This window comes from Drechmeria coniospora, chromosome 03, assembly GCF_001625195.1.
Source record: "Drechmeria coniospora strain ARSEF 6962 chromosome 03, whole genome shotgun sequence".
NCBI lineage: Eukaryota > Fungi > Ascomycota > Sordariomycetes > Hypocreales > Ophiocordycipitaceae > Drechmeria > Drechmeria coniospora.
Genome location: NC_054391.1, coordinates 6,438,961 through 6,854,212, shown reverse-complemented (window position 1 = coordinate 6,854,212; position 415,252 = coordinate 6,438,961). Strand labels below are relative to the sequence as shown.

At 58.6% G+C, this 415,252-nt stretch overlaps 120 protein-coding genes, 3 non-coding genes and 1 pseudogene across 123 annotated transcripts; 60 read left to right on the top strand and 64 right to left on the bottom strand.

Annotated features, from left to right (window-relative positions):
- Positions 1-2,015: 2,015 nt before the first annotated feature.
- On the top strand, positions 2,016-3,384 carry DCS_07635 (uncharacterized protein; the record flags this gene model as incomplete). Its single annotated transcript, XM_040804919.1, has 3 exons — positions 2,016-2,121; positions 2,421-2,594; positions 2,729-3,384. The coding sequence occupies 3 exons, from the start codon at positions 2,016-2,018 to the stop codon at positions 3,382-3,384; spliced, it is 936 nt and encodes a 311-aa protein (XP_040655023.1).
- Positions 3,385-4,270: 886 nt separating this feature from the next.
- Positions 4,271-6,304, bottom strand: DCS_07634 (methylenetetrahydrofolate reductase 2; the record flags this gene model as incomplete). The annotated part of the gene is made up of 1 exon (XM_040804918.1): positions 4,271-6,304. The coding sequence occupies one exon, from the start codon at positions 6,302-6,304 to the stop codon at positions 4,271-4,273; it is 2,034 nt and encodes a 677-aa protein (XP_040655022.1).
- Positions 6,305-7,879: 1,575 nt separating this feature from the next.
- Positions 7,880-10,869, top strand: DCS_07633 (leucyl-tRNA synthetase; the record flags this gene model as incomplete). Its single annotated transcript, XM_040804917.1, has 2 exons — positions 7,880-8,416; positions 8,482-10,869. 2 exons carry the CDS (start codon positions 7,880-7,882, stop codon positions 10,867-10,869), a joined length of 2,925 nt encoding a protein of 974 aa, XP_040655021.1.
- A 589-nt stretch (positions 10,870-11,458) lies between these two features.
- On the top strand, positions 11,459-12,470 carry DCS_07632 (uncharacterized protein; the record flags this gene model as incomplete). Its single annotated transcript, XM_040804916.1, has 2 exons — positions 11,459-12,193; positions 12,267-12,470. 2 exons carry the CDS (start codon positions 11,459-11,461, stop codon positions 12,468-12,470), a joined length of 939 nt encoding a protein of 312 aa, XP_040655020.1.
- A 1,791-nt stretch (positions 12,471-14,261) lies between these two features.
- On the bottom strand, positions 14,262-16,552 carry DCS_07631 (Mitochondrial carrier domain protein; the record flags this gene model as incomplete). The annotated part of the gene is made up of 3 exons (XM_040804915.1): positions 14,262-15,008; positions 15,091-16,284; positions 16,364-16,552. 3 exons carry the CDS (start codon positions 16,550-16,552, stop codon positions 14,262-14,264), a joined length of 2,130 nt encoding a protein of 709 aa, XP_040655019.1.
- Positions 16,553-18,616: 2,064 nt separating this feature from the next.
- Positions 18,617-20,955, bottom strand: DCS_07630 (G2/mitotic-specific cyclin; the record flags this gene model as incomplete). The annotated part of the gene is made up of 3 exons (XM_040804914.1): positions 18,617-18,916; positions 18,969-19,508; positions 19,705-20,955. The coding sequence occupies 3 exons, from the start codon at positions 20,953-20,955 to the stop codon at positions 18,617-18,619; spliced, it is 2,091 nt and encodes a 696-aa protein (XP_040655018.1).
- Positions 20,956-26,363: 5,408 nt separating this feature from the next.
- DCS_07629 (uncharacterized protein) lies at positions 26,364-26,672 on the bottom strand (the record flags this gene model as incomplete). The annotated part of the gene is made up of 1 exon (XM_040804913.1): positions 26,364-26,672. The coding sequence occupies one exon, from the start codon at positions 26,670-26,672 to the stop codon at positions 26,364-26,366; it is 309 nt and encodes a 102-aa protein (XP_040655017.1).
- Positions 26,673-28,912: 2,240 nt separating this feature from the next.
- On the top strand, positions 28,913-31,636 carry DCS_07628 (uncharacterized protein; the record flags this gene model as incomplete). The annotated part of the gene is made up of 3 exons (XM_040804912.1): positions 28,913-28,987; positions 29,061-29,312; positions 30,473-31,636. The coding sequence occupies 3 exons, from the start codon at positions 28,913-28,915 to the stop codon at positions 31,634-31,636; spliced, it is 1,491 nt and encodes a 496-aa protein (XP_040655016.1).
- A 2,716-nt stretch (positions 31,637-34,352) lies between these two features.
- Positions 34,353-35,132, bottom strand: DCS_07627 (uncharacterized protein; the record flags this gene model as incomplete). The annotated part of the gene is made up of 1 exon (XM_040804911.1): positions 34,353-35,132. One exon carries the CDS (start codon positions 35,130-35,132, stop codon positions 34,353-34,355), a length of 780 nt encoding a protein of 259 aa, XP_040655015.1.
- Positions 35,133-40,333: 5,201 nt separating this feature from the next.
- DCS_07626 (uncharacterized protein) lies at positions 40,334-40,765 on the top strand (the record flags this gene model as incomplete). Its single annotated transcript, XM_040804910.1, has 2 exons — positions 40,334-40,486; positions 40,595-40,765. 2 exons carry the CDS (start codon positions 40,334-40,336, stop codon positions 40,763-40,765), a joined length of 324 nt encoding a protein of 107 aa, XP_040655014.1.
- A 527-nt stretch (positions 40,766-41,292) lies between these two features.
- On the top strand, positions 41,293-42,885 carry DCS_07625 (integral membrane family protein; the record flags this gene model as incomplete). The annotated part of the gene is made up of 5 exons (XM_040804909.1): positions 41,293-41,460; positions 41,540-42,040; positions 42,106-42,194; positions 42,257-42,324; positions 42,377-42,885. 5 exons carry the CDS (start codon positions 41,293-41,295, stop codon positions 42,883-42,885), a joined length of 1,335 nt encoding a protein of 444 aa, XP_040655013.1.
- A 3,402-nt stretch (positions 42,886-46,287) lies between these two features.
- DCS_07624 (DNA-directed RNA polymerase III RPC4) lies at positions 46,288-47,937 on the bottom strand (the record flags this gene model as incomplete). The annotated part of the gene is made up of 2 exons (XM_040804908.1): positions 46,288-47,438; positions 47,502-47,937. 2 exons carry the CDS (start codon positions 47,935-47,937, stop codon positions 46,288-46,290), a joined length of 1,587 nt encoding a protein of 528 aa, XP_040655012.1.
- Positions 47,938-50,304: 2,367 nt separating this feature from the next.
- Positions 50,305-53,980, top strand: DCS_07623 (putative nuclear protein SA-1; the record flags this gene model as incomplete). The annotated part of the gene is made up of 3 exons (XM_040804907.1): positions 50,305-50,713; positions 50,824-51,032; positions 51,101-53,980. 3 exons carry the CDS (start codon positions 50,305-50,307, stop codon positions 53,978-53,980), a joined length of 3,498 nt encoding a protein of 1,165 aa, XP_040655011.1.
- A 386-nt stretch (positions 53,981-54,366) lies between these two features.
- DCS_07622 (telomere-binding alpha subunit central domain-containing protein) lies at positions 54,367-56,539 on the bottom strand (the record flags this gene model as incomplete). Its single annotated transcript, XM_040804906.1, has 3 exons — positions 54,367-56,136; positions 56,200-56,339; positions 56,395-56,539. 3 exons carry the CDS (start codon positions 56,537-56,539, stop codon positions 54,367-54,369), a joined length of 2,055 nt encoding a protein of 684 aa, XP_040655010.1.
- A 706-nt stretch (positions 56,540-57,245) lies between these two features.
- On the top strand, positions 57,246-59,287 carry DCS_07621 (importin alpha subunit; the record flags this gene model as incomplete). Its single annotated transcript, XM_040804905.1, has 3 exons — positions 57,246-57,479; positions 57,806-58,315; positions 58,376-59,287. 3 exons carry the CDS (start codon positions 57,246-57,248, stop codon positions 59,285-59,287), a joined length of 1,656 nt encoding a protein of 551 aa, XP_040655009.1.
- A 796-nt stretch (positions 59,288-60,083) lies between these two features.
- DCS_07620 (DEAD/DEAH box helicase) lies at positions 60,084-66,237 on the top strand (the record flags this gene model as incomplete). The annotated part of the gene is made up of 6 exons (XM_040804904.1): positions 60,084-60,161; positions 60,224-64,181; positions 64,257-64,503; positions 64,621-64,831; positions 65,181-65,403; positions 65,477-66,237. The coding sequence occupies 6 exons, from the start codon at positions 60,084-60,086 to the stop codon at positions 66,235-66,237; spliced, it is 5,478 nt and encodes a 1,825-aa protein (XP_040655008.1).
- Positions 66,238-66,637: 400 nt separating this feature from the next.
- DCS_07619 (uncharacterized protein) lies at positions 66,638-67,543 on the bottom strand (the record flags this gene model as incomplete). Its single annotated transcript, XM_040804903.1, has 2 exons — positions 66,638-66,658; positions 66,728-67,543. The coding sequence occupies 2 exons, from the start codon at positions 67,541-67,543 to the stop codon at positions 66,638-66,640; spliced, it is 837 nt and encodes a 278-aa protein (XP_040655007.1).
- Positions 67,544-68,552: 1,009 nt separating this feature from the next.
- On the top strand, positions 68,553-70,435 carry DCS_07618 (uncharacterized protein; the record flags this gene model as incomplete). Its single annotated transcript, XM_040804902.1, has 2 exons — positions 68,553-68,730; positions 68,799-70,435. 2 exons carry the CDS (start codon positions 68,553-68,555, stop codon positions 70,433-70,435), a joined length of 1,815 nt encoding a protein of 604 aa, XP_040655006.1.
- A 2,663-nt stretch (positions 70,436-73,098) lies between these two features.
- On the top strand, positions 73,099-73,846 carry DCS_07617 (putative translation initiation factor 4e protein; the record flags this gene model as incomplete). The annotated part of the gene is made up of 2 exons (XM_040804901.1): positions 73,099-73,256; positions 73,315-73,846. 2 exons carry the CDS (start codon positions 73,099-73,101, stop codon positions 73,844-73,846), a joined length of 690 nt encoding a protein of 229 aa, XP_040655005.1.
- A 510-nt stretch (positions 73,847-74,356) lies between these two features.
- DCS_07616 (calmodulin) lies at positions 74,357-75,143 on the bottom strand (the record flags this gene model as incomplete). The annotated part of the gene is made up of 2 exons (XM_040804900.1): positions 74,357-75,067; positions 75,141-75,143. 2 exons carry the CDS (start codon positions 75,141-75,143, stop codon positions 74,357-74,359), a joined length of 714 nt encoding a protein of 237 aa, XP_040655004.1.
- Positions 75,144-75,713: 570 nt separating this feature from the next.
- On the top strand, positions 75,714-77,027 carry DCS_07615 (phosphotransferase; the record flags this gene model as incomplete). Its single annotated transcript, XM_040804899.1, has 1 exon — positions 75,714-77,027. The coding sequence occupies one exon, from the start codon at positions 75,714-75,716 to the stop codon at positions 77,025-77,027; it is 1,314 nt and encodes a 437-aa protein (XP_040655003.1).
- A 1,286-nt stretch (positions 77,028-78,313) lies between these two features.
- On the bottom strand, positions 78,314-79,656 carry DCS_07614 (hydroxyacylglutathione hydrolase; the record flags this gene model as incomplete). Its single annotated transcript, XM_040804898.1, has 9 exons — positions 78,314-78,400; positions 78,467-78,493; positions 78,573-78,707; positions 78,762-78,853; positions 78,931-79,144; positions 79,206-79,239; positions 79,347-79,418; positions 79,479-79,566; positions 79,632-79,656. 9 exons carry the CDS (start codon positions 79,654-79,656, stop codon positions 78,314-78,316), a joined length of 774 nt encoding a protein of 257 aa, XP_040655002.1.
- A 506-nt stretch (positions 79,657-80,162) lies between these two features.
- On the bottom strand, positions 80,163-81,566 carry DCS_07613 (LAS1-like protein; the record flags this gene model as incomplete). The annotated part of the gene is made up of 2 exons (XM_040804897.1): positions 80,163-80,790; positions 81,061-81,566. 2 exons carry the CDS (start codon positions 81,564-81,566, stop codon positions 80,163-80,165), a joined length of 1,134 nt encoding a protein of 377 aa, XP_040655001.1.
- A 1,087-nt stretch (positions 81,567-82,653) lies between these two features.
- On the top strand, positions 82,654-82,923 carry DCS_07612 (uncharacterized protein; the record flags this gene model as incomplete). Its single annotated transcript, XM_040804896.1, has 1 exon — positions 82,654-82,923. One exon carries the CDS (start codon positions 82,654-82,656, stop codon positions 82,921-82,923), a length of 270 nt encoding a protein of 89 aa, XP_040655000.1.
- A 6,307-nt stretch (positions 82,924-89,230) lies between these two features.
- On the bottom strand, positions 89,231-90,604 carry DCS_07611 (uncharacterized protein; the record flags this gene model as incomplete). Its single annotated transcript, XM_040804895.1, has 1 exon — positions 89,231-90,604. The coding sequence occupies one exon, from the start codon at positions 90,602-90,604 to the stop codon at positions 89,231-89,233; it is 1,374 nt and encodes a 457-aa protein (XP_040654999.1).
- Positions 90,605-96,194: 5,590 nt separating this feature from the next.
- Positions 96,195-96,734, bottom strand: DCS_07610 (uncharacterized protein; the record flags this gene model as incomplete). The annotated part of the gene is made up of 1 exon (XM_040804894.1): positions 96,195-96,734. One exon carries the CDS (start codon positions 96,732-96,734, stop codon positions 96,195-96,197), a length of 540 nt encoding a protein of 179 aa, XP_040654998.1.
- Positions 96,735-97,113: 379 nt separating this feature from the next.
- Positions 97,114-97,971, bottom strand: DCS_07609 (uncharacterized protein; the record flags this gene model as incomplete). The annotated part of the gene is made up of 1 exon (XM_040804893.1): positions 97,114-97,971. The coding sequence occupies one exon, from the start codon at positions 97,969-97,971 to the stop codon at positions 97,114-97,116; it is 858 nt and encodes a 285-aa protein (XP_040654997.1).
- Positions 97,972-99,440: 1,469 nt separating this feature from the next.
- On the top strand, positions 99,441-100,265 carry DCS_07608 (uncharacterized protein; the record flags this gene model as incomplete). The annotated part of the gene is made up of 1 exon (XM_040804892.1): positions 99,441-100,265. The coding sequence occupies one exon, from the start codon at positions 99,441-99,443 to the stop codon at positions 100,263-100,265; it is 825 nt and encodes a 274-aa protein (XP_040654996.1).
- An 899-nt stretch (positions 100,266-101,164) lies between these two features.
- Positions 101,165-101,816, bottom strand: DCS_07607 (uncharacterized protein; the record flags this gene model as incomplete). Its single annotated transcript, XM_040804891.1, has 3 exons — positions 101,165-101,310; positions 101,373-101,461; positions 101,662-101,816. 3 exons carry the CDS (start codon positions 101,814-101,816, stop codon positions 101,165-101,167), a joined length of 390 nt encoding a protein of 129 aa, XP_040654995.1.
- A 146-nt stretch (positions 101,817-101,962) lies between these two features.
- DCS_07606 lies at positions 101,963-102,163 on the top strand (annotated as a pseudogene).
- Positions 102,164-104,550: 2,387 nt separating this feature from the next.
- DCS_07605 (uncharacterized protein) lies at positions 104,551-105,186 on the bottom strand (the record flags this gene model as incomplete). The annotated part of the gene is made up of 1 exon (XM_040804890.1): positions 104,551-105,186. The coding sequence occupies one exon, from the start codon at positions 105,184-105,186 to the stop codon at positions 104,551-104,553; it is 636 nt and encodes a 211-aa protein (XP_040654994.1).
- A 138-nt stretch (positions 105,187-105,324) lies between these two features.
- DCS_07604 (uncharacterized protein) lies at positions 105,325-107,118 on the bottom strand (the record flags this gene model as incomplete). Its single annotated transcript, XM_040804889.1, has 5 exons — positions 105,325-105,541; positions 105,626-105,745; positions 105,818-106,131; positions 106,209-106,617; positions 106,940-107,118. The coding sequence occupies 5 exons, from the start codon at positions 107,116-107,118 to the stop codon at positions 105,325-105,327; spliced, it is 1,239 nt and encodes a 412-aa protein (XP_040654993.1).
- A 382-nt stretch (positions 107,119-107,500) lies between these two features.
- On the top strand, positions 107,501-110,309 carry DCS_07603 (NAD kinase; the record flags this gene model as incomplete). The annotated part of the gene is made up of 5 exons (XM_040804888.1): positions 107,501-107,528; positions 107,581-107,621; positions 108,108-108,923; positions 108,948-109,800; positions 109,864-110,309. The coding sequence occupies 5 exons, from the start codon at positions 107,501-107,503 to the stop codon at positions 110,307-110,309; spliced, it is 2,184 nt and encodes a 727-aa protein (XP_040654992.1).
- Positions 110,310-110,730: 421 nt separating this feature from the next.
- On the top strand, positions 110,731-110,811 carry DCS_t86. The gene has a single exon. It is a non-coding gene; the product is annotated as a tRNA-Ser (tRNA).
- Positions 110,812-110,918: 107 nt separating this feature from the next.
- On the top strand, positions 110,919-110,999 carry DCS_t87. Its single transcript has one exon. It is a non-coding gene; the product is annotated as a tRNA-Ser (tRNA).
- Positions 111,000-111,497: 498 nt separating this feature from the next.
- On the top strand, positions 111,498-112,309 carry DCS_07602 (emopamil binding protein; the record flags this gene model as incomplete). Its single annotated transcript, XM_040804887.1, has 2 exons — positions 111,498-111,917; positions 111,983-112,309. 2 exons carry the CDS (start codon positions 111,498-111,500, stop codon positions 112,307-112,309), a joined length of 747 nt encoding a protein of 248 aa, XP_040654991.1.
- Positions 112,310-112,637: 328 nt separating this feature from the next.
- DCS_07601 (glucose repressible protein Grg1) lies at positions 112,638-112,898 on the bottom strand (the record flags this gene model as incomplete). Its single annotated transcript, XM_040804886.1, has 2 exons — positions 112,638-112,725; positions 112,777-112,898. The coding sequence occupies 2 exons, from the start codon at positions 112,896-112,898 to the stop codon at positions 112,638-112,640; spliced, it is 210 nt and encodes a 69-aa protein (XP_040654990.1).
- Positions 112,899-115,796: 2,898 nt separating this feature from the next.
- DCS_07600 (uncharacterized protein) lies at positions 115,797-116,357 on the top strand (the record flags this gene model as incomplete). The annotated part of the gene is made up of 1 exon (XM_040804885.1): positions 115,797-116,357. One exon carries the CDS (start codon positions 115,797-115,799, stop codon positions 116,355-116,357), a length of 561 nt encoding a protein of 186 aa, XP_040654989.1.
- Positions 116,358-116,920: 563 nt separating this feature from the next.
- DCS_07599 (uncharacterized protein) lies at positions 116,921-119,091 on the top strand (the record flags this gene model as incomplete). Its single annotated transcript, XM_040804884.1, has 3 exons — positions 116,921-117,201; positions 117,264-117,867; positions 117,925-119,091. The coding sequence occupies 3 exons, from the start codon at positions 116,921-116,923 to the stop codon at positions 119,089-119,091; spliced, it is 2,052 nt and encodes a 683-aa protein (XP_040654988.1).
- Positions 119,092-119,553: 462 nt separating this feature from the next.
- On the bottom strand, positions 119,554-120,400 carry DCS_07598 (uncharacterized protein; the record flags this gene model as incomplete). The annotated part of the gene is made up of 2 exons (XM_040804883.1): positions 119,554-120,234; positions 120,344-120,400. The coding sequence occupies 2 exons, from the start codon at positions 120,398-120,400 to the stop codon at positions 119,554-119,556; spliced, it is 738 nt and encodes a 245-aa protein (XP_040654987.1).
- A 1,421-nt stretch (positions 120,401-121,821) lies between these two features.
- Positions 121,822-122,796, top strand: DCS_07597 (uncharacterized protein; the record flags this gene model as incomplete). Its single annotated transcript, XM_040804882.1, has 1 exon — positions 121,822-122,796. The coding sequence occupies one exon, from the start codon at positions 121,822-121,824 to the stop codon at positions 122,794-122,796; it is 975 nt and encodes a 324-aa protein (XP_040654986.1).
- Positions 122,797-123,054: 258 nt separating this feature from the next.
- DCS_07596 (uncharacterized protein) lies at positions 123,055-123,716 on the bottom strand (the record flags this gene model as incomplete). The annotated part of the gene is made up of 2 exons (XM_040804881.1): positions 123,055-123,311; positions 123,392-123,716. The coding sequence occupies 2 exons, from the start codon at positions 123,714-123,716 to the stop codon at positions 123,055-123,057; spliced, it is 582 nt and encodes a 193-aa protein (XP_040654985.1).
- Positions 123,717-124,162: 446 nt separating this feature from the next.
- DCS_07595 (putative NADH-ubiquinone oxidoreductase 12 kDa subunit, mitochondrial precursor) lies at positions 124,163-124,604 on the bottom strand (the record flags this gene model as incomplete). Its single annotated transcript, XM_040804880.1, has 2 exons — positions 124,163-124,320; positions 124,379-124,604. The coding sequence occupies 2 exons, from the start codon at positions 124,602-124,604 to the stop codon at positions 124,163-124,165; spliced, it is 384 nt and encodes a 127-aa protein (XP_040654984.1).
- A 447-nt stretch (positions 124,605-125,051) lies between these two features.
- Positions 125,052-126,598, top strand: DCS_07594 (uncharacterized protein; the record flags this gene model as incomplete). Its single annotated transcript, XM_040804879.1, has 3 exons — positions 125,052-125,570; positions 125,623-126,200; positions 126,259-126,598. The coding sequence occupies 3 exons, from the start codon at positions 125,052-125,054 to the stop codon at positions 126,596-126,598; spliced, it is 1,437 nt and encodes a 478-aa protein (XP_040654983.1).
- A 2,316-nt stretch (positions 126,599-128,914) lies between these two features.
- Positions 128,915-130,222, top strand: DCS_07593 (uncharacterized protein; the record flags this gene model as incomplete). Its single annotated transcript, XM_040804878.1, has 1 exon — positions 128,915-130,222. One exon carries the CDS (start codon positions 128,915-128,917, stop codon positions 130,220-130,222), a length of 1,308 nt encoding a protein of 435 aa, XP_040654982.1.
- A 123-nt stretch (positions 130,223-130,345) lies between these two features.
- Positions 130,346-131,294, bottom strand: DCS_07592 (uncharacterized protein; the record flags this gene model as incomplete). Its single annotated transcript, XM_040804877.1, has 2 exons — positions 130,346-131,092; positions 131,274-131,294. The coding sequence occupies 2 exons, from the start codon at positions 131,292-131,294 to the stop codon at positions 130,346-130,348; spliced, it is 768 nt and encodes a 255-aa protein (XP_040654981.1).
- Positions 131,295-131,934: 640 nt separating this feature from the next.
- Positions 131,935-133,662, top strand: DCS_07591 (putative cytochrome P450 51; the record flags this gene model as incomplete). The annotated part of the gene is made up of 3 exons (XM_040804876.1): positions 131,935-132,183; positions 132,263-132,460; positions 132,532-133,662. 3 exons carry the CDS (start codon positions 131,935-131,937, stop codon positions 133,660-133,662), a joined length of 1,578 nt encoding a protein of 525 aa, XP_040654980.1.
- A 755-nt stretch (positions 133,663-134,417) lies between these two features.
- On the top strand, positions 134,418-135,365 carry DCS_07590 (uncharacterized protein; the record flags this gene model as incomplete). The annotated part of the gene is made up of 1 exon (XM_040804875.1): positions 134,418-135,365. One exon carries the CDS (start codon positions 134,418-134,420, stop codon positions 135,363-135,365), a length of 948 nt encoding a protein of 315 aa, XP_040654979.1.
- Positions 135,366-135,906: 541 nt separating this feature from the next.
- Positions 135,907-137,535, bottom strand: DCS_07589 (TAFII55 protein conserved region containing protein; the record flags this gene model as incomplete). The annotated part of the gene is made up of 1 exon (XM_040804874.1): positions 135,907-137,535. One exon carries the CDS (start codon positions 137,533-137,535, stop codon positions 135,907-135,909), a length of 1,629 nt encoding a protein of 542 aa, XP_040654978.1.
- A 968-nt stretch (positions 137,536-138,503) lies between these two features.
- On the bottom strand, positions 138,504-140,354 carry DCS_07588 (uncharacterized protein; the record flags this gene model as incomplete). The annotated part of the gene is made up of 1 exon (XM_040804873.1): positions 138,504-140,354. The coding sequence occupies one exon, from the start codon at positions 140,352-140,354 to the stop codon at positions 138,504-138,506; it is 1,851 nt and encodes a 616-aa protein (XP_040654977.1).
- A 4,066-nt stretch (positions 140,355-144,420) lies between these two features.
- On the bottom strand, positions 144,421-147,393 carry DCS_07587 (kinesin; the record flags this gene model as incomplete). Its single annotated transcript, XM_040804872.1, has 1 exon — positions 144,421-147,393. One exon carries the CDS (start codon positions 147,391-147,393, stop codon positions 144,421-144,423), a length of 2,973 nt encoding a protein of 990 aa, XP_040654976.1.
- A 7,172-nt stretch (positions 147,394-154,565) lies between these two features.
- DCS_07586 (uncharacterized protein) lies at positions 154,566-155,795 on the bottom strand (the record flags this gene model as incomplete). The annotated part of the gene is made up of 1 exon (XM_040804871.1): positions 154,566-155,795. One exon carries the CDS (start codon positions 155,793-155,795, stop codon positions 154,566-154,568), a length of 1,230 nt encoding a protein of 409 aa, XP_040654975.1.
- A 375-nt stretch (positions 155,796-156,170) lies between these two features.
- DCS_07585 (sulfate transporter family protein) lies at positions 156,171-159,687 on the bottom strand (the record flags this gene model as incomplete). Its single annotated transcript, XM_040804870.1, has 5 exons — positions 156,171-157,810; positions 157,873-158,419; positions 158,484-158,626; positions 158,679-159,398; positions 159,465-159,687. 5 exons carry the CDS (start codon positions 159,685-159,687, stop codon positions 156,171-156,173), a joined length of 3,273 nt encoding a protein of 1,090 aa, XP_040654974.1.
- A 2,379-nt stretch (positions 159,688-162,066) lies between these two features.
- DCS_07584 (DNA replication complex GINS protein PSF1) lies at positions 162,067-162,734 on the bottom strand (the record flags this gene model as incomplete). The annotated part of the gene is made up of 2 exons (XM_040804869.1): positions 162,067-162,648; positions 162,708-162,734. 2 exons carry the CDS (start codon positions 162,732-162,734, stop codon positions 162,067-162,069), a joined length of 609 nt encoding a protein of 202 aa, XP_040654973.1.
- Positions 162,735-164,453: 1,719 nt separating this feature from the next.
- DCS_07583 (26S proteasome complex ubiquitin receptor, subunit Rpn13) lies at positions 164,454-167,999 on the top strand (the record flags this gene model as incomplete). Its single annotated transcript, XM_040804868.1, has 7 exons — positions 164,454-164,504; positions 164,572-164,641; positions 164,710-165,217; positions 165,439-165,987; positions 166,101-166,265; positions 166,644-167,049; positions 167,124-167,999. 7 exons carry the CDS (start codon positions 164,454-164,456, stop codon positions 167,997-167,999), a joined length of 2,625 nt encoding a protein of 874 aa, XP_040654972.1.
- Positions 168,000-168,296: 297 nt separating this feature from the next.
- Positions 168,297-169,211, bottom strand: DCS_07582 (uncharacterized protein; the record flags this gene model as incomplete). The annotated part of the gene is made up of 1 exon (XM_040804867.1): positions 168,297-169,211. The coding sequence occupies one exon, from the start codon at positions 169,209-169,211 to the stop codon at positions 168,297-168,299; it is 915 nt and encodes a 304-aa protein (XP_040654971.1).
- Positions 169,212-171,423: 2,212 nt separating this feature from the next.
- On the top strand, positions 171,424-173,967 carry DCS_07581 (uncharacterized protein; the record flags this gene model as incomplete). Its single annotated transcript, XM_040804866.1, has 1 exon — positions 171,424-173,967. The coding sequence occupies one exon, from the start codon at positions 171,424-171,426 to the stop codon at positions 173,965-173,967; it is 2,544 nt and encodes an 847-aa protein (XP_040654970.1).
- Positions 173,968-174,468: 501 nt separating this feature from the next.
- Positions 174,469-175,323, bottom strand: DCS_07580 (endosomal P24B protein; the record flags this gene model as incomplete). The annotated part of the gene is made up of 3 exons (XM_040804865.1): positions 174,469-174,674; positions 174,770-174,977; positions 175,123-175,323. The coding sequence occupies 3 exons, from the start codon at positions 175,321-175,323 to the stop codon at positions 174,469-174,471; spliced, it is 615 nt and encodes a 204-aa protein (XP_040654969.1).
- Positions 175,324-177,431: 2,108 nt separating this feature from the next.
- Positions 177,432-178,268, top strand: DCS_07579 (ADP-ribosylation factor; the record flags this gene model as incomplete). Its single annotated transcript, XM_040804864.1, has 4 exons — positions 177,432-177,579; positions 177,712-177,956; positions 178,019-178,084; positions 178,179-178,268. The coding sequence occupies 4 exons, from the start codon at positions 177,432-177,434 to the stop codon at positions 178,266-178,268; spliced, it is 549 nt and encodes a 182-aa protein (XP_040654968.1).
- Positions 178,269-179,214: 946 nt separating this feature from the next.
- Positions 179,215-181,563, bottom strand: DCS_07578 (heat shock protein 78; the record flags this gene model as incomplete). The annotated part of the gene is made up of 1 exon (XM_040804863.1): positions 179,215-181,563. The coding sequence occupies one exon, from the start codon at positions 181,561-181,563 to the stop codon at positions 179,215-179,217; it is 2,349 nt and encodes a 782-aa protein (XP_040654967.1).
- A 277-nt stretch (positions 181,564-181,840) lies between these two features.
- Positions 181,841-183,008, top strand: DCS_07577 (Ribosomal protein L6E; the record flags this gene model as incomplete). Its single annotated transcript, XM_040804862.1, has 3 exons — positions 181,841-182,146; positions 182,456-182,791; positions 182,844-183,008. 3 exons carry the CDS (start codon positions 181,841-181,843, stop codon positions 183,006-183,008), a joined length of 807 nt encoding a protein of 268 aa, XP_040654966.1.
- Positions 183,009-183,544: 536 nt separating this feature from the next.
- DCS_07576 (Peptidase M49, dipeptidyl-peptidase III) lies at positions 183,545-186,073 on the bottom strand (the record flags this gene model as incomplete). The annotated part of the gene is made up of 3 exons (XM_040804861.1): positions 183,545-184,317; positions 184,373-185,598; positions 185,820-186,073. The coding sequence occupies 3 exons, from the start codon at positions 186,071-186,073 to the stop codon at positions 183,545-183,547; spliced, it is 2,253 nt and encodes a 750-aa protein (XP_040654965.1).
- A 5,325-nt stretch (positions 186,074-191,398) lies between these two features.
- Positions 191,399-192,214, top strand: DCS_07575 (glucokinase; the record flags this gene model as incomplete). Its single annotated transcript, XM_040804860.1, has 3 exons — positions 191,399-191,458; positions 191,560-191,667; positions 191,780-192,214. 3 exons carry the CDS (start codon positions 191,399-191,401, stop codon positions 192,212-192,214), a joined length of 603 nt encoding a protein of 200 aa, XP_040654964.1.
- Positions 192,215-193,857: 1,643 nt separating this feature from the next.
- Positions 193,858-195,577, bottom strand: DCS_07574 (dihydrolipoamide branched chain transacylase; the record flags this gene model as incomplete). The annotated part of the gene is made up of 2 exons (XM_040804859.1): positions 193,858-195,164; positions 195,247-195,577. The coding sequence occupies 2 exons, from the start codon at positions 195,575-195,577 to the stop codon at positions 193,858-193,860; spliced, it is 1,638 nt and encodes a 545-aa protein (XP_040654963.1).
- Positions 195,578-197,382: 1,805 nt separating this feature from the next.
- Positions 197,383-198,512, top strand: DCS_07573 (uncharacterized protein; the record flags this gene model as incomplete). Its single annotated transcript, XM_040804858.1, has 2 exons — positions 197,383-197,768; positions 197,828-198,512. 2 exons carry the CDS (start codon positions 197,383-197,385, stop codon positions 198,510-198,512), a joined length of 1,071 nt encoding a protein of 356 aa, XP_040654962.1.
- Positions 198,513-198,784: 272 nt separating this feature from the next.
- DCS_07572 (vesicle transport v-snare protein) lies at positions 198,785-199,613 on the bottom strand (the record flags this gene model as incomplete). Its single annotated transcript, XM_040804857.1, has 3 exons — positions 198,785-199,288; positions 199,350-199,463; positions 199,545-199,613. 3 exons carry the CDS (start codon positions 199,611-199,613, stop codon positions 198,785-198,787), a joined length of 687 nt encoding a protein of 228 aa, XP_040654961.1.
- Positions 199,614-200,087: 474 nt separating this feature from the next.
- On the top strand, positions 200,088-200,905 carry DCS_07571 (60S ribosomal protein L35; the record flags this gene model as incomplete). Its single annotated transcript, XM_040804856.1, has 4 exons — positions 200,088-200,090; positions 200,354-200,493; positions 200,605-200,830; positions 200,900-200,905. The coding sequence occupies 4 exons, from the start codon at positions 200,088-200,090 to the stop codon at positions 200,903-200,905; spliced, it is 375 nt and encodes a 124-aa protein (XP_040654960.1).
- Positions 200,906-201,636: 731 nt separating this feature from the next.
- DCS_07570 (putative metalloregulatory protein) lies at positions 201,637-203,932 on the bottom strand (the record flags this gene model as incomplete). The annotated part of the gene is made up of 3 exons (XM_040804855.1): positions 201,637-202,010; positions 202,077-202,223; positions 202,276-203,932. The coding sequence occupies 3 exons, from the start codon at positions 203,930-203,932 to the stop codon at positions 201,637-201,639; spliced, it is 2,178 nt and encodes a 725-aa protein (XP_040654959.1).
- A 4,068-nt stretch (positions 203,933-208,000) lies between these two features.
- On the top strand, positions 208,001-208,430 carry DCS_07569 (uncharacterized protein; the record flags this gene model as incomplete). Its single annotated transcript, XM_040804854.1, has 2 exons — positions 208,001-208,198; positions 208,275-208,430. The coding sequence occupies 2 exons, from the start codon at positions 208,001-208,003 to the stop codon at positions 208,428-208,430; spliced, it is 354 nt and encodes a 117-aa protein (XP_040654958.1).
- Positions 208,431-208,999: 569 nt separating this feature from the next.
- On the bottom strand, positions 209,000-212,880 carry DCS_07568 (pre-mRNA-processing ATP-dependent RNA helicase PRP5; the record flags this gene model as incomplete). Its single annotated transcript, XM_040804853.1, has 3 exons — positions 209,000-211,833; positions 211,898-212,309; positions 212,377-212,880. The coding sequence occupies 3 exons, from the start codon at positions 212,878-212,880 to the stop codon at positions 209,000-209,002; spliced, it is 3,750 nt and encodes a 1,249-aa protein (XP_040654957.1).
- Positions 212,881-212,916: 36 nt separating this feature from the next.
- Positions 212,917-213,141, bottom strand: DCS_07567 (uncharacterized protein; the record flags this gene model as incomplete). The annotated part of the gene is made up of 2 exons (XM_040804852.1): positions 212,917-212,974; positions 213,041-213,141. The coding sequence occupies 2 exons, from the start codon at positions 213,139-213,141 to the stop codon at positions 212,917-212,919; spliced, it is 159 nt and encodes a 52-aa protein (XP_040654956.1).
- Positions 213,142-214,136: 995 nt separating this feature from the next.
- DCS_07566 (uncharacterized protein) lies at positions 214,137-215,122 on the top strand (the record flags this gene model as incomplete). Its single annotated transcript, XM_040804851.1, has 2 exons — positions 214,137-214,223; positions 214,304-215,122. The coding sequence occupies 2 exons, from the start codon at positions 214,137-214,139 to the stop codon at positions 215,120-215,122; spliced, it is 906 nt and encodes a 301-aa protein (XP_040654955.1).
- Positions 215,123-215,699: 577 nt separating this feature from the next.
- DCS_07565 (uncharacterized protein) lies at positions 215,700-216,848 on the bottom strand (the record flags this gene model as incomplete). The annotated part of the gene is made up of 3 exons (XM_040804850.1): positions 215,700-216,023; positions 216,090-216,642; positions 216,697-216,848. The coding sequence occupies 3 exons, from the start codon at positions 216,846-216,848 to the stop codon at positions 215,700-215,702; spliced, it is 1,029 nt and encodes a 342-aa protein (XP_040654954.1).
- A 6,510-nt stretch (positions 216,849-223,358) lies between these two features.
- Positions 223,359-225,120, bottom strand: DCS_07564 (mitochondrial cytochrome b2; the record flags this gene model as incomplete). Its single annotated transcript, XM_040804849.1, has 3 exons — positions 223,359-223,448; positions 223,569-224,998; positions 225,093-225,120. The coding sequence occupies 3 exons, from the start codon at positions 225,118-225,120 to the stop codon at positions 223,359-223,361; spliced, it is 1,548 nt and encodes a 515-aa protein (XP_040654953.1).
- Positions 225,121-225,851: 731 nt separating this feature from the next.
- DCS_07563 (J-type co-chaperone JAC1, mitochondrial) lies at positions 225,852-227,037 on the top strand (the record flags this gene model as incomplete). Its single annotated transcript, XM_040804848.1, has 2 exons — positions 225,852-225,917; positions 225,979-227,037. 2 exons carry the CDS (start codon positions 225,852-225,854, stop codon positions 227,035-227,037), a joined length of 1,125 nt encoding a protein of 374 aa, XP_040654952.1.
- Positions 227,038-227,487: 450 nt separating this feature from the next.
- On the bottom strand, positions 227,488-230,132 carry DCS_07562 (pH response protein PalF; the record flags this gene model as incomplete). The annotated part of the gene is made up of 2 exons (XM_040804847.1): positions 227,488-229,374; positions 229,539-230,132. The coding sequence occupies 2 exons, from the start codon at positions 230,130-230,132 to the stop codon at positions 227,488-227,490; spliced, it is 2,481 nt and encodes an 826-aa protein (XP_040654951.1).
- Positions 230,133-230,235: 103 nt separating this feature from the next.
- DCS_07561 (uncharacterized protein) lies at positions 230,236-231,012 on the bottom strand (the record flags this gene model as incomplete). The annotated part of the gene is made up of 2 exons (XM_040804846.1): positions 230,236-230,760; positions 230,908-231,012. The coding sequence occupies 2 exons, from the start codon at positions 231,010-231,012 to the stop codon at positions 230,236-230,238; spliced, it is 630 nt and encodes a 209-aa protein (XP_040654950.1).
- Positions 231,013-233,127: 2,115 nt separating this feature from the next.
- On the bottom strand, positions 233,128-234,998 carry DCS_07560 (cell division control protein Cdc6; the record flags this gene model as incomplete). Its single annotated transcript, XM_040804845.1, has 2 exons — positions 233,128-234,878; positions 234,950-234,998. 2 exons carry the CDS (start codon positions 234,996-234,998, stop codon positions 233,128-233,130), a joined length of 1,800 nt encoding a protein of 599 aa, XP_040654949.1.
- Positions 234,999-236,105: 1,107 nt separating this feature from the next.
- Positions 236,106-236,858, top strand: DCS_07559 (translocator protein; the record flags this gene model as incomplete). Its single annotated transcript, XM_040804844.1, has 3 exons — positions 236,106-236,217; positions 236,290-236,383; positions 236,483-236,858. 3 exons carry the CDS (start codon positions 236,106-236,108, stop codon positions 236,856-236,858), a joined length of 582 nt encoding a protein of 193 aa, XP_040654948.1.
- Positions 236,859-237,186: 328 nt separating this feature from the next.
- Positions 237,187-238,693, bottom strand: DCS_07558 (amino acid transporter arg-13; the record flags this gene model as incomplete). Its single annotated transcript, XM_040804843.1, has 3 exons — positions 237,187-238,077; positions 238,141-238,471; positions 238,566-238,693. 3 exons carry the CDS (start codon positions 238,691-238,693, stop codon positions 237,187-237,189), a joined length of 1,350 nt encoding a protein of 449 aa, XP_040654947.1.
- A 2,976-nt stretch (positions 238,694-241,669) lies between these two features.
- DCS_07557 (secretory component protein shr3) lies at positions 241,670-242,399 on the bottom strand (the record flags this gene model as incomplete). The annotated part of the gene is made up of 2 exons (XM_040804842.1): positions 241,670-242,241; positions 242,315-242,399. 2 exons carry the CDS (start codon positions 242,397-242,399, stop codon positions 241,670-241,672), a joined length of 657 nt encoding a protein of 218 aa, XP_040654946.1.
- Positions 242,400-243,965: 1,566 nt separating this feature from the next.
- Positions 243,966-247,425, bottom strand: DCS_07556 (uncharacterized protein; the record flags this gene model as incomplete). The annotated part of the gene is made up of 5 exons (XM_040804841.1): positions 243,966-244,085; positions 244,154-244,604; positions 244,713-245,258; positions 245,649-247,124; positions 247,181-247,425. 5 exons carry the CDS (start codon positions 247,423-247,425, stop codon positions 243,966-243,968), a joined length of 2,838 nt encoding a protein of 945 aa, XP_040654945.1.
- A 327-nt stretch (positions 247,426-247,752) lies between these two features.
- Positions 247,753-249,576, top strand: DCS_07555 (uncharacterized protein; the record flags this gene model as incomplete). Its single annotated transcript, XM_040804840.1, has 2 exons — positions 247,753-247,794; positions 248,128-249,576. 2 exons carry the CDS (start codon positions 247,753-247,755, stop codon positions 249,574-249,576), a joined length of 1,491 nt encoding a protein of 496 aa, XP_040654944.1.
- A 606-nt stretch (positions 249,577-250,182) lies between these two features.
- DCS_07554 (uncharacterized protein) lies at positions 250,183-251,560 on the top strand (the record flags this gene model as incomplete). Its single annotated transcript, XM_040804839.1, has 4 exons — positions 250,183-250,233; positions 250,329-250,414; positions 250,492-251,142; positions 251,227-251,560. The coding sequence occupies 4 exons, from the start codon at positions 250,183-250,185 to the stop codon at positions 251,558-251,560; spliced, it is 1,122 nt and encodes a 373-aa protein (XP_040654943.1).
- A 96-nt stretch (positions 251,561-251,656) lies between these two features.
- On the bottom strand, positions 251,657-252,739 carry DCS_07553 (Mitochondrial thiamine pyrophosphate carrier 1; the record flags this gene model as incomplete). The annotated part of the gene is made up of 2 exons (XM_040804838.1): positions 251,657-252,637; positions 252,707-252,739. 2 exons carry the CDS (start codon positions 252,737-252,739, stop codon positions 251,657-251,659), a joined length of 1,014 nt encoding a protein of 337 aa, XP_040654942.1.
- Positions 252,740-254,347: 1,608 nt separating this feature from the next.
- On the top strand, positions 254,348-255,538 carry DCS_07552 (uncharacterized protein; the record flags this gene model as incomplete). The annotated part of the gene is made up of 1 exon (XM_040804837.1): positions 254,348-255,538. One exon carries the CDS (start codon positions 254,348-254,350, stop codon positions 255,536-255,538), a length of 1,191 nt encoding a protein of 396 aa, XP_040654941.1.
- Positions 255,539-255,975: 437 nt separating this feature from the next.
- DCS_07551 (uncharacterized protein) lies at positions 255,976-257,450 on the bottom strand (the record flags this gene model as incomplete). The annotated part of the gene is made up of 2 exons (XM_040804836.1): positions 255,976-257,309; positions 257,381-257,450. 2 exons carry the CDS (start codon positions 257,448-257,450, stop codon positions 255,976-255,978), a joined length of 1,404 nt encoding a protein of 467 aa, XP_040654940.1.
- A 1,568-nt stretch (positions 257,451-259,018) lies between these two features.
- On the top strand, positions 259,019-259,140 carry DCS_t88. The gene has a single exon. It is a non-coding gene; the product is annotated as a tRNA-Gly (tRNA).
- Positions 259,141-260,673: 1,533 nt separating this feature from the next.
- Positions 260,674-262,322, top strand: DCS_07550 (uncharacterized protein; the record flags this gene model as incomplete). Its single annotated transcript, XM_040804835.1, has 2 exons — positions 260,674-261,174; positions 261,261-262,322. The coding sequence occupies 2 exons, from the start codon at positions 260,674-260,676 to the stop codon at positions 262,320-262,322; spliced, it is 1,563 nt and encodes a 520-aa protein (XP_040654939.1).
- A 185-nt stretch (positions 262,323-262,507) lies between these two features.
- On the bottom strand, positions 262,508-266,441 carry DCS_07549 (telomerase reverse transcriptase; the record flags this gene model as incomplete). Its single annotated transcript, XM_040804834.1, has 10 exons — positions 262,508-262,619; positions 262,680-262,788; positions 262,847-263,014; positions 263,068-263,130; positions 263,190-264,045; positions 264,106-264,567; positions 264,635-265,398; positions 265,460-265,621; positions 265,689-265,992; positions 266,049-266,441. The coding sequence occupies 10 exons, from the start codon at positions 266,439-266,441 to the stop codon at positions 262,508-262,510; spliced, it is 3,393 nt and encodes a 1,130-aa protein (XP_040654938.1).
- A 3,795-nt stretch (positions 266,442-270,236) lies between these two features.
- On the top strand, positions 270,237-276,028 carry DCS_07548 (Rho guanyl nucleotide exchange factor; the record flags this gene model as incomplete). Its single annotated transcript, XM_040804833.1, has 3 exons — positions 270,237-274,694; positions 274,754-275,830; positions 275,912-276,028. 3 exons carry the CDS (start codon positions 270,237-270,239, stop codon positions 276,026-276,028), a joined length of 5,652 nt encoding a protein of 1,883 aa, XP_040654937.1.
- Positions 276,029-277,358: 1,330 nt separating this feature from the next.
- On the top strand, positions 277,359-279,340 carry DCS_07547 (uncharacterized protein; the record flags this gene model as incomplete). Its single annotated transcript, XM_040804832.1, has 6 exons — positions 277,359-277,501; positions 277,543-277,568; positions 277,633-277,944; positions 278,028-278,099; positions 278,155-278,842; positions 278,908-279,340. The coding sequence occupies 6 exons, from the start codon at positions 277,359-277,361 to the stop codon at positions 279,338-279,340; spliced, it is 1,674 nt and encodes a 557-aa protein (XP_040654936.1).
- A 383-nt stretch (positions 279,341-279,723) lies between these two features.
- Positions 279,724-280,248, bottom strand: DCS_07546 (uncharacterized protein; the record flags this gene model as incomplete). The annotated part of the gene is made up of 1 exon (XM_040804831.1): positions 279,724-280,248. One exon carries the CDS (start codon positions 280,246-280,248, stop codon positions 279,724-279,726), a length of 525 nt encoding a protein of 174 aa, XP_040654935.1.
- Positions 280,249-282,285: 2,037 nt separating this feature from the next.
- On the top strand, positions 282,286-283,494 carry DCS_07545 (uncharacterized protein; the record flags this gene model as incomplete). The annotated part of the gene is made up of 1 exon (XM_040804830.1): positions 282,286-283,494. One exon carries the CDS (start codon positions 282,286-282,288, stop codon positions 283,492-283,494), a length of 1,209 nt encoding a protein of 402 aa, XP_040654934.1.
- A 12,530-nt stretch (positions 283,495-296,024) lies between these two features.
- Positions 296,025-298,124, top strand: DCS_07544 (transcription factor Zn, C2H2; the record flags this gene model as incomplete). The annotated part of the gene is made up of 7 exons (XM_040804829.1): positions 296,025-296,053; positions 296,105-296,448; positions 296,563-296,935; positions 296,991-297,055; positions 297,159-297,588; positions 297,671-297,736; positions 297,803-298,124. The coding sequence occupies 7 exons, from the start codon at positions 296,025-296,027 to the stop codon at positions 298,122-298,124; spliced, it is 1,629 nt and encodes a 542-aa protein (XP_040654933.1).
- A 1,150-nt stretch (positions 298,125-299,274) lies between these two features.
- On the top strand, positions 299,275-302,876 carry DCS_07543 (anaphase-promoting complex subunit ApcB; the record flags this gene model as incomplete). The annotated part of the gene is made up of 2 exons (XM_040804828.1): positions 299,275-299,578; positions 300,055-302,876. The coding sequence occupies 2 exons, from the start codon at positions 299,275-299,277 to the stop codon at positions 302,874-302,876; spliced, it is 3,126 nt and encodes a 1,041-aa protein (XP_040654932.1).
- Positions 302,877-304,107: 1,231 nt separating this feature from the next.
- DCS_07542 (uncharacterized protein) lies at positions 304,108-305,286 on the bottom strand (the record flags this gene model as incomplete). The annotated part of the gene is made up of 4 exons (XM_040804827.1): positions 304,108-304,258; positions 304,320-304,636; positions 304,838-304,856; positions 304,907-305,286. 4 exons carry the CDS (start codon positions 305,284-305,286, stop codon positions 304,108-304,110), a joined length of 867 nt encoding a protein of 288 aa, XP_040654931.1.
- A 2,015-nt stretch (positions 305,287-307,301) lies between these two features.
- DCS_07541 (uncharacterized protein) lies at positions 307,302-308,882 on the top strand (the record flags this gene model as incomplete). The annotated part of the gene is made up of 1 exon (XM_040804826.1): positions 307,302-308,882. One exon carries the CDS (start codon positions 307,302-307,304, stop codon positions 308,880-308,882), a length of 1,581 nt encoding a protein of 526 aa, XP_040654930.1.
- A 529-nt stretch (positions 308,883-309,411) lies between these two features.
- Positions 309,412-311,706, top strand: DCS_07540 (uncharacterized protein; the record flags this gene model as incomplete). Its single annotated transcript, XM_040804825.1, has 4 exons — positions 309,412-310,123; positions 310,249-310,611; positions 310,681-310,921; positions 310,983-311,706. The coding sequence occupies 4 exons, from the start codon at positions 309,412-309,414 to the stop codon at positions 311,704-311,706; spliced, it is 2,040 nt and encodes a 679-aa protein (XP_040654929.1).
- Positions 311,707-312,607: 901 nt separating this feature from the next.
- DCS_07539 (Cytochrome P450 4V2) lies at positions 312,608-314,958 on the top strand (the record flags this gene model as incomplete). The annotated part of the gene is made up of 3 exons (XM_040804824.1): positions 312,608-312,832; positions 313,191-313,558; positions 313,623-314,958. The coding sequence occupies 3 exons, from the start codon at positions 312,608-312,610 to the stop codon at positions 314,956-314,958; spliced, it is 1,929 nt and encodes a 642-aa protein (XP_040654928.1).
- Positions 314,959-317,247: 2,289 nt separating this feature from the next.
- Positions 317,248-333,142, top strand: DCS_07538 (uncharacterized protein; the record flags this gene model as incomplete). Its single annotated transcript, XM_040804823.1, has 2 exons — positions 317,248-319,179; positions 319,241-333,142. 2 exons carry the CDS (start codon positions 317,248-317,250, stop codon positions 333,140-333,142), a joined length of 15,834 nt encoding a protein of 5,277 aa, XP_040654927.1.
- A 547-nt stretch (positions 333,143-333,689) lies between these two features.
- Positions 333,690-335,750, bottom strand: DCS_07537 (uncharacterized protein; the record flags this gene model as incomplete). The annotated part of the gene is made up of 1 exon (XM_040804822.1): positions 333,690-335,750. One exon carries the CDS (start codon positions 335,748-335,750, stop codon positions 333,690-333,692), a length of 2,061 nt encoding a protein of 686 aa, XP_040654926.1.
- A 977-nt stretch (positions 335,751-336,727) lies between these two features.
- DCS_07536 (uncharacterized protein) lies at positions 336,728-338,878 on the top strand (the record flags this gene model as incomplete). The annotated part of the gene is made up of 5 exons (XM_040804821.1): positions 336,728-336,776; positions 336,833-337,077; positions 337,146-337,627; positions 337,690-338,141; positions 338,217-338,878. 5 exons carry the CDS (start codon positions 336,728-336,730, stop codon positions 338,876-338,878), a joined length of 1,890 nt encoding a protein of 629 aa, XP_040654925.1.
- A 1,086-nt stretch (positions 338,879-339,964) lies between these two features.
- Positions 339,965-343,595, top strand: DCS_07535 (proliferating cell nuclear antigen; the record flags this gene model as incomplete). Its single annotated transcript, XM_040804820.1, has 7 exons — positions 339,965-340,006; positions 340,117-340,546; positions 340,738-341,027; positions 341,095-341,108; positions 341,855-342,067; positions 342,426-342,505; positions 342,568-343,595. 7 exons carry the CDS (start codon positions 339,965-339,967, stop codon positions 343,593-343,595), a joined length of 2,097 nt encoding a protein of 698 aa, XP_040654924.1.
- Positions 343,596-343,765: 170 nt separating this feature from the next.
- Positions 343,766-344,414, bottom strand: DCS_07534 (dUTP diphosphatase; the record flags this gene model as incomplete). The annotated part of the gene is made up of 2 exons (XM_040804819.1): positions 343,766-344,025; positions 344,126-344,414. The coding sequence occupies 2 exons, from the start codon at positions 344,412-344,414 to the stop codon at positions 343,766-343,768; spliced, it is 549 nt and encodes a 182-aa protein (XP_040654923.1).
- Positions 344,415-345,198: 784 nt separating this feature from the next.
- On the bottom strand, positions 345,199-346,267 carry DCS_07533 (uncharacterized protein; the record flags this gene model as incomplete). Its single annotated transcript, XM_040804818.1, has 2 exons — positions 345,199-346,089; positions 346,157-346,267. 2 exons carry the CDS (start codon positions 346,265-346,267, stop codon positions 345,199-345,201), a joined length of 1,002 nt encoding a protein of 333 aa, XP_040654922.1.
- A 1,418-nt stretch (positions 346,268-347,685) lies between these two features.
- On the top strand, positions 347,686-349,214 carry DCS_07532 (KH domain RNA binding protein; the record flags this gene model as incomplete). The annotated part of the gene is made up of 2 exons (XM_040804817.1): positions 347,686-348,201; positions 348,270-349,214. 2 exons carry the CDS (start codon positions 347,686-347,688, stop codon positions 349,212-349,214), a joined length of 1,461 nt encoding a protein of 486 aa, XP_040654921.1.
- A 655-nt stretch (positions 349,215-349,869) lies between these two features.
- Positions 349,870-350,741, bottom strand: DCS_07531 (uncharacterized protein; the record flags this gene model as incomplete). Its single annotated transcript, XM_040804816.1, has 2 exons — positions 349,870-350,021; positions 350,153-350,741. The coding sequence occupies 2 exons, from the start codon at positions 350,739-350,741 to the stop codon at positions 349,870-349,872; spliced, it is 741 nt and encodes a 246-aa protein (XP_040654920.1).
- An 889-nt stretch (positions 350,742-351,630) lies between these two features.
- Positions 351,631-351,969, bottom strand: DCS_07530 (uncharacterized protein; the record flags this gene model as incomplete). The annotated part of the gene is made up of 1 exon (XM_040804815.1): positions 351,631-351,969. The coding sequence occupies one exon, from the start codon at positions 351,967-351,969 to the stop codon at positions 351,631-351,633; it is 339 nt and encodes a 112-aa protein (XP_040654919.1).
- A 916-nt stretch (positions 351,970-352,885) lies between these two features.
- DCS_07529 (uncharacterized protein) lies at positions 352,886-354,403 on the top strand (the record flags this gene model as incomplete). The annotated part of the gene is made up of 2 exons (XM_040804814.1): positions 352,886-353,344; positions 353,426-354,403. The coding sequence occupies 2 exons, from the start codon at positions 352,886-352,888 to the stop codon at positions 354,401-354,403; spliced, it is 1,437 nt and encodes a 478-aa protein (XP_040654918.1).
- Positions 354,404-354,661: 258 nt separating this feature from the next.
- DCS_07528 (kinase domain containing protein) lies at positions 354,662-357,449 on the bottom strand (the record flags this gene model as incomplete). Its single annotated transcript, XM_040804813.1, has 3 exons — positions 354,662-355,322; positions 355,530-356,248; positions 356,286-357,449. 3 exons carry the CDS (start codon positions 357,447-357,449, stop codon positions 354,662-354,664), a joined length of 2,544 nt encoding a protein of 847 aa, XP_040654917.1.
- A 935-nt stretch (positions 357,450-358,384) lies between these two features.
- On the bottom strand, positions 358,385-359,984 carry DCS_07527 (putative FPR3-prolyl cis-trans isomerase; the record flags this gene model as incomplete). Its single annotated transcript, XM_040804812.1, has 4 exons — positions 358,385-358,590; positions 358,664-359,294; positions 359,357-359,833; positions 359,898-359,984. 4 exons carry the CDS (start codon positions 359,982-359,984, stop codon positions 358,385-358,387), a joined length of 1,401 nt encoding a protein of 466 aa, XP_040654916.1.
- An 804-nt stretch (positions 359,985-360,788) lies between these two features.
- Positions 360,789-361,691, bottom strand: DCS_07526 (ThiJ/PfpI family protein; the record flags this gene model as incomplete). The annotated part of the gene is made up of 2 exons (XM_040804811.1): positions 360,789-361,033; positions 361,157-361,691. The coding sequence occupies 2 exons, from the start codon at positions 361,689-361,691 to the stop codon at positions 360,789-360,791; spliced, it is 780 nt and encodes a 259-aa protein (XP_040654915.1).
- Positions 361,692-362,373: 682 nt separating this feature from the next.
- On the bottom strand, positions 362,374-367,537 carry DCS_07525 (uncharacterized protein; the record flags this gene model as incomplete). The annotated part of the gene is made up of 11 exons (XM_040804810.1): positions 362,374-362,593; positions 362,633-363,106; positions 363,168-363,780; positions 363,844-363,908; positions 363,971-364,021; positions 364,457-364,760; positions 364,817-364,979; positions 365,044-365,759; positions 365,813-366,046; positions 366,164-366,443; positions 366,500-367,537. 11 exons carry the CDS (start codon positions 367,535-367,537, stop codon positions 362,374-362,376), a joined length of 4,158 nt encoding a protein of 1,385 aa, XP_040654914.1.
- Positions 367,538-369,389: 1,852 nt separating this feature from the next.
- DCS_07524 (uncharacterized protein) lies at positions 369,390-371,236 on the top strand (the record flags this gene model as incomplete). The annotated part of the gene is made up of 2 exons (XM_040804809.1): positions 369,390-370,434; positions 370,488-371,236. 2 exons carry the CDS (start codon positions 369,390-369,392, stop codon positions 371,234-371,236), a joined length of 1,794 nt encoding a protein of 597 aa, XP_040654913.1.
- Positions 371,237-371,721: 485 nt separating this feature from the next.
- DCS_07523 (uncharacterized protein) lies at positions 371,722-374,143 on the bottom strand (the record flags this gene model as incomplete). The annotated part of the gene is made up of 3 exons (XM_040804808.1): positions 371,722-372,024; positions 372,085-373,073; positions 373,279-374,143. 3 exons carry the CDS (start codon positions 374,141-374,143, stop codon positions 371,722-371,724), a joined length of 2,157 nt encoding a protein of 718 aa, XP_040654912.1.
- An 843-nt stretch (positions 374,144-374,986) lies between these two features.
- DCS_07522 (THO complex, subunit 5) lies at positions 374,987-375,745 on the bottom strand (the record flags this gene model as incomplete). The annotated part of the gene is made up of 3 exons (XM_040804807.1): positions 374,987-375,028; positions 375,103-375,346; positions 375,399-375,745. 3 exons carry the CDS (start codon positions 375,743-375,745, stop codon positions 374,987-374,989), a joined length of 633 nt encoding a protein of 210 aa, XP_040654911.1.
- A 2,343-nt stretch (positions 375,746-378,088) lies between these two features.
- On the top strand, positions 378,089-379,627 carry DCS_07521 (hemolysin-III family protein; the record flags this gene model as incomplete). Its single annotated transcript, XM_040804806.1, has 1 exon — positions 378,089-379,627. One exon carries the CDS (start codon positions 378,089-378,091, stop codon positions 379,625-379,627), a length of 1,539 nt encoding a protein of 512 aa, XP_040654910.1.
- Positions 379,628-380,449: 822 nt separating this feature from the next.
- DCS_07520 (mitotic check point protein) lies at positions 380,450-382,079 on the bottom strand (the record flags this gene model as incomplete). The annotated part of the gene is made up of 4 exons (XM_040804805.1): positions 380,450-380,573; positions 380,656-381,073; positions 381,146-381,461; positions 381,531-382,079. The coding sequence occupies 4 exons, from the start codon at positions 382,077-382,079 to the stop codon at positions 380,450-380,452; spliced, it is 1,407 nt and encodes a 468-aa protein (XP_040654909.1).
- A 2,905-nt stretch (positions 382,080-384,984) lies between these two features.
- Positions 384,985-387,528, top strand: DCS_07519 (sulfate permease; the record flags this gene model as incomplete). The annotated part of the gene is made up of 1 exon (XM_040804804.1): positions 384,985-387,528. The coding sequence occupies one exon, from the start codon at positions 384,985-384,987 to the stop codon at positions 387,526-387,528; it is 2,544 nt and encodes an 847-aa protein (XP_040654908.1).
- Positions 387,529-388,167: 639 nt separating this feature from the next.
- DCS_07518 (uncharacterized protein) lies at positions 388,168-389,532 on the top strand (the record flags this gene model as incomplete). The annotated part of the gene is made up of 1 exon (XM_040804803.1): positions 388,168-389,532. The coding sequence occupies one exon, from the start codon at positions 388,168-388,170 to the stop codon at positions 389,530-389,532; it is 1,365 nt and encodes a 454-aa protein (XP_040654907.1).
- Positions 389,533-397,065: 7,533 nt separating this feature from the next.
- Positions 397,066-397,926, top strand: DCS_07517 (uncharacterized protein; the record flags this gene model as incomplete). Its single annotated transcript, XM_040804802.1, has 1 exon — positions 397,066-397,926. The coding sequence occupies one exon, from the start codon at positions 397,066-397,068 to the stop codon at positions 397,924-397,926; it is 861 nt and encodes a 286-aa protein (XP_040654906.1).
- Positions 397,927-398,975: 1,049 nt separating this feature from the next.
- On the bottom strand, positions 398,976-401,833 carry DCS_07516 (Fungal specific transcription factor; the record flags this gene model as incomplete). The annotated part of the gene is made up of 2 exons (XM_040804801.1): positions 398,976-400,030; positions 400,126-401,833. The coding sequence occupies 2 exons, from the start codon at positions 401,831-401,833 to the stop codon at positions 398,976-398,978; spliced, it is 2,763 nt and encodes a 920-aa protein (XP_040654905.1).
- Positions 401,834-403,042: 1,209 nt separating this feature from the next.
- On the bottom strand, positions 403,043-408,757 carry DCS_07515 (RhoGAP domain protein; the record flags this gene model as incomplete). Its single annotated transcript, XM_040804800.1, has 3 exons — positions 403,043-407,201; positions 407,323-407,550; positions 407,862-408,757. The coding sequence occupies 3 exons, from the start codon at positions 408,755-408,757 to the stop codon at positions 403,043-403,045; spliced, it is 5,283 nt and encodes a 1,760-aa protein (XP_040654904.1).
- Positions 408,758-415,252: the final 6,495 nt, after the last annotated feature.

Below are 415,252 nucleotides of genomic sequence, written 5' to 3'. Positions count from 1 at the left end.
GCGGTGCCTTGTATAGAAGCATGCGGGGATCGGATACGCAATCTGACCAGAGTCGCCTGTCCGTGTCAAGAAGCATGTCTGTCCCGCGCACGCACCGTTTCATTCACTCACCAAAGGCCATGACGCCATCGCGTGGCAATCACGCATACCACGCAGAAAGTCGAGTCGAGGAAGGTCAAGGGCATGTCCATGATGCTACTGCCACGGTAGGCAGTTTGTTGGTGATTCCATGGAGATGTTGCCATGGAAGTACTGTAGGTGTACAGTGTACCATCTGCGTAGCACTGTACTAAGTTACTGGAACCTGCGGGGGGGTTGTAGGTGGGTAGGTGGGCCAAGCTCACTACCACGAACAGGTACGAACTACGGCACAAGTACGCCGTACTCCGTACTGTGCAAGTACATGCTACTGTACATATCGACTCTGCATGCAATAACTGTACGCAAGTGAAAGTGTACATGACGGAACTGGCTGGGATACGCAGATGCCCATGTACTTGTGCACGTTCCTCCATGTCTACTTGGGTGTAGAGTACATGTACCGCACAGTGGAAATACCTCAAGCAAATGTACTCCGTATACTCTGTACTTACTTAAGTACTGTCTGTAAGTACCTACTGTAAGTAGGTAATTGTTGTACAGTACTTGCATGTGCCGAGTGTGAAGTGTACTCGTACGCACACCTACACAAGTAACACTGTGCTGTAGCTGCCATTGGTACTGTGCGGAATTACATGTCCAGCACATGTACCACTTAGCTCCTCGTCACAGCTTTCACTACAAGTATAGTACGCTGCACAGTGCGGAGAAAGCCAGCGCAATGCCCCCAACTCGCAACACCGCAAAGTGCTCCTCAGCCCAGACATGGGACGACATGGGAATAGCCTCATAGCCGACAACCTCTTTCCTCCCCTATACGCCTCTCTTCGTCTTCCACTCTGTTCCCTTACCTTCTTCCTCCGCTATCGACTTCTTTCTGCGGCTTGCCGTGCCTCGGTCGGCGTTGGATCCATCGTTGCCGCGCAACCACGCCATTTGCTGACCTGATCACCAACTCGATTCGCTTGCTGGCCTGTTCCTGCACCTCTCCCAGCCCTCGGCTCTCGACTCTCGGCTCTCGACCCTCATCTTTGAACTCGCAATGGCTCGAAGCAACGCTCAACTCTGAATAACGCAACAGTTCGTACCTCATAGCCGGCCTTTGGACACTTCACAACGGGAGACGACACCGACAGATCCAGCAGGCCATTGCTGCCTTGCTGACTTCATCGTACGTCGTTTTGCTATATGTTGCCTCTTCTTGTCCACTTCCTCGCACGATTACTATTCATTTTTTCATGCAAACCGAAGTTGTATTTTGACTCTTGGTTTTTTCTCCCCCCCCCCCATCGCCTTCCCTCCCCAGCCTTGCCGTGACTGCAGATGCTGGCCATCACCATCGTTCTTGTTTGCCTCTCCATACTTGCCCTTGTCATCTCCTTCTCGAGTGCTCTCCTTCTTTCTCTTTCTTTCTCTCACCGTCACTCTCCCCCCTTCCTTAACAGTACTCTCTGCGTCAAAACGACCGTCCCTGTCTGGCCTGGTCAAAGTCCCGATAGGCCGCAAGCTCGTGCACTTGTTCCCGTTGCCTCGACCGATAGCGACAGCCAGCTGCACAGCTGCCGAATTTTCTCTCCTTCTCCCATTTAAAATTCAGTCTCGCCTTTCCTGCATCCTGTGAGGGGTAGTGCCATCGGATCGCCTCCGTTCCGATAGCGGTGAGTGAATGAGCATAGCCATCCGTCTCGCTGCATGTGCGCATGCCATCTCCTCTTCTGCCCTGGCACACCCATACCTCACATCCACACGAGTGAGGTCGATGCAACGACTCGATCTCGTGGGGAGGAACCTCATCTGCGACGTGCCATGTAACAAGAACGAAGAAATGAGCGCTGACGGCCAGTTACCGCAGGCAGAGACAACGAAAATCCATCCTCTCCATCGTCACCATCGCCATCATACGATAGGAAAGGACCATGGCGCCAGCCAACTCCAAGGCAAATTATAAAACGTACGAGTCGCAGGCACGCATGGTTCGCGCCATCGTCGCTGCCCACCCGGACGTCAAGTGGAACTACAAAGGTTAGTCACGGTATTATGTCTCTGCTCTTGACGCACTCTCGCCCTCACTCTCGCCCTCACTCTCACCAACTTTGCTCTCATTCCATCGTTCTCGCCCGCTCTAGCTCTCGCTCCCTCACACGTACACCTACACCCGCATACACACTCATTCACGTACACTCACTCGCCCACCCACACGTTCGCTTTGCTCCCACTCTCTCCTGTGTCCCACGGTCCTCGCGGCCCCGGCCGGACCGGGCCGGACCAGGCCTTGAATGTGCGGTCGACTTTCTAGGGACGAAGGCTAACCTTCGTCCCAGAAATCGCCGCTTGCTACGGTTCTGACATGACGGAGCACGCGCTCAATCATCGTTTTCGCCGCCTCCGCGCCCAAGCCGCCATTGTTCGCGAGGGACGCCAGCTCGGCTTCGATTCGAAGAACCTCCCGGCGTCCGAGGAGCTTCCTATCAAGCTCGAGGACGTCGACCGGAACAGTACGCGAGAGCTTCCCTCTGTCGACCGGTCCCCATCCTCTCTTTGTCTTGCCCGTCAGCCCCTTTCTCGTCCTCGTGCCACGTCGCTGCTGCATCTTCGAGAGCCGAGTCCGACATGTGTTGATGCTTTCCAGATATCGCAAAGTACTTTGGCCAGTCCACCGCCGACGGCATCCAGTTCCAGTTCCGCGCAATCAAGAGGGACGCCGACCAGCTGCGCCAGGTCGAGGCTTCGGGCGGCGACGTGCTCAACTGCCTCAACGGAAGCGTTGGCTCCGCCGCCACGACGCCGTCCAAGCTCCAGACCCCTTCGCGCCGCGGAGCCAGTTCCGGCACTGGCACCAGCCGCAAGAAGCGTACCCTCGGCCGTGTCTATCTCAAGAAGGAGGATTCTGACGACGACCTCGACAACTCCGACTTCGGCCACGACAGCGGGCGTGATGAGCACACGCCCTCCAAGCGCTCCAAGACCATGGCCGCCTCGGCCAAGAAGGCTACGCCCCGTCGTGCGGCCCAGATGGCGAGCGATACTATCGCTGCCGACGCCGCCGCCCAGCGCCAGGGAAGTGAGTCGCCGGCTCCCCTTCAGGAACCGACGGCCGCCAAGTCGCTCTTCGGCCCCTTTGACGCCCAGTCCGCCGCCCAGTCCGCCGCCCAGTCCGGTCCTGCGGCTCTCCCGACCGGCTTCGCCGCCAACGGCAGCGACACCTACATGACCTCCTTCCGCGAGAGCCTCTACCACGATGACTCGGGAACCGTGGACGACGAATACGGCGATGGCGAGATCTAGCCCATGTCCACCTGTCCCTTGGCTCGCTTTACATGGTGAAGAATTGCCTGATAGATTGAGTGAGCAGATGGGCGGACGGATGGACGGATGGACGGGCGGATGAATGGATGGATGGTCAGTGGTCGATGGCCGGTGGAACGGGGGACCGGGAACCGCGGATGAGGGCCCCGTTCCCTCGCAGGCACCACTGGCAACCACGCACGATCACCACGACCTCCTGCGTATCGTTTCCCCTCGTCCGCTGTTGCCCTTGATCACGCCACCTCTGCTTTCATTTTCGTTCTGCCGCAGACGGGAGTCCACTCCCTCTTTCATACCTTTTTCTTATCCTCCGTTCTTCACCTCTTGTGCTTGGGCGTACGGCATTGAGGAACGGCAGCGAGCGGCAGCGCTCAGTTAGGTTCACGCGTACGACCTGTTTTCGCCCAAGGGGTTGTGCCATTTCCCTCTCGCTGCGCTTCTTGACATTGTCGACTTGTCAACTTGTGAATGAACCCTCCGCGCTAGAGCTCGCCATCGGTCCCAACATCGGCGGGACTGGTGGGCAAGTTCAGGCGAGTGGAGAGCAAATAAATGCAGTCCAAAAGGTCGACATGGAAACGGAGAGAATCGTATAGTCATCGTCACGTCTACTTCAATCTCGAAAGAGCCGGCCCATACAAGCATGCCGTGCGAGGGAGGTAGCGTAGTCCTGCCAGCTGTGGCGGCTACGTAGCTGGAGCGGACAGTGCCGACCACCACCAATGAAGCGCCAAACAGGGTCTTGTTCATTCTCTCATTATCAATTCAGTCCAACAGCGCCGATGGAATAATCACGGTGCCCCCGGGACAGGCGCCAGGAATTCTCGGACCTCGGCCGGTCCCAGGGATCAGCCTCCTTGCTCCCTCAATCTATGAGCAGCTTCCACAACGCCTCCTTTTCGACAAACTCGTGATGGATAACGTTCACCAGCCAGCAGTCGTCGCGGAGGTCGTTCAGGAGCTTCTCGCTCTCCGATCCCCGCCCGTACACGCTCGCCCACTCTCCCCAGATGCCAAACGCCTCTTCGGCCCAGGCCCTGAAGCTCACCTCCTCGACGATGGTCGGCGTCATGATCTCCTTGCCCGGAAACACGCCCCAGGTGACGGCGTTGGTGCTCGAGCCTGCTTCGGTGGCGTTGCTGACGCCGCCCGTCGTGTCGGACGACACGAAGTCGCCGCTCGCGTTGGCGGCGTAGAAGCAGACTACGTCGGCGACGCTGGGCCTCGTCAACCGGTCGCGCAGTGCCTTCCAGTCGGCCGAGGGGATGAAGAACTCGACAAAGGACTTTTGAAAGACGAAACCGCGGGGGGGTCCCCAACCAAAGGTCGAGTCGTTGGAGGGAAGGCCGTTGACGGCCGGTTGCGAGGCGACGGTCCACAAGCCCTTGCTGTTCAGCGCGTGGAGCTCCGTCTTGATCGTCGACGACTCCGCCATCAGCTCCTCCTCGCTCCAGGGAATGGCCTCGAGCTCGCCGTTGATGTGCTTGACGAAAATGGCATCGATGTCCTCCCGAGTCTTGGGGTGGCCCCAGAGTCGCACGGCTTGCGTCACGGACATGTGGAGGCTCACGCCGTATCCGTCAATCTCGCCGTAGGCAGGAGATCGGGCGTCACCGAAGCGGCCGTTGGGGAAATCGTCCCACGTCGCCTCGCGGCCGAGGACGCCTTCGCCCTCTGAAATGGCCAACGTGTTGGAGCGAGAGTTGAAGAGTCCGGCGGGAATGGCGGCTTCGAGGCTGGACGTCTCCCATTCCGGCAGCGTCGGTCGTCGGTCGCCGACGATGACCCTGTTGTGAGGATCGGAGCCGACCGAGGGTCTCCGAGAGGTGCGCGAATGGCTACTCGTCCGGGGCGGGACGTCGCCGTTCACCTGAATCCTGGGCGTCGGCGGCTTCGACTCGTCCAAGACGGCCTCGTCGGATTCGGATTCGGATTCGGAGCACGGCGGGATGAGCCCGGTCCTTTCGACGATGAAGGAGACGGCCTTTTCCAGGTTCAAGGTGTAGAAGTGGAAGCCCCGGCGGCAGGTTGGGCTCCTCTTGATCGTCCGAATCTGCTGGATGAGCTCCGTGATGACGTCGACGCCGACCAGCTTGACTTGCTCATCGTCTCCCTTGACGGCGCTCAGGCGCTCGAGAATCGGCTCGGGCATCTTGGCGTGGCTGAGCTTCGTCGTTCGCCTGATCATCTGGAAGCTCTGGATGGGCATGAGACCTGGGATGATGGGTATGTCCTTGAAGGCACCCTCGAGGTGGTCTCGCAGCGTCGTCTCGAACTTTGCGTAGGCTTCGATGTCGAAGAAGAGCTGGGTCATGATGAAGTCGGCTCCGGCTCGAACCTTGTCGAGGAGGGAAGGGATGTCGTCTTCGAAACTCTGGCCGAGCGGGTGGCTCTCGTCGGCGTGGCCTTCGGGGTAGGCGGCGACGCCGATGCAGAAGTAGTCGCCGTACTTGGCACGGATGTAGCGAACGAGGTCGATGGCCCAGTTGAATTCGTCCGAGAGACCATCCGAGTCGGCGTCGGCGTCGGCGTCGCGATACTCGTCCCTGCGCGGGGGGTCTCCTCGGAGGGCGAGGATGTTGCGGATGCCGAGAACCTTTGCGTCCTCGAGCGCCTTGTCGATGAGACGACGGCTCATGTTGGTGCAGGTAAGGTGAAGGCACGTCGTGAGGCCGAGCTCGCGCTGGCACAGCTCGGCCAGCTCGAGCGACTTGGTCGACGTCGAGCCGCCCGCGCCCCAGGTGACGTTGACGAAAAGGGGCCTCAACGCCTGCTCCATCCTTTCCAGGCGATGCCGCAGGTTGGCAAAGCCCATGGCCGTCTTGGGGGGGAAGAATTCGAGCGAAAAGTACTCCGCGTCCGCCGGCAGGGCGGCGATTTTTTCCGTGATCTTGTCCATGGCGAATCGATGGATTGTGCGTGGATCGACGACCACGTCCAACACGCCTGGCATAAGGTGCGGTGCCGAAGATGGGCCGGCGCAGGATGAGCTTGAACTTTGACGGCGTCTCCCAGCAGCAGCAGATGCGATATTGCGGCCGACGGGGCGTACGATGACGATTGGTTTGGCTCGTCCGGTTGATGAACAGGGGATCGACGGAAGGATGGTCCGTCGGTCGGCTTTGTCGGGCGTCTGTACGAGTCGGGACGAACCGGAAAATCAGGCGACCCAACCTGCGCGCCGGGTACGATCAAACACAACGCTTGGACGCTCTACACGCTCGAGGGTTGCAGCGGCGAAGGATGGGCTGTCGGGAGCGGACGAATTGTAAAGTATGAGGAGCAAAATCTTTGCGAGTGGCCAGCCTCGTGATCCAACCTCGTTCGCTTTACGCCGTACGCTTCATACGTACAAGTACCCCTACTAACGCCCGCCGCAGACCGCAGTAGCCCGCCCGGTCAATGATGCGGAAGAAATGCCCCGCCATGGTTTGTGAGGGGCACTGTCACAACAGGCTTGGCGCCTGAGACACCCCTGGGGCTTCTGCTGTTTTCTTTCAGGCACTCGTACTGAGAGTGTACCAGTACATGTACTGTACGTACTGTACGTACTTGCGCTTAAGTCTACCTAGGAGACTGACTGTACTGTACTCCGTGCACTTGCATTTATAGGTACTGGATAGAAGTCAATGTACTTGAGTACTCCGTACTTCCTACATGTAAGTACAACTACTTAAACCTACTTGTACTACTACAGTAATGCACCCGAACACTCGTTGGTACAGTACTCCTTGTACGAGGTACTACGGGAAAAGGGCTGTACAGTGTAATAAGTGTACATGTGCAGAGTACATGTTCTGTATAGAGTACAAATACTGTACATGTACTGTACCTGCATTTTGGAATAATACCGGGCGAGCTCAACTACAAAGTACCTACACCTAGGTACCTTCACTCAGCACAAGTCGATACTACCTTACTATTAGCATAACAGCACGCACCCAGTGTCCATGCGAATAACGGCGAGCCAGTACACTGCAAGTACGTGCCCCACGCCATAGTGCCCAAGGCCGCTGTGACGCACCAGTGACGTGCCTTGCTACTGTAGCTGCTACAGCACTTGTACCCGCAGGTATCGGCTCGTGCTGCACTGCGAGGTTCCGTACCGGCAGCCGACTTGGGTGGTACCTCGGTAAATGCTTGGCCAATTTATTTACAGTACAGGAGTACAGGTACCACTCCCCGACTGACGTAAGTGTTCGTACGAGTCCTCATACGCAAGTACTAACTGTATTATTACCCCCCTGCGGAGTACTACCTCCTGTGCTTAAGTACAGTGCTACATACAGTACTTACTAGTACCTACTTACTTGCACTCGTATCGTGACATGGTCCAAGCGCAACCCACGACTTTTTCTCTCGCTCGAACAAAACGCACGCGTCTCTGGGCCATGCAATGCTGCCTTGGCCATGATGAAGTAATCCTCTCTCTGCAACAGTCCCGCTCGACATCTGTCATGAGAAAGACACCTCCATGCGGCTGCTCCACGCAAGGCAACTGGGCTGCAGGTCCGTCGCCTCGCCACGCACTGCTCCCCCCCTCGCCCAGCCGTCCATGGCCCTAGGGCTTGCCTTTGGATGGACGACGAGAAGAGCGGCGTTGACGGCGACGGCTCGCTGTCCGCCTCGCGCTCGGCGATGGTATGCCGTCGACCTCAAGGCCTTGGACAGAAAGTGGCGGCCAACATGGCAGCACCCTGCCGGCCGGCGAGACGGTGACCCGAACGACGGCCCCGAGGAGGACAAGTTTGTCCTGCCCATGTTCCCCTACCCCTCCGGCAGTCTCCATCTCGGCCACCTGCGCGTCTACACCATCGCCGACGTCGTCGCACGATACCACAAGCTGAAGGGCCGCAATGTCCTGCTGCCCATGGGTTGGGACGCGTTTGGTCTGCCGGCCGAGAACGCGGCGCTCGAGCGTGGCATTCGGCCCGCCGAATGGACGACGAGCAACATTTCCAGAATGAAGGAGCAGATGGACCTCATGAACGGAAGCTGGGCGTGGGATCGCGTGAGTAGCAACGCCACCTACCTCTCTCGTCCCCTTTTTCGTCGCTCATGCTCTCGCCGTCGTAGGAAATCACGACGTGTGATGCCGACTTCTACAAGCACACCCAGAAGCTCTTCCTGATGCTGCATGAGCGTGGGCTGGCCTACCAAGCCGAAGCCGAGGTCAACTACGATCCGGTCGATAAGACGGTGCTCGCAAACGAGCAGGTCGACGCCAACGGCTGCTCGTGGCGCTCCGGGGCCAAGGTGGAGAAGAAGAAGCTCAAGCAGTGGTTCTTCCGCATTTCCGAGTTCCGGGAGGCTCTCCTCGAGGACCTCGACGTGCTCGCCCGAGACAACGACTGGCCGGAGCACGTCATCTCGCAGCAGAGGAACTGGCTCGGCAAGTCGACCGGTGCCCTCGTCAAGTTTCCCATACTGAGCTTCGGTGCCGACGTCGGCGCCGGCATCCAAGTCTTCACGACACGGCCGGACACGCTCTTCGGCGTCCAGTACATCGCCCTGTCGGCCTCGCACCCCGTCGTCGCCCGCCTAGCCCAGGGTGACCCTGAACTGCAGGCTTTCCTCGACACCCTGCCGGGCCTGCCGCCGGACTCCAAGGTCGGCTACGTGCTGCCGCACATCAGGGCCATCAACCCTCTTGCCTACCACGACAGCACCCCCGAGGCGACCAAGGCCTCTCTGCCCGTCTACGTCGCGCCCTACGTCGTCGGCGACTACGGCGAAGGCGCCGTCATGGGCGTGCCGGGCCATGACGTACGCGACCACAGCTTCTGGAAGACGCATCAGGCGGACGAGCCGGTCCGGGTCGTGCTGGCGGCCTCGGAGGACGAGTCGACGACGGCCTTTGCGAACGAGCCCTTTGTCCACCACGGCGTCATGACGGAGCATAGCGGTCTGTTCAAGGGAAAGTCGTCGCACGATGCCGGCCGGATGATCGTCGGCATCCTCGAGGCCTCGGAGTTGGCCAAGCCCGTGGAGAGGTGGCGTCTTCGCGACTGGCTCATCAGCCGCCAGAGGTACTGGGGCACGCCGATTCCCATGGTTCACTGCGACGGCTGCGGTGCCGTTCCCGTGCCGGACGACCAGCTGCCCGTGGAGCTGCCTCGGATCGACGAGCACTGGGCCGCGGGCGGGACGGGAAACGCGCTCGAGTCGTCGCCGACTTTTGTCGAGACGGCATGCCCCAAGTGCGGCGGACCGGCTCGCAGAGACACCGACACGATGGATACTTTTGTCGACTCGAGCTGGTACTATGCCCGATTCGCCGACCCGCGGAATCCCGACCATCTCTTCTCTCCCCAAGCCGGCCGGCATCTCCCCGTCGACATTTACATTGGCGGCATCGAGCATGCCATCCTCCACCTGCTCTACGCGCGCTTCATCTACAAGTTCCTCGCCTCGACGCAGCTTCTGCCCCAATATTCGGACGATTCCGCCGCCGCGGCCGCGCCCGAACCGTTCAAGCGCTTGATCACGCAGGGCATGGTCCATGGCAAGACGTACATCAACGCCGACGACGGCAAGTTCCTTCGGCCCGACGAGGTCGACCTCTCGGATCCGTCGACGCCCAGAGTCGTCGCCACGGGCGCGCCGGCCACGGTCGCGTACGAGAAAATGTCCAAGTCGAAGCACAACGGCGTGGACCCGTCCGAGTTCATCTCCAAGTACGGCGCAGACCCCACCAGGGCTCACATGCTGTTCCAGGCGCCGGTCGGGGACACGCTCAACTGGGATGACTCCAAGATCGCCGGCGTCACGCGCTGGCTCCAGAGGCTGCACGACCAGGTGGCGGCGGTGGCGAGCTCGCCCGGGTCGACCGAGGCCAAGGCCTACCTCGAGGCCAAGGCGGAGGAGGCGAGCTCGATGGAGGGGGAGCAGCTCCGCCGGTGGGATGCCGAAGTGGGCTTGTGGAGGGACGTGCAGCGGACGATTCGCTCCGTGACGGGCTCGTACGATGCCATCTACTCCCTGAACACGGTCGTCTCGGACCTCATGAGCCTCACCAACGCGCTGGTCCAGCACGGCGAGGCGGGCGACGTCATCAAGCGGCAAGCCGCCGGCGTCCTCGTCACCCTCTTGGCGCCCATCACGCCGGCGTTTGCCGAGGAGTGCTGGAGCCTGCTGCGCCCGTCGACGGGATCCATCTTCGCGACGGCCTCGTTCCCCGTCGAGGACGGCACGCTGTCGACGGGCCTACTGCAGCCCCGGCAGCGCTCGTGCGCCGTGCAGGTCAACGGCAAGATGCGGGCCGTCGTCGAGCTCCCGCCGACGCCCCCCGGGCTCGAGGGCGACGCGCTGCGCGACTGGATGACGGCCGCCATTCTCGAGACGGACGTGGGCAAGGAGAGATTCAGCGAAGGGGGGCGCTACGACCTGAGCAAGGCCAAGAGAGCGATCCCGGTGCGGGGAGGCAAGGTGATGAACTTTGTCATGCCAGAAGTAGATTCATAGCGATATATACCCAACCGTCCAGCGGTGTCGAGGTGCGCACGGCACGGGGCATTTCCCATTCAAGGTCGACGATGCATTCTCCCGGCTTCAGATGCCCGTCCGAGTTTTCAACCGTACAATGCGTCCCAACCAGAGGCGTTGGCAGTGCAAGCACAGGCAAGCTCCGCAGCAGCAGACGCAGCCGAGACAGCAAGCGACACGCAATCAAACGCGAATGGGCGAGGAGGCAACAGTCCGTCCTGCGGCACTTGTGCCTTCCGCTCCTCGTACATGGAGAGAGCGTGGCGGGGAGCCAGCCTCGTTCTTGTCAAGGTGTCGACGCTCGTCTTCCACCTCGGCCCTCACTCTCCGAAGTGGACATCTTGATGGGGTGTCGAGGATCCATGCGACTTGCGCTGCCCGGCGCTGCCTGTGCTGTTTAGGTGCCGCCATGTGCCCTTGCGCTGCCCGTGATGACGGGCTGTGGGGGAGCAAGGACGGGACTGGACGGAGGTGTTCCTTGGTGTGCCTTCAGGATGGGGTCTCAACTCCCCCTCCAAGCCGACGTCGAAGCGCTTCCTCTCTCGCCTGCATGGCACCTGTGCACTGCATGGACCCAACCCGACGGTCAGCCCTGGCCCGGCTGCCTGCTCTCCGCCTCGTCGGTCAACAGCGGATGGCGCTCATTGTTCAGCCGTGCATCGGCCTTGGCTTCGACATCGTCGCCGGTACCGGTGTAGAGGACGTAATGCTGAAGGATGAAGACGCTGTCGTAGACCATGCTCGCGTTCCCGAGGGCAAACTTGACGGGGTTGCCGGTGATGCCGCTCCAGTCGCGCTGCTGCCAGCTATCGATGCCCTGCTGGGAGATGCTCAGGATGCCGCCGGCGAGGTCGAGGAGGACCTGCCAGATGCTCCAGCCGCGCGTGCTCCTGTTGCGGGCGTTGGTGACGATCTGGGGCGTGTACTTGATGAGGGTGATGAAGAGCTTGACGTAGCCGAGGGCATAGACGACGTCGAGGGCGCACCAGTCGGAGGCGGGATCGACATGGCCCGCGGAGGAGGCGGTGGAGCTGACGACGAGGCAGGTGACGGCGACGCCGGCGACGCAGCCAAGGAAGACACCGACGATGAAGCGGCTCGGCCGAGCGCCGACGGTCGGGGCGAAGCGCCACAGGGGGTGGGCGAGGAACGAGTACTGCGAGACCGTGACGAGGGAGAGAACGGTGGCGTGCAGGGCGAAAATGATGTCGTTGAACTGAACCGTCGGCGTCAGGCCACGGTTGCGGGCGGCGTACTGTTCGCGGACGACGGGGGAGTAGTAGAAGGCGAGGTTGGAGGCCAGGTACGCGGCGAAACCTGCGTCGGGGGGGGCGCCCAGGTGTTGGTTAGCGACGAACGAAGGGCGTTTGGCGGAGGGGGAAGAGGGAGATGCCGCGGAAGAGGAAGAGCTGGAGGAGGAGGAAGGGGTGGTGGAAGAGGACGAGGTGCGTACCCAAGACGTTGACCAGAGGAAAGTCGACGGTGGTGCCGCTGGTGGAACGGCGGTGCCAGTTGAGCAGCGGTTGTGGGTAAAAGCTCAGGCTCCAGCAGAAGGTGTAGATCCAGCCGAAGAGGGCTGAGAGGGCGAAGAGGATGCCGTCCATCCTGCTCGGCGGTGGTGAATGTTGCTCCTCCGGCGTGTGGTGGGTGATGCTGGTGAGGTTCGAAAGGCTGAAGTACGGTACGGAGTATTACGTATGGAATGTATATACGCGCAATTAAAAGAATAATTACGGCTTGGTTGTATTATTACTCATACTCAGTACGGCGGAGTACCGAGTATGGGGCACTCGGTACCGATGTTGGTACTATAATTAGGCGAGTTTAGGCGGTACTTACCAAGTACAACAAGTACAGTGCAGTATTAGTACTGTACACCCACTTACTTACTTAAGTACTTACGTACGGAGTACTTATTTGTACTCGCATGCAGCAGTCAAACTGAGTATTCCGTGGTAACATTCATTACCTTGAGCCTAATGGCGGCGACAGAAGGTTTCGACGGGGTGCGGCGGACTGTAAAAGTGGCTCATTTGGTGGCCTAAAGCGTTCGTTTCAGCGGCCGTTCAGACCGGCACAGCGGACGGACAACAGTGAGTGGTTTTGTTGCTGATCGCTGAAATAGCTTCGACCCTTGAAGCGCGCCCATGCCCACAATGACGAGGAAAAGGGTCAATCCTTGATTCGGATAGGCACATCCATCCGACGCTGCTTTCCTCGCCCGTCCTTTTTATCCCGCGAAGCTTCTTTTTGCGCATGAGATACGTGCCTCGCTCTCGAGTGTTAGTGGTTTGATGCACCACCACCAGTCACGAGGCCTAGCGAGGTGATGTCACTGGACACCGCCAAGTCGATGCTGCTATACCAACTCCGTCCTCGCTGCTTGGCTCACTATAATTCCATGGCCGATCCCAGCGGGGCGGCAGCAGCAACGAGCGATGCATGTGCTGCACACCTACTTAAGTACTGTACTCCATGCTATAACACGGTTCGGAGTACGGAGTAATACAACTATTAACATTAGCAATACTACTTGTGGGTACCTACTTGTACCTAGTAGGTAGCACGGGGTACTGTAAGTACTGTAGTAATAGTAATAATTACTTGCTGACTTGGGTACTCCATTCGTACCTATTCAGTATTTCCTAGTAATACCTAATAATACTTGCTAGGTACCTAGTACCTACTGTAGTAGTCAATAGTGACTGAACTTGTGCACCTACTGTATGTAATTGCTGTACAAGTACAGCACTCTGTTAGTAGTCACCTAGCCACCTAAAGGTACTAAGGTACATGTATTTACGGTACGGAGCACAAGCAGCAAGCGGTACAACCGAGCACGCCCCTGCAAGTATAGTGGGTGACAAAAGTGTCAATTCACTTTGTAGTAGTAGCGCAACCAATATTGAATCGTCACCTTTGTCTAGTGCCTGTACTTGGCCCGCATGCGGTAAACTTGTGCATCATACACACCTCACACCTTACACCTTACACCTAGTATACTTGAAGATGGTCATCACGAGAAACACTCGTCTTGCCTCGTACGACACGTCTCGCCATTTTTCAGTCTCGGCCGCTTAAAAGGACCGCTGCCGGCGACGCAAGACGATTCACCAGCACGGGTGGCGAGCGATTCGACGCCGAGTGAATCGGTGGACGACCAGGCACAGACGGGGGCCTAGGAGGCAAAAGGCGAGCATGGTAGCGGTGGAAGCGGAAGAGGAAGAAAGAGCAAGGGCGAGAGGAAGAAGAAGAAAACGGAGGTACAGTAAAAAGTGCAATGCTTCGGTGTTGCCCCCTTCCCAACGCCACGTCTGATGCAAGCCGGGGACGGACGACGACCCTCCAGCCGTCGGTCCGACCGAGCCTCCTCACGCGACGGCGGTGCCGCCGCCGCCGCCGATGATCTTGGGCAGCGATCGCCAGCCCTTCTCGTCGGGCAGCTTGACCTTGCCAAAGTCCTCATCGAGATCCAGGATGATCTTGAGCGCGTTGCGGCTGCGGGCAAAGGGGCTCGTGTCCAGCCGGCCGCCCGTCGACACCGTCGTCGTCATGGCCTCGGAGACGCCCGTGTGCATCTTGACCTCCTCCTTCCTGCCGGGCATCGGCATGATCGTCTGCAGCACCTCGTACGCGGCGAGGGTGAAGCCGAACTGTGGCGACGAGCGGAAGATGCGCGCCGGCCCGCCCTTGAAGAAGGCGGTGAAGCCCTCCTCCTTCCAGATGGTCCGGGCCGCGTGCCGCAGGCCCGTGTACGTTGCCTCGCCCTTGCGGGCCTCGACCTGCAGGCGCGTCTTGATGACGTCGCAGGGCGTCGTCAGGTAGGCCGCGGGCATGCCGGCGATGGCGCCGGCCGTCAGCAGCTGGAGCACGCCGAGCTTCTTGGTCGGCGACTCGCCGAACATGTCCTTCTTCAGGTGGCTGTACGTCGGGAAATAGATGGCCGAGAAGGGCACGTCGCGGAGCAGGCAGGCCGACGCGCCCTTGTACAGGCCGACGAGGCCGAGGTTTCGCACGATCCACATGGCCGACCGCTTGGGCGTGCCGTCGACCGACTTGGCCACCTCGCCCTGCACCTGGAGCCGAATCTTGACAATCTCGAGCGGGTTCGTGAAGACCTAGGGCACGTCGGGCCGTCAGCGTGGAAGAGAAGCGGGGGGGCGGGCGTCGCGACGACGACGACGCGCGGCGGCGACCTACGACTTGGCATCCGCCGGCGCTGGCGCCCGCGAGGATCTCGGCGCCGAGCTGGATGTTGCCCGTCTTGTCGGTAAAGTGCCTTCGGACGAGGTCGTTGACCGTCAGCTTGATGGCCTTTTCGGGCGCGACGCCGACGAGCTGCGGCAGCACGCCCGAGTAGAGGCCGCGGATGCCCTCGTTCCGGAACACCTTCTGGAAGCAGTCGATGGAGTTCTTGTACAGCCGCTGGCCCGGTTGGGCCCCTCGCTGGTTCTGGAGCCGCGTCTTGACGAGGTCGATGGGGTAGACCATGAAGGCGCCAAAGGCGCCGGCGAAGCTGCCGAGGGCAAAGTTGTACGTCGACTCGAGCGCCTGGTGGAGCAGGGTGCTCTGCTTCGCCGCCACCTTGGCGACGGCGTCGCCGACGGCCGCCTCGACCGCCTCGTACGCCGGGCCGCGCCACGAAGGGTCGAGCACCTTGGCGAAGTCGGCGAGGCCGAGGCGGCCCGACGGCTCGTCGAGGCTCGCGAAGTGGAAGAGGATGTCGGCCTCCATGGGGGTGAAGAGCGAGGAGCGGGTGACGTTGGCCGCCTCGTTGACGAACTCGGACCGCGTGATCTTGCCGTCGTTGCTCCTCGTCACGGCCCGGCGCACGACGAGCTCGACGAGGTCCATCTCCTTGATCATGTTGAGGAAGGCGCGCACGTTGGCGTAGGAGATCTTGCTGCCGCTCGTGATGTTGCAGAGCGTGTGCAGGTTCGCGAGCAGGTGGTCCGAGAGCTTGTGCTTGGACGTCTCGAGGATGATGCGCTCAAACTCGTCGGGGTTGATGAAGCCGTCGCCGTCCTTGTCGAAGAGGCGGAAGGCCTGGCGGATGCGCTCGCCCTGCAGGCCGCGCAGCATCTGGGCGAACTGCGGGTAGCTGAGGTCGTGCCGCTTGTCCTTCCTGCCAATGTACAGCTTGGCCCACTCGCAGTCCCAGTCGAAGGGGATGTTGTCGGGGCCCTTGTTCAGCTCGTAGAGCTTCCGGAAGTCGTCGTAGCGGACGTTGCCCGTCCGCTCCGTGTCGAACAGTCGGAAGGCGATCTCGTACTCGGCGTCGGGCTTGAGGAGCAGGTTTTCGAAGACGCCCCAGTCGATGAGGGTGACGCGTCCGCGGCCCTTGCTGTCGGCGACGCGAAACAGGATCGAGTACTGCTCCCGCTTGATCTTGTGCTGTCTCTCGGCGTCAGCGCTGCCTGCCTCTCGTCGGACGGCCGGCCATCGAGGCTGGCGGCGCGGGCCGGCTTCTCACGTAATCTTCGCCCTTGGGCGCGATGGCGTCGATGAACTCGTCCGGTCCCATGTAGAGCTCGCCCGAGGCCGCATCCTTGACGGCATGGGCGGCGAAGCGCGCCTTGCTCTGCGCCGAGAGCTGGACCGTCTCCTCCGAGCCCATGAGGGACTCCTTGACCACCTCCTTGATCACCTCGACCTTGGACATGGTTGGCCGTGATGCGGCGGCGGCGGCGGCAGAGGCAGTGACCGGCCCTGGATCGCGCGGGAGGCGAATTGGGCCTTTTGCGTCCGAGGAGGAATCGTCACCGACGGCGGCTTTCGAGAGCGAAGAGAGCGAATCGCGCAGCACACGCCGGTCACGTCGTCAAACGCCGAGAGGGGCGAACCGATGACGAGCGGAAGCGTGCCGTCGAAGGGGTGGAAAATATACCTCCTCGTGGATCTCCAGCAATGGGTAAAACACGCCAAACAAAGACCCTAAGGAAGACGGAGAACAAGGAATGGCAGGAATTGGAGGAACGGCAGAGGCAGAAGTTGCTCTGCTCCTACAGGATCGAGAACGCAACGTCGCGGCAGGTCTGAACGGGCATGCTGGAAAAAATTCCTGGACTGTTTTCGAGATTCGGCGAGCGAACAGCCTGGCTGCCAGCCCTCGGCGCTGACTTCCCAGGGGGGGCGGCGGCGCGGACGGGAGGCGCAGGGGTGGGTGCCAGCGGTTCGATGCCGCTCGGATTTTCTTTCCGCCGTACCACGACGGGCCATTGTGCCAGGACAGAGTACTTTGCCAGTGCAGTACAGTAAGTACTTACTAGGTACTTACATGTACGGAGTACTCTGTGTTGTTATTCGTTATTATTACTGGTTGCACTAGCATGCAAGTACGGGGTACCTGCATGTACTTCTTGCAAGTAAGTACTGTACAGGAAGTACAGTAGGTTACAGAGTGCAGTAGTTGTACTTTGGTGTAGGTAATACTCCGTACTTCGATACATACTTACAGTATACTGTAGTGCTTAACCTTCCTAGGTAATAGTACTTATCTAGTACAGTAGTTAGTAAGTACTGAAGTAGGTGTACTTGCTTGTAAGTATTCAATACTTTGATGGGTGCAAGTAGCCTGGCGAGCCCAACACCAGTCGTTTGGCCTCTCCATCTCTTGGGCATCATCATGTTGGACGAAGAGCTCGCGGGTTCTCCATTCGACCGACATGGGATAATAGCTCTTTCGTTAACGAATCCTTCCCGTGGCACAGGTTGCCTCCCTGACCTAGATGAAGCCGATCGCTTGGGTGCGAGCACATCCGGTATGCCGACAAGGGCAGCCGAACGTGCCTGAATGCGCCATAGACTAAATCGACGAGTGCCTGGAAGTAGAGCATCGACCTCCCTACCATGTACAGTGCATGTACGGAGTACTCCGTACTTTGAAATACCATATGCCTACGTACAAGTACTTACAACCACTTATTTGAAATGATAGTAAGTACCTATACTTGAAGGTGCCGCTGTACAGTACTTAAGTTGGCACGCACTTCGTACCGCATTTACCAACCGACTATGCTAGCTAGCAGTTAGTGGTAGGTAGTGCCTTGCTGCCGTACACACACCCTGGTGCGATGCAGGTATGTGTCGTAGCTTCAACTTCGCGTAACGGCTGCATGGATAAGTGCGACGACAACAAGACGCTCAACACACACTCACACACAACACGCACACAACAACACACGCACACAACCATGCACGCAAAAATGATGCACGCAAAACCGCACGCAAACCAACACGCACGTGACAGGCCACCAACTTTTCTCCATATCAACCGAGCTGAATATAAGACATCGGAAACAATGCACAATCAGCCGCTACGGATGGGCGGATTATACTCCGTACAGACGTACCCTCTCCAGCCGTCGGCCGCGTCGTTTGTGACCCGAGGCTTTCGTTCCTTGACTCCCTCCGCCCCGCGAGATCCTTCCCTGAATCCTGAGCCGCAAAACGCCGGAAATAAGCAGGCGAAACGTTACCGCGGCAAGCCTTCGCTCAAAATAATGAAAATAGTTCATGAGTCGTCTTAAATGTATTTCGTGAAAGAAGGGCCACGGAGCATCCGTGGCCGTGCGTGTGATTCGGCCAGAGTCGAGTCGACTGATTAGCATTAGAGGGGCCGGTGGGTTGCGTCGAGCGAGCGTGTCCGGCCGCTTCCCCGGCCCATGGCCTCGAGCGTGAGCGGGCGCGAGCTCGCGACGGGCGACGCCCTGGCACCGCTGCTGCGCTATCCTTCCGTCGAGACGAGCTGGCCGCCGGCGTACGAGAGCGCATCCGCGTGGCTCTCCTCCAAGGCGCCCGATCGCGGCCGTGCTTGCCGGATGGGCATCGTCTCGTGGGGCATGGTGAAGCCTGCGTCGAGGGCGTTCTGCACAATCGTCGACGCCTCCTTGAACCGCTTGTCCTTGTACTTCTCGAACACGGCCGAGTGGTGGAGCCGAGGACGGTCGCAGCACTCGATCATCATGGTGACGAGCGCCTTGAGCTGGGTCCACGTGTATCCCGAGTAGTGCACGTGCTGCTTCGACTGCCTCGGCGTTAGCGACGCGTGCCCGTGCCGTCGACGGCGAGGTACCTACCCAGTCACCCTTCTTCAGCACCAGCCTCGACAGGCAGTGGGCGCCCGCCGCGAGGTAGCTCGGCGGCGAGGCGACGAAGCGCTCGTCCATGATGGTCAGCTCGAGAAAGTACTTTGCCAAGGTGCGGGTGTCGAGGTCGTAGTCGTCGGCCTTGCTGACGCGCCGCAGGAAGCTCATAGGTCCCGGCCACCCAAGCTCGAAGCTGAGCATGCTGAGCATGAAGCGTTCGGCCTTGAGAATCTCCTCGACGCTGTAGCCTCCATCCACCATATACACGATTTCTTCCAGCGACGGGCAGTTGATCTCTTCGTACTTGGAGGCGACGAGGATGGCCGTGGCGCCGACGAGCTGCAGCTTGCCGACGGAGACGACCTTGCAGGAGAGGAAGCGGTCGATGTAGTTGACGGTGAGGAAGAGCGTCTCGGGCAGCAGGCTGAATCGGTTGTGGACCTGGACAAGCCAGTCCATGAGGACCGAGCGCATGGACCACTGTATCTCCGTCTGCATCTCCATGTAGTGAGGGTTCGGGAGCATCTTGATCTGCGGAGGGCGCGAGCGCGGGTCAGCGAGTGCCGCGCGGCCGAGGTGAGGGGGCGGAGGGAGTGGAGGAGGTGGAGGGAGAGGAGGAGGTGGAGGGAGAGGAGGAGGTGGAGGGAGAGGAGGTGGTGGAGGGAGAGGAGGTGGTGGAGGGAGAGGAGGTGGTGGAGGGAGAGGGGAGGTGGAAGGGGGCGCCTACTTCGAGCTCGCGCAGGTAGTCGAAAATCTCCTCGCCGTACTCGGCCACCATGCTCACGTCCCACATCTCCTCCTCAATATCATCCATCGAGCGGGTCTGCTGGACCTCGAGCCGAGCCTCGTCGAGCTCGCGCTGCACCCGGGCCGTGAGCCGGGGCGCGAGCAGCGTCGTCACGCCGCCCGTGGTGAGGTCGCGCGAGCGGAACGAGTGTGCCGTGGTGTAGGCTTGGTCCTGGTCGTCGAAATCCTCGTCATCCTCCTCGTCCCACTCCTCGGGCTCCGAGAGGGCGGGCGTGCGGCCGTCCCGGTAGGGCGCGGGAGCGTGATGAGGTTCCTCGGAAATTTCCGGCAGTTTGGTGCGGAGCTCCAGGTACGCCCCGTTCTGGTGCACGTCGGACGGTGCATCGTGGGCGGCGGCGGCGGCGGCGGCGGCACGAGCATGCGACGGAGGGACGGCGAACCGCTCCGTGGCACGCGAAAGCATGCCGCCAGGGTCCGCGTAGGTTCCCGCGGGCACCTCGACGGCCTTGTCGGTCCTCTCGAGCTGCCGGCTCTGCGTTCTCCGAAGCGTCGGCTGGTGGGCCTTGAGCTGGGGCTGGCTTTTGTGGTGCCGAGGTTGCAAGGGCACGCTCTCCTGCGACGGCTGTGCGGGTGCGAGGTGGGAGTCCTCGCCGACGTCCGCGGCCGCCGGCTGCGGCGGAAGGGCCAAATCTCCCCTGCCGGCGTGGCTTGCAGTCTCTCGAGCGGCGGGTGGCACGACTTCCCTCGCCGTCTCCGACCGTCGCACCTCGAGCACGGCCTTGACCTTTCTCGGCAACGCCGCGGTTCGATGGGCGGCACGAGCGAGGGCGTCCTTGCCGCCGCCGTACGGCATGTTTTCCTTGTTCACCACGGCGGCGAGCGGCTGCGGGGCGTGGGAGGGCACGACGGCTTGAGGCTTGACGGCCTTGACGTCGTCCCGAACGGCCACCACCGTCTTGGCCATGTTGGTGACGTCGCCAAAGGCCGCACGCTTGGCGGGGCCTCGCAGGCCCGACGTCAGGGCGGCGGGCATGACGGCGAGGTTACCGGTCGACTTGTGGCGCTGGTGCAGAGGGGGCACGACGTTTTCCGCCCCGCGAGGTCGAAAGGGCTGCGTCGGCCTCGAGGTCAGCTTCGGCCCGAGGAGCGACGGGGACGGCAGCATCGTCGGAGCGTGCCTTCGAGTGCACGGAACGCCGAGGGTGGGAAGGGAACGTACCCGAGCGTCCATGACGGGTGACGGCCTCTTTCCTCGCCGGTAAGTATGATGGCCGATGCTGCTCGACGGCTCCAAAGGCGCTGCTGACGCGGCGGACGAGGCGGCGTCACCAAGGTATCAACGGCTCGTCGGTGACCTCGGTCACGCTGCAATGTCATGCAACGAAGCCGGCGTCGGTCGAGGCAGCCGCCGAGGGTTGGGTCGAGGCTGAATTTATCGGCCGCCGTCGACGGGTCACGGACGACGACGCGAGCGTGGAGACGTGTCGATGCGGTGGCGTGGATCGAGATGCCAGCCGACGATGCTCGCCGCCGAGACGTCGAAGAAGCTGGGCCGGTGCGGGAGGGCAACGGACAGAAGCAAGTGCAGCAGGCCACGGCGGCGTCCGCCAACTTTTCGAGAGAGAAAGGAGGCAGGTCGTGGCTCGGCGCCCCGTCGAGCAAATCTCCCGCCGTGCTCGTGGGAAATTGGCGGGCAAAGGTTGCCGAGACAGGGATGAGGACGAATATGTACGGGGCACCTAGAATACAAAACAAAACGGGCCGGGGGGGTGGAAGTTGTCGATGGTTGCTTCACGAGGCCGGTCCGCTCGCTCTCTTCACTTCGGGGTCGGTGGCTCGACGGTGTTGATGGCTGGGATGGGAACCAGAAAAAGTACTCGCAGGCGTCAGCGTGCCCGATACGGCACGAGCACAGTACAAGTAGGTGGAGTATTTTTGTTTACCTCGTTTGTTATGGCTAACCGTTGCCGGACGCTTGTTGGTTAGCACCAGTCACCACCGTTAGTGTCGGTACCCGCGTGGAGCACTGTGCGGCGCGCCTGGCCAAACCGTGCTCGTATGTGTATCCGTACATGTACTTGCTTACCGTACGGAGTACTTCTTTACTTGCTGTACAACCACCGTACTTACAAGCACAAGCAAAAGTACTCCGTACTTGTACGGAGTAGTTGTACATGTATTCCTTGTACTGTACGGAGTACGGAGTACTTACTCCATAATACTCCGGACAGGGCAGCAAGAGGTATGTGGCGCACGGACCATGCTGTGGTCAGTTCGCGGCAGGCTCCGTCGTCACGGCGATGACGATTTTCCGTGGCCCTCCACCTCGGCGGCGAACCACAAGACACTAGACCCAACCGGGGCATGGATGCATCGTCGCGTCTCACCAGGCCATCCAGCTACGGCCAGCCGAGGAAATCATGATGGGCAGTCGATGGACACCAGATGAATGAGAAGAATCAGACACTGCGTGTGCATGCACGGGCGCAAAGATTCATCACCTCCCTCGCTCTGTCCTCAAGCCTCGTGCCGCGTTCTTCAGGAGCGGTGAAAGCTGTCGTCCCGGTCGCGTCGCGTGTCTCCTCGGGCGAGCCCAGGATGACGCGGGATCACGTGATTACAATTTACTCGGCGTGGTCGCGCACAGCCTTTATGTACTGTAATTACAACTGCAGTAATTACGGAGTACGGAGCACTACAACTGCAGTACGGAGTACTGTACTTGTCGTCTACAGGTGCCGTGCGCCTGCGAGCTGCGCAATTACCCCCAAAGACATTGGTTTCCGGCCTTGAACTGGGCCTTGCAAGCCGACGGTACGGAGCAACCACACGCAAGTGCAGGCTCCCGATGCACTAATGGTGATTCCCAACGGACCCACGGCTCTCAGCAAGCGCCGGCGGCGGCGGACCAAGAGCGTGCGACGGCATCTTCCTTGGGCGGTCAGCTTCGCACGCAGGTGGTTCCTCGGCTGGCTACCCCTCTGGCGGTCGCGGCACAAGCATTCAGTGCCTGCGGAGCTGAGGTAGGCATCGGCGGTATTATTAGGCGCTGCCCCAGAATGGTTGGGAACGTCCATTGAGCCACACCGTGTTTGCTTCCAGTTCAGGCTCCACGGCCAGATGGCAGGGTGCAACGCCGCTCGGCAGGACGGCAGGCCATGCACTCCCTCCGAACCAGAACTCGTCGTTTGTCTCTGCACAATCAACACGGAGTACAGGTACGCACCTCGCAGGCCCCGTCTTTCCCGCCATGCGCCGGCTTTTTTTTTTCTTTCTTTTTCGGCCAGCTCGACGGAAGGGAGCGTCTGGGCCTGGTCCCTAGGGTCTCGCCAACGGCTGGTAGGAACAAGACTTGGTGCCCATGCACATACCTGACAACCGAGAAGCACGTTTTCCGCCGAGCGGCATCACAGACACGCCTTGCGCTTCGCTCATAACCATGCAAGCCGGGGGACAGAGGACCATGGCCGGGTGAGCATGACGGTTCCCGTTTTCCAACTTGGCTGCGATGCCGAGCGCCGCGTGGGTTTGCTTCGTCGGTACGTGGTGAATGTACCCCGTAAACGGACAAGTGAGGTGCGAGGACGAGGACGCGCGCCAAGGGTCGTGGACGTTGGCGGATGGGTTGGAGCCAATGGATACTACGAGCAGATGGCTCGCAAGTACCAGGTGCTAACCTGTGAGGTACTCGATACCTAGGTAGGCATCCCCGTCGGTCCCTACGCCGTAATACGTGGATGCCGCACTCTGCGTTGAGGTAGGCATGAACATGGGCGTCGAGGAGGTGTACTGGGTACCAAGGTTTTGCTCTGCCAGAACATGTACAAGGACTCGGTACATGATGTCGTTGCCGGCGATGCCAATCTCGTCATGGCGGATGGTGCGTCCGTTAAGATTGCGTGCCCTACTCGCAGCAATGGTACCTACTAAGTACAAGTACTCTGTACTCTGCACTCTGTACTCCGTACAGTACCAAGTAATTAAGTACTGCCAACTGTACGGAGTAGGTAAGGTACTAATTAAGACTCCGTGGTAATTAGTGGGTAACCTCGTTGATGGGACGTGTGTTAATACCATGAAATCCGGTACATAACGGAGTGCCTGAGGATTCACACCAGTCTTTCAGCACGGTCAAGAAAGTAAGTACAGCTACTTAGGCCAGCCACGACGAGTGTAAACCCCACCAACTGTCCTTTGTCCTTGTGCATGCAAGCAACGAAAACCTAGTAATTACAGTACAGTATATATATATGTATATATGTACAGAGTACGGCAGACCAACACATTCACTTGCTGCACAGCATGTACCTAATACACATTGCCCAAGATAAGAAGGCAATGTGTATCCGTACTTGGTACGAAGTGCCGTGTGCGAACGCATGTCCTTGCGACATCGAAGGCATACCAGCACAAGTACAAACGTCGCCCACAGGCTCCTCCTTTGTCCCATGTCCAAGGATAGGCGAAATTCTCCACCCGCCGTCGTCAGGCCCGGAGCTTCATCCGTTCCCGCTTCGCGTGCGCCTTTGCGTAGCCATTCGATCAAGATGGCTTGCAAGATACTACCGTGAGTACGGAGCACATGATGCAACGAGTTCGAGTACATGTAATTATTTGTATTAATTACTTGTACGTATCCGTTTGCTGTATTTCTCTGCAAGTAAGTAAGTACTTACTCCTCCATCTCCATGTACATGTACTTACTTTGGGTGTACTTGCTGTACTCCGTACATGTACTGTATGTGCATTGCATGCCGCAACCTCGAGTTCCATGCAGGGATCTCCAGGTCAAAGGTGGGGCCGACTGCATCAGTCCGTGATGATCTTGGTGCAAACACTCCGCACGGATCACAGCACAAGTGCTTACTAGTTCAAGTACCTGGTATAGTACCTACAAGTACCTGCACCGCTCACAGCACGCACACTGCCACCAGCAAGGGCAAGAGGCAGCGCACTTTGGGGCGGCGAGAAAAACTGCACAAAATAGTCGCTCTGGGTCGCGGAAACTCTTCACCTGAGGGGACCCCAGCTGTCACTGCTAGACACGTCGTCGCCGATGCTTCCGCGGCGACGAAGTGCAGCTGGCTATTCTTGCCGCTACGAGTGCGCCGTGAATCGGCACCAGGCCAGCCAGGTCAGCATGTGCGGCGCGAGAACGAGGTGGGAGGCGGCCTCTGAAAAGCCAACTTGGGCGGCACAGAGTGAAGGTGCAAGCGGAACCGACACCAAGTTGAACCTGTGACGGCTGTGGGAGGCGCACCAGTGAGCGGCCAACGATTGTGCGGCGCATACCGGTGTTGGCCCGTCTCTCCCGCCGTACCACGCCGTCCAGGGTACCGTGCCGATGCACGCGCACGCTGGCGCAGCGTAACGTGTGCCCGCATGACGTGCGTACCTGTACATGCACAGTACACGGCCCATCTTCCCCACGGTTTGCAGCCTTCCAGCAGGATGCACTCGGTCGGCTGCTCACGCGATGCGACGTCACCTCCAGCACGAACATGTGCCGAACTCGCTCCGTCCCGTCGTTGCGCACGCGCAGCAGAGGCAGCTTTGGCGGTGGACATTACCCGGTGTTAGGGACCTGTGACGGCTGATTTTTGTCCGCCGACGATCGATGTGGTTTCCACCTCGAGCAAACGGGCCCCACTCCACCAGCACACGACTGGTACTCGAGCGCTTGATAATAGGTACCTGCGGAGTACGGAGTACAATTAAGTAATGTACGTGTGCCTGCAATCAAGCACAACGCAGCACGAGAGGAAGGCCAAGCAGAATGGGCTCCCTGCCGTTGCCGGACGGAAAACTCCCATCATCGCACCAGTCTCCCACTTCCTGCTCTCCCCAGCCGTTGCCGATCCGATGCTGCCCAGGACGAAAAGACCGGCTGGCTGTGGCTCCCGGCGCTCTGCCACGGAACATGGCCGTCGATCGAGCTGCACCAGCTCCCAGCCCTTGCCAGGCTGGACGGGGAGGTGATGAGAGGGGTGGTGGGTGGTGGGTGGTGGGTGGTGGGACGAAAGGTGCCAGGGTTCACAGACTCCCATCTCGATGGAGGAGGAGAATGAGACGAGACGGAGGATGGAGGAGACGAATGAGACGAGACGGAGGCGGTCGGAATGCGGGCGATGGTGCCAGCAGGAAGCCGGGCGGCATTGCCGTCGGTTGCGTGCACAGGAGCAGAGCGGCGAGCACCAGGAATACAGTACTGTAATAATTACAGCAGGCATGCGCCGTCAGGTGGAGGCTGCCGCCATAGAGGCCGTCCGTGCCTCATCCAACCTGGTACCTGGTACCTCGGCACGTAGCACGAATGCTAGTGCAAGTACGAAGTGCCTGTACGTGCCAAGGTAGTGGGTACTTGGCGGTTGTCGGCCGTTCACCGTGGCGGTAGGTCAATCGATGATGAGCAATTCTAATACTTGCCAAACGCAAGTGGAATACGGAGTACAGGAAGCTGGGGCCAAGGGGCGTTTCTTCTTTGCTTCCATCATCATTACCGCTCAACGTGGCGAGCGTCGTCTGCTGCCACGGACCGTTTCCAGCGGATGACGTCTTGTTTTATGCCTGACGAGACGCAGGCAACACCCACACCCACACCCACACCCACCCCAACCAACCCCTTCGCCGCCGCCAACCTCACGAGCTCTCCTGGAGAGACTGGAGGGAGGGGGGGCGCCAGGCTTCGGCCTTGAATCTTCGAGCCAATTCGGCGTGTCGCGGGAAGTCAACCTCGCACCAACCCAAGTCGTCTGGCCGCCGGCAGGGTAGCCGATGTCGCTGCGCGAGCCGCAGGGTCGTGGCAGGAAAGCGAGAGGATTCTTCGTCGGCGGCGGAGGAGCGGGACATGGGCCTGGAATGCGAGCGGCGGATGTGCCATTGCCCGCCCGTCATGACGGTTCGAGCAAGAGGCACGGATTGCGACTGGTTCGGTCCCCTGCCAAACATTGCGCAGCTGTCTCCCGGGGACGTACCGACCCTTTGGCGGGAATCAATCCGCCGGAGCTCGGCAAGTTGATCTCATCTCACCCTCCGACCGCTGGCCGTTTTCATTCTCGCACTGTAGGTGTGCGTGTGCGTGGTGGCGTGTGTGAGGCCAAAACCGTGGTGGTATGTGGAGACGAGAGTCTGGTGCGGAGATGATGCAGCGGCAAGTTTATCCAGTACGAGCGAGTATGCTTGCTCAGAACGAGTGAGCATGTTCGCTCACTGCCCCAGACGAGAGGGACGAGAGAAGCCGGGAGGAGATTGGCAACAGGTTTCCGTCGCTGCTTGCGCCCTCGTTGCGTTGAAATCAGCTTCGCCGGGTCGCAGTGGTGCGCGCGACCCCGACCCAAGTGCCTACCCTGTATTGGTGAGAGGGAGAGCCTGGTCGACGTTCGAGGTCCTCGACAAGTACAGGACGTGTACTCCGTGCTCACTCCATACTCGCAGGTGGTCATCGGAGCAGGCGTAGGCGTGCGCGTGCGGGCAACCGTCACAGGTGCAGTACATTGCACTACCTGCTGGGTACTTCCGTTTATGCGGCACTACGAGCACACCGCAACACCCGCTCCCCCGCTTTCCCCTTGCCACCACGGCACCAAGTACACCGGCGGTAGGCACCATGATTCATGTGGTATTATTGCTCGTGCCGGGTGCGGCGCTCGCCCTTTCGCTGTGCTGGTGAGCCCGCAGGCCCCAGCTCCGGCGCTTGTCAGAGTGCGCCCAACGAAGCGTCTCGCAAGGTGCGAGAGGCGCGTGGGTGGCGTCCAGTGTTGGCTTCCAGAGGGCCGCCAGACGGCCAGCGAGGGGGGCTGATTTGTGTGAGCTCGCCTCTGGCACGGGCACCGACCGTCGCTGTCCTGTCCCGTTGGTCGGCGCCGGTCACGAGTGAGGCCCATCTCCGAGCCAAGCGTGGGGAGAAGGCGGATGGATCATGGCCCGCCCAACAAGGCGGATGACAGGTCGAGCGCGAAGCATCCCCAACGACGGGCGCCGGCCTCTCGTGCGGCGGCAGGCAGAGCGTCCGTCCTTTCTGGCGCCCTCCCCCCTCTTGGCGCCGGCATGAACAGCACCTGGCCCGAGGACGCATTTCGCACCTTTGTGTCACCAGGGCGAGGACCGGACGTGCGAGGTACATGCTCGCTACCTAGTACCTAGGTAGTAGGTAGTTTGCTTACACTGCTACGTAGTTCATGCTTGGTAATTATGAGGTAGTTCCATACTTACAGTACTTGCTACTTGGTAGGTACCCAGCAGTTAGCTGGTACCTCGTAGGTTGCGGTGTGAGCGCCCCCCCCCCCCAACGTCCTCCTTCGCCAGACCCCGTTTGATCCATGGTACCGCTTCAAACACGAGCCGGTGCGCCCCTTGGCAGGCCGCCTCGTCGGCCGCTCTTCTCGTCTCCGCGCCTCCTTGGGGCGTCGGATGCATGCCCGTGGACGCCATGCGCAGCGGAGGCTCGCGACGAGACGTCCTCGCCTTCGCCGTGCAAACAGATCTTGGCCCATTGTTGCGCCTGCAAACCACGTCGTGGCCGCATGCCTGGCAGAACCTCGGTGCCTCCAGCACCTGCTGATCGGATGCTAGGCGCTTTCGTAGCACTCTGTGCGGCGCCAAAGGTGCCTACAATACCAAGCACCAAGTGCTACGTAGGTACTGCCTAGGCAGGTACCTAAGCACTAGAGGTACCTAGTAGGTAAGTGGCTGCTGTACTGTAGGTGCGGACTGCAGGTATGGCGGTGCTCCGTCGTGCGGGAGGGATTGTTGGCGCCGAGGTATCAGGTGCCACCTGGGAGTCGCGCTCGCTGGCACCGTCAACCGCCCTGTACCTCGCTCGTTCCAGGGGTCGCAGGCGCTGGCCGCGTGGCTGCGAGACGACCGTCCACAGGGCATCGAGGTGCCGAGACCGCCTGCGACCACCTCGTCCTGGCCTGCGAGGTGGTACGGCCTGCGCTGAGGCGAACGGGCGGTCGGCGGAGGGCCATGCGGCGGCGACGAAATCGTTCGACCTCGCCTAGCTACTCCTCTTTTCCTCCATGCACACATTCTTTCGCCATTCCACCATCGCCAACCATCCAAACCACTCCCGTCATCCCTGGTGAGTTCCATCGGCCTCGCGGCCATGCGCCATCGCCGCCGTGCCTCCCCATTTCCCTGCAACCCCTCCCCCGAGCACCCGAGGGCCCCCCGTTCGCCTCTCGTCGATGCCCATCCGCATCGCCGCATGGCCGCTCGTCTCCGACGCCGCCATTCGCCCACGACGCAGCGCCGATGTCTTTGTCCGCTCCGTTCTCTCTTCGTTCCACGCTTCCGACCGTCGACCTGTGCTGACGAACCAATCTTGCCTCCCAGTCGCCCCTCGCCCGTTCCTGCCGACGTCTGCCCACCGGCGTCCTCTCGCCGCGCGATCCCGCACGCAAGCCGACGTCAATCAAGTCGGCGCTTACCGCCTCGAGCCTGGATGGTGCTACGCTCTTGAGTTCTTCTCGACGGCAAGCATCCTCCCGAGGCAAAACAACTCCCACCGCACGCCTCGCTCGCCGTCGAATCGCCATTGTCGAGTCGAGGCCGCTGCTGATCGACACCGCTGCGTCGGGCTCGCCGGTGCGCACGACACACAAAACCCGCACCGCCATCCCCTCAGCCAGTCGTCCCCCTCCGCCTCGCCGCCTCGCGCCCAAATCCCCCCCCTCCCCCTTTCCTCCCCTCCCCCATCCATCGCCAAAAGCGCTGTCGATATCGATATTCTCCCGCGAGCCGCCATGGCTTTCATGTCGCCGGTGGACACGTCCGCCGCCCCGTCCGGCACCTCCTCCAATGGAGGTAGCGTCTCGCCCCGGCTGGCGACGACGCCCAAGAACGTCGCATTCGAGTTGATGTTTTCCAACTCGCCCCAGTACCGTGCGCGTTTGCCCATGAGGGTCCAGATTTACCCCCATGACACCACCGACTCCATCGTGACGACGGTGAAGAATTTTTACGGCCTCTACTCCGGTCCCTCGGGCTCCCGAGGCGTGAGCTTCGAGGACGACAGCGGCAACACGCTGATCGCGCGGTACGAAAACTTCCACAACAACATGGTCGTCTACGTGAGGGTCATCGAGGAGCCCCCCTCGGAGTTTGCGCCCCATGCTCTCCACGCCTCGCGGTTCGGATCCGAAGCCTACCACGCCGCCGACGGCCATGACCAGCCGCAACCCCAGCGGCTCGAGCACGAGATCGGTCGGCCCGGCTCGCGAGCGTCACGCCGCCGCAGCCCCTCGCCCGGCGCGACCCGCGGCCGCAGCAGCGACTCCCACAGCACATCGAGCAAGAAGGGCCGATCCCAGTCGGCCAAGGACCGGAAGCCCATCGGCACCCAGGCCGACGGATACAGCGAGAGCCTCAACGGCTACGACAGCGCCGACGGCGCCCCGAGCACGGCGTCCGGAAAGAACAAGGACCAGCTGGGAAACACTGACATCAGCGTCGACAACATCGTCGAGGGCGGCCGTCGCAAGAGGGCCAAGTTTGAAAGCTCGGTACGTGCCGTGCGAGCGAACCCCGACCATCTTCTCGTGCCCGTGCCCTTGTGCGCATCCTTACCCGTCCGCACATGTGTGCATCTTCGTTTCCATCTCTACTTCCAAGTCCGTTTTCTTTTCCACTTCCATCTGCATCTGCATCTGCATGTATCCCTGCGCCCGCATTCATTCTCGTGCTCGCGTGCTCACGGCCATGCTCGTGCCCACACGTCCTCGGATGCTAACGCGCGGCCACCGCAGGAACTTCCCTTGTTTGCGCCGCCCCAGATGCCTGCGGCGACGTCGAACCCGTCCGTCTCCCCGGCGCGCCGCGTCGAGCATCACCGACCGTCCCTGCCGTTCGTCCACCCGGGCCAGAACCCGTTTACCAACCCCCGGCCGATGCAATCGCCGCAGAATTCCCATGCGGGCCCTGCCTTCTCCGGCCTCTACACGACGCCGGCGCCTCACGGGCATCGCTCGCGCGGCAGCATCGGCTACGTGAGCAACGGCAGCGGCTCCGGCGCCGGCCTCGGCGTTCTCCCGACGCCCGACCCGACGGTCGGAAGCTGCATGTCGGAGGAGGACAAGGATGTCGCCATCCAGCTCATGAGGCTCGGCGAGTCCTCCAACGTCTCCCACGGCCGCACCTCGGCCTCGACCTTGGACGATACCTTCAGCGGCAAGGCCGACGCGGCCTCGTCCACGGGCGCCACCAGCGACGGCGAGAGCGAGAGCGAGGACGAGCTCCCGGCGGCCCGTCGCCAGAAGCTCGACGCCCCCGACGGCGCGAAGCGGATATACCAGACGACGGAGGCGCATTTCATTCCCACCACGGAGGTGGTGGGTGGCGGCGATGCCAAGGTCGAAGACGGCGCCGGCACGCCCGCCGTCGAAGGCAAGCCCTTCCCGGCGAGGAAGCAGCCGGCGGCGAAGCAGAAGTCGGCCTCGGCCGCGCCCAAGGCGGCGACGCAAAAGGCCAAGGCCGCGCGCCCTGCCGGCCTCAAGACGAAGAAGGCGTCGGCGCCGCCGGCCTCGGCGACGAGCGGGCCCATGTCGCCGGCCTCGACGACGCACTCGCGCAAGCCGTCCGTCGCCTCTGTCGGCCACGTCGCGCAGGCCGGCGGCGAGGAGGATCACCCGGACCTGTCGACGAAGCCTCGCTGCCAGCGCTGCCGCAAGAGCAAGAAGGGCTGCGACCGTCAGCGACCCTGCGGACGCTGCCGCGACGCCGGCCTCTCCGCCGACCAGTGCATCAGCGAGGACGAGGGCAACGGTCGCAAGGGCCGATACGGTCGCCACATGGGTGTCCCGCTCAAGAAGGACGAGGCGCAGGCCCTGACCCAACCCGCTCTGCTTCCCGCCGCCCCCATCACCATGGCCGCCTCGACGACTACCGACAAGGCCAGGAAGCGCAAGCGGTAGTCACGGCGAGCCCGATCGAATCGCCCGCCGCCCCATCCGTGCCCCCCCAGCTGCGTCGTGGGAGGAGAAAATCGGAGCAAGGTGGCTGCGCGATTGCGCTGCCCCTGTCGGTCCCTACGGAGATGGCGGCGCGTTGCTGCCTCGGCTCGCGCCCCCGACGTGCTTTCCATCCACCCTTTTCGTGTCGACGAGACGATGGTGAGGTCAGGTCAGGTCATGATGATGATGTCGTCAGCTGCCGCGACTGCATACAAGAGTCTCTACTTTTTGTATGATTCCGGCCCGGATTTTCCTTGATTTTTCCCAGGAGGATGTAATCTTGTGTCGCCTCTTGAAGGGCTATTTACCATCCTCGACGGCGTTGAGAAGAGGATAGGCGCCGTCAGCAGCCATGGTTTCCTTGCATCGAACGTCCTTTTATCCCGTCGTCGTCGCCCACCCGTCATCCGGTGGCAGAGACGTGCCGGATGCTGCTCGGGGGCTCGACGTGGAAAACCCGGCCACCCAACGACGGACGAGCCACCGAGATCTGGCAAGGGCGCAGGAGGCTGCGGCAGGCGAGCCTTGGACACTTTCTGAAGATGAGGGCCGATTTGGCTGGGCTGGATGATGCTTTGTTTGTGTTGACTCTCGCTGGGAGATGGACTTTGTTTTGTTACCGCGCGGGCCGGCGAGATTGGCTCCTCCTTGCTCGCTTGAGCACAACAGCCTCGAGCGGACAGGTGCGGGTGCGAGTGGCCGATTGCAGGCGCCACCATGAAAGCCAGCCAGCTGGCCGAGGAGCTTGTTCCTTTTCTTCCCATCTTCTGTCATTTGTCTCACGGCTTTTTCCTACGGCTCGCGGTTGGGATCCGGCCCGGCGTTCATGTCTCTTCCGGTGCCTTGCGCAGTCTCCCTCTCGCATCCCCCCGTTTTTCCCCTTTCCTTTTGGGTTCTCGTCACTCCTTGCCTCCCGTTTCGTCTTTTCATCAGTCAGGCCGCTGCTGGTTTTCAGGCTTGGTACGGCCGGAAGGGGGTTTGGTTCGTGTGCGCCGCTGCAGGGGAGAAAAAAAGGCGAGGGCGTGGATCGCATTTGGCGATGGCGCGCCAGATTCTATGCAAATAGCATCTCGTTCTCTGAACCTATGCGTCTGCTTGCACGCGTGCATGTGCGTGTGCCTGTCCAATGCAAGGTGATGGTGCATGGTGGCAGCGAACGCTGTGCTATCCTGGAATGGACGTTATTGCGGTGATGCGTGGCCGGCGGTAATACCGCAGGCGGTTCTGCCGCTGGACGCGCACCCATGCATGTCCCCAGTGGGCCGGAGGTTCGTGCAAGCGCAAGCTATCGGCGACGGAAGCGCGAGCCAACCGCATCTCCCTCTTGCGCGCGTGTGCCTCTCCGAAAACAGTGGTCGTACTGCGCCGCCGGGCCATTCTCCCCAAGGCTGCCCATCGCCGGCAAATTGTTGGATATCTAAACGCTGACGACACTGATAACTCGATGCTCGGCATCGAGTTTGTCCCTCCTCCCCAACTCCAAACCAAAGAAGGTCCATTGCACGTTATTCCTTCAAGCGGTTAGACTAGTCAATGATAGGTTTAGCGCGACTCTTCTCCCCGCCGGGAAAAGCCGCCGGGGCGGGGTGAGGCGGGTCCTGGAGTCGAGCCGATTGGTGGAAGAAGGTGACCTGTCACGTGAAGCTGGACGAGCATGAGATTGGCTACGGCGGCTACGTCATGGGTGGTGGGGTGTCGCGCTCTCCGCGTTACCCCGCTTTGGAGGGGTAATGCTCTTGGAGCAATATAGGGAGGAGGAAATGGGCGATATGATGCAGAAGGAATACAGTAAGAGAAGTCGAGAGAAAGTTGTTGAGAGAGGTGGCAAGGTGTGAGTGGAGGGTGCTTGGATTTTGGGCGCCATCACTCGCGCTGTTCCGTTCTCGGGTCCGTCAGAGCGCACGTCGCAACGAGTCACGTCGGAGAGGGCGGCCTGGCATCGCAGGTTTGTTGAGAGAGCGGACTGGCATGAACGCGTGCTTGTTCATAATAGTGCCCCCTGCTTGTGGCCGTACGTATGCTATACATGCACACCGATAGTGTACGGACACGCTTGCATGCATCCGCATAAGCAGGTCGGCACCTCTGCATGGCAGTGCAGGTATGCACTTGTATCTTGGTAGGCACTTGCATGGAACAAGACGGAAGTATCTGTTGTATGCATGTGCACGTTCACAGGTCCGCCCCCCTGGTAAAGGCAGGTATTCAAAGGCGCTCGAAGTCGCTGCTTGAGCTGATGTGGAAGCCGTTGCGTCACCACCCTTTGTATCGTCGCGGGTGTCGTGCTTGCTAATGGCCTAAGCCTCGTTCGAGAATATCGAGACGCAAGGAAATCGCGACAGGTCGTGGCTATTCGACAGGTCGTGGCTACCGTTCCATCACCAGCCTTTTCCAGGGAGCTGCTCCTGCATGGTGGATGTGCGACTTGACAAGGCACATTTTAATCGGTTATGAAGCGAGCGGCTCTGCGCCTGACCGACCTCGGCTAGTTCAGCACAACCAAGACGGCATTGGCGACAGGTGCAAAAAATGGCGAAAGGTGCCGGAGGTGGGATGCTTGCTGCCATGGAACGGAGGAGAATGGTGGACCGAAACAAAATGAATAAAGAGCGAGGGCGACATGGTACAGATGCGGCCGATCTCTAGCCTCACTCATTCATTCATGTCAAGGCCACCTTTAGCTTCCGGGTGCCTCCTGCAGATGGGCAAGGGCTTGCGCGACGAGGCGGGCGACCTGGCTTCCATCCTGCCAGACAAAGTCATGGTCTCCCGTGAGATCTTTGACGACGGTGGCATGCAGGCCATCCTCGGACAGTTTGGCAGCCATGGCATCGATCTCGGGGCCGTCGATGAGGCTGTCTTCCGGCGAGCAGGCCAGCAGGTGCAGGCGCTGCCGAGGCGAGTTCTCCTTGAAGGTGCCGGCATAGCTCGCCGGTGAAACGTCCCGCCAGCGGCCGCGGTCGTCCCCGAAGGCGGCGGTGATGAAGGAGGCGTAGCCGTCGCCGAACCTCGCGTTCAGGCCGACCAGATCATATATGCCGGCGATGCCGATGACGGCGGCGGGGAGGGGGATCGTCGACGGCGCCGGCAGGCCGACGAGTGCAGCCTCTCCCATCAGCAGCTGGTAGGCAAGGGTGGCGCCGGCCGAGTGGCCGATGAGGACATACTCGTCGGCGATGCCGCACTCGGCGTGGAGAAATTCGATGGCCGCTCGAACGTCCGAGATGTGGTCCGGGTGGCTCGCGACGCGGAGCTCGGCGGCAGGCGTCTCGGCCGCCTTCTGCGGAAAGTCGGGATGGGGAGAAAGCCGGTAATCGATGGCGGCAAAGCCACGGATGGGCGGTAGAGAGGAGAGCTCGGACGCCTCGAGCATGCGCTGGATGGATGGCACAAAGGCGTCGACGGTCAAGCGCGGGTCACGCCAAGCTCCGCCGTGGATGAATCTCGACGAGCCCATGTCAGCCGGCGGTCGAGAGCCTGGACGGTGCCGGAGGGGATGAATGCCATGCTCACATCAGCCAGCGGCCGTCCGACGCGGCCGGTCGTGCCGCAGGTTGCTGCCAGATGGCCACTCGTTGCAGGGCGTGCTGGCCGTACTGGCGGCAGGAATAGGCGAGCTTGGCCAATTCTCCCGAGGCTGCCATGCTTGGCGGGAATGCGATGACTGCCGCACCGCAGGTGTAGACGGCAGAGTCGTGCTTCCAACTTGCCCCTGGCAAAGCGGGGGGGCGGGCAGGGAGGGGGTCGAGAGGAGAGGGAGGAGAGGAAATTTGGCATCGTCGGAAGCGGCACTTGGCTTCGCGGCTTGCAGCGGGCGGCGGCGGCGGCAAAGTTGGGCGGGCCTCGGAACGCCCCGAACTTGGCCAGGGCGGCACATGATGGCGGACCTAAGGAGGGTTCATGTACATGTACGGAGTACATGCACGGCTACTATATTACATGTAGCACTACAAGCAGGCGTAAGTACATGCGCACATGTACTGTACAGTAGGTGCACAGTACAGAAGGTGTACAGTACAATGGTGTACAGTATAGAAGGTGTACAGTACAGAAGGTGTGCAGTACAGAAGGTGTACAGTACAGAAGGTGTGCAGTACAGGAGGTGTACGGTACAGAAGGTGTAAGTACTGTTAGGTGTCGGTGCAAGTGCGTGAACATGTACTCCGTACGGCACTCGTGCATACTTACCTAGTACTTACAGAAGGTACATGTACTTGCAGCAGACCGTACAAGCTGTTGCGACAACTGCACCTACAGCACTGTAGTATTAGCAGTATTATGAAAGCAGCCAGCATGTAATACTCTGTAATATCACCGCAATTACAGAGTACTCCGTACTAATACCAGAGACCACTCCGTACTGTAATACTTGTTCCCCAACAACTAGACGGGAATTAAGGCACCAGCTCACCGTGGCTGGTCATTCCCTACCCTACCTCTCTCACCTGGGCCTATCTTATTGTTCCATCGCTCTCCTTCCAGCGGTGCAGCAAGTGGCCAGCTACAGTACTTACGAGCAAGTGCAGGTGCGGCTATTTTCGACGGCTTATACCCCCAAACGGGCCGAAACCGACGTCGGAAGGGACCGGAGCTCGTATGTTTCAAGTGCAAAACAACGGGCCCTTGGTGCGTGTCATCTCCTTCCGAGAATGAGTACATGTACGTAGCAATTACTGCATGCCTAAGTACAGGCTACGCCGACAAGTCACCAGGTACAAGTACAAGTATGTACAGTACTGCTCTGCCAGTCGAGCTGGTTTGCGGTGGAGAATGTCGCTCCGTGAGGGGTGCCTGGTACGATGGCGATGTGACAAGTGCTGCTGGCCTTTTCCAGAGCCCATCATCGTCCTGCTTCTCCTGCCGATTGCATTGCCGTCCTTTTTTCGCCCCGGCCCACACGGAATGTACATGCAGAGCCGTCAGGAGGGAGGGTGTCATGGTCAGCCCGTCGCCGGGAAGGATGCATCGGTTCCAACCCTGCTGTGCTACTTTTCCGTCGTCGTGCTTGGTCGTTTGCGCAGTCTGTGAAATCGAGGTACCACAAGTTGGTACTTGGTCTGCTGTACGTGCTGTGCATTACTTACACAGCACGTAATAATGCTAGGGGTACTTGCTCCGTGCAATGGCTTGGGAAGCGTGCGTCGAGCTGATCCATGACACACGCACATCAGAGTACATGCTACCCCCGCTGCTGCATGTTCTCGCACAACCGACGTGCGGGAACGCACAGGTTCGTCCAGGTAAGCCAGCTATTTGGGGGCAGCGTCCCGCGCAGCTGCCAAAGCCAAGTGCAACATTCCCCGTTCACAAATATGCATTGGCACATGTCCTAGTAGTACTTGCAAGTGCACAGGTAGGCGGTATACCGAGGTATTAGTATGTTTAGGTATACGTAAGGGTTCCTAGGTCGAGCACGCATTCGAGCGATTCTCGTACGTTCTTCCCATGCCGCGTCGATTTGGGTGGCCATGTCCACTCTCCAGCGCTGCAACTGGGCGACAACTGGGCGAATTGCGTACTAGTAGGTACCCCCCCGGCTGTACGGAGTACGTGGTACGAGGATGCTGAAGCTACAGTACAAGTACTTGTACATGTAACAATACCAGCACGAAGAACGGTAATACTTGCTTACAGTATACTTACAAGCGCAGTACAGTTAGTAAGTAAGTAGTAGTTGTTGTAGATATCGTTGTAGATATCCGTGCTGTGCTCCGTGCTAACAGAACTTGGGTACTGGTCGGTACTGGAAGCCGGAGTGCCTGCCGGGGTGCGGAGTACTTGTACTTACTCGTCAACAGTACTCACCAATAAAACTCACCAATAAACTCACCAACTCGGTACCTAGTAGGCATTCCCCCGTGCGCCCAGCTAATACATATCCATGTACTGTACTTACTTAAGTACGTGCCTGGCACCAAATCCTCCGCCTTTCCGGATTGAGCGTGATTCAATATGCACCATGCACAGAGGTGATGTGAGTTGTGCACGGCAATTTAATTCGAAAAATTCTTCACCGTGTCAAGTACTGAGTACATGCTCGGACATGTACTTGGATATCCAGATGCAAGTACCGTATTGACGAGGAGGCAAGTACACCTATGAGCACGGCACCATGCCCTCGTATTGATTCGTCGAAACGTGCGGATAAACAGCAAGGTTTATACGATTACTTAGAGCTGAGGAAACGCCACAGACAACTTGCATGCAAGTACTGTAATTACACCGTAAAACCCCCCAGTAAAAAGTCATGTACTTGGGTACAACTACTCCGTACATGTGCATGACAGCATTGTACTTACCAAGCACATGTGCTGTAATAATTAATTCCTCCTACGAGGACACCTGTACGGCGCAACACCGGCCGCCAAGTACCAAGGACTTTGTAAGGTGTGCTGTACTCCGTACCGAGTGCCCTAGCAGTACACGTGCAGCACGCTATTGATTAATTACTAACTTGTGTTGCTTGTACAAGTACAGCATGCATGTACTGTACATGTACAGTACAGTACTGTAGGTGTGGGTGCACAAGCACACACAGCTCGTCCCGGGCGATAAAGGGCATCGCTCCACTGCGGGAACCTACCAGGCAATCCGCATACTTGGATGAACTCCTACATTATGCCGCTCTGCAGATACAAGCATACCTACGGAGTACTTGCAGTAAAACATGCAAGTACTTGTACTCAATGGTCTTCCTGCTCCTCCGCAGTCCTACCATGGTTCGATCTGGCAGCAAGCTCCAGCCAGTGCAGGCGTTGTTCACAATGATACTACAAGCCACGTGCACAAGAATTGTCGAGTACTGCGTAGTACTAGGTACTAGTAGCCTGTACTGTAGTGCACACCACGGAGTACAAGTACTTGCCTGCTCGCGTTTGCTTTAGGTCTACGTACCTAGGTAGGTACCTAATCATGGTGCATTATTGTATCAAGAGTACGTGCAAGTGCCGGAAGCACTCTTGTGCGGTGCTCATCTCATGTGCTCCGTCCTGGGAGCTGGCTCCGAAAACATGCTGTTCCTCCGCACGTGTAATTAATGTACGGCGCGCACCTACTCAAGTACTTGCACAGTAGGTGCCCGCTGAACAAGAAATTGCACATGGCATCAGCTCACTTTGCCGTACTTACGAAAGCACAACGACAAGCAGACGCACCCCACGGACGACATCATCCGTCCAAATCATCGCACAACGCAACTTGCAGTCGCCCTTGCACTACTTGTACAGACGACCAAAAAACAAGACTGGTCGGCAGTACTTGCAAACAACCACTAGCAGGGGCCTGCCAGCTCGCAGCCTCGCACACTACCATGTGCAAGAGTTCCTGTAGAGGGCAATTTTCTGCGCTACGAACCACGAGGCGAGCATCTGTGATGGTAGTGGCACGGAAAGACGGATAGGTCATGGTAGCGTCTGATATGGCATTGCCTTCAATCTCGAGTCCTAGTCGGTCGTTGGCTGCGTCAATGGCCATTGGCTGGCCAGACCGCCGAGGTCCCATTGGCGCGCCTGTCACGCTAGCAACCTCTGAGGGGTACAGAGGCAAGAAGTGTACGACGTGCTGTACTGACTTGTGTGTGCGAGTAAGTACCTACTAGGTACCTAGTAGGCAGGCTCGTGCTGGTAGTTAGTATTCGGTACATTTACTCCGTACATGCGTGCAAGATCACGCATTCACACGTACAGCAAGTACACCTACTCAAATGTACTGTAGTTGTACACCTATTCACATGTGCAGTACTTGGTTGTACACCTACATCACATCGAGTAGGTGTTGCATGTACTTCCACGTGCGGTCGTTGTTTGTGCGAGCATGAAAGGGAGGGTCAAAACGCCTTTCGGGCGATGTTGGTGAGCCAGCACTGCAGTAAATTAATGCAACCGCCTGAACGGTGAAGATGCTACTGTAGGTTAGTGCCAGGTACCTTTGTCGTCAGCCATGCCAACCGTTGATTGAAATCCTCCGTCCACGTCTGATCAGCTTCAACTTCCCACGAGCCACGAGTACTACTTTCGCGCAAGTGCCGTCGATGTCTTGTAGATGCGGGTGCTTGCGACGTACAAATACAGTGCACTGTACCTTGTGCGAGTGTGCGGACTTGCTTGCATGGCTTAGGTGGGTGTAGCGCCACGTAAGTACCTAGTAATTACTCCGTAGTGCACATATGCATACAGTTCCAAGTAATTACTCGGTACTGTCCTTTGGCACAAGTCGTACGGAGTAGCATACTGTACTGTAGAGTAATTACAAGTATTATTACTGGATGCGAAGACACGCACGGTACTGTACTCGGTACTGCAAGTACAAAGTGATACGGGTGCTTTGCGGAGTACAGAACTCCGTACTTGGACAGAATGCCAGCATGCACACTAACAGTACATGTACAGTACAGTACTTCATGTACTTAAGTGCAAGTACTGTACGGAGTACTGTGTGTGTGTAAAGTAATAGTTGGACACCCAGCACTTACTCTGTATTACTTACAGTACTTACTGTACATGCGAATGCCGTGCATGCACGTGCACGCGTACCCATACTCGAACCTACTAGGTACCTAGGTACTTACTTACAAGTGCTGTCAGCACCTCGTGCCCCAGAACACCCTCCAAATGCCAACCCTGGCAGGCCCCACCCGTCATCCAAGTGGGACGTTGCAGGATGCCGGACCCAGAGGCAACCACTCTCTCGATCCACGTTGTCAAGTCCAAAATGCTGCCAGAGTTCGCCGTGGCATGCCATGGGCAGGGGATGGCATGCCTGCCGTCGTCGCACGAGCACATGCTCGCTCCGCCTCCAGAAGCTGGCCACAAGGTGAGCCTCCCATGAAGCAGTCTCGCCACTCCGCCTCTCCGACCACCTCACGGCACTTCACCTCCCTCGCCTGCGGCCATGACGACAAGCCTCTCTCTGATCGAGCAGGCTTCCTACCGTCGACGGGTCCGGACGGTGCAGGCTCGCTGGAGCGGGTCCGAGGGAGCGACCGGAAACCTCATGGAGTCCAAACGGGTCCCCAAACGGGTCCTCGAGATGGGCACGGAAGATGGCACGACGAGGCCCTACCCACACGCATTGCACACCATGGACGAGTAAGTACGTACGCGTGCGCTACTCCGTATGGAGCCCTCGATATCCACACATCCATATCCCGCTGTCGATCTGCTTGTACCTTGCAGCATTGAAAGCTGACGGATCCAGGAATCCCTCTCCAGCTTCCCCCCCATCCCCTCCCCCCGGTAATGCTCCGTACGCACGACGGGGTGCTTGGTGCAAGACTCGGTCGGTTCGTTGCCGGCAATAATACAAGTGCACATTCTTACCAGGACCGCATGCGTACAAAGTACATGTACAATAGGTGCGCTCGACCTGATGGCGACGGCTAGTTGTGCAAGGCAACTCGTGCATGCATACACGACGTATTACTGCTCGCGGTCCGCTCCGAGTCCTCATCCCGACCTCCAACCTCTCGTCGCCTTGCGCTTTCGTCCCTTGCACTCGACTCCCCTCCATCGTTCCCTTGACCTGCCAACTCCTCGACGTGCGAGCCGGAGGCGACAGCTGCGGGCGGGACATGATCCTTGACGACGACGGCACCACGGAACCCACAACGTCGAGTAGACATGTCGGCACAGGATGTTGACTTGAGCGAGAACAACAGCGGCCCCCTGGTGGGCGCCAGCGTATCGCTGCTCGTCCTGAGTTGGTTTGCCATCAGCCTGCGGACGTACACGAGGGCGATTTTGATGAAGAGCTTCAAGATTGATGACTGGCTCATGCTCGTCGCTCAGGTGCGTTGGCGGTGCCTGGCGCCCGTCGGCCGAGACGGGATGCGCGGCGAGACCGAGGAGCTAGCTAATCGACGGCCAGTTCATGTACACCCTGACCTGCGCCATGATCCTCGGAGGCGTTCACAGAGGACTCGGCCGCCACAACCAGGCGGTTCCCGTAGACGACCAGGTCGCGGCGCTCATGGTTCGTGTCCTCGCCCACCCCTCCCCTCCCCCTTCTTCTCCCACTCGACGCTCCGTCGCTCCGTCCGATGGGTGGCTGACATGGGCATCCGATGACCGACAGTGGCAAGCCTTGGCGGCGGCCGTGTACATACTCGACATGATGTTCATCAAGCTCAGCATCGGCGTCTTCCTCCTCCGCCTCTCCGTCGGCAGCGTCTACAAGTGGATACTCCGAGTGAGCCTCTTCATCATTTCCTTCTGGAGCATCGGCATCTTCTTCTGGGACATCTTTCAATGCAGCCCCGTCATGAGGCAGTGGGACATTAGGATCGACGGCAGATGCGCCGGCGCCGGCGAGATCATCTCGGCCATCTACGCCCTGAGCGTCATGACCGTCCTGTCCGATTGGCTCTACGTGAGTGTCAACTCGTGCGAGGGGAGGCCGCCGGCGGGACGAGGTCGCTAACGGCAAGACGGCAGGCGCTGCTTCCGATTCCGCTGCTCTGGAACGTCAAGATGACCAAGCAGGCCAAGGCGACGGTCATTGTCGTCCTGGGTCTAGGTATCTTGTAAGCCGCCCCCGCTCTCGGCGCGAACCGGCAGTTTCGAACGGACGGCTGACGGGAAGCAGTGCGAGCTTCGCGACGCTGGTCCGTCTCAAGTTTCTCAGCGGCATCGAGGAAATGAACGACTTGATGTGTAGGCCCCCCCTTCCCGCGCCGCGCCCGTTCTCGGCTCTGACCCGACGCAGTCACGGCGACGGACGCCTTCGTCTGGACCGTCGTCGAACCGGGCGTCGCCATCATCGCCTCGAGCCTCGCGACGATCCGACCCCTCCTGCGGGCCATGAAGATTCGAGGCTTCCAGTCGAGCGACGACGACTCGCCCAGCACCGGCGGGCAGTACCCGCCGCACCTCAGCCGAGCGACGGCACGGGGGTCCATGCACGGCTTCGGCCCCAACGACGTGTCGCTCCACGACGTCGCCGCCGGAGCGTCGGCGACGGGGCCTCGGCAGGAAGCGGCGGTGAAGGAGGTCGGGCGGCGGTTTGCCGGCTTCGGCGCCCAGGCCGACGGGCCCACCGACACGGACGACGGGCAGCCGAGCGACGGGAAGAGCGAGGTCTACGTCATCGAGGGCAACAAGGACTCGCCGACGTGGAGCCTGCAGGATTTCCACCCGACGACGCTGTCGCTCGAGAACTTTCACGACCTCGAGGAGCAGTGTCAAGGCCTCGGCGCGTCGAACCGACGGACGTGACGACGGGCCGCCAGACGGCTCGGGCGCATCCACGCTTTCGCTTCGAGATGGGACATGACTAGGGCGTACGAAAAGGGGGGTTCGTTTCGTTTTGTTTCATTCCCGGCGAGGACTTTTTGTCCGCCGGCGATGCCATGATCTGAAGGGCAAACGGGTATGTCTGCGCTCCGCCTACGGGCCGGAGACTGGCGTTTTGATTTGTGCGGTTTTGTTTTTCCACGAGGACTACGTATTGTATATGCGAGAATGAGTACCTACCTACCTCGTTGCATAAGCTGCCTACTAGTACATGGACGCTACGAGTAATGACATGTTTCTCGAGTGCATAGGGGCTCTATTCGTCCTTGCACGTGGGCTGCAGAGCATTTGCGCACTTGCACGCACTCCGTACACTAGGGGTGAGGCAGAAGGACGATCACAGACAGACTAGGTGTGTGTTGTGCGTGCAAGTGATCCATTGCCCGGTACGAAGTGGTATTTCTTGCTACAGTAGAATAGGGACTTACAGTACGCACAAGTAGCCACCCAGTACCTACTAAGTTAGGTGCAAACCTCCATGTGCAAGTGCACAAGTAGGTGTACATGAAGCACATGTAAGTACTAGTAGTAAGTACCTAGTAGTTGTAGGTGTAAGTGTAAGTACTTGTACATGCACTCCGTACGAGTATTCGAAGTATTCATACAACCATAACCATGCAACCAAGAGGTAATCGTACCCGCGATCGAAGCAGGGTTCATCGTTGCACTGCGCTGCAAGATAAGAGTTTCATCCGAGGTTTCCCTCAGATGGAACACGTACGGGGTATTACGGAGTATCCGTCGCGAATTTGTGACGAGCATCCGTTTAATACATACAACGAACTATTACAGTACTTGTACTCCAGGACAGAGTATACAAGTGCTGTAGTACAACTGGCACTGTACAAGTACGGAGGACACCTACCTAGTACCTAAGTACAGTACGTTCGAGTACTCCGTAATTACAGTAATCCTGCACGAAGGTGCACCGTACTCCGTCCTAGCGGGCGAGGACAAGTATAGTACTAGTGCAATACTTGCAAGTGTACTTACGGAGTACAACTACAGCAAGTATTAATTACAGCACTTGTCCGTAAGTATGTGCTTCTACGCACTTATAGGACGCGGTCGTGTACTGGGGCACCCAAGTACAGCACTGCGCATCATCAATAAATATGTGCCAGAATATACTACGGGGTGCCATGTGCATACACTGAGTTTGACCACTCCGAGTGCAGTATCTGGCGGTTATCTGGCGTGTCAAATCGCTGAAGAGCTGAAAACAAACGCGTCCCCCAAACCCTCGCCGGCCATAAGTACAGCAGACCACTGGCCAGGAGCCATCAGTGGGCCCTGTGGGGATGCCGGGCCTCTGCAGGCAAAGGCACGGAGTACGCCGTGCTCGTATCCCGCCAGCTGCTGCTGCGGGCACGAGCAGCAGGGGTGGCCCTCTTTTGGAGGACTGGCTCCGACCGAGTGCCAGCTTTCTTGTGCGGGTAATTATAGCATGACACGAATACTAAGTACCTAGTAAGTAATACTTGCATGTATTGTAGTCGTACGTTGTACTTACTTGCAGCATGTGTTCGGTACGGAGCACTAAGTGCTACATACCTAGTACGTACTGCAAGTACACCGACCCTTAATGTACAGAGCACTGTAATACCTGTAGTTACAGTACTTACAGTACGTGCACTGTTAAGTTGGTGTACTGTACATGTAAGTACTAGGTCGGTGTCCATTTACCGTACTTGTACTTGCACATGTACTGTAAAGTAACTAGGTGTAAGTAGGTACGTATGTACGTGTACATGCTACCAGCAGGTTCCTTTCAAGCAAGTACAGTATGTTCATGTAACAAGCATGTTGGAGTCCGAGTACTTAGTATCTGTAGAGCTTGTGCGGAGTATTACTCCGTACTGCGGTTCTGCTACTGGGATTGGCCTGGAGGGGGGGGGGCCGAAATAAAACACCCGGCATCCAAGACATGGAGTATTTATATTTGTACGAGGGAGAATGAGTACGTACCTAGTACTGTACTTACAGTTACTGTACAAGTAGCAATTGCAGTACTCCGTACGGAGTACTCCGTACTCCTATTATTATTCATAATCTACGGGGTACCTACAGTACTGTATACTTACCGGCATCCGCAGTAATACTCTAGTGCATGTACAACTACTTACATGTCCACCAACTCGCACATGCACAGAGCATAGTACCCACGTTTGTAATGTAGTGTACATACAGCGCCTGGTCAAGACGGGGTTCAAGTACTGTAATTACATGGTTGAATATTGTACGGAGTACTTGTACTGTACTTGTACGGGATCCATCGCACATTCTCCGTACATGTACTCCGTACTTACTCCGTACAGTAATAGGTTACACGCCCAGCGATAATGCATTTATTGTGAAGCGGCTGCGCCATTGACTCAGGTCGGTCACTGACCGTCATTACTGCTTGTACAATGTATGGGGCACGTAAGTACTGTACTGAAGCACAAGTACTGCACTGTACATCCTTGCTTGCAGGTGCCGAGACGGGTTTCGGAGCGCAATCCTGCCTGTGTGCTGCTACAGTCCTAGCATGCACTCACTTACTTTAGTACTAGGCGGCTGTACACCTACCTACTGTACTGTACTGTACATGTACAACTCCACCTAGTCGTGTGCGGGCCTGCCCTGGTGATCGCCATCAAGTCCCATCACATTCATCAAGGTTCCGGTCGGAAGAGTCAACGTGCCATCTTGTCTTTCCCCGGAAAAAAAGGTCAAGGTCACAAACGCAATTCAAACGGCTGCACGCATGTTCGTACACGTAGCATTATGCCATGTCCCTGTCGAACGGTGCTCCGTTTCAACACACTTCGTAATTTTATCCACGCATGCACGTACGCATGTCGCACCTTGCGCGCATACACTGATGGTTGCTGAGCTCGGGCAACCAGCAAACGGCTTCTGCTGGGTGGGAACCACCGATTCGCGGCGGCTGAAACGCCGTCGGTGGTCAACATGGGGGGCCGAGGAATGGGTGGGCGCATGGCAACCTCCTCCCTCACCCTTCGCCTCCCATCCCTCGACGGCCGCATGCGGGTGCGAGTGCGTCCATCGCCCTCGGCCGCCGCGGCCCAGGTTTGGTTGCGCGTCGCGACCGCGGGCCCGCCGGTGCTTGCGCTCGTCGTCATGTGCACGGGTAGGCGAGCCGTCCGTCCGTCGACTGGGTGCCGGGGCAGGCTTGCGAGCGAAAGGGGTCCAAGGATGGCCAAGGGGTGCCCGGCGATACGACGGTGGGTGTCAAAGGCCGTCCGGCGTGCGTGTCGGAATTCTTCCGCTCCTTGGCCCCGTCACTCCTGCACCGCCGCTTCCTCCCTCCGTCGGGCGTCATCCGGCCACCAGCTCCTCCGGTGCAACGTCCCATTCCTCCTCCTCGCGCAGGACGGAGGCGATGACGAAGCGGCCCATGATCTTGCCCATGCTGAAGCAGTCACCGCCGACCACGCCGTGCTGCGGCTTCTCGTCGTTCTCCTCGACGACGACGGCCGTCGTGAGAAAGTTCATGCCCGCCGCGGGGCTCAGCTCGAGCGGCACGCCACCCCAGTCGAGCTCGACCTTGCCGGATTTGCGGACGTTGAGCCTGCCTATCAAGCCGCCCTGGGGAAGTCGCTGGGAGCGGAAGCCGTGCTGCTGGTCATCGTCGTCGTCGTCGTCGTCGTCGTCGAAGACGTCGTCCTGTGTGAGATCGACCGAAAGGCCGGCCTCGCCGAGGGGGGCGGCGAGATCGTCAAAGGGATCCGCCTCGGCCTTGACCTTGACTCGTGGCCGCGGGGCGGCGACCTGCTTCAGCGGCGGGATGAGCGGCGGGAACTGGAATAGGTACATCCGCCCGTCCTTGTTGGCCGGTCCCTCGGTCTTGCTTTCGCCGTCCTCTTCCGTCACCGTGACGGCGCCGAGCTCGTTGGCGAGGAGGTTCATGTCCGTCAGGATCGCCCGTTCCTCGGAATCTTGCGGCGGCTCCTTCCTCGGCTTCGTCGCCGGCGCGACCTCCGTCTCCTTGACGGGCAGCTGTCTGATCTTGTCGTCGAGGTCCATCTCGTCCGCCGTGCCGGGCTCCTTCTTGATGAAGTCCGTGTCCGCCTTGGCATCCCAGACGCCCTGCTCCTCCGGCTGCTTGTCCAGCGGCACGTCGCCGTCGCCGTCGACCCAGAGGCTCTCCTCCTCGCCGTTGGCGTGCTCGGCCGCTTCGAGCTCGGCCGTTGTCGCCACGACGATGCCCGTCTCCTTGTGCTCTCGTCGGTATATGCCCATGGGCATCGAGCTGGCCGTTCGGTTGCTGAGGGCCGCCATCATGGCCTCGTCGTCGCTGTCCAGCTCCTCGTCGGGAGACATGACGTGGAGCTTGTCGGCGTTGATTCTCGCCTCTCGCATCCGTGAGCCGTCGGCCTGGGCGAATCCTTTGCCGTCCGACCTTGCGTGCCGCCCGCCGCCGCCGCCGCCGCCGCCGCCACCGAACCAACCGCCCGCTCTTGCGGAAGCTGCGCGTGCACGCCGTTAGCATCACCACCGTCGCCCGGGGGTTCCGTGCTGCTCAAACTCACGTCCGGCAAAGCCTCCTCCAAAGGGGCCGCTGGCCGTCGACGCTCCTCGACCCCAGCCGCCTCCCCTGCTTCCCATCGCGTCGCCGCGGCTCCTCTTGCTTCGATAGCGCAGCCGACCTCTGGCCCGTCGCTCCTCGGCCGCCCTCTCGCTCGCCTTCTGGGCCTCCAGCCGAGCCAGGCTGTCTCGGTCGGCTTCGTCTCTTCGCACCGCCTTTGGCTTGAATCGGCCGGCCGCGGGCGCCCGGGTCGCCCGTGTTGTGGTCCCGCGCCGTACCGATCCTCTCGGGTTCGTCGCCCCATCGGACGCCGGGGCCGTCTGCGGCGATGATGAACTCGAGGCCGACACGTCGTCGACATTCTCGCCTGCCGTTCGCCGCGTCCCCGAAGCGGCGGCACCTCGAAGGGCCCCCCTTGCTGTCGTCCGTCCGCGGTTCATGTTGTTGGCCGACGCGCTACAGTGAAGGCAAGTAGGGAACCATTTGAGGTGCACGGGTGTGGAAGTCGGGAAACGACAGACGGGTGGGAGGTCAAAAGGGCAGAGCTGTGCATGAACGAGGTGTGCAGGTAAATACGACCAGGTAGAAAATTCGGGCGGTGGAGGAACGAGGTGGGTGACGACTTTCTGCCGCCTCTAGCAACCCCACCTTGCTATAACATGGTGAGCTGCTTGCAAGTCAAGGAATTTTGCAAGCACTGTATGACAAGTACTGTATTGCAATTACTGTATGAAAAGTACTGTTTTACAAGAACTGTATGAAAAGTACTGTTTTGCAAGAACTGTATGACAAGTACTGTATGGCAATTATTGTATGACAAGTACTGTATTGCAAGTACTGTATGACAAGTACTGTTTTACAAGAACTGCATGACAAGTACTGTATTGCAACTGCTACTTTTTATGCAAAGTACTGTGTGACAAATACTGTACGACAGCCTACAGGTACTGTATTGCAACTACTGTATAAAAAGTACTGTATGACAAGTACTGTATGACAAGTATTGTATGACAAGTACTGTATTACATGTACTGTATTACATGTACTGTAGGTGTTACTACGTGCAATTGTTATTATTGCAAGCAAACTCGGGCTTAAAAACCATGCCGGTGTTCCCTGCAGCTCTACTGGTAGGAGCTTCCGCCATCGTGCAAAATTTACTGCTCTGTACGGAGTACAAAGCAACAGTTTCCTGACCGTACCTTGACAATCGGTACTTTCCTCCCAGTACTGGGCGGTCGGAGGTGCCAACTCGGCTTTTTCTCCCCTCCAGTCAAGTACAGGGTAGGCAGCGAAGATGCCAAAGCTTCGTCTCCATATTTTTGGTGGTATTGGCACGTTGAAAGGATGCAAGTCTCGCTATGCTGTGCATATGTGATCCGGCTCCAGTTCCGCCGGAGCCAAGCACGTCCTGTTGGCAATTCCAATACGATGGAAGCTACGTATTGGCTGGCTACATGCACACATGCACCTGTTGCGATCGGTCTGTAAACAGATGAGCTTCGCCTGGCGAACCATGACGGCATTAATCGCACAACGTGCCCTTGCTGTATTCGGCTGGCCGCTCCGCCTAGGTGCTAGTTCCTGGTATCCCCAGATCGGGTTTGCGTTGGGTTCAATATAAAATACCACACGAGCGATGCCCTGGTGTTGAGCATATGTAACCCAACCTTCCAGGTATACATGCATGCTTATGCCCGTACACGCAGGCTGAGTGGTTGCTGTTCTTCATGCTTGCCAACTTCCGATGTGTCACACCACACCGTAGTGGTGAGTGGTATCGACATAAGGGAATAGACCACTGTATCTTGGGGCAGACCTGCCAGAGGCTTGAAAAAAATAGACGAACGACTCGTTGGAAATACACGCTCACCGCAGGAAATGGACATTTCGCCACCATATTCAGAGTACTTGTGATTACTCCCTCTGTACTCCGTACCGAGTACTGTACGTGTATTGCTGTTGGTGTACGGAGTAAGTACTCCATACTGTCATGGTACAGTACTATCGATGTCCATCATATCATGTAGGAGCCGACATTTTGCCGCTCAAACATACAGTAAGTTGGTATTACTTACTTAGTGCCGGCGTCCTGGAGCCACTCCTATTGTTCTGCTCAGCTGTACTTGCATATACAGTAGCTCGACGATAATGTACTTACTTACTACTCCGTAAAGTACGGAGTACTGCAATTACTCCGTACCTGTATTGACGCTGTACTTAAGTATTGCTGTAATAATTACATACTAGTACCTACTTACCTAAGTACATAAGCACTGCACTTGTATAAATACAGCTCAGCAAGTAAATGGAAATAGGTCTTTAACGCGAACAAGTATCTTCTCCGCGCTAGCAATCAGTAAAGTTACTTCTGTGAGATATACAAGTACCTAGTACTTTCTGCCCCCACTGCGTGCGCTGGCGCAAGTGCTCGCAAGTACAAGTACTTGCGCACCCATTCTCCTGGAACCTGCTACCCAAGTTAGGACTTGTCTGCTACGCCAACACGAGCTTGTTGAGCAAGTACTTCCGTCCCGTACAGACTCAGGGCAAAGTACAGGTACTTGGGTGCTGACGCCTTCAAGTCAAAGTACTCCGTGCGGTGTACATCTACCTAGCACCAAACGCCAACGCGCCAGCATTAGACAACCCCCCCCCCCCGGAAACATCAATGCATCATTGAATATATCGCGGTTTCTGGAACCCCCGACCCACGACGCCCGAAAACCGCCCACCGACACCTGTCAGTTCTGCATCCGCAGATGCCCCCCCCGTGAACGCGCTCTCCCCATCGGCGACACATCATCATGGATCAAAGTGCCAGCGGCAGCCCATCGCCCGATCCCGACTCGACGGCGCGTCGCAGGTCGGGACGCGTCGTGAGAGCACCGGCAAAGTTCGTGCCGGCACCCGAACCCGGCGGCTCATCCGCCTCGAAGCGCAAGCGGAACGACCAGGATGGTGACGGTTCCGAGAGAGAGGAGAGCGACTCCGACGAGGACATGAGCGACGAATCCGAATCCGACGACGACGAGAGCCACCCTGCCCCGCGATCGCGCAAGCCGACCCAGGGTCGTCGTTCGAAGAAGCCGTCGACGAAGAAGGCCAAGATCAACGGCACCCAGCCGGCCGCGTCCGCTCATCTCTCTCGCATCCCCAGCAGGCCCAAGAAGTCGGTTCGAATCGAGGCTGGCGAGAAGGGAACCGGCATCTTCGGTATGAACCACCACCCAGTTCCTTCCTGCCCCATCTACCTGCCCCATCTCCCTGCCCCGTCTACCGTCTTCGCCACCCATCCAGTTTCATCTGCGCTGACCCGGCATCAGCTGAAATTTTCGGCTCCGGTGACGCCTCCGATGCCGTTGCCCAGCAGTGGCTCGAGAGCTACCGGGCCGACGATGCGACGGCCCTCGGTGACCTCGTCAACTGCGTCCTGCAGTGCGCCGGCTGCGAGCTCCAAGTCACGCCCGACGACATTCGCGACCCGGACAACATCCCCAACAGATTGGTCGACCTCCAAGGCGTCTACCAAGAGGTATGACGTCCCCCCCGAGCTGCGTCTCCCCCGAATGAATGCCGAGCAGACTGACCGACGGTGCGCAGCAACAAATCACCGAATATCCTCTCATCTCGAGGGCCAAGAGCACCAAGTCGTTCCGGGACCTTCTCGTCGGCTTCTTCCAGTCGCTCGTCACCCTCCTGCACGAGACGGACATTCTATACAAGGACCCGGACCTGATGGATAACCTTCACGCCTGGCTGGCGAGCATGTCCTCCTCCTCGCTGCGACCCTTTCGGCATACGGCCACGACGATTGCCCTCGCCGTGCAATCCGGGCTCGTCCAAGTCGCCGGCGTCCTCGACCGAAGAATAGCGACCTTTGAGCAGCAGTCCCAGGCCGCCAAGAAGGGAAAGAACAAGAGCAAGGCGACCGAGATCCAGCGCAACATGGACGAGGCCAACGGCTACCGGAAGACGTGCAGCGAGACCGTCCAGTCCTTCTTCGACACCATCTTCGTCCATCGGTACCGCGACGTCGACCCCAAGATACGCACCGAGTGCGTCGACGCCCTCGGCTCGTGGATCTGGAACCTCCCAACCGTCTTCATGGAGCCGGGCTACCTGCGCTACCTCGGCTGGATGCTCTCCGACACCAACGCCACCACTCGCCAGGAGGTCCTGAAGCAGCTCCACCGCGTCTTCAAGCGCGACGCCCCCCAGCTCGGCCACTTCATCGACAGGTTCAGGCCCAGGCTGACCGAGATGGCGACGCTCGACTCGGACGTGTCCGTCCGGGCCGCCGCCATCTCCGTCATCGACACTCTCCGTGCCGCCGCCCTCCTCGAACCGTCCGAGATTGACGCCATCGGCAAGCTCATCTTCGACACGGAGCTGCGGATTCGCAAGGCCGTCGTCGGATTCTTCGTCGCCTGCATCAACGACGTCCACTCGGACAAGATGGAGGCCATCGGCGGCATCGACGCCCTCGACGAGTTGGACGACGTCGACGACGACGACTTCGAGTCACCGCGAAAGGAGTGGGTCAACATCAAGTGTCTCGCCGAAACGCTGGCCATATACGACGCGCAGATCGAAGAGGCGCAGCAGAACGGGGTCGGCGCCGGCACCGACGTTGCCGCCGACTTGCCCGAGGCGACGGTGCCCGACACCAGGATTTCTCTCGCCGCCCAGGTGCTCTGCGAGAAGCTGCCCGAGGTCAAGACGTGGGAGATCCTGGCAGGCTATCTCCTCCACGACCACTCCACCAGCACAAAGTCCAAGTCCAAGTCCCAGCGCAAGGGCAACTCCGCCGATGCCGCCTTCAAAAAGGCCGTCGCGCCCAACTCGGCCGAGGAGTCCATCCTGCTCGACGTCCTCACCTCCGCCATCAAGCTAGGCCTGTCGCAAACGACCGAGCACGACAAGAGCCGACGAAGGGGCCACCGCTCCGAGCCGGCCGAGTCGCGACAAGATATCGCCCTGGAGCTGACGACGACCATCCCCAAGCTCCTCAACAAGTTCGGTGCCGAGCCCGAGACGGCCGCCATTGTCCTCCGGCTCGCCCTCTTGCTCAACCTCGACGTCTTTCAGCATCTTCGCCAAGACGCCTCCAAGTACGAGAGGCTCCTCGACGAGATCAGCGTGCAGTTCAACCGGCACGGCGACGGTAGAGTCCTGTCCGAGGCCACGGCAGCTCTGCTCCGTGCGCGCCAGTTTGAGGAGCTGCAGGAGTTGACCGACGGCAAGCTCTCCTTGCTGTGGGAGAATGTCATCAACGCTCTCCGCAACTTTGACAAGACGTGCGACCTCTCCGAGCGTGGCAACCTGGCCGCCGCCCCTCTGCAGGAGCTGTCGACGGTGCTGCTCAAGATCAGCAAGCTGGCCAGCGTGTCGGATTGCATCGATGCCCTCGAGGCGAGCTCCAGATCGAGGGAATCGAGCGGGCCCGCCATCGACATCCTCGTCGCCATCGTCCATCGTGGCAAGTACGAAACGCAGGAGGACGAGATTGATGACCTCGAAGACGAAGTCGTCACCTACTCCATCAAAGCCTGCCAGTTCTATTTCATGTGGAAGACGCGCGGCCTCGCCAAGCTTCTGAATGACGGAACGACCGTCGCCGACGGCGAGCTGGACCGATTGTCCGCCTTGCGTCAATCGTACCGCAAGCACCTCATCGAGACCTTCTCGTCCCGAGCGGCCATCGATCAGCTACGCCTCTATGCGACGGGCAGCCTCTGCGATCTCCATCTCACGCTCCGCATCATCCGTCCTCTGATCAAGAACCTTCGTCCGTCGTCGAGCTCGCCCTCCCTGTCGTCCCGCGCAGACAAGCTCGACGGGCTCGTCAAGGAGGTCGAGGGCGGTCTTGTGCCGGAGCTCATCGCCATCTTTGACGGGGCGGAGAAGCAGTACGCCAAGAAGGCGCGGAAAGACAAGGACCTGAACGAGCCGGCAGAGGATGAGGACCCCATGGATGACGAGGATGAGCTCGAGGATGACGATGACGACGAGGGACTCTCCCAGGAGGAGCGGCACGCCGCCGAGCTCAAGGCGGAGATGGCCCTCTGCGAGTTGACGGCCAAGTACGTCCTGGCCATCACGAATGACATCATTGATCAGCGCGGCTCCCAGAGCAGCAAGCTCCGGCGCCGCATCCTCCGCAACCAATTCAAGCTCGGCAACAACTTCAAGGAGGTCGTCGCCTACCTCGACGAGGAGAAGATGAGCAGGCGCAACAAGAAGGCGGCCGCCAAACACAACCAGCGCGCATCCCGACCGCAGAAGCCTTCCATCAGCGAGGAGTTGATCAGGGCCGAGGACGACGATGACGACGACATTTTTGACAATCTCGAACCCGAGGAGGGCACGCGGGAGGATCTCCGAAGACGCGAGCTGCTCGACGAGGATCCGTTTGAGGATGACGAGGACCTGACGGAACGGCCCCTCAACGACGAAGATGACGATATTCTTGGGGATTGAGCAACGTCGACAAAAAAATGGCTGGCATCACGGACGTCCGAGCGGTCTTTTTTGCGTTTTCGCTGTTCCTCCGTTCCGACTAGTGTGTTATTTCCCCTAGTATTGGTTGGTGTACGAGTCTGCTAGCAAAGTCGACGACGACATGGTGTCGAGAGGGCTTGGTGGAGGGCTTGGCTGTCTACTACGATAAGGTCTCAGGATACGAGTATAGGCTGCAAGTCCTGCTTGTCCGGCGTTGCCAGAGAGTCAGATGTACGTAGTGCGTCAGGTTGCGAGGAGGCCCGACTGCTTCCAACCAAACTGTCCTCATGGCATCTGTGCGATGCCTTGGGCGTTCGATGCATCGTCGTAATGCGAAGTGATTTTATTCGCGGAGAGAATTCTTGTCATGACGTGGCGATTTTGGTGCCAAAGAGGGCAAACATGCGTTGCCATCGTCTCCCCTCTCCCGCGTCCGCCCTGCATGCCTTTTGCTCAATGCACTTGACGCCGTACTGACGGATGCAACAAGAAAAGGGGCGGTTAGAAAAAGGGGAACCGTCGTGCCCCCCTTTATGCTCCTCGTCGCTATCTTCCGGTGCCTGTCCGGCTGCCTTTGCTCTTTTCTCCAGCCGGCTCTTGTACTCCTCAAGGTCGCCCCACAGGATGAACATCCGTTGCTGCAAGAGGGCGAGACGCTCTTGATCGACTGTCAAGTCGGCTGCGTCCAAGTCCACCATGCACTGAGCGGCCTGGTCGTCCACAAAGACCCAGAACCGATTTTTCTGTTGCCCGTGGGGAGCCACGGCGTCCTCCAACTGCAAGTAAAATCTCCATTCCCAGTCCGTTGCGGCGTCGCTTTGCATTGATATTTCCTCATCCGTCTCCGTATCGGTGCCCGACTCGGACTGGTCCGAGAGACATTGAAATTCAGCCTTCTTCTTCCGCTTGGGGCGGGAAAAGCCCCGTAAATCGGAGGGCATGAAGTCGACAACACGGACGTTGGTTCGGAAGTTGGCGTTGATGAATGGGAGCTGCAGCTTGACTGGCGCGCCGTTGATGGTCGTGTCCTGATACACCAGCTCCATCATCTCCGCCACGAAACTTGTTCCCTTGCCGCCGTGCTCACATTTAACTGTTTTGGTCAGCGGGGAGATTTTGGAGCAACGGAAGAGAATGAAAAAATCACCTTGCGTATTGAGATCTGGGATCGCAACCGAGAGGCTAGACGTGTTCGCCTCGGACGAAGTGCGTTTTGCATGAGAGGCCGCCCGCGCCGCCGCCCGCCGCGCTTTGGAGTTCGGCTTCTTCGGCTTCCCAGAGTCCAATTCCAGTCCTTGCTTCCGTTTCAACCCGGCCGCTGCAGCCTCGGATATTTCCTTCAGCTGAGACTTCTTGAGCTTTTCATAGTCCCGCTTGCGACGTATCGCATTCTTGAGCTGCGGGCTTATCGACTCTGGGTCCTCTGTGGGATCCAGGTGATGGATGTTGAGTTTCTGGCTCGGAGCCAGGCCCTCTCCTCTGAGAAAGCCTTCGAGGTTGCTTGCGTTATGGCCAAACTTGATTTGTACGTTTCGTAAATCGACCCATGATCCGTTGGAAATTTTCTGCTCCCGGATAGCCGTCGTATGAGGTTCGAAGCAGGTGATCTGCATACTTCGCTTCCCGAACGGTCCAGTCCAGTCGGGCTTTTGACGATTCGTGGAATACTTGTCTAGGTAGCCGTATGGATCCCCGACTCGACCACTCTCGTCCTTGCCACCACTGAACGAGAAGTGGTAGAAGGAATGATTCTCGGTGTAATCCGACACCCAGAGAGTTATCTTGTCACCCAGGTCGTATGGCTCCCGCACGAGTTGAGCAACCGTGTTGACAAAGTTATGCTCTCGGACGTCCGTGAGCTCCCTGAACTTGTTTTTGATGTTGACCGATCTCACTGACATGGCTTCGAAATGGTCGACTGATGGAACTCTTTCCTTGTTGATTGCGTGATAGAGATGAGACACAAACGCCTTCTCTGTTCGTGATGTCAGGCGAGAGGCGTCCTTCTTACTGAAAGGTCGCAACGCATTGGACGGATCTTCAGGAGGCCTGGGGATCTTGCTGGCTTCGAATACATATATGCATGTCGACCAATTGGAACATAGAGAGAAATACATTGACTGGAATTTTTGAACCTGAAGCACCACATTACTGAGCGTTCCGAGAAACAAAGCAGCCCTTTTCGTTCGTTCACTTACCTTGGCCTTGAATATCATGATTACATCACCGCACCTGGCGGTGGGCATGTCGCTTTCTGCACGAAATACATTGAGCAACAGCGAATCTTCCACGCTGTCTTCGACAGACTGGTCGTACAGTCGAATCTGGCATTTCCAGTCTGAACCTGTCAGGAATAGCAGCATGGAAACCCTTTGTCATATATGCTAGCTCACCTGTCCCCTTCGTCTCTACTGGCGCCCTAAAGTCTGTCACAAGGCCGATGACGTCGACAAGACGTCCCGCCGAGCACTTGCCGTCGAGCACGTCCTTGATCGTCTCGAAGCCTGGAGGCAGTTCCTTGCACTGTTGGAGAGCCATTCCGGGAGCACCCTCGACGCCGGTTCCGTAGTTTTCCTCAAGCTCTCGAAGGAATTTGCTGTCTCATGCGGCACACGCCGTTGGCGTACTGTATGAAGTGCGATTTGCTACGCGAATCTAGAAGTTGTCCGATCTCGGCGCGTCTTCCCCGAATGGCTCTTGGGCGTGGTAAAATCGCGGAAGCACGTGATGATGCATAAATAGCCAGCACATCAATGTGCATTGACCCATATATTAACACGTGCAATTCTCAAACCAGCAACTTTGCCACTAGCAGAGTATACGCCGGGATAGGGAATTTCAAGCGGTCACCGCAGGTACCATTTGTTTGTGAGCCCCGCTCCAACACGGTGCACAAAACATGCTGCCTCAGGCACCCGAGGACCCCCAGTTTCTCGCAAGTTCTTGTATGTGGGTAGTGGCTACTTAGGCTCGCGAGCAACGGATTCAAAAAGCCATGAGCATTTCTCTCACAGCCCTCCTTCCAATCCAAACTTTTCTTCATCACCCGCTTCCCGCGTTCCTCGCCGAGTCACACATATTACACACGCTCGAGCTACCGCTCATTATTAGGGTCGACTTGCGAGATCAGTATATCGCTTTTTTCCAGTGACGGCTGGACTTTGGGGCTGAATCCTCTTGTCAATACCCCCCCGCACCTGCACTGTACTTGCCGGCCGGAAGCCAGAACGAAAATATCATCACCATGGCGGAGCGATACATTCCCGAGCACCGCCGGACCCAGTTCAAGGCTAAGAACACATTCAAGCCCGAGGAACTCCGCCGCCGCCGCGAGGAGCAGCAGGTTGAGATTCGCAAGGCGAAGCGAGAGGAGAACTTGGCCAAGCGACGAGGTATTGGAACGGGCGAGAACCGTCCTGGTGCCTCGCTCGGTGCCGCTCCCGACAGCGACGATGAATCTACTCCCTCCGAATCCCAGGTATGCACATTGTCCTACCTTGGACCGCCTCTTCCCACCCCCCTTGCTTTCCTTTTTTTGGCCGCCTGTTGTCCGCAGGAACGAAGTTTGTGTTGCTCGCACTTGTTGTTTTGGTCCCCTTCGTCGCGGATGTGTGTCGCCCTGCGATGTGGGGAAGGGAAGGCTTGTGCAGCGCAAACAACCCCACACCACATCTGCATCAGGCTGCACCCTGTAAGCTTGCGTGTCCTCGGCATGCAAGCAGCAGAGATGCCGGGCACGACCTTCTCGGTGCAAGGCTTAAGGCCACGGCCCCATTGTTCTCTGTCTGACGTCTCTCCGCTTAGTTGAGTGAGGACCTTCCTCAGATGGTCCAGGGTGTGCTCTCGGACCAGATCGACCTGCAGATCCAAGCCACGACCAAATTCCGAAAGCTCTTGTCCAAGGAGCGAAACCCACCCATCGAAGAGGTGATCAAGACCGGTGTGGTTAACCGCTTTGTCGAGTTCTTGCGATCGCCTCATACGCTGGTGCAGTTCGAGGCTGCCTGGGCTCTGACCAACATTGCCTCTGGTTCCGCGAACCAGACGCAGGTCGTCATCGAGGCCGGTGCCGTCCCCATCTTTGTCGAGCTTCTGGCCAGCCCCGAGCCCGATGTTCGTGAGCAGGCTGTCTGGGCTCTTGGAAACATTGCCGGCGACAGCCCCCACTGCCGAGATTACGTGCTCAGCTGTGGTGCGCTCAAGCCGCTGCTGAACCTCCTCGGTGACAGTCGCAAGCTGAGCATGCTGCGCAACGCCACCTGGACCCTGAGCAACTTTTGCCGCGGCAAAACTCCCCAGCCTGACTGGAACACCGTATGTTGCACAGCGCGCGCGTGAGTCAAGACCATCCACGCTAATCGTTGTCGCCTTCAGATCGCCCCGGCGCTCCCTGTCCTCTCCAAGCTGGTCTACTCCTTGGATGATGAAGTCTTGATCGATGCGTGCTGGGCCATTTCGTACCTCTCTGACGGCTCCAACGATAAGATCCAGGCCGTCATCGAGGCCGGCATCCCTCGCCGCCTTGTCGAGCTTCTGATGCACGCATCTACCTCGGTTCAAACCCCCGCCCTTCGGTCCGTTGGCAACATCGTCACCGGTGACGATGTCCAGACCCAAGTCATCATCAACTGCGGCGCTCTTCCTTGCCTCCTGTCTCTCCTCAGTTCGACCAAGGATGGCATCCGTAAGGAGGCCTGCTGGACCATTTCGAACATCACGGCGGGCAACTCCTCTCAGATCCAGGCTGTCATTGACGCCAACATCACCCCCCCCCTGATCCATCTCCTACAGAACGGCGATCTCAAGACGCGCAAGGAGGCTTGCTGGGCCATCAGCAATGCCACATCCGGTGGCCTGCAAAAGCCGGACCAGATTCGGTACCTCGTTTCCCAGGGATGCATCAAGCCGCTGTGCGATCTCCTGTCGTGCCCCGACAACAAGATCATCCAGGTCGCCCTTGATGGCCTCGAGAACATACTCAAGATCGGTGACCTCGACAAGCTGGCGGCGGGCGAAAACGCCGAATCGATCAACCGTTACGCGCTGTTCATCGAGGAGTGTGGCGGCATGGAGAAGATCCACGAGTGCCAGAACAACGCCAACGAGGAGATCTACGTCAAGTCGTACCACATCATCGAGAAGTACTTCTCGGACGACGTCGAAAACGCCGACGAGGGCATGGCCCAGCCGGCTGGCCCCAACGGCACCTTCGGTTTCGGTGCCAACGCGCCGGCCCAGTCGGGCGGCTTCAACTTTGCCAATGGAGGCGACTCGATGGATATGTAGGGGCCCTGCGTCCCTTTCGTTCTTGAGAATGCCTGGGCGTCTACTGCATGGTGGCCTGGCATGGACTGTCGCCGTGATGCAATAATGCGCCCCCGTCCCCCTCTACTATCCCCTACCCCCTACCCCCTGCCCCTACCCCTACCCCCTACCCCTAACAATACCCTTTCTTCCCCAGTCATATAAACTTTGCTCCGATTGTACCTACAGCCCACATCGCCACCACAGAACCCTCCTTGTCTTTGAGTCCAGCGTAGCTGTCGCACGACTCTGCGACCGCTAGCAGGGCATCCAGGCCCTATGGTAGCTTGAAAGCTCCAGCCTGAGCGAGAGATTCGGAGAGATACGGAGATATTGACGAGTGAGACGAATGAAATTTGATATGTCGCTGTAGAGGGAGTGCATCGGCGGAAGTGCGCGCGCTCATGTAAATGGCAAGGGGCGTGCGGTCATGCCACGACTCATGGGCGGCCGGTACGTGATGAAGGGTTGGCGAGAGCAATCTGAAGTCGAGCCGTCTTAGAAGCTGGTGCCAGTGCACCCTGCTTCCCTATGGCCCGTGCGTCGCGGTTGATTACGACCAAGTGGTTGTGCATCATCATCATCATCATCATAGGAACACAGACGTGGCGAATCCGATTATTTTGATATCACGCTCCACATATGTGTGAATGTTGTCTGAATTGACGATGCCATCAAACTCGATCCATTTGAAGTGTGTCTGTCAATCTTGCAGAAGCCCTCCAATCAAGTTTTACACTAGGATCACTCAGGCACTGCTCGACAAGACAGAGCCATCATGATGTTTCTCCTCGCAAAAGAGTTGATTGAACATGGGAACGGTACAGTAGATGCACTTTTTTTGGTAGAACTAGTAGTGCGCCGTAGCCGGATTTGAGCCGGACATTGCGAAATTGGACAGCCTAAACTCTGGGCAAGGATCGCACTGTGAGACGGGCCGTACAGGCAGCCGTAGGATACAGTGCGAATTTTCTCGTGTCCTCTCACACCCAAACCTGGAATCCCTTGTCGTCTTCTCGAATTCCTGTGAAACAAGCCAGCGCCAGCGCCAGCGCTCAAGCCAATGATATGGTGAAGAAGGGGAAAGCCAAGGCCGAGCAGGTTCCGTCTGGTCCGTCTGTGCCTGCAAAGGATGGCAGTAAGGGGAAAAAGGGCCAGAAGGCAGAGCCGCTGACCACTCCGGTGGAAAAGGCAACGGCAGTCCCTCCGAAGCCGACAGTCAAGCAGATCATCGGTGGCTCATCCTGGACCGGGAAGCTTCCGGTTAACCTCCTGAGCGAATACTGCCAGAAGCAGCGATGGGAGAGACCCGAATACGACACCCGGAAGACCCCCGAGGGCTTTTCGGTCTGGGTCACGCTCAGCGCCAAAGACGTCAAGACGCAGCAGATGATCAAGCTGGAGCCTTTCAAAATCACACCAACTCATAAGCATCTCCTGCTGCGGGATACCGCCCTCGAGGCCAAGCATGCGGCGGCCACGTACGGTCTGTTCCGCGTCTGCAGCATGCAAAACAAGCACATGGTGCTTCCGCCGGATCACAAGTCGCTCTGGAAAGAATTTCAAGCCTTGAAGGTGCAGGACGTCAAGGAGGGAAAGACATGGATGTACGATGCGGACCCATTCAAGGCTCTGCTGGAGCGACAGGAAGCTAAAGCCGCGGCGGACAAGAAGAGAAAGGAGGCAGAAGCTGCCAAAGCCAAGGCAAAGGAGATGCCCGGCTCGTCTGGGCTAATGCTACTTAGCGGAAACGCCGGCGAAGGATCAAACCCCATGAAGGGATGGACGACGGCACCCAAGGTGGAGATGGGCAGGCAGACAAGAGTTCAACTCGAGGCGCTGCTGCGGCAGGGCATCACCTGGAACCCGCACGGCATCCGCATGTCCCGGAGCCGGCAGGACTCCGTCGTTGCCGACCTCAGCAAGATAGGATTCCGAAAAAGCCACGTGGAAGAGGCGGTGGAGTACTGCAAGGACCGTGAAGAGACGCTCGAGTGGCTCTTGATCCACGTGCCCGAGGATGACCTTCCGCGCTGGGCTCTTCCCGAGAGCTACTCGGCCGGCATCTCTGTCGGGTCGACAAATTTGAGGCGAGAGGGCATCATCAAATCTCTCTCCGAGCCGGGGTACTCTCTAGAACTTTGCACGCGCATTTTCGACGACAACGACGGCGACGAGGGCAGGGCTGCCGAGGCACTCCAGAACATCCTCGTTTCTGGATCTGTGGCGGATGAAGCTACCGACGACACGGAGGACTTCCTCGACCTGGGGTCTCCCGAGGAGCAATGGGACGAGGAGGTGGGAAGCCTCGAGGCCATGTACTGTGAAAATTTCCGTCGCGAGAGTGAGCAGGTGATCCAGATACGCATCGAGGGAGTCAAGAATGCACAGAATGCACAGAATGCGCAGAAGGGCGAAGTGGAAGCATTCCTGCAGATTCGAAGACCGTCCAGCTACCCAAAGAACTTGCTGCTAGCCATCATCGCCAAGCTGCCGTCGTACATCAAGCTGAGCATCGTCAAGAGGGCCTTGGCCTACATGCAGGAGTCGCTTCAGGATGAACCGATGAAAATATACCTCGTCATGGAGTGGATTCAGCAACACATCAACGACATCATCAACAAGCCTGGAAAACTGGTGGATATATCGGCCGTTTCATCAGCCGCCTCGGAGAGTCACCCTGCGCCATGCACGACCAGCCGACGACCGCGGAAGGCGGCTAGGTTTATCCAATGGATCCCCGACCCCCAAAGCAGGGAGAGGTGGCGACGACGGCAGGAGAATTCATTGTTGAAAGAGATGCTGTCGAAGCGCCAGAAGCTGCCTGCCTGGCAGATGCGCGAGCAGATTGTCGAGACGGTGGACCAAAACGATGTGGCCATCATCAGCGGAGAGACGGGCTCCGGAAAGTCAACGCAGTCGGTGCAGTTCATACTTGACGATCTGTACGCCAACAGCCTCGGGTCTTGCGCCAACATCATCGTGACGCAACCGCGCAGGATATCGGCACTGGGGTTGGCGGACCGCGTGGCCGAGGAGCGGTGCTCACGGGTGGGCGAAGAGGTGGGATATGCCATTCGCGGAGAGTCTCGGCAGTCGAGGGACACGAAGATCACGTTCGTGACGACCGGTGTTCTGCTGCGACGGCTTCAGACGGCCGGCGGCCGCGTCGACGACGTCGTCGCTTCCTTGGCCGACGTCAGCCACGTGGTCATCGACGAAGTGCACGAGAGGAGTCTCGACACCGACTTTCTGCTGAACCTGATGCGCGAAGTGTTGAGGGCGAAAAAGGGCATGTTGAAGCTGATTCTCATGTCGGCCACGCTCGATGCCGCCACCTTCAAGAACTACTTCGCGTCCGAGGGCCTGCGCGTCGGCACCGTTGAGATTTCCGGCCGGACGTTCCCGGTCGAGAAGTACTACCTCGACGACGTCATTCGAATGACGGGGTTCAACGCCGAGGCAAACGACAAGGGGTTCATCGGGGACGAGACGATGGGCAAGATCATCCAGAAGCTGGGCCACCGGATACACTACCACCTCCTCGCCGAGGCCGTCAAGGCCATCGACTACGAGTTGTCGTACGAAAAGAAGGCTGGCGGGATCCTCATTTTCCTCCCAGGCGTGGGCGAGATTCATCACGCCTGCCACCTGCTGCGGGCCGTCGATTCCCTCCACGTCCTGCCTCTCCACGCATCGCTCGAAACGCGCGAGCAGAAGAAGGTGTTTTCCAGGGCACCGGCGGGCAAGCGAAAGGTGGTGGTGGCGACCAACGTGGCGGAGACGTCCATCACCATCGACGACATCGTCGCCGTCATCGACAGCGGCAAGGTGAAGGAGACGAGCTTCGACCCGCAGACGAACATGAGGAAGCTCGCCGAATCGTTCGCGTCGCGAGCCGCGTGCAAGCAGAGGCAGGGCCGCGCGGGTCGCGTGCAGGAGGGCCGATGCTACAAGCTCTACACGCAAGCGCTGGAAGCGCAGATGGCGGAGCGACCCGAGCCCGAGATCCGGCGGGTGCCGCTGGAGCAGCTCTGCCTCACGGTCCGGGCGATGGGCATGCGCGACGTCGGCCAGTTCCTGGGCCGATCGCCGACGCCGCCGGAAGCGCTCGCGGTCGAAGGCGCCATCAAGCTGCTGCAAAGGATGGGTGCGCTGGACGGGGACGAGCTGACGGCCATGGGCCAGCAGCTGGCCATGCTGCCGGCAGATCTGAGGTGCGGCAAGCTGATGGTGTTCGGGTCCATCTTCGGATGCCTCGACGAGTGCGTGACCATCGCCGCCATCCTGAGCACGAAGAGCCCGTTCGTGTCGCCGCAGGAGAAGAGGGAGGAGGCGCGGGAGGCGCGCATGAAGTTTGTCAACGGTGACGGCGACCTCATCACCGACCTCGACGCCTTCCAGCAGTGGGACGGGATGATGAGAGACGGGACGCCTCAGCGGCAGGTGAGGTCGTTTTGCGACGAAAACTTCCTGTCCTTCCCGACGCTCTCGGACATTTCGAACACTCGGTCGCAGTACTACACGGCCCTGACCGAGGCCGGCATCGTGCTGCCGTCGCAGGCGACGAAGCACTCGGACGGCGCGGCGGGCGGCTGGAACGCGCGCCTGCTGCGGGCGCTCATCGCCTCCGCCTTCACGCCCCAGATCGCGCGAATCCAGTACCCGGACAAGAAGTACGCGAGCTCGATGTCGGGCGCGGTGGAGCTGGACCCCGAGGCGCGCCTGATCAAGTACTTCAACCAGGAGAACGGGCGCGTGTTTGTGCACCCGAGCAGCACGCTCTTTGGCAACCAGGGGTTCTCGGGGGGCGCCGCGTACATGTCGTACTTTAACATCATCTCGACGAGCAAGATCTTCATCCGCGACCTCACACGTAAGTGGCACGGCCGGACCGGACCGGACGGACGTCTGCCGGTCCGACGCCGAAGCAAACGCTGACTTGTGGCAGCCTTCAACGCCTACACGCTGCTGCTGTTCGCGGGACCGACGGAGCTGGACACTCTCGGCCGCGGCCTGCTCGTCGACGGCTGGATTCGACTTCGAGGGTGGGCTCGCATAGGCGTCTTGGTGGCGCGGCTGCGGGGGATGGTGGACCATGTGATTGCGAAGAAGGTTGAGAATCCGGGACTCGACGTTGGCTCGGACAAGGTGATTGAGATGGTGAAGAAGCTGATTGACTTGAACGGCTTGGATGCGTAAGAGAAGGGCAGGGGGGCAGCGGGTGCAATCGACGAGGCGAGCGACGCCGAGAAGCGGTTGCCGCTGTTCTTGGATTTGGACCGACGACTCGTGCACGCGGCCTCACATGATAGCATGGGAATGATGCAAGAAGAGCAAGAGCAGGAGGGGGGGTACACGAAGGATACCTGGGACACGAAGGATACCTGGGACGCGTTGGACGCTTCGTTGATTGCCTGTCCGGACGGCCACTACATCTCAGCTTCCACGTTGGTGGTGTTTTACGGAATCGGGACCACCCTCGGCATGATGGAACGTACAGGCACGGAGTACGCAAGAAGTTGCGTATGCGTACTGAACAATGCACTGCTGCACGGAGCAACGCGGCACTGGATGGTGCATTCACTTGTACGCAAAGGAAATATCCCTTCCCGTGGTGCTTGTTGGTCGTCCATACCGCGCAGTACGTTCTGCCTACTAATAACAAGTAGCAGTATGCTGAATAAATGCAGTAATAATACTCCGTAGGAATTACCCTTACGGGTAGGTTATGGTGATATCATCATAGGCACTGACGTCACTTGTGGTTAAGACTCGGCAATACCTGCTTTCTCTTGTGTACAAGTAACGTTGCCTAGTATAAACTCTGTACTGTACATGTACATGTACACTATGCCGCACTGATTACCTACAGCCTTGCCCCTCTCCTTCTTACATCGACAGCCTCATCCCTCTCCTTCCTGCATCGACAGCCTCATCCCTCTCCTTCCTACATCGACAACGAGCCTGCAAGCAGACGACGCATGCCGTGCTCGACATCCGGCCCGATCATGATCCCATGGCCGATTCGGACCCAGACGAAGCCGTGGAAAAGAAGGAGCCGAGCAAGGAGGGCCAAAGGAAGGATCGAAATGCCTGTGCGTGGGAGTGCAAGATAGATGCCCCCCCTCTTGCCTGCCCGCTCCGGTCGTGCTGACGGCGAAAGCCTAGTCACCGAGCTCATGAAAGGTGCCTCTGCGTCGGCAGCCTCGGGAGCACCAGGAGCACCGGGAACACGTGGAGCGACAGTTTCAAGCCGCAGTGTCCACCAGTTCAAGGACCGCATGGGCCTCGGTGCCTACCTCGGCGACCCCGGCTCGCTGCCGGCCTCGGTCGTCATCTACCACAACGACGACTTCGTCGCCATCCGTGACAAGTTTCCCAAGGCGACGGTGCACGCTCTGATCCTCCCACGCTCCTCGCAGATGTCGATGCGGCACCCCTTCGACGCCCTCGCCGACGAAGTCTTCCTCGGCCGCGTGCGGCGGGAAGCGGTGAGGCTCGGCGCCCTCGTCGCCAGCGAGCTGCAGCGTCGCCTCGGTCCCGACAGCCGTGCCGACGAACCTCGCCAGGCCGTCCTCCGCGGCGACGCCGAACCTCCCCTGCCGCCGGGCCGCGACTGGGGGGCCGACGTCCGATGCGGCGTCCACGCAGTGCCCAGCATGCGTCACCTGCACGTCCACGTCCTGTCGCGCGACATGCACTCGCCCGCACTGCGCCACCGAAACCATTACAACTCGTTCAACACGCCCTTCTTCGTCGACCTCGCCGACTTCCCGCTGGCCGAGGACGACCCGCGTAGGGATCCTCAGCGCATGGCCTATCTGCGCCGAGACCTCTGCTGCTGGCGCTGTGGGAGAAACTTTGGCAACCAGTTTAAGCGGCTGACGGAACATCTCGAGGAAGAGTACAACGCTTGGAGGCGGGAGTGAACGCGGAAGTCGCCAAGATAAAAGAAGCCATATCGAATGGGCAGCAGAAGCAAAAAGTCCGACGCCAGCGCGTATTGTACATGATGGATGGATGGTAGCTGTAATCTGTCAGGGTCAGATCCATCCCTCTTACTCTTCCCCCATTCTCCTTTCTGAACCTCCTCCCCCCCCCCCCCCCCCCCCGCGAAGGCGTGTCTCATCGATCGTGCCAAAAAAAATTGTAGAAAAACCACGAGGCATGTGGTGCAGTAGACGTTACACGGAGCGACTGCCGACATGTGCAGCCCGCCCCTCCGTGCCTACCTCCACGTCCCGGCCCACCGTGGGTCGGAGAAGCAGGCGGAAACCGAATTAAATCATCGACGTCGCCTGGTTCGGCATGCCATCCCTCGGTACCGTTTTACTCCTCACCACCGAGCTCCTACCGGCATCATCAGTGAAATATATTCGTCAGGGCGGCTACCCAAGGCGATGCCTGAACTTGACCCACCTCTTCAGACATGTCAACGAGGAGCTCCGCGTGCTGGTCGCGTTCATCGTGCTCGGAATCTGCGCCGTCGTTGAGCAAACGGTTGGATGTCTTCAGGAGCTGCAGGGGAGACGCACATTCCATGCCGTCGGCGGCAAAGTCGTCGTCGGGCTCAATGTCTCCCGCGATGGGAGACAAGTCCATGGGCTCGCCTTCACCCTCGTCACCCTCGTCGGGATCGTCCCGAGCCTCGTCATCGGTCACGAGGTCGGACTCGACCCTGGTCAAGATGTCGGACTCGACCCTAGTCAAGATGTCGGACTCAACCCTTGTCAAGAGATCGGACTCAACCTCCGCCTCAGCCTCGGGTTCGGCGACGGGCGCAGCCTTGACCTTGGGCGGGCGCCCCCTCTTAGCCGGAATAGGCCTCGACGTCACGGTGACCTCGACCTTGCGAGGCCGTCCGCGAGGCCGTCCGCGAGGGTTCGTGCCCTTGGCAGCAGCCTCGACGGCCCGAGCCGCCGCCATTTGCTTCTTTCCGGAACCAGGAGGTCGGCCGCGAGGACGACCGGTGGGCACGTAGACCGGCTTGGTCTTGGGCTTTCCGGAAGGGGGGCGGCCACGAGGACGGCCTGTCGGAACGTAACCGCTCTTCTTGACCCCGGCGTTCTGGGTCGTCGTCGGCGTCGTGGGCGTCGTCGGCGTAGCGGCCGCAGCCGTCGTGTTGGCGGGGAGGGGGTTTTTCCGAGGTCGTCCTCGACCACGGCGAGGCGGGCCAGCCGGGTTGGTAGCAGTGGCAGTGGCAGTCGGCTTTGCGTCTTCTTTGGTGCGCGCCATGGCGAAGGCAATGCAGGGCCGTCCTTATGTCGGTGGCGTGGCGGAAGTCGGTTGCTTTGCTTGCAAAATATAGGCAGGCGAGATTCGAAACGGTAAAAAAGCCCGGTAGATTTCGCCTCGCGCGTTGGTGGAGCCTGCCGCCGTGCAAATCCCACACGAGTCTCAGTGGAATCGCCGGAGGTGTCTGGATGACACTGTGGAACGAGTGAACGGGGCGCGTGGGTTGCAAGTCAAGGTGGGTGAGATGTGCTGGTAACGCGTAAATGCAGCAGGAGAGGTGGTTGAATAAATGGCGGAGGATGCGAGAGCTGCGCTTGTGCTTGGCCTACGGGAGGCGCGACCAAGTGAAGGGGGGGCCAAAATAAAAGCCGACGTTCTTCACTCGTCAATAGCAGGAGAATCGACCAACTGTTTGAGTCGCCGCCTCCTTCCCACCTGCTAGCTTATGGGGTGGCTGGGAGCTTGGACCACCATCTCCAACCGCAAGTCACCTGACGCAAAAGGTTGCTATGCGCACTGTGCGTATACTGTACTGCTTAGTCTTGGTAGCCACAAAGGTGGAGAAGCTGCCAGTAGCTGACTGGTCCAAGATCAGCACCGTACCTTTGCTTCGCAGGCATGTACCTGGATGGGCTAGGCGAATAAATACAGTGCACCCGTACAGTGCATTCTTCACCGTATTCGCACATGGAACTTGTGTTATGTAAGCGTACATGCCGTACGGAGCACTCACTTGTACTTGCTTGTACAGAGCGAAAGGGGGGGTGACATTCAACGCTGGCAATCGCAACCGGCCCACACCTCCTTCCCGGCCGTTGACCCTGACAACGGGCCAGCGGCGTCGAGGCAGGAGCGCGAGTAAACAACGCCATCGACGACTCTTTCTTGCTGCTGACACTTCTTTTTGCCAACAACCTCCTGTCGACGAATGCGGTACATTCGTCGACGACGACCACTCGGCGACGTTGACCACCTTGACAGACAGAGGTCGACGTGACCGTCGCTGGCCATGATGGCTCTCGATGCCCGGCCGACGCCCTCGCCCTCGGCCTCGTCTGCCCTCGTACACTCGTCCGCCTCGACGCCGTCGCTGCGGTCCCGCGATGGAACCTTGCCCATGTCCGCCAGAATGGACGGCGGCGGCAACGTCAAAGTCGTCGTCCGCGTGCGCGCCTTCCTGCAGAGAGGTACGTGCATCCTCCCGCCTTGGACCCGTGCCCTGTCGCCGCTGACGTGAAGCCCCTTCACTCCGCAGAGCTGGACAGGAGAACGCGATGCCTCATCGAAATGGACCCCGTGACGCAGCTCACGACGCTCAGGTCCCCCGAATCCGACGACGGCGACGGCGGCGCCAAGCTCATGGCCCGGCGGGTCATCGAGGACAGAAGCTTCACGTTTGACAACTCGTTCTGGAGCCACGACGTGGCCGACGATCACTACGCCCACCAGGAGGATGTCTACAACTGCCTCGGCGAGGAGTTCCTCGACCACAACTTCGAGGGCTACCACACGTGCATATTCGCCTACGGCCAGACGGGCTCGGGCAAGAGCTACACGATGATGGGCACGCCCGAGCAGCCCGGGCTGATCCCCCGCACCTGCGAGGATTTGTTCGAGCGCATCGAGGCGGCGCACAAGGAGGACTCCAACGTGGCCTACAACGTGCGTGTCTCATACTTTGAGGTCTACAACGAGCACGTCCGCGACCTCCTCATGCCGGCGGTGCCGAGCGCGCCGCCGCACTACCTCAAGATCCGCGAATCGCCGACCGAGGGGCCCTATGTCAAGGACCTGACCGAGGTGCCCGTCCGCAACATCGGCGAGATCATGCGGTACATGAAGCTCGGCGACTCGTCCCGGACGGTGGCGAGCACCAAGATGAACGATACTAGTAGTCGCAGCCACGCCGTCTTCACCATCATGCTGCGCCAGATGCACCACGACATGGAGACGGACGAGACGACGGAGCGCAGCTCGCGCATCCGACTCGTCGACCTCGCCGGAAGCGAGCGGGCCAAGTCGACCGAGGCGACGGGTGCCCGCCTCCGCGAGGGGAGCAACATCAACAAGTCGCTCACGACGCTCGGCCGCGTCATCGCCGCCCTCGCCGACCCGAAGCAGCTGCGGGCGGGCAAGCGCAAGGACGTGGTGCCTTACCGCGACTCCATCCTGACGTGGCTGCTGAAGGACTCGCTCGGGGGCAACAGCAAGACGGCCATGATCGCCTGCATCGCGCCCTCGGACTACGACGAGACGCTCTCGACGCTGCGCTACGCCGACCAGGCCAAGCGGATCCGCACCCGGGCCGTCGTCAACCAGGACCAGATCTCGACGGCCGAGCGGGACGCGCAGATCACGGCCATGGCCGAGGAGATCCGGCTGCTGCAGGTGTCCGTCTCGGACTCGCGCCGGCGCGAGAAGAACGCCAAGGAGGCCGAGGAGAAGCTCGAGGAGTACCAGGACAGGGTGGCGCAGATGCAGCGGATGATGGAGGAGCGCGGCATGGTGGCCGAGAGCAAGATACGGAAGCTCCAGACGGAGAACGAGGCGCTCAAGCTGCACCTCAAGCTCGCCATCGACAGCCTCAAGAACCCGATCCCCGTGGTGACGGTCCGGCCGGCCGACGGCGCCAAGGGCTTCGACCTGGAGCATGGCGAGTGCAAGGAGAACGCCGAGGACGAGTCTGACGAGTCCGACGACGACGACGATGACGACGACGACGGGCCGTACGACTCGGACAGCACGGCGACGGGCGAGGACGACCTGCAGGAGGAGATGCGCCGATACCTCACGGACATGGGCAACCTGCGGAAGCTCATCGGCGGGGACCTGTCGCGGTTCAAGGACAACGAAAGCGTGCGCATGCCGCTCGGCCTGAGGGAGAACGTGTGACGAGGATGCGGACCTCGAAGGGAGCGACGGAGGAGGAAGAATCGATGCGAGAGCGTTGGAGTTTGGCGTGCACCCTTGCTCTGCCCTCGTGGTCATGCATGCGATTGATCATGGACGGGGCATCTGGGTTTGTTTCTTTCCTGTAAAAAGAGGAGTCCTTCGTCGTACTGCATAAGTGTATATATAGCATACACGGTGTTTGTTTACCTGAGCGCAAGACGGCGGTGGGGGCCAACGCTTGCGACAGGCTGACTTCCACTGTGTCGTCGAGTGCACGACCCATCATTTATGACCTCTTTCTTCATTGACCAAGATGGCCTTGTCTTCTCCTGCCGATGATTGCCCAAAGCACGTTTGGAAAAATGTGGCGAAACGTGATGGTAGACAGGAGGGACGATCCGCACTGGTCGATGACGCCACAATATTTGAATCACCTTTGTCCGTTCCAGACGGACGAAAATGAGTCCCCGCGCAGGCTGCGCAGGACCTGGTTGTTGCCGCTGATCGAGGGCCTTCCTTCCATTGAGGTTGGAAAGGTGCATTGGCTGGCGTCCTCGAAAGGCCTCGCCGGATCGCGTTCAGGTCACGTAGATGGGGTTCCAACGAGCAGGGGTTGGCCTGTGGGTGCCATTGGGCGCTGATCTTTTCCTGTGCATGGCGTATCCTTGGCCAAGTCGACCAGTTGGACATTCGCGTTTCACAAGCTTGCGGACGGCAGACCGAAAGGTTCGACGACTGGCCAGCATTCGCGGACGAGTCAGGGCGGGGGATGCTGGGGGCGACGATGCAGAAGAACGACCATCGTTGACAAGGGGGGGATGATGCAGCAACGGGATTGGCAAAAACCCGAGACTCGTAGCCAAGGCGGCGCCTGCTGCCCGTTTCCAATTCATCCATCATGGCAGCATTCGGGGGGAAGCGGCACCATGCATGGCACGCGGTGTTGGCCATGCAAGCAGCAGGGGTCCATAGCCAGGCCCTCTCCATTTTCTTCTTGCGTTCTTTCGAACGGGTGTTTGCTTCGGTCACTCGGTCGCCCACTCTCCGTGACGCGGACAGAGCCGGTGACGGCGACCAACCTGTTCATGCAGTAATTACAAGCACGAGTTGGGCGGGGCCATGGGCGTCAAGGATCGAGGGCGTCAACGGTCACAGGCCTCCGGCACAAAGCGCTTGGGAGACACTGATTCGAATCCTGTCGGTTCCGTGACACTGAGCGATGTGGCATCCCTTGGTTTGTAACTTGTCCGTTCCGGCGGCGGCGAGGCATGGGATGAGCGTGTTGTGGAAGGTGATGAGAAAAAGCGGATGAAAGGCGATCGTACAAGCAAATACGTGTAGGCAGACGCAGGGCAAGTACGTGCGCTGCACAGGCAAGCACGCCTCTCTTGGCTGGGCTAGGCCTTCTGCTGCCAAGAAGCCACTTACTTACATGTGTACATTCTATCACCGGGTAAGTACTTCAGCATGTCAACTCGATAGCTTGGCAGGTGCAATGGCCGAGCGGGGGGTCGCCAAAAAAAAAAGGAAGGGGCTCGCGGGGGATACGGCCAGGTCGCAGGCGTGTTACGGCTTGCTCTTTCCCGGCTATGGAGGGTGCGTCAAGGGCCGGCAGGCGGCGGCGCGATCCCTGGATCGTCACTTCAGTGGATCTCGTCCGCCGCTGCCGAAACACCGGCTTGCCCGCGCAGGTCTGCTAGTGGCCGTCACAGCACGGAGCACTGAATGAATTAGTATTCTTGGGTACTAGACCATAGGGAGTAAGTACGAGCACACGTACAGTACAGTACATCTACAGCACGTACGACCTACGTACGACCTACTTACGGCGGGCTTGCTCCGTATCAAGCAAGTATAATACACGTAGCACAGTACTTGGAGGTACGCTGAAGCGGCAAATGTACACCTACACTGATGGTGGCGACATCGAGAACAGACACGTTGTACACTGCATCCGTAAGTACTTTGGTTGTACTCCGTACGTCCACCTGCCTACTCGTACATGCCCATACATGTGCGGTACATGGACTGGGCAGCCTCGTTGTGCCCCGCGTCCCTCATCGTCATCCATCTCTCACTCTCGTCGAATATCTTCTTCCCTCCTTCTTTCATCACCAACCTTTCTTTGAACGTCCCCTTTCTTTCGACAGCTCGTGTGCATGATTGCAGGTGCTGCATCGGCCTCCGTATCGGCCCGCGTCACTGCTCGCGGCTCCCTTTGTACAAGTATATAGACATCATTATCTCGCCTTGTTCCACTACTTGCTCCGCTCCTCGCACCTATTCTCGCACCTCTCCTGGCACCTCTCCTGGCACCTCTCCTGGCACCTCTCCTCCTGGCACCTCTCCTGGCACCTCTCCTCCTGGCACCTCTCCTGGCACCTCTCCTCCTGGCACCTCTCCTCCTGGCACCTCTCCTCTTGGCACCTCTCCTCCTGGTACCCCTCCTGGCACCTCTCCTGGCACCTCTCCTCCTGGTACCTCTCCTCCTGGCACCTCTCCTCCTGGCATCTCTCCTCCTGGCACCTCTCCTCCTGGCACCTCTCCTCCTCCTTTCGTCGACGGTCGCTCCGAAATCAGATCATTGCATCCATACGATTTGCTAGTCCTTGTCCTTTCTCTAGCTTCACCTGCCTCCCGCCGCCGCACTATCCCTTCCCACCATGTCGAACGCCGGCCTTTCCACCCACGGCCTCTCGCCTCTCTCGCAGAGCATCGAGTCCAACACGCCGGCCGATCAGCGCGACGATGCGAAGCGCAACTTTCTCCTGAAGATGCGACCCATGCCCACTCAGCACTACTGGAACATCTACTTTGACAGGTCCGCCTCCCCTCCGATCCCCTTTCGCTGCCAATCGCTGACGGGTCCGTCGTGACAGACCACCCAAGGAACACTCGGCCGATGAGGCCGACTACACTGTCCATCTCGAGCAGCTCGAGATCCAGATCGCATCTGTCCAGGACTTTTGGCGCTACCACAACAACACACCCGTCGATCGTATCCAGATGCGCGAGTCCATATACCTCTTCAAGGAAGGCTTCCGACCCGTCTGGGAGGACCGCCGCAACCTCAACGGCGGCAGCTGGACCTTTCGCGTCCCCAAGGCGGCCGGCCCCGACTTCTGGACCCGCATCCAGATGCTGGCCATTGGCGAGCAGCTCCAGAGCGCCCTCGCCGACGGCGACCAGCTCTGCGGCGTCGGACTCTCGGTCCGCTTCAGCTCCCATCTCATCACCGTCTGGCACCGTGACTCGTCCAAGCAGAAATCCATCGACGGCATCATCGCCTGCGTCAATGCCGATCTGCCGCCGGAGTTGCAACCGAAGCCTGACACGTACTACTACAAACGCCATTGCGACCACGCCGGCTTCAAACCAACCACACCCAGCGTGCCATCGCAGCAGCCGTAACGGCTCATGCTGTGACCTTGGGACGGTCAGGGTGCCGTCCTCGACGCTGCCGTCGCCCTCGCCGCCGTTGTGGATTGAGTCGTGCGTGAGCCATGCGACGCATGACGTAGCGATACCTACGCCCCCTCTTGCTTTTTTCCTGCTCTGATTCTGCTGCTTGCCCGTGTTGCCCATTGGCGACACCGCGGACGAGATGCTTCGCAACGGGACATTCGACATTCGAAACGCTTGCTCGGGAACATGATCGAGGAACATGGCCCGGGACCATGGCAGAAGAGCATGGACATCGAGCTCCGTGTGTATATAGTGCAGAAATCAAAGCCAACCCGTACTGTCGTTTAAAAAAAAACCCAACAGAAAAACACAGGCCTGGACCCCTCCCGGCGGGTGACGCGTCGTAAGCGTACGGTGCGGGCGCCGTGCAAAGTTCCATGTTCCCCAACGCCATGCTATTCCAATGCAAATGCAAATGCGCGTCCTGGTGCCTCAGCCCCTGCCGTCATTTTCCCCTCACCGCCAAACGCCCGCGTTCCGCATCACCTCGTCGAACTCGTTCATCGCGACGCCGCGGGCCACGCCGGCACCGCTGTTGGCCTCGAGTATCATATCCTTGAGGAGCTCATCGTCGACGTCCTCCTTGAGAAGCGCGGCCACGCGACGGAGGTGTGCGAGGGAAATGGGGCCGTCGGTGCCGTTGGTGAAGAGGCGAAACGCCTCGACGAGGGCGGCTCGGTGCGCATCGCCACCGTCGGCGGCGGCGCGCTCGTGCAGCTTGAGCGCGCAGATGGCGAAGAAAGGCTCAAAGGTGGCGAACCCGTCCGACGAGGGGTCGAGGATCGAGAGGAATTCGACGAGTTCGGCCGGCGACGAGGGGGGGATGCCGAGGGCTCTGCGTCGCGTCAGCCGCCAGTGCCGCCAGTCATCTTGATTGTGGATGCATTCGAAGACGCGTCTGGGGCCATGCCCGTCGCTGCATGCTCGCTTCGGGGGAAAGGGGGGTCGGAGGGGTCGGTTGACGACGTACGTGAGCGCCGACTTGACGTCGTCGACCGGCAGGACACCGTCGCGCTCGCCGTCGAGGGGTTCGGAGAATAGGCTCCAGGCCTCCCTGATCTCGCCCTCCTCCTGCGCCGTGACGTTGTGTTCCCGGGCCAGCTTCGACAGTCGCGTCGCTGCCTTCTTCGCCGCACCGCCCGCGGCGTTCGATTTGCGCTTCGGCGGCTGCCCAGGCAAACGTCCATCGCGTTAGCCGTTGCCGGTCGTCATGCGCCGTCCGAGCTTCCGTTCCACCTACCATGTGCGCTGCTGCCGTGGGCAAAAGTGTGCGCGCGCCTCGCCGATGAGGAAGTTGGTTGCCTTTGCCGATGGACCGTGTGGTGGCGAGAAGTTGGAGTAGGAAGTTGCCGTCCGGACATTGGAAATCGAGGGGAGTGGAGGATCGTCATGCACAGTGAATTAGCACAGTGCTCCCCATCCAGATTTCATGGGCAACGGTACCGTGTGCACAAGCTTTTTCACTGTGACGTGATCGATCCCGACGGCCAGCAACGGACCCCCGATCTGTCAACTGCTGCCAACCCAACCACTGGGAGCACTCACTCCACCACCAACGCCGGGGTAAGTCTAGAGTAGATGACAAGTTCCAGATCCAATCTGCCTTGAAGTCGTCCAAGATGCGATAGGACCCGAGGAGCGCATGATACGCATGACCACGGCTGCCGCCTTGCGCCAGCACCAGCCCCCCTGTTCTCGTTTGCAGCCCAGCTTCCCTTCATTTTGTCCACCGAAGCTCGCCTCGACTACCTCTAGCCATTTCGAGACCGGACATTGATCGACGCACGTAGCACCGTGAACGACGTCCATTCCCATGGGGTCCTCGGTCGATTCTCGGCACGTCGCCCGAGTGATGCTCTCATGGCTCGACCTTGATCTCGTCTCTCTCACCGAGCTACAATCTCTCTGGGCCGGCTACGGGCACATATGTGCCATCAAGGCGCGCCCTCGCTCCGCCGGCGATGATCCATCGCCATCACAGAGCCGGCAGGCGCATCGGCAACTGCCCAAGCCCGCTACCGATGGCACCCTCCACCTCATCCTCAAGCTCGTCTCCCCGCCCGCCATGGACGGAGATGAGGGCCACCTGCGCAAGATGCTGAGCTACGAGGTCGAGCAGTCTTTCTACGATCAAGTGGCGCCCCGCCTCCTCGACGAAGATGGCGTGGCCGTAGCCCGCTGTCTCGCCTCGACGAGGCGCACGAGGAGCAGGGCAGTCGCCGACGGGCTGCAGGACCTGATGGCCACCATCCTCACCGATCTGAGGGACGAGTTCCCCGTCGCCGGAGAGAAGCGGGCTCTCCTTTCACCCCGCCAGGTTCGCGCGGCCGTGGAGTGGCTCGCCATGTTTCACGCCAGTTCTTGGAAGCGCCCCCTCGCCGACATGGCCGACCTTGTCCTCCCGCCGCTGGAGGAGGCGGAGCGACGGGCAAGGCTGGCCGATGATTTCGCCGACGGCAAGTTCCTGTGGCTCAACGGAGGGTACACGTACCTCGCCACGCGAAGGAGCGAGTACGACAAGCTCGCTCGGGACCGCAATTCCGAGTGGTCCTCTGCCTTTTGCGCGGCGCCTCCGGGCGTTGGCTCGGGATCCAGCATCGCCGATCAAGTCGCCGCGGTGCTCACGCCCTGCGGTAGAGCATTCGAGACCTACATCCACGGCGATGTCAAGTCGGAAAACCTGTTCTCCACCGACTCCGGGGACAGAGTCGCCTTCTTCGACTTCCAGTATGCCGGCCTCGGCTTGGGCGTCTGCGACCTGGCAAAGCTCTTCACCTGCTCCGTCCCTCTCGATATGCTGGTCGGCAGCCGTGCGCTGCAGCACGCGGTGCCCATGGACGACGGAGAGCGAGGCTTGCTGGAGGAATATCGCCACCTGCTGCTGCGCGATTCCCCCGAAGGCCCGGGCCGGAGCCCGCTCGACTACGGATGGGACACGTTTCGACGACATTGGGAGACCGCCCTCGTCGATTGGTGCCGCTTCCAGGCCTCCTGGGGCTTCTGGGGGAATACAACCTGGCTGCAAGCGAGGGTGAGGTGGATATTGAAGGATGAGAGCTGGATGGGCTGGCTGCAGCAGGAGGCACGGAGTCGAACAGCTGGTTGCACCGAGAGCCGTGCAGCATAGAACGAATCAATGCCTGCACTGGACATCCAGCAGCCATTACCGTTTGGGGGCTACTCGTACCGGTAAACACATCCCCCAACTGTACAAGTGCTGGAAATCACAAGTAGCCATAAATGTAGTAGATTATTCACATTAGGTGTACAAGTAATTACTCCGTACTGTCCACAGTGATGGTTGAGCAACGAAGAGAAGATACTGCACGCATACTGTAGGCACCGAGTAGTAAATACAATGGTGTTTAGGTACGAAGTGTACGGAGCAAAACGGCACAATTCACCACCACAATCAGGTACCTATCTAGTAGTATATAGCACCAAACGGACCAAACGGTACATGCCCCCGTTCAGTGAGGGCTGCAACACCTAAGCAAATTATGGTACGGAATAAGTACAGTAAGTACAACACGAACTGGCGGTACAGTACTATTAGCTGATGACGCGCCGGACTAACCGTCCCGCCGGCACGACCCACACCCGGCCGAAACAATACGATAAAATTCCAACCTCTGCTACGACGTGCCTCCGTTCAAATTTTCCTCACACCATTATCGTTCTCCTCCTCCATTAAACACCCTCCCTCGTCGCGCCCAGGAGCCTCGCAGTCCATCGGCAAGCACAGCAATGTCACGCCGCGGCGCCGTCGAGGAGCAACGCACAAACGGGCCAACGTTTCATGCGTCGTCAGGCGCGCCCATCCCGCGTTTCCGTGTGCTCTGTTCCTCGACGCCTGCCTGTGGTTGATGGAAGCCGCCGTCATCTGTGGCCTTTTCGCATCTCCATCAACCTCGGCGGCTCTGCAGGTTACATGACGAGCGATGGCCACCTCTTCATCCTTTTTCGAGACAAGTGTCACGAAATGCGACAATGGTGGGAATTGATGGAGGATGCTGTAAATCAATGGAAATTGGCTCCTCGTGAGCCGTACCGCTTCAAAATATGCTAGAGCTTGCCGTTTCAAACGCCCCAGAGCGAGCAAGTGTGGACAGTGAAGCGAGAGCGAAACCAAGCAGATGGACATCAAATATGCCGTCTGTTCCGGGGGTAGTTGCTGGTGCGCTCGTCCCTGCGACGGCGTACCTAACCATCCACGGAGACATGCATTGGTAGTGAAGTTTTAGTCGTAGTAGCCGCTCCAGCAGTAGCAGTGGCCCGCCTTGGTCGACGTGCACGAGCAAGGCCGTGATACAGGCGCAGTAGCAAGTTTACACTCGACTCTCTACAACTTGGCTTCCGGCGACCTGAATCTGGTCAACGGCCGAGGCGCCGGCACGTACGACGGCGCCGGCCTCACTTGAAGTTGTTCTTCATCTCTCGTAGCTTTTGCATGACCTCGACCGGGTCGGTTGCGCCCGTCGACTGCTGAATCTCGGGATCCTGATTTCCCCGACGCCGTCACGTCAGCACGCATCTAGGGGAGTCTCCTACGACGGTACCGCTTACCTCGACGCGCATGAAGAGGTTGTGCTTCTGTCGTCGAGTTAGCCATCCGGACGAGCAGGCACGGATGGGGGGGAGCAAGGTGTGCATGGACGGCGGGCGACGGTACCTTTTCATCGCCAATGGTAAACTTGCCCGTAGTCACCTCGTTGCTCTCGGCAAAGTCACGGAGCTGCTTGACTGCCTCGCTTTGCTGGACCGAGAGGGCGAACTTTACGTTGGACCTCGTGTACTCGTGGCCCGGCTGCATCATCGCGTCAACTTGGAACGGCGGCGAGGGTTTGCCGGGACGACTTACATAAACGACGGTTTCGTCCGGCAGCGACGCAAGTCGCACGTTCAGAGCCTCGTGCATCTCGGCCGCCGAGCCCTCGAAAAACTTGCCGCAGCCTGCGGGTGTCAGGCAAAGGTACGTGTCGCAAAGGGCGTGCCCTTGCCGCCGGGCGCGGGTGGGTGGGGGAGCGCACCGCTGATGAAGAGGGTGTCGCCGGTGAAGACGGCCTTGCCAGTCGAGTCCTCCATGAAGAAGCAGATGCTGTCCTGCGTGTGGCACGGCGTGTGCACCGACCGCACCGTGATGTCGCCCAGCTTGAACTCCTCGCCGTGCTTGGGTGTTGCGGTGACGCCCTCGCAGTTCTTTCCGCCGATAATCTTCAGCTGCGGCATGTCCAGCTCGGCAAGCTGCCATCTCGTTAGCTCTCCCTTCCGGTCCAAGGTCCGGTAACGGAGGGAGTCGTCTCACGAGCTTCTTGTTGCCGCCCGCATGATCCCAGTGGCTGCATCGCACGTCAGGACTTGACATGTCGAAAGAGGAGCTCCCCCCCCCGGTCCCCGTCCTCTCGCCGTCCTGCCGGGAGCGCACGACATGTGACGAGGCACTTACTGGTGCGTGTTGACAATGGCCGTGAGTTTGATGTTGGAGGCCTTGATGGCTTCCTTCAGAATCGGAGCGACCCTGCCGGTCACGACTGTCAGCAAAGCGAGACGTCAAGGTCCAGCGCCATCGACGACGTACTCGGGCGGGTTCGCCGGGTCGACAATGAACGCATCACGGGACTTGTCATCGACGACTAGGTAGGCGTAGTTGTTGCTACTGCCGACCCCTAGGTGATGCGGTGCGTCAGCGAGGAGGCCGTTCGATCAAGACCTCGCAAACGGCAGCACGGACACATGGGAATTGGTTGGATATGCATGGCGCGGGTGTGAGCCGTGAGCTTCCCGATACACCCCATGTGTCAGCGGCCGTCCGAGCTGTTCGACCGGGTTCGGCAAACCCACCAGGGCAACGACAAACGGGATGCCAATTTTCTGCTTGAGGAGCGGTCTGGGCGAGAGCAGCCGGTTCATGGAGCGTGGAAATGGATGAAGGACGATGAATGTGCATGTAAGACGGGAGGAAGGCAAGCACGGCTGTTTGGCTCGAAGCTGGATGACGACAGGCATGGCCGCCGAGGGAAGTCGCTCGCTGGCACGGCACGTGATGCGTTTGTTACTAACGGCCATCAGAAAGATTCTGATTCGCGAGCCTCACTCGGCGTCTGCCACGGTTTTGCCAGACCTGCACATAAATTCAACTCTCCCAACTACAGTAGAGAGCCGATTGATTCCGCAGGCGCCTTTGTTCCATGCACACACGGGGTATCTCGAAAAAGCACACGAGGCCAAGGAGGGGTAGTGATGCTTGGGCAGCGCAGTCGAGTTAGACAACGCCGATGGGCTTGGGTTTCCACGGACCCTCGTAGAGGAACCAGCCCGAGGCGGCCTCGGAGTCGTCCTCCACTTCAGGATGCAGCGCCGGCACGTCGGCCGGACCACGATCCGACGGCTGCTCGGCCCCAGGTTCGCGCTCGTGCTCATGCTCGGTTGCGTGGCCGGAAGGACCGGACGCTTGTCCACGGCCGGCCGTCCCGTCGTCCAGGCGAGCTTCCCGCACCTCCTTGGCAAGCTCGCGGCACCTCAGGTATACCTGGTTCCCCGGCAGCGTGCGCTGCAAGGCGGCGATCGTGCTCAGCACGCGCTCGAGAGGCCAGCTCCCGAGCACGGCCGTCGTGTCGAGGGCGCCGTCGTCGGAGCGCAGGTGGCGGAGGACGGCCTCGCGACACGGGTCGACGGCGTCGTCGGCCAGGTGCTTCCAAAAGTAGTCCCATATCCAGGCCAGGGCCTTTCTGGCCATGGACCGCAGCTTCGCGAGCGAGGGCAGCTGCTCGTGCGTCGACTGGTGCCTCAGCTCGACAAAGGACGCGGGCAGGTCGATCTTCTTGGCGACGGCGTACATGCTCTGCTTGCGGAGCTTGTCCTGGTGGCCATCCAGCAGGCCCGTGACAAACCTGGCGGGTGAAAAAGTCGTCGTCAGCTCCGTCGTCCCGTCGCGCGCTCCTCGGCCGGCGAGCGGCACCCCCCTCGATGACAGGACGATACGACGTCGGGCGGCACCCCCCCTTTCCCCTTTGCGACGACAGCTGGGCTTGCGCGGTGGGGCGCCGCGCTGGAGACGACGGCCCTCACTCGCCGCAGGCTGAGCTGACTGCCACGGCGGGAAGGGATGGCATCTGCCTCGCTCTGCTCCTGCGGTCGGAGATTGGGGTTCTCATTCTCACCTGCTAAAGGCAGCCGCGTACGTGGCACGGACGGCGTAGGTCGACCAGCCATCGTCGCTCTCGGCGGCCGCCGCCTGCTCGTCGCTCAGCATGGCGGCCGTGAGCAGCGCCGTCGACTCCACCATGTGCGAGCAGTGCTGGCGGGCCATCCACATGGACACTCGAGCGACGGCCTTTTGCTGCTCTCGGCGCCGCTCCTCGGGTGGCTCGACGGCCGTCGACGAGGCGAAAGGCGACGAAGACGACGACGACGACGACGACGACGACGACGGGGTGCCGTAGAACTGGCGGCGGACGAGGAGCAGCTCCTGGGCGTCCCGCCAAGAGTTGAAGACGTATCGAACCATTGGCCTCGGGGTGAGTGGGTGCCCTGCGCAGCGACGGCTAGAGAGCAGGGGGGTGTCGTGCAGGAGGGGGCCGGTGGAGGAGACGCGGTGGATGGCGCGTGGAAAGAAGGGGAGGAGAGGCTTCGAGAACGACGGGAAGAAGGTGGGATGATCAAACATCGAGGCAGTTGAAACGGTCAGGGTCCTCTCGACTGATGTTAGTCTGGTCCGGTGGGGTCGCGAACATCGGAAGGGACCGTCGGCCGCTCTGGCAGACTTTTTGCACTGTCCGGGTACATGCGGGTGCTTGGGCAAGGGCTGCACCTCTGCGGAGCATGCTAGGTACAAGGTAGGTACAGTAAGTACTTGGTGGTAAGCATAGCACTCCGTACTGTGGGGAGTACATGTCCTAATATAGGTGTACTTAAGTAAGAGCCCTTGCAACCAAGTAGGTACTTGGTTGTGCATGGGCACTTAAGTACTGTACACCTTAGTACCTACCTACTACTGTAGGTAGTATATTAGGACATGTACTCCGTACAGTAAGTATTAATACTGAACCAGTGTACTTGCAGTACTTGCAACACGGCACCCATGCACCTACATGTACAGGTACTTTGTAAACTGTACTCCGTGCTCTGAACAGTATTGACCATTGTAGCCATTGTGCGGAGTACGAGTACAAGTACACTCACAAGTACCTGTACAGAGCATACCTGCTACGCATCGAACGGGACATTGTGCAATTCAAATTAATATAATAGTATGAATATACTTGGTACTAGTACTGTACTGTACTGCACTGTACTGTACTGTACGCAGTACTCCGTCTGCTGTTACACAATCGATTGCAGTCACATGTCGTCGCCTAGGCACTTGACGCTCTCATCGCCCACCATGGGCCAAGCGTCGAGAGTGGGATTTTTCCTACCGTTTACCTAATACGTCGCCACAAGCACCCGACTATCACTACCGCTCCGTGGTATTGCATCGTCAGCTTCAACGCTTGTGCCGCATCTGAGTCCTACACTACACCATGCTCCTCGTCGTGGCATCCTGCCCATAACACGGCGCGAGTAAGTGCGCCGCCGTCCCTGTGCATTCTCCGCCTAGTGAAGCAAGAATTCGTGCAAGCAGTCGAACGGTACGTTGGACGTAATCAAGACCGTCGAATGCCTCCGACGCCGTACAAGTACGGGCCATCCTCCCATTCAATGACAACGTCACCGATCAGCTACCCTGCTCCAAGGCCATCGCTTCCTTCACGATGAAGTTTTCCACCACCGTCACCGTTCTCTTTGCCACCATTGCTTCCGCCGGCGTGATTGGACGCGACGAGGAGGCGAGCGCGGCCAGCAGTAATCCACTGGACAATATCCTAACGCCGATACGGACCTTCTTGACGGACCTGAACACGCTCGACACGACGGACCGCGCTCGGGCCGGGGTCGCCGTCGACGAAAGCTTCAAGAATCTCATGCTGAAAATAGTACGAAGCATATTTGGGCATGGGTCGGCGAGGACGCAAGCCTCCTGAAGCGCGACGCTTGCCTACCTGCACGGTGCATCTATTTCTCGGGTCGCTCGAGGACACGGAACGGACCTTTTCCAGCAGGCCGGTGCTTGCTCCCATCGTTCATCGGCGGCTCCTCGCAGTGGGAGATTCACGCGTCGAGCAAGGCAGGGAGGTGTCTCGGTAGCGTTACGTCGACAAGACATGGCAATGGTCCATTAGGTACAAGCTGCCTTTTTGTGCCGAGCTCGTACTTGCACTGCCCGACGCGGCGATGGCGGAGGCGAAGGGAAACCGATGGGCTCCGCGGAGGAACTTTCGGCGGCGGGGAGACGCACTGGGAGGGTTGGTACCGGTGCAGTTGGAGTACGGAGTACAGGTACCAACGTTGTGTCAAGCAAGCATTACGGCGGCCGACGAGCACGTGCATGGTGTTTTTTTTTCGGCGCAGCACTCCGTACTCGGTGCATTTACAGTATTATCTGTGCCTGTATTATAATAACGCCTTGGTACTGTACGGAGTACGGAGTACTTACTTGACCATCTTTCCATACCTCGTACGCAAGTACAAGGTACGGAGTAATGCTGTACTGCACAGGTGGGTGTACTGTAGATGTAGGTGTAGTTGTATATCATCTTCTGCTCCGCATCCGCGACCTTGTCCGTTCTTCGTCCGCTCCTTGTCCATGCGCGCGTTCCATTGCTGGGAATGATTTGCCTCGCTCCCCGCCGTCGGTCGACGGACTCGGGGGTTGGGGCTGAGAATGGAGGTTCCATGGAAGGCGGACGGAAGGATCACCACCATATTACGCCATACGAAGAAGCCGGCGACATGGCAAGCCCTTACGTACAACGTATCAGTACACGGACGCTACATGCCTACACTGTGCAAGTGACCAGCCAGGCGAGTGCTGCGTACGTTGCTTCTCGGTACATTGTCTGCCGGATGTGACAGTACGCAAGTTCGAATAACGCACTGTGCTGATCGATGTTGACTGTATGTGCAGCAAGTACCGGTACCTACAAGAATCTGGTAGAATCGAGTCAGTGTTGTTGGGTCCGCTCGGGCTGACTTTCCTAGTACTGACAGGTACTTAAGTACGGGGAGCACTTTAGTCTCCATACTTGCACTTGCTCCCATGTACGCCTGACACCTGTAGGCTTCAGTTCTTAAGTAATAATACATGCATAGATATTACCTAGTACTTACTTTCTTGCTTGTACATGTACTGTACTTACATGTACGTTCTGGCATCGTAATTGTGCACCTACAGGTGCGAACAGGCACCTGTACCCGTATTACTGTACAGTACTATAAGTACTTCGTACGTGTACCTAGTACTCTATCGGTAGTACTCCGTCGAAAAGTTTAGTACCAATACTAAGCAAGTACATGTATTGACACCTACTGATAGACCCAACCCTGCGTGTCGTTCTCCAGCATCTACAGAGTACGGTAGCCGTTTCAATGCCTCTTGGTTCGCGACCGAGTTGCCGTTTCCATGGCCCCAAACCCCACCCGTGTCCGGTGCGTTGGTCGAACTGCCTGGTTTACAAGAACGAATACTTGCATTCTGGGTACATGTACGTAGTACACTCAGTTGTAGCAAGGCGTTCCGTGTAAGTAAAGTACACCTACTTACAAAGTTCAGGGTGCATGCAAGAACCTGCATGCAATAATATGGATGGGTACCAATACCGAAAGCCTCTTCCACCCGCCTCTCCTCCGCAGCGATGCGCGATACGAGCACGGTGCATGTACAAGTATGCAAGCAAGTAAGTACAGTAAGTAGGTGCCAGTGTAAGTAAGTAATGCATGCAAGTACGTACTCCGTATTATTACTCCGTAAGTAAGTACACTTGGTTGAGTTCAGACACTTGGCAGGTATCGTACGACAACAAGCACATATCACTACCGAGTACGGAGTACCTACCTGCACATACTTACTAGTATGTCGGTGCAGGTACTGTGTTACATGCTGCGAGTGCATCACCCTCTGGTGCCCACTTCCAGGCAGAGGCCATTGACTTGTACCTATACTTGCAAAGTATGTTGTATTCCTTGCTTGGTCGTGCAATTATTCTCATCCAAGTGTAAGCACTTAAGTACTGCACAGCAGGTGTCCGTGAGCATCATCGTCATACAAGTAATACGGCACCTACTTAACGGAGTGCTCGTGCGGCGGAGTACATGTACGGACCAAGTATCACTCATACACCTACTTACTACAGGTACTAACATATATTACATGTACATGCAAGTGCTGTGCGTAAGTACTGAAGAGTAAACCTGTGCCACAATGAAGTACCAGGCACTTGGCTGTATGAAGTGCAGTACCTACTGTACTGTAGGTAGTAGGTATCTACTAGGCACCTAGTAGTAAGCTCGTGCAGAGTACCGAGTGCAGAGCATGGTGCATCCACGTTCACGTTGGAGAAGAATGAGCACCATGAACACAGGCACTCGCAACGCTACGACGGACGTCTTCCGTACGAGTGCTCCGTACAGCCTCGAGCTTCCACGGCTCATGCACGAGCCCCAGGACCACGAGTGGCCCCGCCAGGTCAGCAAAGGATCATTTACGAAAAGATAGCGCATGTAGGTGCGGAGTAAGCATTAGGCATCGTGTACGGAGCACAAGCGTTCATGGTGCATGTAAGTAGGAGGTGCAAGTACTGTACAAGTACTCCGTAGGTGTCCTCCTACGTGCCGGCCCTGGAAGGTGGACGCGATGGGGCTGCATCGGCGGCGAGGAAAAAGAAAATCATCGCAACCGAGTGTCACGCCTTTGGGAGTGGGGTTGATTTATCGCTACCTTTGTAGGCATTGACTGTACAGTACTTACGGAGTACAGAGAACAGAACGTACCGATGACTGCTCGTCGCGCAGAGTAATACCACAGGCACTTACGGAGTACTGCACTTTAAGCACCGCTCTATTACTGTACTGCACACTTGCACTGTGCCCGCACTCGTAGGTGTCAATGGTGCCGTACCTGTACATGTGCAGCACGTACGTGCGTGCATGGCGGCAAGGACCACAATGGTGCAAGGAAACGAGACAATGGCCGCTCCAGCAAAGCAAGCATGCGCCCGCGGCAAACCAGAAACGACAAGGTCATGGTGGCAACCAACGTTGCACGCATGCGCCGCCGATGACGGTAGCATGGATGGGGTAGAGGCGGGTTCCGCGTACGAGGACGGCGTGATGGACGCTGCAGCACAACGAACGGCCTCGCACCCGCCAAAGGGGAACATGCCAGCATCAGCGATGAGCGGGCGGCAACATGGCCCCGGATCTTGACATTGCTCACCGTCACCCACCCACGAGACCCTGAGGTGTACTTTTAGTTGTACGTACATGTACGCGTCACGCGTGCTTGTAAGCGATGCATGCGCGACAGGATTCTTCGCCACGGGCGCCGGATCCATTGAGCTCCCAGACGAACATGCGAGCATGGCCAACACATGCACGGCATTGCAGCACGTACTTGCAATAGTGCTGCGCTCGGTGTTGTGGTGGTAATCCGCACTGCTTGTATCGCATGCACCGCACAGTTAAGTTGGGGGAGTGCGCTGGAATGACTTGCTACGTCCAGGTTTATTTTCTTGCAAGTGTAAGTTAGTAAGTACACTACAACTACGGAGTACGGAGTACGGAGTACTTGGTACTCACAAGACCTACAAGCACACCTAAGTACAAGTACACCTACAAGTACACCTACAAGTACACCTACAAGTACACCTACAAGTACACCTACAAGTACACCTACAAGTACACATGCAAGTACACCTACATGTACATGCATCTGCTGCGAGTGAATGCGAGCTTCGAGAAACTCTCGGTGCCGAACAGGGGTCCCGGCCCCGCCCGCCCCCGCCCCCTGGAGCACATGCATTTTCCCCGCAAGGCACGAATATCGTAGCGGCCAGCTGTAGCGCTGCCGCTTCTGCAGAGTACATGTGCTGCAATTACTTATACTTACAGCACGGATGCATGTGCTTGGGCGTAGGTGTACAAGGTCAAGGAATTGGTTCTCGCAACGTGCTGCTCGTGCGGAGTGCTGTAAGTGTACATCAACACTGTCGGCCGCCCGAGACGTACCCATCTATGAACAGTACTGTGCGCGTGCTGTGCAAGTCTGCGCTGGTGCCTCTGGTAAATGTGCTTGCGTGCACGTTGGCATGTCACGCGTCTGTCATGCAAGTACTGTAGGGAGGACTTCGTACACGGAGCGTTATACTAGGAAAATTATAGCGCAGCAAGCGGAGGGAGTAATACTGTCCGAGGCCAAGTAAAGCAAGGTACCTAGCACGGGATATTACAGTAGGAAGCAGGATGACGATTGTGTACCGGGAAGGCGCCTCAAGAGTCCACAGGGGAGAGCACCCGTAGTTGTCAGCACTGTACTGTAAGTACTTGCATGTACTGTACACGTACGTGCTGCACCGGATCCGTACTTACATGTGCATGCAATTGATGGCACCGCTGAAATACAGAACAATACGGAGTACATGTGCATGCATACAGTATACTCCGCAAGTATGAGCAAGTAAGTAGTCACTTGCAGTAGCCCGTCATCGCATATTCGTCGTCGCCCGCAGGATTCTGGCTGGATTTTCAAACACGATGCGTACTTGCATGTACACTTTACCCACGCTCGCTGCACACCGGTACAATCCGAGCAAGTGCTGCTGCAACTAAGTACAAGCATGCGCTTGCTCTTGTGGAGTCGGAAAACGAGGCCTCGCCATCCTACGGAGTACTTCTGGAAACATTGTTCCAGATGCTTCGCCGGTAAGGGTGCCTGCATGAGGACAAGCACAAGCACAAGCACGGAGTCCTCCGTTCCAAGACTCGTGCCGTTATGAATTCATGTACTTGCTTGTACGCAGCGTGGATGGGGGCGGACCGTACGGAGAAAGTACAGTACAGGCAAACGCCTGTACATGCATGCATGCTTGCAAGTACATCTGCGGTGGGAGCATACAGTACAGCTACTAGGTACCTAGTAGTTGTACGTACGAGTAATGCCGCTGGTCATTCATTGGCGGGGCTTCGTGCAGCATACCGGACAGGGCAGCCGTGGTGGAGAGCCTGCATCGCCGCTGGATCTCGCCAGAGTGAACGGGCGGGGCAGGGGGGCATGCCACGGAGTAGTACATGTAGATACAAGCACTGCACCGTACTGCAGGTACACGAGCAAGTACTTGGCGGTACAGGTGTGGTAGGTGCAGCACTCCGTGCCTGTAGGTGATGCTGCGAGTAAGTCTGCCGTACCTGTGCACATGTACGGAGTCGTATCCGCATCATCCACAAGCAAGTACATGCACATTGCACACACGTGCTGCACTTGCAAGTGCGGAGAATGGAGAAGCCGTCGACGGAGTACGGAGCACGGAGCACATGTACGTAAATGTAATAATTACAGCAAGTTGTTGTAGTTGTACTTACATGCACATGTTGCTGTAAGTACTTACTCTGCACTCTGCACTGCGTACTTTGTGCTGTAATAATTACTTGCTGCTTGCTATTGTCGGTGTACAGTACTCCGTACTTGCATGCACATTCACAGCACACTCACAGCACACCTGCATGTACATGTACAAGTATTACTAGGTACCTAGGTGAACGTGTAAGTACTTGGGGGTCCTAAGCCGCAAGTGTAGTAAGTACTAACTTACTGTACTGTATTACACTTGCTCCTAGCCTGTGCCTTGGCACGGAGTAATACTCCGTAGTACCAAGAGCAGAGCAATACTTGTACATGTACTTGACTTGTACTTGTATTTACTCCGTACTTCAACCACCCAAGTAGGCCAACCACACACACACCGACGTGGGGGGAACGTCATCGTCTGATATCCATTCACCAGGTTCCTCTTCCGCCTCCCCCTCCTCTGGTTGCCCGTGATACACGTACGAAGAGCACAAGTGGATTAGAGTAGGTATTTGGGCTTGAGCCCGCCATCGTCATGGCTGCCTATCCTTGACAGGCTTCATGCCGCCCCGCCCCCCGCCTCCCCCCCTCCCCGACTCGTCGACGGCACGTACATGATGTACATTCTTGTGCACTCGTCCTCGTATTGCATTGCGCCTTCGTTGATCCCAAATCCTAGCGGTGGTCATGCCACGCGAGTCCTCGTAGAGCCCGCCCATGCACATGTGCAGCGACGACTCCGAGCAAATAATACAACGGTCAAGACGGAAAGATGAAAAAAACGAAAAAAAAAAAAAATTGCCTGCTCCGGTAAATGCCCAGCGAATCAAAAGTAGCGGCGACGGCTCCGGGTGAAAAGGGGACGTCCAAGGGTCCCCGCCGTGCCTCTCTTACTCCCCCTCGGCCTCATCATCGTGGGCATCCTCCCCGTCGTCCGACTTGGGCGGCTCCCACGTCTCCTCGAGCTTCAGGCCCTTGCCTCGCGGCTCCCGAGGCCGCAGGGAAGAGCCAAGCAGGGAGGAGACGGTGGACCGGTAGTTGTTCAGCTGCGGGTCGTCGTCAAGCTTCTCGGGCGCGTCGTACAAGCCCATGCCGACGAGTATCTCGCCATCCTCCTCGAGGGCCGCGTAGGGCTCCGGCGAGACGGCGACGGCGAGCTGCGCGTGCTTCGGGAACGACTCGGGCGTCGGCGGGGACGTGCTGCCGAATCCCTGCGCCACAAAGGCGTTCCAGTCCAGATCCTTCTGCCGCGTCCCGTCGGCGGCCGGGAAGGTGTCGTGCACGCTCGGGCCGCCCTTGCTCGTCGGCACGCACGACGGCGTCGTCCGGTGCGACAGGTCCCAGCCATCCGACGGCCAGAAGTGGCCGCCGTCGCCAGCCGGGTAGAGGGGCAGGTGCAGAAACGTCGACGAGGGCGACGTCTCGTTGGAGTAGGAGGCCATGGACGGAGAGAATTGTGCCTGCGTCGGGAAGAGCTCTTGATGATCGTCGTGGGCGTTGGGCGTGGGTGTCGACGTCGGGATCGGATAGCTCGTCGGTTGACGACACGACGGCTGCGCGTGCTGCACGTAGGACGAAGGATGCCAGCTGAGCGGGCGAGCATCTTGCCGCCGAGCATGGGCCACGTGTGATGGCTGCGAGGGGAAAAGGTAGTCCATTCTTTGTTGCTGCTGGTGCTGGTGCTGTTGCAGTTGTAGTTGCAGTTGTTGGTGCTGGTGCTGGTGCTGGTGCTGGTGCTGTTGCAGTTGCAGTTGCTGGTGCTGTTGCTGGTGCTGTTGCTGTTGCTGTTGCTGTTGCTGTTGCTGTTGCTGTTGCTGTTGCTGTTGCTGTTGCTGTTGCTGTTGCTGTTGCTGTTGCTGTTGCTGTTGCTGTTGCTGTTGCTGTTGCTGTTGCTGTTGCTGTTGCTGTTGCTGTTGCTGTTGCTGTTGCTGTTGCTGTTGCTGTGGCTGGTGCTGTTGCTGGTGCTGTTGCTGTTGCTGTTGTAGTTGCTGGTGCTGTTGCTGCGGCGGCGGCGGTCGTCTCCAGGCCGACACATCGCCCATCATGGCCCTCCTCTGGTGCAGCAGCGAGTTGGACCTCGGGCTGCTGTTTGTGCTCCGGGGTTTGACGACGCGCATGGCCGACGATGAGCGTGGCGGACCGTTGATCGACAGCATGCGTGCCGCCTGGGAAACGGCCACCTGCGTGGCATGGTCGTGGGGGAAGAAGCCGTGAGGGTGAGAGAGCGGCAAGGTGTCGGCGTGCATCCCGTATGCGGAGAACATGTTGGTCAAAGGTCGGATCCGGCGCCGGGGCGACGTCGTCGAGCGGAACCGAGGATCGTGGTGATGGCGGGACGAGTCGTCGAGAGTTTGGATGCTTCGCACCTTTGGCCGCTTCGGTGCCTGTGGTTCAAGGTGGGAGGCAACGACGCTGGGCGGCGGCTATCATGTACGTCGAGGACAAGGACGCCAGTCGACGAGGTGGACGGGATGGACGGGACCGAGAGGGTGAGAGGAGGGTCGAGGTGCGGATATGTAGGTAGCTTCGGGATTCCATGGCCCACGGGTACGAGTGCGGTGCTCGTGGCACGAATGCGAGCGAGCACACGCACGCCGACGTATACGAGCCTTCATTCGTACATGGTCGGTCCGGCCATGGAACGGGACCAAAGGGGTGGGTAGGTTGGGTTGGTGGCTTTCCAAGGATCGGCTCCGTTCATTCGAATCAAAGGAAAAGGATAAATCGAGCCAAAGTCGGTCGGTAGTCTGGGCAAGATCGAGGAGTGGGCCGGCGAGAGACAGAGGCGGGCAGGGAACAAACGACATGACATGGTTTCGACGCTGTTCCGTCGACGGACCAGACGTTCGGGTTGCATTCACCCAAGCAAGCAAGCAAGCAAGCAAGCAAGCAAGCACTGGTGCGCCCCCGTCGACACCAAGTACAGGTACGGCACGACGCAGGCAAGCGCGGCGCCGCCGACGTGTAGCGGTACATTGTACAGTACGGCTCGCACCCTCAGGGCGCGAGGGTACCCACGGCATGTACCTGCAGGCCTTCGAGCGCTCGCCAGGCGGCCGCCGAATCAAGGGGGTTCGACTTCAGCCTACAGTACTTACTGTAAGTACATACTTAAGTACTTGCCTCGCTCGCCCGCCCGTGGGGGTTTCTCCTCGCCAACCCAATAAGCCGGGGCGGGCCCTCCCCAGCAGCAGGGGTTTGGGGGGGGGGAGGGGATGGAGGGTGGAAGAGGGTTAGGGGGGGGAGGGGGGTGGAAGATTCTCGTCGCCGTCGGCGTCGTGCGCCATCTCGAGCGTTGGGACGGGAGGGGGAGGGGGGGCGTGGCTCGAAGGCGCGGTGCGTCATGGAGCGGAGGTGCATCCGTCGAGCCCTCGCGCGCAGGGGTGCCTCATCAGACGGATTCCAAGCTCGAAAGGAAAAGGAAGGAAGGGGAACCCAGAGGCTAGAGGGCCGCCGCCATGCCGAGCGACGATAGCGTGCGTCGCAAAAAGCGCATTCGTGCAGGCGCTCCGCACCAGCGCTCGTGGCGGCGAACACTTTGCGCTGCTGCGACTCTGGCGAGGGATGGATGTGCTTGTCGGATTCGGGGCCAGGTAGGTGGGTATGCAAGTACTTGCAGTACACAGCTGCAAGCGCAGCACTCCATACTTGCACAGTCCACTAGACAAAAGTGACGATTCAATTTTTGTTGCGCTACCACTACAAAGTGAATCGACACTTTTGCCACCCCACTATGCAACTACTGTGAGTACCTTGCTTGGTCGTAATGTAGTACTGCACATGTACAGTACACAGTACAGTACAGCACAGTACAGTACGGAGTGCCACTAATTGTCGTTCGGTATACTCCGTGCTCCGTAAACCTGTGCGCGAACCCACCGCCATCAGGAACTAGGTAGTATACGTAGGTGCAAGTGCAACTAAACGCAAGCACTACAGCTACAGTAAGTAGGTGTGGTGGGCAGAAAGTATTGCACAGTATTAGGTTAGCACACGACGCCCAGGATGCTGTTAGGGAACCGCATTTGCCGGAGCATCTACGGAGCACCTCAGTACTAGGTACCAAGTGTGCCTGCAATGCACACCTGTCTCCAAGATCCATGCCGCATGTACTGAGTACGGATTACATGTATTACAGCCACTTGCACGTACCGTAGGTGCGCAAGCAGAGGCAGATGTACAGTGCAGTACGGGTACAACGTGCAAGTACATACATGTATACGAACGCAAGGGTACTCCGTACTGTATGGAGTACTTACTGCACTGTACTGTGCTTGGTTGTAACTAGGTACTGTAGGTATGGATGTAATTGCATATAGCACCTACCCACATTCTACCGTACTTGATGCACGTACCAACTGAATCTTCACAACGTGCACAGTATTGGTGGGCGGTACATGCAGGCCTCGACGTGCACTCGTACCTGCGTGCATGTACGATTGTGCGTGCATACATGAACAAGCACTGGCAAGCAAGCATGCGAGTGCCTTGGCCGCGTCGAGCAGCACAGTACTGTACTTGCATGTACATGTGCTCCGTACCGATGGTAGCAATGATGCATGCTTGCGACCACTCATGTACAGCTGCCACGGCGAGAGGTGGTATGGTGGATCTCCCAGGGCGCACGCTTCGTAGCGTAGCATTCTTGCGGCCCATCCGGCAGACCGTCAAGGAAAGTCGGATTCGGATTCGCAGGCGGCAGGCGGTAAAGTTTCGCAGCCCAGCGTCCTCGACGTTACAGCGGGCACGTATTCGGCGACGTACGACGCGCGAGCAGGTGTGCGGGTAGCGTGCGAAGGCTGGCAGTCGGCTTTCGGGCTTCGAGGCGTTTTTCTTTCTCGCATGCTCGAAGCCCCGGTCCGCTTAGCGACGTTGGCTGGTACGATGACTGAGTGGCAGGGACCAACGGCGTGGAAGGCGAGGTGACGGATGGGACGGACTTGCACTTGGCCGTTGCTGGTCGTGTATCTACAGTACTGTAGTTGTACTTACTCAAGTACTTGCAGTAATTACAGTATTTGCTTGCTACGTAATGCCACCAAGAAAGTACAAAGTGCAGAGTGCCACACTCGTGCGAGTACTAGGTAGTTACACCTGCACCTACAGCTACTTGGATGTACTTGCTTACGGCGTGTTGCTTACAACGTACTTGCATGTACTGTAGTTGTACATGTATAGCACTCGTACTCGTACACCTGCCCGCACCGCCGAGTGTTCCAGGACGGAGTGCACGTACAACTATTACTTGTTTACATGTACTGCACGGAGTAGGTGCAAGTAATATCCCAAGCACAAGTGCACCTACTTACAAGCACTTGCTCCGTACAGTACGAGTACTCCTCCGTACAAGTACAACTGCACCCGAGGACTGACAAAAGATCAACGGCCCTCCTCCTATTGGCGCTGCCCAGGACCCGCTGCCCTTGCCGCTCGAATGCAGCCCGCCAGGCTGGCTGGGCGAAAGGGATGGCGGGGGCCAACTCGGGCATGGGGCGTCTCACTAATGAAAGCCAACCTGTTCGAGGAGGCACGACACCAAAGCCGGAGCCCCATCGGGAGGGGGAGGTGAGTCCAAGGGGGCGTGGCTCCTCGAAAACGCTCTGCCCGTGCTCCGTACGCAGTGCCACTATCCATCCGTACTCGACAGCGTGGCGGCCCTCGACAGGGGTCGCGGACCCGAAAGCGCAACCACCAACCAACTCGTGCTAGCAAGGCACCCGCAGGCGTGCACCTTGGCCTGCGGTGCTTGAATCGCCGTTTGCTCGTGTACTACTCGCAGCAGGTGCAGCGCACGCAGGCGTGCTGCGCAGGGACGCGGGCGAGGTGAACGGTGGTGCCTGAGCAGAGGCGTGCCGCCGCCGGAACCGCGAGACGTGCCCGCGCAGCGCGGCGGCGAGTGGTTTTGCGCTCCGCACTTGCGTCGCACACGGAACGAGTGCATGCGCATGCACGGTACGGGGTAGCAGCAGGTGCGTACATGAGTGAGTGCCTGCAGAGGGCGAATGGGCAGAGGCATGGCACAGCACAGGCGCCACGGCGACCAGAGGCCGAGGAATCCTCTGCGCACTAGGCGGGCACCTAGGGAGAAAAGGGCCCTTTCGTTGCCCGTCCAAGATCCGGGTACGAGCACACCCAAGCACATAACAACACAAGGTATAGGCCCAAGCAACCATGCGAGCGCCGTCGACCGAGGCGGGTTCGTTTAGCCCTCTGCCCTGTTTCGCCGAGAAGCGTGACGGAGCGTCAAGGTCCACGCGGCGCAGGAAAGAGTTGGCAACGCAGCCAGCCGCATGGCGACGCCGGGGCGTGGTCTGACTCGTCGCCACTCGCTGTTCGAGGCGCACAGGCGGATGGTGGGCCGCAGGCGTTTCGATATCCTCGACAGCTCGGGGGCATTGGTCCAGCGCAAAGCGGACCACGGGTGCCTTGGCCGGCAGGCGGGGAGGGCGAGCGTGGGTACCGTGCAAGTACTTTCTTGCCTTTGGCTGCCCATTTTGCCGGCGGCAGTACATGCAGGAACATGAGCACTCTAGGGTCATGGGTGAGTGGTGGTACAGGCACACCAGCTGTGTGTAATTACCGTGTACGGAGTCCCAGTACGAACAGAGGTACTGCCTGCCATCCGCCGCCATGCGTTGGTCATTGGTACTAAGCTAGCAGGCACTGGGTGCAAGTGCAAACTATTACTACTGTTACTGCCTGCAAGTATTACTTACTTACAGGTAAGGTACCTAGTAAGTAGTTATTGCCTGGTACTCCGTACAGGTAGTAATAGTCATGGCGTGCACACCAGCGTCCGATGGACAGGACTGACTACTAGGTACCTAGTAGTAATAATGCGCACATGTACTTGTACTTGCTTGCACTGGCATCGAGCACAGTCCTACGGGGTATTACATGTGCAAGTACATGCACTCCGCACGTGGCGTGGGCACAGCAGGGCACCTGGGTACCTACAGTACGTTGCTTGCGAGGAAGAACCGAGCGGCGCCCACTAATACCACCTGCACCTGTACCGGCCCAGTCCATCATGCCATTGTCACATTTTGCGTCGTTGCGGCCCTTGCCCATCCCATCCGGCCCTGGCAGCCTTGCTCGGACCGCCCGTCCTTCTCCAGCCGGCTGTGGGGAGGACGAGTGCGTGCACAGCTATTACATGTACATTTACTTATTGTGCGGCGTCGAGAGCAGTTCACGTACCATGGACTCCATACACCCCTCTCGCAGGGTCGCACCCCATGTCCAGCTGCTCCACCTGTGCTTGGTACTGCCGTCGTCACATTGCGAATCTTGCAGCCCGCACTGTAGTCCGGAGCACAAGCACATTGTAATAGCTGCACAAGTGATTGCAGGTGTACAAGTTGTTGCAGGTGTACAAGTGATTGTAGGTGTGCAAGTGGTTGTAGGTGTACAAGCGGTTGTAAGTAGGTGTACAAGTGCTTATATGTGTACAGGTGCTTGTAGGTGTACAGGTGCTTGTAGGTGTACAGGTGCTTGTAGGTGTACAGGTGCTTGTAGGTGTACAGGTGCTTGTACCTAGGTGTAAGTACAAGTGCTAGTAGGTGGACAAGTGCTTATACAGTAGGTGTACTGTAAGTACAAGTGTTTGTAGGTGTACAAGTGCTTGTGGGTGTGCATGTGTCTGTGAGTGTACAAGTGCTTGTAGGTGTACTTACAAGTGCTTGTAGGTGTACAAGTGCTTGTAGTGCAGTTGTACGCCTGCTCTTCACCTTGACAAACCATCACTGCTGGCCTGGCTGCACATACTTGGCACTCGTTCCCGCGTGCCCCCAAGGTGGGAGCGGATCAAGGAGCTGCCGAGCAGTCGTTTCCCATGTATTCAGCCTCGTCGAGTTATTGGCAAGGGCGGCTGGCACATGGTGGAGTGCCAGAGAGACAGTGTGAGGCCGGTGGGAATTTCACTTTTGACATCATTCCTTGGCACTCTGCCCACCTCGAGGGCCGGACGCGGCGTGGGTTGCGGCAGGATTGAATCGTCGCCCCAGCGTGCTCGGTACCAGCCAGCCTGCGGCGGCGGCGCATGACACGGCGGAAGCGGATGCCGAGAAGGAATACGGCGCACATGCGGGCGAGCGACGGCGGGGCGACGAGAAGGCATTCGTCGACGACGTCGTCGCGAGCCAAGCGGGCCTGGTCGCCGCCAGCAGCGGGCAGGTTGGCCTGGACAGGGCTTGCGAGTGTCGCGCCGTGGCAAGGTTTCGGCCCAAGATGGCCGGCGCTCAACAGTGGTGCCTCCGTCTCGCCGCGGGCGGCCGTTTGTGGCACGTACTGTACTGTACATGTACCTACTAAGTACCGGCTAGTCGAGCTTAGGCCTGTGCCTGCGGCACCTAGAATCGCGCGAGCAGCGTGCGAAACGGAGCCGGGGTTCATTATCGGTAGCGGTGCCCGTACTAGCAAGTATAGGGATGGGCGTCGCCTGCACCTTGCATCAATGGCCACCCAGCGGCGGGGAGGCCCAACCTTTGTCGGTCGGGCACGCCCGTATCCGCTGGCTCGCTCGTGACGCTGGACAGCCTAGAGGCGCGAGGAAGGCGGGTACGGAACGCAAGTAGTTACACCTACAACTGCACCTAACTACCTAGGTACCTAACGAAGTAGGTACTGACTGAGGCTACTGTACTTGCAGTACTGCGTGCTCCGTAATTTATTACATGTTCGTGCACTGTACGGAGTGCACGGTACGCCTGCAGCTGCGCGCACTCGTCGGAGAGTCATGGGAGGAAATTGGCGCTCCTGCACCGCCGCTACGCTACTGGTGCGTCGGCCGTCTGGAGGAGGCCCCATCGCCCGCTTCCGTTCGCGTCCAGGCATCAGACGGCCCCTTCGAACGAGGCTGTCCCTTCCGTGGCCGCTGCACCTGCTCCGACTCCCACTCCGTACCGTACGGGTACGGGTGCGAAACCGACCGAGGGTCGTGTTTGGGTCCGGGGGGGGCCCAGTCGTGGACGAAGCTGGCCACTCGACGCCTCGCCCCGATGGACGGCTGACGCCTGCGTCGTGCCAAGTCGTCGTCGTCGGCATGCGCAAGACCACCATGACGAGGACAGCGGGTGCCACCAGCTTCGCTCGACGACCGGAACCTCGTGCTAGGGAGGCTTGTCGAGCCGGGGCTTCCGTTCCCCAACGACGGCCGTGGGCCCCCCTCGTCGCGCGGCGCCCCATCCTCGCGAGCTGCTTGGCGAGCAACTCGACCGCTCCACGACGACGGGTACGAGCGTCGCAAGACGGTCGAGGGAGACGCGGCACGGCTCCTGCATTCGAAGCGACGGCGAAAGGGCTCACGCACCACGCACGGGGAACAGGTGCCATGGCCAGAGCCGGCCGCCCTCGGCATGCGAGGTGTACGTCCGCCTACCTGCCTACCTGCCCGCCAGGTCGTGGGAGGAGCACGTACGCGCACGAGCATGCGACGTGTGCGAGCGCTCGGCGCCAGCTCACCTACGTGCTGCGGAGCATTACGTGGGATGACGCCGCCGCCGCCTTGTTCGGCCGCCGAGGCAAGTTTCGTCGACGGCTCGAAGCATGAACCACGGCGCAGCGCGTTGCGGTCAAGCATGTACAGTCTTGCTCCGAGGCCCTGCGGGCGAGCATGGATGCGGACATGCATGTCCGAGTGTGCCTGCTGTGCAACTACGTCGATGGCATACACGGTATTACTGATACGAGCAAGATGACGATGGCATCGTGTGCCGACGGGCCAAAAGGAACCATCGGCCGCACGGCTGACGACGATACGGCCGGCTCCACCAACCGGTCGCCTCGCGCGAGAGGGGACCAACGACGGTGCGCCTCCTGGTCGGCACCGAGGGACGGTGATGATGCGGACGGTCGAAGCACACCTGCATCCCTGCGCGTGCCGCTGTGGGCGGGCAGGTCACATCGCCAACGTCGGGCACGATGCGTCCGAATCCAACACGGTGACGCCCACCAGACCTGGTGGTGTGCGAAGCGCCAGCGGCGTGCTGAAGCTACACCGACCATGAGGTGCCTGCACCGACTCAGACACGGCTGCGCTTGTGCAAGCACGGTATCGTGTGCAGCGCTCGTAGTTGGAACGTACCAGGCATCTGTACCAACTAAATTACTAGGTACCTAGTAGGCTGTGTCACTTGCTGCGGCGCCCAGAGCACGCACTCCGTGATATCGTAGATACTAGGTAGGTAGCTACTACCTAGTAGATACCCTTGCTGTGGGTGTGCGGAGTAATAATGCTTACAAGTAATTGGGGGTCGAGCACCGTTCGTAGTGGTGCTTTATTAGTGCCGTGCCGAACTGGTCCAGCGCTCACTCGCCCCGATCGAAGGGTACTTCGTTCCTACGAAGCACCTCCCTGCAACGAAACTATGAGAGAGGAACAGAGTACATGCTGGTACCTAAGCAGACCAGCCAGGGTACGAGCGATGAATAGTTCAAGGTGCAACGAATGACTGTATTATCCATCATGACCTGTATTCGCAAGTACTTCTCGCAGTAGCAGGTGGTACCGGGACCACCGCGGCGATGGGAAGGAGTTACGCGTATTGTACGTGCAAGGTTACTGCAGCTGGCCTGGCAGCGCAGCGTCAGCGGCACGGAGTACTTACTTGCGCAGCATTAGTGATGCGGTGTACACGGTACTTGCCAGCGGGCGATGCCAGTGCACCAGTTATTACTTGCTCGCTGGTGCACCAGGTACCTTGTACTTGTGCTTGCGTTTACGGGCACCCATGCAGACCTTGGTGGGATGGAGTCGGCGGACCATACGGAGTAAGTACGGTACAGTACTAGTTAGTAAGTACATACAGTACGTACGGAGCACGGAGTACATACGCACACTACTCCGTAGTTGCAAATCCTTGTACTGTGCAGAGGACTCGCACCTCCAACCTCCTGCGCTGCATTCAACCCCATCGCCGAACCGAGCCTGCAGACGGGAGAGCATGTTGGCTGATGGTGCTATGCAATGTTCCTTCGTCGCGGGTGCGTGTTACGATTGGTGTCTGTCGCATCGGTCCGACGGTGCCCGCCTCCAAACGAGTGCCCTGTTCTTCCTAATGCCGGCACGAGTACTCGGTGCAATGTGCTTGCAAGGTGGGAATGCCCGACGATCGTACAAGGAAGGCACGCACGCACGCCCTCCGATGGAAGTCCTCCCTCCTCTTCCTTCGCTTCCGTCTCCTCCTCCTCCTCCTCCTCCTCCTCCTCCTCCTCCTCCTCCCGCTCCTCCTGCTCCTCCTCCTCCTCCACCGCGTCGAGGCGGCCGCCATTGGCGTTCCGCTCGTTCGTTCCGTCTCACTCCCAGTCATCGCGCCATGGGCTTGGGGACAGTGTTCCTCCCCGTACCCGGCTCGACCCATTCCAGCTCCCAGTTGGCTGCGTCGTCCGGACGCGACCCGTCACATCACCTCCCTCAGCCGTCACGCCTCGCCTCTCCCTCTCCGGGCTCTCCCTGCTCGCGTCGAATCTCGTACGCATGTGCTCCGTACGGAGCGCGTGCAGCAGGTGCAGCAGGTGCAGCAGCAGGTGCAATGCTCTGTGGTGTATTCCCGCATCGGCTGTGCCGACCGGTGGGGGTCTCAGGTTGTGCAGTCTCCGAGGGAAGATTGCCCACGGCCCTCGGCGACGACAAGTGCTCTTCCCCGGCAGAGTGCATGCGAGCACCAGCAATTCCCTCGACCTGCCTGTCCCAGACAAAGTGCTCCCCAACTCTCCTACAACCGGGTAGCCCGAGCAACCGCGACGCGTCTGCCGTCGGCCGGTGCGTGTTGCTACCCCTTCACGCCGAGCCCGGATGGCCATGGACCCCTTCCCCTCCTCCTCCTCCTCCTCCTCACGATGCGGTCTGGATGCCTATGGACACGAGCTCTCTTCGTCTCGCACGCGGCCGGCGAGGACAGCGACGCACGGCTACGCCGCGTGTGACGCACGCAGTTGCCACGGTGGGTTGCGACCATGTGATCGTCGGAAATGACGCATGTTCCCATGTCGTTGGCGCGGGTGCACGCTCGAGCACGGCATACGCATACTTACATGCTTACCCTGCCCTCACTCGCCGGGATCCCAGGGGTTTCCCGCCTCTTCGAGCTGTCAGTCGCTCCGTGCAGCGCTTGGCTCCCTCGCTGGGTGGGCGGCGGCAGCAGCTGAAAAGGAAACTGAAACAGGTCGTTGGGCCTGCCGAGACGCCGACGCTGGCATCCACTCGCCAGAGCCATGCTGACGGAGGCCTTTGCTGCGAGGCCTAATTACCTGCAGGCTGCGGCGCGCGAGTGCTCCATCTCGTCGCACCTACGCATGGCACAGAGTATAAGCGGCGACTCTGCAGGCTGCGACGCGCGAGTGCTCCATCTCGTCGGACCTACGCATTGTACAGAGTATAAGCGGTGACTCCTCTGCAGGCTGCGGCGCACGAGTCCAGCCCTCCGTCTCGTCGGACCTGCGCATTGTAGTTGAATAAACTGCGACGCAGCGTTGGAGGGTCGGTTCCATGCCGCGCCCATCGTACGCTCGTCATGCACCGCCGGGAATGGGCCTCGACGGCCTCGGCTACGCATTCGACCGCGAGCGCTTGTGCGTCCACGCATGCATGCACCTCCTCGCACATGACAATCTATGCTTTCGTGGAGGTTGGTTCGATGGCGGTTTGCTACGCTGTGCGTGACGGGCTGGTTCGTCGGTCGCCATCACGGCAAGCGAGCGCGGAGGAGTCGGCCCCGCAGGTGCGGCACAACCCCCCTCCCCCTTCCGCGGGGGGGCCACCTGGCTTGCGCATTCCCTCCTTTCACATCCTTCAGTTCCAAACCGACAACGAGGCAGGTCATCCATCAGGTGACGGCCATGGCGATGCGACACCGCTTCTGAATCCCGTCGCTCAGCTGAGCCCTCTTCTCGTCCCTGGCCATCCCTTCGGCCATCAAGCACGACACGCTAGACTTGGGCTTGGTTGGCGCGCCATCTTTTCCTTTGCGGTCTGCCAATTTCGGAGCGTCCGACGAGCCGGATGAATGCTTGCTTTGTCCTCTGTGCTCTTACCGCAACGAGGGCAGGCCCTCGCATGCCACACCGTACGGTAATTATGCCGGACGAGGAATCGGGATGCAGTGGGTGCCACACCGGTCGCCCTTGTCACCGTCAGCATTGCAGGCAGCGAAGACCCGGGCGGTTTCGCCAACGCCGACGCGACGGCGCAACGTGATGCACAATGCCAGTGCGGCACGGAGAACAGGTGGCTGCCGTGGTCTCCCACGAGCCGTCGTAGGTGCCCCGTCGACGTTGGCCCATCTGGCGAGCCGGTCGGCCACGACCACCTTCTCTTGCTTACCATGGACATCGGTGCGGAGTGCCGTGCTGATCTTTGCCTCGTTGCGATGGAAGCACAGCCTTGACCATGCCGACGACATCCCTCGTCGGCCCATGCCTCGCTTGGAGGCCGCCTTCCTCTCCCACCTCGGGCGTCGTACATGCAGTCGGCACCATGATGCTCGGTGCACGTACGAATCCGTGCAGGTTGGTTGGTATGCGCCGAGATGGCTCGCCTCGAGACGACGAAACGGCGCCCTCGTCTCCGCACACGGGGCAGCGCCGTCACCGAGATCGATCAAGTGTGTAGATGACGGTGAAACATGGCAGAGACGTGTCCCACGACCACCGGCAGGGGCCACGCAAGGCAGGCGGGCAGGCAGGATGCGTGGATGGATGCCGTCGCTCGCTCGCCTCTTGATGCGGCAACGTTGTCGACTCTTCTCACGCCTACTACTCCGTACCCGCCTCCGCCTTCCTTGCCCGTCTCCGAATCGCAGCCGTGGCACTTCCGAGGCACGAGGGTGCGTCCGGTCGGCGGCGCCTGGCAACGCTGTTCCGCTTCGGCCGTGATGTGCTGGGCGCTGAACGGCTGATCTCCACCAGCACCCTTCGTTCGGCCGAAACAAGGACGAGCAGGGCCCAACCAAGGCGAGCCCGGCTGGGGCGAGAGATATGGGCCAACACAGGGGGCCCTGCCTCGTCGCCGATGCGGGAGGGTGACACGGCGCAGTGGCTGGCCGGTGGGCGTAGACACCCACTCCCGCTAGCAGCGAGCTCGACGTCGTGAATCCCTCAGCGCCGAGCACTAATGGCTAATACCGCGCACGTACCAGCACTATTTGCTGACCACTACTGCATATTAGTACCTGCCTCGTTCGATACTAGTACATGCTTGGAACCAAGCGAAAGGTAGTGCAGTGTACTCGTACGTTGCGGCGGCCGCAAGGTACGGAGACCTCAGGGATACTGTGTGCTAGTACTCCGTAGCAGGAGCCACAACAACTAGTGCTCCGTGCTACCAAAGGCAACTACTAGGTCTTTGGCATGAGGCACTCGCGAGCACTGCTCATCTTGGTGCTGTACATGCAATGCCGGTATGGTAGGAGTACAGTAGGGAGTAGTGAACCTGGGCGGCAGCAGCACAGAGTACTTGCACAGCAAGTAAGTACAGTACATGGACTGCGGAGTAGGGGTAACAGAGCTGCACAGCGGCGGTAATGATCGGTATACTGCCAAGCCAGAGGTTCCACCCGTACGACCACAGCTCACCGACGAGACATGGCAGCACCCTTGTGGGACTTGCGCCTGTGTGCCCTTGAGACGCTGAAGGCGGGAGGAATGCACGGATGGGCGTTGCTTCATTACGAGGATTCCGCTCTGTGCGGCGCCGACTGATCGTCATGGGGCTCGTCCACTGGACATGACACTACTAGGTAGGTAATACGCTTGCGCAGGCGCATGCACTGTAGGAGTGCTGTACCAGGTATGCACGTAGGTACACCACCTACAGTAGGAGTAGAAGTAGACGGATACTAGGCAATACCCACTAGAGGTACCTAGTAGGCAATACGGCAGTAAGGAGTACTCGTACTGTAATATTACCTAGAAACCAAGTACGGCGACCCCTCGCACCGTGTCACCCGCCGCATTCAACCTTTGCCACGAGCCATGGGCGCCTGTGCTTCGTGCGCCTGCCGTGATGCAAGCACCAGCAGGAGCCCCCCGCATGGAGCGGAAGCTGCGACCGTGACAGACTGGCAGGAGCAGCCTCCATGAGTTGAACCGTGAGCGTTCCTGCCCCTTGAATCCTCCCTTCCCTCCCTCCGTTCCATTCACCACCACCACCATCATCATCATCATCATCTCTTCATTATTGCCGCAACGGAACCTTGCCACTGCTACCTCGAAATGCCACCATCCGTGGGAGAGGGCCAGTGACGATCGGGGGCGTGAGGGGGAGTGGGAGCAGGCGTGAGGTGGAAAGACCCTTTCTTTCCTAATCTGATGGCGCAGATCCGCGCAGGCTGCCCTTTCGACAAGGTTCAGCCCCAAGAGGCGCTTCCCCGGAAACAAGTCGCACCCCCTGGCCGCTTCACTCCGTCCGGCACGCCTCGGCACCCGTTCGTGTGACAGGTCCGCTGCAGGCCCTTCTCTACGGCGACGCCCCTCCATCAGGCCTCGACGAGGAGGAGAATCAACGACGGCTCAAACGGGCGATTCGACGCCGACGACGAAGACATGTGCGGCGGCACCAACGTGCAGGCACCACCCGGGGACGCGCCAACCAGTCACCCTTGGAGCACCGTGGTCCGAAACCCAGGGGTGCGATGATCTGGCGAGGACGACGAGGCAACCCTGCGCGTGCTCGGTACCGTCAGGATCACCATCCGGGAACGAGGGCGAACGAGCAGGAGGCCGAGGCAGGAGGCCGAGGCAGGAGGCCGAGGTGTGAGCCCCAACTCGTCCGGACCGTACGGGGCACGCCTGCTCCTGCGTACCGAAATCCGAGGCTTGTGACACCATGACCTATCGACTCGGGTCGCAAGCAGAGGCAAAGTCTCGCAGACGCTTCGGGCGTGCCAGGGCTTGCCTCATTGCATTGCGCCTCTGGCTGCCGTGGCTCGGGCACGTTCAAGCACACGCACGGCGTGTTTGCGAGTACAACGTACGTGGCTCGGTGGCGCAGAAGTGGTGTCGCTTCTCCGCGACGCACTCCGTCGTGCCAGCGTGCGCGAGAACCGAGGCATGACGCGGAACCTTGCCTTGGACGTCCGCGGCACACGTACGTGCGAGCACACACATCGCGCGCATTGTTCGTGAATGCGTACGGGTGCTCGTCCTTGCACGGGTGCACGAGACGGGGAGTGCGAGGAGGAATACCTGCATCCCACCCTGGATCTCATGGATATCAGACAGGTGCGGCTGCATCGAGGGCACGGCCGCGGCGACTCTGATTGGCTGCTCGCTCGGCCCAGACGGAAGCGCTGCAGCCTGTCGGTGGTGGTTGCGCCGCTTGGTTGGCGGCAGCCTGGCCATGCCACGACGAGTCGTTGGCATGCCGTCCGCTGCTTGCCATGCCGCCGACGGCAGCTTCGACATGATCAGCCAGAGACGGATCCGCCGTCCTCTCGTCCGGGAGGTGCCACAGCCGCGCCGTGCGGGTGAGTGTCCGAGTTCGCAAATGCCTCCCACTAGTACGGATCGCCGCTACGAGGAGGTGCATTTCACCGCCTGTCATGGCGTCTCGACCCTGCACGCCGGCCGCCGCATCATCATCCGTGGCAGAGGGCGAGACGAAGGGAAGGTGGTGTGGTGGCACATGGACACTGGCATGGACGCCGGGCGTCGCCGGCAAAAAGCACACAGGGACGCTTCCGGTGCACGTGCGCCATATGGGCATACACCGTTCATTGCCGTGCGAGTCCGAGTGCGCGCACCTATGCTGGAACATGGACCATCGGTCAAAGGCACCCGGACACCTGACGGCGGCAGCCTGCTTCTCGTCTCGCCCCGCCCACAAGAGCTCGGACGTCGCGGCGGGCATCGCGAGCGAGTGAGCGAGCGAGGAGCATCGGCCCTCCATCCGCGCATGCCTTGGACCACGCCGACCATCTCGGCCCATCGGACGGAGACGGTGAGGGGGAGGGGAGAGGGAAGAGGGGAGGGAGGGGGGGGTTCGGCCTCAGGGGGCTTGTTTGCTCCTGGCATGCTCGGCGACGCTGTTGCCGTGACGAGCCGGCCACACGTCGGCCGCGAGCCCCCCGAATCCCTCGCGCTGCACCTTGAGGGTGGCAAGGTCGACGGCAAACCGCAGGCTCCGCTCGACGTCCCACGATCCTGCCTGGCTGGTCAGGCCGTACAGCATTCCGGCGACCAAGGTGTCGCCGGCGCCGATCGAGCTGCCGTCGTCCCGTCGTGAGCACAACGGCAACGACGACTCTGGATCAGGGGGCCCCGAGCCTTCTGCTCGACGCCAGACTTACTCGACGACTGGAATTCCTCCCGGCCGAGTCTCGACGGGGCAGCGGATGTACTCGCAGCTTCCCCGCGACCGAGACAGCGCCGCGGCGCCCTCGGCACCCCAAGCGCACAGCCCCAGGGACCTGCGCAGTCAACACATCTCGGTCAGCGACTGGGCCGCGAGCCGCCAGGAGGGGAGGGGTTCGCCTTCTGACTCTTGTCGTCGATGTTCGTTTCTGAGACAGGCCTCGGGGGATTGGTGGCCGCGGCTCTGCATCATGGTGCGCGCGGCGTCCGTCAGCGAGACGTGATGGCCACCGGTCGGCCGTCGAGCCACGCGGCGGCGACGTGCGTTGCCTTCATCACTCACCTCTGCCCAGGCGCGGGAGTAGAAGACGACATCGGCCTCGGCGGCCAGCTCGGCGAGCCCGACGCGGCCCGGCTTCTCCACCTCGACGCTGATGCTGGCTGAGGGCAACGTTTTGCGAAGCGTCTCGATGCACCGCAGCGTCGTTTCCGGCATTCGGCCCTGCCGTGGCACGCGTCGGAGGTCAGATCGCCTGGCGAAAAGGACAAGGAACGGCGCGCGCTCGGGAGTCGCCTCACCTCAAAGTGCCACCAGGTGTCCTGGTCGGCGCGGAAGCCGTGCGCGACGGCTTCGAACTCGCCGACGGTCATCTCCGGCAGCTCGTTGTAGTTGACGATGGTGCGGCTGCCGGTTCGGGCGCTCCGGATGATGTGGCTGCTGGCGGCTTCGGCGTGGCCCTGGCGGTGCAGGCAGTGCCCAAAGTCGACGGCGCTGTCGTCGCCGAAGGAGGCCATGACCAGCCGCGTCGCGGGAGAGGACTCGTCGGGGAGGCACGTCACCAGGTAGGGGCGAACGTCGTGGTGGCGGTCGCGGCCTGCCCTGAGCAGCTGCTGGAGAACCTCGAGCGAGTTGGGGCAGTTTCCCCCGCGCCGAACCTGCAGGCTGGTCGCCCGCAGCTTGTCATCCTCGTCCGGGTAGCGAGGAACACTGCCATCGGGTCAGGAGCAAAGTACAATGCGGTTCGAGGCTTGCGCGGCGGAAACACGCATCGGCGCACGTCGCGAGGGGGAAGGGACGCTTTCCTCAGGATGGTGTCGATGTAGCAAGCGCCGACGAGGATGAGATGCTTCATGCTGGCGCAATGTCACCTTGCCGCGGTGTGCGGGATGGACGCGTGCGGATGGGCTCTTCGGTTGGACGGCGGCAGCCCAGGGGAAGCATGATGGCAGCGACCCTGGGAATGGAGAGGAAGATGGATGGATGGATGGCTGGATGACACCCTCCGAGCGGGGTCGAGCCGCCGCTGCACCTGGTGCTTTCCGATGCGATGCCACCCATCGGTCGGCTGCTGGTTGCCCGACAGGCGACCGGACGAGCCCGTCGCAGCTCCGGGCAGCTCCGGGCAGCTCCGGGCAAGGGTGATGCGGCGGTGACGCTCGAGGTGCCGCCATCGTTGTCGGAGGCGGCGTCCATCCATCCGTGCAGCATGGGGATCGAGTGTGCTGGAGCGCAGCGGTGCTACAGGGTAGGCAAGACACGCCTGTTTCCACGCACGCCCATTCATTCCCTTTGGCAGCCGAGGACCAAGGTTGTGGTTCAAAGGAACGTTCGTCCGACCGCCATGCTTATGCTCTTGCCCTACTCGTAGCCGTGTAGTTGACCCTCGTCCTGCACGGTGAACAACTCATGGCCGGGGATGGTTGCTGAGCTGCAAATGGAGGCGAGCAGGACTCCTTTCAGACTTGGGTACAACTGAGTGCCTGTTCCGATGACAACGTTGCAAAGTCTCCCATTTCAGAACGACGCCCCCCGTATGCACCACGGGTCAGCCACGGAGGCAACTCTCCTCGACGGCTTCCATCACACCAACATGTTGTACGCTGAACAGACCCCAGGTTGTGTGAAGCATCGAGAAGAATGATGAGCTCATCAAGGCGGACTGCACAATAGGTGAGTACAGTGGTGCTGGACAGCGCACCTCTACAGTACATGTATGTACTATACTTGCAGTATAATACTGTACTGGCAAGCAGCTGCGGCTAATATTACCACCGAGTACCTAGTACCTAGGTAGTAGTATTCATGCTCTATACCGTTACCTGTATTTTACTTGAACATGCCTTGGAGGTGTGCAGTTCTAGGTTATTGGTGGGGGAGCTGGGCGGCGGTAGCATCCCAGTAGGCACCTGTAACCAACCGCTCCCACTATAACTGCTAGGTACTGCACGTGCACAGCAATCAGGTGCACTAATCGTGTTGCACTGGGCAGCTGGTCCGAGTACGGACGGAGCACAGCAAGTGCCACTCCCATTAGGTTGGCACCAATACCGCAAAAGGCTCAGGCACGCCGTGCCAACGGACACGATAGCAGGGTACCTCCCAGGAACACGCCCTGCGCAAGGTGCGATGCAGCGCAAACTCTATATCGCGAGTACCGCGACGGTACCCAGCTAGCTATCCGTGCACGCCTGGACTAGGCGCCCATTGTGCCCGTCGTCTCCGGCACTCGACGACTGCGTCCAACCTCAGTCAACCCACCGGCCAAGTTGACGTCCAAGTGCAGGCGATTTGCGGACGAATCGCAGACACCGGCCGACTCGGATCACGTAGCCGGCGAATGCAGCGAAGCGCAAGGAAGACGAACAGAGAAGCCGGCCGCATCGTGCCGGGAAGCGGGTGCCGGCTCCATTACATCACCACCTTCGTCGACGACGTCGCCCCGCCTCGAGGTTGAGAGATCGACGTCGACGGCGGCCCCATCCCCGTCTCACGCGCCTGCCCGTCCCGCCGCGGCGATGGGACAAGCAGAAGCCGGGTCGGGCGAGGAAACCGGCGTCGAGGGCACCTCTGCCGTCCCCGGCGGATGCTCCTGCGACAGCGACGAGGACTGCAACGCCGTCGAGGTGACCTTCGACCCGGGCAACCCCTACCGCCGCAAGAGCTCGCTCGTTTCGTCCGAGGCGACGGTGCCCTTCGTCCGCGGCGTCGGCCGCCGCGACCAGTGCATCGTCCACCAGTTTCTCGACTCGCAGCGCCGCGCGAACAAGGCGGTGGCCGGCGAGCTCGACGGCCCCCAGTTCCGTGCCCACCCGGCCTACTCGAGACCGCGCAGCCGGGAGGGTGAGCCCGACGGTGCCGTCGACGACGCGAGCCGAAAGGAGCCCGCCGCCTCGGCCCGACCCGGGAATGTGCGGCGCAAATCCCGCGCCGTCCTCGAGCCCGGCACCCTCGACGGCGGCGGCGACGTCGGCCAGCCCGACCAGCTTGTCTGGACGCGCGAGATGACCAAGCCCGTGTCGGAGACGGACCTGACGCAGCAGCAGAACGAAGACATCCGCAGCCGGATGCTGACCAAGAAGCAGCTCAGCGACATGGCCTGGGGCGTGCGCGAGCTGAGCCGGCGGCTGAGCAGCATGCGCATACGCATCCGCGTCCGGACCATCTTCCTGCTCTCCAAGGTCTACGACCAGGACCTCATCCCCAAGACGAGGGACCTCACGCGCTGGCTGCTGGGCAAGGACCGGGACGTGCAGTACACCGTCTACGTCCAGGACAAGCTCAGGGCGAACAAGAAGTTCGACGCCGGCCAGCTGCTCGACGACCTGGCCGCGAGCCACGCGGGCGAGGGCGGCGACGTCGAGGCCGCCCGCGCCGCCGTCTCCCACCGCCTGCGCTACTGGGACGAGCCCATGTGCAAGGCGCGGCCGCACACCTTCGACTTCGTCATCACCCTCGGCGGCGACGGCACCGTCCTCTACGCGAGCTGGCTCTTCCAGCGCATCGTCCCGCCCGTCCTGAGCTTCGCCCTGGGGAGCCTCGGCTTCATGACCAAGTTCGACTTTGACGATCACGAGCGGATCCTGAGCGCCGCCATGAGCAAGGGCGTCACCGTGAGCCTGCGCCTGCGCTTCGAGGGCACCGTCATGCGGAGCATCCGGAGGAAGAGTTCCCGCAAGAGCTCGCAGAAAAGCTCGGGCAAGAGCTCCGACAGGAGCTTCGACGGCGCCGGCGCCGCTGCCGACGAGGACGAGGACGACGAGGACGACGAAACCGCGAGAGACCTGGTCGAGGAGCTCATCGGCGTCGAGAGCGAGGACGACCACACTCACCGGCCCGACGGGACGTACGAGATCTTGAACGAGATCGTCGTCGATCGTGGGCCGAACCCCAGTGAGTTGCCGTGCCGGCCGAGAGGCGATGCCTGATGGCGAGGCGTGACTGACGTCCGGCGAGCCATGTCGTACACGGAAATCTTCGGCGACGACGAGCACTTCACCTCGGTCCTGGCCGACGGCATCTGCGTCTCGACGCCGACGGGCTCGACGGCCTACAACCTCGCCGCGGGCGGGTCCCTGTGCCACCCGGAGAACCCGGTGATGCTCGTGACGTCCATCTGCGCCCACACGCTATCGTTCCGGCCCATCATACTGCCCGACACCATCGTTCTGCGCGTCGGCGTGCCGTACGACGCCCGGACGGCCTCCTGGGCGAGCTTCGACGGCCGCGAGCGCGTCGAGCTGCGGCCGGGCGACTACGTGACCATCAGCGCGAGCAGGTACCCCTTTGCCTCGGTCCAGGCCGAGGGTCGCCGTAGCGAGGACTGGGTGAACAGCATCAGCGGCAAGTTGGGATGGAATACGAGGCAGAAGCAGAAAGAGTACAAGGAGTGGGACGGGTAGGCAGCGAATCTGAACGTGGAGCTCCGCCCGTCTCCAAGCGCCGCGCCTGCTCTTCGGTTGACCGCCATGACAGACGCTCTCCGATGGCTAGGACGCGGCGAGGGCGGAAGCAGTTGCGACGACAACTCTGCACCGTTGTACGACATGGTTGTTGCCCCTTGATGGAAGGGTCGAGTATCCGAGTAGGCGGGACATGAACATGAACTTTGAACGAACCTTGCACCACCGCTTCGTGCCTTTCAGGAGGTCGGAACATAGACAAGGGTTGCTTCAAGACTTTGAAATTCCGCATCATGCGTTGCACCCGCCATCAATGGCAATGATGAAGCGGCACGGCGTGGGTGCTCTTCATGGTATTTGTGATCAAGGTCCTCTATAGGTTGTAATAAATCACAATATGGCAAGTTCCTCGAGGACAAAAGGCAGAGTGCCTGAGTGGTTAAAGGGTATGACTAGAAATCATATGGGTTCGCCCTCGCAGGTTCGAATCCTGTCTCTGTCGATCTTCATTTTTTAGCGCTAGTTCTGCGCATGTTTTTTTGGTTTCCCACCTCCTTGCTTTCTCCTCTTTTGAGCTTCTTTGGATCGCCAAATCCATGTCCATTAGCTGGCAGAGTGCCTGAGTGGTTAAAGGGTATGACTAGAAATCATATGGGTTCGCCCTCGCAGGTTCGAATCCTGTCTCTGTCGTGGATTTATTTTTGATCCTGGTCCCTGGTTACTGTTGTCGGTTTTATTTTGCCAGTGGAATTTTGGCATACTTGTACTCTGAACGCATTCCTGACAATAAGGAGAATGCAGCCTGCATCTGTGTGCTTAAGTAGGGCGAGAGGAAAATTGGGCTCCGTACGGAGTAAAGATGGCGGAATTGTACTCCGTACTGTAAACCCTTTCCTGTGCACAGACCATCGACCTCTTCTTGCGCGACTACCTCCTACAGTGAGTGTACTTACAAGCAAGTATAGTATAGTACTTAAGTAAGTACGTGTGCACGGAGTACTCCGTACGCGGCACACTGATTACATACTGTACGATAATTATCTGCATGGCATGCCAGTAAGTACGTAGTTTTGCTCGCAAGGCTCCTCGTTCCTTTTCGCCGTGCTCGACTTTGTTCATCCCCAATTCTCTCACGCCTCACTTTGGGCGAAAATTGGCTATTCCATTGCTCGCCTGCCGACAAACATCATGGCCGTCGATGCCGATTTCTCGTCCCTGCCCCCGGATCTGTTTGACACGACGACCATCATCTCGCTCCTCTTCACCGTCGTCATCGTCGTCGCCGCCTATGCCGTCTCCCGCGTCGTCCTCTCGCCATCGACCTCGACGAGCCTGCGCTTCCTCTTCATCTGGCACCTCGCCGATGCGTTGTGTCATTTCCTCCTCGAGGGAAGCTTCCTCTACCACTGCTTCTTCTCCTACATTGTCCCCGCCGAGGTCGGTGGCGGCGTCGTTCCTGACGTCGCCGGCCTCTATCCGACGCCGTACAACTTTCTCGGTCACGAGGACCGGCGGATATACGGCCCGCAGGCGGGCGGGAGCAACCCCTTCGCGCAGCTGTGGATGGTGTACGCCAGGGCCGATCGGCGATGGGCCGGCGCTGATTTGGTATGCTACTGGCGTGCCAACTTTGGGAATGGCGGAGCCACGGTGCTGACTGACAAACCACGCAGGGGGTGATTTGCCTGGAGCTGCTCACCGTCTTCTTCGACGGCCCGCTGGCCGTCTTTATCTGCTACCTGATTGCCAACAACAATCCCAAGGCGAGCGTCTGGATGATTGTGCTCGCCACCTGCGAGCTCTACGGCGGCTTTATGACATTCTGCCCCGAGTGGCTCACCGGCAACATCAACCTCGACGGCAGCAACTTCATGTACATGTGGGTGTACCTCGTCTTCTTCAACATGCTGTGGGTATTCATCCCGCTCTACGCCATCTGGCACTCGTTCAACGACATCTGCCATGCGTTTGCGGTGCGTGCGGCCAAGAAAAACCTGTAACGACGCCGTATCTCCGCCTGTCGACACCACAACGCATCGACTGGATCATGATCGGCGGGGGGGCGAAGCGCAGGACGACTCCTTGTCGGCGATGTCATTTTTCTTCACGAGCGAATGCAATGCATTCGCGACCAACGATGACAAACGTCACGGCGGTTTGAAATGCAGAAAGTGAGAATGATGCATTCGATATATACCAACGGGTGTCCAGGCGCTTGCCGTCGCAAGCCAACTGCATGCTCGCCGTCTACAAGCCTGCCTCGACTCGAGACAGCCGACGGCGGTTGCCATGCAGCCTTATGGCGTGCTCGTGAAAACGAAAGCCGGCTCAAATCTGCTGCTTGTGGGCTTCCGCCTTGGCATCATGCTTGTTCTCGTTGAATTTGTCGCCGAGAGCATCCTTGGCGGCCGAGGCACTTTGATGAGTTAGCGGGCGGCTGTGACCGAGGCTGAGGAGCTCGACCTACCGAGTGCCAATGGGGGCGTTGTTATCCTTGGCGACCTCCTTGTTGGCGTCCTTGGACACGCCATGCATGGCTTGCTTGGCGCTCTCCGAGATGTAGTTGGCACCCTGCTTGATAGAGTCCATGGCGATGGCGATGGTTGTGATTGTTTGGTTAAATTTGGTGGGATGGCAAAATTTCTTCCGTCGTGAACTGGATGATGAATCTGCGGATGAGAAAGAAAATCCTGATGACGGTACGCGGCCGGGCGGGTTTTATAAGACTTCTTGGGTCGTTCTCGCAAGCGGGTCGTACCGTCGCTTGATTCGCGTGCTGCTCGAGAGAAGGCGGAAAGGCGACTGTCATGGGAGACATGTGAAGGTTCTGCCATGTCGTCATCGGACGTTGTCATCCGGCGTGGCTACTGGGGGTGGCCATCGACCTCCTCGAGTCGGGGATTTAGCTCCGGTCCGGTGATGAATTGACGACATCGGCACGGAGGGTAGCGGTCGACGGAGTGTTTGGGCGGAGTGTTTTGGTGCCGGGCCCACACGACCTCCCAACAATGGCAACGGAGGGGGTGGTAGCTCGTATCGATAAGAGACCACGATGACGTCAACGGCTCAAGGAACAAGCCGCTGGGGGTGATTACGACATTTCACATGAGAGGAAGGCGCAACCAGCGGGCGAGAACGTGGGCTCCACTGGCTGATTGATGGGCAAGAGGTGTAACCTTTATTGCGGATTTGCTTGCGGGTTTGCTTGTCAGTTGTGCAGAATGCGTGACACATGTTGGCATCCCTTGCGTTTCTTTCGTGGGATTCCGTCGTCATCAGGAGCTAGCAGCTGGACATCGGTGACGGGTAGCAAGTGAGGCGGATTCTGGGTTCCCCTGCCAGCCTCACAGGAATGCATGGTGGTGACAATTACGTTCGTGTACTCCGTACGTGCAAGCAAGTAGGTGTATGCACTCTGTACATGTATTGCGTGCCCTTGATGTACAAAGCACTTGTACTCTCACAACACGACAGGGGCGTTGGTTGGGAGGTTACGGAGGCATTACATGTAATTACCAAAAGTTCCCATGTCCATGACGCGCAGTTGCCAGCCGCACTTTGCTTTCCGGGGACGTGACTCCATAATTAGACCGCAATGGACACAACGGTAGCCGTCATGCTTCTGCTGCGTGGCTGGTGGTCGCCGTGTCCGCGTCATCCAGGCCTGTCCGGCATTGTACCGTGGGCGCAGTACTGCTTCCCTTCTCTCTCACGGGGATCCGCTGTGCCCATGACGCGTTCGCTCTGGTGTGGCTCTCCATCGTATGCACCGAGTAAATGCGTGAGGAAGAAAGGCCAGAAGAGGAGCCGGTGGTGATGGATCATGGACAAGTCCCTGTACTCGTACCCCTTTGCGGATGGTACGGTGCCAGGAGGGTGTGTGGGTTGGTTGCCAGCGTCCGTCGCGGCTCCCCTGCAGTGATGCCGCCTACTGCGTGTGCTAGCACTCATACTGTACATGAAAGAACAGCGCGTTGGATGGTGAATGTTGTCAGTGAGTAGCGGCGGTGGTTGCTCGGACGAGGGTGAAAGCATCGTGGCAACCATCAGCCTAGCACTCCACCTTGCAGAAATGGACATGCTCACTATTTGCAGAGACCTGCAACTGCGGAGTATTACTGTACGGAGTAATTACAGCAGAATCTGATGCAGGTGTACGGAGTCTGTGCACATACGCGGTAGTTGCATGGAACAAGTACTTAGGTGTGCGAGGGTGTCCAGGGAGCCCCTGCTGCCACCTCTCCATCGGGCTCGGCGATCGAAGTTTCGAATCCTGCTCGATCTCGATCTGGTCTCGCGAGGTGCACGAGGCGCGACTCGTAGGTACACCGAAGAGCACAACGACGGGACGCCCCGGCTGCCGAGTCTCGAGGGCAAACCGGTTAGGCGGGTGGGAGGGCGACGAGAACGAGGTTTGTTCGTTCGACTAGCGTTGGACGAGCGTCCGAGGAGCCGTAGCAGGCTACCCTGGTTGGGCGACGAGCGAGCGAGCCTCTCCCGGGGACAAAGTTGCCAATCCTGATGAGGCTGGGAGGAGGGAGGGCCAGGGATTTTTGACACTTGCCACGCTTCATCGCGACAAAGGTTCACAGGACAAAAAAGCATCGCCTGCATGACCAGCGGACAGGCTATTGGCAGGGAGGTCTGTGTGTCCGCATCGTACCGCCGAGTCCGAAAGACGAGGGGTTGGCCATGCTGCGACGGCAGAACGAAGAAAGACGAATGGAAAATGGGGCATCGAGACGCCAACGTGGGTGTGTTTGGCAAAAAGTGAAGCCATCAACGAGGAGTGAACGAGCGTACGGTGGTGCGCTGTGCCTCCCCCCTTACATACTTGTACGCGAGTATGTAATAATGCAAGTACTTACCTGCCTCATACGGCAAGTCATGGAAGGTTGCCAAAATTAGTACTTGTACAAGTATTTGTAATACTATGTATTGTATGTACATGTAAGTAGTTGTAAGGAGGTGAGTGAGTACCTGGTATGGGTACGGTGGTGGAAATAATACCAAACGAGTTGCACATCAAACGTCCAGGCGCCAAAGAATGCACGATAGCTGCCCCAGGTGTCAAATCGAAGAGTCTGCTTCCAACGTATGCTGAGCATCGCACCCCTTGGTGCAGTGTACCTCTCAACCGAGCCATCGACGCGTCTCGTCTCGAGCTCCATCCGTCTCTGCCTTCGCGATACGAAATAAAAAAAAATATGAAAAATAACAAAGAATGAGAAAAGGACGAGCAAAGGTGACGATGGCCACCTCGTCGTCGGGAGCCGTTTCAACCCTCAACCCCCACACACCCATCCTCCCGTCTTCTCTGACAATGTTGCTTTTTAGACACCAGCGTGCATGGTGCGCAGCTCTTGGCCTGGCCTCCTACTTTCCCCCTTCCTGCCTCCTCCTTGACGTCCGCCTCCGCCTCCGCTTCGTCGAAACCTCCCAGTGTTCCATCAGTGCCTCAGGCCACGGCCCGGTTCGCCACGGGCCATGGCGGCACCCACCCACAACCGCCATTCTCATCGATTCCATCGATTCCATCGCCTCGCCTTGCCTCGCCTCGCCTCGCCCCGTCCTCGCCGCCTCTACTCCTGCCGCCGAGTGCCGCGGCGCGACTCGGCATTGACGCCGTGCAGGGAACAATGTGGCATTGCATGGGCAGACCGTGGCAGCAGCCAGCTCCTCGGCTCGCCATCGGCCGACCCACCCTTCCATTTATTGACCCAGTTGCTCATGGATCTTGAAATAGCCATGCAAAGATCCCATGTCGAGCCCGTGAGCCCGATTCCGGCGAATCGAGAGGGACCCCCAGCGTCCGTCCCTTTGCGAGTGCTAGTCGCCACCCGAGTCGCTTCCCGAAAGTCCCTCGGCCGGACACCAAACCCCCTCCCGTCGTCGCCGTCTGCCATTGCTGAGAGAGTCGCCCGCGACGGTCGACACCCTCCTGCCGCTCCCCCCTCCCTCTCGAGAGCAGGGAAGGGCGGAGGCGGAGATATTCGGCCTGCTGCCTCGCCACCCTTCGTCCGCCCGGACTCGGGGCTGCCAGTCTGACGACCATGGCCTGACCCCGGTCCAACCCTATCCTTCTTGGCAGGCCTAATGCTCGCTCGTGTTTTTCAACCCTCATGCGCCTCATGCACCTCATGCGCTGCCCTTTGCCGTCGAGAGACGCGTGCCATTCTTCCGCCAACTCCGAACTCTCGCACTTGCTTTGTTTCCGATTGTCCCCTACTTCGACCCCTCCACTGGCCCATCGCTCCACCCGCCTCCCCCGTCACCATCAAGAACCCTCAACGGCCGAACGCACGGATCAAAGTCCCGTTTTGTCCTTGCTCGACGCCAGCCAGAACCGCAGGCCCTGCTTCCCCAGATAATGGCTTCGGAGCCTTTGCTCTCGGAACGAAGCCTCTCCTGCCCCGTCGTCCTCCGCAACCAGCAGCAACATCCGACTCATCGTTGACGGATAGATCGACTAGTCTACCTCGCCAGCGTCTGCCCGCGTCCGTCGAATGGAGGGTTGACGACGGTATCTGACATCCGGTCCGGCCCCGACAGAGGCTTCGTGCCGCCTGGCTCGCTCACCTCCCGATCAAGCTTCGTGAACGGATGCGAGGATGGATGGCCTTGCCCGCCATTGGGTCAACCTTTGGCCAGTGACTGATCTGTGGTTGAGGGCCGTGGACCTGGCGCCGCTCTCGTCCGATGGCTTCGACTTTCGCTCCAACACAACCTCGGCCATGGTGAACGAGCTCAAGTTCGCGGCCTCCAAGTCCGTCAGGACCTCGTTCCTCATTCTCGCCAGCTTCAACGCCGTGGCCGGCGCCGCGCTGGCTTTCGCCATAGCCTGGGACGGCTACTCGGGCCTGAGGAGGGCGAAACCCTCGTTCAGGCTGAGGTGACTCGCTCCCGGATGCTGCTCTGTGCATCATTTGCTGATCATCTCCCCCCCCCCTCAAGATCGTCACCCCTCAGCGTCGTTGGCCCGACGGAGACCTTTCCCTTTATTCTCGCTTGTGCCATCGTCATCCAGGCCATCATATTTGCCGCCGCCCAATCCAAAGGCCTGCAGTCGCTCCTTCTTTTGGGATGCGGGCCCGTCTCCCAAGCCATGCTGCCAGGTGAGTTCACCAGTCTCTCCCCTAGGCCTTCCCGGCCGAGCAGAAATTGCATGCTCATCAACGCAGCCATCTTCATTGTACCTTTTACGCAACTGGTATTTGGCCTGGAAACGATGCAGCGCGCCTTTCGCCCATTTCCCTTTCCCGAGAGGCTCAAGTGGACAGTCCCGACCTGCCTGGCCATCACAGGCCTGGGCCTGATACTGGCATCCGCCGTCGCTCAGGTGGAAAAGCCGCCCAATTTCTGCTTCGGCTCCCTTTTTTGGCTGCTGCAGCGTTGGACTCTTGGCGTCTTCGCCCTTCTCACCGCCATCTCCGCCTGCCTGCTCATCGGAAGCGTCGTCATTTTCACTCGACTCTGCCGCACCGGCGACATCGCCGAGGAGCAAAGGACCTCGGCCTCATGGATGGCCTGTTACATGGTCTTGGCCGCCGTCACCTTGGTGAGTTTCGGGATTCTCGCTTAGATCATTGTACCCTCGCTCATCCTGCGTCCCCAGGCAATCATCGCCCCCTTTTTTTGGAGCATTCACCCGGATGCATCAGCGACGATGAAGGAGCAGCAAGGCCAGCTGGGCATGGCTGCCGTCGTTTCCGCGAACCTTTCCGGTCTGACTTCCGGCGGTCTGTACATTCTTCTTCGATCGACAGGCCTCGGTAGCATCGGTCCCAGCGGCTATTCCGAGTTCGATAGGCAGCTGTCCAGGAGGGGAAAACGGCCGTCTACCACGGGCAACACCATCAACTACATCTACACGAAACAGATGGAGCAGCCGGTATCGCCTATGAGGATGGGCCAAGACTGGGTAGACCTTGTGGACGACGAGGAGAAGTCGACGGAAAGCCTGCCAGCAACGCCGGCCAGCCATGGCCCGGATCTTGGATCGGCCGTGGCGAGCACGTATCCCACCTCACCCCCCTCCAAAGCGCCCGATGCGGACGTCGTCTCACCCACGACAGGTCGGACACGAAAGCCTAGCGTTCGCAGGAACTCGTACAGCATTTTCCCTTCCGCCCATGATCCCAAGCCGACATTGGTTCTCCCACCAGCCGTGTACAACCCGAAAGTGAAGCCGTCGAACGAGCCGCTCGATATTTTTTCTGTCAGCGACTTGATGCCACCTCCAATGATCCGGACTTCTCGTCATCTTCGCAACACGTCACTGGTCTCGACGGCAACGGTCCAGATCGGGTTGCGCGTGTCGAATCTTGATGACATGCCCCCCGTCACCTCCTACTACGAAGCACCGTATCCGTATCCCCGACCCGAAACACCATATCCCCGACCCGAAACACCGTATCCCCGGGAATCCAAGTTTCCGGAGACGCTTGGACTGGCCATTTCCACGGATGCAGTATCCGCGTCACCACCACCACCGTCCGTTGGTACTGCCAAAGGCGTTGCTGGACCCGCCGAAAAGCAGCTCCCGCCCGTTCCCCTGAAAATTGAGAAGAAGAACAGCAGAAGGGGGTTGAATGAAAGGATGGAAGAGGAGGAGATGAGACTTGGCCCATCCGTGTATAGTCCTCCACCGCAAACGTCGAAGCTGTCCAGGAAAGGCACGGTAAACACCAGCCCGCGCGGCTCGCCAACTAGGGCGCCGCCTCCGGGCCCCATCGGGAGTGAACAGGGCCGAACGAGAGTGCAGTCGGTGGAGTGGATTTGACATCGTCTTCCAATCGATGCTGCCATGGGGCGATTCGCACGTGGGCTTGTGAGCAATCGGAGTTGATGCATTCCTCGGCTGCGGGCTCCTTCTTTTTCGTCATCCCTTGGTAGAGAGTGTCCTGGGATGAGTGCCATGACTCGGGTGGGTTCCGGGATCGGATATGGCTGTACAGGATACATACTTGGGTTTTCTAGAGTCGGACAGACGGGTATCGCTGTTCCTTTTCTTTGTACCTTCACGCAGACGGTGACCGTTGCCGAGTTCTCGGTGAGGTTGGAAGAGAAAAAAAAGTATTCGAAAGAGACGATCGATCTGTTCGACAGACCACGAGTGCACAGACATTCACGGTTGTGGCAAAACGGGAATGATTCGTTTGCCACCCTGTGCTTTTGGCTTCCTGCTACGCTTGGATACTTGACGATGGGTATCGTGGCTTGAATTCAATCTTCCGCCGAGACCTCAGCTCGCCTTGGCTTTGGTCTGGCCAGCGGCGGCCTCTGCCGCTCGCCTCTGTTCCCACTTCTCCCACCCGGCCTGGCACATATCCTCCTCGACGACGAGGTCCCTCACGCGGAAGGCCCTCGCGAGCGGCGTGTCGAGGGCCCAAGCCAGGCAACCCGAGCGTCGCAGGACGCCGGTGACGACGAACCAAGCGACGGCCGAGACGGCACCGGCGGCACTGCCGGCGAGGACCTGGCGGGTGGTGTGGTAGTTGAGATATATCCTGCTCCAGGCGGTGGCGCTCGCCAGAACGGCGGCGGCGAGGCTGACAGCGACGCGCTCGACGACGGACCACGGCCGGCTCGACGATTTGGCTGCGGCGGCGCTGGCGGGACCCCGAGCGCGACGGGGTCGGTGGCGGATGAGGAGGAAGAGGGTTACGGAGAGGCTCCAGAAGACGACGAACTGGGCGTGGGAGGAGGGCATGCCGTACCCTTTGCCATGTATGCGGCGGGGGCGCTCCTCCTTGATGAGCCGCTTGAGGACGAAGTTGAGAGCCTCGCAGGCGAGTTGGCCGGCAAAGGTGAGGGCGATCTCCGCCTCTCGCGTCGATAGGATGAGGGTGGCATAGACGATGCAGAGGGACTGGGGAAGGAGGGCGAGGTAGGCGCAGAGCAGGGAGACGGGGTCGTCGGCGTCCTGGCACGTCGGTCCGTCCGTCAGCTGGGCATCGCCGTGGAGGCCTAGGGGGAGATCGAGGGGAGGGGAGGAAGGAGGTAGGGAAGGTCTCGTCGACGCTGTTACGTACGTAGTAGACGTGTGTGAGTGAGAGAGAGGCGAGGGGCGCCATGGCATCGTCAGCCATGGCGAGGAGGAGGCTAGGAGGTAATTTGACTGCCTTCGCTGCGTTGGCTAGGCCTGTCCGAACGACAAGGTTGCACTAAACGGAGCGGTTTGCTGGCTTGCGTTGGCAGGGAGAGAGGAGAGCAAGCTGGCCGAGGCCCTCCTCCGGGGCGGCAATGCGAAAAGTCGGGCGGGTGATGTGGATGTGAATACTGATCATGAAATGTAAGTAAGAAGACGAATGAAGGATGAGGTCCAGGGCTCGTCGTGACGACAGACCACCGGGGTTGGAACCATGCACGCACCGTACACACTCACGCAAGTACTGTGCAGCTGCGCTACTGTACACTACTGTACTTCGTACTTGCCTGCACAGTGCTAATGCAGGCCAAAATGGAGCTCGCTGAGGTGGGGAGCAGGTACCGTGCGGACTACGGAGCGACAGGGCTTACTGTACTGGTGAGTACCCCTACAGAGTCCTGCAGTGCAGAGCGCATGACAAGTACGCCTATGGAGTCAAGCATGGAGGGCAAAGTATATGTACCTCTTTTGCACACTCCCTGACTTGCTACTGTGAGGTACCAGTACGTATGTTGGCTCCGTTCGGTACCTTGATTCGATCGTTGGACGCGGAGGACTTGCGCTATCGGATCCCTGAGAGGGGTTCACGCTTCAGTGAACGTAGGCCCTGTCCTTCAACCCGCCACAGCGGATGACGAAGCCTTGTGCAGGCTCAACAACGCCCATCCGACGACAAGCATCGAGAGTGGCTACGCATGCCTGGCATCCTACCCTCGTTCTCGCAGTTTCATCACCCGATCAGCGAACCTCGCTTGTCCTTAGCCCCTTGACCCTCGCACCCTTTGCATCGAGCAGGCATCAGAGAAGCGTTGCTTCTTCGTCTTGACACTGCTCGATCGGTCGTGACAACCAACCACGTCTTGTTGTCGTTCACACACACCCCCTCCCTCAGTCTATGGCCCGATCCACGTCCACGACCAACCCGCGATAGCATCAACAACCAGAATTCGCCATGCCCGCCCCTCCTCATCCTCCTCCGCCGCCGCCACCGCCAGGCGGAGGTGGCCCCCCTCCCCCCCCCCCTCCCCCCCCGGGGGGTGGTCCAGGCGGAATGCCGGGACGACCACCCGCCGCAACAAACAGAGCGAGTTCCCTGCCGACTGCTTTCGCTTCGCCCCGCTAACGACCTCCCAGAATGCACTCCTCTCCGATATCAGCAGAGGCAAAGCCCTGAAGAAGACCGTTACGAACGATCGCTCGGCCCCGGTTGTCGACAAATCCTCGTCCTCCTCAGGACCTCCGGTCGGCGGTGCCCCGGCGGTGCCAGTCCCCTTCCCCCCTGGAGGCCTCGCACCGCCCGTTCCCGCAAATCGTGCTAGAAGCAACAGTGAGCAATCCTCGGGTCATGCGGCCGCCTCGACAATGGACTCGGCTCCTCAGCTTGGTGGTCTCTTTGCCGGCGGCATGCCCAAACTGAAAAAGCGAAGCGGAGGTGTCAGCACCGGCGCCACATCCGACTCGTCCTATCTCTCCGATCCAGGAGAATCTGGTCGACCAGTCCCGAGGCCTCCCGCAGCTGCGGCCCCGAAGCTGCCCTCGGCCGCACCTCCAGCCATTCCGGGACGCGGCCCGCCGATACCGCCGCCTGGAACGAGCGGCCTGAGGAAATCGAGCGTACCAGTCAACGGAAAGGGACCTCCTCCACCGATAGGGAAGAAGCCGCCCCCCCTTCCCACCTCTCGCAAGCCGTCGTCGACAGCAAAGCCTCCGTCCGGGGCGGCACCATCCCTTCCCCTCCCACCGCCATCCCCGGTTCCGACTCCTGCTGCTCCTCCGCCTCCGCCTCCGGCACCTGCGCCTGGCTTACCGTCGGCACCACCGCCTCCTCCGCCTCCGCCGGCAGCGCCCGCGAGGCCGTTACCTTCGCCTGCTCCCCGATCGCAGCCTCCTCCGCCTCCGCCTCCCCCAGGCAACGCTGCTCCCTCGTTCGCTGCCCAAGCGGCGGCGATTCGGGCAACCGAGCATTCGTCGCCAAGCTCGGCTCCTCCGCCTCCGCCTCCTCACCCGAATGCGGCCCCGCCGCCGCCTGCATCGGTTCCGACCTCGCCGCCGCCGCCGCCACAGGCTCGCAGTCGCGGCTCGTCTCTTCGTCAGTCGCTGCTGGACCCCAGCAATTTCACCTTGCCTGTGAACGGCGCCAAATTGCCAGGCCAAACCCGCACGCCGTCTCACTCTCCGACCCCCAGCAGTGGTGGAGGCCGTACGATCATCCGGGATTCAAGATGGCAGTTCAAGGACGAGAACCTGATGCCCAAGCCTCGAGACTTTGTCGGTGGGCCGAAAAAGTATCGCGCCGGCAGAGGAAGCAGCGTGCCGTTGGACTTGAACGCACTGTAAGCTGGACGCTGCAGGAATAGATGGTGCCAGGGCATGTGCCGATAATTTTTATGAAGCATATTGATTACACCTTGTGTATCGAGTATTCTGCGGGCAAGGTTCATTTCGCTCAGCTCGTACAATTACGCAACCACCGCCCAACGTCTCAGCAAGACGAAAACAAAACAAAAGCTTGCAGTACGCTGTTGATGGCTCATCGATAGATGCTCTATAATACAGGTCCACGGGACATTGCTGAGGCAATGGGTCAGCCAACAACTACATGGATTTGAGGTAGTTGGACTCCTTGATCTTGGCCTTCCTCTCCTTGCGCATCGCCTTTCGGAGTTCCTCCCGCTTGTCTGCCGCCTCCATGTTGTGCTCCACACTGCCGCCCTCTTCGCCGAATAGGTTGATGGACTGGTGCTGTAGGGGAACCTTGGGCGCGAGAGCTTCAAGGTTGCCTTCGGCTAGCAGCTTTGCCTCAAGAGTCTTTTGCCGCTTGGCCGCCAGCCTTCGTTGTTTCTTGGACTTGGCTGTTAACACATCGTCAGCCGAAAATTCACAAGAGAAACGTGTGCCGTTGGCTCCCTCTCCCTGATGCCGTCGCACGTACAGAATTCGTCTCCGGCCGTCTCGTCTGCTGCATCGGAGCTTTTCTTCATCACGTCCAGACAAGACCAAAGCCACTCTGGATAGTCCTCATCCTTCATCGCCACGGGGTCTTGGCCACCCTTCATGTAGTTAAGGCCGTTGAGCACCGTTCCCTCGACGCAGACGGAACGCGGCGCAGCTGCCTGCTTCGAGGCCTCGCCGGCCTCGGTTACGGGCGTGGAGAGCTTTGGTTCCACCGATCGTGTTTGCGCCGACGCCGAGAACGTCCTCAGAAGCGGCAGCTGTCGCCGTGAGAAGCCGGTGCGGAAACACCGTGTGCAGAGCATGGTGGTTGTGATTCGGTCGTAATGTCGTTGTCGAGACACGTTGACGAGGCTCGGCCGTCGAGAAATTTTGGGGGTGAGCACCTGGAGCGCTGACCAATGAGAAAGGCCAAGTATGGTGGTGTTGTCAGCCTCGCGCCGCACTCGGAGTCATCAAACATATCAAGAACCAGGGTCGGCATACGAATGAAAACGCAATCATCATACTGCAATGACAATAATTTGGTGTTTCATTGCCTGGTTTCGTCATTTCCATTCATTTATTGCTACTGTACATACACTCGAGCAGGGTCGAGGTACGGTGGTGCCATGGCAAACGGCAACGCTTTGTCAACGTGCCACATGCAAGATTCGATTGCAATCATATCCCGGATTTGAGCCGCTTCCCTGTTGCTAAACGAATCCGTCTCGGGCTTTCTTGAGTCCTTCCCCTCTACTCCTGCTTCGCATCATGAGGCAAATCGGCCCTCGTTGAGCCGGCTGATCTTGTTGCTCGTGTGCACCTTGGCCTCCAAGTCCATCTCCTCGTCCTTCTTCTCCAAGTAGTTTTGCTGCAGGAACTTGGTACCCTTAATCTTGTTCGACGCCAGCAGTTGCAGGTATTTCTCTGTGCCGTTCGTCAGCATTCACTCCGACACCCGATGAGCGCATTGCTTCGTGCCCACCTCGCAGTTGACCGCAGTTCTCCAGGTGGTTGACGCCCTCCCGCGTGTAGCATTTGCCCAGTTCCTCGCCGACAAGGCGTGTCATCATCGCGCCCACCCATTGCTCTCGAATGATAGAGTCCTCGGCCGCCTTGAAGGCCTTGGTGTCGTCGTAGTCGACGCCGTTGAATGTCGGAGGGACCTTGGGCTTTTGGCTCTTGAAGAGCTCAGACTCGGGTGTCGGCATGATAGTAGGAGTTTGTGCCTCGGATTCTCCCGCTGGCTGGCCTTGACTTTGGAGCGTTGCCGGAATTGAGCTGACGACAGGATCAGTGCCGGAGCTCCGTATTCAGCATTCGCGCCCCAGAGACGCACATGAGTTTGGCTGCCTCATTCCTAAGGCAGAAACCTGTTAGGTTGTGACTCGTGCTTAAGTATCGGCACCAGGGGGTACGTACCGCTGAGGCAGCCTCACCGCCTTTGGCTGCCCCACCAAGTTGGCTGCGATAATTTCCCAGCCAGGGGAAAAAAAATCTTACTGCCAATCTGCAGCAAGCAGGCAGCATAAAACTATCTGCAGCCTCCCCTCCTCTCTGCGAAATTCTCGTCCCTTCATCCACAGCTCTGGAAATTTCAGTCCCCCTTTTCCAGCCTTCTATTTTCAATCCATCCTTTGTGATTCCCTTTTTTTGCAATGGCCAAATCAAAGAGCAAGGAGAGCAAGAAGGTTCAGGCCGCTGCGCCTGAGCCCGTCAAGGCTGCTGTCACCAAGACCAAGTCCAAGGTCGACAAGGCTGCTGTTGTGAAGGCCAAGAAGGAAGAGCCCAAGAAGAAGAAGAAGGTTGTCAAGGAGGAGTCTTCTGACGAATCCTCCGAGGAGGACTCTGATGCCTCCGTCTCCGACAGCGAGTCCGAGCAGGAGAAGCCTGTGAAGAAGGCTGCCGTCAACGGCAAGGCCAAGGTTCAGGCCGAGTCTTCCGACTCCGAGTCCGGCTCCGATTCCGAGTCCGAGTCTGAGGAGGAGAAGCCTGCTGCCAAGGCCGCCGCTTCCGACTCCGACTCCGACTCCGATAGCGAGTCGGAGGAGGAGAAGCCCAAGAAGACGAACGGTGCCAAGGCGAAGGGTGCTGCCAAGCCTGCTGCTGCTGAGTCGTCCGACTCTGACGACTCGTCCGACTCTGATGATGAGAGCAAGGAGAAGTCTGCTGCCAAGGTTTGTCTTGTCATCGAGAGCGCTCTCCACCTGCTTGCTAACAATGTACAAGGACGACTCCGATGACTCGGACAGCGATGACTCCGATGACAGCGATTCTTCCAAGGAAGAGTCCAAGGAGGCTGCTCCTGCTTCCAAGAAGCGCAAGGCTGACGATGAGATCGATGCCACCCCCAAGAAGGCCAAGACCGACAGCACCCAGGCTGCGACTACCCTGTTCGCCGGCAGCCTGAGCTGGGGCGTTGATGACAACGGCCTGTACGAGGCCTTCAAGCAGTTCGAGGGTCTTGTCAACGCCCGCGTCGTCAGCGACAAGAACACCGGCCGCAGCCGCGGCTTCGGATATGTCGACTTCTCCGACTCCGAGTCCGCCACCAAGGCCTACGAGGCCATGCAGGGCTTCGAGCTTGACGGCCGCGCCCTTAACCTGGACTATGCCAACGCCAAGCCTGCCGACGCAAACCCTCGGGACCGCGCGAATGATCGTGCCCAGAAGCACGGCGACACCATCAGCCCCGAGAGCGATACTCTCTTTGTCGGCAACCTTCCCTTCGATGTCGACCAGGACATCGTCAGCGAGTTCTTCGGCGCGGTTCGCCCGACCACCAGCGTCCGCCTGCCCACCGACCCGTGAGTTGCATGCCGAAGACGGCGGAAGATGTTGTTTCCCGACTAACCGAGCCTGCAGCGACTCCGGTAACCTGAAGGGCTTCGGTTACGTTTCTTTCAACTCGGTCGAGGACGCCAAGGCTGCGTTTGATGAGCTGAACGGCGCTCCCATTGGCAACGGCAGAATGTCTCGCAGCATCCGTCTTGACTTTGCCAGTGCCCGCCCCCCTCGTGAAGGCGGCTTCGGCGGCGGTCGCGGCGGCGGCCGCGGCGGCTTCGGTGGACGCGGCCGTGGCGGCGACCGTGGACGTGGCGGATTCGGCGGCCGCGGCCGCGGAGGTGACCGTGGACGTGGTGGCGGCCGCGGCGGCTTCGGCTCCCGAGGTGGCTACTCGGGCACCAAGATTTCGTTCGACTAAGTGGGCAATCTGAGGGCTTCCGGCGGGTTTCCAGCACAAAGTGGCAGTGGGCTTAGTGGGCTATCGTTTTCAACATAAGTTATGGCCCTTCTCTGACGGGCTCGTGGGCTTTGAGAATGTGGCCCCCTCCGAGGGGCGGCGATGGACCTGGGGGCATCTTCACTTGGAGCGTGGGCTTGTGGCGCCGGTTTCCCCTCGGTGGGGAGCTAGGCAGACGCATTTCTTTGGCTTTCCTATTCGACACTGCTGACGCGGCCGTTGTCGTCTCGGCGACGGAATTTCCAGTGGGCTTCTGAGGGATTTGACGGCTATCCTTGGGCATGGACCTCTCGTCCCGACGAGGGGTCGCCCAGTTTGACTCTGCGAATACTTCTGAGGGACCTGGGGGCTCTTCGAGGAGACGAATGCTCGGCGCGAAGTATATTTATATCTTCATGACCGTTGTGGGCGTTGTCACGATGCAAATCTGGTTGTACTCTATCGGGGGCGTCTAGGTGAGTATCCATCTACCTTCTCTCGGGACAGGAAAAACGGGACCTTGTGTGTATGTTATTGGCGTTTAGGAAGGAAAAGTAATTTATCTATACATCAAACTGCCGTATCCGCCATGTGCATGCATTGTCTACGACACAGAGATCTGGCTTGAGATTCATGGGTGACGCCTTCAGCACCAGCATTCTTGCATGCAGGACTACCGGTATCATTGAACAGAGGTAGAGGGTCGTCTGCCGCACGCGTTGCGGCAGAACAAGTATGGTTGACATGCGTAGCAGCGACAACATGACAGAACATGAAGTTGTGGGATGCGCGTGCCACGAACACATATTATGGCTGGAGGCGTTGTCATGAATGACGATGACACTGCTGCTGCGTGATCTGCATCACAAGGACGCTGTACAAGCCGGGTGAGTGCCTGAGGTCGGCACGGGCAACCGACATTTGAGACCGAGTTCGGAGGAGCCCATAATTATTAATACTTGGTTAGGCGTAAATGTACGGAGTACTTACTTACTGTACATAAGTACAATAAGTTCTTTTGTGTATGGAGCAGTAAGTACAAACAAGAACAGTAAGTACGGAGTACAGTAAGTACGGAGTACAGTACACTCACTGTACGAGTACATGCACGGAGTAGACTTAGGTGTACAAGTACATTACGCATGTAAGTTCTTGCACTAAACATAAGTATTACATGTACATGTACGGAGTACTCCGTACGTTGGAGGCGGTCGAGCGCCAACCTACGGCATACATGTAGGTATACTTAGTTGTGGTTGTACAGTTACAGGTGGAAAGAGTATGGAGTACATGCTGCTTTTGCGAATACACTTTGGTATGGTTATATTACTGCGTACTAGGCACCTGCACTACTCCGTACTACCGCACCTACGTAAGTACATGCACAAGTCGATGTACAACACCTGACAGACGTACGGAGTACGGAGTACAGGTACGGATACTCCAACTTGTCCTGCCGGATGGCTGGCCACCCCTTCCCCTATTGGAGGAGGCTGGATGCTCACGGCAGTGGGCAGCTCGCATGTGGATTGGACCGGATCACGCTAGGCAAACCCCGCCTCTGAACTCATGACCAGGACGATACGGTGCAAGCTCATGTACTGGTACTTGCGCTTCGGCCTTATCGCTCGAGAGTCCAACGAAGAGTGAGAGGGTGTACAGTGCATTGTGAGGCCGGTGACAGGTTCGACACTGTGACTTTTGGGCCGAACGTCAAAGGCGGGGGGGCGGAGAAGGCACAGTGTCAAAAGGGGACGACGGTGACGCCATCGCATTGTTCGCATCAGGTAGCCAAGTATCCATACCTCCGACTCATCACCGTAGTTCACGTCGCTGTAAGCGGGAAAGGGATGCTGCCTGTTGCTGAGTTGGATGGGAGGAGCAGCCATGGCCAACCCCACCCTCAACAAGCAATGTCCCTTCACATCGCTGCGTCGCTCGTCGGTACACTCACCGATCCGACCCCGACCTCCTTCTACCTCTATCTACGAGAGTGACATTCCGGTTTCGCTTTTGTTCATTTGCACCCTTCCCTCCTCTCCCCCTTCCCGCACATCCAACTCCTTGTTTCGTACCGTCGGCAGGCCAAGGGACAGACGACAAAGCCGTGTGGCCGTGCAGCGAAACTGGCGATAAGGCGTGAGCGGGGTGCAAGACCGCTCCGTCATCGATTCATCACCGTCATCACTCACGCACATCCTCATCCCTGAGCGGAATCTCGGCCCCGGCGGCGACGTAGCTTCATCATACGAGTCTTCGAAACAGCAAGATAAATCATCGTCACAGCCACGGCACATCATGGACCATCAGGCAGACCCAAGCAGGCAGCAAGTGCCCCATCCTCCAGCTTCCAGGTCGAGCCCTGGGTTGCGACATCCTCGCCGGTTCGATGGTTTGTCATCTCCCTCGCAACCTTCTCCCTCGGCCTTCGGGCTTCGTCCCATGGAGCTGACGGCGACAGAATCATGGGTTGAGGTTTCATCGCAGCCGTCATCTTCATCCCTTTCCAGCATCGGAGACGAGATTGTCACGGCCGGCTTGCGAGTCGGGGGTCTGCATCACCGACGACGCCGCCTACAACCGGCTGCCCGGTCGGCGCCACTGGAGAATACGACGGAACAGGCGGCGGAGACGAGTAGCCAGGAAGAATACGAGGAGAGCGAGAGCGAGAGCGAAGACGACCAAGTTTTGACAAGCTCGGCGGAGAATGCCAACGATGCATCTCCATCAGGGCCGCAAAGGGCCGACGTCGACTCGGACGGCGACTCGGACGAGGTCGACAACGCGACTGCGCTGGGTCGATTGCCGGACCGAACGACCTTTCAACCTCAGCCGAACGCGTTCTCGCATCCGCTTCCCAACGGCCTGCAGAGAAGACGGTCTGCGACGTCGGCGCTGCCTGCACACCCACACGGCGGCCTCGCTCGACCTTCCCTCTCGCAACGATCGCAGACAAGAGTGCACGGCGGGGGCCCCCGCTTCATGTCGTCGTCCAGCACTCGCGAGGACCACGATGCGGCGCTGCGGGCGTCCCTGACGACGCTCCTGTCCTGCGCCGCCGCCGCGAGGGGTCTTCCCAAGGCGAAGGAGGAGGCGGAGGCCCAGCGACGAGGGGGCAACGGGGTGGGCACAAGCAACCAACCGATGCAGATGCGGTTCGTGGGGGAATCGGAGTTGCTGGACGATTCGGGACCAGCAAAGGCTGTGTCCGGATCGGCCCCTCGGCAAGGTTCCCCCCAACGGTCGGCATCGCCGACCGAGTACGGCGCGGTCGAGAAGCAGAAACGAACGGCGTCGGCGGGGCGAAGTCCACGGGCCACGAAGAAGAAAAGGACGGCGACGGTCGTCGCCGAGGAAGCCCTCATCTCCCCGACCCTTCTCTCCTGGGTCGTGAGCGCCGGCGTCGTCGTGCTCGTCTCCGTCGTCGGCTTCGGCGCCGGCTACGTCTTGGGCCGCGAGGTCGGGCGCCAGGAAGCGTTGTCGGCCAGCGTCGGCGGAGTGAACGAGACGACGCACTGCGGGCGGGAGGTGATGCGCACGTCTGGCGGTGGCCTCAGGAGGCTGCGATGGGCAGGCGTGGGCAGGAGCATAGTCGCGCAGGCCTGAGTGTGGGATACGACTCCTCGCCGGCGATACAGCAGGTCCTGTACTGACGGGTCCGCGATGCAACGCACTTTGGAATGGTGAGCACGGTAGCTCTGGCAATTTTTGGGCTTTAATGTATCAGGATCAGCATGCTGGGTCAGCATGTTCGGTGAGCATGGAGGCTCGACGCTCTGCTTGATGGATTGGATGGATGGCCGTTTCGTTCTTCTTTCTGCGTCTTTGGGACACATTTGGGAGGATCTCTAGCTGACGATATACCATTTGACATGCATATTCGGTGACTACCGAAATAACAATTGAGACTAAGCTTGAAATGAAATACAGGTTGTCAACACACTTGTTCTCGTCCTTGGGCGTCGGTGCTGATGCGGCTGCTGTTGATGAGATGCAAGTATCAGTATACTGTATACGTACTGTATAGGTATGTGGTACAGCAATATATATAAGTAAGGAGTAAGTACAGTACAAGTACGTGTGCGCTGCAAGTATTACTCCGTACCGTACGAAGTCATCGCCATGTAACGAATTGTTCATGAACGCGTAATCCGTAAGCGTGGGATCAAGCGCGTTCTCGTGCTCGTTCTCGTGCTCGTTCTCGTTCTCGTACTCGTACTCGTACTCGTACTCGGACCCGCTCAACCCAACACCCGGTTTCGTCGCTCCACTTAGCATTTCAGTTGTTATGTCGCAAAAGTCGAGGACTCCATCTTTAGAAAATGGCATGACACTGCTCCGAGAACCCCCTGGAGGAAATTGAACAAGCGCGGAATCGGCCATGGTCATGGCCATTGCCAGGAACCCGATAGGGCAGGTTGTATCAGCCGCTTGCTCACGACGACACTTTGTGCTGTTTAAGACATCGAAGACGTCCTGAATCCGAATACGAGTCAATCGCAGTCGTCATTGATTGGCCCATGCCCGACGTATGCGTACTCGTACTCGTACTCGCTCAGCGTACAAACAGCAGAACAATATTAATTACATTTTCGCCCGCTGTAAAATGCAGTACAAATGCAGTACTGTAGGGAGTACTTGCGCGCTAGAAGTACACAACAACTGTAAATGTGTGCATGTGTACTCCGTACTTGTAGATCCTCCGTACGTGCGTACAAGTACTGTATGTACATGAATATGCTGCGTACCAGCATGTCATAAAAAAGCACAGTACATAACCAAGTACACCTGGTAAGCCCTTGTCTAGCGGCTTGCATGGCATCGGCGGGACCCCACACCGCCTGTGGCTTGCGGAAAGAGGGCCTTGCGATAAATTACAGCATCTGCGTGTACGGAGTACAGTAAGGACATATAGGCAGAATTACCTGGACTATGATTATGTAATCGCTCCTCGTGCGATAACAGAAGGATAAATAAGTAGGTCGCGTTACTGCAACCTCTTTTTCCTCCCCTGGTACCAATTTGATTCATTGAAAGAGATCTCTTGTTACCGGTTTCCCCCAGAACCGAACCCACAGCATCTTGTTTATTGCCGTACAAATACACCTACTTGTTTATACGCGTACCCATCTCTAGTCCAGATCAACAAACCGATCGTCACCTCCGACTTGCAAAACCCCCCTCTGTCCTGTTGATCGGGCGTTCACCTCCTGTTACTCTCTAACTCTCGGGCCCTCAATCTCTTGCGGCGAGCGCGAAACGGCGCATCAGATTCGGCGCGCAATCAGGAGGAACCAACCCATCGTCGCTCCGTCGCCATGGGCCTCCTTCAGAATGTCATCGGCCACCCGCTCGCGCAGCAGTTCCAGACCCTCGGCTTCGGTTCGCAGATCGCCATAGCCTTGGGAGCCTTCGTCGCCCTCTCCGTCGTCGTCAATGTCGCGAGCCAGTTCATGTTCAAGAACCCCAACGAACCCCCGCTGGTCTTCCACTGGTTTCCCTTTCTCGGCAGCACCATCACCTACGGCATGGATCCTCCCAGCTTCTTCAAGGAGAACAGGGCCAAGGTGAGTTGGGCGCCGTCCGATGAATGTCAGGGTGAAAGCCTCGCATGCGTGCCTCGCTGACTCCACCACCCTCCTGCAGCACGGCGATGTTTTCACCTTTGTCCTACTCGGAAAGCGCACGACTGTCGCCGTTGGCCCGGCCGGAAACGACTTCATCTTGAACGGCAAGCTCAAGGATGTCAACGCCGAAGAGATTTACACTGTCTTGACGACCCCCGTCTTTGGCCGGGACGTCGTCTACGACTGCCCCAACGCGAAGCTCATGGAGCAGAAGAAGGTGCGTCTTGTTCCGTCATCATGAGCACCGCTTCATGTCCGGAGGTGGCCGCCGCTGACGGGAGACCATAGTTTATGAAGATTGCCCTTACGACCGAAGCGTTCCGCTCCTACGTCCCCATCATCGCCGGCGAGGTGCAGTCCTACTTCAAGAAGGATGCCGACTTCAAAGGCCAGTCCGGCATCATCGACATTCCCAAGAAGATGGCCGAGATCACCATATTTACCGCCTCGCACGCTCTCCAGGGCAGCGCCATCCGCAACAAGTTTGACACCTCCCTGGCGGCCCTCTATCACGACCTCGACATGGGCTTCACCCCCATCAACTTCATGCTTCACTGGGCGCCTCTCCCCTGGAACCGAAAGCGCGACCATGCTCAGCAGACCGTTGCCAAGATTTACATGGACACCATCCGAGAGCGACGAGCCAACAAGCATGACGACGAGCTGGACATGATGAAGCACCTCATGAACTCGACGTACAAGAACGGCCTTCGCGTCCCCGACCACGAGGTTGCCCACATGATGATTGCCCTGCTCATGGCCGGTCAACACTCGTCGTCCTCGACCAGCTCCTGGATCATGCTCCGACTTGCGCAGAAGCCCAACATCCTCGAGGAGCTCTACCAGGAGCAGGTCAAGGCTCTGGGCGCCGGCTTGCCTCCTCTCAGCTACGAGGACCTCGCCAAGCTGCCGCTGAACCAGGCGATCGTCAAGGAGACGCTCCGACTGCACGCGCCCATCCACTCCATCCTGCGTGCGGTGAAGCAGCCGATGGCGGTTCCCGGTACCAAGTACGTGATTCCGACGTCCCACACGCTGCTCGCCGCCCCGGGCGTCAGCGCGAGCGACGCCAACTACTTCCCTCAGCCCGACGAGTGGGACCCTCACCGCTGGTTGCCGGGTTCCCCCAACGCCCCGATCCTCTCCCGAAGCTCCGACGAGGAGGAGAAGATCGACTATGGCTACGGCTTGGTCAGCAAGGGTGCCGCCTCGCCCTATCTCCCCTTCGGTGCCGGCCGGCACCGTTGCATCGGTGAGCAATTCGCCAACGTCCAACTGCAGACCATCGTCGCCGAGGTTGTCCGTCTGGTCAAGCTCAGCAACGTGGACGGCGGTCACGACTTGATCGGCACGGACTATGCCTCGCTCTTCTCGCGACCGCTAGAGCCCGCCAAAGTTCGGTGGGAGTGGAGAAAGTAGGCGCATCGATTCGGATGGCGGACGCAATCTGGGGCATATTGTATATAGACTTGGCCGCTGACGGGAGTTGGGTCTAGGCATGACCAATCCATGTAGAGGCGGCCCACGCGAACACGATGTCATTCATAGTACCTAGAGTCGGAAGAACAACGGCTTGAGCACGTTTCAACTGATAACCGTCAATGCCGTCCTCGGAGCAGCATGGGGGCGAAGGAGCGGTGGAGGCATGCTCTCCAACCCCTCTCCCTGATCCCAGTAATGATGCGATAAGTCGATGTGGCACTGTCGCCTCCGCCTTGAAACCCAGAGGCCAAGGGAGGCCACGAGCTGTTTCCGACCTTCGTCACCCCTTCCCCTCCGCCGACGGACCTGGAATAAACGACCGTTTGTCAAGAAGAGTATGTGAGCATTCACGACAGTGTGGTGTCGGAGATGGGAGCGAATATGGAAAGGGTGCGTGTCTTGTTCGAGGACAGTTTCGCGGTGCAAGAGTCGTTATTCTTTGCTTGCATGACGCTTGTCCAAGGCATCCATTGTATGTATGAACGGCACCTTCCGCGTCGTAAGAACTGTCCGAGATGGTAGTTGCCTCGTCCGAGGTCACATTCGCACCTTCCATTCAAAATGCTTCCATGAACGACCTGCCTCAGGCATCACGCCCTGTGCGTTTCCTGGCGAACGGCTTCATTCTCTGGCATTCCCTCACTTTCCCTCACCCTTGATGCTCGTCCCGTCGGCTTCTTGATGCATGCAGGATGAACGGCTACCGGACGATGCAGCGGCGCCTCTCCGAACCCGTAGGGGCAACACCCCCGACGCTCCGAGAGTCGTTCGCCACCGACGCAGCCGTGGCAGCAGGTATCATGGAAACGACAGCACCAATTCCGGCTCGCTCGGACCGGACACTCCTCTCAAAGGCAGACGCGCTCGCCAAGATGACTGTCGAGCTCAACCTCCGGGTCGTCAGCGCCCAGGCCGAGCGTCTCGAGCGGGAGATCAAGGAGCTTGTCGCCTGCACCGCCCAGGATAGACAGTTCCGCAAGAAGAACGAGGAGCGCATGACTGACATGATGCGCGAGATCTGGTCCATAAAGCTCCGCATGGATGAGGTAGCCGTCGGTCACACCGATGTTGACGCTCTCTTCACTCGCTGCCAGCGCGAGACGGAGGAGCTGCGCCTCCAGCTGCGCGCAGATGTCGACGACCTCAGGAAGCAGATTGACGAGGCCCTGTCCCGCCTTGATTCCCTTCCCTGTCCCGCCGATGTCGAGGCTGAAGTTGCGACGGGCAACCGTCAGTCCCTGCTCGCCGAGGCGACATCCCTGAAGCTAGCGAGAGAGGGTGCGCCGCATCCCGTGAAACTGCTCGCCACACCATGGGGGGGGTTTTTCCCTTGCGCAAAGCTCGGACGGGCTGATGAGACGAACAGATTGCTCCAAGCGACCTCCCCATCGCCGGGTGGCCGAAACTATACGATCGACCCGCCGCTGGCACAGGGACCTCAAGAAGTCGACGGTACCAGAATCCCAGTTTGTCTTGGATTACCTCAAGCAGCAACTCAAGCGCGATCCCGACATGGCCGTCTTCATACAGCAGGCGATGCAGAAGCGTCTCCAGCGCAAAAGCAGCGGGCCGGGGACCAGGTCGATTCCACGCTCGCTGGAGGAGTTTTGCAAGGACGCCAGGTGGATGGACGTGGTTGAGACGGTGCAAGCGACGTTGATGAGAGACAAGAATCGGGCGATTCAAAGTCTGCAATGAAATGTCTGTGGTAGGTCTGGGCATCCACGGAAATCGCTCATGGGTACATGCATCAGAGGATGCCACGTCTTGCTCACTCTTCTGCTATGGCGACATCTCGCTCAGGCTGCCCACAATCGTCCAGGTTCTCCCATTAATAGTCGGTGGGTGTGTGGGTGGATGGATGGATGACTTTGATTCAAGAAACAGCAAAAGCGTAGCACGGTGCGGGGTGCAAATAATGATACCTTTTGATTTTTTCTTTCGAAAAGCTACTTCACAAATCAGGAATCGAATGACTACCAATGGGTGAGCGCTCGCTCGTCGCAAAAGAGCAGGGCCATGTTGGCAACAGCTGTTGCTGCGCCGGATATCAAGTGCGATGCCCGTCCCTAAACGCCGTCCCTGTTTCGCCTTTTCTTCTACTACCATGGTCTCTACCATTTCGCAAAGCACGTGTGACATGGACGCCGAAAGGCGTAGGCCCACCTACTTCGTCCTTCCTCAGTCATCCATCTCGAGGCCGATAGAGGACATCTTGAGCTCAATTTCGGACTTGAGCTGCTTGATCTGGTTCTCCAGCCGAGAGCGAAGAATCTTGTTGGCCGTCTTCTCGAGATCTTCCCGGCGGCGGGTAAGCTGCTTCTGCATGTCATTGATGATGTCGCGCACGCCCTGCTCCTCGTCACGGCGAGCTCGCTGGTCCTCGTCCAGATCATCGTCGTCATCATCGTCATCGTCGTCGTCGTCGTCGTCCGACTCCTCCTCGTCGTTCTCGATGCTATCGTGCAGAGCGGCGGCGGGTGTGTCGGCCTGCATCATGGGCGTAGACGCGTCCATGCCGGTGGCGGGCGTGTCGGCGAACAGATCGTTCTCGAACGCCGCCTCGAGGTCGGCCTGCAGGCTGGGGTCGTCAAAGTCTTCGGCGGGGTGGCCGTCGTGGTCGTGGTCGTGGTCGTGGTGGTCGTGGGCATGGTCCTCCCCGAAATAGCCGAGGCTGTCGTCGAGCTCACCCTCAGCGTCCTCGTCGGCGCCGTACTCGTCCTCGGCGTCCATCTGGCGCTCGTCCACCCATTCCCACCTCGTCGAGAGCGCCTTGGCGTCTTCGGCGAGCAGGCGCTCCACCTCGGCTTCCTTGTCCTCGATCTCCTTGCGGCTGATGGTCTTGGCGAACCGGCGGTTGACGCAGTCATGCATGGGCGGGGTGAGGCCGTGCGGCCACTTGAAGTTGCCGTCGATCATGGGCGGCAGCGGCACCGACTTTGCCTCGCTCTCGTCCTTGATGGTGGCGAAAACGAAGAGCATCTGGCAGATGTCGGCCGATTTCATGAGCGACTTCTTGTCCCACGTCTTCATGGCTTCGGTGATCGTCGGCAGGTCGAGCATGACGGCGGCAAAGGGCTGACCCTTGACCGTCACGGCGGCGCGGCGCGAGTCCTCGTCGAAAAACTTGAGGGCGATGTCGGCGCCGCCCTGGCTCCGGGGCACGCCCATCTTGCCGTTCTCCATGCACCACCGGACGTAGTCGCAATGCTCGCCGGGGAGCATGCGCAGGATGAACTGCTCCTCGATGGCCGGGTCGAGCTCCCTGTCGCTCGCTTCGGAGTCGTAGCCGTCTCCGGGCGGGTGATGCGGCGGACGACCTCGCGGCTTGAGCACCAATTGAGTCAGCCCCGCCTTCGAGGCCTGCCGTATCTTGATCTTGGTCGCCGACGACGGCGGGTGAGACTTGGCGTGCTTGGGATGCTTAGGATGCTTGGCATGCTTTCCGTTCTCGTCGCCATCTTCGCCACCGTCGATGGGCCGCTTCTTGCTCTCGACTAGCTTCTGGCTCGGCTTCGGCTGCCGTCCTGCCTTGGTCTTGAGCAGCGGCGGAGGCGGAGGCGGAAGCTGCGGCAGAGGCGTCCTCTCCACCGCCGGCGTGGGCGGCTGCGACGAGCTGATCTTGAGCTTGACCTTGCGCGGACCGTCGCTGGGCGTCACCGAGGGAGCGGCCGAGGCGGGCGGACGTGGTGACTGTGCCGAGCCGACGTCGCCGACGAAGGAGGATGAGCGGCTGACGTTGATCTTGAGCCGCGGCTTAGGCGGCGGCGCGGGCGTTGTTGCCTCGGCGGCATCGCGCGGCGCAGACATGCTGTAGCCTCCTCGGCGGTGCGTCGCACTCGCTTCGTGGGGGATGCTAGAAGCGGCCGTGGAGAGGTGGAAAGGTGGAAGGTCGAGATGCGAAGGAGAAGAAACGGATCGGGGTGAATGGTCCCCCTTTGCGACCTGTAACTTGATTTGTCCATAGCGTAGCAAGCAGGTACCAGTGTGGTAATTAATTATTACTACATAGGTGTACGTGTACATGTACGCTCAATAGCAAGCAACTAATGCTGTAAGTACATGTACATACGGAGTTCTGTGAGTACGTACGGAGAACTCCGTACTAATGTATAGTAGTAATGCCGCAGGTACTATCCGATACTCCGTACTCGGTACTTGCTGTAGTTGTATACAGTGAGTGTGCGCGGATGGATGGGCCTGTGTCAAGTACAGTAGGAAATACCGACGCACTACTCCGTAATATCAGTTCGAGGTGCTGCTGATCAACTCCACCGACCAGTACGCAGTAATATTGCCGCACCTGCAATCGGAGGGGGGGGATGCTGTAAAGTACCTAGTAGTAATATACTGTAAAGGCTGCGGTGAGAATGGAATCATCGCTGCCAGTCAGCAAGCCATCGACACTACTGTACACATACAAGGGCTACCACCACACGCGGTGTGTTCCTGCACTCTCGCACCTCTCTCCTTCGTAACCGTTTTCCATCCAACACCGGGTTAAATACACGACCAAGGATGAAGTAAAGAAATCATCTGCGTTCGGCAACGACTTGACTCTGCGCCAGGCTCGGGTGCGACCAAGCCTGCGACCAACGCCGTGCCTGTCCGCGTCGAAGCGGCATCTCGTTGAGCAAAGAAGCAAGTCGCACGACGGCAGCAAGCCAAAGCAGCCAACGCCTGTAAATGCTCACGGAAAGGCTTCATATCGTCATGTAGAGTAGAACAGCAAAGGCGAGCTCGGCGCGGCGACGGCGCGCGCGCACCAGGGGCCGCGGCTACCAGCCGAGCCCGTTCCAGGGGTATCGTCCGTCGACGTTGACCCAGCGGCCCTGCTCCATGCCACGCTCCCAGCCCATCATGACGGCCAGCAGCCGGCAGCCCATGGCGCTCACGGCGCACACGACGTGGTCGCTCGAGCGGGCGAGCACGGCCAGGTCCATCACGTAGGCGCGGCCGATGAAGCTTCGCAGCTTCAGCGTCTGCTCCGAGGCCGGGCTCGACGGCGCCGACATGTCCCCCGGCGCGGGGGTGGCGGCGGCATTGTTCCGCCGGTCGGCGCCGAGGTTCCAGAACATGGACGCGAAGAAGCCGCCCTCCCAGCCCTCGGCGGCGTCGACGAAGCGGTGGAGCACGTGCGGGTCCGGCTTGGCCGCCTTCGGGGCCTCGGCCGCGTCCCCGGTGGCGAGCCGGATGCGTTGCTGGGCCTGAAGGGCGTCGGAGAAGCCGTCGCCCTTGAGGACCATGGGGTCGTCCGAGGCGACGACCAGCACGGGCTCGACCGGGGCGCCGTCGACGGCGGTGTCGTTGAGGTGCCTCTCGGCCAGGCCACGCGCGCGGTTGATGAAGATCTCGGCCGGGATGTAGGTGTCCCGGTACTGGTACTCGATCGGGTGTCGGTCCCCGCGGCGAATGTGGAGGCCGATGATGGGGGCGCGCCGGGGTCTCGGACCGGCCAGGTCCGCCTTGCGCTCGAGCTCGACGACTCGTTTTCGGACGTAGCCCTCGTCTTCCGGCACGAGATGGAACAGGGCCAGGTAGCCGGTGCGGGCGAGCTCGAGCAGGTGACGCTCGCCGCCGGCCCCGCCGACAACGGCCTTCCGTCGACGTTTGGCCACCAAGGCGGCAATGGCCTCGTGGGCGGCGACGCTCGACACCACGAGGTGCCGGGCCTGCGTCGGGCAGGGCAGCATGTGGTGCCTCGGAGGAGGTCGACAGCGGGGCGCGGGGGGCGGTTGGAAGATGCCCTCGTAGGCACCGTAGGCCCATCTCGAGTCGTCGAGGAAGAAGGCGCGGCCGTGCTCCTCGGCGAGAGCGTAGAGGATCCAGGATGCCATCAAGGCGGCGCCCAATCCGGCGTCCGGGCTCTCGAGGACGTAGGTCAGCGAGGAGCGGCAGACGGGTGCACCAGCCATGGCCTCCCAGTCGAGGCCGACGAAGTGGCCGGACCGCTTCGGCGGTCTTCCCTCGGCGGGGGCGGGCAGCAGGCCCGTCCTCTCGGCCTCCTCGACGTCGACGAAGCGGTCGTCGGGGCTCCCGTCGGCCAGCGTCATCTGGTTCGACAGCGGCGCGTCGCGGCTCCGGGCCCGGGCCTGCATGGATACCTCGCGACACCGGCCGCTCATGCCGGCGTACTCCTGCATGGACAGGGGGAATTCGTGCTCGTGGGGGATGGAGAGGGTCCATTTCCATCGCTTCCAGCTGTCGCTGATGACGACGGGCGTCGGGAAGTCCGGCAGGAGGTCCCGGCCGACCGTGGGCAGGCTCGAGGCGGCCGAGGACGAAACGACAACGGGCGGGACATTTCGGATGCGAAAGGCAGAGGCGGCGGCGTAGAAGACGGCCACGGCGGCGAACAAGTAGAGAAGAAGGCGGAGGAGGCGGCGCGGTCGGGTGGTGAAGATGGGCGACGACGACCGTTTCGGCCTGCTGACGAGCGACGGCAGGCTCGGCGAGGGCGGCGGAGAGAAGAGAAGGTGGTTGAAGTTGAAGCGGGACGAGGTTGAGGACAGAGGACCGGCGCGCTCCTGGTTGGTGTACGAGGCGGCCCGTCGCAGGTTGATCTTGGGGGGGGCCACGACGACCTTCTGGCGGCCAGACTTGGGACCGAAGTCGAGGCGTGCGGCCATCATGACTTGACGTCTTCAGCAGCAAGGCGATGCCCCGGTCGGGAATCGCATCGGCAGATGAAGGGAGGGTGAAGTGGTGCAAGTCGGAGGCGTGGCGCCGCGGGCGTGAGTGGGAGAGGTTGAGCGAGGGTGAGTCCAGGCGACCGAGTGCGGGTGAGTGACGGCAGTGAAGTAGGTCGAGGGACGTAGACACCGGGCCGCCGCCAGCAATGATGCGTCGAGATGGGGCGAGGGTGAGCGAATGATGGCGGTGAATGAGGTCGAGGGACGAAGACACCGACCGGGCCGCCGCCAGCAACGATTTGTCAACTGGGAACGGGTATGCCGGTGCGAACTCGTACCCAGCCCAGGGTGGACGAGGGCCGATGAAGGCGGGCGAAGGAAGGGGCGGCGATGGACCTTGGGGATCTATCTACCTCGATATGCCAAGGACATGTGCCCGTCCTTCTCGAAGCCGTTTCCGATGTCCTGGCAGTCGGTTTTGTTTCTCGACGCTCCGCGGTCGCTGCGGTCTCCTCACGTCCTCTGTCAGTGCGAGTCAGCCGCGATCATCGTCGTGGGTGGTCGGGAGAGGGGCGCAGGTGACGGAGACGGGCTGATGACAAAGGCGGGAATCGACGTGCTGCTGTCCGTCGCCGTGTGGCAGACGACGGAAGGGGGTTGGAGGCTGGGGGTGGGTAGGCGGGGATCCCTGGCGCACAAGAGCGGCGCGAGTAGAGAGGAGAGGAGAGAGGAGCGGGAAGCTGGCGAGGCAAGGGTTTGGCAGAATCGTCATCAATCACGTCACCCAGTCTGCGCCGATCATGTGCTGCAGTGCACCTTTGTCGTCGTCGACAGTCGGATACGAAGCTGGGCATGGAGATGGGGATGGAGACGGAATCGGAGACGGGGGGCCTCCCACTGCACAGCACACGGGCTGCGTGAGATGGGCCGCAGGCACACCATGCGTCGAGCAGCCGTCCGCCCGCTCGTTCTCGCCTGGGTCCGGTCTGCTGAACGGCCCGTGACGATGTGATGCAAACGACGAGCTAGTCCAGGCCTTGCCGAACTCAAACCACCCGCCAACCCAGCTCCTGCGGGCGGCGACAAGAGCTTGCTCGTCATGCGTGGCTACCAAGGCCCGCTCGTCGGCAAGGGTAGCCAGGGAGCCAAGTGTCACAGGTAGAGGAAGCCGGTTCGCCTCACCCTCCACAGAAGGCAGAGGGAGGGAGAGAGGACGAGAGGGAAAGGGGGGGGCGGGGTTGTGTCTGTGCGAGGCTTCACGACCGAACAACCCCCTCCCTCCAGGGGCCCCCAATACTTGCTGTCGGGTCGGCGACTGGAGCGAGCCAAGTACGGAGTACGTGATGCCAGAAGGAGAGGCACAGAATCGAGTACTTAGAGGGTGCGATGAAACCGATCGACGACCGTCTGTCTTCCATCCATCCATCCATCCATCCTTTGTGCATTCCTGCATTCCTGCTATGCTGCCTTGCTGCCTTGCTGCCTTGCTACCCTCCCATCTTCTTTCCTTCTTTCCCAAGCTCTTTCCTTGCTACCCAGGTAGTTGCCTACAGTACTCTGTACTTGCCCTCTTCCTGCCCATGGAAGCATTCATGAATTGTACATTGTACAAGTACACGCAGATCGCGGAGTACGGAGCGATGAGGTATTAGGTACCTGAGGGGGTGAGCCTAAGGCACGGAGTACTTCCTTCCTCAGTCGATCTACGGAGTACTGTACGGAGTACGGAGTACATCGTGCTTGCTTTCCCAAAACTACCGAGGGTGTAAGTGCAGGCAGGCTGGCTAGTATCCTGCCACGGACAGCGGACGTGCGAGTAGTTGTAATACAGTACATGTAATACATGCCTAGTACGGAGGACTTATTAACATAATAGCAGCCATGTACTCTGTACTCACAGCGCGGCAGATAGCAGTGGGAAATGGGACGAACGCATGCCTTGTGGCCGAGGGCGCCCGAGCGTTGACGGACGCAAACGACGACCGGCACGTACTGGAACACGATCGAGCCATCGTACTCGTAGGAACGTACTTGTACTAGGCACCAATACGACCTTGCCGATGGGCATCAGGACGGTGGGATGCAGGAGGGGTTCTGTAAGCGTGCCGACGCGAGTGTGTGCGAGCACGGGCACGAGCGCTGGGTGCTACTCGGTCCGTACTTGTCCGCGATGACGAGAGTCCTTGCCATGAGCATGTATTACGTGTTTGGAGAGTCGCGTGCTCGTGCATATTGTGCCCATGTGCGACCGAAGCATATTGTTCTCCGCAGTACTCCGTACGGGCACATCGCAATGCGCATGTCGTCATGAGGAAAATCTCAAACCGGGGCTCGGCCGTCGTGTGCGTCGTCCGAGCGGGTTTGAAACATACGCAGTACTTCATTCATCATCAGTTAATACGACATGCATTGTTCTGGACGGAGTGCTTGTGCCACTGCTCCGTGCTGCCCACATACTAATACTTGGCATACCTTGTAAGGTATTGATGAATACCTGCACGTTATGAGGTGAGCATGCTCCGTGTACGGAGTACTATGGGGGCGGTTCATAATTACCTGGGTGCCTAGTAAGAAGTAAGGTGTATTTTACTGCATATCCCCCAGGTAATAAGAACGTGGACAGTGACGGTCTGGTGCTCCATGCAGCCTACTGAGAAGTATTACGTGCGACGCAGCGCTTCATCCGCAGTACTCCGTACTACAGGCACGGCAACTTCAGCGGCCACGGGCAGGGGTTTGTGCATCCTTCCCGCTTGGCGCGTTTCACCATCCAGCCCTCGATCCCACCCGCTGGAGCCAGTCAGGGAACAGAGACAATGGCAGGCTTACAGTACTGCCATCAACCCCTGTCATGACCTGCCCAGGAACCCGGGCCGCGCCAACTGGCAACCAAATGAGCGGCAATAGTAGCCCAGCGTTATCGTCCGTCCAGAACACTGTGCTGCACAGTACAAGCATGTACTCCGTACTTGCATCGAACACACACCCACGGAGTACTTACGACTACATGTACAAACATAGTGTGTGCCTGGCAGCTGGCAGTACTCGTCCGCCGTAGTAGCAATAATTGTGCCGATATGGATACTCACGCTCGAGACGGCCTGCAAATATCGCATCAGCCCGTATTATCGTTGCTACTCCGCAGTGCCGTGTCAATTTTGAGCACGCATGGGCCCGCGCATGTGCCAGCCGAAGGCGAGCACGAATACGGAGTACGGCGTGCTCAAACGACACATAGGCACTCGACCGTGCGCAGACTGATCCTGAACGCCCGTGGCAAGACTCGTCACCGCCTCGCTACGCTGCGAAAATACTCTTCCCCTCTCCATTCTCTATCCGTCGGCGTAAAAGGAACCGGCTGCCTTGGCCCGGCCCTCGCACCATGCCACCCACCCACTCGAGTCTCGACCTGCTCACGCTGGACACTCGGCTACCTGTCGTCAAGGCGGACAGACATCTGGCCGGACACTCTGCTACGAGGCGAAGGGGCGAATTTTCGGCTTCCAAACGTTCCATATCTTCCCCGTAGGCTAGCAAATAATTAACCTTGGAATTGAAATTCGTCCAACGTCCGCTCGTGTACCCTCGCTCGCGAGTACGCCCGTCTCTCTGTTCGACTGGGCAGGCCATTGAGAACGAACGACTCTCGTCCCCTCGTAATCCACCCAACGACCAAATGCCCGAAGCCAAACACGTCAACATGCCACTCGCGCTCAACAAAACGTCCAAGACAAATAAGACACATACACGTCGTATCGTCACCCTCTTCGCTCCGCCATGACCACCAACGACAAACAATATGCGACAAGAAAAAAAGAGGGTATCATTCCCTCGTCGGCAAAGCGGACCCCCCCCCCCCCCCCATCTCACCGTCATACGCGACCTCCATCAAACCAAAGTGCACATGTCCGCCCCCCCTCCGGTCCGTCGGGTAGGGAGAATGACGAGGGAGAAAAAAATTTCGGGTATAGCGCTGCCACGGCCAGCTCCTCAACGGGGGGGGCCGTTGCATGGGCGACGAAGCCAAAATCGTCAACCGTCCGGTCCCGTCCGGTCCGGTCCGTCATAGGGACTTGCATTTCATCACCTCGTGACTCTCCGGCGGCACGGGGCTCTGTCGCAGCGGCTCCATGCCGTGGGGGAGCTCGACGAGCGAGTCCAGCGTTCGGTTCGCGGGCAGCCGGACACTGCCGTGGACGCCGCGAACGATGTGGCCCGTCTCGACACCATCCTGAATCATCTCCTCGAGCATCTTGTTCATCTCGTCGACGCTCCGCGTCTGCTTCGCGCCCGGCCTCGCCGACGTCGGGCTGGCCGGCGGCTCCTCGCCGGCAAGGAAGCCGAGCTGCGTGGTGGGGGACCGAGGCGAAAAGGACGCGTCGGCGACTTCTCGTGATCGAGCGGCGCTGCGCAGGGCCGTGAGCATGCGGTCCTTGTCGTCGAGCCGCGCGCGAAGGTCGGCGATCTCGCCGTCCTTCTCCTTCATCGCCGCCGCGACACTGTGGTCCTCGCCGACGAGGATGCCCTTGCCGGCCGAAAAGCCGACCGAGGTCCGCGACGAGCTCGCTCGGCGGGCGTGAAGCAGCCGCTTCTCGAGCGTCGCGATGTACCGGTTCTTGTCCGCCAAATCGGCCCGCAGCGCTCGGTTCTGTGCCGTCAGCGACGCCGTGCCGTCGCCGTACTCGCCCGCGTGGTCCTCCTCCCCGTCGGCCGCGTCCCCGTCGGCGGAGAAGCGGCGTCCGGCACTCGATCGGCGGCCGACCGTCGACGACGCCGACGTCATCGAGGCCGTCCGTTCCGGGAACAGCCTCGGCCCGTTCGAGGTGACGACCGAGGACCGCGGCGACGCCGTGAGCGACATCTGGGAGAAGCGCGCGTAGTGGCTCAGGGAGCTCATCGATCCGTTGGTGTTGACGCCGATCGACTTGGAGCTGAGGATGAGCCGGTTGAGGTGGTCGATGCGCTCCTTGAGCGCCGTTCTCGCGAGCTGCATCTCCAGCATCTGCTCCTCGTGCCGCTCGGCCGCCTCGAGCTCGCGCGCCTTTTCGGCTTCGTCGTCCCTCCCGGCGTCCGGGCCGCGGTCCTTCTTCGCCTGCATGCTCAGCTGCTGCTTGAGCTCCATGATTTCGACGCGGTACCGTTCGAGGAGCACCCTGGCGCCTCCGTCGCCGCCGACGCCGAGCGCTTCCTCGGCCCTCTTGGCGTGGCTGACGATGTTGTTCTTGGCCCTCGACGCGAACTTGAGCGTGTTGAGCGTCTCGGTCGTGTGGCCGCCGGCGGCGGCACTGCCGGCGGCACCGACTTGTATTGTGCAGAGGATGCTGACGAGCGAGTTGCCCGAGAGGGCCCCCTGCAGCAGGCGGGTGAGCTTGCTGTCGCGGTACGGCAGGTGCTTCCCCTCCTTGTCTCCCCCCTTGGCCTCCTTGTCCTTCCACTCGGAGAGCTTGGCGATGACGGTGCCGAGCGTCAGCAGGCTCTTGTTGATGTGGGCGCCTTCCTGGCGCCGCTCCTTGGACTCGGCCGCCCTCTCGGAACCGGCGAGGTCGATCAGGCTGAGGGTCGAGACGCGAACGCCGCCCGGGAGGATGCCGGACCGCTTGGCGTCGGCGCCGCCGGCCGCCATGCCGGGCACGCGCTCGCGGCTCTCGACGACGATCTGCACGACGGCGTGGCTGCGCGAGCTGCGCGTGTTGAACTGGGTGCTCGCCGTTCGACGAGCCTGGTCGCCGCGGGCGATGACCCGCAGCAGCTGCGTCGGGCTCTGGACAATCTCCTCTTTCAGGGGGGTCGCGTAGACGCCTCGCTTGCTGTCCTCGCGCAGCTTGATTTCCTCCTGCTGCACGGCGGCCCCGACGGCGGCGCCGGTGGGCATGCTCAGCAGGTCGTAAATCTTCTCGTTGTAGATTTCTAGGTAGCTCACGCGCAGCAGGAACTCGCGGGATGGCGTCTCGCGGATGTAGGAGAAGATGTCGGTGATGGCGAGCGGGATGACGCCGGGGGAGGAGGCGGTTCCCTGCATGGAGAAGGTCTTGCCGGTGCCGGTCATGCCGTAGGCGAAGACGGTGCCGTGGTACCCCTCCATGACCCTGCGGACCAGCCTCTTGGCGATGTGATCGTAGACGCGCGCGTTCTTGTCGTGCGTCGCAAACACGTTATCTAGTCTCATCGAGTCAGCAGCGAGGCGCGCGGGGGCGGGGGCGGGGGCGGGGGGGTCCGTCCCGGGAAGATGCCCGAGGGGGAGGGCGCCGTCAGGTCGCGTACCGTAATAGTAATCACCGCCCTCCTTGCCCTTGTAGGCGACGAGCGAGGTGCGGCCGTCGACCATCCACTCTCCTTCGGGGCATTGCTGGCCCACGTTCGCGTCGGGTCTCACGCGCACGCTCACGAGAACGTTCCCCTTGCCCTCGGACTTGGAGGAGCGCTTGTCAGGGGGTGAGGTGGCCCCGGAAGCATCCGGGTCGTGCGACGAGGGCCCTTCGGCCGAGTCCTCGTACGTCGTGGCCGAGGTGGAATAGGACTCTTGGGCCGAGGAACTTCGACTGTGCGGAGGGGAGGAGTGGCTGATTAGACCATCCGACATGCGGGCGCTGCTGATGGATTTGCCGTCACCGCTTCCGTTCAGCAAGCTCGGCGTCGACGGCACGTAGGTGGGACTGATCATCTCCTTCGGAGACTTGGGCTTTCGCGACCGGGGCTTGTCGTAGTTCAACGGGTTGAACGGCAGGCTGCTGGAGCGGCCATCGGTGGCGGGCGGGTGTGGGAAGGAGTTGATGCTGACCGTCTTCCGCAGCGACTTGCCCGTCGAAGGGAGCAAACGGGGCGAAGGCAAGGCCGAGGCGGCGAGGGGTGTGCACGGTAGCAGGGAGGAGGAAGGAGATCTAAGGCCGCTCCTCGGCGTGCCCGGTGCCGAAGTCGTCGGGCTGATGGGTGACATGTTTCCCGTCACCTTTCGGGTCTTGCTCACGGGCAAGGTGTTGAGGGACAAAGTTGGCGAGCCGATGGTCGGCCGCGTGGGGCGAGGTAACGCCGTCGTCATTTTTCTCCGCTTCCCGGTGGCGAAGAGTTTTCACGTTCTCCGAGGGAAGTCGGGAAAGAAAGAGGCTCGGTCTCGTGGAGAAATATCACAGTTGAATCGTCCACTCGTCCATGAATGAATCGGTGGGCGCGCGAGAGTGGTGTCTCGGGTGGGAGATTGGTCGTCGCCACGATCAGTCGGCGCCGTGGCTCCCGGTCGCGAGGCGGATGCGGATGGGCGAGCGGAGGACGAGAAGAGAAAGGCTGCAACGCAGGGCCGACGGGAAAGAGTGGATGGATGATGACTCGACCTGGCGTCGGAAGCTTGTCAGTCTCGAAGCTTATCAAGGCCACGGATGCATGATGACGACGGAGGTGCAGGATTTGGTACGGCCGATGGGGAAATGGAAGAAGAGCAAAGTAGCAATGGGAGATGATCGTCATACCGGGTTTCGCCTGAGCGGCAGTGGCGGCAGATACCAGATCGGAGAGTCGATCAAACAACGACGAGGCCGGCTACCGAACAATATGGACGCTGCTCGGCTCTGCCCGTCGCTCGCTGGCGAGATTATTACGGCAAGACAGGTCTCGTCAGGGACCAAAACCAAGCGACGGCGGGTGGAGGCGGTCGCAGATCTGGACGAGACAAGCGTGTCAAGCGTCCGGGTGAGGGGGCGACGTGGACGGGACACAGGCAAGCAGGCTTGGGGGCGGGCGATCCCTCTGCCGTCCTCTCTCGTTCTGCGGCCCGATGAAGCTGGTCGGTTCAGACCCGAGGGCGAGGAGGTTCCCGGGCCCTCGAGGAACGGACGACGGACGACGAGGGTGCGGTGCGGTGCGGTGCGGTGAGGTGCCGTCGGCCGAGGAAGCTGGGCCGCAGGCAGGCCGTCGTCGTCGAAGCGGGCCGATGAGGGGACAAGTGCCGAGGAATGCTAGGGACGTCGGGGTCCTCGAGGCTAATCGAGACTGCCGTCGCGACGCGGGAATGCAGCACGCTCGATGACTTGCCTCTGGAGGAGACGAGGTTTCAACTTTCCAAGACACGGCCCCACCGGAGAGAGGCGAGGTGGGCGCGCAGGCAGCTGAGTCGATGCAGCCAAGTGCCGACGTCGCTCGAGCGGGAAAGAATAGGACGACGGTTTGGGGTGCACCGACGAGGCTCGCGGGAAGAGTGATGCCAGGATTTGGACGGGCAAAGGCGTCGGCCTGTTCGCGTTTGCGATTGTGCTGACGGGGAGGGAGATGGGGACGTGGATGTGGATGAGGTTGTGGGTGGTCCGTGAGTGTCCCTCCTGGCAATGGTGCAGAGGAAAGAGAAACGCGGTGGAGGGATGTGAGGACGGTCCACTCCCAACTCGCTCTTACTCGTGTAAGTAAGGTACTTACTGTAGGTAGCGTACGGGGTACGGAGTACAGCTCGTACACAACTCAAGCACCGTACCTTTGTAGGTATTACTCCGTACGGGGGTGATGATACCACTACAGGTACGTTACGAGCACTGTACTGTACATGCAGGTACTTGGGCCCAATAACTGGTGCACTCCCTCCTGGCAAGCCCGGAGTGCATGTACTTACTTACAGCAATCACACCGCACACGTGAGTAGGTGGTAAACATACAGTACAATGGTGTTCCATATTGGCCGTGCTGTCCTCGACGTATCCTTCCGGACCCCCGAGGCAGGCAAGGCCCCCTGTCGAGGGCGTCGAGGGCGTCGAGGGTGGCCTGAAAGGCTACCATTCGTTCTGCGAGACTTGAATGGTGCAGGCGTACGGAGCACATTAAATTACGACCATCGGCGGCTAGCCATCAGTGGTCCACCGAGGAGGGCTCGGGATGAACTTTGCTGGGTAGGGGGGGTGGGGGAGATGGATAGATGGGATGGTCGCGGGTGGCTGCAGGATAGCAGATTGGCAGTACCGATACCCATCGTACGAGGACGAAGCACGCGGCGTCGGTCGGGGCCGGGGCACAAGCAATGTACAGATACCTCGAGCAGATAGGGACTAGGTTGGCGGGCGCACGCCCTGGCTCGTTCTCCTTCGTACCGAGCAACGACTAGGGGACTGCCACCCCGACCAAATGGGAAGGGCAGGAGGATGGAGAGCTGGCGTAGGCCGCCACCTGGAGCACCGTGGACGCGGTCACGGCGGTCGGCAGGCGTAAGTACTGTACTTGGCCGCGAGCGCCTTGACCCCATCCGCATCGCCTCTCCCGTGCGCGCGTTCCAGCGACCCTTGTCACCACCATTTCGTCGGGTCGGCAGTGCGAGGTAGGGAGAGGGAGACGAAGCTAGCGCCGCAGCGGCGGCCCCGGCACGTGTATGAGTACACCGTACCGCACACAATATGGACATGCGCAGGCACTCGCGGCGCCCGTCCACGACCAAAGTAGAACCACCAAGTACCCGCCGCGGTGGCCCGATTCAGCGCCGCGATCCCCTATTGTGCAGCGACCCCCTTCGGATCACAGCGACCCTAGACCGATCGGGACTCCGTCTCCCTTGTTCCCTTTCTTTTCCGGGGGGAATTGTGCTCGGAACACTCGTGCTCACACTTGCGCGAGACGGAACTATCTATTATTATTATGATTAAATCATCATGTCCTCGTTCGTTTCGTACGATGCGCAGTGCATTTGCGTCCCCTTTCACCCCCCCCCCCCCCCCTGCTCACAAAGTAGTGCTTACCTAGGTTCTAGTCGGGTGTTTATCTCACGAGCTTAGCGCTCGTACGCGTAGGTGTACTCGTACGTGCAGGTGCAAGCCTAAGTACTTGTACTATTACAGCCACTAGACAAAAGTGACGATTCAATTTTGGTAGCGCCAACTACGACAAGTGAATCGACACTTTGCCACCACACTACTCACACATGTACCTACTTACATGACATACTCATCTAGAACAAGGCAAGTTGGTCCTGTTCCGTTCGTACGTGTACCAAAGTTCAACTTGCCGGCACGGCACTCGGACGCGCACATTACGTGGAAACATGAAGTAGCGTAGCAGGAGCATGGCATGCACGCAAGCGCATGCACGTGTGCGGTACGTAGGTCCCAGAAGGCACAGTGGTGATGAAGTGCCGAAGAGCCCATTACTCGAGGGTTGGACTCGGTGCATAACGAGGGCTGCCGCGGTGCAAGGCGGTGCATGTACTAGCAGCACTAATAAATGTACCACGCAAAGGCGAATGCGGACTAGCGCAGAACGTCGCCCGCCAAGCAGGAGCTGCTGGCCAATTTCGATTCGATAGATCACAGCTCGGCGACGCCAATCCAGCCCAGGAAGGGCTACCGTCAAGTATTGATACAGATCAGATCAGGCGAAGGCGGGCTTGCGCCCCGATGCGGGAGACATTTGCCTTTGGGCGGGCCATCATGGCGGCGCGGGAGCAGGAAGGCTGGATGAATGGGCGAGGGCGGTTCGCCATTCTTCACGCGCGAACCGAGATGCCTCGTCTCTCTGCCGAGTGCTCCGTACTCCTCGTGCCCCGGGTACCGTGCGATGCGCACGCAGGTAATTACGACGAACTCGGCGATTCATCCATCGATTCGGGCGGCGCCTGCGACTTGCCATTTGCCTCGTGCATCTCGCAAGTCCAGCGTGTTGGAGATGGTGAGCATCTAATCTAGGCTATCCGCCGCCGCCGCCGCCGCCGCCACTCCTCCTCCGCGTCTCCTCCCTACCGGAACCAGATGGCGGTGGAGACATGGTTTGTGCACAGTAAAGGCGAGCAACAACAAGCATGCACTGGGCGGTCGATGTGCGCCGCATGCACGCCTCGGGAGAATAATGAATACGTGGGGTATAAGTCCCAAGCACATTCCCCTCCTTTCTTCTCGCCGGACGAATGGAGGAGAGCCACGGGGTCGATTGGTAAACTGCCTTTTAAGTACGGAGTGCAAGTACAGGTAGAATGCAGCAACCATCCACCGCCCGCTCGTACTCGCGCGGCACCAGCACAGCGGAAGCCGTCGCGTGCGCGAGTTGATTCCGAATGCGCATGTACGCGTACGCATGCTTCCCTAGCTGAGTTCCGCGTGCCGTGTACGGTGCGAGACCTTGCCGTCGTCCTCGTGCTGCGATCGCATGCATGCAAGTCGGCCGGGTGGCGGCTTGCAGGTTTCCGTCGCCACCATGACACCTGGCTGCTGGCGTTACCGTGGGCGTGCGCATGAGGCTCATGCAGGAACGAGCGAGCACGCACCCTCCTCGTGAGGCGAGACACGGGCAAGCACATGTAGGTGTGCAATGCTCGTCCTGCTACGGGAAAGACGTTCCCGTACCCATACCCGCCCTCGGAGCTGGGCGTGCATGATGTGCAGCCAGGAGGCAGTGCGTGCGTGCGTCGGCAGTAGTAATGGCTATCGACGGACCGCGTTTTGCGTGCATCGCAGGTCCACTGTACACGTGCATGCACAGTCAATAGACAAGAGTGACGATTCAATTTTGGCAACGCTGCTACTAATAATACAAGTGAATCGACACTCTTGCCACCGCACTATACTGTGCTACGTCGCACAGCCACTAGGGCGCCGCAGCATGTCTCCTGATGGATGAACGTGGGGCCTCGCCGCAGCTCTTGTCCAAGGCCTGCCTATGCAGCTTGCGACGGTGAATGCTAGTGGCCAGGACGGGTATCCGTACACCCGCGCTACTGCGCACATGTGCTGTTGGCGTACCTTTGCCGGAACGAAATGTGCAGGTGCAAGCACATGGGCCTGTAGCGTCGCGGTGGTAAAGGGTGATAATCGCTCTGGCTGGCCGACCCGTCGTGTACGATACATTGCTCCGGCTGATGGACAAGTAATACTAGGTAGGGAAGTACTTGCATGTACTCCGTACGGAGTACATATGCCGCCATCACAGGTGCTAAGTACATGTACATCTACAAGTACGTTGTAGGATATTCAGTATCCGTACTCCGTACTGGGTACTGGGTAATAATAGTAATAATGCTGGGTACGGAGTAGTAAGTATTCGCAATCTTACTTACATTGCCTGTTACCACCGCATCCAAAAAAAACAAAGGAGCAACAAGTGCCAGGGAAACGGCGCAAGGGATATTTGCGGCATCGAACGTGATGGCCAGCTGCGCACGAATCGGTCGCCGCCCATGACTCTCCACAATTCATTGGCCATGGGGGCCGGAATCTTGTCGTGCTCCTACCGCCGCAGATTCCCGCTGCGGGGAGCAGGAAGGGGTTCCCTGTGACGCGAAAGCTTGTCGTTGCAGCAGCAGGCACCCAGTGTGCTGTCCAAGTACCTAGTACTTGTAAGTAGTACACCTACATGTACTCCGTACGGAGTACACCTATGAATATCGGTACTGTAGGTGCTACAAGTACAACGATGTACAGTAATTACAGAGTCCGTACAGTATTGCTCATTACTCATGAGTACCTCCTTGGCTTGGTGACTGTTGTACTCAAGTAATACATGAGCACCACGACCATACATGCACATGTAGTAATGTGCTGACCCGTCGTGCTCGACCCTACGGTGTGCTTTGTGCCAGCACACGTGCTCTACATTGAACTGCATGTACATGCACACACCGTACTTTAATGTAAGTAGTTGTCCTCTCACGGCAGAGTACGAGCATGCTGTGTAAGCACTGGTATGGGTGTCGTTGCACTCGCATGATGCGGAAATTGCCGTGGCACCCTCTCCAACAACAATCAAGTCGTTGGTTGGTGTACAGCAGGTGTGCGGGTGCATGCAAGTACTCGTACATGCAAGTAATTACAATACTCACGGAGTGTTACGGAGTACTCTAATACTCCGTGCAGGACGCAAGTGCCGTACCCTGACGTACTTGCACTTACGATTACTGCCTGCGCATGTGCAAGACGGTGCACAAGTACACGCACATGTAACGGTTGGTATGCGCATGTGCGTACCTTGGTTCTCGACCAGTCTTCAACACGGCTAGGTACAGTAGTAGCACACTTCGTCACGTGTGTCACCACCAGTTAATATCGACCAAGACCACATGTACGCATAATGCCCATGTAAGGGTAATTGCCCTTCTTTTCGCGCAAGGGTAGGACACGGTACAAACGAGTAATACATGTACGGATACTCTTTCAGTATTCCTTGTACTTGCTCTTACAGTACAGTGCTTGTAATACTTGCACGCACATGTGCCCCGTACATGCAAGTATGAATCATGATGCATGTGCACTAGACGTAGTAGGGAGCACATCGACCTGGTTCTTGCGTACACCCGAAAGAGGCAGATGTCGTCCATCAACTCTAGATCCCGCAGAGGTCGTACAATCTAGTCAACTGCACTATACGGGCACTCGGCAGCCCATCTCCCTTCCGTACGGACGGACCTCGCCCGGTGGTCACGTTGGCCATCGTCCATGGGGTGGCAATGCTCTGCCGTCTGAAGCGTGCACGGCGCGGCCGACGTCCCCAGGGTGCATCTCGTCAACCGGCGCTGGCGTGACGGGAGGCGACATCGGCTCTTGTTCCTGGTGACCACTGGCACTGGCGACCGGCATCAGAGCACTGTATGATGCTGGTATGTGCTTGTGGCGGCACGTCCCGAGTGCGCCACACATGTCGTGTGGTTCAGCTGCACTCTGTGATTCAGGTGCATTCCTGATATGTGACCGCCTTTTGATGAGAGTCTCGCTTGCGTGACAGCACAACGCCACGTGATGCCAGTAGCCATCCGTCCAGGTGTGATCATCTCGTCGAGATACCAAGCCATTCATTGCCTTTGCTTTTCTTTTCATCGACGGATGGCACCACTCGGCAACCGAGCATCACCCACCCATTCATTCCGATTCGGAGACGAAGCCATCGAAGGAGAGTCCTGTCAACGTCAAGAACCATCTTGGGCCCGCCGTTCATCATTGCCGCGAGCGTGCACGCGGGTGCCATCGTCTCCGTGGTCGGTGCCGTCTTGGGTTTGCTTTGATGCTGCGTCGAGAGGCTATGCAAGGAGTCCGGGCCTGAGCATGCCCAGGAATAGACCCGCACGACGAGACCGTGTTTCACGACGACGACCATCACCACCACGTTGTTGACAGCAGCGGGTCTCAGATGAGAAAATGCACGTCAGCGAGGGGTGGTCTGCTGCTGATGGATGTCGTGCTGAAAATTCATCCTTGCATGCGCGCCGCTGGCATGCTGCATCTTCGTCCGCAGAGGCCATGGCCGCCATGATGCCCTCCCATGAGGTCAGCCTCCGAGCGCCCTCACCCCCCTACCGACGCATCCGGTATCGAATAGCTCGACGATGCCGAGCCCGACCGCCTCCCCGATGAGCCACGACCAGTCGAGGCCCCAAAATTCCTTCCAGCGCGCGCCGTAGAGGCCGCCGTCCTCGAACCGCTCCCGCAGCCAATCCTCCGTCCCCTCGCCCCATGCCGTCTTGCCCAGCGCCTCCCGCAGCCAGTTCACGGCGCCTTCGGCGAGCTTGAGGTATCTCCCATGGCCCGGCACGGCTATCCGGAAGCTCGTCGACGCCGTCGATGCCGATGCCGATGCCGACGAGGAGGATGCGACCCCTCGGCCGCCGCCGCCGCCGGCGAGGTGGATCGCGTTCTGGCCGCCGACGGCCGAGACGGTGCCCGAGGCGAAGCGTGAGACGTGCTGGATCGACGTGAGCGTCGTGCGGTCCTCGGGTCGAACGAGCAGCCTGCTCCCCGGCGTCGCGTGCCCGGCGCTCGTCAGAAATCCCGCGCGGACGAGCTCGTCCGTCTCCGCGTTCGTCAGTTGTCCCCGAGCGAGCATCTGCTCCGAGGGATTCGCCTTGAGAAAGGCCAAAAACCTGCCGGCCGTTACGTCCGAGACGCCAGCCGACGTCCGAATCATGTCCTCGAGCGCCGACGTCTCGATCAGCGCCTCGCCCATGCCGCTCCTCCTCTCGACCCGCACCTTGCGCAGAGCCCCCTTGCCGACGAGCTCGACCACCTCCCTCTCCGTCCGGGTCGGCGAGTCGAGGACGGCGTTCAGGTGGCCCGCCGTGACCATGGCCGGCGTCGAGGCCCTGTAGTTGAGCAGCTCGGCCGTCCTTGTCGACGTGAAGCCCGTCGGCGGCACCGGCGTGAACATATGCGAACGGACGTGTCTCATCGCCTGTATCACGTCTCGGAGCGTGACCTCGTCCGCGAGAAACTTGGTCAGGCCGACGTCGTCCAGCTTCTCCGGAAAGAGGATGCCATCGTCTTCCGCCGCCTTGCTGGTCTTGCGTCGGGAGGACGAAGGAGCCGCCTTCCTCACCCGATTCGACTTTCCTAGTATTGGTTGGAGCCTCCTCGGCATCGCCACTTTCTTCCCGTGCAGTGTTTTCTGCTCAAAGTCTCTGTCGCTCGCGCAGTCGGTTGATGCCATTTCTTGAATCACTGGCGGTTGCGCCACCATTGCATCGCTTGCTGCCAAAGTGGCGAATCGGGTGTGAGCAACCATCTTGAGCCACACCCACCGTGACAACACCGTTGCAGAGGGACGGGACATGCATCATAGTCAAGGGCAAACGCATCTCGCAAGTGAATACCGAAACTGGCACGGACATTCTACATCGCTCCGTGTCATCGGACAGCATTTCTGCAACTAGACGACGCCGGTGAAGCCGCCATCGACCACAACACTACCTACCCTACAGTTAAGGGCAAGCACGAGTCCACACCGCTGCCAGAGCCTTCTACAGAGCCTTTGGGGGGGATGCCCTGTACCCCCCCACGGATAATGCAACACACCAATAACTGTCAAACGGCCACGGCCAGGCAAAAATAATGCATCGGAAACGCCATCCTCGCTACAAAATGCCTCACATGCGACGTTCTAACCCGCCATGGCCAAAATGTACGACGTGATGGCCCCCATCCGCTCGCTCGTCAGCTTCAACGAGATCCTCAGCAGCTCTCTCGCCACCTCGGGCTCGTCCTTCTGAAGGCTCGCCCAGCCTTCGCCGTCCATGAGCCAGACGATGCAGTGCCTGTCTGCCTGCACCGTCGCCGTCCGCTCCGTCTCGGAGAAGAACGGCAGCTCGCCGCACGTCGTGCCCGCCACGATGCTCTCGCAGAGCCGGCCCTGGGGCAAGTCGTACTCGGCGCGCAAGATGCCACCCTCGACGAGGTAGAACCCGTTCGCTCGCTCGCCTCGCCGGAAGAGGATGGTGCCCGGCTCGTACTCCTTCCGCGCAAAGTACGGCATGGCGCGGAACCAAAAGTCCTCGTTCTTGTCGCTGAGCCCCTGGAAGACCTGGAGCATGAGTCGCAGCGGCTCCTGGAAGCTCTGCCACTTCGATGGCCGCTGCACGTCGACGCTGGTGATGGCCTCCTGCGCCGCCTCCACGAGGTGGTTTCGCCGAGGCGAGTTGAAGGGTGCGTCGAGCGCCGACGGCCTCGACGCACTCGGTGCGGCGGCTGGAACGTCGAGGTTTGCCGTGCCCAGCTTCCTCGTCGCCTTCATCTCCTCCTGCCTGGCGTACAGAGTCTTGAGGAGCTCGTTCTCGCAGCTCTCCAGCGCCGAGTTGAGGTCCGGGAGCATCAGGACCTCGATCGTGTCGGTGCCGAGCCCGACGGCCCGGAGACTGCGGCCAAGCTGGCTCTCGGCATCGACGCCGCTGAGCACGAGCAGCACGTCCTTGCTGTCGAGGAGCCGGCTGATGGTGTTGAACGCTTCGCCCGCCGAGTAATCGAGCCCCGTGACGTGCCACAAGTCGAGGATGAGAAACTTGATGGGCTTCCTCGCAAACGCACCGTCGTCGAGGATGGCCCGGATCCTCTCCTCGACGCTGACGATGGTGCCGAAGAAGAGGTAGCCGGTAAGTTTGATGATGGATATCTGCCGACGAACCTGGTGCAGGTAATGCTGCTGCGAAGGGTTACGCCGCACCGTCGAGGTGACGATGTCGCCGCCATAGGTACCCCTGATGGCTGATACCCTCGACGTCTGGATGATGAGCGAGACGAAGGCGAGCAGGATTCCGACGCCGATGCCGACGACGAAGTCGTAGACGCCCATGACGAGCACGATGACGATGACGGTCATGTATTCCGCCAACTTCAGCTTCTTCCTCGGGAGCCACACGGCTTCCAGCAGCAGCTCGAAGCCGAGATCGAAGATGAGGGTCCCCACCATCATGACGGGGATGAAGCCGATGATGGAGGGGCCCACGACCATGACGCCAAAGGTGAGGATGGCCAATATGTATCCTGCCAGTCGCTTGTCGCCGCCGGACCGGATGAACAGCACCGTGTTGGCGTAGACGAGGTAGTTCTGGATGCTGCCGAAGCAGCCCGAGATGAAGTTGGAGTAGCCATGCAGCTTCAGCTCCTTGTCCAGGTCGGCATTGTCCTCGCCGCAGTTGAGGGCGAGGGCGGGAACGTTGATGGGCACGTGGAGAATTCCGAAGAAGGTGAGGGCCAGCATGGCGGGAATCACCTCGACGATGGCATCCCATCGTACCAGCTGAAGCTCTGCGCCACGTCAGCGTGCTGTCCCGTCATGGCCGAGGTGGGCCGGTGCGCCGTCCACTCACGATACAGCGTGTAAAAGTACCACCACGGCTCGCTTGGCGGCGGACCTTCGAATATCCAACCGTCGGAGCGAAGCGTGTCCGCATCCAAAGCGTCGACGATGGCAACGAAGACGTAGAAGATGACGGGTATGGAAATGATGTATAGGGGCAGAAAGTATTTGGACCGAACCTTGGACTGGCTGTAGAACAGGACGACGGCCAAGATGAAGGGGAAACCCCAGAGAAGGACGGTGTCGGCCTGGATGAGCTTCTGGAGCGTGTCGAGATTGTAGTCGAGACTGCCGTCGAGCCGAGCCGAGACCTCGAATCCGGTGGCGATGAGGAACCAGCCGACTCCACCGATGCATCCGATCAGGATGTGGCGTGGGATGAATCCGACCATGTATCCAAACTTGAACTTGCCCATGAGGTAAAAGACGAGTCCCGTCAGCATGGAGCTGGTCGCGTATGCGACTATGGTCGTCGCGATGACGGCATCGGGGTTGTCCTCGCCCACGATCTCGGTGATGGTCTGGGCCATGTTGTGAAAGAAAGGGACAACTTCAATCTAGCGAGCAGCCGTCAGCACACGACGGGAGGCCGCCGCGAGGCAGGGCGCGTGCAGCACGTACCAGCTCGGACCCGACGGCTCCTCTAAAGATGCTGCTGGAGGAGAAAATCAGCTGGGAGACGATGGTGCTGACGTAGTAGATGGAGATGCCGGCGGATCCCAGATGCTGAAAGATTGGTTTCCCAAGAGGGAAGAGAATCATGCCTACGCAGGTCAGCACACGGCGGCCAGTGCGAGCGTGCCGGGAGGCGCTCACCGTACGACAGAGCATCGAGAATGTTCAAGAGGAGACCGACGGCCACCGCGGGAAGGACGGAAACAGGCTCGACGACGGCCTTCTCCCATACGATTCTGCGATCCCAACGGCGCGGGTTTGCAACGACGGCCACGGCATGGGACACATGGCCCTCCACCTCGCGACCTCGCTTGGCGAGGCGGGCGTACCAGCGCTTCTTGACTCGTGGCTTTTGGCCCTCGACGTTTACGGCGTTGTCATACGAGTACGTCGCCTGGGGCGTGGTGCCGCGAAGCAGCGGCGTTTCCACCGAAGGCTCCGGGACGACGCTCTGTCGACGTTTCGACTTTGTACGCGCGGCTGATGGCCGTGTATCTTTTGGTTCCGGCTGCGTCGTCGAGGAAGACAATGAGTGGGGGGACAGCGACTCCGGAGGTGAGCTCCTCAGAAGGGATGACAGGACGGAGAATCCATCGCGGTCTCCTGCGGCGTTGCTCGGCTCGCCATCCGATGATGATCCCGACTCTGATACTTCCGGGATGGGTTGGGGCGTGCACGCATCATCGTCGTCGTCCGGGCCGACGCCCTCGTGACGTGAGCCAAACAGATTCTCGACCGAGGATCGAGGCCGCTGCAGAAATGATGGCCTCCGACGAGTCACGTCATCGGACAAGAGGTAAGTCGCAAGTTCGGCCGTGTCTTCGCGGACGTATCGCGCATTTTGCTCGCTGTCGACGGGAGCTGTTTGTCGCTGGCGTCAGTCATGGCGGGGGCGGTCAGCTTGGCCTGGGAGCGGGGGAATGGTACCAAGCTGCTCCCTCACAGAAGCGTGGATGTACGATCTGATGGGTTCCCTGGAACCTTTGGGGGAGCCGACCGAGGACGACAGCGGGCGGGACGAGGGGATGGGTAGCGACTCGGTCGGGAGATGGAGGCTGTTGGTGCTGTCGTTCTGCGTCCGATGCGATCCGACGGAGAGGCTCGAGGCCCTTCTCCTCCACGGAGAGAAGCTTCGGATAGAGTTGGACATGGCCAGCGTCGAGACTGGAGCAGGGCCTCGTTCACAGGAGGGGCGAGACGTGGACCCTGGACAGGCAATGAGGTCGCCAAGCCTTGGGTGGTGGCCGGTACCGCCGCCGCAGGAGTTCGTTCAGGTTAGGACGAATGACGTCGAAAGGGCGGCATCAGGAAACTGCAAGACGATGGAGGTGAACGGATGATGATGGATGATGAATGAAGATTTGGTCCGGCTCAGTCGCCTCGTGCCGAGTTTGCAGTGCAGGATGGACCGACAACCTGTTGCTTCGGTAGAGGCCCGAAATTTCAAACGCGTGCCGTTGGAATCGGCAGGATTCGCCTTGCTGGATGGCGCATTTCCTTGGGGGCGTATCCTCTTGCCGATCCAATGTCGTCGCTCTCTCGCTCATGTGCAGGAAAAGTAAAATAGGGCGAATCCTTGGGCAGAGGCTCGACGAAGGTAGCATAGATTTGGAACTGGCAATTGCATCATCCAACATCGACAGCTTCCCCGCCGAAGGCGAAGAGCAAGGCGCTAGTTTCAATGCACTTGCCTGCATCTGCATGCTTCGGGGTCCCGTCCCCGGGCTATGCGGGCGAGCGGTAAACTTACAATTAGGTAAGTGCCGACAGCGACGGCTGGTACAGAGGTGGGCCCCGGTTACAGGCATTACCCTCAAGGCTCAAAGGCGCCAGGGCCTGGAAGACTTCCACCACTAGGTACAGTACATGTGCTTACTACTACTAGGTACTTCCAAAACATCCTCCCCAGCCAAGGCTCGACCGGTACTCCATTGTACCAAGTTGTACGGAGTGCTAAGTACATGTACTGTAGGTACTTGACAGTATTTCGTAGTGTACGGGCTAATACATTGCTACCTAGTAGTCATTGGCGCCCCGACGTGAACTTGGAAGCACTTGAACAGAGCACAATACCTGTGCTTCCAAGAACAGATTTGGTAGCATGACTTGTATGAACATGCAAGTAATCGCAGGTGGACTCTGTACTCCGCAGCGGCACAAGGATAATACTGATTGATGGGTACGGAGTAGTACGGAATAATACCAGCAGGTGTGCGGAGTACAGTACAAGTACTCCGTAGGTGCAGTACGGAGTACTAACTAATGTGTCGGGACGCCACGAGGGCGTTCATGTCTCAACTGTACGACGCAGCCTTCCTTATTGTGACTGCTTCGGAACTGTTCTCCCGATTCACCACCAGGAATGCGTGGACATCAGTTAATAGTACCTAATTGTCGAGGTCTGACATCATAACGCATACAAGGCATTCCAAACACCCAGAGGTTCGCCGTACGGTCCATAAAAGGCACTGGTAGCGACGTGCAGACAATGGTGTATTCATATATGCAAATATTGTACAATGCATACAACGTGCCTGTGTGTTTATACTGTAGTTGTACTCCGTACTCCGTACGAAGCGCCTACTTAAGTAGCTACTTAGGCGTACAAAAAAAAAGTACATGAACAGTAAGTAGTGTACTGTAGTTGTAAGTACTAGGCATGTACATGCCTTCAGAGTGCTAGCATGCAACGGCGGCACCGCAACGGCACCGTGTCCCATGCCGACTGCATCGTGAACATGCATGCCTGCATGCACGCTTCCTTCCATGGCATGCCATATGCCAGAGCTCGTATCCTCCAAGGCCAACGGAGAATCCCCTCAGTGGCGGAGGCGGCGAGGCTGGGTCGCAAAAGCGCAACATGTCCAGGAAACCTGCCGATGCACGTCCGAAATTTCTCCATTACCCACCTTCGCCGCTCCTCCGCTTGCTTGCCAGGGCCACGTCTGTCTTGTCGAATGACTCTCACGGTTTCATCGACCGTAGTTGTACAGCATCGGCGGTAGCGACCGTGTGACGCTGCAAGGCCCTCCTTCGGCTCTACCTGCCAAGGGCCTCTACCTTCTGACGAAGCAGAGATGCTCTCTGCCATTACCGCGTCTGCCCTTCTAGTACACACGCATGTACTTGCACATACATGTACTTTGCAGTCATGTAGGTGTACTTGTACGCGTGCCGTCATGTGAAGTGTCTGCATGTGCCCGCCGACTCGTCGCAGCCAAGCTGAACCATACCGACGCATCACCCCCTTGGCAACGAGACTTGATCGTCGCGAGCCATGCTTGCACCGGCTCTCCGACTCGGCCCGCCACTTTGCCGTAGCCTCGGCCGTGGATGGATTCCGTACTGTAGCAAGGCCCGTCCGTCGTCGACTCTGCCATGGAAGCTTGCTCCATCACAAGCTCGCCCAGAACCTTGTCTGGGTTTAGCTCAGCTTCTGCAGATATCCTTGCGCAATCAACCGATCCACATCTCCCTGCCGGACATAAAACTGACTGTTTTTCGACAAAGTGATGGCCCTGCCTTGCTGTTAGCTTAGCTGCCGGTATTGGCTGCCGATGAGGGGAGCCGGCACGTGCCCGTATTCCGTCTGAATCTCTCCCGCATCCTTCAGCACCCGAACGTCAATGAAGAGGTCTCGCGGCGGATCGAGACTCCCCGTGAGATCGATGTCTGTCCACTGTCCCTTGTAGGCCGCGAGCAGGTCGCCGTACTGCCGCACGTACTCCTCCTCCTGGGGGCTGAGGCTGCTGGTCGATCCGTCGCCGGCTGCGGGCGGGACGCCGTTGGCACCGCCGCTCGCCTCGCGTATCTGCTGCCCTGATAGATCCACTACGTCGGATCCGTTCCACACAAGCTCCTCGAGTTTGTCGGTGCGCGTTCGATGATACGCCAGCAAGCACCGCTTGTTGCGCCGCATCGAGAGGTGATTGACCAGCAGCGTGCAGGCGACGGCCTGATCCGCCACCGGGTCGAAGGAGCCTTGAAACGGCTCGAGGAGGTCGGATACATCTTTGTCGAGATCCCTCACCTCCCTCGTCACCGCACGCACGAGCTCGGTCTGGTACGGTGGGAGGTGCGTGAGGTTCTGCGTCCGCTTGGCATGCTGGACCTAGTCCTCGAAGTTCAGTCACGGCCCAGTTTCAATGCCTGCCTGTCGTGCGGCCTTACCAGCTTGACCCCCATATCTCCGTACATGGTGCTGGAACGTTGAGTGCGAGGATGCCGGATGGCGAAGAGACGGGACGAGCGGAAAGTGAAGGCGGACACGACACGACGGTGCGGGTTACAAGGCGTGAACGCGTCCGCTAAACCATCCATGTCACCGCCCGCTCCAGGGAACACTAGTCTAGTGCAACGAACACCCAAACAGGTTGCCCCCAATAACGTGAACTCCCAAGGTGCCACTTTGGATTGGCACTTTTGCCGCAAACCAAAAAGTTCTGTGCCATTTGAAACCTCTCGAGCAAAAATTGCTCCATAAAACCATTGCTCTCGCACCATGGAACGGAAAGGGTTCCTTTACTGCAGCGGACATGAGCAAAAATGGAGGGGCAAATGCACATCGATTGCGCACAAGCTTTCCATTATAATGCCCTTTTGCTACATGAACGCAGACCACAAGAAGACTGCACTTTGTGAAGCCATGGAGCAACTTCAGGACGCGGTTCCGCGTAAAGGAAACCGACTTTATGGACTTGGACTCGGACTGACTGACCTTCCCCCATGTACTCTAGACTATCATTTCGCCTGCTTCGTGTTTACTGTACATGTAGTTGTATCCATATCTGGACCGGAGTGAAATCAGAAGGGGTGCGAACTGGCAGGCAGCCGTCTACTGTAGAAACATTGAGCCAAACTGAACACCAAGCAATGGTAGCCAAGAAAAATTTGACTTCAAAATGTAGTACGCCATCAATTGGCTAGTCCTCGTTGACACCTCAACATACTATGCTATTCACAATCCATTCGGGAGTCAGACAGGTATCATCATCGACGGTTAGCATCATCGCTCTATCCTTCCTGATCAGCTCAGCAGGTATTGCGATACGATGACTACCATCCATAGCAATGCGAGCCAATTCACATCTCCTGGAGAATGGAACTTCGCAAGCAAGTCAACACTACCTCGAACGACATCGAAGCCTTCATTCAGCAGCTCCATGTGCTTCCATCCCAAGGCTACTCACTGGCACAGCCATGTGTCAAGTGTTTCAGCAGGATGGCGAGGGACAATCTAATTCAAGTCTGTTAGCAGAGGCTCTTATGTCGTTGCCCAATAATAACAGTGCGAATTGCAAGGTCAGAGTTGCACAGAGTGCTGGTTGTTTCGTCAAGTAGCGGGTCTTGAGTCCGCCTCCGAAACACGGACCAATTTGTCTCATCATGAAAAGGGAAAATGGCTTGGGATGGTGAAGCAGCCGTAAATGGAGAAGATTAGGCATACCTGAGCTGTCCACACGCCACACATGAGTGAAAGCTGCGGGACGAATTAGTTGCCATCTACACATTTCCATCCATGGTCATTATGGACGGATCAAAGCGCCATGCGGGCGCCGGATGCAACAAAGGGCATTTGCCGGCATCGGAAGGAAACCCAACGAGATGGGTTTGACGACAATGTTATTGCAAGAGGAGGGGAGAAATGTTCATCGTGGGTAGAAATTTGTAGTCTGCACGCGACCCATCATTGGGTGATGGTGGATACCTGTACCGGAGAAGGGTCGGTCCGTGACACGGTACGTAATACAGTACCGCCACTGTACAGTCACGCTGCCTACCATAGCTCGACGTAACAGCTACTGCAGCCTGCCCAAGAGGGTTATTCCCGCCAGCTTGCTTCTGGGCATCATCCACCACCTCCGTCACGTCGATTCGAGACTGGTTCAATCCATCGTCGTGTCCGAGGGAGCGATCATGCCTATATCTCCCATCATCACGTTCAAGGCTGGCCGGTGCGACGCCGAAGTGAGCTGTCCTCCCCGCCTCGTGGCCGTCCCCCCCATCGTTGTTGCGAACTGCTGACTGGCCAAAGATGGTAGACAGGCCAGCCAGGGTCAAGCCTCGGGAACAGCCCGGATATGTCTATCTGTACTCCGAGGATGGTCGGTTTTGAACCCAAGCACTGCATTTCCGCCTGTTAGGTCCGTCTTCGTTAACCGTCCCCATCTAGACTTGGTGCACTTCTGCTGGCGAAAGCGCAACGACTCATTGGATGAGCCCGAGCTAGACCTCGTCATGGTGCCTACCGACGGCAGCTTCAGTCCATACGAATACGACACGACCGTGCAACCGACTGCAAAGACGAACGGGCGCATATTCGTTCTCAAATTTGCCTCGTCCTCGCAGAGATATCTCTTCTGGCTGCAGTCGAAGCCGCAGAGCCGAAACGGAGACCCCAGCTGGTTCAGCCCCCGGGATCGGTTGATCGGGCACATTGTCCACCGCCTGCTGCAAGGCGAGGAAGATCTCAACGTCGCTAGAGAACTCGCGGGTGTTCGCAACGTCGATGATCGACGAGACGATGACGATGACGAGACGATGGAAGATGTCGAGGGCACTCGTGGACCCCACGACCACCGTGGCGGTGGCGGCGGCGGTGCAGGCCCTGACGCAACCGGGGGCGATGTTAGGGAAGAGGGCGAGAGCTCGAGAGAAGGCGGAGCCGATGGTGCTAGAGCGTAGGTGACACCCTCTCATGGTTTTCATCGAACGGCCCGTGATTGGTCTCGACCGGATCCGAAGATTTACAGGAGATAAAAGAGGCCCATGCTTGGCGTATTCTTGGAGTCAATCGACATGCTGCTGAATAGTTCATTTCTTCGGGGCAGAAGCCTGCCAATTGTGACATTGCGATTATGTGGCCCATCATGGCAAGTGCAATGGGCTGACCATCTCATAGAGCCTCTTCGTCCACCTCGGATGTCAATTCTGTGGTGAGAAATCTACTGGAATCTCTGCGAAATCAACCCGGCCTGGCCGGCGAGGAGGGACAGGCACACACCGATCGTTTGTTCCCATCCCTCAGCCACCTCCTCCCAACGTCAATCACGACACCGATGGTGGATGGTGCATCCCCCGACGAGATGGACTCCCTCCTCAACTTGCTGCCACCCCGACTCTTGATCTTTGCGAGCGGCGCTTCGGGGTTCGATGGCACTGTTGCGCCGACGCCCGAGTCCGTCGAGGCCGCAAAGGCATCCCTCTCCTTGGACGACAAGCGGAGTTTGCTCCGGAGGACGCTGAACAGTCCGCAGTTCCGGCATGCCTTGGACAGTCTGACGTCGGCAATCCGGGATGGTGGGTTGCCCGGGGTGGCAGATGCACTCGGCATCAGGGTTGCGAATGGCGGATACATGTCTGAGAGTGGAATGCCCCTGGGCGGTGACCAAGCCATGGAGGCGTTTGTGGAGGGAGTCAAGACGACCGTGGAAGAAGAAGGGCGACGCGAGTCAGAAGAGTAGTCAATAATTCGCACAAATCATCGCTTATGCAAGCTCTGCCGCGAAATACGTGCACGAGCGATATACACATTAACTCACATTGGCACTCTCTTTCAACCAGTGAGCCCGAACAAGGATGTGTCACTGTTGACGTTGAGCTCTCTATTGCTGTGCGCTTCACCACCTTTCGCGAAAATCTTGGAGTCAGGACTGCAAAGGAGCCAGCGGCACAGCTTTCGTGGCCACTGTACTATCCGTTGCATGTTGGAGTGCAGCAAGGCAATTCGTATGCAAATCGTATGCTCTTGTTGATGCAGAAGAACCAACCACGTGGAACTGCGAGTGCCGGGGCATGAGTCTTGTATTTTAGCCCAGAGTTAAGGATAGGCTCTCCAAGCTTGGGCGATTTGGCTACTGGATATGTATCTAATAGGCAGATGAAGGTGAACTTGCCATTAGACGATGATTGAGTAGGATATTTCAGTTTGCATCCAGTGAAAAATGCCATGTAGTGTCGTAGGTGCGAACTCACTAATTATAATGCACCCTGTACGGCACTCCAGTTAGTATACTTAGGTGTGCGGAGTATTACTGTAGTTCACCACGGACTTTAGGTGGGGCAGGTGGTACGTTGTAAGCAAGTACAAGCACTGTAACTGAACAGCTGGTTGCCCCGCGACTCTTTCGAGGCCAATGCCTTCTCGTTCATAATTGTTTCGTTTCATCTTCCTCCAGCTCGCGTCCCTTTCTTCCTCTACGAAATACTCTCGTTGCCTCCACGCTCGTGGTGCAGAGAAGTCGCGATGGTGCCATCGTTTTCGACAAAACCGGAAGAGTTTGACACCGACAACCGAATTTCTCCCTCCAAGGTCAACGGCAAATTCGTCGCGGTGGATGACGACGGCACCAAGTTCGAGTTTGACGTCGAGCAGAAGAAGTGGATGCCTACCAGCGAAAGACGCAACGGAACGGATGCCGTTGACTACGGAGAAGTGGCTGCTGCCGCTTCGGACGACGACAATGACGGTGCGTACAGGAAACGCAAGCTCGAGGTTGAGAACGAACGGCAGGTGCGTCAACTCCCACTTACGGGCGAAGAGCCGCCCCCCCCCCCCCCGGGTCAGGACTTGGCGAATTCTAACAGGCACCCTCTAAGAGTACCGAGGCCTCGACGGAGACGCGGCCGATGAAGAAAACCAAGGCGCCGGCCAAGGTCAGGCAGAACACGGCCGTTTACGTCACCGGCCTTCCGCAGGATGCGACTGTGGCCGAGATCCATGACCTCTTTTCCCGCAAAGGCGGTCTCATCGCCGAAGAAATTGACAGCCACGAACCGAGAATTAAACGGTACATGGATGAGGCCGGCCAGTTCAAGGGCGACGCCCTGGTCGTCTTCTTCAAACCCGAGAGCGTTCGGATGGCCATGATGCTCCTGGATGACTCCGACTTCCGACTTCTCCCCAACGGCAAGGGAGAAGGACGAATCCGCGTGCAGGAAGCCGACTCCAGCTACAAGAAGGTACAGTACGACCAAGACGGCGCCGCCAAGGCCAACGGAGGGCCTCAGCAGGGTGGTAACAACATGCCGCGGACGGCTGGCGATCGTCAGAAGATTATCAAGAAGACTCAGAAACTCGACGCCAGGCTCGCCGACTGGAGTGATGGCGAGGACGATCGGTTCCCGGGCCTCGCCGAGACCAAGCGCAAGTCAAAGAAGGTCGTCCTTCGGCAGATGTTCCGCATCTTCCAGCTCGAGGAAGACCCAGCGTCCGTGCTGGAGATCAAGGACGACATTCGCGAAGAGTGCTCCAAGATGGGAACGGTCACAAGTGTCGTGCTCTACGATCAAGAGCCGGAAGGCATCGTCACGGTCAAGTTCAAGGAGGCCGAGGCGGCCGAGCGGTGCGTCAAGACGATGGACGGACGACAATTCGACGGCCGGGTCGTGGTAGCGGAACTTGCCACGGGCAAGGAGAGGTTCCGCAAGAGCGACGATCTCAGAGACGGAGATTCGGACTAGGGGGGGCGTCGGGTGATGACGAGTGCATCAACAATGTATTACCAATGTTCAAATACCCCCTGTTCAATGGCAAAGACGAGTCTGCTAACAGCCGGGACGCCAGTCATCGACAGTTTCTCGTCGGCCGTGGCGCCCGCGGACGGAGGGGGCCCGGCCAGGGGCGGTGCTCCATCATGCCGGACCCTTGGGAACGCCATCGAGCTCGACTCGCTCGGCGAGGATGTACCAGATGGCGGCCTCGATGATTTTGTGGACAATTTGCAGCTCATGCTCGTCTGGACATCGGGTCAGGTCAGGTCAGGCCAAGTCGGGTGAGGTGCGGATGCGGTTGCGGGCGCGACGACGAGGAGGCGGCGCGCGCAACACGAGCCAGAGGCTTGCAGCAGGGTCGGGGTCAGGCTTACCTCTCGGGGCATAGACCATGACAAAGTCGGGCGAGACGGGCATCTGCAGGAGCCAGTGCTTCCTCGCGAGCGGGTGTCTCTGGCCCCAGCCTTTGCACAAGATCTCGCGGATGTCGTCCGGGTGCAGGCACATGTGCATCGAGTGGTCCGAGTCGTGGACGTGGCAGACCTCCCCCTGGCAGTTCGTCCGAAGGGGGTGCCTGACGAACAGAGCGAGGCCGTGCTTCTCCAGACACGACCTTTCGGTGCCGAACTTGGCAGGGCTGTGCCAGCTTAGCCTCTCCATGGTCCTCCGGAGTGACAGGTAGCATTGGCGCGCGCCATGCTGGTCAATCTGTCTCTGGGGCGCGATGCCGGCCACGAGGGGGCGGGGTCCCGCTCGGTACGGGAGGCTCTGGCGAGCGAGAATGCCGCGACCCGGCGGACGACACGGGTCCGGCTTGGGAGGGGAGAAGGGATCACGGATGGCCCACAAGCGAAGCCAGGATACGCGGACGTAACCGGCGAAGGTGGAGGGGGTGCCGCCGGGGCCGAGGTTGATGAAGTTTTGATAATCGTTGCGGACGAGGGCGAGGACGGGGACGAGCCCTACGAGGATCTCGGTGATGTGGGAGCCGAGGAAGTGGAGGGCAAGGACGAGGGTGAGGGCGAGGGCGAAGATGGCCGGGCCGTCGAGGGTCACGGAGATGGCCTGCTGCCGGAACGCGTAGGGGGGGGCCGGTCGGTGGTGGTGAGGTTGTTCGGGCTCACCCTTGAGCTCATACTTGTACGTGGCCAAGGTTTTCGTCGGCGCGACTGTCGTGGACATGCTGTAAACTGTTCATGGGCGCGGCGGCGTAGGAGACGTCGTGCGTTGCTACACCTCGGGACTCTAACAAGCCTGCCGGGAGGTGAAGGATCCTGCCTGACTCTTTGCGCGTCACATGCAGCAGCGGCGAGCGGTAGCAGTGTGACCAGCTATCGGAGCGATCGAGGGAGGCGAGATGGCATGATGAACGAATGAAAAGGGACGATGATGATGGCCTACGGGAGGAAAGGGGAGGAGCTAGCTAATAACTAGCACACGTACGAGCAGTTGCAATAGGGTTTTCGCCGCAGTCGGAGCCGCGGCTGGCCAGGTGATCTACAGCAGGAAGCAGGAGCAGCATCAGCATCAACAGCACCAGCACCAAGCCTAGCACCAGCACCAGCACCAGCACCAGCACCAGCACCAGCGGTGGGCGGACAGCGAAAAGCATGAGACAGCAGGTCGCTGAAACAGATGGCCACGCCCGTGATAGGCCAGTGGATTGGCACGAGTGAAGGATGATTGGCAGATCAGCAGGCCATGATTCCCAAGGGCTGGTGGTCCCACGTCGACGCGTGCGAACATTGGCCAGCGGTCTCGCTGCCTCGCCGCCGGTCTTGTACCTGTACATGAGAGCGTGGTGGGATGGACCTAACGGACAGGCTTAGGTAGGGGCAGAGAGGCGGTGTCGGCCGGTCGGTCGGGGGTGGTTGGGCGGCTGGTCGGTCGGTCAGTCAGTTGGTCGGTCGGCTGTCGGTCACACTCAATGCACAAGTTGCGGCACTTGGAAGCCGTGGCTTGACATCTGGTCAACTGAGTGGTCCGTCTGTCGCAGCCAAGCCTGCACGCTGCGGGGGACGTGGGAAGGCATGTGTGAAGGGATGTGGTAGGACCCTCAGCGCCGACTACACGCACGTTTTGTGGCGGCTTCCTCAGTGCTGTGTTGCCGCCTAAGGAAGTTGGTCACAGTCAGCGCAGGGTTCTAATGCTCGCCAACCACTAGTCGTACCTAGTACTTGGTAGACCAGTACCTAGCACCGTTCAGTAACACTACTAGCACAACATAGGGGTCTCAAAATGAGCTTGACGCTGGCACCATGATATGATAGCTAGCCCATGTACGAGTAGAGTAGTTGCTGCATGTCGCTTAAACCTTCTCCATTCGACTTGGTCCAAGGGGTACTTGTCCCCAATACCCATCCGGACACTGCACAGAGCACTGACGCGACGTTGAGTGCTGCGAGTGCCTTGTCGTACCTGTACAGAGTGCTTGTAACTGCAACCCATACTCCGTACTTACATGACGCCCAAATACTAGTACAGTGCAAAGTACTCCGCACTTGTTACTACGCCACCTTAAGTACATATACCTCCTACCCAAGTATGTAATGCCTGGTACTCCGTATTAGTGTTGCACATTTCTGCAGTCAGGTGCGATGTAATAATTGTGCTGCAACCTGCGTCAATGCGGACGCTGATGGATGCCTTCCTGTATTGTTACTACTAGGTACCTAGTAGGTAGTCAGTAATACTGTTACTATGTACGTATTTCAGTACCTAGTGCGGTGTACTGTATGAGCACTTGTACTGTACATCCCTACCAATCTAGCGGCATCGGCATCGCCCCCTCTTGTGCCTCAAATACAACGTGTGTCCAAAGGCGTCTGCAACAACGAGGAATTTTCCATTAGCCATTTAGTCTTCGCGAGTCAAACGGGGCCAGGAGTGTTCAAGTAACTGCACAGTGATAACACCTACTATCAATCGCACGGTTTGACTCACCTCTACTGAGTACAGTGCAGTGAATACATGTACTTACAAGTATTCCGTACAACCAGGCTCGCTTGCTCCCGTTGCTCGGCAACCATATGTATCCCCACGTGCCCAGCGCTCGATGGCTGGTCATATTACCTGCTGCCAACATGGCCCTCGGTCTCTTATGTACATGGTACATGCTCAGCCTGCCTTGATACTCCCACGCACATCTTCATCCTCCTTGGAATGCATCTGCCCAGCATTTTACACGTGCATTACGGCTAGCATTGACCCCGACGTCGTTTGATTCCCATGCTTGTCCTGCATCGCTTCCCGCATTCCTTGCCTCGTCACTGAGACATCCAGTATCTCTGCTGGCAAAGATCGAGCTTGTACGCAAATCAGACTTCACCATCGCACCAAGGAGAGACGATCCAGCTTACCTTCATTCCAGTGGCAAGACCGCCCAACAGCCGGCATGGGCTTTCTTTCCAGCCCGAGGCGGCCCCGCGAACCGCGCCTACCGCTCTACTCAACCATCGGCTCCTATCCGACGAAGGAGCACTGCTCCGACGACGGTTACGAATCCTCCGACGTCGAGTCAGAAATATCCTTATCGTCGTCATCATCACCCTACAGCTCGGGAAACGTCTCGGACGCTGCCCCGGCGCTCTCCCTCCTTCGGTCGAAACGAGCGCCGCCGCCCTCCAGGTGCAAGAACCTCAGCCTGTATCCATACCGATTGCCGACAAAGGTGACCCGCTATGTTTTCGTTGCCGTCGTGGGCACCACCCTCCTCTTGATTCTTACCCTGGTTCGCGCCAGCCAGGTCGAGAACTGGAAGGTGGCCAACGGCAAGATCAACACGCCGCCGCCGCCGCCACCCATCTGGGAAAGGTTTCCCTTCTTGGAAAGATATTACGGCGGCCTACGGACCGTGACGTCCTTCCGGGAGAGCAATCCGCAATATCCTCGGCCGCATGAGCCCCCGGCCGTGGCCCGACCGGCGGAGAAGGCCGCGGGCAAGATTCAACCTGGCATCCGGCAGAGGAACGTTCCCGAGAGCAAACCCTGGGACGAGTATGCTGCCAGGAGCAAGGAGGCCGGCATGCAGCAGTGCTTCCTCGATGCCGCCGGCAAGGTGCGCCCCCCTCCGCTGCGGTACTACGAAGGCCGTCCGCTCGGGTTCCCGGAGAACGTCGCGGGCTCGTACGATGTCCTGAAGCTGCCCGAAGACGTCTGCTTCGAGCGTTTTGGTCGATACGGGCCCTACGGCTTCGGATACTCGACCAGAACCGGCGGCCTCGGCATCGGAGAGCACGGCGAGAGCGAGGGCTCCGACGCCGTCTGGAACACGACCTCCCGCGTCGACTACCGCGACGTGAACTGGGCAGACGCTCAGCGCCGATGCTTCCGGAGCAACCAGCATCGCTTCAAGACGTTGCCCAACGAGACGCCGGCCCCCCACGGTTTCTACATCGGCCATCCGGCTGCTGCCACGACGGAAACGACGCATGCCCCGTCCGACTCGCCGACGGACAAGGATGCCCAGGACCGTCCGGATCCCCCCAAGATCGAGAAAAAGGCCAGGACGGCGGTTGTCGTTCGATGCTGGGACGAGTACCTGTTCCGCGAGGACGACATTGCCAACATTCGCTCCATGATTTCGGAGCTGGCCTTGGGCTCTGGTGGTCGATACGACATCCACCTTCTCGTGCAGGTCAAAAACGACGGCCGTCACCCCATCTGGGCCGATCACGAAGCCTACGAGGCGAGAATCCGGGAAAGCATCCCCAAGGAATTCCGGGACCTGGTCACCCTCTGGACCGAAACGCAAATGCTGTCGCTCTACCAGGGGGTCTACGACCTCTGGAGTCGCGGTCCCGAACTCCCCGTCCACGGCGTCTACCGGGGATTGTCCATGGCGATGCAGCATTTCGCCTACATGCACCCCGAGTACGACTACTTTTGGCAGTGGGAGATGGACATTCGGTACACCGGCCACTACTACGACCTCGTCACGAGGCTCGAGGACTGGGCCAAGGCGCAGCCGAGAAAGGGGCTCTGGGAGCGCAACGCACGCTTCTACTTCCCCACCGTTCACGGCTCCTGGGAGGACTTTTCGCAAATGGCTCGCGTCCAGAGCGAGATGGGCGTCGTCGGATCCGACAACGTGTGGAAGAACGTGCCCGACCAAGGCAACGCACCGCCGCACCGTGACGACAAGAAGGCTGACAAGCCCGTCTGGGGGCCCGTCCGCCCCTCCGACCAGGGCGACTGGTTCGAAGTCGACAACGACCCTGCGCCCCCGACGACGTACGCCGCGGATCGATACGAGTGGGGCGTCGGCGAAGAAGCCGACTTCATCTCTCTCAATCCCATCTTCAACCCCGACGGCACGACCTGGGCTCTCAAGGAGGACATCACCGGCTTCAACAGATCGCACCCCACGCCACCCCGTCGCGCGGCCATCATCACGACCTCCCGCATGTCCCGTCGACTCCTCATGGCGATGCACCGCATGACGGCCTACAAGAAGCAGTTCGCCTTCCCCGAGATGTGGCCTGCGACGGTCGCACTCCATCACGGATACAAGGCCGTCTTCGCGCCCCACCCCATGTACGTCGACAGACGCTGGCCCGTCGACTTCATGGCCCAGACGTTCAACGGCGGCCACGGCGGAGGAAGCGGAGGCTCGCGGACGAGCATCTACGGCGACCGCGAGCACAACTTGCGCGGCGTCAGCTGGTTCTACAACTCCGGCTTCGCACCCAACCTGTACCGTCGCTGGCTCGGCCTCAAGGTCAACAACGACGGCGGCGAGGAGTTCGAAAAGACCGAGGACAAGAGCAAGGAGGGCCCCGGCGTGAGCAACATGGCTGGGGGCGAGGGAAGGATGTGCCTGCCCCCCATGCTGCTGCACCCCATCAAGGATGTCGCCCTGCCCATCGAGGCGGCTCCCGCGGCCGATGGAGAGGCGGAAGGCGTCGGCGTCGTGCCCGCGTCTGATCCCGCAGCGTAGTCGATTGAGTGCGCGCTGTACGCATCTGGAGAGGCGTCTTCATTCACGCGGCGTTGGTTGGGTTGAATTTTAGCCTTGCTTTGAGGCTCATCGATTTGTACATATAGACATGCATGCAAGCTGGCGGATGACGACAAAATGCGGGATGCATATAAACTTTTGCCATGGACAACTTTCCCAACTTGATCTTGAGGGGCATCGTGACCTTTGCAGCGTCATCCATGTGACGCCGTCGTAGATGAAGCGATGGAATCATCCCATCATCGACATGTACTGTGTTGGGCTATTACGTCTCGCTATAGAGTAGGCCACGGTGGTGCTATCATCACATGCATCTCGACACATGCCGTCACCATTTTCAGCCGCTCCATTGCATCCACCGGTCCCATTTCGTAGGCCCCTTCTTGTTGCGCCAGACATATGACATCTCCGTACATACATTTCTTGCTGCATGAGCGAAACGGCCCGCCGGATCCCTTCCTCTCTTGAATACGGCGCTGCTCAGACGACGCGCTTGACCTCGAAGAACCGCCGCAGCCACCAGACTTGGAATAGGGACTCGCCAATAACGACACCGATAACGAAGAGGTTCCACCACTTGACACGAGCGTTGGTGCTCTCGGCCGTGTTGCGGTGGGTGCGTTCGCGGACGACAATGTACTGCTGCTCGTCCCTGACCTGGGCGAGGAGGTCGGAGAGCCGACGGACTGGAGGCGAGGTTAGTACGGCGGTACAGCACAGCACAGCATAGCTCGCATCACGAGCGTATGATGCCGGCGCCGGAGGAGGGGGTTGGGGGTACCTTCGGATTCGATGGGGTCGGTGGGAAGGTCGGACTCGCTGACGAAGACGACGCCGTGGACGTTGAAGGAGACCTCCTTGGTGTTGGCGCCCCAGTGCTGGTTGCCAAAGCAGTAGGTGTAGATTCCGTCCTGGTTGGCCGTGAAGGAGTGGTCGCCACTAGCGACAGCTTTATCGGTGACCTCATAGACGCCTGTCGGATTGGTAATCTATCCAGTTTCACGTCAGCCGATGGCCGTTGCAGGCAGAGTCGTCGACGGCATGTTTCCATCCTCGAACCCTCGCGCATGGCAGGCAGGGAGGGGAGAGGGCGAGTCGGCCCGGTGTGATTGTGTGCATGAGTTCATGGCATACCCAAAAATCGATTTCGAGGCTCCCTGCACTACCAAACTCGCGGTCGCCAACCTGGAAGGTGACCGACATCTTGTCATCTTTGTGCAGCTTCTCGTGGAAGCACTCGAGGCCCTGGGCTTGCAAGACGATGTGGTGCGCCGAGGCGACCTGCAAGGTCAGGGCCGCCGCGAAGAGCGATCTCGCTGCCGTGTGAAGATGCATTGTCGCTTTGGTACCGGGACGGCTTGAATGGAGGGGGAGTGGTGGTGTGTGCTGGCGGCAGGAAGGGAAGAGAATAATCGTAGGAGGTCGAATCGTCAATTGACACCTTTAGACTTTCTCGCCAGCGGTAGCAACGGCACAGGGGGCAACGCCGTACGGAAGCCCATGTGTGCTACTAAGGTACCTAAGTACAAGTACATAGTACGAAGGCACCTGCGAGGTACAACGCACAGTACTTGTGTACAGTAAGTAAAGCACGGAGTACAGAGTAATTACGGACTTGCTTTCCCGTTAAGAAGCCAAGGTACAAGTAACTACTTGTACTCCGTACTGGTAGTACTTAGGTGCCGAGTACCTACTCGGTATTACCAACCAGCAGCTCAGAATAACAGCTGCGAAGTGGGTACCTAGCACTAAAGTAAATACTTACAGTACTCCGACATGTAGGTACCTAAGTAGTAGCTAGGCTTACAAGCAAGTACGATATTCGTACTCCGTACGGAGTTCTGGTCGTTGGCATCGTTCCTGGTTAGTACTGAAGCCCGTTGGTGGCAAGTGGCGGGCTCTCAGAGTGGAGTCGTGCTGCTGACGGGTCTACCAGTGTGCATGTGCATATCCGTACAGTGCTCACTAAGTATTACAGTATTCCTTCGTGTAGTACGTACTGTACTACAGGCTTGCTGTAGAATGCAGAAAAGATGTACTTTTACGAAACACATGCAATCGAAGAACAGCTTCAGCACAGTTTTGTTGACTATCCGCACAGTCCGTCCAGAAGCTAGCTCTGGGTCGCGTCCGTCCCCACCCCGAGTGAAAAGAGGAGCATTTGAGAGAAAACGCCGCAGTTTAACCGATGAGGTTCGTGTTCGAGGAGGCACTTGGTCGATACCTGCCTGACACGCGATTTGGCACCATGTCGGCCCCGCTGAGCAGGTCACCCTGCTGTATTCCGTACGGTACACACCTTCGCCGCCAGCGCGCCGGCCTGGCGAATGGGGTGGCGCAAGTTGCCAGGCTGGCCATCCCTCCATCCCTCATCCCTCCATCCATCCATCTTGTCGCATCAGTTGCACATGTAGAAGTATTGTACATGTACCCCAACGGTACTCGCTTGCCATTTTACTCCGTACTTGACTAGGTATCCCGTTCTAACCAATTCTTCGCCACTGTCCAGTTAAATCGCGGCGGGCAGTGACAGAGGGAGAGATGGTAACCTAGGGTGGTAGCCACTAGTTCGTACGGTGCAGCACTGATAAGTACGGCAAGTACACGCCATCCGCCAGTGTGTACTTGCCTTGTACAAGCAGTTGTAGTTGTAAGTACTCACTCCGGGAATCTGCATGTACTTGTCGGGCTGTGCTGCGGAGTAGAGGTGTACGGTACCTCAAAGTACCTACATGTGTACAGTACATCCAGCAGATGCGACCCCTCCACTGACATCCCGCGTCGGCCGCCAGTTGTTCCTTTCCCACCGACCTTGGGCCTTGTCCCAAAAAATCCCACGATTGAACTCTCCCCCTCCTCCCTCTTTCACTCTACCTCCCCCTTTGCTCCCGCTTCCGAAAGAACCAACTCGTCGACGAAGAGTACGAGCTCGCGTAGGTCGCCCATCTCCTCCTAATCCTCCCTACCCCCCTCTCCCCCCCCCCACTGCATTCATGGCCGTTGAGGCTTCTTGAGGTTGGCCGCCTGCCTAGCGTTGCCTCAGCGCTGGCACTGTGAATCCACCCACGCTCTGAAATGCTGCAGCTGCTCGTCCCTATCCCTGGACAGAGTGTCCTCTGGCTGTCGCATATCCTACACGATCCTTGAACCTCCCACCCCCCCCCCCCCCCCCTTTCGCCCCATTACCATCAGCTTTTTCATTCGCATCATCTCATCCATCGTTGATTTTTCTTCGTCCATTGCTCCGCTTCCTCATCCTGGTTGTCATTTCGCCGCTCGAGAACCAAAAAAACGCACCCTAGCCTGCTGCTTACATACTTACCGTACGCGTGGCCACTAGGACACATTTCGCCTTGCTCGTCGATCGACCACCTCTTCTCTTGACACATCACTTCTCAACAGACAGCGTTCGAGAGCAGGCCCCGTCGCCGCACACCGCCGCCATGGGTATCACCATTTCCAAGTTGTTCGACAAGTTTTTGGGGAAGAAGGAGATGCGAATTCTGATGGTCGGTCTCGATGCCGCTGGTAAAACCACCATCCTCTACAAGCTCAAGCTCGGTGAAATCGTCACGACGATTCCCACCATTGGTACGATACTATCCCTCCTTGGTCGCACATAAATATTTGAGTGCATCCTCCCGAGTTTGGCCGAACGCAGCCTTCGTTCCAGACTCCATCGTCGCACGTCGCACTGTGCTAATGACGCGACCCGCGACCTAGGCTTCAACGTCGAGACTGTCGAGTACAAGAACATCCAGTTCACCGTGTGGGATGTCGGCGGTCAGGACAAGATTCGCCCTCTGTGGAGGCATTATTTCCAGAACACTCAGGGTATCATATTCGTCGTCGACAGCAACGATCGCGACCGTATCCGCGAGGCCCGCGATGAGCTCCAGCGCATGCTGAACGAGGATGAGCTGCGAGAGGCTATTCTGCTCGTCTTCGCCAACAAGCAGGATCTTCCTGTTCGTCTCATCCCCAGCTTCTTCATGCTCCGCATCTTTCAGCTGACATGTCCCTCGCACAGAACGCCATGAACGCTGCCGAGATCACCGACAAGCTCGGCCTCCACAGCTTGAGACAACGCGCTTGGGTATGGTCCTTTCCACTAATTCTCAGTCGTTTCTGCGCCCCTACGTGAGACGCGGCATATCGACAACAGCTAACCATGTGAACCCCTACAACAGTACATCCAGTCCACCTGCGCCACCTCTGGTGATGGCCTGTACGAGGGTCTGGAGTGGCTCTCCACCACCCTCCGCAAGGCCGGTCAATAGTAGATGCATCCAGAGGAGCCCTCGACCAAACCAAGCTTCTCCTCCTGCTCCTCCTGTCACGCACTCTCTTCGCGTCGGTTTCCCCACTCTCGTGGCTCGGTTGTAATTTGCAAAGTTATCGATCAACCCAATTGATATTAGTCCATTAATCGTCCTCCCGTTTGTCGTTCTACCGTACCGCGCCCGGTTTCTCTCATTCTTGCCGAGGTGTTGTTGTGAGACCCTGCAAGAATGTTGGAACGGCGTCAAGTGCGGTGCGGTGCGGTGCATTTATATCACGACGGCTTCAAGGCGACGATGGTGTCGTTCGGGGCATGCATTATCCGGAACCTGACATGATGGGAAACTCGCTGGCAGGTTGCCGTTGGTGTTGTTGAGGCTTGCGTCTGTCGGATCGCACCGTTGGAATGGGAAGAATTCAGTGGGAGGAGAGGAGAAGGACACAGCGCAGGGCAAGTCATGGCAAGTGTTGGCAAGGCTCGGAAGTTGCGACATGGCTTTTTTTCTCGTCCCCTGGCCACGCACTCTATCATTTCGTTGTGCTAGATTGGCGGAGTTGGGTTGTTCATTCGTTAAAACGCATCCCGGCTGGGAATGATCGTGGCGGAGTGAAATGGATGGACTAGGTTAGGGTATATTTCAAGTAGGCCTCTGATTTACTTTCTGCCGTTTCGACAGCCCGTTCTGTCAATATGTCTTGCACCCCTGACTCGTCGTTGACGTGAAGGCTTCAGTTCAGTCATTCAAGTCGTCGTTGCATGCGAGTCCGAAGGCAAGTAAGTGCATTGCAGTTTCATGCAGAATTGTTAATGGGTATCAAGTTACTGTGAGTGAAGCTCTATCGTACAACATGCGTGGGAAAACCTCACAGCTCCATGCGGCTCGCTACACCAGGTTCCATACATATCCCAACCTAAATGAGCCATGCAAACAGAGGAGCGACAGCTCAACGGATATCAATTTCTAATCCCTCATTATGGGGGCGCAGTTTCACCTCGGCCGTCTGCCCCATCTTCAGCTCGCCGCGAATGATTTTGTCGGCCAGGCCATTGCCAATCTCGTTGGTAATTAGCCGATTCAGTGGACGGGCGCCAAACTTGGGGTCGTATCCACGCTCAGCAAGCCAGTCTCTGACCTTGTCGGGTACCGAAAGTGTGACGCGCCTGTCGTCAAGGCGATGCTGCAGTTCTTTCAGGCGAATGTCAACAATGTCACGAATGGCGCCCAAGGCGAGACGTTTGAAGACGATGAAAGAATCGATACGATTGAGGAACTCTGGCGGGTACGCCTCGGCCACAACGTCCATTACGGCCTTGCGGACAGACGGATCGATTTCGCCGTCTTTGCTTTCCTTGTATGGATGTATGTGATTCTGGCCAACGAGAATATCCGCCCCCAAGTTGGATGTGAGGACGATGATGGTGTTCCGGAAGTCGACCTTGTGTCCTTGGGCGTCTGTAAGGTAGCCTTCATCAAGGACCTGGAGTAGCAAGGCTGAGATATCGCGGTGGGCCTTTTCGAATTCGTCAAAAAGCAACACTGCATAGGGTTTTCGTCGAACGGCTTCGGTGAGTTGCCCAGCATCCTCGTAGCCAACATAGCCAGATGGCGCGCCGATGAGGCGAGAAATGGTGTGCTTCTCCTGGAACTCGGACATATCGAATCGGACGACAGCAGACTCTGTTGAGAAGAGAAAACCAGCAAGCTTCTTGCACAGTTCCGTCTTGCCAACACCCGTTGGTCCGAGAAAGAAGAAGGACGCCAGTGGTCGATTTTCGCCACTCAAACCTGCCCGCTGCAGTCGCACTGCGTTAGAAACGGCTTTGATGGCTTCGTCCTGCCCTTTGACTGCTTCACGCAGCGTATCCTCCATGTGCACCAGCTTTTCAATATGGCCAGACGTCAACTTGGAAACAGGGATGCCCGTGATCCGCGATACCACAGTGGCAATATCATCCGACGTGACTGAGTCATGGACCAATGAATCTTGATTCTTTTCTTGTTGGGATTCTTTGTCGGTTGGAAGCTTCTGTTCTAGATCAGGAATCACACCAAATCTTAGTTCGGAAGCACGAGCAAAGTTGCCGTCGCGCTGAGCTTGCTCCAATTCGAATCTAGCCTTGTCGAGATCTTCTTGGGCCTTCTTTACCGATTCGAGATCGGCTCGCTCCCTTTCCCATCGAGTATTGAGCTCCGAAATCTCATCGTTGTACTGTTTCAAGTCATTTTCAAGTTTCTCTCGGCGCTCCTGGCTGGCCACATCCTTTTCTTTTCGTAAGCTTTCTAATTCGATTTGGATTGTCATGATCTTGTGGTCAAGACGCATGATGTCTTCGGGTTTGGATTCATGCTGCAGCTTCAGGTGGCTGGCTGCTTCGTCCATTAGGTCAATAGCTTTGTCTGGGAGGAAGCGGTCCGTGACATATCGATTTGACAGCGCGGCGGCCGCCACCAGTGCCCCATCAGTAATTCGGACGCCATGATGAACTTCATACTTGTCTTTGATGCCTCTGAGGATGCTGATGGTGTCCTCAACGGATGGCTCATTGACAACAATTGGTTGAAACCGCCGCGCCAGCGCGGCATCTTTTTCGATTTGTCGATATTCGGCAAGTGTCGTGGCACCACAACATTGCAGCTCGCCACGAGCCAGGGCAGGCTTCAATAGGTTAGATGCATCGATGGAGCCCTCAGCCTTTCCTAGGCCAAGAAGCGTATGGAGCTCATCAATGAAGAGTATGACCTCGCCGTGAGCCTTTTGCACCTCGTCCAGGACCTTCTTTAGTCGTTCCTCGAAGTCGCCTCGGAACTTTGCGCCGGCGATCAGCGATCCTAGGTCCAAGCTAATGACCCTCTTGTTCTTGATGCTCTCGGGAACATCGCCGCGGATAATTCGCAATGCGAGACCTTCCAAGATCGCCGTCTTGCCCGTTCCAGCATTGCCAATGAGTACCGGGTTGTTCTTTGTTCGCCGCGAGAGAATCTGAATTGTTCGATGGATCTCCGCGTCCCGTCCGATGACTGGGTCAAGTTTTCCATCTTTGGCTCGGGCAGTCAAATCAATACCAAACTGCTCCAATGCTGCCTTCTCCTCCTCCCCTCCCATGTTCATTCGATGGGTCCCCCCCGGAGGATGCGGTCGCCCATTGGCGTAGTATCGCACTTCCAGGCTTGGCAGTAGTCGCATCTGCGTTCTGTGTGTAACTTGAGCAAGACATGCAACGGGTCGTGAGGCTCTCGAGGCCGCCCTCGCAGCCCGAGTGACCGACAATAATAGCTGTTTTTGGGCTTGCATGTTGCGTCATGCATGAGAGTACAAGCTATTCGTGGAATGAGAAGAAGAATGCAAGATAATAAATGGATTAAGCTAATATCATCGCATACAATTTGGGGTGTAAAATTGGCCCAAGAACAAATCCCAAGACCCAAGACCGGGTATGTATACGGTGGCGAAGCAGCTTCCACGAGGTTCATCGTCATGAACGCACCTTCTCGCACGTTCGACTCGTCATCAGCCCGCCCACCAGCCACAGCAAGGTTGAGCCATCTTATCATCACGTGCTACCAGCCCCATGCCCCACAAGTCATTGTGGCCGCCACGGCGAGCCACCATCCACAAATGGGTTAGCGCCAGAGGGTTCACATTTTCCACCCACAAACTCGCTAGCGGCGTTCACAAAGATTTCCAACATTTTGGGCGAGCATCACCATCCGTGTCTTCCTTTCCTCTCCACACCCAACCAGACACCACTGCGAGAGTCACGATGTCGGCGAAACCCACGACCAAGAAGTTCGGAAAGTCGACCCGGGTGGTTCCCGCTGCCTCGGAGAAGGCCAAGAAGTGGTACAACGCCGATGATGAGTGCGAGCCCAAGAAGGTGAGTTGCGGTGATGACATGCCGAAACGAAATTGGAGTCTTTTCCCTCGGAGAATCGCGCCTTGACGACACTGCAACGCATCTATTATTCGGCATTGGAGAATACGGCAAATTGAAAAGATGGGATGGCTAGCGGACGATTCTTTAGTGACGGCTCTGGCCCCATGCGATACAATCAACGCATCAACCAACGCGACCGCAAGCGATGCACGAGCGCAATCCTCCATTGCGGAGGGCCCAAAGCCGCCCTGCGACTCTTTGTGATAACGGAGAGGTAGAAATTTGTGCGCTGATAGGTTTCAATTGCAGGTCCGCAAGGCCGTCCGTCCTTGGACTCCTCGCTCCACCCTCCAGCCCGGCACAGTCCTAATCATCCTCGCTGGTCGCTTCCGTGGCAAGCGCGTCGTCCTCCTCAAGACCCTCGACCAGGGTGTCCTCCTCGTTACCGGCCCCTTCAAGATCAACGGTGTCCCTCTGCGACGAGTCAACTCCCGATACGTCATCGCCACATCCTACAAGGTCAACGTCTCCGGGCTGGATGAGAAGAAGATTACGGAGATCTCCCAGCCCAAGTACTTCACCGCCGAGAAGGCCAAGGACAAGGCTGGTGAGGAGGCTTTCTTCCAGCAGGGAGAGAAGCCCGAGGTACGTGGGATCCATTGGAACGCTTTGCGGGTTTCACGACAGGGACTGACAGGTGGCTCTGCAGAAGAAGAAGATCAACAGCAGCCGCGCTGCTGACCAGAAGGCCATCGACAAGGCCCTGCTCGCCAACATCAAGAAGGTCGACATGTTGGCCAGCTACCTCGGCAGCTCCTTCAGCTTGCGAAAGGGTGACAAGCCCCACGAGATGAAGTGGTAATCACCAAATCTCGAGTGCTGGAATGGGTGGCTTCGGGGTTTGGTTTCGGTCGGGGCGTAGCACCGTTTTGACGAAGCTGGTGCGCTGGCGGCGGGTTGTTGTTGAACGGAATGGGTCTCCAACAATAGGCAGGCTTGGCCAATTGCAATTGGAAGTCGACGGCATCGGTCATATCTTGGCGTCTGTAATCAGGTTTTACAGTCAACAATCAAACAAGCAAACATGAAGTGTTCCACCAGTTAGTTGTCTGGTTAGGAGCCGCGATGATGATCATACCACACTCCGAAATATCGCTCACCACAAACGTGACACGACAGCCGCACCAGCCAATGGCAAAGGACACCTTCGCCGTGCGGCATGATTCGAGAAACGGCAGGGAATGGGGGAACCAGCATGGACGGGCAGGTCACCTCATTGGCCACATGGGGAGATCAACCATATATACATTTCATACAGCTAGAGCCATCCGGTTACCCCCTTTTGAGCTGCGACATGCTTCGTTACGGCGCTCGTGGCCAATTCATGCCATTTTTGTCTTACAGATTCCTATCGGCCCAGCTCTGGATCATGCCGACGAGCGAGGCATCGTAATGCTTCATGGTCACTTTGCCCGTCGTCTCGTCCAAGGCGGTGTTTGCCTGCACAAAGACCTTGCGGGGCTGCTTGTTGTCGAGGACGACCTTGCGAACCTTGGTACCCCAGAAGTCAAGGCCAACCGTGGTCATTTCGGTGTAGAATTTGGTGCCGGCTTCGACGTCGGCGGTGGACTTGTAGACGTGCAGCTTCTGGAGGTACTTGGCGACAGCGTCGCGGCCCGAGGTGAGAATCTTGGAGCGGTTAAGCTTGATGGTAAGGTCTGACAGGTCGTCCTTGGCATAGTCGAGCTTGCAGAAATCGTCTCCAGCCTCGAGGAAGCACTTGAGGATGGAGAAACGAGCCTGGCTGTGAGCCTGACCCCACTTCTGGCTGGCAGGATCCCACATCTCGAGAGAGGCGAGGCCGGCACGGGCCATGGAGAGATAGGAGGCGTAGAGGACATCACCAGCCTCGCCGTCCATGTCGAGCTTGCCATCGCCAAAGCCGAAGATCTTGAGAACGGGGAACTCGCAGCTGAGATGCATGGCGACGAGCTCGGCACGACACTCTTCGTACGAGGCGGCGATGCTTCCAAAGACGGAGCCCCAGGTCTGTCCGGGTTTGTACCATGTCGATATGGGCTGCTGGGTCACGGGGCTGACAGGCGGGTTCTCCTTGTCAAAGTTGTAGACTCCGGGAGAGGTCTCTTGAAGTAGCTTTCCACAGCCATGACCTTGAAAGGGGTCAGCTCATACTCCAGGGTGATGAACGCAACCAGGGGTAGTCACCAGTCAATTCGTGAAGGCCAACCTGCACCTCGAAGGAAGCATCGCGCTGCTTCTTGTACACGTCCAGGTCCTCGTCACGAATGAAGGGAATCTTCTCGTTTGGTGCTTTGGCACTGAGGACGTTGCCGAGGGAAACGTTCTTGAAGCCTTCGGTCTGTCGAATGTCATCATAGTTGGGGATGTTGATGCCGGCCGGGATCCCAGATCCGTTGAAAGTCATGACCTCGAGAGAGGTGAAATCCGGGGACAAGAACTTGTCCTTTTCAAACTCGGTGCCCCACGGAAGCAACGGAATGAGCGACGGGGCGGCGGCGACGAGCTCGCCAAAGGCACGGGTTCGCTCAAGGTTCACCATGGAGGCGAAGCCCTCCCATTCACCTCGGACGCCGGCGGGATCCCTGTAGGTCTCGATGAAGCCAATGTTGGACTCGACCATGGGGCCCTTGTCCTTGATCCAGTTGCGCTGCGAGTCCTTGAAGGCCTCGAGGGACCCGTTCTCGAACGAGTTGGTGTAGTTGAGGTACATCTGCTTCTGGGTCTCGTTGTCGGCATGCTCGGCGGCCCGTCGAGTGTATTCGGCAATGCTCTTCATCTCGTCGGCGTAGTCGCCAAAGATGAGCTTGATGGTGCTGCCCTTCAGGGGCCCTTCCTCGACCGTGTACGAGTTGTCCTTTCCAATGTCACTGCCGTTTGTGGGAATGGCGGTGACGGCGGAAGCGATGAGGATCTCGAAGGTGGTGTCGCCGCTCTTGCGCAGTCTCGTGTTCTCGGGAAGCAGTCCCTTCTTCTCCATCCAGCCGGAGACGGCCTCGATGTCGGCCTTTGTGATGGCGCGAGAGCCGGGGTAGTAGGTGGTCATGTGGCCGGCGTCGGGGAAGCCCAGATGCATGAGAGCAGAGCTCTCGGAGCTGAAGATGGCACCCCTGGTGGCTTCGTAGAACTTGGCCGCCTCGGGACAGGTGGCGGCGAGGGCCGCCACGGTCTTCTCACCGCAGCGGGGGAGGAACTTGGAGTCTCCAAAGCTCTTGTAGTTGCCCAAGTTGCCCAAGAACATGGCGGCGTACTCGAGGAAGAAGGTGAGCTCAGGGCCGTCGACGGCAGCCTTCTTCGCCAGCGCGTCCCAGTCGCCATTGCAGCTCTTGTGAAGGGCCAAGATCAAGTCATAGATGGATTCAGACTCGGGAGAGAGCTGGCGCAGAACAATCCTCGTTCCCGCAAAGCAAGACCTGGCGGCGATGCGAAGTCAGCTACGAATGCATGAGGAACATGAAGAATTTCACGGATTGCCTGTCGTTGCCGTGGCCGGTGGAGGGATAGATGGATGGATGGGTGGATGGGCGGATAGGTGGATGAGCAGATGGGTGGATGGATGGATGGGTGGGTGGATGGATGGATGGATGGGTGGGTGGATGGATGGATGGATGGATGGATGGATGGATGGACGAACTTGCTGATGAAGTGAGCATAGCGCTTCTGCTTATCACTGAGGGGTTCAAAGTGCTTCTCAATCTCGAGCCGGACGACCGAGGGCGGCGAGTCGGCGAGATAATGTTTGAGGTCGTTGGCGTTCATGCTGGCCAAAAATCTCTGTTGGGTGCGGCGTGCAAGAGGCAGCGGGATGATCCTGGAAGCTGCGACGAGGGAGGACAGGTTCGGTAGAAGGGAAGCCGCAGAGGAGAGTGCTCGTAAGGAGACGGGCATGGAGAAGAGTCGGGTCGGGCAGAGGGCCGCTCCTCTATATGTAGCCGTACTCTCTACACTGTGTCGAGGTAGCACTCGGTATCAGAGCCAGGACGTCCGTTGGCGGTCCCCGCGAAACGAAGGACCGACCAGGCCAACAAGCAAGCTAGAACCAGGCAGAGCAATCGCCGCTACAAGCGGGCGGGGCACCAAAGTTGGGCGGGGCTTCGGCAGGCGACCAGGTACATGCTGAGCCCACAGCGAGTAAGACTGGGTCGGTGCAGGTCGACTTGCCTATTATGGCTACGATTGGGCTGTCGCTTGACAGTCACGGGCGGATCCACGGACAGGAACGAAGAACAATACTTGTACTTGGTACACCTAGGTACTGCAGATGTACTCCGTACAGCTCGGAATGGATACGGAGTACTCCGTTGGTACGTGCTGCAACTCCGTACAAGTACTGGCTCCATAATACCGAACAATGACTACAGTACTCCGTAAGTACTATTAATTACGAGCCCCTCGCTGAATGTGACTGCTGTTTGTCAGACTGTCAGCGGGCAGTCTGAACCGCCTTAGTACTAGGTACCTACCATGTAGGTTAGTACCTAGAGGTAGGCAGCAACTCGCAGGCACCTATCTTAGTATGTTCGTCGTCAGATATAGAGGACGCGCAGCGAACTACTGGAGCTTTTAGGGGTAGAGTCGATTTGTCGAGGTATTTTGCAGCCCAGTGCTATTTGTACCGTGGCTCGAGGACCAGTACGCTTGCCTGGGCTCGAATTCAGCACGAAGGTGCTCGTAGGCGTGCTCCGTACAGCCCTGAACGATGGCAAGGTCCACACTGGACGACAAGATGATCGGCGGGAACCAGGTTATGGACGGGGTAGACTGCTGGATGCTCTGCCCAGCAAAGGTAGAGGAGAGAAGGCGACGGCCAAGAAGTGAGCTTGGACGTGCCCACTACGCAATCCTGCCATCGCCATCTTGGTTCGGGCCGCCCCGGCGAGATCATCGAATTGGTACGAGTATCGGTTGTCCAAGAGCATTATTAATCGCCCGACAGCAAGTGGTCTTGCTTGGACTCGTTGCACCTGCGGCTCATCTCCGCCTCCCCAAAGTTGTGTGGGGAAATGGGTCAACGAGGGCAGAGTGCAGGAACTCATCCGAGCTTCCTCATACGACCCTGACCCTGACATACTTTGTGCGCTACCGCTGATGCTGTAACCGCGTCGGCGAACAACGATTCGGCGAGAGACGGCAACAAATTCGTCCATTCTCCTTCACATCCATGCCCTGTGGCGTCTATTCCTGCATTTCATACCTGGGCAGTTGTGCGTTCCCATTTATTGCGTTCGCATTGTAGGCAAAGAATGATATCGGCTGGACATTGCGCTCGGTACTGCGCTCGGTTGATTGCTCGAATGGCCCATGGTATGCACCTTTGGATCGCTGTTCCTGTGTCGGTGAAGACACGGGGAGGCTCGGGAACTGGTGCCTTCCCTCGCTGTGGGATCCATCACGGCGGGCAGGCAACTTATACGTCCATCGCCTAGTGATACGAGTCTCGCGAGGAGGATCCAGCAAGGCACTCTTTTCATTCGGATCCCGGAACCCATGGCCAACATGGCTCGACTCTACTCCAGGGTAGCTCGGCATGCCGTGACAAACGAGGTCGTTTGATGAGCTTCCGCCTCGACTGGATCCAATCCTAGCGCCTTTCAGCGTGTCTCGGACAAATCTGGAACAGATACGGAGCATTGATGAAGATGATGTAATGTAAGAGGACTCCCTCCGCACCCGGCCAAGTGCGTCGTATGTGATAGATCGAAACCCTGTCAGGCTATTCTCCGCGAGTACCCGCTGACATGGCCAACTTGCACAGACCTCTCGGTGGACAGAACCTCGGGCCCTCGGTCGGCATGGAGAGGGGGGCCAGGACAGACAACCCGCATCGAAGGGAGTCCCAGAGCCGCACACGCTTGTCCTTGGACAGCCTAGTCTTCGTCTCACGCCCGCAGCATGTCCGCAGTCACGATAATTGGGCAGTCGACAAGTCGACATGGATGCACAGCGAGCCGCGGGCAACAAGAGCTGGAAGCGCAGGCGAACGGCCGGCCCCGAACATGGCATCGAGGACGTCATTTCGGCAGACAGAATCCAGTTCCTGCCCCGCGACGACGAGTTGGGAGGCGGGAGCTGAAGGTGCGCACACTTTCGTGCATACACACCCTCTGCTCGCTGGCGGTGTCGTACGGAGTGCTCTACACCTACTCACACGCCTCGCGCTCCGCGTCCGAAAACAGTCGGGCTTCGTCCAACAGGTACGTGAATGCATGTTCAGGCGTATTATTCTATTTGCGGAAATAGGCAGGAGCTGGTTCGGGACAGAAGCATGTATGCTGCTCTGCCGCCGGTTGGTGGCTCGGCCGTTGAGACAAAACAAAGGAATCCATGATACCCTCGACGAATCGTGAACATATTGTGAAGAGGATGGCGGGCGCCCCCACGACGCCACGCGGAAGCGCAAGAATTGGCAAATTGACCCTTGGAGCGCGAATGCCGACGGCAAATGATGGGCTCGTCCTGGCACGCTTGGGCTGCGATGACAGAAGAGGGTCCTCTACGAGCATCGAGTCGAACCGGTTGGGCCTGAACCCCCGACGCCATGGCGGCGAAAAAGCCAACAAGGGCCCCGAAAGGCTGGGAGGAAAGGATCCTGCCGGTTGAAATGCTGCCCACGGGGCCCGGGACATGGCTTTCATGGCCATGGTCGTAGTCGTCACGTCAGGCAGGGGCCATGAACACTGGACGGTGCATGCGTGGACTGCGTGAGCTCGCGACGACGATGCTCGGCTCGCGCTTACGGCGGCCATTGCAGACACTTTCACCAACGGTACTTGAGGGTATCATGAACAGATCAGGACACTGATCAACTTGCATTCGCGTGCACGCTTGCGCAACCATGTGCAAGTATTTACCTTGCGGCAATGCTGCGCTCCGTATACATGTACGGAGTATTACAAAGTACTTGGGTTAGGACTGCATCTTATTGATACTGGTAGCATGCATCCGTGCAGTGCAAGCATCGTAGCGAGCATGTATCTGCAAGTACATGCGCATGTACAGTAAGTAAGCGACCAGTGCGTATGTGCTGTAATTATAATATTACATGTACGAAGTAAGTACATCTCGATGCCAAGAAGCTACGCAGAAGAAACACACGGACATGATTTCGGAAACCAAACCAAGACGGGGCGATGCTCGGCACCAAGCTCGGCACCGAGCGCGGCACCATGCCTTGTTCTCCGTGTCCGTATTGAGTGCTGAGTATCGGGTGGAGTGTGCCATGCAAATCGTTGCTCTGGACATGACGGAGCAAATGGGCCGCTGGGCCGTGCCGACCCAAGGTGAAGGTGCAAGTCTGAACCACGAGCGCCTTGCCCTCGCATCCGATACTGGCACTCATGCATGCATGCATGTACGGCAAGGTACTACTACACATGTACACCGATGTGCATGTGTACTAGTAGTTGTACAAGAACGTGTTGCTGTCCATTTGTCTCTGCACTAATGCTGCTGTACGTGCATACTTAATAGTTGCACCCCGTACATGCAGTGTGCCGCATGTAGGTATACGGTATTATTACTCCGTACTCCGAACGGAGTACATGCATTGCCAGCTCCCTGCCACGTACACACACACATGTTCCGGAAAGCCATCCGGATTCCGGAAAACCCAGTGCACCGGGTCAGCTTCCGCCTTGTCACATCGACGTCAACCAGGGGGCCGTCCGCCGTTTTTCATTTGACCACCTACCCAGGCCCACCCTCGTACGACGAGTGCCATGGGCCCATCAGCATAAGTGCTCCTATGGATGAACGCTCGTCCCTACTACTGATACCCGTCACCCGCTCTGCATGCACACCTACTTGAGCTCTGTTTGCTCCTCGAGACGCAGGTCTCCTCACGCGTCCCGTCGACGGCACGCATCGCCAGGCGCCATTTTCGGTCAACCGCAGCGTGATGCGGCCAGGTCGACGAGCAAGCCGTCCGCTCCCCAACCTGCTCATTGGCTTGCCGCCTCCCAGCATCGCGGCACACCGTCCTTACCCCCCGCCTCCAGGGGCTATGGCAAGGAGGGGCCGGTTGGGCTGCGATGGCCAAGGAGAGCACAAGCAGGAGCAAGAAACAAATCATTCAACGATGCATGTGAGGATGCAGCCGGTCGAAGGAAAAGGTGAAAAAAGCAAGACGCAAGAGACATGGGAGAGAGACACGAGCACGCTCGCGAGGAGGGAGAGCCAAGGGCGGCCAGCCACTGCTACGGGGCCTCGGCGTCCTATCCTTCTCCTTCGAACTGCGGTACTTGGCCATGACGGACTTGTCCACCGCCTTCCCTCGTGCAGTGAGTGCTACCTGCGTTGTCGTCGAAGGAGGGAGAGCGATGGCGTACTCGCATGGTGCCGACACATGCAGTCCAAATACTGTACAGTGAGTGACTGCTCTTACTGGACCGTTGAACAAACCGGGCTAGCACAGGTGCCGAGCTTGGGGGTTATTGCAAGCAATTACGGAGTATTAAAACTCTCTTGCTCCGTACTTGCACATTTACATGCCATGCATTTCCTTTCTTGCCATGGCCAGGTCCTGAGGGTACACGTGCAAAGAGGTACCATGTGGTAACGCATAGCAGGAAGCACGTAGAGGCCTGTACTGTAAGTACTAGGTATGTGGTTGTAGTTGTAGTTGTACGTAGTTGTACTCGCAAGCTCTTCGTACCAGCATGGACTCTACTTGTGCTTGTACATGCACACCTACTGTACACCTACCTACATGTACTGTACTTGCAGCGAACTGGTTCTCGTACCCCGTAATGTTACCCGAGATCCAAACTCGGTACTACGGCCCCGCCCTTGTTTTCTACTTCTTGCCATTATTATTAGTTGCAACAACCTTGGCTTGCCATGCTCGTTGTCTCAACCCCAAACCTGGAACTACGTACCGCCCTACGTAAGTGCTACCGCAAAACCCGTGCAAGTACTTACAGCACGGTACTCGCACACGCACTCGTACGCTCCTCGACTTGCCTTGCATCTTCGCATCTTCCTTCTTCCTCCCACCGCCCTCGCCTCTTTTCAAGTACCATAGAAGACGTCCGCCTATCCCTTTCCATTCTCCCCCTGCTTCGCCATAGTCTTATTCCGAGAAGCTTGCCATATAGGTCGATATCTATACCATAGCCTCGTCGTCGTTCTTTCATCCGGCTTCGCCAGTGGCCATCGGCCATCGTCGCCGCGAGTGGCATTCACCCTCCTAGATACCTGGCACGAAAAGACACCATGCTGTCCTATGACAACGTCGTCTCCATCAACGGGAACGACGGCATGATGGCGACTTCGGTACGGAGAACCCCTCCAAAGACGCGCCCCCGTAGGAGGCCGAGCTGGCGTGCAAGTTGAGCGAGTGGAAACGATGATGCTAACGGCCTCGCACACGACAGAACCACAACCACATCTGGCTTGTCACTGGCCCGGCCGGGTGCGGCAAGACGACGGTGGCCGAGTACCTCGCCGCCGCGCTTGACATGCCTTACGTGGAAGGCGACTCGGTAGGCTCTCCTCGTCCTCCCCTTCCCCGTTCTGCCCCCCCCCCGCTTCCCTTCTCACTGCTTGATCACGATATTACGGCAGAGGGGATGAGTTAACGAGAGTGGGAAACAGTTCCACACGGAGGCCAATGTGGAGAAGATGCGCGGCGGCACCCCCCTCACGGACGCCGACCGCTGGGACTGGCTTGGTGCCCTTCGCGACGAGTCAATGCGTCGAATCAACCGAGGGTCCCAGGGCGTCGTCGTCACCTGCTCGGCCCTCAAGCGCAAGTACCGGGACGTCATCCGCGTCGCCGCCTACTACAACAGTCACGTGCTCGTCCACTTCATCTTCCTCTACGCGCCCGCCGACGTGCTGCTGGAGCGAGTCTCGAAACGAAAGGGCCACTACATGAGCGCCGACATGGTCCAGAGCCAGTTTGACATACTCGAGCGGCCGACGGAGGATGAACGGGACGTCATCACGGTCGACGTCAGCCGCAGCCTCGAACAGGTCAAGTCGGACGCCCTCGCCAAGGTCGAGGCCATTCTCCGTGACGACCGTTGACGATGCCACCACCAGCCGTGCTCCACAGCACTCCGCGCCGTTTTGTTTTCTTAATTCCCGGCACTGAAGCGAGGGAGAGTTGGGGAGTTGGGCGTTTGGATTTTTCATTCTTGGCATCTCATGGCCGACCCTTACGCAATGCAGCCTGCCGCCAGTCACCAGCCGAGTCCAAGCAAATCCATGACCAATCTTCATCTTATCCTGCACCGGCCTCGCCCACCCTTTGCACCCACCACACCACCCTCTCTTCTCGTCTGGCCAAGATCGGACAGGGAGTAATACCGGGCGCCGACGAAAGGAAGGTGGAGGGGGAAATGGAGCTCTCGGACACAGCACGGACAGTGGGTGGATGGAGACATGGCCGAATGGGTTTGGGGCGTGAAACCGTCGTCGCAGCGGCTGAGGCTCGCATGCGGCGTGAAAGAAGGGCCGGACCCGGCAGTTTATTGCATGGTGCAGCGGCCGACGGAGAGGAACTCGATGGGGACTCTGCGTCGTGTCCGCCCAAACGGGCACCCTTGACCATGCAGAGGCCCAGAGACGCAAGACGCGAGAGACGCGGGACGCAGAGACGCAGGCAGAGCTTCGATCGGCCTGCTTAATTCGCATTGGACCTCGTCCTGGCCGACGTCGGACATGAAGGGTTGGGCAGACTTGCAGGCAGGTTGCTCGAAATAGGCAATTGTGACGAGTTAACTCACCATGCATGCACGATTGCATGGGCAATTGCTGCTGGCGGCGGGCCCTCCCGGCCGCCACGTGCCGTCTCGTACCGTCGTAGGTGCCATGTTCCCGTGCTCGAGTACGAACGGTAGCACGGTAAATGACGAGGGGCGGGCATAGCAATGAGATGTGACACGCCAGCCTGCGTCGTTGACGAGTTGCACACGCAAACATTGCGCGCACGCTCTTTTAATATTACCTGCGGGCGCCCCCAGGACAGTCCGCGGCCGCTCGCCTGTTTCCCTGCGGGTGCTGGTGACGGCATGACTGAAGGTCCTGGTTGCGTGCGAGTACGATGATCGTACTCCTCCAGCGATGGCCGTTTCAGCATTCTGCGACGCTCCACCGATGGGCTCCACGGAACGGCCGAGACGGACGTGCTCAGCTCCCGTGGCTGGGGACAAGGCAAGGAATGCGTTTGCCCTCATGCGTAACAGGTACACGTAATCGTAGTACGACGCTGGGGCGTGACGACGATACGTGGCCAAGGGGTTGAGGAAGCATCACGAAATGGTCATCGGGCGACGACCTGACGTTTTGTCGCCTTGCATATTGGCCGGTGCTTTCTTGGATGCACGCTGCGTGCATCGATACTACCCGGTACTCCGTAGTGACCGTCCACTTCCGTGCGTGTACACGGACAGGGTACGGTCCAGACTACTGGGCTGACCTGGCGAGTCGTCACTGGCCTCCCCTTTGCCGTCCGCGTCGAGTCGACGGGGCAGGGGATGATATTGGTACACATAGTTTGAAACAGCTCGTCATGCACACGCGCCATGATGGATGGAAGGCTGGTTGGTTGGTTGACATCGCGTCCCATTCATCGTCTATGTACTACTCCTCCGCTGCCCCCCCCCCCCCTGCTCCTCCATCGTAGGTTCGGCACGCAGCCAACGAAAAGGAGGACAACGTCCGGCGAGTTACCGCAGGTGCATCACCATCACGTCGGGCTCCTCGACGACCCGTCGTACGACGTCGGCGGCCCGGGCCATGGTGGCGCCGTCGACGACGCGGTGGTCGGCGCTCCAGCTGAAGTTGCACACGTGCTTCTTGACGACGGCGTCGTTCTCGTCAAAGGCCGGCACGGTGCGCATCCTGCCGATGCCGAGAATGGCCACCTCGCGCTCGACGATGACGGGGCTCAGGTAGGTGCCGCCGATGTTGCCGATGTTGGAGACGGTGATGGTGCCGCCTGCCATGTCGCCGGGCGTGAGCTTGCCGGCCTGGGCGAGCGCCTGAAGCCGGACGAGCTCGGCGGCGATGGCCACGATGTTGAGCGCGCCCACGTTCTTGATGACCGGCACGAGCAGGCCCTGGGGCGTGTCCATGGCGACGCCGATGTTGTGCTGGGATCGGAGCACGACAGAGGGACGATCGCCGGCGTCGGTGCCGGCGTCGACGCGCGCGTTGAGGATCGGAAACTGGTAGAGGGCGAGGGAGACGGCCTTGATGATGAAGGGGAGGTACGAGAGCTTGGCCGGCTGGAGGTCGTCGTGGCCGGCCGACCGAGCGAGAACTTTGTTCAGCCGGCCGCGAAGGCTGACGAGGTCCGAGAAGTCGACCTCGTCGGCGTAGAGGAAGTGGGGGATCGTGAGGGAGCGCGTCATGGTCTTGAACATCATGTGCTGCGTCTGCGAGAGCGGCACCCGCGTCTCCGTCTGCACCGCCGCGGACCCGTCTGGGGGTGGCGGATGGTGAAGTTGTGACGACGGCGTCGCCGACGTTGCCGACGTCGACGCTGCCGCTTCCCGGCCCTGCACAAACTTGAGAATGTCCTCCTTGAGCACCCGGCCGCCCTTACCGCTGCCGTCGATGTCGGCAATGTCGACGCCCAGCTCCCTGGACAGATGGCGAACGGCGGGTGTCGCGAGCGTCGCCATCGGGCCCTTCTGCTTCGGCTTGGACGCCATCACAGGTGGCTGCTCCTGCTGCTGCTGCTGCTGCTGCTGCTGCTGATGCTGCTGCGGCTGCGGCTCCTGCTTCGGGGCGGATGCCGCCGGGACTTCTGCCTCCTCGCCTGCCTCGATGTCGATGTCGATGTCGACAAAGGGCTTCCCGACCTTGGCCATCTCGCCAGCCTCGTAGTAGAGCTTCTTGACGGTGCCCGTGAACCGGCTCGTGATCTCGACGGAGGCCTTGTCGCTCTGGACCTCGCAGAGCGGGGAGAACTCCTCGACCCGTGCGCCGGGCTCGACGAACCACTGGATGACTTCACATTCGACGATGCCTGCGAGCAGGTTGGAAACCGTCAGCCCACCGACATTCTCGGCCTCGCCAATTCGCCCAACCACACGCAGCCTGTTACTCACCCTCGCCAATGTCGGCCAGGAGGACGGGCTTGAGAGCACATAGCCTCCGCGACTCGGTAAACCACCGACCTGTTGCTGGAGCGGCCGTCGTGATGACGCCGATACTACTGGTGCCGTTGCCGCCCTTTCGCCCGAGGGCCACGCGGACGGTGGCCTGCGAGGTCCTCAGTTGCCTCTGCAGTAGGCGCGAACCTCGTTGTAGGAACATCTCGGCTTGCTCGCTGGCTCGCTGGCTTCCCTTTTTGCAGATGAGGTGCCCGAAAGAGAGATTGGCCGACGAGACGGAAAGGCTGGGTGTGCTGAGGAGGAGGTGTGCCTGTCCGATGTGCATCCTGGCTTTAGTCGGCACAGCACTGGCGGTCGTTTGTCTTGGTCCGCCGCGAATAACCGAAGCGATAGGTCACTGTCAAGTAGTGGTACTAAGTACGGAGTACATGTACTGTACTTCAAATGCTTCTGCCCGCACAGGGTTCAGGTAGAATTGCAGCTGTCAGTACTTAGGCGGGTACCTAACGCGAATCCGCGTGAGCACCTACTGTAGTACCCAAGTACACCGTACAGTTGGGTGCTAGGTGCCTGGGCTGGGGAACGGCAGGGAACCCCACCACTAGTTCGGAGCACTCCGAAGGGAAATTCTCCTTATTGAGGTGCTCCGCACAGCGGCACAGGCACAGCAACTAGTTAGTGCCTTGCCGCAGCGTCAGTGAACCACGACCATCCCGCCTGTGGGCTGTACGCGGCTGAAGCCTAGTAGAGCTGTGGCTTGTTCTTGTTAGAGGCCCCAGGCCCTGGGCCTACCGTACCTGGGCGTCACCCAGCCCAGCACTAGGTACAGGTAAGTAACATCTTAGCTACCTGGCCAACATACTCCGCACTTACAGTACTCCGTACTGACAGTTAGTACGTACAAGCTGTGCAGCCAAGCCCTCGGTCCCTACTCCGTACCCCCCTCAGCAGTTTAGCAGCCATGTCCACTGTCGATTGAGTTCTGACGGGTACGGTTTGGCAAGACACCAGCCAGTACCGCTAATATCCCGCCAGCATTGGATGCGCACCTTTCGTCATCTGGTGCGGATATTCTGCCGTGGCCTTTCCAGGCAGTACTTGCTCGTGTGCGCAACTCATGTTGCATCGAGGTGCAAGTCTGTTGCCGCTGTTTGACTCTAGAGCTACTCTCTCAACCTCCCAACCACGTAGGCCCTACCCATCGATACGATCAATTCACCTGCAATTCGACGCCCGTTCTGGTCATTCTCCATTCTGCCCCTGTCTGGAGTCGTTCGTACTAGCGTTGAACCGTGTTGGGGCACATTTGCGAGGATGGTACTCCGTATGATAATTCTAGATGTCGATAACCGTATTCCGGCACAGGGGGTTCTGTTACCTTCCATTACGGAGTACTTAAGTAATATACGGAGTACTGTACGGAGTAGTACTTTTTAATACTTTACATGATTACTCCACTGGTCCTGGGAGATGGGATACTAATAAGTAATTACCTTGCAGTTCTTGTACTTACGTACCCCGTTCTCCGTACGGAGTACTCCGTACTTACTCCGAAATTACAAGTAGTATTACTCCTCTAGGCTACAGATCATATCCCTATGATTATACATGTACTTTAGTTTTTAGTCGGTACAAACTACTCCGTACGGAGTACTGTAGCGTTGATTGCTTGGACCTGGTGTATTGGTGTTCCTACTAGCACTGGTGGGATTGGTAAGTTGGCCGCAAGTTTATAGGCCGCCTGAATGTACAAAATAAGTAATACTCCGTATGAACGCCGCCGAGATCACCGACAAGTCGGCCTCGGCAGTGCTACTAACACCTTTACGTACTATAATAAGTACAGGAAAGTGTTCCGTACGGAGTACTTGTAGTGTTGTACGGACAAGTACTAGTACTTAAGTACCTACTGTGCCATGCACAAGAAATACCATGCTGCAGATATTCACTAATACTTAAGTAGGTCCTATTCGGAGTACCGGGAATATTACTTGTGCTCCCGTTTAAGCAAGTACCTGCGTACTAACTAATATTGCTTAGTGCAGTGCAACAATGTGAACCTTCAGGAACTGGAAAAATTACCGGTCTACAGAGTACACTTGAACCTGAATACGACACCAACCATCCACCATGTCATCGCGCAGGCTCGAGCAGGCCTTTTCCCGCCTCGCACGCCGCACCGCGAGCACCTCCGGTACCACGAGAACCCTTTGTGCCCACTGCCAATGGCGTCGCAGCCTCACCCTCTCGGCCTCCCGCGCTGCGAGGGCAGAGAAGCCCGCTTCGGGCGCCTCTCTCGATCCAAAGAGCGCTCTGGGCAGCGCCCCCATCGAGGCACCCAGAAGCTACGGCAAGCGGGTTGACGGTCATTTCGTCCCCAAGCCGCTGCCGCGGCCCATCGGCATGCCGTTGCCGCCCAGGGCTGGCGAGCACACCGGCATCGACAACCGGTCCTTCCAGCAGCGCAAGGAGGACTTCGTCGACTACGACAAGCACATACAGCGCCGCAAGGAGCTGTAAGTGAGACCGACGTGGGCGGGAAGAAGACGAAGACAAGGTGCTGACCGCGATGCAGCACGGCCCAGATATCGAGACCATACTTCCGTGACTGGGGCAACCTGCAGTACCACTCGGGCAAGTCCTTCATCGCACCTCCGCGCCTCTTCAAGGCCGAGCTGTCCCTCTACTTCCCCAACCTCTACGGCGAGACCCTCGTCAAGACCGACAAGGCGCCCCGTGACACCACGCCGCTCCTGACCGGCAGGGCTTCCGTCGTCTCCATCTTCAGCAGCCGGTGGGCCGAGCAGCAGGTCGGCAGCTTCACCTCGCGCGAGGCCAACCCCGCCCTGCACCGCCTCGTTGCCCAGAACGCCGAGCTGGCGCAGGTGGTCAACGTCAACTACGAGGACAACGCCGGCAAGGCCTGGCTCGTCCGTCTTTTCCGGGGCTCCCTGCGCCGAAGGTTCCCCGAGGCCGAATGGGACAAGTATTTCCTCATCCGCAGGGGCATCACCGACGCCATGCGCGAGTCCATCGGCCTGCTCAACAGCAAGGTCGGCTACACCTACCTCGTCGACCACCATTGCCGCATTCGCTGGGCCGGGAGTGGACCGAGCCATCCGGACGAAGTAGACGGCTTGACCAGGGGCCTCGCACGTCTGCTCGATGAGATCAAGAAGGAGTCGACTCGGCCGGCGGCGGCGCGAGAGAAACCGGTGGGCAAGTCGCACCTGGAACGACCGGGTCCGACAGAGAAATGAACCCACCCCATGACATGCTTCGAGGACCGTGATGAAACCGACGAAAACCTGTTCATAGCTGTAAAATACGACAAACAATAAATAGAACACCGATACCTCGCTATAAACGCCGTTGCATATGCGGCTGAAGCACAGACCTTGACCCCCCCCCTCGCTTACCCTTCCCTTGCTTTGCCTCCCCGTCCCTTCCCTTTCCTTTCCTTTCTTTTCCTTTCCTTTCCTTTCCTTTCCTTTCCTTTCCTTTCCCTCCCAGTCCCGCACCGCAGCTCGACTCATGACAGCATAAAGAACAGGACGAAGCAAGCGGCGATGAAGCAGCCCATGATGATGCCGTCTCTGCGCTTCTTGGCTGATATCCTGTTGATGAGCGAGTTGATGCCCGGCACCTGGCTCGCAGCCATGGTGATGCGCCGGTTGATGTTGGCCAGCGTCTCCCTCTGCAGGCCGAAGCTGTCGTTGACGGCGTACGCCTGGCTCAGCACGCTGTCCGTCATGTTGTGGCTGTTGTCGATGCGGTTGCGCTCGCCAATCATGTACTCGGCCTCGGCCGCCTCGGGGTTGTTGGCCCGGTACTGGTCAATGTCGGACTGCACGTTGGTCAGGAGGTTGGCCCTGCTGCGGGCGTGCTGGAGGGTGCTGCGCAGCCGGCCGACGTCGCGCTTGTGGGAGGAGAGCTTCTCCCGCAGCAGCGAGAGATTGTTTTGCTTGAGGGCAGACGACGTGAGCGACGCCTCCGAGTCGAGGAGCCGTGCGAGCTGTTCAATGACGGATTCTCTCTGAGACTGCCTGTTAGCCGCGTCGCCTCCGGCGAGCTCACGCGGGGCGCCGTCCACCAACCTTTTCCAGCAACTCATCGATCTTGCCTTCCGTCTCACGCTCCTCCTCCGTTGGTTTCGGTGGGATCGTCGCGGCAGTAGAGAACTGAGAATACGTATGAAAGAGGCTTTCCGTCTGTGCATCCCGCGTTAGCAGCCATGGCGACGTCGCATGTCGCCAACCGGATGAGCCGTTCAACGAGCTGCCGCTACGTACCTGCGACTCCAGAGTCCTCGCCTGCTGCCGCAGCTGAACCCAGCCTCCGCTTCCTGATTGTGCAGACATGCCTTCGGCCTGGATGTGACAGAGATGGTTGTGACGAGGTTCAGGAAGAGCTGTTGCGTCCGAGCTCCCGAGTTAGGCCATGTGTATTGTATGCATATAGGAGCGAGTAAGTAATACGTGCATGTGTACATCCAGATCCGGGCCTAGGTGGCACTTTACCCGGTAGGTACCACCTTGGCGCGGCAGAATATCCCCACCGCCCCAGCGTAGCGTCAACAGTCTTCGCACGAGCCCGCGCACGTGATCTTGCATTATCCCCATTTATTTCGCCCCTCGGATACCAATCAAGGACGGGAAAAATCAAGAAGCGCGCGCACACAACGAAACCCTAGGGCAAAATTTCACCGTCTCGGCAAACCCTCCACCTAAATTCTTTGAAGGCCTACTACGATCCATCGCGTTACCGACGGTCACGGTCTCACTTGCGCACTCGTCGACACACTTCGCACATCACCCCCATCGAAGACCATCAAGATGGTGAGTCTATACTGTCCACTCCCTCCCCCCATGCCTCGATGCGCACCTGTCTTCCAGCATTCGTCCTACCCGTCGGCCCGGCTCGAAATCGGCCACACTCGCCCTCGCTCGAGATCGATCGTCAATTACGCACCGGATACGTCAAAAAGCGCCGGCCGACGAACGGCTGTTGAACAACCCGCTCGCACATGTGCCGCTACGAGACTAGTCTGCCTGCGTACGGAGGAAGAGCATATCGCTGACTTGGCTTTCCGTCCTTCTAGTCGTCGGGCAAAGTTAAGGCCGTCCAGCTGTGGGACAAGAGCAAGGAGGACTTGACGAAGCAGCTCGCTGAGCTCAAGACTGAGCTCGGTCAGCTCCGCATCCAGAAGGTCACTTCTTCGGGCAGCAAACTCAACAAGATGTGAGCATTCCTTCCCTATCGATACGGCCCTTCATCGGCCACTCGAGTCCAGATGACGGCTGCCCGACGAACCGGGGGGAAGATGCAACCGCTGACGGGGATCATCGACAGCCACGACCTGCGAAAGTCCATCGCCCGTGTCCTGACCGTCATCAACGCCAAGCAACGCTCTCAGCTCCGTCTCTTCTACAAGAACAAGAAGTACGCCCCTCTCGACCTCCGCCCCAAGCAGACCCGCGCCATCCGCCGCCGCTTGTCACCCGAGGACAAGGCTCGCATGCTGGAGAAGACGAAGAAGCGCAACACGCACTTCCCCCAACGGAAGTATGCCATCAAGGTACAATTAGATTTCGCCCCTACCCTGAATCCATGCCGTCGACATCGGTGCTGACCAAGTTCCTTGCAGGCCTAAGCGGATGCTGTACTTCTCTGGGTAGGAGGAATGGGAATTGGGGCGCGGCGTGCGTTTTCTATGAACACAAGGCCTCGGATTTTCATCGCATGGCTCGTGGGATCTCCGTCTGATTTGTACTTATTTCCCGGCTAGAGCCTCGTTCTGCGAGAGGCGGGGTGGTGGTCCATGACGGCCGCTATCCGTAGATCAGCACTCTAAAAATTAAAACGAGGTCATGATCAAATCTCTCGCTCTCCAAACTCGCACTGCCTGAGCTCATTCAGTTCCCACGCACAGGAATGGGCATTCCATCCATCTTTACACGACAGTCAGTGGACATTCATCGACTGTGGACATGGCTGCTAACATGATGCGATTGCCTTTTTTTATTTATGCTCATCTACTACTGGTATATCTCATGCCAGCCATTTTGTTGCTGCCGAAAAAGACAAAAAAAATATCGTAATGTACATGATATCCGGGTATAAAAGCCGTCATGCCGAGTCGCTTCCGACGGAGAATCAGCGCGCTTCCCACCCATGCCGCCGAAATCATCCTCCTTGGGCCTCCGGTTTCCCTCAACGCCGATCCACCAAAACCCCCCAACCAACCATTATTTAAGTATATTACGAACATGATGTATATGATGCATATGTATACTCCACCTGCTGCCGTGACTCATCCCAAGTGAGACGTTCACATCCATGCGCTCCCAGCGGTGTGCTTTTTGCTCGCCTTCGTATCAAGACTCACTCTGGGCCAAGGACAAGGATGGGCAAGTCGTCTTCCATCAGCTCCAGCGTCTTGGCGGTGATATATTCGGACTCCCCCTTCTTGACAACTTTCCGAGGCATCTTTGACACCTTTCTCGCCCCGGGGAGCCTGTTCATGGCCTTGCTGAGGATGGCGTCAACCTCGGCGGGCCGGTCCCTATGGTTGGAGCCCATGTGCCGTCGGAGCTGGTCGAGCCTGTGAAAGTCTTTGCCGCAGAGCTGACACTCGTGCATGCCCTTGACGTTGTGCGTCCTGCGATGCTTGGACAGGTTGGATGACTCGCTAAACCTCTTGCCGCATATCTCGCATTCGAGGGGCTTGTCGCCTGAGTGGGTGCGTTCATGCATGGCTGGAGAGCTGCTGGTTAATCAAACGATACTGCTTGCGATGGAAACGGGGGGCGGGCTCGACGTACTCAAGGCGCTCTGCTGCTTGAATGCGCAACCGCAGCCGGGATACTTGCAGATCCAGGGCGTCTCGCCCGTGTGGATCCTCATGTGCTGGTCGAGAGCCTGCTTGGCCGAGAGTGCGGCGCCGCAGATGCTGCATTGGACAGGCTTGACTGGATGACGGTAAGCAGCGGCGCAGCAGACGGTCGAGGGAGCGGTACTCACATCCTGTGTGGACCTGCATATGTCGTTCCACCTTGCTTCGCTGGGTGAAGCAAGTATCTCGGGCGCAGTTCTCCCAGCCGCATCGGAAGCCCCCTCGGCTCTTCTTGAGCTGCTTGAGGTGATCGATTTTGCAATGTTTCTGGAGCTCTTCGTCGCCGTCGAATCGTCTCCCGCAAATACCACCGGTTGGCGCCAGCCAGCGGCAGACGAACTGGTCATCCGCCAGCGAAGCCTGGGGCGTCAATGGGCGATGAGTGCTCTGAGGCACCCCCGCAGGGCTAGGCTCTGGAATGCCAGTATCCGATGCATGCGGCGATGGTGTGGCCAATGAAGAGGTTGCCGTCGACCAGGAGGAGCCCATGGACATGCTCGCCAGGGGGGAAGGCGACGGGGAGAAGGGCTTGCCATGGGCCAGATGACGGCCGATATGAGCTTGTCCGACGGTGTGCTGGCCGCGCGGGTGAGGCGAGCGACAGTTGGCGTGAGGGCGATTCTGGACTGCGTCCGGGAACCGGGGGTTCTGCGACGGCGGCACCACGAGCGCATGCCGATGCTCCTGCAGAATGTGGTGGGCGAAGGAATCGGGGCTCTGGACCTGGAAGCCGCACTCGTGCCTTCCTTGAAGCTGGGCAAGATAGGGGTCGGCATTGTCGTTGGGTTGGAACTTGGGCAAGGTGCATCTGGATATCAGCTGGCTCGGATCATTGGCGACGCAGTTTCCTGCATGGGCGAGCCCCTGCGACGGATCGTGGTACTGCATGATGTGGTTGGCAAGGGCGTACTCGAAAGCCATTTGATATTGCTGGTTTTGGAAGGCGTCGGCGCTGTTGGGGAACATGGATTCCATCGACAAACTGCCGCAAGGTATGATGGGGGGGAAGTTCGCGTACGGGAAGGGCCCGTCCCTCGAAGGCGGGGGGGGGGCCACGGGTGAGGCCTGCAGGTAGCCGGAGGGGACGACAAGCAGGGGGTTCTCGCCAAAGGATGCCAGAGCGGCGGCGGCCTCCTTGTCAATGTCCGTCATGGCGGGGCCTGCCTCGGGCTGGCTGCCCTGCACGGTCTCGGTGAGGCAGCTTTCATCCGTGCAAGCTTGGTCGGCGCCGCGGCAGGCATCGTCGAGACACATCTGGGGGCCTCGGCAGTCGTCATCGTCGCAGCAGACGCCATGGCCGGCATCGCCACATTGGCTAGGGCAGCTGCCTTCGCATGCGGAGCCGCACTCGGAGGCGGCGTCATTCTTGCCGAAAGCAAAGGCGGCGGGGTTGAATGGGGGGTGACCGATGCCCGAAGCGTTGAAGATGTTCTCCCACGTGTAGGACTGACCATGATCCATGGGCGGCGGGTGCGTCGAGTGGACCGTGCTTGCCGCCATGTGCCGTCCGTTTAGAAGGGCCTGCGCAGGCGGGCGACGGGGACCGGCCGACGGCAGCTGCTGATGATGTGCCAAGTTGCTGATTGGCATCTTGTCGCCGAGCACCGGCCGGTGCATGTGTTGGTGACCCAGATTGGCGCTGCCGTGAGCGTATTCGAACGAGGCGAGTCTGGGATCCGAGGGCATGAGAAGGCCGAAATCGAGGGGCATGGGCGTCATGTCATCGCTGGACGGGTCACCAGGGTGAGCCATGTGGCCGGCGAAGGCCATGTGCGGTCCGTTCATGCCGAGGCCGAGGTGAGGTCTTCGAGTCGACAGACGTGCTCCTCTTCTCGGGCCGGTATGCAGGTCGTCGAGGCAGCGTTCGGCAATGCTGGCGAGGTGACAGAAGGGTGTCGAAGGTGAAGTTAACGGGTGGGAGTTGCGGCCGTGATGGAGACGGAATTCATCCCGATGGAGCCGCCGAATACCAGATGCCGTGCTTGGGGCGTCGACGGGAGAACCGTTGGTTCGGCAATCCAGGACACGGCGGTGGCGCGGCGCAGCAAAGCAGCCAGCTGATGACCGCAGCAGACGATGGGCGGCAGACGGCGGACACGGGATGACGTTTTGTCTGATCGAGGGCCAGCAAGCGGTGATGGGACGGCCAGGCGAATGCTTCCTCGTTGGCGATGCACAATGACGTCGACGCGATGGCAGGACGCAAGAGAAGGAAGCGAGGAGGAGATATAGACAGCGGGACAGGCCAAGAAAAGAAGAGGATGATGGTCGGCGGCAAGGGATCGCAGCTGGATCGCGGTCGGCGCAGATGGTGCTGCACGATGGTGATGGTGCTGCACGATGGTGCCGCACGATGGCAGGCCTGGGCGGTGTTGTGGTGCTCTGCGCTGTGGTGCGCTGCGCCGTGGGTGGCTGCTTCCTGCAGGCAGGATTAGATGAGAACCCTGATGGACGAGAGTCAGTTGCTCGGAAAAAGTGGTCGCAGCGGCGGAGGGGCAGGTACGATGGAAAAGCCGCCTGTCAGGTTCTGGGCCCGCCCCGCTCGAGGCAGCCAATGACAGGGCGTCATCACGAGCCCCGCTCCAGCGTGGAATCAGAATGGAAGGAATCAGGGAAGGAGATGGCAGACCCGGGAAAGTACGGTTAGGGTTATTCCCAGTAACCGAGGTATAGAATTCGGGTACATATAGCACTCACTTACTCGAGTTACGAAGCGTCTACCTTGCCGCTGGAGGGTGACTGTACATGTACAACGCAGGCCAGCCTGGCCACCTGCTGGCGGAGCGTACATTGTACCTCGCAGGTAATTTAACCTGTTACCCCGCCCGCTGATTCATGTGATATTACCAGACAACCTGGGTGCAGATCAGCGGACGGTAGAAACGTCATGATGCACGCTGCCGACGCTCGTACCGTCGCCGTGGCCGCATTCTAGGCGTGCTGTACTCGTCCTCTACCAAGGAAGCATTGTGTTGCGTGAGCAGACTACGACTCGCTTCCGTACACGTGCACGTGCAGTAGGTACACTCACACTTGCATCGTGCTTGTCTGCCAATACGTGCACTTGCTCGTACATTCGGTAGGGGGAAAAAGGCGTGCATGTTCATGGTCATGTTGGTGAGGCAGGCCTCACGACACGTGCGCCATAGCAAGGGCATTGGTAGAGGCACAGCAAGTAGGAATAGCATCCGCTTTCCATGTGCAGTCAGTCAGTAAGTACTTACACTTGCATGTGCACGTGAGTTTGCTGTAAGTAAGTGTACGTTTGCCAATACGTGCGTGTACTTACATACTTGCTCGTACGTTGAGTACGAGGCCTGCCTGGTGGGCCAGGTGGTGATGAGGTTGATCTCACGACACATGCGCTACGGCATCGGCATTGATGGAGGCAAGTAGTAGTAATAGCAGCAGCCGTACCTGAGCATTAGGCACACTTCCTTATGCCTGTAATACACTTCCAAGTATGGAGTACGGAGTACATGTACTTTAATTACTCCGTACTGTAGTGCCGTTTGGTAAATATTCAATGTGGGCCAGCTACCGACAAGGGTCATCAGCAGCTCAGCTTGGATATTGCTTAACAAAAATCCCTCAGAAACAGGCAAAGCAGCTATAGGGTAGCAAAAACAGCTCAAGTCTATGTAGCTCTCACGAAACATGAATAATTACACCTCAAGCATCTATTGGAATCAACCCATTATTTTTATGTCCTTCCACAGCGTATGTATGTTGTGCTTGTAATTTAAATATAATGGGAAATGATAATTATGGCTGTTGTATGTGTTTGCTAATAGGGTGTCTTGAATGAAATAGTTCTGTTGTACGGAGCACTTGAATCAAAACTCAAAGTTGGTTCCAAGAAACAACGCATGAAAGCAGAATTAATGGAAATTCGGTAGAAGGTACAAAAGCTGGCCTAGTTGACCAATAAAAACCACCCCACCATGTTCTAATGCTTTTGCCGAGAACAATACTGTATGTGTCTGCCAACGCGTGCACTTTCTCATCCGTCAGGTAGAAGAAAAATGGTGAGCAAGGTGGTGGCGAGGTTGGCCTCACGACAAATGCGCCGTAGCGACGGCATTGTTGAGGCAAGTAGTAATAACAGTGGCTGTACGGAGACCTCCATGAATGTGCTGGCACAGGGAGCAACGGTACTTGCTCCGTAGTGGCAGTAGTGTTGACAGTAGCGCTGGCAGTAGCGTTGGCCCAGCGGTTGTCGTAGTGTTGACCTTTGGCCGTAGCGTCGGCCGTAGCGTTGGCAGTAGCAGCGGCAGTAGCATTGGTAGTACTCCGTCGCGTTGGAAGTACTCCGTCGCGTTGGCGGCAGCGTTGGCAGTAGCGTTGATGGTACCGTTGGCAGTAGCGTTGGAAGTAGCGTTGGAAGTAGCGTTGGCAGTAGCGTTGGCAGTAGCGTTGGCAGTAGCGTTGATGGTAGCGTTGGTATTTAGCAGCAGCGTTAGCAGCAGCGTTAGTCTAAGCAGGAGCCATAGCAGGAGCCACAGCAGGAGCCGCAGCAGGAGCCGCAGCTGGAGCAGTAGCCGGTGCCGTAGCTTCAGCAGTGCCCCGTAGCTTCAGCAGTGCCCCATAGCTTTAGCAGTGCCCCATAGCTACGGCAGCAATAGCTGGGGCGGGGACAGGAGCCGTAGTGGCAGCGGTAGCGCAGAAGCAGCAGCAGCAGCAGCGGCACCTAGTCGTGGGCACGGTGGTGTGGGTGTCGTCCCGCTCGGAGTGCTCGTGTCAGTGCTGCAACATTACACCCACAGAGCGGATATAGGGCACAGCGGCCGGTCAGCTGGGCTCTGGCGGAGTATTACCGCACCGCTGGGCCTGGAAATAATAATATATGGGAGGTATTATTATTATCAGCCTGCGTCTCCGTACTTGTTCACTCTGCGCAACTGGGAATTTTTGGCGTGTGCCCCTAATAAACGGCAGCACTATATCGCTCCCGTACCTATCTGGTCGGCAAGTTCGTAGAGGCGCCGCGACGTCGTGTGTTTGGAAGGCGGAAGACGGAAGGCGGCAACCATTTCCCACCGCGACTCTCTCTACCCTCTGCCGTCTCGATCCGACAGGCTCGTTGCTGGTCGGCGATGCCATTTGCTTCGCACGTGCGCGGATACTCTGGAGATCGCTTGACAAGCTTCCTTGCCCTTACAGTGCAGTGCCCTTGTTGCATCACCATAGGACCCGTCGCCGGCTGCAAGGATTTTTTGCCACCAGGGCACGCGCGCTGGACAGACGCCACTCGTCCTCGTCATCGGTTCGAGGGCCCGAATCACAATGCTGTACGGAGCACTCCGTACTTTGCTTCCTTTTCCGGCGAGAGATGGACGCGAAACAGCGGCACACAACCTCCGTCCACAAGTACGAGTGTGGGTGCGGGTGTGAACATGTGCTCTGCCGTACTCCAAGCAATCCTTGCTCATACCAACCTCCACCGCGCGGGCTATACTTCGTGTTCTGCCAGTACGGGACGCGTACGCGTAGGTGACATCGCCGAGCTCGCTAGGGTCCAACTAGGTAGTTACGTGAGTGCCCTCCGTCGACCGCTGTGTCTGCCAAGAAACGGAGGTGGAGGAGCAGGAGGAGGAGGAGGAGGAGGAGGAGGAGCAGCAGCAGCAGCAGCAGCAGCAGCAGCAGCAGCAGCAGGAGGCTGGATAATTTATACTCCGCCTCGCTTTCCGCTTGACGTCGGCACGGCAAAATCAACGCCTTGTTTCGCACTCGCCGCCCGCATGCATCATCTCCTTTCTGCCGCGACGCACCGACGAACTGCTCCCTCTGTCCACTTGCACTCCCTCCGCCCTCACCACGCCCCTCTGCGCCCCGAAGACGGCGCGCGAAACGATGGGTAACATCTGCGGCAAGGAGGACCGCGACAGCTCCCCGCCCGGCCGCGTCCTCGGCTCCACACCCACGCCCAAGACCACCTCGTCCGTTCCCAAGACTGTAGCCGGCCCGCGGACGCTGGGCGGCGTCCCCGGAAGTCCCGGCAGCTCCGGTGGCCAAGACGACGCGAGGAAGAGGGCGGCCGAGGCGGCCGAGGTTCGTCCCCCCTCCGCAACCAACGCACATCCCGCCCCTCCATCGCTGACGCCTACCCTTCTTCGTTGCTCTCCAGGCGAGGGCCACGGCGGCGAGCAAAGGTGGCAAGCTTCAATCCCAACTCACGGCGCAGAAGAAGCAGTCGACAGCCGAGATGCTGAAGCACGCGAGCGAGGCAGACCGCCGCGCCCGGGATGCCGACCATGCCGCCAAGGCTCGGAACTGGGACTAGAGAAGGGTGGATATCATTGTGCAAACCGACCTGCCACCACCATGTCGGCCCAGGCCTACCGTTGTTTCGTTCCGATTCCCTTCTCTTCATCATCCTGCTTTGCTTGGCCGACGAGCGTGCGAGACTGGCCTGCTGATGGATATCATTTTGCCGCACCCCGGGAGCGCCGTCGTCGATCGCCTTGCATCATGATCGCTGTTTTTCGTCCATGTACCGGGCCAATAGACGCATACTCCGTACAGGTGCCATGATACGTCATGAATGAACGGCCAAGGGCCAGCGGGAAACGTCATCTAATATTATTCTGAACCAGTTGGTCCTTTGGATACAACAGGCCGGTGTCTCACAGAGGACTTACGGGACAGCAAGCAGCAGCGGAGCAGGAGGATGCTGCCGCTACCCATCGGCCCAGCCGTCTCCGAACAAGCGATAAACGCACACACGCCTCATCATGAAATCGTACCAGGGTCCCGAGCCAATGCCCGAACCTCCCTCCCTCCTCTCCCTCCTCGCTGCCCAGGGTCCTCGCTCGCAAGCCACGCGACCGACCGTGCTGGCTGGGCCCGGCCCTACGTAACCGTGTATCGTCCGCTCGCAGGCGCCCGGCTGTCGGCGTCGGCAGCGGCGATCGTTGCCTCCTTCAATAGTCGCGTCATTTCCTGCAACGCGCCGCTCACGGACACCTCCGTGTCGCCCTCGATGAGGATGTACAGCTTGGGGTCCGCGCCCGGCGGGACCTCCTTGCCGGGAGCATAGAAGCTTCCTTTCGTCGTGATCGAGGTCCCGGTCGAGTCCAGGATCTTGGCCACGTTGGTGCGGTTCGTGACGGCCCATCGTGCCTTTTGCGGGAAGTCGTTGATCTCGAGCGTCGCGTGGAAAGCGCCTGCGTCGGGGCCCTTGTTGTCGATCGGCTGGCCGGACCGCAGCTGGCCCGTCTTCCCCAGCCGGCTGTTGATGGCGCTGGCGGCCGAGCTGACCCGGTCGAGGGGATTGTTGATCCTGTCGGCCGCCGCCGCCGGCGCGCCGCCGCTCTTTGGCTGGCCGCCCTTGACGTCGCCCTCGTCGGCCTTGGGCCCGTCGCGGGCGTGAACGGACGAGACGGCAGCCTTGATGGCGTCCAGTGCCTTCTCATCCTTGTCCTCCGTCTTGTTCTTCTTCTCCTCCTTCTCCTCCTCCTCCTCGCCCTCGGCCCTGTGCGTCTTGCGCTGCACCTGCCGGGCCGCCTCGCGTTCCTGATCAAGCCGGTCCAGTCCCTTGCCGCCGAAGCCGGACGAGTCCTTTGCCTTGCCCGACTTGACCTTCTCTCGGTGCGCCTGCCTCATCTCCTCGAGCTTCTCCGGCACCGGCTGTCCGCTCTGCTCGAGCGCCTTGGCGATGCCCGTCGCGCAATTTTCTTGCTGGGGCGTGACAAAGGTCACGGCGACGCCCGTGTTGCCGGCCCGGCCGGTTCGGCCGGCGCGGTGGACGTAGTCTTCCAGGTGGTTCGGCGCATCGTGGTTGATGACGAGCTTCAGCTGCTTGACGTCCAAACCGCGGGCGGCGACGGACGTGGCGATCAAGATGGGGAAGATGCCCTTTTTGAAGTCCGATATCGTCGAGTCCCGGTCCACCTGATCCTTGCCGCCGTGGATGGACATGCACGGATATCCCTTCTGCATGAGATCCTTCAGCAGGCTGTCGGCCTTCTCCTGACGCTCGACGAAGATCAACGTGCGGGCGTCCTCGTCGCCGTCGTAGAGCTCGCCCAGCAGCTCGAGCACGCGCAGGAACTTGGTGCTCTCCTCGCGAACCTCGACGATCTGCTCAATCTCCTTGGCGACGACGCTTCGCCCGCCCACCGTGATCTCGACCGGGCTCTTGAGCACCTTTTTCGTCAGCGAGTCCACCAACCGGGGCATGGTTGCGGAGAAGAGGACCGTCTGCTTGTCGGGCCGCATGTTGGCGAAGATCTTCATCACCTGCGGCTCGAAGCCCATGTCGAACATGCGATCGGCTTCGTCGAGGACCACGTACGTGACTCGGCGGAGATTCGTCACTCGCCCCTGGTTCGCGGCCAAGAGATCGATGATGCGGCCGGGAGTGCACACGATGATCTCGGCGCCTCGCTTGAGGTCGGCGATCTGGTCGCGAATCGGCGCGCCACCGTAGGCGCAGACGGAGCGAAGGCCCATGCTCTTCAGGAAAGGCTTGCAGTCCCTATGGATCTGCGTCGCGAGCTCGCGCGTCGGTGTCATGACGAGGCCGATGGGACCATCGGTATCCTTGATCGACGGCTGATCCATGATGTGACGGAACATGGGCAGAAGAAAGGCCATCGTCTTGCCGGAACCGGTCTTGGCGACGCCAATGACGTCCCTGCCGGACATGAGAGTCGGGATGGCCTGCATCTGGATCCCCGTGGGCATTTCGTATCCCAGGTCGCTGATGACGTCCAGCGTCTGTCGGGTCAAGCCGCACTGAGCCCACTTCTGCACCGGTTTGGGAACATCCTTGCCCTTGACCTTGATGTCGTCGAGCTCCAGACGCAGCTCCGCCACCTCGACTTCCGTGAGCCCACTCACCTCGGCCGGCTCGACCCAAAAGTCCTTCCGCACCGGCTCCAGTTGAAGTTTGCTGTAGTCGGTCGTGGGAATGTCCTTCTTCTTGCGTTTGTTTGCCATGGCAAGGATGTCGCCCGCGCCAGACTTGGCATCGGCGTCAAAGATGTTGTCATCGTCGCCGAAATAGGTCTCAGGTTCCGGAGCCTTCTTCGCGGGGCGAGCCGGCTTGGCTGCCTTGACGGCTTCGGACCGCGTAAGTTCGGCCATGAAAGCATCCAGCGGATCGACATCCTCCACCACATCGACGTCCATTTTCTCCACGGGGTTTGCTTGAGCATCCTCCACCTTGGCGGCGTCGGCGACGGGCGCATCCTCCATCTCCTGATCCTCTGCGCGATCCTGCGTATCGACCTCAACGGCCGAGGCGGCCTCCTCCTCCGCATTGACGTTGATATCGCCCTTTCCGTCAACCCCTTCCCCGTCATTCTCCTCTTCACTTCCCCCCTCCCCCCTCCCCTCCTTTTCCCCGTCTGTTTCCCCGTCTTTTACCTCGTCCATTTCCTTGTCCTTGTCCGCCTGGTTTTCGGCCAGCAGCCGTCTTTCATGCGCTGCGCGGTCTGCGGCGACGGCTGCTTCCTCGTCTTCGGCGATATTTTCGCCAGAATCATCCTCCTCCTCGTCAGCGTACGGCGTGTCGTCCGTCTCAACGGGCAGGGCAGGGAGCTTAATGAGCTTTCGCTTCACCGTGTCGTCACCGTCAAGATCAAGCATCCGCTTGTTGGGTAGCTTGCTGCCTTCCGCTTGAGCCTTTCCGAAACCGAAACCGCTAGCTTTTGCGCGATTTGCCGGAAGAGCGGACGCTGCTTTCGGACGCATGTTAACGAGACTGAAAGACGCATGCTTGCAGGATGGAAAAAAAAAGCGCACCTGTCGCTGTTTGCGGAGTTGCCTTTGACGCAGCAAGCCTTGCCTGTTCCACCTCAACCTGGCCCAAGACCGACTTGGAAGTGTCGTGGGAGCGGGAGGCAGCCGATTTCTTGGCGATGGACTTGGGATCAAACTTGCCAGTGTATGGCAGTGCCGGGGAGGCGCTGCCGGAATCATCGACGGCCGCCGGCGTGGTAAGAGAGGAAGGGCCAGGAGAGGGCGCGCTTGGTGACAAGGGGTTTGCTGTCTGGCCGACCTCGGGCAAGGAACTTTTGGTCTCGCTCACGTCCGCCGCCGTCGGTTTTTGTCCCTTTACCTCTTTCTTCTTCTTCCAAGCCTCAATCCTGGCAAGACGCTCGGCCTTCTTTTCGGCTTCCGTCCGACGATCATCCTCCGGGTGTCGTGAGTCCGCCTAGGATAACAGGTGAGCGAGAGAAACGGTGGTGGGTTCGCGTCAGAGGGACAAACCTTGTCATGACCGTCACCCTCATGGCCTTGGGGAGCCATCTTGCGAGCATTGCTGCGTGCTGAGGGCTCAGCCCGATCCCGCGAGTCGTGGCGACCTTGGTAGGCCCTGCTGCTATCACGACTATGGCTGCGCCTACGATCTGCTGATCGGGGTCTCGCTGCGTATCGGTCTTTCGATCTGCGTCGGTCTCGGCCGTGATCTCTGTCCCTCTCTCTGTCCCGGTGTCGTTCTCCGTCCCTGTCCCTGTCCCTGTCCCTGTCCCTGTCCCTGTCTCTGTCTCTGTCTCTGTCTCTGTCTCTGTCTCTGTCTCTGTCTCTGTCTCTGTCTCTGTCTCTGTCTCTGTCCCTCTCTCGGTCCCTGTCCCTGTCCCGCTCCCTCTCTCTCTCCCGGTCTCGATCTCTATCTCTGTCTCTCTCCCGGTCTCTGTCTCTGTCTCTGTCTCGATCTCGATCTCGATCTCGTCCAGTGTCCTTATCTCGGGCGTCACGGACACCACTGCCGCGGTAGTGATCATCGGCTCGTCGATCCGGGGAGCGTTCTCTCCGACGCTTCATGTCTCGTTCATGGCCTCGGTCGCCGTGACGTCCAGCACGGTCACGATTTCGGGGCTGCTCAGGCGAAAGGCACACGGTTAGCATCGTTGATGAACGACTTCATCGGCGGGGTCGACTCACAACAGGACTTCGTGATCTGCTAAGACGTCGATAGTCCCTACCATCGTCACGACGATCTCTCTCGCGCCGTGGTTCCTCGTTGCGGTGACGACGAGAGCCATCTTGGCTGCCTGCAGGTGCTGGTGAGCGCGAGTTTCTTGGCCGAGCCATGGTGGCCTCGCAAGCTCAGAAGGACGCTACGTTGGTGAGCAGTACAAATTTGGCCAGGATTCCCCCGCTTTGGCTTGGATGTTTCTCGAGTGCGAAGCGCCTGGCGCGCGAGCACAGGCTGGCAGCTACCCACAAGGCGCGGCCAAGGGGGTGATGGAAACGACTCGAACGCGATAGAGAGGGCTGGCTAGCAGTGCTGGTGAGGCAGGTTGGCGAGGAGCGTGGCAGATGCCAATCGTTTTCGAGCAGCAGAGCAAGTCGTGCGTTGTGTAGCTGGTGATGAGGTTGAGCAGGAGAATGCAGATCCATCTCAGAAGCTCGTCCAAGGTGGAAGCGGATTTGGAAAAAACGGGGGCATTATTACGGGCCCAAGCTTCAGCCAGCCAATGGGACACGATTCTTGCACAGTGGTCCTAATCGTTACTTGTTCTTGTACGGAGTAAGTACTAGCAGCTATCAAAACAATACGTTCAGTAATACAAAGTACAAAGTACTCCGTACAAGTAATTCTGTACTTGTAAGTACACCTACACCTGCTGTAATACACGTAACTACTTGTAGTTGTGGGTACCCCCGTACAAGTACTTCCCAGCGTCGCTGTACAGTACTGCAAGTATTACTTACCGCCGCAGTCAGGCATTGTGCAACGTACTCCGTACTTGCACTGTACTTGCAGTGTGCATGAGCAGTGTGCAGGTTTAGTCTTGACCAGACCCAACCTAGAGCAGAACTCCATACTTACAGTACTTACAGTGAGTAATTTCATATTACTAACTCACCTAAGTAGTCATTGGCGAAACCTCACGATACACCGGGCACCTGCTCTGCACATCCTTCTACTGTACATTCGAACAACCTCACCCAATATTCCAGCCTATTGGGGAACCTCGAGGCCTGGGCGATGCATGCTCCGTAGCCCTTGTTGTCCTCGGCGCCAAACTTGACAATGTCTGGCCTCGTTGCCTATGCGAGCAGCGACGATGACAGCGACAATGATCAACCGCCCCAGCAGCGACAGGCGCAACAAGAGCGAGTACGTGCAGTGACTTGACGGGCATGTCATGCACCCGAGAACCTCCTCCGTATTCACAGCCCCAACTGACGCCATCTCAGAGCTCATCCGATGTTGCGGCCGCAGCAATCGACCCCGAGTCTCGTAAGCCTGCACGTCAGTCAAATACAGACGAACTCGTCTCGCAGTCAAGCATGCTGAACGTACCCGCAGGCGCCAACCCTTCGAGGCTAGAGACGGCGTCAAAGCCGGAGACGGCGTCAGCAAAGCCAGAGACGGCGTCGAAAGCAGAGATGGCGTCGAAAGCAGAGATGGCGGCGACGCAGGATCTACCTCCCGTCATCGGCCCCGTCGTCCAAAGCACGGTTCCCCTGGGACCATCTCTGCCCGCTGCGGAGGATCTGCCCACGGCGAGCGAGGATGACGCCGGCTCGGCGCCGTCGTCACCGTACTCGGCGAATCGCGCGCTCATCCACGACCTCACCCTACCTTCCCTCCCCGACCTGGACATCCCCCCTTCACCGCCAGGCTCCCCACCGGTGCGGGTGAGCCAAACGTTTGAGCAGTTCCTCGAGCTCAAGAAGAAGGGCACCCACTTCAATTCGAAGCTGGAGCAGTCGACGGCGCTCCGAAACCCGAGCTTGATGGACAAGCTCCTAAAGTTTGCCGGGCTCGACGCGGAGCAGCAGTACGAGACGACGTTGTCGCGCGACTTGTGGCATCCCACCGGCTTTCCCGACGACGCTTTCGTCGAGAGGCTACGGATCAGCCGGGAGAAGCTTGCAAAGGAGAGGGAAGCGGCCAAGTCGAGCAACGGAGGGAGAGTGTCTGTCGAGTTTGTGCCCTCGACCACGGCTGGGACTGGAAACGGCGGAAACTCCACGAGCAGAGGCGAGAAGCGGAAAGGTGGCTGGAACTGAGCCCGAGTTCTCGAGCTGCCCTGTCGGGAACGTACTTGGGCGCGACTCAACGTCGTCGCCGGTGGCATACGGAGAATCAGTCGACAAGAGGACATGGGCGGATAGGTGGCTGGAACTGGGCCTCGCTTTCGGCCTGTCCTGGTGATGGGGGAGAGGGGGGGGGGCGGTGAGCGGGATAGAAATGGTCATGGCATTGCCAGTTGCGCGCGCACATCCAGCCTGGTCCGGAAAGGGTACAAGGGCACAATTGGAAAGGGCGGCTCAAGTGATAAACGAGGATGCATGGCTTCAATGTGTGAAAAAAAAAATTGGTATCTACCAGCTTCATATTACTAAGTGTCCATCGAGGTATCATGAATCAGAGGCACCAGCACCGCTTGCCACACCCGTCGATCGTACATATACCGGAGATAAGAATGGTGGGAGACTTCTGCAGAAGAACGATATGCAGGAATACCCGTAAAATAAAATAAAATAAAGGCAACAGACATTTTTCCAAGCCAATGCAAAGCCAAGGGTTGGCATGGTCTAGGGGAGTGATTTTTTTCTTTCATGCAATCATGTATCGGACCGTCCATCAAGACGAGGTCGTGGTCGGGCAGCTAGCCTCGATGCCCAGAATTCCAGCAATATCGATGGGCACCGTCTGGTTGGCGCTGCTCAGGGCGGCAAGGAAGTAGGGGATCTGCTTCCCGTTGTTCTGGACGTCGGAACCGAGCAGCTGGAAGGGGATGATGCCGGTCTCGCAGTAGGGCTTCTTGGCGAGGATCTGGACGATCTTCACCTGGTCCATGGCGGCGGCCACGGCCACCTTGTTGATGCCAGGACGGAGGACGAGGTTGGTGATGGTGAGCTTGCCGAGCTCCTGGTTGTCGGCATAGTTGATGAAGGTGGCGTTGCCCTGTTTTCGACGAGTTAGCGTTCGGCTCACGGGAGGGCAGATGGAGGGCTTGGCGGGACGACGTACAATGTCGAGGGTGAAGTGAGAGTTGTTGGGGATCTCGGCGGTGCCGTGGAAGTTGTTCTCGCCCGACTTGGCCATGAAGTCGACCTTGCCACCGACGACCTTGGTACCGTTGAGAAGGTTGAGGCCGTTGACGGTGAGAACCTTTTTGAACTCGACGCTCGACTTCCTGTTCAGACCCTTGGGCTGGATCTGCGTGTTGCCCTGGATGCGGATGGTGAGGTTCTTGCGCTGGAAGAAGTCGATGTTGAACTGCTCAAAGGCCTTCTCGTCGGTGATGCGCACGACCTGGCTGACGTTGACGATCTGGTGCTCGTCTCCGTTGGTCGCCGGGAAGTCGAGCGTGGCAAAGGCAGGCGCGTTGGGCACGTCCTCGAGGTAGAGGTTGCCGACGAAGGGGTCGATGTCGGCCTTGACCTTGCCGTCCGTCTTGATGGTCGAGTTGATTTGCATCAGGTACGAGTCGGGCTTGGTGTCGAGCACGTTGACGCCCTGGATCTCGAGCTCGGCATCGTTGACCTTGGCCTGGGCGATCTTGGGAACGGCGACGAAGATGCTGTCGGGCCGTGTCAGCGCGGGCGGTGCGGACGAAGAAGGGCGGGGCACTCACATGAGGCAGATGACGAGGACGGAGACGAGGACGAAGATGATGAGGTGAAGCCACCAGAAGCGTTTGCAGTGGTCGACGCAGGCGCGCTTCTTGACCGGCTTGGCGGGAACGCCGGATTCGATGGTTTGCGTGACCTCTTTTTCGTCCGACATGATGGGCGGTGGCGAGAGGGCGGATCAGGAGGGCGGCTCAGGTGGGCGGAAGGGAATCGAGGACGACGACGGCCAAGGAAAGATGGAAGATGGAGGAGGATGGTGAGGACAGGGGGGATGGACAGAAGTCGGCATCGATGGACATTGCGAGTCTTAAGTACGAGTCGGAGCAAGGTGCGAGGAGTGCGTGTAGGGTACCTCCGTGCACGGCACTCCCTTAGCCGGCCTTAGCAGGTAGCAGGTATAACGTCTGACAGGAGAGGCCCGCCGTTCTCTGGCGACCCCGGGGCAAGCCACAATCTGGCTCATGGAACGAATGGAACAAGGGGGGAAGGAACCCCGAAGGAGGCGCCGATGATGGCGAACGCTAGCTGCGATAGCAGGCGAGCTGGGCTGGACTGATGTTGCGCGTGCACTAGTCGGGGGTGGTGTGCAGGTTCCGGCGGCGTAGCGTGCGTGTACATGTACTCGGGTACCTGGGATGTACAGTACAACTACGGAGATCTGGCAGCACGTACAGTGCGCCTGCATGTACTGTACTTGCGTTTCTGCAAGTTCGTCGTACTTGTACAGTAGGTTTACAGTACTGTAAGTGCTTGCTCCGTTTTCCGTACTACAATGATAATACAGCACCTGTACGGAGCACTGTAAGTAGTCCTTGCAAGGACAGCCATACGTGCTCCGTACATGTACCTGTAAGTCCTTGCACCTACTCCAGCACATTTACTCAAGTCCTCGCGGTACAGGTACTTACAGTACATGCACGGCGTACTTGCAAAGGGTTGTACTGTACTCCGTACTTGCACTACAGTACTTGCAAGTTTAGCGCAGCAGCCAGGGGCACTGCACATTTACTGTACGTGCAAGTACATGTACAAGCACTCCGTACTGTACAGTAAGTAAGTACTTACAGGTACGGAGCAACACTACTGGTACTGGCAACGGCAGAAAGCAAAAGGCCTGTTGTTGGGCTGGCAATTTAGATGCGACCCATCCATCCCATACCCACGTACCACCCACCCTCCGTCCATGATCCATCCGCCCGTCCGACCGGCACACGACGGCGACGGACAACTCAACAAACAGGCTACCGGATGAGCCACTCGGTTTGTTTTGGGGCCTTGGCAACCGGGGTCTGTCCTTGATCTCCGGCGTCGCGCGTGTGGTGGGGCCTGCCTAACCGGGGTTGACGCCAGACCCAAGGTGGCAATAGGCCGAGCGAACAGAACAAACCCCAGACTCGGGCCCCGCAGTCTTGGCGCGCACCGAAGACGAAGGTCGGTGGTCCGGGGACCCTGAGTCCGACCCTGAGACGATAAACGACAAAAATATTACCACTTTCGGTCCGGTACGGCACATTGTAACATGGTGCAGGTGTACATGTACATGCCGTATACACATTTTGCATGTTCCTTTCCTGCACTACGAGGCCTTTGCCACACACAAACAGTACTGTACTTGCTCCGTACTTACGCAGTCGTACGAGTACATGTACTTACCTACCAGTAATACGTACCATTGCTCACGCGTGTGGGCAGGCGTGTGTGTGCGTGTGCGCGCACGCGCGCGAGATGCTCCGTGAGGCTTGCCTTTCACTCCGCTAGTTCGGATGTCAGATGTCTCTCGGCTTCGGAATTGCAGAAAGACATGTGAAAATTCAAACTGCGTGCGAGCAAGCCATGGACGAGGGAGGCCTCACTTGGACGATTCGCGCGCCTCTGACAAAAAAAAGAGGGCGTGCCTGGATTGTTTCGTTGGTGTACGGAGTACTTGCATGCAAGATCGTGTCTAGCGCACGGCAGCGCATGTGCCTACAGTATACTGTACAGTACCAGTATTAGGTGTACTGTAGTCGGTGGCGGCGAACCTGCCGTACGCATAACGTAACGCAAGTGTACAACTAACTAGGTTACACCTGCTCGTAAGTATGTACCAAGGATCATTTAATAGCATGCATGGTAGGGTATGGACCCCGTCTTTGCTTGTAGCAGGTGTACAAGTAATAGTACAACTACCTGTACTCCGTAGCAAGTAATCAACTACTCCATACTGTACGGAGTACGGAGTACATGTAAGTAAGTACTTTTATTATTACTGAATAAATACGGAGTACTGTACTGTACGGAGTGGCAACTTGATAAATGCTCATTCTCGTCCCTTGCTGCGTACAAGTAAATGAAAATGAACACGGTGTACAGTACGGAGTACGGAGTATGCACTCGTGCATTGAATGTAAGTGCAAGTACGGAGTATAATACAAGTAGATGTCGCTGCTGGCCTGCGTGAGGACAAAACAACTTAAAAAAAAATGAAAAGGAAAAAACCCAACGTCGTATGAAGCACGGATGGGGCAAGAGGGATCCCCCCCCATGGAGCAGAGTGCACGTTCCCTTGCTTTCCCTCGCCGACTCGTCCTGATTGGATTGCAGGCACGGCGATGACTCCCTTTCCAGACACTTTGCAGCGCGGGACCGACTGACTGGGCCTCGGCCGACTCGAGGAAATTGGTTCCCAACGTACCCTTCCCACCCCCCACCCCCACCCCACCGTCCCCTCTTCAGCTCCTACCCCACAGGCTTGTTTCTGAGGGAAAGGGTTGCAGGTTGCGGGTACGGAGCAACCGTAAGTAGTACGGCACGTTCCACAGTACAGTACCTGCAATACGGTTCGCCTACTCCGTGCAGTAACAACCAAGTACATGTAAGTACACCACCTAAGTACTGTACACCAAGTACAGTATCTTGGCGGCGTAGCAGACAGCAAGTTGCATTACTACAGCACTTACTTGTACTGTAAGTGTTGAAGTTGCCCTCGCACAGGTGCAGAACAACGCACTCCGCACACTAACATGTACAACCAATCGCACTTGCTTGTGCATTCGGTACGACTGTGCAGTACTCCAAACATGTACAGCCCAAGTGCTCTATAGTTGTAGTTGTCCGTGTGTTTTGTAATCTATCTAGCATAAAGATACTGGAAGTTTACCTATCGTAAGTAGTTGCAAGTAATTACTGTAAGTACTGTACTGTAGGTACATGTATCTATCCCCTGGCATGTACAGGTAGGTACATGCGCTTGCTATCCGAGTACTTACAACTACTTACTCTGCATCTACTGTATTGTGCAGTACGTAAGTATTAATTTACTTGCAAGTATGTTCTGTAATACGAGCAAGTAATACTCCGTACTTGTACAAATATTTCGTCATTGCCTGTTTCCCCAACGAGTCAAGGCTGTCGGCCAACAAAGCAAAAGTCTAGGCATCCTTGTACAGCACGCGTAGGGCATTAGTGTACTTGTACACCTAGTGTGCAGTATTACAGTACAGAGTTTGGAGTGCATGCTGTTGGGATTGTGAGGCTATTCCATGTACAAGTAACAGGTGGAAGTGTCCTATGTACTTACTAAAGTACTTGCAGCACTAGGCAATACTGGAGTGCACGGTACATGTTCTGTACTGTACTGTCCTGTAAGCAAGTACTTGCAGCACTCGTAGTGCACTAGGCGTGCCCTTGGAGCGCTCGGGAAGGCAGGAAACGAAACGAAACGACATCGCGTGCGCATGTGAACCTTTCGCAGGTGCACCAGTACACTTACACCGACTGTACAGTGCAGGTATTCATTCGTGTGATACTACTAGGTCGTGCTGCTTGCCAGCTCGACACACATGGCGTCCAAGACAAGTGACACTGAAAAAGCTTGGCATGCAAATGAACCCCTTCACCGCCAACCGCAGGCCTCCCACCTTCCCTTCTGTGGCAGCATCGGCAGCGTCAACCAAGGCAAGTTTTGACGTACATGGCGCACAGAATCACAAACACCGAGTGTTCGACGGTTCGAAACTGGCCATGGGACCATGCCATGGGACGATGCGGAATGCGACCCCGCGCGCGGCACAGACCGCCGCACGCTACGGCGCATTCCAGTCATGTACTAGGGGTGCTTTGCCACAGTGGCCCAGCCACCTACGGCGATGGGCTGCAGGTACTCGGTACCGATCGAGTGCTGTGCAACTACTGTACTTACTTACTGTATGGTAGGTAGCTGCCTGGCCTTGCTCGTACTTGCTTGTATTACAAGTAGTACTGCACTTGCAGGGTACACCAACTACTACAGTAAGTGCTTGCTCTGTATTACAGTAAGTACTTACTGCACAGTACTTGCATGTAAGCGAGTATGCACACTAAATGATAGTACAGAGTGCATGTCGCTGGCACAAGTACTTACATGCATGCATGTACAGTAAGTACTTAAGTAGGCGTACTTGTAAGTGCACTTGTTCATGTACCGCACACCTGCATTGAATGCACCTAGATAAGTGGCATGCATGCAACTGCCTGCAGCAACAACTGCCTGCAGTGAATACTTACCAACATTGTGGCGCTCAACCCCTCCTTCTCCTACCGACCCAAGTACCTGTTCTCGTCCTTGTCGTGTTGGGTGCCGATACTGTACTCACTTACTTCGTGCTGCACACGTGCCCACAGTACGGATCCCTAGCAACTATTACAGTACTTGCACCTGTATTTGTGCTCCATACTTGGGTAGTTCAGCAAGTACAGTGCATGTACATGTACTCCCAAAAGCGCAGTAAACGTACTAGTACGAGCACGGCTAGCTGGACGACTCGCCGCCTTCTCGAAATTTCTGCATCGCCACACTGTGGAACGAAGTCGCCGATCGGGTCGGCCGGCCACGCCAGCCCGACTTCTTTCTCTCTCCGCCTTCTTTCTGATCGCCGACTGCAATCGACACTTGCGCGCCCAAGTGTTGCATCCACCGACGCCTACGGGGTACACGCACTGATTGGTACGTCTGCACGTAATACCTGTGCGCTCTTGAATATACTTGAGACGCGCCGTCGAAACAATAGCCATCGCCCACTAGAACGTTCTCCCGTACAAACAAAACACATCAATCAATATCAGACGGCGAACCGCTCGTCTCGGATAGGATCGCGCTACCGGCGCCAAGCACCCCAAAGGCGCCACTTCCTCTATACTCTCGACACCCTAGTTCGCGGATAGAGAAAAACAAGTTTCCCCCCAACCCCAACGAACCAACCAACCACACGGCGTCGCACCACACCACATCACAACCTCGGACCTTGTTTCCCACGCGACGGCAGCCGACGGCGACGCTTCGTTCGATTCGCCACCAGCGGCCGACCTCGTCCGACCGGCCCGCCTTCGCTTCTGTCGTCCCAAATTCCGTCCATGTTCCGCTCATCAACTACTTACTGGCAAGTATCTATGTGGCGAAGCTTGGCCTGGCTGTAACCCAACGCCAACGGAGCCGCAACCGTGCAGCCACGCCGTCTACACCTACCTACATACAGCCGGTCCACAAGTACTTAGTGCTGTACGCCATCGTGCTTTGTTCCTGGCCGTGTATTTGTAAGTCAACATCGTACGTGAACATTGTACGTGTCCCCGTTGTCCGATAGGGCTGAAAGTAATCTCCGCCCCGAATCTACGGCCGGGCCAGGGGATCACGGATTCTCGGAACGAGGACGTGCCGAACTGGTTCGGGGCAACCCTCGGCCACAGATCTGTTGGCGCTGGCAGGCAGAGCCATGATGGTACGGGCAGGCGGTACGGGAAACATTGCCCCGAGCAGCCAGCCTCGGTTGCCGCTCTCTTAGTTGACGGCAATCCTTTCAGCCTCGGAGGCGGCTCCAGGAGCAAAGTATCGTGCGCCGAAGAACCCTTCCCATGGGCGGCCGTCGAAGCAAATCCCGAGCTGTGAGGCGATGTGCGCTCTTGTCCATACGCTTGCAATGCCCTCAGCGGCGATATACTTACTTACGCACACGGTCCACATACTTACTTAGTGCCTTCACGTACTTGGGTGTACTGCAGTTGTACACTCACGACTTGTACTTAGAGTACAGGCATGCATGTACAGTATTACTGCGGGCAACTATAAGTATATTACAAGTACTAATACTTGTACTTTGTCCCAATGCACGGAGTACAAGCACTGTCTTGTGTCATTGCACATCTCGCCCGCCATGGCAAACAAATCGCTTGCTGGCCATTGGTGGCTTCGCTTACTTATCATCATCACATGACCTACTGCGCTTGCATGCATCAAGTATTACAAGTACTTAAGTATTTGTTGGTGTACAACTATTCCGTACTCCGTACAGTAATTATACCTGATCTAAGTAACAAGTACTTAGCTGTACAAGTACAAGTACATGTACATGTACCTGCTGTACTCACATGTACTCTGATTTATCGTCACTTCGTGACCTAATCCTAACCTTGTCACCCAATCCTACGTCACGCGAGGCTGCGCAGCATGGCATGGCGTCAAAGAATGGCGTTTGGAATTGCCCCTGGTGCAGATATCTACAACCGAGCCGCTGAACGGAGCGATCGTCGATGGATTTGACACGTCCTCCGCTCACAAGCGAATCCATTCTTGACATCATGCGGAGCATCTTCTCCGCAAGAAACGACGGCATCCGACTGTTCGCCGCCCCTTTCCCGTCAGCTTGCATCCCTACAGTCTCGCTTTCGAAATCCAGCGTCCTCCCTCGTCCAAGGCCGGATCTCCGTCGTAAATCTCTCTCTCCACACGTCGACTGTTGATCTAGCATCGCGGGGCAGGAGCCGTCAGCAGTGAGCATGGCCGAGGGCTTTCGGAGTTTCAAGTCGAGAGCTGGGGGTTGGGGGTCAAGGGCTGGCCTCGTTGAGATGCCCGACGACGTACGAATCTAGGTCCCAGTTCCGAGATGCTCTTCGCGCCCAGCAGGCGCATGCATGTGGCGACTTCGGCTTCGAGAACTGCTCGGCGAGGCGATGCGTCAGCTTCACGAGTGCATACCATGGTGCGCCGTAGCGTAGCCTGTCGGGAAAATTGCGAGCCAAACTTGCACGTACTCTCCAACACCCGCTCCGCGCCAGCTTGGCCACCCGCCCCGAGGCCGAAGAGCGGCGCTCTCCCGAGACCGACGGCGGTCGCCCCGAGGCACAACGCCTTGACCACGTCCGTTCCCCTCCTGATGCCGCCGTCCAGCCAGACCTCGACTTTGTCAAAGACTTCGGGGCAGTATTTGCGAATCTCGAGCAGGGTGTGCAGCGGGGGCGGTGCCGTGTCCATCGCTCGTCCGCCGTGGTTGGAGAGGATGATGGCCTTCACTTGGGGCGCGTGCATCGCCGCCAGGTACGCGTCCTCGTGCGTTTGCAGGCCCTTGAGCACCACCGGCAGGTCCGTGTGCCGCGCGAGCCAGGGCAAGGTCGTCGCCCAGGTGAGGTCGCGGGCCGTACCGAGGAAGAGCTGCCGGCCAACGGCGCCGCCGTCGGTGGCTCTCGTCCCGGCTCCGTCGGCAAAGCTTGATTTCTCGTCGTGCTCTCGCTTGCCAGGCACGGGCGCATCGAGGGTGAGGCAGATGAACTTGAACCGGTCCCGCATGGCGTTGATGCGCTGGAGCATGTCGATGCTCTTCTGCCGATCCGTCTGCACGTACATCTGCCAACCAAAGACTTGATGCCGCGGCGCGCCCTCGACGATGCGCTCCGGCCTCATGGACGCGTTGTTGGAGATGATTTGCATGGCGCCGAAGCGCGCGGCCGCCCTTGCGAGGCCGTGCTCGCCGTCGGGATGCGCCAGCCGGGCCATGGCGGCCGGGGCGATGAAGAAGGGCACGTCGACCTTGCTTCCGAGCACCGAGGTTGACATGTCGCAGGCGGTGCTGTCGACGAAGACGCGGGGTCGCAGGAGGATATCCCGATAGACGGCCTTGTTCAGCGACTTTGAGCAGAGGTCGTCGCTGGCCGAGTAGTAGTAGGCGTAGGCCCTCTTGGAGATGCGCCTGCTGGCCTCTCGCTCGATCTCATCCAGGTTGAGAAGCGACGCCAACGAGGGCCCGCGACCCAGGTTGCCTGCGTCGTCCTCGACCGCCGAAGCTCCTGTCCTCGGTACGCTGTCGGCCTTGACCCGACCCAATTTGGCCCCGGGCTTCAAGTTCTCCTCGAGCGTTCCCGCTGGGTGGACCGGATCGTAGTCGCGGGTGGCGTCTTGGCCGGCGAGCTTGAGGATGACGTTGGAACCTCCAGGGTGGGAGGCCAAGATGTCGGTCACGTCATAGACGTCGCCGTACAGTATGACCCAGCAACTGCTACGCGTGTTGTGGGCGGCCACTGTCCACGGTGAGCGGATGAGCGATATATCAGCACACTGCCGCGGACCATGACTCGGATGCCGACGACTGTCTTGCCATTCATCATCACCTACCCTCGGCGGCATCAAACACTTTTGCCATGGTTGCCGCGGAAAGAGGATGCGAGCGGATAGTATCACGCGAGCACGTGCGACGGCGGCACCAGGGACAACCTAGGCCTAAGGACCATGAAGTGGAAAGGGCTGACGATTGTGGACGTGCAGGAGACCAAGGAGAAAGGACGGGAAAACCCGCAGGGTGCCGCTGCGGAGTCGGCATCGGCTGCACATTCGTCGTACCAAGCAGCCGGAGGCTACACTCGTCGACATGAGTTGTGATTTCGCCATGATGTCATTTCCACTCCGCACCGACAAAGTAATTAGGGGTCAAGGATCACAGTCCATGGTTCAGAAAGAGGGGAATGTGAGCACGATGGAAGCTGAGAACGGAGATGTGGACGAGCGGTAGTCCGTCAAGACGTGCAGGGCGGACAACTTGGACATGTGAGGTTGTTTCGGATCGACCTTGCCCCTTGACGCTGCCGAGGGGATCGTGAGCTTTCCGTGACTTGTTGACGTCGGCAATGGCAACGGCATCTGGGACGTTGGATGGGACGTTGGATGGGACGTTGGATTGGACGTTGGATGGGATGTTGGGTGGAAAGTCGAAAGCGACATTGGTGACAACAAGCCCCCAAGCTCGGCCGATGTCGGGCCATCGGAGTAAACTTACAGGTGGCGAAATGCAAAAGCCAGTGACCGCTCGGTTCGGCGTGCGGCGTTCGGAGAGTTTGGTATCCGTACTTGTACTTGCAAGTCATTAATTCACCAGAAATGCCAACTCCGTGCGGTATCTGGTACTTGGAAGCCATCGTACGGAAGGTGTGCTCGCAAGTACCTGTACGTATTACTTTAATAACAGCGAGAATCCTCAGCACGGAGTGGTACTAGTACAAGTTAGCTCAACCGCATCGCATCGGCCTTTTCGACATGCCTTGACCGCCACCGCGACCGTGATGCCCTCTCATCCGCACCTTTCACCCTCCTCCGGCTACCATCACTGAGCGTCGACCGGCATCGACCGGCTAGGATTGCCATTCCTATAGGCGCTGTTGACAAGGCTACCCAGCCCTTCGAGCGCACGACCATGTTGCGACCAACAGGCCGGTTGTGCGGCTGGTGCCTCCGGGCCCAAAAAGCCTCGTCGTCACCAGTCGCGGCGACGACGACGACGACAGCGACGACACCAGCGCAGCCGCACCTCCATCCCCGACAGTGGCCACGACGGAACCCTCCTCTCCGGCCCGATGCCCTCGCTGCCGCATCTCGACACCGCTGGGCCTCGCCGCCTCCCCAGGCCCGTCTCGTCTCCCAGAGTGCCCGCCTTTACAGCTCAGCGGCGGCCTCGGCCGCTCACCACGACGGCAGCCCCGGCTCGTCGTCACCGCCGCAACGACAACCGCGGCGGCAAGCGGAGACGCAAAGCACGCTCTACGACCTCTTCCCCCAGACCCTCCCCGACGGGCCCCCGCCACGAGGCCACTTCCCCGTCGACACCTCGGCGCTGCGTCGCGAGTTTCTCCGGCTCCAAGCTGCCCACCACCCAGACAAGCACCCGGCCGAGCGGAAGCATGCGGCCGAAGCGACCTCGTCTGCCATCAACCACGCCTACCGCACTCTCGCCAACCCCCTGCTGCGCGCGCAGTACCTCCTCACCCTCCGCGGCGTCGACGTCGCCGCCGACGAGGCCCTCAAGGTGGACGAACCCGACCTCCTCGCCCTCGTCCTCGACACGCACGAGGCCATCGAGGCGGCCGTCAGCGCCGACGACCTCGTACCTCTCCGAGACGCCAACGAAGCTCGCATCTCCCGCAGCGAGCTTTTGCTCGAGCGCGCCTTTCGCGACGACGACGTGGACGCCGCCAAGAGCGAGGCCGTCCGCCTGCGCTACTGGGTCAACCTCAGGGAGAGCCTGCACGGCTGGGAGGAGGAGGGCGCACCTGTGATGCTGCACCACTGATGCCTTGGCCTCCCGACACGCCGTCGAACACGCCGCACCGCTACACCGACGGACATGACTGGACGCACAACGGACAGCCGTAGCGGCGTGGAAGGACGGGACGCGTCATGCGAGCGACGATTGTGTATTTGGTCCATAGTGCCATCGCCACCTACGACAACCTCTCCCACATTTTTCACAACCATCCCACAACCTGTGCCGGATCCTTCGATTGTGCTCGTGCGCCTCGCCTGTCCGTTGGCCCGCCCGTCGGTCCGTCTATATGATTACTCACTCGTAGCCGTAGCCATCGTCAAACCGCCAGCCCATGCATCATCCATCCGCCACGAGAGATGGGAAAGCATGACCCGCCTCCGTGACGTGGCGGTTGTGAAAACAGGAGAAAAAGCAAAACGCCTCGCGATGCAGGCATCCATCCCGGAGCAGCGCCGCCGGCGGGCAGGGGGGCTGTCATCGTTCGTATGCCGGTAGCTGCTCGACGATGGGGCCGGTGCCGCCCCTGGAGGAGCCGTTGCCCACGTCGCCGTAGTCGTGGCCGTCAACGTCACGCTCGCCCAGGACGGGCGCAGACGGCTCGTCGTGGGCCGCGCTTGTCGACGACGAAGGCTCCCCCCTTCGCTCCACGTCGTCGGGAAACTCGGGCGGCGCGCTCGCTTCGTTCATCAACCGCTGCCGCTCCAACTCTTGCTTGTCCTCGACCGGCTGTCCAGCAGCCAGGTCCTCCAACGTCGGCGCCGACGGTGCAGGTGCTTCGTCGGCCGGCGCGCCGGGCTCCAGAAGCGAGCGCCTTCGGCCGTCGTCTCCGCCGTCGTGCGCGGCGGATGGGGCGCTCGCGGCAGGGGGTTGGCTGGGGAGCAGTCGCAGCTCCGCCTGTCGCACCCGGTCCTTTTCCGTCATCGAACGCTGGTCCGGGACCGAGGGTGGCGGAACGTACGAGGGAGCGGCGTCGTCGTCACCGCCGCCGACGGCGTTTGACCCTGCGCCGGCGAGCTGGGCGCCCGCCGCCTGGACGTGGCCGGGGAGGGGCTGCTGGCCAGGTGGCGGGGCGAACGGATGGCCGTTGGCTTGACCCGAGGCCGTCGCACCTTGCTGAAAGTAGCCCGGGGAGGCCTCGTCGGGGCGGGGGATCTCGGGTCGGATGACTTCGTCGTCGTCGCTCTCGGCAACGCGCACGGTGCCCGACTCGGGCGACGACAACGGTGCCGCGGCCGGCGTCGGCTTGCGGTTCCGCGAGCTGTCGGTGCTGCCGACGACCGTCTCCATGGTGACCGAGATGACGCCCTTTTCCCTCCTCAGAGGTTCCGTGTCGGCGATGTTGGCCGTCCGGCGCGGGCCGTACGAGTGGGCGCTCTGGTCGGAGCCGCCGCTGCCGTAGGGCCCGAAGCGCGAGTTCGACTGCCCCCCCTGGAGCTGGTTCGCCAAGCGTCCGCCGAGGTCGACGACGACCTCGACTTGGTACTTGAAGTTGATCATCTCGCCGGGCACCCCCTTGATGGTCGGGAAGGCGTCGTCGGGGATCCTGACGGACACCGTGACCGAGGCCTGCAGCGTGACAGGGTCTATGATGAGCGGTGCCGCGTTCTGATCCAGGTCCTTGCGGAAGACGCTCGTCGAGCTCGACGAGGTCAGGGAGAGGCCGCCGAGCCCGGTGCGCGACCTCGGATAGGCCTCCTCCTTGTCCGCCACCCGAGCCTCCTCCTCCTTGGTCAGGAATTCGAAGGTGTAGGGTTCGGGCGAGGTGTCGATCCTTCCTTGCCTGAAGAGGGTGACGATGACGCCCGTCATGCTCTTGACCCTCTTGATGTGCTGGACCGTGATCTTGACGGAGACGGTGTCGCCGGGGAGGAAGCCGGCTTTGATGAGGCTGACGGATGCCGTGATGGTCTTGTCGTCGACGACCTGCTGCTTCTCGGCCGGAGACATGGCCGAGATGGCCTGGGAAAGCTGGGCAAAGTCGGCCCTGCTGATGGCCGTGCTGGCGCTGCGGCCGCTCTCGCCGCTGACCTCGCTCCGGGCATCGGTGGGGATGTGAGAACGATGCTCGGCCGAGGCGGGCTCGTCGGCGACGGTGGCTCGGTCAACGGAACCGGCCTCGGAGGCGAGATCGGCGACGTCGGGACATGCGGCCGGCGCCCTGTCCTGCGCGACGGACCTTTTCCTCCGCGTGCGTTTCGATATCGGTTCCAAGAAGATGGTTCGCGGTCGCGGCGGCGGGAGCATGCCGATGTCGATTGTCTGGGCGAGCATGACGCGGCGGTCGCAGGTCGACGTCGGCGATATCGTCGTCGGCCTCGTGATGGTGGCGGTAATCATGTACGATATCGTCCCCCGCTCAAACTGGGGTACGTGTTTGTTAGCTACCGGCGACGGGCGAGGCGGAGTAAGAGGGGAATTGGAGGAGGAGGAGGAGGAGGAGGAGACGGACGTGTTAGAGGTGATGACGGAGATGACGGAGTGGGGACCGCGAAGCACAGGCAGCCAGACAAGACAGATGCACGTACATCAATGCTGCTCGGAAGCTCCTTGTTGGGGAAGAGCAGCTCGAAGCCAAACTCGTACCTCCCGGGCTCGAGGCGCCCCTCGCCGCTGAGAATCTGCTCGTCCTGGAACAGGCTGGCGAGGCCGTTGCCGTGGTACTGCGGGTGGTTCGAGCATCCGTGGGACGGCAGGGCGGCGGCGAGCTGGGCCTTGGCCAGCGAGGTCGGGTCCTTGAGGACGCGGACGTAGCCGTGCAGGGAGACGACGAGGTGGGTGATGCGGACCGGCTTCACGGCGGCGAGGACGACGGCGCCGCGGACGGCGTCACCGGCGGCGTACTTTCGGTAGGGTTCGTCGCAGCGGATGTGGAAGTCGACGACGTTGCGGTGGCGGTTCCTGAACGCGCTCGGTAGCGGCAGGTTGAGGCGCGACAGGAGGCTCGGCCGAGCAGGAGGAGGCGGCGATTTCGGAGCCGACGAGGACGAAGCACGGAGGGTGCCCAAGACGGTCGAGGACGAGCCGGGAGCGGCGGGAAGGGGCGAGGGCGACGACGACGACGGCGACAAGGACGACGACGGCATGGCGGCAGACCTCTGCTGCCGTTCTGGCGCCGTCATGGCCGCTCGTCCCCGGCGATGGGACACGGCGGCGGCTGGCAGGCAGCCCCCGCGTCAAGTGCTTCCGCTTTGTCGAAAATCCAGCAGCGTCGCTCGCGATGCCTCAGTAGCTGCTCCCGCGTCGACAGATTGGGGGATTTGGGGGGGGGGGGGACACGCGAGGCAGAGGCCCCGCGGGCGACGGGGAATGAAGGAAGCAAACGGCTGTAGAGATCAGCTGGAAGCGGCGGAGGAGGTGGAGGACGAGGAGGAGCAGGTGCTGGTGCAGCCGCAGGTGCAGCCGCAGGTGCAGCAGCCGCAGCAACGGTCGTACGTTGGTGGAGACGACGTCGCGTAGATGCCGGGTGGACGACGGGCTCTTGCGGATGGAGGCGGTCCCGGGGAATGGGAAGCAGAGGCTGCTGATGTACGAGTCCTGATCGGCTTGACTTTTGGGAAGACGGCGGGAGGTGATGGTTGTGTTTGTGGTTGTGGTGGTGGTGGTGGTTGTGGTGGAGCTGGTGGTGGTGGTGGTGGTCGTAGTGGTGGTGGCGGCGGCGACGGCGGTGGTGGGGGGTGGGTAGCAAGGCAAGCCAGCAAGCAAGCAAGCAAGCAAGGCAGATGAGTAGTAGATGGTGGTGAGTCGTTTCTGTGGTTGAGAAATGGGTCATCCATTCGCAACGAACCTAGACGTAATTACGGAGCATCCATAGGTAATATAGGCATGTACCTGTCGGTATGCAGGTGGTGGCTACGTACATGTAGGTGGTAAGTACGGAGTCCGGAGTGCTCGTACTCCGGCCTCGCTACGCACAACCACCCTTGCAGGCGGCGGGAAGAGCGGCGGGTGGCGGAGCCTGGGAGAGGCAGCGAACGGCAGGGCAGCAGGGAGCACGTACATGTAGGTGTACTGTACTCCGTAGGCACCTACCTATAGTTGTAGGTGTACTGTGCTGGGGACCACCACCACCCATTCCCCCATACCTGCTGCGCGTTGGTGCTAAGGTAATATAGTACCTAGTGCTCCGTAGGTATGAAGTGATTGCGTGCGTGCGTGGTAGGGGGTTCGGCGGTAGGTACTCCGTACCCCGTCGGTGGAATAGGGCACGGTGTTCGCAGGTTATAGCTGCCATGATAAGCTTCCCAGAGTACCAGGTTTTCGTCCGATTGTACCTCGTCGGGGGGGCTCGCGGCGGTGCCGAGCACCTCATGCTCCAAAAAATCCAAGACTGGGCAGGGAAGCCTCGCATCGGCTGCTGGCAGGCAATGACATGCTCGTCGTCGTCTGCCAGCGCAAGATTCAGGAAAGGGCCCGTTGCCAAGAGAAAGCTTGGCCGTGTCTGTTGCTTCGACTGAAATGCCGTGCCTGTCTTTGTACACCCGCCGCCGCTCCAGCGCGAAGGGTAGCGGCGGTACATGGCAGGTCGAGCACGTCCAATGTACCTCCCATCCACCAACCAAGGCCGTCAGCGCCGTGCATGATCGCATCCATGATGCTTGATGGGATTCTTGATGGGACGCCTGATAGGGTGCTTGATGGGATGCCTGGCACGCTCGGGGAAGATCCTTTTCGCTTCAGACAGGAAAATGCTTCGTCGAGATCAACCCTACTGGGTACTGACTGCCCTTCCTGGCAGCAGGTACTCTGTCAAGCGCGCTGGGCTCGGCGAGTTAGTAATAGTTAGTTGTAGGTACGGAGTACTACCTGCTAGGACCTAGTAGTCATGCCGGTACCTGGTTCTCCATACTACCTAGTACCTAAGGTAAGTACTTGTACTTACTTGCAGCGTATGGAGCGGTAGCTTTTTTTTTTTTTTTTAGCACGAACAAGCACGAACGACGAAAGGTACAGGGGTTTGCTGACGAACCTACCGACACCGCACAGCAATACTCGGTTCGAGGTACCAAGGCACCAAAGTTCCAGCGGTTAGGTACACCTACCTCTCGCTGTACTCCGTGCCAATGTCCAGTGTTGGTACTGTAGGTGCCTGGCCGCATCGGCAAGCAGTCAAGCCGCATTCCTCGGCGCAGGGCGAGTCAGGCCGCGCAATGCAACGCCACCGTCCGCAGCACGCCCACGTCACTCGATTCGTTCCGCACCGTATGAAACAGGCCGCATCGTCGACTTTCCGTCCTCCTTCATCCTTCATCCTCCCGCCTCTCCTACCCCTGGACGCTACCGCTACCCGTGTTGCCGTGGGAGCGTCGATCCGACCGACGAAGCGAGGCCCACCCTCCCCCGAGCCGCGTTGGAAGCCTGAAACAAGCATCCCATGTCGTCCTCGTTGTTGACATCCGCTTCGTCCGACCGTGCGCCGGGGCGTGCATCGCCTTTTGCATCCTGCTCGGATATATCCATCGACCGACACGTAAGATGACGTATCGCCGATACGTCTAGCCATCCACCAGAATTACCCGACCTCCACTCAGCTAGACTTGGCGTTGCCGGTTCGCAGGTGGAGGTTGGCAATCATCCATGGCTAGTGATTTCGTTGTCAGTACGGAGTGGAGGCGGGCCTACATGTGCAGTGCTGGGTCCGACCCGTATGGGCAACGTAAATAATACCTGCCACCGGGTGGTGGTCAGTTCCGCGCAGATATGCATCGTGATGCTTGAGTGGCTTAGCTACTGGTGCCAACCTACATGCCTGCTGCCTCGACAACCTGCACTTGACCATGGGCAGACTCGGCATCGTTCACTCCTATTCCATTCGCCGTATTCACCTCGTTGCCGTTGCGCCGTTTGACGTCCATGCCACGCCACTGCGTACACGTCTAGTACAGCACAGCACGGCACAGGTACGGGTGCTTCACACCAGACGGCGACGGTCCTGTCCTCCGTCGGATCCCTGTACACGTCTCCCTAACCAACACCCGGCGCCGTGTGATGCGTCTCCCGTCTCCAAACGAACAATAGAACCAAACGCCAATGCTATGCCTCGAGAAAACTCCTGACCATGCTCATGCGAACCAGACCGCTCCTTCGACCAACTCCATGGCACCCTGTGCTCTCCGTTCAGTCCAAGGCCTCGCCGGCGAGAATGCTCTTCAGGATGCCCGCGCCGACGCCATCGACGACCGACTCCATGTCCTTGTCGCTCACCGAGCTGGCGATTCGTCGGTCGTCGCCGCTGCCGGCCGTGCCCTTGCGACCCCGCTTGCTCGGCGTCTGGGCCAGGCCGAAGCTGCCGGATTTCCCAAAGACCGTGTTGACGAGCCCGAGCGTCTCCAAGCTGCCGACGACCTCCCGGAACTCGGAGCTCGAGAGCGGGTGCAGGAGCGAATCTCGCGTGCACAGCTGGCAATAGGCGTCGAAGAGCATCTTGATGGTTGGCGCGAGCGATTGCGACTTGGATGCCGTCGACCCGCCCGCCGACCTGGCCACGCTTCGCGCCCGGTTCTCGTACGCTACGAGGGCCGACAGGGCCGCCTTCTGCTGCAGGTTCAACGTCTTGAGCCGCTGGTTGGTGCCGTTGCTGAAGGCCGCCGCCGTCACCTTGTTGAGGTGACCGATGGAAGCTCTCGGTGCCGTCTCGGCCGTGAGGGCCTTGAGCGACGCCGTCATCGTCTCCATGACGCTTCGCGGCCCCGACGTCGCCGCCGCTCCGTTGACCTTTTCCCCGAGCGGCTTCTTCGAAGGCGTCATCTGCAGCAGCTTCTCCCGCGCCTCCTCCTCGTGCTTGCATCGCGTCTCGGCCTCGATCAGGTCCAAGGCCCGCCGGCAAATCTCAAAGGCTTTGCGTAGGTCGCCCGTCTGGCTCGACACCTTGCGGGAGCAGAGCTCAATGGCGGCCGGGTGGAGGAAGGGAACGTAGCTCTGCTTGTCGGCCGGCATCAGGGACTTGAGCCGCGTCATGATGATGTTCTTGACCTGGGCCGCCGTATAGGGCAGGAAGGGCAGGAGGTCCGCCTTTAGATTCTTGGACTTGAGCCGGGGCAGGAACCGTTCGGTGAGGTCGAGCGCGTTGGCGATGCCGATGAGCACGAGCCGCGAGCTGGCGTGTAGGGACCACTCGAAGATGCGGTAGAGGCTCTCGAGGCCCATAGTCAGAATGTGGTCAATCTCGTCGAGCGTCACCTGGTAGACGGCCGACGGCTGCTTCGACTTTGGGCAGAAGGCTTGCTGCAGGGCCGACACGGCGTCGGCCTCGCTCACGTTGCCGTCGAAGCCGAGCTCGGCCAGGAGGGTGGTGTAGAGGTCCTTGGATGACTTGATGCTCATGCAGTTGATGAAGGCGCTCCGGACGCCTGCGCGCTCGGGGCCCTGCTTGGTCATCTCCGTGATCATTGCGCTCTTGCCCGTGCCGGGCGCGCCGCTAACGTAGAGGCAGCCGTGGGGAGAGTCGGAGGAGCAGCGGTCGAGAAAGGCGGCAAGCTGGCTTCGCTCCGACTCCCTTCCGATAAGCTGACCGGGTTCCGCGCCGCGCGCAAAGAGCTGACGCGCCGACTGGTAGACGGTTTGAATTGTCGACGGCGTGAGAGGGGATTGTGGGGTCATGCGCCGGAAGAGCTTGCCGGCCGACATGACCGTATGCCGCGGGGTGTCGGGGTATCGGGAGAAAGCATCGCGGTGCCGGGGCGTCGAAGGCGTCACCGGGTTCTCTTTGGTCGTCGAAGCCGCGCGCTGCCTCTTCCGCGGGAGCTCCTGAACGACCTTGTCCTCCTGCGAGTCAAGCTCGGCGTCGGGATCGTCGTTTTCTTCGTCGCCACCGCCGACGGCGTACGCGTCGTGATGTCGGCTTCTCTTGCTCGGCGTCTCGACGAGAGCTGCATCCGCGTCAGCCGGAACGGAACGCCATGGAAAACTAACGAGCAGGACGTATGAGGGCGACACTTACCAGCTTCCGCAGCACTTCGAGTGCGCTTGCCCAGCGCCGCCGGAGACATGATGGGTTGCGTTGCGGGAGATGAAAAAGGCGCCTTCCCGAATACGCACACAGCAGACGGGTGTGCTCTTTCCGACGTCCCTATGCTCCAATCTTCCAATGATGCCAGCTGCCGGTCCAAACGGATGGAGATGGGCGAATGTTTGGGGGAGGGAGCGAGGGAAGGACGAGAAAGAGCAACAGGTGGTGATAGGTGAGCTGCGGATCGTGAAGAAGTTGTACCATGTCGCGGCTCCCCTGCTCCTGCCGCGGCGTCGCGCGCGTAGAGCTCTTAGCGGACGCGTTGAGACGCGCCGGCGCGCGAATCAATTAAACCGCGGAGCCGTGCCGAAGACACGTGACGTCCCCACCATCACCCAAGTGCGGTGCTACTGCAAGTAATAATTACTACGTAGTTGTACTTAAGCAGCAAACGGAATATGGGAACTTCTAGTACTATTACTCTGTAGTATTCATACAGAGTACAAATCCCAACTAACAGTACTTGTACTTGTAAGTAATTACTCGGTCTCTTTGTGTACCTCCGTACTTAAGTATGCATGCATTGGCTGGCACAAACGGCCCGACGGGTAGGCAACCGGCAGCTTCAAACCATCATAAGTTGATTCCCGCCCACCAACATCGGCCCGGCGAATAGCATGCTTTCGTGGTCGGACGAGACGTCGTCTGTAGACGCGATGACCTGCGTATTCTTCGAAGCAACGTTGATGGGTGTTGGTTGTGAGTGCTTGCTCGAAGCACTGCATGTACATGTACTTGCATACGCTGCACATACTTGCATACGCTGCACAAACACACACAAAGTGCATGTACACATGCACGTATCTGCTCTACTTTCGTACATGTACTCCGTACTTAACCGCTTAAGAAAACCGAGCTGTGCCCAGCCACGCTCCAACATGTCAGCCGCCCAATACGATCCATGACGACATAGCGTTTCCCGCTGCTGCCCACCATCACCATCTTTCCCTCCCGCCATCGTCCCATCGCCAACATCAAGCAGCCTTCGTCCAGCCCAGCGTCGTAACTAGCAAGCGTCAGGCTCGTTTCCCTTCCCATCGCGGAGCGCAATCGCCGACGACCAGAGCAGCGCTTCCTCCATCCAAACATGACCACCATCCTACCCAACTTTGCCATCGACGCGCGGGTGCTGCAGCATCCAGCAGCCTCCATCCTCCTGCCCATCGCCCTTGGCACCGCCGTCGGCTATGGCACCCGTCGTGAGCCCATCGTCCCTTGCGCCCCGGAGACGGTCGGACAAGACATGCTGACATGATGTTGCGCGGATATAGCGACACAAACAAAGGATAAATACTTGTCGCTCAAGCAGCCCCCGCTGCGTCCGCCGCCCTGGGTTTTTGGTCCAGTCTGGACCCTGCTCTACGGGTACGTTCACGCATTCCAACCATTCGGCACGCCGACTGCCCACAACTCTGTGCGTTGCCGCACCGCCTGCGGGCCGAGCTGACACCGAGACCCTCCCAGCATCATGGGCTACGCCGCCTACCGCGCCACGAGCACCGGCCTATCGCCCCTCGCCTCCCCAGAGGTCACTCGGGCTACGCGGCTCGGCATGACGCTCTACACAATCCAGCTCGGCCTGAACTTTGCCTGGATGCCCCTCTTCTTCGTCGCCGAGCGGCCCGTCGAGGCCACCATCGATATCCTCGCCCTCCTGGGCGTCAACGTCTATCTCACCCGCGTCTGGGGGTCCGTCGATAAGGTGGCCGGGCTCTGCCAGATCCCCTACCTCGCCTGGCTGAGCTTCGCCACCTACCTCTGCGCCGGGGCGGGCCATCTCAATAGCTGGGATCTCTCGGACAAGGAGACGGTGAGGAACGACAACGACAAGAAGAAATAGCGCGATGGTGCCGATGAAAGCTCCGAGGAAGAACGCTTGTGCGAATGGTTGATTCCCCTTGGTCGCGAAAGGTAGCGAGGAGATCCGCTGTACGCGGGATTGAAGGCACCGAATCAAATCACCCCATCGCAACGCATCGCCCGGTCCGCCTTCTTTTCGATTTGAATAATATTGATTCGAGGAGAAATCAAAGAAAGCGAGAGAGTGTCTCTTGGACGACTCCAAACGCCGTAGCCAATGCTCATGAATGCAGTATCCCTCGTTCCGATCATAGCCATGGCAACATTGCCATCGCTTTTTTTGTCCGCGGCAGTGCACGTGCACAATGCTACTGGAGTGGGAAGCGGCGCTTCAGTCCGTCGTAGACCATGAATATGAATGCCGAGCTCGGCGCCGAGCGGAGGCAGGTGACGCCGCAGCCACGGTAAAAGCCTCGCAGGCCATGCTGCCGCCACAGGGCCACTCCCTCGTTCCAGAATGTGCGTTTCGCCGCCAGACGACCGACCGGCACCGTCTGCATGCGCGACTTGACCGTGTCGGCGGGGAAGAACAAAAAGTTGTACGAGACGCCGGCCGAGGCGCCGGCAAGGGCCTGCTGCCACAAGGGCAAAGGCTTCGACAGGATGCTCTTCCTCTCGGCCTCGGTCGCCGCCGCCGACGTCTTCAGGTTGTAGAACATGGCCGTGGCCGTCTCCTTGGCGCCGAACCAGGCCGAGCACCCGCCCGTCTCCCGGATCAGGGTCCCGAGCTGACCGTGCCAGAAGCCTCGGAGACCCTCGTGGCGGTACACGTCTCGGATCACGGCGAGCGGTCGCACCGGCGGCGCGGCGGCCGACTCGGCGAGCATGGGCGCCTGGATCTTGCACTTGACGAGCTCGATGGGCGTCAGGACGAAGGAGGTGCAGGCGCCCGAGAAGGCGCCCGTCGCCCAGAGCGCCGGCACGGACAGCGACCTCTCCCGCGACGCGAGCCCGGTTCGGAAGGCGACCTCGCGGCCGAGGCTCTCGAAGACGAACAGGCTGCTCGTTTCGAGGGCGGCGCCGACGAGGGGCGCCGTGATGCCACGGTAGAGGCTGTAGAAGCCCTCCGTCTGTATCGATTGTCGGAAACAATCGAGCGGGCCCTTGTATCGCAGGGGGAGGTGGTCGGGCTGGCTCTGGAGCCTAACCTTGACGGTGTCGAACGGATACTCGATGTACTTGCCGACGACGCCGGCGACCTAGGGCGGCCCATCAGCTTTCGGTGCCCTCCCTCCCGGGGCGCGAGATGCGGCGATACATACCGAGCCGTAAAATACATCCTCGACGGCTTCCAACAGAGCCGACTTGCCCCGAAGCGTGAGCGCCGAGGTGGTAGCCTCGACCGAGACGGGGCTCGGTTCCATCTCGGAAAAGGTAGTCATCCAGCCCGGGTGCGGGGTGGCCAAGACGAACAACAGAGAGACTGTCGTCGTCGTCGTCGTCGTCGTCGTCGGCTTCACCCTTTCGCCCCAACGAGCGATGGCGTTGCGGGAGAGGAGGGCGGTGGAGAGGGCCGAGTGGTTGGTCTCGGTCGGGCCCGGTCGACAGCGGGCAAAGGGCTCAGCTTGTGCCGCTGGGGTGACACGGTTCTTGCTGGACGCAAGCCCAGCCGGGACGGCACAGATTTCAAGGTCGGCGAATATAGTGCGGTAGGACAGCGGTGGGCATGTTGCAGCACCAAACCCACTCCAGCGACGGGTTTCGTTGACTATGGCGAGTCGGTCGGACGAGTCGAGTCACAGAGGGATCACGAGAAAGGGGGGGAGAGGGGGCGAGGGCGAAGGCGAGAGCGGCGGCGTCAGGACATTTTGTCATCCGCAGTAGCGACAGTCGGTGAGGGTGGATTCAAACGACAGGGACAAATGCGGCACCCAAGTACATGTCGGAGAGGCTCGGACGACGATGGGGACAATGGGGATGATGAGTTTGGTGGCGGTCAGTCATGGCGGGCGGGATGGCGTTGAAGAAGAAATTAATTAACGAGTTCCTGGTACATTAACGTACAGTGCCGAAACGTTCACAGATTCAGTACAGATGGGTGTCAGTTGTACTTGTACAAGTGCTGCGAACCCAGCACTGCGTTTCCGTAAGGGTACTCCCTACAAGCAGGTGTACTGTACAGTACATGCACGGTGTGTACTCCGTGCAGCCTGTGATACATGCGCCCTGGTGAAAATTCTTATCGCGCTATCAACAGCCCCGCCCACAGCCACGCCCGTTGGAAGATTGACTCGGAGGAAGAACTACAGTACAGTACGGAGTAGTCATACTTGTACTGTACATGCATGATATTATGGTAATTGCACCTACAAGTACTGTAAAGTAAGTAAGTATTTGCAACCCTGCGATGTCCTGAGTACTTACACATACTATGCTGATCACTGCTACCGAGCTGAATGCACATGTGTCTGCACTGTGCAGCCATGTACACCCTACCCTTACACTTTAGTACTTGACACATCTAGCAGCCAGGCACAGGACAAGCTAGGTAGGTGCTACGTACTAGTAGTTAGTGTGCACGGGTGATTTCAAATAATAGTGGCAGGTTGTCGCCAGTTGGTATTTGGTATTCCACCCCAAGTTGTATCGGGAATATCTACAAGTACGTAGTTCGGAGTAGAACTTTTGGATTCACCATCTCAAATCTCGGCGAGCAAAGAGGCATTTTCCTGCCGCCGTCCGCCACCGTCGAGCTGTGCCAACCACTTCGTTCCAGGCCGTATTACCGGGTACGGTACGGCCACAAGAGGACACCTGCCTGTAGATCATATGGCGAGCGGGTACGAACCAGGGGAAGGCAGAGGTGCGGGATATACGATGGCAAATGAAAGACACGGAACAGGGTGAGAGCCTTCTTGTTTGCCATTGTCATCCTTGCTCACCTGTGGGGGAGTCGCACGTGTCCCTGAAATGCACCATGTGCGGCACGGGAACCCAGCTAGAGCGGGAAACGAACGTCAAGGGGCTGGCGGTCCTCGTCTCCGTGCAAGCAGAGGGACGAGGCAGGTGTAGTAGGAAGTAGGTGGTAGGAGTGAGAGGGGTTTTTCTCTCAACTGCAGTATTACAGCCATCCGCGAGTCGCTTGCGGATCGTACAGGGGACCAGCCACTCCTCGTCCCTACTAGCTGGATCTGATAAGAATTCCCGCAACCAATTTTGATCTTCCTCCCTTGCCGGCGCCAGCCAATCGCCTGTTCGTCTGCAGAGGTCGGCATCGATGGAACCCCGAGACAGGCCGGCCCCTGTTCGCAATATGTAGGGACATGCCTCGCCATCGAACTCGTACTTACTAACTCCGGACTGTACGTGAATGAATTGGCGGTACGGAGCAATCGTATCATCAATACGAGTTGAGGCCCATTTAATAAGCCGATGCTTTTCATGCGTACTACTTACAAGTACGGAGTACAACTACGGTACTTGCTTGTACTGTACTTGGTTGTAGACGAGCGTCCCCCCATATCCAAAGGCTGACGCAAAGATGCAATGGGAAGAAAATGTCTGAAACAAGGATATAAGCCAGCAAATCGGTACGAATGTATACGCAATAGGCACGAGCAATAGTTATCCTGCGTCCCTGAAACTCGTGAAAATGCACATATCGAAATCGTTGGTTGGAAACCCCCTTTGGGGTCAAGCACGTGTCCAAGTGAACAGTAAGCTTACGTGTACTGTAGAAGTTCGTTTGATATTACTCAAAAGTACTCCTTCCCGCACGCACACGGTTCATCAAGATCAGCATGCTGCTCCACAACTTCAGCGTCGTCTCGTCGGTTGTCAGCATCTTCACCGTCGCAGTCTTCGGAATCAGTTCACGCCCCTCGTTGATCCACGCGTCGACGCAGGACACCCTGCGGGAGCTGGAACGTGATCAAAGGCATCGACGCGCCCTGTAGCTTCGGGCGCTGCACCGTCGTGCCCTCGATGATATGGAAGCGTACTCATACGTGGAATGGTTTGCGTGGCGGACGAACCATCGGCGCCTAATCTCTCAACTTGGTACTGGGGAACCTATGAGCACAAGCACGTCCTCGTACTTGTGATTGACAGTCAAGTGCCCGTTCTTGCGTGTACCGGTACTTGCCGCTGGATTGGTGTCACGGATGACGCTCGGTCTAGATGTGATGTTCCTCATCGTACCCAGTATGCATTTAACAGTGCAGTACCGCTGCCTGCCTGCTTCGTTCCTCGCATTTTCTCATACTGCTCGCGACGGCCTCGCTACATGCATACTTGCATCCACCGACCACGAGGCTAGAGTGCTGAACGAGGCGACGATCCGCCCAGCTCAAAGGACGACGACGGCGGTCAAAAGCTTGTCGCGTTTGTATGACTTCATGAATCGTTGAGCTACGGAGCGGAGTGAGTACACTTGAATGCCGCTCGCGGAGGGTTTGCAGGCCGGGAAGAAAGGAGTTGGCACTTGCATGGCATTACGGAAGCTGATAGGTGGCGAGATGGCTGCGTCTCCAAAGTGAGGGACCATCCGGGTAGGGAGCAAGCTGCAACTTGCCGTCATGTCCCTTTCCAAACATCGAATCGCATTCATCTCCCCGCCATCCGTGTCGCCTACACGCACGTACGCGAGGCAGGAAGTGGCGCGGCGGACGGAAACTCTGGCGTAGTGTGCAAGTGCGTCTCGCGAACAAGTATCAATCAGGAAGAAAACAAGGTCAACCAGGAAGAAAATAAGGCCAACAGAGTACTCGTATTCGCCCTATCCAACCGCTGGCCCGAGGACCGCAGAACGGCGAAGCGTCAAACGTCTCCCTCTCGGCGCTGCCGCCGTCTTCACTGCTTCTTCTTGTTGGCGGCCGCCTTGCCGCTGGGAGACGGCTCCTTCTTGTCGACCGTGGCCGTCTCCTCGTCCGAGTCCCGCTTCTCGGCGTACCACTGACCCGCCTGGAGGACGAGGACGCCGATGAGGACGAGGGCGAGGATGGTGTTGCTCGCCGCCAGCACCTTGAGGCTGTCCTCGCGTCCGAGGACGAACTCGCCCTCGACGGTCGCCTCCTGCGTCTTCTTGAAATCCTCCGTCTCCCAGAGCCCGGAGCTGATGGTGCGCAGGCCCTTGACCGTGTTGGTGATGTAGACGGCGACGCCGATGGTGTAGAGGATCAGCGAGGCGCCGTCGAAGAGGAAGTTGGCCTCGCTCGGTCGGAAGAGCTTGACGAAGAGGCCGGTGAAGCCGACGGAGACCATGATGTTGAGGATGCGCCCGATGAGCGGCGGCGACTGGTGCATGAACTTGAGGTGCGTCTCAAGCTGCTGGTAGTAGGCGTCGCCGACCGGCTCCTTGGACCAGAGGAGGGGGAAGTCGTAGGGGAAGGAGGCGAAGAGGATGCCGAGGAAGAAGCATGTCGCTGGCCGCACCCTCCCGTTAGCGTTCATTCATCGTGCGGGCAGAAGGGAGCACCGGGTGCGAGGGGGTCGTACGGCCGATGATCATGTACGTCGCGAAAGAGGTGGAGCCGCGATAGTCCTTGGACTTGGTGGACTTGGAGTAGTCGACGAAGCCCATCGTGACGACGGAGAGGAGGACGCAGACGAGCTGGATGGAGCGTCGATCGATCGATTGCGCGCGGCAGTGGACGTGGTAGAGATGATGAAGGCGGCCGGAGAATTGGAATCGAGGCGTTGGACAGAACGAAAGGAATCCTGCAAACCTATCGTCGTCTTCGTGTTCGAGCTGCCGGCTGTTGGCGTAAGTATACTTATGCGGGGTGGTGGAGTTGGCAAGCTCTGAATGCGGGCAAAAGTTTAAACTGAGACTTTTCCGCAGGCAAATATGGTGTCGTTGTACATGTACATTACCGGTACATGTACCAGGGATACAAGTACTGCACATGTGTGCTGGGACTTGTACTTGCAGTAAGTACTGTAGTTGTACAAGTACATGATGAAGTACAGTACCTTGCACCAGCTGTCACGATAACAACTTGGAACCAGTATCGGTGGCAGCCCCGAGCCCAAAAGTACTAGTACTTGCATGGACTGGATTATACTACGCAAGTACTTGTATAAGTACTTACCTTCATTGCCAGGTAGCTCGAGGAATACTTGCACGGAGTGCACCTACCAGTATACAGTTACTTGTAGGTAGTTGTTGTACTGTAAGCACAGTACGGAATGCTTGGCACGGAGTACACCTACCAGTCCTACCACTATTACTGTACAGTGGGGGGCAAAAAGTATTTGCCCGTTCTTAAGTAGCGCATCCTTAGTCCAGTCAAACCTAATCTATCTTGTTAGTATTATAACAATAAATATTTCGTCTACCACCCCGCTACTGCAATAATAATAGCCTCAACGCAATGGGGCATTGTATCAATCAGCTTCTAAATCTCGAAGATGACGAATCTATCGACTCGTCCGTCGAGAGGTAATAGCTTGCAAATCCGTAATCGCATTTGCTGCGATAATTCCTTGCCTCGAGGCATCATACGGCTGCTTTGAGGCATTGTTATTGCTGCGTTTGATGCGCATATAGTTGGTTGATTGTTATAATACTAACAAAAATGATTAGGCTTGATTGGACTTGGAATGTGGTACCTAAGGGTGGGCAAATACTTTTTGCCACATACTGTACAGTAATAATTACTTGTAGTTGTACGGAATACTGCTGTACGGAGTGCTGGAATTATTACAGTAAGTACTCCGTACAACTACGAGTTTATAATAAACAATACATGAAATGCAGGTGCTTGTCTACTAGGTAGGTAGATAGAGTATTATCGCGCACTCTGTACTCCGTACTAACCTTTGCATACCTACAGTCTTGACGTACACTGACGGTACGACCTTTCACTTGCACAATAGTAAGTAGTCCGTACAAAGGATTCGCGCCTCCTTCATCCTTCATCCTCGAACACACCAAAACCGCTGCCGTGGCTCCTGCATTTCTTTTTTTCTGCAGCAGTTTACTACTTAGGTATTCAACCCAGGGGCAGGGTGAGAACAGTGTGAAGCTGGCGCATCCATAGCAACCCGGCGGGCATAGCATTGCCGTCAACGTTGCATCGTCAAATCGTGCATACCAAGCAAGTCTCCTTTCATATCCAATCCCGACGTCTCATCCCAGTTGGCATCATGCGACCGTCAAGGGCCTCCTTGGCGAGCCTCGCGCCTCGTCTGTCACATATCCAGAGGCGCCAGTCCTCGCTGCTTCACCGCCTCTTGCACCGTGCCTCGCACCCGAGCCGTCGCTCTTCTCCACGACGCTCGACCCCGACCTTCTGTGCCGTCGCGCTCCACGAGCGCATCCAACCACCTCACCAGGCAGGCCGCCTTCTCGAGATCCCGCTCCTCGAGCACCACCTGAGCCAGATAGTCCCCGAAAACGTCCACGTCTCCGTCGTGAGGCCCCTCGTCTTGGGCCTCGCCGTGCCAGGCGCTCACCATGTCTTTAATCTCACGCGTCGCCGTGAGGCCGGAGCCGGCAAAGGGCACCTTCCGAGGTGGTGCAGGGAACTGGATCCGTCGCTGACCGCCGGGTAGGTAAGCATCCGTGTCGGTCGCCTGATGTTTCCGAACCGGTGCGTCCAAGCCGGAACGGCGAGCGAGTTGCCGTCGTCGGTGGTCGTCCATCACCTCCCTCCGCACGTCTTCCGGTAGCTCGGCCAAAAAGTCGGCGTCCAACTCCTCAATCTCCCCGTCAACGGCTTTGACCGATATGAAGTTGGTTTGGACCACGCCTGCCTGCGCATCCCTTTGTCGCTGGCCTTTGCTAAACAGCCCCTGCACCCGACCTCGCTTCGTCGGCGTCGTCTGCTTCCTTGCTGCTCCCTGCCGGTCCTTTGCGGGCGATGCTGACGAACGCGGCCTTCGTCCATACGTCGCCAAGACCTCGGCCTTCATCTCGTCCGGCAGTGCGTTGAACACCTCGGCATCAACTTGGGACGGCAGCAATTCTTGATCCGTGCCGACCTCGCCATGCTTTCTCGCCTTGAACGGCTCCGACTTTGGCCGCTGGCCTACCAGGCGACTCCGGATGTCATGCGGTAGCTCGGCTATAACTGACGCATCTGGGTTGCTAGGGATTATAAACTGCGTCCCCGACACGTTCAAGGGCGTGTTTGCCTTTGAGTCGATCTCGCCTGCTTTCGACAAGGCCATGGCCGGATGGCATTTGCCTTTCCGCGGCGTCAGGGGATCTTCTGCGATGGGATCCTTGTCGATGCCGCGCGAATCAGGGTCTCTTGCCTTCCTCGGGCTGTCCATGTCATCAATCGGATCGGCTCGGGACGGTCTCTTTGCCGGGGACGGTCCTGCAAAGGCTGCAAAGGACAGCGTTTTTTGGCTGCTTTCTGGGCCATTCCCTAGCGACTTGACAGGTTCGAGCTTTGTCATCTGTACCCCGAGTCCTCGCAAGTCACCGGGACTGAATTTGAAAGAGCGCAGGATCGCGACGGCCTCCTTGCCTATCACCTCAAAGTTGTGTGTGGCAATGTCGAATGTGGCGCTCTTGCTGAAGGAATCGCATTTTCCATGGCCGAGGTGCTTCGCCGGATCAAGGGGCGCGTCGAGTGACCGCCTCATGATTTTCACCGTCAGCTGCCTCCCCTTGACCTGCTCGTTCACCAGCCGCTTTTCCAGCTCCTTGCACAGATTGTAGACGAACTCTTCCGCCTCTGGCTGGCTGATGAAGCGAATGCCCCAGCTAACCTCTGCCGATACCGATTTTCGAGGGGGCTGTTCGCCAACCTCGGTGGGATCAATGCCCCGAGCGTAGTTGGCGAGCTTTTCGCTCGTCTTCGGTCCAAGCACGGACGCGAGGTGCTCTCTCGAGACGCCCGAGATGTCCTTGACAAATACGATGCCTATTTCCTCGAGCTTGCCACGCAAGTTGTACGAGACCCCAGGCAAGCTCTCGACCTTCAACAGTCCGATGACCTCCATCACCTGCTCAGCTTTGAGGTGAAATTGTCCGGCCGGTTTGGCACGTCGTAGGGCGACCTTGGCTTGCAGAATGTTGGCTCCAATTCCGATGGAGACGTCGCATCCCGTTTTGGCTTTGATCGTCTCCCGCAACTTGCGCGCCATCTCGTCCACTTTTTCGTGCTCTCCCCGTATGCTGTCCTCGTCAACGTCTAAGCCTTGCGAGCCCGATGCGGCCAGCACGACAGCCGTCACATCAAGCAAGGCTTCGTCGATGCTGACGCTTTGTACGACACCCCCAGCATCCATGATGGATTCGTAGAATAGTCGGCTGGCCTCTTCATATGCCGGGAAGTCATAAGGCAAGACTTTGAGCTCAGGGCACAGTTCAAGAGCGCTCTTCATCCACATGCCGTTCTTGACGCCAAACTCTCGAGCGGGGTAGTTGCTGCTGGCAATTTCCGAGCCTGGACCGCTGCTGTGGGCCACAACCGTAGGCATATCCACGTACTGAGGATTCTTCTTGAGGGAGACGGCGCAGAAAAAGCTATCGAAATCAACATGCATGACGTAGCTCCTGGCCCCTGGCCGCTTCTTGGACTTTTGCTGAAGAAGGCCCTTTGAGGCTGCCAGCCGCTGCATTGAAGACTTGAGACTGGCCTTCCAAGTCGACAGGTGATGCAGTCGGCTTTCGGAGTAAAACTGCTTAAGGAAATCGGGGTTTGCGGTTGATGATTTTCGCAATCTTGGGTCCGATAGCAGCCATGCGTTGTGCTCCTCTGACGTCATGATTTTCAGGGCCTTGGCCGGTCCTGTCGGCGATTTGTCCGAGGTGGGCACTTTGCTCGTCGTCGACGCTTCCGCCGCTACGTGGGCGCTTTCACCATTGCTTGACGTCGTTTCGGCTGCCGTTTCGGTACCTTCAACTGGGGCACCATGGAAACCAGTTGTGCCATCCGGAGTTTTCAACGGCTCCGAGCTCGGCAGCTTCACTGCCACCTGGCTGAGGTCCTGACCTGGCAATGACGCGGACGCGGCAGACTTGATCTGGCTCGTATAAAAGCTGTTGTCGGTTTGCTCACGATACCCCTGCTTCAATTCCGGACTGGTTTGCGTAAGCCCCTGGCGGCCATCAAACTTGAGAACTTTCTGCCGGGGACCCTCGTCAAGCACGCGATATTCCGCCCAGGGAAGCAGCTTGCCGGCCTGGACTGAATCCATGATCCACGCTGGCTTCACGATCCTGTACCGATGAAACTCGACAGACTTTTTGGGTGGCAGCGTCGAGGCGATGATGTGAGTCGCCATGGTCTTCCCGTCCAGATACTGGAGGAAGCCGCCTCCGTGTTGAACGATCTCGCGATGGAGTCTATCGGCGTCAGCGGAGAAAGAGGAGCAGAAGGACAGAGTTGGGCTCGCTCTCACATGTGAAGTGGCGGCTGCGTGTATCCAGTGATGTGAGCGACAATGCCCTTGAATATTTGCGCTTTGTCGGAAGAAGCACGCAACTCGGCATCAAGGTTCTGGAGCTTGATCTTCTTGCGACGAAAGTAGTCGCCGAAGCCGTGAAACTCGCTCCCCTCATACTCCTCACCATCCTCGTCTTCAAAAGTATGGTTTTTAATCCGCTTCCTCACCGAGGAGGAGTTTTTATCCAACGTACTCCCCATCGTGACGGGGATGGGTGACGTAGAGGTACGAAGCTGCGGTTTCGAGCCTTCAAGTGGTCAAGGCCGACCATGATCATTTCATGGCATTTTAAGGATCGCTGCACATTATCAAAAGTCTGCCAAGGAGACCTTGAATGGGAAGTAATCCAGTAAAACAAGGCAAATGTTCCTTGAAAGGGAACGAGGCGGCAGCTGGTTCGTGAAAGTGGCAAGGAATTGAGGAGTTGACGTTGAAGTTGAAGCTACGCGTAAAGTGGAGCAAGATGGCGCGCGCCATTCACACGTCATCTCGTGACTCTGCTGTACAGTAAACTTCAGCCACACTAGATGGAGAAGGCTTGGAGACAAGGCTGGCCGAGCCTTGGGGATGTTTATTTCTTGATTTCGAGCCTTGGCAATCTCATTCCTTCTCTTCACGAACCATGACGACGGATACTGAAATTCGTCCGCCGCGATGAACAACGACCAGTTTCGCAAGTTGCTACTTGCAAACTCCGCGGAGCAGTCCGGCTCGAAGGATGAATCTTCGCCTCCGTCGGCCGCGCCTCCGAGCAGCGGAGCATCGCTGGGCTCTCGACAGCGTGCCTTTGCTTCCATGATGCCGTAGGATTTATATCCGTCGCCCCCTTTCCTCCATGACCTTGGCTGACCAGAATGTGAAGGCGCGCCGTGGCAGGTGCGCAGGCAGATTTTGCGCGACAGCTCGTCCAACGGAATGCAGCGACACGCCCGCAAGGTAGCGACAAAAAGACATCGGCACCGAAGGGTGTGAAGCTGGCCACAGGCTACGTAGACCGAGTAAAGGAGCGAGAATACGGGACAGACGATAGGGAAGAGCAGCTGAAGGCACTGGAGGAGGCTCTACGGAAGGAAGAGATGGACCGAGAGACGTACGACAAGCGCAGGTTTGAAATCGCCGGTGGCACCCTCGACAGCACACACTTGGTCAAAGGTCTCGACTTTAAACTTCTTGACAGGGTGCGACGTGGCGAGGACGTGTACGGAAACAAAAAGACGAAGGAGAAGCAGGCTTCACGAGGGGATGATGAACCGAACGATGATGACCTTGACGATGAGTTTTCTCAACTCGAGCAACAAGAGGTGCAGACGATAGCAAAGGAAAAGGTGGAGAAAAGGGGGCAAATGTCGACGGTTTCACTTGAGCCAGGGAAGAAGCGGACGAGAAACCAAATCCTGGCAGAGCTCAAGGCCGCCAGGGAAGCGGCCAAGGCGCAACAAACGTCATCTCTCGGAAGCAAGTTCAAAAAGATTGGCGTCAAGCAGCAGGCCGGCACGCGGATAGAGCGCGACGGCAAGGGTCGAGAGGTCATGATCATCGTCGACGAGGATGGCAACGAGAAACGAAAGGTGCGCAGGCTACAACCGCAAGAGAAGGAGGAGTCGCGGCGGTCACAGCAGGACATGATGATGCCAGACCCAACAGCCAAGCCGCTCGGCATGGAGGTTCCCGAGCAGTACCGACGACAAGAGGGCGTCGAGGAGGACGACGACGTCGACATTTTCGACGATGTCGGCGACGACTACGATCCGTTGGCAGGAATAGAGGAAGCGGACTCGGATTCCGATGATGTTGATGACACGACGAAGACGGAAGCGGAGACAGCGACAAAGGAAATGGAAAACTCGGCATCGTCGACAGAGATGGAATCCATGCCTCAGTCATCCAAGCCAGCGGCGACCCACAACTACTTCAAGGACTCCAAAACCGGTCTCTTGTCTGCACAGACGGCAACGGGCCCGTCCATGTCGGATCCGGAGATGATGGCAGCCATCAAGAAGGCAGCGGCGCTGCGTCCAGTGGAAAGCGAGGAGGTGGCCAAGTCGAAGGAGCAGGCGGCGGCGATGGAGGAACGGCGCAAGAAGCTGTTGGAGATGAGCGCCAGAGACGACGACGACCTCGACCTCGGCTTCGGAACGAGCAGGTTCGAGGATGACGAGGATTTGGACGACGACAGGGTCAAGCTCTCGGCTTGGGGCGGCGGCGGCGACGAAGATGGAGACGGACGCCGGGGCGGACAGGCAAAGCGCAAGAGGGGACCGAAGAAGCGCAAGGGCGACGGGAACAACGCGGCTGACGTTTTGCGGGTCATGGAGCAACGCAAGAAGGCCGGAGGTTCAGGTCAACAATAAGAATGGCCAGTTGTCGCGGAACTCCGCGACGACGCAAATACGGTGATGCGTGAGATGGTCATGTGATGTCAGATGATACTGCACCTGGCCACTCACTATTGCTCCTGCATGTACGGAGCACTTATCCGGAGTGCAGTACAGGTCAGTCCAAGAGCAAGGAGGGCAAAGTCGGGGCCGCTCGGTGGGTGAGCCTCGTTCCGAACGTCTCACTGCGCGAAGTCCGGGGCTCGGTGTGGAGCTTGGATAGGTGTAGATGTGGAGTTGCACAGCAGACGTGGTGGGGGTGATGGGGGGGGGTGATGGGGTTGATGGAAGGGGGGGGTTGTTTGCTGCGTAAAGTTACGGAATACGGAGTACAACAGCCTAACTGCCACGAACGACTTCGTGCCTCCCCGGACATTTTGAAACTGGCATCCATTCGCTCGCCTCTCCATCCATTCATCCATCCATCCATTGCCTCGTCCCTCAATCTGCTTCTTGACCTGAAGCAAGCAAACGGCCTTTTCAATCGTAGATTCGATTTTCTTCTGGCGCCAAGTGAACGCTGCTTGACAGAGCCAACCTCTGCGACGACGCCCACACCCCCTACGCGTGCCGTATCCAACCATGACCGTTTCCAAGGTCCCCGTCTGGCTGGACTGCGACCCAGGACACGATGTATGTTCGGCTGCCGCGTGCAACATGGCCGCGTCCCTTCCGAGGCCCTCACGTTGGCCCCTGCGGCTGCGAGTTCGCTGGCTGACGCCGCGCAGGACGTGTTCGCGATGCTGCTAGCCGCATACCATCCCCGGATCAAGCTGCTGGGCGTTTCGACGGTGTTCGGAAACGCCTCTCTCGAGTACGTCCACGGCCTACGATGCCAACCCTGCTCTCGGCTTCCCTCCCACACGTCGCAGGAGGCAACTGACAGGACAGGCACACGACGCACAACGCCGCCTCGGTCCTCACGGCGCTGGGCAAGCACAACGACATCCCCCTGTACACGGGCCTCGGCAAGGCGCTCGAACGGCCGGCCATCCACGCGCCGACGGACATTCACGGCGAGAGCGGTCTCGACGGCACCGACCTGCTGCCGGCGCCCAAGTGCAAACCACAGCCCACGCCGGCCATCGAGGCCATGGCGACGGCGCTCAAGAGCCAGCCGGCCGGGACGGCCTGGGTCGTCGCCACGGGTGCTCTCACCAACGTCGGCGCCCTCTTCCGCAAGTACCCCGAGCTCATCGCGCACATCAAGGGCCTGAGCCTCATGGGCGGTTCCTTCGGCGGCGGCTTCTCCGACGCGCCCATGGGCAAGGTCGACGACGTCGAGCGCATCGGGAACGTGACGCCGTATGCCGAGTTCAACATTCTCGTCGACCCCGAGGCCGCCGCCGACATCTTTCACAACCCGGAGATTGCCCGCAAGACGACGGTGGTACCGCTCGACCTGAGCCACCAGGTGCTAGCCACGGACGAGGTGAGAGACCTGCTGCTCTACGGCCAGGGTGGCGAGAAGTCGGGCGTGGGCAAGTCGACGCTGCGGACGATGCTGGTCGAGCTGCTCTACTTTTTCGCCAAGACCTACGTGTAAGTCCCCTCCCTGCCGCACCCTCTTCCGGGTTGTTGCCTTGCAAGTTCGGCCCCCGGTCGCTGACGGCGGACGCCGACCAGTGACGTGTTTGGCATCACGGCCGGCCCCCCGCTGCACGACCCCATCGCCGTCGCCGCCGTGCTCATCGGCACCGGTGACGAGATTCCCTTTTTCGAGTGGGACGCGTCCAAGAGCTTGTCGCCCCGGCACGACGAACGCTTCGAGGTCACCGTCGTCACCGAAGGATCCTTTGACGAGGCGAAGAGCGGCGGTAAGCAGACGGGTAGGACACTGGCCAAGCCGCTGCCCGTCGGGTCCGAGGGCGTGCGGATACCGAGAGGCATGGACGTGACCAAGTTCTGGCAGGTCATGGAGGAGTGCATCGGGCGGGCCGACGTGGTCAACAAGGGCTAGATGGGACGGGCAAAGGGTGGCCATGTCGGGGTTCCGCGTCGTCGCCGTGCGCTTGGAACGAAAACTAGGTTACCTAGCGTGCCCGTTTGGGTCGAATTACAAGGGTGACTCTCGGTTCGCGTCCAGGCTCATGATGTATTTCAGGCTGCGCTCGTACGTCCACAAGGTGACGGCACTCGCCGGCGCCGCCTTGATCAGACTGACGGACAGCCCCTTGTAGAGGCCTCGGATGCCCTCCGTCCTGGCTATCATGCGGATGCCGCGGATGGCCGTCGTGTACTCGGGCATGTTGTTGTAGACGTACTTGTTCCTCGTCGGACCTTGGACCTGAATTCGCTTGCGCACCAGGTCGAGGGGGAAGACGGACGTCTTGGCGATGATGCTCGCGCAGATGCCGGCCGTGGCGTCGCCGCTACCCCAGGGCATGTGCAGGCCGGCCAGTTGGACCCTGAGGCCCTCGTAGGTGGCGAAGAAGATGCCCATGAAGGGGATGATCTGGCCCAGGGTGGGGACGAGACCACGAAAGTAGCCTCTCCAGCCCTCATCCCGGCCAATGTTCCGCACGGCGCTCCGCAGCGAGTCGTAGACGCGACGCCTCCCTTGGGCTGCGAATCGCGTTCTCAGCAGGTCGAGGGGGTAGGTCAGGCTCGTCGCGACGGCGCCCGAGGTGGCGCCGGCGACGAAGCTCTCGGCAGCGTCGGGCAGCTTCGTCGGCAGCGAGGTCCGGAGTAGGAGGGTCGTGGTGCGGTACGTCGTGAACTGCACGGCGGCGTAGCAGACGTACAGGAGCTCGGCGGGGACATTGCCCTTCCAGAGGCCCGTGAGGCCCTCGTGGCGAAGGATGTGCTTGAGAGTGCCAACGGTCCCTCGGTATGCGGGCGCCTCGCGCAGTGGGAGAAGGGGGTCGGAGAGGGAGTGTGGCTGGAGCTGGAGGCGAATCTTGACGACGTCGAGGGGCGCGACAACGAATCTACCTTTGTGAGATGGGGTTCGCCCCGGGGGAGGGGGCCTCAAAATGGCGTACCTGGAAAAGAGGCCGGCGATGGCGCCAGCCGATATGACTTGGAGCTTCGAACCCTAGGATGCCAGAGTCAGCAGCGGCTCCGGTCATCGACCTCGGTCTGCAATCGGGGCAACCTTGCGCACCTCATCCTTGAGGTGACCTGCGCTGGAGGACATGCAGGCCGCCTGGTCGGCTCGCGGGCTGCGCACGGCACGCAACGTTGGCACAGCAGAGCCGTACCGGGAGACGAAAACGGTTATGTATCAACGAATACTGATGCAAGGTTGCGAGAATTCCAAGAAGAGAAAAGGACCATCAAGGGCGAGATGTTTGTCCGTGCCGCTGGGCCGATATCAGAGACGTGCTTTGCGAAGCAGCGAGAGATTCAATGTTGGTTTCTGGAACGACGTTGTTGCGGTCCCGAACGAGCAAGGGTGTGAGTGTAGAAGGCCCCAGAAGCGGCTGGTATTGAGCGGCCAGCAAGGGCGTGGTCTGAAAATCGGCACTGTGGTAGGCAGCAGGTATAATTATCTGGAGGATGCGGTTCTACGGAGCACTGTGCGATGTACGGAAAATACCAGGTACGAGTAACTGCCTGTTTCCACGTCCAAAACTCACTAGGATTTCCTTTTCCATCAACAGATTTCCCATCGATCAGAGAAATGGCCAGAGTTTCGTCGCCCAGCGTCCTGGAGCCTGCTTACGGCGACGTGCTTGATGTATCTGGCGGGCACGTCGCGATGTCCTGTACCTTTAAGCATGTAAGTACTTTCTCTAGTACAAGTACAGTAGGTTGCTTGTGTAAGAAAGTATAAGTACTTAAGTAATTACAGTATAAGCACATGTGTAAGTACAAGGTAATAGTTGTACTCCGTACACCTAAGAAAGCATCCACTAAGGCGAACCTATAAGTACTAGGCTAGTACTTTCTTGCACACTTATTACCTACACCTACAGTACTATAGGTAGCGCTTACGTACTGTACTTGCACGCCCATGGCCGAACCCAGGCACATGCAAACCCCACCTGCACCACCAACAGCCCCTGAACGGACTGCGACAACGACGAATAGGCAAACTACTGGTAGCCTTGTTGCGTTTGCGAACTAGCCTAGTAGGTACAGTACTTGCCTACAGTACACCTATAGCCGAAGCAAGCCATACCATACGACTTGCACTCGTCTTATCGGCACTAACTGCGCCGTACGAGCCCCTACTCCGCACTGCTGTGCTGGTTCGGCTGGTAGGAAGGAAACAGGAGCACACCCTGTTCGGCTCGTTTGCTCGTGCTTCCTTTGCCCCGAAGCATGGAGAAGCTGCTGGTGCCGCCATTGGCTGCCCCTTGCCGCGGCCGTAACCCATATCGGAACTGCCATGTCCATTTCACGGGAACGAGACGTCCAAAATCGGCCTGTCACTTGACGTATTCTCGCCTCGCCGTCCTTGTCCTCTCTTCGCTTCCATTTTTTTTTCATCGTCTTGCTGTCCCCCTTCCAGTTCGCTTATCCTTCTCGTGTAGCATCCCCCGAACGACGGGCGACGGCACCAATCGTACGTAGCTCTTGTTGCTGGTCCAAGTGGCGACGGGGAAGGAAAAGCAGACGACGACGAAGTGAACGAAGAAGCTGAATGTGCTCGTCCAAGACCGATCGGTAACGAGCATGTGAGACTGCATCGCAACCATAGTCTTCTTACCGCCAAACTCACCACCCCGCCTCCGTCTGGCGGCCCCCCACGGCGTCGTCGGACTGCTGGACATCGGCCCTCACCACCTCACAGCTCGCCATGGCCACCATACCCCTTCCCGATCCCGCCGCTCTCCTGGCCCCCCTCCTGCCGGCTCTCCCCGCCGCCGCCGCATCGACGCAGCCGGCAAGTCAAGTGTTGCCCCTCCTGTCTCCCATCTTGCGCCAGCGAGTCCAGCTGCTCTCCAGCTCCTCCGCCGAGCCTTGGCTGCGCCTTCTGTGCTACGAGCCGGCCAAGACGGTCGATCTGGCCGACGTCGTGCGTGGGCCCGCCCTCGAGCCGCATCCCGTTTCGGGCGAGGTCGAGGTCGACTGGGAGCACGAGTCTGAAACGCGCTACAGGCGTCTCGACGAGGAAACGCTCCAAGCCCTCGTTGTCCTGCGGGAGCTGGGCCTGACCTTCCGTCTCATCTACTGTGTCAACGACCAAGAGGGTGGCGGTGACGGCTGGAGGGTCGGGGAGGTCTCCGTCGCCGACAAGGCCGAACCCTTCTCCGACTTTGGTGGCATGTCGAGCATCGCCGCCGCGGAACAGCGGTTCGAGCTTGGTCAGAGCCATCCGTCCACGATCCAAGTCAACGGCGTCAACAAGGACGTAAGAAACGGCGACGGCGACGACGACGACGACGATGACGACGACGACGATTACTGGGGCCGCTATGATGCCACCCCCGCTCGCACCCCCAAAGTGTCGCGCTCCCCGGGCCCCGGAACGGCAGGCCACGCCTCGCAGGCGGCGAGGCAGTACCACTCCGGCTCGACAGAGGACGAGTACTTTGCGCAGTATGACCAGGTCCAGCCCGCCATGGACAACCACGACCCGGACGAGGAGGCCCAGCAAGCGCACCTGATGCCGTCCCTGGGTCTCGGTCGAGGCCAGCCACAAGGCCACGACAGTGCCGTCCTCGCCCAGCCGCAGCCCAGTGAGCACCACCGGTCCGGCCTTCTGGGCCTGCTTGGTTCGTCGCCGCCTCACGACGCGCTGGCCGTCGAGATGGCCCACCCGCGACCCGAGTCGAGCGCGAGCTCCAATGGCCCCCATACCGTCGCCAAGCTCGAGGAGACGGCCGGAAAGCAGGAGCAGAACGAGTTCGGCGTGAAGCAGCACGTGGCCCGCTCCATCAGGAGCCTGTACCTGTTGTCGCGCGCGTCGGGCATCGAGCGCGACGAATTCGATCGCCTCGTCAAACGGGAGCTTGATGTCCTGGCCATGATGCAGGACGAAGACTGAACGGGGCCGCAAAGCAGCATGTCGCAGAGCGCGCTATCTGGCTTTCAATGCACAAGCACGGCGTTTTGGTCACTGCATGGGAACGGGTTATGGCCTCGGTGACTTTGTTAGATCTATGGCGCGACCAAAAAATAGGGGCAGGTGTCCAACTGATCCAGTGTCCATTCATATGTATGCCTCATGCCCAGATCGTATGGAGAACTGTTCAAAGTGCCATCAAGGATGGTATATTCATGATTATGTAGGCGTGTTCTTGAGGCCCCGTCTATCCCGAGGCGCCACTTCCTCCTGTTCCGTGGTAGGACTCCCGTTTTGTCGAAATTCCTCTTGCGGCGACATCTATCCGCGGTTTGGGCGCAGAAAGGCGCAAGTTCCCATGTGCAGGTCGTCGTTTGCAATAATCATGCTGGGGAAGAGATTGACTAGCCTACCCGTTCTTAGGCAATGACCAGGCTCTCCAATGCTAGTCTCGCCGTGTCCAGTATTCTGACACAGTTCCTCTGCTCGGGAGGACAAGGCGGCCGATTCGCGGGAGACATCATGAAGTGTGAGTGTTTTGGGGCTTGCCCATTGGCGTAGAGCTCGTCCATCACCTCGTGACGCCGCCGCGACGTTTCGTCCATTTGCTTCAGCACATCCCTCAGCCCCCGTTGTCGGCATACAGCGGATGGCGCATTGCACCGCGACTCGTCTTGTCCGTAGATATCCAACCTCAATATCGCGCGCATCGTCGTCCTCCAGATATCAGGAGGTAGACAGCAACCGTCCAGCCGCTTCATGGCCGCGCAATGACCCTGGGTTTCGACGACATCCCCCCAATGCCCAGCCACGCCTTCAAACGAAAAGTAGATGGTCCGGTTCTCTCTCTTCGCCGCAGCACACTCTTCATCGACCATTTCGAGGATCGACGCGTAGGAATTGCAAGCGGATGGCAGCAGTGCCCCCAGAAACATGAGATTTTGGAACGATTGAATCGGCGGCGGCTTCGTGGGGTCGTCAAGGAAGGCATTTGAGCAGTTTCGGCAGTCCACAACATTCTGCGCCACATTGCAGGCATCCCTTGCCACGCGCGTAGCAGATGTTGCGTCGGACGGGAGGCGGGAGAGCGATTCGAGCGCCAGATATAGAGATGCAAGGCAGCCACAGGAGGTGTTCGGCATCGCCTTAAGCGGGCCCCCTGGCACAGGCTCAGGGGATTCGGCCGCCCCTGGCAAGCACCCGTGGCATGGCACGGGAGTCTGCCGGTGAGGTGTTGAACGCCGAGAGGGCGTCCAAAGCTCAAATGAGTCACCGGTACCGTCGAATACTGCAGTTCTTGGGGAGCGTGGCACACAAAAGTCGAACCCTTCCAGGCCGGCATCAGTGCAGGGCACCGAAGCCGCTGGGTCATCGAGAAACAGGTCGTTCAGGGTTGATATCGGAGGCGCACCAAGCGGATGCGGGCCGAAAAGGTCGTCACCGCCATCATCGTGGAAGCCCGCGGGCAGCAAGTCTAGAAAATCCAGGCTGGGGTCCGTATCTTGGGAGAAGAAGTCGAGGTTTGTGCCCGAGAGTTGTACGCGAGCATCGATGCCGCCATCCTTTGGCGGCGAGACGAGTTCGTCCGCTGCAGGCCCCCCAACCAACCCCGACGCGCCTACTGCCGAAGGCACATGGCGACGCTTTCTCGGACGGCCCATCGGCTTTTGCGGCGAGTAATGGCACAATACACCTTCCCTCTTACATCGTACACAGCCGTCGACCTCCTTCGTGCAAGCTAGTTTTCGCGCTCCTGCAGGACGCGTGTGAGTGGGAAGTGAGCTCTCGGCCGGAAGTTCCGGACCTGTCCATGAGACGACTTACGGCATTCGTCACAGGCCCGGTGTGTTGGCACATCGCTGGCCGATGGGTTCTTGGCGGATTTGGAGGTCATGACGGAAAATTATGGGACCAAGGAGCGATATCGAGCCGGGAGAGAGAGGAATGCAACGACGACATCGACGGTGATGACGCACTCAAAGCTGGGGTTTGATGAGCGAGGTCGAGCGGCTCCGACGACAACGCCGGGGCTCGGTCCAGAAGCAGCAAGAGTATAGTTCAAAGGCAGGCGTCGTTCTCTCGACTTCTCGGAGCACCTTGTGGAAACAACCGGGAATTATTGCTACCAATTGATCGTTGGGTTGGGTGAGAGTTGCATCAAGAGGACCCGGCCAAGCAGATACGCCACACTTGGTATGGTCGGCGGTATGTACAGGTAAGTACTTGGAGGAGCAGGCGCACATGTGCAGCACGGCAGCGGGCGCCAAGTTGGACAGGTCCTCGAAGCTAGCGCCATGATGTCACACAAGTCGACTGGATGGCGACGGCTTGACAGCAACTTAGGCCCGTCCTGGGTACTGCACATTAATACATGATGAAAGGTACCAAGATGGGTCCGTCCTCTTGCTTGCTGACTGTGTCGTGCTCCGGCCAGCGGCGAATCCGACGACAGCGTCAGCAACAGCCAATGACAATGTTCCGATATTTCGGTGGGTCGTTCTTCGGCTGACGAGTTCTCGCAAAGGGGCGTGGCCGCGCCATGCAGCTCTCTATTTCCGTTGTCCTCAGCTCTCTCGCGGTGTCCTTTGCATCCGACGATGCCCTGAGCATGTTTGCGCCCTACCCACGCAAGCTGAGTTTCTTCTCCTTTCGGAATGGTACACATCAAAGTCCGATGGCTGGCACCGCTCCAGGCCGCGCTTCCCAGGGTACCAACTGATAGGCGCGCAGCGGCCGTCGTGGGCAGTGCTCCCCTGAGCGACGTCGGTTTTCGTCACAGCACCGCTCCGGAGTGTACTCTACGCAATGGTTAGAGCCAGATGATGGTGCTGATGTTCTTCCTTCGTGGGTCTCACGAGTCTTCCGGGACGGAAAAAACCCACATTACCTCCGCCCTGAACCCTGGGAGCATCTCTGGGCGGCGGCGGCGAAAGGCCCTCATCGATCAGCGACTCAATTGCCGCATCGGGACTTGCGGCCAAGGGTACGGTCAACTCGGGCCAGGCCGGTGAGGCTAATAGGGATCGAGATGCTGCAGTGGCGCGAACCAGCCATTCCCACACCAGCTACCTGGCTGCACCTTGGACCAGACCATGCCGTTTGTCCGCTGCCAGCTTGTGTCGAACATTCTTGCCCGACGGAACATTATGAATGAAGAGCGGTCGTATGCCCATGTTGGAGCTGCCTTCGTCCCGAGTGTTCGAGGATGGGAGACTGCCTCTGCTCTGCTAAATGAGCCAGCATCGGCATGGTTGACGTCGTGGCTGGCTGCCTGTCAACTTCCATCCCTCGACCAGCTGCAGGCGCCCGCCAGCCACGGTCCGTTCGTCGCCCCAGCCACGACCAGCCAGCGAGGACCCAAGAGTGATTCACGGCCGTTCACAGGTCCGTCCAAGGTTTGCTACCGGGCCTGCCCCGGCTGGCCACTGCTTTATAAGGGGAATTATTGCTCGCTTTCGTAAATCGGACGTGGGGTAGTAGTTAACCCGCTTCCCTCCCAAGGAAGAGAGTAAGTGACGCAGTCGTTAAGGGAACAGAACACCGACTGACAGAGTACAGCCTGGGTGCAAATCCCGGCGTTCGAACAGAGAGGTGGCGTGTTTTTTTTACCTTTCTCTGGCCCTGCTTCTCTTCGTTTTGCCCGGGCCTCCATTTTCTGCATGTTGTTTGTGTGAAGCAGCGCATCCTCCGCTGGTCAAAGTGACGCGAGGGAAACACACCTGCAAGGCCCTTGCCGAGTTTGGCCATGGCACGTACCACGCGAGAAGGCGGAAAGAGCAACTCGAGATTTGTCTCGACGATTGTGGAAAGCACCGAGGCATTTCCTTCCGCGTGTTCTTATTTCACGACAGCTGACTGTATCCGCCATATAGCCAACCAGCCGAGCTCCATTCATGCTTCTGCAAACTACTAGCTGGTTACCTTGACATGCACCGCGAGATCCAGCGTCGCCGTTCCCTCTTGTGCCAATACGTGCAGTGCAGAGTGTACAATCGCCACGTCTCCGCATCGTTTCGCACGCCACGCCCATTCAGTTTCCCCTTCCGAGCAATAATTTATGGCTGCAGTCATGGTACGACTATTTCGACTGCCCTCTCTTCGGAGTAGTACCCGCCTAATCCATCCGATTTATGCCGACGCAAACAACGCAAACAAGGATTGGGGGCCGTTGAGTGTTGGAGCAGAGAGGTGAGCAACAGTATTTAGTGCACAGGCTTGTTGGAATCTTGTCTTGTATCATTATGCTCCCCATCACGCTGATTCCCAACGGGTTGCTTTGGGAGGAGACATGAGTTGCGTATATCGACGTCGCGAAGTTGGTGGTAATCCTGCTTCGGCGGCGTCGTCGTCGGAATGCTCGTTTAACTCGACTAGGCCTAGCGATTTTTTGCGCTTGATCAGTCACCAGCTTGACTTTGATCTTGGGAGCTCGTCTCATGACCCGCCCGGCCCCCACCGCCCCTGGTCCCGGGGTCGCTTTGGGGGTGTGTGCTTACTAGGTACTTACAGTACTCCGTAGTTGTGCTGTATTTACCAGTAATACCGTGTCTGCTGTCGGTCTCAGTCTGTCATCATTGCTTGGGTTTGCTTCGGGCTCTTAGCGCCGCCCATGGAAGTGGCCACCATCTGCCGAGCCTGTTCAATTGTATTAATACCTACAGAGTATTACTGTACTCCGTACTTGGTATCCTGTTTTGCCCCCCCGTCCCCTGTCACGATCCAGTATTGGATGAGTGGCTGACGGGTTGCCATCGAAATTACGAGCACAAGTACCTACAGTACAGTGCAGTAGGCCCTCAAGGAGTGCTCCAGGTGTACTTGTACAGTGCTGCTATGTAAGTACATGCAACCGTACATACCCACATATACACCTAACGCTCGCGCTCCTCCATACTCGCCCGTCACGTTCGTCACCCATCTCACGAGCACAACCTCCCCAAAGATACAAAGGGCATCACTCGAACGGTGGCTCGTGTTTCAGTCGTGCTCGGCATGGCACCATGGAGCTCATCCGCTGACCCAACTCCCACTATGCCTGGAATGAAAAACCATCTCCTTCCTTCTCCTCGCCCGAAACTGGACCTTGCCTTGCCTTCCTCATCAAGGACGATCCGACCATGGAACGCCTCGACGACGCTACAAGGCATGCGTACCGGTCCGCCTTCAGACAGGCTGTCGCCGACGGTCAAGCGAAGCCGTTGTTGATACCCTACAGCGTGCTTGGTGCCTTCATCGTCCCCGCGCTGTGGCTCACCATCCCTCACACGCACCGCCCCTGGCTCTACCAAACAAGATGGCTCGTCGTCGCTTTTGTCGTCCTCTTCAACATCAATGTCGCTCGCCAGTCTTCCAGCACGAACATGGCATGTGCTTATGCTGCCGGGCTGATGGCCTCCTGGGGCGTCGTTTTGAACATGAACTTGCTCGTCTGGAAGCGTCCGCAGTTCGAGGCCGCACGAGCGATACGAGTCCTCCGGAAGGCGACGCACGAAAGAACGGATAGCACATTGGCGAGTGCGACTAGCCCTCAAACCTCCCATGGCCTTCGCAGCCGGAACATCGGCGTGCCTACCGCTGGCCCTCGTACCCAAGAATTCGAATCTATGACGGATGCAGAGGTCGGACATCATCTCGTCTGGCAGCCCTTTCCTGCGAACGCCCCTTTCCTGAACCGTCTCGGCTGGGTCCTGGATTTGATGTGTAGCTTTCGAGGAGCAGGCAAGATATTTCGTTCCAATATCCTGATTTTGCGGATGCTTACAAGAGAGCAGGCTGGAACTGGTCGATATCATCCATTCCGCGGCCCAAAATTCCTGCAAAGACCCGATTGGGAGACCGGGTGGACCTCAACTCGATGCCTCGAGTGACGGGCAGCGGCTATGAGCGTTGCCTCACCGAACGGCAGTTTATCCGCAAACACGTTGTCAAAATCCTCATCATGTACTGCATTCTGGATCTCCTATCCGTCTCCATGATGATGGATCCTTACTTCATCCACGGCCCAGACAACGCCTCCGAGCTTCCCCGCCATCTTCAACGTCTGTCGCCGTGGGTCATCATTGCCTACAGGGAATTGCTCTGTTTATCTGGCGTCCTGGCTGCTCTCGATGCCGTCTTCGCCGTCAACAATGTCGTTCAATATTGGCTCTTCAAGACTCTCTGGCCGTCGCGTGCCGCCCTCTGGCACTATTCCTCCACTTTCGGCTCCTTCTCGCTTGTTCTTGATAAAGGTCTCGCCGGCTGGTGGGGAGACTGGTGGCACCAGACCTTTCGCCAGCAGTTCCTCGCCCCCTCCCTCTATCTGCAGCGACGAGGATACCTCCGGGAAGGCTCGCAAACAGCTGCCGCCGTTGCCATGTTCTTATCCTTCTTTCAGTCCGGCCTGCTTCACGCCTTCGGTAGTATGTCGTCTATTCCCGAAACAAGACCTTGGCGCTCGCCGCTATTCTTTCTTCTCCAAGTCGCCGGCATCAGCATTCAAGACGGCCTTGCCAAGGTGATGAAACGACGCGTGCCAAATCCACCTCGGATGCTGACCCGCATCGCCAACTTCCTCTTCACTTTCGTCTGGATGTACGCCACGTCGACACTGTTCATTGATGACATTTCCTCTTCCGGGTTGTGGCTGTTGGAACCGGTTCCCATTTCGCCCCTTCGCTGGCTTGGGTACGGCCACCCGACGGATCATTGGTGGAGGTGGGATCGAGATCACTTTCCTAAGTGGCATTCCGGAGCGCATTGGTGGGAGACGGGCATCGCATTGTAAAACGACAGACCTCGGTTCACCTCAACAGATAAAGCGCCAAGTTCAAATGATGTGCATCATGTCCGAAGACGCATGAAACGTAGCAAGACGAGCGATCACTCTCCGTCATGATGTTTGTCTTTGACGTGGACGCAAATGGATACAGGTATTTTTTTCTTGATGGAGATCACAGCGTGCGCAACGAGTTAATTGCACCCCGAGGGTGCTCTTATTTTTTGCGCTTGAAGCCACGATATCACGTCGCCATATCTCGATTGCTTTTGACTCAAGACTTCTAGGAATGCACCATATGCCGTTCTGCCATGGGTTTAGCGAGCACGCACAGAAAAGATGGTCTCGGAGGCAACAATCACTTACGCAACTACCTGTCCCTTGCGAATGTCGCATGAATATAGCGGATACTGCTTCTTCCTCGCCTTGCTTGACAGGATCAAAAAAGCGACCTCGGCAACTTTGGAAATGGTACCTGTAGTAATAATTAGGGCATGAGGTAACATGGCAATGTAGATGCTACGGAAGCGTACGGGTTATCAAACGCGTGCTGGGCTGTTGAGGCCGAGTCAAGCAGCGGATGTAGATCCACATCTTCAATGCCGTCTCGCGAAAGGCGCCGTGTAGGGATCGCAGGACAGTTTTGGTGGAATTGTGAGACGTGTCGTAGAGCATAAGGTTCGACTGTATCTTGAACGAGTCTATAGCTAGAGTCAGCGCATATCTTTCAGAAGTTTTTTCCTGCCCAACGTACTTAGAACCTTCCGCTGAAAGTTTTGTCCAGGCGAGCGGCCAAACTCGACGGTGAACGAGCTCTCTGGGGACTCGAACGTGAGCCAACATGTGCTGTGTGCCGTGCAGGGAAAGAACACTCACCACTAACGTTGCTCCGGTCTCTGTCCTTCATAATTTCTAGTGACTGGCAATCGATGGAAACGCCGCAGTATGGAAAACACGCCCCGTTTGCTCTGGAAACGGGGCCACCGGTCATCTGCATCTCGAAGTTGACCAACGTCTTCTTTTGATTGACCTTGACGCCATACTCGGGTACACCTTGGTGCATCGTTTGCACAAACTTGATAGCCTTGGCCTTGTCAAGAGTGATCAGCAAAAAGTCGTCAATGAGCCTCATGAGCAAGCAGTCTGGCGAGTTGAGGAAACCCAGGCGCTGCTTCTCCAGATCGGCATAGAAGTAGTTGCACATGAGCGAAGACAGAATCGAACCCTGAGGTATGCCAGTTCTTTGCCTGTAGTATTTCTTGCCAATCTTGACCAGATTTCGCTCCACGTGGTCTGCCAATAGTTTCATGAGCGAGCTTGCGTCGTGCTGCACCTGCATGGCACTGTCCACAAAGACCGTGTTTCTCCTTCTGCGGCCAAGATCGCCGTGTAGTCGCTGTTGGAGTGGTGCGCCGTCGCGACTTGCGGCAAAAGCATTTGCATGCCAGCGCTTCACTGGTTTAGTTGCCGGTTTATTGGGTACGAGCATTGCACGCTCGCCAGGTCGCACCTCGGCGTGCTTAATCATGGTGTAAGTCTTCTCTGTAGGAACGGTCTCAATGATTTTGATGACTGCTTTCTGTGGAATGGTGTCGAAGGCGGCTTGAACATCCACCTTGGCAAAGTAAAGGCGTCCATTCATCGGACCTAAAGATTTCTTGAAGTCCTTGAGCCGAGGATACATGTCATCGACAGAAAACATGGTTGATCCCAGTTTCAGAGGATTGGTATCCTTCAGATGATGGTTAGCGCGCGTTAGACATGCTCGGCAAAAGCAGCATTATGTAGATACCTTTTCAAACTTCAGAATGGTGTGAACCGGTTTCAGAACGGTGTTGATGCTGGGACCGAGAAGCTTTGAGGAGCCCTTGCTCAGCTGACGCCGTCGCAGGTTCATAATCGGGCGCAGCTTGCTGCCCTTGGGCAATAGTCGTATGTGGCTGAAGCCAAGCCGTCTGGAGTTGAGGATTTGCTGCGCTTCCACGGTGTTGACCTCTTCAAACATACTCTTCTTGATGTCTGCCATGGCCGGCTCCGCGATAGCCCTCCAGACATCGTGGCGGAAGTAAAACAGTTGAGAGCGGTTTTGATTGGACTCGGTCACGTAAAAGTTGCTCCGTATCAGGGGTATCAAGAGGGAATCAAAAACATAATACAAAAATTCGAGAAAGATTTCATCTCGCTTGCCCTTGTCGGTCTGCCCAAGCCTGTGGCCTTGCTGGCCAGGCGGTCGAAGCCAGGCCAGACCTACGACCTGCACGGCGTCAACATTTTCCACTTCTGTTCGATGAGGAAGCGAGGACGTGAGACGCTGGACGAACCTTGAGACCTTGGGAAATTTCGTGCAACGTCATCGACTCGAAGCGCCGCAATTTAACGAAGTGGTCTACCTTGTTCAGGAATACCGCCCGGTTGTGGCACATTGCATCACCCTCGCCCCAAAAGTCATTCGGTATTATCTTGGAGAGAACTGCTTGGCAAAATGCTGACACGTGCGACGCAGGACAAGCCAGCGCTTCAAGAGAGTTGACATCAGACGGGAGCAAAGGTAGCTGAGAATTCAGACGGTTGACTTTCTTCGGGCGGCATGCGACTGGTGGCACTCCGTTTGTCACTGCCTGTCCCAGCGCCGCAGCGCAAGATGAGGTCTCTGGTTGCGCGTTGGTCGTGTTGGAATTACGAGTGCGGCGCCTGTCGAGAAACGTTGGGCAATAATGACGGAGAAGCTCTGCGTATGAGCAGCGCCCGTGAAGGATCTGAAGTCTCTGAACCAAGGTCCTGGTTGCCCCCCTGAGTCTCTTGGGTAATTTTAAGGACTGCCCCCCGATAGAGGTGCCATCTGCCTTTGCGATCAACCCTGCAATCTCTTCTTCCCGCCAAGTATAGTCCTGGAACTTCTGGGCCGTTTCCAGGAAGTTTACTGTTGAGCTGAAGACGTTGTGTAGTCCAAACTGGCGCGGGAACATGTACATCATCACCTTGCAAGTGTTGGCTTCGTTGCGTTTGGTTGCATCCTTATCCTTCGGTGTCGGCACTTCACCATTCTGCAACGACTGCTGAGAATACAGACATCGATTTAGAACGTCTGCAGAGCTTGTTCTTCAGCAAATTGCGTCGGTAGAGTGTAGGGGGACGAGCAAGCGTACGAATGTGTTTGTAACCGAAGTGAACACGGCCACGAGCTGTGAGCGTTGGCTTGGCATAAAATATTCGACTTCTGACGAGCGTTATGTCTGATGGTTTCCTGGCTGTGATCTCTGCCGGCGACGACCGATTCCTGGACAAGTCAAGTTCGGCGAGCGGCATGCCTGTGGCAGGTCAGAACGATGCTGGGCTCGAGTGCACGACCGGGCAGAGGGCAGATGGAAGGCGTACCGCTGAGCTGATAGTAGTTGCCGAGGTCTATCTCGAGAGCGATGAAAATTGAACAATCGACAAGCAAATCCAGCATGATTTTCTGCCCTGACTGGCCCAGCAGCGCCAGCAGATGTGGCCAGGGCTCTCGCTTGAGGGTTGCCACGTGAGAGTTGGGATAGAGGCTGTAGACCCCCGGGATTGTGGTCAAGGCCGAGTCTCCCTCCCGAGCCATTCGACGATATCCATCGCACAGGAGGTGCTTGGGTCGCGCCCGAGTGCTCTGTTCCCGCTTGAAGAATCTCCAGACGACAAAGTCGACAATCTGGTTCGTTTCAGCACAAGGTCCAAGATGGAACATGGTCAGACGAGGCGACAAACCTCAGCCTGCACACCGGTGGCGGCGGGTATTCCATCGGACAGGGTGACGTAGGACTCATCCCCTCGTTGGGAAAAGGACAGGAACTGCTCGTACACGGGCACCTCCACCTCGGGTTGTTGCCGTTGGTCGCAGATGCACACCAAGGACGTATCCAGGAAGCGTCCGATATTGGTTTCAAACTCGTTGCCGTTTCTCAACGAAGAAATCTTTTTGCGGCGCAGCCTCGAGGATCGGGGGAGCTTGCAGAGGATGTAGTCTCGCAGTGTTTGGACAGTGCCATAGCATTGGCTCAGCAAGTCCCGGCGAACGGGCAATTCGAAGTCGCTGCTCTGGCCATGGCAGGTTCCGGACGCGTCACGTCTGCTGCGTTTCCGCTTGACGTCTCTGTCCATGTCGCGAAGTCATGGCGATGACGCAGAATCGCGTCTATTGGCGTGATCGTGTCTCGTCTCGCAACGGATCTGCTCGATACAGAATGGACGTCGAACACTTTACACGCCCCACGCCCCACCTGCTTTACATTACATGCTGGCAGGACTGTAATAAGTACTTACAGCAATACTTGCTTGCACTAGAAGGTACTCGTGCAGTACGGGAGTACTCCGCACGTATTAACCTGATAGGTATTAATTACTGTGTCTTCAGCACGTACGGTCGCAGACAAAAATGAGGATTCAGTTTTGGTAAGCGGTACTACTACAAAGTGAATCGACACTTTTGCCACCCCACTATACACATACGTACAGTACACCATCATTCACATGCATCGTAATGTTCAGCTACAGAAGGCTGCAAAATTAGTCCTAGATGTAGACACCTCTAGCCCTTGGGAGCGAATGAGGATGCTCATACTCACGCGCAGTGGGATGAGAGTTACATGTATTCATCTGCGAATTTTACTTGGGAGGCAAGGTGCAGCACACCTGCATCATACCACATTTGAAGCGAGAGCATTCACCCGTGTTTGTCCACGGACACCTACTTGCGGTTTATTTCTACCTCCTCTGCATAATAGGTTAGTAGCTACATCGTACAACTACTTGTACCTGTGTGCAGTAGTAGCATTCAGACGCCTTCAACGAGATACATGCACATGTACGTAGCTTCCACATGCAGTGGACAGCGAATCGTCGACATCGCAGTAATAAGGCACAGCCATTCCTAGGTACTACCATGATACTTGAAAAAACTGTACGAAAATCGTGTCGCGCAGTTGCACAGTATGGTCCTGCTGGTCTCTGGTGCATGCGGATGCACGATAATATATGCACTCGAACACCCATATTAAGAGTACGCACAACTACTCCATACACCCACCTATGCACAGCAACAGACACGCACTACAAGTAATAAGTACTGTACGGAGTACAGTACAGTAATACTCCAAGAATACTCCGTACTACTCCGTAGTGTTCGGATATTTCGGAGCTGAGTAAATGCAAGGTACGATGTACTCTCGTGCGTGCTCGTACTGTACAGTACATGTACTCCATACTAGTAGCACCACTTCGATGCAGCAACCTGGATATTTCAAGGTACTTACAGTACATATACTCCGTACTAGTACAAGTACTGGTGCGAATGCAAGATACCAATGTAGTTGTACTTACTCGTCCTTGTACTTGAGTATTTTATTTGAATGATACTTACAGTGTACAGGCTGCTAGCGGTTTCCTCCCTTGATTTCAATCCACCGTAATCTTGCGCTAGCGGTTTGGCTGGATGCTGGGCCCAGCCCAGGGTCGTTTATGTACTTAGATTGCCCAGTGTCACAGTGCGGCTAGCACGTCGCCGTTTGCATTGACATCGAGAGCCAATCAGCGGTGTTGCCATCCCGTCGCCCGGCAATACCCACTTCACAGAGCATGTGAGTTTCCTCGGCAAGTGGTTGCCATGTGCGGCAAGTGCGGCGTGCTCGGGGTGAGCGTTCGAATGGGGGTAGGGAGCGAGCGAAGGCTTCATTGTTTGACTGATCGCTTGCTTTGTTGTGGTTCCTGAAAGTGGACTTGACGGGAAGCTAAGTGGGGATGGTTAACGGAAAACTATAAGCTAAGAATAAAATGGTGGGCCGTATATGACAGCCGTCAGGTACCAACCAGCCTACGCGTTGACGGCGCTTGGGTACGTACAGCAGGGGAGGTACTTAATACCCCGTACTGCACCCGTACTGTACTTAATATGTAGCCTGCAGGTACTCCGTACTTACTCCGTAGTTGTACAGTACATCAGTTGGAAAAGTACACGGGTTCTTGTACTTGTGCATGTACATGCACTGTACGGTAAGTAGTTGAGTACTTGCTATGCCTACTTGCATGCTTGCATGTACGCCTAACCACAAGTACATGTACTTTAGTGTACAGTGCTCCGTACGGAGTAATACTCTACGGAGTACGGAGTACAACTAAGTACGCAAGTAATATTGGTGCCACTCCTGTAAGTAATACAGCTTACCGATTTCTCTCATGCAATTTCCCAACTTTTTTTCCAGTCAACCGCCTGATTCGACCAGCCAGTGGGCGCTCTTTGCATGTCCCTTGTCCTTCGTTCCCTCCCTTTCCTCCACAAGTAAGGCGAGGAAAGCGGACGGCAATCGTACCGGTCGAGGCCTCCACAGCAGACAGTGGGGGAACGACGAGATGCCGCCCGCTGACGGAGGGGTCGGATCTGATGTCAGGCCTGCAAAGATCGTATGCTGGAACTGTCTTGCAGCCGGTGCTCATTCGTGCGAGCGCAATGCCTGCAAGTATGTATATGCTCAGGCAAAGGTGTACGTGTACTTTTCGCATGCAACTATGTGTGAGTACGGAGTACGGAGTACTGTACAGGTAGGTAATGTCGCAGCTCAGATGGGGATCGCAATGGTGCAGACACGGCGTGACACAACCAACAGCCGGTGGCTAGCGTTGGAGGATGCATGCTGCAACCGTACTTACTGTACAGTGGACTCGTCGAGTGCACATGCAAGGACATGTACATGTACACGTGCATGTACAGTGTAAATCCCGTGCATGCGCCCCCAAGTCCGTGCGGGATTGAAGAGTTGCCGAGCGAAATGCTCGCTCGCTCAAGGTGAGGCGACGGGACAAGGATTTGATCAGTCGGAACAAGAGGACCAGCTGCCAGCGAAGCTTGCATGGACATGGACGACGGGGTCGGCTCGTGCTGTACAGCTACATGTTTACTAGTCGGAGTGCGCCGGCATCACATGTACCGGTACGTGTTCGTTCACCATCCCGCTCGTGTTCGAGCTCTCGCTAGTGCTTGTACCGGTACCTCCAATGCATGTACAAGTACTCCGTACTCTGTACTTGGTCCTCCGCGTTTGCACCCTCGTCATCGCTTGGATCAAGCCACGCCGACGGATGGCTCACAATGGCAAAGCGAGGAGGGCGCGCCATTTGGAGAATACCGCGCAAACATGGAGCTTAGTACGAACGAGTATCAGGTACCCGTTGCAGCCAGTGCGACCAACCTGCTCCAAGTCAACGTGCCTGCACGGTGCAGACGCCAACTCTGCAGTCCGCATCGTTGTTCAAGGTGGCCCGCGCGAGGGCAGCGTCGCGGCAAAGGGTACGGAGCACGGCTGTGCGACCAAGTAATACAGTGTAGTGTACATGTACGAATTCGACGACCCCATCTTCGTACAGGATACATCCCGGCTCTTGTCTCCCACGTACGTGCGCCGCTGTCGTGCAACATCGCGCAGCGACTTGGTTGGCTGCCTGTATTCGGTACCTGGGTACTTGCCCGTTAGTGCATGATTGCTGGCAACCTGCCTGCCCTGCCTGCCCTGCCGTGGCTCCTGCTGGCTTTTCGCGGGCGGCCGAATCCCAACCACCAACGGTACTGCACCGCTGCCAGGTAGCAGCACCTCGGCATCACCTTTTCTCTCTCACTTGCCCAATCCGCTCCCACCATCACCACCACCACCGGCCAGGCGTACATCGTCACGAATCCTCCCACCGCCCGCACCAGCCGGTCTCGACGTGAATCAATCCACGTAAGCAGCCTCCTCTCGATTTCGCCCACCCGCCTTCGTCCCTCGTACGCGGCGTCCCCCTGCATCCCGTCGGCCAACGCATCGATGCTCGTTCCTGCTCCTGCCGCCCTTTGTCGAGTCCCGCCCAGTCGCGACGCCCGACGTCCAGCTTGGCGGATGATTGCCTCGTCCTAGGCAGGCCATCGCCATGGATCCCGACCCGGATGCTGGCCTGCTGACGGACGGTGCGAATCCTCGCCTTGGAGAGAGCCTCTTCGGCCACGGAGACGGTGATGCCCAATTCGGATCCCAACTTGGACCCCAACACCCTCTCGACGACGGCACCTCCCACCCCGGCGACGACGACGACGACGACGACGACGAATTCGCCCGCGATGGCCATCGCCGCTCCGCCGCAAACTACACAGCTGCCCTGGCCAACGCGCACCATGCCGCCGAGACCGTGAATCCCGACGTCTTCTACCGGAGCTACGAAGCCAGCCAACCCTCCGACGGCGAACCCATCCACCCGCTCATGGCCTCGTCCGTCATCGGCCCCTCATTGTGCTTCGGCGACGCAGCCACCGCCGCCGCCAGCCATCTCGCCCTCTCGTCGAACGGTTCATTGCCTCTATCCACCGATTGTGCCGCCTCGGACCCGAACGACGGCACCCACTCGACGTCGGGCACGTTGAAAAGGCCGAGCGTCAAGGATCTGAAGAAGCGATTCGATCAAAACGGCACCCTTTCTTCCATCCCGCAACCCTCTGCCAGACTGGGATCCACGCCACCTCGAGCAGTAAGCGATGCCGCTGCCGCCGCCGCCGTCGTCGTCGTCAAGGCGCGAAGTAGAGCAACGCCGTACGCCGCCTTGCCTGCCGGACACGCTCACAAATCATTGGCTCAGGAAACGGCGCAGGAAGGCCACGACGCTGCAAGGACACGCGGGCAACGGTCGACCGTTGCACCTCAGGAGGATCCCGTGCCCAGCAGCTCAAGGTCGTTCGCCAGCCGCATCGGCAAGCCTGGAATGTCCGTCAACGGCAAAGACGTCGCCTCCAGCTCGATGACGCACCCATCGTGCAAGGTCGCTTCTCCCTCACGCAGCCTGCACCACGGCCAGAAACGGTCATCGTCTCCGCCGACGGCGCCCGCGACCCGGGGCCTGTTGTTTGGCGAGATTCTCCCTCAAAAATATGACGTATCCTCTCCTGGCTTCGGGATAGGTCATGGCCGATCCCAGAAGATCTCCGAATCGAGCCGTCGCCACCACCACCGTCGCCACTCCGGCCCCGACACGAAATCTCCTTCCCCAAGCAGCTGGTATCGCCATGTCAACCAACGGGTCAACCCTTCACACGTCGGCTCTGCGTCTCGGCCCAAGGGCCACACTCGTTCACGAAGCGAGGTCACAGTGTCTCCATCATTTTTACAGATTGCCCGCAGGCCACACACTAGATTCATTCCACCGACGAGCCTAGTTTTTTCATCATCTATATCCAAAATCCCTATTCCCGACAGAAAGCTGAGAAGCCCCACCAACTCGTCTGGTCCGCCCTCTCCTCCCTCATACTCGCCCCCTGGGCTCAAACGCGCACGTGCGAATGCGAGGGCTTTCCGTCCCGCCGTCGCCCCAGCGAGGGCGAAAACGCCGACGGGCAGAAAGGACCCCCCCGAAGCCCTTGTCACACCGGGCAACAAGCCGCGCCTTGAAGCGTACATAACAACGCCCCCGCCCAAGTTATCGCCAACCCTGAGAAGCTCACGGCCGCGACGGCCGGTCTCCTTGGTTGCGACGGCCAGCTCGCGCATGAAGGGGTCCGACAGCGGAGGTTCTAGCAACGGCTCCGACGCAATGCCCTTGAAATCGGACGACAAATCGGCAACGAGACATCGCAAGGTATCCGTCGGACCCATTGACTTCGAGCGCAGGCGGGAGCATATCAGACTCGCATACAGCAGATCCATCCGAGAAAGCCAAGCGTTCGAGACCCGAAAGGAAGTCATTGGGAGTCGCGAGAAGGCAGTGGAACCGGCCGCGATGGCCGACGTGATAATCTCTGATCTCGAATCGCTTGCATCGGCCATCGCCGCCGCCCCAACGCAGACGGAGCAGGGTATCTCAAGTGCTCTCGACAAGGTTGGCGCATCTTCCGATTCCGAGACGAGGCAACCGGAGCATCTGCCGACCGAACCCTTCGCGAATCCGGTCGTGGATAACCCTGGGCACGGAGTCGAACCACGCCTCGCCTTACCCGCAGTACTCCTTCCGAGCCCCCCACAGCTCGGACAGTTGGCGACGGATGGTGACTCGCCCACGCTTGGTATCCCCTCGAGCATTGCTCTCCTCGGGCACCCAACGAGTGCGGAAGCGCAGACTCGGTCCGCGACGTCTCAGACATCCGAGGCAACCGATCTCGATGACGAACCCCGGACGAGTCCCCCGGTTCAGCCGTATCAATCTTCGCTGGGCATGTTCGTATCTGCGAAGCCGCCAGCTCCCCAGACTTCTGCTACAGACTCTCCTCAGCCAAGGTATGAGGATCATTCCGGGGAACACCCAGATCCCTTGGGTGCGAATCCAAAGGTCGGGCACGAGGCGTCACAGGCCGCAGTACGTGACGAAACAGACCACCCGACGATCCTGGACTCGAGGGCCGGCTTTGAGGGCCCTTCCCTTGCTCTTCGACCGATCGAGTCATATGCTGCCACCCTGGCCTCGCCACAACCTACCGAGACCAAACGGGAAGGCGAAGGCGAGGCGGGACCTGTTTCCTCTCCTCGCTTGGATGTGCAGAGCAGGTCAGACCGCTGCTCGGATTCGGACAATGCGCCCCGGGGCGACGATGCAGCTGTGGATGCATGTGCGGAGAAGACGGAGGAGCACGACAGGTTCGTGCTGTCTCGGCCCGACTTCCGCTGCGGCGATCCCCTGTCGTCCTATCGTTCATCCACTTGTGCTTCATCCGATGTCGGTGCCCCAGACGACGCCCATGGCCGACGACTAGATGCGGCAAATACATCCAGCCTTGTGGTGCCCCCGTCGAGGACGGATAACGATAGGCTGAGCCGAGAGTCGGCGTGGACCGACTTTTCCATTGATAGCGCCGATTCTGATGCCACGAAGTCGTCCGCAAGGCAGAGTCGGCACGAATCTCGCGCCTATGGTCGCGGAACCGTCTTGGAATCGACAACGACGACTCGGGAAAGAGTTTCGTCCCGTACAGGGATGCAGTACGGATCGGACGGGCAATGTGCGGACGATTCGGCAAGATGGTCTGTCCATTCTCATCAACTCCAACTACCAGAGGTCGACGCTGGAGAGAGTTTCTCCATTCCTTACCTGACACAGGATGTCGGTGCGAGCTTGTCGTACCTCCAAACTCCTGACCACAGACCACCTCCTGTGCCGCATTCTGCTCCAGCCTCGACGCTGGACTCGCGGACATCGAGCATCTTTTACGACCAGTCCCAGCGCGGAAGCACTTTGGCCAATTCCGAGCAGGAGAGTGATGAGTGCGCGCCTAAAGTTCCAACACCACACTCGGTCGACGCAACCCAAACGGACAGCGACGCCAGGTCGTCGGCGCAAGGAGGCGACGAGCCCACGAGCCAGGAACGCCACCGCCTCATTCAGCGGCGGAACGTCATCAAGGAGTTGATCGACACAGAGGCCGTCTTCGTCCGAGACATGAACATCGTGGAAGAGATTTACAAGGGAACCGCCGAGGCTTGCCCTGAACTGGACGGCAAGACGGTCAAGCTCGTCTTCCGCAACAGCGACGAGATCATCGAATTTCATACCGCTTTCCTGAGGCAGCTCAAGGCCGCCGTGGCCTCGGTGTACGTGCCCAGAGGCGGCCGTGCAGCGCCCCGGAGCGCGGAATCCACCATGCCGGAACAAGCTCTGGCGAAGACCGGAGAGCCCAGCGATGCCAGGGATCGCGTGACCTCTCTCGGTCCCGTTTTCCAAGAGAACATGGAGAGGATGAAGCTGGTGCACGAAGGCTTCCTCCGCAACAGCGATCAGGCTGCGAAGCAGCTCATTCAGATCCAGCAAGACTCGACGGTCAAGATGTGGCTGAGCGAGTGCAACGAGGTGGCAAAAGACCTCACGGCTGCCTGGGACCTGGACTCGCTCCTGATCAAACCGATGCAGAGAATCACAAAATACCCCAACCTGATCGTCACGCTTCTTCAGCACACGCCGCAGGATCACCCGGATCGAGAGGCGCTGATGGCGGCCAAGGAGTCGCTGGAGAACTCCATCATCGAGATCAACAAGACCAAGAAGAATTTCGAGCTCGTCGGACAAATCGTCGGACGAAAGCGGAAGGAGTCGGATGTCAAGGCAGGCTTCGCCCGCGCGTTTGGGAAACGAGTCGACAAGCTTCAGACGTCGACTAGTCGGGCCCCGGAGGATGCCGACTACGTTCGGTTCGAGGAGAAGTTCGGCGACGACTACCTCCGACTTCAAGTCGTGCTCCGCGACGTCGAGTTCTACACCAGGCAGGTGTCGGCGTACGTGCACGAATTCCTTCAGTACCTCTCCTCGATCGAGCTCGTCATGAGGCTCCAGCCGGGCAGCTACCCCGAGCTTGAGAGCAAGTGGGTTCAGTTCAACATTTCGATGCGCGATCTCGAAAAGGTCGCCCTCGAGGACCATGTACGTGCACCCGAACGACTCCCCCCCTGTTTGCCCACCCAGCTCACTGACCTTTGCAGTTGGCCCAAGTCCGAAAGCATGTGATCGAGCCGTTCGAGCACGTCATCAAGGCGTACGGCAATCCGTCCCTGGCGATGAAGAAGCGGCAGAAGCGACGGCTGGACTTTGAGCGATCGGAACAGCTGAAGCGATCGGGGAAGTCGGTTGATCCGAAGCTCAGGGAGCTCGTGGAACAGTACGAGGCGTTGAACGACACGCTCAAGAAGGAGCTTCCGATGCTGGGATCTCTTACGGAGCGGGTGGGCAACATCTGCCTCGGCAACTTTGTCAACATCCAAGCCAACTGGTTCGCGATATGGAAGGAGAAGATGAAGGCGGTGACTGGCGAAAGCGACGAACTGCCCGACCTCGAGGAGGTGATGCTGACCTTTCAACGGGACTACCCGTACGCCCACGAGCAGCTGGACAGCATCGGCATCTTGAACTCGGCGACGCGTGGGCGGGCATCTCAGTCGGCGACGAGTGTGGACGGCTCGACCATCAGAACGTCACGCTCGGGGCCGTCGGACGTGGAGACGCGGGGCCGAGTGCTCTCCGTCAACGGCGATGCAGCCTCGTCGGCCACGCATGCTGACTTTCACGCACGCCGCAGCGGGTCCATCCCGGTCTCGCCCAGCGCCAGCTCGAGCGGTTTCAGGAGCGGCGCGGCACCCAGCCCGCACATGTACCACTACCGAGACTACTACGCGGGGATCGCGTCGCAGCAGTGGAGCTCGGCGTCGTCCAGGTCCCCCGAAATATCGGGAAGCTCGCGGTCGCTGGTGGGAACGGGCGCCACGTCGACACGACCGAGCACGAGACGGAGCTCCGATTCCGCCAACCTACACCGTCGAGATTCCAACACGACGTACAGCTCGAACCAGCACGAGAGCCGGTACTCGAACCTCTTCCACTCGGCGCTGCCACTGCCGGATGGAACGAAGAGCCAGCGATCCTCGCGAGCCTCGTCGCGCGAGCGAAGCAGGCTCTCGGACGGGTACAACGTCCTCTGGTTCGCAGCGTCGCTCTTCGAGTTCAACATTGCCACAACCAAGCAGGAAGCTGGCTACACGTACCTGACGTATCAGGCTGGCGAGGTGGGTGGTTCTCCGCGTCACTCTCCTTTCCGCCACGATTTTTGCTTTCTTCGCCGAGAGGTTACTGACCCGATGCTGCAGGTCTTTGACGTCATCGCCGAAAAGGGCGAGCTGTGGTTGGCAAAAAACCAAGACGATTCAGAGGGCCAGATCGGATGGATCTGGTCCAAACACTTTGCGAGGCTGGCCGAGCCGTAATCCAGGGCACTTTGCCGATGCCGATGGAATTTGCGCCAGCATAATGGAGGGCAGCGCGCAACGCCGAGACCCATCTCCTTTTTTTATTCTTTCTTTCTGGTTCTTAGCCCTTTCTTTGCGAAGCAGATCAACCCCGGACGGCATGAACAGCGAGCGAGAGGAGCGAAAAGTGCTTCGAGCCTCTTTCTTGATTCTCTGCAGGAGGCTCTTGCGAGGCCCTTGTTCTTCATCATTCTATTTTTTTTTTGGGTTGACAGCCAGCATGTCGACGAGAGATGCGGACGCGGGTCGGGCGTTAATTCGAGACTGAGAAGCGGTGCCCAGGCGTTGACGAGGATCCGCAGGCAGCGGAGGGTACATGTACAAGGTTGCCAGATTCGCGTTTAAGATACCATCAATGAGATTCACTGCAACAATAGATGGAATCAACGTGAAAGCGCAGGGAGTGCGGTGGAATTCCTGGTTGATACCTATACATTCATACCTACCAGTACACTCCGTACCACGTTTGTAGCTGCGTCGACATGCATGCACGAAGCACGTGCATGTATGAATATATATCACTTGGTATGAGTATAATACTTGCTCTGAATATATCACTTGCTATGAGTATATCGTTTAGAATATATCACTTGCTATGAGCATATCATTTAGCTATGAGTATATCATTTAGTATGCATATATATCACTTGTATGAGTATATCATTTAGTATGAATATATCACTTGCTATGAGTACATCTTTTAGTACGAGTATATCACTTTCCATGAATATATGACCTGCTATGAGCATATCATTTAGTATGAATACATCACTGGATGATGCAGGTAGTAAGCTGCTAGGTGCTGCTCAATCGACATGTACAAGCATTACAGCTGGCAAGTACTAATACCTGGCGGTGGTCACTGGCCGCTCCAGAGAACCAGGGCCAATGATGACCGAGCATGGGGCGCTGTGCTGGTGCCCACAGAACCCACCATAGGTGTCATCGGCCTGGCGGCAGTGGCCACGACGTGAGACATGCATTCCCACTCGTTTCATGAATGCCCCTGCATGGGCGTAGGGACGAGCACGACATTTCCTTCTGCCTCAGTTGCTGGATGATTATGATTCTTGCGCCCTCACGGAACCATAAACGGCAGTATACGCGTGCCAGCTGCCCGCCTTCGGTCACGCAACTACAGCTCGCCGTTTGGTGATGATTCGGGGCACAGATGATCAGCGGCTCGTCGACTGCGCGCAGGTCGGATTTCGAGGGCCAATTTCCACGACAGACGACCAACCGAGCCAGAGCCCGGGCTTGTGCCCATCGAACAGCTGAAGATATCACGATGGCAACGTTGGTGGGGGAGTCGTCCGTCAAGGGCGGCCCGGAGGTGGTGCGCATGACTTTGCTGACCTTTGCGGCGATTGGAATCACGTACGCCTGCTCCCCTTTCACCGCACTTCCCCTATCCTTCGTCCTTGCTCGCAGGTTCGTACATGAGTGCCCGTACTGACTTGGGGAGGATGCAGATTCACGTGGGGGATCGAAATGACGTGTACGTATATCTACCTCATTCGATGACGCCGCCCGCCGTCGCTCACCTCGCCGCCCGCCCTCAGACTGCACGCCCTATCTCCTCACCCTCGGTCTCACGAAGAGCAATACGTCCCTGATCTGGATCGCCGGTCCGCTATCGGGCCTCATCGTCCAACCCGTCGTCGGCGTCTTGTCGGACGAGCACACGTCCAAATGGGGCCGGAGGAGGCCGCTGATGGTGGCGGGCGCCGTCGTCGCCGCCGTCAGTCTCCTCGTCCTCGGATACACCCGTGAGATTGTCGGGCTGGTGATGCGCGGTGACGAGCAATCAAAGATGCCGACAATCGTGCTGGCCGTCCTGGCCATCTACGTCGTCGACTTCGCCATCAACGCCGGTATGTTGGGCCATCCCACTTCCTCCCCGAACGGCCGGGTGGATGGAGCAGTTGTTGACGAGGGACCGACCTCGCATATTCAGTCATGTCGTGCGCTCGAAGCCTCATCGTCGACATTCTACCGCTCGAAAAGCAGCAGGCGGGTGCAGCTTGGTGTAGGTGCTCGCCGATGCCGCCCTCGCGCCGGGCCTCGCTGACCCCCTCCTTCAGCGAGTAGAATGTCTGCCGTCGGCCACATGGTCGGCTACGCCGCCGGCTCCGTCGACTTGGTCAAGGTTTTCGGCACCACCCTGGGCGATGCCCAGTTTCAGCAGCTCACCGTCATCGCCGCCCTCTCCATCGTCGGGTCCACGGCCGTCACCTGCTTGGCGGTGACGGAAAAGGTGCTCGTATCGACAAAGGAGGCCAAGCGGCACCCCATCAAGAACGTCGCGGGCCAGATCTACACGACCCTACGGCACCTGCCGCCGCGCATCCAGGCCATCTGCTGGGCGCAGTTCTGGTCCTGGATCGGCTGGTTCCCCTTTCTCTTCTACGGCACCACGTGGGTCGGCGAGACGTATTTTCGGTACGACGTACCGCCCGAGGCGAAGCAGTCCAAGGATGCCCTCGGAGACATGGGCCGCATCGGGAGCACCGCGCTCCTCGTCTACTCGGTCGTCACCTTTGTCGGCGCCTTTGCGCTGCCATTGTTGGTCAAGTCTCCCGCCGACGAGGCTGCCAAGATGTCGCACCCGTCGGTTGCCGTTGCCGGCGCCGGCGGGACGTGGCGTAAGAGGAGACCAGATCTCGTCATGACGTGGATCGGCGGCCAGCTGCTGTTCGCCGCGGCCATGTCGATGGCGCCGCTGGCGAGAAGCTTTCGCTTCGCCACCATTCTCCTCTGCCTTTGCGGACTGTGAGTGCCGGTTGCCCCTGCTGGCCGACCCGTCCGATGATGCGGCTGACCCCGTCGGCCGCCAGCCCGTGGACGATTGCCCTGTGGGCGCCGACCGCTCTTCTCGGCGTCGAGGTCAACAAGCTGAGCGGCGCCTCATACCAGCGCCTCGACGAGGAGCCCGACATTGAGCTTCCCACCGTTCACCCGAACGATGCTGCCGATTGTGCCGAGGAAGCGGATGCGAGCGGCACGTCGACGACGGCCGAGTTGTCGGGAATCTACTTTGGCATCCTCAACATCTACACGACACTGCCGCAATTCGTGGGCACCTTCATAGCCTCCATCGTCTTCACCATCCTCGAGCCCGGCAAGAGTCCCGAGCTGTCGGACGATGCCCCCGCGGCGGACAAGGGAGCGTCGAGCGGCAAGACGAATGCCATTTCCGTCTGCCTGTTTATCGGAGCCATTTGTTCCGTGGTGGCGACGTTCGCAACGCGGAAGCTCCATTACTTGTAGAGCATCGATGGCCTGGACGCCATCGTCTTGGATGCAGGCGTGGCGACCGGAACCCGTTCAAGGACGTCGGCTCCAACGTCTCGCGTGGAGTTTGGCGTCGTGGCATTGTTTGGATGCGGTTTCACGACGTCGGCGTGCGGCATGGATGCGTCGCGTGCTGGTATGCGGATGGATGGCATCGGTGTGGATTCCACCATCTCAGTAATGCATGCTCCGGCGATGACACACGACACTTCCGATGAAGCAAACGGTTGAACTGTAGCCTGCATCCTTTCGTCACACGTTCGGTGAGAAGGCTGGCACGGAAATCAAACGCGGTCATTTTATGTGCAGGGTGTCTTCCTCGCCGCCCGCCACGATCCGTTACGCCGCCCGCCACCGCTTTATTTTCCCTTTTCCCTCTCGCTTCCCGAAACTTTCTCCCACTCATCCTCGGTGCTCACGCTTGACTGTCTCCCGTCGGACGAAAGCTTCGGTGCCCTGCCGGCCGATGTCGCGGCGGGCCTCTGCCTCAGATCGGCCGGTGCGCCGGCGACGGCCGTCGAGCCTTCGACCTCGGTATCGCTGCTCTCGTCGGCTGCCGACGCCGCCGGTTTCCTCCGGGGTTTGTGCTCGTCGCGGAGCTCCTCCTCGTTCCCCTTGTCCTTTTCCTCCTCGGCCAGGCTCCGCTCCATCTGCTGCTGCTGCTCCTGCGCGATGGCGACCTCGGCGGCGAACCAGTTGATGGACCACCAGAGGCTGCCGCACAGGACCGAGAGGATGACAAAGTGCAAGCTCCAGGTGGCGAGGAGGAGGGCGGCGAGGACGAACTGGAGGGCGGCGAATGTGACGTTTGTCGCTCGGAGGATGCTGGGCGTGGGACCCGGCGTGAAGATGGACTCCCAGAGATCGACGAAGAAGGAGGCCATGCTGAATCTGACGACGGCACCGGTCGGCGAGGTGAGGGGATGGGAGTGGTTTTGTTTAGCGGTTCGTTCGTTCACCCGCGGCACGGACGCGGATGGATGAGGCGATGCTTATGACGCGTGCTTCGAAGCTGATGCAAATGGCAAGCCGCGGCAGATGTCGCAGGGGGTTGAATGAGGGCGGAGGAGAGCGGACGGCTGAAACGGCGATGGGAATGAAGAGCTCGGTTGTGCGTACTGATGCAACGCGCGTGACCCGTTTGGCTGCCAGCTCGCTTAGCGGATGATGACGCAGGCAACGGACGAGTCACGACCGTCGAGGCAGGTCGACGGGGTAATGTGAACGGTGTGGGAGAAGCTCGGGCCAAGGATGGATTCGAGAGGACGAGCGCTCGCCGGTCGCGAATACTACGTCGATTTCGTTGCTTCGCGAAGTCGGATCAACAGGACACTGTGTTCGCGAAGTGCCAACGAGAGGCGAATGCCGAGAATGACGGGGGTGTACCTGAAACTACTAAGCAGCAATCTGTCGACAGGCTGGTACCCAGGTACGATTGTACATGTACTCGCACCAACAAGTGCTCGGTCGCCCGAATGGAACGAACTCTAAAGGCACCTACGTACGTACGTGCACATTGTTCATTAATGATGACAGGCCGGCACGAGAGAGGAAAAGAACGACTAATAAGGGTAGGAATCTCAGGCGCCACCGGAGCCATCCATCGACGCCCAGCCACGTCACTGCGGGCGAGCGGTGAGAGGCCATGCCCAACAAAACATATGAACTAATACTTGCAAGTAATTCCTCCGTATGTACGAAGTACTTTAGGTGTGATATGAAAGTACATACCTACTACTCGGTGGTACAAAACTGTTCAATAAGTTCAGTAAGAAGGTGTAGGTACTCCAGCACTTGCCTCCAAGTACACCTACACCACGGTGAAGTACTGCGCGTATGTACAACATGCATGCATGCAAGTACAGTACAACAAGTACTTAAGTACAGTACCTGCTGGAATATGGCCGCCTTGAAAGGTACAGGGTAAATTGAATGAACGTCCAGCCATGACCGCCGATCGTGCAACCGTCTCCCCTTGATTTCGATGTGAGTCAGGCCTTGTGTCAATTACAATTTTGGCGCGGTTTCTGAGATGATCTGGTCTTGTGACGTTCGACCCCTTCTGTTCCCGAGAGCTATCGCTGATGAGGTGAAGGTGCTGATGGCAGGTGCCAACAATCATGTGATGTGTGCTGAAACAGCAGCTACGCTTCCGGCGGGCACCTTGGACCTTACTGCCTAATCACGGCACAGCTTTCATCGTCCATGCACAGCAAGCAATCTCCATTCCGACACTTGATGACTCGTTTCTCGTCCGGTTACGGTCGCGCAACCGCATGCCAATGCTGCAGCTTTACCACTAAACGCCCCGTCAGCTCTCGTCGTCGACGTCGATGCGTTGAACGTTGGCTGGGAAGGACTCATCAGCCATGACGCAGCATTGACGCAGCTTCAGGGAGCCTTTGATATTCATCTGGCGAACATGCCATCACTGCCTGGGAGCCCCCCTTCATCAATAGACTACTTCTCGGACCAGCGATGCCAGTGGCCTCCCAACCTTCCACGGCCCCCCCTCCATCTATGCCAGGAAAACCAAAGTGGACGATGGCTTCCCGGGCTCGCAGGGACGACGGCTCAGAGTGCTCCATCCCCATCTACTTCCAGCATCGTCGACTTCGCCGTTCGAACCAGGAACCCTACCAGGTCGTGCCCCGGAGAAACCAGGCTGCTGCAGTCGGCCCCTTCCCAAAGTTGGGAACGAGGGGAGAGATGGACGTCCATCGTTGTCCCGCGGCTCCATTCCCCTGAAAAAGCAGCTCACGGCAGACGTCAACTTGTCAGGGTCGGAGAGAAGGAGAGGGATGGACGTCCATTGGCATCGCTCTGATCCAGGACCCCAAGAAAGCGGAACGTCGCACACTGCTCCTCCCAAAGTCGGAGAGGAGGAAAGGGATAAGTGTCGATGAATATCACTCGGCTCCATGCCTCTGAGAAGGCAGCGCGCCGCGGTCGGCTCCCTTCAACAGTGGGACAGGACGAGGATGGATGGCGAAGAGAACAACGCTACTCCATGCCCTCGCACAAAGCAGTCCCGCCTGTCCCGACGTCAGGCACGTCGCGGAGCTCCATCAGCTCGTCCTCGACGGTCGTTTCAGCCCAGCAGCATCACCAAAGACCACGAGGTGGCCATCCAGCATGGTCCCGCGCAAGCCTCGCTCTTTTACCTGCTCCGTGGCACGCCCGCCCTTTCTCCGAACAGGGAAGAATCAAGCTCGAGTCCGGCGTGGTGTCGTGCCGGCGGCGCACTCGTGAGCCCGAACGCATCACGCCAGCTTGCTTACCCGGCCCTTTCCAGCGAGACCACGCCGATGGTCAGCAAGAGGATGACGCGGTGGGGGCCAAGTCGCGAGAAGAGTAAAGGCTCGCTCTCCTTTCCTCCTCACCTCACGCCACTCTGTCACGCGGCTACAGCTCTGCCGGTTGGTCGCCACAACTCGAGCACGCCGAGTGCCTCTCAGCAATATCGTCGCAGCAAGGGTGCATCGAGCGCATGCTCGAGCCGGTTGGCCTCTCTTGGTCTTGGTAGCAGGTGTGTGCCTCTGCATGGGAGGTCTGACCTACGAAGAGACGTGCCTGACCGCCAAAAACCTTTGCTTGATACAAGAGGGAACCTGGCGTCCGCACTGGACGGAAGACTGTGGGCGCACCACAGGAAACTCACGGAGAACATGGTGGTACTGTTGAGGATGTCGGGAAGCAGCCTTGACCGCCGCGGAAGTGCAGACGATGCCCATGCATCTACGAGAATGCTGTACTCGTACAGGCATATTACCTCGTCGCCGCCCCATTTGTGCCGCAGCGGCAAGGAAGGCGACAACGTGGCCCGCAGGCCGGGAGAGGAGACCGCCCGGCGCATGCGTACTGGCAAGTACTTGCTGTACAGATCCAAGGCCGTCACCGCCAATATTATACAGACTACAGTTGCCGTCACAGCGTCACGGATCCCCTCCTTTCTCAGACTCTCCCCTTTACTTCCCATCCAGAACGCCACGGGAATGCGGGAGTTTTGGTACTATTGTTTGGCATGTGGGGGATCGTCCAGCTCAGTCAGGCTCGAGGGCCGAGACGAGTTTCCGCTACAGAGTCGCAGCAACTCGACATCATCACCATATACGTTACGTCACGGATAGTTGGCTGACGCAAATGCGAGCAGACCGGACATGCCCACCACTCCACTCGCCGGTAATGATTACTCCATGCGCCTCACGACTTGATACGGAGACGACGACGACATGGGGATGACCATCTGCTGCCAAGCTGGAGGCGCAGGGGACAAGGAGGGGAATGCAACCATCTCCACGGGGTAGCCGGATGGTAGGTAACCGCTTCTGCAAGCACAGGCCACAGGATAGTGGGCATGCCACTCGAAGCTGCGGTCGGACGCCACGTCCTACAAGTACGTAAGTACGTGCACCGCAGAGCACACGTACTTGTGTGTGTAACATGTGCGGAGTAATGGTAGGTATACGCCTACGCCCTTCAAGGGGGGAGGGTGATGCTCCCTTTGGGTGGGCGTTGGACAGTGCACTTACGAACCCCCAAGTAAGTACACCTACTTGCAGCACTCACCTACGGTACGAAGAACACTGCGCCCCCAGCAACCGGGCGCCTCGTGTTGGTGTTGGTGCCCGCGGATCGTCGTGACGCAGATGGCTCGAGAATCACGGGCTCTCACGAGAACGGGGGGGGGGGGGGGAGAATCGCCAAGTCGACGGCCGCTGATCGACAGGCGTCTTGAGATGTTTTCCAACAATGCCCTAGCGGCAGCATGCTCGACAGAAGGCAACCCGACCGACAGCACCGAGCGCCGCCGATCAACGGAGGATGCTCGTCAAGGATGAGGGCCGAACGGAGCACTCGCACACGACACGGTAGCTGCACACGGCAATACCAAGCACCACGCACTCGTGGGTGTACACCTAGACGTACATCAAGTACTTGCCACGTGTGATGTGATGCTCGTCTGCTTGTGCTCACTTACAGCACACCTGACGTGCTTGCTGTAAGTACATGGGCACCCACCCAAGTGCGCATGCGTTCCTGTTGCCGCATCCAACGCGGCATTCAGCCAAGGGACGACGACTGCCAGCCTGGGAGGGCGACGAGGTGAAAGCGGACGGCGCGAGCTGGAGGCGGAATGCCGAATAGCGAACAGCGAACGCTGCGCCTGGGATCCCGGGCTACGGTGCGGCGCGCAGAGTTTTGGGCGGTTATGCTGCGCATGGCCAAAGGCAACTGCAACGTGCTCGACGTTGGCGTCGGTCGACAAGGTCGCAAAGCTCCCCTGCTCACGAGCCAGCCGGTGCATCGGCCCGGTTTGCGGACAGAGACAAATCAAATCCACTCGGTCCTATGCCATCAGCTCCACATGGCAAGGGGTGGTTGGGAACCCATCCTACGGCTACGGGTACCGGTAGGCATTCCGCACTATAGGTGCGAGGAAATATAGGTGACAGGTGAGGCTGCACACCTACCTACAGTACATGGATTACTTGCTCTTACACACACGGCACTCTGTGCGCGACTCACCCCTGGAGATCTTCACGGAGAGCGTGCCAGCACGGCGCAGGTCCTTGCCCAGCAGTTGCCTATAGCCGACATGGCCATATAGATCTGCATCTGGGCGCCGCGACAGGCAAGCGGAGACGGAGAGAGCACGCCCACTACACTACGTACAACTTACTTAAGCCCTTACTAGTACTGGGTCGGGGCAATCGGGGCCGAAGCGGTGCACATGCACAGAGTGACGGCGACGCCGGTGCTGGCGCCATCAACCATGACGGCCGGCCGAGATGAGCTAATGGAAATCGACGGGTGCGGTCGTGCCGCACCGCCTAGCCGGTGCAAGCACGCAGCTGCAGGCGCCGTCGCTCTCGGCAGACTCGATGCAGAAGCGACCGAGGCGAAGGACTCGCGCGGCCAGCTGAAGTCGTGGGGGGGGGGGGGACCATCTGTAGGGCTACGCTGGAGCCTGTCGCTTGTGAGAGCTCACCTGCGCCGGCGAGGCTGAAAAAGCAAGCGGCGGCAAGTGGGATGGATGGAAGGACGGATGGAAGGACGGGCCAGCCATGGCGAGGTTGATGCGATGCCATGGGTGGTGAGACGAGGCGAGGCGAGGCGAGCAAGTGCCGCGCCAGCACGGCAACGACGGCGGAGGGAATGAAGGTGCCGACATGCTTCTGCCAATGAGAGGCGAAGCGGATGAGTCGGCGAGGCATGCGTGACGGGTGCGTCGGCGTGTCCAAGTGAGGAGTAGCAGATGCTACAAATAGAACAGCGGTACGAGCAAGCAATACTATAATTGAACGGCAACTTGGTGCTCGTACGCAATAGTACAGTACCGTACTTTCAGTACTCTGTACTTGTACAGTGTTTGTACTTGAGTAAGTAAGCATACGTGTACATGTGGTGTTCAAGCACTGCGTAGGCGTGCTCGTAACAATACCGCAACTGCGAGGACTTGCACATGTACGGAGTGCCAATAGCAAGTATGTACATGTACTTGGGAGACGGCTCCGTACTGTGAGCAAGTTCGGAGTATTCCGTAGTGTACTCCGTCCGTCCACCTACGCGCGTACACCTGCATGTATCATTACATGCAAGTACTCCGTACAGGAGGCATGCATTCGGTCCCTGTCACATATCCAAAGCCTCCACTGCGATGCTGGAGAGTATGCTCAAATTCGCCGATCGAAAATGTATGGATCATGGGCAGGCTAATGACAGATGTAACATGAACCGTGAGCTAATTCCCGGTGGATCCCGGTGAATCTGCTGGGTTGGGGTCGAAGCTGTCACGGCATACTGTACGGAGCGCTCGGAGACCACGGAGTACAGCGAGTGCTTGTAGGCAGTACACATGCATGTACACTTGCTAGTAAATATGTGCGGAGGACGGAGTGCATGTATGGAGCACATCTAGGCAATACGATTCGCTACCTTGGTACACTTGCATACTGTACAGCAAATGCTCCGTACGGAGTACATCTATGTAAGTACTCCGTACTGTAAGTACTGTAAGTAGATGCAAGCACTTTGCACAGTACGGATACGCCCCCAAGCAGTTGCAAGAACGTACATGGTTACATGCGCAAGTAAGTATTAATACTTACAGTACTTGCGACAAGCGTGCCACGGCACATGAGTACCTAGCACCCAGTTGTAGGTACTCCGTAGGTGTACAGTACGTACTTGCTTGCAGTACGGCCAAGTACTGCGTAAGCATAGCGGATGCCAACGTCGACGGCATACCAAGTGCTGCCCACGCACCTAGTTGTAAGTACATGCTCCAAGGTGCACATGGACGCGAACCCATACGTACAGTACACGCGTGAGGGGCAACTACGATACGTACTTGTACAGCACGGCCAAACAGATGGGCGTGGTTGCACAGTGGCATGCATACTCACCTGCACGTCCTCGTGCCGTGCCGTACCCAAGTCATGGTTGTTTCACCTACAACTTCCTACCGTGCTCGCGCTGAAGAAGGCACGCCTACAACTACTCCGTACGTGCAGTACCTGCCTGCCGCTGCTCGTAGGTACATGCTTGCGATGCATACTCCGCATCAAGGAAGCTTGGGGGCGAGACCCTTGCGTATATACGTCTGCGTATTATTGCTTGACGCCCTTTCTCCAGCCGGCTTTCGGGTTGACAGCCACTTGTGGCGCGGCCGGGCGACGACACGAATCCGTATAGGTGCGTCGGGCATTGTGCAGAGTATACGATGGTGTTCTGGAAATGGGAGTACGAACGGGAGCTCCTCCCCTAGCATCAAGTGCTCACAATATCTACCAACTCGGGACGCCGCAACCGAGTTCGATATGGGTCAGGCGGGAGCCGCTGCCTGTCGATGTGTCCACAGGTAGTGTCGGTGTACTTTGGGCAGGCGAGCACCGAGAGCCGGACGAGGCGGGGTGCCGATTTGGTCTCTTCCGATTGGCCCTGATCTCGATCCACAGCCAATGTCCTTTTGTTCGTCCTGGCGATGGATGTACTTGCTTGGGCGCAAGGACGGATACAAGTACTGTACTCTGCATACAGGACACCAACTTGTAGTTGTAAGTACTTGTTGTACGCTGCACTCGTAGTATTCGTGCTTGTAAGTACTCTGCACACCTAGGTGTACTAGGCTAGGTACCAGAGGAAGGCACTCTTGGTGCCCAAGTACCCGGAACTTACAGGCGGCAATGCAGGGCAGACGGCGGGGGAGGTACCGAGTCCCTCGTACGTGCGGCGGCAGTGAGGACACAGACAGGTACATGTTGTTGCACGTACCCACTGACATCTACTCCGTTCTGTGTTTACACTGACAACCACACCTACATGGACACTTGCACGTAATTACTACTTACAGTACGGAGTACACCTACAAGTACACTTAGGTACGCCTGCTATTACATGTACACGTAAGTACAGTACACCTACAGTACAGTACATGTACACTTACTGAACACCTAGAGGTACACACACACACACACCTACAGGTACCTAGTACACACACACCTACAGGTACTCACACACCTACAGGTACTCACACACACCTACAGGTACACAAGCACATACAGGTACACACACCTACAGGTACACACACCTACAGGTACACACACCTACAGGTGCACAAACACCTACAGGCACGCAAACACTACATTTGCTCTTACACCTGTATGTGCTTGTGCACTTGCACCTACCGTACACTTACACCCACGGCACATGTGATATTATTACTTGCTTCCCCCCAGGATCAGCGCTCGCACAGGACTCCGTACTTGGTTGCTACTACTTGTACGCCAAGTACATTACATGTACTGTACTGTAAGTAAGTAAGGACTTGCCTGTGCTCCGTAGATCAGATCCCCACCCCCGTTCGTTGTCCTGACCCAGGTCCCCGGAGAAGCCTCAACCGCGTTGGCGGCATGGGCAAATCAAACGCCGTCCCCCCCAGAATGTTCCCCGGACGTGTGTTGCAAACCGAAAGGATCAGGTTGTATCCGAAGATTGCAGGAGAGCGCAAGGCTGATCCTGGTGAATCGAGCGCCGCGCATCACTCTGGCCCGTTGCGAAAAAGTGCACTTGTACTTATGGATGCGCTTGCTGCACCCGTGTGTGTGCAAGTCCACTTGGCATTGCTGGACATGCACATTTTTGCAGCGCGGGAACGAGCTCGGAGAGCAAAGCGGATACCACGACAGCAGGCCGATGCTGGTGCATGCGCAGAAATTCCGCAGGCCAACGGAGTGTGTGGGCCAAGGACCGATGGCTGGCACCAACCGCGAGTGCATCTTGGAGCAACGGCTCCGTAGTTACACCCAAGTACCTGCAAGTACTTGTGTGTGCTCGCATGTAAGTACAGCACTTACGGAGTACACTACTGTACTGTACCTCGTCGTGCATGTGCATGTACTGTAAGTACTGAAATGCTGGAAAGCGTACTGTACTTACTTGCTCCGCGGTCGTACCGTTGGTGCTGCGAGCGCATGCACTTACAGTAGTACTCCGCACCAACGAGCACTCCGCAACGGCACTCGAAAGCGCGCACGAGTACTTCGTACTCCGTACCTGTTCGTGCGCTCGTATAATACTTGCATGCGCTCGCAAATTTGTACCCACGCACGACGTGCTTAGCCCTCGTAGCCCGAGGCCGTTGGAGAGCAACCGATTGGTGGGCATGCCATCCATGGGCACATAAATATAGACATCTACTTGGTCCATGTACCGCAGAGCCCGAGTATACACCGCGCATGTACCCGCGACACTAGGACGCACGTGTACGAGCCGGCCAGCGCTAGTGTCAAGTAGGATACTCCGTGCTAGCCTGCCTCGTTCCCGCCGGCGCCGGTCGACGGACCTGCACGGAGCACAGAGCCAGTGGAGGGGACATGATTCCATTGCCTCTCCTCCAGGGGTCGTCCATCTCGGTGACGGGTTGAATGAGCAATCATTCCTAGCCGCTGGCTCGAAAAACTTTTCACGCCCGAAGCGTCGACAAAGGTAGCAGACGATACATTTGAGTAATAGGTCGTCGGGGAGGCGACGGTTCGGTGCGCATTAGGGAAGCAAGCCGACAGGCCCGATCGGAGGCACGGTGGATGATCTGCGCGTGCTGTACGGAGCAATGCTGTACATGTACTGTACTCCGAGTATAGTTGCATACTAACGCACTTGTACCCGCTGCAAGCACCACTGCATTACTTGGAGCGCATGCACATGTGGTTAAAGTCCAGTGCAGGTGCGTGCCCCGATGCCTGTAACAGCAAGACAGGCATGTACCTAGTGTGCTGCTGTACGGTAGACACCTAAGTACCTGGTTTGTAAGCACTTGGTTGGCACTCTTACCCCAAACTCTGCACCAGAGGTAGATCGTCGTTGTAGTTGTAGATACACCTGCGGCATGCCTACTGACTTGGGTATAAGCATATAGTACGGAGTCGTCGTAATATAATACCTGATAACCATGCGACTAGGTGCAGAGTGGTAGGTATACTCCGTTGCCGTAAGTGTACGTGCTGTGGCGATATAGCGCTTGCACCGGGTACTGTCCGGAGTAAATGTGCTGTACAGTACGGAGTACTCCGTCCGTACTTACAGCATGTACTTACTGACAGTAGTTGTAAGTACATGGGCGGTTGGCTAGCCGGCCGACCAAAGGTGTGGTGCTAGTGACAAGGCAGGCGGGATCCATCGTGGCTGCCGATTGCCATCCCATTTCCACGCGCGGGTGACCTGCAAGGCAGTTGCCGTCGACCCAACCAACAGCTCTTGCGGCGAGCAAAGGGAAAAAGCAAAGAAAAAGAAAAGAAATGGAAGGAAGGAAGGAAGGACGTTGCTTCCACGTCCATCCGCGTGCATGCGCTCGTGACCGTTGCTGCATGCACATGAGGAAGGGGCTTCCAAACCTCGCAAAAAAATACCGCACAGGCGCTTCGCTCGCGCACGGGGGACATGTCGTCCTCGTGCGGCGGCCCGGCGCCAACTCCCGACTCCAACCCATCCATCCATACTTACTGCAGGTACTTACATGGCTCGTCACCGCCGCATGCTGCCCTCCATCACGCCGGCCCGGGTGCTCGAAAAGAAATCAACTCCCCGCTCGCGAGTCGCGGCCGGGGACGGCAGGGAACGAGCAGAAGAACGTGGACCGAAGCATACACGACGCACGGGACACCGGCAGCGAGCGCAGGTCTCGGACAAGCACATACTTACTGTACAGTACCCTGGAAACGATACGGACGACGGCGTGCACGTCCCCGCGCATGTAACAGGACACGCATTGGCTGGCGCAAGAGCCGATTCGGATTGCGGCCCGAAACCGGTTGCCTTCCTCCACAGCAATCCTACGGAAGACGGATACAACGTGCAGAGGACGACGTGCCTGGACAGGACCCGCATTCTCGCATCCGTCTTCCGCCCTCCGCACTCCGAACGGAATCCCCACCCGGCGAATGCGCAAGCCGACTGGTGTGCGCTACCCCAACCCACTGCCTGCCTCGACCTTTCCGTCCATGCTCGTGTTTGGGGGCAGGGTAGCACTCGTCCGTACCCGTGCTCGTACTCGTACTTGCATGGCAATTCTCGTGAGAGATTCTCGGAAGTCGCCGCGATCCTACCTGGGGCAGTGCCGTGCCGTTGGGTACACGCAACGCAACGGTGCAGGAATTGACAATACTGCACACCTACCGTCTCGACACGGTGGACGGGTACGAAAAGTACGTGCATATTTCTCCGTCGTGGTCCGGCAACGCGCCCGGAGCTTGCGCTGCCCTCGGCGATGCAAGCAAGCTAGCTAGCTGCCTGCGGAGCACTCTGTCATGGCATGAGCCGGAAGAGTTTGCCACGAGGTCGGCATGTGCGAGCAATCAGCGGCGACGGCAGACACGCCAGTGGTCGGCAGGCACGCCAGTGGTCGGCAGACAGGCCCGTGGTACGAAGCGACAAGCAGGCGCATGCGTACCTGCGATGCTTGTCTTGAAGAATCACCCGGTTCCCGGCTGGCGGACATGGATGCATCAAAACGGGGCCTGCCGCGTGAGGCTCTGCCGACCCATTTCCGAGATTCAAGCCGCTTTAATGAGGATAGATTGCTTACAGGCAGCAAGGGCGGCACGAGCATCGTAATCGTGCTTGACATGCGCACTAGGAATCAAGCACTCGCAAGTACTGCAAGTACAACTGCAGCATGCTAATAATAATGCTAGCGCAGTACAGAGTACAGTAAGCGCACATTAGCAGGGCAGATGCATCTACTGTAGATTCGGCAAGTACTGTTAGTAAGTAAGTGCTGTACTGTAAGTACCACTTACAGGCACGGAGCATTGAAGCGCAAGCACTGAGCAGCACCACAGTACTTGGAGCTAGTTGTACAAGTAAGTACTTACGGAGTACAATCACGGAGCATTGATACGGTACAAGCAAGTACGAAGCGCAAAGCGTGTGCAGGCAGGTACTGTACATGCTGGTGCAAGTACTTACTCGCAAGCACTGTGCATGCGCTGCACAGAGTCGTCGGCCGCGAAATCCACGCGAGTAATGTGGTATGACTAGTGCCAAATACATATAGGGGCCAAAGTGTACCTAAGCGGTTAGTGCGCAGATCTCCGAAAATATTCCGCCCTTCCGATGGGGACGAGCTCCGATGGGGACGGACGAGCACGGCTTTGAATTTTCGTTCCGTTCCACAACCCTGCTGGCGCTTGTCCTTTCCCAGTGAGCCAGTTCTGACGACTGCTGGGCGGGGAGTCCGCGAGACGCCCGCTTCCGCAGAGAGACGGTATTACCAAGATCGCTGCCTCATTTTCACTTGCCCCTGATGCGTCCGCCACCGGGGTGACCTGCCTGCATTGACTGGTCGAGTGTGGATACACGGCGGTCATCTGCTTCAACGGCAACGCCCAGCTACGTGCATGCGCAGCGTCGAGTGCGGGTGAGCAGGTGATTACATGACGGAACCGCCCAAGGAGACGGAGGCTGCTGCGAGGCGAGCAGGGCAGCAGCACATGAAACACGGACGTCCATTGTCACCTGTCGAGCGCATGCGCGCATGTGAGCATGGGGAGTCATTGCAGCTGCCTGCATATGTCTACTCCGTACTCCGTACATGTATCCATATATCCATTCACTTGGTATCAATACGGGTGTATGCACCCACTTGTACGCGCGGAGTATGGGCAACGAGCAGGTGTACAGCCACACTGTACACGTATGTAAGTACGGTAGCGCTCCGGGCATAGTTGTACTTGCTTACTTGCATGTACTGTACTTTGTAGTTGTAAGTAAATAATAGGTGTACTTGTCGCAGGCGTACGGCAGGCGTACACACACCTGCTTGGCCGTACAGGAAGTACTGTAAGTAATTACTGCACAGTAGGTGTGGTGCAAGCAGGCGTACTGTAGGCGTACTCCGTACAGTGCTCCCTACATACTCCGCACAGGCAATACTTGGAATCGCTCGTCGGCAGGCGCCAGAAACAAGAGGCATGCCGGCAGGGATCTGAATCCCGTGTTTTGCGATAGCCAGTGCAAAGCTCCTTGCCAATAGGCGGACGAATAAGCCAATGGCAACGGGATGCATCTCGAAACGAGCACTGGCATCTCGCAACCATAGCGATACCGCAGGCAAATAATACACCGGCGAGCGGCGCAGCAACCAACTCGTTCGGCGTTCGGGGAAGCGTCGAGGGTTGATCTCGAATGCCTCCCACCGCCTCCCAGCTCTCGCTCCCGCCCGCCCGCGCGAGCACTGCCGGGCACCCACCCATCCTCAAACTTGGGAGATGAGGCCCACGAGGCGCGACAGGGCAACGCGGCAAACCAACGTACGGCGGCGGTACATGATTACGCGCATACTCGCGCGCGCACTTGCCCTTGCCAGCACGGCACACGTGCAGATGCACTTGCACCGCACCTGATACTGTCCATGTGTCACTCGCAGCCAAGGTACCGTAGAAAGCAAGCGAGGGGAGCCCGATGATGATGGTAGCTCAGCCCCGACGTGGGCAGCCTAGCGGCGCACCCGGAATTACCGCCCTGTGGCCCCTGCTAGCTTCCCGCGGATGTGACCTCTGCGCCGGCTCTCGTCCTGCTCGTACAGGTACTTGTGCACCTGTACGCACACCTGCACTTGGGTGTGCACCCGCATGTACTTGTACACCTGGATGTGCTTGTAAGTACACCTGGATTGTTTGTACAACTGGATGTCTGTGTTTGTACAACTGGATGTCTGTGTTTGTACAACTGGATGTCTGTGTTTGTACAACTGGATGTGTGTGATTGTACAACTGGATGTGTTTGTACACCTGGATGTGTTTGTACACCTGGATGTGCTTGTGCACCTACATGTACGTGCTGGATACAGTACTTATGTGCCACCGCTTGCGTGCGTGGAGGTACAGGTAGTAGCAGTTGTACTACAAGTACAGTTCTTGGTTGTACACGTGCGTGCATGTTCTCCGTACCGGAGGATCTACTTGCTGTACTGTGCTAATCGTAGTGCGCGTGCTACCAGACCACGACGAGTACCCGTACGGTGTGCGTGTGCAGGCAAGTATCGGTGCTCTCACCCACCCACCCGGGTACCTTTGGTCATACTTACAGCTAGCTGGTGAACACGCCCCAGCCGTCACTGCACACGCCTGTCCATTTTGGAGAGCACCACTCGTAGCTGGCGCGTCGCCCACAAGCTGAGACGGAGACAGCTGCGGACTATTACCGTACCTTGTTACGCATACATGTACAGTACGTACTGTAGATGACGATTGCGTCTTCTCCAATACGAGTGGTAAATTTTTCGTATACTAATGCTACGTCTTGTGGGTAGGTGCTCGAGATGGAGGCAAGTAAGTACTACTGTAGGTAGGTAGGTGTCCGTTGCCCGGAGGACGAAATGTAGACGCAACCTACTCCGTACAGTAGGTAGTACTAGGTATTAATCATTACCCAGTAAGTACTAGGTAGTATCGATACTGTACTCCGTACGTGCAGTACTTTGTTCACAAGCACAGCACGCTGCCGCTGCCGTGCCGAGTACGTGCCCATGGAGCGATGTGCTTGTACATTGTCAGTGCACCTACATGTACGGAGTACTTACGCACAGAATTCCTCCTTCTCTCATGTTTCCTCCTTCGCATGTACTACATGTACCCGTGCTGTGCGTACTCTGTACTGCCGGATGTGTTTCCCATGCAAGTGCCAAGTACGAGTGACCGCGGTGGGCCTGAATGCTAGCCCTGGAGTGTATCGATCCCTCCCTTTCCCCGCCACGCCATGTTTGATCTCCGGTCAGGACCAGGACGTGCCGTACATGTACACCTACCTGTACGCCTACAGTACATGCAAGTACAAGCAGCACTTGTACTTGCGAGAACCGCTGCAAGTACGGAGCAGGGTGAATAGGGTGGGCGGGTCCAATTCAAAAACGCTGGACTGCTCACGAAAAACAAGAAAAGGTTGCGCGGAAGAGTGACCGTCCATTGCAACCCACTCAAGTGATGGGTCGGCAGGGATGGCTGCTAGTTACCGTTGCCGACATTGGAGCGCTGCACGTACAGTACCTACTGTGCATGTGTGCTCCAGCACGAGCAAGGTACCTACTAGGTAGGTAAATGAGTACAGCAAGTACAGTAATACTTTCTTAGGTGCTCCAGTCCTTGCTTCAAAGGCAAGCAAGTACTTGCATGTACTTACACACCTACTTACAGTGCACGAAGCCTACGGTACGGGGCGCGAGGGACCCGACGGCGTAGGTACCTAGTGGCCGGTCGTACCACACTCTCTCATGCGACGCTCGTCGTCCGCGGTGCTTCTCGGTGCGCGCACGTGCGAGGAGGGGAATCGGTACAATATAACGAGATGCTCAATAATAGAAGACTCCAGCAATAGCCACCAGCATATTTGAGTACGTACCCGCCTCGCTAGATACACATATACGCCACGATCATCGGTATCATACTAAATACTAGGAACTTATCTGTGCACACGGACATGTGCGAAGCCGCACGGAGTTACTGCATTGGTAGGTAGGTACGAGAATACAGTACATGCGTGGCACACAAGTACTATACTTGCAGTGCTATGCTGTGGTGTACTCCGACCTATAGCCCATACCACTCCTCCGTCCTTGCAATGCACGGAGTCCGGAGTACGGAGTGCGCCTACACCTAGGTGCTAGGTACTAGGTAATCAAGTACTTGCCTGCACCCTACAGTACTTGTTGTACGGAGTACCGAGCACTGTATTAGTTGTACTTGTACCTGTAGGTGTGCTCCGAACCTAGGTACTGTAAGTACCTACCTAGTAGGTACTTACATGCATGCATGTGACTGGTACCTGAAAGTCGTAGTGCAGAGAGGCCAGAAGAAAAAAAACACCACCCCACGTCCGCCGAACACCCTCACCTTGCCCTCACCTTGCACTCCCGGTACACTCCCCCCCCCTCCCCTCCCCTCTTTTGAAGAGTTCCTCACTCCCGTGGGTATCGTATCGCTTCCCCTGCAAGCATGCTGCCATGTGCACGTCAAGCCCTGCCCGCCCACCGGGACTAGGTAGCAGTACATGCGCATGCCTTTGGCTAGTCTCGTCCATGCCATGCTGTTGCCGAATCCCATCTTTTGGGTGGCAGTTTAAGGGTCCCCACACGTCCCCGTCGGCCCCCCCCTGGGCCTTCGTCATGGCCCCAGCTTCGCTTCCAAGCACATGGTGAGAAACTCCACCAGGCGCTTGTCCTCGTCGGCTCCCTACATGTATAAGTCTCTCGCCCTGTCTACAGATGTTGTTTGAAATGGTTCTCGAGAAATTGTTGGAAGAGAAACTCGTCTCGAACCTCCTTCACCCAAAATCATCCCCCTCAAGTTGCCGGCGACTGCCAGATCACCACCCACTCACGCCATCATCACCTCTTCTCCCCATCGACTTGCTCGCGGAATATTCCAACTCTTCCCCCCCCTGCCATCCTCTACCTCGTACGCATAACCTCCCGTGTTTGTCCGTCGGCACGCACGCAGAACGGCACCGCCATAGAACCACACCGCGGACGCCTGGTGACCAAACCCAAACCCTCGCCGTCGTCATCTCATCTCTCCCTCATCACGTACGTACGTTCCTTGCCATTTCTTTCCCCTTGTCCCGAACGCGCCACTCTCACTCGTGTCGAGAGTTTTTTTTCTCCCGCGCGCCGGAGGCTGGAAACGTCGCTCACACGCTGATAGGACCGTCGTTGGCTATCGTGGCCCTCACGCATTGGACGGCAAACGACGACAACATCTTCTCAGCTTCGATCCAAATCAAATCTGATACAGTTGTCTCCGCCACCAACGGATCCTTGCTTGCTGCCAGCCGTCAGCAGAGCTCGCTTACCTATCCACCCCCCGTTCCGTCTCCTCCCAGGTCCGGCCGTCCTTGGCCTGCCCGTCCTGCCTCCAGAGCCAGCGCCAGCGATCGATCTGCCGATAGGCCGTTGGGGAACCAGCCAGTCGACGGGCGCGTTGATCTGGACCCGGCCTTTTCGAGAGAGGAGTTGCCGAGAGCTCATCCCATCACCGAGTCGACCCTTTCGGCGACCAGACCGACGGCAAACATGAGGTTGGTGCCGTCGGCCTCGCTCGGCTTGCTCTCGAAACTGACGCCGTCGTCGCAGTGCCGTCGCTTTGCAGTTCGACCCTACCTTTAGCGTGGGTCCCAGGTCGGCCTTTTCCTGGTCCCGTACGTCACCCGTCCAACCAACCTCGAGGCCTGCCTGCCTGCCTGCCTGCCTGCCTGCCTGCCTGCCTTTGATTCTCGTCGGCTGACATTTCTCGCGCGGCAGTCCATCTTGATTCCAGCTCGACCACCAGCAGCGTTCTCGGCACCGACATCAACTCCATCATGAGCGGATCCGAGCCCAGCATGACGCCGCCGAGCGAAACCAAGTCTCTGTCGTCGAGCCCGTCCCGCGCCACGCTGACGCCCGAGCTGCAAGAGATGAAATGGCACAGCGACCGGGCTCGGCGCGACTCGAAACTGTCGGCACGATATCACCACGCCAGCAGCGGCTCCTACACAACATCCCCGCCCATGGCCATGGGTGAGGTGACAAACGGCTTGGGCCTCGGAGTCTACACGACCGGGCCGGCCTCGATGCCCTCGTTGGTCACCACGGATTTGCACGCCCAGTCCTACCTGCCGTCCTACAGCCCGACCCTCCACTCGCAGTCCCAGGGTAGCCAGATGTTTGCCTCTCCCTACCAACAGCCGATGTGAGTTGCCACGAAAGCGAAGCGACGCGTCGCCTCCGCTCGCCGCCGCGAAGCAAGCCTGGCTAACTCTCTCATCCGCCAGGCCGCACAGCTACGGCGTTTCGATGGACTACTCGCCCACCTTTGCGGGGTCCCACGGCGACTACAGGTGAGCAAGCACCCGCCCCATCCGCCGACCTCGTCTCTCTTCGTTTTCTGACATGGCCCGGATCAGCACTCGACCGCATTCGCTGCCCATTAGCCCGGACACGGGCATGATGTACCAGCTGCCCACCGTCGCTCCTCCGACGAACCCGGCGGCGCACGAGCGCAGCCATGTTCGGGTTGTGCACACCAGACCGAAGCCTCGATGCTGGGAGCATGGGTGCAACGGGCGGCAATTCTCCACCTTTAGCAACCTGCTGCGACACCAGCGCGAGAAGTCGGGGCAGGCGACCAAGGCATCCTGCCCCAACTGCGGTGCCGAGTTCACGAGGACGACGGCCCGTAACGGCCATTTGCTGCACGACAAGTGCAAGCAGCGAAAGAAGACGTGAGAGCCGCATCGTCCGCCGCCGAAGGATGTGCACGCGCTTGGCGCTTGGCAGCCGGGCCGCCTCGATCTGTGGCCTCGGGCCTTTTTTCTTCCATTTATTTTTCTACTTTCAACGTTGCTTCCGGAAAGGCGTGCAACTGTATCACTAATTACCATCATGGGAGTTTTCGGTTCGTCTACCCAATGGCGCAGCATCATGGATACGAAGAGAGCGCGGGTGGAGAGGAGACGGGCCAGTCCGTTTTCTGGAAAGCGAGTTTTCATGTTTGATAGCAAGCACGACGAGATGAACATTGATAGATTTTCTTTTCAAACCCTTTTTCTTTGCTTTTTCTTGGCCGACCCGTGAATCCTAAGGAGCATGCATGTTTGATTCTTGGATGGAACCCAAGCCGGAGGTGGTTGCGAGCCATCAGCCGACACATCATCTCCCTTTGCCGGAGCATGGCGGTAGGCCCGAAACCTGGACCGCTTCCGTGCCCAACGCCGCAGTCAACAGAATGAACTGCCAAGTAAATTGTAGCTGTGACGACGAGAGAGGATGGACGAGTCGTAGCCGTCGTGATGACAGGCATGCATGTGCGGAGTATTACTTGCTGTATACATGCAGGTATGTACGTGCCTACGTTGCATACACCACACAACTGCACACAACGCACACAGCTGCACACAGCTGCACACAACGGCCACTCTAGATTACCCTAGTTTGCCCGTGGTCGTGCCGCACTCATTCTTTCCGCCGCTGCTCCTTTTCTCCTTGCGAGGTCCAACCAGCAGCAGTCATCCGGCGCATGCAAGTGCGCGGCCGCGGGACACAGCTGACTAGGAGCGTCGAGGTCTCACCAGGCGGGGGACGGACAAACTCTGGTGAGAAAAGGGGTAGAGGCGGGGCTCAAGTCTCTCGCGGCGTGTGTGCAACTCGCACGTATGCGAACGGACAGGTTCTCATGCACGGCGTGTGGAGCAGATTCGAGAACGCAGCGAGGTTTCGAGTCTTGGGTGGCGGAAGGGTAGCAGATGACGCCGGGGCGATCGACAAGGGGTGGTGTTGGTGACGCAGCTGACGGTTGGCGGTGCATTGTGCTGAACGGAAGACTGATTGGACAACAGCGGCCGTATTTCCACGCCGGCTGCTCCGTACACGTACCTCCATGGACTCACGGCCAGTATTTGCTGTCCATTTTCCCGTCTCTGCGGACGGCGAGACGGGGTTCGGGAACGAGGAGATTCCGCTGATGCTTTCGCCTGGCGCTGAGCGAGCAATCCTCGAGGACAGGGGGAAGCGGGAGAGAGAGGCAGGCAACTCTTTCATTCATATGGCCTATTCCGCCAAAGACCCTGGGAGTATGCCTCGCCGGACAGCAGCCATGTGCGGTATGAACGTACGCAGAGCCAGGGACGGCAGTGGAAGTCGGGGACAAGGTTCAATGCCGAACACCTCCGTAGGGGAACGAAGTACGTAGTAGATGCGGCGTATGATGTGGATGCATGGTATGTGACGGCGCGACTGGGTAGATTTGGGTTTGTCGGTCGAGTCTGGCGATTTTGTGATGGCCCTGTTGGCTTGCTATGCTGGCTTGCATGCTGGCTTGCCATGATTTTCGCCGTGTCTTGCCTATTCTTCCAGCCGCCGTTCGGTGGCGTCATTCATCCAATTCGGGTCCCCAAGCGATAGGCGCGTGTCGCGAAGCGCGCTGAAGGTCACTTGCGCATTCGGCAGGTACTTACCAATCGATAATTACTTGCTTGCTACCTTCCTCGTACAAGCACGGAGCACTTTCTCCGTGATTGTTAGGATATTGGCCCTCACAAAGTACATGTACATGCCTGAGAGACCACACAGCAGCTGCACCAGTGCTCCGCATGGCGGTTTGTAACCACTCGCAGGTACAGGTACATTTCCCTCTGCCGAAGCATAACCCTGCTTCTAGCTCCTGCTGCCCCGTTGACGTTGCTGCTCCCGAGAGGCGATACGATAGGCGGCCAAAACAACGAAGCAGCAGTGAAGCGAGAAAGCAGCTCGCAACACATCGCCATCGCCCGCCCTCCTCGCCCTTTGCTTCCGTCGACGCCATCACCATCGAACGGTTCGACGAGGAGGGATGCCACGGTGGCAGCAAGTACGATGACGGCGACGGGGATACGCGCCCGCAGGAACAAGGTCTTCCGTTCCGTCTTCCAGATTGACGTCTCGCAACCGACGCCTCTGCTGGCACCGGCGAGCCATGGCGAGCCCTTTGGCGGTCCAACGGGCGGTCCCTCGGTAGCCTCGACGGCACGCCATGATGCACATTCCGCCCCGCCGTCCCTCGACGACCAGGTGCGCTGGGATCGCGCCTGGCACGCCGTCACCTCCCGCATCCAGCTCCCGACCTCGGTGACCGTCGAGGACTCGTTCGGCGCCCCGGCGCCCGAATCGCAGCATCTCGACGACGGCTTCCGCGACGCCTTGTCCGTCCTCCTGCATCCCGACGCCACCGTACCCCGAGCGACACGGAGGGAAGACGTCCTGGTCTGGCACACGCAGCAGGTGCGCCAGCACTTTGTCCACCACGTCCTGCCTTTGCTGGCCGCCTGCGCCGCCGAGGGAGAGCCTGCCGAGGTTCTCCTGAGTAGCGTTCGGACGCTCGAGGCCGCCCACCGCCAGTATCTCTACGGGCTCGAGCTCATCACGCGAGGCATCCAGCCCGAGGCCGACCGGGCCGCCGCCGTCGCCACCTTCAGGCGCGACCTCGATGCCGTGATCGGAAACTCATGGGCCGACGGCCTGGCCGACGCCTTGCGGACCGTCATCCACCGTCTGCTCGGTGTCGTGCTGCACACGCACGGGCGAAAGCCCGCCTCGGCCGGCCCCGGCTCCCTCTCACCGGCAAGGGCGGATGCCGGCCGCGTTTCCGCAGCTCGCCGAGAGCTCCTGAGCATGCTCGAGTCTCTGCAGGCCGTTGGCCTGACGGGCGAGAGGTTTCAGGTTCTGCTTGCCGAGGTCATGGACCGGTGCATGCGGGAGTTCATCCGCAACACGTACGCAGGTGTCTGGGCCGCGTCGGATGCCGCGGCCTCTGGCGACGAAGGAAGTCACGGCACGCCGGCTTGCATGGACCACCTACGCGACTGGATCGAGAAGGACTACGGGGGCGTGGCGGCCGAGGCCTTTGCCCGCCTCGGCGGATCCGTCTCCCGGGACGACGTCGAGCGATGGAGGGACGTGGCCGTCGGCAGGCTGGCGACGCTGCGGATCCAGGAACTCCTCGACATTGTCCTTCACTGGCCCGAGAGCCGGGGCGGCCTCGACGACCTCCGCTCGGCCGTCGGCACGCCGCAGCGCCGCCTTCAGCTGACCGACACCTTCTCGGCGGCGCTCCAGAAGCGGCTGCTGCACCCGGGCCGCTCGACGCTGGAGATTCTGCAGACGTACATGTCCATGATCCGGACGTTTCACGCCTTGGACGCGTCCAAGGTGCTGCTGGACCGCGTCGTGCACGCGCTCCAGCTGTACCTGTGCCAGAGGGACGATGCCATCCGCATCGTCGTCACCGGCCTCCTCGCCCACCCCGGCGGCGGCGGCGGCGGCGACGGAGGGGGGCGGACGCTGGTCGAGCTGGCGGCGATACTCAACGACGCGACGCAGCCGCAGCGCAGCCACGGCGACGACGACGAGCTCGATTGGAACGACATGACGTGGGAGCCCGACCCCGTGGACGCGGGCGTCAACTACAAGCGGCCCAAGAACGAGGACGTCATCGGCACCCTCATCGGCGCGCTCGGTTCGCAGGACATCTTCATCAAGGAGTTCCAGCTCATCATCGCCGAGCGGCTGCTGTCGAAGCAGGCGAGCTTCCAGCAGGAGATCAAGGTTCTCGGCCTGCTCAAGAAGCGGTTCGGGGAGCACGCGCTGCAGAACTGCGACGTCATGATCAAGGACATTTACGACTCGAGACGCGTCGACGCCACCCTCCGCAAGAGCCTGCGCGTCGACGACGAAGCGCCGGGCGCGATGCCGGCCCACCACACCAAGATCCTGTCCCGACTCTTCTGGCCCAGCCTGCCGCGGGAAGGCTTTCGGGTTCCTCGGCCGGTGGCGGAGATGCAGAGCCGGTACGAGCACGGATTCGGCCAGCTCAAGACGTCGCGGAAGCTCAGCTGGCTGGACCTCCTCGGCTCGGCGACGATCCGGCTCGAGCTCGCGGACCGCTCGGTCGAGCTCGAGTGCAAGACGTACGAGGCATCCATCATCCACGCCTTCCAGGACGACGGCTCGGGCACGGGCACGGGCACGGCGTCGTCGCCGCGGCGGCGCACCTTTGACGAGCTGTGGGAGGAGCTCCGGATGGACGAGGACCTGCTGGCGCTCGGCCTGACCTTTTGGCAGTCGAAGCGCGTGCTGCAAAGCGTGGGACGGCGGACGTACGCCGTGCTCGAGAGCCTCGAGGCCGACGGCGGGCTCGCCGCGGGCGCCGCGGGCGGCGTGGCCTCGCGCGCCGAGGACGACGAGGCAAGCGCATCGCCGCGGAAGTCGAAGAACGTGGACGCCCGGGAGAGCGAGCGGCGCACCATCTACTGGCAGTTCATCGTCGGCATGCTGACCAACTCGAGCCCGGCGATGCCGCTCGGGCAGATTGCCATGATGATGAAGATGCTCATCGCCGACGGCTGCCCCTGGAGCAACGAGGAGCTGCAGGAGTTTCTCGGCGAGAAGGTGGCCGACGGGGAGCTGGAGCTCGCAGGCGGCAAGTACAGGCTGGCGAAGAAATGACGGGACGAGGAGGCGACGGAGCGGCCGAGGGGAGGGGGGTGCGATGCCGCCTGTGCTTGCCAGAACGGGACTCGCGGCGGGAGAGCAAGGGACTGAGGATGGAACGCTCGCGAGCAAGCCGAGATCGGGCAGGCAGGCAAGCGGGCAGGCAGACAATCGGGCAGGCAGGCAGGCAGGCTGGCAAGTAGGCAGGCTGGCAAACAGGCAGGCCGGCAAACAGGCAAGCAGGTGGATGGACAGGCGGACGGACGGATCGAATGTCATGTGGGCGACGTGCTTACTTCTACCCTCGGCGCATGCAGCTCGTTACCTCGGAATTGTCTGCTGCATGGGAGGTACTATGATGCAATGGTAGTATTCAGATGCGCGGTCGAGTGCTGCACGCACGTACGGATCCGAGAACCAGCACGATGCCAGCACAACAGAACCGGCACCGAGGAGGGCAGGCGGCGGGATGCGACTCATGCTTCCAGCTACGACGGATGGCCTTGTGCTGTTGGTTTCCCTTTCGACACATCGAGTGCCACATATGTGCCACCCGTATCCGAACGTGCACAGTCATGCTCGTGTCTGCACGGTGCAGGACGAGCATTCGAACTGGTCAGAGTGCAGGGAGCGACGTGGAGGGATGGCCGAACGCGCAGGCCGAAGGCGACGGCCGAATGCAAAGGCCGAACGCAAAGGCCGAACGCGCGCTCGATGGGGAGCAGGGTCGGTCCTACCGAGTCAGGCATCGGTCACAGGCCCGAGGCGCCTCCCTGTCTTTTCCTGTCTCACTCGCGTGAATGCAATGGGTTCGCGATGCATGCCCGCAAGGGTGCCATTGGCGAGGCGATAGGTTTGGACGGGGGCAAGGCGGCTGCAGCAAGGAGAGGCACCGCACGGAGTAGGAGCAGAGAGGCATGCACGGCGGAGGAGTAGAGAGGCATGCACGGCGGAGGAGTAGAGAGGCACTGCACAGAGTAGGAGTAGAGAGGCACTGCAGGGAATAGGAGTAGCATGGCACGGCACGGAATCGGGAGCAGATGACGTTGAAGAATGCCTCGTAGGCGAGCTGCGAGCGACGACGGCTGCCTGTTCCCGTCATGTATCTCCGATGGCAAAGGAGGGTATCCCATCACGGGTCTACTTGATACGTATTACTTGTACTGGTACACGCAAGTACTTGCATGTACGTACTTACTCGCTGCTGGTACGGAGGAGAGCACGGAGGATGCCAGCGCGGCGGAGGTCAGTGGGGAGGTGCCGGCTTGGTGCCCCATGGGACCCATGGGAGCGCCGATGGCTCCGTCCGGCGCGGGCCAGCAGCGCTCGAAGGGGAGGCGACAGGGTACGAGAGCGACAGCACGGGCTCGACGAGAGTGCATTCCTTGACGCGGAGGCTGCGCGTGTGATGTGCAAGTCGTCGGTCGTGGACACGGCGACTCGATTGGCCGGCCGCACCTTCGTCGGAGGCAACACTCGCCGTCGGCAGCAGGAGAAGGCACCAAGGCGACGACGACACCCTCACGCAGGCGCCGACGCTTCCCGCGCTCGCGCTCCGGCAGGACAGTTGCGGCCATGCGGCGAGCCCAACAGGCCGACGGCGCCCAAGCACGGCGGCGGAGGCGCATGGCCGGGCCTGGCGGTGCTGGTTCGGGCTGGTGCAGGAGGGAGGACGGCGCGACGGGCAGCAGCAGATCGGCCGCGGCCGTCCGAGGCACCGCAGGACGGCAGCGGCAGCAGCACGTACCAGTACCAGGTGTGCCTATGCCACCCACCTATCGAGGTACCCACAAGCAGTATTGGTACGAGTTAGTGCTGTACGTGCTGTACTTGCTGTACTTGCTGTACTAGGTATGTAGGTGCCTACTATTAGGTATTATCCAGGTACCTAGTAATTTGTGTGTAACTACTAGGTAGGTACGGAGTATTTGGCGGGTGGTGTCGCTGGTGCAAGGACTTGGACATGCACTCCGTACTAAGTCAGTCCAAGTAATACTACGGAGTACAGTGCAGTACAGCACAGTGCAGTACAGTACAGTACCTACCAAGTAGTAATTACAGCAACACCTACAAAGTGGCCGTCCTTCCTATGCGCCGCCGCAGTCCCGCCCACTCGCTCCTTGCCATTCATCAATGCTCGTACCTGTCCCGGCGCTCGTGATTGTGCGGACGGTAGGCGTGGGCGACGGGCCATGGTGAATGCCATGTCGATAGACTCCAACCCGCCATCCCAATAGCGGCAAGTACCGCAGGTGTCATGACCGGCTGGCGTGACAACGTCCAAGCCACCGCAGGCTCCCAGGCCGCACGACGTGCACCATCGGCGGCACAGGGTTACGACCCCACATTGGGCGCCCCCGTCATTTGCTCTGGCGCTGCCGCACTCGGCCATGTCGTCGACAAAGTCGGAAAACGATGAGCCCATCCTTGCCCAGGCAGCGAGCTGGCGGACCCGGGGCGAGGGAAAGGGCGAGAGGGGCCGGCCGTATCGAGGCCGGGTTCGTGTTGGGGTTCGCGCGGCACCGCATCGGACGGGTGGTTCCCATCAGTACTAGGTACTGGACTGTACTTACATGTAAGTAGTATGTAGGTGCAGTGAACCCCGTAAGGTGCATACCATAGTACTACAACTCCAGTATGTCTGTCGGTAGATCCCTCTACGGAGGGGTGCTGCCTGTTCGGTGCAGTGGTGCGGAGTGCTAACCAGACACTGGGGTCCCTAGTGCCTGCGGCACGCAACGACAAGACCGCTGAGCAGTAGGCACAGTAGGCGTGCCCAGGCATTGCAGGCCACCGGGGAGCATGAACACTGCCGGTGGTGCCTGGCACTGCGGTGCTAGGTGCACCCAGGTACTAGGTCGGTACTCGTGGGCGCTGCCACCTCCGCCCACCTCCGCCGCGGCACCTCGGCCAAGCGGTGGCGCACGACAGCACGTACGTACCAGGGCAGCGGAGCGGTCGAGGCGGACGCAGTGGGTGGTGAGTGAATGACCTCGGCACCGGCGTGGGGGAGCCGACGTACAAGTACTAGGCAGGTCGGTAATACTCCGTACCTCCGCAGAATACAAGTGCTCGCATGGCTGGCTGGGTATCGGTGCGGCAGGTGTACAGAATGTACTTGGCAGGGCGCTCGAGTGTCGGGCATGTGCTGCCCCGTGAACCAACCGCATGGTCGTGCAGGACTGCTCGAATGCGGGCATCTGCCGCCCATGTGCCTGCGCATGCATGCGGTCGAGGCTCGTGCGAGTAGACGGGCGCAGACGAGTGCGTGCGTGCGTGCACCTACGCAGCCGTCTACGTGCGCCCGAGTGCATGCATTCATCATGGCCCCCGAGAGGGGGTCCGACAGTGGAGGGCGGCTGGCTTGGCGGCGGAACCGACGGCGTCCACGGTCGAGCCGGCCGTCGAGGGAAGCCGCCGGCTCGCCCCTGGACGATGACTCCTCGCGTCGAGCCAACAAGCTGGCCCCGACGAGCTCACATGGCATCGGAAACAAGGCGCCGGACTCGTCACGGACCACTCGCGCGTCAGCCGGCACCGCTTCCGTAGGGGGGGGCCAACGCCAAGGGCCCGCTCGTCGTCGGGTGCGTGAATCAAGGCGGCGAGGTGCACGAGTGCCTGGTGCCTCGAGCCGCGACCACGATTCGTTCCCGTCGTCACCGCCGCGGCGGGCGAAACGGAGCTCGCAGGCGGCCGCGGCCGACGGAAGCAGAGCAGGCGAGGCGGGACAGGCAGCCGCGGCGGAGGGGGGGAGCAGGGAGAGCATAGCGGCCTCGACGGGCACCACGCATTCATTCGCCTGCCCGTCGTCGGCTTCGACGCTGCACGAGCAACGGGCACGAGACCCCGCCCGCCCTGCTCGTCGACTCCGTCCGTCTCGGAAGCGCGCGTCGGACCAGCCGATGAGGAATGCCCCCGAGTGCTGCTGGCTGCTGCCGCTGCCGAGGCTGCTGCGTCATGCACCACGCCGTAGCGGCTGCTCGAGCATCGTTCGCCCGGGGCGGGAGAGAGGCGAAGAAAAGCAAGAAAAGGCTGCTGGTGGGGTGCAGAACGAAAGGGAAGGAAGACGAGGAGAAAGGAAGACGACGGCGGGCACGCGCGAGAGCAAAGCAAGGCGAGGACGAGGAAAGCTCCATGGTCGAGGCGGGCAGCTACCGGACTTGCCAATACCGGCCACGGTGCGGTCAGCTGATTCGCTCGCCTGATTCGCTCGTCGCCGACCTCGTCCTCTAGTGCCGCTGCCACGGCCTGGCCTGGCTGGCTGACCTCGTCGTCTCGACCCGTCCGTTGGCTCTCCTCTGCTGTCTCGCCGACATGGCGCCCGCCGCCGCGCTGGTGCCTCTTTTTCCTCCTCGTCCGACGCCATGATGGGGCAGGCGCTGGTTCGGCTAATCTGTTCTGCCTCGTCGCCATCGTCCGTATTTGTCATTGTCCGTCTCCATGATTGATTGCGGCTCGTCCCCACGCCGCACCATACCGTACGCAAGCACCTCATCACACCGTACGGAGTACGCCAGCACCCCATCACGCCGAACGCCTGCACCCCATCGCGCCGTACGCCAGCACCCCATCACGCCGTACGCCAGCACCCCATCACACCGTACTTGTGCCAGCACCCCATCATACCGTACGCAAGCACCCCCATCGTACTGTGCGCAAGTACCCCCCATCGTACCGTACGCAAGCACCCCCATCGCACCGTACGCAAGCACCCCCCCCCTCCCATCATACCGTGCGCACCCCATCCTGCCGTACAGCACCGCCCAAGGAGGCACCGTACGGCACCGTACGGCACCGTGCCATGCCATGCCATACTGTACCATGCCATACTGTACCGTACCGTGCCATACTGTACCGTACCGTGCCATGCCATCCATGCCATGCCGTACCTACCAAACCGTGCCATGCCTACCTGCTGTCGCCGCATCCTCCTCCTGTCTCATCCCATCGTCGTGCCCCAACCTCCGCTGCCTCGTCGGCGCCCACGTCCAACGCTACCTGCCGGTGATTGATGGTGCATCGTCCTGTTTGATCCTTGACCTTCATGCAGTGGCCCCCCTCGCCGTCCGGCGCTGCGCTGTACCATTCGCCCGCCTCGCCGTCGTCCTTGCCCTCTTCCGTCGTCACATCGCCCGCCGCTGGCCCGGTCGGACTGGCCTGGCCTGGGCTGGCCTGGACGCTCGACCGCTCGACCGCTCGACCCTCGTCGGACCCTCGCTGGAGCCTCCCTCGTCGGGCTCGACTGCGCCGAGCTGCCCTGGACCGCACTGGACTGCGCCGGACCGCGCTGGACCGACTGCGCTGCGCTGCCTGTCCGTGACCGACGTCGCCGTGAGCCCCGTCGGATCGTCACTTGTCCGTCCTCCATCCACCACCTGGCCCTCCACCCCGCCGCTCCTCTTTTGCCTGCCGAGGAGCGCCTTCACCACTCGTCTCCCTCGCCGTCGTCTCCCTCACCGTCGATTTCTCTTCTCCTCGTCATCTGTTCCGTTCCTGCCGTTCCTGCCGTCCCTGCACTCGTTGCTCTCGGCTCCCTTGGCGCCTGCCCGTCGCCGCCGTCTTCTTGGCCGAGGCAAGAGCGCCCCCCGGACATGTGTTGGTCCTTGCCGTGAATCGACCGCTCGACGACGATCCGATCCGAACCGATCCAACCCACCGCCCTCGTCCCTCGCCGCTACACGTTGCCGCCGCCGCCGCCGACAAGCAGTCTCGTCTGCCTCGCCTCCACGCACTCGCCTTGGACGACGATCGAATCCGAGTTGCAGCCACGGCTCTGGTTGGATTTCCCTCCTTCGCTCCTCTCCTCTCCTCCCCCCTCCACTTCTCTCCTCTCCTCTCCTCTCCTCTCCTCTCCTCTCCTCTCCTCTCCTCTCCTCTCCTCTCCTCTCCTCTCCTCTCCTCTCCTCTCCTCTCCTCTCCTCTCCTCTCCTCTCCTCTCCTCTCCTCTCATCTCCTCACCTCGCCTCGCCTCGCCTCTCCTCTCCGCTCCTCTCCGTTCCTCTCCGTTTCTCCGAACCTTGATCGGGCCGAGCCGTCGTAAACCGCATCGCATCTCCCCGCTCTCGAGACCAAAGTCTGCCAGGACCGCCATCGATCCTCTCGCCGCCCGCTCCGACGACGACCCTCTGGGATCCCGACCCCTCGACCGAGGCCGCCCTCCCTCGAACCTTCGTCCACCCCTCGTGTCGGGAGCTTCGTCGAGCCTCGGCCCCCCAGGGCGTACCCTTAGAACCCTCCCCGTCCTCTGCCCCCGTGTCTTGACCTGCGAGGAAGCCCGACTGGAAGAGTCGAGCGGCGCCCCGTGCGGCTGGAACGGTGTCGGCAGCCTCTCGAGGCCCAGCATCGCTCGCTTTGGACGTTGCCTGCACCGCGCGTGCGGGTGCCTCGCCCGAGCGAACCGTCGAAGCCTGCGTTCCCACCTCGATCCCCGTTTCGTCGTCTTCCGAGCCGAGCCCGTTTCGACGTCGAGAGGGACCGGCGAGCCGCCGTCGTCCCGGCCCGCCCTCGAGGACGGCGAGCTTGTCCGCTCGAGGCCTTCCGAGCCGTCGCCATGGATCCCCTCCATTACGTCGTCCAAGCCTCGCAGGCCGTGCCCTCCCACGCCGAAACCCTTCATGGACATGACGTCCTGCCCTGGATGGCGGACCCGAGCCGTCGTTCGCCTTACCCGTGGCCGGCCCAGGAAGTGCCTCTCCTTGACGCGCCCTCGTCTCGAGCTCGAGTGACCTTCCGTCCGCCTCCGTCGCTCGGCTCCCCGGCTACCTCTACCTTGCCTCGTGCCGACGGCCGTCTCCCGCCGCTTCACTCGTCCGACCCATGCCCGGCTCCATCCGCCCGGCCCTCGAATCTCCGGGAAACAACACTACCCGCCGTCCCTGCTGCTCCTCCGGCCGCGTCCTCCGCACCGCCCGAAGCAGGCCGAGCCTCCCGTTCACGCCCTGGCGACGACACACCTGCTTCTCGACCTTGGCCCGCGTCCGAGCCGGGCCTGCCCGCCGCCATGCCGTCGCCGACCAGACCTGCCGCTGCCGCGAGCAACGGCCTCGGCCGAGGACCACCAGGTGCGACCGACGACGCCCATTCGCCGTCGTTTTCCTTGCCTGACCGCCTGCTGGTGGCCGACGACCAACTGGCGCCGCCGCATCGCGCCGAGAACCTGCCGCACTTTCACACTTCTGCACCCCGCCGCGCCAGAGGTCAAGGCAGCTATCCTTCATCCGCCCTAAGCATGCCGAGCGCTCCACCTCAGCTGCAGAGCACGAGTAAGTTTCCCTTCATCACCTCTTTCCCTTTGCATTTCATTCACCCCTGCTTTCGCCGAGCCTCGTCAGCCCTTCAAGTCAGTCTCACGCCCGCTCGACTCGACTGACGATGCAAACTGCCCCAGCCTCACCCATGCCCCCCGCCCGCATCCTCTCAGGACTGCCCTCTCCGTCATCCATCGGTCGTCGTCGCCAAGGTTACTCACGATCACGTCGATACATGAACGCGAGGCAGACGGCGTCGGATCCCGTCCGGGATGCCGACGACCAAGATTTCCGTCACGCCGCCGAGCACGGCTCCCTCGGCAGGGCCGACCGACTGGAAGGCTACGGCCACGGCCACGGCAGCGCCCAACCGTGGGATGAGATGGCCGTCAGGCAGCTTCAAATCGCCCGCGGTTCGGCCCCGAGCAAGCTGGTCGCCTCGAGGACGGCGCTGCAGTCGTTGCAGAGCGTCGACGTCCGAGAGCTGTCTGGTTCCGAGAAAAGTACGTGCCCGCTCGGGAGTCCCCCTCGCCTGGCTCGTTTGCGTCGATGCTGACACGGCGGCGGCCCAGCTTGCGTCATCTGCTACAACGACTACGGCGTCGAAAGCCCCGAGGGGATCAACGAGGCCCCGCTTCGTCTGCCCAGGTGCAGGCACGTGTTTGGAGATCATTGCATCAAGAAGTGGTTCGACGATTCCGACAGCTGCCCGTACTGCCGTGACAAGCTGCCGTCGGAGCCGAAGCAGCAGCTGGGAAACGCGCGGCTTTTCATGAACACGATGCGCATGCGCGGCGGTCCGCTGCCTGCCGGGTATTCACCTGCCTCCTCGCCGCCGTCGACGACACCCGTCCGCTGACTTTCTCCGTCGCAGCCTCCCCGAGCATATGGTGACGCGCATCGTCGCGGGATCCATCGGGGATCTCGAGCTGCTCGAAGCCGTCGCGAGGCAGAGCCGGCCCGTCGAGAGACGATCGCCGCCGGAAGACTCGGCCGCGGAGGATCAGCGGCGCACTCGACAGCGTCGAACCGCTCCCGCCCTGAACCTCCCTTCGAGGACCGTATCCTCCTTCAACGACGACGACGCGGCGACGCGGCCGCGGATCGTGCCGCACAACCTTGCCGCCGCCGGCCAGCAGCGCCCGCGCTCGACTCTGCTCCCTGCCCAGAGCCAGCCGAATAGGAGGCCTGCACGCCAGCCCAGGCCCGTCGGACGGTCAGAGTCTCGCTTCGCACCGTCGGCTCCGTACCTCGCGCCCTCGTCGGCCGCCGGAGCCCAGGCCAACCCCGTTCAGTTTCAGCAAGCGAACCGTGCATTCGATCACGACCGCTGGAGGGGCGTGCCTCCTCTGGGCGGTGGCATCCCACTTCTGAACCCGCTCCAGAGCCCGGGCCGAGCCCCTAGCGCGAGCTTCTTCGGAATCCTTGCCCACAGCGGCCGATCGCCATCGAACCTCGGTCCGGCCCAAGGGGGGCACGGAAGCGCACCACCTCGTGGGAATGCTCCAGGTGCCGCGGAACCGGCGGCGGCGGCGCCTCCACCCTCATCCTTGTTCGGCGATGCCGCCTCCAGCAGCTATCGGCATCGACCGTGGTGAAGGTCAAGGAACGAAGAATGACGGGTTCCTGAGCGTCATGCTTGCCCATCCATGGCCGCCCCGTTGGATCGATCCGATCCACTCTTTTCCCGACTACTGATTTTAATGGGCCAACTTTCGGTGCGAGCGGCAAGTACAGTACACGACGATAATGCGAGGCATTTGATTTGTCCATGGGTCCTGGCCCGGGGGTCCCCGGGGATGGGCGGGGAGGGGGAGGCCAAGCCGCGAGCGCTTGGGCTTCCTTGCTTTGCCAAATAGGGTCAAGGTTCGATCTGACACTCGGCCATGAATCAGGCGCGAGACGGAGCTCGTGGCTCCCGTCGTGGGGGGAGCTGGACCATCGGACGGCGTAATGGATCAGCATACTTAGATTGCGTGAATGTTCTTCGTGCGGAGGGTACCATCTAATACTTAGACGAGCGCGGAGCGGATGGCTACGTGTACTTTGGTAGGCAGTCGGCAGCGGCCAGTCGAGGCAGCGGAAATTGAACTTGTCACCAGCGCTCGGGGTGCATGCGCGCAATGCCATTCCTAGCACGTGTACGCCGTACACATACCTACTACCTACTACCTACCTACCTGCACTCTACTGTACGCACACGACCGCAATGTAGCTTTGGAGGCGCAACGTACCGATGACTCGTCACTCCGCCCTGGAACTAGCCCATGAGTGTTTGCCAAGGGACGAGAGCCGTCATGACTCGCGACCCGAGAATGAATACGACACGGCCCAAGGGATCGGATCACCTGTTTGCGCCGCTCGCAAGTTTCGTCGTATTCGTCGCCGCTGCACTCTGAAGAACATCCCCGTCGCTCGCACGAACAAGGAGGGACCCGGAGCCGTCCAAAGAGGTCGGGATTATCGACATGAGTCTTTCGTCGGCACGACCCGGTGAAAATGGAGCCTTCCCTGGTGGCCAGCACCTACCTCGGGCACACGCAGATCGCCATGGAGAATCTTCCTCAGCTTCCTCAGCTTCGTGGCCTCAAATCAATGGCAGGGGTCGGCCGGCACGCGGAAAGTCAGCCGGTGGCAATTCCGGTTGCCGCGGAGGAGAACGTGCTGTGCATGTCCTGCGCGTACCGTACGGCTACCATACGGATACGCATGAGTCGTTTCGGTGTATGCACAAACTCTCGTCCGAACAGGGCAATGGATCGATTTGCGAAACCACTCCTCGGCCGTGAAAACGGCTGGAGAGCGAGCTAGGACGATCCGGAGTCGACGCCACCGTCTGCGAAAGCTCTTCCCTGCTCCCCCCATGCTGCCTGGCTTCTTCTGAGCCTCGCGGTTGAGACAGCAGGACTCCGCTCTCGTCTGGCCGGGCTCGCAAACCTTGTGCGAGAGAGGGCTCCGAGCGGCGGCGGACGGTGGGCGCGTACACGGCCCGAGGCGGGTGGTATAAAGGTCGGGGCCGTCGATTGCTGTGATCCGATGGTTCCGCTGCCCTCCTCCATTGCCTCTTGCTTTCCTTCACCAGTGCCAGCGAGCAGCAGCCACCCTCTTGCCGGTCGCCTCACCGGCGTTTACGTGGACAGGCGAGTCCGAGAACAGGCGAGGAGGGCGGAACGAGATGGGGTTGCCGTGGCGGGCCATGACCGTGGCCGCCGTGGTCGGCAGCGCGCTGCTCGTCCTCGCGCACGGCATCCGTTCGCGCAGGTACGCCGTCCAGGCGTTTGCGACGCTGTGGCTTGCCCAGTTCGTCGCCTGGCTAGCCTGGTCGACGCTCGTGTATCCGAGCTTCCTCTCGCCGCTGCGTCACCTGCCTCAGCCCAAAGGCGCTCACTGGCTGTTCGGCCATGGCAAGTACCTCCTTTCCCAGGCGCCCGGCGGCGCGTTGCGAGATTGGTACGTCCACGCCCGCGTCCATGTCCCGTCCTGTCGGCGTGTTGGCTGAGCGGCGCGCGCCCAGGATCACGACGCTCGACCACGACGGCCTCATCCGCTACCTCTTCTTCTTCAACCGCGAGCGGGTGCTCGTCTCGTCGCCCAAGGCGCTCGCCGAGGTGCTCGTGACGAAAAACTACCAGTTCCCGAAGCCGGACGCGGTCCGGAACTCTCTCGGCCGCGTCCTCGGCTTCGGCGTCCTGCTCGCCGAGGGCGACGAGCACAAGCGGCAACGCAGGAAGCTCATGCCGGCCTTCCACTTCCGGCACATCAAGGGCCTGTATCCGACCATCTGGCGCAAGGCCCGCGAGGTGGTGCTCGCCATGGAGGCCTCCCTGGCCGTCGGCGCCGGCGTGCTCGAGGTCAACTCGTGGGCGTCGCGGTGCACGCTCGACATCATCGGCGTCGCCGGCATGGGCTTCGACTTCGGCGCCATCCAGGATGAGCACAACCCGCTGGCGCAGACGTACATCAACCTCGCGAGGCCGTCGCGTCAGGCGAGGTACATGATGCTGCTGGCCATGGTCTTGCCGGGCTGGTGCCTCCACTACCTGCCGCTGCGGCGAAACAGCGACCTCGACGCGGCGGCGAAGAGCATCCGGAACGTGTGTCGGGAGTTGATCGTGATGAAGAAGCAGAAGCTGGCCGGCAAGGAGCCGCTGGGCCTCGACATCGTCACGGTCGCGCTCGAGAGCGGCCTCTTCACCGACGACCAGCTCGTCGACCAGCTCATGACCTTCCTGGCCGCCGGCCACGACACGACCGCCTCGGCCTTGACCTGGTCGGCCTACCTCCTGTCCAAGTACCCCGACGTGCAGGAGAGGGTGCGGGCCGAGGTGCGGGAGATGCTGCCGTCGGTGCACGGCGACTCGGACATCACGAGCGCCGACATCGACCGGATGCCGTACCTCAACGCCTTCTGCAGCGAGGTCCTGCGCGTCTACTGCCCCGTGCCGCAGACGATCCGGGAAGCCGCCTGCGACACGACGATACAGGGCCAAGCGATCCCCAAGGGCACCCGCATCATGCTGAGCCCCTGGGGCACCAACGTGGACCGTCGGCTGTGGGGCGACGACGCAGCCGACTTCAGGCCGGAGCGGTGGCTCACGCCGTCGGGCGGCACGGGGCCTGAGAGCAACTTTGCCTTCATGACATTCCTGCAGGGACCGCGAAGCTGCATGGGCGCGGCTTTCGCCCGGGCCGAGATGGCTTGCCTCGTGGCCGCCTGGGTCGGCCGGTTCGCGTTTTCGCTCGACGATACGAGTCTCGCCGACGAGCGGATGCTGCAGTTCAAGGCGTCGGTGACGCTGAGGCCGGCGTACGGGATGCACCTGCGAACGCGTGTAGTCGACGGCTGGTGAGCCGGCCTTTCCCTCTCCCTTGATCCCTCGTGTCTGCGGTCGCCGCCGTCGTCGCTCAACGGTCCGCTCGTGGTTTTCGCTCAAGGAGGCGGTGGTGTGTACGAATAGGGGAAGATGCAGAAAAGGGATCAACCCCCCCCGGCGACGATGGACAGGGTCATGCTGGCCTGACACGGGCAAGTACGTCGTGCGAGGAAGCGGAGATGCAAGACGAAGTTGTCGTCTGTCCTTTTCTCCCATAAGTATTACTCTTGTGACAACATACTTGTGTACAGTACGGAGTAAGTACGGCGTACAGTGCAACGAAACAACATGTACCTAGTATTACCTAGTACTTACATGCACAGGTGCAGGCTACATACTTCTCTCTACAAGTAGTCGGACGACTTCGTACTCCGTACACCTACTTAGGTATTGCCTGGTAGGCACTTTGGGTATACAGTACCTGTGCTGAAGACATTAATGGAAGTCCTTGTTGGTATGTCATTCTGCGTTACCATGCAGGTCAGTACATACCATGTATACAGTACGGGATACTTGGAGCGTTGTATTTTATGAAGCAGGTACCAAACTGTATAGGTATATAATATGTACTTGGTCGTAGTAGTGAACAATGTGCCCTTGTTCCTCAGTGGTGAAGGCCTAGAAAATAGCAGACTATCGTGTCGCACGTCGTTATCTGACAAACGGCACAACTCTTTCCCCAAGGCTTACTATCTCTGTGCCTTCTGGCCATTGCCAAGTATCTCAGCTGCTTGACCATCGCGCCATCGTCCGCAGATCCTTGCACATCGAATATTCACAGCAGACTCCATTCACGTTCAGAAGTGTCAGTACAGGGTAGCCGGGTTGGAATGACATGCTTGGCCACCATAATTCGGTAATGGTCGGATGTCGATCACGCCCTATTTTCTTCATAGCTGTTCCGCATGGTACACATGACGAATGGTGCAGAACTACTCCGGACGATGCAGGATTGCTGGAGGAGTTATTATTGCACGGAGCGGGCCGCCACAACTGGTATACTTATGGGGAAAAGTGAGAATGCAACCAATTCTTAGTACCTAGGTATCGTTGCAATTATTCAACGCAATGGCACTCCGTACTCTGTACTTGCTTGGCGGCGTAGGACTGAGCTGGAATACGTATGATTACATGTACTCTGTACTCCGCACACTAGACACTTACTGTGCTATCCATTGCTTCCATGTACTTAATACGGAGTACAGTACTTCGTACTTCGTACCAAGTAAACAGTACATCATGTACCCTGCTGTAAGAACAGTGCCAGTACTGTAGTACTTGGAGCTCTCTGGCAATACCACGTGACGGCAAAAATCCCACGACACCCATGTAGTATTACTTCGCCACTCCAACTATTTGTACGAAAACTGGTATAGGCACAATCAGCATCCATCCCGTCCTTGAGTGTCCGACATAATAGTCAGTGACAGCCAAGACAACGACCACAACAGTGCAACCCAATCGTGGCTGAACAAACGGAAGCTCTGGAGCGGGGCGGGCGCGATGACGGGCAGGCGTTAAGCTCGCCGTTAGGTTAGCGCCCGCTCGAATAAAGGTTGCGGGTGTACCTGGACATGCCACGTACTAGTACCGGTACGCCATGGGCAAGTACATGTACATCATCGGCGAACATGGACGGGCGCTTGTTCCTGGACATTGTGCTGGAATGCAAACTGACATGAGTGCCGTCGACGGGAGCCTCGGCACTCGGTGCCATCGCCCTGGCCGCTCACCACCACGAAATTATCGAGAACACAATGGCAAGCGCATGCCCTGCCGTCGAAGAGACGACTCCTCGTCAACCTAGACGACGGACTGGCGAAATGTCCAGCGCAGAGAGGTTAATGGCCTCCAAGCAGAGCCCCACCACTAGCTATGCGGGCAGGGATGTTCCCTGGTCAGGGCGACCTACCAGCGTCCAGCACGCCAGAGTCGCCTCGGCTCGGTGGAGGCTTCGAGCTCCCGTTGCCCCCAGCCACCGCTGTTGTTTGGCCCCCCTTGGAGGTACTTGCTTGCCGCTGGTTCCCCTCACCGGCAATGATGTACCCCGTACCGTAGCTCGACTTCGGGATGCCTACCGACCTGCTTGAATGCACTGTGCTGTAGCTTGGTGGTGGTACGACGTAGGCAGAGCCCCAAAATCATAACAAGTACGCCCGTCATCCTGCAGCTGCCCTCTACCCAAGTCTCCCCAACCGCTCGCCTGCGTCGTCCGTGGAAGCAGCCAGCACCTGCGCCGATGCAAACAAGGCCACGGCACTCACGATGCGAGAATCCCGCCGCCGGAGCCCGGAAAACTCCAGGAGGCCGAGGCGCGAGAGCAGACGAGGCTCGGGTGAGCGCTTGACGAACCTGCCGCCGATGCCGATGCCTGTGTCCCCAGGCGCTTACACGAATTCGCACACCGACACCTACGCCAGCACCAACCTCCCACCATCACCACTTCCTCCGCCACCGACGTCGACGTCGACGATGACGATGACGGCGACAACGGCGACGGGCGCGATGCCCCACGGTCAGGACCGACGCCAGAGACATTCCTCTCCGCCACGTCAGAGTCGCCGTCAGCGGCCCCGTGCCCCCTCCAGCGTCCACTCGTCCTCGAGCTCCATCTCGTCGTCGTTTCTCGACATATCACGACACTACCCCCACACGAGCCGTTTCGGCGGCCTCTTCACCGCCTTCTTCCGCGCCCCATCCGAGAGGTCGAGACGAAGCCGTCGCAGGAGCGCCGGTCCGAGAAAGCGCCGCATTCTGTACTTTGGCAACTCGTCTTCGTCGTCGGTCAACTCCGACCTCGCCTACGGAAACGGGTACATTGCGAACCCCAAGAGCGCCCGCAACCGCAGCCCCAGACGCTCGGCCGCCGGCGCCTCCAACGTCGCCGCGGCCGCCTCCTCCGCCGGCTCGACCCAATACTACCAGCAGCAGCCGCAGCAGCCGTTCTGGGGGGCGGCTGATGACTTCAACCGCAGCGGCACACGCAAGGCTCAGACCGATGAGGAGATTCTGGAAATCGGCCGCCAGCTGCAGGATTTCGCCCGCAAGCAGAATGAACACGACCTCAGAACCGCCAGCCGGGCTCGGCCGGCTGCTGGCCTCATGGCTGCCGGCGCCGCCGCAGCAGTAGTCCGTGACGGACAAAGGAGGAAGCGTCATGGAGCCTCCAGCCGCGGCATCGGAAGCTCGAGACCACACACCGGCTCTTCTGCCGACGAGTCGGACTGGGAGTCGGCCTCGGAGGACGAGTCGAGCGACGACGCCGACTCGGAACTCGCGTACGGCTCGGTTGTGTCGCACCCAATTCGACCAGCCGCTCCATCCGCCATGGCCTCCGGCCTCGCCGGGCCGTCCACGAGTAGCAGGCAGAGCTCCATGGTAGACCCCCGCCTGTTCGGTCCCGTGAACTCGCTGCGTGGGCTGGTGACCCCCCAACCCTTCGGACCCGACGGCACTGCCGTTCCCTCTGGCCAGCATGAGAGTTTCAACAGACTTCGACGCGCCGACACGGATCCCGTTCGCGCGACCTCTACCAAGAAGGACTACTCCTCCCAGACGCGTCATGCACGAAATTTCAACGCCACCACGGCACCGACAACCTCTACGCCACGGGACCTGCCCTATCGTCCCCGTGCCGAACCGCTTCCTCTTCAGCAGCCGGTGCCGCTAACCCCGGTGTCGCCCAGCCTCTACGAGACTGGGAAGCTCGAAGGCGTGAGCGGAGGAGAGACCCGAGACGCCCGCCCGCTGTCCGGAGACAAGAACGCCAACGAGGTTTCGTTTGCTGGCATTGCCGCCGCCGCCGCCACCGCCGCCGCTCTGGCTTTCGATCGGCGGCAGCGCCGAGATGGTCGGAGGGCCAGCCGCAAAGCGATTGATACGGATGGCAGAGCGAGTGAGAAACGACGAAGCAGCCACGGTCGTGATGATGAGAAGCGAGACCATGACCGCCGTGCGGATGACAAGGACTCGAACCGCTGGCGCAGGGAGTCGGATGCGCAAAAGGAGAAGCGCATGTCCAAGCCAGACTCGTATGCTCCCGGGAACGCCGACGACGGGGACCGCAAGTGGACTTCACGCTCCGAATGCCAAGACGACGCCCGGACGTGGCGTGAGACTGCCGTGGACGCGTACCAGGAACCCGGCCGTAGCGGTCGTGATATTCTACGAGAACTTCATGATGCTGGAGCCGGAAAGGTAAAGTTTGTCTGCCCTGCGATGGAGAATTCACCAACTAATTCCCGCCCCGTTTGACTAGGTCGACGAAGATGCCGCCCTGAAAGCCCAATTCGCTCCCGAGCGCCCCTTGACGCCGACTATTATTACGGTGGAGCGAGAGCCCGTCTTCGATGACATGCCTGTACGGCCGGCGAAGCCTGCGATGCGGCAAAGCCGCATGGATTCGTTCGAGATCGACGGCATGCCGGAAAACGCAAAGAGCCCTCGAGGTGCGGATTCACATGCTGCGCCCCGCCGGCGTTACAGCTACGAGGAGGAGGAGCATGAGGCCAAGGGCCTTTATGACGAGATCAGGCAGTCGACCATCCCCGTCGGGGTAGCGGCAGTCGCATCTGCCATCGCCGTCGAGGCAGCTCGGTCCCGCGAGCGGCGTCGTGATCAGTACTCAGACGACGGCTCCCGCGAGCACTACGAGAGCGTGGATGTCGTTCAGGAGGAAGCGAACCGCCGTTTCCGCGAGGCCGCCATTGCTCGAAAGATCGCCGAGGATGAGGTGCGCTCTCGGAGCCATTCGCCCGATCGATCCGTCCTCGACAAGTACTCCGGGGATGACGCAACCAACGAAAGCGCAATCGTTACACCCCCAGAGTACGAGGATAGCCACAAAGGGAGGAAGAGCCGCTACGATGCGCCAGACGCTGACGTCCGCATTGATAACAAAATTTACCCCCAGGAAATCCCCCGATTCCGCGCCACTGGCAGTGGCGGGGATGCCTCGTTCTCATCCCGAGATCCATCCTGTGAGAGGGAAAGGCCTTTGCTGAACCTCGTGTTTCCCACACCGATATCTAGTCGACATACCACGCCGAGTCCCGAAAACCTACACCGCGGTGATGGCAAGGATGGCGCAGGAGATCGTCGTGAATCCTCTTCCCGCCAGTTCGAGCCTGCCAAAGATGTTCACGTGGCCGAGGGAGAACCCCAGGGTGACCAAGTGCAGTCCGGTGTCGCCAAGTCAGTAACATGGGGCGAGAACTCGACCAAAACGTTTGCAGTCATGACACCTGAGCCCAGTCCTGATTTTCGACCATCATGGGAGCAATCCGAGGACGTGGAGCGGCCGCACCTTGACGAGACGAACAAAAGGGGCACGGACATGATTGAAAGAGCCCATGGCACAACCAGCATCGAACCGGCCAACGAGCCCGAGGAAGACTGGTCTCCCAAGGCTAAACCTCCCGCGTTTGATACCACAAGCCCCGACCAGCCGTTTGAGCATGTGTCAAGTGCTGTGCCACCGATCCCTGGCCCGAAACCTTCTGGCTCTTTGCCGAACAAGATGCCCGGGGCCTTTGCCGATGATATCGAGTTTGCGGCAACCCTCGCCGCCGGACTGCAGGACACTGGCTTTGACCCTAACATCGTCATCGACGACCCTGCCTACCGGAGACGCGGTTCTCCTCCAGGAGAGAGCGGACCAACCGGGGACAGTTGGAGCCGCGAGGAGGCCAGGCCTGTCGCAGCCGAGAGCGCGAGGGGTGTCCCCGTCGACAGTTCCACCATGCCCGAGCTGGGGTGCGTAATCGCTGAACCTGGGACGGCTTGGGATACCCCGATTGTGCGTACGGAGGAACCGGATGTTCCGGCGAAGCTCAGCAAGAAGGAGAAAAAGAAGCTGGAGAAGCTGAAGCGACAATCCGCAGAATTGCCCGAACCAGGGCCTCTCGAGTCGGAGACTCCCCCCTCCGAGAGCACGACCGGACCCCTCCGAGGTCTCAGCAAGAAAGAGCAACGCAGGCGTGAAAAGGAATTAAGGACGCTGGCTCTTCTGCAGGGCGACGAGGTAGCCGGCAATGCCGAAATCGAGCCCCTAGAAGCTCACGTTGTTGGTGACGACCAGTGGGAGGAAAGCGGACGATCAAAATCCAAGAAGAACAGGAAAAGCAGAGACCTTGAGGAAGACGCACCCTCAAAGGTTTCTGTTCCTGTCGATGAATTTGACGACCTGCAGTCCCTCAGAAAGTCCGAGCCCGACGACGAATGGATGGGCTCCAAGAAGTCCAAAAAGAAGTCCAAGAGGAGCACCGATTTGTATGAGTCCGGTTCCCGTGCACCGTTTGACGGGTCCACCAGCAGCCGAAGTAGCAAGTCGAAACGGAGCGGTGCCATGGACGACGACAACGACGATGAAGTGGATGCCATTAAGAGTGGCCCCCCGGATCGTGCCCTGCCTGCGCCGTTTGAGGACAGGGACGTGAGTTCGGTTGTGTCGGAATCTCGCGCAGAGGTCCAGAAACGGGGTAAGCGAGAGAAAAGGAGGTCGTCGCAGTACGAAGATGACGACGCCAAATCTGTAGCTTCGGCCCCAGGTTCGTCGTACAAAGTCGAGGACGAGCAATGGAAGAAACGTGATGGCAAGAAACCATCCCGAAAAAATGATCATGATGATGCTGGATCTGTTCCTTTAGCACCGAGCCCGTCCCGCCGCGGCAAAGATGAGGACGAAGGGATGTCCTCACGATACGACGATGACAGCAGGTCTATTGCTTCAGCGCCCGGCTCGTCTCGCCAGAGCAACGGCGCCGAGGAAAAGGGATCCACAGGAATTTTCTCGAGCCTCCTCAAATTAGGCGGCAAAGATGAAAAGAAGGAGTCTTTTTTAGATAATGCCGGCACCCCTGGCGCGGGTGTCGGCTTTGCGACTGTCGCCGCCGCCGCCATTCTTACGGCCAGTCGCTCCAATGCCGCCGATGACTCCTCGGAAAAGGAGCACAACTTCCCAGATGACGCCGAAGCAGTGCAGGAAACCGGCGTTATTGATCCTGAGGTTGCCGCTAGAGCAATCAAGCCAGCCATTGATCCCCAGTATGGCGATCTCCTTCCGCTCCCCCCCAGCGAGCCAGCGAGCCCAAAACCCACACCCGAAGAGCTGCCAAGCCTCCCAAGCAGCCGACCAGATACGCCTCCGGATGAGCGCAACCTGAAGCGCGACTATGAGACCCGTCGCCGACGCAGCATTCAGGAAACCCCAATCAAGTCTCCTAGCAGCACAGCCATCCCCATATCCCTGCGAATAGGCCAGAGGGGAGGTCCCGCCACCCCTATGTCCGCTTCGTTGAGATCCCCAATGGGATCTCCCATGGGCACCCCGGACTCCGCCTCTCGCCGACAGGCTCGCATCTCTTGGGATAGCAGCCGAGAGATCAAGCCCTTGTACCTCCTGGAGCATGCGAGGCACAAATCTGCCGACAACGTCCCCCATGGCCCTAGTCTTCCCGAGCTCCCACTAAGCGAGCCATCAGACCGGGACTCACCCGCACCAAGGTGTGAGGATCCGGAGGCTAGCGGCGATAATGTGCATCAGAGCATCGGTGACGATGACATCGCTGACGTGGGATTTCGAATTGATACGAACTTGGCACAGACAGCACTTGACCGCGACCTTGCGGGATCACAGGAGACGACGCCCAGGGCTGGGGTGAAGCCTGAAACTCCAGGCCAGTTCCCGCTCGAGAATGAAGAGAGTCAGTCGAGCAATTATGCTGAACCTGATCCCATTGAGTCGATGTCCAAGGATAGAAGCTCGTACTTGCTTCTTTCCACGCCGTCATCGGTCGGATCCATGAGAGTCACCGATGACGAAGGCCTCGCCCAAAATCCCTGGGAATCATCCCCCTCGAAGCTTGGCAAGAGTACCGCATTGCACGACATTCTCGAAGACTTGCCATCGGCGGACGAGCACTTTTCTGATGCCCGGGAAGCATCGCCAGAGGACGTATTTGAGGAGGCCCGAGATTTTCATGATGCACCAGCCTCGCAGGTGCTTCCTTGGATGGACTCTCTCAACCAAGAGGCAGGACCAGAGCCAACGAGATCTGCGGCTACCGAAACAGTGGACCCCGACGGATGGAGAAGCATGACAAGAAGGGAGAAGAAAGGGAAGGCAAAGAAGGCTCTCCAGAGCAGGGAAATGAACTTGGCCGATGATACCGTGGCTGATGATTCTGGAACAGCAACCAACATTGCTGGAGACATGCCAACAGTCGATCATTGCACTATTCAACCAGAGCTGCCTCAGGATGCTTTCAAGTCACAAAAGAAGGGCAAGAAGGGCAAGAAGGGCAAGAACAAACAATACTCCTGGGACGACGATCTTGGAGACAAGCCTGCTGAGGAATCTCCCAAGCCGGATAATATCGACACGGCCGACATGTTAGTGGCCCATGATGATCCACTTTCTAAAGGGCACGAAGCCATACGCTCGACAGGAGATGAAGATGCACCACCACGGGCACTTCACGATGACGATGTGCCTAGAGATGATAGTGTGACATTAGATGGCCCTACTTATGAGGTCGACACGGCTGTCGCCGCAGACTCTGCAATACCGTCGACGTCTGAACGCGCTCCTCAACCGTCTGTGGAGGCCGATTTTTGGGAGAACACTAGCAAGAAGGGGAAGAAAAGGAAGAACAAGAAGCCCAAGGAGGTTGCACTTTGGGATGAAAACCCTGCTCACGAAATACCTTCCCCAGTCGTCCTGCCCCAAGTACAGCCAGACTCCAATCCCAATCTTGCGAATGCTGCCCAGGTCGGCCAGAAGGACATATCAGAGCTCGAAAATGACCGTATCACCAGTCCGCAGGAAGAAACCGTCAAGGCCGAGACGGCAGCCACTGTTGAATCCTCGCTGGCCACTGAAGCCAACGCTGACGATTCGTGGTCCACTCCTACCGCTTCAAAAATGAGCAAAAAGGCGAAAAAGAAGAAAGATAAGCAACAAGTTTTCTTAGCCTGGGGTGAAACAGTGATGCCCGAGAGTGTACCTCAGACACTCGTCGCAATTCCCGCAGGAACAGCAGCCGACGTCGGCTCGGCGGAGGCTGTCGGACCCGTTGAGGTTCCCAATCCTGGCATACCAAAACCCGAAGCCGACGCAAACATTACCTCTGCTGAACACGCTGACGAGGCGGCCCCCAAGGACGTAAAATTCATTCCTGCCACTTCGAAGAAGGACAAGAGAAAGAAGAAGAACACGAAGGATGTCGCGTCATCGGATGAGCCCCAGGTGCCTGAGGTACCGACAGACACCACCATGGATGTGGACACCATGAACGACCACGTTGATATTGCCCTTCATGAACCTTCTGCAGTCCGAGAAGCTGAGGCTGAAGCTCCTCCGAATGAATCGAGCGTTTCCATCCTTGCCAGCGAGCCAACCGCCGATGATCCTGAAGATATGCGGCCTATGCCCACCTTTTCTAAGAAAGACAAGAAGAAAAAGCGGAAAAGTCTTCTTCCCGATGAACCGATGCTGGTGGAAAATGAAACAGAAATACCCACCAATGCAGAGGAGCTCCAGGCAGAGGTAAAAATGGAGTCGGAACTTGCAGAATCTCAGCCATTCAGCGAAGGTCACGCCTCAAAGCCAGAGCCCATTCCGGCGGAACCCGTATATGTCCCCGTCTCCAAAGGCAGCAAGAAGAAGAAGAAGGACAAGCGGAAATCTGTGCAATGGGAGCCAGACGTGCCGGAGAATATCAGCGTTCCTGAACATGATTCCGCCGAGCCAGCTCATCACATTACAGTTGAAGAACCTGCCCTTCAAAGTCCCGAAGAAGTCTTTGCCGAGCCAGAGTCTGTCAGCGTTGTTCCAGAGGTGACAGCTTCTGATGAAAAATCACCCGATTGTTCTCATCCAAGTTTGTGTTCCACTGCTGGGCTGGTGGCCCCGGAATCCCTGATTTTGGCCAGTTTGAGCCAAGAATATGACAACAAACCTTCTTCTGAAGATGTCAGAAAAGTCGTTGTTGACGAGCCACCCTCCCTGGAACAATGCCACTCAGAACCCCTTTTCTCTCAGGGCGAGGAACCAGTTGAGCCTACACAGGAGACCTACAGTCTTGAGCCAACGCAAGCTGATGATCATTATTTCGAAAGAAACGAGGGTACAGTTATGCCTACTTCTGAACCGGTTTTCGATCAATCTTCTGTCGTTTTCAAGGCGAAGGGCAAAAAGAGCAAAAAGAAGAAACAATCAACTGCCTGGGATTCTATTGAAAACGAATTGACCCCAAAGTTGGAGGCTGATTTACAACTCCCCACCGAAACATCGGCAGCTGAAGCAGGGATAGGGGAACCGGAAGCAGTGACTGAGGTAATTGCCTATGAAGAAGAACCTCAGGTCGCGACAGTAGAGGAACCGCGAGAGACGTTGGCAGAGGACGAATGGGCTATGCCAACCAGCGGCAAAAAGCCCAAGAAGAACAAGAAAAAGGGCAGCAAGTCCACATCAATCGTCGACATAACACCTGTTTCTGAAGTCACTTCCGATACGATTGAGACTATCGTGATGACAGAGGAACCGGCCATCGTCGCGGAACGTTCCAAAAACCCTGCGGTTGATCAACTGGACCCAGAACCAAGCGCAGCTGAAGACTGGCCGCAGGTGACAAGCAAAAAAGGCAAGAAGAAGAAGCGTCAAAGTCAGCTGCTCAGCATCTTAGATGATGAACCTTCAATCGTTACTGTCCTGGCTGAAACTCCGAAATCGATAGAGGTTCCCGAAACCGCAGTCAATGCCGACGCGGAGTTTGATGTTCCGAAGAAGGCCAAAAAGTCCAAGAAAAAGGACATGATAACCCTTTCCTGGGATTCTCGTGAGGTGCAGCCGGACGTTGACTCGAAGTCCTCGCCCGCTCAACCGGGGCCTGCCTCTCAAGAGTGTGTGAGGGTGGCCGAGCTTGATGCCCAACCACCGGATTGCGACGCTTTTCTGGTCGAGGATGACCGAGCCTCGATCGCCGTCTCTGGAGCTGAGCGGGTTAGTGACTCGACAAAAGATGCGCCTGAATCTCCACCTGAAAGGACAGCTTTGGAAACTTCTTTGCCGGATTCAACAGTAACAAAAGCCCCTCCCGTCAAGGAACACGACCATGACTTCTCGAAAATGGATTTGCAGAAGATGGAAGCAAAGCAATCTAAAAATGAGGAGGTCATGAGACTGGACTCTGCCGACCGCTCAAACATCAACTCCGATACGGATTTGTTTCTTGAAAAGGTGACCTTTGAGCCCTTCGACAGTGCCGTTGAGCATACTCCAGAAGTGGGCGAAGCAGTAAAAATATCCACTTCAGTAGAAGAACCTGCAGTATCGAAGAGAAGAGAACCAGCTCAGTCAAAAGAGGCCTTAGAGCAGCCGCCAGAGGCAAGTCTCCATACCGAGTGGGGTGGGTTCAGTCTCAAGCCGTCCAAGAAGGATAAGAAGAAAAAAAAGGCTAAAGATGTCGAGTCTACGATTCTACAGAAATCCAAAATGATGAGCCCCCCGGAAGAGGAGCTGCAGAAACTGGATTCTCTCGTGGACCGGCTAGAATCCCAGGAGACTGGCCCTCTGATTGAGCAGGAAAGTACTCTTGAACCAGAAACCACAATACAGACTACGAGCCCAGGAGAATATGCGACTTGCAATGAGCCCGAGGCGAAGGCTGAGGAAGAATGGGGATTAGGCTTGTCAAAAAAGGAGAAGAAAAAGCTGAAGAAGAAGAAAATTGCACTTGAATCTGTGTCAGTTGAAAGCGCATCTCCAGAAGATTTGGACATGGGAAAATTGGGCCAGCAAGGTAACCTTGCTGTCGACACAGAGGCTTCTATTGAGAATTCCAGTGATCCTCGACAAGTTTGCACCACAGTCGAGGTTGAACAAGAGGTTCCTTGCGACGTCACTGGTGCTGAGGATTTCAAGGAAGACTTGGGAAATATCGAAACCCCCTCCCAAAAGGCAGAGAAAGGCGCAGATTCGGATTCAACGGATTTCCAGAATGTCTTGACTTCGCGAGTGACGAACACAGCGGTGCAGATTACCGCCGATGAAGCTGAGCAGCCAACCACCGAAAGCCAGCCTGCGGCAACCAACACTCAGGTCCAGGATGATGAATGGTCTACAGCCTCCAAGAAAACCAAAAAGGGCAAAAAAAACCGGCGAAGCCAAGTCGAGGCACCTTCATCGAAGCAGCCAGTAGCCGAGAGCTTGAGCGCACAATCTCCTGAGAATTCTCATACCTTTGCAATAGCAGACTCCATGGCAGATTCACCAATCCCCAATCAGCAGGTTCCTGAGCTGACTGTGGCTGTGGAAAAGACTCAGGTCTCATCTGATGAACAAGAGACCAGCGGTATTGGCCTGGATGCCGATACTCCAGGTGATGCCATTTGCTACGAGCCTGAGGCAACAGAGCTACAATCTTCGGGCCAGGCAGAGTCTACGATGCTTGGGACGCTGCCTGCTCCTGGACTGCAAAGTCTCAACACTGCTGGCCCTGACGAAGCTTGGGAGGGCATTCCAAGAAAACTGTCCAAGAAGGAGAAGAAACACAGGTCACAAACAAGCCAGATCGAGAGCATTGTTGAGTCTACCTCGGAAATACCAAACGAGGATCCTGCGCTTTGTCCCGAATCGATTGACGTTGAAGCATCTGGAGTCCCTGCAGGTGAGCAAGGGATGACGGCGTCCACCGAGGATGTCGCTCACGAGTCGTCGGAGTGGATTTCTTCAAGTAAATCAAAGAAAGGCAAAAAGGGAAAGAGACTCGCCTTGGCAGCAGCTGGGGTAGCAACAGCTACTATTGTTGCCGACGTTTTAAACAAATGCGTTGAGGAGGAGGCTGTATTGCCAAAGGTCGATGATGCGCTTTCGAGGACCGAGCCTCTGGGCGCATGGGCCGATGAGATGGACAACGTTCAACCGATAATCCAGGCTGAACCATCCACTGCGGAACAAAACACCCTGCGGGAGGACGATGGAGTTGGCTTCGAGATTCCTCCAAAGAAAGCGAAGAAAGGCAAGAAAGGACGAGCGAGTCTAAGCCCTGCCGAATTGAGTTCAGAGAAAACGGCCATCTTGTCGGGCCCAGAGCGAACTTCCGAAGTGGCAATTCCAGAAACCGAACAACCAGGGCTTGGCGGTGAAAATGTACCCTGTGATGTGGATGCTACTGGGCAGGGGAGCACGTCACAAAATCTTGGAGGTTTCACAACAGTCGAAGCAGACTCCGAGTGGGCCATGCCGGTGAAGAAAAAGGGAAAGAAAGGCAGGAAGGGCAAGGGTGGCAGCTTGGGGATGCCGGCCGATGACGCAGATGTGCCCTCACAGGCAGAGACAATTGCACCTGCGACAGAAGATGCGATGCCCTGTGCCGATGATATTATCGAGAATACCCCTACCCAGAATCAGCCGGAGCCGATTGACGACAGTGGGACTTGGAGAATCGTTGCGAATGACACTGATGAGGGCGAAGCTGGTGGCATGGGCCGCGGAGACACCACCTCAGCAGACGATTCCAAACCCTTTGAGCCTGAGCCAGTCACGACGCCCAAAGATGTCGCAGAGACACCTATGTCTGAGCCAATCACCGAGCCCGCTCATGAACAGCCTATACCCTTGGACATGCAAACCGAGGACGCTCCTATGGACAACGACTGGGGACTTGCAGTAAAAACCAAGGGCAAAAAGAACAAGAAGGGCAAGCAAGGAAGCAATGTCGTCGCGCCGGCCAATGATGACGAAACGACAACTCATACCATGCCGATAGAGTCCACAACAAATGATATCGAGGAACAGCTGCCGGCCGACTTAACTACTGAGATAATTGTTGAACAGAAGGCATCCTTGGATATGCGGGCTGAAGACGCTCCCATGGATGACAACTGGGGTGTCTCGGTAAAAACAAAGGGCAAGAAAAACAAGAAGAGCAAGCAAGGCAGAGGTATCATCACACAGGCCAATAAAGATGAGACGGTTGCCGAGCCTGCGCCAACAGAGCTAAAAGAGTCCACGGAGGACATCGAGAAGCCGCCCAACATGGAGCCAAACTCTGAGATCGTCGTTGAAGAGCCCGCAGAAAATGCCGAGAAACAGCCTCCCGTGGAGCCTCTGGTTGAAACCGTTGTTCTAGAGTCCACAGACGATACCAAGAGACAGGCGCCTATGGAGCCAACCGCGAAAACGGTTGCTTCAGAGCCCACAGAGGATGCCACAAAACACGACCTCCTGGTCCCAATCTTCGAAACCCTTGTCGAACAAGATTCTTCAAACATTGACGACTCCCAGGTGCCACCTCAAGCCGAAGCCGCCGTTGCTGATGATGATTGGGCACTTCCTACCAAGAAGAAAGGCAAGCGAACTACAAAAAAGGACAACACCAGAAGTAGCACGATGACGCCTGGGCTGGATGACAAGTCCACTTCTATCGAAAGTCCGTCCCCAGAAGTGACAGATCGATCTTTGTCGGCTCCCGAGACTGTTGGGCCCGCCGATGTTGAAAATCTCGTTGAATCGAATGCCCAACAGCCAACACCTCCGAACGATATTCAAGATGAATGGTCCATGCCCGTGAAGAGGAAGAGCAGCAAGAAGAAAAAGGGTGGCAAAAGCGTACGATTGTCCTTTGCGGCGGAGCCCGCTGCGGCCCTGGATGAGACCATTCCGCCGGAGGTGTCTCGCTCGATGGAGAATGTACCCGGAGATTCTGCTGGCGAGTCAGGTGGCGCCAAGTCCGATGCGCAGACGGTCGTTCATGACGATCAACCGCAATACGCTGGAGACGCAATCAGTGTGAACCCTTGGTGCGATGTCATCACCGCGTCCAAGTCTAGAGAGCCAGAAGAACCAATTACGTCGGACGAAACCCTGGTCCCGATTGAGGTCAACCCGGTCGACGCCCACCTTGCTTCAACCCAAGCAATGGATATAGGTTCTTTTGAAAACGACTCTTCCCAGAGAGAAATGATAGCTGTGGAACAGCAGGAGGTTGCTGAAACCGTACCCGTGGCCAAGAATGCATGGACATCTCATATTGCGTCTGAAGGCGGCACGGTGGACGATTTCGCAGCGGGCGAGGTTGAGACGGAGCCCCCACCGACTGCAAAACCAACAGGCTACACAGACAGGAATTTCGACGAGGCTTGCAACGTTGAATCCGGATCTCTCGCCAACACGGTTCCGAGCTCAAGCGCGGAAGGGCCTGCCAACCCGGGGGCGGACGCGTTTGATGATGTTTGGGAGAGCGACCCCAGGCTGCCTGGAAACAGCACTAGGGTTCCCGATATGAGCACTATCGCTGAAAAAGAGATTGCCCTGGAAATTTCGGTGGATGAGCTGCTCAGCAAAGACCCTCCTGAAGAGCCCGATGCGGGCAGCAGCAAGAGTTTCACAGCCATCAGTGGCGCCGCTGGTGGAATAGGGCCGCTTGTGGAAAAGTTTGGAGGCGGAAAGAAAAAGAAAAAGAGCAAGCAAAAGAAGATTGTGGACAAGAGACAAGCGCGAGAAGACGACATATTTGACGACCCGGAATTATGGGAGAGCGCAGATAAAAAGAGCTTGCGGACGGCACCCTGCGACGACTGCGACGACGGCATGGCTGGCGCCGTTAGCAGCGAGGAGCCGAGAAAGGCGGCGAAGGACCCGGTTACGACGGTTGAGGAAACCTCTGCAGAGAAGGCTGCGCTGGAAATGGGTGAATGGACGGCCCTCGCGACGGCGCCGCCTGCCGGTCTGCTCCGCCGAAGTCCCGATGCCGAGGAACCGATGGGTGGGCTCTTGAAGGAGCTGAGCAGGGCGTCGCCCGGCCTGAGCGAGTACAAGAGGTCACCGTCGCGTGCGCTACCGGTAGTTCAGGAGGTGCCCGAGGCAGAGGCGGAAGCGGTCAAGCCCAGCTTTGGGACGATGGCCGAGGTCAAACGTGACAGCGGGTTTGCGGCCGAGCCGGCGAGCCCGCAGCTGGGTACGGGCAACTTGTTGAGTGAGGGACAGCAGCGAGACAGCGGCATCCACACGGACGACTGGCCCGAAGAGATGGACATGACGCGCACGCCGGAGCCGGCGAAGACGAAGGGGAGGGAGGTGCGGTCATCGCCTTTCGGGACGCCGGTGCTACGGGAGGGAACTCCGGTGCTGCGGGAGCCGGCAGCGGCAGAGGCGACGCCCGAACCGGAGAAGAAGAAGTCGACGAAAGGCAGGAAGCAAAAGGACTATGGCGAGCTCGGCGGCCGCGTGACGGAAGCGACGGGTGCCACGGCGGTGCGTGGAGGGGCAGAGAGGGAAGCCGATTCCGGCGCCGATTCGATGGCGGGGCCGCGCCGTTCCGCGTCCAACACCAGCCTCCCGCTGTCCCGTCATCGGACGCCTGAGCCACAGCGATTTGAGGCGGAGGCTCCAGGCATCACCCGGGCGACGTCGACCCCCGCACTGACCCCCACACCCCCACTTCGGCGGGTGGACAAACGTATGAGCGGTGACCTGCGAGCTTTACGTCAACAAAGCGGCAGCAAAAGTCCGACCCCAGCCGGCGTCGCATTCACCACAACCGCGCAGGAGGCGGACAAAGTTGAGGAGAAGCAGGATCCCGGGGCCAACGAGCTACCGCCTGTCGCGAACGAGAGCCGTGTCCGGTCCACGCAGGTCCCGGCCGTCGATGACGGCGACATGACCGACGTCTTCAACGGCTACGGCGAGGGTCGCATCGGCTCGCCGAGGTCGCCGACGAGGCCTCACAGCATGCGGCGCCGCCAGAGCATGCAGGTTCTCGAGCTCGAGTCCCGCGTCGATCAGCTGCTCGTCGAGAACCGATTGCTGATGGAGGCACGCGCGCAGGCCGAGCAGAACCTCGGCCAGAGCCATCGCGCCGCCTCGGCCCTCTCGGAGCGCGACGCCGAGATCGAGACGCTCCGCCAGTCGCTCCAGTTCCTCCAGAACGAGGTCCACCGCCTCGCCGAGGTCAACGAGGGCCTCGCCAGCGCCAACGCCGAGCTGGCCTCCAAGGACACGGTCCGCCACGCCGACCTCGAGCTGAGCCACGCGACCGTCACCCGCGAGTTCGAGGAGGCCCGCGGCCTGCACACCCAAACCCTGCAGGAGAAGGAGGCGGAGATTGCCGACCTGCGCGCCCAGCTCGAGGAGGCGAAGGAGCAGATTCGCGAGATGCAGCGCAAGATCCTCGAGGACAAGGCCGGCGACGAGGGCTTCCTCGTCATCCGCGACGAGGACCACTTCGACACGCGCTGCCAGCAGCTCTGCTCCCACATCCAGCAGTGGGTCCTGCGCTTCTCCAAGTTTTCCGACATGCGCGCCTGCCGCCTCACGAGCGAGATCAACGACGAGAAGACCATCGACCGGCTCGACAACGCCGTCCTCGACGGCTCCGACGTCGATTCCTACCTCAACGACCGCGTCAAGCGCCGCGACATATTCATGTCCATGACCATGACCATGATGTGGGAGTTCGTCTTCACCCGCTACCTCTTCGGCATGGATCGGGAGCAGCGCCAGAAGCTGAAGTCGCTCGAGAAGCTTCTGACCGAAGTCGGGCCCGACGTCGCCGTCCGTAAGTGGCGCGCCGTCACCCTCACCCTCCTGTCCCGGAGGGAGAGCTTCAAGGAGCAGCGCGACCTCGACACCGAAGCCGTCGTCCAGGCCATCCTCCAGACCCTGTGCAAGATTCTCCCGCCGCCGAGCAACCTGGAGGATCAGATCCAGTCCCAGCTGCGCCGGGTCATGCAGGAGGCTGTTGATCTCTCCATCGAGATGCGCACGCAGCGCGCCGAGTACATGATGCTGCCCCCCCTGCAGCCTGAGTACGATGCCGACGGCGAGCTCGCGGCGACCGTCCAGTTTGACGCGTCGATGATGAGCGAACGAAGCGGCAAGGTGTCCGCCACAAATGAAGAACTGGAGGCCCAGGGGGCCGTTGTGCGCATCGTGCTCTTCCCCTTGGTCATCAAGCGGGGAGACGATGGCGGCCACGGAGACGAAAAGATTGTCGTGTGCCCGGCGCAGGTGCTTATCGCGCGCGACAACGGCAACCGACACATGACTCCATCCAGCGACGTCGGCGGTGCATCGCTCGGGGCGCCGAGCCGTGTCAGCGTCGTGACGGAAGCCATGTGGCCGCCCGACAACGCCGAGCAACGGGAGGGGGCCTTCTAGAGTCACCGGCAGGAGGGAGGAAGCATAGCGACATACGAGAGGCTTGAACATACGATGAGCAAAAATAGCAAAAAAAAGGGGGAGCGTTCCGCACATACGTATGCCTTTGTGTATAGGAAAGCGTGGAAGGATGTGAGAACTGGTTCGAGAATGTGAACGGGGTCCCGATTTCCTTCAGGGGGGTTACGACTTGCTGCGCTCTCCTTCCAGCCACGAGAAACGGCTTACATGGACGATGCTTTTGTTTTTTATTTCCCTCAGTATAGGTTGATCTTGGCAGTATATTTATGCTATGTCTGATTTTCGAGAGTCTATGATAGGAATCGGTCTCGTATAGATTTCTATCGTCAAATTTCAAGAAGCGACTCTGCGATGACCATCCGGATACGTAGGCGTGTCTGGCTGTGCAATGTCCATCCGCCTAGACGCAATAAGGAAGAACCTTGACGTGCCAAGTATTGTCGCGTCCATCACCGACCATCATCGACTTCCTGGGGTATCTTTGTCCCAACGCCTACTGGGCATATGCAGCTGCTCGATAGCTGTGTCACGAGGAACTGCCCCGGCCTTGATTTATTGTCCATCTCCACCCCTTTAGAGCGCTGGCCGTACTGTCTGCGGCATCGGGGCCGTGGGTGCGCTCGACCATATTGACGAGCCACTCCATGCGTGTTGCGCGGCCTCTCTCGCCCCTCTCAAGGTCGCGGGTGACGATGGCCGCGACGTTGGCCAGCATCTGCGACGTCACGCCGTTGGTGAGGGACCGCTGGTAGGCGACGCATCGCTCTAAATGTCGCAGCGCCTGGCGGTCATTGAGATGTGACGCCTCACCGAACCACCTGCCCATCTTATCCAGCAGTTGCGCCTTGGCTTCAGCCTCCGCAGCAACTGCTTCCGGGCTTGCGCTTCTGCCAACGTGGAAACTCAGGTTGAGCAGGTCCCAAATCCTGGGGTGCTCAAAGGCCGGATCTTTGATCATGGATTGGACATGGCGGGTCCAAAACGTCCAATTCCATCGGGCCAACATCTTTCGGGATCCATCCTTGGCCATGACGAGGTCGTAGAGCTGAAGCGCCTGATAATGGTTGTTGCATGCTGCCGCCGTTGCTTGCAGAGCGTCGACGCGGAAACGACGGAGCGGCAGGGATAGCACACTTTGCATTACCGTCTCAAACTTTCCGATGCCGGTGAGGCAGGTGCAAAGTTCTCGCAGGCCCTCTTCGCGCTTTGCCGAGGCCAACAGGTCCAGAAGCAGGTCGGTCCAACGATGGCCCATCGACAGGTAGTCGTTTTCCATCAGAACTTTCGCCTTGCCTCGCTCTATCGCCCCCGTGGCAGCCAGACGCGCCGACAAGAGCTGCCAAAGCTGCATCGTGTTCAGCCCAAGGCCCGGTCTCTGAGCAGCGCGATATGTGTCGAGAAAGTCCTTGGTCGTGGCATGGGCGTCGTATGCTTGAATAAGAAGCCAAGAAAAGCGCAACCTCCGAGACGATTCCGACTCCCAAGCTTGCTCCGATAAAAACTGTCTTATGCTGTCGTTCAAGCTCAGTCGTTGTACGGCGGTAAGGCTTTGCAGCGCCTGGCCGAACTTGGCTGCTCGGGCCGACCAGTGCAAGAACAAGTTGTGACGGCTCGCCTGGGCAACCAGAAACGAGCGGGTCAGTTCTGCTAAGCTGTGGGATGGGATCTGCGATCGCAGCACAGCTGGCATCACATCCATCAATCTCCAAAATAGCTGCATGTCGTGATTTCCCCCGTCGGTGCGGCAGATATGTTCTGCAAAGGCCAGCCAGAGATCCCGAGAAAGAATTTCGCCATGCTGTCTGGTCACATTGTCCATAGCTGACAGGACGGAGCGTCGAATCATGGCTGTCATCTTGTTTGCGGTTGAAGCATGGGGAATTCGGCTTTTTGATGGCAAGTCGAGGGGATCCAACGCGGCAACGAGCCCTTCGAGACACATGTCGCCACGCTCTATTCGTCTTCGTAACGATCTCCGGCACGTCCTGCACAAACGAAAGAGAGTCTCCTCATCGATGTTTTCTGATCCACAGATGCTCGCCCGAAGCTTCGCGATCTCCCTCGGGAGATGGTAATGCAGCCTTGCATTCACCGGGTCGGCGTCCGATATCGACCCGTGCTTTGCTACATCATCGACGGCCAGAGCCTCCATGGTGACGGCATCTGCCGTCGTATTTATGCTGGCTGGAGGCGGGTTGCCTAGCTTGCGCGCCATGGAGCCATCTAGCCAGTTGACCAAGTTATCGAAGAGTGCCGATACGCCAACCTGTTGCTTCCTTTGCCTTCGGTACGCCGGGGCGGTCGGTGCTTCCCATTGAAGAATTGTCGACGACGGAACATCGAATTGCCAGATGGGAGGGAAAGCGGACGAGGTCGGCATGAGGCCTGTCATGTGCCGCTTGCTCCCACGTCGACGACTCTCGAAGGGACCAGCATGGGAATTGAGGGACCTGCGGGGCGGGATAATGGCGCGTTGATGGAGCTCAGTGGCCTGGAGAAATGATTCGGTGATCCTGAAGCTGGCGGGCGAGGCGGCGAGCGGCCGGAGAGTGGTGCGTCGGCATTGTGCCGGCGGCAGCAGAGCCATGGATGGCCGTCGAGGGCTATGCTATCTGTATTTCGGCCGTCGATTGATTCATGACGGGACAGGACGCGGCTGAGAATCGGCTAGGCGCAGAGTTGTTGGATTGCGGGCGTTGTTTTGTTGGAATTTTGATCTTACTCGTGCGCATTCTTGTCGTGGTCGTGCTTTGCGTTGAACGTAATGGAGGACGAACGTCCGATCACGAAGCAGAGCAAGGAAGCACAAGTTCGAGTCAAAAGTCCATTAGGTAATTATTCATGATCCATGAAGAAGTCGGGCCAGATACCAAAGGAACGGGTTCGGCAAAATGTTAGACCGATGCGGTGCTTGGGTTTCGCTGGTATGAATAAAAACTATAATTAAGCAGGCGCTGATCCGTTTGGGGTAATGTGGCGGGTCAGGGGCACGACGGAGCATTCTGTAGCTCCAGTCCGCTGCGTTCATAGCTAGGCCTACCCCTGTAGCGGCTGATACTCCCCCCCCCCATACCTGCGTTCCAGCCTTTCACTTCCACTGCATTGCTGTTTTTTTTTTTGTTTAGGTACCTTCGTGTAGGCATTTAGCCTCCGCGAGTGAAGGACGGAGCGCGGGGATGGTTCATGCCACAGCTCCCGAACGTTCCCGTGATCCATCCACCATCTACTTGTAATCATCCATTCATCAGTAGCCGCCGCCAGAGAGCGGTACACGTGCTTGCCACACACGTGTTCGTGTACACGCACGTCGTTGATCTACCATCTCCCACCCAGCGCCATCACCTTCAACCGTCATTTCACCGTAACACGGCCATCTCCTCTTACGTCTCCCAGTTCCGTTATCCCTCGTCCCTACGCGCGCCAGATTCGCCCGCACCTTTCTTGCCCCTCGACCGATCCACGATCCTCTGCTATTGCTAGGCGCGTCGGAGCCCCCATGGCTCTGCTCTGCCTTTGGCGTAACCGTCGTCTCGACTCTCAAGCCCGTTGCCGAGCTGTGGCCTGATGGAGCCCATCGTATACGACGAGACGCCCTTGGCCGACTATCTCAAAGGTGAGCTGCCCGCCGATCGCCGGACGGGTCAAGATGGGAGCCCTAACCGGCGACAGACGGAGGAGAGGAGCCCGATGGCACGTGGGCGCCCGTCGACAGCTCGCCGCGACGACCGACGTCCCTCTCGTCGGCCTCGGCCTCGTCGGCCTCGGTCTGCTCACCGCCTGCGACCCCTTCACCCTTTGCGCCAACCGGTCGGCCGCAAGTGAGGTCTCGATTCCGCAACAACAAGGAAGAGAGCGCGCCCGAGGAGACGGAAGCGCCTCCTTCGACGCTACGAAGAATCCGAAAGAGTTGCTCTGTAAGATGGTCGAAGCGCCATGCAGCGCCGCATTTCTCGTCGGTGGCTAACATGGGTGCTCCGAACAGGCAGCCGTCGTGGCAAGCATCGATCGCGCCGACAGTGCAAGATTTCTCGAAAAGTTCCGATATACCATCGTCGCCTCGCAGCTCTTGAACGGTCACTCGGTCCTCGGACTCCGACCCGCTGATCCAGTGCCCGGCAGCGCCACCGCGACGGGCAAGGACCGGCCGCTACTCTCTGCTCAAGGGGTGGTGGCATCCATCTTTGGCGCCCTGGCCGTCGCCGTGGCCGTCGCCATCAGCTGGATCCGTGGTAGCGTGCGGACGTACTTGACGAGGAAGCGCCTCGCCCTCTTGGTCTTCGTCCTCGCATCCTCGGGCATTCTAGGCCAGTTCTACGCGAAGCGACAATGGCTCCGCTACAGGCGAGAACAGTCGCTGGCCGAGATTTCCGACTTCATATCCAACTCGCACGATATCGACGGCGCCATCGAAGCGGCCCTGTCCCTCGTCCAGGAGGTGGAGCTGGTTTCGCGGGGGTACCGAGTGTCCGTTGATCCTGCCTCTCCATCGTCGCGACTTGGAGAAGCCTGCTGACCGTACCGTGCAGTCACCTGCCGTTGCCGCCCATCAGTCGGCTCGAGGACCGTAGCCAGAACCGGAAGTGTGTTCGCTTGCGACGTGCCCTTCGAGCAGCATCGCGCGACCTCCTCGAGTCGCACAAGCAGGCCTTGAACGTTGTCAAGGCCTTCTCGGAGCAGACGGAGCTGGAGAAGTACTACGACATGTACGACATCAGCGACTTCGACATATCCGACGCCCTGCAGGGCTTCAATAGGGAAGAATTCGAGGACGGCGAGTCGCTGAGGACGCTCAAGATCCTCGTGGCCCGACTCCACACAACCCGCAAGATGCTGCTCTGCGCCCTTCTGGCGTTGGACGCCAACGGCGAGGGCAACGACCTGCTCCGCTGGACATCGGCCGTCGAGGCCCTCCGAAGCGCCAACGGCTCGACGACGGCGTCGTGCGACAAGCTGCAGTCGATTCTGCGCGAAGAAGAATGTAGGTGCCCCGTCGGGCGTCATGCGCCCCGAGCTACGCGTCATTGCCTGCCGGACCGCTCGCTGACCGTCGCAGCCTTTCCCCTGCCCCCGACCCCGAAGGGCCCCGCGACGCCTCGAAGCCAGAGGTGGCGGTCGCAGCTGCAGAAGCTCAACTCGCTGTCGACGGGAATCCGAGGCTTGCAGGCCAAGCTTCACCTGTTGCGAGAGGAATCCGACCGGGCGCTGAATGACTCTCACGACATCTCGGAGCTGGGACCCAGCCTGATGCAGCAGTACGAGTCGATCGGGGCCGATCTCAAGGAGCTCATGACGGCGTGGGAAGGAGGCAGGACGGCGCTCGCCCTCGGCATCGATAGGAACGAGAAGAGGATTTCGTCCATGAGCATGGCCATGTCCCCGACGTGCTCCCTCAGCGGCGTCACGACGGTGGGCGAAGGCGATGCGGCAGCTGCCTTGAAGGCGCTGACGGGCGAATCGTCGCCCATTCTGGAACCGGCGGAAGCAGAGACGACCGAGGTGTTTGAGGCCGTCGCTCTACCCCGTCCCCGCAGCCTCTTCACGAGAGAGGAGAGGATCGTGAGGAGGAAGGAGGAGATGGAGCAGAAGGTGCAAGCGCGGCAGCAGATGGAAGCGACGCAGGGGATGCTGCGGGAGCTGGAAACCGTCATTCACCTGCGGCCCAAGATGCGCGCGAGCCCCCCCGTCCCCGACGTGGAGCAGATCACGTCCGCTTAGCACTTGGCAGGGTGCCGCAGGTGCAAGTGCACTGCTGCTCGTGGCCGCAAAGGACTGTACAGTGCGGAGTAATGTGGTGGATGGAAGGCCTTTGCTTTGTTCGAACAAGGGCATGGGCAGTAGGGCGCACGGCGACACGGTGGCATGATTTTGATTCCGACCTCTCGCCCCCAACCCATGTATTTCCACCGTGTATTCTCAAAAATGTATTCTCAATTGTGTATTCCCAAACTCTCTGTCCTGTTTTTTCTTTGACGATACACTTGGCAATAGCGATTGTGCTAGCGGCGACTTTGGGAGGGAGAGCCGCTCGATTCCCCCGGGGGTTTCTTCTGCGTACGAAAATTGGCCGCCGGGTTCGACAGCGCCATTGTAATTTTTACTATTTGCTAGCCTCCCATTAATTTTTCACGTCCATGTCCACGAGGCCAAGGGGGTCGGGCAACGAGGGCATGGTTTTTGATCAGTACGCATTCTCTGAATGGACGGCTGATCCACCCCCGTGCTCTACCGAGTTTGTCGGATGGCAACCCGTACGTGTCTGTATTGTTATCTGCAGACAAAGCACAGAGTAAATACATCCAGACGGGGAGTAGTATGTACTTGGACTCGAGCAGACTGGAACGAAGACAGCACTTGGGTGCTTTTTGCGGATTGAGTGCCTGTGGTGGAGATGAAGAGAGCAAGGGAACACGTTTGGGTGACTGGCCTGCCTGTGCCCCGCGTTCAGTTGGCGTCACCTGCTACCGTTCCAACCCCGCCGAGACGCGTCTAATCCAAATTGATACCCACCAGGCCTGCCCTGCACCGCGTAACTCGCGTTGAGTGCTTCTCTCCGCCGCCGAGCACCGCCAACTTTCTCCTTCCTTCCACTGCCAACACCAGACTTCCCTCCATCCATTCACGAAGCAAATCAAGGCCACGCTCGATTTCTCGTCTCCCCCATCTCGAACGGAACGGAAATCGCTTCGTCCCATCCCACTACCTAATCACAGCTCTCACCGTTCGTCGTGCCCCTTCCCCGCATCTCGGCAGGAGAGATTGGAAATCTGACGCGAACGACGGGGGCAGCAGAACGAAAGCAAGATGTTGGAGGCACGGCTCGAGCAGGCCAACATCCTGAAGAAGGTACCTACACACTTCTGCCTCTCTCACGTGATGGCGTGGCGCATCGCTTGACATGCAATGACGCGCAAGGTGAAGCCTCTGCTGACGGCGGCGATGCTGGACTCCGACAGGTGGTGGATGCCATCAAGGATCTCGTCCAAGACTGCAACTTCGACTGCAATGACTCGGGCATCGCGCTCCAAGCCATGGACAACTCCCACGTCGCCCTCGTCTCCATGATGCTCAAGGCCGAAGGCTTCTCCCCTTACCGATGCGACCGCAACATCGCGCTGGGCGTGAACCTGACGTCGCTGACCAAGGTGCTGCGCGCGGCCCAGAACGAGGACATCCTGACGCTCAAGGCCGAGGACGCGCCCGATGTGCTGAACCTCGTCTTCGAGAGCAGCGAGAACGACCGCATCAGCGAGTACGACCTCAAGCTCATGGACATTGACCAGGAGCACCTCGGAATCCCGGAGACGGAGTACGCGTCCACCATCTCGATGCCGGCCGCCGAGTTTCGGAGAATTTGCACAGACCTGGCGGCCATGTCTGAGTCGGGTACGAGCACGCCCCGTGACGGCACAAATTTGTCCACATGCCCTCCGCTCGCCCTTCTCTCGCCTCTCGATTACTCATTCCACTCTGCCCTCTCTCACTCCCTCATTCACTCCGCCCTTTCTCACCCGCTCGCTCGCTCGCTCCCTCGACTCTGTTTATATGTCCCCTCGGCTGACTCTACGGGCCTGCAGTCAGCATCGACGCCAACAAGGATGGCGTCAAGTTCTCGTGCAACGGTGACATCGGCAACGGATCCGTCACGCTGCGAAGCCACACCAACGTGGAGAAGCCCGAGCTCAATGTGGACATTGAGCTGACGGAGCCCGTCTCCCTGACCTTTTCGCTCAAGTACCTGGTCAACTTTTGCAAGGCCGCCGCCCTGTCGAACCAGGTCAAGATCTGCCTCTCGAGCGAGGTCCCCTTGCTGGTTGAGTACAACCTGTCAGGTAGCAGCTACCTGCGCTTCTACCTGGCGCCCAAGGTGCGTCGTCTCTTGTCCGATTATTCCGCCTCACCCGCTGACGGGATTCTTCTTCTCCCTCGCACAGATTGGTGACGAGGAGTAAGCAAGCAGCCGTGTACAGGGCAGGGCAAGGCAAGCAAAGGAGAGCAAAGGAGAGCAATGGACAGCAAAGGACGGCAAAGGATAGGCCGACCAGCGTTGGGGGAGGATGTAAGCGCTACGCTGCCCTGTTGGGACCCGTGCCGAGCGTGGACAAAAAAGTGCGACTTACTTATAGACTACTGGTTTGGAAGGGGTAAGCAAAGGAAGGGGTGGGGAGACGGGATGGAGTGGGCAACGTCATCTGCCAACCGACGTTGGAAGCCGTTCGCTTCACTGTGCCTGAAAGAAAGAAACGAGGCAGCCATTTGGTGGGATTGTTGACGATAATAATGACTCAAGGCTCTCAGTGCATTTCTTTCTTCTTCTTTGCCAGTCGTGAGGGGCGTGGCGAGGCGTTGGAGTGCACGATAGGCACGAATATCGAGCATGGAGGGATAGGCGTATCAAACTGCACGGTACATGAAGCCGTTGCTCGGACATGAGATGTTACCTAGAAGCTGATGGTGGTGGAGGTGGAGGATGCGGATGCTACCTTGGATCCTCCTGTACCCAAGCAATATCGTACCTGCACAGTGGTGGTACGAGATAACCGAAGTACGGTAGAGCCCAGCCGGCGGCGCCCGCATCTGAATTTAATTGGTAATACTCCGTAATACTCCGTCCGGTCGGCCAACTCCAGCGAGCACACTCCTACTGCTAGTACTTAGCGGCAGCATTTCGCTCCCTAGACGGACTTATTATAGCTACCCTCGGCAGCAACTCTCGGCAGCCAATCTCCGTAGCCACGGCCAGCAGCCACCGATAGCAGCCACCCTCAGCAGCAGCAGCCACCCCCAGCGGCAGCCACCCTCTGCAGCAGCCACCTTCAGCAGCAGCCACCTTCAGCAGCCACCCTCGGCAACTAACCTCACTGCACAAGTCGCGCAATACCAGCTTGGGTCCATCACCATCGACGTGTGAGACGCACCTCGCTTCCCAACACCAGGGACGGCCCATCAACCAAGCAAGGACGACACATGGCCACCTCGGTGACCGCATCGACGTCGGCCACACGAGTTCTGGCCGTCGCCAGCCATGTGCGTGCCTGGCAAACCCCATCTCCATCCCCTCCCGCGTATTCACGATGCCTGTTTCGTTCACATATAACGCGCACACATCTACACGTCCACCCTGCGCACACGCACACGCACACACGCCTGAACCCTACCGCCGCTGACAACGTTGCATTTGTTAGGTTGTGTCCGGGTAGGGACGACATCCGGTTCGCCACGCTGCGCATTGCCGATCAGCTAACGATGCTGTCCTCGGCTGCAGGAACGTCGGAAACAAGATTGCCGTCTTCGTCCTCCAGTCGCTGGGCTACGATGTTGCCGCCCTCAATACGGTGCAGTTCAGTCAGTGCCAGCAAGAGACGGCCTCCGGTTGGCGTCGACCTCCCCGTTGACCACCGTTGCAGGCAACCACACCGGGTACGGGCGATGGACCGGCACGAAGGCGTCGGCCGACGAGATCGCCGACCTCTTCCGTGGCCTTCAGCAGTGCTACCTCGATGACTTCGACATGATGCTTTCGGGCTACGTCCCTGGCGCCGAGGCCGTCGCCGCCGTCGGCGACATTGCCAAGGAGCTCATCAAAAAGGCTGAACCGAGGCCCGGCTCATTCTTCTGGGTCCTCGACCCCGTCATGGGAGACAACGGCAAGATATACGTCGCCGAGGACGTTGTCCCCGCCTACAAATCTCTTGTTCCGTTGGCAGACCTCATATTGCCCAACCAGTTCGAGGCCGAGTTCGTCCCTTCCCCCCCCTCCGCGCTCCCGACTCTCCCGGCGACGGCCGATGCTGACCTTGGCTCGTCTGCGCTTCCCAGGCTGCTGTCCGGCGTCAAGATCGACGACATGAAGAGCCTGGAGCAGGCGATAAGTGCTCTGCACGACGATTACCGCGTGCCCCACGTCGTCATCACCTCGGTTAACCTGTCGGCCTCCAACCACCCGACAAAGCAGCTCTCCGTCGTCGGCTCGAGCAGAACGTCGACCGGCAGGTCTCGCCTCTTCCAAATCACCTTTCCCGCCATCGACTGCTACTTCTGCGGCACCGGCGATATGTTTGGCGCCCTCATGGCGATGCGCATGCGCGAGGCCGTCGAGGCGGTCCCGGGCCTGCGACAGCAGCCGCACTGGCTGAGCGGCGACGACGTGCCCGTGCTGGAGCTGCCACTTGCCAAGGCGGCTGCCAAGGTCCTGGCCAGCATGCACCAGATTCTGACGCTGACGAAGGATGCCATGCCCGCCATTATCGAGCGGACCAAGGCCACGCTGTCGGACCAAGACAAGGCCGACAACGGCAAGGCGCATGCCATCATGTCCAAGGCGGCCGAGCTGCAATTGACGCAGAATCTGGATTGCCTGCGGGCCCCGACCGTCGAGTTCAAGGCAACAGCGATAGTACATGACAAACGGAGACACGAGATGGATGCTGTATAATGCTAATGCTATTCGATCCTGCTTTGCCGCCCGAATCAGTCGCCTTGCTGAATGCCTGCTCCCCAGACCTACCTGCACGCCGTCCCCCGCCCGTCTCGGATCTCCACTGAAATTTCTCCAGCCCGGACAGGCGGTGGTTGACGGACCGATGGGTCGATTTCTGGCCATCATCACTGTTTGCCCGTGCTGCCAAAGCCACCAGCACCGCGGACACTCTCGTCGAGCTTCTCGACCTCGACGACCTCGGGGGTCACGATGCGTTCGAGGATGAGTTGGGCGATGCGGTCGCCCTCCTTGACCTCGTAGTCAGCCTCGGCGTGGTTGAAGAGCAGGATTTTGACCTGGCCGCGGTAGTCGGCATCGATGACGCCCGCACCCGTGTCGATGAAGTGCTTGCAGGCGAGGCCAGAACGTGGCGCGATCCGGCCATCTGTCTCTATCCATTAGCACACCTTCCTCGCTTCTGGCAAAAGTCCCTCGGCCACATGTTCGCACAGCAGACCGGGAGAAGGGACGAGGACGTAGCGTACAGGTGCCGGCGGGGACGGCGATGCTGATGTCCGTGTCGACGAGCACCTTGCCGCGCGCGGGAACTACGGTGTCCCGGGCCGCGTACATGTCGTAGCCGGCGGCAAAGGCGCTGCCACGAGTAGGCACGCGGCCGTTCGGCGAAAGTTTCTTGACCTGCATCGCGCACGTCTCGGCCTGGGCCTGCAGCATCGAGCCGGCCGCAGCATCGTCGCCCGTCTTGACACGCTTCGCCGCCGGAGCAGTGTTGGTGCCGTTGGTGCCGTTGGTCTCCATCGTCGCTGAGGACATTGTGTACTCTCGCTCGCGGGCAGTGATGTTCGAATATCGGAATGGGCTTGTGTCGGACGAAAAACGAGGCTGCGTTCTCTGGCGGCAACAATAAGAGGAGGGTTGAGGTGGATTTGACCAACGACGTATCGCGCCTGGGAGGAGGCTGGTTCTCCAGGGCGCGACCATGGACGCGACGTGGCGCGGACCACGAACGCCTGCCATTTGATGGACGTGCTGCCGCTGTGCTGGTTGGGCCAATCGGCCGAACCCGCGTAAAGTGGTCGAAGTAGAGGTACTTACTTGTACAGGTACTTCCCTCTTCCAGCCTTCAAGTACAAGTAGTATTACATTACAAGTACTATGGTGCGTCAGGTGCGTACTTTTATAGTTATTACAGTAATACTTATTTACAATACTTATGTACAATACTTGTACTTACACCTGCATCTTGCACTCCTGAATCTGGGGCCCAGCCTGTCTTGGTGAGTGGCGGTTCAACAACACGGTGACGGTTCAACCGCGAGCGAAAAGACACGACATTCTTTCTCCTTATTCTTATTTTCATTCTGAAAACTCTAGCGATGAATGATTTTTGACCATCGCCATGTGCCCTAGCGTCCATGGCGCGCACATTTGTGCCCCCCCTGCACGTACGTCCTGTCATCTCGCATGCCGCACGACAAGCAAGACACGACAGGCCAAGCCCCCTCCCTACCGTCATGCAAGAAAACGGTACGCAACAGCAGGGCTTGGGTGTCCCACTGCAATTGTCATATAATTAATTATATCTACCATGCCCCCTTCAGTCGTCCAGCTCTCTGCCGAAATCAATCAGCCTGAGCTTCGTCGCGTCCTTGGGGTGAAACTGGGCCACCTTGGACCTGACAAGGAACCGCACGGCGGCCGACTCCCGCGTCAGCTGCACGTACGACCCCGAATTGTCCCCTTCGGCTTTGGCGAGCTTGTTGAGCAGCTCCTCGGTGAGCGACCGCATCTCTCGGCCGGCGGCTTTTGCCTCGTCGTCATGCTCGTCGTCATTGTTGCGCTCCCTGCCAACCTCGTCGTCGCCTTGTGCCGCGCCCCAGATCTCGTCGAGCCGACGCTGGCGCTTGTCTTGGTCCACCACGTTTCCTTTCGCCTTCTTGGCCTTTCCATGTGCGTTGAAGCCGCCGGCAAGGTCCTCGGGATCGACATCCACCATGTCGCCGACGATGGGTCCGCCCAGCTCCTCTGCCGCGAGCATGGCCGCTAGCCGGTGGTCGATGAACCTCAGCAGCGACTTCATCAGCTTGAACGTCTCCGCGTTGTAGCTTTTCTTCCTTGCCTCCAGCTCATCCGCCTTGTTCTTGCTCCCATTCTTCTCCGGCAGCTTGGCCTGGGATGCCAGTGCCAACCTCAGAGACCGAATCCTGTCTTTGAGTGCATCCGTCAACAGACGATGGTCTTTCAGCGTCACCCGCTCCGAGTCCAGCTGTTTCCTGGCTCGCTCAGCCTCGAGCCTCTGCGATGCCAGATAGGCTTTTGATTCCTCGATAACCTGGTGCGTCTTGCGCAAGGCCACCAGAGCAGGAAGCACGGACCCTGGAAATGGCAAGAACGGCTCAGAGTTTGTCACTTCTACGAGCGCTGCTTTGATGACATTGGCTTGCAGTTCCGGCGAGGAAGGGACCGCGTCTCCATGTGTGGACCGGATCTGGTCATCGACATATTAGCCGAGCCGTCGTGGCCCCTGTCGGCCCCCGTTGTTTCGAATCACTCACCTTTGCGAGCTCCGTCTCATGTTCCTTGACCTTGCGCTGAAGCTCCTTGAGGGTGTAATCCAAACTGGTGGCATAATCCTCGGCTTCAGAGTCGCGCACTCTGTTTTCCATTGTTTCCGTCGGTAGCTCGTGAGCCAGACGCACGACCCAGACGCACAAACGCACTCTTTTCCCTGTCGAGCTCTGCTGCCTGAAAGTGGGTGCTTGAAGGTGATCCGGGCCAGAGAATGTGATGTCGTAATGTTCGTCGATTCGTCGGGGTCACCCGATGCATACCGCTGGGGTCAATGCCTACGGCAAGGAGCACCAGGCAAGAGGCCAGAGAGATATTTCGCCTGCTAAACCGACATGAGAGGGGGGGGGGGGAGGTGGTGAGAGGTACTGTAGACGGGCTCGTCAGCCTGCTGATGCAGCTGATCAAGTGCTGGTGGTAGTGCACAGTACCCATACAGTGTGCGTGGAACCAAATGCAGCACGCTCGACGTGGCACGTGACTTGGCCGCACCGTGGGCAAATTCATTTCCAGCACCGCGGTATTAGCTTCCTGTTTCATCAGAGCCAATCTCCATCCTTTCTCCCCTCTCAACCCATCGTTGTCGCGACCTGCGCTCCTGACTGACATCCTCCTCCCTTGGCCACAAGACAAGCCAGCATACTGTCTCCTCCTCTATTCATCGCCTGCCCGTTTGTTGGAGGCTCTGCCCTGCCTACTGCGGTTTAGTCGCTCGCCTCGGCTCGCGTTCCCCCCTATCGTCTACGCTTTGTTTCAGCACACGTTGCAGCGGGCTCGATACCTTGTCAAGAGAGGGCCCAGCTCGAGTGAACCCCAGCTTCCTCGCCAATCTCCGTTGGCTGATTCATCTTCGACCACCAGCCGCCTGCTCGAGAGGCGCAGTTTTTCCTCTTGACTGCTCACAAACCCCCGACTTCACATAAACCCCACGTGTGTAACCGGCAGAGAAAGGCGCAGAACCATAAGGTTTGCATCGAAGCTGACGGCCTACATTCCTCCTTCTGCTACTCACACGACTGAACTTCTTTGCCTTGCCTCTCCTGCTTGCGAGACCTCCAACCGCTTCACCTTTTCTGCCCCGTCAGCCTCCTCATCTCACGCTCGCACCCGTCACCTACCATCTCGTCGGACATCACCATCTACGGGGAGCTCTAGCACACACGTCAACTTCGCGTCTACAGATCAAGTGCTGCAGCGCCTGGCCGGGAGACGAGGGATATATCCTTGAGTCCTGCACCGCACCATTCTCTTACTCCAACCAGCCCAAAACAAAAAGCACTGTTTACCACGTTGGCCCGAAATCCTTGCGACGTTGCTCACGTCACATCACGAGTCCGCCGACACCACTCGATCCCATCGATCTCGTCACTGCACCAGCACGTTTTCATTGGAAAACCCTCTGAGTGTAAATAAGACGAACAATAGAAAAAAAAAAAGTTGGGTCATTCCGACAGGTTTCAACCAATCACCAACCTCTCGGTGAAGTCTTGTTTCATTGAAAGCCAAGGAAAAAAACATGTCTGCATCGCCCACGCAGCCGACGCAGTCGGTCAAACGACCTCTAGAGGAGGTCTCGTCCCCCTCTCGCGCTACCGATCAACCCGACGCCAAACGCCCTGCTCTCGATAAGATCACCAAGGCCGATGCCGAGGTCGAGATCGACGCCGCCGTTGCCGACCTCGAGGCCACCGCCGCCAGCGTGAGTCAGACAGCCGACGACAAGACAAATGGCGCCCAGCCGGACCAGGGGGGTGCCAGCACCGTTCCCGACGCCGCCGCCGCCGCCGCCGCCGCTCCCGCGGTGCCCGCGGCCGACCCGACGGCCAACGCAGCCGTGAACGACGAGACGGCATGGATTCACATCCGCGCCATCATTTCGAGCCCCGAGGCTGCGACGATCATCGGAAAGGGCGGCGAAAATGTGTCCAACATTCGCAAGATGTCCGGTGCCAAGTGTACCGTCAGCGACTACCAGAAGGGCGCCGTCGAGCGAATCCTGACCGTCAGCGGCATAGTGGACGCTGTTGCCAAGGTACGTCTGGCACGACATGGAAGAGGAGCAAGCACGCGTCGGCCGGTTGGCTAACTCTCTCCTGGCAGGCATTTGGCCTGATTATTCGAACGCTCAACAACGAGCCGCTCAACGAGAAGTCTACCACATCCTCCAAGACGTACCCCCTCCGCCTGCTCGTCCCCCACATCCTGATCGGTTCCATCATCGGCAAGGGCGGCGCTAGAATCAAGGAGATTCAGGATGCCTCAGGTGCCAGGCTCAACGCGTCCGACACCTGCCTGCCCTTCTCCACCGAACGATCTCTGGTGGTCATGGGCGTCGCCGACGCCGTCCACATTGCCACGTACTACGTCGGCAGCACCCTCGTAGAGCAACTTAACGAGCGATTCGGCGGCCCGGCTGCGTCTGCCTATGCCACCCGCAGCGGCGCCCCCGCCGGACCGATCCCTGGCGGCATGCAAGTCGTCCCCTACTCCCCCTTCCCCGTCGGCGGCCACTACGGTCGTTCGGAGAACTACGGCCGGAACCAGGAGCGACGCAACCATCACCACATGGCGCCTGCTCCGTACCCCCAGCAGTACCCGCAGGGAGCCGCCCAGCCAAACCCAGCCGTCCCCATCCACTACGGCGCGCAGCCGGCGGCGGCGTACGGCGCCGCCCCGCACATGCAGCCTCCCATGGCCCAGCACGGCGGCGCGCCCCAGCCGCACGGAGGACCCCAGGGCCAGCCCATGGCCGGTGGAGCCATGCCGGGAGGTACCCCCGTGACACAGCAGATCTACATTCCCAACGACATGGTCGGCGCCATCATCGGCAAGGGTGGCCAGAAGATCAACGAGATCCGTCAGATCAGTGGCAGCGTCATTAAGATTAACGAACCGCAGGATAACAGCAACGAGCGTCTGGTCACGGTGACGGGAACGGAAGAATGCAACCGCATGGCCCTGTACATGCTCTACTCGCGTCTAGGTGAGGACAAATCTCCAGCCCCCCCCCCCCTTTACCCGGTCGGCTTCCATGACGGTTGCTAACGCGCTCGCTACCTCGCCGCAGAATCCGAGAAGCATCGAATCTAGTGGAGCGGTTGAATAAGGTTGCTTCCGAGAAGCCCCCCGAGAGAGAACGACGGTGCGTGTTTGAGATCTCGAGTTTCTGGTGGACCGGCGTGCCGCTCGTTTGCCGCCCGGCTCCGCGACGACGACGCAAGGAGGGCGGCGAGGTTTTACGATCGCAAGGGATGAACGGCGACGGTGGCGGTCGACGGAGCTTCGTCCGATGGCACCCCGCAAGTGCGCGAATATTGCTCGGCACCTTTGACAGGAAAGGGCTGGCCGGGGTGGGGGCTCGAGCTGTCTCGGGTGTGCGCGACGGCGGCTGGGCGTGTATGGTGGGCTGGATGTGCCGAAAACCGCTGTTTGACCTTTAATTTCTCATACGAGTGCGCGGCGAGTTTTACGGCGGCCGTCGGCTGGGATAGGCTGCAGCCGTGTCTTAATACGAGCACAGATGGTTTCTCGAAGGACGATGCATGGATGCAGTGCTCGTCGCTTCGCGGCGTGCGAGGCCGTAAAGACGACTGCGCCTCTGAGTGTCCGTTCCAGTATCGTGGCCGTGGCGCGATATGGCGGGATCGACCGAAGTGAAGATGCTGTGTCGTGACGAAGCCGACGGCTCATCATAGGCGCTTCAGCTGGACATGATACTGGGAATCAGGCCGGCAAGGTTAGCGAGCGTGATCCCGGGGTGCAGGGATGCGACAATTGTGCCAGGAAAGGGAGCAATCACCAGGTCGACGGATTTGATGTCGTCCCGGGCGTAGTGAACGCTGCTGTTCGAGACTGAGGAGACCGTCAGTTCGGTGTCCGGCTGCTCGAGGACTTGGAAGTGGGAGAGGAAGGGGACGAATGCATGTACGGCGTGTTCCGCATGCTTCGTCGCCATCTTCGTCGTCACGAACACGGGCACGCACGCTTCTCCTGGTCTGTCTGGGCTCGCTGGGCCTCATAGGTGTCCCAACCGATGATGACGCTGACGGTGATGCCGGCGAGAGCCAGCACGCCGTACTCGGCGAGGAGCTCGAACTGGCCAAAGGCGGAGGCGCGAACGCCCGGCACGGCGCCGGCGCTGAGGCGCGAGGCGAGGGGCTTGACGCGGGTCTCGAGGAATGAGCGGGGGGCGCCGTATGCCGTGAAGATCTCGGTGCAGGGTGCGTTGAGGGCGGCGGCGGCGTCACCGCGGAGGAGGGACTTTGTGAAGATGTACGAGTCCGTCGTGGCGCGGAAGTCGTCGAGCCAGTCGTCGAAGATCGGGGAGGCGAGGTAGGCGTCGAGGGCGGCGGGAGAAGCCCAGCAGACGGCCCAGGTCCAGTGGTCGGGGCGCTCCATCTGCTGGCCGAGGTAGATGGCCTTGACGCCGGGCACGGCCTGGAGCTGGGCCGAGACGTGGGTGAAGGCGAGCGGCGGCGTCGAGGGCGAGTGCTGGAGACCCTGTCGGAAGGTGAGGGTGGCAAACTGGACGAACTCGTGCCGCTCCGGCACCTGCTTGATGATGTGGTTCATGGCGAGGAGGACGGGAGGAAGGGAGGAGGAGGCAGGCGGTGACGGATGTGAACAATGTCTGCGTAGGAAGCGAGGAGGGAGGAGGGAAGTAAGTCGGCAAGCCGGTGACGAGAGGTGGACTGTGATGAGAAACGAGAGCTGCCGCACTTTGTCGATGGATACATAGGCATATATATATAAGTACATGCATACACCTGCACACATGTACGTACATATGTATGCTTGCATGTATGTACGTACGTATGCAAGTAGGTGTACGGAGTACGTACATGAGTATATAAAGCCGTGGTATAACGTGTATGGAGGGATGCCTCGACGTACAGTACGTGTGCGCAATGGTGTATGCTGGGGAGAAATGACGCGCCCTCCGTTCCACGGCCGTTTGTCTGTTTGCGGTCAAGGTGGGAGGGAGATGGGGAATCGGTATATGACGAGCTTGGTCGCTTCGCCTCGCCAGGCCGACCAACGGATGGCATCGTCCTGGGTCGTCCCGGGTCGCCCTGCGTCGCCCTGTGGTGCCTTGTGGTGCCCTGTGATGCCTGGTGATGCCCATGTGCTGCAATGTGCTGGCTGCCTTGCGAGCGCTGCACTAGGTGTGCATCGCAGAGGCACCGGGGGAGGGAGAGGGAGGCGTCGGCGCAGCTGCCAAACCTGTGCCGCGCCGTGCCGTGCTGTCAACATGCTCTACCTGCGCGCGTGCTCCTACACTCTTGTGCGTCTACGTGTTGGCCCGTGGTGCAAGTCCCATACGAGTATGGATGCGCACTCGCGCGCGCGTACCGCATCTACCTGCCACACGAATCAAGGTCGCCGTGCGTGCCGCGTCTCATGTGTACGTGCTCCCGTCCATCGGCGAAGCGACTCCCTCCGCGAGCGTGCCAGCATGCCACTAAGCACATGTATGGGCATCGGTGCCCGCGCGTACGGGCCCAGATGGAGGTTGCAGCACGCTGCCCCCTGGCGATGCTTCCCCTGCCTCCCCGGCACCGGCCCCCCGTTTCCTCCCGGCCCATGCCGAGATCGGAAGAGCATGCTGCTCCCCACCGCCGGACCTCCCCCACGCAGCATGTTGTCGTCCGCGGTCGTCGTCCGCAGCCGTCGTCACATGGAAAGGTGCTTGGGCCCATCTCTGCGCCAGGGTGCCATCAGGCTGGCCACCTGGCGCCATGAGGGCGGGCCTCGGCGACGCGGCCGAGGTTGCTGACGAGCTCCGGCACCGGAATGACATCGCGTGGGGGGGGGGCTCTAGCGGACGGAGAGGGGGGGCCTCGCTAACCCGTGCTCTTTCGGCTTGTGCTCGTGCTTGTCACGCAGACAGTGTGGCCACCATCGGGAATCATGTCCGATCGATGAGCCGTTTGGGGGGGGGGCGACCTGTGGCTGAGGAGGGCACTTCTGAGCACAAGTTTGGGCCGCGGCGGGGATAGCGCTGAGGAGGCGAGGACGTGCCGCGAATCACCAATCTAGATGCTCCGGCTGCATGGATACCTGGTGCAGAGTTCGGGGTGCAGGGAATAAATACATGTATTTGTTTGCACAAGTAATATTAATTGCAACGGATGAAGTACACGACCTTACGTAAGGACGATCGATGTAAGTACTTACTTAAGTACTCCGTATTGATACTGTACTTACAGTACTTACGGAGTACTGTACATGTACTGTATTCCGGAGTGCTTCGTACACCTACAAGTACTCTAGTGAAGTACCTAATGGTGGTTGCCTAATGGTGGTTGCTGGTGCAGTACGGAGTACCCCGTACGGAATACGGAGTAATCTTCGCCGTGCTGGTACGCGAGTAATACTTGCAGAAAGTTGCGGTCAGCGTTGCCATCCCCAACGTCGTGGCTCAAAACACCATCACCACTTCTACTCTTCAACGCAAACCGGTGCAGCCGCATCGGGCGACGACGCCCACACGACTTGCCGTTGGTCGTAGCTTTGCGAGCCCTTCGTTTCTCCTTCATTTTCCAACATTGGCCCGGACGAGAATGTGCACCCCGCCGTCTCATCCGTAGTTCGCCTCTCCCCACGCTCTCTGCCACGGTCGTCACGGGGAAGGGGGTGTAGATCTACCTTCTTCGCTTCTTCTCCCCTCGTTTGACTCCATCACCCAACGACGCTCAGCACGATCCCCGACGAAAATGCCAGCGGCGATGGCTGCGACGTCCCCTGACCAGGACGACGCACACGGCCCCGCCGAGATCAACCTCCTCACCCTCAACTGCTGGGGTCTTCTCCACATATCGACCCTCCGCACCCCGCGCCTCCTCGAGATCGGCCGCAGGATTGCGAGCCTCGATCCCGTGCCGCACATCGTCTGTCTCCAGGAGTGCTGGGTCCAGGACGACTACCTCGCCGTCCGCGATGCTGTCGCCCACATCCTGCCCCATGCCAAGTTCTACCACAGCGGTGCCTTTGGCGGCGGCCTCGCCCTCCTGAGCCGCTGGCCCATCGAGGAGAGCTCGATGGTCCCCTATCCTCTCAACGGCCGCCCGACCGCCTTCTGGAGGGGTGACTGGTACGTCGGCAAGGGTGTGGCCTGCGCGACACTGAGGATCGGCCCGCGCGAGGGCGACGTCGTGCATCTGTTCAACACCCATGTCGGTTTCCTCCCCTCCCTTCCCCGCCCTCCTGCTCTGCCTGTCGTCGAAGGGGAGACTTGCTCACGATGATGAATCCAGACGCACGCGCCCTACGAGTCCGGCCCGAACGACTCCTACCTCTGCCACCGCACCGCCCAAGCCTGGGAAGTCGCCAAGCTGCTGCGGGCCGCCTCCCAGCGCGGCCACCTCGTCCTCGCCCTCGGCGACTTCAACATGTACCCCCGCTCGCTGCCCCATCGCATCATCACCGCCCGCTCCCCCGTTCGTGATGTCTGGCGCGTCCTCCATCCCGAAAGCTCCATCGGCCCCGCCGACTTCCCGGCCGAGAAGGCGCGCGCTCGTCCCGTCCCCTCGGCCGCCCGCAACCTCGAGGAGAACGGCGCGAGCAGCGACGGCCTGTACAATACTTGGCGCTGGACCAAGAAGCAGCAGAAGCAGCTGCTCGCCGGCAAGGATCGCCTCGTCGACCCCGACGCCGAGGATGTGAACGGTAAGCGTCTCGACTACATCTTTGCCTCGACGGCGGCCGAGTCGAATCGTGGCTGGGTCGTCGACTCTGCCGCCGTCGTCATGACTGAGCGCCACCCCGATCTCCGCGTCTCCCTGTCCGACCATTTTGGCGTCCTGGCCACCCTCAGGCACCACGCCATCTCCTCCACCGACGCCGACAAGGCCGCTGATGCCCAGCTGAACGGACCGCCCAACCATGACCACCACCCGCTGTGCGTGTCCGACTACGACGAGATCCTCGCCATGACCCACAGGTACGCCGCCCGCGAGCGCTCCGAGCGTCGTTGGCGCGCCATTCGCTTCTACGCCGCCCTGGTCCTCTGGATCGCTTGCCTCGTCGCCGTCTGGTGGAGCCCCCGTCACTTTGTTTCATTCATTCTTGTTCTCCTCGCCAGCCTCGGACTGGCGGCCGGCGTCGTCGAGGGCCTCTTGGCCTTGCTGTTCTTCTCCTCCGAGATACGCAAGCTCAAGGAGTTTGAGTGGGAGGTTCAGAACGCGAGATGGGCTGCTCTTGCTACCAGCCAAGAGTCGGCCAAATCAGCATGACGACCCAAGCACTCATTCTTACCCTTACCGGCATGCATGAATTAACATGCTCGGGCAGTGACCAATGGGTGGGAAAAAAACTTGTTTACGAGTTAGAAGGAAACAAGCACGTTCACCCCATCTACTTCAAAGCCCAACGAGGAGCTCCCAGCGTCGGCATAGCGTAAACCCGTAAAATCTATCGTAGTGCATAATTTATCTAATTCTGTTCCATCTCTTCCGAGTTCCTTCGATTTTTCGTCATTTTCTCGGCTTTGCCTACGTCGGTATCACGCAGTAGCCCCCCGGCCTCATCCGTCGCCAACTGTACCCTAGAAAGGCCGTCTTCTTGCGCACGTCCATCACCACATCCTTGGTGTTCTCGTCACGCAATAGGATGTCTCTAGGTCGCTTGCGCTCCTTCTTGCCGTATATGCGGATGAAATGCTTCAGAACCTTCCTCTCGTACGGAGTGAGATGGCTGTCAATGTCGATCTGGTGATCGGCGCTACGGAGCCGCGCGGAATCGTACGGCGCCGAGATGAGATCGATGGCAGCGTCTTGCACAACCCGTCGTAGGTCGTACAGTATGGACCGAACGTCGTCGTCGGTGACCTCGATTGCTTCTGGCGACGAGTCGGAAAAGTCCTCGACCGGTTCCGATTCTTCAAAGTAGTGCGTGTCGTCCATGCTCGAAATGCGGGGGACGAAGGGAGGGCTCATGGCGTGAATGTGCTCCCAAGGGAAGTTTTTGAACCACCGGTGGGCTTTGATATCCTCGGCGTCGTCGGGGAACACGAATCGCCCGAAGAAATCGACGGAGGTCGTCGCGTTGATCTGCGCGCGGCTTCTCGTCTCGTACCGTGTTGAGCACAACCGTGTCTCTTTGTCTTGGATCAAGCCGTATACCAAGTCCTTGCATTTCTCGCTGACGTGGGGCCTATGTGGGAAAGAAAGAAGCTTCCTGTGATCCTTTTGATACGGGTTAGATGGTGAATGCGGGGAGGGGGGGGGCTTGCTTTCACCACATACCAGGATGTTCGCCTTTGTCCGCTTTCGACCTTCTTCGGCGAAAAAGGGGGTATGGCCGTAGAGACACTCGTAAAAAATAATGCCAATGCTCCACTAGTCGCATCTTCCGTCGTACTCGCAGCCGCGGCAAGCCCTGATGACCTCGGGGGCCATGTACTGGCTGGTGCCGACGACGGAATGTGCAGCATCCCGGTTGCCGCACCGGTTTCTCCAGCCCAGGAGGTGTGAGAGATTATTCTTGCTCAAGTCATCCCGTCTGTCGTGCCTCTCTATCACTTCATTTATGGACTGGAGCCACGAGGGCTGGGTCGAAACAATCTCGCACTTCTTCTGATCATCTGTGTCTCCGTCAACTCGAATCCCCAGCTTCCTCAGCAGCGAGTACCGATGGTAGTTGAAGTAAGAGGCGTCGTGAGACCAATGTCCGTCAAAAGCCAGTCCGAAGTCGGAAATCTTAAGGTGGCCGGATGCCGAGATGAGAAAATTGTCCGGCTTGATATCACGATGGATAAATTTGAGCCGATGAGCCTCTTCTACTGCAAGCACCATCTCGGCAATGTAAAAGCGAGCGACGGATTCGTGAAGGATATTTTCCCTGATCAGCAGCCCAAGGAAGTCCCCGCCAGGCATGTACTCCATCACCAAATACAAGCTCCGCAAGTCTTGGAAGCTGGCAACCAGGGGAACGATCCTGCGCGAGGGGGAAGAGAAAAGGCCGACTGTTAGCCTCTGCTGTTTGGCACGGTGCGTGGAGGGAGGGTAGAGGAAGGGGAGCGCACCAGTTTGAGCCTTCAGAAGAGACGAGTAAATCCCTCTCGGCACGAAGGTGCCCCTCTTGGCCATTGCGGAGCATGTCCGACTTTCGAATCACCTTCATGGCAAAGACCTGCCTCGGGTAAGGCTTGTCCTCGTCCTCGTCCTCGTTTTCTCGCACCAGCTTTACGACGCCAAAACTGCCCCTACCGAGAATCTTGAGGCACTCGTACCTGTCGGCTTGGGCAGTGCTGTTCTCCCTCAAAGGAGCCATCGATCGAGTGCGCAACACTCGGCATTGTCGGGTATAGCTCGTCTCCTGCTGGTAGAACGAGAAGCGCACTGCGTCCTTCTGGTCGGCCGTCAGGTGAGAGCAATAGTATAGCTGAGACTCGAGGTACCGTTTTCGAAGTTCGCGGCCACTCGGCTTGTTGAGGAGATTGTTGTAGTGCGTCTCAACATATATCCGAGCAGCTGCCGCTTTTTCCACCGTCAGCACCGTCGGCCGAGGCTGACAAAAGACTTCGTCAATCGTCCGAGCGGTGGCTCCGCCCGGACTCGACTTGGACAGAGGGTGCCGGCGACTGCTATCCCTGCCGAGAGCGACTTTCACCGACGCGGTATCGGGAGAGTGGGAGTCGGCAAGCACCTCCCCGGTATAGGGGGTTTCCGTTGCCGACCAGTTGCCGCTGTCGCCGGATGAAGCCGAACTGCTGGTCTCGCTCGAGTGGTCTGGGCCGGACCGCGTGCCGGCAAGAGCCTGGAGAGATGTTCGTCGTTTCAGGGGAGAGCCGCGCAGGACCACGGTGGTGCCGGAGTCGAATCCGGAACCATGGCCGATCCTCCTGAATAGGTCCCGCGGCACAAGCCCCTTGGCTTTTCGCGGCGTCAATGGCGGCGTCAGAAAACCTCTCTCGCCGATGACACTCTTCCCCTTGCCCTGGACCGCGCGGTTCCTGGCCGCACTCCAGTCGAGAACAGGGGAACTTTCCGATTCTGATGGAAGGGCCCCATTAGGGTGCCTGCTGGGCTGGGGGATGGGAGCTGGGGGACAGGACGCTTGCGTGTGGGACTCACCGCTTCGGCTGGCTCGACCGATGGCCTTCATGGCTCCTCGAATCCCGGACCAAAGGTTGGCTCGCGCATGGGTGAGAAAGATGATGTTGGGGCCCATGCCATCGTCCCCGTCGCTCGCCGGAAGCGCGGACGGTACGTGGGCGGGCACCATCTCCGCCTCCCCCGCCGCAGGGCAGTTCCTCTTGCTGGGGACCCTGGGCAACATCGTCGTTGGCATATTCGCAGCCAACACAGGCAGCATGCGTCGTCGTCCGGCCTTGGGCTTACTTCGAAATGCGAATGCCGAAGTCGAGGAACGACGGAGACTATAACATGTTCGCCAGTGGGAAGCCCCCCCAAAAATGTAGGCCCGCTGGGAAAGGAAGAAAGTAAAGAGAGAAACGTGATGAGGCGGTGTTGGATTCAAAAAGCTCCCTCTCCAAGATGAGCAGGACCGTCGCAGCTCCTCTCCCTCTCTTTCCTTGCGAGCAGGAGATGATGTACTACCACATATACGTACCCTACGTGCTCCAAGGGAGGCAGGTCCCCCCCCCCCCAAATGCTGCTCTCGCGAAGACATCATCGCACGATACACGCATATCGACAGCAACGATACACGGTGCATAGGTGCCGATCCGTAGATGCATGTGGATTCTCATACATGCATACATCGAACTGTACTTGCATCAGACGCCGGACTGCGTACGTGCTCGTTCACATCGTCCTCGGTTCACATCATCCTTGCACCACGGAGCAATTACGTTGTATCAACGCCAGGTTTTATTGGAAATCGCACAGACTCATCCATCTCATGGACAGATGCTACAGGTACAATACGCACTTCCGTCGACGCAAAGTAACTAGTAATAGCTGTTGCCCTCGCCACGTCGTTTCCTGCACTCACACCTCGTCCCACAGCTCTGGGTTACAACATGTCAGCAAGCAAGGGCGACGGTAGCAGGTCTCGTCATCGCGTCCCATCCTTGACCGAGTGATCCAACACAAGATAAAACGAAAGGCCAAACCAACGCCGATACCTGGCGCGAGCTCGACCAGAGCGGGCTGGCGAGGCAGAACAGCCGTCAGGCATTTTTACACCATGAACAAATGAAAGGGGAAAGAAAAAAGAGAGAGCGGAGGCGAGAGGGAGCGTGGGCACCCTCACTTGATCTCGAGGACCTTGACATCAAAGATCAGTTGGCTGTTGGCGGGGATGCCAGGCATGCCGCGGGAGCCGTAGCCGAGGTTGGCGGGGATGGTCAGGCGACGCTCGCCGCCGATGGCCATTCCGACAACACCGACGTCCCAACCCTTGATGACCTGGCCCTTGCCGACCTTGAAGGAGAAGGGCTTGCCCTTCTTGTTCGCTGCGACGGCCGTCAGCGCGATGCTCGGAAGAATTGGTGGCATGCCGAGGGGATGCTCGGGGGCGGGACTTACCATCAAACTGCTGTCCGTTGGCGAGCTTGCCGATGTAGCGAACGCCGACGGTGTCGCCGCTCTTGACCGTGCGGCCGTTGCCGATGGTGCGGTCGTCGATGGTGACGCCCTGGACGACCTTGACGCCGGTGGAGGCCTTGGCGGGCTGCTTGGCCTTCTCGGAGCCGGTAGGGCCCTGCTCGAGGTTCTTGGCGAACTGGACCTTCTTGCTGTCCTTCTTGCCATCCTCGGCCGCGACAGCCTCGCCCTTGTTGTTCTTGAGCTTCTTCTGCTGCTTCTTAGACAGCTTGGCGTCGTCGGCCTTGATCATGTCGTCGAGGTTCTCGGCCGCGTCCTCGGCGGCGCGCTTGTTCTTGCCCTTCTTGGTCTCGACCAGCTTGGGGGCCTCCTCCTCGGAGTCGACCTCCTCGATGCGGATGTCGTCGAGCTCGTCGCTTTCGTCGTCGCTGACGTCGGAGCCGAGGGCATCCTCGAGCTCCTCGGGGTCGAAGTCGTAGTCCTCATCGTCCTCGCTATCCTCATCGTCGTCCATGACATAGTTTCCCGTCAGGTAGACGGTGTGGGTGCCGGTGACGACAAAGAAGACCTTCTCGCCGTGGTTGACGGTGATGTCGAGCGTCTGCTGGTAGTTCTGCGCCGTTCCCGTGTTAGCAAAGACGACTCCCTCTCGTGCCGGGCGACGTGGGTCATTACCCGCTCCGTGTCGAGGGTGCAGACGACAAAGTTCTCGAGGTCGGCTCCCTCCTCGCTGTCATCATCCGAGTCCTCGTCCGAGTCCTCCTCGTCGTCCTCCTCGTCGGCCTTGGCTTTGGCCTTGCCCTTGCCCTTCTTGACGCCGTTGGGCTTGGCATCCTCCATCTCCTCATCCTCCTCCTCCTCCTCCTCCTGGGCGGCCTCGAGGAGCTTCTTGATGGCGAGGGACTGCTTCTTCTTCTTGGCGTCGCTGGGGCCGCCGTTGGGCTCGTCGTCGTCATCCTCGTCGTCATCATCCGAGGCGGCGAGCATGGCGCGCATGTACTCGTCGTCAATCTCATCATCCGAGTCATCGTCAAGGCCGGGGAAGGCACGCTTGACGAGGCGCAGGGTAGAGCGGGGGACGTTGGGAATGTTACCCTCCTCGTCCGCCTCGGGCTCCTCCGTCGGGTCGAGAGCAGCCATGGTGATGCGGAACTGCGGTTTCTTGTCAGTACGTGACAGGACCGACGCTCGCATCCTGAGGCAGGGAATGACTTACAGAGGCAGGGAATTCCATGCCGGCGGGGATCAAGATCTCGCCAGGCGGGACCTCAAGCCCGTAGACGGGACCGGGGAAAGCGGACATGGTGTCGAGGAGAGAGGGGGTTTGGAATGACGGATAGGACGGTGATATGGACGACCCTCGAAGAGAGCTGGGGTATCAAATGCAATCGGTTGCTTCACGAAAAAAAGAAGTTCGCTTCGAGATCGAGACAAGCGGTGTTTGAAGGAGGGGAGGAAACGAGGACGCAGCAGTTACCAGCAACTCAAACCCAGCCTTTGAAATTTTTCTTCTAGGCCGTTTTTTTTATGCCCATGAGCTGCCCGTCCCCGCTCTGCTGCCGTTCGGCCAATTGGGTTTGTCGATACCGTCGTTATCGGGATCTGTCGTCGCTGTCTCAGCAACGGACCCACCGGCTCCTCTTCAGCACACTTACGCTCCACTGGTGCTGACCAGAGCGGGTCCACTCCAGAGGCATCTACTGTACTTAGTTGTATGCGCATTTAATATTGCTAATGTTCGTACACCTACAGTACTTAAGTAGTACTGTAAGTACGTTGTACTTGTTACAACTTTCACTTACTGGCACTTACACCTGCATGGACATGCTTCGCCTCACACTTCTTTCGAGTTTGCCTCATGCACGCCTACTATTACTTGTTGCCTTCACTCGTAGTCGCACCAAACTCATGGAGGGTCTCGGTATTGGTGGCGAGGCTGGCATTTGCAGCATTCAAATGGAGATGATACATTTTGAGTACTCCTCGACTCTTGGCTCTGGCCCGTCGTTGCTTGTTGCTCGCCCTCGGCGTCAAACAAAACGACAACGACCGCGAGGCCGTTCCCGTCCGTGCCCCTGTCAGAGAATACAATCGTGGCCCAAGGGCATCATTGCCCCTTCTTCATCTCGCCGGAGCCTTCTCCCTTCGCCGGAGCTCGAAAGTAGGCAAACCAGGCCTTGAGCAGTTGCCACGCAAATCCAGCCATGAACAGGCTCCTCCCCTCGCCGTAGAACTGCCCACGATCGCCGACTTCGGTCAGCTGGATGCCAATCTCGGCCACAGACGCCGGCCAATGCTTGCCGCTGGCCCGCGCGTAAGCCGCCATCAGGTCGTTGCCGTTCGTGACGCCGCCTTCACACTCGTCAGCGATCACGTCGTGCCCCAACTTCAAGCCCCAAATTGAAGCCATTCCCTTCCAACTGGGCATGAGACACCAGTAGGCGTGCTCGTACGAGCAGGTTCATATGTACGTACCGCTGGACCAAAAGTTACCATCCTGCACCCACCGATACTCGTTCCCCACCAGCCGTATGAGGGGGAAGCGTGACTTCAGCATGTCCTGCAAACCTCGCGGGCCGCTCGCGCGCTTCCCATCGACGATGCCCGCCGCGCCACAGACGAAGATGCCCGTGCAGATGCTCAAGACGTCGACCCCTACCGTCCTCGCCTGCCGCGCCAGCCAATCGAGGGCCGCCTGGTCAAACTCGGCCGCCGGGTCCGGACCCGGCACCACGACCAGGTCGAGCTTGCCCGGTGCCACCTCGGCATCAGTGTAGTCGTGCGTTGCCTTGATAGTCATGCCCGACGTCAGGGGGATCAGCGTACCCTGCGTCGGCGTGGTTATGTACGAAATCGTCACCCTCGGTGCAATGTCCGACACGTGTGATGGCAGCATCGGAATGGCTGAGAGGTATTCCTTGGACATGACGCCGAGAACATCGACGCACGCCGTGTCCAGCGTCTGCGCGCCGCTGGGAATGAAGACGCCGATCCGAATGTGTTGCGACATTGTGGGCCGGTCGATGACGGGTCAGCAGTGCCTGTGATGAAATGAGAATATGTGAGAATGTACGAGCCTTCGCCATAGACCGACGGCCAGGCCCTATTTATATGCCCCCCCTCCCGCCTCCCCTCTCCATTCAAAGGAGACCTACTGCATCGACTGGGCCGTGTTGTCTCGGTTCCGGTCCGGTTCGTCGGCCTCGATATGACCCGACCCGCCTTCCCGCCGTCCCCTGATTGGCCCAACTCCCACTTACATCCGGACCCGCTCGGAGTTTGAACGCCGACTCCACAGCTCTCACTCCAAGCCCAAGTCCCTACACCTTCAACACTTCTATCCGTACAGTCAAAAGTAGTAGCCAGCTCTAACCAGTACATGTTGACTGTTCACGGTGGCACCCGTACACCTACATGTCGCCAGCTCTTGATCCTCTGACGGTGACCACAGAGTCTACTAATTTCTACCATGCACAGCGGCAAAAGCTGTCGGCACATGTTTAACTTGTCGGCTCGGGGAGAGTCGCCTTGTTCGTCAGTACTCCGCAATCCAAATGGAACTCACACACCGAAAATAAACCACCAAAACGGACAAATTTGTATGTCAAATTGTGAGGCTATGCCTATCTGCACGTACTCCCGTCGCCAAGTGTGTCAAGCCGTGTCTTATGTGCGAGCTGGATGCCGCGATGCTACCGAGTCGCCTGAGCATGGTATAGCGTGCTGAAAGCCGAGTCCGTCTCCAACAAGGACTGCGGCGACCCAGATTCAACCACTTCCCCGTTTCGCATGACGACCACTTGGTCATACCAAGCTATGTGGTTGAAGCGATGCATCACGGAGAGAATGGTCCTTCCTCGGAACTCGGATTCGATAACGCTCTGCATCATGGCCTCGGTGCCCTCGTCAACACTAAAATTAGGTCAGCGATTGCTTCGCAGCCACAGAAACATGGGAGCATCATGCCTGCTCATGGCCTCATCCAAGATGAGTATGCTGCTCGGAACCAGCATCGCCCTGGCCAAGCACAGCAGCTGCTGCTCCCCTTGCGACCACTCCGACATGTCCAGGTCCGCATCGAGACCGCCTTCTGACTCGAGCCTGCCCCATAAGCCAATCTTGCGGATGGCAGCCACAATAACATCATCGGACGACTGGCCTCTCGGGTCCATGTTCAGCCTGACGGAACCAGGCATGAAGAACGGGTCCTGAGGCACGACGTTTAGGTGCGAGCGGAGGTTTCTGCCTCCAAGCGTACTTGTGTCGACGTCGTCAATGGTGATTCGTCCCTGGCCAAAGTCCATCATCAAGAGGATCGCCATGATGAAGGACGATTTGCCGCTTCCCGTAGTGCCACAAAGAGCAACTTTCTCCCCCGAGGCGATGGAAAGGTTGATGCCGCGGAGGACAGGTTCCGCCAGGGGCCTGGGGACCGTTAGCTCTCCCCAGACAGGCAACAACGCGCTCGGCATCTTCCTATACTTACCCGTAGCTTGCTTGAACACTTTGAAAGTCAATTGCCCCTCGCACCGGCCATGCTGGAGGCGGTGGTCCACTCCCGGGGTGCTCGGAAGGCGTGTTCAACACAAACTGCTGCACTCGGGACACGGCGCCAATCGAAGTCTCCATCAGCGTCCAGGCCTGAACACACTGCGCCAGCATGCTGCTGAACTGCAGGACGAGGACGAGGGCCACGCCGAGAGAGCCGGCGCTGACGGTGCTCGTGGCGGCCATTGCGGATACGACGATGAGGACTGCAAGGCCACCGACGACAAGATCGAGAACCAGAGCGAGCCATAGCTGGATGCAAAATAGCATGTAAATAGGTCGCTGCGAAGAGTTCAGGACGTCCGCATTTCGCTTCGCAAATGCTGGGCCCCAGCCGAAAGATCTAATGGTAGGGAGTCCCTGAGTCGTTTCGATGAATAGCTTGTATATGGAGGCCTTGGCCTCGATATCCACAAGTCGCACCTGACGGGAAGTGCGCAGGTAGTATTTCTGGACGACGAATAAGATGCCAACAAGAACCGGGATGGCGGCCGCAAGATACTTGCCGACGATACAAATGAGGATGAGTTGAGCGAGGCACGCTGCAGATGCTGGACGCCTGGTGATTAGTCGGTCGGTGCAGAACGTGCAGAGCATGCGAGGGCGAGGCTTACCAGTTGTAAACGCAATTGTCTGCGCAGGGAGCGACATGTCGATAAGGTCCATGTCCTGGCTGAAGCTGTAGTTTCATCGCTTAGCTCCAGTAGAAATCAACCCCCAAGGAAGAACCTCTTGCCATACCGATTCGTAATAGAGCCGGCGTCAGTCTTGCGAAAGAAGCTGAAGGGCGCTCTATTGAACCGATTAGCGCGAGGAAATCCGACGCATCGCAGTACACCGAGCACCCCAGGCTGCTTGCCGTAGAGTTGATTTCAAGAGATCCTCATGCAGTTTCAACGCTGTGTCATTGATGATCCTTACGAAAAACGTCCTAGCATGCCCGGTGAGCGGAGAACGACGAATGTCCTCTTGCGTGGTGACGGCACGCAGCAACTCACCAACACTCCGCGACGGTGCCTGCAAACGACACGGCGATGAACGCAGAATATACGCCGAGGTACAAGCCAAGCTGTCCATTCGGACTATCTCGATTTGCATTCGTCCATCTCTCAATCCAAATCGCTTCGGACAAGTCAGCACAACCGATTCAGATCAGGACATTGTGTAGGAAACTTGCTCGTAACGCAGGGCCCGACGGCTCCAACCAAGGTGAAGGCAATCCACAACGTAATGGAGAGCGCACCGGCGCTCTTTGCGTAATACGAATACACGGACCAGTTTCCATTTTTCCTTTGGCTGCCCCCCTTGTCTGAAGCAGCGGCATCGTCGGCTGCATATTCCGAGGCCTCGGTATTCTCTGGCTCCTCCTTGCCAGCCGTTCCGGCGACAGTATGAGATGTAGCGTCGACGGCAAGTTCCGCTTGCGCTGTGAGATTGCCGAGCTTCGACATTACCTGCTCGTGTGAGCCGACGTCGACTATGCCGCCGTTACCAAGGACTACGATAGAGTCCATGTAGGACAGAAATCGTTCTGCATTTGCAATAAGTATTGAAACAAGGACAAGCGTGTGATAGGTAGGTGCGTACGGCTGTGAGTGGCGATGATGACGGATATGCCAGCCTTGCGGAAATGGCCAGCTTCGCTGAAGAGACGAGCAAGCAGGATGCCAGTTGTTGCGGAATCTAATCCGCTCGTGACGTCATCTAGGATAACGATTGGAAGCTTGGAATAGACGGCGCGTGCAAGTGCCTGCACATGCAGTCGGGTCAGTATCGGTCGCCGCTGGAGTCTGTAGGGGAGTTTCGCGTCTAACCACTCGTTGACGCTGTCCACCACTCAACGAAGCGCCGTTGCTGCCACACGTCGTCTGATCTCCACTGGGCAGGCGCTTGAGATCGTTCTGAAGACAGCAAAGGTCGATGGTAAAATTGTACCATTTTTCATCGAACCCGAGGTCTCCTGTAATGTTGCGACGTATCGTCTCGTCCGTGATCCAAGGGGTTTGAGAGCAGTAGGCAACGCCAGCCAATCTCGCCGACATCGTGCCTCGCCTCAGAGTTGTTTCACCAAGCATGGTGGCCAGCAACGTGGATTTCCCTGATGCAACGGGGCCGGTAATGGATGTGAAGCCGGGGACGATGTTCAGGTTGACGCTGTGCAGGATGCTCTTGGCATCTTCCTGGGGCCAAGCAATCTCTGCATCGACGAGCGAGAACAAGGTCTCCCCCGAGGAAGGAGGCGGATGCGTCTTCATCTCGACGTCGTCACGTGCGTGGTCCGCATATGAAGGTGGTGTTGCTTCCATCTGCTCCCTCAGAAAATACTCTTCAATGTTTCCAAAGCAAGCTATGCCCTGCATACAGGTTGGTATCACCTGGCAAAGTTGAATCAGAGGATCGGTGGCAAGGCTCATCAGAGAAATCGACGTGAATGCCTTGCCAGCGAGAAGAGCGTCGTCGTTTTGGACCTTGGCGATGAGGGCGTATGTCAAGAAAGTAGCAAAGGGGGACAGAAGAGTCGGGGCGTTTCCTGAAAAGAGAAGAGTCAAGGGTGTACTGGTTTGCAGGTAGAAGGAGAGTTACCCGTCATGATTTGAAATATCAACAGTTTGCGGAAGCGCTCGGATGCTTGCAGTTCCTCCTGCCGCAGCTTCGTGATGATGTCGTCCATGGCATCGGTCAGACCGAGCACCTTGACGGCTTTCATGTTGCTGAGCATTTTTGCAGTGACGGCAACTCGCTTCTGCACGCCCTTTATCCAAGTTATTTGAGCTGGACCGAAACGGCGTCCAATATACGATGCGCCAGCAACGGATGCTACCAGGCAAAGAAGACGAGTAAGACAGGTGCGCGTGCTGGTGCCGGTGGAGGTGGGAAAGGAGGGAGGTGGAGGACGGGCGGACAGGAGTGCCGGCAGAAGAATTCAGCGCTCACCTAGACAGATGATCAGCGGTACGACGCAGGAGACGCCTATCTGGCGAGCCAAGAGCCATATCGCAACTGCCATCTCGGGCAGGGAAATCCAGACTTCATGAAACTGACCGAGGGAGCTCGTTATCCTCTCGACGTTGGTGCCCATGAGGGTGATGGCGGCCGAGTCTTTGACGTCGGCAAGTGAGAAGGTCAGGGTGACGCGGTAGATCTTGGAGACAAGACCAGCACGCATCTTGGTAAGAAGCCGGGTTGTCTGGCGCTTGTACAAGGCTCGAGAAACCTAGCAGGTTCGGTACGTTAGCGTAGAAAGGGGGTGCTCTCCATGGGTGGAGGTACCGCGATGCCGATGTAGACGAGAACGAAAGCCCCGACGAGAGCCCAGGCATATTCGGATCGATGGCCGTCCTGGCGAGCATCTAAATTCGATACAGCCCTCTCGATGAGGAAAGGCTGGCAGAAAGTGAAGCATGCCAACGCTATGCGGGGTGGGACGGCGGACAGTATCGGCCACAAGTTGGCCAAGACGGTGGCGCGAAGGAGTCGATGGCGTCCTGTGACGTTGCTCCAGGCGGCATCAAGCTTCGCGCTGGCGGCAGCCTCTTCAAGATCGGCACCAGGTTTGGGGATGTCATCAAGCTCGAGGCACTTCTTGTAGCCGACGCGGAAGAAGGGCAAGAGCCAGGTGAAGAAGCCTCGGACCCAGAAGCCGGCGGCCTGCTCCATTGCCAAATCTCGGAATTGGGGACGGAGGGAGCGGGTCTTGCGAAGGGATTCAAGGACGATGACGGCGAGAGTCAGAGCAAAGACCACCGTCCATACCGCCTTGGGCGCCGTCGCGATCGGCAAGAGCCAGAGGGACCGCAGTCGAGGCAGGCACAGCAGAGCGGAAGCTGAGAAGTACAGGGCGAGCATGTCCGACGGCCGGAGCGAACGCTGGTCTTCAAGAAAAGACAAGATGGCGGCGGCGAAGACGGCAATGGCGGCGAGGACGGCCGATGGTACAGCCAGGCTCGTGTGCAGGGCAGGGTGCTGCAACACCAATACGAGGTGGATCAAGTGAAGGACGAGTAGGAGCATCATGAGGACCTGAGGGAGCACAGCAGTATCCATCAGCTCATGAGTCGGGAACGGAATGTCGATGGCAGCACTTGCCAGTTTCCAGGTTGCCAGTGCGAACGAGGTCACCTTGACGGGAGATCTGTAGAGGTGGACGAGCCGCCATGGTAGCAGCAGCAGGAAGAGGACGGCCGGAAGGACAACGAAGAAGGCATCTTCGAAGAGCAAGGTGAAGTCGAAGAAGCGGCAGGACGTGTCGACGCGAGGGCCGAACTGATCATCGGCGTTCGATGGGCAGCCTGTCGAGAAGGCAACCATATCTTTCGGCGGCGCTTTGGAGAAGGTTTGACGGAACGGAACCGAGGTTGAGGGTCACGGAGGACAACGAGGGTTCTTGTAATCTCTCCATGGCAATGACTGAAGGGGGGAAGGGAAATATAAACGACGACAGCATGCGTCGGTGAAGTGACGACCAACAGACACCAGCTTGGTTGGTAACATGGCATCGGTCGCACTTGCCTCTTTCGGCAACTGCGGATTTGCCATTATGACGTTCTATGAGTCCTGCTACCTGATTTTCCCCAACTGATCCCGCGCCAGCCACCCCAGACCAAACAAAATGCGTGTCCGGAGAAATACTGTAAAGTACAGTAGTCTGTCGATGCAGATACCCGTACCGAAGTCAGGCCCGCTACAGCAGCAGGCCATAGTGCCCAGTCAGTCAACCAATCGAATAGCTCAACGCTGCTGCTGCTGCTGCTGCTGCTGTAGTATTGCCTCACTTCGTTCAAATAATGCCTTAAGTCAACTCTCGAGTTGTGTATATGCAGTACAGTAGTTAGTTTTACATGTGCCATATCCCGTTGATCCTTTGTCATAGGCCAAGTCGTTAGACCAACGGCTACAGTACATGTGACACTTCCGTCTCGTAGGTGCTGGTCAAGTCCATGCAATACTTCCGAGTGAGTCTACTTAACGTGTACTTAAGTAGGTGTAAGTACAGTACTGACTTACAGTATTGCATGTAGGTGTAAGTACTTTGCATGTGCTGTACTTAAAGGCACCCAGCCAGGCGCGTTTAGTATCCATTATGTAAAGGAATGGTGCCGGCACAGGATTGGCTGGAGAAACAAGGTAATACTAGGTAGCGGGCTACTAGGTATGAATGCCATGCACACAGCAAATCCCCCTGCGAAATCGGACCAAGTATTCAGCCTAAGTAAGTTAAGTAAGGAAGTAATTACAGTGTACTTATTTTATACAAGTGTGAGTACCGGTACATCGGAGGCTGAGGCATGCCGTTGTACAGTACCATATTACTACACAATTATTATCCGTACAAACCAACAAACTTTCTACAGCCAATCAATTGGCCGTTGGCCAACGATGCACCACCGAGCCGCAGGCCAGCGGCGGCGCCTCTGCCAAGAATTGGGAGGCGAAGCCGTTCTGTCTCGCCCCGAGGGATAAAGGACTCCGTACTCCGTACAACTAAGTAAGTTCTTGTACAATGAAGTATGACTGGTATTAAGTACTTAAGTACTCGTACAAGAATACCGCAAAAGTTCCGTACAGTATTAATACCTAGTACTGTGCTCCGGACATGCACGGAATACTAATGTACACCAATAGGTGCCGTCATGTGCTATAAGTACTGCAGTCCTCAGGGCTACGAATAGAGTACTCCGTCAGTACGCATAAGCACAACTACAGTACACATGTACAAGTACAGCCAAGTCATCGTCCGCCTATTATCGTGCCAAAGGCAATGCTTCCTCATCGGGAACGACCCTTCTGGCAGAATCATGCAGCAGAATCATGCTGGCCTTTCCCTACCATTGTTGCCAGTGACAGAAATTCAACAGTTAAACCCTTTTGGGCCTGCTTAGCTAGTCCTATCATCCCTTTGCTGTAAAAATCGTACCTTCATGACTCACACGAAGGCTTCGTCATACACTGCGTCCATGGTGAGCAATATGTATGTCCGCTATGCTTAGACTGACTCCTGCCCTTCCCCGTGCAGTGATGGTAATGCTGCAGTAATTCTCACGGACTTATCCAACCCCTCCCTGTCTTGGACGTCTGCCGTCCTCGTCGTCTAAGCCGCATTTGTTCCGCGCGTCCTGCACCATCGACGCCTGTTCGTCTCAAATTCCGCGAGCCACCTACCATGGAAGTCAGCGGCAACCATTCGCAAGTTCACGGAGACGGTCGGATAGCCGAATGGTCCATAACCCAGAGGCTCCGCTCCCGAATATTCATCGGCGAAGATGCCGTTGCCGCCGTTCACGGCCAGAAGCTGCCTCGTCACCTCGGACGGCCTCTGATGAGATATTGTGTGGTTCGGGGAATACGGCATCATATTCACTTTGCCCAGAAAGCGGCTGCCGTGCTGCACGGGGCGTTGCCCATGTTTACGACGGCCATCAACGCTAGACTCATCATGAGCAACCAGATCCCAGAGATGAAGGGAACGGAAGAAATGCCGTACTGCATCTGGCACCCGTCGGTGCCATCCGAGGAAACGCTACGACGGCTTGATTCGCGGTACCCCCAGATGCGCTATCAAATTGGCAGGGCTTGTGCTGTCGCAGGCTATACGGCGTTATTCATGTCATTGGACATTCTTCCCGAAGTTGCCATTGCGGAGGAGGCTCGTGCAGCCGGCAGCCTGGCCATCCTCCAGCACATCATGGACCAGACGTTAAAGTGGAAAGTCTTCGATGACTATACCGGCACACTATCCACGCCAATACCTTCTCATCTAAATGGCGATACTATTTGCTGTGAGTTGCTTAATTATCGGCAGGGGTTCTCGAAGCCGGTTGGCCGAAGCGAGGAAGAGGAACACGGCGATGTGGATTCAGACAATGGGTCAGACGACGACAGTTCCTTTTTTGACTTGTTTTCATACGATCCCTACGGATACGATCCCATCGGCCACAACGTGACGGGGGACATGGGTCTGGACGCGCCGGACACTTGGTTGATGATGGCCGATTTCAAGTCGTTCTTGAGCTTCAATTCACCGTGTGCTCCAGTCTCAGACACGGTACTCGAACTTTTGTGCAATCCTTTGCCAGTCGATCTACCAACATGCGACAAAGATCTTTTAATATTTATGGCTGCCTACCGCGGAGATCTAGATAGGTATTGCCGATTGAGACGGCCGCGAATGGTACGAGGCGAGCTGGAGGCTATTGTGCGCGGTATTTGTTCGTTTATCCATCATCACCCCCCGTGTTCTTACCATTGACTTGATTTCTAGATCACAATACACAGTTTGCAAAATGGTGGTCAACTCAGGAGCCACCACTCCGAGGCTCCCATCAGATTGCAGCGGCAGTAATGGCCCGCTTCATCATGAACGATGACATCTCTTGGACCTTGAAACACGCCAGGAAGGAACTTAAACACTGGCATGCCTACTTTCCGGAGTTGATTTTCTATCCTGATGTTGCCAATCGCTCGACTTACGAAGCTTTGGCGCGAGCAATCCCCGAGATGCGGCCGGCCGTCGCACGCGCGGCGATTTATGCAAACTACAAGGATGTTTTCGATCTAGTAGTAAAGGGACCAAACGCCGACTTTGAAACCGTTGCGCCAAGTTATCCTCTCTACGTCGAGGCCATGGCAAGCCCGGAGCCACACTACCGTGAAACCCTTCAGCGCATCGCCGAAGCGAAGGGAACCAGGGGAGATGTTAAAAACTGTTTGCCGGATACTTTCGAGTGGAAAAAGATATCCTTGCGGCAATCGCGCGTAACCGTCCAGTCAACAAGGCTCTCAGCGGGAATATACAGGCCATTGGTCCATCAAGAAGATTGGCATGAGAGTATTTACGATGGTATCCATTGCAATGCTATCGAGCTGGAGAGATATCTTTCTCTTCCCGAGGAGTGGCGACCTTCGGAAAAGGTCGTGGAGGAAGCGGGAGAAATTTGGCTCGACTATGAAACCTGGCCACCAAATATTGCCGAGCTCCTGAGGCCAATAGACAAGGCTGTACGGGGATAACCTGCCTCTTCCATCTCTCGGGCTTCAAGCTTTCATCTTGAGCCTAACTCATGACCAGAAATCACAAATCACATTTTGGCAAAATGTATCACCAACTATTCGTCCTTTATACACTAGGTATAGACTCGAACAATGAAGGCAAATGCCAGTCGCTTTGTTTACTTGGTGACTAGGTCAATTACCCTTTTTTTCGTAGCCACACTGACAGGTAAATTGGACGACGCGCCAGACCATTATGCATTTATTGTCAACCGGTTTGATCTATTGGCGTCGTAGTAATCCTGCGCCGTCATGTTGCAAAACAAGCAGAGTGGTCTAGCGTGTCAGACTGGAAAGGACATTGCCTACGCTTTACTCTCATATTCAGTAGTATATAGGTAGTCAACATGATGGACCTGCATCGCATGCCGTTACCTGGCACTTACGCTACGACTCGCCCTCAACCCATACAAGCAAACGCAGCGCGCGCGCACAGAAGCTTGGTATCAGCACTGTATATCGAGGGGGCTCCAGGAGCGTCCCGATCCCCATTGTCGATGCGTAGCGTTGCCTCGTCCCACTCCGTCGACACTGCGTTTCACGTTCTTCTCCTCTACAGGCGAATCAATAGGAAAATAGATCCGCGCGGGACCGCCAAACCCGGCCGCATTGTCCTTCGACCGGGTAAAGCTCCCAACGACCCGGCGGGTGAAGTCAAGGTCGAGAATGGCAGCGTCGCGTTTGCCGGCTAGGCCACGACTGATCCAACCAGCCTCCGCCAGAGTGGCTCGGAATGCTGCTATCGGAAACTAAGCCATGTCGTCCACGACCGGTGGCAACGGTCGCTGCCGGGTGGCCTTCCCGCTCACGGAATACACCAATTCGAGCGTCCAAAAGTGCGATATCTCGGCCTGAGCGCAGGGGATGGCGCCGTAGAGCGGGGCGACGAGGGGCACGAGCACGTAGTCGACAAAGTTCTTCTTGATGGATCGGTGAGAGAAGCACATGCCGCCAGCGAGGCCTGCCTTGGTCATCTCCCTTTCGCGCGTCGTGACGGATATTCGGTGAAAACTCTCGTACAAGACGAGATACAATGCCACCTCCATGAAGCTCAGGGTGCGAAGGACGTGGCAGAGAGCGAATATCCAACCAATCTCGCCAACGTCGTTTGCATCGTCCGCTATCCAGACGTAGACGGCCGATGCGAAAACCAGGATCGTCATGTGCAGAGGCAAGAAATGGGCCTCGAACAGCCGATGGGCAAGGTAGACGATGTTCTCCCAGTGGGGCTCCCGCAGCGTGTCGTGGGTGACGTCGGAGATGGAGGCCGGTTCACGAGGCCGCTCTGGCCACGTACCGTCGCCGAGGCTCCGGTGAAGAGGACCGAAAGCACGCGAGGTACGCTTGCGTTCTTGCCACATCGCCACGGCCTGTCGGAGGGCGAAGCCCGTGTCCAGAGCACCCCACATGTGTCGAAGGGCCTGCTTGTACCGCGCTTGCATGTCGACGTAGACGCCGCGGACGCCGCCTTGGCCGCCGCCCGTGACGTTGCTCTGGCTCACGGGACTGAGGACGGTGCGGCAGGTGAGGTTTCCGTTGAGGGCGAAGAAGCATTTGAGGTACATGTGCAGGTCCTCTCCGATGGCTTCGGCGCCGCAATCCCAGCCGCCGACGCGGTCGACGAGCTCGAGCGGTAGGGAGTAGACCGAGGTCGGCGGTGCGATAGACGAGCCCCTGTACAGACCCGATATTCCGGCGGCGCACCATAGAATGTCGGCAACGCGGACAATGGCGGGCACCGCGTGAGCGTTGCGGTCAAAGATGATGGGAGCCGAGTACATGGTCGTCGCCGCCGTTTCTGGATGGCACAAGTGCAAGCTCGTCATGTTCGCAAAATACCTTGGCGAAAGATGACTGTCGGCTGTTGCGGCCGCGGTCGAGTCAGCTGGAAGTCAAGGCAGCTCCCTCCACATCACACATCGAGCCCGGGCTTCACCACGCTCGTGCGGCGCGGTGACGCCAACAAGAGGCCGCTTCGAGGGAGGCATGGACGGTGCACGTACCGTCGATCCCGGTGACGATGACATTCTTCCGGGCTGCCATCGAGTACTTGGCGCTCAGCTTCCTCGCCGCCCATCCTAGATTGCTGCCCTTGCCCGCTGCCTCGCCGGGAATGTCGGCGGGATGCAGGGTGTAGTCGATGGCGCGAAATTTCTTCTCGAACTCCTGGATGAGCCGTCTCGCCTTGGACTCGACGTGGAGCTCACGCTGCTCCATGCCGAGATAGATCTGGCGGCACAGGTCAGCGACAGCTTGGCGCCGTGGTCGTGGCACTTGGGGCTCCGTGACTCTCACATCGTACGAGCAGGCGGCCTGCGGATGCGACGCCAGGACATGGAGCGTTTCCTTGAGCAGGTCCATCTCCTCCTTGTAATTTGGTATGACGATGGCGTGGATGACGAGATGGCGAGCCGTGTTCGCGCCGTCCGCGTACGTCGTGAACTCGGCATCGCTGGTTTCGATCATGGTCGACGAAGAGCCATGGCCGCCCGAGGCCATCGGCTCCGACATCAACGTCTCGGAACTGGCTCCGGAGCCGTGGGAGCGGTGGCGGCGAAGGCTGTCCTGCTCGAGACTCTCGAGGGGCGTGCCGGACACGGCTCGCTTGAGGGATCGAGTGATGCCCCAAAGGGCCCAGCAGGCTCGCAAGGGAAAGGCGAAGACGCAGGCGTGGATGAGGAGGCAGTAGTAGGCGAACGAGAGGGGTAAAATTCCTGGTCCAGACGCGCCCGCCTTGCCTGGTCGGCCGAGATGGCGATCATGCGGTTCAAAGTTCCACTCCTGGGAGAGAACATGATAGCAGAGAGCAAGCAGGGCCAGCAGGGAGAGTCCTCCAGCCCGCTGGGAACACCAGATGAACAGCGGCATCGTGTCTGGGAACGGAGGAGACCGCGATGATGGCCACCGGCTTGGTAGAAACAGTGTCGACAGCCGTGGCAGGGCAAGTCTGATGGCCAGCGTCGAGCGAGTACGGTGGGTTTGATTTTGATAAGAGATGGAGGCACCGGGGCGGGCAATCGTGGAGGAGAGATGAAGGAGGGCAGAAGCGCGACAAGAAAAGAAGGAGGAGATGATGGGCCGCACGGAATGGTTTTCGCGCAGCACAGATGATGGGCAAGTGCCAACAAGAGCCAACGCTGGGTGTTGCAAGTAGCACTGGGTACCTTGCACGATAAGGCGACCGAAGGCGAACGGCACGATTCGTTCAGGCGGAGGCCTGCAAGATACCGACAGCTACTGGTACTAGCAGGTCGGCAAATTCAAGCACAGCAACTACCAACTACCTACTGTACATATGGGGAGCTCTTTGGTGGTGGCACATGGAAACTGAGGATGAAGAGCGAGGTTAGCACACCGGATCATGATGAGCCTCGCTTCGGGGCCATGTCCAATAGACTCACCGCTCTGAACAAAATTGCAAGGCCGGAGAGGGCGGCATTGAAGTGGCCACCTATGAAGGCAGCAGTACCTACTCGTAGGCACGTATATCCTAGTAGGGGTCGAAAACGGCGACGGTGACGCATGGAAGGCATGCCGATTCCACAGTGCGTAAGCAAATTTCCATACGCCACCTCATGGCATGCTCGGTGATGACATCCGTCGCGTCCTTCTGTCGCTTCTCATCGCTCAGGAAGCGGGCAGACCCAGAGCGCAACGACCTGGCTTTTCGTGACCTTTTTCGGCAAGGGGCCAGCGGCCGACGGAGAGAATTTACGGCGCCTTCTCGAACAGCTCCATGATGGGTTTCGCCGCCTGGGAGATTCAGGTTAGCAATCGGACCTTGACAGAACGATGGGAAGGAGGTGGATTGGCCGGATGGCGCGTACGTCGATGAACTTTTCGAGGTCCTGGTCCAGGTTGGCAAGGTCATCCTTGCGACGCTTGTTGTCGGCGATGAGCTTCTGCTTGCGCTTGAGGAGCTCCTGTCTCTGCTGCTCGAGACACTCGCGCTCGGTACGCTCGTGATCTATCCGAGCGGCCATGAGCTCGTCTTCGTCGTCGTCTGCATGCGCGGCATGTTGGGCGAGGAACTCTTCGACGGGGATGAGGGGAAGCTTCTGGTATTTGTGGCTGGACATTCGTCAGTCACGGTGCCGTTGCTGCCGCCGAGGCTGCGACGTACTCGTATGACTCGCAAGCGGAGATTTCGCCCTGGAGATGGCGCTGCTCGTAATACAGGTTCTGCAGCTGTAGGTGCAGCCGGTCGACCTCCTGCCTGGCCTCGAGGGTGCGGGACTTGGTTTCGCGGGCGGAGACGCAGGCGGTTCTGTGAAGGCCACGGAGGTAGGATATGCTGGTAAAGAGGCTCTTCTGCTGCTTTGCGATCTCGTTTTGGAGCTCGGCCGAGGAGGAGCCGTCCTTGACCTGGTCGGTCAGCAGGAGGAGCGCCTGAGCCTGGTCGCGCGCCTGCTCGGACGCTTGAAGGACCCCCGTGAGGGCCGCTTCGTTGACGATCATATCGGCCGTCATGGTGGGCGATCTGGTGAGGGCGAACTGGATTGGGGTTCGGTGAAAGGATGAAACAACGGCGATGTCGATGCCGAATGAAGGTGGGGGGTGATCGCGATGACACGAGTTTGTGGTTGCGTTATGGTGGAGTTGGGTTTTTGTTGGCGGAGGCTGCAGTTGGAGTATGTGGTTCACCATCACCCGTATTACTTTGTACGTGTTGCCAATACAGTACAGTATTACTTGATTACTGTAATTGATACAAGTACTGCCTGTACGGAGTACTGTAAGTACAGTATTCTAGGTAGTACCTACTTACTAGCACAGCTGTGAGCTTGTAGCGGAACGTTCCGCGAGGACTACCTGGGACGGTACGGAGCACTGGGTACAGTCAATGAATTGCAGGCTTTTGCATGTATTCTCGGCTTCAGGCACGGACAAAAACGACCACTGGCAACAAGTACAAGTACTTAAGTACACCTTCTTGTACTTACTTACTGTACTCCGTACTGCATACCTATGCACCTACTTATTGTACTTCCTTGCATGTGCATCTAATTGTGCAGGTAAGTTCATGCACGTTGTAATATATTTACTGTACAGTGTGATTATACTTGACCCTCATGACGAATCCGTGCCATTAGGTCTGTACTTTGGTGCAAGTACACGCACTCGTACTTACTGTAGACTTGCAGCCAAGTATATACTTGTTCTACTTGCTGTACTCTGTACTCCGTAGTACTCCAGTAATACTGTACAGTACGTGAACCTGTAATAGTTGTACATGTACGCACAAGTGCGGAGTACGGAGTAGTTGTCAGTACTGTACTGTACAGTGCTCCGTACGTTTTGCATGCAAGTATCTGAAAATGCACGTTACGGCACTTATCACAGTCGCTGTTCACCCAGCATAAGTACGGAGTAATTACAGTAATGTACTAGCTTAGCACGTAAGTACTTAGAGTACTGTGCACGGGTGTACAGTAAGTAGGTAGTTGTACGGAACACTGCATACCTCTACAGTACCAGAGCCCATGTAATTTTAGCATTCTTTTCTCGAAAGGTCGACACATGGAGGATAGGGGACTGTACAGTACGGAGTACAGGCTTGGACGATCAAGTGTGCTTGTACCTGTACTTCGCCAGCCAGCCCTCGCTACCAGGTTCCGGTGGTGCCTCCTCCACACCTTGGTACATGTACCTGCCACGGCACTCTACCCAATCAACGGTTTCAGTCCTGGCAGCCTGCGTCATGATAGGCAGTCAAGTGCACGTTGAGGCGAGACGATCGAGCCAGTCGAAACGCCATCCTGACGCCGTCCATTGGACAGGGCAGGTCGCCAAGAATGATGGTGGTCAGGCACCGCGGCTAGGCCGCTGGCTGGCATTCACGCTTCCCTGCTTATTTTTCTCCTCATTTTTTTTGTCTTGGCCGACGCCAGAGGATTCGGGGTCGACCCTGTTGACTCGTAACAGCCACAAGAGCAACAACACCAGCACGCAGTCGTCATCCTTTCCTCCGACGTTCTGTCCTCTCTTCTTCCGTCTTGCCTTTTCCTTTCTTTCTTTTCCTTCACACGCTCACCGCAAGCCAACGCAGCAGATCTCCGCTTCCATCGTACGTGCACGAGCACGCCGATCCGGAACTCCTCGTGCATAACTGTGCACCTACGTGCACATCTCGTCATCCATTCGCCGTCAAACAGCAGCGCTGCTTCGCCGACCATCATCGCTGTTCCGTACCTAACCGCGTCGGCGACACAGCTCAACGACAAGCATCCAATCCCCTCACCATCCTCCATTCTTCATCCCCATCTTCGCAGCGACGATAGCCATCGGCATCCGTCGCCCAATCCGTCCCTCGTTGGCTCCGTCAAATTACCACCCCCACCCCTGCGTCTCCCTCCACACGTGCCTCATACTGGACCACCACGAGAGTATTTGAGGACTAGTAATAATACGACCGAGCACGACAATACTTAGTCCGAGTACAGCGACGAGTACCGTACACTACTACCGACTGTGCTGTGCATATACGGCACAACTTGGTGTGCAAGTGCCAGTGCAAGTATTGTCGCCGCTGGTCCGAGTACCGAGTCGAGACGAGCTTTTTGAGCTCGGCTGGCTTGTTTTCACTCCTACGCCGAAGCCCACGACAACGACTTTGTCTACGACATCCCAAGATACATACCCGTGCGGTCCAACGACAGAACTGGCTTCTCGAGGCTACCGACCCGGCGGCTGGGCAATGCGGTGTGGTAGCTGAAACCTAGGGACCGTCCTTCCTTCCTTTCTCTCTCCAGCCCTCCCTTCCTCGCCTCGCCTCGCCTCGCCTCACCTTGCCTCACGTCGCCTTGCCTCACGATGAGCGAAGTAACGACGGCGCTGACGTCGACGTGCGCCCGCAAAACACTAGACGATAATGGAGTCGCGGCGACGACAGCCTCCGGCTCCGATGCCCAACAGCACAGGCCCGACCTCGCCAGGCGGCGCCGGCATTCCTTCTTCCTGCCGAGGAGAAAGTCGATTGTCGAGACCATCATGGACTCGGAGGAGAGCCTGCTCCTCAAGGTCGACCTCTTCCTCTCCGAGCTCGAGAGGCGCCTCGACTTCATCGAGAGCTACGGCGACCTAGGCCGCGACTATAGCATCTCCCGCGCCTTCTCCACCCTCCAGGCCGTCCGGGAACGGTGCTCTCAGGCCTCCGAGGAGGTGCTCGGCGCCGGCCGGCGAAGGCTGCACGTCATGGTGGAGACGCTCGAGGCGAGATACCAGGAGACGCTCGAGGCCACCGAGACGCTGCACGAAAAGGCCCGCGTCGGCATCGACCTCCTCGAGGGCATGCTCTCCGAGTTCGAGGTCCGCGCCTACAAGCTGCGCGAGCAGGGTCTCGCCAACGCCGCCACCGCCGCCGAGGCCTTGATGGACGAAGGTCGCCGGGTCGCCACCGAGAGCATCGAGCGCGCCCGCGGCGTCGTCGACGAGGGCCTGGAGCGCGCCAGACGCGCCGCCTTCTCCCTCGAGGAGCACATCGCCCACGCCATCCTCCTCGCCCGAGAGGGTCGCCTGCTCCTCTACGACGACTTGCCGACGCCGTGGAGGAACAACCCGCACATCAAGAGGGGATACCGCTTCTCCGAGACCAAGCTCGAGTGCGTCCGCTCCATGTTCAACATCTCCAACGAGTCCTTCAACATTTGGTCCCACGCCATCGGCCTCCTCCTCGTCCTCGCCGTCGCCTTTTACTTTTATCCCACGAGCGCCAACTTCGACCTCAGCACCAAGACCGACGTCTTCGTCGCCGCCGTCTTCTTCCTCATGGCCGCCTTGACCCTCGTCTGCTCCACCATCTGGCACACCATGAACGCCGTCGCCGACGTCGACGTCGTTTCCATGTTCGCCTGCGTCGACTACACCGGCATCTCCCTGCTCATCGCCGCCTCCATCATGACGACCGAGTACACGGCCTTCTACTGCGATCCCCTCAGCCGCTGGATCTACATGGGTCTCACCGCCTTCCTCGGCCTCGGCGGCGTCCTGCTGCCGTGGCACCCTCGATTCAACGGCTCCGACATGGCCTGGACCCGAGTCGCCTTCTACGTCGGCCTCGCCCTCACCGGCGCCATGCCCATCCTCCAGCTCTTCCTGACGCACGGGCCGGACTTTGTCCTCAACTTCTACTCGCCCATCTCAAAGTCCATCTGCGTCTACCTTGGCGGCGCCATCGTCTACGCCAGCAAGATACCCGAGCGCTGGTACCCCGGCATGTTCGACTACATCGGCGGGAGTCACAACCTGTGGCACGCCGCCGTCCTTGGCGGCATCTTGTTCCACTACACAGCCATGCAGCAGTTTTTCGCCAACGCCTTCCTCCGCGCCGAGGGCGGCTGTCCCGCCTACTGAGCGGCGGGGAGCCTGCCTGTCCGCCCTGTCCAAGGCCGGGGTGGAGAGGGAGGTGTCGTTTTTTTACTGCCAAAAGAGCATCATTTTCCCCCTTGTATTGAGTGAGTGGAGAAAACGGGAGTGGCGGGAGGGGGGAAAGAGGGGGAGGCTTTTCGCGGAAGCCTCGTGGGGTACCTAGACGGCGAGACGGCGAGCAAAGAAAAAGGAGGAGGATGACGCACGGGATGATTTACGAAGGCGGTCGGTCGGTTGGTCTACGAGCGCTTGGTTGAAGCGCCAAACTGGGGCTAGGTACCGGATAGAGGGCAAAACCGAGGGCGGGACGGGTGTAGCATGTAGATTCTTTGCATCGGCACAGCAGCGATTCGAGTTGAATACATTTTTTGGACATTTTGGACATTCATGTCTACGATTGGGCTCAAGCATGCAGAAAACACGCAAGTACTGTGCGGACCGATTGACTGATCGACGTGCATGTATTTTCTTTCACCATCTTGTCCGAATGGCACCTTGGTCCGTACGTGGTCGTTGCTAATGGACAATGGACAACATGACAGAAATAGAATGAAAGGGTAATCACTATCGTACAAAAGAATCTTGCCGTGCACAGCCGTGCCACTCCCACCTGCGCTGTTGGCTAATTATCACTTACTCATCGGGCTGTGCCTGCGGCCGGTCGCAACCCGCCCGGCTTATCCAACGCCGGTGGCCGCATGGGGCCGTTCTTCTTGCTGTCGTTATCATATACAAGTCATGAAGCGTTTCCACGCAGAATCCAGACATATCTCGTGACGTTACTTTTATCTCATGAAGAAACTGAAATCATAGCGCGTGCGTGACGATCTCGGCGTAGAGGTCGTCCGGGATCATGTTGATGATGCCCATCGTCAATCTCTGGACGAGTTCGGCATTCAGTGGGGGGAATGATCGGAGGACCTTGTTGGGACTGGCATGCGGTTAGCCGTTGCCTTGCCTTCGCCGCAGCCATGTCCGTCAAGGGAGCAGTGGGAGGGGGTGGGTGGACGAACCTCGGCGACTCGAGGATCTGAGATCGCATGGCGGCGAGTTGGGCGACAATGCAGACGATGTTGAGATGGGTCCCGTACGCAAACAAAAAATCCCAGAGCCGCAGGACCTCGGGAAGCGGCGGGGTGCAGGCGCAGAGGGTCAGGACGGAGGGGAAGGCGTAGATCTCGGCCGACAGCCCCTTGGCGGTGAGATGCATGCTGAGCTTGGGGTCGACGATGGCGAGGACCTTGTCGACGAGGGCAAGGCCCCGGTGGACGCCGTCCATGGCTCCGCGGATGTAGGCCGGGCATTCGCGCGTGATGAGCGAGTGGAAGGCGGCAAATGCCTCGGCCTCGCTGCGGGCGGCGTAGAGAAAAGGCGCGGCCAGGACGTTCATGCCCTGAACGTAGGTGCCTGGCTCCGGGCCGAGATTGGACCCTGGAAAAGGGCAGATCGTCAGCTCACGGCACAACCATACAGTCGTCGACGATGCAAAGGACGGCAGCATACTTGCTTGGGAGTGTCCAGACACGCTCCCCGCCAGACTCTCTCGTCGGTGGGAAGACTGCCGGCTGCTCGGCCTGCTCTGGCGCTGATCCTCCTTCGCGTCATGCAACTTCCAAGCAACGGCGTTGAGGAGGCGAATCAAGCTGGCCTCGCTGACGCGTCGTCGGAACAGAGGGTCGGTCGTGAGGGTGCGGAACGTGTCGTTGCGAATCTTGGTGTAGGCGGCCGAAGCACCACGATGGATGAGGGAGAGGTATTCGTCGGCCGACGACATTGGCGTGTCGAGGAACACGAGCCAGACGTATATTCTACGTCTTGACTAGGACGGGGAGAAGATGGAGTGTCAGCCGGTTTGGGGGTTACGCGAGAGGGTGAGGGGGCACAATACCATTCCATTTTCCGCGCTCTTGATGCCCTCCTCGAGCACCTTGAATCTCGCGCTCTCGAGGGCACCGGCAAAATCACCGTCTTTCGGCCCGCCGCGAATGATCTTTTGCAGGGTCAGGTGGCCGTGGGAGAATGAGGGCTTGACGGGCCGCAGGTGCTTGGCGGCGGCGGCAATGACGCCCATGTGGTTCACCCGAGGGGGCGTGGCATCGCTGTTGGCGCGTCCGCGATGGGAGGTGCGCCCCCGATCCCTCGTCGGGGAGACGCTGTCGTTCACCGGATGCCTCTGGGGAGAAAGGAGCGAGGGCTGATGGAATGGACGAGAAGCGCCGAGGTTGTGCGCCGACTGGAGCCTTCGCAGCGCTCGATGCGTCCGGGGGGAGGGGGGGGGTTGGAGGTTTGCGGCGTTGGCATTCTGGTGCGTCGTCGGATGGCGGAACGCGCTCTGCGAGGGCACCATCGGCTCCCGCGACGGGCTCGCCATGTCGGTGACAAAATAGGGGAGAGGACTGTGAGAGCCAAGGGCACCTGCCAGAGGTGTCATGGCCATCGGGATTAGGATGTCGTTGAAGATCAGCAGACGGGTCGAGTGTCCGCATCAACCATGGAGGGAGTACGGAGCACGGAGGATGGAGTAGATAATTATGGACGAGTAATACTAATTACTGGGTACTGGTCGTAGGTAGTGGTGGTGAGGTGGGCATCAGCAGGCCGGTTACCACTATTCCTCTGGGTATAGGGACTATAGTACGTGGTACCCTGGGAATTTAGTGGGGTGGCTGGGAACCGTCGCGCCATCAGCATCAAGCGAGCAGGGAACTCCAACCAGGCACACCAGCGACGATGTGTAGGTTCTTGTGCGACACCTAAATCCCATATTCTCTATTACTCCGTACTCCGTAGGTACTTGAGTATTGCTAGGTATACTGAAGGGCTTACTATACGTGTACAAAATGTGTACATGTGTAGCCCAAATAAATTGTACTTGTACTACTCCGTACGGAGTACAGAGTACGCTGTTCGCCGTTCACTAGACGCACCAACCCAGGTACGTATTTTCCAAGGTATTTGCCAGCAAACACTTGTTCGAGTACGGAGTAGGTGCAGAGGGAAGCACTTTCAGCACTCGCATACTACTAAATACCTAGTCCGTAGTATACAAGTAATCCACTATTATCGCCTGATATCCTATTACTTGCTTCGAGTCGACAGAGTTGAGAGTGTTCGACCTCCTGGTACCCGATCGGTTGCGCATGAACAGCTGCTAATAGTAGTTGTACTTCATAGAAGCGCTCCATTCAGCAATGGGCATTACCTACTTGGTACCAATAGGTGCCGAGAAAGTAGGAGTTCCAGTCTATATCTGGGGTTTAGACATGTCAATGGTGTAACCTCCAATCCGCTCCATACGCAGAGGATCGAGGCAGTACCTGTGCAGCGAATGGATCTGTGCACTGGTCTGTGTTGTGGCGATCTGGTTGGGCTCAAACTACGCATTTCAGATAGCAACGAGGCCCGCCGCAGTAGGTAGCAGTGTGTCTGTTCCAGCGCCCTTGGCAAGAACTTGGCCGAAGATTGATGTCGACTCCCCCTCCCTCCGCCAGCGTTGCAGGTCATGGGCAGGCAAAAAGATAAATCAGCAGAGACCTAGGCCCATCGATGCTCTCGAGTAGAACGGAAGAGGGTTTTCATCGGCGTTGTATCTTTTTGTGAGATTCGTGACTTTGCTGTATCCGACCCCGTATACTGTCCATGCACATTGCTGCTCACACTGCTGCGCTGCTGCTTCGTAGAATGGCACTTGTGGTCGGCGTCCTACATACCTCCTTACGTACGGTTCGGGATACGTGTACAACGTAAGTGTATGTAATCACCCGCAGAGCCTCGGCAAATAGCATCATGGGGGCTCTTTACCAGTATCGGGGCTTGGCTTCGCACAAAATGCTCTGCCTGTTGGTTCAGGGCGATGGCGGCGCGCCCCTTGTCCGCCCGCACTATTCTTACAACGGTTAATGGGAATGGCGACATCAACCAGCAGTGTTTGTGCAGCTACAGTTCGTAGAGGGGCAAATCCGATGACCATTTCCATCTCCCTGTTCCCAGTGATGCACATATGCAGATGCCTATTTCATGTGCTGGTGCTGTACATTGTAGACATGTGAGCACGTGTGCAACGTACAGAAAAATATCGAGAGGAAATAGTTGCACAGTACTCGGTAGGAATTCAAACTATGCCTCCATGGCGAGATGTGCGTGGCCTGCGGAGAATCATCCAAGAGAATAATCGCAACTAGAAGATTCCGCGTCGCACAGGTACAGTTGTTGTACAGTTGTTTCTACCTGTACTCGTACGGAGAGGTAATATTCATTAGTGCCCTGTTATTCACCAGTACGGAGTACCGCTTGTAATAATACTTGTTGGTGTGTTGTAGGTGTACAGGCCGTACCTGCCAAGGGTGCTAAGAAGGTACCGAGTGGACCTCAGATCTCGCTATTGCCCCTGCACCCCCACCCAGCCACCATCCCAGCCCATGCCTCCCGAGCCACATGTACGGAGTATAAGTACTTACAGTACGGAGTACTTAAGTAAGTAAATAAATACATGTACTTACAGGGACTTACGGAGTACTCCGTAGGTGTACAGGACAAGTTCCCCATAGGGAGTCTGTACATGTAATCACACCTACATGTACTCCGTACTTGCAAGTACTTGTAGCACGAGCAGCCAGCCCAAGTGTTTGCAAGTAGGGAGTACACCGCACACCCATTGGCTTTCTGACACACTATCTGAATGTCGCCATCGCCTCCTCACCTTGGTGCTGATGCCAGTCCGTCAGGAGACCTACCGTCGAGTGCTCCGTTCCAGAAACGTCGGGATTCCCTGCCGATTGATGTTGTCATCCCTCTGCAAGCGAGCATTGAGCACATTTCCCCACGACGAGCTCGGAGTGTGGGCGAATGGCCGACGCCATGACGTTAAAATGCTGCCCGTCCCACTGTCCCTTGCCACATCTCCATTCCCTACCACTCGTCCGCCGCCCTCCTTACCATCGCCTGTCGTGACGTCCTTCATATTACATCCTTCCCCCCACTGTCTTGGAGCCTTTCTGGTTCTTTCTTGCATTCGACCTCGTCAGTTCTTGAAAAGCGTCATGATAGAACCTCGGTAATCGCAGCGCATCATCCAGCATTCATACGCCAGGCCTTGCATTGCTCGCAGTCGGAATCGAAGGTGATATTGGACTGTGCTTCCACTTGCCTGCTCCTTCTCGGTAGCCCGCGTCAATCGAAGCCCTGATTTCATCGTCCAGCATCTCCAATGACTGCCATGGCATGACATCGGCACCTTCCTGCAAGTCCTCGTTTCCTCCTCTTTCTTCCCCTCCCGCGCATGCTCCCCCGGTCCGCCAAAACTTTGTCGGCACTTCGATGGTCGAATTTATGCCATTTATCCCATGTCACACCTGTCAGCTTTGGCCGAGTTCCTTGGCATCAAGGTCCAGGACCCTGGTCAACGCAATGTTGATCAACTGGCCCGATACGAGACGGCCCCCACGACCCTGGCCGATGACACCTTCGTCGAAGATCTTCCGACAACTGCCGAATGGTTTCGGAGCCAGCTGCCCTCAACAAACACTCTCGCCCTTTACTCCCGGTCCCTCTTCCCGTTTCTGTCCTGGATAGGTCACTACAATCTGCAATGGTTCGCCGGGGATGTCGTCGCCGGCGTCACCATCGGCGCCATTCTTGTCCCTCAAGGCATGGCCTATGCTTCGCTGGCCAGGCTTGAGCCTCAGTTTGGCCTGTACTCTTCCTTTGTTGGCGTCATGATATACTGGATATTCGGCACCGCCAAGGACATATCCATCGGGCCCGTCGCCGTCTTGTCCACCGTTGTCGGCTCCGTCGTCGAGGACGTCAACTCGAGTCCGGCTGGCAAGGACGTTCCGCCTCACGTTGTTGCGTCAGCCCTCGCCGTCATCGCCGGATCTGTCGTCCTTGTCATTGGCTTGCTACGCTGCGGCTGGATAGTCGACCTAATTTCCATCACTTCCCTGTCTGCTTTCATGACGGGCTCTGCCATTACCATTGTCGTCAGCCAGCTGCCGGCCCTCCTCGGAGTCGGCGGGTTTTCCAACAGGGATTCCCCGTACTTGGTCCTCATCAACACGCTGACACGCCTACCAGAGATGAAGCTTGATGCTACCTTGGGCCTCTCAGCCCTCCTCTCACTGTACTTGATCCGATACTGTCTCGCGGTGGCAGCGGAGAGACTCCCGAAGCACAAGCGAGTCCTCTTTTTTGCAAGCACCATGAGAACCGTCGTCATCATTCTTCTGTGCACCATGGTGAGCTGGATAGTCAACAGGAACAGGCGAGGTGGGCCAGCCTTCAGCCTTCTGGGATCCGTACCAAAGGGTAGGCAGGAGAAGCATTGTCGAAAGTCTCCGTATCATGTTGACCGTTCTTCCCCAGGATTCCGCGACGCCGGCGTTCCGGTGGTGAAGAGAAGCATCGTCGCCCAGTTTGGCTCTCATCTTCCAGCGACCGTCATCGTCATGCTTGTTGAGCACGTTGCCATTTCCAAGTCATTCGGGAGAGTCAACAACTACAGCATCGACCCCTCCCAAGAAATGGTTGCCATCGGCATCACCAACATTCTCGGTGCATTCCTCGCTGCTTATCCCTCCACGGGATCATTTAGTCGAAGTGCCGTCAACTCCAAGGCGGGCGTTCGAACACCAGCCGCCGGCACGGTTACTGGTCTTGTCGTTTTGCTGGCCACATATCTACCCACCGATGCCTTCTTCTACATCCCCAACGCCGCGCTTTCGGCCGTCATCATCCATGCGGTGGGCGATCTCATCACGCCGCCGAATACCATCTACCAGTTCTGGAACGTCTCTCCCTTGGAAGTTGTCGTCTTCCTCACCGGTGTCCTCGTCAGTGTTTTTGCCAACATCGAGAGCGGTCTGTACACAACGGTCTGCATGTCGGGTGCCATACTGCTATTCCGCATCCTCAAGGGCCGCGGGAGATTCCTCGGCCAGGTTCGCGTGCATTCCGTTCTTGGAGATCAGGTCATCGGCGACGACCCCAGAAATCCCGTGGGCGAGTATGGCACGTTTGAAGAGGCCGGTAACAGCGCGGCCCGGAATGTTTTTTTACCACTCGACCACGGTGATGGGTCGAATCCCGAGGTTGAGATCGAATCCCCGTACCCCGGCATTTTCATCTATCGATTTGCAGAAGGATTCAACTACCCCAACGCCAACTTTTCACTGGATTATCTGACAGCGTTCATTCTCGCACGCACCCGCCGGACAAGTGCTGAAACGTTTGGGAGGCCTGGGGACAGACCCTGGAACGATCCTGGACCTCGAAGGACGCACAAATCACTCGAGGAGCCGCATATGACCCGAAGACCGACCCTCAAGGCCATTATTCTGGACTTGAGCTCCGTGAACAACGTCGACATCACCTCGGTCCAGCGCCTTATTGACGTCCGAAACCAGTTGGACTTGTACGCGGCGCCGGACGTGGTGGACTGGCACATTGCCTGTATCAACAACCGATGGACCAAGCGCGCTCTCGTCGCTGGGGGCTTCGGAGTGCCCGCCAAGGTACGTGATGGGACCCATCACCGGTGGCGTTCTATATTTAGCGTTGCCGAAATTGGAGGCAAGCACTCGGCGGCGGCGGTTGCGGAGGATGAGGCGAACGAGCGACAGCTCCGCATCGAGTCTCAGCGGGCAGACGACGAAGAAGTGGGCATGGAGGATGGGTTCTTCGGGTCCAGAGTTGCAGCGGACTCCGGCAGACAGGCGGAAGAGAAGCCGTTGGTGGCCATGTCAAAGCCGAGGCGAAGAGGGGCTGCGGTTCACGGCCTCAGCAAGCCACTGTTCTACGTCGACCTAACGAGTGCTGTGCAAAGCGCCATTGCAAATGTCGATGCGCGGCAGGAGTTCCGGGAATCCGTTGGCGGTGGTCAGGATTAGTGTTGATATATTGCATGACGCATTGGAACTGAGGGAGTTGGTGGCATGATGCATATGTTGAACAATCAGTTTCACGTTCCCAATGGCATATGAATGATATTGGTATATTTTTCATTCAATCTACTCGTCGTTTCCGGATAGTCCAGTCTGTGTCGATGACAATGTCTTGAGCATTTCATCATGGGGGGAATAAGGGGGACTTTGTCTTCGGCTTACTCAAGTTATCATTTTGGGCGAATGGTCACCTGATATCGCGTATGTTTCGCCGCATCGCTTCCCCACCAGCACACGTCATCCTCGACATTCATTCAACATACAACGAACGGGATTGACCATGGTCACCAGCCAACCATCTCTCAATCCGTAGCGGCATCTGCTGGATCATTTCCTACTCGACGACCAACAATACACCCGGCCCTCCATCGCCATGCCTTGGGGTTACGAGCGCCTCAACACGAGGAGGTCTCAGCCGAATCCAAACATTGTCTTCATCAAGCCGCTGCCGGGGCCTGGAGAAAAAACATCGCAGGACTTTCTGGAACGAATCGCGGCGCAATGTGGTAATTCCCATCTACGTCAACACGTTTGAACTTCATTGATCGGCCATTAACACCCCGCCTCCTTTCCATAGTACCCATCATGCGCAAGCATCACCTCTACGTCTTGACACTCGAAGAATACGAGCCAAACAGAGAATTCGTCGGACGCAACTTCAATGCAGGAGAGGTGGTGCAGCTCGTCCTTAAATCGCCGCGGACGGGCCGCTGGCTGCCGTTTGAGTACGTCCAGATGGTCATGATGCACGAGCTCGCCCACTGCAAGCAGATGAACCACTCGCGCGCGTTTTGGGCCGTGCGCAACAGCTACGCAGCAGAAATGTACAGTCTCATGGGAGAGGCCTACACGGGTGAGGGTATTTGGGGGCGGGGAGCCCGCCTGGCCTCGGGCGAGTGGGAGCGGAACGTGGTGCAACCGGATGAAGCCCTGACGGAGCATCTGTGCGGTGGGACATACCGATCGAGGGGCAGAAAGAGGACGACAAAGGCTACGCTTACATATCAAGAAAGAAAGGAAAGACGGATAGAGAAGAAATTCGGCAAGAACGGTGTCGCGCTCGGGGCAGACGAAGTGGTAAAGGCTACACTGGAGAAGGGCAAAAAATTGACGGCCAAACCAAGGGTGGCTGGCAGTGCTCGTGGCAGGGAGCTCCGAGCCGCCGCCGCTCTCGCTAGATTCGAGCAGCAAAAGGGGGAAGACATGGTCAAGCTCAAGAAGGAGACGGCAGAAGAGGCTGAGAGTGAGTCTGGCAGTGAGAGTGAGTACGAGGAAGGCGATTCCCAAGACTTGGATTCGAAGGACGCAATCGATGTGGACGGACGTCGGCTGCTGGACAGGAAAGGGAGGGGCATGGTGAAGGTCTGTGAGGATGAGGATGCGAATGACCCGGATGCCAAACAGGAACTCGACGAGCTGCGGGGCGTCTTTGGGCAGAAATGGATCAAGAGCGAGTCGACGGGAGAAGGTTCAGGAAGTGGCCCGAATCCAGTCCACGGCAGAGCGGGCAACAAGAAGAAGCTTGCAGCCGACGAAGGAGAACCGTCCAGGACGAAGCGCGCGAAGGCTGAACCTAGCGAGGCCTTGTTCAGGTCAAAGTCACTTCCAAGAGCGCCGGTTGAGAAGGTCAAACAGCGAGACAACGGCAACGAAGCATATGGGCGGATGGAACCAAGCCAGGCTACCTCAAGCTCCGGCCCCCTTTCACCTCAACAGGGAGTGTTGAAGGAGAGACTGATAACATGCTCCGCCTGTTCGTTTGCCAATGCGAGGCAGGCGGCGACATGCCACGTGTGCGCCAACGTTCTCGCACCGGACGATACGACAAACTTGTGGCGATGTCGCAGTCGGGACTGCTTGGATAGCAAGTACATAAACTCTGGCGACTGCGCCATTTGTGGAGTATGCGGGCGGAGGCGAGATGATGCGAGCACATTCGCGGCGACATGACTGCCACGTGCGTCTGTTTTTCGGCATTCTCGTGCAAATCACATCATCGTTTGCAAAGTTTCACGTTCGGCGCGGAGAGAACATGCGCATGGACGACGTCTATTTTGATGCCGTTTGGACGACGTTTGGATGCCAATGGCGAACGACGGATCGCGTGCACGCGCACACGCCGAGACGTACAGACTTCCGGGAGTCGTGCCCAAGAGTTTGTGTCAATAGCACCCATGATGATTGGTGGGATAGCAGGCAAGAATGTTTGTTCGGAACTCGGATCGTGAGCGAAAGGATGGCGTTTTCGCTCTGGAACGCCGATAAACAACCTTTACGCTTTTACGCTTCCCCGCCCCCAAGGCCGACACCCGAGACATTGGTAGGACATGGATAAGGTTCAATCCCGTTCTAGACCACCGGTCCAAAATGCCAAAACCGTTCAAACATGCTTCTGGCACGAACTCAGGTCGGAGCGCCAATGCAGACGCAACATCTTGGGCCATCCGCCTATCCATCCATCCATCCTCCATCCCATCCCTCCCTCCATCCATCCATCCACATTTTCGCCCGGCTGCCAGCCTATACCCAGCACACCACAAACGGCACTTCTCGGTACTAGCCAACGGCAGGTCCACGGCCGCAGGCCGGCCAAGCGAAGGCATTGAACCATGCCAAAGGGAGACGCATGGCTGGTTGGACTTTAGGGTGAGCTGTGCTGCAGGAGCCACCAGGGCGCATTGCCAACCGCCACGGCCAAAATATCATGGCCACATTCTCGCCGGCCCGCCTACCTATGCCAGGCCAGGTATCGGTGCAGCGATTGACTCGTCTACATGCAATAATACCCTGCATGCCCCTCTCCTTTGACAATGGAAAGAAGCCGAGTTGCTTCTTTTGGTGCCGCGATGAAACGGTCGAATGGATCGAGCGCTGAGTCCATGTCTATTGCACCGCTGGCGCTTCCATTTCACGTCCGGTGAAGTACCAGTGACCATTCGCGGATGTATTTGTTTCGATCAGCCAATCCTTGATGTCGATGCGTTCGCTTCTTTGTTCTCTTGTACTGTACACTATCGTTCGTCGTCGGACTGGTCCCGGATGATGAGCTGTGGTGGTGACATCAAGCGCCGCCTAGTCCGGAGAAAAAATGCCGTAGTGGTCGTGCTCGAATAAGCTGCGAAGCGGGGGCCAATAAGAGCGACGTTGTGTACAATATATCTGCAATGCCTGGACGGATCGACGCTCCGGCACATATGCACGGCAGTTTCCTGTAGCGTCGTGTATGGGTTGCATCCGGCCCGTCGGCCAGTATGAAGAGCAGAGCAGGTATCTACGTTCATGGTTCATGACACGTTCGCAATCCCTATCTTTGTGGACATGCTCTTATTTCCTAGCGCGTACTCTGGCTGTATACCTGGGATAACTAATCCTATTCTGCCTCGGGTCAGCATATCAAACGCGCATGCAAGTATATCCCGATACAATTTGTTCAGGGTGCCAACGATCAGCCAGGTGCCAGAGGCGGCAAGGTTATCATTTTGGCCGTGTGCTGTGTTCCATAGGCTGAGTGGCTCGTCTGCGACGTCGTGTCCACCAAACCGAGTGTGTTGGGTTTCCAAGATGCTCGATAGCCGCCGGCATGACTGTACCAGCTCGCATCTTCCGAGTTGGCAGAACGGAGCTGGGTCCGGCGAGAGGTGTCTTGATGGCCTCAGGAGATCTCTGCGCCGTTCCATGACCAAGAGCTGGGCTAGCGGCACCCAGTTCTCCGGGTTCCAATTCGCCGTCTTTGCACCGGGAGATGCCTGGGACAAACGCGACGACAGTATTGCCATGTCCGTTCGTTGGTGTACATAGTAAGCAGAGGTAGCAGCCATGGTACCAAGCTCTCACATCAAGCTCGGTCAAGAAAGAGGGTCCCCGTCGATGGCCTTGGAGGCCAGTCGGGACCGAAATTGGTTTCCCAGCCGTCGATGCAAGCTTGTTGGCAAGGGGCGGCAGCGAGCGCGGCGGCCGCCACCGATATCGCGTGCGGCGACAGCAAGGCATAAACTTTCCGCGTGATGTACACCCTGTGCTACCAAAAATTACGGGGGCCCCTGGGCAACAGGGCTCGGGTATCTTGGGTCCTAGGCGGTGCCGGCGACGAATTAGCCCACGAACCAAGCATGCTGGAGTCCGCCAACAAATGTCGTGTCAGCTGCTAAGACGTAGGAGTTGGATAGACTTCAGGGGGAACATACTCGGCCAAGAGCAAACGGTGACGAAGTGCGGGCAAGGGGCGACTAGGGAGTTTGGGTACATTGAGTACCAGTATTTACATGCAAACATACATACAACTTGAGCTTCCGTTCCACGGTGAGGCGTCCGACATGCAAGTGGAAGCTGGCCGCGTGAGAGGCTGAAACGTTAGGATAAACCTTGGGTCATTGCGCGCTGCATGTTCTGCGACTGAGCCATGCCATTTCGGCGCAGATCATCATACTCCTGACGACAACGACGGCGATAAGAGCCGTGGCGTGGTATGTCCTGACGCAATGTCGAGGTAGGAAAGGGTTGGGGAGGGGGGGGGATCAGACATGGATCCGGCGGTTTGACGACGACGTGCGGGCGGGCGGGCGGACGGACAGCTTGAGAACGAGGCGAGCGAGGATCGACGGCGATACGGCCAACTAGATGAGCGGCGAGAGCGAGGTTTCATTTCATGGCGTGTTGGTGACGGTGGTGACGTGCCAGCGGAGCAACATTTCCATGGCGGCTGCTTCATGCCGTCTGAAATCTCTGGTAGCTTTCGTTGCGCGCTGCCATCGTCGCGAATGATGGTCTGGTCCAGCACAGATCACAAGGTACCTGGAAGATAGATAAGGTATGTAGGTTCACGTTTATTTTTAACAGGTTTGACACATCACGCCTTTCTACAGTACAGGGCCTTCGGTCCTTCCAGCGGGATCATGGCTCATGCCCCTCCTTGCGAAGAGCGAGTTCCTGCCTCTTCTCTCGAATCGACTCTTCTGCAAGTACATGTACTTACATGTAATGTACAGCAAGTACGTGTGCTGGTGCTCAAGCACGGAGTACAATATGAGTAGTTGTACTTGTATTCCGTACTCCTTACTGCACTTACTTACAGTACAGGTACTTGTACACCACCCAAGCAGTGGACTTTGGGTGAACGGCACTAGGCAGGTAGTGGAGCTCGTGGGGGGGCAGGGATGATAGTTTTAGCGCACGTTTTGTCATTGGATGACGTCGACGGCAGCGAGGACACGGCTCAACTGAGGAAGGAGAACGGTACAAGGGGTTTGCGGGGCATTCCACCGCTGCGCTCCTTCAACACTCGTAAGCAGTTGTGCTCGGCACATGTACAGCACTCCATGATCACATTCAGTAAATAGTTGTGCAAGCACTCCGTACTTGTACTGTCAGCCATTCTTACTGCAGGTGCAGAACTCCGTACTTTGTACATGTGCATGTACATGCAAGTCCGTGCATGCACATTGGACTGCTGCAGTGGTCAAGTAGGTACACTGTACGAGTACATACATGTACGTCATGCAGGTCGGAGTCTTCATGTGGCAACAGCACAGGTACCTGTGCATGCATGCTAACAGGCGTCACGTCATACTACGAGTGCCGCACACGCACAAAGACGAGCCCTGTGCACATTTTCACCGTGCACGGCTTGCGTGTACTTACAAATAGGTACTCGTGCAAGTTCGTGCAAGTTGCATGTAATTACTACGTACAGATGCTACCAATACATGGGCTCGTCCACGACTGATCGTACAAGCAAGTCATGACAGGGCCATGGGCCAACCGGCTCAGGGAACGAAGATGGTGCCCACGCTGGCCTCGCGGCGGCGGTCCGTCTTTTCCGGCCGTGTTAAAATTATCATCATGGGAGCAGGAGCGCGTGTGTGCGATTGGTCCTGCCCAGAGAGGGAGGGCCAGAGGGTTTGCTGGCGGCATCCGCGTCCTCGTACTGTACGGAGTCGGGTGCTCGTTCACGTTCGTATCATCAAGCAAGGCCGCGTGGTGCATCTGCAGGTGGCTAGCTACTGGGTCGCGGTGTCCAAGTACCCTACCGGCGGTTGTAGTGGCATCAAAGGTAACGAGCCGAGAGAATCAGGGCATCGGACTTGTTGTGTACTATCGAGCCGGCAACGAATCCGAGAGCACCTACCCAAGGCGTAGTTAGTCGCTGTCCTGACAAAGCACGAGGTACAAACAACCATACTACCAGGTACTAGAGGCGGTACCCAGTTGTCGCGAGGTGTTCCACTACATGCCGAATACTGCAAGCACTGTGCTTGCGAGGGCTTGTACTGGGGGTCCATGTAAGTGCTGTAAACCCACTGCCGTCCTCCAGCCGCAGCCGAGTCTATACTACTTGGTAGGGACGTTTCCGTACTATCAATGCAACGTGCCACTACAGGTATTACGGGTAGACAGCTGGAGATCCACAATGAACACCAGCCATCCGCACCTTCTGAACCACAGGCTAGAGCCCGGGGGTACCAGAGTTTGTGCGAAGCACGGCGCGTCAAGCATCGTCAGCGCCCGTTCAGACATTCCCCCTGCCCCGTCCTCTCAGAACCATTGCATGCACTCGGTTCGTGAGTCTACCATTTCTGGGCACAAGCATTCTGCAATGCCTGGCAGCGACGCAGCCTGCTCATGGACGAGCATGGAGATGAATACGGAGTATTCCGTACCTTGGCAGGTAATAGCAGTTTACCCCCCGGTACAGTAATTACTTGCGAGTACTCCATACGGAGCATGGCATTACTCGCAGCTCGGCTCTTCGAGCCAAATTACCTGCATGTACGGATACGGAGTACTCGGTACAGGAGTACGCCTATTACCTACTAGGTACCTACTGTACCTTATCTACATGGACTGGATGGTGCAGCCACTCGGCATTCGTGGAGCTCTCCAGACAGCGAGGTGCCTGGTGGAACGAACGAACGAGCTATATTTATACGTACAAATCTAAGTAATATACATGCACTACTTTTAACGGCCGTGCAGCACTGCACTTTACTTGGCCCCCCGTACTGCGGTCCTCTCTGGAGTCTAGAGCCTCGCATGGGCTATTTGGTCGCACATGCACCCTTGTCGCCCAGCGCTGCACGACAGCCCCCCCTCTTTGCCGCTTCGCATTCCGCCGCGCTCGCTCCATGGTACCCACGCCGTCGCGCTTTACCCGCTCGTTCTTCCTCCCTCGACTCCTCTCTTCCCGTCCCTTCTCTTCTCCTCTCACCTCTGCCGCACCCCACCATTGCCCGTCGAATCGGATGCGGCGACAGCTCGGTACCGAGCCTTTGTGCTGACGGCATTCGCGGCACGTACTGCGGGCTACGACACGTGCGAACCAGCCGGCCAAACGGCTACGGCTAGTGCGCCGTCCTGGGTGAAACGCCGTGCAAGACAACGCAACGGCGCGTCATTCTCCACCCGCGTCCCCCAATTGGCTTGGCGTCCACCAGGGCCTGCGCTAGGCCCAACTGTTCTTGGCAACCTCCCAGTGCGGGCCAGTGGGCCAACAGCTCGCCCGCAACCCGCCATGAACCCAAGAGTCCTCGGCCGGATCGACGTCACGCCAGTGGTGGAGCTTGAGGGGTTCTGAGCCGGTTCCCGTCCCCGTCAACGTTCAGGGTCTGCCCAGGTCAGGGCGCGCACCCAGGCGGACAGACTGCGGCAAGCTTTCGAGTCCATCGAAGGCGAGACGCGGAACAGGCTCACCCTAGAAACCCAATTCCATTCGCCTCGTCGGCATGCCACGACAATCGAGAGGGCGTCGGAGGAAGGAGGAAGCAAACGAATCTGACCATCCATCGGATCCTATCCAAATCCAACTAGGCGTCCCGCGTGCCGTTCAATCAGTCGACGCGGAAAGGCAAGGGGAAGGAGGGCGGTCATTGTTGGTCGGCAGCTGCACGATCACGACGATGACGACGACGTTGGGGCGATCGGCCGTTCTGCTCGTGTCGCTCTACGTCTTCGCCAGACCGTGCTAGGATAACGTGCTACTCTACTTGCACACCTGCGTTTGACCGTGACAACGAGGGAGGAAGGGTGTGTTTGGAGTGTTGGCTGTTGATTCGTACCTTGGGTGCTGGGTGCTCGCTAGTAATAATCCGCAGCAGTGCACCAGACGCATCGGCCACCGAGCGCTCGTCTAGCCCGCGTCGTCCATTTCCCAACCCAAAGCCAGGCGTTCAGTGCAGCGGCTCTGGTTGGTTCCGTGCGCACCTCGGGCAACGAGCGGCACTCGAGGTACTCACTCGCACCTGCGCCGTACCGTACGGTGTAGAACTCTCTCGCCAAATTGCCCCTTCCGTCCCTCAGTGCGCACCATACGTACCTGCCTAGTACCGAATCACACATGCACGGCTTGGAAGTACTCGCAGGTACGAACTGCCTCTAGTCGAATTCGTTGAGGTGTGAATCTAAGCGAGGTGGTGCGAGTGCAGGTACGTACCTACCATACATGTACATGCAGTACTTACATCGAGGGAAGCCATGACGCCGCACTTCCAGAGCCCATCTCTCCAGTCCGAGTCCTCTCCTCCCTCCCTCCCTCCCACACCCACCCACCACCCCTTCGTCCGTCCATCGATCCCTCGTCCTACAACCTTCACGCGCACTCCTACACGACCACACATACTTACTTATCGACGCGCACTCGCACTCCCGCCCACTCGCTCATCCATTCGCCAAACACCCACCACACACTGTCGACGAACATCCCTTTCGCACCACCGCACCACCCTCGCACCAACCCAACTCAACCAACAGCCGCGGCACTGTGATTCGCACTCGGCACCGCTAACCTACACCACCAACGGAACCTCGTCGACCACCACCACCCTAGTACCCTTACGGCTAGCGTTCCTAGCACCACCTAGCATCTACCTACCTACCCATCGCCTACACCTAGTTCGCCCCAACGCCCCCCCCGTCTGCGGTCGTCCGCCCATACTGTACGCAGCGGCTGGCACCCATCCTCGTACCCGGACGGACGTGTACCTACATGTACGTATCCCTACCAAGGCAGGCACCCCAGCTCCGCTTTCCACGTCTTCGTGGTGTCATTCGACCCAGCTCAACTCGAGCCTTCCTCCCACATCCCCTTCCCCGGCCTGCTCTCTGACATTTGCCGTGGGTCGCCCCTGCCGTGCTATATATCCCACGTGCCGCCCCTCGACGCCTTGGCCTCCTTCTCGTCGAACCATCCTCATACCACCTTGTGCCTAATACATCTCGACCGCTAGCACACCTACGTACTCCTTGCATTCTCTTTCCTCCCACCACCGGACGATTCGCCTGGTCTGCGGATCAAAAGGAGCAACTCTCAACTTCGTCTCACCATTCTCTCCTTCGCCGCCCTTCACCCTCTTCATCCGCCAAAAGACTCATCGAGCGCTTCCGACGTCGTTGCCGACGCCTCGCAGTCTTGACCCTAGCATTTCGCCGTCCGACACTGGTCTCCAGCGACTCGGCATCGACGCATCAGCCCCGGCTCGGAAATCTGCCACCATGTCGGACAACTTCCCCAACGGCCCCGGCGGCGGCGGCGGACCTGGCCCGGCTGCCAACCGCCGTGGCTCTATCACCCAGGCCGCCTTCTCCAACCTCTTCCAGCGTGCTCCCTCCATCTCCAGCGCCTCCTACCCCGGTCCCATCAACAGCTCCCTCAACGACCCTCAGAGACGTCGCCTCTCCGTCACCACCATCGGCCTCTCGGGCACGTCGCCCACCAACACGGCCGGCTTCGGCATGCGCCGTGGGAGCATGTCGACCAACTCGGACTCGATTGACGAGAATGCCGTCGACGATGACGATCTGCCACTTAGTGGCATCAGAACCACGCCGACCACACCCTTTGTTCGCCGCATGAGCCTTGGACAGTCGGCCATGAGAGGATACCGTCCGGGAGGCAGCCCTGGCAATGGTAATAGCCCATCCTCGCCCCCTTCTTCGCTCGGGACCATCCCCAGCGATCGCAGGCCATCGCTGGTGCAGGGCTCCAGCATTACCGCCGCCCTCTCCGCCTCGGGCCGCCGCGCTAGCACTGCCGTCCCCCCCGCCGCTCCTCCACAGGCAAGCAACACCAAGCATCCAAGAGTCTCTTCTGACAATGTTCCTTCTCGCGCAGACCAGCACGGCTTTAACTGGTCGGAGCAGCTTAGGTCACGTGCCGAGAGCTCCGTCATCGGCGCTCGCCCATCCTTCTCACACGCCTCCTCGCCCCCGAGGGGCCACCACGACCGAACACAGTCGGTCTCCGATCTGCCACCGCCACCCACGCAAGCCTCCGTCGTCCGGCCAAAGCAGGAGCCCCGAAAGCCGGATGCTTTTCAGGAGAGGATACTCAAGGGCGACTTCTACATGGACTGACCGGCTCCTCACGGCATCGCAAGGGCTCTAAAACGCTCGCGTTGCTCACGAAACGTCACGGCATGCTTCGGCCCGTAGCAACGTCGATGTCTTGTGCCGAGCTCGTGGAAGGTCGTTGCGTCGAATGGCGAGGTGTCTTGCGTGCTTTCGCTGCATTGGCTTCCCGGTCTCGATCTACGAGCGCAGACGCTCTCTTCCTTGCATCCCCTGGCGCTTCGGCCACGACTGGGCGTGGAACTCCGAGGTCCTTCACTTTACACCGGTACACCGCACGGAGCTTGCTTTTTTTTTTGACGTGACTTTCGGAAAAGCCAAATGGGTATTTGCTGTCAAACCCCCAAGAACGGAGCGAACAAGGAAGCTGGGGCTGGCGCAGCGGTTGGCTTTCTCGCTTCCCGCTCGAACAAAAATTGTGAGCAGTGTCGATGTCATAGCAAGCGACTCTGATTGCGAACCGGAGCCCAAGAAGCTCATGACAGGCATGGCTGGCGCATGTGGCATAGGATATTTACTATCATATTCGGTGTAATTATACCGAGTACGAAGGGGGGGCGGAATGGGGCGACGAGTGCTGGGCTTCTTTGTTCTGGACAGGGCTGGACAAGGACTCGGCACTCATGTGGAGACGAACTGCCTATCACTTACGCAACGAACGTTGATGATCAGAACTAAGCAGAGTGCATATTCCCCTTTGGTTGCCACCGTTATATAGTTGCGGCCGAATTATCGGCCGAGGCACCACATTACTACGCCTAAAAAATGCAAATATTCACTTCCGCTTGCTGCTTGCTATTTGACCAATGTGAGAGGGGGTTGGTTCGTCGTGTCCGTCGTATGTCGTGGATATATGTACAGTGTAAAAAACATGGAGAGCGTCCAGATGCGCGACTGTACGCGTAGGCATCTCTCGCAGTCCACTCTTTCTCATGGGTTTCATCGTCTCGAAACCCTAGAGGGGTGGAGAGGCCGCACCAAGGGTTCGGAGTGTGGGCAGGCAGAGTGTGCCGTACCGGTCGCAGCACTTCCAGCTTCTACTACACAGTCATGGCCTAGAATGGGAAAAAGTCTGCATCGGAAAGGCCCTGGAACGCCGCGGTGAACCAGGGCTCGTTAAGAATCATCTTGGCGCCATCCTCGAGTAGCATGTCCCGCGAGTCGAGGGTTACGCCAAGGCTCTCGAGGTCGAAGCCGGGGAGGAGGCCGGCGGCGAAACCCATCATGTCCGGGCCGGGAATGGGCTGCTGCTGGGGGTTCATCCACTGCGGCTGGGTAATGGGGTACGAGGGTGGGACAACAGCGTTGGCAGGGAGCGAGGGGTCGACAGCGCCCGAGGTGTGGTCGTTGGCGGTCCCGGTACTGCTGGCGGAGGTCGAGGCGACGTGGGTCGAGGTAGGGGGCGTGCTGCCAGACGAGGCAATGCTGTCGTGGAAAAAAGGCTGGGGCGGCTGGCGCATGCCGGCCATGGAGTTTCTAGACGTGCGTCTCTGGCGATCGGTAGGATCACGGCCCATGGCGACTTCGGAGAGGACCTGGAGGGGTGTGTTCGCACCGTGGCGGGCGTGCACCGCGGAGCTGCCTTCGGCGGCGACGGCGGGGGGGTTAACACCCCTCCTCTCGGCCTTGTTTTGCTTCAGGAACCAGCTCCTCAGCATGGCGAGAACGATGAGGAACTTGGCAGCGGGGCGGCATTTGTCATCGGCAGCGGTAGTGCGAAACTTGTCGAGCAGGGCGTTGAGGTAGTGCTCAACACGCATGTTGGTCTTGGGGATGACCTTGCCAAGCTCGGAGCCTGGGCTCGAGGCGGAGAAGTACATTTTCATGAGGATAACGATGGCGTAGGCGACGCGGACAAAATTGAAAACGGGAAGGCAGCGGATATTGGAGACGTCCATGGACAGGAAGGTGTCAAAGATGCCGTCGGCGGCGGAGAGGCATGCGGAGAGGGCGTTGATGTGGGCGGCCGAAAGTGGCTCGGAGCTGATCATGCCGTCCTTGATGATTTCGGTGCTGAAGGGCGAGCGAAATTGGTCCGCGGTCGTGCCGGTGTGGAGGACGAGTTCGTGCATGTAGAGGCTGAGCAGGTAGAAGCTGAGCTTGAGGGACGCTGCAGGCAGGGAGCGCGGTTGTCCGTCAGTCACGTCCTTGACGTTCAACACAGCCAACGAGAATGGGGGGGGGGGGGGGGGGGCAGAGACGTACGCTGCATGAGCTCCCTTGGGACTGCATCGCGGTACTTTTCCAGGTCGCGTTCGAGCGCCCTCAGGGTGAAGCGGGTTCTCGCATCGGAGAGGTTGACCGGGGCTGAGGGGTCTTCGTCCATGGAAAACTGGCCGCCAATCTCTTCGGCCATGCGATGGGTCCACACCAGGTGGCAGAGGTACTTGTCCGTGGGGGCGGCGTCCGGGGAGGAAGCAAGAAGCTCGAGGCTCTCGGTCATGAAGGACGACCAGCGGACGAGATTGGGCCGCTGGAGAGAGATGGAGGTGTTGGTGGCGAGGAAGTGGCATGTCAGCCAGGTGCGCCTACACTCGAGGCTCGTTGGATCCGCCTGCGGCAGGCGTTTGAACTGATGCTCGCGCCAGCTGAGTGCATGGATTCCCCGTCGGGGGGGTGCCTTCCTGCCGAGGCCGATATCTAGGGCCATGACGGCGGCCATGTGTACGAGCTGGTAGAACTTGAGCTCCTCAAAGTGCTCTGGGGGCCAATACCAGATGACGGCAACATGCAGGGTCTGGACGAGCTCGAGGTTCTTCTCACCCGCGACGACAATTTTGTAGGCGAGAAGTTGCATCAGTTCCTTGGTCAGGACACGTTGCAGATCGTGCATCTCGGACGAGGCGGCTGCCATGACGGCGAGAAAGAGGTACGGCTTGGTCATCCGAAGGTCCATGACGGTCATGCTCGGAGAAAAGACGACGGCAGGCAGATGGCGAGTCATGGAATCTTTATACCTCGAGAATAGTTCTGCAGCCTTTTCGAGGGTGAGGAGGCCACGGTCGACGATGTCTCCGTCATCAGAGTGTGAAGCCGACGCAAGTGTCGGTGGCGGCCGTGGCTGGGAGGCGAGGCGAGGCGAGGACGGTTTACCGTGGCCGTGGCCGTGGCTGTGGACGGCGTCGTCGATGTCACCGGGTCCGTCAAGTTGCTCCTGTTCCGAGACCTTTCTCTTCTGTCCTGCCACAGACTGTGGCTGCGAGTGCGAGTGCGAGTGCGACTGTGACGCTGGTAGCGGCTGCGGCGGCGGCTGCGATGGGGATGGCGTGCCCGTGTTCCCCCAACTCCTGACGGCGTCCACGTGTCCCATCAGGGAATGGAAGGCCTGGCCGGTAGGCCGCGTCGTATTTGTGCTCTGGAGAGGGGGCTTCGCAAGAGGTGGAAGGGACGGCAGCTGAGAGGCGCGAGCCTGCAAGCTGGCCGTCAAGGCGTCAATCTTCTTCTCGAGCTCCGACACACGACTGTCCGTCTTCTTCTGTCGCTTCCTTGTCGGTGCTGTAACGACACAGTTGCGGCCGGCCTTCCGGCACCGCTTGCACGGTCCTTCCTCGTCGTTCGGGTCCGGCTCGCAGCGTACCTTGAGCCCGCGACAGGCCTCGCAGGCCCGAGCCTTCTTGGCATCGACGCCGTCTGCTGAGGGGCCATGTTCGTGCGGCGACTGCTGCGGCTGCTGCTGCTGGGCAGCGTCGTTGTCTTCGTCTTCGTCATCGTCTTCTTCTTCGTCGTATTCGTCGTCGTAGTCTGCATCGTGATGTCGTTTCTGCTGCAATAGCCTCTCCTGCTGATGATGTTGTTGCTCAGGCCGATGACGTCCATCAGTTGGCACTACTGGTGTTGCCACCGACGGGAAAGCCTGCTCGACGCCGCTGTGCTCAGGACCAAGCCGCGGATCGAGAGGCAGTCCCAGATCCATCGATCAGAAGGATGCCGCCAACTCTTTCATGGAATGATCCGTCTGGACATGTGTCATGCTATCAGCAAACTCAACGTTGGAAGTTGCGGCCTTCCTTGTCGCCGACCCTCCGACCTAAAGTACGTTAAGTACTAATACTTGTAAACGTACATGTATATGTAGAAGTACATGTACTTACATCATCTTTAGCACTAATACGGAGTACAGTAAAAGTAAAGCCTGAGGAGAAATCTAAGTGGGACCTCCCGCGCCACTAGAGGTACTCGGAACCACCTGGAATCGTCATCAAAGCTGTCACACGCCTACAAGTTCGGATTACGGATAGTAATTACTCTTTAAATAGTAGAAACTTGGAAACTTGAAACTTAAATTAGGGGGTAGGTGAGATGTATGTGCGGAACTTCGTCGGCAGCATCGTCCTCAGTATGCTGAGATGTAATGCGCCTTGTCATCCCGTATGTATGCTGACTTTCGCCTCCGTCAGACCTCTCCACAAGGGCTCGGCCACGATCCAACGTCGTTCGCCTCCCTGGCTCGGTACCAACGAATAAGGTACAGCACATCCTCATCGATTGACTCACCGTCTCGGCATCGTTCCTCTCAACTTCCATCAATCAAATAGTAACTTCTTGTCAATTGTCGCAAGTGGCCTGTCTGTCTATCGAATGTTCTCTTGCACGAACTGCTGCCCGCTGGGTGTCAAACCCGGTCGGGCCGTATGCTCGTGAGGAGACCACTTCAACTGGCCCTGAAATCAAGTTCCGCATCATTCCCGTATTGTTACAATCTTACTTTGCCTCGGTTGCACACAAACACTAGTCGATTCTGCGTTTCAATACTGCCCTTCCCGTACTCCAATCGCGGTACGTCGCGGTACGTCATCAGACTTTGCATCATCCCACGCCGTCGGAGCTTTCGTAACACCATTAGCCGTTATCCCAAAAGCGCCCCTTCTCCCAAATCATAGCAGGTTCTGGAGCCGCATCAACCAGTCTCCCCCGCCGTCCGAGCGACTGTGCATGCTATAAAGGAGCAAAAAGAACGAAATGCACGAAAAAGTGGTATCATCGCTTCCCTTCAACGAGTGGACATGTCGTTTCAAACAATAAAGAGTGGTGGTGGTGGTGGTGGTAGTCGTGGTAGCATTGATGGCGGTCGTGTCGGCGGCAGCGGTGATGGTCAAGGGCCGGCCACGCTTCGCCTGCCGCATCAGTAGTGGGATTCCTCGCGGAGGCGACTTCCCGATCCTTGGTGTGGCAATGCCATCATGGACCCGTGGAGCATGGAGCTCTCGCGTCGGCTAGAGCTCGACCGAGGTGGCTGCTCCGGTGCTTGAATTCCGTCGTCGTGTTCCCCGGCAGCCGACGTATACGGCGGCCTTTCATAGCCGGATGTGGCGCGCTGCGCCGGGTTGTAGCCGTGGCCTTCGTGGCCTTGAGAGAGGCCGTACGCACTCTCGTACGCCGGCCGGAGCGGGCCGCCCGACGCCGCGCCGTGCTGATGGTGACTCCCCAGGTCGTAGTGCTGGCGTGAAGCGCCCGAGGGTGGCGTGGGCGAACCCCTCGCAACCTGCAGGTTCTGCAGGAGAGGCGGCGTCGGCGTCTGTCGCGGCCGGTCCCTCATCGACTCTATGCGCCCTTGACGGTGGGGCGACCCGCCGCCCGATGCCGTCGACGGCCGAGCCTGAAGGTCGGGACGGGGCTCTAATCGTGTCGGCTGCAACGACTCGGATTCGGACACGGGCGACGGAAGCTCGTACGTTTCGGGGTCGATGTCGAAGATGGCTTCGTAGTTCTGCAGGATTACGGCAAAGATGGGCGCCGGAATGTTCAGCGTTGGCGAGAAGACGATGCCGACGTTGCGGACAGTCATCTTGTTGACGTCGGCATTGTTGATGACCTTGATGAGGAACGAGATGAGGTACTTTAGCAGCGTCGCGTTGGCTTGCGGCAGCTTCTGGGCCAGGTCGCGAAGGACGGCAATCTTCTCCTCGTGGTCCGGAATCTCCATCGTCGACATGAAGTCGAGATGGAGATCCCTCGTAAGGATCGTCGTCGGCAGCTCACGCAGATAGAGCTTCAACAGAGAGGCGATGGCGTGAATGTCGTAGTACTGCTCGTCCGTGACCAGGTTGATGTCGCCCTCGGTGTTGAAGCGTTCACGGAGTTGCTTGATGACCACGTTGGAACCGCTCAGCCGGAAGATGCCTTCCTCTAGCAGAGCATCGTTGCTGTCGAGGTACTGGATGCATCGGTACACGACCGAAGGCACCGGCACGTTGACATCCAGCGGTGCGTTGAAGCGCACCGCCTCGGCCAGCGGTGCGCCGAAAACTTGGCGGACGGGTCCGTGATATGAACCCTGCGGCGGCGTCGCGGCCGATCCAGCATCGCTGCCGCCGAACATGGAGTCCTGGCCGTCCGAGGACGAGCGCGTCTTGCCGCCGAAGCCGAAGAAGCTTCGCTTCTTCACCTTCCTCTCGTCCGTCGGTGGCGGGATGGCCAGGCCCGGCTTCTTGCCCCAGGCGGTCGAGTCCGAGATGACCTGAGGATCCTTCGGCCCCGATATCGTCTTGCTCGCCTGAAAACTCGTCGTATCGCCGGCCAGGTTCTGAGAGCTCTGGTTCTCGGCGAGCGTGCCGCCGGCCTTGAGTGCGCCGGGCGCACCTTGCGGCGTTTCTCCCGCATGCGTGGAATCGTATCGGACGCCGACGAAGGCATCCGCATCCGCATCCGCCAGCTGGTGCGGAGCCTTGACCTGGTTGCCCTTCCTGGCCTCCTGGCCGGCCGGTTGGAACTCGTTGGACATGGCAAGCTTCGAGCCCTGCGCGTCGCCGCCGTCGTTGTCGATCCACTGCAGCAGGACGTCGACCCACATGTCTCGCTCCCTGTCGCTCTCGGCACACAGCACATGCTTGACGTGGCTGCTCGAGTCTTTCTTCTTCGGCTCCAGCACGAGGAAGGCGTGGCGATACTGGTTGTCGAGCTCGTCGTCGCTGGCCGCCCGGACCGGAGACTGGGCTTCGACGTGCGGCGCCTGCTTCCCGATCTGCGCGTGCTGCAGCTTGATGGTCCCCAGGTGAGCGCCGCCGGGAGATTCGTAGTACTTGAGCTGAGGGCCGTCCATGACGAAGAAGCGAGCCTTCCAGCCACCAAAGTTCTTGCCCTTCTTGGTCAGGTAGCCGCTGCGGGTGGGCCGACCGTCGGCGCCGGCGAGCTGGGTGCTATTCTCGGAGAATGCCGTCATGGCGGACGTCGACTCGTCGACGTTTGGAGGCAGCGCATTCGTCGATAGGTACCTGCACAGCTCCACGGCAGTCGCGATGTCGAGCGGCGTGTCGAGAAGCTCGTCCATGTACTGCTCCAGAGCCTGGCGCCTCGCGTCCAGCTTCGCCGGCGCATGGCCGCTGAAGAGGGAGCGATCGGGCGTCTTGGCTTTGACGGCCGAGCACTGCTTCAGTCGCTGATCGAGCTTTCCCAAGGAAGCAATGTCCTTTTCCACGCGCCACAGCTCACCGCGGTCGGCTCGGGAAGTGATGGCGAGAGTGAAGACGGGGTCCTCTTCAAGCTGAGTCGTGGACATCAAGCTGGCCATCGACGGCTTCAGGCGGGAGGAGGCAACTCTGACCTGAATGGACGGCAGGGCATTGGGCGGCAGAAGCAGATCCGGGTACTCTTCCGTCACGAGATCCCGGCAGATCTCGGTTCGCTCGGCGGCGCCGGTGTGGGTTTCGGAGGCGGGAGACTGCTCCGTCGGCAGCGATGGTAGCGCCCTCGAGAGGTCTCCAGCCGACACTTTCGAGGCGGCAGCCGGGACGGCACCTGCGGGGAGGGGAATGGGCTGGCGTGGAGGCCGAGGAGACAAGGATGCCGAAGCGGTCAACTTCCCAGGGACACCCAACGGACGCGGGCTGGCAGGCAGGCCGGGGCTCAAGAGCGGAGCACCCATCTCCTTTCTGCGGTCCCCGTGAAGCACGGCATCAAGGGAGACGGACGCACCGAGAGATGCTCGACGAGGTGGGATGGTCTTCGAGATGGGAGACGGTGCCTCCTCGTCGGTGGATCCCGCATCGTTCGCGGCAACCTGCTGCGGAGCGCTTCGTTCCTGCGTGTCCTTGAAGGCCATGACGCCTCGCTCCCGGTCATCCTCCTCGCGGGTCTTGCGTCGGCCACGCAGCTCGTCTCCCGGCTGGCCAACTTCGAGAACATCGTCATAGTCCGACTCTGTGTCATCGTCCTCCGGCTGCACCAGAACCGGCGGTCGGAGCTGCTGCTTCAGCTGCAGAGGTGCTGGCGGAGGCTTCCGTGGCGGCGCGGGGAAATGCGTCATGTCCTCGTCCGTCTCGTCCTCCTCGTCCGGCCGCGGCAACGGCAACGGCTTCGACAGGTTGATGGGTGGCGGAGCGGCCGTGGGCGGCATCGGGGGAGGTACTTTTGGTGGCAGGCTCGGGTAACTTCTCGACGGAGGCAGGAAGGTGTTTGGTTGCAGCTCCCTCGGCTGGACGCCGGCCATCTCCCGCGACTGGGCATCGGCCATCTCCCTCGGCGGCGGCCGGTCGAAGGCGCCGTGGTCCGGTTCCTCATCCAACGGGCTGACGGTGTACTCTTGTGGTTTCGACACGGAGTTTTTGTCATCCAGCATCTCGCCGACAGTCAAGGATGGCTCGTGCTGTCTGTCAGCAGGCGGCGTAATCGGATACGGCGCCATGGATATGTCGACGGGCGAGTCCTTTGGGCCGTCGGAATCTTCACTGGGTGAGGATGGAGACATGGCCGACCTCGGCTCCGCCTCTTCGGCGCTCGGGCGGTGGGCGGGGTTTTCACGGGGCCCGTTGGGTCTGGGTGGGATGGCTTCGCCGTGCTGACCAGCAGCGGCCCTCGGGGCGGCGGGGGCGGCCATGAGCTCCTTGAGCTTCTTTCTGTACTTTTCCTTGTCCTTCAAGGCCGCCTCGAGGTCCGTGTTGAGACCCAAGATCATGGATCTCTGCTTGTCGACCAGTCTCCATAGCTGCGTGTTCTGCTGCGACTGCGACTGCTTTTCCCTCAAGAGGTGTTCGATGACGGCTTCGGGGCTTCCGGCCGCCTTGATGATGCTCGCCATGTCGGTGCTTCTCTTTTGGACATTCTGCGAACCATGTTCGGAAGAGGACATGGAGGAGGAGGCGGCGTATATCGCCGTGTTTATGGAGGAATTTCGCGGGATGCCCCTGGACGATTCGCTCGGTGCCGTCGCCATCGGGTTCGCCATCGGGGGCTTGGACGCCATTCGCAAAGGCGGTTGGGGGGGTGAAGGGCGTCGCAAAGGCTTCGTCGATTCTACGGACTGGGGGGTGCTTCGAAGGTCATTCGGGGCGTCGGTGGGGACGAATCTGCGGAACAAGAAGCCGTCAGAGTCGTTCACGCAAAGGCGAGCGAGCGAGAGATGGGACGGGGGGTGCGGAGGAGCGTGTTGCCTCCGGGTGGACGGCAGGGTGGACGACGGAGACGAACCTAGGTCCTTTTTCCTCCGAACTCGGATGCTTGACCGAATCGCCGATCGAGGCCGTCCGGCCCGCAGATGAAAACAAGGGCGACACGGTAGCAGAAGTCGGCTGGCCAGTAGGCACTTCTCGACGGAGAATCGAGGCCACGGCAGGAAATCGAGAGCCAGTGCTCGACGGAGGAGTCGCCAGGTCGCTCGCGGGAGACAGCGGATGGGAGAGGGGCAGCCGTGGAGATCTAGAGGGACAGTACAGCATGTCAGCCCAAGAGAACGAGGAGGAAGGTGAAGGAGAAGGCGAATGGGCGGCGAGGCAGCGTTGCACGGCAGCAGCGGGTTGAGCGGAAGCAACTCTCTGGAGACGAAGCACTGAAGACGGGCCACCGGCGTACGGGGACCGACTCTCGCGATGACTGTGGCAAAGCACGGAGGGTCGGCGGGGAAGGGAGAGGGGGGGGGAGGTTGACAAGTGACGGGTTCGCACAGACGAGGTGGCGTTTGCCCATTGACTTTATTCAAGCATTGTTCATCCTTTCACGCACGTACGTACCTGGGAGAGGTCGAATGGGAAAGCGACCCGGCGGACGTCACCGGGGAGGATTTGCCGAAGCGGCCAGCTATGGGGCTGTCATGGACGATTTGCTGGACAACGGGCGATGAGGAGGAGGAGGAGGCGGTGATGTAGGAGAAGGAGGTTGCGGAAGTAGGCGTTTGCGTAGTGTGAGCAGCAGTGTGAGCAGTGTCAATATGTGCCTTGGCACTCGAAGCAGTAGCGTTGGCGGCTACACTGGTTGCACCCGCAGTGGGGGCAGGGATATGGGCAGCAGGGTCCTCGTCCCCACGAGCGACGGCGGCAGCGGTGGCAAAAGTCCCAGCGGCAGGAGAGCGGCTATGGTGCTGATGGTGCTGCTGGTGCTGTTGGTGTTGTTGGTGCTGTTGGTGTCGATGCTGCTCCTCCTCGTGCAGGTGTTGAGGTTGGGGTTGGTGCTGGTACTCTCTCTGGTGGTACTCGTGCTGGTACTCTTGCTGGTACTCTTGCTGGTGCTGGTACTCTTGTTGGTACTCTTGCTGGTACTCTTGCTGGTACTCTTGCTGGTATTCTTGCTGGTGGTACTCTTGCTGGTACTCTCGCTCATAGTCTTCTTGCTGGTACTCCTGCTGGTACTCTCGCTCGTAGTCTCGCTCGTAGTCTTGCTGGTAATCCTGCCGGTACTCTGGCTCGTACTCATGCTGGTACTCTGGCCGGTACCCTTGCCGGTGCTGCTGCTGCTGCTGCTGCTGCTGCTGCTGCTGCTGCTGCTGTTTCTGGTACTGCTGCTGCTGCCGGGGCTGCTGCTGCTGCCGGGGCTGGTGCTGGGACTGGTACTGGTACTCGTCCTCGCTCTCGCCCTCGTACTCGTACGGCTGGGCCGGGAGTTGGCGGCCGCGGGAGTCAGGCAGCGACATGGTCCCGTTCTGCGGCGCAGCGGTAGGTGGAGCGGCCTGGCTCGTCCGCGCGAGCTTCGTCGTCGGTTTGAGACGTGACCCTGCTGGCAATCTCAGCCCGATGCCGATCCTGGACGTCGCATGTACGGAGTGTACGAGGCACGAGTGCGAGCACAAGACGGTGCACGATGGTGTACTGGTACATGCACGGTAAGTACTCCTCCCGTGCACCGAACTGACATGTACGAGGGGGGCTAGTAATGCGAGTACCGGAGGCAGGAACCAGCAGGGGGGGGTCGATTGCTGTCACTGGTGTGATCAAATCTGCCTTTCTTTTTTCTCTTCCGGCCCACAGGTGCAAGCGGGCGAGAGGCGAAGCAAGGATCGAGAGGCCTGCCACCACAGGACGGGCGGGCGGTCGCGCAAGGTCGTCAACGGTTGATGCGAAGGAAGCATCCATTGTCGGCGCCCTCGGCGGCCTGACTTTATTTCCAACGAGCCGAGTCCCCTCTGAGCTTATTCCTTGGTGCCCTCGTCAGGTGATTGATGCTCCGACAACTGCTGTGCATTCAAAAACCATGTACTTGCGAGTACGACGACGGAGCACCCCCTGCTACCCTCTGTTCGGTGCCTAGGCAGGTAAACTCGAAGTACAGGTACTGTACTCCGTACTTACGGCACTGATCTGTACCCAGCTAGCGTCGGGGTGCAAAGTACTTACTAGTCGTTGTCGGCTAATACCACATGTGCGCTGCGACGAGATGACCTAGCCAGCGGCGCTTGTGGATCTCCGGCTAGATCATGTGTGTTTCGAGGTGGATGCGAGGTACGGAGTACGGTGCGGTGCTCCGCAGTTTCCATGACGAGGGGGGAGCGAGCATTATTACGGAGTAGCCGTACGGATACTCGTTCCGAGTTTCAGCTAAGCGCATGTGCATGATGCACGGTAATACTACTCCGTACTCCTCCTTCACGAACGGTTTACCAAGTACTGTGCAGGTACGCCGTACGAATGCTGCTACTCTTCGACACGAGGATGCACGCACACTAGCATCGAGTAGGGACGCAGGTACTGGAAGGGCACTCGTTCGAACACAGAACGGCGACAAGTACTCCGTGCACGCAATGCACTTTGGCTTACCGAGTACAGTCCGGAGTAGTCTGTACAGAGTAGTCACGTCAACTTGCAGGTACAGGTAAGTACTCGTCCGTACAGTACTGCGAGTAATGAGGCAAGTCCACATTCCCCAAGGCCATCTCGAGCAATGCCCTGGTCCAGGCACCTCACCCTGGCGAGGGGCCTTTGCGCTGTACATGTACACGGGACTCGTGGTGAGCAAGCAAGCACACTGTTCTTGAATCGTGCAAGTATTAAAATTGTTGTTGTCAATGGACTGCTCGGCACACGAATACCAGTAACTGTTCTGAGAAACGGTACAGGTACAAGCCAAGTACTTGCTGCAAGCAATACTTTCAAGCACTTGGCATTCACTGGCCACTGCTACTGCGGGTGTTCATGTGCAGATACGTACTGGGTACGCTACTCCGTACTACGCGCTATGGCTTGAATTTACTTCCTGAAAAGTGGGTCACGGTTAGCTTCCATTTGTCAGTCAGACTCCAAACCAGTTTCTCCACTTGAATTTCCTATTTTAGCCTAATCGATTTCTGCGTTTCATCATTCTCGCACAGTACCGAACATGGCCTTCTCCGCATGTACTGTAGCCGTTTGTCAGTATTAGGTATGAAGGTCAACAACACTCACTGCTTGAACGATGTAACACACGGAGCCCCTAACACACGTGCTCTGTTGTAGGTACGCAGCGTACATGGCATGTACTTGCACGAGGCACATGCCAGTGCCAGTATGTCCGCGTACGGGTAGAAAGCACTTGCTCGCAATTGTTGTGGAGTCCGGATCTTCCCGTGACGAGTGCCTCTGTCGTCGGCCGTGATCCATGCCACTCACGACGGCTTTTCAAATCTCGCAAAGTAGCAGGCGCAATGTGTTCAAGACATGAGTGACTGAAGCGTTCAAGTCAACACTCGTAGCGTAGAAGTACTCCGCACAACGGCCGTCGTACCATGTCAAGCCTAAGCCCTTTCCGGTGAGGTACAGAGTTTAATTGCGAGTGATGGATCTTGCAATAATAAATACTGTGCTGAGTGCTCCATACGTGTATCAATACCCCCCGTGCAGTGCTCCGTACACCTACAGTACATCCAAGTACTACTAGCCTGTACTGTACACGCACGCGCAAGTTCTGCACTTGCACTAGTCACAGACATCGCAGTACGGGATACCTGACTGCGCCTTGCGGCAGCAAGGTTGGTCGTGTTGGCGAGTGTCTAGGTACTCCGTACTGTCTCGAGGTAATACCTTGAAGTGTGTGCGAGTAGTAGTAGAATGCAGGGTCACATTCCGAGCGCAAGTCGTTTTCCGACGCGCGCCAAAGTGCCCAAAAATAACATTGCGTCGTGGCATCGGACAGCTTATGGCGGACGCCGCGGGCTGTGATTGGAATGGCAGGGACTGTGATGAGTGTACTTGCAGCGAGTGCGGGAATGGCGACCCTCGAGCGCAGGGAGGATCGAGACGAGGCCAGCGAGGTGCATGGCAAGCAAGCGAAGCGAGGTCGGACGTCGCACCCATGCCAACCTCGACCTCTTCGCTTCGGATGGAGGGATGGATTCCCGACGACATCGGTTGCTAGAACCCGGAGCGTGCCACAACCTTGGCCGCAGACACCACTAGCTGACGAACGGAAGGTGACGATGTTGCCAAAAATGGTTCACGAGTCAAAGCCACGGCAGGACACCACGCCGTGGTGCAAGCCTCACCCTCGTTCCTCGTTGAGCTTGAAATATTCCCTGCAAGCACTGCCGAGCCACTGTAAGGAATACCGCCCAGTACTTTGTGCGCTACCCTGGCTATAGGTGTAGGTGCAGGCAAGTACTATGTGCCTAGTACTTACGTGTGTAGTACTTGCACCTACTCACTCACAATACCAGGTACCACCGAGGCAGGTACTAGTTGTACTTGTGTGACCACAACCACCACCCCCCCCCCCTCCCCCCCAGTCAGCCCTTGAATGAGTTGGGAAGCTTCAAGTCAGGTAATACGGAGTACTCCGTACAAGCAACGTGACGCATTATCAGTAATAATACCTGCCTACCTAGTACCTAAGTACGCACTCCGTGGTGCATGTACGAATAGGGGTTGGACGAGGAGATTTCGAGGTGGGGTGTTTGACTTGTGCTCGTGCACGAGTATGAGTGTGCAGGGCATGTACGGAGCACCGGTAGTGGTATGGCGCGCCAATGCTGCGGTGCAATGATACTACGGCAGTGCTATATTGGTTTCGGCACATCGACGTCGATTACCTCATCGTCGGCCATGCTGCGCTACGTTGGTGGTGGTAGGAGATGCGAGACGGATACCAACTCTCGACGGCAATAACCCGTCTTGCCGAGCTCCGCGTCTACTCCGTGTGCGTCGCTGCATCGCTTCGCTCCGAGTCGGGCGCGCTCATTCCGGCTCGATTCTCCATCTCGATCAAACGAGCGATCGATCCTTGCTTCAGTGCTGTTTCACTGGACGATGATGAACTCGTGAATGAAATAAAGCTTCGCCAAGCGCGCGTCATGCGTTGGCGGTCGATTTGCAACCCTGCTCATACGCGAGGCAAGGGGGTCCTCCAATCCGTATCCGTCGAGATGATCAATGCCTGCCTAGCATTCAGCCGCATGTTGAAGCTGACGGGGGTGGGTGGCTGGCAGACGGCTCATCAAAGCACATTTCTTCTGCAGGTGGTGCTGCTGATTCGGCGGCGTGCTCCGTACATGCGAGTACAATAAAGAAGTGTGTTCTTGTGCTGCCGTGGTACTTACCATGAGACCCTACCAGTTCGGAGTATTTGCAGCACGACTTCTACTGTAGGTAGTTGCAAGTCGTACCTAAGTACTAAGGTACTGACAAGTACGGGCACTGCGCCACTTGACTGGGTGACCCGAACGCGCCAGCCCGGCCACTCTTTTGATTTTTTCTTCTTCGCGTACCTCGTAGTAGTACTGCACAGGTAAATAATACATGGCATATATTTCTCACTATCATGTCCGGAGTACCTATTTCCATCCGATTTCCTTCTGCTTTTTCGAGGCTGGGGGCGGAGGGAGTGGGGCAGTGTCTGGAAGTTCTGTAATTCTTCCTCTGGCTGTTCCCACGTGTCCACCGTTTCTCATCCTGGGTTAGGTACCTTGTTACTCCGTACTCAGTACTCCGTACGGAGTAGTAGCAAGTAATAGCATTAGTGCTCCGTACTTGATTCTCTGTACTCGTCGGCATTTACGGACGATTGCCCATGCGTTGAGCGCCACAGTGCCCTTGTCGACCTCGCCTGGGGGGGGGGGGGGGCTTTCTTCACGTACGCGTACTGTACTGTGCTGTACTTGCCAGTAGGCGTTCCAGTGCTGTGCCTTCCCACGCACTTGGGCATTGCACCAGTATTAATACCATGTAGAAGCCATGGGTACTTCCTGGACGTACTTGCATGTACTCTGTCTCCGTAAGGAAAACACCTACGACTACAACTACACCGTCACATAATACTTGGTGCCTCAACAGAGGCAACGGTTGACTCTCACCTGGCGCCATCATAGCTCGCTTAATGGTCCAAGGCCAAACGCGGTTGACGCCTCTCAGACAGGGATCCGTTGCACTGCGAGCCAGCGTTGACGCAGCTCGGGCATGAATCCTTGGAACTGCGAACCAGCGTGAGTCAGAATCAGCATGCGTCCAGTTCTTTGCTTCAGCATCGTCACCGGTACGGCGCATACTTCATCAGCAGACTCGAACGCACCACCAGGGCCAATCTCAGCCAAGCTTGGCATTCTCTCACTGCGATGCACTGCACGAGACGAAACCCCCTTGGAACCTGGCAACCACGTGTGTCGGGTGAGTTCGCTTCGAGGCGTGAATGCTTTCAGAGATCTGAATGTCATTCTACTTACTCCGTACTTTTAAGTACAAGTACGCGTTCTCCAGCCCTCCATAAGTATAGCGGGCTATTTTTAGACAGTCTGGACCGCTTGCCAACTTTCCCCCCCACCCTCGTTCCGCGATCAGGCGTACCATGAGCGATGCTTGCTAGGATCCATGGCCCTCGAGAGATGCAACGCACGGGACTGCAACATGGATGCACACAGGTGCACTGCTGATGTACACTTGCGGAGTAATTACCAAGTGTTCCGGAGTACCGAACGCGCAAGTGCTTTTACTCGACTTTGTTATTCCATGCATGGATGTACCCTACGTGCATGTACTTGCGCGTATACGTACATGGACAACGTGTGACATCTTCCGTACGTACATGTACTACGTAATCGTAATAGTACGTAGGTAGGGAGTGGTACTTTGCAATGCGGACGGAAGTTGGGCACCCGAAACGAAAGCTTCAAGAAATTTGTCATATTACAGGTAGGAACCTGGTGGCCGCGTGGTATGTAAAAAAAAAAAAAAAAAAAAAAGGTTCGGAGGCTTACTAGCCGGTTACGCGCCCTAACGGACAACAAGACCCACGGGACCGCCTCCTGGAGGGCTTCAGTGCGGCGCTACGGCATGCGGAAGCAGCCGTTACATCCGGATGGATGTGTGCTTGCGTGTACGGCACGGCACGTTGGAGTACTGCTGTCGTGTACAAAGTTACCCAGTGCGCTGGTACACGTACGGAATACTTACGGAGTAGTGCACCGAAGTCATACGCTGTACTCGTGACGAAGTGCCCATACCTTTGGTATCGCGTATGCAATACGGAGTACATACGTCACAGTTCGAGTACTGTAAGTACTTGCACGGAATGCCAGCACCGAAATGAGGTTCGAATGACCCGGGGGTAGATTGACTCGAAGTTGGGTCTCAACAGCATCACCCAGGAACAATCGTTGCCACTATTGCCCGTGACGAAGCATCCCAACCAGGATTTTTCTCGCTCCGAAGCCGGCGAATCGTGGGCGACATACGGAGCGGAACAGGAGCACTTTCGAGCACCTTTGGAACTGTCTTCCTCGAACATGGTGCGCGGAAAGCGGGCGCATCATGAGCTGTGCCCGCTTGTGCACATCACGAACTGCAAAAGGACACCTAATACTGCATATTGTAAGTAAGTAGGTATTACTTACTCCGTACTTACGACCGTGTGGGCATTTGTACTCGAGTACTCCGTCCCGTACAGTACTTACTTACATGTACTTGTACTCCGTACATGCATGTACTTACTGTACAAGTATTAATACTGATGTGCACAGCTAGGTGCAAACACAACTATTGCTGTACGGAGGAGGTGCCCAGCGCACGGCAGGGGTATTTACATGCAAGGACTTACCACTACAGAGTAGGATTGTACGGAGTACGGAGTACATGTACAACTATTACTGTACAACTATTACTGTACTTAGGCACATGCATAAGTACTTACATGCAAGTCGTCGCACGAAACGCCCAACTGGCCGCCTTGGGCG